General features: G+C 37.0%; 8 protein-coding genes, 3 long non-coding RNA genes and 2 pseudogenes across 48 annotated transcripts; 7 read left to right on the forward strand and 6 right to left on the reverse strand.

Annotated features, from left to right (window-relative positions):
• The first annotated feature begins 853 nt into the window (after positions 1-853).
• Positions 854-7,466, forward strand: LOC101096560 (annotated as a pseudogene).
• An 841-nt stretch (positions 7,467-8,307) lies between these two features.
• CLHC1 (clathrin heavy chain linker domain containing 1) lies at positions 8,308-59,969 on the reverse strand. 16 transcript variants are annotated; one of them, XR_006595577.1, is made up of 13 exons: positions 59,815-59,969; positions 54,867-55,125; positions 50,541-50,728; positions 46,609-46,742; positions 44,976-45,177; positions 44,752-44,864; positions 43,573-43,657; positions 41,958-42,064; positions 34,885-35,059; positions 27,906-28,108; positions 21,269-21,448; positions 19,601-19,767; positions 19,351-19,493 (listed from the first exon to the last, which is right to left on the reverse strand). XR_006595577.1 is itself a non-coding variant. In XM_045054227.1 (12 exons), the coding sequence occupies exons 2-12, from the start codon at positions 55,041-55,043 to the stop codon at positions 9,053-9,055; spliced, it is 1,629 nt and encodes a 542-aa protein (XP_044910162.1). In that variant the 5' UTR covers positions 55,044-55,125; positions 59,815-59,969; the 3' UTR covers positions 8,308-9,052. The 16 variants fall into 16 exon arrangements, 14 of the variants coding, with proteins under 14 accessions (XP_044910162.1, XP_003984056.1, XP_044910160.1 ...); XR_006595576.1 differs by having other exon boundaries at positions 19,601-20,032; XM_045054227.1 differs by lacking the exons at positions 19,351-19,493; positions 19,601-19,767 and adding an exon at positions 8,308-9,117.
• Positions 59,970-60,225: 256 nt separating this feature from the next.
• Positions 60,226-62,918, forward strand: RPS27A (ribosomal protein S27a). Its single transcript, XM_003984008.6, has 6 exons — positions 60,226-60,287; positions 60,415-60,479; positions 61,136-61,190; positions 61,585-61,670; positions 62,036-62,167; positions 62,735-62,918. Exons 2-6 carry the CDS (start codon positions 60,432-60,434, stop codon positions 62,882-62,884), a joined length of 471 nt encoding a protein of 156 aa, XP_003984057.1. The 5' UTR covers positions 60,226-60,287; positions 60,415-60,431; the 3' UTR covers positions 62,885-62,918.
• A 1,005-nt stretch (positions 62,919-63,923) lies between these two features.
• Positions 63,924-92,436, reverse strand: MTIF2 (mitochondrial translational initiation factor 2). Of its 6 annotated transcripts, none has more exons than XM_019827213.2 (15): positions 92,301-92,414; positions 91,853-92,006; positions 90,047-90,272; positions 89,568-89,679; positions 83,776-83,947; positions 83,155-83,315; positions 81,842-82,018; positions 79,899-80,038; positions 76,843-76,967; positions 74,905-75,109; positions 69,528-69,780; positions 68,586-68,726; positions 66,270-66,434; positions 64,765-64,905; positions 63,924-64,123 (listed from the first exon to the last, which is right to left on the reverse strand). In XM_019827213.2, exons 3-15 carry the CDS (start codon positions 90,263-90,265, stop codon positions 63,951-63,953), a joined length of 2,184 nt encoding a protein of 727 aa, XP_019682772.1. In that variant the 5' UTR covers positions 90,266-90,272; positions 91,853-92,006; positions 92,301-92,414; the 3' UTR covers positions 63,924-63,950. The 6 variants fall into 6 exon arrangements, with proteins under 6 accessions (XP_019682772.1, XP_019682771.1, XP_019682770.1 ...); XM_019827212.2 differs by having other exon boundaries at positions 91,772-92,006; XM_019827211.2 differs by having other exon boundaries at positions 91,763-92,006.
• Positions 92,437-106,195: 13,759 nt separating this feature from the next.
• LOC101093429 (prolyl-tRNA synthetase associated domain-containing protein 1) lies at positions 106,196-107,958 on the forward strand. Its single transcript, XM_003984010.6, has 2 exons — positions 106,196-106,381; positions 107,437-107,958. The coding sequence occupies exons 1-2, from the start codon at positions 106,298-106,300 to the stop codon at positions 107,866-107,868; spliced, it is 516 nt and encodes a 171-aa protein (XP_003984059.1). The 5' UTR covers positions 106,196-106,297; the 3' UTR covers positions 107,869-107,958.
• A 1,853-nt stretch (positions 107,959-109,811) lies between these two features.
• CCDC88A (coiled-coil domain containing 88A) lies at positions 109,812-252,902 on the reverse strand. 7 transcript variants are annotated; one of them, XM_011281012.4, is made up of 33 exons: positions 252,100-252,902; positions 251,903-252,003; positions 219,133-219,241; positions 205,693-205,762; positions 203,671-203,729; positions 196,202-196,285; positions 194,501-194,641; positions 186,722-186,894; positions 172,073-172,154; positions 169,285-169,443; positions 167,451-167,597; positions 166,721-166,865; positions 163,008-163,192; positions 158,355-158,492; positions 156,115-157,185; positions 154,579-154,706; positions 148,987-149,128; positions 145,632-145,796; positions 139,994-140,155; positions 138,413-138,690; positions 138,085-138,228; positions 134,763-134,949; positions 130,329-130,474; positions 127,152-127,244; positions 126,815-127,029; positions 123,241-123,324; positions 122,047-122,250; positions 121,349-121,420; positions 120,301-120,381; positions 117,638-117,903; positions 116,988-117,450; positions 113,408-113,507; positions 109,812-112,853 (listed from the first exon to the last, which is right to left on the reverse strand). In XM_011281012.4, exons 1-32 carry the CDS (start codon positions 252,160-252,162, stop codon positions 113,443-113,445), a joined length of 5,622 nt encoding a protein of 1,873 aa, XP_011279314.1. In that variant the 5' UTR covers positions 252,163-252,902; the 3' UTR covers positions 109,812-112,853; positions 113,408-113,442. The 7 variants fall into 7 exon arrangements, with proteins under 7 accessions (XP_011279314.1, XP_019682790.1, XP_019682793.1 ...); XM_019827231.3 differs by having other exon boundaries at positions 117,638-117,906; XM_019827232.3 differs by lacking the exon at positions 109,812-112,853 and adding an exon at positions 113,033-113,098 and having other exon boundaries at positions 117,638-117,906.
• Positions 188,985-191,990, forward strand: LOC109498499 (annotated as a pseudogene).
• Positions 252,903-256,488: 3,586 nt separating the features above from the next.
• LOC123384464 lies at positions 256,489-328,656 on the reverse strand. Of its 2 annotated transcripts, XR_006595579.1 has the most exons (5): positions 328,524-328,656; positions 320,493-320,697; positions 277,310-277,420; positions 276,428-276,588; positions 256,489-258,579 (listed from the first exon to the last, which is right to left on the reverse strand). It is a non-coding gene; the product is annotated as an uncharacterized LOC123384464 (long non-coding RNA). The 2 variants fall into 2 exon arrangements; XR_006595578.1 differs by lacking the exon at positions 256,489-258,579 and having other exon boundaries at positions 276,280-276,588.
• Positions 328,657-328,832: 176 nt separating this feature from the next.
• On the forward strand, positions 328,833-358,682 carry CFAP36 (cilia and flagella associated protein 36). 2 transcript variants are annotated; one of them, XM_003984011.6, is made up of 10 exons: positions 328,833-329,102; positions 332,172-332,236; positions 333,207-333,308; positions 346,361-346,475; positions 350,121-350,208; positions 351,941-351,992; positions 353,765-353,864; positions 357,484-357,623; positions 357,818-357,964; positions 358,516-358,682. In XM_003984011.6, the coding sequence occupies exons 1-10, from the start codon at positions 328,988-328,990 to the stop codon at positions 358,615-358,617; spliced, it is 1,026 nt and encodes a 341-aa protein (XP_003984060.2). In that variant the 5' UTR covers positions 328,833-328,987; the 3' UTR covers positions 358,618-358,682. The 2 variants fall into 2 exon arrangements, with proteins under 2 accessions (XP_003984060.2, XP_006930168.2); XM_006930106.5 differs by having other exon boundaries at positions 357,526-357,623.
• Positions 358,683-360,797: 2,115 nt separating this feature from the next.
• On the reverse strand, positions 360,798-426,712 carry PPP4R3B (protein phosphatase 4 regulatory subunit 3B). Of its 6 annotated transcripts, none has more exons than XM_006930107.5 (16): positions 426,115-426,710; positions 424,706-424,761; positions 414,382-414,480; positions 405,349-405,972; positions 399,017-399,094; positions 397,605-397,721; positions 396,094-396,210; positions 384,589-384,720; positions 383,185-383,287; positions 379,637-379,678; positions 377,432-377,590; positions 374,072-374,241; positions 371,650-371,789; positions 371,065-371,228; positions 369,034-369,236; positions 360,798-362,463 (listed from the first exon to the last, which is right to left on the reverse strand). In XM_006930107.5, the coding sequence occupies exons 1-16, from the start codon at positions 426,254-426,256 to the stop codon at positions 362,368-362,370; spliced, it is 2,442 nt and encodes an 813-aa protein (XP_006930169.1). In that variant the 5' UTR covers positions 426,257-426,710; the 3' UTR covers positions 360,798-362,367. The 6 variants fall into 6 exon arrangements, with proteins under 6 accessions (XP_006930169.1, XP_003984061.1, XP_019682795.1 ...); XM_003984012.6 differs by having other exon boundaries at positions 371,065-371,249; positions 426,115-426,508; XM_019827236.3 differs by lacking the exon at positions 396,094-396,210 and having other exon boundaries at positions 371,065-371,249.
• Positions 426,713-449,766: 23,054 nt separating this feature from the next.
• PNPT1 (polyribonucleotide nucleotidyltransferase 1) lies at positions 449,767-497,614 on the reverse strand. 3 transcript variants are annotated; one of them, XM_003984014.6, is made up of 28 exons: positions 497,454-497,614; positions 490,488-490,548; positions 489,824-489,898; positions 489,025-489,130; positions 488,452-488,501; positions 487,385-487,448; positions 487,241-487,288; positions 485,992-486,105; positions 478,879-479,065; positions 477,717-477,768; positions 477,299-477,356; positions 475,555-475,651; positions 474,983-475,085; positions 471,362-471,432; positions 469,363-469,399; positions 466,455-466,521; positions 466,283-466,372; positions 464,710-464,763; positions 460,058-460,164; positions 459,471-459,542; positions 459,316-459,379; positions 457,739-457,822; positions 457,335-457,418; positions 456,196-456,302; positions 456,064-456,119; positions 455,045-455,123; positions 451,051-451,098; positions 449,767-450,053 (listed from the first exon to the last, which is right to left on the reverse strand). In XM_003984014.6, the coding sequence occupies exons 1-28, from the start codon at positions 497,612-497,614 to the stop codon at positions 449,895-449,897; spliced, it is 2,355 nt and encodes a 784-aa protein (XP_003984063.2). In that variant the 3' UTR covers positions 449,767-449,894. The 3 variants fall into 3 exon arrangements, with proteins under 3 accessions (XP_003984063.2, XP_019682798.1, XP_044910171.1); XM_019827239.2 differs by having other exon boundaries at positions 489,824-489,929; positions 497,454-497,535; XM_045054236.1 differs by lacking the exon at positions 487,241-487,288.
• Positions 497,615-497,698: 84 nt separating this feature from the next.
• Positions 497,699-516,080, forward strand: LOC102900069. Of its 3 annotated transcripts, XR_002741135.2 has the most exons (5): positions 497,699-497,817; positions 505,032-505,109; positions 511,230-511,307; positions 512,814-512,893; positions 515,772-516,080. It is a non-coding gene; the product is annotated as an uncharacterized LOC102900069 (long non-coding RNA). The 3 variants fall into 3 exon arrangements; XR_006595580.1 differs by having other exon boundaries at positions 511,230-512,893; XR_002154831.3 differs by lacking the exon at positions 512,814-512,893.
• Positions 516,081-531,154: 15,074 nt separating this feature from the next.
• Positions 531,155-533,691, forward strand: LOC123384465. The gene is made up of 2 exons (XR_006595581.1): positions 531,155-531,311; positions 533,247-533,691. It is a non-coding gene; the product is annotated as an uncharacterized LOC123384465 (long non-coding RNA).
• The last annotated feature ends 43,025 nt before the right edge of the window (positions 533,692-576,716 follow it).

Here is a 576,716-nt window from a genome sequence, read left to right on the forward strand (position 1 = left end):
ATTCTGTGTCTCCCATTCTCTCTGCACAACCCCCCCCCCCCACCTAGCACTCTGTCTCTCTCTTAAAAATTAACATTAAAAAAATGTTTTTAAAGAAATGGGAAAACATTCCATGCTTAAGGCTCAGAAGAAATGTGTATATATGTGTGTGTGCATGCACACACACACAAACACACATACAATGGAATATTATTCAGCCATCCAAAAGAATGAAATCTTGCCATTTGCAACAATGTGGATGGAGCGAAAGTGTATTATGCTAAATGAAATAAGTCAGAGAAAGACAAGTACCATATGATTTCACTCATATATGGAATTTAAGAAACAAAACAAATGAACATGGTTGGGGGGGAAGAGAGAGGAAAACCAAGAAACAGACTCTTAACTATAGAGAACAAACTGATGGTTACCAGAGTGGACGTGGATGGGGGGATGGGTTAAATATATGATAAGTATTAAGGAGGGCACTTGTGATGAGCACCAGGTGTTGTATAGAATCACTAAATTCTACATCTGAAACTAATATTACACTGTATGTTAACTAACTGGAATTTAAATAGAAACTTAATTAGAAAAATAACAAGGACTTCCCAGAATTACTTCCTACATCAAGGTCTTATTCTGAGGCACAAAGAGATGCCTCTTGCTCTTAACTGTGTAATAATCTCATCTTCACACTTTGAATCAAGGATTGAATACTATGTAAGCAGAATAATCAGGTACCCTCTTCACTTGATTTTGAAACCATCCCAATGATTTTGAGAAAACAGACTTCCACAATATGGCTGTAAATTGACCAGCCCGGGCTGTTTCTGTGTATACATTTCTTACTTTTCTGAAGAATAGATTGAACATGTTAAAAATTTTTGAAGGTAAAATTATGATATAGGCAACAGCTTTGCAGGCAGCCTATGCTACAACCTAGAGTAGCACAAACAGAAAAGTCAGCCAAGTCATGAGGGCCCAGTCAAACATATAACAGTGTGGGATCACTGCACAATGGGCAGGATCCTATTACAATATGGCCTTTGAAATGTCTTGAAAAGAAATCCTATGTCTAGAAAACAAAGCCCTTATTTCCAGGCCCCAACTCACCCCACTCATCCCACCCTAATCCCTGCTTCAACTGAATGAAAAAAGGTCAAAAACAGAAAAGGTGCTAGGATTTTATAACATTTTAATACAGAGTAACTTTTTTTTTCTTTAAAGGGCCATCTTCTAGGGGTGCCTGGGTGGTTCAGTCAGTTAAGTGTCCTACTTTGGCTCAGGTAATGATCACAGTTAATGGGTTCAAGCCCCACATCAAACTCTGTGCTCACAGCTCAGAGCCTACAGCCTGCTTCAGATCTGTGTCTCCTTCTCTCTCTGCCCTCCCCTGCTCTCACTCTGTCTCTCTCTCTCTCTCTCTCTGCTCTCTCTCAAGAATAAACATTATAAATAAATAAATAAATAAATAAATAAATAAACAAACAAACAAACAAACAAACTTAAAAAAAAAATAAAGGGCCATCTTCTTCAGAATGCAAATCCCCCCAAGAATGGTTTTCAAGGAGGATTCTGGGAAGGGTAAAAAGCACCAGGAATCTATCTTTCCACCTAATCAACAATTGCTCTGGCAGAATCTGTCTGACAGTCTAACTCTCTGGGGACTCTAGAATCTACTGAAGGCTTATAACTTCCAGGGGAAGACTTTAACAGTAAATTGGTTACTCTGAGTCAATTTCAGTTATAGTACAGTAGCAACTAGCCCTCTCACATCCCCAGTCCCAAAGCAGGCAGCTGTGCACCTTTTCCTGGAGCAGTGTGCACAGATTGCAGAATCCAGGTGGGTAAAAAAGGATATATCTTCCAAATATAGGGTATCTGTTCTCTGATTACTGATTGCTGCTTCTGATCTCAGAGATGCCAACAAAGAGGAAGTTGGCCATTGTTGTTGCACTTCCCTCCATGGTTGCAAGCTTCTCCCCCTTCCAGCTGAAGTAACTTCCAGAGGATTGAAAGGGTCAGTATTCTCTTTTTTCCTCCCTCCATTTTTCTCATTTTCCCTTTTTGGGAAGCAGACATGAAAGAGTAGGATGTTCAAAAGCAACTCCATATACAGGGAAAATTAGAAAGTCATCATGCACACCCAGGGAAAGGTGCAGGCTCAGAAAAGACTTGAGAAGATATTAAGTTTACACCTCAGGCAGGTTCTTCGCACAGAGACAGCATACAACAATCAAAAACCCCAAAACAATAAACAAAAACTATAAAGCCTTAGGGAAGGGAGAGAATCTGATATCCAGAGTTACCACATTATTAGATTCAAATGTCCAGTTTTCAACAACAAAAAAATCACAAAGCATATTTAAAAAAAAAGCAAAGTATCATCCATTTAAAGGAAGAAACAAATCGACAGAAACTGTCCCTGAAAAGAACTGATAGCATATCTACTAGACAAGGACTTTAATACCACTGTCTTAAAGATATTCAAAGAACTAAAGAAAGATTTGAAGAAAGTAAAGAAAATGATGCCTGAACAAAATGGAAATATCAATGAAGAGATAGAAAAACTAAAAAGAGGAGCACCTGGGTGGCTCAATTGGTTAAGCATCTGACTTTTGATTTCAGCTCAGGTCATGTTCACAGTTATGTTATCTAGCCCCATGTCAGGCTCTTTGCTGGGCGTGAAACCTGCTTAAGATTCTCCCTCTCTCTCTGCCCCTCTCCCCAACTCCTGCTCACTCTTGCTCTCTCAGCAGAAGAAAGAACCAACAAACTTGAAGATGGGAAAACAGAAATTATTAAGTCTGAGGAACAGAAAGGAAAAAAAATAAAAGTGACCAGAATGTAAGGGACCTGTGGAATACCATTAAAGTGGAACAACATATGCATCATGTGAGTCCCAGAAGAAGAAGAGATAAAGAAGCCAGGAGAATATGTGAAGAATTAATGGCTGAAAACTTCCTAAATTTGTTGAAAGACATGATATAAATATCTAAGAAGACCAATGAACTCCAAGTAAGATGAACTCAAAGAGACCCACACTAAAACATATTATTATTGGGGCGCCTGGGTGGCGCAGTCGGTTAAGCATCCAACTTCAGCCAGGTCACGATCTCGCGGTCCGTGAGTTCGAGCCCCACGTCAGGTTCTGGGCTGATGGCTCAGAGCCTGGAGCCTGTTTCCGATTCTGTGTCTCCCTCTCTCTCTGCCCCTCCCCCGTTCATGCTCTGTCTCTCTCTGTCCCAAAAATAAATAAACATTGAAAAAAAAATTTAAAAAAAAACCATATTATTATTAAATTTCAAAAAACAAAACCAAAGAGAGAATCTTGAAAGCCATAAGAGAAAAAGGACTTGTCATATACAAGGGGTCTTCAATAAGATTATCAGCAAATTTTTCATCAGAAAATTTGGAGACCAGAAGGCAGTGCTATTCAAAGTGCTAAAAGAAAAAAACTGTCAACCAAGATTCTATATCCAACAAAATTAACCTTCAAGAATGAGGGAGAAATTAAGACTTTCCCAGATAGGGGTGCCTGGGTGGCTCAGTTGAATGTCCAACTTTGGCTCAGGTCATGGTCTCACAGTTCATAAGTTTGAACCCCACATTGGGCTCCATGCTGTAAGCCCAGAGCCCACTTTGAATCTTCTGTCTCCCTCTCTCTTTGCCCCTCTCCCACTCACACTCTATCAAAAATAAAAATAAACATTAAAGAAAAAAAGAGTTTCCCAGGTAAACAAAAGCTGAGGGAGTTCATTACCACTAGGCCTACCCTGAAAGAAATGCTCAAGGGAGTACTGCAAGATAAAATAAAAGAACACTAGTCAGTAACTTGAAGGCTTATGACAAAATAAAGATCTCAATAAAGGTAAATACATAGGCAATTATAAGAGTTATTATTACTGTAACAATGGTTTGTAACTCTACCTTTTGTTATCCACATGAATTAAGAGAATAATACATTTTCTAAAAATTATTAGTCTAAAAGCTAACATTATTGTAACTTTGGTTGTAGCTCTAATTTTGTTTTCTGATTAATGCATTTACACGAATTAGTTTATGGTTTGTGGCACACAATGTTCAAAGATGTAATTTTGTGACATCAACTATGTGGGAAGGGGACAGAGCTGTTACAGGAGCAGGGTTTGTTTGTTTGTTTGTTTTAATTTAGTAAAATACACATAACAAAATTTACCATCTTAACCATCTTTATGTGTCCAATTCATTGGCGCTAAATACATTCATAATGTGCTCCCGTTACCACCATCCATCCCCCTAACTCTTTCATCCTGTAAAACTGAAACTCTATACCCATTAAACAATAAATCCCTGTCCTCCCCTCCCCTTGACTCCTGGAAACTACCATCACACTTTCTTTTTTTATTATTTTTGACTACTCTAAGTACCTCCTACAAATGGAATCATACAGTATTTGTCTTTCTGTGACTGTGATGTTATGTTCAGGAACTGATCAGTTTAAGTCCTCACCCCAGAGAAGCTGGGCAAAAATAAAATAGCATACAGCCTTTACAAGCAGACTGTTTGTTCTCTGGACTGGTCAAGGCTTGCAATTCAAAACCCATGATTGTTAACCCATAAATGCTTAGATCTTTAAGCAAGTTGGCAGAGATCTTTGAAAATTCTATCCCATTGGTGGGCGCTGTTTCCAAAATGTACATTCTCAGGTTGATTCTGTACTTTCAACCTGTGTGAGCATGTGTGTGTGGATGAGGGTTTGTTAGTAGACATGTTGATCTGTGTATAACCAAAGAGTTTAAGGCTGATATATACTTCTTGTTAAGCACAAATTCAACTTAAGCTGGCTCTGTATGATCTGATGCAAGAACACAAGGTAACAGAATATAATTCCTTAGATGAAAAAGGCAGAGACTCCTCAGTGGCCTTAACACATCAACACATGTGGGAGCTTGATGGTAGAGTATTAACTCAATGGAGGACTGAAAACATTTGGTGGTAATTATTCCCATGGGCAGTTTGAAAATACAACATGATAATGGCAGCCTCGCAGCCACAATGGAATTTATACTAAAGAGCCAACTAAATAGAAACAGGGATCAATTTAGGAAAATCTTCAAAATGTATCTTAATAGCCTCTTTTTTAAAAACAGTAATACTGCCTTTTTTGTTTTTGTTTTTTACCATCCTATGGCAATGCAATTGAGGGAGGGTACTGACAGATTCATTATTTAGCATGGGAGAAAAGGGCATCAAAATTACTTAAGGAGTATGTGTCTTTTCCTCCTTTTACATACAAATTACATCTGTGCTACTTTCCAAGTTCCTCTGCATTAGAAATTAAAATGGCCTCTATTCTAGACCAGCAATACATATAATAGCTCTAACTTTTAGGTTAAAGAATCCTGCCTTCTATAACCAAGGGCATCAGTACATGAGGCATTCTGCAGCAGCTTTTCCTCAATAAGGAAACATGGTAGCTCTTTACTTCCTTTATCTACTCAAAAAGCTTCATTTAAAATTAATGGAAACAAGAAATTCAATCTGGCCTCCCGAGTTTAGGAAAGAGGTTTCAAATTGGAGGCCTACAGGTAAAGTTTGGTCTGTAGATGTGTTTTGTTTGGCCTACATAGTACCCTGAAAATCAGGACTGCTCACATCAAATCTACATTGCCAATTTCTGATAGGGTAATTCTGAGTCCATAATCCTGCATGACAAAAATTAGCTGGAATTTACCATAATCCCTTTCAAAAAGTCACCAGATCTTTCTATGCCTAGTTGTGAAATGCCTTACTAATATATAGTAGTACCCGGCTTCTATAGATACTTGAGTGACCTTCAGTCTGGAGTCTAAAACATCGAGGAGAGATTGACACAGATTCCAAGACCTGTAGGGTACCTGTAGATAATTGACCTTACAAAAAAAAAAACAAGAAAAATTGCTACATAAATAATAGTACCTTTATTAGTTATCTAATTTTTTTTTCAAGAACTCAACAAATTGTAACTACTAGCAAATTGACAACTTTATATGTTCAGTAGTGCTACTCTAGTTCAACTTTGTTAAAATGCTATTTTTCCCCATGAAACTAATATTACGCTATATTTTAACTAACTGGAATTTTTAAAACATGCTGTCTTCTTCCAAGAAGGAATGGAAGAAATTTCTATGAAATAGAGAAAGTTCAAGAAAATAACCAATGAGGCTGTTACTTTGATTTTTAACTCATGCTTTAGCAGTCTAACAAAATTGAAGGCTACTAAAAAGTAATATTTTCATCTGTCAAGATTAAAAAAGTGATTAGATACAGTGATTATTTCTTAACTAATCCAGGATTTAGAAAAAGTCCTAAATGTTAAGAAAACTTTTTTTTTAATTTTTTTTTCAACGTTTATTTATTTTTGGGACAGAGAGAGACAGAGCATGAATGGGGGAGGGGCAGAGAGAGAGGGAGACACAGAATCGGAAACAGGCTCCAGGCTCTGAGCCATCAGCCCAGAGCCTGACGCAGGGCTCGAACTCCGGGACCTCGAGATCGTGACCTGGCTGAAGTCGGACGCTTAACCGACTGCGCCACCCAGGCGCCCCCAAGAAAACTTTTCATTAGATTAAATTTTTGTTTTAGAAAACCTCTAAGCCTTTCCAAACAAATAAAAATAATGGAAATTCATTTTGATAAATGCTTAACCACAATAATTAAACAGAAATGCAAATACATGTTAGTACAATGAAGTATTTCTGACTCTGGAAGAAACGTTTTCCTCTCTTTCATTGGTATGGCAGAAAGAACACCTAACTTGAAGTCAAAGATTAGTTTATCGAGACCCTTGCTACGTGATCTTCAGCATATCGCTTTGCCTTCTGGTCCCTTTCCTTTGCCTATAAAAATGGGGATCATAATCTCTATTTCATAAAATTGTTGTAAGGATTTTAATGAGAATATATATCAAAATAGTTATCACAGTGTCTGGCACAGAGAGCACTTAAAACATCTGTGTTCCTCCTCTTCCACAGGAGGTCTACACACCACCACTGGGGCTGCCACCACGTCTCTAGTGATCCCTGAGAAGTTCCAGCACATTTTGCAAGTGCCCAACACCAATATCAATGGGTGGTGGAAAGTAACCTTTGCCATCACTGCAATTAAGGGTGTGGGGCAAAGATATGCTCATGTGGTAAGGAGGAAAGCAGACAATGATCTCACCAAGAGGACAGGAGAGCTCACTGAGGATGAGGTGGAATGTGTAGTCCCTATTATGCAGAATCCACGCCAGTGTAAGTTCCCAGACTGGTTTTTGAATAGACAAAAAGACATGAAGGATGGAAAATACAGCCAGGTCCTGGCCGATGGTCTGGACAACAAACTTTGCGAGGACCTGGAACAACTGAAGATTTGGGCCCACAGAAGGCTGGCACCACTTCTGGGGACTTCATGTCCAAGGCCAGCACACCAAGACCACAGACCGCCGTGGCGGCGCCATGGGTGTGTCCAAGAAGAAATAAATCTGTAGGCCTTGTCTGTTAATTGTTTATACGCCTATAAAAAATTTTCTGTTCTTTTCATACATGGGAGGCGAATGTGTTCCCCATATAAAAAATGAAAAAGCCATGCGGGATGAATAGGCAAAGCACTGAGGATTTTTAGGGCAGTGAAACTATTCTGATACTTGTCATTATAAATTTGTCCAAGCCCATAGAACGTACACCAAGAGTGCACCCTCATGTAAACTATGGACAGGGTGATAATGATGTGTCACTCGAGGTTCATCAAATGTAACAAATGTATCACTCTAGTGGGGGATACTGATAATGGGGGAGGTTGTGCATGTGTGGGGGCATGGGGATATATGGAAAATCTATGTATCTTCTGCTCAATAATGCTGTGAATCTAAAACTGCTCAAAACAAAATCGAGTTTTTTTTAGAGCCATGGGTTTAGAAAAATGACTAATCTTGAATATTTTTAACCAAATGTAGAATTTCTATTATAGCTATTTCAATATAGCTGTCAGAGAATAATGTTATAAATCAAACATTAATGCGGTGCTGACCCTGAAAATTATGGCTACTAGTATGACTCAATATACAACCTAAAAACAAAGCAGGAATCTAACAACAATGCACACATATGTTCGTGTACAAGACACATGTAACAATGTTCGCGGGAGCACTATGTGTATTAGCCCTATGCTGGAAACAACTTACATGTCTATCCCTGCTACATCTGTGGTGTACTTATATAATGGAATAATAAGCAGCTTTGAGAATGATTAATTGCAAACACACATGGTGGAAAAAATCTCACAAAAATAATAAAGGGCAAAAGAAACAAACACACAGAAAAATTCATTATGATTTCTTTTATATATAATTCAAAATCAGGTAAAACTTACTTATGAGAAGTCAGAATAGAGGCTATCTTTGGGAGGGGATCATAGTGACTAGAAGGGCCTTCTTGGATTACAGCAGTATTCTGTTTCTTCACTTTGGAGGTAGTTACACAACGTGTTCACTTTGTGAAAAATTATTGAGCTCTAGAGTTATAATTTGTACATTTTTCAGGATGTATTATTGGCTATATGTATGTTTATATATCAATAAGATTTACCATAAATAAATAAAGCAAAAGTAAATTCACAACACAAACATTAAATATGGGAGGTACTAGGTCCAGCCTGGTATTTATTCATGCAACTATTTATTGAAATTTACTTTGTACCCAGTACTGTTTGATTTTGGTGATACAGTGGTAAATGTTATAGGCTGAATTGTGTCTTCCCAAAATCCCCATGTTGCAGCCCTAACCCCTAGTACCTCATAATGTGACCTTGTTAGGAGACAGGGTCTTTACAGAGGTAATCAAGTAAAATGAGGTCATTAGGGGGGCCCTACTCCAATATGACGGGTGTCCTTATAAGAAGAGGAAATTTGGACACAGACACAGGCATAAAGGGAAGATGACAAAAAGACAGAGGAAGATGGCCACCCATAAGTCAAGAAGAGAGGCAGAGATCTGGAACAGATTCTTCCCTCACAAGCTTTCTAAGGAACCAGCCCTGCCAACACCTGGATCTCCTCAACTTGTAGCCTTCAGAACTGTGAGACAATCCATTTCTGTTGGTTAAAACACTCTGTAGTACTTTGTTTCAGCAGCCCTAGAAAACAAATACAGTTAACCCTAGGTCATTTCCCATACCCTCAAAAGGTACTGTCCTTGCCCTCAATTACAGTACTGTTCCCAACTACAACGATGATAACTGCAATAAAGGGAAAATTCGCCTAATTGAGAAAGTCATGAAAGGCTTCCCTGAGGAAGTTTTAACTAAGCTAAAAACTGAAGTAAAAAAAATATATTTTTATTTATTTATTTACTTAAAATTTTTTAATTTTTTTTTTTTTGAGAAAGAGAAATACAGAGTGTGTGTGGGGGAGGGGCAGAGAGCTGTCAGCACAGAGCCCCATGCAGGGCTTGAGCCCATGAACCATGAGATCATGACCTGAGCTGAAGTCAGATGCTTAACTGGCTAAGCCGCTCAGGCATCCCTAAAAGAAATTAGTGACTAGGTAAAAAGAAAGGGACAAGGCTTCCAGGTAAAAGAAATAGCATATTTTAAAACCCTTTATGTAGAGACCACTTTTAGGCAAACAGGCTTGAGCAGCATAATGTAGAAAGGGCACACAGCAAACCCCTGGCTGAATACAGACAGGGCCATCAGGAGACTCACCTCAAAATATCTATAGGCCTTACTGATGAATGGACTACTTACAACCAGCAGTTACCAAAAAGGGAAAAATTCCATACCTTCCCATCTCACCTCACCTTCCAGCTTTAAATACAGCACTGCTCCCCCGTCAACTGGCTCGTTGCACCCCGCCTTTCCTCTGCTGTCCTGCCTGCTGCTCCCTTGCAGTGTATTCAATAAACTTCTATCTCCTTTGTTCTGCCTCGAATGAATCCTCTCACCTCCCCCACCAACGGCTTCCACCCGATGGTCACCCCCCATCTGGGAGCCCCCATTCGATCAGGGGAGACACGTTTTTGTCTTTTAACTTTTTTAATGCTTTATTTTATTTTTGAGAGAGAGAGAGCAGCGGAGGGGCAGACAGAATCCAAAGCAGGCTCCAGGCTCTGACTTGTCAGTACAGAGACCGATGCGGGGCCCCAACCCATGAACCGCGGGATCATGACCTGAGCCAAAGTTGGACGCTTAATGGACTGAGCTACCCAGGCACCCCAGAAGAGACACAGATTTAATCACCACACATTACAGGAGGAACAAAAAGAAAGCACACATCTGGGTGAAGAAAGTGAGGAGTACAGTAGGAAAGAGGCTAGAGAGGCAGCTGGAATCCTGATCATGCAGGCCACGTTACGGATTTTGGACTTTATCTCAGGAGGCACTGAGACGACCAAACACTTAGTGCATCATAATATGATAGGATGTGAAGTACTCAACATACTTGTAAGTATTCCTGTCAAAATAGCTGAACCTAAATCTAGTCTTTATTTTTTTTATTTTTTATTTTATTTTTTTTAACGTTTATTTATTTTTGAGACAGAGAGAGACAGAGTATGAACAGAGGAGGGTCAGAGAGAGGAAGACACAGAATCTGAAACAGGCTCCAGGCTCTGAGCTGTCAACACAGAGCCGGATGCGGGGCTCAAACTCACGGACCGCGAGATCATGACCTGAGCCGAAGTCGGCCGCTTAACCGACTGAGCCACTCAGGTGCCCCTATTATATTTTTTTAATATATGAAATTTATTGTCAAATTGGTTTCCATCAACACCCAGTGCTCATCCCAAAAGATGCCCTCTTCAATACCCATCACCCACCCTTTCCTCCCTCCCACCCCCCCAAAACAGTTTGTTCTCAGTTTTTAAGAGTCTCTTATGCTTTAGCTCTCTCCCATTCTAACTTCTTTTTTTTTTCCTTCCCCTCCCCCATGGGTTTCTGTTAAGTTTCTCAGGATCCACATAAGAGAGAAACCATATGGTATCTGTCTTTCTCTGTATGGCTTATTTCACTTAGCATTACACTCTCCAGTTCCATCCACGTTGCTACAAAAGGCCATATTTCATTCTTTCTCATTGCCACGTAGTACTCCATTGTGGATATAAACCACAATTTCTTTATCCATTCATCGGTTGATGGACATTTAGGCTCTTTCCATAATTTGGCTATTGTTGAGAGTGTTGCTATAAACATTGGGGTACAAGTGCCCCTATGCATCAGTACTCCTGTACCCCTTGGGTAAATTCCTAGCAGTGCTACTGCTGGGTCATAGGGTAGGTCTATTTTTAATTTTTTGAGGAATCTCCACACTGTTTTCCAGAGCAGCTGCACCAGTTTGCATTCCCACCAACAGTGCAAGAGGGTTCCCGTCTCTCCACATCCTCGCCAGCATCATAGTCTCCTGTTTTGTTCATTTTGGCCACTCTGACTGGCGTGAGGTGATATCTGAGTGTGGTTTTGATTTGTATTTCCCTGATGAGGAGTGACGTTGAGCATCTTTTCATGTTCCTGTTGGCCATCTGGATGTCTTCTTTAGAGAAGTGTCTATTCATGTTTTCTGCCCATTACTTCGCTGGATTATTTGTGGAGTTTGGTGAGCTCTTTATAGATTTTGGATACTAGCCCTTTGTCCCATATGTCATTTGCAAATATCTTTTCCCATTCCATCGGTTGCCTTTTAGTTTTGTTGATTTGTTTCCTTTGCTGGGCAGAAGCTTTTTACCTCCATGAGGTCCCAATAGTTCATTTTTGCTTTTAATTCCCTTGCCTTTGGGGATGTGTCAAGTAAGAAATTGCTACGACTGAGGTCAGAGAGGTCTTTTCCTGCTTTCTCCTCTAGGGTTTTGATGGTTTCCTGTCTCACATTCAGGTCCTTTATCCATTTTGAGTTTATTTTTGTGAATGGTATGAGAAAGTGGTCTACTTTCAACCTTCTGCATGTTGCTGTCCAGTTCTCCCAGCACCATTTGTTAAAGAGACTGTCTTTTTTCCATTGGATATTCTTTCCTGCTTCGTCAAAGATGAGTTGGCCATACATTTGTGGGTCTAGTTCTGGGGTTTCTATTCTATTCCATTGGTCTATGTGTCTGTTTTTGTGCCAATACCATGCTGTCTTGATGATTACAGCTTTGTAGAGGCTCAAGTCTGAGATTGTGATGCCTCCCTCTTTGATCTTCTTCTTCAAAATTACTTTGGCTATTCGGGGACTTTTGTGGTTCCATATGAATTTTAGGACTGCTTGTTCTAGCTTCGAGAAGAATGCTGGTGCAATTTTGATTGGGATTGCATTGAATGTGTAGATAGCTTTGGGTAGTATTGACATTTTGACAATATTTATTCTTCCAACCCATGAGCACGGAATGTTTTTCCATTTCTTTACACCTTCTTCAATTTGCTTCATAAGCTTTCTATAGTTTTAAGCATACAATCTTTTACATCTTTGGTTAGGTTTATTCCTAGGTATTTTATGCTTCTGGGTGCAATTGTGAATGGGATCAGTTTCTTTGTCTTTCTGTTGCTTCATTATTAGTGTATAAGAATGCAACTGATTTCTGTACATTGATTTTGTATCCTGCAACTTTGCTGAATTCATGTATCGGTTCTAGCAGACTTTTGGTGGAGTCTATCAGATTTTCCATGTATAATATCATGTCATCTGCAAAAAGTGAAAGCTTGACTTCATCTTTGCCAATTTTGATTTCTTTGATTTCCTTTTGTTGTCTGATTGCTGATGCTAGAACTTCCAACACTGTTAAACAACAGCAGTGAGAGTGGACATCCCTGTCGTGTTCCTGATCTCAGGGGGAAAGCTCTCAGTTTTTCCCCATTGAGGATGATGTTAGCTGTGGGCTTTTCATAAATGGCTTTTATGATGTTTAAGCATGTTCCTTCTATCCCAACTTTCTCGAGGGCTTTTATTAAGAAAGGTTGCTGAATTTTGTGAAAGGCCTTTTCTGCATCGATTGACAGGATCATATGATTATCTTTTCTTTTATTAATGTGATGTATCATGTTGATTGATTTGTGAATGTTGAACCAGCCCTGCATCCCAGGAATGAATCCCACTTGATCATGGTGAATAATTCTTTTTATATGCTGTTGAATTCGATTTGCTAGTATCTTATTGAGAATTTTTGCATCCATATTCATCAGGGGTATTGGCCTGTAGTTCTCTTTTTTTACTGTGTCTCTGTCTGGTTTAGGAATCAAAGTAATGCTGGCTTCATAGAATGAGTCTGGAAGTTTTCCTTCCCTTTCTATTTTTTGGAACAGCTTGAGAAGGATAGGTATTATCTCTGCTTTAAACGTCTGGTAGAACTCCCCTGGGAAGCCATCTGGTCCTGGACTCTTATTTATTGAGAGATTTTTGATAACTGATTCAATTTCTTCGCTGGTTATGGGTCTGTTCAAGCTTTCTATTTCTTCCTGATGGAGTTTTGGAAGTGTGTGGGTGTTTAGGAATTTGTCCATTTCTTCCAGGTTGTCCAGTTTGTTGGCATATAATTTTTCATAGTATTCCCTGATAATTGCTTGTATTGCTGAGGGATTGGTTGTAATAATTCCATTTTCATTCACGATTTTATCTATTTGGGTCATCTCCCTTTTCTTTTTGAGAAGCCTGGCTAGAGGTTTCTCAATTTTATTTTTTCAAAAAACCAACTCTTGGTTTCATTGATCTGCTCTACAGTTTTTTTAGATTCTATATTGTTTATTTCTGCTCTAATCTTTATTATTTCTCTTCTTCTGCTAGGTTTAGGGTGTCTTTGTTGTTCTGCTTCTATTTCCTTTAGGTGTGCTGTTAGATTTTGTATTTGGGATTTTTCTTGTTTCTTGAGATAGGCCTGGATTGCAATGTATTTTCCTCTTAGGACTGCCTTCACTGCATCCCAAAGTGTTTGGATTGTTGTATTTTCATTTTCATTTGTTTCCATATATTTTTTAATTTCTTCTCTAATTGCCTGGTTGACCCACTCATTCTTTAGTAGGGTGTTCTTTAACCTCCACGCTTTTGGAGGTTTTGCAGACTTTTTCCTGTGGTTGATTTCAAGCTTCATAGCATTGTGGTCTGAAAGTATGCATGGTATGATCTCAATTCTTGTATACTTATGAAGGGCTGTTTTGTGACCCAGTATGTGATCTATCTTGGAGAATGTTTCTTGTGCACTCGAGAAGAAAGAATATTCTGTTGCTTTGGGATGCAGAGTTCTAAGTCTATCTGTCAAGTCCATCTGATCCAATGTATCATTCAGGGCCCTTGTTTTTTTATTGACCATGTGTCTAGATGATCTATCCATTGTTGTAAGTGAAGTATTAAAGCCCCCTGCAATTACTTCTTATCAGTAAGAAGTAATCTTATCAGTAAGGTTGCTTATGTTTGTGAGTAATTGTTTCATATATTTGGGGGCTCCCGTATTCGGTGCATATACATTTATAATTGTTAGCTCTTCCTGATGGATACACCCTGTAATTATTACATAATGCCCTTCTTCATCTCTTCTTACAGCCTTTAATTTAAAGTCTAGTTTGTCTGATATAAGTATGGCTACTCCAGCTTTCTTTTGACTTCCAGTAGCATGATAAATAGTTCTCCATCCCCTCACTTTCAATCTGAAGGCGTCCGCAGGTCTAAAATGAGTCTCTTGTAGACAGCAAATAGATGGGTCTTGGTTTTTTTTATCCATTCTGATACCCTATGTCTTTTGGATGGCACATTTAGTCCATTTACATTCAGTGTTATTATAGAAAAATATGGGTTTAGAGTCATTGTGATGTCTGTAGGTTCCATGCTTGTAGCGATGTCTCTGGTACTTTGTCTCACAGGATCCCCCTTAGGATCTCTTGTAGGGCTGGTTTAGTGGTGATGAATTCCTCCAGTTTTTGTTTGTTTGGGAAGACCTTTATCTCTCCTTCTCTTCTAAATGACAGATTTGCTGGATAAAGGATTCTTGGCTGCATATTTTTTCTGTTCATCACATTGAAGATTTCCTGCCATTCCTTTCTGGCCTGCCAAGTTTCAGTAGAGAGATCCGTCACGAGTCTTATCAGTCTCCCTTTATATGTTAGAGCACGTTTATCCCTAGCTGCTTTCAGAATTTTCTCTTTATCCTTGCATTTTGCCAGTTTCACTATGATATGTCGTGCAGAAGATCGATTCAAGTTACGTCTGAAGGGAGTTCTCTGTGCCTCTTGGATTTCAATGTCTTTTTCCTTCCCCAGATCAGGGAAGTTCTCAGCTATTATTTCTTCAAGTACACCTTCAGCACCTTTCCCTCTCTCTTCCTCCTCTGGAATACCAATTATGCGTAGATTATTTCTCTTTAGTGCATCACTTAGTTCTCTAATTTTCCCCTCATACTCCTGGATTTTTTAATCTTTTTCTCAGCTTCTTCTTTTTCCATAATTTTATCTTCTAGTTCACCTATTCCCTCCTCTTCCTCTTCAATCCGAGCTATGGTCGCCTCCATTTTATTTTGCAGCTCATTAATAGCATTTTTTAGCGCCTCCTGGCTGTTCCTTAGTCCCTTGATCTCTGTAGCAATAGATTCTCTGCTGTCCTCTATACTGTTTTCAAGCCCAGTGATTAATTTTATGACTATTATTCTAAATTCACTTTCTGTTACATTGTTTAAATCGTTTTTGATCAGTTCGTTAGCTGTCGCTATTTCCTGGAGTTTCTTTTGAGGGGAATTCTTCCATTTCATCATTTTGGATAGTCCCTGGAGTGGTGTGGAACTGCAGGGCACTTCCCCTGTGCTGTCTTGAATAACTTGCATTGGTGGGTGGGGCCACAGTCAGACCTGATGTCTGTCCCCAGCCCACCGCTGGGGCCACAGTCAGACTGGTGTGTACCTTCTCTTCCCCTCTCCTAGGGGTGGGATTCACTGTGGGGTGGGGTGGGGTGGCCCGTCTGGGCTACTTGCACACTGCCAGGCTTGTGGTGCTGGGGATCTGGCGTATTAGCTGGGGTGGATCGGCAAGGTGCACAGGTGCAGGAGGGGCAGGCTCACCTCGCTTTTCCTTCAGTGATCTGCTTCGGGAGGGGCCCTGCGGCACCAGGAGGGAGTCAGACCCGCTGCCGGAGGGATGGATCCGCAGAAGCACAGCACTGGGTGTTTGCATGGTGCAAGCAAGTTCCCTGACAGGAACTGGTTCCCTTTGGGATTTTGGCTGGGGGATGGGCGAGGGAGATGGCCCTGGTGAGCGCCTTTGTTCCCTGCCAAACTGAGCTCTGTCCTCTGGGGCTCAACAACTCTCCCTCCCGTTGTCCTCCAGCCCTCCCGCTCTCTGAGCAGAGCTGTTAACTTATAACCTTCCAGATGTTAAGTCCTGCTTGCTGTCCGAACACACTCCATCGGGCCCCTCTGCTTTTGCAAGCCAGACTCGGGGGCTCCGCCTGGCCGGCGGGCTGCCCCTCCGCCCAGGCTCCCTCCCGCCAGTCCATGTAGCGCGCACTGCCTCTCGGGCCTTCCTACCCTCTTCCGTGGGCCTCTCGTCTGCACTTGGCTCCGGAGAATCCATTCTGCTAGTCCTCTGGCGGTTTTCTGGGTTATTTAGGCAGGTGTGGGTGGAATCTAAGTGATCAGCAGGATGCGGTGAACCCAGAGTTATCCTACGCCACCATCTTCCTCAAGTCTTTAGAACTAACTTCCATTTATAGGAAATATGGGAAATAGAATAACAAATAAAGTAATACCTTAAGGTCAAATAGCAGTCAGACAAATCTAGCAGGTGGAACATTTTTGGTAACAACCACCCAGTCCAACCATTCAATAGAGAGAGAAAAAAGGGTGAGGGGGGAGGCATACTCTAGATACGGAGATACAATAACCAAACAGAACACACAAACCTTGTTTAGATCCTAATTAGAACAAATAAACTATAAAAAGGTATTTTTAAGCAGTTGGTGAAATTTGAATATGGAGTGTATATTAGATGATACTGAGGAATTATTATTTTTAAAAGTAAAATAAAGTAAAAGATACAGCTGTGTCTCCCCTGAAGCTGTAATTTTGATAGCAGAGACCATACACAAAGTAGGTATTCAGTATGTGTTATTGATTCTGATGTTGAATCTATCTTGCTTGGTATTTCAAATTTACGCAAAAGGTCACAAAGTACTGGGGAATCATTTGTACCTTTGCAGAATTACAGAATTTTTGAGTTATAAATGATAAGAGGAATTATCTAGTCAAAATAAACTTATGAAGAAAAGGACACAAAGCCAGATTGTGGTAGAGCTGGTCTCGCATGCAGGGTCCTGTCAAGAGGCTCATGTTATGCATCTCTTCAGTGCAGCCTACAAGAGGCTCCGACTGCTTCCAAACCTTTTGTAGCTCACAGCTCCACTCCTCCTCCTCCCCCCACTTGACTTCATATTCTTTCTTGCTCTTCCTCCCAACTCCATCTCTAGACATTTTGATTTATATTCACTTGACAAGTTTTGCATTCCTTGGGAAAACTGCCGCAGGTAATGTTAAACAGAGGAGGAACAATAATGAGTGGAGGAAAAACATTTTAAAATAAAAGCAAAATTAACAGTAACAACAACAGCTGCTGTTCCAAGCTTTTTCCACATTTAAGTTCCTACTTCATCCTCCTGGCTTTCAGGGATACTTTTTTTCCCCTAAGTTCTGTCAATGGACACATAATAGCTTTCTATCAATTATACAAGTCTCAAAGAAAAAAGGTTTCGTTGGTATATTAAAAATCAATGCTGCCAAAAATAAACATTCAAAATTTTTTAAAAAATAAAAAATCAATGCTGCTGAAATGCCTTTTCTCTTTCCCTTTCTTTTTTCCATCCTTCATCTTTTCTTTTCAAAAATCACAGCTAATGTGATGGCCAGAAATCAAAATATTATTAGTTACTGTAAGCCTTTTAGTAATACATTGCTTTTTAAATTATGTACATATATTACTTTAAAAAATATTGTTTTAGAAAACTCAATTATAATTATGCATTACTGTGTTTAGCAATATATGGAAAAACTGAGAATGTAGCCAGTACCCTCTGGATTTATAAGATAAGCCAAGAAACCCTAGCACAGACAGATCACTTACTTTAGGAATAAGGTACGTCAGTATTATCAAATACACCAAAGAAGGATAATTATACAAATAAAGACAGATAGATATGTGGGATTTAGTAAGTTTAAGCCAAGCAGAGGAACATATATTTCTGGGACCTATTACATAGAAATAACAGTTACCTTCTGCAAAATTCCTCTATTATGTTATATACTTCTATTATACACACATGTCACTAACCTTCATGACAAACCTTTGGAGGAATATTACCGCCCGTATTTTACCAAGAGGAAGAGGTAAGACCAGAATTTAAATACAAGGCTACCTGATTCCAAGTTCATATTCTTTCAACTATAGAGTAAAAAAACAGACATTCAATTTAAATTTAGGAGGGGAAAGAAGCTTGACTTTTTACTCCTACTCCATCTCATAGCAGCTCACTGTTACCAAGTTCCATGATCAAGGCTGACATTTAGCTGGTATGCTCTGCCGTGGCATAAGGGCTGAAAGCTGTTAAGATTAGCTGAGGATCTGTTCTGTTTGACTCATGGTGCCCATGCCATGTGGATCACTAAATATGTTGAATATCCTACCTGTCCATGACACAACCTGAGTATTCCAACAAATACTTTACTCAGACATTTGAAATCATCCCAAACCACCTATGACATATGTTCCATACCTACAGGTATCTCAGGTCTACATCCATGAAAATTTGGCTGGTCTTCTCTCTAGGTAAGAACATGCTAGGATTCCCAACTTTTAGGGTAGAAGCCTAACATTTGCCATTTACATTGACCAAAGCATGGGACACATCTTTAAGTCAGTAGTACAAAATTACTATACTTAGGATTTCACCAGTGAGTCCAACCTCAAAATGACATCCTGTCTTTCTTGTTAAAAATCAGGCTCATAGCATTCAATATTTGGGAAATTAGTCTGACAGGATACTACCCACACCTTCTCCAGTTCTTACTATGAAATTTGATCACCAGAAAAGAATATATCTAGATGTTAGCTTATGCCCTTAGATAGAAGTACATACCTAAACTGAGTTATATTCTTGGATTTTATCAAGATTCAATATAAGAAATGACCATATGGAGAAAAAGAAAGCAACAGTCTGAATGTTTCAAGGACAAATCTAAATGTCAACATAATAAGAGCAGCATGATTTCTGAGAGCTTCACACTTTGGATTTATTTATAAGTTAGTTATGCCAAAATCAGTTTGTCCAACCAACACACATAAAATGTTATACAAGCTCCCTCAACTGGTTAAGAGGTAGCACTACCAAAAAACATGTTCCATTAAGTTGACTGTATCATCTTCTTGAGAAATTTCTGTAACTCCAGCCTGAGACCGAAGAATGGACATGATGTCACGAGATAATTTGTCAAAGCCATTCTGTAAACATATATTTGCTACTTCTTGCCAGTTTTCTAATGAGCAAAATGGATCATTTATCATAAGATGTTCGACTATACCTAAGGAAAAAAATTATAATATTATAGTATGTCGCCTATTCTTATTTGAAAATCCATATTTAGCAATTCTTCAAAAATAGAAAGGGATATCATTTCAACTCACTTACTATTAAACCTGATTCCTATAAGTTTAATGTGGAGTGCTTCATCCAACTCATGGTGAGTAATCAAGTGTTAGTTTCTTCTGCTTTTTCATGAACCTTTTCATGCCTCACTTCAACCTTCTACCATGTCTCACATTCCCACACCTTTACTCATCTCCTTCTTGGTAAGGCTAGCAGATATTGAATGTTACAAGGAAGGGAGCTTAGAAAATGAAGAATGAGGGCTCAGCCTTATTCAGAGTCTACAAGGTACCATTAGACACTATCATGTAATTGAGGGCTTACAGGTCTAGTTTTCATGATCCTTCAAATTCTTTGATAAATTCCCTCGTAGTGCTGACCCAAGTGTTTAAAAACCTCTTCGGTAAACCCTCCATCTTATCTCTGATAGAGAGAGACCTCTTAATGACGGGGCTTCTGTAACAAATATTTTTTCTAAGGATATAAAAGAATGAGTTTATTAAATAAAACTAAGGAGATTATTTGCTTTTGAAGATCAATTACAGTGACCCCCTTGGAATATATTTATTTAGGGAACTCATTTCTTATCTATTACCTGCATTACTTATGATACTTAATGAAAGATCTTTTTAAAACATTGTCATCACTATTATTTTATTTCTACCATAACTCTGCCAAATAAAATAATTTAATTGATATCTATAATTTCAAAATTATCTTCCCAAATATGTTTTAATGTAATCTGCTATTCATTCTTAAACCCCATGTAGTAATTTAAAATCAAATTGTCTGCTCAAGTTCCTATATTAGAGAAAGGAAAGAAAAAATGAGATTTCATTAGTAATTCTTGACCCTACTACAGAGTTATGTTCAGAGTAAATATCATATGTAAATGACATGTACATATATATTTAGTTTAAGATTAAAATATAGAAAGATTATTTCCAAGGGCACCTGGGTGGCTCAGTAGGTTAAGTGTCCAGTGCTTAATTGTGGCTTAGGTCATGATCTCATGGTTTGTGAGTTCAAGCCCCTTGTTGGGCTCTGCACTAAGAGCACAGAGCCTGCTTGGGATTCTCTCTCTCCTCCCCTGCTTACAGTCTCTCTCTCTCAAAATAAATACTTTTTTAAAAAAGATTATGTCTAAATAACACTTAAAATATATAAAAAGTTATTAAATATATTTATTAATATATGTAAAGTTTTTAGAGTAGTGTTAGCTAATATAATTATTAAAATGTTCCCCTAAATCTTCACTAAGATTCTCTCTTCTTTGTAATTCCCTCAAGAAATAAATACTATTGGGGCGCCTGGGTGGCTCAGTTGGTTGGGTGTCCTACTTTGGCTCAGGTCATGATCTTGCAGTTCATGAGTTCCAGCCCCACATCGAGCTCTATGCTGACAGCACAGAGCCTGGAGCCTGTTTCAGATTCTGTGTCTCCCTCTCTCTCTACTCCTTCCCCACTCACACTCTGTCTCTCTCTCTCTCTCTCTCTCAAAAATAAATAAACATTAAAAAATTAAAAAAAAATACTATTGTTAACAGACTATTATTGACACGGTAGTCTTTACATTTATAAACTCTTAAAGTCAATTCCTGCCAAGAAGGAATTCTTAGGAAGAATGAGTTAACTCAAATGTAATAATCTTGAACCTTTCCCTAAATAACCCAATACTTTTTCTTCTACAACAACATTTTACTATACTTACCTTTCCCACCTTTACTTATGTCTTGAAGTAGCTTAATGCCAACTTTTTTCATATCTACAGAGAACAGATGAAGTATAGCAAGACCAAAAGATAAAGATGGTGGTTTTCCGTTCCATTCTCTAGTGAGACACTGAATTAATTCAGTGTGAGGACATAACTTGATTAGGTCCATCAGGTCATCTGAAAGCAAAATTCAAAAACTATGTCTCAACATCCTAATATGATACATCAACTACAAACTGGGACCAGCTAATATCTATACCTGCCAATCAACATTTCTTTTTCCAATCCTTCCAAAGCCCTCAGTGAACTCAACACTACTATCTCCAATCAAGAAGAAAAAAAAATCATGCTCAGCATAGCAAAAAACGAAAGAAAACTACTTACAGCAAGGACTACCAGGAAAACAAATTATCAAAGAACTGTGGTAGAATAGAAATAATCAGATTGGCAATCAGGAAACCTGATCTAACCACAATTCCATCAGTCCCTTATTCTTTTGGATCCCAGTTTATGCATCTTAAAAGTGCTAGCATTAGGGCTCCTGGGTGGCTCAGTTGGTTAAGTATCGGACTTTAGCTCAGGTCATGATCTCACGGTTTTTGAGCTCGAGCCCCACATCGGGCTCTCTGCTGTTAGCTCAGAACCCACTTCAGATCCTGTCCCCCTCTTTCTCTGCCCCTTCCCTGCTCTCTCTCTCTCTCTCTCTCAAAAAAAATGAACATTAAAAAAATAAAGTGTTAGCATATCCAATTTCTAAGGTTCCATCTAACAAGATTATGCTTGTCTATATCTTGCTGTTCATATTTGGGCCAACTTCTAGTGAGTATAATTTCTTTCTTCCTGTGCCTTGTACAGAAAAAGGGGCTCAGTAATTTTTTTCCTAAAAATATTATTTTAGAAACTCAAAAATGAAGACTTTAAGAAGCCATTAGCCCGTTCAAGTAGCTAGTAGCTGAGCCATATGAAGTTGCCTACATTTGACCATGCTTTACTACAAAAAAGGATATTTCATATGGTTTAATATACTAGATAACTACTGAGTTGATACTACAATTATGATTTACATTTACAAAAATTTTTTTTAATGTTTATTTATTCTTGAGGGAGAGATAGAGTGTGAGTGGGGGAGGGGCAGAGAGCGAGGGGGAGACACAGAATCTGAAGCAGGCTCCAGGCTCCGAGGTGTCAGCACAGAGACCCAGCGGGGCTCGAACTCACAAACCATGAGATCATGACCTGAGGTGAAGTCGGACGCTTAACCGACTGAGCCACTCAGGCACCCCCATGATTTACATTCTTAACTTTATAAACTTTGTGTTAACTAACATTTTTCAAGTAAAAAATTTACTTTCTCAGGGTGCCTGGATGACTCAGTGGGTTAAGCATCTGACTTTGTCTGAGGTCATGATCTCATGGCTCATGGGTGCAAGCCCCGCATGGGGCTCTGTGCTGACAGCTCAGAGCCTGGAGCTTGCTTTGGATTCTGTGTCTCCTTCTCACTCTGCCCCTCCTCCCCAGCCCACACTCTGTCTGTCCCTCTCTCTCTCAAAAATTAACATTAAGCATTAAAAAAAAAAATGTTTTTAATATTATTCTTTGGTCACAACAGAGGTAGTACTCAGAATAATTCCTGAAAGCCTTTTAAGAACTACCATAAACGGGGCGCCTGGGTGGTGCAGTCGGTTAAGCGTCCGACTTCAGCCAGGTCACGATCTCGCGGTCCGTGAGTTCGAGCCCCGCATCAGGCTCTGGGCTGATGGCTCGGAGCCTGGAGCCTGTTTCCGATTCTGTGTCTCCCTCTCTCTCTGCCCCTACCCCGTTCATGCTCTGTCTCTCTCTGTCCCAAAAAAAAATTAAAAAAAAAAAAAAGTTGAAAAAAAAGAACTACCATAAACATAATTTGCAATTTTTTGACTGATAATATAAGATAATCTAGTATTTATTAAACACATATTTACTGTACTAGGAACTTACATATATCAAATCACTGCATTTAATATTCAGTATAAGTGAGATATTATTATTCTCACATTAAAAGTGAGGAAACAGGCTTAGAGAAGTTAATTTTCCCAGAATTATACACATGATATAAAGGAGAACGAAGTTCATCTAATCCACCCAAGTCCATGACCTTCCAATCTTTAGCAATGCTCCTCCAAAACAATAAGTATATGTGTGATGCACTGTATGTATGTACATATACACACACATGCACATACACACATAAATAAAAGAGAGATAAATGATAAAAGAATAAGCAAGGAATAGCAGAATATAATTCTGTATCAATAAAGTCAAACAATTTTTTTTTTTAATTTCCCTAGAGAAGAGGTAGAAGAAGTTTATGATTTGGGTCAAACTGGCCTTCACTAAGGTGAAGCTATTTACATAGCATCCCCCAGCCACCAGCATTTCGTAACTCACACATTTTGCTGTTTCATTCAATCAGGCATTCAAATTCCCCTCTCCTTGAATTGATTAATTAACCACTATTTACTTAAGTATGTACAAGATATGGCCTCTGACTAGTTCAAAGGAACACAAATTCAAATCCTATGACCTTTCTCCTCTGCTTACCATGGTTTGGAATTCATTTCATCATTTCTTAGTTTGACAGGTTATTAATCAATTTTTATCTCATGGATGTTCTTGGGGTTTTTCTCCAAATTTTTATTTACATTTTACTTAGCTAACATACAGTGAAATATTGGTTTCAGGAATAGAATTCAGTGATTCATCATTTGCATACAACACCCAGTGCTCATTCTAACAAGTGCTCTCCCTAGAGCCCATCACTCATCTAGCTCATTCCCCACCCCCCATCAGCCTTCAGTTTGTTCTCTATCATTAAGTCTCTCATGGTTTCTCTCCCTCCCATATGTTCATCTGTTTTGTTTCTTAAATTCCAGATATGAGTGAAATCATATGGTATTTGTCTTTCTCTATTTCTTTAGCATAATACATTTTAGCTCTATCCATGTCATTGCAAATGACAAGATTTCATTCTTTTGGATGACTAATATTCCATTGTGTATATATATCATATCTTTATCCATTCATCATCAGTCTGGACATTTGGGCTCTCTCCATAGCTTGGCTATTGTTGACAATGCTACAATAAACACCAGGGTGCATATATCCCTTCAAATTTGTATTTTTTTAATCCTTTGGGTAAATACCTAGCAGTGCAATCGCTAGATCATAGGGTAGTTCTATTTTTAACTTTTTTTTTAAGTTTATTAATTTATTTTGAGAGAGAGAGTGCATGTGTGTGTGAGCAGGGGATGGGCAGGGAGAGAGGGAGAGAGAGAATACCATGCAGGTTTTGTGCTGTCAGTGCAGAGCCCAATGCAGGGCTTGAACTCACGAACTGTGAGATCATGACCTGAGCTGAAACCAAGAGTTGACGCTTAACTGACTGAGCCAGATGTCCCTATTTTTAACTTTTTGAGAAATCTCCATACTGTTCTCCAAAGTGGCTGCTGCCATTTGCATTCCCACCAACATTGCAAGAGGGTTCCCCTTTCATGGATATTCTGTTTTAATATGATTATAAAGGCCGATATGCCAAGTGTGATAGATGTTTAACTCACGAACATCTAGAGCAATGGTTCTCAAAATATGGTCTAGGGTTTATAAAGTCCAAACTATGTTCATAAAAATACTAAGCTGTTATTTGCCTTTTTCATTCCCATTCTCTCACAAATATACAGTGGTGTTTTCCAAAGACTATATGACATGTAGTCTTACAACAGACTGAATACAGGAGCAGATATGGGAAGCCAGCTATCTTATAGTAATCCAGATACTGTAGAGATTTGCAAAAATGTAGAAAATGCAACTCTTTTCATGAAATTCCTTGGTTTTGGAAAGTTTTTTTGTTTTTTAAAGTATATTTATTTATTTTGGAGAGAGAGCACGTGCATGTATGGGAGGGACAGAGAGAGGGGGAGAGAGAGAGTATCCCAAGCAGGCTCCCCACTGTCAGCACAGAGCTGGATGCGGGGCTCAAGCTCATGAAACCTTGACATGATGACTTGAACTGCAATCAAGAGTCAGACGCTTAACCAACTGCACCACCCAGGCGCCCCAAGGAAAAGTTATTTCTTATAAAAAATATTTTATTATGATAACATGCGGTGGGTTTGTTGTTGTTTTCTTTAAATGAATAAATATTTTAAAATTTTCTGTTTTAATTTCTAATAGGATAAATATCAACAGATATAACCTATATAAATATAAGCTCTTTGGGATGTTCAGTGCTTTTTTAAAAGTGTAAAAGGGGGTGCATGGGTGGCTCCGTTGCTTAAACATCCAACTTCAGTTCAGGTCATGATCTCACAGTTTGTGAGTTCAAACCCCTCACCAGGCTTTCTGCTCTCAGTGCCAGAGCCCACTTCGAATCCTCTTGTCTCCCTTTTGCTGTCCTTCCCCTCCTCACTCACTCACTCACTCTCTCTCTTTCAAAAATAAATAAACATAATAAATAAATAAGTAAATAAAAGAAACCTGAGACCAAAAAGTTTGAGAGCTTCACATCTAGAATAACCCAATTTCCACTTAAGTATATTCACTTGTTTAATGATAATGGGGAAGGTGAACAAACAAATCATTTCAGGTTTCATTCTAAATATTATTGGGGGGTGGAATAATTTTTATTTCTAAAACAGATGCTCCTTTAGTCAGATTTATGCTTTTGGAACAAAACTTTCTTACAATTTTTGTTTTTGTTTTGTTGTGGTTTTGGTTTTTGTTTTTTAATTTGTAAATGTATAACTGATAGTCTAAATCTGAGAACATTCTTTTCTGAAAGTATAAAATTAAGTCTTTCCCTCAAGGCCCCATGATACCATGGAAAGCTGTAGTTGTTTCCCATTAAAAAGTAAAATAAGCAAAGCAATTTTTCAGGGTTTCTACTTTTTCTCAAGTTATTATTTTCATCTTATGATGTGCTAAATAAATTCTGAGGATAAATATCAAGGTTCTAATTATAGAGAGTGTCATTACTTCTTAAATTATTATAATAACATATAATTATTTTAGATTATAATGCAGGAGCAGAACAATACAATAATGAGTCAATCACATTTCAATGCATTTATGCAAGGCAAATTTTGCAAGCAAAACAGAAACTTCATTCACATTTCAGTCAATATACATTCTAGAGTAATCATTTCTTACCTGTGGAAAAATAATACTTAAAACAGAAACTGAACCTGTATACTTAGATAATAAAAATAAAATATCTAATTCATTCAATAAATATTGAGTAGAACCTACTATGCCAGATTCTATCCTGTTGCTGTGTGTACGTAGGCAAATTTCTTACCTCTTTGAGCCTTAGTTAGCCTCTCTGTGGAAGGCTTTTTTTTTAATCTATAAAACAGGGATAATAACAAAACCTACTTTATAGTTAATGTAAGTATTAAGTAAGATAATGCAAGTAAAAAGCCAAACTATAGTATCAAGTGTGCTGTTAATATAACAAATGAAGAAATTCATAACTTTAAAAAATAGATGCTAAGTAAAATTAAATTTATTGTTTGAAAATAATCAGATTCAACTGCCATAAATGATCCTCTTTCCCAGAAAAATATGACCTAGAAGTGCTGTAGTTTGTCTTATTTGCAACTTCTTAGAATTGGGGTACAGAGCCTGCAAATAAGAATTCAGACATAGACTTGGGATATGGGAGAGGTCAGGCTGCCTGTACACGTAGGTTAGTGCTAAACTAGGTTCATAAGAGATCAGCTCATTCAACTATAGTTACCCTAAGGTTGACAATGCTCTCAGATCACTGCCTACTTGTAACCTAAGTGTTTCAAAATTTTGAAATGAACATTATTTTACTAGTTCTTCATTTTTAATGCTCATATCATAGTTTACATACACTCATATGTAACAAATAAGTGCAGCTATTTAAAAAAAATTCTCTAAGTAGCATGGTCTAAAATATCTGCAAAATAAACTGCGTACTTCAGAGGGAGAGAAGCAGAGACACCCAGACATCTACCTTCTTGAAGGCTGCCAGGTCGTCCCCTCAGGACAGCCTGAGGCTGTCCCTCATGCCTCTGCCAGACATGGGAGAAAAACAAGATCTCAGCAACAACTGACCTTAAGGCAAAGACCACTCTGACTGGGCTGGCCACAGCTACCCAGGACCCTCCGTTAGCACCAAGGACTTGGTGAACTTCACTCCCTCAGCTCAGTGTTCCCTCTGTGGATCTCAGCATCTCCACTTGTACGACAGGCCTAGCAATGACTACCTGATGGGACAACTGTGAGGACTGGCTAGAAGGGTGTGAGAACATATCTAGACTCTGGCACATATTAGGTTCTCAATAAAAGCTAGGTTTTTGTTAAAAACAGACAGACAAAAATTGTATGTTTCAGGATTCCACAGTTTACTAAACGTTTATGTAGTGAAGAAATACTAATGTATTTGAATGTCTAGCATGAAAGTCAATCAGTTCTAGCTTAACTGTTTTCACCAAAAATTATAAAAATCTACTTATTAGTATATGTAAAATAGACTTTAAAATGTAAATCCAAAATATTGCCTACTATCATGTGTGATCTTACCAGTAAAGTCTAGAATTCGAATACATACCAATAAGTAGGCTTTTTCACTTACCGGAAGTAAAGTCCTTGAACTGTTGTATGTATTCCATGGCCCCATGAATCTGACCCTGTTTACATAGGCAAAGAAGAGCTTTCTTGTGCAGGCCACATTCAGTGTAGATCATCTGAGCTAAAGCCAGGCACTTGGCCTTGTTATAAGTATCCTGCTCCCCATAATCATAAATGACATCCCCAGCCTCCTCAGAAAATGTGAGCCTAGAGCAAGCAGATCAATAGGTATACTTTAGAGAGCTCATGGTGAGTGGATGAGAATAAAATATTTTAAAATTCAGCACAGTAGAATTGGATTTTCCATGGTCTGTAAGAATTACAAGTTAATAGACGATGTAGGAGAAATTAAACATATCCAAGATTTAACAAAAACAAAAATAATCACATATTCTTTTGTGGTGGGGGAGAGGGAGGAGACATTTTGGTGAAACCGACCTCAAGTTTTTTCAAAAATCTACAAACATGGTTAAAACTCTCCTAAAAAAGACTGGTGGAATTTAAAGTAACAAGGTAAATAAAAATTATTTTATAATTGAGGATCTCAATGTTCTCAGCAGTAATACAGATTTTAAACCCTGCAGAATGCAATAATTCATTAAATGTTGGTTAAAGATAGTGACAACAAATTTTAGCTCAAAATTAGTGACAGATCTTGCAAGTGTTTGCAAGAAACGTGTGACATCAGTGTTATTTTCTAAATTGTTACAGAATTATAAAAAACAATAGGGGTAAAAAAGGATTTAAGATGTCCCAATTTCCCTTGTCATCACATTTCAATGCACATCTTCAAACACAACTGGAGTGAACCATCTGCACATTAACTCCACCTAGAAATGATCAGCATAGGCCAAAACACATTTGGGTATAATTTAAGATATCACTTCCAATCACTGGTTGTACAGACATTGTGCTTTAGTTTTATTTTAAATTAATAGCTACAGAGTAACAGTAATAATATTGATATCTGTACACATGTAACAAAATACCAGTAACATTCAAATAAAATCCTGAAATCCCTATAAAATGTGTTTACTGAAAATTCAGTAAATAAAGCCTGCCATGTTTATTGGGGTGGCCAAAGAGAAGTGTGTCTGAAATCAAAAGGCAGCTTCTGAGTATAAATCAATTATTTAATAAGCAATTTACCTAACTTTTACATTTTAGTACCAAAACATAGGTTTTGGTAGCTATAGCCACGATGTTTCCGAAGGCTGAACAAGGAATTATTTCAGTCATTTTAGTGACTGTATAACCAGAGCAAGATGATAATACCAGTATTATAGTATTTCTTTCTCATCAATACCATTATTTTATTTTTGTAAGAGGTCATCACTAACATGATGTGGTTCCACCTGAGAGAAGGGCAGAGCTGAGGACTAAGGTTGCTTTGTCCTGGTTTATCATTTTCCAAAAGGATGATGTATGATTTAAAAAATATATACATATTGAAAGGGAGGAAGAGGGGGCGCCTGGGTGGCTCAGTCGGTTGGGCGTCAGACTTCAGCTCAGGTCGTGATCTCGCAGTCCATGAGTTCGAGCCCCACGTTGGGCTCTGTGCTGACAGCTCGGAGCCTGGAGCCTGTTTCGGATTTTGTGTCTCGCTCTCTCTGACCCTCCCCCGTTCATGCTTTGTCTCTCTCTGTCTCAAAAATAAATAAAGGTTAAAAAAAAATTTTTTTTTAATAAAAAGAAATTTAAAAAAAAAGAAAGGGAGGAAGAGGGTCAAGCCCCAAAAGAATGGAACTGGCCCTGAAGAAAAAAGGGGGGGAAAAAAACAGGGATTCTAGCCCTGGAGAAAGGGAGGTAGTCAAGCACCCTGTACCCAACTGGAAAATGAGACTGGGAACCTCTGTCCCTGTTTTGCCCTTAATCACCTCATTACATCCCTCTTTCTGTTTTCTCAAAGTCTCCTTCTTGGCTCTCCCATCCCTGTTTCCAATTCTAAGAAGACTTCTGAAAGTGGATCTCTAGACTGGCTCTGGAGAATATATATGACAAATAAATAAATAAATAAATAAATAAATAAATAAATAAATAATAAATAAATAAATAAAGTGCTTAACTCCATTAGTAAACTAAGGTATATTTGATTATAAACCAGATTATAGATTTTTTTTAATGTTTATTTATTTTAAAGAAAGAGAGAGAGAGAAGACACAAGTTGGGGAAGGGCAGAGAGAGAGTGGGAGACACAAAATCCAAAGCAGACTCCAGGCTCTGAGCTGTCAGCACAGAGCCCAAAGTGGGGCTTGAACCCACAAACCTTGAGATCATGACCTGAGCCAAAGTCAGACATTCAACTGACTGAGCCACCCAGGCACCCCAGATTGTAGATTTTTTTAAGCCAAAATAAAGGTAATATACAATCACTAAATCTATGCATCATATTTATTTACTGTTATTTTGTAGGATTGGGTTTGTCAAGTTAATATTTCAGAGGATATTTTCCTCTTCTGGGAGCAATATCTGCAATTTAGAGAGCCAATGCCAACAAAACATTTCTTAAGTTTAGGCTTTCTGAGTCAAGTGATTAGACTTTCCCCAGGTAAGAATGACTACGAGAGCCAAGATTAGTCTATAATCCAGGCTGTTTTATGGCTGGCTCTGTGCAGGGCTTCAAGGAAAGAACTGTAGAACTTTTTAGGTAGCCATATGGTAGAGGCCAGGTCACTGGAGTCAGAGACCAGAGGAAAGAGGCTAAGAATAAAGAATGTGAATTACCTTCAGTATTCTGTTATATCATCTCAGGATCCTTAAGAGTGGTGGTATTTTCCAAATTTATGCAGTCAAGGAATTGCAGAAGAATTTAAATTCTTATAATTAAGAGGTAGAATTGGCCAAGAACAATCAGTATATGTGGTGAAATTAATCTTGTCTTATGTGTCTCTGCACCAGACAACAGGAGTTAATGAACACCATTTCTAATGGTGTTCTCATGTCTGAACAATTTCCAGTGCTCCCTGACAAGTACTTTCTGTAGAGGGCGTAGAAGGTGGGACCAGGTAGAAAAAGAAAGAGGCAAAGGGTAAAAAGAGGGGTATATGTACGAAGAAGTTTCCTAAAACAGAATTAACTATTACGTGAACAGTGAGTGAAGGCCATAACAAGAGGGGGTGGGAAAAAGATACTTTACACTGGTAAACAATAGGGCCATCAATCTAGGACAGTTTAGGACTCCCCAGTGTCATGCAGGGGAAATGGTGAATTTGAAATGGGTGGCAGTAGGCACTAGTATGCAAACTTGCCATTTTTAAGTCTGGGACATTTAGAAATCATGAATTTGTTATTTAGGGAGTGCTTACATTAGTCCTTCCATCTCCCTTATGATATACTTCTTAAATATGAGAACTGTAACTACTCTCTAATATGTAGCCTACATCTGTATGTATCCAGAACCAAGCAAGCATAGTCCTTAGACTGAAAAATAAGCAGGCTGTGGCTACCAGACAGATGACAGGACTTTCCTCACTCTGCCTTCCAATACTCACAGCCCAACCCATGTCCACCAGACCCAGCAAAAGTAGCTTGATCTTCATAAATAGGCAGACACTGTTTTAGTCCCCTTTACTGGACCAGTGACTCTTCCCCGGCTGACTACTAACAGCTCACAGCTGTTGCCTTCCCCAGAGAACAGCCTTCCCCAGCTGTTGCCCTAAGCTGACTAGCTACCTTGCTCAGAAAATTATGCTTATCTTTCAACCCCCCAGTAGTGTAGAGCTGACAACTGATTAGTAAGGAATACAAAAGGTCAGTACCATAATTCAAAAAGAAGCAAGTCTGGCAGGATTTATGTTCCATAGTCCTCCCCCTGTAATACTAGCTAATACTAGATTTTAACCTGAGTTCACATCGTAGCTTGGTTCTTTCCGCTTCCCTATCCCATCTCACTCCTTCACTTATATATTTCTCGAGGAGTAGTCTATCAGTAAATGACATGCACTCAAATCCAATTATCACGCTCTCTTTAAGGGAATAGGGAACCTGAGGGCCAAACATATTCCTCTCTGCCTTGTTATGTAACAACAATCTTACCTTTTCATGATAACCAAAGTTGACTATGACTCACAGAACCTAAATTTGCAGGCATGAGAATTTTATGTGTCATCCTGACTGGCTCATAGAGTGCCCAGATATTTAGTCATATATTACTCTGTGTGAGTCCATGAGGATGTATTTGAAAGAGAGTAACATTTGAATCAGTAGACTGAATAAAGCAGATTGCTATGAATGTGGATAGCTCTCATCCCATCAGTTGATGGCCTGGAGGGTACAAAAAAGGCTGACCCTCTTTCATATAAAGCGGAACTCCTCCTGCCTGACTGCTTAGCTGGGACATCAGTCTTTTCCTACCTTTGGACTCAAAAAGAAACATTGGCTCTTCTTGGGTCTTGAGCAGCCTGAAACTTACACCATTGGCAGCTCTCTTGGGTCTCTAGCTTGCTGACTGTGGATCTTAAGACTTATCAGCCTCCATATTCACAGGAGCCAATTTCTTCATGGGTGTATGTATATATATCCTATTGATTCTGTTTCTCTAGAGAACCTTGATTCCACCAAGTGGGTTACTGGGGAATCAGCTGAGCAGAGCCACTCTTTTATCTCCCAGACCCAAGTGTTCTACGTACTGGAGATATACTATACAATCATCACTAGTTTAAAGTGTACATTCCATCCTGAAGGATGTTACTATGTCTCCAAAAGATGGAGCGACAAGCTGGCATCACCTGGACACAACCTGAACCATTCATGAACCAAGTTTGGGTTTTTTTCTTCCTTGCCTGCTGGTCTTAGGTCACCCCCACCACTGCATGAGGCTTTAGGTGTGAGCTGTGGAAGTTGTGTTGGTCAGTTGGTGGTAGTTGACATGAGTTCTGGGCCACCTATTCCTGAAGCTAACTTGTGTACTCTGGATCTGCTTGAGCACTATCTTCACCGTACCTGATTTTAGATGGACTCTCTGAGCCCACCTGACCTCATGACTTGGTGTTCCTGTCAGAATCCAGTTCATGATGAGCTGTTCTAATTCTAAAGTCATTGGTGTTCTCTGGATAAACACTCCAACTTTAGCAGGACTCAGTAGGCACTTTTGGAATCTTAAGTGCCTACTTTGGAATCTTAAGTATATGGTTGCTTGTTACAGGTGGTAGATGATCTACTGGGATATTGCTGGGTAGTCCCGGGCCAGTTAAAAACTATTAGTGGGTAAATCAATAATCATGGTTTGATAAAGGCATGGAAACCACAGTCATCCTACCAGACAAGCCATTAAGACCAACAGAGTGAGAAGAATATAAAATGGATGATAGAGGAGAAAGAGGAGTAATAATTAATGTGGATGAATCTCAACTAAAGCAAAAGAGGCAGAACAAGAAAAAAAGAATACATAATGTATAATTCCATTTATATAAAATTCTAGAAAATGAAACCTCATCTAAGGTGACAGAAAGCAGATCAGTGGTTACCTGGAAATGGTGGTGGGGGTTGGAATGAGGTTGATTATCTTGACTGTGGTGATGATTTCATGGGTGTATACATATGTCAAAACTTGTCAAACTGTACACTATAAATATGTGCAATTTATAATGTCAGTTATATCCCCATAATGCTTTCTAAAAACTCATCATATTGTACACTTTAAATATGTAGAGATTATTGTACATAAATTCTATCTCCATAAAGGTGTAAAAACCAAATTATAGCCCTATGATCAATTGTCATGACAAGGGCTATATATAGTTCATTCTACTAACCCTTCTAAGTTTCCCCCAGAATTTTAACCACAGAATCCTAGAGAAGTTGTGCCTAGATGGAATGAAATTAAAGTGAGAAGAAAATACATTTGTGTTGTGCAAATGGTTGACTACAGTAGATGCTGATTTAATGTTCTGCCCGGATCCTCATTACTGAGACAGCATACCCTTCCCCTCTGGATGCTGGCTGTCAGTGGCTCACATGTCCCTCCCTTCTGTAGCATATTGCCCTTTGCTGATGGGAGCCACCAGGCCTAGGAAGTGATGCCCCATCCAGGCAGCCTATAGCCCTAATAGAGACTAACAGAGAGGTACAAAAGACTGATCCCTTGCCTCAAAGGGGGCAGCTCTTTGGTGTGGTTTATGCTCCAGAGCCATCCCTCTACAAATAAGACCAAGACTAGAACTTGCCTAAGATCACAACCTTTCTTGGCTTCCCGAACATACACACACTCTTTCCTATTTTGCTTCACTCACTCCCTTATAGGGTTTTCTTGAGAAGCCCACCTTCTATCAATCATGTCTGAGGCTTTGGTTATAGGAATCCAACCTAAGGGAGCTCTAGTACAAATCTGCCTACCTATACTGAAATCCAACTCCAAGAAGCATTTCCTGCCTGTCCTTGCTGGTGTATATGTTCTTTTTTTTTTTTTTTTAATGTTTATTTATTTTGAAAGAGAGAGAGACAAAGAGAGGGATGGGGAGGGGCAGAGAGAAAGGGAGAGAGAATCTCAAGTAGGCTCCACACTCACCATGGAGCCCGACACCAGGATCAATCCCATGAACCAGGATGTCATGACCTGAGCCAAGATCAAAAGGATGCTTAATGGACTGAGACACCCAGGCGCCCCTGGTTTATATATTCTAAATGCAACATGGGTCCACATCCATCCTGCTTATAAGTTTTCTCCTAGGTATATCCTTCACATGTAACCATAACCTCTCTGGATCCAAGTTCCTGCCTTATCCCTCTCAGTAGCATGATACTGATAAATCCTTTTCTGTCCTGACTGATGAATTCATGGGTCATGAATAATCCCATGAACAACTATTACTCAAATCCTGATCTGGGTTTATGTGACTAGGCCCCGTTACTCCATGAATGTTTAGTAAATCGTCTCTGAAGGATTAATTGTTCAGGATAATGTGCTGATAAAAAACTACTGAAATCTTGAGAACAACCTCATTAACCATATATCAAAATTAAGTCAAAAGCTTAATTTGGCTTACCTTTCCTGAGTGACCCAATTGATAACTAAATCTAAACGTTTTTCAGATAATCCACATTGGATTCCTTCCAGGGTCAGCTCTGCATCAATAGGACGTCTGCATGCATGACTTGTGCTAAAGATGGCCTCAAAAAATAAGAGTAATGGAAAAGGCTTTCCTCTAATTTTTCCAACAGCTACAGAGAGAAGAAAAGTTTTGAGTTGAATACTTTAAGTAACAGTTTGCTTTTTCTTACTTCATATTATTACTTTCATCTCTTTGCATTTTCAAAAAATTTCAGTCTACAATTATGTACTGATAATGTTTAACTAATGCTTATGGATTAAACTTTCATTGTGGGTAATAACTAAATATTACATGCTATATGAAAACAGAGGCAGAGATTAGAATGATGTGTCTCTAATCAAGGAATGCCAAAAGTTGCCAATAGCCACCTAGAAGGTAGGAGAGAAATATGCAATGTAATCTCCCTAAGAGCCTCCACATGGAACTTTTAAAAGTTCAAAGAATATACCACCAGCAGACCACTGTAAGAGATGTTAAAAGTAGTCTTTCAAGCAGAAGGAAAATAATACCAGATAGAAATATGAATCTACACGAAGGAATAAAGACCAGAAATGGTACATCCTATGAATGTAAGTATTTAGAAGCATACTGTTTTATATAATACATAAAGTGGTATAACATCACATAAGGGTAGAGTATGAGAAGTAAAAGTTATGATCTATAAACCTTAAAGCAACAACCAAAATAAAACAACAAGGAGTTACAGCTTATAATGAGCAAAGGAGAAAAATGGAATCATGAAAAAATTCAACTAATCCAAAAGAAGGCAGAAAAAGAGGGAAAAACAGTAACAAAGAAGAGATAAGAAAAATAGAAAACCAATAAAACTCAACCATGTCAACAATCACATTAAATATAAGTGATCTAAACACTCCAATTGAAAGGCAAAGATTGTCGGAGTGTATAAAAAAAGTAGAATCCAAGTATATGTTGCCTAGAAGACACTGACTTTATTTATTGGTCTGTTTATTTTTATTTCAAGTTATTATTTTAAATTCTAGGTAGTTAACACATATGGTAAAAATGATTTCAGGTGTAGAATTTAGTGATTCATCACTTACAAATAACACCCAGTGCTCATCACAAGAAGTGCCCTCCTTAATACCCATCACCCATTTAGCCCATCCCCTGCCCACCTCCCTCCAACAACCCTCAGTTTGTTCTCTATAGTAAAGTGTCTCATGGTTTGCTTCCCTCTCTTTTTTATCCCTTCCCCCATGTTCATCTGTTTTGTTTCTTAAATTCCACATGAGTGAAATCATATGGTATTTTCTCTTATTTCACTTAGCATGATACATTATAGCTCCATCCACATCACTGCAAGTGGCAAGATTCCATTCTTTTTGATAGCTGAGTAATATTCAACTGTGTATGTATATACCACATCAGGTGATAGACATTTGGGCTCTTTCCATAGTTTGGCTATTGTTGCTAATGCTGTTATAAACATTGGGGTGCATGTAGAAGACAATGACTTTAAATACAAAGATACAAATAGATCAAAAGTAAGAATATGGGAAAAAATATACCATGCTAATACCAATCAAAAGAAACATGGAGTCACATTTCTATTTTCAAAACCTACTACAAAGCTACAGTAATCAAAATAGTATGATACTGACATAGGATGGATATCTAGAGAAATATAACAGAATTAAGAGTCTATAAATAAACTCTAAACATTTATGGTCAATTGATTTTTGACAAAGGGGTCAAACAATTCAGTGGATACAGAACAGTCTTTTCAACAAATGGTGCTGGGATAACTAGATATCTATATGCAAAAGAATGAATCTGGACCATTATCTCACACCATACACAAAAATTAACTCAAAGTAGATCACAGACCTAAATGCATAAAACTCTTAGAAGAAAACACATGATCTTACGTTAGGCAAAGATTTCTTAGATACAACAACAAAAGCACAGCCATAGAAGAGAAGAGGGTAAATTAGTCCCCATCAAAATTAAAAACTTTCGTGCTTCAAAAGCCACCATCAAGAAAGTGAAAAGAAAATCCACAGATTGAAAGAACATATTTGCACATCATCTGTCTGATATGAGATTTTTATCCAGAATATAAAAAGAACTCTCACAACTCAATAATAAAAACACAAATAACATAATTTTAAAATGGGCAAACAGTAGACATTTCTCCAAAGATAAATAAATGGCCAATAGGCACATGAAAAGATGCCAACACTGTTAGTCATTACAGATATGCAAATCAAAACCACAATCAGAGGGGCGCCTGCCTGGCTCAGTTGGTTTAGCGTCTGACTTCAGCTCAGGTCATGATCTCACACTCCATGAGTTCAAGCCCTGCGTCGGGCTCTGTGCTGACAGCTCAGAGCCTGGAGCCTGCTTCAGATTCTGTGTCTCCCCCTCTCTCTGCCCCTCCCCTGCTCATGCTCTGTCTCAAAAATAAATTTAAAAAAACATTAAAAAAAAAAACACAATGAGAACACTTATCTTGATGAGCATTGAGTAATACATAGAATTGTTGAATCATTATATTGTACACTCAAAATTAATATGTAACAATTTTGTTAAATATCTGGAATTAATTTTTTTAATTAAACAAATAAATCCACAATAAGATACTTCACATGGTTTAGCAAGGCTATAGTCAAAAAGACAGACATTAATAAGTGCTGGTAAGGATGCGAAGAAATTGAAATCCTCATATATTGTTGATAGGAATGAAAAATAATGCAAATAGTTTAGCATTTCCTAAAAGCGTTAACACAAAGTTACCATAGAGCCATCCATTCCCCTCCTAGGAATTTACCCAAGAGAAATAAAAACAAATGTCTACATAAAAATTTGTACACAAATATTCATAGCTGCATTATTCATAATAGCCAAAAAGTAAAAACAACCCAAATTACTATCAACTGGCAAATGGATGAACAAAATGCAGTATATATCCTGCAATGGAATATTCATGTTCAGCAAGAACGGACCTCAAAAACATTATGCTAAGGGAAAGAAGTCAATCACAAAAAAACATGTTTTGCAAGATCCTATTCATATGAAAGGTCCAGAATAAGGAAATCCATACAGACAGCAAGTGGATTAGTGGTTACCTAGGGTTTGGAGAGGGAGCAGGAGGTAGAAAATGAGGAGTTAACGGTTCAAAATTTATTTTTGGATGGATGAAAATGTTCTAAAATTAAATTATGGCAATGTTACACAACTCTGTAGTTATAGTAAAATTATTCAAAAACATGGAGTTTTCTCCAGGAACGCAGTAAGTTATATTAATAGGCTAAAGGACAAAAACCACACAATCATTTCAATAAATGTAAAAAAACTATTTAGCAAATCTAACATTCATCCCTGATAAAATTCTCACCAACCATAGAGAGGAATTTCATCAACGTTGAAAAATCTACAGCTAATATGATGAAAAGCTAAATACTTTATCTCTAAGATCAAAAACAAAGCAATAATATCTGCTCTCACCACTTCTATTCAACACTGTAATGGAAGAGCCAGTGCAATAAGGCAAGTAAAAGAAATAATAGGCATCCATACTGGAAAGGAAGAAGTAGAACTCTTTCTTAACTGATGACATGATTATCTATGTAGAAATTCTAGGAATATACAATAAAAGTATTAGAACTAATAAATAAGTTTAAAGATGTCACAGAATACATGATCAATACACAAAAGTCAATTGTATTTCTATATACTAGCAACAAACAACTTTGGAATGTGAAATAAAAATTATAATAATATAAAAAATATAAAATATTTAAAAATAAATCTGACAAAAGATGTACAAGACCTAAACACAGATTAAAAAATCATGTAATTCTTTTTGTTCCTGTGTCCCTTACAAAACTACAAAGGCTCTATGGTAGAAACCTCTTCTGTCATTACATTTAGGCTTTGGCTACTTTTATAAACACCAATTTAAACCTCAGACTTATAAAATTAAGTTTAATACCCAAAATGCAGAATGTCATCATTCACTTCTGCATGGTAACATGACCTCATAATCAGTTATCAAATTGTAAATAATTGTTAGAATGGTTTCTTGACTTTGAGTTCACTGAATAAAAACTATAAAATTACACTGTTACATCCACTGGGATAAAATATTGAAAACTGTGCATGCAAAAATATAAGATGGGCCATTTACACACAATTCACAATCAAGCAATCTCTGTAAATACATATGATCATATGCATTATGTATATGGCAACAAATTTTTTGTGTTCTGATAAACATAAAAGAACATTTTTTTCAAACTGTTGAATTTAAAGGGCTTTTTGGGAAATATTTATGAAAAACAATCTGTATATATTTGACATCAAAAATTTCCATTTAAAATGAAAATAATTAGAAAAATTATCTGTATCTATAAGCTCCATTGAGTATATCTCTCCTGTATTTATACCTCCGTATTTCCTTCTGAGCGTCTCATCTTTTAAAAACAGTTTAGTTTTAAAATAAAAGGATTTAAAAAAAAATTTTTTTTAACATTTATTCATTTTTAAGACAGAGTGTGAGCAGGGGAGAGGCAGAGAGAGAGGGAGACACCGAATCTGAAGCAGGCTCCGGGCTCTGAGCTGTCAGCACAGAGCCTGACACAGGGCTCAAACTCAAGAACCGTGAGATCATGACCTGAGCCCAAGTCAGAAGCTTAACCAACTGAGCCACCAAGGCACCCCTAAAAGGACTTTTTTAATTCTGAGCAATACTCAGTTAAGTGCCACCTGTCTAATATTGGTGAATTTCTCTTTTTTTTCTTAATATTGGTGAATTTCTCAGCATAAGATCCACATGCCTACAAAAGTAATAAAAGTTGGCTGTTTTCCAATTTTGCTGGTAATTACACCTATTTGGGTATTAATTGCAAGCTTTGATTTCTACTAAAACTTATAACCCATACTTTGAACAGATCCAGTCAAGGGGAGAAGAGAAAAAAACCTTAGGAATGTACTAATATCACTTTTGACTTCACCAATTTCAGAACACATCCAAAGAAAGAGTACCTGGGTATTTGTAAGACGCCTGACTTTTTTTTTTTTTTTTTAAATTTTAGAGAGAGAAAGTGCAAGTGGGGGAGAGGGGCAGAGAGAGAGAGAGAGAGAGAGAGAGAGAGAGAGAGAGAGAGAGAGAGAAAGAATCTCAAGGAGCCTCCATATTCAACACAGAGCCTGATGCAGGGTCGTCCCATGACCCTGGGATCAAGACCCGAACTGAAATCAAGAGTCGGACACTCAACCGATTGAGCCACCCAGGCGCCCCATGGATATCTGAAAATTTTTAAGTAAAATACTAAAATTTTCAATGTTAAAAAAAGACCTGAAAACTGAAAATTACAAAATACTGATGAAAGAAAGTTTTGAAGACTAAAGAAATGGAGACATATACCAAGTTTATGGGTTCATTGAACCAAATAACCAATATTGTTCAGTGTCTATTCTCCTGAAGTTGATCTATAGATTAAATGCAATCCCCAGCAAATTTTTTGTGAAGTTTACAATCTGATTCTAAATATTTAAATAGAAACATGAAAGAACCAGAATAGCCAAATTAAATTTGATATAGAAAAACAGAGGTTAAAGTCTAACACTCTCTGTGACTTCAACACTTACTATAAAGCAATAGTAATCAAGACAGTGTAGTATTAGCATCAAGATAAACAAATAGATCAACAAAACAGATTAGACCTAAAAGTATACAGACAATTGATTTTCAACAAAGGTATGAAAGCAATTACATGGAAAAAGTCAACTATCCGGGAACAACTGGATAGTTATAGGCCAAAAAAATACTTTGACCCATATGTTACATCACATATTAAAATTAACTCAAACTTAATCATAATGTAAACCTAAAACCATAAAATCCTTACCAAAAAAAATAATAATAGGAGTTAAAAGCTGAAGATTAGACACAGATTTCTTATGTATAACACTAAAGGCATGATCCATAAAAGAAAAAAAATTCACAAATTGGACTTCAACAAAATTTAATACTTTTCTTAGGAGGCACCTGGATGGCTCACTCAGTTAAGCATACAACTCTTGATTTCTGCTCAGGTCATGATCTCACTATTCGTATGATTGAGCCCCATGTCCAGCTCTGCACTGACAGTGTAGAGCATGCTTGGGATTTTCTCTCTCCCTCTCTCTGCCCCTCCTCTACTCCTGTTCTCTTCCTCTCTCTCTCTTTCATGTGTGCACATGTGCTCTCTCTCAAAAATAAATAAATCAACTTAAAAAAACAACTTGTCTTAAAAAGATACTTCCAAAAGACTGAACAGACAAACCACAGACTGGGAGAAAATATTTTTAAATCATATATCTGATAAAGGATTTGTATTCACCTAATGGAATACTACTCAACAATAAAAAGGAATGAACTATTGATAGACACAACACATGGATGAATTTCAAAATAATAATGCTGAATGTAAGAAGTCAGTCAAAAAGATCACATACTATTGTAATTCCATTTATATAAAATTCTAGGAAATGCAAATTAATCTACAGTGACTGAAAGCAGACTAACAGTTGCCACTAAGGGGAAGTGGCCAGATAGAAGGAGATGGGAGGGGTGAGGATGAATCAGAGAGGGATAGGTGAGAGCAATGAGGGAACTTTTGGGTGATACAAATGTCAAAACTTATCAAATTGTGTACTATAAATATGTACAATGTGTTGTGTATATGTAAATTTATAACACCAAAGCTGTCTTAAAAGGAATTAGAGCAAATTTGACAAAATATTAACATTTACTAAATCTTGATAGTGAGTACATGGCTGTTGTATATTTCTTCATACTTTTCTGTATACTTGAAATATTTCATCATTTAATTTAGAAAAACTAATCATGTTTTTCAATGTGACAGCTAAAAAAACAGTAAATGGAAGAGAGAGGGCTGGAAGCCTAGCTCTTTAGTCCCCACTTCAATATTCTTTCCATTCTATCAGGGTAAAAAAGTGCAATTTGCATACATACATAAGGTTCAAAGAAAAGTGCTTACCCTTAAATTTATTCACTGTCCCAATGTTTTGAAGAATTCTTCTAGGACTGTGTGCTGCAAAACAAGCTGCCTTTTCATATTCACCAAGCAACATTAATTCATTGAACCTACAACCATTGAATTTTGTTATACATTATAATAAATAGTACACACAAAAAAGAAATGATTAGAAATATCTATAACAGACTAAACACAGTAATATAGAAAAACTATAACTACGTTCATTCATTCTGAAAGATGCCCTTTCACTTCTTTCTGTAATATTCTGTCATTTTTTACAGCCTTTGAACCTTACCCTGTACTTTATTCCTATAGTACTTATTGCAAGATACAGAAAATGGAAAAAACTTGAACTGAATTTACAATGGGCTCAGATTTTTTCTCTCGTGTTGTCTCTAGACGAAGAGATATTGGGAAAAGAAGGGCAACCTGCTTAGAGACTCAACGTAGGGGAAATAGTAATTGAAACACAATAGCTGCAGAACTGGAGATCAAGAGGTGAAGCTTATGTTGCTCTGCCATGAATCAGACTCCCAATTAAATATGAGACTAACACAAGAAGAAAAAATAATAGTTCAGATAACTTAAGCCTCTACTCCTCTTCCTAGGGTAAAATGTCTTCAAACCAATCCTTACCCCACAATTAACAAAACTATGGCAAACAGGATTTACAGTGTTGCAAATGAATTTGAAACCCTAGAGGAGAAAGACCAAAGTAATACTAATGAGCAAAATACATAAAACTTTTAGCCTCAACAAAGTTTCTTCCCTCATGTCTAAAGCTGGTAGACTTGAAGAAGCATACAGTGTAAGGAAATAAAACAGGCTTTGGTGCTGTCCCAAAATGATCTTTGCCCCTTCTTTGTACCACATCAATAGGACAATTAAAAATTATTTAACATATGAACCTAGGAATATTACATATGTTCCTTACATACTGGCCTCACAGGCTATGAATTAACCTCTTAAAGAATAAAGTCTTAGATCTCCTTAAGCCTCTATTATGCACTATATAATAACTTAAATATGAGGGAAAAAATATACCTTTTTAAAACGTCATAGGATGGAAATGATGAGGGAAAAAAATGACTAAATTGGTTAGGATAATCTGACTCAAGAAGACATTCTCAAAAAATTTAACATCAGACTGATTGTTAGGAAATGCAAAAAAAAAAAAAAAATACAGTATAAATAAAATTTAAACCAACACTCAAGTCACCTATATCCTCTGAAAAATTTCCTAGACTACCAACCTAATATTTTTTACATAAAGAATTTTTTAAATTCTAGTTTATTTTCTAATTTGTTTAGCAGAGTAAAACTGTAAAAATACAAAATCTAGAGACTATAACTCATCAAGATGCTAAATAAGTGCTATACATTTAATAAATATTAAGTATTTACTTAATAAATAAATAAATATTACATAAACGTGATAACATTTTCACAAGGAAAACCAAAGCTTTTAAAATAATTTGTCTTTCATAGGGTGCCTGGGTGGCTCATTTAGAAGAACATACAACTCTTGATCTTGGGTCGTGAGTTCAAGCCCATGTTGGATGTAGAGATTACTTAAATAAATATTTTTAAAATTATTTATTTATTTAATATTTGCCTTTCAATGTAGGAAAGCAAAATTTCAGCTTCTTTTGCCTTGCCTGGATCATCTTCAAGCAGTTCCTCAATAATACCTTGGTCACCTGTAAATATTGAAAGTACCACAGAATATTTAAGATCAATCAATAGAAAATGTCAGCAACTTAATGCTATGGTTTCTAACAGCACCAACCTCTTTTTCTTTTTCTAATTAACTCATCTTTTGGGGTATTTTTCTTAAAGTTTATTTATTTTTGAGAGAGAGAAAGAGAGGGAGGGGCAGAGACACAGGGAGAGAGAGAATGCCAAGCAGGCTCTGCACCATCAGCGTGGAGCCCAAGGTGGGCTCAAACTCACAAACCATGAGATCGTGATCTGAGCTGAAATCAAGTCAGACTATTTAAGTTTTTTAATGTTCATTTATTTATTTTTATTTTTTTAAATATGTATTCATTTTTTAGAGACAGAGAGACATAGTGTGGGGGAGGGGGGAGCAGATAGAGAGGGAGACACGGAATCTGAAGCAGGCTCCAGGCTCTGAGCTGTCAGCACAGAGCCCAATTCAGGGCTGGAACTCAAGAACTGTGAGATCATGACCTGAGCCAAAGTTGGACGCTCAACCAACTGAGCCACTCAGGCGCCCTAAGTCAGACTATTAACTGACTGAGCCACCCAGGTGCCCCAACAGCACCAACCTCTTTTTTTTTTTTTTTAATGTTTATTTATTTTTGGAGAGAGAGACACAGAGTGTGAGCAAGGAAGGGGCAGAGAGAGAGGGAGACACAGAATCTGAAGCAGGTTCCAGGCTCCCAGCTGTCAGCACAAAGCCTGATGCCAGGCTCAAAGCCACAAACCGTGAGATCATGACCTAAGCTGAAGTCAGACACTTAACCGACTAAGCCACCCAGGTGTCCCCAGCACCAACCTCTTCTTAAAATGAGTGGCCTCCCTGTCCCTCTCTCCTTTATTATCAGGTACATTTTTAGCTTTCTCCCTTTGGCTTACCACATCCTCTATTTACCAATTATGTGTTAGCTGTTGAAGGAAGAAGCCCACAGGGTAATAGAGAGCTAACAGAAGTAAGTACATTTTTTATTTCTTTAAACTTAGCCTAGAAAAGTCATCACCCTTTAGCTTTCTGGGGGAAAAGATGATGTTTTCCATTATTTTTGGTAATTAAAAAATACAGATAAATTACCATGTAAATCTTTAGTTTTCTGAATTTGCTCCACGAAATCTTGAAATGAGCTGCTCATATCAGATTTTACCCATGAAGTAAGTGCATTTGAAATAATCTGCAGTCTTTGATGACTACAAAGAAAAAAAAAATCAACAATACACTGAACCTAAAATCAAATACAATATTAGAATAAACATAAATAAAAGCTTCAAACTTAAAAAATATACAAGCAATCTTCATACCGAAACTGTAATTCTTTGTTTAAATTTTCAGCTAAATCTCTCCGTTTTAATGTCACCATCATTTCCTCATCTAAATCTGCCTTCCTCTGAACTGGTACATATTTTTTCAACATAACCTGTTTAATTTCGGCATATTTATCTTCAAGATGTTTCAAGTATTTAGTGAGAGCATCTAAACTGACGGATTCTTGGAGAGTCATGCCTAGGGAAAAGGGAACAAATCAAACAAGCCAAACCATGCTCAAACAGCAAGTTTTAGCAAAATAAATCAGTTTACTATGTTATGAAATAATTAAAAAATGATAGCATGAACTTATAACTTACAGAACATAAACAGAATTAGCATACAATTTTAAATGTGTAGCAATTTTAAACATATCATCAATGAAGACTGATTGTCCAAACCTGAGTATCTTAAAAAGTTTTAATGACCTCATTGACACACCTTACAAACCTCTTAAATATCAATGCGACTCAATACCACCAAGAGTTTCTGCCTAATTTTTGTCCGAAGATTTCTCTCTAGCCAAATCTTTCATTCATCTACTATAGTAAGCCCCAGGGTAATGTTTATTCTTTCCAATGCAAAGCTTATAACATTTGCTAAACCTTCACTCCTCTCTTCCTCATTGCCCCCTGTATTCGTTATTCTTAATAACCCACTCACACATACTTAAAATGATTCTTATTCAGGCCAATTGTTACCTTTATTATTATTATTATTATTATTATTATTATTATTATTATTATTTTAATGTTTATTTTTGAGGGGGTGGGGAGAGGGAGAGGGAGAGAGAGAATCCCAAGCAGGTTCTGAGCTGTCAGTGCAGAGCCTAACTTGGGGGTCAAACTCATGAACTGTGAGATTCCAACCCTAGCTTAAATCAAGAGTCGGATGCTTAACTGACTGAGCTACCCAGGCGCCCCCAATTGTTGCCTTTAAAAGGCATACCTCAAAATTCTCTCCCAGAAACTCCCCTGGATTAATGCCACTCGATTTTTAATCATTCCCTTACCCTGAATCCTCTCAGCATTTAATCAATTTGACTTATTCTCTCCTTATTCATATGTACCTTATTTGTAATTTGATAATCATAATTTTATATTTGAAGTGAATCTAGTCCCTGCTTCCACCAAACACAGGATGATCAACCAAACTCAGGTGAAATGCTGTGTTATGGAGCAGCTCATTGTCTTCAAGACATAGCTTCTTCTACTGAAACCAGAGTGACTTCCTAAAATTTCCACCTATGGACTCTGCCTCTGGATAAACACTGGTTGAAACCCTTAAAAGTTTTTAATACAGTTATCCATTCTCAAAGTCGTCCTTTTCTTCAGGATGAATATTTGCAATTCTTCTATCCATTCATCATAAAAACTTGTCAACTCCTGATGAATTCCAGGATATACTCCAAAGTTTCTTAAAATGTGACTTAGCTGAAGATGAAGAACCAGTGAATACTGACATCAATGTCAATCAACCTGGAGTCCTGTCTAAAGCTGTTTGTAAAGTCTGGCTGAAGTCCTGGTACACTTCAAGATATACACACTGCAGCACATATATACTAATTTGTGTAATAGGTAATAACTGCAAACAGTTGGAATTTTAAATATTTTAAACAAAATACAGTACCTGGAATAGGTTTTGAAGGATCTTTGGAGAAAGTATGATATTTTGCTTCTTTTGCATCATACTCTGCCCTAAGTTGCTTCATTTGGTCTATTTGCAATTGAATTTGTGAGGAATTATTTTCAATAACCCTCATTCTGAAAAACAGAAAGGCTTTCTTATATTTCTCTCAATGAATTTAGTTACTTAATCATAAGATTTAAAGTAAAACAGGTTAAATCATTATTTTGGCTAATTATAATTTTGAACCATTATGGACTTAGGTGGAGGTTTATAAAACAATGCCCATAAATGGGGCGCCTGGATGACTCAGTTGGTTAAGTTTCTGAGTTTGGCTCAGGTCATAATCTCACGGCTCATGAGTCTGAGCCCCACGTCAGGCTCTGGGCTGACAGCTCAGAGCCTGGAGACTGCTTTGGTTTTTGTGTCTCCCTCTCTCTCTGCCCCTTCCCTGCTCATGCTCTCTCTCTCTCTCTCAAAAAATATACAAACATTTAAAAAATTAAAAAAAAAAATGCCCGTAAAAAGTTAATTAACCTCACTAGTGAGGAACAGTTTTCTTTCAGAGCATCAATAAAACCTTACACTATCATTCACAACCTCACTGGAAATTTGTATGTGTAAAACATAATAATCTGGCCACAAAGTACTATGTCTACTTCCAATAGTTGAAAATTACCTGGGGTGCCTGGGTGGCTCAGTTGGTTAAGCGGCCGACTTCGGCTCAGGTCATGATCTCACGGTCCGTGAGTTCGAGCCCTGTGTTGGGCTCTGTGCTGACAGCTCAGAGCCTGGAGCCTGTTTTCAGATTCTGTGTCTCCCTCTCTTTCTGACCCTCCCCCGTTCATGCTCTATCTCTCTCTGTCTCAAAAATAAATAAACGTTAAAAATTAAAAAAAAAAAAAAAGAAAATTACCTTTGCAATTAAAATTATTTTTATAATTGTATTAGTTTCCTGTGGCTGCTATAACAAATTGCCAAAAAACTTATTGGTAGTTTAAAACAACAGAAATTTATTCTCTCACAGTTCCAGAGATCAGAAATCCAGAATCAGCAACACTGGGCCAAAATCAAAGGGCTACACTTCCTCTAGAAGCTCTAGGGAAGAATCTGTTCCTTGCCTCTTCCAACTTCTGGGGGCTGCTGGCCTTCCATGGCTACATCACTTCAATCTCTGCCTTAGTGGTCACACTGCCTTCTCCCCTTCTGCCTGTCAACACTCCTTCTGCCTCTCTTTTATAAGAACACTTGTGATTGTATTTAGGGTCCACCTGGATAATCCAGGATAATCTCCCTATCTCAAGATCCTTAATGTAATGACATCTGTAAAAGCCCTTTTTCCAAATAAAGCAAATTTCCAGGTTCTCAGGATTAGGACCTGATATCTTTAAGGCAATTATTCAGCCTCCTATAGTAATTTTGATCCTAGAGCAGGAGGAACGATAGTTACTTCTTTGAGATAAAACTGACTTATTCCAGAAATGGGGATCTTAAAGACCAAGAGGTAGATATAAATTTCTTTTAAGCATTATTTGAAGTTCACTGCCTATCTTATCACTGATATGTTGGCCCAGGGAAGAAGTAACAGATTAAAATAAGTTAGATACATAAATGTCAGAGTTTTTGGCAAATTAAAAACACATTTGTCAGTACAAAACTGCTGCCTACATCTGATTACTATACAGAATTCCTGGTGACTACAGATGGCCGAGTAAGAGCCTGCAGCATTTATGAAAGAGGGACTGTAGAAATAAAACATCCTTTGGCTTTCATCCAATAAAGTTAAGCTTGTGGAAGAAGAGCATATTAAAAGTAAACAGACTTCCAAAAGAATTGAAAGCAGGGACTCAGATACTTGTACATAAATGTTCAGAGGCATTGTTCACAATAGACAGAGGTAGAAACAACCCAAGTATCCATCAAAAAATAAACAAAATATGGTATATTCATACAATGGAATATTATTCAGCCATAAAAAGGAATGAAATTCTAATATATGTTATAACACTAATGCAAAGGTATCTAATTGTTGCTCCTTTCTATAACTACTTTTAGGATCTTTTTATCTTTGACAGTTTCACTGTGATAAATCTAGTTGAGAATCTCTTATTATTTATAATGCTTGGGATTTTGGAGGCTTCTTGAATCTGTGAATTGCTATCTCCCACCAGGTCTTGAAAATTTTCAGCCATTATCTCTTCAAACATTGTCCCATTATTCTTTTTTTTTTTTTTTTACTTTAATCCATTATAGATAACATAGTGTTATTTGGTCACAGATGTACAATATAGTGATTCAACAATTCCATACACTCAGTGCTCATCACAAGCATTCTCTTCTGAATTCTTTTTTTTTTTTTAATTTTTTAATGTTTATCTTTATTTTTGAGGCATTAAGAGACAGAGCATGAGTGGGGGAGAGGCAGAGAGAGAGAGAGACAGAATCAGAAAGAGGCTCCAGGCTCTGAGGTCTCAGCACAGAGCCTGACGTAGGGCTTGAACTCACAGACTGCGAGATTGTGACCTGAGCCCAAGATGGATGTTCAACTGACTGAGCCACCTAGGTGCCCCTCTTCTGAATTCTGATTAGCCAGGACTTTCTCACTCCATCCTCCATGGATGGATCCTCCTTTTTTTATAATAGCTATACTGAATATCATTCATATACCTTAAATCCACCCTTGTATACAACTCAGTGAATTTTAGTATATTCAGAGTTCTAAGACTATGACTTCTGGATCCAGAATATTTCATCACCCTAAAAATAAGACCCACATTCATTAGCATTCTGCTGAATAGAAGGCAACTTTCTATGCAGTCTCCAAGGGTTGAGCAGTTTACTTCTGGTTCACTCTACAAGGGTATAGCCCTTCAATGTCCCAGCTTTATATGATGAGGATTTCTCAGTAGACTGGACCCTTGGATAGATCCTAGGCTTTGTCTTTTGTCCCCCTGAAGCTTATAGTCACTAGTTTTAACAAGGGCTCTCAGGGCCAAAGAAGCATTACTGCTCCTCTTATCTTTTATTACAATTTCGCGCTGATAATCTCTTACTCATTTGCCAGCTTCCTGTTTACTTTTAAAAAGATTTTTTAAAAATATTTTAGGTAGCATTTTTCCCAAATAAAAAGATCTATCTCAACATCTAGCCAACTTTATTACCAGAAATGGAGGTCAAATTTTGCATAGTTTTTCAAGATGATTTGATATAATCTATAAAAATCATGTACCCATTATTTACCAAATGGAACACTTGAAAATATAACACTACTCAACAAGAAAGCATCTTATCCCTTCCCAAATTACGTACTGTTGTGCTTCAGAGGATTAAGTGCTCTAATTCCGACAGTAATCGTGAAATTGTACTATCAAATCTTCGACATAAGAAATTACCTGGAGCAATTATCCGCATCCTTCATTTTATAATACTACAATGTGCCTCCAATTATCCTAAGAGATATTAAAAAATTCTCCAATAAAATTATTATCTTTCACTTGAAAGAAGTAAAAAATTTAGTTATTTCAAGTTGGTAGGAAAGGTCACATAAAAATATAGCTTTAAAATAAAATTGAGGGGTGCCTGGGTGGCTCAGTAGGTTAAACATCCGACTTCAGCTCAGGTCATGATTCTATGGTTCGTGGGTTCAAGCCCTGAGTCCGGATCTATGGTGACAGCTCAGACCGTGGAGCTTGCTTCATATTCTTTGTCTCTCTCTCTCTGCCACTCTCCCACTTGCACTCTCACTCTCTCTTAAATGGATAAACATTAAAATAAATAAATAAAGCCATATCCAAAAAAACCCAACTCTTTTTAAAACAAATAAAATTAAATTAAATAGAAATTCACAAAGACTGAGAACCACTGGTTTTAGTTACAGTGACTAGTTAATACAACCAAGTAACATCATCTTTTGGGCTACTTACTAATATACTTACTTTGCTTCAAGTTGGATTGTTCTTTTCCTGTGATATACCAATGCTATGGGCTCTGCTGCCAAAGCTTTAAGTTTTCCATGAAGACAAAATGCAGTCTTTTGGCTTTCCTTTATTGTCTCAATAAAGTCATCATATTCTTTTTTGATTGAAGTAAGAATGGATTTGTATGCAGTGACATACTCTATTACCTGAAATATGATTTTTCTGCCTATGGTACTCAATTTTTTTCTAGAAGATGATGGAACAAAAAGCCTTGCAAACAGCATTATAGATTATTTCTTAAATAAAACATGATGAGCAATTAGAAGTCTTAAACTTTAATTCCCAGTCAAATGTGACTGAGTATTAAAGACAATTAACATTTACTGAATATGTATTTTGTGAATCATAATACTGTGAGCTTAAATATTTTTGCTTTACTTAATATGAACACAAACATTATATGATGTCAGTTAAAACCAATATGAGATCTAATTTTTCAATTATAGATATTTTAAATATAATTACCTATCATCCCTTACTATTTCTAAATTTAGTTTCTGACTTCATTCAGACCTTAAAATCTTGGATTCCCTTTACCTTTCTGTTTTTCTAACCTATGAGCTCCTACTAATACTCTCAATTACCAAATGGTACCAAAACCCACTACATATTCATGGTTTCCTATGGTGTATACAGGTACAGACTCTCTCAAGAAGGATAACAAAAGAAAATAGAAACAGTGTGTGCCTGCAAAGAAGCAAAGAAAAAGCAGGGTCTGAGATGAAAAGGACCTGACTTCTTTCCATTGTCTATTCTTTACTGGTTCTCTAGTTCTTTTCCTTTCTTTCCGTGTTTCTTTGTTTCTTTCTTTTTCTTTCTGTTAATCTTGTGTATGCATTACCCATGCAAAAGTAAATAAGAAACATTTTAAGAAAGTTAAAAAACAAAAAAAGTTATAAATTTATGGTTTACAAATTCTATGTACAGGGAATAGATGTGATCAATTCATAATTTTCTCTGAAAGCTATAATAATGCTATCTATCCCTGCTACATCTTTAGTCTCTGTTATCCTCCATTGGTTTTCTGTTAAACAATATCTAGAAAATATTATCTGGTCTACAAGATATCTGGTCTATCAAGAAATAATGTAAGGAGATTACTGATCAATGGTAAATACCAGGAGAGGATATGTGAGTGGGAAATACTGGTTGTCTTTTTTTTTTTTTTTTAATGTTTATTTATTTGTGAGAAAGACAGAGACAGAGTGTGAGTGGGGAGGAGCAGAGAGACAGAAGGAGACACAGAATCTGAAGCAGGCTCCAGGCTCTGAGCTGTTAGCACAGAGCCCAATTCAGGGCTCAAACTCAGGAATGACGAGATCATGACCTGAGCCAAAGTCAGATGCCTAACCAACTAAGCCATGCAGGCACCCCCTGATTGTCTTTTTGACATATTTACCATATTTTTGACATACTTTACCATATTCCCCAGCTATTCAAATCAGGAGGGCAGCCACCCAGGAACTTTTAATAAGACAGAGGGCATTAGTCTGTAGTCTTCCAAATTAAATACCCTCCTGTTCCTGGCCATCCTCCACTTCCCATGCCTCTAGGACACGCCACAACAATCCAATATAACTAAGATACATTAATGGTAAGAAAACAGACGTTGTGACACTACAATCAGCTCCCACATCTGTTGCTAAAAGACACAGATTTCAGAGGAACACTCATGGGAACCTTTAAGAATGCATAGAAAACGCATAAAAGTAAAGGAAGCACACTGGCATGCTACAGGTAGAATCCATTTTGCTTGACTCACAGAGTATTTTTAAATGTAGGAAATTTCACCAAAAACTGTATTTCTAGCTTCTCTTGAAAATTCTGAAACATCTACCAACAAGAACCACCATTCCTTAACGGCAATAATGAGCTGGAGCTTTCAACTGAATTTGTTCATTTTACCAGAGTCCTCGTGATTTCTTTTCTTATAGCCAACCCACGTAACTCTTTTATATGGCCTATGGGCCTCTATATCATTTAAGTTTGACACTCAAATTTGCATTAAACTCAAGAAGCCAGAGCTATACTTACCAAGTACAGAGATCTGAGGGAGAAGAGGAATGGCAGCCATTCCACCTCAGCCCCTACTGATGAACACAGACTATATGTACGTGCTTCCAGAGACACAAAAGCTAGCCACTTTCCAGAGCAAGTTGCCTCCATAATTCACCATTTCTGTAGAAGCTCACTCCTCCTAGCTTTGGTCTTCCTTGCTTACTAAGTCTTTGCCTCTCTCTAAACCCACACTCAATTCTTATTATCAGAATAGAATCTCAGGTGCTCCTTGTTTTGATTCAGGCACAGTTCTCCAGGTCAAATCCTCTGTGATTTTAAGCAGAATTTCGTATCAGTTCTCTGATTCCAAGTATTCAGAGATGCAAGTTAATACTTTCATCTTTTCCCAATTAGATCCTTCCAAGAGGGAAGGAAGATTAGAGAAGGCAGTCATTAATAGTTAATTAACAATCAAATATGCTGGAATAACATGAAAATGGAAAAACAGATTATCTAGAGAAAGCAGAAGAAAAGTTTCTTTAAGCACCAAATAATTTCTATTTCAGATACCCTCTCAGTCCTGAAGAATAGGATTCTTTACAAGGCACAAATGTATCATTTATAACTGTACAATGGACAGATAGTCCACATGGAAATCTTGCTAGAAAACACAGATTTCAGAGGAACACTGAAAAGGCTAGGGAAAACAGGACTATAGATGTAGTCTATTACCTTTTATATAATCTCATGTCTTTTCTCTAAGAATCAAATTTATCAACACCACCTCCAGAATGACTTCACTAGAACCATGCTAATTTAAAGCAGACAATTCTTCATGTATGAAAACTTCTGACAAATTAGCAGAGCCCTCTGCAGGTCCTCTGTCCCCCTCTCTCTCTCTGCCCCACTCACACTATCTCTCTCAAAAATAAATTAACATTAAAACATTTTAATTAAAAAAGAAGAAGAAACCTTCTGACAAGTGCCAGCATTTGGGCATGCAAAGATAAACATGTCACAGTTATAACTCTCCTCTGATTTCAGATAAGTAGAGTCTTAGTATGATTCTTGATATTTACGAAACCCATTCAAAACACTACTTTTAAACATTTATCCAATACATTCCTTAATGACTCAAAAACCAAAAGCAGTATCATTGATCATAACATACAAAATGAAGTTAATTTGCCAATGTATCAATTCTGAAAGATAATTTTTCTAGATGACTTAAAAGAAAAGACTTGTTTCTGGAATGCCTGGTGGCTCAGGTGGTTAAGCTTCTGACTTCAGCTCAGGTCACGATCTCAGTTTGTGAGTTCAAACCCAACAACAGGCTCACTGCTGTCAGTGCAGAGCCCGCTTGGGATCCTCTGTTCCCCTTCTCTCTGCCCCTCCCCAGCTCGCACACACAAGCCGTTGCTCACGTGAGCTCGCTCTCTCTCTCTCTCTCTCTCTCTCTCTCAACAGTAAGTAAATGTTAAAAAAAATTTTTTTAAAGAAAGAAAAGATTGCTTCTGGGGTGCCTGGCCGTGTCAGTCAGGTAAGTATTGGACTCTTGCTTTCAGCTCAGGTCACAATCTCACAATTCCTGGGTTCAGGACCCAAGTTGGTCTCTGCACTGACAGTACACAGCCTGCTTGGGATTCACTCTCTCAAAATAAATAAATAAACTTAAAAAGAAGACTGTTTACTTTATACTCTTATGTATCTGCGTGAATTCTATTTTTAAAAAACATTTATTCATTTTTGAGAGAGTGCGAATCAAATGTTATATAAAGCCATAACATTTTCTAAACTCATCTCTGTATTTCCAGTGTTGAGTCCAGTCAAACCTCTTGTTTACTGGACCTATCTAGACCTCTAACTCACAAGAGGTTCCAATTTAATATGCTAGATCAAATCTAAGCCAAGAACTCTAGCGATATCAGAAACCTAAAACACCACCAGGTTCCTGCCTTGCAGCCCAATTCCTAACAAGTAAGATATTTTCAGATAGAAGGCCAAAATGATGTTAGAAGATACCACTAAATTATTGTTCAAACACTGATAGCCTGCACTTAAGCTCAAACAATCAAACCACTTGATAACTATCTATGATAGAAATCCAGCACTGTACTTTCCCCATTAATCCCTTTCCAATACACTGGATGAACTTCTCAAAATTGACAAATGAAGTTTAATCAAACAATCAGTGATGTTACTAAGGCAAGAATATTGCCTCAGTTGTCAAGACAGACCATTTCTACCACAAGAAAACTCCATAATCTTAAAATAGCATTATGATACCTTATCAAAAACATTTCGGTATATGATGTAATATTCATCAGCAGGTCCTTCCTCATTACAGCCCACTCTTTCAGTTTCTGTAATTATGTATCTTTGCATACTTTCCAAAAATTCCTTGTCACTTCTACTAATGATAGGAGGGAGAACTGCATGTTTATTTATTTCTTGGACCGACATATGTCACAATCTGCACACTGGTTCACCAGAGAACAGTGAAGCCTCGACTGGCTTTTGCAACAAAGCCAAAACTTTGATAAGCCTGAAAGAAAAAAAGACCAACGATTAATCTGAAGCTTAAAATAAAATTAATATTTATTAAAATAAATTAAGTCATTTCTAATAAATTTATAAAAAATTAAATCTGGCCTAAAAATGTATTTTTCATGGGAAAAAACTTCCCATGAAACTCTGAGATAAATATTTCAACCTATGAATTAAAAAGTCTATTTACTGTCAAGTGCTATACCTCTAGGGTAGAAATACCAAACACCAGTCAATAAAGTGCTCTTTTCTTAGTAACCAAGCCTCCGTATCATGTAATTGGATGATTCTGTATGTTTAATTTAATATTTCTAACAGAACTTTTACCATTTTGTTTCACATGGGAAAACTAATTTGGAAGCCTCCTCGTGACACAAACAAGGTCAAATACTTCTCTACCTGTGTGCTTAGTTGGCCCAGGCATAGTCACGATAGCTACAAATAACTCATGACTTTATTTTATAATAAACTTTATTATAATTCTATCTTTAATATAAATGTACTAACTAAAAGTATGAAGTCAGACCTTCTGCTAAAATCCATCCATCAGTGATACTGAAGATAACAAACAGTCTTTTTCTGAGTACAGTTTCAAGCAGCTACATTCCATTGCTCTTTTAGTAAAGAATCAAGGGGCGCCTGGGTGGCTCAGTTGGTTAGGCATCCGACTTTGGCTCAGGTCATGAGCTTACAGTTCGTGGGTTTGAGCCCTGCATCAGGTTCTGTGCTGACAGCCTAGAGCCTGAAGCCTGCTTCTGATTCTGCGTCTTCCCCCTCCTTGCCCCTTCTCTGCTTGCACTCTGTTTCTGTCTCTCTCTCTCTCTCAAAAAGAAACATTAAAAAAGAAAATAAAGAATCATTATCCAGTTAGAGTTAGATACAGAAGTTGGTTCCTGAAAACTATTCACATTAACATCAAACAGAATCCATAATTTGCTCAAAAATGCCTAACTCTTCCCAAGTCCCATGAACTTGCTCTCTTACCTGAGGGTCTCATGTAATTCTCTACCCATTTCTGTATTCCCTCTCTCCATCCTTACCACGCCCTGTCCCCACCAAGGTACACTCGTACTACCACTCTCATTCACTCGCCTTTACTCATTTTTCAGATTTCAGTTTACACAGCTCTAGGAAAGCTGCCCTGAATTCCCTTAAACTTGGTCAAGTTGTATATTCTCCCATAATACTGTGAACTTGCTCTGTCATGGTATTATCACTTAGCCACTCTGTAAGAGAAACTTTCTGTTTACATTCTCTATCTCTACCAGTAGGCAGGAACCAAAATGTTCATATTTCCCAATATCCTTCCCTACCTATAAGCATTCCAGTGCATAGTAGTTTCTAGTAGAATATATACTAAAAACATGCTTAATAATCAATAATTACTGAGCAATAATCTGGTCTGCTCAGAAGACATGACTTGTGGTGCTCTCAAACCAGAACACGGTGGTGTTCTAAAGTGACTGTTCCTCAGCATGTACAAAATGCCCCAGGGCCACATAAAACAACTCAGATTACCTTTCACTCATTCATTCATGTTAGACACATAAGGATACAGAGAAAACAAGTGACAAATGTTCCCAGTCAAACCTATTGGGTCTAGTTAAATGAGCCATTGCTACAGAGCAGAGAGGGCATTGTGACAGAGGTGGACACATTGCACTCCAAAAGCCTGAGAGATACCTCACTAGTCTGTGGGAGAGGGCAGGGAAACATCAGGTAAAATACCTAATGGAACTGTCCCAAGTGCAATGTTTATGTTGGGCTGCATGTATTTATTCAATAAATGTTTGGGGGGGGGGTCACCTACTGTGTCTGCCACTATTCTAGACATTAGAGATACAGCATCAAACAAAATAAAGTCTCTAACCTCCTGAAGGTTACATTCAAACCGAGAGACAGACAACACACAAAATACAGATGACACATGGGAGTAAACAGTTGTATAAATAAATAAATAAAACAAGGAATGGGAACTAGAAAGGAAGGTGGGAGGATGCTACTTTATACAAGGCATTAAGGTGGGAAAGAGGAAAGCCCTCACTGGTAAGGTCACATTTTAGAAATCTGAAAAAAGTAGCGTGAAGATTCCTGAGAAGAGTGGTTGATGCATACAGAGCAGCAAGCCCAAATCTTCAAAGCAGAACAGCATGTGTGACAAACAGCAAGAAGGCCAGCAGGGCTAGGAGAGAATGGGAAAGGGAGAGAAAAGATAAGGTCAGAGAGGTAGCTGCCAGATCACGTAAAATAGAAGCCCTCGAAGGCAGGACCACTCCCAGCCCATGCAGCACCTTTGTGCAGGTTAGAAAAAGGTGCCACTTTCACTAGGCAGACTTGGCAAGAGGAACAATGAGCTGGATCATGGCCTTGTGGTTCCAGGGCTGGAGCAACAACCTCACTTATAGGAATTTATTCTTAACTCTGAATGAGATGGGAAGCCACTGGAGGGCTGTGAGCAGAAGAGTGACATCTGACATACATACATTTCCTGCTGCTCTGTGAAGACAAGGGGCAAAGCTGGAAGCACTGTTAGGAGGCTATGCAATGATCTGGGCAAAATATAAGGGTGGCGTGAATCGGGGTGGTAACAGTAGAGGTGGTGAGAAGTGTTCTGTACATTGAAAATAAAGCCAAGAAGATTCACTGTGCATATGAGGGTAGGGGGATATGAGAGAACAATCGAGGATGACCATAAAGTTTTCGGCCTTAGTGATGATAAGATAGGAATTTATCAGTCATGTGCATACAAATGGTATTTAAAAGTTATGAGACAGAATGAAAATGACCCGGGAAATGTCAACAAAGCAGAAGTCCAAGGACTGGGCCTTGGAAGCACTCCAAAGTTTAGAGGTCTGGTAGATCAAGAGGAAGCAACAAAAAAGCCTGGAAAAGACCATCAAGGGAAGGAGAAGTGAGAGACGTATCCTGGAAGTCAGGAGGAAAAGCATTTCAAAGAGGGAGGGAGTAATCAACTATGTCAAATGTTGATTTGATCAAATAAGATTAAATGACCAGTGAATTTAGCAACATGGGGGTGATTAGTGACCACAAGAGCTATTCCATTGCTTGGTAGAGACAGAAGCTTGATAGTAGATTCATTTAATGGAAGGGGAAAACTGGAGACAATGAGCATAGGAAACTCTTTGAAGGTCTTTTGTTGTAAAGATGGGGACTAGCTGGCAGAATATGAGACGAAGAATGTTCTAAGAAAAAGAAATGGATTTTTTAGAAGTGCCAAAGCATGAGAAAGCATAAGTTATGTACCTCAATTAGCTTAGTCATTCAAGCGTAAAGTATGTAATGGGTGTGATAGATTAGGCTATAAGGAAGGCAGAGTCTGAATATCATATTGAAGAATTTGGATTTTATCCTTGAAGGTGAAGTAGAATATGACATAATTACCTTTACTTTTTAGAATGTTTTGGAGGCAAAAGTGAGGGTCGGTTAGAAAAGGAGAAAGACTGAAGGCAGGTTAGAAGTTAGATTGACTCGGGGCACCTGGGTGTCTCAGTCAGTTGGGCGTCCGACTTCTGCTCAGGTCATTATCTCATGGTTTGTGGGTGTGAGCCCCAACTTGGGCTCTGTGCTGACAGCTCAGCTCAGAGCCTGGAACCTGCTTCAGACTTTGTGTCTCCCTCTCTCTCTGCCCCTCCTCCACTCACGCACGCTCTCTCTCGCTCTCTCTCAAAAATAAATAACCATTAAAAAATTAAAAAAAGAAAAAAGAAGTTAGATTAACTTTTCCAGGAGAATAATAAGGACGGCCTGAATTTGAGGTTGAGGATGGAGATGCAGAGAGGCATGGAAAGATAAAAAGAGAAGGCATTAGGGAAGGTACATTAACAAAGGATTCCGTGGTTCGCACAGTGAAGAAAGGCAAGAGGAAGGTGTAACTTGCTTCTAATTGGTCCGCGGAACTAGGAGAGAACCCTACACATACTCCAAAATCTTCCTCTTGGTACCTTCACAAACGAAATGTCCCCACCTGGAAATTCTACAACTAAATAATCATTCTGCAGGTTCTTTCCCACATGACTTCATCTGAAAAGTTGAAAACTCCTGAGATTTTCAACATGTTAAACTGTTTCTCACTTAGGAGTCCTACACCTACACAATGCCCAGAACCTTACTCAAACTAGGACAGATTTGGGGATTGAAGACGAGGAACGGCTACAGGACAGAAAAAGATAAACCCAAGGGTTCTTTTGGTTTTTTTTTTTTTTTTCAACGTTTATTTACTTTTGGGACAGAGAGAGACAGAGCATGAACGGGGGAGGGGCAGAGAGAGAGGGAGACACAGAATCGGAAACAGGCTCCAGGCTCTGAGCCATCAGCCCAGAGCCTGACGCGGGACTCGAACTCACGGACCGCGAGATCGTGACCTGGCTGAAGTCGGACGCTTAGCCGACTGCGCCACCCAGGCGCCCCAACCCAAGGGTTTTAAGATACTACCTATCTTTCGGTCTGCCTGGAGCTGGCCACAGGAATTCCCTTCTCCCGGAGGCCAAATCATCTGATGGTTGGTCGCTTATCCTCCGCCCCTCACCACCTCTGTATGTAAGTGAACGGTACCTTCGTTCCCCGATCCCTTCTTCTCCCGACTCTTAACCTTTCCTCCTAGTCATTTCCGACCCGTTTCCACCTTCCCCGAAACCATTACTTCCCCAGGGCCTTGCTCCCTTCTCACCTTAATCCCTTTCTCCAAACACTGACTCCAGCGCTTGGAGACAGTAACTAGGGAACCGGGGGTGTGGAACTGCATCTTGGGACAAGTAGTCCAAACTAAAAGAAATCAGTATAAAACTACAATTCCCAGAAGACACTTCCTTTTCCTCCCCTTTCCTCAATGAGGCCCCCTCAACCCCACCCCCTTTTAAAGACCCTACTAGCCTCGTGGCTTGTATGGCAAAAGCCTTTTAAAGCCATTGTTATTTGTTTAAATCTACTATTTCGACAGCATTCTGAGGGTTAAAGTGAGAAATAAGTTCATGGTAGAGAGGAGAAATGAGGTTCGCGCCCTAGTCTGGAATGTTGTTAGACAGCCGCCGTGACAGCAGTACGGCATTTGGGGTGGCCACCTACGAGGTGGGGCCTCTGGCGGGGGCGCCGGGAAACCCCGTGGGCCGGCGCGTAGCTTTCCTTTCCGATCCGCCATCTGCGGTGAGTGTGTGCTCCTGGGCCTCTCTCCGCCCAGCGGCCTACCGGGCGCTCTCTTCTGTTTCCCCAGGTCTGACTTCTCTCTTTTTTCTTTCTTTTTTTTTTTTTTTTTTTTTTGGCTCAACCTCAGGTGGAACCGCCGCCAAGATGCAGATTTTCGTGAAGACCCTTACGGGGAAGACTATCACTCTTGAGGTATGGCCAGGTGGCGTGAGGAAGTCAAGGCCTGAATGTGGGCCTGAAGTGGAGTTAGGGACCCGTGCCGCTTTCTGTAGCAGAATGTTTGGAAGTCTGGGTTCAGAAGACTGGCTCTGAGTTGAGGCTTTGCTGAGTAGGGGCCTAGGGCTGACTTTAGATAACTGAAGAGTGGGCACTCTCCTCTCCAGTGGTTCTGGCCAGGTAGTCAAAGTCGGGCTCCTGCGGAGGGGGAAGGAGGCGCTCCCACGGGTGGGGGCGAACACGTGTGGCCCAGCCGCCGCCGCCCGCCTGCCCTGGGCTCAGGAAGTGTGCACGCCAGCAGCGGACCTGGCAGGGGTTGCTTGCACCCTGGATAAGTGATCAGCTCTGTTGGGTAGGCTTCCGCCTTCCACCAGCTTGGTTTGGGGGTAACTTTAAAGTTGAACTGGGTAAGGGGTCTGGGTGGTTCAGTCGCTTAAGCTTCCGGCATGGGGCTCTTTGCTGACTGCTCAGCCTGCAGCCTGCTTCGGATTCAGTGTCTCCCTCTAGCTCTCTGCCCCTCCCCCGCTCGATCGCGCCCATTTTCTAAAAAAAATAAACATTAAAAAAATTAAATTGGGCATTTATTCTAGTTTCTTAATATTATCAATATATTTTCATTTTAAAATTTTTAGGTCGAACCTTCAGATACAATAGAAAATGTGAAGGCCAAGATTCAGGATAAGGAAGGCAAGTAATACTGCCCAGTTCAGAGAAATTAACCTGTACTGGCGCCGGTCTACTTACTAGACATACCTGCTGTGGGTGGGATGGAAAGAGGTCGAAATGACAAAGTCAAATGCTTTTGAAATAATAAATATTATGAGCATGGAGCCAAAAAGGGGTGCACTTCACATGTGTGAATTTGGGCGAGCTATTTAATTCTCTCCATGCATTTCTTTAGCTGTAAAATGAAGATACTACTATTAACACGTATGGTCATTAGGATTAAATGAGTTAACTTATACAAGCATTTAAAACCATGCCTAGCTTATAGTGACTGCTATTAGTACCCTTTATTTGATTAAGGATTATTTATAAATCTTAAGCAGATATGCGTCTTCTGATGTGACTGTTTTATTAGGAATTCCTCCTGATCAGCAGAGATTGATCTTTGCTGGCAAGCAACTGGAAGATGGACGTACTTTGTCTGACTACAACATTCAAAAGGTCTGTTTGGAGGACAGAGCAGTCCTTTAAATATAAATCTTATTTTGTAAGTTTTGACCATACAAAAGTGGGGGCCAATAGCATTAGATTAGCAGTAGGTTCTTAGTGACCCCTGCGTTAACATTTCACAAGCACTGTTACAGTTTCTCACATTCTGGATTTTGTGGATTGCATTCCTGGTGTGATACAATGTGTTTTTTGATCTCCCTATAAACAAGTAGTTAATATTCCCTCACAACTTCCTGTTCTCTGGTATTGTGTACTTCTTAGCCATCCAGTTAGAAGATGCATGATGCTAGTTGCCCTTTCTTAATGGAATGTGAACATTAATCATTTTAAAGCCTGTTTCATACTTTCATTAATAGGAGTCCACTCTTCATCTTGTGTTGAGACTTCGTGGTGGTGCTAAGAAAAGGAAGAAGAAGTCTTACACCACTCCCAAGAAGAATAAGCATAAGAGAAAGAAGGTTAAATTGGCCGTCCTGAAATACTATAAGGTGAGCCAAGTTAGAATAAGTTTCTATCTGTGGATTAATAAATTTTGTTTGCACCTCTGGTTTCAAACTCAAGTTTTATTTAAATTCTAATTAATTAACTTGTAATATTGGTTTCAGGAATAGGGTTTAGTGATTCATCACTTACATATAACACCCAGTGTTGATCATAAACAAGTACCCTCCTTAATGCCCATCACCCATTTAGCCCATCTCCCACCCGTGTCCCTCCATCAATCCTTTTGGTTCGCTATAGTTACGGTTTGCTTCCCTTCCCCCCCACCCCAAGATGTTCATCTGTTTTGTGGTATCAAACTCTTTAAAAGCTTTGTTCCTGTTTGGTGTTTGAACAAGCTTCATATGATGGGCTTCACTTTAAGCTGCTTGTTCCAAATTAAAGTTCTGATTTTGAAGTCAGATCTGGGTTTAGGTCTTAGATCTGTCCACCACTTGCAAGACTGAACTGTACTGAGTGTGTGAACTTTAATGAGGTTGAATATTTTGAGTCCCTTAACTTAGACATCAGAATACATTGTAAAATTACCTTAACAGCAGGTTTGTACTTTTTAGGTGGATGAGAATGGCAAAATCAGTCGCCTTCGTCGGGAGTGCCCTTCAGATGAATGTGGTGCTGGAGTTTTTATGGCTAGCCACTTTGATAGACATTATTGTGGCAAATGTTGTCTGACCTACTGCTTCAACAAACCCGAAGACAAGTAACTGTATATGGGTTAATAAAAGACATGAACTAACATTCAATTGTTGAAATTTTTTAGTCACTTAAAGAGTGGTTTTTAAGTATCAAATTGAAGATCACACCATTTTCTTTGATAAACTACATATACTTTGGCAGAATTAGGTTGTATTTAGTATCAACTGTCTAGATACAAGCCAGTTTGTATTTCTGTTAATTTTTAACATAGGCACTGTTAACATTTGGACCAGATAAATTTTTGTTGTGGGGGTTGTGCATCATAGGCCTCTCTCTACCCACCTGATGCTGGTAGCACACCGTTTCCACCAAGTGTATCCAAACACTGCCAAATGATCCTGGGATGGTAGGGTGGAGGCTGTCCATTCCCCCCACCCCCGCCGACTTGAGAAACACTGGTATGAATGGGTGTTACACCTTGCCTTAAAAAGAGACTACAACATATTTGTTTCATATATAAATATAAAAGCTAAGTTATCCTGAGTCCCTGGGTGGTTTGGCTGGTATATTTGCAGTGTACAGTACATGGGAACATTCTTATTGAATGTTGAGTGTGAAATCTTAGAACTTTAAACTATTTGTTCACTAGTACTGTTAATGTTGAGAAAGTTTTAAGCAATATTTGGCACTATATTTTTCCCATGAGCTAAATTGAGGGAGTTTTGCTTGTTTTGATACCACTCAACGAAAACATGCAACGGACTTACTACGTTCAATGGCACTGATAATGAACAATTCCCTTTTACCATGTCATACCATTCTTAACAGGATTTCTACTTGGAGGCATCCTTAAATAACGTTTCCTATCTCTGTAGCATTTTGACAAGTTATCCATGTTAACACCTGGTAGAGCTACTTGGGTATTTTTTGGCCAGAAGTGAATTCTTCCCTTCACTAAAGCATAACTAGTCGTTCTATAATAAAGCAAGATACTTGTTTTTAAATTTATTTTTTAAAATAATCTCTGCACCCAACATAGGGTTCAAACTTCAGACCCTGAGATCAAGAGTCAACAAACTCTACCCACTGAGCCAGCCAGGCACCCCATTAATTGTTAACATTTTTAATGGAATTTTAAAATCCTGGATTCCAAGAAGTCTTAGCTGGAACTTCTTTTTCTTCATAACAAACAATTTCATCTCCCACTTTAAATTCTACCTTTTCTTCATCCAAACTGAGACCACAGTCCATTCCAGTTTTGATGACTGAAATGTCATCTTTATGGTGTTTCAATGAGGTTAATGAGCCTTAAAATATAAAAACAAAAAAACAAGGTAGGTATATTCAACAAATTATACCTGCTAAGTGCTATACAGTCTGATGTTAAAAGGAAAATTACCCTGAAAGTCCTAAATTTTACAGTCCTATCATGTTAAATGATGGAACTAAATACTAGGGAAACCAAAGAAAAATGGTTTGCTGTAAGCAAGATGTGATTTATAGGGAAAGAACTAAATCTCCCATTTCAAAGGTTAGACTAACTTTGCAGAGGATGGCATTGTACTCAAGATTTAAAGAATGAGATAATCCAGGATAAAAGACATTGCAGGCAAAAGGTCAAGGTAAGCCAAGTACAATGCTGTAGATCAGGGGTAGGAGACAGCTGGAAGGGTAATTTGCAGCCAATTTTTAGAAGCTTAGGAAACTAGATTACTGATTTATCAGGCTTGTTACAGGTTATATAGATTACCAGGCAGGACTAAAAATCCTGGAAGAGACATCAGGACTAGTAAGGGAGGGAGCCTGTCACCTGGAGACGAGGTTTGAGTTAACAAAAGGTAACAGCCTGAACCAGGATATGGGAGTGAGATTTTAGGTGGTTACATGGAATCAGTACGTTTGGGTGACTGGATTTAATATTATAGAAACAGAAAGTGATCTTGCTTACCCTTCCAAATAACATGTCCATTACGGATTAATTTAAATTTTTTCTGCTTTTCTAACTGACCCTTTTGGACTCTGCAGCCAGCCACAGGAACTTTTTTCTTCCCTTCTGTTACAGAGAAGGTAGCTAGTATACAAGCCTCACCTTTAGAAAGAAGAGAACATTAGATGCACACAAAACAAAAGATTCTGAGAAATACATAATTTCACATATTCTGCAGAGCAAGAATTAAAGGTGTGAGAAAAATACAAACTCATGTACTGAAATCCTGTTTTTCTCTGACTCTACCAACTTTATTTTCCTGACTGCTCATAGAAACATAAACATGAAAATCCTTGGGTTTTCTTGGAAAAGAACCTACTTGCCTAAAAAAATGAACAAGGGAAAAAGAAATTCACTTTTTTAGCTGAAAATGCACTAGAAGATAACAATTTACTGTCTGCTTTATGAAAACCTAGTTTTCACCTGTCCCTCAATATATTATTCTTGAAGAGAACATCTGTCATCACCTAATTTTAATCTCCCCATTGATAATTTATATTCACTTAAATACTGATTCTGTGACTCAGCTTAAAGCTTAATTTTTTTTCACTGAAAATTAAATTCCAATAATGACATGGTATCACACACTATAATATACCGATTTACTGGGGTTAGTGTTATTTGGCTGATGGAAACCCTTGTATGACTCAAAAGTTTTCCAAATTGTGCCTTAGCACAAGAACATACAAATCTCTGTATGATCATGTTTAGCAGATCAGAAAAGCCTAAAATAAATCTCTGGATGGGGCGCCTGGGTGGCGCAGTCGGTTAAGCGTCCGACTTCAGCCAGGTCACGATCTCGCGGTCCGTGAGTTCGAGCCCCGCGTCAGGCTCTGGGCTGATGGCTCAGAGCCTGGAGCCTGTTTCCGATTCTGTGTCTCCCTCTCTCTCTGCCCCTCCCCCGTTCATGCTCTGTCTCTCTCTGTCCCAAAAATAAATAAACGTTGAAAAAAAAATAAAATAAAATAAAATAAATCTCTGGACCATAAGAACAGATAAAACGATTCAGTCCATCTCAAATAAATTTAGGCTTCCATCTGGCCAAGGGATATGCTAGAAAGAATATTTCTAAATATGTGATATTGAAATGTAAAATTAACTATTCTCATGGTGGACTTCTCGGCCAACTCCAGGACAAAATCAGTGGCTCCTTCCAGAACACTATATAATCTTCATGCATCCCATCCCAGTCTAATTTGTGTTATAATAGTTGATGTCTAAACCTTAGGGCAAGTTCTTACTGCCTAACTTGCCTTTGTATCCTCAGGGCCAAAGCATAGGCTGCAGAGGGCAGGTTTATAATACATAGGAAGTTACATTGAATATATCATTTTTTCTAGGACACAGGCCATTTATTGGAACAGTGAAGGTATTTCAACAGTGAACTATAATTCCCCTAAACTTTGCTTTCAAGTGTTCTTCACAGCACCTAAGATATGAATGTATATTATACAGTGAACACTCACCAATTGGATGCTCTTCCACAATGCAAGGCAATCTGCTGCTCAGTTCTTCCTGCAAATCTTCAATTAGGCGGTAAATGATTTTGTGAAGTTTAATTTTTACTCCTTTTTTTGTAGCAGACTTCTGGATAACATTGCCTGCATTCACATTGAAGCCATATATAACACCTGGGAAGCAGAAATAGAATCAATAAAGTAGCACAAATACTGTATTAAGGACTTTTCTTTCAAGCAGAAACTCAAATCTAAATAGTTTTATTTCGGGCAGCCTGAGTGGCTCAGTAAGTTAAGCTAAGCGTCGGACTCCTGGTTGCAGCTTAGGTCATGATCTCTTGGTTTGTGGGATTGAGCCCCGTGTCTGGCTCTGTGCTAACACCATAGAACCCGCTTGGGATTCTCTCTCTCCCTCTCTCTCTCTGCCCCTCCCTTGCTCACTTGCATGCTCTCTCTCAAAATACACTTAAAAACAAAAAGGTTTTAGGGGTGCCTGGGTGACTCAGTCAGTTAAGCGTCCAACTTCGGCTCAGGTCATGATCTCACAGTTCATGGGTTCAAGCCCCATGTTGGGCTCTCTGCTGACAGCTTGGAGCTTGAAGCCTGCTTCAGATTCTGTGTCCCTCTCTCTCTGCCCCTCCCCTGCTCATGCTTTCTCTCTCAAGAATAAATATTAAAAAAAAAGTTTTATTTCCTTCTATGTAAATTAAAAGGGGTGATGAAAAATTCTGTAATTTTTTCTCATGAAAACTAGTAAATTTTCAAATTAACCAAAGGATTTTACAAATACTATTGTAGCTTGTTTAACAAGGAAAACTTCTTTATAATTTTTAAACCCATTAATTTAAGAGACAAAAGTACCCATACTGTGCAAGGCAGTACGCTAAACAAAACTTTGATTTTTATACCAGAGAAATAAGAAAACAAAAATTGAATAGGGCTGAAATATTTTTACATTATTTTAATAACAATTGTATTACTAAATTATAAACTTACTGTCTACAACTTTTTGTGGTTTATTCTTAGATATTCAGCTGGCCAAAAGATGCTCCAAAATAGTTACTAAATTGGTAAAGTTTAAGAGTTATTTAAGAAATGAAAGAAATTCTATGGAGTTGACTATTTTGCCAAAGAACAAATAATATATTTAACAGCAAATACCTTAGAACGAATAAAAAGCAAAACACTCCTGGCCTTAAACAAGTGATAAAAATGAAAGCAAACAAGTTAATCAAGAGAAAGACACAACCACCTTGAAAGTTTTATCATTAAGAAATCATTTAACACGCTACCTGCATTATATAGTATAGTGCTAGGCTGGTCAATGCCTAGAAAATACTTTGAATTAGCCAGTACTGGGGCACCTGGGTGGCTCAGTCAGTTAAGCGTCCGACTTCAACTCAGGTCACAAGTTGGAGCCGCACATTAGGCTCTGTGCTGATAGCTCAGAGCCTGGAGCCTGCTTCAGATTCTGTGTCTCCCTCTCTCTGCCCCTCCCCTGCTCACGCTTTGTCTCTCTCTCTCTCTCTCTCTCTCAAAAATAGATAAAAACATTAAAAAAAATTTTTTTAATTAAAAATAAATAAAAATTAAAAATGAATTAACCATAACCAGCATTACTATTTAGTAGAAGTAACATCTAATTCTAAATAAGTACAGTCATTAAGTACCTCCTTCCTAAGTGATTCATTAATTAATAAAATGTTGGTGCCTTGCTAGGTGTTAGACTTAAAGTGAGTCATGAGTCACCTTTTTGTATATCGTAAGTTCAACTAATAGTCCAGTCCCCCTACCTTCTAGGCATTTAATTAAAGCTAAAAACTGTTTGCTTCAATAGTGCATATACTAAAGCCAAAAACAGCTTTTAATCTAAGAAAGATTTATATAATTATCAATAGACAAAAAACAGGTAGACAAAAGTAAAAGATGAAGTAAAATACTGAACAGGCTGATTACAGTGTCAGGAGCATTCAAAAGTCTAAATAAAAGATACAGAGAACCAACCTTGGGTTGGGTGGGGAAATGGGAAAGGCAGTAATTATCTTTATTTATAAATAAATAAGTAAGTAAGTAAGTAAAATCAAAAAACCTTCTGGGACTTGAAAGAGTTCCCCAAGGTTGTAGTGTGAAAACAATGAGTGAAGTTATGGCTGCAATACTGCGCATCCCACTGAGCTCAAAGGCTGGGACTCCACTAGAGCAGGAAGGGTGATGCTGATAAGGGTAAAGGGCAAGTTGATTAGCCAAGCTACAAAAGACTGAAGGTAATGGTTCACAGTGTGTTCTAGGGAACACAGTTAAACAAACAGGAAATAGAAATCTTACCATGAAATGTTTCAGCAAGGTTAACATCATTTTCACTGACATCACCCACACCAAAATGTACTAATTCAAGTTCACACTCATGTGAAGCATCATAGGTATCCATAATGTTCACAATGGCCTCAACAGAACCATCAACATCACCTAAAAAAGTTTGAAATTACTGGTGTTAAGAGTTAGACATTAACAGACACAAAATGACAAAAATCTATTTAAAGTCATAATAGGAATGGCATTTACCACTTTTATTTAGGTTTAGCATTATAAACATCTATTTAACTTAAGTATTTAGAACCAAAAGTACATTTACAACAAAACATCAAGAAAAATGTTTATTAAAATCTCTCCCAGTGAGTCATCCAGAGTTCATGAGTTCAAGCCCCATATCAGGCTTTCTGCTGTCAGCACAGAGCCCACTTGGGATCCTCTATCCCCCTCTCTGCCCCTCCCCTGCTCGTGTTCTCTCTCTAAAAAAGAAATAAACATTAAAAAAAACAAAAAACAAAACAAAACACCTCTCCCCCAGTGAGACATGGGCAAAAAGGAGGGCAAAAGTTACAACCTTCCAGTCATAAATAAGTCATGGGGATGTAATGTACAGTACAGTGACTATAGTTAATAATACTATATTATACATTTGAAAGTTGCTAAAAGAGTAGATCTTAAAAGTTCTTATCACAAGAAAAAAAAGTTTTGTGACTGTGTATGGTGATTAGACTTACTGTGGTGGTCATTTTGCAATATATACAAATATGAAATCACTGCTATATACCTGAAACTAACATAATGTTATATGTCAATTACACATCAATAAAATAAATCTCCCCCAAAATATCAAAATAATTTTAGCTTAAATTTAATGGCCCAAATTAATTGTGAGAATGAAGAAATACACATATTTATAATACAAAAATGAGTAATGAAGTAAAATCTTTCCAAAGTCACCTTTAATAATTATAGGAAGTACATTTGAATCCTTTTCTTCTTTCTCTTTTGTCTTTAAGGGTTTTTGTTCTTTTTTTTCTTGGTACTTTAGAAATGATCTCTCCTTCCAATGCAAAGTGCCATATTTCTCACGGGCTTTCCGATGTGCTTCTTGGTGTTCCTTTCGCTTTTCTTCTATTATTTTCAGATTCTCTTTGTTTTTCTCCTGTTGTTGCTCATACTTCCGCCAGTCAACAACTTCACGTGCCCTAGGCTTTATAGGGGAAAAAACAGGCATTATTTAAAGAGAAACCAGCATCTTATGGATTAAAAACGCTTGATGTTTTTCCCCAACTTAGCTTGGTCTAACTCATATATGAAACCACTAATTTTATAAATTTTGATAAACTTATAAAACTTTAATCTAGGGTCTTTGTATACACAGATGATTTAATTTTTAAATATTACCTCAAATTTTTAAAAATTCCATAGCCAAGTTATAAAATGGCACCACTGGCCCTCTCATAAGCCTTTATAGTCTATACTTATTTGTTAACACAAATATACTTATTTGGTAGAAAATCAGAGAATATTTAAAATCACTGTATCCCACGATATATCACAGTGAAACTGGCAAGATACAAAAAAAAGAGAGAATTCTGAAAGCAGCTAGGGACAAACAGGTCCTACTTAACCTACAAGGGAAGACACATAAGGGTCATAGCAGACCTGCCCACTGAAACATTGCAGGCCAGAAGGGAGTGGCAAGAAATATTCAATGTGCTGAATAGGAAAAATATGCAGCCAAGAATCCTTTATCCAGCAACGCTGTCATTCAAAGTAGAAGGAGAGATACAGGCTTTCCCAGACAAACAAAAACTGAAGGAGTTCATGACCACTAAACCAGCCCTGCAAGAAATCCTAGGGTTACCCTGTTGAGTGGAAAGCAGCAAAGACTACAAAAGACCAAAGACAACACCACAAGCATGAAACCTACAGATAACACAATGACACTAAATCCATATCTTCCAACAATAACTCTGAATGTAAATGGACTAAATGCCCCAATCAAAAGACACAAGGTATCATTGTGTCTAAAGACACAATGGATAAAAAAAGAAGATCCATCTATATGCTGCCTACAAGAGACTCATTTTAGACCTGAGGACACATTCAGATTCAAAGTGAGGGGATGGAGAACCATCTATCACACTATCGGATGTCAAAAGAAAGCCTGAGTAGCCATACTAACATCACACAAACTAGATTTTATTTATTTAAAAAAATTTTTTTTAATGTTTTAATTTTATTTTTGAGAGAGAGAGACAGAGTGTGAGTGGGACAGGGGCAGAGAGAGAGGGGGACACAGAATCTGAAGCAGGCTCCAGGCTCTGAGCTGTTGGCACAGAGCCTGATGTGGGGCTCGAACTCACAGACCGTGAAATCGTGACCTGAATTGAAGTCAGACGCTTAACTGACTCAGCCACCCAGGTGCCCCCCACACAAACTAGATTTTAAAACAAAGACTGTAAGAAGAGATGAAGAAGGGCATTATATCATAATTAAGGGGTGTATCCATCAAGAAGAGCTAATGATTATAAATGTTTATGCCCCTAACTTGAAATGCCCAAATATATAAATCAGTTCATCACAAACATAAGCAAGCTTATTGGTAATAATACTGTAATTGTAGGTGACTATAATACTCCACTTACAACAATGGACAGATAATCCAGGCAGAAAATCAATAAGCAAACAATGGCTTTGAATGATACACTGGACCAGATGGACTTTGACAGATATATTCAGAACTTTTCATCCAAAAGCAGTACATTCTTCTCAAGTACACATGGAACATTCTCCCAAAGAGATTACATACTGGGTCACAAAACAGCCTTCAACAAATATAAAAGGATGGAGATCATACCATATATATTTTCAGACCACAACGCTAAGAAACTTGAAATCAACCACAAGAAAAAATTTGGAAAGCCTCCAAACATATGGTGGTTAAAGAACATACTACTAAAGAATTAATGGGTCAATCGGGAAATTTAAAGAAGAAATTAAAATATATATGGAAACAAATGAAAATGAAAACACAACAGTCCAAACCATTTGGGATGCAACAAAGGCAGTCCTCAGAGGAAAATACATCACAATCCAGGCCCATCTCAACAAGCAAGAAAAATCCCAAATACAGACTCTAACCTCACACCTAAAGGAACTAGAAACAGAGTGCAAAGAAAACCCAAGCAGAAGAGAAATGATAAGGATTAGAGCAGAAATAAACAATATAGAATTAAAAAAAACAAACAAACAGTAGAACAGATCAATGAATCTAAGAGCTGTTTTGAAAGAACAAACAAAATTGATAAACTCCTAGCCAGACTTCTCAAAAGAAAAGAGAGAGGACCCAAATAAATAAAATCACAAATGAAAGAGGAGAGATCACAACCAACACCACAGAAATACAAACAATTATTAGTGAATACTATGAAAAATTATATGCCAACAAACTGGACAATCTGGAAGAAATGGACAAATTCCTAGACACCCACACACTCCCAAAACTAAAATGGGAAGAAACAGAAAATTTGAACAGACCCATAACCAGTGAAGAAATTGAATCGGTTATCAAAAACCTCCCAACAAGTAAGAGTCCTGGTCTAGATGGCTTCCAAAGGGAATTCTACCAGACATTTAAAACAGAGTTAATACCTATTCTGCTCATGCTGTTCCAAAAAACAGAAATAAAAGGAAAGCTTCTGGACTCATTCTATGAAGCCAGCATTACCTTGATTCCCAAACCAGACAAAGACCCCACTAAAAAGGAGAATTACAGGCCAATTTCCCTGAAGAACACAGATGCAAAAATTCTCAACAAGATACTAGCAAATCGAATTCAACAGTGTATTAAAAGAATTATTCACCATGATCAAGTGAGATTCATTCCTGGGCTGCATGCCTGGTTCAATACTCACAAATCAATGTGATTCATCACATTAACAGAAGAAAGGATAAGAACCACATGACCCTGTCAACAGATGCAGAAAAAGCATTTGACAAAATACAGCATACTTTCTTAATAAAAACTCTCAAGTAAGTTGGGATAGAAGGAACGTACTTTAACATCATAAAAGCCGTATATGAAAGGCCCACAGCTAATGTCATCCTCAATGGGGAAAAACTGATAGCTTTTCCCCTGAGATCAGGAACACGACAGGGATGTCCACCCTCACCACTGCTATTTAACATAATCTTGGAAGTCCTAGGGTCAGCAATCAGACAACAAAATGAAATAAAAGGCATCCAAATTGACAAAGAAGTCAAACTTTCACTTTCCACAGATGACATGATACTCTACATGGAAAACCCGAAAGACTCCACCAAAAAACTGCTAGAACTGAAACATGAGTTCGGCAAAGTCACAGGATATAAAATGAATGTACAGAAACCAGTTGCATTTGTATACATCAATAACAAAGCAACAGAAAGAGATATCAAGGAATCGATCCCATTTACAATTGCACTAAGAACCATAAAATATTTAGGAATAAACCTAACCAAAGAGGTAAAAGATCTGTACACTGAAAGCTATAGAAAGCTTATGAAAGAAATTGAAGACAAAAAGAAATGGAAAAATATTCCATGCTCATGGATTGGAAGAACAAATATTGTTAAAATATCGATACTACCCAAAGCAATCCACACATTCAATGCAATCCCAATCAAAATAGCACCAGCATTCTTCTCAGAGCTAGAACAAACAATCCTAAAATTTGTATGGAACCACAAAAGATCCCAAATAGCCAAAGTAATGTCGAAAAAGAAAACCAAAGCTGGAGCCATCACAATCCCAGACTTTAGCCTGTACTACAAAGCTGTTATCATGAAGACAGTACGGTATTGTCACAAAAACAGACACATAGACCAATGCAATAGAATAAAGAACCCAGAATTGGCCAACTAATCTTCGAGAAAGCAGGAAAGAGTATCCAATGGAAAAAAGAGTCTCTTTAGCAACTGGTGCTGGGAGAACTGGACAGCAACATGCAGAAGAATGAAACTGAACCACTTTCTTACATCATACATAAAAATAAATTCAAAATGGATGACAGGCCTAAATGTGAGACAGGAAACCATCAAAATCCCACAGGAGAAAAAAGGCAGCAACCTCTTTGACCTCGGCCACAGCAACTTCTTACTTAACATGTCTCCAAAGGCAAGGGAAATAAAAGCAAAAATGAACTATTGGGACCTCATCCAGATGAAAAACCTTCTGCACTGCAAAGGAAACAATCAACAAAACTAAAAAGGAACTGACAGAAAGGGAGAAGATATTTGTAAATGACATATCAGATAAAGGGTTAGTATCCAAAATCTATAAAGAAATTACCAAACTCAACACCCGAAAAACAAATAATCCAGTGAAGAAATAGGCAGAAGACATGAATAGATACTTTTCCAAAGAAGACATCCAGATGACAAACAGACACATGAAAAGATGCTCAACATCAGTCATCATCAGGAAAATACAAATCATAACCACACTGAGATACAACCTCACACCAATCAGAGTGGCTAAAATTAACTCAGGAAACAACAGATGTTAGTGAGGATGTGGAGAAAGGGGAACCCTCTTGTACTGTTGGTGGGAATGCAAACTGGTGCCCCACTGTGGAAAACAGTGTGGAGATTCTTCAAAAAATTAAAAATGGAATTACCCTACAACTCAGCAATAGTACTACTAGGAATTTATCCAAAGGATACAGGAGTGCTGATTCACAGGGGCACATGTACCCCAATGTTTATAGCAGCACTATCAACAATAGCCAAATTATGGAAAGTGCCCAAATATCCATCAACTGATGAATGGATAAAGAAGATATAGTATATAACAATGGAATACTACTTGGTGAGGAAAAATAATGAAATCTTGCAATTTACAACAATGTGGATGGAACTAGAGGGTATCATGCTACGTATGTCTTCACTCATATACAGAATTTGAGAAACTTAACAGAATACCACAGGGAAAGGGAAGGAAAAAAGTTACAAACAAGAAGGAAGCAAACCATAAGAGACTCTTAAATACAGAGAACAAACTGAGGGTTGATGGGGGTGGGGGGTTGGGGGTGCAGGGAAAATGGGTAATGGGCATTGAGGAGGGCACTTGTTGGGATAAGCACTGGGTATTGTATGTAAGGGATAAATCATGGGAATCTACACCTGAAGGCAAGACTATACTGTATACCCTGTATGTCAGTTAACTTGACACTAAATTATTAAAATAATAAATAAACAAATAAATAAATAAATAAATAAATAAATAAATAAATAAATAAATAAATAAAAAATCACTGTATCATGTATATAGGAATTAAGCTTGATATACCTCAGATTCTACTTCAAGAATTTCATCTCCTGCAGAAGGGAGGTCTCTCCAGCCTACAATTCCCACTGGCATGCTGGGACAGGCCTCATGGATTGTTTTTCCATTCTCATCAAACATTAAGCGTACTTTTGCCCAACTCTTTCCAGCAACCAGAATGGAGCCTCTCCTCAAAGTTCCTCTTTGAATTATAGCTGTAGTAACAGGCCTAAAATGAAAATAAACATATATATTCATAATGCCATAATCAGGAAGTAAGTACTTTCTTAAGTAGAGCAAAAATATCTTTACGAGACTAAAATATATATACTATGTACACACAGGGTTAACCCCACTACTTCTCAAGCAGTTTTTCATACTATAAAAACATTTCTATATAATTGCCAAAAGGTAGAAGCAAACCAAATGTCCATCAACTGAGTAATAAAGAAAATTCAGTGTATACATACAATGGAATATTATGCAACCTTAAAAAAGAAAGCCCTGTCACATGCTCCAACATGAATGAACCTACCATGAGGACATTATGTTAAATGAAATAAGCCAGTCAAAAAGGACAAATACTGTATTATTCTAGTCATATGAAGTACCTAAAGTAGTCAAAATCATAGAAACAGAAAATCTAAAGATACTTGCCAAGGGTTGGGGGTTGGAAGGAGGGGAAATTAGGGTTTCGTGGGTATAGATTTCAGGGGGGTTTTTTTGGTTGTTGTTGTTTGGGGTTTTGGGGTTTTTTTTGGGTTTTTTTGGTTTTTTGAGAGAGGGTGCAAGTGAGTGAGGGGCAGAGAGAGGGAGAGAGAGAGAGAATCCCACGAGGGGAGAGAGACAGAGAGAGAGAGAGACAGAGAGAGAGAAGAGAGTGAAGCAGGGCTCACCCAAAGCGGAGTACAAGCTCACTCGAAGCAGGGCACGAGCTCACCTGAAATATATGCACAAGCTCACCTCGTGTGGGACTTGAACCTAAATTGTGAGATTATGACGTGAGCCAAAGTCAGATGTTTAACTGACCGAGCCACCCAGATGCCCCAGAGTTTGTTTTACAAGATTAAAAAGTTCTAGAGATCTGTTGTACAACAATGTGAAAATACTTAATATTACTGAACTTAAACATGGTTAAGACGGTAAATTTAATGTTATGCTTCTTTTATCACGCTTTTAAAAAAAAGGAAAACAAAACACATTTCTTATCAGCTTATGGCAGTGGAGGATGCAGTTAGCTGAGTGTTCTGACAGAATGCTAATCCTCTTTCCATAACTAATTTGTTAAGAAGTGAAACCTCTTGCTGATAGGGAGAAAAATTAAAGAGAAGAAAAACCCAAAGACCTTCCTGGATAGAATATTAATGGGTAAGGACATAAAGAATTTAGAAACCCTGAGGGCAACATTTGCTATTTCATTCCAATTTGTTAGTCTATGAGGCTTTATTTATCAATTCAGTTAAGTCAGTGGAGAAAAATATCCAAACAAACTGAACTATTTACACCATTAAATGTGACTAGGAGATATATAAATAGTTGCTATGGCTACTGGTAACTGCATTTAAAACAAATTTTTTAATGTTTATTTATTGTTGAGAGAGAAAGTGTGCAAGGGTGGGGGGGGTGGTGTGCAGAGAGAGAGAGGGAGACACAGAATATGAAGAAGGCTCCAGGCTCTGAGCTGTCAGCACAGAGCCCTATGTGGGGATCCAACTCACGAACTGTGAGATCATGACCTGAGGCGAAGTAGAACGCTTAACTGACTGAGCCACCCAGGAGCCCCTGATAACTAAATTTTTATGTTCCATGTGCTAATGCAATAAAATGCTTTTCAAAACAAATGCTTTGAAAATATTGTCCATGTCTAACAATAATATGCAATAAAATAATGCATTGTTACATAATCAAGCCACAAAAACAATGAAACAAATTATTAAAAAGCAAGCATTTTAACAGTCCTACCCTCTTCCTTTGTCCGTGAAAGATTCTATTACTGTTCCTTCTACTGGACCATTGAGGTCTGCTTTCAGTTCTAACATCTCTGCCAGAGCAATTGTTGCCTCTGCCAAAGCCATCAGATTATCGCCCTTTAATAACAAAAAAGGGTGTTAAGATACATAAATAAAATATTATCTGTAAATGTAAATACCAGGGTCAGAAAGCGAAATAATCCTAAACAGTTATATCATACTTTTCTCTTTAAGCATTAAACGCATGAATCACCCAATCAGAAAGAAGGAAGGAGGCCAGGAAAGGAGGAAGCGGGGAGGGAGGGTGGGAGGGAGGAAAAAACAAAGGAAGGAAAAGCAAGAAAACCTGATCCAGGGACATATCTTTCAAGAAAGAATAGCGATTTTCTTTTCTTTTCTTTTAATGTTTATTTATTTTTTAGAGAGGGAGAGAGAAGAGAGAGAGACAAAGCACGAGTGGGGGAGAAGCAGCAAAACAGGGAGACAGAATCTGAAGCAGGTTCCAGGCTCTAAGCTGTCAGCACAGAGCCTGACGCGGGGCTCGAACTCATGAGCCATGAGATCATGACCTGAGCCAAAGTGTGATGCTCAACCAACTGAGCCGTCCAGCCACCCCAAGAATGGTGATTTTCTTAAAAGGAAGCCCACTAGTGGTGCTTATTAATACCCCTTCATAAATACATGCTTCATGCATTCTCCTCCATCTGTCTCTACCATTGCGTTCTCTTCCTCTCGCTTTCTTTACAATGCTACTTGACATTTGAAGTTCTAGCCAACTGAATAAGCTTTCACATCTATTATTTCATTCGATCCACTCAAGAATGCTGTAAGATAAGTAAATCAAACATTACTTACTCTTATCAATAAGGAGAAAAAGTACAAACTAGACCCAGTGTCTAAGATACACTCTGTAATTACCCAGCTGTGTAACCTTGAAGAATCAGTTCACCTCCCTGGATCGCCTTTCCTCAACTGGAAATGAGGAAGCTTGATTAGATGATTCTTTCACCTTTAATGATCTATGGTTACTAGGCATTCTAGGGCTCCAAGATCACACAGCTGATTAACTGACGATGGAACTCAAACTGATGGGCAAGGGATTTTTCCACTCTCTGTCAGTTAAGAGGCTGCTCAGTTGTCAGAGTATAAAACAACGGAGACAAGTTGTTTGTAAACAATACAAAACAATACTTTCCTTACCCATCCAAATATTCCCAGTATTGATTTAAAGTTACAAAATGCTACTCTGAAAAGTAGAGCTGGGGTGTTTCTTTGCATGAAATAGTCCTCTATCTCTACTTGGAAAAAAAGGCCTCATCTTTCTTTCTGTCACACCCTCCCAATTCCCTCCATTCCCCAGAAATCATCTCTGCCATGCATAAGCAGCTTTACATTTACCTACTCATCTCAAGGTATCTGGGCAGAAAAGGTGGCTGTGTCTTCAAATGTTTTAATCTTGCCATCTGGCTTTCAGAGTGCAACAGCAATTGAGGTATAGTGGAAACATAATAAAGCAAGGTGGCATTTCAGAGTTTCAGAGAAAAAGAGGCCTGGCTTCAATATCAATGAAGGCATGATTGCTAAGCATCCTAGAAGTAACAAATTTAGGAAAATTAAAGATAAAATGAGACTTAATTAGAGGAAGGTGGCCAAATACAGTACCATCCCCTCAGTAAGTGATCTGGAAAAAAAAGTATTGTAGATTATATATGAACCATGGAACATGATAAGAATGGACAAAAAAGGAAATTGTTACTTAGCAGCAACCTGTACAGGAAAAGAGAACTGCAAAATGCTGTCACAAAGCAGGTACTCAGCTTCCTTGGTGTTTTTCAATCAGAAAAGAATAATTGGTCATTTAAAGGAAAATGGAGAGGCACCTGGGTGGCTCAGTTGGCTTTAAGCATCCAACTCTTCATTTCTGCTAAGGTCATGATCTCACAGTTCCTGGGATCTAGTCTCACTTCAGGCTCTGCACTGACAGCACGGAGCCTGCTTAGGACTCTCTCTCCCTCTCTCTGTCCCTCTCCCACTCATACTCTTTCTCTCAAAATAAATAAATAAACGTTAAAAAAAAAAAGAAAATGGAATTCATCATAAATAACAAAACTTATGGCAATTTAATTCATGGAAACATTGAATCAATCAATAACAAACTGAACCCAAATGTTTTATCTTTGTATTAGTGAAATTTTTATGTTTAAATATCTCTTAAATGCCCTAAAACCTATTCTGTAATTTTTCAGTATAAAATCAAGTACTTTTTATTACAAATTGGATTTCATTTCTGCTTAAAATAGTCTTCAGCAGCTTACTATTACGCTATGCCTACAACATCCACTATGTACTCTTATACTTAGAATAAGCATTAGGAGGCACCTGGGGTGGCTCAGTCAGTTGGGCATCTCACTTTGGCTCCAGTCAGGATCTCACTGCTCGTGACTTCAAACCAGCATTGGGCTCTGCACTGACAGCTCAGAGCCTGGAGCCTGTTTCAGATTCTGTCTTCGTCACTCTGCCCCTCCCCTGCTCGCTCTCTCTCTCTCAAAAATATAAAAAACGAAACATAAAAAAATTAAAAAAAAAAAAAAAAAAAAGAAAAGCATTAGGTCTGGACTTGATCCCTGACTGTTCTGTTGTATAACCCTAGACTGGTGACTGACCTCAGAAAGCCTAATTTCTTTTTTTCTTTCTTTTAATGTTTATTTATTTTTGAGGTAGGGGACAGAAAGAGAGGGAGAGAGAGGTTCTGAAGCAGGCTCTGGACTATCAGCATACAGCCCGACAGAAGGCTTGAACTCACCAACTGTGAGATCACGACCTAAGCCAATGTCGGACAATTAACTGACTGAGCCACCCGGGCACCCCAGAAAGTCGAATTCCTAATCTGCCAAACCAAGATAATGATGCTAGCCTTGCCTAGTACACAAAGGGTTTTTAAACAACAGAAATTATATATGTCCAGATGTTCTTTAGGTATAGTCCTCTATGTGCATTATGAGCAGCAGTCCCAACCTAACACATCATCTCTGAGGTGCCTGCACTTACCGTGAGTGCAGAGATGTGCACTGCTTGAACGTCACCTCCATAATCCTCACACACTACATCATGAGCTAGCAGTTCTTTTTTCACTTTTTCAGGATCAGCCTCAGTTTTGTCACATTTGTTTATAGCAAGGACGATAGGAACTGAAGAGTTAAAAAGAATGCAAATGAGGATACCTTCAATGCCAGGTATTCACAGTGAAAGACACCAACCTTTTCTAGCTTTCTCTTTACTGAGTAGATGTACTAAACTACAAGAAAGACCTAAAAGACCTGCTTTAGACCCCCTCATCTTTCTGCACATAAAGGAGGATTCTGGATGCGAGATGTCAAAATTGTAATTATAAGCAGATTCTGAATTAAGAATAGATACCTAAGATGAAAACAAACAAACAAACAAAAACAGCATTTGGGTAGAAAAAGGCCTATCTGTAAGCCTGAAAGCAAGATCAGCAATTACACTGAAGATAATCTGCAGAAAGAAAATTAAAAAGTCCAGAAAAGATTCTAATTCAATTCTAACACCACTAGATCATTTGCCTCTTCTTTTGAGGAGCTATTAACTCATTGAAACCCAACATCTTACCCTGGGCTGAAACGAAGTAGCACTGTTGTAAACTTTCTTTCAGGATTTACGGCAATTCTTTATTAATATATACTTTAGTGACTGACATATAGTAGGTTCTCAATAAATGTTTACTGAACAAATGAACCAAATAATCTTATAATCTACTTGTCTTGATCATTAGACAAATCACATAAAATGCTAGGAGATAATTCTCTGGTTGGGTTTCACCAACTGTGCTACAATTTTCTCAGGTATCAAAGGAAGAAAAATTGAAAACAGAAACAAAAAAGTTATCCACAACCTACTATTATGAAAAAGTACACTCCATATGGATGAGATGGAACTTAAGGGACAAGAGAACAGGAATAGAATGCATGATGTAAGAAATTTATCCTATCTCAACCAACTGCTTTGCTATGGATCCCTGGCAAATTTATCACCCTCTTCTTTTTGTTGTAATATTCCCTATGTTCATTAAGAACATAGTCCATTCCACAAAGGCAGTTTTGAAGAATTAAAAAGAAAACAGAGTAACACTGGAAGCTAAAAGAGCAGATTTCAAATGTGGACACGTTTCAAATTAACTGTAACTGGAGTCAGTTCCTGCCATTCTCGGTTCTTAGTTTTCATGCTGTTAAGAACTGGCGTAGACAGTGATTCTCAAACTTTTTTTTCTCTTGCCAACAAACGTAAGGGAATATGATGCACTCCATCAAGGTACATTTTCTCAAGATAACAGTATTTTCTCAGTGAGTGTAGGGTACTATCAGAATAAGAATGAATGAACAAAGTATGTGTGTGCGGGGGGTAGTAGCTATTACCACAGTTTCTAAATGGAGAAGTGATTTTTAAAAAGTTTCAATTTTATACCTCTAAGAATTTATGTAAAGCATACGAAGAAAAAGTTTCTCTTTAGAGAAGAATTCAAGATAATAAATGAACAAGGAATAACAGAATTAGAATATAACCATTTTGCAACTCCTAATGTTAACAGGTGATGGGTATGTAGTTTATTATTCTATTCTTACCTTTATAATTATTTAACATTTCCATAACAAAAAAGTTTTTAAAAAGTCATTTGCGGTTATTACATTTTCACACCATGCCAACTAAGTAAACAGTATTAGAAGGACTGTATTTATGGTCACAGGTCCCCAGCTGACTCCTGCTACACTCTTTTTAGTAGTTACATCTGTGGGAAAACAATTCAATCATCTTTGAGCTGTATCTGTAAATAGGCATAATAATCCTGGAATTGCCAGGTAGATTAAATGAGCTACGTGTACAGGGCACCAGAATAGTGACTTTTTGTAGATCTTTAAAAAAAAAAAAAAAAAAAGCAACTGCTTTCCTGATACACATAATCAGCCACACAGTACCTTGAGCATCTTTGGCATGCTTAATAGATTCTACAGTTTGTTTCATCACTCCATCATCTGCAGCTACGACCAGTATGACAATGTCAGTGACCTGAGCACCTCTGGCCCTCATTGCTGAGAAAGCAGCATGTCCTGGAGTATCAAGAAAAGTGATCTTTTCCCCAGAAGGTAGAGACACTGTGGAAACAGAAATCCAAAAATACTAAGGACTCAAATGTGCGCTTTCTTAATACAAAGGAATATATGTGAAATTATCAAATAGAATCAATAATTCCTTAAAATAATTTATTCCTCCCATTAATTTTAATTGGGAACAATACAAATCATTATTTCACACTGAAAAATGATAACAAAGCAGTGAAACCTTTAGTGTTTTCTTTTCATGTTATAATTTCAAAGTAAAACTTTTTATATTTTTAGAACATATTTTCATAAATGTACCAACTGGTATCTATTCTGGAGGCAGAACAGACTGATAGTTATATAGGAAGTTTCCCTTTCATTAGCTACACAATTGCCTTAAGCAAAAGGCAATTTAGTACATAGTAGCTCAGGATTTGAGCCCAAACCCAGCCCAAACCCTGCCTTGGATGTAAATCCTAGCTTTGCCATTTATTAGCTGTATATCTCGAACAAATAACCTATCCAAGCCTCAGCCTCCTTATCTGTAAACAGGGGTATTAATACATACTTCGTGATGTTGTGAAGATAAAAATAAAGCATATAAATAAGGGGCTCACCACACCACACACCACAGTGCTGGGCACATGCTAGTTGCTCAGTAATGGTAGCTGCTATTTAATTATTATTATGAACATTATTGTAACCAGGCATTGAACAATTTTAAGTTCATTAAGCCAAACTAAGAATTGCCAGAATAAAAATATAATTTTCTTCTTATAGAATGTACAAAATAAGCTTTATTTTTTTATTTTTATTTTTTTAACGTTTATTTATTTTTGGGACAGAGAGAGACAGAGCATGAACGGGGGAGGGGCAGAGAGAGAGGGAGACACAGAATCGGAAGCAGGCTCCAGGCTCCGAGCCATCAGCCCAGAGCCCGACGCGGGGCTCGAACTCACGGACCACGAGATCGTGACCCGGGCCGAAGTCGGATGCTTAACCGACTGAGCCACCCAGGCGCCCCCAAAATAAGCTTTATTAACCAGCTGCTCGATATTTCATCAGACCAACAGCCTTAAGCTTTAGACTTTCCTTTTACTTTTAATTTGTGTATCTCACGTTAGGACACTTGGTTTAAGAAAACAGTATGTGGGATTCCCAAGCACACTGTAAGGTAATTTGGGTCATACCAAGAAAGGCACCAATGTGCTGAGTGATGCCTCCAGCTTCCATTGCTGCCACTTGAGTTTTTCGCAGTTTGTCGAGTAACGTCGTTTTCCCATGATCAACATGGCCCATTACAGTAACAACTGGGGACCTTGGGGTTAATAAAGCTGGATCTGCCTGAGGCCTACAATTAACAGCAAAGGAGTTTCATTTCTTAAATATCTTTATAGCCAATGAATTGGTTTGCAGTCATCTCTGTGAACTACCACTAACAATACAATCCAACATTCAGCTTTGATTAGATATAACTATCTTCCCCTTCCACACATATAATAACCTATGACAAAACATGTAATGACTGCCCATGCACAGTTGGCATCTTCAAAACAACAAGCAGAACTGAATAAAATTTTTAAATTCAGGGTCAATATATACACTCAACAAACTAAGAAAAACAACCCTTAGAGTTTGATAACCTGAATATATTTAAACACTCTGATGTTTTAAACACTTCGAAGAAAAGTTTAATCTATATTCCCATGTCACTTTAATTGCAAAAAAAATTTTAAAGCAAATCTTTCCATTATAAAGTGTAAGTAAAACTAAGTGGTCTTCTTTCCGCAATATACATGGTTAAGTTTTACCTTCTTACAGCATCTTTATTTTCTCTGACTTTGTCCTGTTTTAATTTGCTCCATTTTAACTTCATCCCCGCCTTCTTTACCACTTCTTTGATCCAGACTTCATCTAAATGTGAGTGTGCTTCAAGTGAATCTATGTCAATAGCAGTGTTCATTAAAGCTTCATACACACAATCTGGGTGGGACAGAAAAACCTTTTAGGATCATGAAATAAATGTTCACGAAAGTGACCTCTATTAATAAATCTCAATATAAACAGTATACTCAATGAGAGGAATTAACTATGTAAGCTGTTCCTCTGTTAACAAACCACAAATAAGCTGAAAAGAAAACAATCTTTAAAATATGATTCATTTATATTAACATTTCTACATATTCATAAATATGTGAATATGTACCTTATGAATGATCTGAGCCACCAACAAAACATTATTAGGCATATTGTATACATTTAATATTGAGTAGTTCTTTGAAAACTTGTAGTTACATATGTCATGTCTATACAAATGTGTATGTATATATAGTTGATATTCATTATTTGCAGCAGTTCTGTTCTACAAACTTGCCATGAATACTGAATTAGCAACTACTAAACCATCATTCCAAGGAAAAATATAAGGTTAGTAGGTTCCTTCAGCTCCTGGTCACATCTTCATTAGCAATCAATACATACCTAGTTTTATGTGTTTCTGTTTTAAGACACCTTATTTAATGTATTCTGTTGATTCATTAATACTGAACGCCCAGCCAAAAGCACTAAAAACAGCGCATGAACAAAGCTTATCTAACACATGCATTTTCTCTGTAAAGCACACTACAGCCTTCTTGCAGTTAGTAACACTTCACCACTATGCTTAGGAGCCATTTTAATCAGCAAAATCAACAAAAAGCATAAAAATGTAAAAATGTGGCACTGAATAAGCCACAAAATGACACTTGTTTGCAGCATGAGAGCTAAAGCAAGAAGGCAGAATGTTGCCTTGTTGAACCTCAGCTAGGAATGTGTAATTGGGTAACTCAAATTTTTCACTGCTCCACCCATGTCCAGGAATGACTGCAAAAGCAGTGTGAATACTGATTTTGGGGCTACAAATACATTTTAGAGAATCTTCCAATACAAAATCCTCAAATAACGAGGATCAACTGTATGTACACACACACACACACACACACACACACACACACACACAATCTCCGTATATACACACACATATAATTAATTAATTTACTTATGTTATCTATTTATGGTCTCCAAAAAGTCTTGAAATGTAAGAAAAATATTTACTTGGTATTCTATTTTACATAATGTACTTTGTTTTCATTTCAGTCATACTTCCTTGTGGATGATAAATGAATGTATCGGTCAATGAAATAAGTTTTATGTTTCCAGATGTTCAATCACCCTTTAAATATATATTTTGAGGGCCGCCTGGGTGGCTCAGTCATTTAAGCATCTGACTTCAGCTCAAGTCATGATCTCATGGCTCATGAGTTCCAGACCCGCATTGGGTTCTGTGCTGACAGCTCAGAGCCTGAAGCCTACTTCAGATTCTGTGTCTCCCTCTCTCTCTGCCCCTCCCCCGCTCATGTCTGTCTGTCTATCTGTCTGTCTCTCTCAAAAATAAACACTGAAAAAAATTTTAAATATGTATTCTGAGAGACACATATGAAAGAAAGGCATCCTCAAATAAACAGAACATTATACTAAAAGAATATCCTATGCAGTAGTGTGCAGGTAAATGTTTACTCAGAAGACTCTCCAAAACAAACAAAAAAAAAACACCCTGATTATTATAGCATTTCCCAATTTCCACAGTGCAAATACTCCCAGATGGTTGATTTCAGCTATCAACATGAAATCACTGAACACAGAGATGTAAAGAGATGCACAGTAGCATACCATTATATAGAATTTCCACCATATAGGTACATAAGCATAAATCACCTCAAAAACACATAGCAAAATGCAGTAAAATAAAAAGAGGTTTGTTTTTTTTTTTTTTAGTTTACTTATGTATTTTGAGGGTGGGGAAGGGTAGAAAGGAGGTAGAGAAGGAGGGAGAGAGGGAGAGAGGAAGGGAGAGGGAGATGGAGAGGGAGAGGGAGAGGGAGAGGGAGAGGGAGAGGGAGAGGGGGGGAGAGGGGAGGAAAGGGGGGGAGAGGGGGAGAGGGGGAGAGGGAGAGAGGGAGAAAGGGAGAAAGGGAGAGAGGGAGAGAGGGAGAGGGAGAGAGGGAGAGGGAGAATCCCAAGCAGGCTCCAAACTGTCAGCACAGAGCCCTACATGGGGCTCTATCTCATAAACCATGAGATCATGACCTGAGTCAAAATCAAGAGTCATATGCTTAACCAACTAAGCCACCCAGGTGCCCCAAGAGTGAAGGGGTTTAAGGAGTATTTATTACCTTTGTTTGTGATTTATGTTACCTTTGTTTACGTTTATGATTTTCAATGGAAGCTCACATACTTCCTTATAAATTAGCAACTCAAAAGTTGGTGCAAGCCAGCTCCACTTATCACTGATCCTATTCTGTAATAATGCCAAGAAATCTTTTCCTATATATAATCCCACAACATCCTTTCCCAAGAAAATATATTTTAGAAGAATGATACAGGGGCACCTGGCTGGCTCAGTTAGAAAAGCATGCTACTCTTGATCTCAAGGTCATGAGTTCAAGCCCCACACAGGGTGTAGAGATTACTTAAATAAATAAAACTTAAAAAAAAAAAATGATACAATGCAAATTTTCTATATGGATATGCTCTCATAGAACAATAAAATTCTAAACATATACATTATAATGAATACAATTCTAACAATGCTAAAATACCTAATAATCCAGTAAATACTTTTCCAATATGATATCCTAAACTTTTTTTTAAAATGTTATTTATTTATTTTGAGAGAGCGCAAGCAAGTGAGTGGGCATGCACACGAGCAGGGGAGAGTAAGAGAGAGGGAAAGGGAGAATTCCAAGCAGGCTCTGCACTATCAGCACAGAGCCCTATGCGGGGCTCGATCTCAGGACCCGTGAGATCATGACCTGAGCCAAAATTAAGAGTCAGATGCTTAACTGACTGAGCCATCCAGGCACCCCTGATATCCTAAACTTTTGAAAGGTAGCTTATACAAAGATAATCTCTTTCCCTTTATATTAAATGCATTTAGTATTAACATATTATTTTATCTTTATCTAAGACTTAAATATTCACAAATAGAAAAGTACCCAAAGCATTTCAACCACAGATATTACATCCTAAGTTATTTTAATTGACATAAAGGAAAAAATATATACTCACATTGCTAATTTAGTAGTTAAAAATATTCACCATCTTTAATTCAAATGAGAAGTAAATATAATATTAAATAAGCTTCAAATAGAGAGCTTTTATTTAAATCATGGCATATCAGTTTTGGGTCTAGAACACTGATCTGTGATTAAATTCATATTTCAATTATACTATTTACTTGGTAACACAGAGGAATTATTATAGTTATGGGAGTGTGTGAGGGGGGGAATGTTAAAAAAAAAAGAATCCTCATCTTTTAGTGATAAATACAGAAATATTTATGGAATAAATGATATATTAATAATTGTCACTGGCTTCTGCATACATTATACTTATATTCCATTCTTACAGCTTTCATATATGTATGAAAACTGCCAACAATAAAAGTTTTAAAAATCAAGTATATTATCAATATTATCTATAAAATCCTACCAATATAGTTTTCCTTGGAAAAAATGTCAATGATACAGTCATATCTATTTGTTCTCTTAAAGTTTTCTAATAAAATGATTATATAATCCAACTGCAAAGTTATAAAAATGCAAGACTGGGCCAATTTTCTATTCTTTGTGAGGATGCACATATACAAAGAGTGGTGGCACTTTCAGGCTGGAAACATATTACAGTTCTAGCTCTGCCCTAGAGCTCTGCTCTAATTTACAAAATAACAATTCTTGAGAGATAATTTGGTCTGTGAATAAAAGCATGACCTCTGTAGCCATACGCCCTGAGTTCAAATCCTACTCTACCATATACTAACTGTGGCAATTATTCATCCTCTCCATGCCTCAGTTTCTCAACCTACAAATAGAGATAATAATTACACCTAACTCTTGTGCATTATGAGAATTACATGAGTTAATATACATAAAGTATTAGTACATGGTAACAGCTCAGTAATATGAGTTATTATTATTAATTGTTTTTCTTTTTGCCAAGAGTCTGCTTCACTTGTCACTTTATTTCGCTACAATAATAGGCTATTTCTTATTTACTGAATTTTATTGTCAGCTTATAATGAAAACTCAAATTTTGTTCCAATAATCTTAAATCGGTAATAAATGCACCAAGAGTGCAATGAAGGAATTTAAAAAATGACAACGATGCTATACATTTATAAACAAAAACAGTATTATTAAAAGTTATTACTATAGGGTGCCTGGGTGGGTCAGTCAGTTAAGCACCCGACTCTTGGTCTTGGCTCAGGTCATGATCTCATGGTTCATGACTTTGTGCACTGGGTCCAGGCTCTGTACTGTCAGTGAAATTCTCTCTCTTCCTCACTCTCTCACTCTCTTCTGCGTTCGCACTCTCTCTCTCAAAATAAATAAACTAAGCTTTAAAAAAAATTTACTACTACAAATATTTTTCTGCTGGCACTACAGATATTGTCACAATGAGTGAAAAAAGAAAATCAGGGGCGCCTGGGTGACTCAGTTGGTTAAGTGTCTGACTTCCGCTCAGGTCACGATCTCAGGTCATGGTCTCACAGTTCAGGGTTTGAGCCCTGCATCGGGTTCTGTGCTGACAGCCCAGGGCCTGGAGCCCGCTTCACATTCTGCGTCCCTCTCTCTCTGCCCCTCCCCGGCTCATGCATGTACACACGTTTTCTCTCACTCTCTCTCAAAAATAAACAAAAAAAAACAAAAAGAAAATCAGAAAATTATAGAACAACACAAGGATAGTAAGTATAAATAGAGTACTTCAGACCAAAAATATTCTTTGGATTCAGTCTGTGTTGAGCGTGGAGCCTGCTTAAGATTCTCCCTCTCTTCCTCCCTCTGCCTTTGCCCTTCTCCGGAGTGCTCTTTGTCTCTCAGAAGAAAAAAAAAACAAAACAAAACTTGGGGCACCCGGGTGGCTCAGTTGGCTAAGGGTCCAACTTTGGCTCAGGTAATGATCTCTTAGCTGAGTTCAAGCTCTACCATCAGGCTCTGTGCTGTCAGTGCAGAGCCTCCTTCAGATCCTGTCTCCCTCTCTCTCCACCCCTCCCCAGCTCGTGCTTTTTCTCTGTCTCAAAAATAAAAACATAAAAAAAATTTATTTTTTAATTAACCCATTAAAATAGTCTGGGGTACCTTGTTGGCACAGTTGGTTAAGTGACCAACTCTTGATCTTGGCTCAGGTCATGATCGGACAGTCTGCGACATTGAGCCCTGCATAGTGCTGACAGCATGGAGTCTGCTTGGGATTCTCTCTCTCCCCTCTTTCTTTCCACCCTCCCTCGCTCATGCTCTCACTTCTCAAAATAAATAAAGAAACTTAAAAGCCTACAGAATTTCTGAGAAAGAAGGGTTACTCCAGATAAAATCTTTTCCACCATTTTTGGCAAAGACAGAAGAAACTAATTAGAGTTTGTGACCTAAAGTGAAAACTAGTAGAATGATTAGATATCTTTTTAAACCATCAGTCTAATTTTCATCTTTGAATGCCTTAGTCTCAATGAAAATAAGATACCAGGTGTCCCATGTTCCCATATTTTTCCTTATAAAAGTATCTGACCCACCTATGTCTTTTTCCATTGCTCTGGCCAGTTCCTCAACAGTCATTCCAATCCATACCTCCACTTCCTTTTTGAATTTTGGTGAGGACAATGGAGATTTCTGTGCTCTTTCTTCCTATTAAAAATTCAGAATGCAACAGAAGAAAGAAAAAAACTTTAAGTGACAATGTAGATTTATTCTGGAATATCTACCACAATCACAGCTCCTATTTCTACCAAGTAACACTCCCATAAGTAGTTAAACCTTAGACTAAAATTTAAAATCCTACATCCTTAATTCACTCTCATACACTGATTTCCAGGTAATCAAATTCATCCACATTACTGAACAACAAAATAAAACTTTCTTTCTTCACAAAGATGTACTGCCTCAAGTGTAGCATTAAGGAATAAAGACAAAACACTCAAAATGAATTTCTACTCAGAACTATAGGAACTTTCACCTCAGACCAAGTAATACAGTAACTAAAATCTGTAACTACCTTCTTTGTTACTAGAAGCCTATATTGAGATAGAGCTGCACCAACGAATGGGTCTATTTGCCAGGGTCGGATGCAGAGCTGAGCTGTCCCCACTGGGTAAGCAGATGAAAACACAGGACTCCACTGTGCTAACATTCTTCTTTGACACAGGCCGTGCAGCTGCCTAAAGACAGTGTGAAATCGTATCAAGTTCTCCAATTTCAGTATCTTCTGGTTCATGTTTCCCCTGGAAAAAGTTTTAAAATAATATTGGGTTAATATTAAAATCAAGTTAGCAAGTATTAATTGGATATCTACTACATGAAAAGCATTGTGCTAGAGTTACATGAGTAAAGCTGGGTTTCTGCCCTGAAAAGATTCACAGTCTAATCAGATGGAATTCTAATCAGGTAGAATAACTACTCTTTAGATGTTAACCATCATTATTGTTAATGTCTCTACTATGATAGAATTGAAATAAAACTTACAAAGGGATTTTTTTCATTCTTGAAACATCAACTAACAAAATCACGAGAGTGATTTTTCTAAAATGCAAATTTGAACTCATCAGCTCTTTTTGCTGAACATCCTCCAGTGGCAGGCCATTATCCCATTTCACGTGCCACTTCAACACGTGTTATTAAGGATTATTTATCTGCCCTCTGCTAACCTCTCATTTCATCGCTTACACCCTTATAGCACCTCACTCCTATCTCCAAGCTTTCGTTATTTTGACGCCCTCCCCCCGTAATCTTCAATGGCTTGCCATCTCATTTTTGAACCTTTGCATATGCTCTACTTGAAATTGTCTTCTTTCAACCCTCACCATTTTCCCCTCTTCCTACCACCCCCTCCCAAAAAGAAGAGGCTTTAGAGTGGGAAGAGAACACTTCATACATATCTATTGAATAATGCCTTTTGAATATCATTCTTGGAATGACAGAAGACTTACTTGAGAGAAAACTGCAACAGAACTCAGTGTAGTTCAGAACTAACAAAAGTATAATTACTTTTCTCCTCGAATTTTCTATTCCTTCTGCTCTCAGGACTGCATTTCTACAGCTTTGCTTTACAGTTTTTGAGGAAAGGAGCAGCTAAAATACTGTGAGGTGTACATATTCTCCTCAGCAAACATTTCCTGAGTACCATCTTTCAGACATTGTGTATGAGGATGTTGATTCAAAGTTTAATAAGCCAGAGTCCTGTCATTCAGAGTTTACTGTTCCAATATAATGATTCTCAGGCACATTAAACACCTCAAGAATGGCACATTTAAAAATTTTTCTTTAGGGGCGCCTGGGTGGCTCAGTCGGTTAAGCGTCTGACTTCGGCTCAGGTCACGATCTCGCGGTCCGTGAGTTCGAGCCCCGCGTCAGGCTCTGGGCTGATGGCTCAGAGCCTGGAGCCTGCTTCCGATTCTGTGTCTCCCTCTCTCTCTGCCCCTCCCCCGTTCATGCTCTGTCTCTCTCTCTGTCTCAAAAAATAAATAAACGTTAAAAAAAAAAAAAACTTAAAAAAATGTGTATTTAGGTACGAGTCCGTGGACTAAGAAGTAAAGGGATTCCTTTAGGAAACATTTTTAAAATGAGTCTAAACCCAGACCTGACAAGGGCATGGATTGATGGAATGGGAAGAAAGGCCCTACATGGAGATTAACCAAAGTACAGAAAGCTAACTGAGGCAGGAATTAGAAAACACACTGGTGGCAATAATCCAGGTGTGGAAACTGGAAGTTACCTCACTTACTACTTATTCCACGCTCCTCATTTTATAGAAAAGGAAAACGGGGAGTCCAGAGAGGTCAGAAAGATTTCTCCAATGTCATACCACCAATTAATGACAGTCAGGCCTAGAACCCAGGCTGTCTGACTCCCAATTCGGTGTTCTTTCGCAGCTAGGATCTCGTCATGGAATCTGAAAAAAGATGTTGGTGCATTGGTGGAAACGTCTGAATGTAAGACCTGTCAGCCTTGGAACTTATCTGAAAGGTAAAAAGAAGTCATTGTATAAGAATGACGGCTCTGGGGTGGCTTCGCCTCGAACCGGGCCCAGAAAGCCTTGGGCCCAGGGCAGGAGGGACGTGCGGGAAGAGGGGGGCAGCCGGCCGCTTCTGGGCAAATAACGCTTTCGCTAAACCTCAGCTGGGGTCACGCAGGGATTAAATGCAACGCGGAAAGGCTTCCGATTGCTCCGTGTTTACGATCGGTGCCACTGACACTTCAGGGCAAACAATACACGCCCCCTCGGGACGACCCGGCCAAGGAACCCCACTCACTTTGCTGCTACGTTAGGTCCGGGGTGTCTGGATTCTGAGGTAAGGCGGAGATCACCTTGCGGACCGGGACTGCAGTCCCACGGTCCGTTCCCGAACGGTCCCCGTGGAACTTCCGGTACCGCCGGAAGCGGTCCTTTCCGGAATTCGGAAGTCCGAATCAGACATAGTGGCTGCGCCGGCGAGGACTGGGGTTGCCAGAGGTGTCCTGTTGGAGGCCGCGGAGTGGGGTTGGGGGGGATGGGTAAGCGCTACTTCAACCAGTGGCCGCCTCCGTGGATCAGCCGCGCGCGTCGTCGGCAATCACTTGTACACTTCCCTTCCATTTCTGAGAAGTTACTATTACTCTGGGGTTTGAGGGGCCTTGGTGCTGAAGTGTGGAGAAATAATACGCTTTTGAAAGACACATACCTAACAAGAAGGAAAAAATGCGAGGAAAGTGGTGATAGAACCAGTTTGTATATTCAGTTAGGCGCTTTCTCTTTCAAATGTCGCCTGATTTATGGATACCCAGAGCTGGTTCCTGTGTCAGCTCCTTCCTTGTGCGTAGGCTTGGGGACGTTATGTAAACTCTGTGCTTCGGTTCTGCACTCTGGCAATGACAGCAGCTACTTCATAGAATAGCAGTAAGGTTTATAAGAACACCTGGTTCAGGGGCGCCTGGGTGGCTCCCTCGTTAAGCGTCCAACTTCGGCTCAGGTCATGATCTCAGGGTTCGTGGGTTCGAGCCCCGCGTCTGGCTCTGTGCTGACAGCTGGGAGCCTGGAGCCTGCTTCGGATGCTGTGTCTCCCTCTCTCTCTGCCCCTCCCCCGCTCGCACTCTCTCTCAAAAATAAATTTTAAAAAAAGTTAAAAAAAATAATACCTGGTTCATAATAAGGGTTTGCTGTTGCGAATATTACAGCCTCCTCCCAGAGCATTTCCACACCTTGAATGGACATTATGTTTTTTGGCCTGTCCCCTTGACCACAACCTCCACCACTTCTCAAGTGTATAAGTATTGTTTGATCTCTGTCCTCAAGGTCTAACACTACCCTAGGCTAATGATATGGTACAGAAGAGTTTCTTACTCAAAAGCATACTTACTGTTACCTCCCTCCCAAAATTTGGCCTCTTAACTTATGCCCCCTCTCCCCTTTTTTCATTTTTGTCTTTCCAGTGCCTGCCACAGGTGTGCAATTAGTGTGGCTGAATGACTGAATGGAAACCTCTGTCCTGGAATTTTTTTTTAAATGAACCTGACACCCAAACACTTGAAAACTATAAAAGTTCATTCCATTTTCTATCATTTCACTTACATTTACAAACATCCACTGCAGTGCAATTTCTGCAAGAAATTGTTCTTTGCTCTCTTATTTCTTTACCAAGCACTTGAAAAACAAGCAGAAGTTCATTGGCAGAATACCAAAGTAGGGGTCATATCTTTTTTCCCCAATTTTAAGTGAAAATAATCGATACTTTTCTAATGAAGATAATACTAAGGTAGAAAGTTCACACAGTACCCCCCCCAAATATAGAAAGAAAGTGGCTAAAAAGCAAACAAAAGAATGAGGGCAGTTAAAAGAGCAGAGGAGCCAACCTGAAAGACCTCCCAATGGCCAAAGTTGGAAACGTTTGAGCAACAAAATAAAATAGTATTAGATTATAACCCAAAGCATCAAATAAGTATACATGCATTCATGCTGATATGAATGCATGAATGAATGAATGAATGAATGAATGAATAGGGGAGAAGGGACAAATCCTCTCTACAGAAGAATTCTATATAATACATGTATATAACTGTCACTAGGAGGTTAAGCTTAATTCCTCTCCTCTTGAGTGAGGGCTGAACTTAATGATTTGCTTCCAAAGAATAGAATGTGGAAAGGGAAAAACAGTAACACCACCTTAACCAACTGATCAAGGTGAACATCAGCAATGATGTCATGTTGATATCACGTGTCCCCTGAAATGATATGATGAGGACATTCATCTCTGTAGTATCCTTCCAAAAACTCACAACTCTGTAATCATGGGGACTACATCAGACAAACCCAAATTGAAGAGCATTTTACAAAATATCTGAGCAGAATTCTTCAAACTGACAAGGTCATGAAAAGCAAGAAAAGGCTATCAGAGATCAGAAGAGACTAAGAAGACATGACCAAATGCAATGTGGAATCCTGGATACAATCCTGGAACAGAAAAGCACATTAGTGGAAAAAATAGTGGAATCTGAATAAAGTCTGTAGTTAATTGTAGTACCCCAGTGTTAACTTCTTGATTTTCACAAATGTATCATAGTTAATATAACATGTAAACATTAGAGAAAATTGGGTGAGGGCCATGTGGGAATTTTCTACTGTCTTTGCAACTTTTCCGTAATCTTAATTTATTCCAAATTTTAAAGCATTTTGTTAACATCTCCTTTTTGTTTTTTAGAGAGAGAGAGCACGTGCGTGCAAGCAGAGGAGAGGGGCAGAGGGGGAGAGAGAGAGAATCTCAATGTGGCTCAACCCCAAATCCTGGGATCATGACCTGAACCTAAATCCAGAGCTGGACACTCAACTGAGCCACCCAGGTGCCCCCTAGTTTATTTTTAAAAAAGAAAGTGAATCAAATCCTAAATCTTACCTATCCAGAAGTAACCACTTTTATTATTTTGGTGAACATCATTCCCTTTATCTCTGTGTATAAATACATGTACACATGCAATTTTATATAAATAAGATTCATAGTATAAAAGCTGTTTTTTATCTTTACAGACGTATATAATGGAAACCTTCCACATTGGTGAACATAGATTTATATCATTCTTTTTAAAGTTTTTTGGGTTTTTTTGGGAGAGGGGGCAGAGAGAGAAGGAAAGAGATAATCCCAAGCAGGCGCCATGCTGTCAGCACAGAGCCTGCTGCGGGGCTCAATCCCATGAACCGTGAGATCAATACCTGAGCCAAAATCAAGAGTCAGAGGCTTAACAAACTGAGCCACCCAGGTGCCCCATATCATTCTTTTTAAATGACTGTGAAATATTCCATTGTCTGCAAGTGCCTTACTTACATAGCTACATATATGGGTTGTTTCTAGTATTTAACTTATAAAGAAAATTGCAATGAATATTCTTTTTTTTTAAGATTTTATTTTTAAGTAACCTCTACACCCAACATGGGACTCAAACTTACAGCCCCTGGATGAAGATTGCAGGCTCTACCGACTGAGCCAGCCAGGTGTCCCACAGTGAATATTCTTGCGCATACACCTCTGCTTGCCAGTTCAGTTCTTTCTCCAGAATAATGCCTAAAACTGGAAGTTCTAGTTCCATTCAGTGGAGAATGGTATTTACAATCTAAGTCCTGGATGTTAGGTGTGTTCATTGTCTCTGCTCTCAAGCTTTCTCTGTGGACAAAGCTAAGGAATATACACACACATATGCACACATTTCCATCCATATACATTGAAAACCATGACTTCTTACTAATATCACCAATTCCGATCTAAGACTAAAGTTTCACCCTAGTCTTTTCCTTTTCCACCTTTGTAAACTTCCTTTTTTGGTAGTGAGAAACTGACTTTCATCAGCCATAACATATTTAATTATTTGAGCAATTTCCTTGCATGAAACCAATCTTCACTTTGGCTCCCATCCCCATCCGTGAGCTTATGTTTTCCTTGCCTCTCTTCAGCTTGGAGTCCCAGGCCAATCCGCCCTTGAAGTGGATATCCTCTTTATCCTGGTTGGATGTAAAATGTTAACATTAGGGGAAACTGAATGAAGGACATTTGGGAACTCTCTCCCCTGTCTTTGCAACTTTTCTGTAATCTAATCTTATACCCATGCAGAGCCACCAGACCACCCCTCCACCAGATTATTGCCCTACATCTGTGGATGCCTACCTTGCTCTCATCCCTAATGGCTTTAGGACTAAATTGTTGGAAAAGGGGAGGGATGCAGAAGCGGTCCTATTCCACTTCCTCTCATGTCCTTTGGGTGTTTTGTTTTGTTTGTTTGTTTTAGAGTTGTTTTATTGAGAGAAAGCCCGTGTGAGCATGCACGTGTTGGGGAGGGGCAGAGAGAGAGAATCCTGAGCAGGCTCTGGACTGTCAGACTAGGGGCTCATGGTGGGGCTCGTATCCACGAACCGTGAGACCATGACCTGAGCTGAAGTCACTTAACCGACTGAGCTGCCCAGGCATCCCAGGATGAGGCATTGTTTTTAATGTTTTATCTCCATCATCTGATTCAGTCCTGCAAGACTGAATGTCTTATTTTTGCACAACATTTTAACAGACCAGAGGGGATGCATTATCCCTGGGAAACTTAAATAACCTGTCCAGGTCACATCCTTAGTGATTGGTGAGAGGGACCTATATTCAAGTCTGTTTGATTCCAATGCTGTTTCTTAACCACTTCCACCTTTGAAGAACTTGAATTGAAGATCTTTAGGGTCTTATTCAGCCTTGAAATTTTACCTTTTGAACATATGAATATAAGCATTTTTTAGTTTAATTTGATATCAACCTATACTCCGTGATATGTAGTAAATCTTTGTTTCCATTAGTGTTACCACTGCTATTAAAACTCTTTATGGAAAACAGTAAGAGAAACAATTTTGTATGTTTTGAGTGGAAAACATGATATTAGTCTCCAGTAACCTCTAATAAGAGCTATGCCAGTGCTGATTAAAGATACCTGCATTGGATTTTCATCAAAAATGAGATAGTTCTCTCTTTATCACTAGCATCCAAATTACATAAAGCTTTTCTGTGGGTTTCCTCTTGAGTCTCATCAACTTCACTGATTTATTTATATACAAAATTACATCTCCTTAAAATGTTTTTTGGTATAGGGTCTTTGATTTTATTCTCTTTGGCTTTAATGAGGTATAATTGACAAAACTGTAAGATATTTAAAATGTACAACGTGATAATTTGATATACATACACATTGTGAAAGTATTCCCCTCCATTGAGTTAATTAACACATCCATCACCTCATATATTTACTTTTATTGATTTATTTATTTTTTGGTGGGAACAAATTTCAGTCATAAATATAGCATTATAGGTGTCCAACTTCAGCTCAGGTCATGATCTTGCAGTTTGTGTGTTTGAGCCCCGTGTCAGGCTCTATGTTGACAGCTCAGAGCCTGGAGCCTGCTTCAGATTCTGTGTCTCCCTCTATTGCTGCCCCTCCCCTGCTCACACTCTGTCTCTTTCTCTCTCAAAAAAGAAAATAAATTAACATTAAAAAATACATACATACAGCATTATAAACTAGAGCCACATTTTTATACATTAGATCCTCAGACCTTACTGAGAGAATGAATGCTTGAACAAGATTGCTAATTTATTTTTAAAAATTATTTTAATGTTTATTTATTTTTGAGAGAGAAAGAGATAGAGAGAAAGAGAGAGCAGGGGAGGGGCAGAGAGAGAGGGAGACAAAATCTGAAGCAGGCTCCAGGCTCTGAGCTGTCAGCACAGAGCCAGACGCAGAGCTCAAACTCATGAACTGTGAGAAAATGACCTGAACCAAAGTCGGACGCTTAACTGACTGAGCCACCCAGGTGCCCCAAGATTGCTAATTTAGATACAAAATTGGTTAATATCCTAAAGCACAATAAAGCTATAACTTTTGGGGTTATCTTTTCTATGGGACAAAAATCATTTGCATCTCTTTGGAACAAAATTCATTTACCTTACTCTCTGTTTTCTACACGTTAAGATCTACCCTTACAGAGTTATACAATACCTGTATACTAAAAAATAATAAATACCAAGTCAAAAAGGTGAACATTCCTAGAGAATCAGATAATCCCTAGAAGTGAGTGCCTGCTAAACAAAACCCAGCAGGACACTGAAAGGGCAAACAGTAATCCCTGCGCTTATTTCCAAGTTTGGGGTAATTTTTCTTAATAGAACTCAGCATCCTACAAGCTTTTAAATTCTTTTAGGAACCAGTGCCAAAAATGTAATGCCACTAAGAATTACAACTCTAATACATGACCACTGAGCACACATTGATTAAGTGTATTGTAATTAGGATTGCCAATTGCTATTTTAAGCCACCCAGGACAAGTGAAAGGCTAACTATAGTTTCCTGATATTTATTGCTTCAGGCTATAAATGTATTTTCTCATCTTCCACCAAAATTAGAGAGTTAATTCAATAATTTATAAATATATATTACGAACCCATCATGTACCCATCACAGTTTTAGGATAAAAGAGAGAAATAAAATAGTTGTAAACTCTTCTCCTCTTGGAGATTACATTCCTGTGGTGGGAAAGTCTATATGTATTAAGTGTTCAAATGTTAAACAAAAATTAGAAGATAATGTAAATGATATTCTCCATAAACTTAGGTGGGTAAAACCTTTCTAATCATCATTCCCAAACCAAAAACTATAGGGGGGAAACTGTTAGATTATACCAGCAGTTCTCAAACTTGAGGAGGCATCAGGATCACCTGAACTACTGGGTGAAGCACAGATTGCTGGCCCACCCCCCAGAGTTTCTGAGTCTATAGATATAAGGTGAGCTGTCACTGGTAATGTCACAGATGACAGTGGTACTGATCTGGGGACTACACTTTAAGAACCTAGATTAGACTACAGTTGACCCTTAAACAACACAGGTTTGAAGTGCACTGGTCCACTTACATGTGGATTTTTAAAAATAAATACAGTGTAGTACTGTAAATATATTTTCTCTTCCTTCTGACTCTCCTAATAATATTTTCTTCTATTGTAAGAATACAGTATGTGATACATATAACCTACAAAATGTGTGCTAATCCACTGTTTATGTTATCAGTAAGGCTTCCGGCCAACAATAGACTATCGGTAGCTGTTTTAGGGGAGTCAAAAGTTGTCCATGAATATTTGACTGTGCGGGGGTGGGTGGTGGTGTTCACGGGTCAACTGTAGATAAATATTTTAAATATTATACTATCAAAATACTAAAGGGGTGCCTACGTGGCTCAGTCAGTTGAGCATCCGACTTCGGCTCAGGTCATGATCTCATGGTTCGTGGGTTTGAGCTCCGTGTCGGGCTCTGCGCTGACAGCTCAGAGCCTGGTGCCTGCTTTGGATTCTGTGTCTCCCTCTCTCTCTGCCCATGCTCTGTCTCTCTGTCTCAAAAATAAATATAAACATTAAAAAAAAAGATTTAAAGATACTAAAAACAAAATTAAAAGAAAAGCTACAACTGGAAACACATTAGTAATATATAAACAATTAGGAATGTAAATTAGGAACATTTCTTCCCTACTCTTGAAGTTCTTTCCTGTGAAGGGAGCTCTTTTCATGCAATTTTGGCTCTTTTTCTACCCCTTTACACATTCAGATTCTGAAGGGGAGATGGATCTGATCACTGAACGTGGGGCAAACTCAAGTTCCTTTCTCTTGGGAGTCCGCCTGTCATCAGGAGCACAGCAGACAAAAATTGCTGCACTCTTCTGAACTTACTTCTCCTTACAGTCTAGTGGAGAAGTTTATATTTTATCTTGATGGCATTAAGTTGATATTTAATATGTATAGATATATCATCCTCCATCAGTAAGCATAATATTGATACTTGTATTTTTCCTAAAATTAAAAACAGTGCAAAAGCATGTTTGCTTATTTAATATCCTTGACTCTGGTAATCAAATAACTGTTAATTAACATGTGGAGAATAGAACATTCTTATACTGTAAATTGATAAAACCATTCTAGAGGGCAATAGACAATAGCTATCAATTTAAATGTATAAATTGTGTAACTTTGCAGACTCTGGGGATTTATTCTATGGAATAAATAAAATAATTATGCAAACATAGATATAGGAATATAGATATTTATGATAGACTTATTTATAAGGTGGAAAATTTTGAAATTATTTACATGTAAGTCATTGGACATTGGACATTTCCAAATTTGGGGTTGGGTGAATAAGTAGAATACTAAAGAAACATTGCCAGTAACAATGTTGATCTCTACTGACTTGAAAAGATACCTATTGGGTGAAAATAAAAAGCAGATCATAAAATATCATATGTTGTATAATTCTGTCTTGATCAGGTAAAATTAGAAACAAACAGCATTATATAGAATTTACATACACATTATATGTGTGATGTGAATATATGTATAATACCTGTGACATATTTTTTAAACATTTTTTGATGTTTACTTATTATTGAGAAACAGAGAGAGACAGAGCATGAGCATGGGAGGGGCAGAGAGAGGGGGAGATACAGAATCTGAAGCAGGTTCCAGGCTCTGAGCTATCAGCACAGAGCCCGATGCGGGGCTTGAACTCACAAACTGTGAGATCATGACCTGAGCCAAAGTTGGATGCTTTACTGACTGAGCCACCCAGGTGCCCCTGTGACAAATATTTTTTAATCTTTTTTTGTGTGTGTGATCTAATTTTTTTTTTTTTTTTTGGTAAAAACACATATATCTTTAACTTTTGTATTTATTTTTAAGTATGATTATATAACATTTATTTAAAAAATAAATTCATGGGGTACCTGGGTGCTTCAGTCAGTTTAGCATCTGACTCTTGATTTCTTGATTTCAGCTCAGATCATGATCTCATGGTTCCTAAGATTGAGCCTGAATCAGGCACCATGCTGACAGCACAGAGCCTGCTTGGGATTCTCTCTCTCTCTCTCTCTCTCTCTCTCTCTCTCTCTGTCCCTCCCCCTATTCACATGGCCTCTCACCCTCTCTCTCAAAATAAATAAACTTTTAAATTAATAAATACATACAAATTGTTAACAACATTAAACAATATTTTTATACTCTGAAAAAACTAGTTATTTTATATTTTGGAGATATAGTGAATATGAGGTTCTTTCTGATTGAACTGGCCCTTTTTGTTCTTGTGTTACGTCCAGTACATTTCAAAAATGTGTTTATTAATATTTACTCAAATCAACATTCGCCATAAATAGGTAAATCAAATCAGCAGTAGTAGAGGAATAATATGTGATTTCTGGTCTCAATGTTATATTTTTATTGAAATTTTTGCAAACATATTCCACTTGCAAGTTAATTTAATGTATTAAAATCATGGGAAATTTCTCTTGTTAGCCAGTAAGGCAAGGACAAAAATTCCAAAGTAGTTCCTTGAACCGTATCCAATCAAATTAATTATTCTGAAATGCTAGACTTAAAATATCCCAAGTCCCTATGCAAGGTAGGAAAAAATAATCTATGTTATAGTACTTTTGTAGAGAAATCAATTTTCTTGGCTTGCTGTGAGAACTGCCTACAGACCACGTAATAACACTGAATATAAAGTTCTTTTCATCTCCACTCAGTAATCTGGTGATCTAAAGTTCACTTGGTCCAGAAAGTTAGAACTGGTTTGCAGAGCAGCTAGCACGGAGCTCACTTCGCTGGCCAGGCCTCCCTCGGCAGGGGATCCTGAATGACAGTAATTGCTGCCTAGGGTCAGGAGGCCAGGATTACTCACGAGGTGTTTGCAGCAGGGCCTGGGGCTCAGGTCAGCGTCTGGAAGCAGTTCTGCGTCCACAGCAAAGCTTCCTTATGACCACCTAACTTAAAATGAGTGTTGAAAGTGAACAAAAAGGAAACATGTTATTCTCTCCTTAATCGGCTGTCATCTACTACATGTGTTTTGTTTTGTTTATGTTGTATGAAACCAATATTTTTCCAGGCAGGAAAACTGAATGTTTTCACCCATTTCATATTTTAACTTAGGGGTAATTAAATTCAGTCTGCCCACTTACTAATTTTTTTACACTGTAACTTTCTTCTGTTTTGAAGTCTTTGTTGAAAATAGCTTCATGTGATCTTATTTGTGGAGACGTGGTTTGCATTTCTTTATTTTTAATACCTTATTGATTCCCCCCTCCATTATAAAAATAACATATGTTCAACATAGACATTTTCAGAAGATAGAACTACAAAGAAACATTTTTACAATACTTGCAGTTCCATTAGCCAGAGATAACCACTTTGAGAAATGTATTTTTAGCAGGTGAGAATTTTAGTTCCCACCCTCATTGTGTGTGAAATGGAGCCATGACTCTCCTCCCCTTGCCTGTTGCACGCCAATCCCACTGACCCTCTTCCAATGCCTTTTCTTTGGTTTGCTTCCTCTCACCCTTGCACACAGGGTCATGCTGTTTCCTCTGCCTGATTCACTCTTCTCTTCTCTCTCTGCCCTCTTAATTCCTACTCACCTTTCAGATTTCAGTTTAAGCTTCACTTCCTCAGAGAGGCCTTCCTTGATCTGCTCCTCAGTCCCCAGACAAGGTCGGCTTCCCTGATTATGGACTGTTAGCATCGCTTATATGTCTTTAGCACTTGCTACCCATGCAATTTAACACTTGTTTCTGTGACTATTTGACTAATATCTGTCTCCTGCAATATACTGTTTGCTCCACCAGGGCAGAAGCTCTGCCTGGTTTTGCTCATCATTACACCTTTAGCCTGTAGCTGATCTTCAATCATATTTTGAGTTGAATATAATATGGGCCATGTCCCCACATATTGGAGCTGCAAGGAACATTAACCTGAGGCTATCAACTGAGATTTCCTCTCTTCTCCACGGAATCATCCAGGAACCTGAGTCTCTGGAGGAGCCAGGGAACTGGACTGTGGGGTTATTGTCTTTTTTGTCATGGCTCCTCATTGAGCAACGATACTCAGATGTACTTGTGCCTCATCTGCTTAGGCAGTGCTGACCCAGGTGGACTGCCTTCCACTGTCAGTGGGTGTCTATCTTGCTACCCACTGGAGGGACAAAATGCCAAGCAAGGGACTGTTTTCTACCCTTCCATCCTTCCCACTCTGGTCTTCACCTTCTCTTCTGACTTTGAGGAAACTTCAGTTTCCTCCTAGATCCTCTCTTATCTAGGAACTAACCTCCATCTTCTCCTGACCTAGGAATAATCCTCTTCCATAGACCTTTAGAAGCCAATTTTTGTGAAATAGGTTTAGGGAACGATTCTAGTACTAATTAGTTTTTAAGCTACTCTGTTATATAGGTATGTGTATTTAGAAGCAAAAGTGGGGCTGTGTTGTCTATCCTCTATAATTCATGTTCTCCATTTAGTAAATTGTGTTTCCCTATATTTTCAAATATTGAGAGCATGATTGAGAATATGGAATTCCCTAGGAAGATGTCACCTAATTTATTTTGCATGGCCCTTTATGGTGGGACATACCTGGTTCCTTAATACAACAGGTAACGATTCTTTGTGCCTACTTCTCGCCTTCTACTGACAGGCTTCTAGTTCTGCTCTACTGTCACAATGAATCATACTGCCCCAGGACATACTGTGCTTTTCCTCCGCCATCTCTCAGCTCCTGGGTTTCCTCTTTTTTTTCTGCAGACTCCTACTTATTCTTCAAACTGATGCCATGTTTCCCTAATGCTTTCCTTGGTGCACCTGCCCAGTCTTAGCACCCTTCCTCTGGGCTCCTAAAGCATCCACATTATGCTACTATTGTTGCACTAGTCACACTTTCTTGGATTTATTCTCTGTGAATGTTTCAGTCCTCTTTGCCAGATTTTAAGGTCTTTGAGAGCAGAGAGCGTGGCACATAGAGATGTTCCAAAAGATATATTCAAGAGACGTAGATTGCAGCAAATATTTTTTTCCCGATTGTTTCACTTTTTTGGAGTATGTACTGCTTCTTAGGATGGCTTTCAACTTATCTGACCTGGAATTGCCCTTTGTTTCACTCAGTAATGGGGATCTCTAACATACTTCATCTAATAAATGCAATGATACCCAGTTCCCATGATGCTGATAAATGTTTTGGCCTTTTTATTTCCTTTGTCAGGCTACAGTTGTAGTTATTTCTTTACTTTGAGCAGACCTGTATGTGGACCTATATGTGGTCCGTTTTCGTGGACCCTAGTGTAACTCCATTTTCCACCTCCCTATTTCAGATTCTGTCCTTTTCTGTCCAGTATCCACACTCCTCCTAATGACAAAAAGTCTTTCCCTCAATACTTTCTTGTAGAAATGCCACAAGACTTCTTGCTTATTCTTTTCCTGTTTGTAAAATAATTCAATAAAATGTATTTATCAGATATGAACCCTTTCCTAGAATTGTGAGATTTCTATAACATTTTTAAATTCAAGTTCTGTGACTAGATATCTAGTTCCTCAAGCTCATGCAGATCATTTTTAATATAACCTGTTTCATGTTGTGTCCGGTGTACATTTGAGATTGTATTTGCCTTGAAGACAAAGGACGATAGCGAGGATAGCATTTCTTTTGTAATTAATACAATGCTGACATAATGCAAGATAAATATTGCATTAACCCTGGGCTAGGATAGTTTTTAAGCACTTACTGCATTAACCCTGGGTTAGGATAGTTTTTAAGCAGTGATATAAAGTTCTTTTACCATAGACAGATCTGGCTCCATTTTATAATAAAAATCTTTGGTTGTAAGGCTCGCTTAAAGCAGCATACTTGGTCATTCCACCACAAGTAGACTAAATTAACAGAACATTAGTGTCAATCAAGTGGGAAAATGATAGTTTAGGCTGGGGTGATGGAAGTGGTAAGAAGTGGAAGGACTTTAGAAAATGAACAGTGATGGAGTAGCTATAGGGGTGTGTGTGTGTGGTGTGTGTTGGGGGGAGAATTCATGTCTCAAATAACTGATGGATGGCAGTTCATTTCCAAAGAGACTTCTATGACAGAAAATTCAATTGCCTAGACAATGTGTGAGATGCAAATGCCAGTTTTTGCTCTTTGTGTTCTCTTTTGCAGCTGTCATGGAGATCTTACCCTTGGTTAATGTGTTCCTACTTTTGGACGTACTTACATGTCTTAGTTACAATCAGATTCCAACTCTTCTTTCCCGTGTTTACTCTTAGCTCACCATGATTGGATTTGGGGTTTCTTGAACATCTTCAAATATTTAAGGACAATTATTTGGGATATGCCATATCTTCAAATGGGTGATCTTTCCTATTCTGCTTTCTAATTTGATTCTTAGAAAGAAACCTAGTGGGAAAAAAAGTGGTGAGTGAGGGTTTCAGAGGATAATGGAAAACATCCCACCAAGAGGTAGGCAAACTGCCTCTGAAAAAGGTGAGATGCAGTTGCCACCGTGAATTATTTGTGATCGAATCATATGGAAAGTAACTTTCAGGAAAGGTCAAATGTAAAATTGTAATTTATAAATGAAAAGTTGAAAAGTTGTTGAAGAATAGGGATTTTGGAGCCCTCCTCTCTCCCTTTTGGTTTAAAACCTCCTAAGTTCCTCAGGTAAAATCTGAAACTGCTCCTCTCCCCACACATAGTAAACGCAAGGAGAAAGACTGGAAGAAAGAGGCAGACCATTCTATACTAATTAATGACAAGTTTAATAAGCAACGAAACTTAACAGGAGGCTTGACCTGGGCAGCCACAGGACAGCGGTGATCTCTGCACGCACCTGACAGAATCTTGAGTTTATACAGAGGCCTTAAGGGAATTTCAGGCAAAAAACTGTCCCGATGGTTTCAATAGCACATTACTCTCCTAAGTCAATGTCCTTTAAGTGGCTCCCGGTACAGGAGCAGTGGGCAGAAGGTACATTTCGAAGGCAGGGGAAGAGGTAAGGAGCTTCTCTGCCTGGGGCCAGCCCACCGTCACATACTCTCCTGATCTCCAAAGCTCCCCACACTTAACTTTGTTAGGTGGTCCTGATTCTGTTTAAATGAAAGATATGCTGCACCTAGGGAACCTCAAGAGGAGTTAGGGAAGGCTATGAAAAGGCAGGTGCCTTCCTCCTGTGGAACGCGGGACAATGAACGCCGCAGGTCTCGCACAGCAGTCCCAGAAGACGACTTCCAGAGGGCGTGGCGTCCGTAGGAAGGGCGTGCGAGCACTGCAGGACCCCGCCTCCGGAAGGCGCCGCACTGGGCTTCCGGGGTCGCCCGGGTCCCTCTAGGCACTTCCGCTCCAGCCTCCAGTCTGCCTGCCGCGCGGGAAGCCACGCCTGTTTGTTGCGCTCTTCCGCCCAGTGTCTGCGGGCCACGACAGCAGCATGGCTGGTGCCGAGTTGCGGGCGGCGCTGGATGAGCGGCTCGGCGCCCTGGCCATCCGCACAGAGGTGGTGGAGCACCCGGAGGTGAGGGGCTCCTGCCGGAGGGGTGGGCTCCGCTGCGGGGTCTTGGGCGGGGCCGTGAAGACCAGATGCCCCAGCGGGAATGTGCCGCAGAAGCGACCGTTCTAGGACCTTTCCCGGGTTCCAGAGCACAGAAAGGACCCGACAGGCACATCAAAGGCCTCTCAGGACTAATGTTATCGTGGGAAAACTTGAGTTTTCTCTTGGAGCGACCTGGTCCCATTCTGAAAACTAGTGCATCTTAAATTGGTCTGGAATATTGGATCAGTGTGTCCACTTCATGTGTATATAGTTAGCAGGCAATAAACTGTAGTGCCTACCATGTTTCAGGCATTATGCATATAGCAGGACACCAAGCTTATAGAGTTTGGTATTAACATAGTATATTGATGTGAAGATTTGTAAACATTTCACAGAACCAGTGTAACTTGAGTGGTGCAGGGACATAGTTTTTATTCCAGGGCTGAATGACAGCTAATGATAACTAAATATGGTGACCTTGAAAGGGTAGACAAATACAGTCTCTTCAACCTTACATATTTAACATCAAGACTTTTATCATTTTTTCTGACCTTCTCTCCTATATAGTATACGGAACTCTCCCCCTTCTTTACCTGTGCATATTGCCAGCTCTTCTGATGTTGTTAGCCCAGAGTCTCATTGTCTTCCCTGCTCTCCCACTCTCATTGTGGTTTTAGATTTGTAAAGTGGAGGTTGCCACATGGTCTGGATGTAATGGGATGCTAAGGAACAGGAATCTGGGCTGCTATAAACTTTCAGTACCAGAAACTTAAAGAAAAAAATAATCACTTGAGGAATGTGAGGGCTTGACCAGCACATTGAATAGAGAACTGGCCTAAGAGGTCCTCACAGTAGGGATTGAGGTAGCAAGGTGTGTTATTTGGTAACGGGCTGGAAATGTTTACCAGTGACAATCTATGGCATTGAGTATTCCCCTAACCTTGCTGTTTTCACCCAGCAAGCAGAGTACATATAGCTGTGTATATGTGCAGTGTGTAGATGCATTATTTTAAAACTTTTCGTGTGATATTTTACAGGTGTTTACAGTTGAAGAAATGATGCCTCATATCCAGCATTTGAAAGGAGCACATAGTAAGAACTTATTCCTTAAAGACAAGAAGAAAAAAGGCTATTGGCTGGTGACAGTTCTTCATGATAGACAAGTTAATTTAAATGATCTTGCTAAGCAGTTAGGTGTTGGGAGTGGAAATCTTCGGTTTGCTGATGAAACAGCCATGCTAGAAAAACTAAAAGTTGGCCAAGGCTGTGCCACACCTTTGGCACTCTTCTGTGATGATGGAGATGTGAAATTTGTTCTGGATTCTGCTTTTCTGGAAGGTGGACATGAAAAGGTGTACTTTCATCCAATGACCAATGCTGCAACCATGGGATTGAGCCCTGAAGACTTTCTCACATTTGTGAAGAAGACAGGACATGATCCCATAATACTAAATTTTGATAAAAACTAATTGGACTGATATTTAGAATACACTTCTTTCTGAAAGTTGTTTTTCTTATTTTTTATTTATAGAAAGCATTAAAAGTGATAAGAATATTTAGCACCTTGGTTTGGTGACTAATTTTAGGAGGGACATTTCATCTAAAAGGAGCTGCTTTTTAAAATTATCTTTTAAGTAATATACTTAAATGTGGGGCTCAAACTCACAATCTTGAAATCCAGAGTCACATGCTCTACTGACTGAGCCAGCCAGATGCCCTCTAAAAGGAGCTGCTTTTGAAAGAGGTATTGAGGGGCTCCTGAGTGGTTCAGTCAGTTGAGCATATGATTCTTGATTTCATTTCAGGTCACGATCTCACAGTTCATGGGTTTGAGCCCCATATCATGTTCCGTGCTGACAGCATAAGCCTGCTTGGGACTCTCTCTCCCCTCTCTGCCCCTACTCCTCCCCCCTCCCCGCGCCCCATAAATAAATAACTTAAAAAAAAAAATGTATTGAGGTCGTTTTAGCTCAGATTTCACCTCCTATCTCTCCCATGACAACTACTCATTAAAGGAATGGCTTCCACAATTAAAAGTAGATTAACAACAAAATTAAGGTTAGTTTAACTAAGATCAACTATTTTACATCTTTAGGGTGTTTACTTGAAAAAAGCAATTTGCAAAAACAGCATATATGAAATTATACATATATTGTACATAGAGAAAAAATACAGGAATAGATTAAATTATTGATAGTGGTTATCTTTGGGGAATGAGGATTAAGGAAAGATGTTTAGTCTTTGAGAGGTTAGAAATGTAAACATACTTGGAACAAGTTTTTTCTGTCCTAAATTTTACTCATTTCCCCCTTCAATTGTGGAGAAACATACTTTTTCACTTGAAACAAAACATTAGTTGAAGGTCTGAGGTAGACTAAACTACACAAGTAGTCTAGAGATCTCGTCAAGAAAATTGTCACATTTTCCTCCAGTACAATCAAATGGGATAGTCGTGAGGTAATCATATTATCCTGTTTGGTCAGTCAAAAGTAATTTCCATCTGGTAGTGATAGTGTACTCTGTACCAATTTGTGTTACTTAAAGGCAAAATGAGAGTAAAAACTTGTCAGTTCTTGATATATATGATTAGAACTACAAGTTTACTTGTAGCAGAGTTTCTATAAAGAATGAATTTAAGAAATGGGGAGTCAGAAATATTTTCCATAAATGGTAACTTATTTTAAGGTGCCATGTTACTTTTTACCTACTGTTTACTACATCTCTAAGAGGAAATTTTAGGTTGATTTGCACATAAAATGAAGGCTTAATGAATAATAGAGGCAAAGACACTAAGGCAGTTAGTACCCTCCTCATCTTATAGTGACAACAGGCTCAGAAAGACTAACCTGCCCAAGAAAACACAGCTGGGAGCCTTCTCTAACATTTTGCCTCCCAAAGTCTTACATACGTGAAAATGAAATTGCTTCCTGCAATGTATTAGTGTATTGACACCTATGTGAAGATTGACAGAACTGATAGATGCGATTCTCTTCCTAAACCTCCAATACTCATCCCTGAAAGATTTAGACAGAATCATCTAAACAAAATTATGGGTTATGTCTGAAAAAAAGTTTTCCAGGGTAAAGGAAAAGGAAAGATAATACTTAGCTAAATTGTATCTTACGATTTTTAAATGATTATTAACCATTTGTTATAAAAATCACCTCTTTGTTTTATTTCTTTTTGTATCAATCAGTTTAAGTGAATGTTAAACGAACTTAATTTTTTTTAGGAGTAATAAAGTTAACTAAAAAGTAATGAAATGTTTTTAAAAAGACAAATCAACCATATGATGGTTTGTTACGAACTGGATTTCTGTGGCTGATAATAGGTATTTTCAAGTAAAAATCACTGCCATTCAACTCCAAATCCCTTAGTAGCATTACTTTTAAAGGAAATGTTACAGCTTTTGTATTATTTGATTTGGTATTTAATAACAGTTGTAAGTACAATGGCAAACATTGAAAGAGAACCCTTAGAAATGAAAAAGACAATTTAAAATCAGGTTTTGTTAAAGGGTGCTGTTATAAGTGCAACTTTATCCATAAGCATTCCTTTTAAGGCATTTTCATTGTTGTCCCAATATCTCAACATGTACATCAAGGTTTATATCACAGAATGGGCTCCTTTTGTATTACTCATTCAAGGCTTAAAGAAAAAATACATCTCAGGACTAAGTGAAGCAGAAAAAAACACAAAAATTCACTTTTCTCATAAAAAGTCACTTAAAACACAGTCATTTAGCATACATTATTACTCCTCATTGTAATTCCAGATTTGGTACAGTATCTTTTTCACTTCCTGACATAAACTGTTAAGACAGTGCAGGCTCTAATACTTCATTTGTGAGGTGGCTGCAATTCTGTAATATGCACAGTGATTTTTTAATAGGCTCTTACCATGCCTTGCATGAAAGGTGCTACATACAAACCTGTTACGTGAACTCTTTGGTAACCACCAGTTCAAAACGTGGACCAAACATTTCCACATGGCCAGATCTGAAGCACTTCATTGGAGCTCTTTGCCGAAGCTATTACCCTGTATATTAATTTTTCAGTTTCCTAAGGGGTTAGGTGTTGATTTAGAAGACAGCCAGATAAAAGCATGTCAGGCCCCCTTAAGTTTCTAGGTGGCCAAATATTTTGTTTGGTAGAAGCAGTTTAAGGGAAAAGAGTGACCTCCTAGTAAGTTTGCTTCTGAATCTTTTGGAGAAAGTAAAGTATTCATGAGGTTATTATCTAGTCCTTCCTTGAAATGGTATGAAAAAGGTTATGAATATAATTGAGAATATTCCTACTTTTGCGGTCTTAAGTATTTCCTTGGTTGTCTCTAACTGCACTTTCTCAGGGTCAGCATACTGAGTCTCAGTACTATATAGGCTGTCCCTAAGCATTTTCTGCATGAAGCAATAATGTGCTGCTTAAATCAACAGGTTCTCTATTTTAGGACATTAGTGTTCTGGAGAGGTCACGCTGTGGTACGATTCATCTCACTGGGCAAACTCCTACTCATTAAATTCCAACTTTTAGTAACTGTCCTGGGATGTGTCCTAGTTGTGCAAATTAGATGCTAGTTAATATAAATCTAAGTTACCCACTTACTGTATTTAGCTAAAACATAACTTCTATATTTACTTTCAATTTATCCACCTAAAAATGAATTTACATTTTTTACATGCATGTATCTCTAGACTGCCATGATGCCCATTATCAATTTGATACTTGAATATAGGGAGTCACAATGGAGAGAGATGTTTCAAAGTCTAGAGATTAAGTTTTAAATATGTCTGTTGTGCAATATTTGTATTTTAGTAAGAATCCTTTGTATTTACATTTACATAGCACCTTTCATCCAAGAGTTTACAGCATTATTTGGCGGCAAAACCTAAGTTAATGGTGGCATTAAGATAAGTCCAAGTTCTCTAAATTCCTTTTTAATTTCTGGTCAACTATACATGCTGTCTTTCTTTTCATTAGTAAGTCTTTCTGAAAGTAGACTATGAACACAATACTGCTACTGGCCTACCAAAAACAGAGAGGGAAAGGGATAGAGAGTGGGAAAGAGAGAGAGAGGGAAGGAGAGAATGGGGTGGGGGGGAGAGAACATACACATTTCTCACAGTTACTAGGTTAGTGATGAAACACACAGTTCCTAAACCACACACTATGAATATGGAGTTGTTCCAAAAAGATTTTTTAGAGCTGGTAATGAGAGCCTAAGAAGTACACTGTTAAAATAAAAAAGTCACTATCTTTCTCATTTCAGACCTTTAAGATTATTCTGATATTTATGTTAAATAATGAATTTGCATTAATAAGTATCAATGCCTTTTTTGATTTCATAAGAAAATAAAACTGTGATATAAAATTGGAGCTACAAAAAAACTGATGTTTCCCTGGGTTAACTAAATCTACTTTTTTTGTGCTTCTTTCAAATGTTTAAGGTAACAAATGCATACAAATATTTCAAAAGTACCAATAACAGTTACCAACTTTAATGCAATATTATAAAGGACAAAAACAGAAAAGTTCTTATTAATATGTGATAACCTTAAAAATAAATGAGTTCCTGGCAAAATGCAGATCATAGTAAATTATTTACATTTTTTTTTGCCATAAGAAAACTTCTTAAGCAATAGTCAGCTCTCATGTTAAAAAAACAAACACACATATATAACCCAATACTAAAGAAGGGAAATGAATTAAAACACAACAGTTTTATCTTGGGAATGCAATTTGCTGGAAAACCACCTTACTAAAAAAGTTTCAGAAAAACACTCTCTTTAATTACCTTGGATTGTGAATGCTTAGTGTTGCTTAATGAGGAATATGGAAATATTAATATTACTGTAAATTTTTTATAACTCCTATTTTTCAGATTTATCTTATAAACTGAATTTCTTTTGCAGTGCATCAAAATAATTAGTTAAAAAAAAAAAAGAATACCAACACATGCAGTCTGCTAACCAAATAAGGCTCTGACATGCCAAAACAATGCTCTCTGTATCTTGATATATAGTACATTCCACAACATACAGCATTTTAGATTTACACAACTAAATGTAAATGGCTAGATTCTGGCTAATACTTAGCAGAAGCATTAAGCAAACATGGATAAATTCATAAACAAATGACGAAAGAAGTAGATTGTTCTTGGAGTACTTCTTCAAACCTTAAAACACTTGGTCCTTAGAGAGAGAACATCCTTTATTCAGTAGATATTAACAATACAATGTATAGTAAGTCCTAAAACCTTCTAAAAATTTTGGCAGTTGACTCCAGTAGTGCTCCTTGATTCAAGGAAGGAATGAAGGTTTTGTATTTCTTGCCTGCTCTAGTCACGAAGGATTGTTTAAAGTCTCCTTAAAGATTTTTAAAATGATTCCTATAGTTGGGTGTCTTGTTACTTCAGAAATAAAGGCTTCACACTGAGAAACTGAAGGACACTTTTCTCTCTGTATTTAGTTGGAAGGTAGAAAGAAGAAAGAAAATGTAAGAAAAGCTTGAAGAAAAGAGAGATATAAAATACAGAGCAGGCACTATACGAACAACATGCACCAGATAGGTCTTCTATAGAAATGAGAGAGTGACAGAAAGAGACACTTTTTCTTTGAGTGGCTCTTCACAGAAAAGGTACGTAATTTACTGTTTATTCTCAATTATCAAGAACATTGTGGGGGGTGGGGGGGGGAGTGGATTCCTATAAAAGAAAAAAAAAACAACTTCAAATTAAAAAAGGAATTCCGAAAACATTTACTAGTAAAATTAAATTTAAATTAAGAAAAAAAAATAAAAATAATTTTTAAAGGTTTGTTTCCTGCACTGATAGGCAAAAGCTTACATCAATCAATAAATCTTCCTCAACTAGTAAGTAGGACAGAAAGTTGTGAATTAAGCAAGCAATATTTACATCTGTTAATGCAATGTGCACTTGTTCTTGTACGTAACACGGTTAGTTTGTATAAATGAGACAGACTAATCTCATTTACATTGTAAGGAAGAAACTCACCACTTGGCCCACATGTCATGTAGTGGGTAATAGAATTAGGAGCTTTGTTGCTCCCTAGACCTGCTTTTTGAATTTCTGCTTTCTTGTACTTTGTCCACATCTGCAGGAGAAAAGCATTTCATGTTATTTAATCAAAGGTTAAACATAATATAATTCATGAAGATAAGAAACTAATGAGCTCTTGTTGAGTAGGGCAAGAAGAAAGAATCTAACTGGGAAATTTATTAATATTATAGACATCTTATTACATAAAGACTGATTGTTATAGTTTAAAAGCCAGAAATAATATACTTGTGTCCTCTTACTATGTTTATTCACTAAATAGTCACAAATAGTTTTAAAGTAAAAAATAATCTTGCATGCAGCCACAGAGACATCCACAATGAAGTATTTATTTACTGAGAAAACCAGGTCTTAAGGCAAATTTTATAGGCAAATAATATACCTACTTTCACTGTTACAGCTAAAGTTGTTTTGGTCAAAGGGAACCCAATACCTAACAATGTCAGTTTACAATGTCAGACAAATAATAAGGGTATAATTTCTAGAAACCCAGGCCAGGAATGTGAATGCCATGCAGTTTCATCTAAAATCAGGGTAGTGAATCTCCAAATAGTTTTCCAAATAACCCTTTATGAATCATAAGATATTTATGAGATGTCTTAGAGGAAGAAAGTACAGCTGCTCAACTGGGTCAGAGTTGCTTCATTTTTATCTTAAAAAAAAAATTTAAAAGTTACAATATTGGTGCTTCTTTGTAAGACTCATAGCAAGTAGTATGTTGATTTCTTACAGCATGGGAAATGCTGGCTGAATAATATTTCTAAGGTTCTTCCCATGCTAAAAATTTGATTCCAAGCACTATGCTAGTGTTTTGAAAAAATTTTAGGCCTCCACAACTGGTGGTAGTCTCTAGAGGAAGTGTAGCCTGTATTCTCAAAATCCTCAAGACCTATGGACATGGGATGGACCTGTCTTACAGTACAATGTATATGTTCCTTTTGAAAACATGTTATAATATAAATTATAAACTATAGCCATTTGTTTGTATTGGAAATACTTCTTTCTGGTAAGTCTAATTTTGTAAAATAATCACAATTTTATGATACAACAATTTCTGTATTTTGCATAAATAAATTTAATATTTCAAATTTAAAGTGCATGGCCAGATATATAATATCTAAAGAGTTGAAATGGTGATGAAATAATTCTTGGCTCAAAGTGGAAAAGTAGTAACACTAATTATTCCATTTTAATCTATTTGGCTCCAATCCAATCTCACTTATATTTACCGTTAAGTTTTATTATTAGGTTATTAATAGGTTATAAAAAAGAGATGCCAAAAACATTTTTAATGTTAGGACTGACTGTGAAACAACCAGCAATAAAACAGACGGATGTATTCATGGAAAAAGTATATTAGGTGGTAGTAAAAAATATGAAAATTTTCTGATTGGAGAGGGCCTACTCCCCACAATGACCTTTTGTAAGTACAAGAGAATAGTTTAATTTACAAAGGATACAAATTTCATTATGCAAAGATTCTTTACAGATTCTATTTCCATGGCCCAATTAATAACCATAATAATTTAATATAACAACATGTATGAAATAGTAATCCCCCTCACCCCCATTTAGAAAGTTACATTTCAAAGCATTTCTTCCAGATGCCAGGCTGAGTTATTAGCAGTAATATTTAGGCTGAATCAAAATGTCAAAAACATTCCAGAGAAAGAGCTAAGGTATACTTCTCTCCAGAAGTAAGTGAATCAAGTACGTGTTTTGTTTTGTTTTGTAAAATTCTGGGAGTTAGAGATTCAAGTTTAGCTTATTTTACTTTAAAAGTGTTTTGACCACAGCAAGATAATTTTAAAGTTTATTGACATTTAAGTCAGAATTATGAAATATTTTATCTTATATGGTTTTTTTTACCTAAAGTTTATATTTATTTTTAGTTCTAAAATTTGTTCCACTAAAAACACACTTGTTTATTTAAATAGTTACAAATTCTAACATTAATTTTATTTTAGCACAATGTACTCTTTTAAGAAATTATTTTAAGGACACACACGTAATTTAATAGATTACTGAAGCAACAATCTTTACTACTTTGTAAACTTGCTATCCTTTTTGAACAGAAGTAAAAATGCAAATTTTCAACACACTATTATTTATTTCTTTTACCCTATAAAAAAAGAACTGGCAAAACTAATATATTAATTGATTCCAATTTAAAAAGTCATCTTGAAGGAAAGATGGTCCTTGAGCTCTTACACTTAACAGATGAAGGAAAGTGAAGAGAAGAAACAGAATTAATACAAATGCTCCTAGTCACTGTGTAAGTAACAGGTAAATTTGATGGGGTTTTTAAAGAATTACACTCAATTTATGAGTAACAACAATGTTCTAAATCTCAACAAGTTTATAAATATGGGCAGTAGTTAACATTTGCTACAAAAGTGTTAAGGGAGTGACTATTTCTTTGAAAATAAAACAGGAGGACAGAAGACATAGTTAAATGGCAAAAGAAAATGACATCTTTTTACGTATTTTCCTTAATGCTGTACATGTGCAATGTGAAGTGCACATTTGGGGGGGAGAAGGAGTGAAAAGAACAGCGAGGGAAGAGGAACAAAGAGGAGGGAAGGAGAAAATGAACGTTCCTTTTTGGGAGTAACAAAGTAAATATGACTTGGAAATGCCTTCTTGGTAATTATAGCATGCAACTATTTTAATATGCTTCCAAGGTATCAAAGTAACAATCTCTTATCGGGTGACAAGAAATGAGAAAGAGGAGCATGTATTGTTAAGGATTTTAAAGTCATGCAAAAAATGTACAATGTAATTAATATTTCATGCAGGCTTTGGTGTGGTTACACATTCATATTTATATACATGCTGCCATGTACAAATGAATACTATGCCACAATTTAAAAATAAAAATATAAGCCTAGCCAAATGATACTTTTCAACAGCAGCTCTTCAAATCAGATTAGAGAAGCACAGTGCATATCAAGTAACATCAGTATTATATTGTGCAGTTTCGATCATACACAACCATATTCATACCAAACAGTCTGATTATCCTCAGAAACCAACAATGCAGATTCTGTGTCATCAGGATAGAGGCATGCAGTAGTGATAAGATTATTGCTATCTGCAGAAGACTGTGGGTTACTGTTACTAGGGTTCTGATTATCAGAAAACTGTTCATTATCTTTCTTTGCAGCTTTATCCAAAATGGCAGAAGCCTGGTCAGTTACTCTGGCGATTGGCCTGGGAGGTAACCCACTTATGTTACTAACTAGTTCTGTATTCAGAGATAAAAATGGCTGAGATGGATTAGCCATAGTAAATGACTCTATGCTATCTTTAGCTGATATTCCAAATGCATCATTAGACATATTAATAATGGCAAAGGTTTCGTTTAGAAAATGTGACTTTTCTGTTCTTGAGTTTCTAGCCTGGGCATATAGCGACTTGGGCTTATCTGGAGCTGAATTGTTTTGTGCATGAGAACCCACAGCATGGGTTGTACTGTGAGGTGCATGAGAGGACCACTGGAGTAAATGGTACTCACGAGATGCTGCAGTGATGTTGCTATCAGCAGTAGCTGGTGGAGAATCAACTGATATAGGTAGTCTACTGTCCTTGGTCAGAAAATCATGGATGCTTGTCCTTCGAGTAGTTCCTTCAGCAGTAGAGATCACACTGCTTGCACGAGGTAAAGTGGCATAAGGATTACTATCTTTTGATTGTCGTGACAGAGAAGTTTCTTTCACTAATTTTATCTTTCCTTGAGTGCCTAAGGTAGGTTTTCCTGGAGAGCTAATGAAGGAGGCATCTTCAGTCTTTCGAGGACTGGGTCTCATAAATTGTTCAGGCTTACTTGTCCGTCTATCGTAGAAGTCTCCTGGGGTTTTTCCACTTACTGACCTGGCCAGACCACAGCTAACTGGTTTGTTTTTTCCCAAAAAGTCAGAAGAGACAGACAAACTTTTCATTACTTCATCTAAAAGATTCTCTTGACTTGAGGACTTTATCTGTTAAAAAAGATACCACAGCAGATTAGTGAATGCAGCCAAGCTTTTACTTTCCTGATATATTACACTGTGTGATATAAAATTGCTAGTATCTCTTTATAAACATGTCTTGATAGAAGCTCTATAGTTCAAAGAATTTTAACTTGTAGTGTCCATCTAAATGAATGTTACCATAGACAAAACTAACCTGTATTGAGGTAAGCTTGTTGCTTTCTTCCAAAAACTGTTGTAGAGTAACAACTTCACTTCCAGGAGAACCAGTTTTGATCTTGTGATGTGCTCGACTCTCTAACGTTTCAGGCATTTTGTGCTGGAGCATTGGACTTGATCTGGTCTGTCTTTTCAAGTATTGGATTGGACTGCTACCACTGCTGGACCAAGCTTCATGATCATGAAGCAGGCTAAATTCTCCACTGCTGTGGCTTTGTGGCCTGCTTTGGATATTAACTGCACCTGCTTTTGGAGTAAATGCTGTGTTAAGAGTTTGGTAACAGAAATGAGATTAAAACTATATAAGTAATTACATTTGTGGACTGGATTCTTATGAATAGCTAAACTGACTTTCAAATTTCATTTAGATATGCTTACTAAACTGTGTTCATCTTTCAACAGTCTAACACTATCTGCCACAGTCTCTTTATTTTGTTAAATTGACAGACAGTAGTTCCACAAGGACAAATACTTGCTTTTACCACTACACCCAGAGCCAAACATATGACGTAGGCACTCATTACATTTGATGAGTAAGTGAATAAAAAAATAATACATTTTTTCATTTTTATTAAAAAAAATTTTTTTTTTAAATGCTTATTTATTTTTGAGACAGAGCGTGAGCAGAGGAGGGGCAGAGAGAGTCACAGAATCCAAAGCAGGCTGCAGGCTCCGGCCTGTCAGCACAAGCCCAACATGGAGCTCGAACCCACAAACCATGAAATCATGACCTGAGCTGAAGATGGATGCCCAACTGACCAAGCCACCCAGGTGCCCCAATAATACATTTTAAAAACTCAGTTCAAGTCACTGTAAAACACCTCACAAGTTAGAACAAAACAGGATGATACGATTTTTAAATTACATCAAAATGTTAAAACCAGAATAAAAATTCAGAGGTTAAAAATTCGAATTCCTTGCCTCTCTATGAAATCTTCATTCTTTACTTGAAGCTTCCTCATTCATCCTAAATGAATAACCTTAAATAATTTTTTTTAAATTGAAACAGCAGGCATATATAAAGGAAAATCAATGGAAATATGATATAGTTACTTAGCAAGTTCCAGTAAAAATATAAAGTCAAATATGTTTTATTTTATTCTTTAATGTCTGAATCATCTGATTGTTCCTGCTTTACACTGTTGGTATGGTGGCTATGTAGTCTTAAAAAACTCAACTGAGGGGTACCTGGGTGACTCAGTTTAGCATCCAACTTTGGCTTGGGTCATGATCTTATGGTCTGTGGGTTCGAGTCCCACCTCTGGCTCTGTGCTAACTGCTCAGAGCCTGGAGCCTGCAGCAGATTCTGTCTCTCCCCCTCCCCCACTCATGCCCGTGCTCACTTTCTCTCTCAAAAATAAAAAAAATTAAAAAAAAAAAAAAGGCTCAACTGAGGTTAAGCAACTGTATAGAATGCAAATTACTAGTTCTGGAAAAAAAACTCCCTAATGTTTATGTTATTCCTTGGATTCTAAATGACAGCAAACTGTATAGATATAATATCAAGATGGACAACACAACTAATAATACAAAGTAAAGTGGGTCACGAAAGAATTTGGCTCAAGTTATGTAACATTTTACAAAAAAAAAGATTTCCTTGAATTTTCAAATCAGAAAAGAAATACTTCAGTTTTCAGACTGTATTCTTCTACTACATATAAGAATATGATTATAAAAATGAAAAGATAATCCCTTCTTGAGATCAGATTTTTCAGACCACTACAACAGAGTCATAGCATTAACGATAAAATTACAACTGAGACAAAATGATTTTATAATACAAAAAGCAGGGGCGCCTAGGTGGCTCAGTTGGTTAAAAGCATCTGACTTGGGCTCAGATCATGATCTCATGGATGGAGCCTACTTCTCCGTCTCTGCTTCTCCCCCTCTCCCACTCATGCTCTCTCTCTCTCAAAAATATAAATAAACATTAAAAAATTTATAATACAAAAAGCAACAGAACACATGCACTCATTATAATGGGACAATTCTGGACTGTAGAGAATACTTTAACCAACTTTTATAATCAATTAAACAATTCCAGAATCTGAGTAGGCAGTATACCTTTAAGGAAAAAAGTATTAGTCAAAGCCTCTAGACATTTACATAAAACCTCACTTTGGAATGCATATTAAAAAATTAATTTAAAAAATCTTGCATTCTTTATAGAAGCTATGTGCATCCATCTGGGTCTTGTTCTACACACACACATTTGTTTTCTTAAATTAAAAAAAATTATTTCCCCCTATTTCATGAATAAATAAAGCTGAAAGTATTTCTAAAGCACCTTCTATAGAGTTCAATGTACATGCATCATGAGAAAATTAAGGACAACCATTTTCACGACGAAGACAAAACATAAGAAAAATAAGGACCTACAGATATTTTTGAAGTTAAAGATGCCATAAAAACATTTTATCTGTGAAGATGAAAAATGGAAACCAAAATAACTGCTCCTGTTTTTACATTTATATACATGGTATACAATGTATCACAATGCTAAGTATAAAATGTTCTAAGGAACTATGTTCCAAACATAGATGATTTGGATTTCATACTTTACCCCAGAAACTTCATCGATCTTCTATTATAAAATCTGGAAATGGATGGACAATATTAGTAAATTTACCTACAGCGTACCTTTGACTTCATGGAGTGAAGCATTATTATTACTATTGCTAGTGGATGTTCTGCTACTATCAAGGCTGGCTGGTCTTGAAGCTAAATGAAAAAATCAGGAGACAGTGTGATAAACTTCCAGCTAATGACATTGAACTTTACATTCTGATCACAGAATGCTTTGAGGAAGCAATCATGCATACTTTCACAGGCTAAGCATGCCCACAGAATTGAATCTTACAGATTAGAGAAGAAAAGGCATTTACAGATAGTTCAGTTAGACACTTTAGAATAAGACATTTCTGAAACACTGAGATTCAAAGAAAAGAAAATATATATTTAGATTTGGAAATGTTTTCTAGATGGATACCAGAACTGTTTGAATAGGGTGACACGCCAAAAAAAAAAAAAAAAAAAAAAAGTGCTAATGATTAGGTCACTTACAACAGATCAGAAAAGGAACCCTGCACACTGCAGAAATGCCATGAACAGGAGGAACATGAGCATCTGCAGTTGATGTCCTGTATTCCTACCCGCACAAGGGAGAACAACTGCACAGTTAACACAACCCTACCCTGTTTCTTAAAATCTTGCTTACATATGAAATCCCCTGAACATGTTATCCATTTATTATTAATAATTTAGTTTGGCAAGATATGACTTTGCAGATCTCTCCAGAAATTTAACAATATGATATACTCAACACTGCAGAAAATGTGGTTTCAGAAGAGTTCATCCCTTTACCTAAGTATTTTTAAAACCAATAGTAAAATGTGTTTCTCATAACTTTAACCTTATAGCATAATGGCAACAAAATTACATTTAAGCATTGTGCAGGTATATTTTATAAATGACCTTGACCAAAACAGAGACTACCTAGATGAAGCAACAACCTCCAGAGGGGCAAAAGGGAGTATTAGGTTTTGAAGAAATGGCAGAAGAAGCTATGAGATGCAGGTTAGAGAACACATGCTTGCCGGCAACGCAACATTCACCAAATTGATGCGAAAGTCTTAGCATTCCCATTCTGTATGTAACATGTGCTCTCTAAATAAAGTTCATATCTTACCATGAACTCTTGATCCCGTACTAGAATCATCACTAATACCTTGTGGACTTATGTCTTCAAAGGATGTAGTATCTACATAAAATAACAAAATGGATATAAAAATATTTTTAAACAAACAAAAAAAAAACCCTTATAAAATTTCCCTTATGCAGTTATGGATACTGTTTTTCAAGCACATATAATACATCTTGGTTTAACATATTTCATAGACTCAACCAGAAACTGGAACTAGGAATAAGAACAGAATGGCTGTGATGAAAGTTGACTCACTTAGGGAAAACACCAGTAGCAGTGAAACAATCTCCCCAAGGACCCTGCAAAGCAAATCAAGAGCCTGGGCTGTTCTACGTGGTTCTCTCTGTTTAAAGTTTTAGTGTTTTTAGTTGTTTTTTTTTTTGTGTTTGTTTTTAAGCTCCTATCATCACTTTTTCCCTTTCTCACTTTTTAAATGGTTTACTTCTCCTTTCCTTGTTAGTTCACAAGCTGTTTATTATGAAAGGCCTAGGAAAGATTTTAATTATTTGTAAGATGTTTTAAATTTTTGAAATGAAGTGAAATTGAAAATTCTCTCAAATTAAATCGATTATTTTGATAATTATTTCAGGTTGTTGCTGTCAAAAAAGTACACATGGGAAAGTCAAATTAAAATTCCTGTTGCCAACAGTTACACCACAGTGCAAAGAGCAGACGGCCTATACCTTTATTATTAACCAACTGCTTGGATCTGAAGCCTGTAGAAGAGTTGACAGTTGAAAAGTTGATGGCTGTAGTAGAGAAGGCCATAGCTCCCAATTCTTTTCTCCTTTTACCCGTTGAAATATCATCAGGAACCTCCAAATTCTCAGTACTACCTGTCCACTGTCCTCCTGCTAGGACCATGGACTGCACCAGGTCATTCATGGCTGGGATGCAAATGAAAGCAAATGAATCAGCATGGTTAATGTATCTGCTTTTATTCCTATCTTGTATTATAAATGATCTGGTTTTTGTCTATGGATTAATGCAAGTGAACATCGAAAACTATAACCACAAGGTCATTCAAATTATGACATGCATTCAGCTGAATGAAATGAGTAGGCCAAAGGCTGATAAATTTCAGTCAATATTTTTATCCCACCTCCACCCCCTTTAAAGATAGGAAAAGGAATTTTACTCTGTACAACTGCCATGCTTTTGCGCAGTGATGTGCAAATATAATTAGAAGCCTTCATAATGTGGTTTTGTGATGACAGAAATGGAATGAATAAAGGTAAGATGGAGAGCAGTTCTTATACAGCATCATTATTGAAAATGACAAAGAGTCCTTGGTCAGAGCAGGTTACTGAAGAAATCATTCATTTTGTGAATCAAATAAGTATACCATTCAATAAAAACCTGAAAGAAATGATATCCAAAGTGACAGACATTTAATGTGATTATGTAATTACCCATTCTTCTTAAAAAAAATAAAACTAGAGTATTAATATATAAAGAATGACAAACGTTTTCAAGGGTTACAGGCCATTTTATTTATTAATTTACTTCATTAAGAAAATAAAGTCCTAATGCTAAAGGTTTTGTTGTATTTTAAGTAAATTTCTTTGGGAAAAAAATTTCTATGGCATAGAAAATTAAAGTTTTTTTTTTTTCTGCCAACTTTTAGAAAGGACTGGAAATGTATATTACATGTATGACTAAACATATGCATGTATATGTACCAGTGAATATACATATAATGCAAATTAAGTGCCAGTTTTGAAAAAAAAATATTCTTCCAGCTCCTTGAATTAGAGGAAGACTGCACTTTTGCAAAATAAAGACAGTTGGCACCGTCCAGAGAAAGGTTAGTGAAAAATTAGTAATGGAAGCCAGTGTGGTCATTTGAAAGAAGCTGAACTGTCATAAAGTCTTACACATGGAACGACGGTAGCAGGCCTTCATTTTGTCTTTATCCTTCGGTCTGTTCCTCAAAAAGGGCAGTCTTTTCAGTGCAACCACTTTAATGTCAGAGCATGAGGAAAAACAGAAACAGAAAAATGAAAGAAAAAAGGGAGAAGAACAGATGGCAGTTAAATGTTGAAATTAAGGACAGAAATGAATGTCTGAGTTTCAGCTATGTATGCTATGCTAAAGCTATTACTCTTGTGCTGCTGAGTGATAATGAAATATGAAATATGTACTCTGATACTTTAAAATACTTGGAAAGCACTGAAGACAATGATGAGGAACATATACTTTGAAAGCTTGGGTTGGCTAAAGTCCTACAAATATAGGAACTGTTTAGAATTACTGAAGGAATATTTTTCCTAGTTAAGTTGTAAAGGTGTACCTTTAAAATCAGGGCTATTGGTGGGCCACAGTATACATGATGAAAATACACAGGGCTTTTCAATCTTTGGTCTTTACTTTTCAAATTATAAGACTTTATTTTGGAAAAAAATTACTTAGGAAGATGCACATTCTACAAGAATATTCTAGTAATATCTATCAACAAAAACTAGGGTGCCCCATCGATGTTTAAAACTTAATCTAAAGAAACTTTAAAAACTTTCATTATTTTCGTAAACCGTAACAAAGAAAGTAGGGAATTATTTTTTGGGATAAACTGAATTCTGGTGCATTATTTAGCAGCACCATGAAAATATATATTCTGAGCAAAGTCTTTCAAAAGATGACATGAGTAATTATATTCATTTCATTTTGCAAAAGGTTGGTGAGGAAAAAGAGAAAAACTAGCACTAAGTTCTTTCTATTAAGTCTAAAGGAAAAGGAGGCACCCTGATGCAAGAAAAAAATGACAGAAAATATGTATTTATAACATTTTTAGGTATTTTGAAGGGCTTTTTTGGTGAGTTTATTTAAAAAATCAAAGGTAGCACTGTGCAGAAAAGTTCTGTAAGTGAAAATTAGGGTTGTAACTACAGTAGGTGTCATTAGCATAGACATCCAATGTTCACTAGAGTCACTAACATTCTTGAATTATATTTTAATAAGATTTGAAAACAAAAAATTGTTACACCTTTTCGGAACTGCAATTTAGGAGTCAGGGCAATGATGTGAATAAAGACCTAGCCTTACACACCCTTAATAACGATGATCCTTCTCAGGGTTTGTCGTCATCTTGTAAATAATCAAAGTTCTTCCAACAAACTGACAAGTGTCATCCATTAAGGAGAATGCAATGGACATACAGTTTTTTTTTAACTTAGTTAACAATCATGATTCATTTAAGCTTTTAATTTGACCTATTTCTTTTCTATCTTGGTAAACACAGCTGTTTTTAATGATTTAAAAAAGAAATGAACTGAAAACAATGTAAAAATGGACACTTAGCTAAAACAAAGCTGAATGGTTGCAACATGCACATGTTGTCTTATTTAGATACTGCTGTTTCAACTGTTTTCCAAAGACTGCTTTACTGACAGACACTCTTCCAAAAACAGACAGGATAAAAGGAGTTTTAAACTTGCCAATGGTGGAATGTGATCCTTCTTGTGTCAACTAGTTTGTAGATATACAATGTTCTTTTTCCAACATACTAAAATTAAGGGAACATTAACATTGCTGGGTTTTGTGTTTATTTAAAAAATTCTAAAACTGGACAAATGCAAGAAAGGACAGTATTACTGCCTTCTGATCCTTATTCTGGATGTTTCAATTCTGGATCCTTATTCTGGATGCAGGAATGTCAGATTTATATTTAAAACAGGCAAGAAGACCTCAAAGAAAGACTGTCGTGCCTTTCTTGTGTACGTTTTCCTATCTGAATGGAAACATCTTTTCTTAGGGCACCTGGCCTGCCTCAGTCCGTAGAGCAGGCAATTCCTAATCTCAAGGTTGTGAATTCAAGCCCCATGTTGGGCATAGAGCTTACTTAAAAAAAAACAAAAAACAAAAAACAATCTCTTATGAAATATCTTTCTTTAATTGGAAAAAAAATAATTAGACCTATTTCCATTTCTCATTTAATAAGATGTCAGATAGTTTATATCTAAAGGTAGCAGTTAAAACTGAATTATCTGGCATCTTTTTAAGGTAAACCTGATGATCTCTCCATAAGAATGCTCAGAGATTTCATGTAGATTTGGCTGATAAGACTAGATTAAAAACAAAACAAAACAAAAACACCACCACCCAGGTTATGATAATCTTATGTGGGATTTAATAACAAGAATTTAACAACCTTCTTGAGACTAACACACACACACATATGTATGTATGCGTGAATATTTATGGATTCTAGTTTTTAGGGTGGTATAAGTTGTATTCTGAAATACACCTTATAATACCTAATCTATACCCTAAAATACTGTCTTTTCAGAGATAATTCCTCTGAGGACAAAACACTATAGTTTTTTGAGTGTTTTGAGAGTTGCAATAAAGAGAGACTATCCCTGGGGGAAGAAGAAGCAGTTTTTGCCTATTTACTTCAGAAGAATGGCAGTGAGATTATATATATAAATATACCTACATTTAATATAGATATACATATACACACACACATAAATATATATTTTTTAATTTAGTGACTCTGGTGATAGTATGAGTGGATTCAAAGTTGTCTTGTTTACATATTCTCTAAGAACATTGTTAGGCGTCAGCCTGTTGGACACCTTCAAAGGGCCTAGCACTGAAAAGACGTTCTTTTATTCTTTTTTCTTTCTCTCAAAATATACTTCTTTAGGCTCTTACTTTGTTCTTAGTTAAGCACACTAGTAATAAAATAAAAAGACCATAAATTGTATAGGGCATGTTATGATGTAATACTTCTGTATCTGTAATTTAAAAATTATGTTTATATACCAGTTTATAAATTTTATACACAAACTTTTATCTCCACATCTATTTTAACTGATCCTTAAATTAATTAACCAAGCAACTGCTCAATAATTTTTATAACCTTCAATTACCTCTAAATCATTGAATAACATTCTCTTCAAATTCATATCTAGTTTTCTTTGCTTCTCCCCAATGTAGCTTTACTCCAATTCGACACCAAAGTATGTGAATAGAACCCCATTATAAAATGTCTTATTATAAAATGTCTTATTATTCTATTTCATTACAATAAGCTCATAAATGATGAGCTCAAGATGAGCTCAAAAATATTTCTCACTTGCTCTTCAAAATCACCCTGTATAGTAGGACACAAAGGTGAAAGGCATGCCCATATAAATAGAACTAACAAGTGGCAGAGATATTCTGGCTCTTATTTCAATGTTCTTTCAACTCTTGTTTTACCTTCCTGGCTAAATGATGGTAATTCTGTGTTTGGTGTATCTCTAAACACATAATATATAAAATCATGTGGTTATGCAGTATTGCAGTATTTAGTGAATTTTATAATCATATAGAGTTAAAAAAGAAATGCATTCATCAGACTATTACCCCAAAGGACTATGGAAGTTACAAGTTAAAGAAATCTTTTTGAAAGGATTCTAAAGCAATACTAGAGATCACAAATGTTTAAAGAGTTTAAGCACTCACTGCTGCTTTTCTTGGTCCCCAAAGTTTGGCCATCTTCTAAAGAATTTGAGCCTACTGAAGAACTATCTTGACTATCTTGATGGGGGAGTTGAAGAAATCCTTCACTGGAGTCTGAGCGGGTAGGTGTTAATGTAAGAGACTTCTGACGTTCCCGATTAATATCTTTCTTAGATTTTATCAATTTTCTCATTTTTAGAGTAATCCAGTTGCCTCTCCTAATAGAATAATTTAAAAAGCTCTTATGAGTCTAAAATTCAACATATAAATTCGTCACAAAATTAGAAGTCTTAACTTTTTTTTTCCAAAATAAAAATGAGTAAAACTTGGTTAACAGTACCTTCTAGGGGGAGATGGGTCATAAAATTTGTATTGATCCATTATTTTCTCTTCTAATTTCTCCTTTTGTCGTCTTAATTCATTTAACTTATCGCTATAAAAATAAAAACTACATTTTAGGACATGCACCATTATTTTGTACAGTTATGAATATTAAATTATTTTGTGACTAGAATCTAATTTCTCTCCAAAACATAAACAAATACAGATGCCATAGTCGACAACTAAGAATTTATTAGGTATTCACAATGGGATTTTTTCCAAGTTTCTCCTTTTCTTTATATTTTCAAACTTACTTAATAAAAGGATATAGAATTCAATTCTTTAATACAACTTACTTGTTTGAAGAAAAATTTCCTTATTACATTCTCATCCTTACAAAGGAATTCTCTCAACATCTTTTAACAGCTATCAAGCAACACCATATCAATAGTGACTATTCTCTTATTCTTGGATCTTTAGTATCTCACATCACTGTTGGTGATTTAGTATAATTTATGTAAGTAAAAACCTTTTCAATGGTTTGCTTACAACTGTAGATATGATAAGTGATCTTGTGATCACATCTTCATGAAAACAGACTTTTTTCCTTATGGCAGAATTATTTAGGCTTAATTTATGTCTAAAGAACTATTTTCTGCCTCTAGCAATACATGAATTACACTAGTTTCACCACATCTTAGTGTCATTTATGTTCTTGGTAGTATATATTATATAGGGAAACATCAAAGACCAAAGTAAAATGATCTTTCTAAAAAAAAGTGTGATGCCACAGTGATGCTGTTTACTCAAATATATTTAGTGATAATTTACAATGAGGAAGACACAGAGACCATATAAAGACAAATAACAAGTAGCTCAACTCTGCTTATAATACAGTAGGAGAGAGAACATAAACACATAAATGACTATTACAATCCAAGTCAGTAGTGGTACCAAAAGAAAAGCACTGTCTAAGTACGAAGAACTTACAAAGGCAAAATATTTCTATCTTGGATGACCAAAGAAAGTCTTGTGGAGAAAATGCCCATATTAGAAAGACTGAAAAGATAAGAATGCTAAATTAAGCAATTTAGTTGAGGGGAAGCAGTGAGGGATTTTCAGGTTTAGATTTTGCTCAACAGGAAATCAGAAGCACTGAAGGTTTCATTACAAAGTGACATTATGAAATCTTTGCCTCAGGTACCCTTAACTCCCTAATGAAAAAGAACTTATCAAAAAGGATGCGGGTAAAGAAAGCAACCAGGAGGCTAATGAAGTAGTCAGTACAGTTGAGCTGTCAGGCTGAATTAGGGTAGTAGGAACCAGAATGAATGGATCCGGATCTGAAAGAATTGTTTGAAGATGCTTTGTGAAAAGGCATCACCAACAATTATAGCAGAGCACAACAGCAGATGGTCTATACCTCCCAATTGTTTTCTCTTTTTATCTGTTGAAATATTGTCAGGAACTTCCAAGTACTACCTGTTCACTGTCACTTCTTCTAGGACCATGTGACAGAGGCATTTAGCTAAAACTGACATAGAATATGAATATTTTTAATTTAAATTCAAAAAGTCAGGGGGTGCCTGGATGGCTCAGTCAGTTATGCATCTGACTCAATTCTAGCTCAGGTCATGCTCTCATGGTTCATGGGAGTAAGCCTTACTTTGGGCTCTGTGCTGACAGTGTAGAGCCTGCTTGGGATTCTCCCTGCACCACCCCCCCCCCCGACTCTCCAAAAATAAATAAATAAACATTAAAAAAATAAATTCAAAAAGTCAGAATAGATATTAATGTTTTTTGTCAGTCAACAATTACTGAAACTTTGGAAATGGGTTGGTTATTCATCAAGGGCCAGAATATTAAGATGATAAAATTTTGGAAAATGCCTCAAAAAACTCAAATGTCAAGAGCTTTACATACAGTTACCACTTCTTAAGCTAAAAGACCTCTATGGCAGAGAGTAAAAGCATACATACCCCTGAAATGATTAAAGGTGTAGTCCAAAGTGGCCAGCCACTTGGACATTTCTTTGAAGTTTTGCATTTATCTTAAGAGCTCATGCAAACTCTGCCTTTTGCTCCATAAACATGTGTTAATATAAAGATCATGTTCCCTGCCTCAAATTTTATAAGAAAACTGATGCTTCAAAAAATGTCTGATATATCCTGGTTTCATATGTGCCCCAGCTCACCATCTAATAGATTAGGAGATGCCTCATTTCATCATCTGTGCTATTTCTATTATACTGTAGTGTTTTACATTCAGGGAGGGAACGGGGGAGAGAAGAATTTAGTAAAGCTGAATCTTGGTGTAATACAAAGATCATCCACTGAGCTGCTCAGGCCCAAATCCCTGATTTAGCAGATACCTCTACTTAATGGAAACATAACTCACCAATATGAAGCCTTGCCAATCTCTCTCTTACAACTCATATTTGATCTCAACTACCACTGCTTATGAATTATGTTTCACTAGATTATTGCAACAGTCTTTCTAAAACTTACTCCTTGTCTCTCTATTCTCAGAACCTCCAATCCGTACTCTAAAATGTCATCAGTGCCTTTTAAAAAAAACACAAATCTAATCATTTCACTCCCCGGCTCGATTTTTTTCAGCAACTCCTTTGTATGGCACAGAAAAACCTTTGTGAAATGGTTACTAAGTTTTTAGCCACTTCTCTATTGCTCCTTATTCCTCAATTTTGCTCCAGGAGGAACTATTAATTTTTAGGTTCTATATCATACCATAACACCCCTTCAATACACCTCCATGTTACTTCATTTGTGCTCTCTGGCCTGGTATGTCTCCTCAGGAAAACTCCCATGACCCTTTAAATCTTAGCTCAAGTAACCATCTTTGGAAAGTCCACCTTGCCTCTTTCAGACTAAGTTACTCCTTCCCCCTATATTTGCTATATTTATATGGCCTCATATACATACTTCCGTTACAGCAATTATTTGTATTTCTTGCTTTATGTTACTAGTTTCTTAGGAGTAGGACCTATGTGTTTTCATATTAGCATTTCTGGTTACTAGCAGAGTGCCTGGAACATAACCATTCAAAAAAATTTAAGTAGAAATAATAATGTCGAAAATTAAAAACAGTAGCAGTGACTGTGACAGTATGGTGACTATCTCTGTCACCATATGGCAATGATAAAATGATGAGCAATATTTTAAAATTTGGTACCTACATGTATTGTCTTTGTTCAACATGAAAGAGATCTTTGCTTTCCATATTTTGCTCCAATAGTGTTCTGTTCTGTAGCATTAATGTCTGAATTTGATCTAGTAGATGTCGATTTTCTTCTTCTAAATTTCCTTTAAGTTGGCTTAGCAACTGTTTAAACACAAACATTTAAAAAAAATCAACATTTACATTTAACAGAAATCAGCCGAAACATCTGAAAAATATGAAGGGCTTCACAAAGATTGCAGTCTTCTGCTACTTGAATAATTAGATGCTTGCACTTTGATCAGAACATGAGTGATTATTTTAGTTATAATGACAGCCAAAATACTGAGTTATGTGCTGTGCACACATTTTTAAAAATTCTTACAAATAGTGGGTTTAACATACAATAAATTATCTAGTTTCACAAACACCTGCTTTCTTCAAACCGTTTAACTTCTAGTCCAAAAGCTACCTGGCCTTCTATTTAAGGAGCTATGAAACACTGGACAAGTTAATTAATTCTCTGGGCTTTAATGACCTTATCTATAAAATGATAATAACTCCCACACCAGACTGTTGCAAGGATTAAATAATATATGTAAAGTATCTTTTGTCATACCTATAACACAAAGTAGGTACTTAATATACATCATTCTTTCCTCAACCACTGTTTTTTAGGAATCTTAAAAGTGTATAGTCTTTGTAGCTTGATCAAAGGGACTCAGGTAGTCGTGTCAATGGCTGGTGTTACTAGGCTGATACTATTGGTAGTTGGGCTGCCAGCAGCACTGGGCTGCTTCTTTGTAGCTAGAAGAAATTAGAAATATGCCTTAGTGAGGCTAGAGGTTCCCATAGAAGTCAGAAAGCCCAAAGTAGTGACTTTCAAACTTTAACATCACTTGTAGAGTTTATTTAAAAATGTGGATTTCTGGGGCGCCTGGGTGGCGCAGTCGGTTAAGCGTCCGACTTCAGCCAGGTCACGATCTCGCGGTCCGTGAGTTCGAGCCCCGCGTCAGGCTCTGGGCTGATAGCTCAGAGCCTGGAGCCTGTTTCCGATTCTGTGTCTCCCTCTCTCTCTGCCCCTCCCCCGTTCATGCTCTGTCTCTCTCTGTCCCAAAAATAAATAAACGTTGAAAAAAAAATTTTAAAAATGTGGATTTCTGGGTCCTAGCATTCAAATTCAGCTGGTCTGGAGTAGAGCCCAGAGATCTGTAGTTTAAAAAAAAAAAAAAAAGCCAACAACAAGCCCTCCTGTGGGGGAGTGGGCGGGGGTGGGGAAGGAAAAGAAACATTTTGAAAACTCTCATAAGATACAGAAAAGCAGATAGTATAATACTATGAATATCCATAAACAGGCATTTAGATCTAACTGCTATTAATACTGTGCTGTATTTGTTTTATCAATATATTGTTAAATTGAAATACAACATGTGGTAGATTCGTTGCAAGATTGAATGCAGTTATTCTCCTCCCTGTACCTACACCTTCTTGTGCTGAGACTTCGTACTTTTACCATCAAGAAGTGGAACTTATTTTCTGTCTTTTTGAATTTGGAAAGTCTTTGTCCATGAAAAGTAAGTGGTAGTGATTGAAGCTCCAAGCCTAGGCCTCAAGAGCCTTCTGTGCTTCCACTTGGAATTCTGCTGGAGGATGAGAGACAACGTGGCACAGAGAAGAGTTATGCCAGCTAGGGCCACCTTAGGCCAGCCAGCCCACTCTCAAAGAATGTACCAGTTAAATGCAGATATAGGAGCAACCTCTACTAAGATCAAATGATCTTGGTCCACACATCAATACATGCTATCAGCACATCTACTCAGCCAATCCACAGATCATGAGCAAAAATAAGTATTTATTGTCCATTACCAAAGGTTCTACGTTGTTATACAGCATTAATTACTGTGTCAATAGACAACTGATAAAGCATATATATAGAAAAGGGAAGAAATTTTAAGTAGATATAGCTCAGTGATTTAGAGCAAAGTGAACACATGTGTGGAAGGAACCAGCACACTGATCAAGAAACAGCTCGTTAACCGTATTCCAGAAACACCTTGTGCTCCCTTCCAATCACCATCCCTTCCCACAAAGATTAATTGCTATCCTGGCCTCTAACACTATGGATTGATTTTCTCCTTCTAAATAATGTTATTATATGACTTAACCCATAGTCAAGGGTTAACATTTGACTGGGCTGGGACAATCAGCCAGAGATAAGTAGTTCGCTAGGGCCCTGTCTGGTCTCTCCTGGATAGCTTTTTGGACCACCAATGTCATGTGGAACTTGATCAAGATTCACTGTGGCTGAATATCTCATTCCTTGATTCTCCTAGTGAAATTTTTGACTAATTTGCCAATCTATTACTTGCCTCAACCAATATTCCAACCTCAGGCCATCTGAAAGCTGACCTTTGACAACTCTCTTGGGGATGGGGACTTTTTTGTGCTCTGCTCAAATCAAATCAATCTGCTCTGGTAGCAAAGTTGATGGTTTTCACAGTATGCCCCTCACCTAAACTACCAGGTGTTGGAACTGGGAAAGGGGGGAGGGGAATGGGAGAAATCACAAGATAAAATGCCTCAGACAACCAGAGTTCCTATCCAAAGTTGAGTAGCTTTTCTTGAATAAATGCTTCTCAATTTGTTGAACATCTTTCCTTGAGGTCCAGAGTCCTATATTGGTTGTTTTTGACAATTCTGCCCAATTTTATTGTTTCTTAGGGAGTTGATTTGCCCTATTCCTCATTCTGTAAGTCCATCGCTCCATATATATTTTATTTAGACTTTTATAAATCACAGGCAGAATGAATTTTCTGTACTTTCTGAGCCTTGTTGGATAATTAAATGTATATGATTTTTATTAAACTAATTTTTCTTTCTATTGGTTTATCATTTCAGACAAAAAACTTGTAAGTATTATTTTCTGAAAATCTATTCCTATTTTCCTTTAAAGACTAGCTTAAGTGCTTGTTTCTTAAAAGTGCCATCAAATTCAGGTGTTAAGCTATATTCAAACGTCAATGATTTGGGGACCAACTAATAAAATTTAAGGATTATTTAAGGCTTTCAGTATCCTTTTATATTTTAAAACTTTTATTGCTTTATCAAACCATCACAAAGAGAGGCATGGGGATGTCTGGGTGGCTCAGTTGGTTAAGTGTCCAACTCTTGATTTTGGTTCAGATCATGATCTCACAGTTCGTGAGTTTGAGTCCAAAACTGGGCTCTGCACTGACAGTGTATAGAGTCTGGTTGGGATTCTCTCTCTCCCTCCTTCTCTGTGTGCACACACACACTCTCTCTTTCTCAAAATAAATAAATAAACTTCAAGAAAAATAAATAAAACCTAAACAACAAAGAGAGGCATGGAATTATGTTAAGAACACAACTGTATACATAAGGCCAATGTCATTTCTGTTCAAAATGCTCAAATGACTCTGGTGTTTTACTCTGAATAAAGTTATCTTTGTTCAAGGATGCCTATTAAAATCTCAATCTATACTCCTTCATTCACCCTGGAAGTCCTCCATATCCCCTTTTACCCTACTTCATTTTTACTTGCACATAACTTATCTACCTTGTAACATATCATATGTTGCAGACTAATTTTCAAAATAGGTAGAGCAGTATTTCCAGTCCATATGCTCTTGTAGAACCTTGACATTCTCCACCAAGAGGCTGAGTCTATTTTCTCTTTCCCTTAAATCTGAATGGAATTTTGACTGCCTCAGTGAATAGAATGCAGGGGAAATGATGCTGCATGACTTCTGAGATTTGATCATCAAAGCAAAGATGGCTTCTGTCTTGTTCTCACCATGTTGTGAGAAAGCCCCAACCAGCCCTCAGAGACACTACGTAGAGAGAAAACTGATGCCTCCAGCTGATGGCCAGCATCAACTATCGAACATGCATTCACCTTTCAATCTTCAGGCTAGGGGCCCAGTGGCAAATGAAGCAGAGATAAACTGGTCCCGCTATCCCTGTCCAAATTCTGATCCACAGATCGGTGAGCCTAATAAATGATTGTTTTACCACCAAGTTTTGGGGTAAAGTGCTATATAGCCATGTTACAAAACACTGAAACACTATGTATTTCACTTACTTGTGTTTGTCTATTTCCTTCCACCAGAATAAGCTCCACAAAGGGAGAGATTTTTACCTTTTTGGTTTCCTAGTACATGCTAGGTGGTAAGTAAACATTTTTTTCATTAAACAAGGGCACAGTTTTACATTTTCAAAGTATCTGGACATGTCAGTTTAAACTAATAGTAAACAATGTTGATACTAATAATAACAGAAGTTTTTCTGAATTAGTTGTGAATTTCAATTATCCCTGATCACTTCTTTTAGAAATACCCCACAAAATATATACTGCTATCATCATTTTAATATGATTGTTTACTTTTTAGGCATGTCTTGACTCCCAAAATGAAAAAAACTTGGTAAAGCTCACCTCACACTGGTTATTGAGCTTGGTGGATGTGATGTCCAACTGTTGGTATTGTTCCTTTAACTTTGAAAATTCAGCTTCTAATCTGGTTTGTTCCAGTTTGGAATTATTTAGAAGACTTTTCAAGTTTTTATGGTCAGTTTGTAAAACTTCAGTTTCTTTTACAAGCTGATTATATGTATGATTCAACCTATTTAGAAATCATGACAGAAATAGAATTAGAATACTTAATAGCTTTCACTGTAATTTACACAGTGTGAAAATGCTGTGGATCACAGACATACTTGAAAAATGTAAGACTCTTGACAGTGACTAAACTCTTAAAGAATCAGCTTCTATTCTGTAAAACTAGATTAAAAAAATTCAAACTACTCTTCTTTTGAATCTTCCAGCATTTAAATGTTTAAGAAGACACTTACAATTTTATCATTAAAATGTGAAGTACTAATAAGAAAATATTTAGATTAAAGGACAAAAGAGAAAATAACCAATCCTGTTTAGATCTCATAGAGAAGTTTAAAATTCTAAAATTCAACGTGAAAATTCAAGAAAGATCAAGAGAATCAATCAATGCAGTACAAGAAATGATAGTCCATCAATCTGTTGCCAGATAATGGACTTAAACCAAAATTTTAGTTATTGAGATTTCCACAGCTGTGACAAATTATCCATGTTTATGTAGTCTCCACTTATTGAGAAATTGGAGATTTTTTCTGAAAAAAATTTTAGATTTTTTATAAAAAATCAAACCATACACCTAACTTATCTGTTTCTTTCCATTATACCCTCAGAACAAAGTCCACTGACATCTAAGAGCAGAGGTCAGCAACTTTTTCTATAAAGGACCAGAGTAAATACCTTAGACTTTGTGGGTCACATGCAACATACAGCAAACTCTTTTCCTCTATGTGCTCCCCTGCAACCTTTTACAATGTAAAAACTATTTTCAGTTTGGGAGCTGAACCAAAACAGGATGGAATTGTTAAATTACTATATTGTACTACTGAAACTAATATAACACTGTATGTTAACTAACAAATTAAAATAAAAACTTAAAGTAAAAAAATAAAAACCAGAAGAGCTATATAATAAAATTTGCTTTTAAATGTGGAAAACAAAAACAAAAACAAAAACAAAAATCAGAATGCAGCCTGGATTTGGCCCGCTGAGCTAGCTGCCTGTAGTTTAACAACCTTTATCTTACAGCATTAAGAACAGGATGGGACTTGTTCAAAACACCTAACAATCTGCTTCAACTCATTCCCCAAAGAATTGAGTCAGCTTACAAGAATTATAAATAACAAAATAGTATGTTTAAAAATCAAGACTTGGTAAAAAATAAATAAATAAAATGGCAAGACCAGAAACATACAGAAAATGTTCCATAAATAAGTTGAATCCATGAATGAATGTATGCCATGAGTTATTAACAGCTGGTCAGATCTGAGACACACAATCAGCTACACGGTATATGTCAATATCTATGGAGATCAAAGATTTACTTACTGACGCTTCATGGGGGTGGGATATGAAGAGATACAATATACAATGTCCTCAACACCATCTCCCTGGCAAATGCTAAAATGAGCTCTTTAAGAGAGTTTTTTACAATATCCCTTAAAGCTGAGAACATTAACACCAAAATGCAATTCAGTGAACACAATACTAAAGAGGCCAAAACAAACCAGTCCATATAATAAACATTCCTGATTTGGCATTATCAAAGATTAAAACTTAGGTTATTTAGAGGAATGGATAAACAAACTATTGTTCTTCAGATTTTTTTTTTTTTTTTTGTGAAAGAGCTCTTTCAAGGTTTTGCTTAAAACCTTTTCTTCCTTTACAACATAGACATGCATGCATAAAAGCTGGGATAGAACAGCTTTGAGAGAGAATACTCAGAATCACACTTCCCTTTCAAGCCTGCAGAGTCTTCTGGTTCAAGATCATCATGCTCAATTTCTTCTTATCATTTAGGCTAAGTTCCTTCTCAGAAGGCTCCTCAGAAATGAATACAATTAGATTCCTAGAAGTCCTATCCAAACTCACCAACTGTACCAGTTTGTTGCAAATTCCAACAGTGGAAAAAGGTTAGGTTCAAGATGGGACTTTGATATTAAATGCCTTCCTCAATGTTATGTGCATAATAAAAAAGACCCTGTCTTGGGGTGCCTGGGTAGCTCAGCTGGTTGAGCGTCCAACTTCGGCTCAGGTCATGATCTCATAGTTTGTGGGTTCGGGCCCTGCGTCGGGCTCTGTGCTGAGAGCTCAGAGCCTGGAGCTGCTTTGGATTCTGTGTCCCCCTTCTCTCTGCCCCTCCCCCAATGGCTCTCTCTCTCTCTCTCTCTCCCTCTCTCTCTCTCAAAAATAATAAAATAATATTAAAAAAAATTTTTAAAGACCCTGTCTAAAGGTATTCTATAACTTGTCACAATTTAGTCTTCTACTGAACATACCTTAATATCCTTCTTGATTCTAGCTTGGTGTTGAGCTTATTGAAATTCAAATCCCCTAGTACACTACTTCTAGTTATAACAATTACTAAATTAAAAACTATTGAGCATGAATATGAAAATGGCTCCAGAAACTTAGAGGGATTATTTTTTTTGTAAAGGAAAAGAAATAGAAATCGAAAAATGGATTATATTAAATTCATAACAGGACAATAGTCAATGAATGACCCCCACTTGAATTTTTTTGTGCTGCCTTTTAGCACTTCAGCTATGGTTAAGTCTAAGTGCAGTGCCAATGTTCAGACTGCTTAAACTGTCAAAGGTTTCTAAAAACCCTTTGAAATGTACCCTTATGAAGCAGGCAAATTACCAGTTGGCAAGTTTTGATTTTCCCAAAGCTACAAATTAAACAATAATTGCCCCATGCAATATGAGAACCATTAATGCCTAAGACAGTTAAAAATAAGAGTTCAAATCAGTCAGCTAGAAAACAGGAGGCTGCTTACTTGTAGCAACTTTGAAAGACAAGAACTGAGATATCAGACTAGCAAAAAGACAGACATAAAGAATCAGATTTCATTACATTCTGTAGCAATAAAGCACGTAAATGCTATCAAGGTACAGATTTCTTTATATAATGTGGCTTAAAAAATTAATTAGTTGAATAAATCAAGAGAGAAACAGTAAGAGAAAACAAGGGACCAAGGTTTTCAAGCCATTTTATAACTAGCTGCATGATTCTGGTGGGTAATTTACATGTTGTTCTGGGGACTTTTTAAAAATTCTAAATTACAGATGGTAATGCAAAGGGGGCAGTATACACTCTGGACGTAATGAATAATATAAAACTAAAATATATAAATATTTATTACCTATCATTTTCACCACAAAGTTTCTTATATTCTGCAGCTATAGTCTCATGGTTTTTGTTTTCAAGCAGCATTTTTTCCTGTTCTACTTTCAGTGTTTTTTCCAAATCTTCCAATTGTCCTTTCCGTTTTAGTAACTGATTGTAACTGGGAAAAAAAGGTATTTGGTTTATAATATTTCTTTAGAAAAAAGAAAATACTTTAGAAACAAAGAAAACAAGAGTAATTTATTAGTAAGTATCACATAAACATGATAAATTTCCTATATAAATTATCTTAGTTCTGTTTAACATAAAATTTATTATATTGTCTAAAGAAGATAATAAATTACCGATCTTCAAGGTCTTTATGTTCTACTTCAAGATTTTTGTGGGCAGACTTTAGAGTTCCATGTTTAGCGATGAGAGACTCATACTCCGAAGCCTGCCGTTCATGAAGAAGTTCCAGCTTTTCATGATCTTTGATCAGAGAATCATAGAGAGATTTCAGGTCTTCTCGCTCTTTGATTACAGCTTCATTTTCATTTTCTAAGGAAGACTGCTGGATTAGGAGTTGTGCATTCTGGTTCATCAGTGAAGTACTTTGGGAATTAAGGGTAGAATTTTCAACCTGTAAGAACGCATATTGTTATCAGACATAAATAGCTACCTGCTCTTTGAGAAGACACAAATATGTGGTATGTGTTTATTACAGATAAAATAATTTTCCCATGTTAAAAATTATTCAAAAATATAACTAATGGCAACATAAAAAATATAAAAGATAACAGTGACTTTAAGGAGCTCTATATAAATCACAACAGATCATTTCATATTATACTGAGAAAGTTTGGTTTTTATAAGTATCCCAAAGAAAAAGCCTACAATTTAATTTTTATTTTTGGCAGATGTTATTAAAAATTATTATGAGATATATACCATACATGTTTTGGATTCAATTATTTTAAATGAAGGTGATTAGAAACAATTTGTATTCCACTCATGAAAAACTACAGAATCCAAAATGCTAATTTATCACTTCCTAAAAGTTGAGGGTTGACAGAACTGAAAAATTACTTGTGACATTTCAACTGGAAATTTTCTCAAGAGTCTACATTAACTTAGCATGTGTTTTACCATGTGGAAAAGAGTTACAGAAAGAACTTTCAGATTTGGAGATGGAATTTTTTCCTCTGGCTCTTTAAGAGGTTTCAAAGAGTTACACTTTCCCAGACCTGATCGTTCTATTTGAAAAGACACTGCAGCATTAAGTGCAAGATTGATCCTCTGAACCAAGGAAAAATCTGAAGACAAAATTCTCATGCTTTGTTGGTTTCTAATAACTGATATGAAAGCTGTAAAAATGAAATAAGCAATGGTATGTTGCAACCATATTCTAAAGCAAAGGTTTCTGCTTAATTACAGTCAACTTGCTGAAACAGGTAAAAGGCCACAAAGTAAACATAAATAAAATAAAGATGAAATTATATTTTAACTAAGTATTTTATTTTGCTTATTTATTTATTTTGTTTCATATGGGCCTTTCTGGCAGGTGCTGCTGAAGCTCCCCTGGCTCCTTTTGCAGGCTCCTGTTGTGCTCTACTATGGCCCTGGGCACTCCCATAAATAAGTATTTTCAATAAAAATTTTTAAATATAAACAAAGTTTTTTAGTAATTTAAATAAAGATAAAATTACCTTTATTTTATTTATGTTCATTGAATGAATTTGTTAGTTAATATTTAGAGGCTCTGACGTTTAAAAAAATGCTGATATATGAAAGTCTGGTATAGCACTAAATAGATTTTATCATCCATTAATTTATCTCCCATTAAATTCACTCAATAAGAAACAATGTTACCATGTCCAGTTATCCTTATTTTAAGAGCATAATTCAAAAATTTGGTTGCACATCCCCAAATATTACATTACAACCTGAAGCTTCGCATTCTGCGTTTGAAGAGTAGTATTCTGCTCCTGTAAGGACACTGTCTGCCTCTGAAGTGCAAGAATCTGAGCCTGCAAATTATTGTTCTGTGTCTCAAGTTGCTTCAGTTGAGTTTTCAGTGCTTGCTTCTCTGCTTGCAATGTAGCATTCTTAATAAAGAAAACACATTTTAAAAAGCAACAAACATTACTGTTTAACAGATATTACAATTTCATAACAACTATTACCATTATAATCCAAAAAAAAAAATCCCAACAACCTTAAAAGAGTTAAACAGTTCCCTACTATTCCAAATTATAAAGATTTAATCTAAGAGAAAGAAAATGATAATACTAAAACCTTACCATACTATTGTGTCTCTGTACTGTCTGCTTTATAGCGTCCGAAAAATAAAATATTCCATTCTCAATAATTAACATTAAGAAACTAGAATGGAGAGAGGGAGGCAAACCATAAGAGACTCTTAAACACAGAGAACTAACCAGGGTTGCTGGAGGGGAGTAGATGGGGGGATGGGTTAAATGGGTGATGGGCATTAAGGAGGGCACTTTTTGGGATGAGCACTGGGCATCATATGTTAAGACATGAAACACTGGATTCTACTCCTGAAGCCAAGACTACACTGTATGTTAACTAACTTGAATTTAAATTAAAAAAAAAAAAAAAAAAAGAAACTAGAATGGGGTGTTAAATCCTTTTTGTAGTGTTCAAAAGTGCATGGGATTGTGTCTAGCCAATGAAGTGCACATTTTCTAATTGCCCAAAGGCAAATACATATAGGCGAGTGCTGGTCCCAGGGGTAGCAGCAAAACTATTTTATAAACACAAATTTAAGAGAGAAGCAGAACAATTTCAACTATGTGTTTAAAAAATTTAGGCCATAATTGACCTAACAGATGTTATATATTTTCTGTAGTGATTTTTTTTTCCATAGTATAAAATACTCACTAAAACTCTATCTCATCTATAGGACTTCTGGAGCAAATCCAAACAAAACATACAATTTTCAATTTTTCCAGTACATTTGAACATATTTCAATTTTAGAGTTAAACAGTTGAATTACTATGCAAATAATAGATTATTAATTTAATGCAATATATATTAAACTCTTTGCCATAGATACTGTATTTTTAGGATTATTTCTAAATAGCATTTCATAAAAAAATAGTATCAAAAAGTGTAAACAAAGAACCCTCTAGAAAACTGAAATAAAACTTTATATATAAAAAGGCCAGAATTTGTTGCATATAACTGTGATATGCATAAAAAGTTACACTGAGGGGGCGCCTGGGTGGCGCAGTCGGTTAAGTGTCCGACTTCAGCCAGGTCACGATCTCGCGGTCCGTGAGTTCGAGCCCCGCGTCAGGCTCTGAGCTGATGGCTCAGAGCCTGGAGCCTGTTTCCGATTCTGTGTCTCCCTCTTTCTCTGCCCCTCCCCCATTCATGCTCTGTCTCTCTCTGTCCCAAAAATAAATAAACGTTGAAAAAAAAAAAAGTTACACTGAACCACAACAGATCACTTTTATCGTACCTATACAGGGGACAAAGGAAACATTCATTTTATATGCTTTCATGTTACATATACTACATGTCACTGTATGAAAGGCAAGTAATGATTTAACCCATACATTATACCACAAAATCAAAACTGAGGAAGCCAAAGGCTTTAAGATGGGTTTTGATATTGTCCTTTTCTTACGCTAATTTGTTTAGATAAAAAGGATAAAAAAATTTACACTGGAAGAATAATATGGAACACTAATGTATTTATATGTCATCTTGATACACCAAAGAAGTGAACCATTTTTCACTTACGTACGTTAAGTACCTTGTAGTTCAGGTCTTAATAAACCAAAATGTGCAAGCTCTAATGTTAAGTCTGGGTATCCCTATAGGAATAAGAAAAATTCCTATAGTCTATAAAAGAATAAAAGAGAGTAGAAAGGATATCTCAGAGCAAGAAAAAATTTACAATGGAGAAGTTATGAGGTCAGTAAATACAGTGGCAAAAACACCAAAATTACCAGTCTAATATAGGGCTAGCCTTCTTTATAAACCATTAATGGCTAAAATATGACAACCAAGTAGTTTTTTTCCAATAGAAATTTATAAAGGAAGTCAGTGGGATAAGAAATTTACCTTACAGAACTTTACAAGTCAGCCAAATTTTCTGAAATATAATTATTAATCCAAGTGATGGAGGTGTGTGTCTATGTGTATATATATATAAAATCACTGAATAATTAAAAATAGGCATTCATAACAGGTGATAAATATATAAAGATGTAAAATAGCTTGCCAATTTAAAACATGAAAATTAAAATATTTTTTTTGCTTTAATAAAAATTAAAAGACTAGTAATATCAAATGTATATCTAAAACAACAGGTACTCTATTAGAAGGACTGAAAATGAATGTGATTTTCAATTTTAAGTGATGATATCATTTAAAATTACACACATACACAGATATGTATATATACCCTTTGGCCTATCAATTCCACTGTCAGGAATTTACTACCCTATGAACATATTATACATAGATTTTCATTGCAGCAAAATCTGAAAATAACCTAAATGCCCATCAATGTGGGTTTTATTTAAATAAATTAGAGTAACATCCATACTATGGAATAATGTGTTCATTAAACAAAATGAGATAGATCTATATCTGTCTAAAATACAGAGATCCTCAAAATATTGTATAGCATGATCCCACAGATATAACTGTAAAAGAAATACACTCCCAGACATACAGATGGCTAACAAACACATGAAAAGATGCTCAACATCACTCATCAGGGAAATACAAATCAAAACTACATTGAGATAACACCTCACACCTGTCAGAATGGCTTAAATTAACAACACAGAAAAACAACAGATGTTGGAGAGGATTCGGAGAATCCACACTGTTGGTGGGAATGCCAACTGGTACAGCCACTCTGGAAAACAGTACAGAGGTTTCTCAAAAAGTTACAAATAGAACTACCCTATGATTCAGCAATAGCACCAATGGATATTTACCCAAAGGACACCAAAATACTGATTCAAGGGGATACATGCACCTTGATGTTTACAGCAGCACTATCAACAATAGCCAAATTATTGAAAAAGCCCAAATGTCCATTGACTGATGAATGGATAAAGAAGTTGTGGTATATAGGGGCACCTGGGTGGTTCAGTCGGTTAAGCTTCTGACTCCAGATTTCAGCTCAGGTCATGATCTCACAGTACATGAGTTTGAGCCCCACATCAGGCTCTGTGCTGACAGGGCAGAGCCTGCTTGGGATTCTCTCTCTCCTTCTCTATTTGCCCCGCACCTACTCTTTCTCTCAGAATAAATAAATAAAACTTAAAAAACCTATGACCCAGCAATAGCACTGCTAGGAATTTATCCAAGGGATACAGGAGTGCTGATGCATTGGGGCACATGTATCCCAATGTTCATAGCAGTGCTTTCAACAATAGCCAAATTATGGAAAGAGCCTAAGTGCCCATCAACTGATGAATGGATAAAGAAGATGTGGTTTATATATACAATGGAATACTACTTGGCAATGAGAAAGAATAAAATTATGCCATTTGCAGCAACGTGGATGGAACTGGAGGTATTATGCTAAGTGAAATAAGTCAGTCAGAGAAAGACAGATATCATATGTTTTCACTCATATGTGGATTTTGAGAAACTTAACAGAAGGCCATGGGGGAAGGGAAGGGGAAAAAAATAGTTACAAACAGAGAAGGAAGCAAACCATAAGAGACTCTTAAACACAGAGAACAAACTGAGGGTTGATGAGGGGTGGGGGAGAGGGGAAAGTGGGTGATGGACATTGAGGAGGGCACTTGTTGGGATGAGCACTGGGTGTTGTATGTAAGCCAATTTGACAATAAATAATATTAAAAATAATAATAAATATATCAAAAAAGAAAAAAGAAGTTTATATATATGATGGAGTATTATTTGGCCATAAAAAAAGAACGAAATCTTGCCATTTGCCACCATGTGGATAGAGCTAGAGACTATTATGTTAAGCAATAGAAGTCATTCAGAGAAAGACAAATACCGGATGATTTCGCTCACATGTGGAATTTAAGAAATGTAACAGATGAACACAGGGGGAGGAAACTAAAGGGGAAAACCAGAAAACAGACTCTTAACTATAGAGAACAAACTGAGGGTTGCTGAAGGGGAGGAAGGCATGGTGATGGGTATTAAGGAGGGCACTTGTGATGAGCATAGGGTATTATATATAAGTAATGAATCACTAAATCCTACACCTGAAACTAATATTACATTGTATATTAAGTAACTGGGATTTAAATCTTGGATGAAAAAAAGAAATCTACTTCTATACACAGATAAATCATTTTTCTGGGAAAACAAACTGTTTACAGTGATTACTTCTGGATGAGAAAGTAGGAATCAACACTGTAGGAAATTAATTTTTGGCATTATGGCTTTAAAGTTTGCAAAACATGTTACATTAAAACACAAAAGCAACAACTGCAACTATTTTACTTGTTAATATATATATTCCAAAAGCTCATTCATCTTTAAAGGATAGATGTTTGGTGAATTTATTTGATTACTGTTTCTTGTCAAGTATTTCTCCGACTCATTCAGGGAATATTTACTGTGTCTGCTATCCACCAGGCTTAAGTCTACATACTGAAGGCATAGTGGCAAAAAAGAAAGACAGCTTTCTGCTTTCAAGGAGCTTTTTTCCAGTAGACAACCAAGAAATAAAGAAATAATATTTCACTAGTGAAACGCATTATGAAGAAACTAAATAAGGCAGTGGCTTGGTATTAAATGGCTTAGGTTGAGAATAGCTACTTGACTGGTGGAGGGGTCAGAAAAGACCTCTCACAGGAGATGTGTCAAATGAGGCCTGAATCCTGAGGGAAGCTAGCCATGTGTTCTATGTAGAGGATGCGAACATAAAGGTCTGGAAATAGGAATAGAGAAGGCCAATATGACTAGAATTAATTGACTATATATCAGGCATTGTTTTGTGTTTTCCAGGTATTCACTATAGTAATATTATCTCCAGATAAATCAACAGAGGGGGTGGAAGAGTGCTATGGTATAAGGCCAGCAATATAGGCAGGACAAAGTCAGGAATGATCTTACAAGACACTAAAAAATTTGGATTTTATTCTAATTGGAAGGGGAAGCCAATTAAGACTTTAAGTAGAAAAGTGGTATGACTAAGTTTTATGTTTTAAAATAAAAACTGCCTATTGTAATAGGAATGGGTTAGACTGAGCCAGGAGTAGAAGTGGGGGAAGACAGCACCTGAGAGGATATTCTCTCATCCAGATGAGAGATGATGGTACCTTAGACTAGAGTGGTAGCTGCAACAATGGGACAGAAGTAGATGGGCTTGGGATGTATTTTCACAAGAGTTGACAAAGCTTGCTGATGGACTTATATCAGGGTAGAAAAGTATATTAAATTATTAGTTCTTCAGCCCTTTATTACATTATAAAATAAATCAGTCGAGAAAGTATAAGATGAACAAAGCTCCAAAACCAGATTAAAAAATTTTCTGAATTATATATCCAATGCTACTTTACTTCTAAAAAATCTTATTCCTACAAAAATTTAAAAATACTTACATTTCTTTCTACTTCAATTAATCTGTCTTTAACCTTCAGAAGCTCTCTAGTCGTTTCTTGACTTTCTCGCTCCCATTTATTATCTTCACCAGAAGTTGGAGGAGAGCTCTGTACCATCCTTTCTTCATCTTGTCTCTGTTTGAGAGCTTCATAGTTCTTTTTCACCTAATATTTTATTTAAAATATTTTAATGGGGAGAAAAAAATCACCAAAATTATTACTTCTCACAATTAGATTCTGCACTAGTCTGGTGAATAGGAGAGACACTTCATTTAAAACTATGATAAATAATATGTATGACTATCATTACTATCATGATCATAATTTATGCTTTGTCAATTGCAAATCCTTTCCTTCTAGAAAATATCAAATATACTGTTTATGTGCCATACTCCAATTACATATTCTGTAATTTCAGATCCTATTGTTTATGATGAAGAATATATTAACTGGAAATAGACATGTTGCTAAATATTAGTAATTGTTTTTTGACATATCTATCGCTGATTTAGAGATTTCAGAGATACCCCATGTAAAGAACAAATGAAGACTTGACATACATAATAATTCCTTCTAAAAAAAAGATACCTAAAGTTGAAGAAGTATCTATAAATGTCTGCTCTTGTAAGAAGGATATGTTGCCCAGAATGCGTTATATTAATAAAGAAAATTAATGACTTCTTTATTCAGATCCTAAACCACATGTAATGACTACATTTTATAAAAAGTGAGCAATCCAAGGATATATCTTACCCAGGGTTTTCTGGTGTGATTACAACCAAATCCTACTTTAAGAGAGTCAACTCAATACTAACAACTGGGTAATCTTACAGTACCAAAATTACTGATTAACTTAATAGCTCTCTTTAATTTAGACTGGTTATTATTATACTTATCTTGAATCATTACTTTTTCCTAGGAGACATTTATACTAAATTTCTAAATTAAAGCTCAAACTTTGTATTAAGGCAAAAATATAAATGTCTAAAATAATTCAACATCTAGGGGTGCCTGGGTGGCTCATTTATTTCAGCTCAGGCTATGATCCCATGGTCCATGAGATCAAGTCCAGCATCCAGCATTGCCAGCGTGGAGCCTGCTTGAGATTCTCTCTCCCTCTCTCTGCCTCTTCCCCACTTGTACATATGTACATGTACTCTCTCCCTCTTTCTCTCTCTAAATAAATAAACTTAAAATAAAAACAGAAATTTAAAATAATTCAATATGTAAGGCAAACCTTAGGAAACTTATGACTCAACAATAAACTTTGCCACTATTGAGTTAGAAAATAATGAAGTGAGACTGAAGAAAAAAGATGCCCTAGATAGAATATAATTTAAAGCATGGCTGAATGATTTAATAGGTATTCTGGGATCCTAATTTTCCAGTTTTGAGGGTTTTTTAAAATTACTTTTAATACCCTAATAACATGAGTGACATCATTTCCTGTCTCCTATTTTACATTAATTTTCTACAGGGTTTTTCTAGGCTTATAAAGACTACAGATATATGCCATTATTAAGAAGGAGAGCAGAGAGTGATACACAAAGCTTATTTTTAGCACATTGTTCTTATAAGTATGTTTCAAAATTGGACCCTTTACCTTATATATCATTAATCAGAATCTGTGATTTATGTTCACATAAAAAAATGACATATTTTCCATTGAGGTTTCTTAGAGACAGCATATAGGTGTGTCTTGCCTTTTTACCTTATTTATTAATCTCAGTCTCTCAATTGAGGTGTTTAGACCTTTTATGTTTAATGTGATGATTAATCTGGTTTTGTTTAAAACTGCCATTTTGCTATTTGTTTTCTATTTGTCCAATCTGTACTTTGTTCCTCATTTTTTCTTTTTGTTTTTTTTTTTGAATTTTTTATAATTCTATTTTATCTCCTTTGCTGGCATATTAGCTATACCTTTTTTGTAATGCCATTTTAGTAGTTACTTCAGGCATTCAACTCATACTTAACTTTCATAGTCTTCAAGTGATATAGTATTAAAATCCAGAACAATCTAATTCCAGTTGAATGGTAGGTAGCTAGTCCAGTAATAGCTATGCCAAAATGGCTGGAAGTGGAAGACGATGACATTTTGAATCTCTGTTCTCTAGACTTGAAATACATGCAATACTAACCCACACCCATACCCAATTATTTTCTGGCTGAGTAGCTTTATGAAGTTGACTTTCTTTGTAACCGACATACTGGAGATTAATTAACTCTGGTGCCAAATTTTACTTTATTTTTTGGATAATTCTTTATGTTAACTAAGCAAAATTCTAGAGTTTCTTCTGTAATGATATATATTTCATGGTATAAATACCAACAATGATGTTATGGGCAAATGGGGAACAAAATCTTTTTCCTTTTCTGCATGGGAAATTCATCTTTGGTAACTGTGCCTTTGGAAACCTGTATATCCATTGTGGAGATCTTATATCTATGCCTTAAGGGTTTCTGCAAGAGATGATGACTACTATGGAGCATACAGTTTCAAAGCAAGGGCAGCTCCTGCAAGTTCAATGTGAATCTCATCATCTTGCACTTGAACTGTCATATGGTGTGAATATGACTCTAGACAACTATATGAAGAGGGATCCTTGATAATGCCCTGCTCTATACTTGTACTTAGAACCAAGTAGTTCTAAATGTGGCCCATAGTAATCTTGTCAATCTGAATGTTTAGTTGATTGTAAAATCACTCTTGGTGGTACTACAGAGATGATTGAAGGGAAAAAAAAAAACCAGAACATGATTCTACCAATCTACCATACACTAACCCTAGGAAATGGGCAAGCCCCTTTGATTTCAATTTATTTATGTAAAGGAAAACGGACAGTCGCTCTTGCCTTGTGTATTTCACAGAATTATTCCAAATATCACAAGAAAATGGGTCTAGGAGAAAACCTCAAATTTATGAGATCAAGTGCTTTCACATACCACACATACTATTTGCCTCTACTTGGTATCCTCATACCCACATCTATGCCTACCAAACTGTTACCTGGATTTTCAATAGGAGTAGGGTGTTAGAGTGAAGTGTCAGTATCACACTGAAAGCTTTTCCCAATAGAGTAAGACTGCCTCTTCACCACCCCATTCCCACAATACTGATATGCCTCTAACTGAATGGTGGAAATGGAATTTAATAAATTACAGTGGATAAACAAAATATAGTTGTAATGAACTAATGAACTAATGAATATAGTTGTAATGAACAAAGATTTGTTACTCTCAAATTTAAGAAAAAGAAATAGACACAATACTAATGATGTTGCTTTTTTGTTTCCTACTTTACATTTTTCTGTCAAAATATTCAACAATTAAAATTCCTTCCAAGGAAATCACTTACTGTTTTAAGTTCTTGGCGCAACTGCTGGTTGTAATTTGTGGATTCTTCTAATCGAGCTTCTAAAGCAGCAATTTTTTCTTCTTTAATTTCAAGAGACTTCTTTAGAGTCGATTCTAATTTTGATTCCAAAAGTTTGTACCTACTATCCAAGTACAAAAATAACACAGTTCATCACTGGAGATCAAAAATTATTTTTAAAGATGATTATGACCATAGACACTGATGCCATAAAGAGGTCTTATGAAACGATATTTTTTTAAGAGGTGAATTATTCTATTGCCCCACTCCCCCCTTTAAACTCTTCCTGGTTATAAAAAAAAATCAACTAGGTAACCAGAGCTTCAGATTATAGCCTAGGTTGTCAAAAGCAAAAATTGATGCTCAAAAAAAGGCATCTGGAAGATGTAAATCCCAAAATATTCTTTTTACTTTTATAAGGATAGAATCCATAGGAAAAGAAGTAGATGGGTTTATTATATTATTAAGCATTTGTCTATGATATGAATGTGTTAAGATACTTGTACAAGGAGATAGGTATAGTTAAGCTTAAAACTCATGGAAGGGTACAGAGTACTTACAGAATATTTTAGAAAGGGAATGATATACCAAAGATACTGGATACTGGTAACAGAGTAGGAAGAGGCAAATGCGAATGTCAGTATTTTAGTTATGTTTTTGAATGGTGATTTCATAAAAAATTATATTATTTACGGTTAAAAACTTTTTTTAAATTAAAAAATGTCTATTTTTGAGAGAGAGACAGAACATGATCAGAGGAGGAGAAGAGAGAGAGGGAGACAAATAATCTGAAGCAGGTTCCAGGCTCTGAGCTGTCAGCAGAGAGCCTGACGTGGGGCTCGAACCCACAAACTGTGAGATCATGACCTGAGCTGAAGTCATATGCTTAACTGACCGAGCCACCCAGGCACCCTGTGGTTAAAATTTTTTTTACAAAAAGGACAGTGCATGAACACAGTTTGAGAGTAAATCACAAACTAGAGATTATGACTAATTCTTATACCTGAGAACCTTGATGACTAAACCAAATAAATAAGTACATATATGAGAAATTTTATCACATTCTACCTTTTACTGTAGTTAATTTGTGTGTATGCGTGTATATATACGTTTTACAATTTTTTTCTTGCTCAATCAGTTTTTAAGTTCACTGAGCACAGAGAACAAATCTCACTCATTTTGGTATTGGCTTGAGTCAACAGATATTTTTAAAGCAATTTATGAACTTAACTTTGGATATATTTAAAATTTTTTTTTAACATTTATTTATTTTTGAGACAGAGAGAGACAGAACATGAACGGGGGAGGGGCAGAGAGAGAAGGAGACACAGAATCGGAAGCAGGCTCCAGGCTCTGAGCCATCAGCCCAGAGCCTGACGCGGGGCTCAAACTCACAGACCGCGAGATCGTGACCTGGCTGAAGTCGGACGCTTAACTGACTGCGCCACCCAGGCGCCCCAAACTTTGGATATATTTAATGTTGGATGCCTGAGTTGCCTCTAGACTGTCCAGATAGAGGTGTCCACTAAGCAAAAAATAATGTGACTATCAGGTAAGATGATGGATGGCAATGCATAGCATACACAACAAAGAGGCCTGAGAACATAACCCTAGGAAACTACAGTAAAACCTTGGGTTGTGAGTAACTTGTTCTGCAAGTGTTCTGCAAGCTGAGCAAACATTTCTAATAAATTTTAACTTGATAAACGAGCGATGTCTTGCAATACAAGTAGTACATGATGCTGAACATCACGTGATCACAACTGAACCAATGGTTCTTGAAATTCACTTTGATATGTCAGTGCTTTGGATTACAAGCTTGTTTCCAGAATGAATTATGCTTGCAAACCAAGCGTTTACTGTATATTGAGACACAGGAAAAGAGCTGTTAAAAAAGAATAGACAAGAGTGATCACTTAGCACTCTATTTGTAACTTTATCACTAAATTTACTTTGTTGCATTCTACCTATTTGTACATACAAATCCATAACTTAGACTACCTATTCCTTTATGGCAAGAATAATATCTTAATTATATCTTAAAAGGGTCAGAGAGAATGACGCCAGTGAGAAAGATGAAAAGGTTAGACTGTTAGAGATACCATCTGAGATTAGAGGTAAACACAGAGGCAGATATACATAAACTCCAAGACAGAAGGGATAGAATATTAAAGGAATTTATGTTTGTGAACTTTTTTTTCTTTGTGATGCTAAGGTTAACGTAATGGTTGAGAAAGAAGCTGGTTTAGTGGCTTAAGACACTTCTTTTCCTGATCTACCAAATTTGATCATGGTCTCAATTTCATTTCCTAAAACACTGAGTTCAACATATACCTTTATCTCTATTTCTAATGCTTTCATTATATATATAAATGTGCAGACTAATGAACACATCAATTACATCTTGCCTAGCCTATTTCAACAGCTTCCTAACTGATCTCTGTGACTCTAATTTGCCCTTTTTCTAATCCATATTCCTTTTTTTTTATATATTTATTTTGAGAGAGAGAGAAAGAGCACACACACACAAGTGGGGGAGGGGCAGAGAGAGAGGGAGAGAGAGAATACCAAAGAGACTATACTGTCAGTGCAGAGCCTGATGCAGGGCTCGAACTCAATGAACCATGAGAACATGACGTGAGCTGAAATCAAGAGAAGGATGCATAACAAACTGAGCCACCTAGGTGCCCCTTTCTAATCCATCTTTCATATCACTCTAAAAATTACTCAAAAGGGGTGCCTGGGTGGTTCAGTTGGTTGAGTGTCCAACTCTTGATTTTCAGCTTAGGTCATGATCCCAGGGTCGTGCGATTGAGCCTCGCATTAGACTGTGCTGAGCTGGAGCCTGCTTGAGACTCTCTCTGTTCCCCTCTTCCTCTTTACTCCTCTCCCCCATTTGCAGGTTCTCTTTCTCAAATTAGAAAAAAAATTCTCAACATAGCTTTGTGCTTTATTTGCATGGAATGCCATCTCCACCAATTCCACCTTGCACATTTCAGTCATTCTTTATGGCTCAGCTGAAGCATTATCATTTCTTTGATGCCTGATGGTCAGCAAATTTTAAGAGCTCAATTAACATTGAGCAGCTGTTTGAATTAAGGTCTGAAAAGAGCCACCAAACAATATGAAGGACCCACCTACAACTGGGTTCTAAAAGGGTTAGGGTAGTTACATGGTTTACTGTTTTTTTCCCCTCAACTATTTAAATGTCTTACATACACACACAGGTAATAAATGTTTGAATAAAAAAGCGATGCATATTCAGTATCTATATTAAGAAGTAGTCAACTAAATTGGGCCTTAACTATTTTTTTTTCAAATTTTTTTTTTTTATTTATTTTTGGGACAGAGAGAGACAGAGCATGAACGGGGGAGGGGCAGAGAGAGAGGGAGACACAGAATCGGAAACAGGCTCCAGGCTCTGAGCCATCAGCCCAGAGCCTGACGCGGGGCTCGAACTCACGGACTGCGAGATCGTGACCTGGCTGAAGTCGGACGCTTAACCGACTGCGCCACCCAGGCGCCCCTGGGCCTTAACTATTTATTTAACTCAAATAAAAATAGTTTCTCATATGGGAATGCAAGCTGGTGCAGCCACTCTGGAAAACAATATGGAGGTTCCTCAAAAACTAAAAATAGAACTACCCTATGACCCAGAAATTGCACTACTAGATATTTATCCAAGGGATACAGGTGTGCTGTTTTGAAGGGACACATGCACTCCCATGTTTACAGCAGCACTATCAACAATAGCCCAAGTAAGGAAAGAGCCCAAATGTCCATTGATGGATGGATGGATAAAGCAGATGTGGTGTGTGTATGTGTGTGTATATATATATATATATATATATATACACACACATACACAATGGAGTATTACTCAGCAATCAAAAAGAATGAAATCTTGCCATTTGCAACTACATAGATGGAACTGGAGGGTATTATGCTAAATGAAATTAGTCAGAGAAAGACAAAAATCATATGACTCCACTCATATGAGGACTTTAAGAGACAAAGGAGATGAACTTAAGGGAAGGGAAACAAAAATAATATAAAAACAGGGAGGAGGACAAAACAGAAGAGACTCATTAATATGGAGAACAAACAGGTGGGTTACTGGAGGGGTTGTGGGAGGGGGGATGGGGTAAGTGGGTAAGGGGCACTAAGAAATCTACTCCTGAAATCATTGTGGCACTATATGCTAGCTAACTAATTTGGATGTCAATTTTAAAAAAATTAGATTAAATTAAAAGCAATAAAATAAAATGGCAAAAAAGTAGTTTCTCATGAAACAGTTGTATGATTAATCCAATTACAGTTGCTTGAATTCAATGCTAGAACTAATGCCTCAAATTACTTCTATTTGTTATTACAGAATCTATGAGCATCAACCAACCTATTCTTAACTTTGAATATTTTCAAAATGACAAAAACAAATCTCTTATAACAGCATTAATTTTCCCTATATACATTATTTAATATATACTATAAATACTATAACAGTAATAATGGGTAGACAATAAAATACAAATTCTATTACAAAAATTCCAATGAATTAAAATCTAGTCTACATAAAACTGTATTTTTAACAATATATCCTTCCAGTCTAGCTGGAATCACATGGCTGACTAGATGCTAAACCATAGACTACTTGAAAAATCTGATTGTTTGATAGATTGTAATTACCATAGGAGAATAAATTTTTTTAACCTTATATTGATCATTCTCAAAATTAAAGGGCATATAAAGTAAGGTTTTATTGTTTCTCACCTTACTTTTCCACATTATTATTTTTTTTTAAGTAGGCTTCATGCCCAGTGTGGAGCCCAACAAGGGGCTTGAACTCACAACCATGAGATCAAGACCTGAGCCAAGATCAAAACTCATATGCTTAATAGTCACCCAGGCGGCCCATTCCACATTTTTTAAATGTTTATTTCGAGAGAGAAAGAGAGAGAGAGGCAGAGAGAGAGGGAAAGAAAGAATACCAAGATGACTCCATGCTGTCAGCACAGAGCCCAACACAGGTCTCGAAACCATGAACCACGAGATCATGACCTGAGCCTAAATCAAGAGCCAGATGCTTAACTGACTGTGCCACCCAGGAGCCCCTCCATATTATTTTTATACCTTAGTTACCTCAGCATGTTTTCCTTTGTTTCATATTTCTCCTTTCTGTAAGTCCACTTTTGCACACAAAATAAATGAAAGAACTGAGGCATTTAAGCACATGATTCAATAAAAACTAACTTTATATTTCAAGAGAGAGGGGTTTGTTGTTAATGTCTCATTCTACTTTCATAGGTAATTATAGTTTCTGCTTTTCTGCTACATGAGTGGCTTCCTGTTTTCCTATTATGTAACTATTTATAGTAACATTTCAGCATTTTTCTTGTATTAGGTTGTGTTTATCTGAGTTTTTACTTTTTTTTCTTATAGAACTTTCTCTATGGGAAGAGAGGAAACAGAAACAGGGTGACATATGTAAATATTCTATAGCTGATACAGGAGAGAAGGTTTGAGCAAAAATATAACAATAATTTAAACTGTTTGCCAAATAGACTTAATACTCACCTGTCATCAGTACTCTGCTCATCATGCAAGAGTCGCTCTTTATTTAGCCCTATCTTTTCAAGCTCATGAGTTAATTTTTCAAGATCATTATTCATTTGTTGAGTCTTCAATTTTTCACACACCAAATCCTTATTTTGAAAGGAATGCAAGACTCACATAAGTGTCATGACCATGAACATCTAGGAAATTCAGTCACGATTGTAACTACCACTATCCAGGAATACATATATATAATTCAAACCAGGAAAAACAGAAATGTTGTTGAATTTTTCCTTCATCACTAACAAGTAGTTAAGCAAAAAAATAAACTAGTTCAAACAATATGGTTTTCCTTTTTTTTTTTTTTTTGCTAATATTACTTGTAATTTTTTGTATTAAAAACTAAAAGGAAAAACTCTTTACTTGTGAACTCTTGAGGATTGAAAGCTGTGAGAAAAAGAACACATATCTACTAACTTTTTAATAATAAGCTAGAACCTTAGTGCATATTTCTATGCATATATGCTGGATGCAACACCCTTCTCCCACCTCAAGCATCCCTCTGCCAGTGGAAGAGGTCTAACATATTGATCTGAAGAACATATTGATCTGAAGAACTAGGGGACACTGTTAGAAGTTCAGACACGAGGAACCTTGTTCCTGCCTGTAGGATGGTACAACAACAGAAAGAAAAAAGAAAAAAGCTAATAATGGGCCCCTCTCAATGCCTCTTTAGCAGAAAGGCAGACTTCCCAATGTGACGTTCTGCCAGGATGCAAAGAAACTTTTTAATTGAACTTAAAAGAGTTATCATACAGAGTATATAGCATAGGGGTAGCAAAAAAAGGCCAAGCATGCTATGAAGAACATGAATATGATCTACACCATGTTTCACTTGGATCTACGGCCAATCTACTCCAGAAAATTTCACAACTCTTCTCAACACACAGATCTAAGCAACTACCAGTTGTGCAGTGTTGACTCCTAAAGTTCAATATGATTTGCATTCTAAGGCTTAAGAGCATAATTCATGGAGATTTGGAGTTTGAAAGATCTGGATTTGAATCCAGCAATCCAACTTTGCCATTAGCTGAGTGATCCTGAGTAAGTTACTTAATGTCGCTTATGCTTTCTAATCTACTGGACATAACATCTATAGAGGATTACTGTAAAAATTATATAAATAAATTTCTGAAGTCCTTAGCCCAGTACCTGGTACATGGTTGGCATTCAATAAATAGTAGCTATTATGGTTCCTATTATTCAGTAACAGTCTTGACCAAATATTTTATTTTGAAATAAAACATAAAATTATAATGTAATAAAGGAGATACCACATGGAAACCTTATTACTACAATATATTAAAAATAAAATTCACATGTACTTCTTGGTATAACAAAAGTAGGAAAATTTAGAAACTCTAGTTCTAAATGCCAATTTCTATTTTGAACCATAAGCAGATGATGCAAATTTCTGATGGGTTCCAATAAAACTTAACAATGCCTTGAATTAAAAATACAAAAATATTTTCCTTAAATTTAGGTAACTGTATTTACCTCTCGTAATGTAACCAAAGTTTTTACATCAATAGTGGCTCTTTTCACAAGCTCCTTATTTTCTTTCTCTAATTCTTTCAGACGAATGCAGGATTCTTTAAAAATACTGATCTCTTTGAAAAGGGTTTTGTTTTCTTTTTCCAAATTCCCAATTTTCACATTATTTTCTTCCAATGTGGTATCTTTTATTTCTGCTTGCTGTCGGAGTCTTTTATTTTCTTTCTCCAGTTGCTTCTTATCTTTTTCCAGTTGAGAAGTCTCTTGCTCTAATGATTTATTTTCTTTTTCTAGTTGTTCTAGTCTTTTGCTGGATATTTTTAACTCTTCTAGGTTTTTCTGCAATGTTTGATTTTCCATCTCTAAGTCTTGTAGTTCACTCTCTAACTGTTGAATTTTTTTATTGCTATTTTCTAGAGCTTTCTGTAGCCTCTGATTTTCTGTATCTAAACCCTGGTAGCTAACTTCTAAGCGTTCTGTTTTCTTGAAAGATGCTTTCATGAGTTCTAAACCCTTCTTAAGCTGCTCTTTTTCACTTTCCAGTTCTTTATTTTCTAGCTGTAGCTGAGCCATTTTCATGCTTGCACACTTCAAAGATTCCACATTCCTTCGCAGTTCTAAGTTTTCCTCATCTAGTTGGGAATTCTCTTTTTCTAGGGATTCTAACTGAAAAGTAAGGTTTTTAAAACTATCTAATGTTTTTTTTAATTTTCTATTTTCTCTTTCTAGCTCTGAATTTTCTTGTTCTAAGGCCTCAATTTTTTCACAAGTAATTTTTAAATTGGTTATCTTTTTCTGTAACAATTCATTTTCTTTCTCAAGATGATGCAACTCATTTTCAAGTTCTTCTGCTCGTTCTCCTTTTTCTTTATAATGTTCCAATTCTTTCCTAATTTGTCTTTTTTCAAATTCAATCTTACTTAACTTGCTACTTGTTTCTTTGATAGATTCATGGAGAATTTTATTTTCTTTTTCAATGTCTTTCACCCTTGCTTCAGCACTTATCTGGGATCGCTGCCTTAAAGAAGACACGGTTTGATTCAGATGTTCATTTTCCTGTTCCAATATTTTAATCTAATTGAAAAAAAAACAAAGGAGAAAATTAAAAATATAAATTAGCATAAACTAAATATTTTAAATTACAGTTTTTCCATTTCAAAAAAACTAACAATGAAATAAGAACATAAAAGGGTGCTAATATGTCTTACTTTTAATTGTGACAAATATTTGCTGGCAGACCACCGTGTACATGTACTTTCAGGTCATAAAAGTTCTGTCTTTAGGGAGTTCATAATGTAAAGAAATGGTTAGGAGAACTGTACTTAATATTAATCAAAGTGATCTTCAGATTATTTATAGTTATTTGTTTCAAATTCAAATAGGAATATAGGTGAAATGCACACACATATCTCTTTATGACTATAAGCTTTTACTTTCATTAAAAAAATTTTGCAAAGCATACACGCAGTGGGTTCTTGATAAATATTGCTATATTTTATGTGTATATATGTGGGTGTGTATTCATTCTCCCAAGAATTCTAATTTGAAAAAGATCAAAAAACACAAAATCCTCTGGTATACCTGAAAACTAATTTTTTATGACATGGCCTAATTTTGGTAAACAATCCCCTGAGAGCCTTGTAAAAATACAGATTCATGCTTAGCTCTAGAATTTTTATTCTGTAGCTCTATGGAAACCTTTATTTTTATAGGTAGCCTAAGGACTATACCTGGATAATAAAAAACAAACCATTTTACTTCTAAAAAAGTAACAGAAACTTTAAAATAGCAAGTCACTCAATATATCCAGTTCTCAGTTTCCTAAAGCATAAAGTCAGAATGACCAATAAATACTTGAAAGCAAATATGAACGCATTCTAGAGAAGGCTGCTGCCAACACATCTCCCTCTTTCGTAGGGTCTGAATACATACAGCTGCATCTCTCCTCAATTCCACACAGTAACTTTATAATCTGCAGCCCTGTTCTACAGACACTTGAAATCCAGGTATTGTAAAATTTTATACCAGATAATTACTAAACATACTGGCAACTTAAAGAATTCTAAGCTTTCGCTTCAACCTTCCCATGTATATGGATAGAAAATGAAAACCACAGTTACTCTAAGATCTAAATTCTAAAATTATTTCCCTTTCATGTTACACGAACATTTTTGTTTACCTAAACATTAAAATAACTTGCTAAGAGAATTTAAAATATATTGCTTAATAGGAAACTTAAGAACCTGTCTTTCTGAATTTTCTCTAAGTGTTTCAATTGTTTTTTCAAGTTGAGCCTTCTCCTTCATTAGATCCTTGCTTAAATTCTGACAATTCTGAAGACTTTGCTTTTCTTGAATAATCTCGTTTTCAAGAATTTCAACCTAGAAAAAATTAAATAAAAAAACAATGTAATATTAAATATTTTACAACAAAGGAAACATGTCAAAAGATAATCTTGGAATAAAAACTAAAATACAATTTTAATACTCAAATGGTGAAATTTAAGAACTGAATACAGAAATTCAAGTAATACTCCATGCTAATTTTAACAGCTATATAAAATATGCAGACATGACTATCTTTCTTATCCTCTGCATCTCTGAAGGGCACATTTCTACTTCTAAATACAAAAAATAAACCCAACTGAATATACAATTACATACTATATGAACACCATGCAAATTTTATTGAAAGACTCTCCTGGCTTGATGAAATTTATAAAGATTTTAATCACAGTCAAGTAATTTTAGGGAAGAAGGAAGAAGAGAATATAAAAAACATGAAAAAAGATGAGAAAAAGGTAAGTTTAATGAGGAAACAGAAAGGAATTACGTTTAAAATAAAAAGAAAGACAGGTGCCTGGGTGGCTCAGTTGGTTAAGTGTCTGACTCTTGATTTCAGCTCAGGTCCTGATCTCAGGGTTATGAGTTTAAGCCCTGCATTGGGCTCCATACTGGGTATGGAGTCCACTTAAAAAAAAAAAAAAAAAAAGGAAAGAGGGAGAAAAAATAATAATAATACTAGAGAAAAAAAGAGCTGAACAAAGCTCAGGTAAATGTTATAGTTATAGTCTAGGTTTAAATTTATCTTCAATTATACATTTCAAAGATATGATCAAGTATGTGGTTAATAAGCATAAAAATAGCAAATTCCAGTTTAAATTATGCCAAACCATTGATTTCCCATTACGATATAACATATTCAAATCAGGTAATAAAAGAAAATAAAGATTTAGCTATATAAAATATTCCACTTCAAGTTTAAGTATTACTTAAATCCTTATATCAACAGTGAAAAAGTCTCAGGCGCCTGGGTGGCTCAGTAAGTTAATCATCCAACTTCAGCTCAGGTCATGATCTCAAGGTTTGTGAGTCTGAGCTCCAGGTCGGGCTCTGTACTCAGAGGTTTGTGAGTCTGAGCTCCAGGTCGGGCTCTGTACTGGAGCCTTTTTTGGATTCTGTCTCCCTCTCTCTCTGCCCTCTCCTGCTTGTGTTCTCTCTTTCTCTCTCAAAAATAAATAAACATGAAAAAGTCTTTTAAAAGAATAGTAAAGAAGTCTACGAATTTTAATAGTCTTTACATAAAGCAAGCTGAATTTTTCTATTTTATTTTATTTTTTTTAAATATTTTTTTTTAACATTTATTTATTTTTGAGACAGGGAGAGACAGCATGAACGGGGGAGGGTCAGAGAGAGAGGGAGACAGAGAATCTGGAACAGGCTCCAGGCTCTGAGCTGTCAGCACAGAGCCTGACGCAGGGCTCAGACTGACAGACTGCGAGATCATGACCCGAGCCGAAGTCGGATGCTTAACCGACTGAGCCATCCAGGCGCCCCTGAATTTTTCTATTTTAATGTCAATGGAAGATAACCACATATGGAAGACAACATTCCAGTAATATCTCAAAAGCATCAAGTCAAATCTTTTTTTTGAAAGAGACAGTGCACATTGTGCTGGGGAGGGACACAAAGAGAGAGAGAGAGAGAGAGAGAGAGAGAGAGAGAGAGAGAGAGAGAGAATCCCAAGCAGGCTCTGCACCACCAGTGCAGACAGCTCAGTGTGGGGCTCAAACCCACAAACCGTGAGATCATGACCTGAGCCGAAGTCAAGAGCCAGAAGCTTAACTGACTGAGCCACTCAGGTGCCCCTCAAGTCAAATCTTATCCAGTTACTCAATTTGACGTGTTCAGGAAACTTTTAGCTATTTATTACTGATCTGGTTCTCCCACTTAAGATTGAAATATATGGGTAACAGTTATTTAATTAAACTCATTTGTTGTCTTACATCGATGGAATTCAAGTGAAACATTTAGTTTACAAAAGATACCTTTCATACAATGAATTTATAAAACAATGCTAGAATCACTAAAAATTAGAATTCAAAGCTACTTTTAAAATCAAGTTACAATTTCCAGTCCCAATTATATATAATGACAACCAAAATAAAACTGTTCCAAGTTCTATTTAGTTTTAATTCACTCTTACTTTTATACTATACTGGTTATAAAGTGCTTATTAAGATTATTTGGTTAATGGATAAAAGATGATGCTGTGGGAGGGGAGATGGGCTAAATGGGAAAGGGGCATTAAGGAATCTACCCCTGAAATCACTGTTGTACTATATGCTAACTTGGATGTAAATTTAAAAAAAATTTAAATTAAAAAAATTATCAAAAAAATGACGCAAAAATGTCTTAAAAGACTAAAAATCTGGCAAGATAATCAAGAGGTCTACTTGCATAATCTAAGGCAGTGGTTCTCAAAGCATGGCTTTTTTCCCCCCAACAAAGCAGGAAGACCATCACTTAGGAATTTCTTAGAAATGAGAATTCTTTGCTCCTACCCCAGACCTATCAAATCAGAAACTCTGGGTATGGGGCTCAGAAATTTGTGTTAAACAAGTCCTGAAGGTGATTCTGAGGCATACTATAGTTCAAAAACCACCGATCTAAAGATTAGGGAGATTTTCATAACTGAATCTAGAAATCCAGAATCTAAAGAAAAACCAGACATGGCTGACTACATATAGAAATAATAACAAATTCATAATGGCTTATGTATAAGAACATTTATTACAGTATTATTCACTGTGACCAAGACCCAGAAACACATACTGGGAAGGAGATGTGATAGGAGATATTCATGATAAAAATATCATGTATGTTGTCATGATATGATTCTATTTATCTACAATAGGTATATGTGTGTATGCAGAAAGATACTCAAAAATAAATTACTTGGTCTGTTGCCCAACTGGAATATTTCTGTTGAACTAAAACCTTGTTCAAATTCAGGTTTCACAGTGCCTAAATTGTGGTCTCTAAATACCATTTTCCACCAAAAGGAACAAGGGCTTTTTGGAGAAATGGCTGTTTCCAGATCAGGGGCAGGAAATGTTTAAGAAGAACTGAGTTACAGTGGAAAGCACAGAGGCTCACAAGGAGTGCTAAGATTGTGTCACAGGGACTCAGGAAGTAGCTTAAAGAGGTGGAACAGTTAGAAAAACAAATGCAGTAGGCTGAAACACTTCAAATATTTTTAAATCCATGAATTCATAAAGACAGTAAAAAAAAAAAACCTCACTCATTAATTATCTCAGGAGGATAGGAGAGAACTAATTCATTACCAGGAAACTGGTAAATAAAAGAATCAAACATTCATCCTGCCTTTTCCATGAGAATTCCTGAGAGTAAATGGCTAGTTGTTTTTTTGAACCAATTTTTATTCTTATTTTGTTTACTTTTAGAGGATTTGGTGGTATTTTACTTATTTTGTTTTTAAATATTATTTTTGAGAGAGAAAGATTGGGAGAAGGGGAAGGGCAGAGAGAGAGAGGGAGACAAAGAACCTGAAGCAGGCTCCAGGCTCAGAGCTGTCAGCACACTGCCCGGTGTAGGGCTCAACTCATGAACCTCAAGATCATGACCTGAGCTGAAGTCGGTCGCTTAACTGACTGAGCCACCCGGGAACCCCTAGGCAAACCTTTTCCATGACAACCAACATGACAAAAGAGACAATTAGGCACATACCTCATGACTGAAATAGACTCCTTATGAATATTCTCACTAAAAACTCACTTTGAACTTGATTAAGCCTACAGATAAAATAAGACCCACAGGGAACAAAAGAACTTGCTAAGGGACACAGAGAAAAATCTAGATTGTGGGAAAACTACAAAACCACCTGGTTTCTTCAACAGAAAAACTGCTATGTAAGGAGTAAACTGGGCACCCGAGTGGCTCAGTTGGTTGAGTGTCCAACTTCAACTCAGGTCATGATCTCACTGTTTGTGAGTTGCTGGCAGCCTGTCAGTGCACAGGGCTTCTTATCCTATGTCCACCTCTCTCTGACCCTCCCCTGCTTGCAATGTCCCCAAAATTAAAAAAATTAGAAAAAAGTTAACCTTACACTAAAAAAAGACTTAATAGACACATCAGTAGATTGAATGTACTGATATATTTCAATTCATACTTTCAAAAAACCAAAAAAAAATCCCAATGACTTGGAAAAACTGAAATGCTTACCAAACTCTATTAAATTTTTCAATGTGATAAAGTCACTGTTCTTGTTTATTTAAAAAAAATCCTTACTTTTTAGAGATATATAATGAGGTATTGGTGAAAGGATACCATGTCTAGGATTTACTTCAAAATCCTACTGGTTGTGAAGAGAGCAAGCAAGGGTAGAAGTAAGAGTGGCTGTAAGTTAATAATTGCTAAAGTTGAATGAGTATAGGAGTTAATTCACTTCACATTTATATATGTTTGAAAATTTCCGGAAGTTAAAATAATATTGAGGATACATTACATTAAAAACTGGAAAATAAATGATCTAACACAGGGTTATTTACACTTTACATATATTCAACATTACATTAAACATTAATTTTTATTTACCTTTTTACTTAGTCTTTGATTTTCTTTTTCAATTTTCAGGATTTTGGAAGTGTTGCCTTCGGCAGAATCCATAGTACTCCGAAGTTCTTCCACAGTTTTTGTCAGACTCTGGTTTTCCATCTCCAACTTCAATAATCTACTTGATGTTAATTCATTCACTTCATGGCCCAAGGATTTTTGTGGTGCTATAATAATGACAAATATTGTCATTGGTAAAAACTATATTTACTCAATACTACTTAAAATAATGAGTGTAAATGCACTACATCACCTGGTCCTTAACTTTATAAAAAATTTATAGAGTTATATAAGATAGACACAATGAAAAAACATAGATAAAAGATGGGTAAATCTTGAGTTTTTAATGTACCCACAAGCATTCTAGAGGAAAAAAGGTACAAAATTTAGACTGAACAGACTACAGTTGCAGTTCCAGTTCCATGAGAAACTGCTTGACAATGCCCAAGCCATTTTAACCACAAAACTCTTAGATTATTTGTACAAAATATGGTTATTGCTCTGTGTGTCTGACAGAGATATCATGTGATTCAAATAAGAAGTATAAAGCATATCCAAGCCACATATCAAAAATTAAAGGAAGACAGTCTAAGGGGAAAAAAAATCCTAATTTCCTAATCCTGATTCTGAGAAAGGCAAGACAGCATATACTGGTTACCTTGAAAAAGTCTTTCTCTAAACGAAGAATCTCTGCTAAACTTGAGTGTAAAAACAAACATGTATACCATTTTGCCAAAAAAATCGTATTTCTAAGTCAATTTCAGCATAATTACATTTTTTAACATAAGAAAACTCAGTTTCTGGTTCTATATATGATGTAAGTCCAAAATAACTATTTTTAATAACCCTAAAGCAGATTCATTATTTGATGATATAAAAATTAGGATTTAAAGTGAAATATAATACCTAGAATTCACTTTGAAACCTCAGATTTCAAGAAGGGAAATGGAGAAGTACAGGAAGGCATTCTAGGTCTATCTATTTTTGTGTATGTTTGAAATTCTCCGTCATTTTTTAAAAATTTATTTATTTGGGGAGAGAGAGAGGAAAAAACACGAGTTGGGGGGTCAGATAGAAAGGGAGAGAGAGAATCCCATGCAGGCTCTGCATTGTTAGCACAGAGCCCGAAGCAGGGTTTGATCTCATGCTGTGTGATCATGCATGACCTGAGCTGAAATCAAGAGTTGGATGCTCAGCCAACTAAGCCACCCAGGCGCCCCAGAAATCCTCCATCATTAAGAAACACACACACACACACACACACACACACACACACACACACACACACACCATATCCCCACAAGCACACATTCTTTTCAAAATCAGGTATGATAAAATATCCTCAGACTGTAAACAAAGAAAGCCTCAGTTCTTCTAGCTTTTGTTCCAGTTAGCATATTATTAATCTTTTATTAAAAGCTGGTACAATTGATAGTCACTTTTTTTATTTTTATTAAAATTTTTTTTAATGTTTTTATTTATTTTTGAAGGAGAGAGAGACAGACAGAGCATGAATGGGGGAGGAGCAGAGAGAGAGGAAGGCACAGAATCTGAAGCAGGCTCCAGGCTCTAACCTGGTAGCACAGAGCCCAACGCCCAGACTTTTTACATTCCATTAGTTGTCCAAGTCTTCTTCAGTAAAACTTTGCTTCATGATCTGTTAGATACGATACTCAATATACCTTAGTAATGCTTTCAATACTATCACTGTTTCTTCTCTTTTTTTAAGTTTATTTTTATTTATTTTGAGAGAGAGCAAGCAGGGAAGGGGTGAAGAGAAAAGGACACAGAATCCTAAGCAGGTTCCATACTGTCAGTGCAGAACCCGATGTAGGGCTTGAACTCACGAACTATGAGATCATGACCTGAGTCAGAGTCAAGGGTCAGACGTTTAACCAACTGAGCCACCCAGGTGCCCTATCACTGTATTTCAAAGATGCTTCAGGTCGGACTATAAAGAATTAAAAAGGATGCTTACAAACATTTTTTAAAGTAATCTCTATGCCCAATGTGGGGCTCAAACTCAAGACCAAAAGCTGCATGCTCTATCCACTGAGCTAGCCAGGAGCCCCCTTAGAACACATATTTAACAACATGGAAAAATGCCTACGTTATAATCTTAGGTGAAAAGAAGAACCTGAATTGTATATACAAATTGATCTGATGATGTCTAAAATATCTATTTGTAGAAAAATTCTGGAGGCCATTTTTTTAAATGCAAAGGGGTTTCAGAAATTATTAGGAACTTCAATTTCTTCCTTTATATTTTTCCACATTTCACAGATTTTCTGGAAAGCAATTCTCTTGTATAGTTAAAAAACAAAACAAAACACACCATATTAAAACAAATATTCAGATCTATGACCCCAGCTAAGATGAACTGCAAAACAACTGTGATGGTGATGATGATGATGATGATGATGATGACGACAATGACAACAACGATGATAAAAATAATAAACACTCAAATAACTACCATTTACCAGGTACTCTACTAATGGCTTCATAAGCAGTAACAAATTCAATCTTCACAATAACCGTACAAGGTAATACTATTTTATTGTTCCCATATAACTGATGAGGAAACTCTTAACACTGTAATTTTAACTAGCAGTAGAAAACATTTAAGTTTGAATTGTTTTTTAATAACTCAATTTCACAAAAAATACAATAAAAAAGTTCCACAAATATTTTAAGTAATATATCTCAGCAAGTTCACGGTCTGAATATCATCACTTACTGTGTAGTCAATTTACATGGGGGTCCCAGAATTTGAAATTAGGTTCTCATGTGTAAAATTAGGAAAAGCCTAATGGTAAAAAAAATATGATAGGTCATCTGTAGAAGTAAGTATCCTATAAATATCAGATTATAAGCTCTCTCAGACCTCGTCTACCTCAGCATCATATCCACAGGGCTGGATATAATATTTTACACATGGTAGATGCTTAATAAATATCTGGAAGGAAGGAAAGCAGGTGAAATAATCTAATACTAGGTAACTGAGGAATTCTGGAACGAATCTAATTCAAATAAATGTGACCTGGACATAATTTCAATAAAGTATATCAGTATCAGCATACTGAAGGCTATAACCCAAATAAGGAAAAAAGAACAAAGTTAACAATTTATCTGAGGGTCTTTCATTATCTCTAGGTTATAACTGGGCTGGACTGCTTGGTAGATACAGTGCTAAAATGGAGAGAGAGTACATATATTGATGAAAGTAGCCATAAAGATCCTTAACTTGCTTTCTTCTGGCTATATACTGACCTAAGAATCTTCCCAATATGTTTTGACTTCTTGTTTAGGTTTGTCTATAGTTAAAGAACACACTGACCAGTTAATATGACTTTTCTGTTCTATTTAGTAGATGGCTTTATTTCTCAAAATAAGTTAATAAACTTGGTATCTCAGCTTCCTATGATGTTAATGTGAAACAGTGCCTAAAAAACTGATCAAATCTGTTACTACACTCATAAAGTTGAGTTGTAAGATGTGTAAAGATAAGGACAAGACCCAGGAATGCGGCCATGAACATACTACTCTGTGAACTATCTAGGGAGACATCTGGCCTCTTAGACATCTCCGGCTGGGGAAAATAAAAAATTGTAATAAAATATCCAAAAATGTAAGCATAAATACAACTTCATGCATTCATTTATGCATTTACATTAAAAAAATATCGGGAATACCTTCAGAGAGTTCGCTAGTTCTAGATATTTGTTCCAGCTCCCAGCCAAGATGTAATGATTCATCCATACTTTGTTTCTGTGCCATTTCCAAAGTCATATTTTCTTCCATTAATTCTTCAATCTTTTTTCTATCCATATCACGTTCCTTTTTTATTGTCAGGGAGTAGGAAAAGAAATGAAAGCTAAGAAACAGTACAATTTCAAGCTAAATATGTTCTATTACTTATAACTTTTATTTATCAGAAACTGAATAATATAGGATAAATTTTGAGTTCCTTAAAATTTTCAGTTTGAAGGCAATAATCAGTTATCATTCTTAATACTAGTCATTATATTGACCAGGTCTTTGATATCCTTTTAAAGTGATCCTTGGGAACACTGAAAACTTTTCTTCATATATTTTAATATATTTACTGGTATAATAAATGATACCTGACCTAATGCTAAATTTTAGCAAATTGTTTTCCTTCTATATTTTAAAGGCATGTTTACACAAATACTTATTAGGGTGTTTTCAAAGGAGAAGACAAAATTAATAACTAATATGTCTAACAAAAGCAGAAATTTTTACTACTCCTGTTTTTATACAGAATTGGAAGCTTCTAATTTACTTAGCTACCTCTTCTCTGTTAAAGCCACAGGAGCTAGCCATTGTTGTCATTATGGGGAAATCAGATCAATCTGAGATTTCCTTGGAGGCCATGCAACTGATCAACCTTACATTACTTACCATTTCCATATCATGCAGTTTAGCTTTCAGTTGTAAATTCTCTTTTTCTAATTCATGTAATTTATCAGAACGAGCTCTAGTTCCTTCTAATTGATCTTCCAACATGGTTTTTGTTTCTAATAAAACCTGATTATCTTCTTTTAATTCCTATAAAAATTTCAAATAGGCTTTATCACAAATATATTAGTATCTGTTAATTTTTCAAAGCTCTAAAACATAAATTCTTTATTGTAAGGTAAGACATTAAGCTGTCTCTATCAACAGTTCTTTATGCAAGAGTAAAAGCTACTGAAAATAGAGATACAGTTAATGTTTTCCTGGTTTCACTTTTTCCCTCAGAATTTATTACACTATTGCTATTATGCAAACGTAATACTCAATACTTATGCTAGGATGAGTAACACAACTACAATTCACATAAAATTGTCAGGGTACATTTAAATTCCTTTAGTCACAAGAATAAGGAACTAAGTATAAGTAGTCTCTCTGATATTTAAGACACAAAGAAATCGCCATAGAATCAGGGCTTAATTTTTTTGCTGAAATAGATTTAAAGATTTCTCTCTACTTAAACTGTAACTTGAAAGTAAAGGGCTTGGGTTTTTGAGTAAAATACCAAGACCTGTGCTAAGACTCACAGAGACCATAAACTAAGGCTCTACTAATAAATATTTTACATAAACATCTTGAGAAAACGCTTAAAATCCATACATATGTTTTGAAGACATGTGTTCACAAATCTGTCTTGCTGAACTATATGCTAGTGGTTTATAAACTAAAGTCAAAAGAAAGTATATTAAAACAGTGGCATTTATAAGGATCTCTTAACAGTGCCATGCATATATTGTTTCAATAAACGGCAAAGAATTAATAGGCACCTTATCTTTGCTATTTACTGGGTTTATTTTCTGGTAAGTTTCAGGCTAAAATGTTCTAACTACTTTCTGTTGTAATGTTCTCACTTCTTGATTTTGCATACTCCTTCCTTCTTATCACCATACTGAAACTGATAAAACTCTCCTTTGTTTGAAGAAATGAAGAAGTTAACTCGGAAAGAAAAACAGAATGTAGAAGCAAGTACTGTCAAATTCTTGCTGTCAAACTCAACTTCATGTAACACTGAACTGCAACCATTAAGTAAGAAAAATTGTCTTTTTCTACACACACACACAAATACACCCACACACATATTATTAGGGGAGAGATTGAGAGAGTGCCTTCATTAATCCTAGTTTAGCATTCTTTTTTTTTTTTTTAATTTTTTTTTTTCAACGTTTTTATTTATTTTTGGGACAGAGAGAGAGCATGAACGGGGGAGGGGCAGAGAGAGAGGGAGACACAGAATCGGAAACAGGCTCCAGGCTCCGAGCCATCAGCCCAGAGCCTAACGTGGGGCTCGAACTCCCGGACCGCGAGATCGTGACCTGGCTGAAGTCGGACGCTTAACCGACTGCGCCACCCAGGCGCCCCTAGTTTAGCATTCTGAGTTGAACAGTGATCAGAAACATGCTTTGCTTTCGCTTCTAGAAACAAGTTTGAAATTAGAAGTATATACTTTATTTTGACTTTGAGGGAAGGACTTCAAGTCTTTCCTACCTATAAGACTAAATAAGAGAATGAAAGAACTTGAAACAGTTCAATAAAATTAATAATGTCCAGAGATCCCTTTTTACAAGTATAAGCAATATGCTGATCTACCACCATAAGATAAGCACCTAGAGGGATTTACAGTTTGTTCAACATTTCAAAAGTTCCTTAAGTTTATTACATGCAGTTTGAAAAAACTTAACTTTTAAACAAAATAATTGTGAATGGTTTAAATTATGCAACATACCTCAACTCTTGCCTTATAAAATTCAATATCATGTAGTCTTTCTTTGTATCTGCTGACTTCACTTTCAAGCTTATCCACTCTGATTGCCTTCTCCCGAAGTGCATCTAATTCATCTCGGTACATTCTAGCGGAACGAGCATCCGAAAGCAAATTCATGTTCTAAATATAAACAATTAATATTTTAAATATTATTTTCTATTTTCAAATTGATAATCTCTGGTTGCACAATTCAATGAATTTAAAAAACAAACCCAACAAATTGTATGCTTTAAAAGTGTGAATTTTAAAAGAAGCTGTTGATGAGGGCCAGTATTGACCAATGCTATACCTTGGCCAGAGGCTGCAATGTCACCCTGGCTGGGCAACTTCGCCAAGGCCACTTCTGATGGCATTTCCAAGACCTACAGCTATGTCACCCTGAACTCTGGAAAGAAACTGTGTTCATCAAGTTTCCCTATCAGGAATTCACTGACCATTTCGTGAAGACCCACATCAGAGTCTCCATGCAGAGGACCAAAGCTCCAGCTGTGGCCACCACATACTTTTATACAAGAAAAATACAGCGAGTTAAAACCTGTTAAAAAATGTATATATATAAAATAAAATGGGATGGGGAGATATATGAGGTCTTTTTAAAAAAAATCAATATAAATTATTTTAAAATATATATTCATATGCAAATAAAAACACACCTACATATAAATTTTTATGTAATGATTATTTAGGAATGTAAAAAATATCAGGATATTTCAAATAAGTTAACCTCTAGTTAACATAACCATTTGCAATTAATTTAAGGTGTAAAAGTTAACTTTAAAATACAGGATAATGAAAATACAGAAGAGGCAAACAGTATTACTAAAGTTGGTCATTAGTTACTTTAGAGAAATTACGTTTCCATCCAGATGTATTATAATATACCAAAATTCTGCTGAGTTTTTCAAAACTTCCAAGTGAATGATTAGTTGCATATGATTAGTGTTTATCTTAATAACATTTAAGACAAGTATTAAAATTCAATATTTAATAGCTCTCTCGTAATCTTTTAAAACAAGTTATCAAAGTATGTTCCAGAGATATCTGTGGGTTTCATGTTCATGAGGTCAAAACAATTTTCATAATAACACCAAACCATTATTTGCTTTTTTCACTGTCATTCTCTCATGAGGGCAGAGTGGAGTTTTCCAGAGGCTACATGGCATGTGATAATACACCAAACGAAAAACAGATACGAGAATTTAGTAGTTTTTAGTTAAGCCAGGCATTAAAGAGATTTGAAAAAATGATTAAAAAAAAAAAAGACTTGCAAAAATGTAAGAGTACCAACATTCTTTTTTTGTTGTTGTTTTGTTTTGGAAAATAATGGTTATAAGCATGTAATTTTTATGTTAACATGGAATAATTATTTTTATTAAATTTTTTTTTCAACGTTTATTTATTTTTGGGACAGAGAGAGACAGAGCATGAACGGGGGAGGGGCAGAGAGAGAGGGAGACACAGAATCAGAAACAGGCTCCAGGCTCTGAGCCATCAGCCCAGAGCCTGACGCGGGGCTCGAACTCACGGACTGCGAGATCATGACCTGGCTGAAGTCGGACGCTTAACCGACTGCGCCACCCAGGCGCCCCAACATGGAATAATTATTTTTAAATAAACATTTTTCAAATTCTAAGTTTTAATTTCAAATATAGAAAATAGATATAATCTACATCAAACAATCTTCATTAATTTTTAATAGGAGAAAAGAGCCTTGAGACCAAAAGATTGAGAACCACTCGCTGTTTTACAGTAAGCACACATACAAAAACCCATACTATTAAGAAACAGAATAGCAGCCACAGCATATCTAGAAATGAAGATTTTGATTCCCATCTCATTCATCGAGAAAGGTCCAAGTTTATGATCCTGCAAGTGGAGTATTCCCTGAGTTAAAAATAGCAAGTTAGGGGAAATAAGGAAAAGAAATAATTATCTAGCTTCACCATAATCCTTATCATTTACGGGTAAAAGAAGACATTGTGCACTACCACCAAATAAAAATGAAACATAACAAACATTTAAAAAAGTGAATTTTTTTAAGTTTATTTATTTTGAGAGAGAGAGAGAGAAAGAGAGGGAGAAAGAGGGACAGTGCGAGTGGGAGGGGACAGAGAGAAAGAGAGAAAGAGAATCCCAAGCAGGCTTCACAGTTAGTGCAGGGCCTGACACTGGGCTCAAACTCACAAACCATGAGATCATGACCTGAGTTGAAATCAAGAGTCAGACACTTAAATGACTAAGCGACCCAGGTGCACCCCCCCCACCCCAAAGTGAAGTCTCAAACAATCTTGCTTCGAGATGAAAAAAACCCACAAAGCTTCAGTAAAATAAAAATAATTTTTAAAAGGTAAAAAAATTAAAAAGCATTGTGTCATATATAAGTTACCATAACTATCAGAGAGACCAGAGACCTAGGGAGATACACATAAAGCAGCATAGTTTACAGTAGGGTTATTCTAGCTTCCAAGCCCACACAAACCAAATACATAAAAAGAGAAACTTGGAACTACCTGAATCCTAAGAGTTTCTTCTGAATTCTAGCAAAGTATGAGCAGCACTGATAAAGAAAAAGCAAAGTCCAAAGACTATGAATTCCAGTTTTGGGATTTTAGAACAGAAAAACACTGAAAAATCATCTTTAAGCTTCAGTGACCTCATAAAACATTAAGATAAAGGCTATAAATTATAAGGAGTAAAATCAATTTCTAATTACATACTGGTCCTATATAATAAAGTTTCTGGTACAAACCTCTTGTTGCAGCCTTTTTAGTTCTATTTCCATTTGCTCAAGTTCTTGTTTACAGTCCAACAACTGTTCAGTCTTTTCCTCCCTTAAATGAAAAAATTGTCAATTAAATAATCAGTTTAATGTTTTTGAAAACTGTGATCATCATCTGCATCAATACAAATATATTATCATTACTAAATATCTAGTTGAAAACCGAATTAGCCATACGCTAACAGAGGGGAAAAAGACAAAGAAATGGATATTAAGAATGTATATGATTTGATGACATCAATCAGACTCCCCTCTAAAGTTCCCCAAAGGCTAATCTTGATGACTGACATCCTCATAGTTTATAAGGTAGTTTCTCTTCATCTTTCTTCCCATCCCCCATTCTCACTCTCCTTTTTGTCTTTCTCACTCATTAAAGACAAATACACTGGAAGAGTTTTTAAGCAAGGCACTACTATGTGGGTCTGAGTCATTTATATATATATATATAAATATAATGCAGGGGAGGAGCAGAGGGAGAGGGAGACACAGAATCCAAAGCAGGCTCCAGGCTCCGAGCTATCAGCACAGAGCCCGACACGGGGCTTGAACCCACATAGTGTGAGATCATGACCTGAGCCAAAGTCGGATGCTTACCTGACTAAGCCACCCAAGTGCCCTGGGGTGGTCTGAGTTGTAAAAGGATCTCCAACTATTTTCAATATTTACTGTGGCCTAAAGGAAAAGTACACACTGCCACACAAATACCTAAAATATTTATGTCCCTATTGGTTTCTTCCCTGTAGTCTATAAACATCTTCCAATTTCTATTCTTTTCCTTCTCTTTATACTACTTTACTTCCCCCATTTCCTATCTCCCTTTCAGAGCCAAGCTGCTCAAACTCAAGTTTCCATTCACTAACTCTACTTTTCCACCTTCTGTTCTTTAATTAAAAAAGGTAAAGCATTCACTGCACAATCTGTTGCTGACCTCTCATAATACCTGTACTTTTTTGAGAACCATAATTTTTAATTGAGAAACAGTCCCTTTGTGGACTCCATTTTCATTGTAATGAATAATGTTTTGGTAAATAAACTCATTATGCATAAGATACTGTGTATTTAGGGGGACCTAGCTGGCTCAGTCCAAAGAGCATGTGACTCTTGAACTCAGGGTCATGAATTTGAGCCCCATGTTGGGTGTAGATTACTTAAAAGGGGAAAAAAAGCCAAAAAACCACAAAGAAAACCTCGTATATGTTTCAGGACAGATTTCTAAAAGTACATTACATGTTTAAAGGTTCCTGAAATGTACTGTCAACATCCCTGAAGAAAGGTCATTACCAATTTATAATGCAAGCATCAGAGGATAAAATTGCCTACATGAGAAGCAAGTTAACAATTGAAAATTTCTGAGTTATTATTCTAATTTGCATTTATTTGAATACTAGGACAGCCTGGAAGAAATGGATAAATTCTTGGAAATATATAAACTACCAAAACTGAAACAGGAGAAACAAAAAACTTGAACCAACTAACAGCCAGCAAAGAAGTTGAATCAGTAATCAAAATCTCCTAACAAACAAAAGTCCAGGGCCAGATGGCTTCAGAGGTAAATCTACCAAGCATTAAAAAAAATGTTTTTAAGTTTGTTTATTTATTTTTGAGAGAGAGACAGAGAGACAGAGAATGAGCGCAGGAAAGGGGCAGAGAGAGAGGGAGACAGAGTATCCCCATGTGGGGCTCCAATTCACAAACTGTGAGATCACGACCTGAGCCAAAATCAAGAGCTGGACACTTAACCAACTGAGCCACCCAGGTACCCCAAATCTACCAAACATTTAAAAAAGAGTTAATACCTGTTCTTAAAACTATTCAAAAAAATAGAAAAGGAAGGAAATCTTCCAAATTCATTCTATGAGGGAAGAATAAAGAATAAAGAATCCACTAAAAAACAGATAGTGAATCCACTAAAAGATAAAGAATCCACTAAAAACAGAACTATACGCCAGTATCCCTGACAAACATGGAAGCAAAAATGGTCAATAAAATACTAGCAAACTAAATCCAACAATTCATTAAAAGAGTCATTCACCACAATTAAGTGGGATTTATTCCTGGGTTGCAAAGGTGGTTCAATATTCACAAATCAATGTGATACACATTAATGAAAGAAAGGATAAAAATTATATGACCATTCTAAATACATGCAGAAAAAGCATTCGACAAAGTACAAATCCATTCACGATAAAACCCTCAACAACGTAGAGTAAGACGGAACATACCTGAACATAATAAAGGCCACATGTGAGTAACACAGTGAATATCATGCTCAATGGGGAAAAACAGAGCTTTTCCCCTAAGGTCAGAAACAAGGTTAGGAACAAGACAGGGACTCTCACCACTGTTGTATGACACAGTACTGGAAGTTCTAACCACAGCAATCAGACAACAAAGAGCAATAAAAGGCATCCATACAGGCAAGGAAGAAGTAAAACTTGACTATTTGCAGATGACATGATACTCTACAAAGAAAACTCGAAAGATTCCACCAAAAAACCTGCTAGAAATGATACTTGAATTCAGTAAAGTCACAGGATACAAAATGAACATACAGACTATCTGTTGCATTTCTATACAAAAATAATGAAGTAGCAGAAAGAGAAATTAAGGAATCAGTCCCATTTACAAAAGCACCAAAATATTAAGAAACCTAGGAATACACCTAATCAAGGAGGTGAAAGACTTCTGCTCTGAAAACTATATAACACTGATGAGATAAATTAAAGGGGACACAAAGAAATGGAGAAACATTCTATGCACACGGATTGGAAGAACAAATATTATTAAAATGTCTATACTACCCAAAGCAATCTACATATTTGATGCAATCCCTACCAAAATACTAACAGCATTTTTCACACAAGTAGAACAAACAATCCTAAAATTTGCATGGAATCAGAAAAGACCTTGAATAGCCAAAGCAACATTGAAAAAGAAAAGCAAAACTGGAGGCGTCAAAATTCCAGACTTAAAGTTATGAACAAAGGAACAAAAGGTATAGTACTAGCACAAAAACTGACGCATAGATCAAGGGAACAGGACAGAAAAATGCAGAAGTGAACCCACAACTATAAAGTCAATTGATCTTCGACAAAGCAGGGAAGAATATCCAATGGGAAAAAGACAGTCTCTCCAACAAATGGTGTTGAAAAACTGGACAGCAACATGCAAAAGAATGAAACCGGACCACTTTCTTACACAAACACAAAAATAAATTAAAAATGGATTAAAGACCTAACTGTGAGACCTCAAACCATAAAAAAATCCTAGAGGAAAACACAGGCAGTGACCTCTTTGACATTGGCTGTAACAACTTCTAGATATGTCTCCTGAGGCAAGGGAAACAAAAGCAAAAATCAATTATTGGGACTTCACCAAAATAAAAAGCTTCTGCACAGCAAAGGAAACAATCAACAAAACTAAAAGGCAAACCTATGGAATGGGAGAAGACATTTATAAATGACCTATCTGATAAAGGGTTAGTATCCAAACTACATAAAACTTGTAAAACTCAACACCCAAGAAATGAACCATCCAATTAAAAAATGGGTAGAAGACATGAACATTTCTCCAAAGATGACATACTGACACATGAAGAGATGCTCAACACCACTCATAATCAGGGAAAAAAAAAATCAAAACTACAATGAGATATCACCACACACCTGTCGGGAAGGCTAAAATCAAAAGCACAAATACAACTGCAAGGATGTGGAGAAAGGGGAACCCTCGTGCACTGCTGGGGGGAATGCAAACTGGTGTAGCCAATCTGGAAGACAGTATAGAGATTCCTCAAAAACTTAAAAATAGATGGGATGCCTGGGTGGCTCAGTTAGTTGAGCATCCAACTCTTGATTTCTGCCCAGGTCATGATCCCAGGGTTGTGGGACTGAGCCTCGCATCAGGCTTGTGGAGCCTGCTTAAGATTTTCTCTCAGGCGACTGGGTGGCTCAGTTGGTTAAGCGTCTGACTTTGGCTCAGGTCATGAACTCATGGTTTGTGAGCTCAAGCCCTGCATCGGGCTCTGTGCTTACACCTCAGAGCCTGGAGATGGCTGCAGATTCTGTGTTTTCCTCTCTCTGCTCCTCCCCATTAGCACTCTCTGTCTGTCTGTCTGTCTCTCTCTCTCTCTCTCAAAAATAAACAAACATTAAAAAAGAAAACTAAAAAACTCTCTCTCTCCCTGGCTTGGCTTGTGCTGTCTCTAAAAAAAATTAAAAATTTAAAAGCAGAACTACACTACCAGTCAGCAATTGCACTACTAGGTATTTATCCAAAGAATACAAGAATACTAATTCAAAGGGACACAAGCACCCCAATGTTTACAGCAGCTTATCTATAATAGTCAAACTATGGAAACAGCCCAAATGTCCATGGAGAAAGAAGACATGGTACATACATATACAATGGAGTAATACTCAGTCACCCAAAAGAATGAAATCTTGCCATTTGCAACAATGTGGATGGAGCTAGAGAGTATTATGTTAAGTGAAAGAAGTCGGAGACAAATACTGTATGATTTTACTCATAGGTGAAATTTCAGAAACAAATGAGCAAAGAGGGAAAAAAAAAAGAGAGAGGCAAACCAAGAAACAGATTCTTTTTTTTTAAATTTAAAAACAAGTTTTGTTTTTAACATTTATTTTTGAGAGAAAGAGACAGAGCGTGAGCAGGAGAGGGACAGATCGAGAGGGAGGCACAGAATCCGAAGCAGGCTCCAGGCTCCTGAGCTGTCAGCACAGAGCCCAATGCGGGGCTCGAACTCATAAGTGGTGAGATCATGGCCTGAGCTGAAGTCGGATGCTTAACTGACTGAGCCACCCAGGTGCCCCAAAAGATTCCTAACTATAGAGAATAAAGTGATGTTTACCAGAGGGAAGGTGGGTGGGGACATGGGTGAAATAGGGGATGGGGATTAAGGAGTACACTTCTTGTGATGAGCACCGGATGATGTATGGAAGTGCTGAATTACTATATTGTACACCTGAAACTCATATAACACTGTATATTAACTAACTGGAATTAAAATAAAAACTTTTTAAAAAGCTATTAACTTCTACCATTTTTTTAAATATTCATTTTTGAGAGAGAGAGAAAGCGTACAAATAGGGGAGGGACAGAAAGAGGGGGAGACAGAGGTTCAGACGCCAGCTCTGTGCTGATAGCAGAGCGCCTGAGGCAGGGCTCGAAATAATGAACTGAATCCTGAGACTGTGACCTGAGCCAAAGCTGGACACTTAACTGACTGTGCCACTCAGGCGCCCCTACCTTTTATGATTTATAAGATATTTATAAATATTTCTATACAGTTGCTGAATGCTTTTTTAAAAAATTAAAAACAAATTTTATTTTTATTATGGTAGCATATTTTTAGCATAAAATTGCAATTTTAGTCATTTTAAGTGAAAATTTAGTGGCACTGGACCCACAAACGTATGGCCAACTAATCTGCCAAAGCAGGAAAGAATATCCAATGGAATAAAGACAGTCGCTTCAGCAAGTGGTGCTGGGAAAACTGGACAGCGACATGCAGAAGAATGAACCTGGACTACTTTCGTACACCATACACAAAAATAAACTCAAAATGGATGAAAGACCTCAATGTAAGACAGGAAGCCATCAAAATCCTTGAGGAGAAAACAGGGAAAAACCTCTCTAATCTTGGCCGTAGCAACTTCTTACTCAACATGTCTCCGGAGGCAAGGGAAACTAAAACAAAAATGAACTACTGGGACCTCATCAAAATAAAAAAGCTTCTGCACAGCGAAGGAAACAATCAGCAAAACTAAAAGGCAACTGACAGAATGGGAGAAGATATTTGCAAATGACATATCAGATAAAGGGTTAGTATCGAAAATCTATAAAGAACTTATTAAACTCAACACCCAAAAAATAAATAATCCAGTGAAGAAATGGGCAAAAGACATGAATAGACACTTCTCCAAAGAAGACACCCAGATGGCCAACCGACACTTAAAAAATGCTCAACATCACTCATCATCAGGGAAATACAATCAAAACCACAATGAGATACCACCTCACACCTGTCAGAATGGCTAACACTAACAACTCAGGCAACAACAGATGTATGCGAAGATGCGGAGTAGAGGATCTCTTTTGCATTGTTGGTGGGAATGCAAGCTGGTGCAACCACTCTGGAAAACAGTATGGAGGTTCCTCAAAAAGCTAAAAATAGTGGCACAAAAACAGACACATACCAATGGAACAGAATAGAAACCCCAGAACTAGACCCACAAACGTATGGCCAACTCATCTTTGACAAAGCAGGAAAGAACATCCAATGGAAAAAAGACAGCCTCTTTAACAAATGGTGCTGGGAGAACTGGACAGCAACATGCAGAAGGTTGAAACTAGACCACTTTCTCACACCATTCACAAAAATAAACTCAAAATGGATAAAGGACCTAAATGTGAGACAGGAAACCATCAAAACCTTAGAGGAGAAAGCAGGAAAAGACCTCTCTGACCTCAGCCGTAGCAATCTCTTACTCGACACATCCCCAAAGGCAAGGGAATTAAAAGCAAAAGTGAATTACTGGGACCTTATGAAGATAAAAAGCTTCTGCACAGCAAAGGAAACAACCAAGAAAACTAAAAGGCAACCAACGGAATGGGAAAAGATATTCGCAAATGACATATCGGACAAAGGGCTAGTATCCAAAATCTATAAAGAGCTCACCAAACTCCACACCCGAAAAACAAATAACCCAGTGAAGAAATGGGCAGAAAACATGAATAGACACTTCTCTAAAGAAGACATCCGGATGGCCAACAGGCACATGAAGAGATGTTCAGCGTCGCTCCTTATCAGGGAAATACAAATCAAAACCACACTCAGGTATCACCTCACGCCAGTCAGAGTGGCCAAAATGAACAAATCAGGAGACTATAGATACTGGAGAGGATGTGGAGAAACGGGAACCCTCTTGCACTGTTGGTGGGAATGCAAATTGGTGCAGCCGCTCTGGAAAGCAGTGTGGAGGTTCCTCAGAAAATTAAAAATAGACCTACCCTATGACCCAGCAATAGCACTGCTAGGAATTTATCCAAGGGATACAGGAGTACTGATGCATAGGGCCACTTGTACCCCAATGTTCATAGCAGCACTCTCAACAATAGCCAAATTATGGAAAGAGCCTAAATGTCCATCAACTGATGAATGGATAAAGAAATTGTGGTTTATATACACAATGGAATATTACGTGGCAATGAGAAAAAATGAAATATGGCCTTTTGTAGCAACGTGGATGGAACTGGAGAGTGTGATGCTAAGTGAAATAAGCCATACAGAGAAAGACAGATACCATATGGTTTCACTCTTATGTGGACCCTGAGAAACTTAACAGGAACCCATGGGGGAGGGGAAGGAAAAAAAAAAAAAACAGGTTAGAGTGGGAGAGAGCCAAAGCATAAGAGACTGTTAAAAACTGAGAACAAACTGAGGGTTGATGGGGGGTGGGAGGGAGGAGAGGGTGGGTGATGGGTATTGAGGAGGGCACCTTTTGGGATGAGCACTGGGTGTTGTATGGAAACCAATTTGTCAATAAATTTCATATTAAAAAAAAAAAAGCTAAAAATTGAACTACCCTACGACCCAGCAATTGCACTACTGGCATTTATCCAAGGGATACAGGTGTGCTGTTTCGAAAGGGCACATGCACCCCAATGTTTACAGCAGCACTATCAACAATAGCCAAAGTATGGGAAGAGCCCAAACGTCCATCGATGGATGAAATGATAAAGAAGATGTGGTATATATATACAATGGAGCATTACCCGGCAATCAAAAAGAAGGAAATCTTGCCATTTGCAACTACGTGGATGGAACTGGAGGGTATTATGCTAAGTGAAATTAGTCAGAGAAAGACAAAAATCATATGACTTCACTCATATGAGGACTTTAAGAGACAAAAGAGATGAACTTAAGGGAAGGGAAACAAAAATAATATAAAAACAGGGAGGGGGACAAAACAGAAGAGACTCATAAAAAGGGAGAACAAACTGTGGGTTACTAGAGGGGTTGTGGGAGGGGGGATGGGATAAATCGGTAAGGGGCACTAAGGAATCTATCTACTCCTGAAATCATTGTTGCACTATTTTGGATGTAAATTAAAAAAATAAAAACAAGTTAAAAAAAAAAGAAAATTTAGTGGCACTAATTACATTTACAATGTTATTAAATAAACTATCACTACAACCTGTTCCCTAATCTTTTTCATCACCCCAAACAATTCTGTTTTCATTAAGCAGTAAGTCTCGAATTCTGTCATACCCCTAGCAACTCCCTAATATACCAGTCTCCTAATTTGCCTATTAAAGATTTTAAGTGGAATCATACAACATTTGTCCTTTGTATATAGCTTACCTCACTTAACAAACTGTTTTCAGGACTCATTCATGCTATAGCAGGTAGTAGAATTTCATCATTTTTATGTCTAAAAAATATTCCATTGTATACTAACAGCACATTTTGTCTATTTAACAACAATCTGTTCATGGACACTTCAGTTGGTGCCATCTTTTGGCTATTGGGAGTAATGCTGCAATGAACAATAGCATACAAGTACCTGTTTTGAGTCTGTTTTCAATTTTGGGGGAATATATTTAGATGTGGAATTGCTAGATCATATAAAAATTCTTTGTTTAATTCTTTGAAGGATATTTAAACGCTTTTAATTTTATTTTTTTCTGGATGTTTACATATTTAGCATCTTTTATACAAATAGAGGAACCACTTCTTTTATAAATACTTTTTATGCTCTTTTGCAAAGCTCCTCATCATCTAGAGAACAAATACATACTCATTTATATTTCTTTCTGATTCTTTCACCATTATTTCATTTTTTACATTTAACTCTTTAATCTATCTGAAGTTCACTTTGATGTATGTGAAGTATGAATTTAAATAATTTTTCCAGAAAAGTTATCCATGAGTTCCAGCCTCATTAAGAAATAATTCCTTTTTGGGGCACCTGGGTGGCTCGGTCGGTTAAGCATCCGACTTCGGCTCAGGTCATAATCTCACGGTCAGTGAGTTCGAGCCCCGCGTCGGGCTCTATGCTGACCACTCAGAGCCTGGAGCCTGTTTCAGATTCTGTGTCTCCCTCTCTCTCTGCCCCTCCCCTGTTCATGCTCTGTCTCTGTCTCAAAAATAAATAAACGTTCAAAAAAAAAAGAAATAATTCCTTTTTGCACCCATTTGCCCATTCTATCCCCAACAATGAGGCTTCCATTTACACCTCCCTACTAATACTGTTTTTCAGTACAGTCAATTACCTCCTTAGTGATGAACCCAATGGATTATTTTTGGATCTTTTACAAGAAGTCAATACAATTAACTCAGTTCTTCTTGACACCCTCTCTCCTTTGGCTTCCACAACTTCACACTATAAGGTTCTCTACTCCTCCTCTATATATTAATTCTCTGACCTTTTTGCTGATTTCATGTGGTGTGCCCATCTTTTGGCTAACAATTATCAAGCTCTTACTATCTGTGTCAGGCACATTTGTAAGCACTTTTCACTTTGCCAAGCACTCAATCCTCACATAAGTCTCTAAAAAAAGTACCAATGATATCAGCTTAAATTTACTGTTCACTTTAGATATTTACCACACACAACAACACTACAGTAGGCACAATTATTATTTCTACTTAACGGGCTAGCAAACTGAGAGCCTTAGATCAAGTTAAGTTGGCAATGGTCACTCAGTGAAGGAGTGTGTTGAGCCAGGAATCACACTCAGGCAGTATGCCTCCGAAATTCATTTTTTCAATGTGAACATTCACCAAGAGTCAACCACTAGACTTAAATTAAAAAAAAAAAAGTCAACTACTAGGCTAGCATCTCTTCATTAAAACATAAAACTGATGTTATTCTCCTATTAAAAAAAATCTTCCACTGATTCCCCACTGTTTAAAGTCCAACCTTCTAAGTACTGCATACATGACCTTCCATGTATCTACACCTTCATTTTCAACTTAATTTCTTGTAATGCTTGTCCTTATAGCCTACTGAACTTGTTGCAGTTCCTTTTTAGAATACCCAATAAATGCCTAGGTTGAAATGTAATTATCTCTATGAAATCTTCTTGACACACCTCCCATTTCTCTTCCAAGTCAGAAATGACCAAAACTCCTATGGTTTCAACTGCAGGCTATACTGACTTCTAATACACTTCCAGGGGTTCACATTATTTCATCCATCCACTTAAAAGTTTATCTCTCAACTCAATTTTAAAATGGGCAAAGGATCTGAAAAGACATTTCTCCAAAGACGATATACAAATGTCCAACAGCACATGAAAAGATACTCTCAACATCTTTAGTCATCAGGGAAATGCAAGTCAAAACCACAATGAGGTATCCCTTCATACCCACTAGAATGCCTATAATCAAAAAGGTATATAATAAGAAGTATTGGTGATGTTATGGAGAAACTGAAGCCCTCATACATTGCTGGTGGGAATGTAAAAATGTGTGCCAAATAATTTGACAGTTACTCAAAAGGTTAAACATAGAGCTACCATATGGCCCATCATTTCCATTCTTCAGTATATATCCAAGAAAACTGAAAACATATGCCCACATAAAAATATTCACCATGAATGTTCTTAGGAGCATTATTCTTAACAGTCAAAAAGTGGAAACATTCCAATTATCTACTGACTCATAAAGGGGTAACCAAAAGGTGGTATATCCATATAATGGATTATTATTGTAAAAAGGAATGACATAATGATACATGCTACAACATGGATGAACCTTGACAACATTATGCTAAGTGAAAGAGGCCAGACACAAAAGGCCATATCCATTTATATGGATGTCCAGAATGAGTACATCCAGGGAAACACAAAATATATTAAAGGTTCCCAAGAGCCAAGGGCAAAGAGGAATAAGGAATGACTGCTAATGGGTATGGGGTTTCTTTGGGGTTGATGAAAGTATCTTAAAATTAGATACTATGTGATGGTTGCACAACTCTATGAATATACTAAAAACCACTGAATTACATTTTTAAAGGATGAATTTTCTGATACATAAATTACCTCAATAAAGCTGTTATTTAAAAAAGAGTTAATATTTCCCTGATGAGGAGTGACGTTGAGCATTTTTCATGTGCCTGTTGGCCTTCTGGATGTCTTCTTTAGAGAAGTGTCTATTCATGTCTTCTGCCCATTTCTTCACTGGATCATTTGTTTTTCAGGTGTGGAGTTTGGTGAGTTCTTTATAGATTTTGGATACTAGCCCTTTGTCCGATATGTCATTTGCAAATATCTTTTCCCATTCCGTCGGTTGTCTTTTAGTTTTGTTGATTGTTTCCTTTGCAGTGTAGAAGGTTTTTATCTTCATGAGTTCCCAATAGTTCATTTTTGCTTTTAATTCCCTTGCCTTTGGGGATGTGTCAAGTATGAAATTGTTGCGGCTGAGGTCAGAGAGGCTTTTTCCTGCTTTCTCCTCTAGGGTTTTGGTGGTTTCCTGTCTCACATTCAGGTCCTTTACCCATTTTGAGATTATTTTTGTGAATGGTGTAAGAAAGTGGTCTAGTTTCATTCTTCTGCATGTTGCTGTCCAGTTCTCCCAGCACCGTTTGTTAAAGAGACTGCCTTTTTTTTCCATTGGATTTTCTTTCCCACTTTGTCAAAGATTAGTTGGCCATACTTTTGTGGGCCCAATTCTGGAGTCACTCCTCATCAGGGAAATAAAAATCAAAACCACACTCAGGTATCACCTCACGCCAGTCAGGGTGGCTAAAATGAACAAATCAGGAGACTATAGATACTGGAGAGGATGTGGAGAAACGGGAACCCTCTTGCATTGTTGGTGGGAATGCAAACTGGTACAGCCGCTCTGGAAAATAGTGTGGAGGTTCCTCAAAAAATTAAAAATAGATCTACCCTATGACCCAGCAATGCACTGCTAGGAACTTATCCAAGGAATACAGGAGTGCTGAGGCATAAGGGCACTTGTACCCCAATGTTTATAGCAGCACTCTCAACAATAGCCAAATTATAAAAAGAGCCTAAATGTCCATCAACTGATGAATGGATAACGGAATTGTGGTTTATATATACAATGGAATACTACTTGGCAATGAGAAAGAATGAAATACGGCCTTCTGTAGCAACGTGGATGGAGCTGGAGAGTGTTATGCTAAGTGAAATAAGTCATACAGAGAAAGACAGATACCATATGTTTTCACTCTTATGTGGATCCTGAGAAACTTAACAGAAGACCATGGGGGAGGGGAAGGGGGAAAAAAAGTTAGAGAGGGAGGGAGGCAAACCATAAGTGACTCTTAAAAAATGAGAATAAACTGAGGGTTGATGGGGGGTGGGAAGGAGGGGAAAGTGGGTGATGGTCATTGAGGAGGGCACCTACTGGGATGAGCACTGGGTGTTGTATGGAAACCAATTTGACAATAAATTTCATATTAAAAAAATAAAGGTAGGTAACTATGGGAAAAAAAAGAGTTATTAATTTGTATGAGAGAAAAACTTTGAAAAATATGGGATCCATGGAAACAGAGAGAACTATTTTTTTGTTTGTTAGTTTCAGCACAATTTTATTTATAAATGCAAGCAGTGGGAGGGGGATGGGCAGGTCTGGTGCACACACTGTAGTTTCTTGACTGCTACTCTAGTAGTGGGCCATATTCTCGACTTTGTTCAAATCTAACTTTCTGTAGTGTGATGATCTGACCAAATTTAGCTTGGAAGCTTAACTTCTTACAATGCAATCAATATACAATGGAGGATAATGCATAATAGTATCTATATTAATCATGGTCTGTAGCAAACATGTTTTTTGCTAGGCTGACACAGAGACAATTATTAAAGGAAGACTTTGATAGGGTATTAACTACTACATAAAAGTGAAATTTATAAGGAATTACTTCTTCCATCCAAATTGCAAATTATATTTTTTACTCTGTATGTTAATAAACCAAAAGCAATTATAGTATAATGTACCACCTGTAAGTAATATTCTATTAGTTAATTTGCATGTTCTCATTACAATTATTTATTTCCATTAGGTGGAAAGCAACCTAAACTATTTTTATCCACCATGATTTCCATGCTTCATTACTTCAGTAAAGATCTATCCCAACAAAAAGACTTAGAACAAATGTTAATAAAAGATATCTGTGAAGGAACACATTTTCAAAGGACAAAAGATGGTATTTGATGAAATGCTAGTTATTGGGAATATCTGCTGTATCTGACACATTTATTTACTCATTAATAATATTCATTTTCATTTTCCAGTCAGCACATGAGAAACCAAATTTTACCAATCTCTCTAAGTTGTTTGGAATTTTAATACGCTCCATGGCCAAGTAAATTTCATTTAAAAATCAAATTCTAATATAGTGCAAAATGTTAAATGAATTCACAGCCATCATTGCAGTTCTAATTGCATGCTTTATCTAAAGACTAGAGAAGATTGTGCTAAATTATATGGAACGAACTAGTGTGCACTGTTTAGGCTATCCATTAACTGCCAGTCAAACTAATAACAGCAATCTCTTCTCTAATTTTCCTGGTGCAGCTGTTTATAGAATATCCTGGGCGTGTTCACTTCAATAGATACATAATAGCACAGACATCCACAATGAAAGCTGTAGTTTTTTTGTTTTCAAATTTTCCTAGAGACTGTATATTTTTTCTACCTTGCATATTCAATCACTTTCTTAAACTAACTGCTTTAAATAATCTGTAAATAAACTTAATTGTTATATTGTAGCTTTAAATTTTAAATCTATACTCTGAAGCCCAAATTCCAGGAAAACAAACCAAAAAAAAAAAAAAAAAAAAGACAGAAAAGAAAGAAAAGAAAAGAGAAGAGAAGAAAAAAAGCCCCAAATATAAAAATCCTTTGTTCTTTTTACAGTACAAAATATCTCCAGCAGAGACTGGTTATGTCTTTACATGTGATTCACCAAGGAATGCTTATGTGAAATTTATACTGACTTTTCTCAAATTATCTTTAAAGCTAAATAAATGTAATTTCATCATCACTAACCAATATGAATATTTACCATATCTAAGCCTATGACTCAGGCATTTTAATTACTCAACACAGAATATAACACAAAATTATTTTTTGTAATACTGTACACCAACAATTCACTCTTTTATAACATTAATTTTAAAACAGCTAAACTTAATGACCTGTAAAAGAGCTAAACTTATTGACCTTATTGCCTGACTGGCAACCAGTGGTTGCCAGTATTTTAGATTTCAAAGAATATAAAAATTAAAAAAATTAAGGAGACCTCCCCAAAGATTAAGGAGACCCAAATTTGCCAAGGAAGAACAATATTTTGTAAAAGAAAGATCATTTTAATATAAGAAAGATAAAAAGGACATAAATTCAGAATAAAGGACAACCTTTAAATTGGTAAGATTTAGGATTAGGAAAACTTTCTGCCAGTCTATTTATTTTTCTCATTTTAACAAATGGTAGTGAGAACTCTGACTGAGAGTCATGCTAGCAGCTGAAACAACTGATCTATATTCCATAAGATGAAAAACATTTTTAGGTCACCTTTGCAACCGTGTAAATTCAATAAGCCTTGAAAATCGGCAACTTACAATTCCTGCCTAAGCCTTCTTATCTTTGCCTTAGCATCTGCCAGTTCCACTGACAGATGTTGTCGACTTTCTGTTCGCTTCATGCCTGGAGAACCACAGGGTGACTGTGCAGATGAAGAGGCATGGGGTAAAAAATGAAGACCATCCCGTTCTTCAGAGAGTTCTACGATAGTCTAAGGAAATATGAAAATAAACACAGAATCACTGTTAGTATTCTACATATCAGAGAACTAAACACACCAACACTATTCATTAAGTTTAAGTACTATACTGCAATACCAAAACAATTCATTGGTCAAAAATATCTAACTTTGTGATATTTAGCTATCTTTTTAAAAAGTTTCACAGGGGCGCCCAGGTGGCTCAGTCAGTTAAGCGCCGACTTTGGCTCAGGTAATGATTTCCCAGTTCTTGAGTTCCAGCCCCATGTCGGGCTCTGTGCTGACAGCTCAGAGCCTGAAGCCTGCTTCGGATTCTGTGTCTCCCTCTCTCTCTGCTCCTTCCCCATTCATGCTCTATCTCTCAAAAATAAATAAACATTAAAAAAATTTTTTTTAAAGTTTCATGCAACAGTTCATGAATTAGCTACTACTAGATAACACTAGAATTAAGACTTAATACTTTTTTCCCTCCCTAATATTTTAATAAAGGAATCAAATGTGGTAAAATAACTATACTAGATAGCAACTATTGGAAAGGTGTAAAAGACTTGTTGACAAAGGAAAGAAATTAACCCAAGCGCAATATGGCTAAAACCATGCTGTCCAATAAGGTAGCCAATAGCACAAATAGTTAACTACAAATTTAAAAAGTCAAAAATACAGTCCCTTAGTGACACTAGCCACATTTTAAGTATATAACATCCATATGGAGCTAGTGGTTACTGTATTAGCACAGAAATGCAATCTTGCCATTTTCACACAACATTGCTCTAGAATTGTAAACAGGGACCTCAGCGGGACCTAAGAGAACCTCTGAGGTTTAGTTCAATTGCTCTCTCTTTTTTAAAAATGTTTATTTATTTATTATTTGAGAAAGCATGCACTCGCACGAGAGAGCAGAAAAGGGGCAGAAAGAGAGGGATAGAGAGAGATTCCCAAGCAGGCTCTGCACTGTCAGCACAGAGCCTGAACGGGGGGCTCTGCGAGATCATGACCCAACCCCAAATCAAGAGTCAGATGCTCAACCAAATGAACCACCCAGGCAACCCTAGTTTAATCTCTTAATTCTGCAGTAACGTAACTGAGGCACAGAGATTGATTTGTCCATGATCACAAAACTAATAGCAATGCCAAGACTCCAGGGCCAGCCTCTTGACTTCATATCCTTTCTATGTTCTCTTTCTTAAGACTAGTTCTAATCTGCATCCCATCTCAATGCTTCCTTTATTCCTTTCTCTAGAGTCTCTCCAAGGGGCATAAATCTCATTCTACTTTCCGTAAACCTGAATTTTAAGGGCTACCTAACCTACATTTACCTGACTCAATAATTTTCCTCCAATTTTCCTTTTACTGAAAAATTCTTATTCTAAACCAATTACTCAGCTTTTCTTTCAAACTTCTCGGGCAAACAGAAATTGTCTTTGTTAGTAATTTCAACTGTCTTACTCCAGGCAGAATAGGTGGGGTAACTACCTTGGGACAATGAAATCACCATTTTTGCTTTCTTATCACCAAGCCTTCTAATGCCCTCACTGAATCATTACTTTTATCCTTCTTTTTTCTTCTTCTTTTTCTTTTTTTAAAAACCACCCATCAGAATTCATTTCTTTATCCTTGGGATATATTTCAGCACCTGAATCAAGGTCTTTTCAACTATTTCTTTCACAGATTCCAGTATGCCTACTGACAAACTATAGAATGTGACTTCTCATCAGTTCCTTTTCTCTTTACAACTCCACATCTGCTCTCTGTTCAATATATTCAGATTTTTCCAATGAAGGAACCATTCCTCTCTTGTGCCATGCCTCCTTTACTACCATTACTCCCTTGGCACCTATACATATGCCTGAACCTTTAACCACTCAACTCCTCCTTTCTGCCCAGATTTTCCTGGCTACTCTATAGAGTTCTTACTCAGAATGAAACTACAAATAAGCCCTTAAAAGTCATCCTTACTTTCTAATTTAACACTACCATGCCATTCTCTAACTATAGCCCACTCTCTGGGGAAAAAGAAATGGGAATGAATATTTATTGAACTCCTAGATAGAGGATTTTCCAACAAGATTTCATCCAATACTATAACCTGCAATAGAGGCATTATGTCTATTTTAAGACGTAAGGAAACCGTTCTTAGGTATTTACTCACAGGATACAAAAATGCTAATGCAAAGAGATATATGCACCCCAGTGTTTATAGCAGCATTATCTACAATACCCAAACTATGGAAACAGCCCAAATGTCTGACTGATGAATGGCTAATGTTGTGGTATGTGTATACACACACACACACACACACACACACACACACACACACACACACACACTGAATATTCAGCCATCCAAAAGAGTGGAATCTTGCCATTGGCAACGATGTAGATGGAGTTAGAGAGTATTACACTAAGCGAAGTTAAGTCAGAGAAAGACAAATACCATATGATTTTACTCATATGTGGAGTTTACGAAACAAGACAAATGAGCAAAGAGGAAAAAGAAGAGAAAGAGGCAAACCAAAAAACATTCTTAACTGTAGAGAATCAACTGACGGTTACCAGACAGGTGTGTGTATGGGGGCGGGGGGCGAGCGAAGATGGGTGAAATAGGTGATGGGGATTAAGGAGTGCACTTCTTGTGATGGGCACAAGGTGTTGTGTGGAAGTGTTGAATTACTATACTGTACACCTGAAACTCCTATAACACTATTTCAACTAACTTTTTAAATACTTAAAAAATTTAAAAACTCAATTATTTTTTAAAAAGTTTTTAATGTTTATTTATTTTTGAGAGAGAGAGAGAGAGAGAGAGAGAGAGAGAGAGAGAGAGCAAGCACATGAGCAGGGGAAGGGCAGAGAGAGAGGGGGGATACAGAATCCAAAGTGGGCTCCAGGCTCTGAGGTGTCAGCACAGAACCTGACGCGGGGCTCAAACTCACAAACCCTGAGATCATGACCTTAGCCAAAGTTGGATGCCTAACTGACTGAGACACCCAGGTGCCCCCAAAACTCAATTATTTTATTAAAATAACTTCCCTATTAGATTGTAACGATCTTTGATCCTTTTTTGAAAGTTTGTCAATTTGTTGCTCCCAAGCACTCTTAGCACAGGATCTTGCAAACAGCAGATATTTATTAATATACATCCAAGTACGAACATAAAAAGATGTATCAAAGCAAAGAAAAAATTCAGAAGATTTAATAATTCTTACAGAACTGCCAATTGAGGAAAAGAATCAGAGATGTGCTAGCACATTCATGGACTTCGGCAAAGGTTTTATACAACAGGAAAACAGGCATTGGAGTTAGACTCAGCAAATTACTTAATTTCTCTGAGCTCAAGTATCTTCAATCTATTAAAATGAGGTTATTATACTGACTTACAAAGACAGCATATTAAAACGTAACACAAAGCTTGGCATAAAATAAACAGTGACAATAAAGAGATCTTAAATTCATTAAAATCTCCTATTTGGTTTTTAGTAAAAGAAGAGGATTTAAGAAATACATGTTACAAGGAATTAAGAATAAGAAAGTTAAGGGGCGCCTGGGTGGCTCAGTCAGTTAAGCGTCGCACTTTGGCTCAGATCATGATCTCAGGGTTCACGAGTTTGAGCCCTGCGGTGGGCTCTGTGTTGACAGCTCAGAGCCTGGAGCCTGTTTCAGATTCTGTTTCTCCCTCTCTCTCTGCCCCTCCCCCACTCACAGTCTGTCTCTCTCTCTCAAAAACAAACATTAAGAAAAATTTTAACCAGAATAAAAAGTGAAAAGTAATTAAAAACAGAGTGATACATTCTATACATTCTATACACTATACATTCTAGTAAAACAATTACAACAAAAGATGAATCAAAACAGAAAAAAAAAAGGCTCTGTTTTGACAAGGAAGGGCATCCTGTGAGCAGCCTGAAGCTTCTTAATACTGACTGAAAGGTGATGTCCTACTTTTGCCAGGCCACCAAATGGAGGGTATTTAAGTGCATAAATGGTGCCTGCTTTAACTCCTGGGATACTACCGCTTACCAGGATATACATGTATGGGCAAAAAGGCCTGGAGCAGGCAAGTAGCCTCCTTTGTGGCTATGGAACCTTCTAGAATTAAGTGGCCAAGTGTGAAGGAATGTATTGCTTAACTTAATAAGCTGACAGTCTGGGTTCCACAGAGACCCTCCCAAGGGAAGATACAAAGCAGAAACAATTCTAATTGATGTTATTCTAAAAGGTGTCTCCCCCCGCCCCAACTCAAATTTTCTAGTAGGTCACAAGAGCCAGTAGTCTATGACAGAGCTAAGGACATTAGCATATTTCAAGTTAAAGTCAGACAAAAAGGTAAACTCAACACAATAGAAAACACTTACATGATATGTTCCAGCAGCAGCAGTAAGAGCCACCTGTGAGTTCTCCTGCATCGGTGGCTATGAGCTACAGGGTAGCCCTGCATGATTCTACCAATCCAACCTGGCCTGAACTGGCACAGAGCCCACCTGTGTAGCTATGAATGTCAATGTTGGTGTCAGAATAGCAGTTTTATGACTTCTATACCAGTTTTATGAGAAAAGGATCACTGTGTCCACATCCATAGTTCTCTTCTACTGGCTGCAAATGGGAATGCTTCAGCAAGCACAGTGTGGCCTGGATCTTTGAAACATCACCGCAGTGGACCTGGTAGGCACGTTCCTGGCCCTCATCAGCAGGATAGGAGCAAAGATTATGTCTGCAGCATTAACTCTGCAGTTCAGGCTATTGCTGCAAATCCTACTCTATTCTTTAAAAAAAAAATTTTTTTTAACATTTATTTTTGAGACAGAGAGAGACAGAGCATGAACAGGGGAGGAGCAGAGAGAGAGGGAGACACAGAATCTGAAACAGGCTCCAGGCTCTGAGCTGTCAGCACAGAGCCTGATGCGGGGCTCAAACTCACAGACTGCGAGATCATGACCTGAGCCGAAGTTGGACGCTTAACTGACCAAGCCACCCAGGCGCCCCCCTACTCTATTCTTTTAGCATGGTGCTTGTGGATAAGCATAGTGTGGACAAGGAGCACTAGTGACGCCTATGGCCCTCTTCAACCGGGTGACACCTTCCCCTTACAAGGAGATGGGTCTGCAAGCTGAAAAGAGGCAGACCTATGTGTAACACCTGCTGTGATGGTTCTTCTCTTGGAAGTTCCATTCTTCTTTCTACATAGTGCTATGCACATGGAAGGGTCTTGAAAATATCCTTATGTACAGATTTTTATTTGTAATTTTGAAAGTCTAATTTTATTATAGCTTTCTGTGCACTTAAAAATGAGCATGATGCATTTTGTACTCTGAAGTGTTCCAAAAAATGTTATGAATATGATACTTACTCCTTCTTTCTTTCCTCTAGCATGCCTGGTAAGTTTTGTAGAAAAGTTACAAACCACAACCATACATATGCTTTCAATGTGTTTATTCAGTGTGACACCAAACTTTCCTCTGTTTTTTTTACATAAAATTTTTATATAAAATAAAATATTTTTATGGGGTGCCTGGGTGGCTCAGTTGGTTAAGTGTCTGACTTCAGCTCAGGTCATGACCTCACAGTTCACAAGTTTGAGTCCTGCATCAGGCTCTGTGCTGACAGCTGAGAGCCTGGAGCCTGCTTTGGATTCTATGTCTCCCTCTCTCTCTGCCCCTTCCCTGCTTGCACTCTGTGTGTCTCTCAAAAATTAAAAAAAATATATTAAAAAAATTTTAAAATAAGTAAATAAATAAATACTTTAGAGGGAAAAATATATTAAAATATTTTGGAGGAGAAAACAGAAGAGCTAAAGGGAAAATCTAAATAAGAACTTGTTTCAATCTAGTTGAATAATACAAAGTTATTACATTTATGTATTATTGTATTACACTTAATATTTTTCACAATTATTATTTTTAAAAAATGTTTATTTATTATGAGAGAGCAAGAAAGTGCAAATGTGAGTTGGGGAAGGGCAGAGACAGAGGGAGAGAGAGAATTCTAAGTAGGCTCCATGCTGTCAGTGCAGAGTCCAACACAGGGCTCAAACTCACAAACCATGAGATTAATGACCTAAGCCAAAATCAAGAGTTGGACGCTTAACTGACTGAACTGCCCAGATGCCCCACAATTATTTTTAATGATCTTTTGTAATTAGTCCACTGGTGGCCCAAACTGAAAAACTTTGCCCTAGAGAACGGGGTTTAAACCAGCTAGCAACTTGTTTCCCAAATAGCTTGAGACAAGAGAACACAACCAATTTTCGCTTGTTAAAAAAACAAATTCAATGAAAATGCATAGTCAGGCATGATAGGATAATACATCAAACAATCACTATAGTGTTTCATATTCCTTAGTTTTGACATAGATCATAAAATGACAAATATTTTGTTCACATTCTCCAAAATAATATCCTTCTTCACCCAATATTAATAACTTCACAGAGTGAGATCAAACAATTCATACATGCCCTCAGAAGTCGGAGGACACCTTATCAAAATATAAATATAAGAAATAAAAATGGAAGAATGTTTCAGAAAAAGAATAAAGCAGTAGAAAGATGTTAATATAGAAAGAAGATAAAGCACATGGGTCAAAACTCAGACTGAAAATAAAATAATCTTAGTATTTCAGGATAAGCTTGGTGTATACTAGGGACATTTTTCAATTCTCTCTTCTTTTGACCTGTCTTAGATTTTTTTAAAAAAAAATGTAGTTGTCACTCCAAAATATTTCTTTATTTCCTCTATTTTCTTCTCTTGTAATGCCTGAAAAAAACCTGAAAATTCCCAACTATACTAACATGAAAGTTTTGTTCAGAAAAAAAAAAAAAAAACCTTTACGAATTTCTTTTTTCATTAGTCTTTCAACAAGTCTTTCATTAGTCCAAAGAGTAATCAAATTCTCTATAAATAAGTTCAAAACTGTCTCTCCCATGTAAATGGAACAACTGATCAAAGCTATACATTCTTCTGAATGGCAGGGTACTTTGGTCTGCTATTAACAAAATATTACTCACCATCACATGCACTGAAGTCTAGACTCCTATAAAATTAGCTGTTTTCAGAGAGTGCAGGCAAAAATCCTGGTGCAATTTTACTCTTTTAAAAAAGCCAAGTACTCTTACAGGAGCCTATAATAATTCTTTTTTAAAATCACACCTCATTTACTGACTACAAAATTTGAGAACTTTTGTGAGACATTTTATTTAGAACACCTGTTATTCTCCATTTATTAACACTTATTTTTCCAACCTCAAAATGTGGCAATAAAAGTAAGAAATTAACCTTAAGCAAATTCTCATGCTTCGAGGCAATGATTTTTCCATTTGCATCAACAGTATTTTCAGTTTCACACTATTGTACTGTTGCCAGAGCTATGGAGAGGACTTAAAAAAACACAAAGGAACAAAATCAGAATAATAATTTAAAAGAATGGAAAAAAGAATATCTAATTGCAATCTCTTTACTGGTGATTTGGGGCTCTTAAATATCCTTTTTTGTTCCTGTGTTGCAAAAAATAAAGACATAAAGTACTTTATTACCTGTCCCTAAGAAACAGAGTATCAATTTGAAAACCCTCTGAAATTGCCTTTTCTGGGAAGCAAACCTTCACAATATTCTGAAAGGAATTTACAAACCTCTGAATGTTCATCTCTTTCATCTATAAGTCTTTTTAGATGTAATGCCATATTTTTCAAGAGTGGCTCTATTTCCTCCTGAGACATATCAGTCACTTCCATCCATTGCAGATCAAACACATTTTCCTGATTATGGGTTACCTTTAGGAAAGAAATCAAAATCAGCAATTTTTCTAAATGGCTAATACTTAAAAATTGGTTTCACTTTACTGCAATATTAGCTTAAATATCATACAGTCCATATCATAAAAATGAGAAGCAAATATGATGCCTAAAGAAGACCTGGTAAAAAGGCTAATCCTAAGAATTACTTTTACTAAATATAATCTTTAAATAAAAAATTTATATTTGTTTTCCTGTCAGCTAAAAAGCAAAACATTTAATTCAGGCATTACTAGGGGAAGGTAATATTGACATCTTTGATAACTGCTTTAACAAAATCAATGAATTTTTCTTTAGGTAAGACTAAATTGTGCTGGATTCAAAAGCAAAAGTTTTTTAATCTTGTAGGATATATGTTATTGCACTTTTATACTTGAAAAGCTTTTCTTTACAGATTCTGTAGATGACACTGTCCCAGAACCTTAGGAGAAAAGGGCTACCAACATAAAGATTTTTTAAAAATGGAAAAGCTATATAAATGAAATACTTATTTCTTGCTTTCCATTTCTCACTGTGATTCTGATATTCTGCTTTAACTTTCACAAGAAACCACAAAAATAATAATAATAAAAAAAAACACTTTCAAGAATGATGGCAAATTTAGTAACTTGCAATACTTAGCATTTATTCAAAATAAAATACAAACTACAAAGCTAGCATAAACAAACAAATAAATATAAGGGGAAACTTCCAAAAAAACAAAACAAAAACAAAAACCCTGGTATCTTGTGGAGTACTAATATGCTTACTGTTGACAACATTATTACTGACAAGAAGGCTGGGCTCTATGAACGCTAACAAAGAGAAAAGATGATATACAGAACACAGGTTATTCAAATAGAGAATTATTTTAAACACTATTAATTTTTACTATTTAAAAATTCTCTCTATTATCTTAGTTCTCTAATCAACATGTAAAATTTAACATGATCTAGTTCTAAAAAGTCCTCTTAAGTACACAAGATTAAAAGCTCAAGACTAGATAGATGCAGAAATTAAAATCCATCTGTTAACTGTATCAATTACTTAATATTGCACAATATGTCCTAGATTTGAGTTCTTATATAGATGTTAAAATGACTAATGTGTTATAATTCAAGTAACATCTTCAATAAAAATTATACTGTGTCCATTCATTCAAAAGAAAATCACTGGAATGACTTAGTACTCGGGTTATCATCTTACTTCACATTAGTTTTGAATTACAGGCAGTGATCCATTTTCTGCTGCTTCTATTTACTATGTACTGTTCATTCTGTGCTGTCTAACAAAGACATACACTTCATTCCTCAGACACTTTCTACCTAATGTCCCTATGGATAAAGGCAATAGTACATTGTAGTTAGTTAGCACTGTGCCATGAGGATTCATTTAAGAAACTATCTCTAAAGAGAAGACACTTTGTCTAATAGCAGAGTTCATCTAAATCTGACTTTGATTTGTTCTTGCTCATCATAGGACTTCAAGTCTTTGGGGACATATAAACACACCACAAGCTTTATAAAAATTAGTATATAAAAACCGTATATAGGTTATTACCTCTTGAATATGTGCGGCAACTGCTGCTTTTGTATCAAAATCTAAACCTTGAATTCTTTCAATAAATTCTTCTTTTTTCTGACACTAAAAGAAATGAATAAAACAATCATTCACATTTTATGGGATATAGTCCTTAATATGTTGTAAATAACTAAAAACTCAATGGGCCAGAAAGTTTGGTTATGTTTTGAACACTACAATGAGGGTTTTGTTGGTTTTGCATTTAAATGGTCTAATATACTCACTTAACAAAAAGATAACAATTTAGAAATATTTATTTAAAAAGCATGGCACTGAAAACCCATACTATTTTTATGCTGTAAAGTTCTAAAGCGGGAAACCATTACACAACCCATGTGAGGTCAGTACAATATTATTATGCTAACTTTACAAACAGAAAAGTAAAGAATCAAGAACTTGTTTCAGGGAGGATAAGTTACTTGCCAAAAAACACAGTGAGTCAGTGGCAGAATTCGGAATACAGCCAAAAAGCTCAGTCAGTCTTTGGCTATCATCAAACAAAACAGCCTTTCTTCTTGGAAAAAAAAAAAACTGTAAGCAATTTTTACTTCAAGCTTACAATCCATTCTCACATCTTCATCCTATCAATCTTAATAAAAGAAACCTACTTTTGTGGCCCAGTTCAACATTTATAAGGTAGTACAATAAATATTTGATTTGTTTCTACAATAACATAAAGTTACCAGGGACAAAATTTAAGAATATATATATATATATATATATATATATATATATATATATATATGTATCAAGTGGAATAAATGCAGCAATTATTTATTGTGTAACTTTAAAAAAATCTTTATATAAACTAAAAATATTATTATGTAAATCTAATCTTTTTCTTTCTCAGTACTAAGTAACAGTTTAACATGCATCTTAGTATTTCTGCCTCCTGGGTCTACATCTCTTAAACTACAATCCAACTGCTAGTATAAATGTATTCTTGCAGCTACCAAATGAGAAGTGCATACAAAATAGAAAGCACTGCCTTGTCTAGCTTAAGCTGCATCTCCTGGGCCAATTACCAAACTACTAGTGAAGAGAATAGACTCACAAAAAGAAAAATTGGTTCTTACATCATTAAGAAACTTAGCAAGGTTATGATTTACACTCTACGTATTTATTATATCAAATTGTAACATTATACTTCCATTGCCTACAATTTAACTTAACACATTCCCATCAGTGCAAAAAGTTCTGTGTCCTATAAAAACAAAATTATTAGAATGACATAATAATATTAAAATTATGGGGTGACAGTTGGCTCGGCAGGTTAAGCATCTGACTCTTGATTTCAGCTCAGGCCATGATCTTACAGTTTGTGAGATCAAAGGCTCTGTGCTGACAGCATGGAGATGTTTGGGATTCTCTCTCTCCCTCTCTCTGTGCCCCCCCACCTTACACATGTACTCACTTGCACAGTCTCTGCCAAAAATTAATAAATAAACTTTAAAATTAAATTCCCGAGAATGTACAATTTCTAGCTGTGACTAGGAAATCAGAGTTTTGGGGGACTGGGATTAAAACTAGTCAATTTAAAAATAAGATTTTTTTATCTAGTAAATAGTATGTGATAGGTCTAGTGACAATTAAGAATAACTTTCATGGGGCGCCTGGGTGGTGCAGTCGGTTAAGCGTCCGACTTCAGCCAGGTCACGATCTCGCCGTCTGTGAGTCTGAGCCCTGCGTCAGGCTCTGGGCTGATGGCTCAGAGCCTGGAGCCTGTTTCTGATTCTGTGTCTCCCTCTCTCTGTGCCCCTCCCCCGTTCATGCTCTGTCTCTCTCTGTCCCAAAAATAAATAAACGTTGAAAAAAAAAATTAAAAAAAAAAAGAATAACTTTCTGATAGTACATCTGTGGTATATATTAACTACCTTTTTAGTTACAATATGCCCAATTTTTAAATTTAATGCTTCCAAAGATGTTGACCTATACATAGTTTTTGAGCGAATGATCATATAAAATTGGCAGGGTTATGATAACTATGACTCACTGAAAGGTCCCCCGATTTCAACTGCCATATCTTTGTCTGCCTTCAACACATATACCTCCCTTTTCTAAGCCCTATAGCCATTATTTCTTTATTTATACTATCTTTTTTTTTTAATTTTTTTTTTTAACGTTTATTTATTTTTGAGACAGGGAGAGACAGAGCATGAACGGGGGAGGGTCAGAGAGAGAGGGAGACACAGAATCCGAAACAGGCTCCAGGCTCTGAGCTGTCAGCACAGAGCCCGACGTGGGGCTCGAACTCATGGACAGTGAGATCGTGACCTGAGCCGAAGTCGGACGCTTAACCGACTGAGCCACCCAGGCGCCCCTTATTTATACTATCTTTAAGAGCTCATCGTTTAACACAGTCTCAACACAAATCAATGAGATTTCTTCTTTTACTCTTAAAATACCCACAGTTTCTACTAAATCTCATCTTTATCCAAACTCTATAAGTTTCAAGAATTCCAAATATGCTTCATAAATAGGTTAGGCTTTTTTAAAGAATGCAGAATGAAGGTTGTAGGATCTTGAGGGATAGACTATCAAGATGGAAAAGAGAATGAGAGAAGATACAACTCTGAAGTTCAATTATCAGACCAAAGTTTTATTTTAAGTGTTGTCCAATACAGTAATACAGCTGTCCAATATACCTGTCCAATACAGGTATACAGCTACTAAATACCAAAATGTAGCTAATGCAACTAAGAAATTGAAATTTTCATTTTAGGGGAGGCTGGGTGGTTGGTTAAGTTGGTTAAGTGTCCGATTTAGGCTCAGGTCATGATCTCACGGTTTGTGAGTTTGAACCCTGTATTGGGCTCTGTGCTGACAGCTCAGAGCCTGGAGACTCCTTAGGATTCTGTCTCTCTCACACTCTTCCCCTCCCCCACTCATGCTGTTTCTCTCTGTCAAAAATAAACATTACAAATTTTTTTTAAAAAGAAAATTTCATTTTATTTAATAGTAATTGATTTTAATTTAAATACCCACATGTGGCTCACAGTGGCTACTGTATTGACAGCCTAGTTCCAGAGCATAAATAAAGAAGTATGGTGTTGGGGCTCCTATTGGTTAAGCGTCCAGCTTTGGCTCAGGTCATGATCTCGTGGTTCTTGAGTTAAAGCCCTGCATTTGGCTCTGTGCTGACAGCTCAGAGCCTGGAGCCTGCTTCAGTTTTTATGTCTCCTTATCTCCGCCCCTCATGCGCTCTCTCTCTCTCTCTCTCTCTCTCTCTCTCTCTCTCTCTCAATCTCTCTCTCTCTCTCCTTCTGTATCTCAAATGAATATACATTAAAAAAAAAAGTATGGTGTTAAAAATAGGCCTATAAATAATTTTACTTCCAGCTATGAAGACTCTTGTGAAGAAGACTAAATAATCATTACAAATTGTTTTTTTCCACTTAAAATGAAGCTCTCTTTTATCTTTATATAAAGTTTTGAATGTGTTATGGGCACTAAAGTTATTTCTAACTCTATAATAGCAACTGATACTTAAGTCAGCAGATTACCATGATATTCTAAGAATATCTGGGAAGCTGGGATATAGGAAAAGAGCAGAAAAGTTATGTGGGTAGGAAGTTGGAGGCCTGGTGGGGAGAACTGCATTAACCCTAAAGTTCTGTATCTTTCACCAGAGTATCATCTCTTAATATTCCTCAAATTCCTTATATTTTTACTTAGTACTCTCAGTGCTTTCTCTTATTAAAGAAAACAGGTTTATGTTTAAAAATCATACAAAAATAAGGAAAGAGTACCCAAAACAAGCTACTGAACAATAAAACAGTAAAATGAGGAACACATGACAATGTTTTCAGTAAGAATAAGAACACTAATGACTGAATAGAGAATAGAGATCATAGTTCCATCAAAAGTAAAACCAAAATAAGCCATGTAAAATAAATAAAAATAGAAAAATTAAAATTCCCTCTTTAAAGAATGGTTCTCCCACAACCCCAAATAGAAAATAATCAATGATGGCGAGGATATGGAGAAACTGGAACTCTATATACTGTTGGTGGGAATGTAAAATGGTACAGACACTATGGAAAACAATATGGCAGGTCCTAAAAAAGTTAAAAACAGACCTACCATATATGATCTAGCAGTTCCACTTCTGGATAGACACCAAAAAAACGGAAAGCAGTGACTCAAACAGCTATTTGTATACCCATATTTACAATAGTATAATTCACAATAGCCAAAAAGTGGAAGCAACCCAAGTGTCCATCAATGGATGGATGAACAAAATGTAGTATATACATACAATGGCATATTACGTAGTCATACAAGGAAAGACACTCTGACACATGCTACAACATGGATGAACCTTAAAGACATTACGCTAAGTGAAGTAAATCAGTTATAGAAGGACAAATACTGTATGATTCCACTTATGTGATGTCCCAGATTAGTCAAATTCATAAAGACAAGGTGGAATGGTGGTTGCCGGGGGTTGGAGGTAAAAGAGATATAGGGAATTACTGTTTAACAGGTATAGAGTTGCAGTTTTGGAAGATGAGAAAAGTTCTGAGATGGGTAGTGGTGATGGCTGCACAACAATGTGAATGTACTTAATGCTAATGAACTGTATTTAAAAATTTAGTAAAATAGTGAATTTTATGTTAGGTATAAATTTTCCCATGACAAAAAAAAAAACAGTTTCAGCAAAAAAATTCCCTCTTTATATTAAGCTACATTTGCTATTTTCATGTATTCTCAGAAAAATAAATGCCTCAACTAGAAGCTATGTATTATTTCCCCAAATGTAATGGAATAATTAATGTTCTAAAATGTTAATTTTTAAGATGGTTTACAGATAACTGGTAGAAAAACATCAGAGTGTAGCCCTCAAGCTGAGCAAGTTCAAAAACAGTTTTCTGAATCAAATATGAGTCTTGTAATTGCTTATGAGGGCACACATAAAGATCAAAATTTTAATTCCAATCACACTTGACACTCAGTTACTTTCAATACTATGCAAACTGGTGAAAGTCCAAAACAAATAATATTTTTGGAGACTGAAGAGCCAGCACTAATATAAACCTAAGTTCTGCTGAATTTTACATGGTCTTTGAAGAAAGAAATTGGGAATCTTCTCTCAACTATCTCATGGCTCAGATGCAGAGCTATGTGTCCATAAAAATTTTAGCTAATACTCAGAACTGGTTTAGAAGATTTGTTACCCACTGAACAAGATCCTGTGGAACTGGACTGGTTTAATTAGTCAATAATGAAAATATATAAGCCCTGGCCTTGAAAAGTCTTCTTTGTATTCAGTTATTCCTGTGGTTTATATTTATGTATAACTGAAGATAAAAAAGTCTTAATGTTTTCCAATTTTCTTATGCTTCTTTCCATTTCTATTTCTTTTTATGAATACAGCATCTTTTAAAACTTGTGGCTCACTCAATTCTTGAACTTTAGTATCATATCAGCAAACTTTAACTTGCTATTTCTACCTATGAATCACAAGTATAACAAAAAACTAATCCTGATGTGGAAAAACATATTTATGCAAGTTATAACATTAAATGTCAGACTTTTAACCTGTTGAATTACACAGGAATAGATTTTCTGTAATTCAGATTATATTTTAGACAGTGTTTAAACAATACGTGTTGGCTATTTAGCTTTGTCAACAGTTTCTTCACCTGAAGTACATTTTGGCTCTTCAGTATCCACAAAGATTTCACACTGTTCATACAGGCAGTTAAAGGGGCTGACAGGGAGATTCTGATTGTTACCCATTTGATGTCATTAGCATCAGCAGCTCCCAAATACCTACAGGATGAAATCTAAATTCTATCTTAAATATAGGATACGAGAGAATCATAGAAAATAGGGTAGGGGTTAGCAGCTTAGATTTTATAGTATTTTTTTATTGCTTTTACAAATGGTAATAATGGTTTCTTTAAATATTTTATTTAGGCTTTCCCTAAACTGTTCATAAAAAGTCCTTAGTTCTGCTCTGTTTCTCCTGTCAATTTTGGTAACCAGCAATAACCAAATAGTAACCAGGAGTTACAACCAAATTTATGCTGTCACTATGTTACTTAAATTTACATAACGCTCATCAGTAGTGGGTATTTTTTTTATTTTTTATTTTTTTAATTTTTCATGTTTATTTATTTTTGAGGGAGGAATGCACAGAGTGTAAGCAGGGGAGGGGCAGAGAGAAAGGGAGACACAGAATCCGAAGCAGGGTCCAGGCCCTAAGCTCTCAGCACAAAGCCCAATGCAGGGCTTGAACTCACAAACCATGAGATCATGACCTGAGCTGAAGTCGGACGCTTACCCAACTGAGCCACCCAGGCGCCCCAGTAGTGGGTATTTTTAAAAGCAAATAAAGTATTTAAGGCTTAAAGTAATTAAGGCTGTGTTTCTAATTTAGATCTGACGACCAAATTAGAATAGCAATGACTATAAACACTGTATTTGCTTAATATTTAGACAATTATAAAGTAAACACCTATATATTACACAGCATGAAACTTAAATAACATGCGATGTGTAAGTATATAGCTCCCAAGCAATCAGCTCTAAAAACCACACTTTCTCGGATATATAATTTCTGGCATATGTATGTAAAAACTTACTCACGGTCACAATATTTATTTGTTTACAAATAAATTCATTCCACAAATAACTGAGATAGTTTAACACTGTAATCACTCATCCAAAAAATGGCTGATTAAAGGAAAAATCAGCATAGAGAAATACATTTTGAAGTCAGACAAGAGTTTAATCTTAACTCTCTGGCCTGTTGGAAATACGAATCTAGAGCAACCATCTTGGTTTGTCAGGTACAGTCCCAGTTTACACATGCAGTTCCACCGTAATTGTTAACAGTTCTCTTTTCCTACTCTCACAAATGTCTTCATTAGGGGAACTTACATATCACCTGACCTAAATACCAACCTCTTCGTGTGAAAAAAGAAATTACAAGAAAACCTATATAAAGAATCATACCTGAAAGAAAGTAGGCTTTCGATAAGCCACAGCCTGCTCTTATCATTATAATCAGTTATCAAAAGGGCAATATAATAACCTAGACTCCTAAATAACGTTTTTCATAATTTCTGCCTCTTTCTGTTGCTAATCCTTTCTCTTCTGTAGCACACATACATAAACACATAAATCATAAGGATATTTGGGAGAAGTTTTTAAGAGTACCCCTAAGAAAATTTGAAATACCTGGGGTCACTGGAAGCCTCAGAATTAAAAAAATATACACAGTTTTTAAATGATACAGCTAGCTGATAATATAACTAAAGTTTGAAATGAAGTAACAGAGTGTTTTCCTTCAAAATGTCCTTAGGTTATAGTTATTTAAAAGTTCCTAATGTAGACTTTGAAAAGCAATAGCCCATCTTTAAGTCTTTCAAAAACTACAGCCTGAAAAAATATATAAAGAAGTTATTAAAATGAAAATATGAAGAAATATTTTAACTTACCTGAACTGCACAACCCAGTAAAAGTAAAAGCAACTTTTTAACTTCTTCTGTGCCTTGTTCTGAAATAAAAATGATTGCTAAGTACTACATTTCACTTTAGTTCCACTCTCTTTCTTACATTGGTAGAATTCATTGTTAAGTTACTATTCACAGCAACTTGACCCAAGGATTAAGTCTGCAAGTATAGTGAAGAATTCAAAAAAGCAGCTCTGTGTGCACAGTGTGGTAACAGCAGAAGAAATGACCAAGGATGTCCATTTTGAAGGGTTACAGTATAGACAAAATGCGCTTCAATGCTCTATCCAATAAAGTGTGCTAATTATAAATCCACTAGTTTTCCATAAATTATTATACCACACCAGTATACCAAATGAAGAACAGCTGATATAGGGGCATGCCATAAATTCAGTCAAAATGGTTCCTCATAGGTCTGGCTTCTTTTTAGGTCTATTAATGTTCTCTTTCTAAAACACATATATGATCCATCTACCTATAAAATTTAAATGGCTTTACACTGTGTAGACTCATGAGAATCCAAACCCTAAATGTTAAAGCCAGGCTGGTAAAAATGAACATTTATAATAAACTGGATAAAATTAATGGTCTGTAACAGAACTGGATAGTACATTTGCTGTGCAACAGCACTCAATTCAGATTTTCTCAAAACATATACATCTGACAAAAAAAAAAAAAAGTCACTTCTTTGGGCAGAATTTCACCATCAGGCCAATCTGTCCATAATAAAGTCCAAACCTTCTTTTCAAACATTTCCTCCTACTCTCCAGGAAACAATCTATTTTCTTAGCCACACCTGATCACCGTTCCCCAAATATATACACATCTACACTCCTCTGCCTTCACTTCTGTTACTCTCTCTGCTTGTCTTTCTTCCCTACACCATCCCTCTAGTGAGTTACTTACTAATCACGATCCTAGACACCACTCTAACATCTCTGTGTAGTCTTCCCTGACCAAACCAGCCACCAGTGGTCCCCAACCCTCTCTTATCTGCCAACTATAAGAATAACGGCTCCATATTTCACATGCCTTAATACTTTTACAGAGCTCTATTTTGTATTAATTATTACATGGTTTCCCAGTCATCTGTGCATCTCTCACCAAAACACAAGATTCTGCAAAGTACAGACCATTTTCTTTATATTCCTGGTCTTTATAATTTGGTAGGTAATTACTAAATGCATGTGAAACTGAAAATAATTCCATTTCACATATAATTTTTTTCATTTTTTAATTTGTATAGTCAAACATCCCAGAATATCTCTAAAGACCGTCTAAACTGATTCACCTCACCTAAGTGGTAATTTCCTCAGGAAAAGCAGCTGCTTGATTTTAGTTTTTATTTCAGCTTTATTTGTGTTTTGAATGAGAATGGAGGGTGGGGTTTGGAGAAGATATACTTGGAGTTGGATTACAGACAGCCTGAAAAAGTAAGTCCATTGTTGAATTTGTTAGTAGTTGCTAATTTCCCTAGTTGTTCAAAAATTAAAACTCTGAACAGGTCACATTTAAAACCTGGCAAAGGGCAGAAATTTCTGACAAAAATAATTTAAATGACCTAAGAAAACTGCTTCTCATCTTTCTATTTAGAAGTAGTTTAATTTAAACTACAACATCAATCACTAAAATCTTAAGATTCAAACAGCTCTGGCAATGAGAGCAGATGTATGAATACAAACCTAGAAATTATTTCAAAATCACTTCTTTTCTAAGGTTATGTTCCTTTAATCATGTTCTATATTGTTTATAATGAGATACTAAAAATAATTACAGGAAAGTATCAATGTGGTAGAGTTAAAACAACACTGGCCTTAACGTAAAATGAATGTCTGTTCCGTCCTACACATTACAAATATTCTAAGCTTATTGCCTCTTTATAAAATGGAATATCACCTCTGATTTTACCTAGAGCCATTGTATTCATATAAATAAGCAAGATCTTGATAAGCATTATAGCATTACGCAAAGTTAAGACTATCACATTATGCTAATTTTAATACTTACCAGAAAAAGGATTTTTGCCAATGATTAAGACATTTGGCAATGACATCATGATCAATTGCTGCAAAGTCTCCTGTAAAAAGATACCCCAATGGTTGTTATACAGGTAATGCTGATTAATTAGTCAATAAGCTGTAACTTATGATTTGTGCACTTCTCTGTGGATATGCTATACTGCAAATAAAAAGCTTTCAAAAAGGTGAAAAAACTTACCCAAGGTCTTAAAAAGACATCTAAGATCTTAAACTTTTTGTAACTTTAAGTTAATGAATTAAGTCACTAAAATTATAGTATCAGCCAGACTTAATAACATATCAAATATCTACAAAATAAGTGTCCAAGTGAACAGGTCTAATATTGACTATTTGGAAATCTGAGTTTTAGGTATTAGATGATGATTTAAAGATGATTAAATAATATTCCTCAATAAAAGATCAAGCATGATTACTCTTTTTGGTCTTTTGTTACTTCTCTTTAAGGGAATTAAAAACCTCTATTAAAATTAAGGAAATTATGGAGCGCCTGGGTGGCTCAGTCAGTTGAATGTCCGACTTCCACTCAGGTCATGATCTCACGGTTTTTGAGTTTGAGCCCCATGTCAGGCTCTGTGCTGACAGCTCAGAGGCTGGAGCCTGCTTCGGATTCTGTGTCTCCCTCTCTCTTTGCCCCTCCCCCACTCATGCTCAGTCTCTCTCTCTCAAAAACAAATAAACATTAAAAAAAATTAAGGACACTAGTTACTTCATTAAAAATCGTGTCTTAAGATCATTTCATGCAAGTGAGCTCTTCCTCAGTGAATCATTATTTCTCCCCTCTATCTACAATAGATGTTTTAGTTCAATTTCTCTCAAATTGTCCGTGACAAGAATATATACACATTCTGATACTACGGGATGATTCAGAAGAATTGAATGCTTTCAAATTACTCATTTTAGTTAATACATCAACTATGCATCTTCCATTTTTATTATCCTTGTTTTGAGGAGATGAAGGAACACAATGTGTCTGTCATTACTATCACTAATAATGACATGCTACAAAGGGTCTGCAATGAATTAAGACTACAGGACGACAGGTGTCCCGTGATATTGCTCAATGCTGTCCCGTGACATTGCTCAATCTATGCAAAATTATACAAACAATTGTGAATGTCCTTATAATTTGGCTTTCACTATATATTCAGACATAACCAGTTACTGAGGAATACATTTTTAAAAGTGTTTAATTCTTTCTGAATCACTCTTTACTTAATACTATGATGAGGGAGCAAATATCATGAAAATTTAACTTGTATTGCTTTTTAAAGATGTGTAATTCTAGATCCCATAAAGCATTTTCCCATAGCCAGTGTGTAACATGTACCAGAGGTTCATTAGAATTCATCTTTTATCTATAATTCCTTATAGGTATGTATTAGACTCAAAACATTTTCTTCAGTGTTATATATACTGGCTCTTTAAAAAACTATTACCAAAACATGGATACATGTTATTTTTTTTAATGTTTGTTTATTTTTGAGAGAGAGAGAGCACGAACATACACGTGAGTGGGTGAAGGGCAGAGAGAGAATCCCAAACAAGTTCCTTCCTGTCAGTGCAGAACCCAACACGGGGCTCAAACCCAGAACTATGAGATCATGACCTATGCTGAAGCTAGATGCATGACTGAGCCACCCAGGTGCCCCAAAACATGCACACATTTAAAGAAAAAGTATACACTCAGTATGTGTATCATGTCAGATAAATAATTAAGAGTAAGTGTCAAGAAGTGCTAAAATCACTTACTCCAAAGACTGAGTCTGGTTATTTAATAAATAAAATTTCCAGTTCAAAGCAAGTTACCTCAGGACAGAATATGCTATTAGCTAAGTATGTAACAGCTAAATGGACCTAAAGAATCATTCTTTGTTTCCTTGCCTTGAAGCAAAATTATCAAGACTACATGGACATACTGTTGTATTTTCATTTTCATTTGTCTCCATATACTTTTTAATTTCTTCTCTAATTGCCTAGTTGACCCATTCATTCTTTAGTAGGATGTTCTTTAACCTTCATGCTTTTGGAGGTTTTCCAGACTTTTTCCTGTGCTTGATTTCAAGTTTCATAGCACTGTGGTCTGAAAGTGTGCATGGCATGATCTCAATTCTTTTTATACTACGTAAGGGCTGTTTTGTGACCCAGTATGTGATCTTGGAGAATGCTCCATGTGCACTCAAGAAGAAAGTATATTCTGTTGCTGTGGGATGCAGAGTTCTAAATATCTGTCAAGTCCATCTGATCCAATATATCATTCAGGGCCCTTGTTTCTTTATTTATTCTCTGTCTAGATATTCTATCCATTGTTGTAAGTGAAGTATTAAAGTCTCCTGCAATTACCAGGAGACTTATCAATTCTTATCAATAAGGTTGCTTATGTTTGTGATTAACTGTTTTATATATTTGGGGGATCCCAAATTTGGTGCATAGACATTTATAATTGTTAGCTCTTCCTGATGTATACACCCTGTAATTATTATATAATGCCCTTCTTCATCTCTTGTTACGACCTTTAATTTAAAGTCTAGTTAGTCTGATATAAGTATGGCTACTGCAGCTTTCTTTTCATTTCCAGTAGCATGATAGACAGTTCTCCATCCCCTCACTTTCAATCTGAAGGCATCCTCAGGTCTAAAATGAGTCTCTTGTAGACAGCAAATAGATGGGTCTTGTTTTTTTATCCATTCTGATACCTTATGTCTTTTGGTTGGAGCAATTAGTCCATTTACATTCAGTGTTATTATTGAAAGATATGGATTTAGAGTCATTGTGATATCTGTAGGTTTCACGCTTGTAGTGGTGTCTCTGGTACTTTGTGGTCCTTGCAACATTTCACTCACAGAATCCCCCTTAGGATCTCTTGTAGGGCTGGTTTAGTGGACGAATTCCTCCAGTTTTTGTTTGTTTGGGAAAACCTTTATCTCTCCTTCTATTCTGAATGACAGACTTGCTGGATAAAGGATTCTTGGCTGCGTATTTTTTCTGTTCATCACATTGAAGATTTCCTGCCATTCCTTTCTGGCCTGCCAAGTTTCAGTAGACAGGTCTGCTACTACCCTTACGGTCTACCTTTGTATGTTAAGGCCCATCTATCCCTAGGTGCTTTCAGAATTCTCTCTTTATCCTTGTATTTTGCCAGTTTCATTATGATATGTCATGCAGAAGATCAATTCAAGTTATGTCTGAAGGGAGTTCTCTGTGCCTCTTGGATTTCAATGCCTGTTTCCTTCCCCAGATCAGGGAAGTTCTCAGCTATGATTTGTTCAAGTACACCTTCAGCCCCTTTCTCTCTCTTCTTCTTCTTCTGGAATTCCTATGATACAGATATTGTTCTGTTTGATTGCATCACTTAGTTCTCTAATTCTCCCTTTGTACTCCTGGATTTTTTTTATCTTTTTCTCAGCTTCCTCTTTTTCCATAATTTTATCTTCTAATTCACCTATTCTCTCCTCTGCCTCTTCAATCCGCGATGAAGCCGTGAATAACTGAGGAGGCGGGCATATTCCTGGAGATGGCTGAATGTTGTAAAGAAATTTATTTCCCACAGGGGCGCCTGGGGGGCTCAGTCAGTTGAGCGTCCGACTTCGGCTCAGGTCATATTCTCACAGATCATGGGTTCAAGTCCCACACTGGGGTCTGTGCTAACAGCTCAGAGCCTGGAGCCTGCTTCGGATTCTGTCTCCCTTTCTCTGCCCATCCCCCACTCATGCTCTGTCTCTCTCAAAAGTAAATAATAAACATTAAAAAAAAAAAAGACTACCTGTACATATATTTAAAAGAAATCATAAATATGAGATGCATAAAAAAAAGCAATCACTGTTCTGTCTCTATCCCATTTAGCAGAGATAGTCTAAGAACAAAGAACATTCAAATTCAGTATTATTAAAGAGGTATTAAACTTTAAGAGATCCTGAGTTATTAGGAAAAAACCTTTACCTCAGTTTTAAGATAAAGGATAATTCTCATTTATACCACTTGTTTTGGGATAACATGCATGAAAACTGATAAATCATACCAGAAAACATCAACTTAGATTTTCAAGGTAATTTATTATATTGTTTTGCCATGTAACATTCCATGTTGGTTTAATGTTATAAGGAAACTGTCCAGACCAATAGTAATCTTCAATACGTCCACAACCTCACTCCTCCACCCTCTTCCTCAGCTGGCTCCCCACTCCTGCCTACTCTGTTATCCCATGCCTCATGGTAACTCTGTCTGTTCAAAAAGATAAAAGCAATCTCATTGATCCTTTCACTGTATGGTATCATCAATAACCTAATGTGTTTGACTTTTATGCTATGTAACTCTAGTAGTTCGATGATGCAATTGCTACAAAAAACTGCTATATTCAAACTTAACTCCATGTGTCTGAAAATGTACTTTAGTGTAGCAGAATCTGATACCTAGTACAGCATACTCTGGTAGAGTACAATCTGAATGTCTAGGCTTAAATGTCAGCTCCATGACTTACTGTGTATGTGACTTCTGTTGGGAAGGGCAGGAAATAAAACAAAAGTATAAAGTTTTTTTTTTTTTTAGTGGTCGTTGTGAAATACTAGTTAATGGGAAAAAATCTATCTTTTACGTTATTTCCAAGTATTAATTTAGTTATGTCTGAAAGTGATAATATTAGGCAAGGCAGCTAAAAACTACACAAATTTTAAAAATCCAATTATTCTAAAACCTCTATTTGGCTCTATGCATCCAGAAGATTTGTAAAAATTCCTATTTCCCTATTCTAATCTTACAAGTAACACTGAAAAATAAACAAAACATAAAAGATATCAGAGACTAAAAAAACCTGATTGCTATTGTTGAAACTCTATTAAATATCATCCCCAGATTTCCCAGACATCACCTAGTTCTAAAGATGTTCATTATTAAGGTGCTAAAGAAATGGAAAAATAATACATATTTGAGCCCAAGATAAATATGACTTTAAGTAGGAGGAACAGATTAATTGAAGAGTTAAGGATGATAATACATACGTATATGAATTAGTGAAGATACTTCACTTTGTTAGAAAAGTGGCAAGAAAAGGGGCACCTGGGTGGCTCAGTTGGTTAACTGTCTGACTTCGGCTCAGGTCATGATCTTATGGTTCATGGGTTTGGGCCCCATATTGGGCTCTGTGCTGACAGCTGAGAACCTGGAGCCTGTTTCAGATTCTGTGTCTCCCTCTCTCTCTCCCTCCCTCACTCATGCTCTGTCTCTCAAAAATAAATAAATGTGAATTTTTTTAAAAAAAAAGTGGTAAGAAACATAAAAAAATGTATAGAGAAAGAATTTTAGAAATATAACTGAAAGAATTGAGAAAACCAGGGCAGTTATTCATTCAACAAATATTTACTGTGTGTTTATTATCTGCCAGACATTGTTCTAGAAAATGGAAATACAGCAGTAAACAAAAATCTGTGCTCTCATGGGGTAGACAGAAAATAAGTAAGTGATTTTGATGATAAGTGCTAAGTATAAAAATAAAGCAGGGAATGAGAAGGCGTACTGGAGATTGTGTTGTTTCACAGAACAGGGAGAAATTCTATCCTGGTATGAAAACAGCCTGGAGAACACCAATACTTAATAAAAAGACCAAACAAGAATGAACTGGCAAAATTTGCAACTACGTGGATGGAACTGGAGGGTATTATGCTAAGTGAAATTAGTCAGAGAAAGACAAAAATCATATGACTTCACTCATATGAGGACTTTAAGAGACAAAACAGATGAACATAAAGGAAGGGAAACAAAAATAATATAAAAACAGGGAGGGGGACAAAACAGAAGAGACTCATAAATATGGAGAACAAACTGGGGGTTACTGGAGGGGCTATGGGAGGGAGGATGGGGTAAATGGGTAAGGGGCACTAAGGAATCTACTCCTGAAATCACTGTTGCACTATATGCTAACTAATTTGGATACAAATTTTAAAAAAGAAAAAAGAAAATTAAAAGAAAAAAAGAAAGAACTGTCAGAGATTACATTAAAAGGAAAATAACAGTAAAGGTGCTCTGATAGGTACAAGTAATTTTATTCCTAGTACTTTTTGTTGACTTACAGTTTTTCTATAAAAAGTGGTATATTAACTACATTTTTAGTTGACCATCTAAAAGCTTTATTGATATACACACAAGCTTCCGTGAATTAAAGTTCATATTGCTAAAACACTGTAAGAAAGGCTATTTCATGTTTGTGCCAACACAGACAGTATTTAGTTAATCTTTAAAGATAACTTGAACTACAGGGTACCTGGGTGGTTCCGTCAGTTAAGTGTCCAACTCTTGATTTCAGTCCAGGTCATGATCTCGTGTTTTGTGAGATTGAGCCCAACGATGGGCTCTGTACTAACAGCATTGAGCCTGCTTGGGGCTCTCTCTTCCTCTCTCTCTTCCCCACCCCACTTGTGCTTGTGCATACTCTCTCTTTCTCAACATAAATAAACTTTAAAAATGTATCTAAGCTCATTTAAGAAAAAAAAGATAACTTAAACTAGGCTTCTCCTTCTTCCTAGAAGTTATCCAGAAACTACTTTCACAATAAGTTAAACAATACTTCTGGCAAAGGTCTGGGCTCATATCCCTTTCCTGAATTACACACTGAGCAAAATGCTGTTACTAAAACTGCACATTACTATAGTACTAAACATAAGTTTCAAAGATTTCTAAAATATAAGAGTCTCTTCTCTGAGACTGATGATATAGGGGCACCTAGGTGGCTCAGTCAGTTAAGTGTCTGACTTTGGCTCAGGTCATGATTTCACAGTTCATGGGTTCAAGCCCTGTGTCAGGCTCTGTGCTGACAGCTCAGAGGCTGGAGCCTGCTTCGGATTCTGTGTCTCCCTCTCTCTCTGCTCCCCCCCCCCAGAGCTCATGCTCTGTCTGTCAAAAATAAATAAAACATTAAAAAAAATTTTTTTAATGAATAAACATAAAAAATATTTAAAAAATAAGACACGATCTATTTTAAAAATTCAAACATAATTACATTTATAATATTTGTATTTATATTTTTATCTGTGTTACTAGTGAAAAGAATTAAGACATTTTACATTTTAGTAGTCTATAAAAAAAAAAAGTAAATGAATGGCATTAAAAGGAAAGAACATTTCGGACACCTTGGTGGCTTAGCTGTTGGGTGGCCGACTTTGGCTCATGTCATGATCTTGCAGTTTGTGGGTTCAAGCCCCGCATCGGCTCTATGCTGACAGCTTGGAGCCTGGAGCCTGATGTAAATTCTGTGTCTCCCTCTCTCTGCCCCTCCCCCGCTCATGCTCTGTGTCTCTCTCTCTCTCCAAAATAAATAAACATTAACAAAAAAGTTTTTTTAACTTGTTTAAAAAAAAGGGAAGAACATCTGACCAAAATGTCAAAAATACGATATCAAGTATGTGTTGTATAAAAAACAAAGAGTCTCATTTCCTTGGCTACTATATTTTATTAATAATCCAAATATTGGCTATTATAACACATATTAAACAAAAACTTTAATAAGTACCACCTTTCTCTGGCAACTAGATTAATGGTACCAGACCATTTCTTTTTAGTATTAACGACATTAACCATACAAAAACGTCCCAATAAATTTAAATTTCCTAATAGTATTCTTTTTTTTCTGAGCCTCAAATGATTCAGCTTATTATTTTAGTGGTAGTTGAGGAACCACCTTGCTTCATTCAGTACTTATTTAAACTGCAGGCACAGTAGTCAAGACAAACACTGCTGCTGACAGAATTATAAAAATGGACTAAGATTTTACTAGCAAACTCTGTCTCTGATAATCAAGTTCACTATTCATTCACAGGAATAAAAATAACACTTTTTAAAAATTCAAAGAGCCTAGGTAATTTTACATGATAGTTATAGCTTACTTATTTCTGACTTGGAAATTTCAAATATTTATTTGCAAGACAAAAATACTTGCCATATATGGATCAAGTGATTATCTGAAAAGGTCTAACTGCCACTAAACATGAAGAAGTGCATGTTCAATGAACTTCTCACAATCTATTCTCACCAGTTATTTCTCTCAAGACCTCTTATTATTACTCCCTCATTGTACTTATTTATCACAATCAAAAGTATTTTATTTAGTCATTTACTTGTCTATTATCCCTCTAATAAAACCGCTAAGTTCCATGAGATGAGGGACATGGTTTGTTGTGTTCACCACTGTAGCCCCAATGCCTTAGCATTCAATAACACGTAGCAGAAAAGAGAGGAAATCTGAATGACACTGTAATTCTTACTGAGCTTGTACATATTCCAAATCATTAAAATGAAAAAAAGGAGTAATACTGACACTTAAGTTTACCTATCATTACTAAAAAGATTCAATGAAATAATTCCTTCCACTAATAATCATTTCAGGGTATTCTGTCAATCTTCTTTTCTCCCTGGGAACCATTTCTACAAGATGACCCTGATTCCTACCAACCCATTAAAAAAAATTTGGAGACACACATTTATGAATTTTAGCATATCCAAATTCATTTTCCTTTTGTGAAACAGACCCACCATAATGTATGACAATATTTTACCTCAATACTTTTTCTGAGGAGCATATGAGATATAAATAAATATTTTTAGTAGTTTTAATAGATTTCAGGGAAAATTTTGATTTTTCCAAAAGACAGGTAATTTAACAGGTGACAAAAACTGCACTGATTTAGACTTTAACTTGAAATCTGTCTTATATTAAACCAGGCCATGTGTGTCTTGGTTACATATATGAGGAAATAAAATTAGCAAATCAATTAATTGTGTAAATAAGACAGTTGATCTATTCCTGAAGATACTTTAGAACTGTCCTGGGGGCGCCTGGGTGGCTCTGTCAGTTAAGTGTCCAACTCCTGATCTTGGTTCAGGACATGATCTTATGGACCATGGGATCAAGCCCCGCATCAGGCTCTGCGCTGACAGCATGGAGTTTGGGATTCTGTCTCCCTCTCTCTCTGCCCCTTCCCTGCTTGCTCTCCATCTCTTTCTCAAGGTAAATAAGCATTTAAAAAAAAGTTTAGAAGTGTCTTGGAAACATTTTATCTAAGAATATGAAGCACTGGGTTGATGGCAGAAATAGTTTGGTAAACTGGCTCTACAGGAAAAACACAAGGGAGTAATACAAGGAGAATTTCAATCTTCAGTAATATTTTGTGTTTTAAGTATCTGAAACAACACTGACAAAATGTTAAGATATTCATTCATGTCTAACCCTAAGTTAGTCCATTGGTATTCAAACAGATTAATAAAAAGAAAAGAATATGTAAGTGGTCATCCAGCAAATGTTAATGAAATATTACAGATGTGTCTAAAAAAAATGGTGTCAACTCAACACAAGTCAAAATACTAATAATAAAATCACCAGGCATGATAAACATTTGGGCTTTTCAATTCTGGCACTATTAACATTTTGGGCTGGATAATTCTTAGTTTTGGGAAACTGTGCTGCGCACTATAAGACACTTAGCTGTATTCCTGGCTTCTACCCACTAAACACTAGTAGTATTCCTAGGTGTAAGAACCAAAAATGTCTCTAATCACTGCCAAATGTCCCCTGGGGGATAAAAGCACCCTCCATTGAGGACCACTTATTTAAACTATTGAACTGATGGATTTCACAATTCTATCCTTCCCAAATTTCTTGGTGACTACAACATCGTTAGATTAACATGATTAATAAAAAGGTAATTTCAACACTTAGCTTTAGGCAGGAGGAAGACAAAGAACAAGACAGCAGTAGTTTAATAAAAAAGAAATACTACTTCATGCTACAACATGAATGAACCTCGAAATCATTATGCTAGGTAAAAGAAGTCAGTAACAAAAGACCACACACTGTACAATTCCATTTTTATGAAATGTCCAGAACAGGCAAATATACAGAGACAAAAATAGATTTTAGCAACTGCCTAATGCTGGAGTGGTGGTGGTGGTAGTGGTGGTGGTGGTGGTGGTAAATGTGTGTGCAGGACAGGGAAAATAGGAGTAACTGCTTTTAGATATAGGGTTTCTTTCTGGAGTGACAAAGCTATTCTAAAATTGGTTATTCTAAATATACTAAAAACCTCTGAATTGGACATTTTTAATGGGTTAATTATACGGTATATGAAGTACATCTAAATAAAGCTGTTTAGAAAATAAAAGCAGTGGTATACAATACAGAATTAGGTTGCACTGACAACTGATTTAAGATTCTGATGCAGAAATCCCTTTGCCTTCCAAGGAGTCTCATTGAAAGTTTCAAGGCAAACTTCCATCTCTCTAAAGATAGTGTAAAACCAAAAATCCAGCATTGTTTTTTTTTAATTTTTTTTCAAGTTTTATTTATTTTTGAGAGAGAGAGCATGAGTTGGGAGAGGCAGAGAGAGAGGGAGACACAGAATGAGAAGCAGGCTCCAGGCTCTGAGCTGCCAGCACAGAGCCCGATGCGGGGCTCAAACTCACAGACCGTGAGATCATGACCTGAGCTGAAGTCACACACTTAACCAACTGAGCCACCCAGGTGCCCCACAGCATTGTTTTAAAGAACAAAACTGAAGACTGTCAAAATAAGCCACTGTATCACTTAATCTAGTCATTTGTTTCATATCTGAAAATACTGATATCAAACAACATTAAAAGACAAAACAGATGTATCATAAAACCTAACTTACTCATATCAACTGAAGGAAAATGACAGTTGAAATATTGGCAAATAATAAACAAAAGTTTATAAAAAATCTAGCACAGACTTATTTCTGACAAGGAGTACTAGATATTAGAAAGGAAGGAATCCAAAATTGCTAGATAATTTTTAAAAATTTCTTTTAAAATGACTGAGCTCAAAAGAAAATAAAAAGATAAACCTCAGTTAAAAGATCAAACAAAACAAAAACCTGAACCCTACAAAGGAAGACAAGAAAGAAGCTGTTTTTCTTGGCCTTTGGTAGAGACTGAGGAGGGTTATTTCCCTAAGGATTTGCAATAATGTAGCACCAGCTTAAAAAAAAAATGTAAACACATAATTTACATACACACAAATGCAGAGAAAGAGATTCAGAAATCCACATACTCAGGCACTAATAGAGGTACTCTCCAGGCATTAGAAGTATGTTTGTATTTTGTCATCTTTTCTAGTTTTGTATAGTATACAAGTACTGCTTCTAAGTATAGAGCTGCTTAAAATAAAATGGTTCTGGGATTGTTGCACAAATAAAACAAATTCTCTCTGGAGCAATACATCTTTGGCCCAGACACAAAGTATTCCCACAGACAAATCCCCTCCCACCCAAAATAAGGTCACAATTACACACACACACACACCATTGCCCCTGTTGCCACCACCACCATAAGAAACAGCAAACTGAAAACAAAATGCAGGTTCAGATCCCCACGGATCTGACTTCAGATTTTGGAATTATCAGGCATAAAATCTAAAATAGAAAAATTTTTTTAATTTCTGAAGAAATAAAGGAATTAAAAGAATTATTAATAACAACATGAAAAGGCAAAGATATAAAGAATCAAACAGAACTTCTACAAAGGAAGGATGTAATTACTGAATCGAAAGTTAATCAGTGGGTTAAACAGAACATCTGACACATATGAAAGGCAAAATTAGCAAACTGGAGGGATAGTCCTGAAAAAAATACTCAGAATACAGTACAAGACTGATAAGGTAAAAGAAAGTTTAATGAACATGGGGGATAGAGTAAGAAACTAATAAACATGTAACAGAAATACCTGAAGGATATCAGGCTAATATAAAAGGAAAGAGACATGAGAAGAGACAATATTAGCAACCAGGAGATAAAGTTTAACCTAGGAACAAAAATTAGACTAATAGCTGACATCTCTAGAACTGAAAGGAATCCCGAGATAGAAGAATAAAATCTGTAAAACACTGAGAGAAAAGTAATTGTTAAAAAATTGCATACCCAATAAAATGATCTTTCAAGAACAAGGGTAAAATAAAGGCATTCTTGGACAAATAAAACATTGAGAAACTTTACCATCAACAAGCCCTCTTTAAATAAATATTTAAAGATATACTTCAGTAAGAAAATAATACCAAATAGAATTCTGAGGTACAAAAGAAAACCTTGTGGGGGGGGGGGGCGGGAGGAAAACACATAGTTTGATCTAAAGGAACACTGAATCTATTTATTTAACACTACTTTTAGTATCTAATTCATGGGGTTTTTAAATTTATGGGGTTTTAATACTTTCAGTATCTAATTTATGGGGTTTTTAAAAAAGAAAACACAAGACAAGAACAGCTTAAAGATCATAAAGGGAAATAAATGGAGTTAAAGCACTCTAACATCATGGAACTATTACATAAAAGAGTAAAAATACCAAGTAATTTTGGCCTTTTTTTGCTAGGTAAGAATGGAAGGTGTAATTTCAAGAGTGGCCTATAAAAAAAAAAAAGAAGTAGGATAAAAAACATTTACACCAGTAGAAAAAAATATGAGGAAACACTTATAAATGGTACAATTCGCCATAATAATTTAAACATTTAAAACTCATTTGCATTCAATCATACAGCTTTCAACTGTATAAAGGAAAACTTGACACATCTATCATCATAATAAGAGATTCCAACTCATCTTTCTCAATAACTGATAGATCAAGAGACAAAATTAATCAGGCTATGTAAGTTTGAAAAATGCAATTAACAAACAAGCTTGCTCTGACTCTGCACCCAAAAAACTGGAGAATACCTATCTTTCTGAAGCACACATCAAACTTTAATAAAATGTGACAACATAATAGGCCAAGCCAAGTAATTATTAACAAATGTCAAAGAATCAGTATCACAAAAGCCAATTTTCTTTGACCAAAAATCAAAACCAAAAAAGAGTGCTTGAAAAATACCCTATATTCAGAAATCTAAAGGCGTATTTCTAAATACCTCAAGTGGAAAAAGAAATCACAAAACGAGAAAATGCAAAAAATAAATATTTTAAAGAATACAACATACCAAAATTTGTGTAATGCACCTATGGTGATTTGTAGAGGTGTACTGATAGCCTGGAAAATGCTCATATTTAAACCACGAACTATGCATCTAATTTAAGTTTAAACAAGGACAATAAAAAGTACACTTTTCAAAGGCATAATTCAAGTAGCCTAACAAAGTGTTGCACTATGCAAGCTCTCAGAAACTGGGAACTGGTTTTAACATTTCATAAAGTACAATAATTATTTTTAAAATTAGGTAATATGAAGTATTTGCTTGTATCTTTAATATTGCATAAGAAATGGATTATGTCAATTCTACTCTATCTCCAGCAAATAAACCAGTATCTGACACATAATAATTAGCATTTAGTATATTCTAGGTAAATAATACCTTTTGTTATTATACAAAAAATATGAATACATAAACATTAATTATAATACTAAATGAAGAAAAAGGACCACTTACCTGGTAATAAAATTTTATCTGTCTCACCAAAATGGATAGATTATGAATTCTAAGTGATGCATCATTGTTGACCTTTTTATTTACTCTCTGACTCTCCGATTTAGGATTGCTGTAAGAAATTTAAAAAAAATGCTTTAAACTAAAATTATACTCAAATACATGTATCAACCTATAGGTGACTGAAAATAACCACATTAAAAAATGTGTATCCATCTGCATTAACAGAGATGACCCAAAGGACAGATGATGTGTTCTGTGCTTCTAATTAATATAAATGCATCTGATATTTCTAAGACAATGGCAAAATAAATTTGAAACATAAGTTACATATTTCTCTTCATTCTCATTTTGTTTCCCCATCTTCCTGGGATGAATAACCTCTTCTTTCTTTCAAATATATTTATTTCCATCACCCAAAATACATCTATTTAAATCAAGACTGTGGGACGCCTGGGTGGCTCAGTTAGTTAAGCATCCAACTTTGGCTCAGGTCATGATCTCACAGTGCATGAATCTGAGACCTGCGTCAGGCTCTGTGCTGACAGCTCAGAGGCTGGGGCCTGCTTAGAAATCTTTGTCTCCCACTCTTTCTGTCCCTTCCCCGCTCACGCTCTGTCTCTCTCTCTCTCTCTGTGTCTCTCAAAAATAAACAAATATTAAAAAAATTCTTAAATAAAAAATAAGTAAATCAAGACTATAAAATATGAGCTAATAACCAAGAAATGGTGTATCTCCTCCATAGACAATGGGGACTATATGTGAGCAGCCACTGTTCCACAGAAGTTAAAGAATGCAGTTATGACACAGGTTAATACTTTAATCTTAGGTAAACTATACAGATTCAATGAAAGCAAATGGTTGAAGGATTCTGAAGTAGCAGAAACTGAAAAAAAAAAAAGTTAGACCATGGTTAAGAATGAGAAATTCAATCACAACCAAAAAAAAGGCAATATAAGTAAAAATACACAAGTGTGACTATATAAAACCAAAAAGCTTCTGCACAGCAAAGGAAACCACCAACGAAATGAAAAGTCAACTTATGGAATGGGAGAAAGTATTTTTCAAATCATATACCTGATAAGGGGGGTAAATATTCAAAATACATAAAAAGCTCATACAACAACAAAAAATGAAACAATCTGATTTTAAAATGGGCAGAGGAACTGAATAGACATTTTTTCTAAAAAAGACCTACAAATGGCTAATAGGTACATGAAAAGGTACTCAACATCAGTAATCAAAAAAACACAAATCAAAACCATAATTAAGAATCACCTCATGTCTGTTAAAATGGTTACATCAAAAATGTAAGTGATAACAAATGTTTTGGCAAGGATGTGGAAGAAAGGGAACTCTCGTGCACTGTTGTTAGGAATGTAAATTGTTGCAACCACCATGGAAGTTCATGAAAAATTAAAAATAGAACTACCATATAATCAGCAACTCCACTTCTCAATATATATGCCAAAGGAAATGAAAACAGAATCTCAAAAAGATATCTGCATGTTCACTGCAGTATTATTTACAATAGCCAACACAGGAAAACAAACTGTCCATCAACAGATAAATGCATAAAGAAGATGTGAGATACACACACCTTATATATGTATTAAAATTATTACTCATCCATGAGAAAAGAAATTCTGCCACCTGCAACAGTCAAATGGACCTTGAGGGCGTTATGCTAAGTGTAATAAGACAAACAGACAAATACTTATATTCTTTTTAAGAATAGGAAATTCAAGTGGTTGCACTAGAACAGAAGAGTAAATCCATGCCAGAACATAAGCAGGTAAGAGCTAGTTCCTCATTAGGGCAAAGAGGTCAGGCTGGATAAAGGCATTGCAAAGTGAAACGGCAGACAATAAATCAGGACTCCCTATGCAAGGGCTGAATGCATATCATAAAGCAGGAACCTAAGCAGTTATTGGGACAGAGTGCTATCCTATGATTATGACTTTAAATGCAGTACCTCCACACAAGAATGCAGAGAAGAAATTGATAGCTATACAACAGAGAATAGGAACTGAATAGAAACCTCTCATTCCTTAATCCTTCCCTTTTGTACCCAGTCCATTACAATCCTAATGCCTTCAATTCCTTCCCCAGACAGATTAGACTCTACGGTGCTATATTTTGGTAATTCTCAAACTTTTAGGCTCCAAACAACTTTTGTTTTCATGGGCTATATTTACTGTAACAGAAATTAAAACTGAGAAGATATCACAGTTACTTAAGTCATTTTTAAAAATAATAAATTTCACACTTAAAAATATCAAACAAAAAAATTAATGAGAATAGCATTGTTTTACTATTTTTACACATCTCTTTATTTTTTTATATAACTTATTGTCAAGTTAGCTAACACACAGTGTATACAGTGTGCTCTTGGCTTTGGGAGTAGATTCCCATGATTCATCACTTACATACAACACCCAGGGCTCATCCCAACAATTGCCCTCCTCAATGCCCATCACCCATTTCCCCCGCCCCCATCAACCTTCTGTTTGCCCTCTGCATTTAAGAGTTTCTTATGGTTTGCCTCCCTCTCGGTAACTATTTTTTTTTTTCTTTCCCTTCCTCAATGGTCTTCTGTAAAGTTTCTCAAATTCCACATATGAATGAAAACATATGGTATCTGTCTTTCTCTGACTGACTTATTGCACGTAGTATTAAATACCCTCTAGTTCCATCCACATTGTTACAAACGGCAAGATTTCATTCTTTTTCACTGCCAAGTAGTATTCCATTGTATATATAAACCACATCTTCTTTATCCATTCATCAGTTGATGGACATTTGGGTTCTTTCCATCATTTGGCTATTGTTGACAGGGCTGCTATAAACATTGGGGTACATGTGCCCCCTATAAATCAGCACTCCTATATCTTTTAGATAAATTCCTAGTAGTGCTATTGCTGGGTCATAGGGAAATTCCATTTTTATGTTTTTGAGGACCCTCCACACTGTTTTCCACAATGGGGCACCAGTTTGCATTCCTACCAACAGTGCAAGAGGGTTCTCCTTTCCCACATCCTTGCCAACATCTGTTGTTTCCTGAGTTACTTTTAGCCACTCTGACTGGTGTGAGGTGGTATCTCAATGTGGTTTTGATTTCTATTTCCCTGATGATGAGTGATGTTCAGCATCTTTCATGTGTCTGTTAGCCATTTGGATGCCTTCTTTGGTAAAGTGTCTATTCATACCTTCTGCCCATTTCTTCACTGGATTATTTGTTCTTCAGGTGTTGAGTTTGGTAAGTTCTTTATAGATTTTGGATACTAACCCTTTATCCAATATGTTGTTTGCAAATATCTTCTCTCGTTCCATTGGTTGCCTTTTAGTTTTGTTGATTGTTCCCTTTGCTGTGTAGAAGCTTTTAATCTTGAGGAGGTCCCAACAGTTCATTTTTGCTTTTATTTCCCTTGCCTTGGGAGATGTGTGAAGTAAGAAGTTGCTGCAACCAAGGTCAAAAAGGTTGCTGCCTGTTAACTCCTCTAGGATTTTGATGTCACATATTTATGTCTGTCATCCGCTTTGAATTTATTTTTGTGTATGGTACAAGAAAGTGGTCTACTTTCATTCTTCTGCATGTTGCTGTCCAGTTCTTCCAGCACCAGTTTTGCTAAACAGACTGTCTTCTTTTCCATTGGATAATCTTTCCTGCTTTGTCGAAGATTAGTTGGCCATACATGTGTGGGTCCAGTTCTAGGCTCTCTTCTCTATTTCAGTGGTCTCTGTGTCTGTTTTTGTGAAAATACCATACTGTCTTGATGATTACAACTTTGTAGTACAGGCTAAAGTCTGGGATTGTGATGGCCCCAGCTTTGATTTTCTTCTTCAACATTACTTTGGCTATTCGGGGTCTTTTGTGGTTCCATACAAATTTTAGAATTGTTTGTTCTAGCTCTGTGAAGAATGCTGGTGTTATTTTGATTGGGATTGCACTGAAATGTATAGATTGCTTTGGGTAGCATCGACACTTTAACAATATTTATTCTTCTAATTCTTGAGCATGGATATTTTTCCATTTTTTGTGTCTTCTTCAATTTCTTTCATAAGCTTTCTATAGTTCTCAGCGTACAGATCTTTTACCTCTTTGGTTAGGTTTATTCCTAAGTATTTTATGATTCTTGGTTTGCACATCTCTTTAACATCTATTTTAAATTTAAAAAGCAGGCTTGCTCACCTTTTGCATTCATCTATTGTTTGTGGTATTTTGATTGACATACATGAAGAAAATTTAGCCTTACCAAGATATGTACTCTGAAATAAAGCAATAATTCTCTCCATAGGAGAACCTATGGAACCCCTGAGAGGATCCTCAAACCATATTCTGAGAATTACTGCTTTATTTCAACTGTTATCTTGCCAGCACTCCCAACATATTGATCCTTTGTCATGTGACCAAACTCACACTGTCAATCTCCAACACTGGGCCAGTTCAACCATATTCAGTGGAATTGTTCACAACACTAGATGAGAAAATAATACAACCAAAATAAGCTGAATATCAAATAGGATAGAACAGCTAGTACTAAACTTGCCCTCTTGCCATAAAGAACTAGAAAACTAGACGAAACATAAAATAATTGTTTCAGACTTTGGACAGCAGGTAATACAAGGTTATAATCCCTAGCGAAGTAGTGAGGCACTTTACAGAATGAGGTATCAGGAGGTGTAGCCCAAGTCACACCAAACTTAAGGACACAGAGCTTAGACTTCAAGGAAACTTAAGTAACTAAAATTTTCAGAAAATAATACTAGAGACAAGGGAACTATCCTAATACACAAGAAAGCTCCAAATATATGCCCTTGAGATTTTCGCTAAATACTAAGTTTGCCTGTGTACCCTAAATTCCACAAGACTGAGCAGAGGACGACCACAGGAATGCTGCAAACTAAGTAACAACCAAAGTTCACCAAGTGCAGGGAGAAATTCAAGTTCTGATCAGCCAGAGTGAAAAAGGAATCTTGAATAAACATCCACAACATTTAGTAAAGACCTCAGAAAAATGTCTTAGAAGTAGGACTAATCTAGGGATACCTGGGTGGCTCAGTTGGTTGGGCATCCGACTCTTGCTTTCAGCACAGGTTGTGATCTCATGGTTTCGTGGGTTCAAGACCCACATTGGGCTCTGTGCTGGCAGCATGGAGCCTGCTTGGGATTCTCATTCTCTCCCTCTCTCTCTGTCTACTCCCCACTTGTGCTGTCTGTCTCTCTCTAAATAAATAAATAGACTTAAAAAAAAAAAGCTAGCAGTTAAGTAAAAGCTATTCCAGAACCTCCCCAACAAAGCTTATAAATAAGCCTTGAAAGGATCAAGATGATTACAAGCAACATGACAATCTGCCAAAATAAAATTCATCACTCCTTAAAGGATAAGATCCAGATACTCCATAATATAATGATCAAAATGTCCTCTCTACAATCAAAAATTACTAGATATGCAGAAAAGGAAAAAAAATGATTCATGACCAGGAAAGAAAAATGGAAAGTCAATAGAAACAGACCCAGAAATGAAAGAGATCATAAGAAGATCATGAGAGATAAGGACTTTTAAAAAGCTATTATAAATACAGTGGACCCTTGAACAACATGGGGATTAGAGGTGCTGACCCCTTGGCATGGCCAAAAATCCACATATAACTTCTGATTCCCCCAAAACTTAATTACTAATAGCCTACTATTGATCAGAGCCTTACCAATAACATAAACAGTCAATGAACACATATTTTGTATATGTATATATACTGTTTTCTTACAATAAACTAGAAGAAAAAAGAAAATTATAAGAGAAAATACATTTACATTACTGTATTTGTTGAAAATACCTGTGTGTAAGTGGACCCACACAGTTCAAGCCTATGTTATTCAAGGGCCAATTGTACATTAAAGGACTTAAAGGAAAGCATTAACATTATGTGGAGAGAAATGGAAACTACTCAAAAAAACCCAAATGGAACTTCTAAAGCTAAAAGAAAAATTTTTTAAATAATAAATATATACTGTATCTGAAATGGAAAATTTACTGCATGTGTTTAATAGTAGACAAGAAACTGTAGCAAAAGATTAAAGAACCCAAAAACACAACAATAAAAAAATCCAAAGCACAGGGAGAAAGAGGGCGAAAAGAAAAAACAGGCTGAAAAGAATGAAGTCTAAGTGATTTTGGGGGCAATATCAAACTTAGAGAAAAGTTGCAGGGATAAGTAGTCTTCTTCCTAAACTTCCTGAGAATAAGTTGCTAACCTGACACCCAATAATTCCCAAATATTTTAGTGTTTATTTTCTAAAAACACATATAATCACATATAAAAACACAAAATCATGAAATCAACAATAATATATCACTACCATCCAATCTTTAGATTCCATTCAAGTTTGTTATTCCCAAATAATAATGGATGTCCTTTACAGGAAAAGGATCTAATTCAGAATCACACTTTTCATTCAATACTCTGAATTTCCACCATTAGTTTCTTTCAGCTTGGAAGAGTTTCTGTCTTTCCTTGAATTTCACGACCCAAACACTTTAAAAGGTTAAAGCCAGTTATTCATAGAATGTCCTTCAATTGGGTTTACTTGATTAGACTGTGTCTGAGTTATAATTAAGTTCAGGTTGTGTATCTTTGACAGCAAAAACACAAAAGCGATGCTGTGCTGTTCTCAATGCATCCTAAGAGACGGTGCATGATTTCAATTTGTCCCATTACTGATAATATTCCCTTTTATCACTTGATTAAACCAGTAACTGCCAGTTTTCTCCATGACAATCATTATTTTTCTTTAGTAATTATTAAATATTTTGTGAAAACATACCTTGTAACTATGTCAATAATCTGATCTTCAATTTATTTATTTATATCAATACACACTCATGGTTCCCTATAATATTCAATAGATCACCATCTATTAATATAATTACTCTGATAACTATTATAGATTGCCTTTCCATTTTGTTGATTGTTCTTTTATTGTACATAAGTTTTTAGTTTGATGCAATCCCATTTGTCTAATTTTGCTTATGTTGCCTGTGCTTTTAGAGTCATATCCCTAATTGAACTCTTTTTCAAACCAATTTATAATTTTCTCTAGGAAGAATTCTTATTACATATGCTTAAATGCTTCCTAGTTTTTGCTGTTACAGTGAATGTAATATTTTAAAAATATATTTGCTAATAGGTTACTACTGATCTATGAAGCTATCAATTTTTATGGATTGCTCTTATCTTTAGAAACCTTGCTAAACTTTCTTATTTTAATGGGTTGTCTGTTGGTTTTTTCGGAGGTTGTCTTAAATTTGTAGGTCTTTCATACTGGTAATCAGTTATCCCAACACCAATTACTAAAGAGCTTATTTCCCCCTGATCTCTATGATATATTAGAATCCCATATAAGTGTGGGCCTACTTTTGGAGTCTGTTGTGTTCCATTAGCCTATTTGTCTATTCTTGTCTTTTTTTTTTTTTTTTTAATTTTTGTTTTCAACGTTTATTTATTTTTCGGACAGAGAGAGACAGAGCATGAACGGGGAAGGGGCAGAGAGAGAGGGAGACACAGAATCGGAAACAGGCTCCAGGCTCTGAGCCATCAGCCCAGAGCCCGACGCGGGGCTCGAACCCACGGACCACGAGATCGTGACCTGGTTGAAGTCGGACGCTTAACCGACTGCGCCACCCAGGCGCCCCTCTATTCTTGTCTTTAAAACCTTATTAATATCACTACTTTTATTATTTTCTTGATTCCATTAGAGCAAGTCCCCTCACTATTATTTTCATGGAAAAACCTTGAGAATTATCAGAATCTTATTAATAATAATAATTTGGGGGGCGCCTGGGTGGCGCAGTCGGTTAAGCATCCGACTTCAGCCAGGTCACGATCTCGCGGTCCGTGGGTTCGAGCCCCGCGTCAGGCTCTGGGCTGATGGCTCAGAGCCTGGAGCCTGTTTCCGATTCTGTGTCTCCCTCTCTCTCTGCCCCTCCCCCATTCATGCTCTGTCTCTCTCTGTCCCAAAAATAAATAAAACGTTGAAAAAAAAATTTAAAAAAAATAATAATAATAATTTGATAAAGACTGACATTTCCATCAGTAACATTTTTAAGTTTTCCCACAAAAGTCTCATACACTTATTTTTTTCTTATTTAGGTTTTTGTTTATGAAATGGATTTGTTTTCTATTATACTGTGTATTTGGTCATTGCTAGTATGTAATAGGAAAGCTGTTTTTGTATATTGCACTTCTGATTAACCACCTTTCAAAATTTAGTTTATTCAGTTCATTTTCTTGGGTTTTCTAGGTATAAAAAAATTCTATCATCAGCAAGTGACAGTTATCTCCTCTTCTCTAATCCTATATCTTGTTTCTATTTCTTTTTTTTTAAGTTTATTTATTTATTTTGAGAGAGACAGAGACAGCACAAGTGGGAGAGGGGCAGAGAGAGAAGAAAAGCGAGAATCCCAAGCAGGCTCCAAGCTGTTGGCACAGCCAAAACCGAGAGCTGGACGCTCAACCCACTGAGCCACCCATTTGCCCCTCATTTCTATTTCTATTTCTTTATTTACTTTATTTAATTATTGCATCAACAAACAATAATGAAGATAAGAGCTATCCTTATCTTGTCCTCAAATTTAATAAGACGGCTTTTAACATTTCACCATTAATATATGTTTGCTGTAATTTTCTGATAGATACCTTCCTTCAAGTTAAGTTCCCTCCTATTCTTTATTCAGTATCTAAATGGGTGCTGAATTTTATCCAATTTTTCCTGCACCCATTCCCATCTGATTCTTCTTTTTCAATATGCTAATATAGTGAGTTACACTGTTACATCTTATAATACTGAATTACCCTCACAATCCCAGATTATTTACTCCATCAGCTCCACCCCATAGTATAACAACTAGTCCCTTTTTTGGTAAATAACTCTATCATAGGCCTTCTAATACTAAATTGCCTTTATGCCTCTCACTTTCTCACTAGACTAAAAGCACCCTGACAGCAGAAACCTTATCTTATTCACATTTTTATCTCTAAAAATTAGCATATATCTTAACAGTGTTGTATGAATAAATAAAAATAATAATCTGAGACTAAGCATAGTGCTTCAAAAATGGCTCCTTCCTAATAAAAGTTATGAGATGACATTCTCCAAGCTAATAACTCACTTGGCAGTCTAGAATAGATACCCCCCACTAAGGTCTGTGTACCAAAGATCAGTTGAATAACAAAGTCCTAACCTACAATTTGAGATCTACAGAAACAAGGGAGAATATGGTACTAAATAAAGCAGGCCAAATCTGACCTGTGACTGATTTATGCCTAGTACAAGAGAATTAATGAATAGCCCAAGGCAAATGAGTCTAACTAGAAAAGTGGGTCTCTGAGGTAAAAGCACCAACCAGAACTAGTTATTTACAAGGAAACTGTATTGCAGAAGTCAGATTATGTGTGATGGCAAACAAAGACAAACAGAAGCATGATCAAGAAGTCATGGTTAAAAACACAGAATGCTGAAGGGAAAATCTTGTTTTATATAATCCACTCTGGTACACTTAGTGCGTTAAACAAATCCTTAGTACCCACTGTGGCCATATTAATATATAAAACCTTAGTTTAGTCAATCTATCATTGTGGAGAAAAGTACACAGATAACTGTGATTGGGAGAGGAGAGTAGGAACAACCCCAGTAACAAACATGTTAGGTAAACCTACAGTTAGTTACGTAAACATTTCATTTGCAATCACAGACATTCAGTAAATATCTCTCTTTTTCAGCCTTCTTCTATCTTATTTTTATTTTCCTTACCCTATATTTGAATCTCCTTACATACCTTTCACCTGTGACTGCCTCCTATTCACACACTGGTAACAGACCTAAAAAACACTTTAGAGATTACCTAGTTTTTCACTCATCTAAATCAGAAAATCTAAGTCCAAAGGAGTAATTTGCCTAGACTCCTTGACTTTTTTTCCTTCGCTGTCTTTCAGCCTTTTCTCAGATAGGCTCATTCACGAAAACAAAGAAAAGACCAAAAAGAAAAGATTTTAGCAATGTTATCTATAAAACCCACATGTACAGTAAATCACTGTTTTTATTGTATTGGTTGAGCATATTCTTAATTCTGTTTTCACAGTCAGTAACCAAACTAAAGAATATTAATTTCCTCTTCATTTCAGTTGATATTTTAATAAACCCAGATATTTAATTCTGACAACAAATATTTAAGAAAGATTTCAATATTACTACTAAAAGTATAAACTAAAAAATTGTACAAACTTATAATGTAAACCCATTATTACGTGATAATATATAATTTGGATTATACTTTAAGATGAAGATAGATGTGTAATTTCTTTTTAAAAAAAATTTTTTTTACATTTATTTATTTTTGAGAGACAGAGACAGAGCGTGAGTAGGGGAGGGGCAGAGAGAGAGGAAGACACAGAATCTGAAGCAGGCTCCAGGCTCTGAGCTGTCAGCACAGAGCCTGATATAGGGCTCGAACCCACGAACCGTGAGGTTATGACCTGACCCGAAGTCGGATGTTCAACTGACTGAGCCACCCAGGCGCCCCTGGATGTGCAATTTCTAATAAACATGAGTGATGTCATTCCAACTTTAACAACTTTTATAATGTAAACATTATCTTTGACAGTGTTGGTACCAAGTTTCTTTGTCTTAAGTTGATGTATTCTTTAAAGTTTAAAGGTTCTTTTTAAATTTTTTATTCCCAACATTCCTTACATGGTATTTCAAATTCTACTCGGTTGCCAGAAAAGCCTTTGGCCTCCTTTGTATAAAGCTCTTCTAAAAATTAACAAGTTTTAAGAATTTAGAATTTTGGTTTGCTCAAAATCTTTTAAGAACTTTTTCTAAAGATAAATTTAATATTAAGTTCTTTAAACCGTGAGAAAGATCCCTTGAAACAATTAAGACAATCCTGAATACAAAAAAAGGGAGCAGTTTAGTTTTTATACACTAAGGATAGCACATAAAATTTTAGGAATCTGGGAAAAAGTGAAAAATGCAACTTAGAAAAGCTAGAGAAAGTATTTTGAAAAATTTGCAGAATACTTCAACACCAAAAATTAACCTCACATTCAACAGGGATTATTTAAAGATAGGGGGATGAAAGTTTCCTGCATCTTTTTTATAAAACTGTGGTGCTTTGTGTTTATAAATCTTTGCTTGCTGTGAATACATGGAGTTTGAGAGGATTTCTGTGATCTACTAGACTCATTTGGAAATCCAATAAAATAATAGAGTTCTTCGATAGAACAGGCTAATACTAGGTACTCAAAGCTTCAGTTTCAGTTTCTAATCTACATATCTATTGTGAGTTATTTTAGAATGTGCAAACAAAACTGGAAAGTTCCTACTTGTTTAGAATCAATGGATAATACATCACAGCCTATCCATAAGCTTTCTGGACTTGGGAAACCAGGATAACTGCTAAGCACTCTAGGCATGGACCTAGAGAGCAATAAACTTTCAATTGGTTTCCCATTTGATTCATGCCCAATTTGAGTTAGGGTCACAATGACAGATGTTAGGATCACAGAAAACAAGCCCTTTCACCCTGAGAATGCAATCTCTTTATGTGAGAGGGACACACTACCCTCAGGTGAAACTGTCTGAAAAGTCCTAATCCCCACTCTGATGAAAGATAGCTTAAGAGTTAAGGCCAGATGTCCTGAACATTATGTACATCAAAAAAAGTAGTAACTTCAGAAAAAATAGTATTTTTTTTCAAAAGAAAAACATAGGCTCTGCAGAAAACATTATATAGTTGTATTAATGTGAATACTGGTTACTGATTTAACTCAACTTCCAATAAATACATTAGAAGGATAGGATAAGAAGATATACAGACGGAAAAAAAAAAAAAAAAAAAAAAGCTAAAATCTCATCTACCATTATCCAGAAGTCAATAGACAATGTCTAAAAGGGATTAATCAAGAAATATGAAGGTAGGCATATTATCACTATAAATGGCAGTACATGACAGACGAAATTGCTTTACAAAAGTTAAAAGTTCTTACTCTAGGAAACAGAACTGAGAGGTAAATTAGGATATGGATTGCCATTTTTCAATATGAACCTTAGTATTAACTAATCCTTTTAACTACGTAAAACGTTTCTTAAAGAGAGTAAAAACACCAGCCAAAAAAAGAAAAAAATCGTTTCGTGAAGGCTGTCCATTTTATTTACTTCTAGGAAAAAAGGTAAGTAATTGCATTTGACTGTTACTGAGCTGCAGCACATTTAATGAGGCTGTACATGTAGAAGTCAGTGCTAGAGATTCAGAGTCATGAGACAATTGTCAGGCTATGAATGAACTTAAGAAAATAAAACAGTATAAAAAATTTCTTCTGTAAAAATATGCATTCCATTAAAGACAGAAAGCACTCCACTCCTGCATGTATTTTAAGGTTCATTTTTTTCATACAACAAAAGGCACAGTATAATAATTTAAACAAAGTGGGTATAGTATGAATCCAGAATTCTCTAAAAAGAAATTGTACTCTTATTAAATATTCTAAATACTGTCTTTCATGTTTAACATTTAAAATGCTAAACAAAGATTAATTCAGAATACAGAGTCATGATTAATGAAGTTTTCATTAAACTCTTTTTGAAAGCATACTTTTTTTTTTTTAGAATTTGTCTGGAAAGACCTTTTACTAAAATAAAAGATGAGCTACTAAATGATACACATGTGATATGTGAGCAAGTAACTTTCTAACCATACACAGCTATTTCCAAGCCAACATAATCCCAGATCAATCATTTCCTTTTACAAGATGAAAACTAAAAAATGTTTTAAAGAAAAATAGCCTAGCAATATAGTTGAAATTTGTCCAACCAGAAGTTAAATGCAACATGGCAGTGAAAGAGGGCCTTGAGCAATTTCACATTTATAAATGACCTACTTATGACAAGATGCTTTAATTTCAATCAGCAGACAACAGTATTATCTACCATTGTATACAGTAATTTTTAAATTAGGGTAAAAGATGAAGAGAAAGTTAGCAATTCCATAATGCTAAGATTTTAAGATTTGGTCCTTGTATAACTAAGGATTATGTCTTTACTTATTCATTGACTAATATCTATGAGAAACAGAAATCTGATAGTTTTAATGGCTTTTTGCTCTTCTACCCAGACTGCAAGCCTGTTATGTATCCTCCTGAACCATCTGTTTAGTGTTGGTGCTTAACAACTACATGTGCTCATGTTTTTGATCATACCATTCTAATTTGAAACTAGTTGTACAAAGACATTTTTTTAATTTTTGAGATATTTTATATGGTAACATATAACTATATAACATTTGCATGTCACTATGAAGCATCTGAAGTTATTTCCATATCTAACTTCAAATGTGCATATACCAGAATGATTGCTTTTTGAAAAATAATTAACTAAGTAAGCATCATCACCATATAGGGTTATCCAAGTAGTAAGGTGTCTCAGTCTTGAGTACAGTCAGGGAAGTAAGTGGTTTTTAAAAAAGAACCACTTCACCTTTCTCTCCCTTCTCACAGCAATCACTATGCATGATGGCAAACAATAAAATGTAATACTAATATAATCTTTTATATATTTATAGGATATTTTCACATATCTTAACTAATATGATCTTCACAAAGACTGAACAGTAACTTTTGGAGAGGTGTGTGACATATAATTACCACACAGAGATCATCAACATAGCCCTCCTTCATGTACTTTCTCACAATTTAAGATACATGGGGAGCCTGGGTGGCTCAGTTGGTTAAGCCTCCAACTCCTGATTTCAGCTCAAGTCATGATCTTGCAGGTTATGGGATGGAGCTCTGTGTCTGGCTCCATGCTGACAGTGCAGAGCTTGCTTGGGATTCTCTCTCCCTTTCTCTCTGCCCCTCCCCGTGCTCCCACACTCTCTCTAGTAAAATAATAAACATTAAAAAAAAAAGATATATTAAGTTACCTCTTCACAAGTTGAAGAATATCTATGACATTTTCTAGGTAGCCCACAACTGAGTTAGCAGGACAGCATTATACTCACTGATTTAACAAAGAGAATTAATGCTTTAATTAAAGACAAAAAGGCAGATGGACACAAAAAGAATAAAAATCCAATACTATACATATATTTAACTTTGATTTTATCTGAATTGGATGAAATGACTGAATATCTATCTCCCTTTTACTTCTTATAATGAGCCAACATGGACCCTTCAAATATTAAGCTGTTTTTCAAATTTTCAGTTTGAGAACCCCTTCCCACTCATAAACATTACTAAGGACTCTAAAGAGCTTTTGTTTAGGTGAGTTATATCTATGTATATTTACTACATTAGAAATTAAAATTAAGAATCAGAAATTAATTTATTAATCCATCTAAAAATAACAAACTCATTGTAAGCACAAAGAACATTTTTATGATAAATAACTATCTTTTCCAAAAACAGAAAAAAATTTAGTGGGGAGTGACATTTCTTTACAACTGTGTAAATCTCTTTAATGTTTAGCTTAATAGAAAACATCTGGATTCTTAAATTGCTTCTGCATTCAATGTGTTGTGAAACATTATTATGTTCAAACTATGTGAAGAAAATTAACCTCACACATATATGCAATCAGAAAGAGTACTTTAATAGTCCTTTAAGATAATTATTGATATTCTTCTTTGATACTACCAAACTTCAGTAAAGTCGTACTTTCTTAAAAGCTAGTTGCAATATGGAATCTGAAATCCTATCAGTGAACTCTTCTTACTGTTATACATTAAAATCCACTGGTGTATCTAGCATTTTGAATACATGTTTTACATATGCATGATTTCTTTTTTTTTAATGTTTATTTATTTATTTTGAGAGAGAGAGAGAGAGAGAGAGAGAGAGAGAGAGAGAGAGAGAGTCAGTCACCACAGAGCCTGACATGGGGCTCGAACTCACAAACCATGAGATCATGACCTGAGCCAAAATCAAGAGTTGGACACTTAGTCCACTAAGCCACTCAGGCACCCCTAACATATGCATGATTTCTTATCATGAATTATCATTTTGAAAATATTTATTCATTGAGTTATATGTATTTTCCAAACATGCACATTATTATTCAATATAAAAATTCACATTGAATAATATCACCTATATTATCATCAGAACTGTCTTTATTGAGAAGCTACCAAGTACATGTTTTCTGTAATTCAAATTTTATCACTGACAACAAAATCATTTGTTTTTCTTGAAATGGCCGGCCCACTTTGTTCATTTTTGAAAAAAATGTCTGCCCAATACTCAAACCTGAATAACCAGTTTGTTTGTCATTTTTTCACATCAAAAATGTTCCACGGAGACTTGTTCAGCTTGCAACTCAAAAAAATTGTAAGTGCTTTTCCTTGAGATAATCATCACATTTTATTATGCAACAGACGTGTTTTATGCATACTTTTCATTTTGTCCTACAGAATATTAAAAAGAAATGTACTCAAGGGTCAAGACTCAATAAACTAACTTTTACTGCTTCACCAAGAACATTTTTTTTAATATTTATTTTTGGGGGGAGAGAGAGAGAGAGAGACAGAGAGAGAGAGAGAGAGAGAGAGAGAGAGAGAGAGAGAGAGAGAGAGACTGTGAGCAGGGGAGGAGCAGAGAGAGAGGGAGACAGAGAATCCCAAGCAGGCTCCACACTGTCAGCACAGAGCTGACTTGGGGCTCGAACTCAGGATCTGTGAGATCACAACCTGAGCCAAAATCAAGAGCCAGACACAACCAACTGAGCCACCCAGGTGCCCCTCACCAAGAACATTTTTAAGTGAAACGTGATTTCTTTTAAACTCTAGGAACGCAACAGTGTGAAGAATACGATGACTATCAGAGTACAATTTGGTACCACTCCTTGATTCAAGCTAAGGTGTCAACAGTTTTACCCACCTGTGCTTTTCCAACATAGGCCCCAAAGGCAAATTACATCTTAATATTATTATAAAACTAATTTTGACCTGGCAGACTGGCAGGGGTCTGTTGGTCTCACTCTGAGATCCACTGTATTAAGTAAATCAATTCCTGTTCTTGGTATGGAGGCCTGAGGACTTAGTGTTATGGCTAATCAGTACCTTCATCAAGTAACAGAACCTTCATTTATATGGTGCTCAACCACATAGCCAGTAACTAAAATAAAGTTTATAGCACCAATGAGCATCACTCATCTGTGATAGAACCTCCACCCACTGTCTTTAAACCTTATCATAGGTCAGAGAGGTTTGTTTAAATTTGTTTTCATCAGTATTTTGGGGTAGTATTTGCTCCAAATCCAGACAGTTCTAGAAACTCAAGAAATCTCAAACTGAGCTGATACCTAATTAGATATTTTCCTGGATCAGTGACAGACTTAACTAGTACAGCTTTCACTCACATACTACCAATTCAATAGAGAAAGAATTCTTAACCTGAAGTCCAAAAACCCTCCAAGGTAATTTCAATAGGGCCCTTAATTAATTACCAGTGACAGGTATCATGGTTATTTTGAGAAGCAAGAAAGCTCTCTAAAGTTAAAAAAAAAAAAAAAAAAAAAGCTTTAAAAAGTATTTTCCAAAGTACAATCGCTTATTAACAAACTAAAATATACGGTCATAGATATTTACCTCAAATAAGAAATTGTAAAATTCAGTAAGAAAATCCTTTTGCTGTCAATTCCTCTATTATTAAAAAAAGTTCCCATACAGAATTACTCTAAGAATTCTATTAAGAGCAGAATAAAAGTACCACAATATTGGTTTAATTTGCCCTTTTCAGTGTACCATAAAAGTACTCCCAAAGGGATCACAAACCTCCTCCATAATAAACCTGCCAATTAAAAGAAAAATAAGATGGGGCATCTGGGTAGCTCAGTCGCTTGAGCGTCCAACTCTTGGTTTTGGCTCAGGTCATGGTCTCATGGTTCATGAATTCGAGCCCTGCATCAGGCTCTGTGCTAACAGCACAGAGTCTGTTTAGGATTTTCTCTCTCTACTTCTCTCTCTGTCCCTCCCTTGCTCACTTACTCTCTCAAAATAAATAAAACTTAAAAAAAAAATTTTTTTAATAAAAACATAAAGGAAGATACTCATTCAAAAGGCACTGCTAGGGCACCTGGGTGGCTCAGTTGGTTTAGCATCCGACTTCGGCTCAGGTCATGATCTCTCTCACACACAGTTCGTGAGTTCGAGCCTCGCCTCAGGCTCTGTGCTGACAACTCAGAGCCTGGAGCCTGTTTCAGATTCTGTGTTTCCCTCACTCTCTGCCCCTCCCCCACTCACATTGTCTCTCTCTCAAAGATAAATAAACATTCAAAAAAAATTTTTGAAAAGGCACTGCTAAAGACAGAAATGAAAGAAGAAATACAAGAAAAAGAAGTAGTAAAATAGAGAAAAAATGCCACACATACAAACCAAGTATTGCACTGGAAACAACATGATATGCTGGAAACCAAGTTAGAGGAGAGGTACACAAGCAGGGAAGTATGGAATTATTAACAAACAAGTTAAAGGAATTTGTAGCAGGGTCTACAAATGGCTCAAGAGAAATAAACTGTTTTAGGGACCTCCAATTTAATAAAATTAAATTTAGAGGGGCGCCTGGGTGGCTCTGTCAGTTAAGCGTCTGACTTCGGCTCAGGTCATGATGTTACAGTTCATGAGTTTGAGCCCCGCGTCGGGCTCTGTGCTGACAGCTCAGAGCCTGGAGCCTGCTTCACATTCTGTGTCTCCCTCTCTCTCTGCCCTTTCCCTGCTCATGCTCTGTCTCTCTCTGTCTCAAAAATAAATAAACATTAAAAAAAATTAAATTTAGAAAACAGAAGAATAAATGACCTAGGATTTTAGAATATTTTGAAAGCAGCTGAGAATGAAAAGTTGATAGATAATGGGATATTCAAAAGAAAAATGTACAATACTCAACAAATACTGGACTTAATCTATGCGTTGGAGAATTAAAACAAAAATAAAAACAAAAGCTCTGAATAACTATGCAAAGACCAAAATTCCCTTCCAGAATAAATAACTCAGTAACACGCTATGTCTTCAGAATAAAGTATAAAACAAAATAATTATATGAATACTCTCAGATAACAAAAAAATTTACTGAGAACAGCACTGTCCAAACTCTGAAACACTAGTCTGAGTTCTTTCTATAAGCATAGACAGAAACTCTGAATCCTTATAATTAACAGAAGTGTAACACAAAGATGGCTAAATTCTAACAACCGAGTAGTTAAAATGCAACTTAATCTTCAGGGAATTGTTAAATATCCTAGAGAAATTATATCCTATAAATTCAGACTTTAAAGCATTCTGACAGATCAAAAGAATTATAATAACACATCCTCAAAACTATTTTACTAAATATGAAAATGAAATATATACTTACAGTAATGAAAATATGAACAAGAGTATAAATACACAGCTATTGAAATGTTTCTCATATAAAATTAAGCATCATTGTCAAAACACATTGCTATATTACACATTTAAATGTTTCCAGTTGCAAGTCTAGAAAAATAAACTAAATGTCCTTATTTTTTCATGCATAATTAAGTATCCAAACTTAACATCCTTTTCTTGAGAAATACATAAGTTTAAGTCTGTCTGCTCAGCTTTAATCTTGACATATCATCCTTCATTCTTCCCTTTCACACACTATATCTAGAATTCCATCAATTCTTTTGCAAGTTCTTGAATGTGCTCCTCTTCTCCACTCACACAGCCCACACTAACTAGGACCTCACCACCATAAGCACAGATGACATCCATCACTACCCATCTATCTTCCTTACTTGTTCCTGCCTATTCTCCACCTTTGTTCCAAGCACTAATACAACGTAAGTTTCATTGATTTGCTCATGGAGTCTCAGTACCTGCAATTAAGTAGTATATGCTTATTAAGTAGTATATGCTTAATAAACATTGGATGAACAAATAAAGTCCATACTTAATCTTTTCTACAAACTAATGCTAAAGTCACTTTCCTTGTATTTTAATTCCCTAATAAGTAATTTTAAATGGTTCTCCAATGACTGCCATGTGCAGTTTAAATTGTAATAGTTATTTTTTAAGTTTCCCATAATCTGGCCTACTCTACTTATGGAACTTTATATTCTACTATTTCCCAACTTGGATGAATCCTCTACCAAGGCTCGTCTCCTTACCACCTCCCAAATCATAAATATGCTTTTTCCTCATGCTGATTCCCTAGCTTAAAATACCCTCCTCTCCTCATCTATGGCTACCCAAGTCCAATCATTCTTCAAGGTTTAAATTAAATCTAACTTCCTCCCCTTGACTTCCCTGACTATCCATCCTATCTCTAGAGACCAAACCTGACTTCTAACTAATTTCTAGACAGCAGGGCTCCCTAATCTACCCACACTATCATACACACTCCATTTCACTCAAAAAAAAAAACAAACCCACAAAAAACAAAAAACAAATAAACAAATAACAAAAAGCAAACATACAAAATACATACAAATTAAAAAAGAAAAACAAACAAGTTAATAACAAGAGATTTGTTTCCAAATACATACTTGGGATCATTCACCATTCATTATAGATTCATCTTAATTATATACATTCAATAGTTAACACAAAGACTTAAGTTGAAAACAAATGAGGTACTACAAGATTCTGAATCAATACTTTACATATCCTATTTACAAAGATGGAAATACAGTTTAATTCACTTGCAAAGATTTAAAATGTGGAGTTGGAAAAAAAATGAAAATAACCTTCACTTATGAGAAAACTCAACACTCCAATTTCCTTCAACATTCAAGTTAACTGAGAATTTACTGTGGTTTACCCTTTTTTTAACCAGTCTTGGCAAAACAGAATTGGAGTACTGCCTCCAGTGGTCTTTCCCCACAACTTCTCATCCTTCCCAATTCTGTAGTTTTGTTTTGTTTTGTTTTTTTAATGTTTGTTTATTTATTTTGAGAGAGAGAACACACTCAAGCTGGTGGGGGAGGGGCAGAGAGACAGGGAGATAGAGAATCCCAAGCAGGCTCTGTGTTGACAGCAAGATGCTCAAAAGACTGAGCCACCCAGGCACCCCTCCACAATTCTGTAGTAATCCAGGTCTTAAGCAAGGACTAGGACCCATCACCTAAAACTAAACTATCTTCCGTGGTGCTCTGAAAGGAAATAGTCATTTTGTCAATGATATTATGGAGTTTATCATTTTTTTCTCACCTTCACTATGAAAGTAAATTTCATTAAGAACACACCATTTTGTAAAATTTCCTGAAAAACTATTAAGATAGCCCACAAAATTTCCTGTTTAATACAAAAAGCATGGGCTTTTTTATATGAAATTTATTGTCAAATTGGTTTCCATACAACACCCAGTGCTCATCCCAAAAGGTGCCCTCCTCAATACCCATCACCCACCCTCCCCTCCCTCCCACCCCCCCCACCCCCCATCAACCCTCAGTTTGTTCTCAGTTTTTAAGAGTCTCTTATGCTTTGGCTCTCTCCCTCTCTAACCTCTTTTTTTTTTTCTTCCCCTCCCCCATGGACTTCTGTTAAGCTTCTCAGGATCCACATAAGAGTAAAAACATGGTATCTGTCTTTTCTCTGTATGGCTTATTTCACTTAGCATCACACTCTCCAGTTCCATCCACGTTGCTACAAAAGGCCATATTTCATTCTTTCTCATTGCCACGTAGTATTCCATTGTGTATATAAACCACAATTTCTTTATCCATTCGTCAGTTGATGGACATTTAGGCTCTTTCCATAATTTGGCTATTGTTGAGAATGCTGCTACAAACATTGGGGTACAAGTGCCCCTGTGCATCAGCACTCCTGTATCCCTTGGGTAAATTCCTAGCAGTGCATTGCTGGGCCATAGAGTAGGTCTATTTTTAATTTTTTGAGGAATCTCCACACTGTTTTCCAGAGCGGCTGCACCAGTTTGCATTCCCACCAACAGTGAAAGAGGGTTCCCGTTTTTCCACATCCTCTCCTGCATCTATAGTCTCCTGATTTGTTCATTTTAGCCACTCTGACTGGCATGAAGTGATATCTGAGTGTGGTATTGATTTGTATTTCCCTGACGAGGAGCAACGTTGAGCATCTTTTCATGTGCCTGTTGACCATCGGGATGTCTTCTTTAGAGAAGTGTCTATTCATGTTTTCTGCCCATTTCTTCACTGGATCATTTGTTTTTCGGGTGTGGAGTTTGGTGAGGTCTTTATAGATTTTGGATACTAGCCCACAAAGAGCATGTTAATATAAACATTACAATTGCCAGTCTTCTTTCTTCCTTACTGTTAAATTTTTCTTTAATTATAACACTGTAATAATTAGCTATTTATTTCCCAGCTTTCCACTTTAATTCAAAATACTCATTTCTACCTCTAGTGGTAATCAAAAGACCATTAACCTTATATATTTAAAAAAAAGGAAATAAATTCCTTCTCAACTTCAGTTATTTTCACTATATTCTATTTTATCCACCCATTAGCATGGGCTAACCCTGGCCCTAAATCACCATTCAGAATTGCAACTTTCAAAATCTCAAACTCTGAAAATCCCCTATTCCATCTCTTCTCACCTTCTCTAATCCTACTCATCTTTCATCCTATTGCAACCTCTCTAATTTATCAGCCTCCTCCTGATGACACTTGCTTTCCTCCTTCACTTTAATGCTCACACTCTATTCATTTCAACTATTCACCTGGATATCCAACCCTACATCTACATTATAGATCCCCAAATCTGAGAAAACTCTACAGATCTTTTTGTTAGTTTCTGAGCAGCTAAGCATTATTGGGTAAGTTATTCAACCACACTGATTGGCTCCACTATAAATCTGTGGTTTCCAAATCGCAAATAAGCCATCAACCTCACATGACAACACATCTTTATACAAGACAATTCGCCTTTAACTGACTCCCTTTGTGATCTCCTCCCAGGAGTCTTGTGAATTTTTCTACTTTTCCTCAAACTTCCAGCCTTTTAATGTTACAGTTTCCTAGGATCTATCATCGGTTCCCTTCTGTATTTTTTCTGGCACCCATGTCCTTAGATTCTCATATCTCTATCTCTATTCTAGACCTTTTCCCTGAGCACCACCTGACCTATGTATATCTATCCGCCCACAAGATACTTCTCATTGTTCACCAGACCCTCCAAAATAAACTCAGCACTTATTTTCTATACTTCCCGTCCCCTCAAATTTTCATCCTCTTGTAATGTCTTACTTTACTAAGGGCACTACCATCTGCTCTTTACCCAAGTAAAAAGTGTGGCAGTCATTCCAGACACATGCCTTTCTCATTCTTTGTATCAAATCAGTAACCAAGTCCCATCACTTTCATACTGTCTCTCTTCTATATCACTTCTACATAAATGCTGTTAATATCTCTATTCTTGCCTCCATAAGCACCAAATTTAATCCTTCTAAAATGCAAATGCTATCTGTTTCAATTCCTTTCATGATTTCAATAGCCTATATTACTGTTTTTCAAGCTGGAGTACAGTAGTGACACCTTTTTTTTTTTTTTTTTAAATGATGTCAGATTTTTTTTTTTTTTAATTTTTTTTTTAACGTTTATTTATTTCTGGGACAGAGAGAGACAGAGCTTGAACGGGGGAGGGGCAGAGAGAGAGGGAGACACAGAATCGGAAACAGGCTCCAGGCTCCGAGCCATCAGCCCAGAGCCTGACGCGGGGCTCGAACTCCCGGACCGCGAGATCGTGACCTGGCTGAAGTCGGACGCCCAACCGACTGCGCCACCCAGGCGCCCCAGTGACACCTTTTTAAAAAACAAAATTATCAAGAATCTCTGAGCATTATCCTATAGATATATATCCTAAGAGTCCACGGACCCTGTATGAGAAAGTGACTTAAGAAACTAGTCTTAGTCTATGAAAAAAAAATCAATTGTGAATTATCATTGCAAAAGAATTTCTTGTTTTTATTACCTCTTGAAAAAAATTTGAATTTATGAAATTAAAACACAAAATTAAATTTCCTAAATTACCACAGACCCCCCCCCCCCAAGAATATCTGTGGACCTAGCTTAATAAACACTAGTTATGATGGTTAATTTTATGTATCAACTTGGGTGGACCACAGTGCCCAGATATGTGGTCAAATATTGTTCTGGATGTTTCTTTCAATATGATTAACACATAAATCAATGGACTTTGAGTAAAGCAGATTACCCTCCGTGTGAGTGGACCTCATCCAGTCATTTGAAGGTGTTACTGGAACAAAGGCTGACCTCCTTGTAGCAAGCTCCCTTTGAACTCAATGCAATTCTTCCCTGAGTTTCCAACCCGCCTACCAGCCCGCCAGCCTGCTCCATCAGCTTTTAAACTAGCTAAACCTCCACAATCTCATGAGCCAATTCCTTAAAATAAATCTCTGTATACACACACACACACACACACACACACACACACACACACACACACCAAGGGCTACCAAGGGCTAGCTCTATTTCTCCAAAAAGAATGTGAAGTAACACATGTCTCCACAGGAAAAAAATCCAACCTTCTTAACATGGTATCTAAGGACAGTCTCCCAATCCCCACCTCTTCAAACTCCTCTCCTATGTGCAAGAAGCATACAATCTCTGCTTCAGCTGTACAATACAACCTATAGTTATTTGAGTCTACTATTTTTAGTCATATCTTCATGCCTCTTTTTATGCCATTTGCCTCCTACTCCAACTGTTTATGATTCCTATTTACCGAATTGGTCCTATTCAACTTTCATGTCCTAGTTCAAATTCTCCCTCTTCTAAGTGAATAATCACATCTCTCTTTGTGCCAACATTTTTTCAAGAACATAATTCTACCATATAGCACACGTATCACGCTGCAATTTATCTGCATGTTGTTCTTGTTACTAGTGAGGAAAGACCGTATCTTATTCAGCATCATATCCCCAGTATCTAGCAGATAGTTTATCATATAGTGAGCACTCGGGAACTACTCACTGAATAAACTGACCTTTAAGGAAACTATCTCTTCAGCCTTCTCATTCACTGAGTACTGTATTTTAGATCCTGACAAAACAGATCTCAGCCTTGAGTGCCACTCTGGCCCTCCTCAGGCCATGCCCCTCACCACTGAGCAAGCAACCCATGGAAGCAAGAGGATATACCCATACATAGATGACACTGCAGTTACCTAGAACTCTGGAAATTCTTGCCCAAATACCTCTAACCCAATTACAGGGCCTGCACAGGACTCTTTCCTAGGTCTGTCCTGAGGATGGACTATACAGATGTATGTATCACTGGGTCAAGGAGAGCTGTTTGGAAGAGCATGGGTCTTAGGCATGCCTACAGGATGCCCACAGGTATGCACATGAGACCCCTCTGTGGGGCTAGACAGAGCTAGGGATGTGGGGAGGAGGTTGAGCTCCACTATACTGATAAGAAACTGAGTTTTTGAATTCTAAATTACATAAATTCTAAATTTGAATCTTTCAAGTCATCATGAAGGTATATTTTTCAGATATACCTACTTTTCATGATAAAAGATCAGAACATAGTCAACAATTTCTTAGTCTGGTTTATAACCTTTAAATATTTAGGCCTATCGTGGTAAATGAATACTTGCCCTGAGTCTCACAAATGTCAGAATAAACTTGATGAGTTTCATCAACCTAGTTTTATTAATTATTGAACTAGCAAAATAGAGCTAAGATAGAATAGGAATAAAATCATGAAGAAAGAGAATACAGACATACCACATCTTATTGTGCTTCACTTTACTGCACGTTGTAGATAATTATGTTTTTCACAAATTGAAGGTTTATGACTGTTAATCAAGTCTGTTGGTGCCATTTTGCCATTTTTTTTCCAATAGCATTTGCTTACTTTGTGTCTCTGTGCCACATTTTAGTAATTCTTGCAATATTTCAAACTTTTGATTCAATATTACTGTATTTATGATGGTGTAATCTTTGATGTTGGTATTGAAAATGTTTAGGGGTGCCACAAACCACACCCAAGTAATTCAACCAACTAATCAACAAATGTGTGTGTTTTGACTGCTCCACCAACCAACCAGCCTGAGCCAGGAATTAAACATAACTGTCAAGGCAGTTTCTTCCTCTATACCACACCACCTTTCTAAAAGTAGCTAGCTTAGTGATTACAAAATTGAATATTAGGTATCTTTTAATATCAATTAAATCTCAATTATTTTTAAATATTGAAACTTTCTGCCTATAGTGGTACCAATCTATGTCACAAATCCTAAAAGAAGGTCAAATGCTGTTCTGAAAGAGTATAGTTAAGAACTGATGTTTCCTGTGGGCACCTGGCTAGCTCAGTCAGTTGAGCATGAGATTCTTAATCTTGGCATCATGAGTTCAAGCCCCATGTTGGGTGGAGACATTACTTAAAAAAATAAATAAGTGGAGTGCCTGAGTGGCTCAGTCAGTTAAGCATTTGACTCTTGACTTCAGCTCAGGTCATGGTCTCATGTTTCTTGAGTTCAAGCCTCACATTGGGCTCTGTGCTGACAGTGCAGAGGCTGCTTAGGATTCTCTCTCTCTCTCTCTCTCTCTCTCTCTCTCTCTCTCTCTCTCTCCTTCCCCTCCCCTGCTCTCTCTCTCTCAAAAAATAAATAAACTAAAAAAATTTTATATATTTTTTTAATGTTTATTTATTTTTTGAGAGAGAGACAAAGACAGAGCATGAGTGGGGGAAGAGCAGGGAGAGAGGGAGACACAGAATCCAAAGCAGGCTCTAGGCTCAGAGCTGTCAGCACAGAGCCTGACATGGGGCTCGAACCCACAAATCGTGAGATCATGACCTGAGCTGAAGTCGGATGCTTAACCGACTAAGCCACCCAGGCACCCCTAAAAATTTTTTTTGAATAAATTTTAAAAAATAAAAATAAGAATTGTTCCTTTTTGAGTTTCCCATATTAATACACATTACAGAAAAAATTTTCAGTTTAAAAATTTAAAAATACTCCCATATATAGCAACTAGTTTCTGTTCTCTAGGTTCTCATCGCTTTTTGTAGCTTAACTAGATATGGCTCATATAGCAAATCAGACAATGACTATGGACTGTTAAAGACATCAGTCCAATATAAGGCTGTGGACAAAAATCCCAATATTTGGACATGATCAGTAACATTACTGGAAACCAAACTGAAGTCACTGTATATTCTAATACCATTCAAAAGCATGGACTATGACTTGTTCTTACAAAGTCATCTCAAGCAAGACATAACATAGGTGGGAAAATATTTAATAACAGTAATTAAATAATGGAACAGAGAAAGAACAAAAGGAGAAATAGAAGACAAACTAAAAAGTAAAGCAAATTAAATTCTACAATACTAGAGTTTTCAAAATTTTTTAAGTTAATAAAATTATGAAATGTTTCATTTATTCCTTAACATTTAATGAAAACTTATACCAAATCTATGCTAGGTACTGGTGATACATAACAAAAACTTCTAGCCTCTAAATGCTATCTAGTTGCTGCAGCACTTTTAACAATTTGGTAAAGATAGATATTAGATGATAGGGGAGAGAGCAATTAACTCTCCCAAGGGACTTCAGAGGGTATTAAAGAAAGAGTTAAAATTTGCTAGGCAAAAAAAAAAGGGAAAGGGCAGTGTAGGGAAAAATGATTATTATGATAATAGGAATAAAGCAAAGATTAAGAGCTAACAATACCTGAATCTTGCTATACGCCAAGCATTGTACACAAATTATCCTATTTGATTCTCATAACTCTGTGATTCTTTTTATCCTGTTTATAAATGAAGAAATTGAGAAGTAACTTTCTAAAGATTTTATATCTACATAGATGTGATACCAATAGGAATTATATAAAACTAAGCTGTGAATGATCATTTGTTTGAAGAAACATAAAAAAGCAGGTTTGGCCTACTACACAACAATACTAATGACAGCAACCAGCACTGGGAATACAGTGGTCAACAAAACAGAAAATAGATACTATCTGTACATTATTAGAGATTAAGTCTACGCCAGGAAGGAAACACTATCTTTCATCTCATAGATGTAGGAACCGAGATTTGGAAATTTAAGTAAATTGTTTAGGTCATAAACTAGTATGTAGCATAGTGAGAATTAAACCTTGTCTGACTCAAAGCCCAAATTCATCCTACTTTACCACATAACCTTGCTATTATTCATTCATTCAACAGTAGTATATCAAGTACCTACTGTATGTTAAGCATATGCTAGAAATAAAGATGAAAGAGATAATAGATGGTTTCAAGAAATTCACAGGTTAGTTAGTGGAGTCAAACATACCAAAAACTGCAATACAATGAGATAAATGCTATCAGACAAGAGTCATATATAAGTACATGTGATCACAGATTGAGAAGACAACTTGAAGAGGGGCAAGCCCAAAAGTAAGACCAGTCAGGGCTCCCACATTAATCCAAAAGTCAGGGACACATCTAAGAAAAATTTGGGAGGTAAATCACAAAACTTAGTAATAAGACAGCAACTATGACTGTATCATAAGTGTGTTTTTAAAAAAGCAACAAACAAAAACAAAACTAAACAAAAACTATGAGGCCCAATGAGAAAACCTGAGATGACCACGCCAAAATTCAGAGTCAATGCCATACTTGGTAAGAAACCCATATATATATTTTAAAATATTTATTCATTTTTTGAGAGAGAGGGACAAGAGTGTGAGCAGGGGAGGAGCAGAGAGAGAGAGAGACACAGAAGCCAAAGCAGGCTCCAGTCTATGAGCTGTCAGCACACAGCCTGACGTGGGGCTCGAACCCACGAACTGCAAGATCATGACCTGAGCCAAAGTCGGAGACTTAACCGAGTCACCTAGGTGCCCTGAAACTCATGTATTTTATAAGTCACTTTAGGGTCATTATAAAGTTAGCAAAACCTACTTTTGAATCTTATTTTTCTTTTTTTTTAATTGAAGTATAATTAACATACTTACTAGTTTCTGGTATACAGTATAATGATTCAACAACCCTATACATTATTCAGTGCTCATCAATGTAAGTGTACTCTTTCTTGATACCCTTTATCTATTTCATTGTCCCCAATCTACCTCTCCATACTTTCGAATCTTAAACACTCAAAGAACTAAGAAACACTTCTCAGTCAACTTCCTCTATTAGATAAATGCCTTCTGCTAGGTATAGTTTATGAAGGTGCTTCTCAGGAAATACTTAAGGAGAATCTGCATGACCATGTGTCATTTAATTTTTTTAATTAAAAATGATTTTCATAGTAGAGGACTCCTAAAGTTCCTTCAAGTTCAAGATTCTAAAAGAAGAAAAGCCAGAACAAGTATATAGTAATTGTCAGGTATTTGAAGTATAGATCTCTATAATTATCTAATGGGGCTGAATCATTTTTCTGACACCATTAATAATTTTCTCCATACTTAAAACCCTTATACATATCTTCAACTGCTTAGGTAATATAAATAGCATCCTTTTAAACTTTAGAATTATGAAATTCACAACCATGTCATAAATTCCTTAAAATTTCATAGCAAATAATATGCAAAATGGGTTACGGAACTGCATGACATCTCAAACAAGAAAATGATTATTTCTACTGTCACCAAACCCTATGAGTGGTAACCAGAAGTGAGAAATAAAGATTTCACTTGGCTGAAATACAAAAATGCCCTGCAGCATACAGAAGAGCTGGCCCATCATTCCTGATCTCTAAAGAGCTTCCCCTTCCCCATTAGTTAAACAAGATTGATGCCATGTCACAAGCTCTTACAGAGATTCTTTGATTCAAGGAACTACTCAGTGAAATCCAGGATTTATCTCTGAATGCAGCGAATCCCAAGTCAGTGAACAGACTCCAAAATTATAAGGCAGAGTTGGTAAACAGGCATGAAGAAAATGTAAACAAAGTCCAAAATGGCAAATCCAAAGTCACTAATTAATATTCTCACTTTTAATAAAGACTGTAGATGAAAAAAATATATATACCATAAGCTTTCTATAACAAAATTCTATGTCAAACTGAAAGCAGGAATAGCAAGACTGCCAGGCCAAAAGTGTAATTATAAGTATATAAACAGATTTCCACTTTGGCCAAGATGGAATGTCAGGAACCAAATTACTCTCCTCCTTGAAAAAAACTAGAAAAAGAAGGACAAAATATATTGTGTTTTTCAAGGCAATGGACATGAAAAAGCAAAGGACAATAGATCCCTGATAGATGGGAAACATACAAGATGAGTCCTACCACTGCCCCAACTTATTACCTTGAAAGGGTTCCTAGGCCATAGAACAGGGATGGGGAACTCTGACAGAGCAATTACCTCCCTGAATTGAGGAGACAGAACTTAATCTAGAGACAACAAGGTGACTGTCATATACAAGGTAGAGTACATAAGAGTAGAAAAGTTCACAGAAAAACCCAGAGATCTGCAGAAGGTATCCCTCAAGTCTTCAGCTGAGTACTTATTAGCATATACATGTGAGGAAACTACCCAAGAACAGTGGGGGGTCGGGAGGGTGGGTACGGATAAGAGGGAATACCACCCAGAGCTCACACAGGTCCAGAAATAGCTCCTGTTCCTACCATCGAGAGTACTCAGAAGGGTTTTGCCAATAGAGTAACAAAGTAGTACTGCCTGATACAACTTAAAAGCAGGACCTGAGAGATCAAACTGTTTCCAAGTAATTTAATGTATCCCAGAAGAAAGTTCAAGAGTATGTAATGAAAAACAAAAATATCCAGCACCCCACAAGGTAAAATTCCAAATGTCTATCATCCAATCAAAAATTACCAGGCATGCAAAAGCAAAGAAACGCAATCCTTTATGAGGAGAAAAATCGATCAAAACCAATCCAGAAATGATACAGATAGAATTTGTAGAAATAAATATTAATCCAGTTATAACTGAACTCTATATATTCAAGTGGCTAGAGAAAAGACAAAGCATGAAAGCTATACACATGTGAGATACAAAAAGAACTCTATTTCTAGAATAGAATCATAATGTCTGAAATGAAAAAGAAGCTGGATGGAATTAACAGCAAATTAAACATTACAGAAGAAAAGATTAGTGAAGTTGAAGACGTAGCAAAATTATCCAAAATGAAACACAGAAGACTGAAAAAACATGAACACAACATCAGTGAACATCAAATAGCCTGATTTACATGTAATTGGGACTTCCAAAAGGGGAAGTGGGGGCAAGAATATATATACACACACACACACTTATATATTCTAATATAAATATTTATTTCTAAAAATAAAAAAACAGCCAAAAATTTTCTGAATTTGTTAAGAACCGCACACCCACAGATCCAAGAAGCTCAACAAACTCCAAGCAAAACACACATGAAGAAAAATAGTTTCATTTTAGAAAGGGTTCTCACTCACAAATTCTGTAAACAAATTTAATCTAGAGATGACTTAGACTAAGGCTACCTTTTAGGTTAACTTACTGGGTACAGTTCAACTGACAATTTTAATAGAGTAGATTAAATCAAACATTAACTCGAATAAAGTACTTAACCGAAATCTTAATGATTTTAAAGTTAGCAAAATACAGCTTTAAAAACAATGCATATTTTGTTGCCCTATTAGGTAAATAATTAATTAAAATACATTTATCTTATTTAAACAAATTATTTTTTAAAAAGCTAAAGCCTACTTCTTCCTTTTTTTCTAATTTTCTTTCCCTTTAATTTATATAGGTCATTCAGAACAGAATTAGGACACTGAAAAAACTTTTAAAGAAACTGAGAGGTGGAACTGAAAACAGAAGTAGATTTGAGGTTTGGAATGGAGCTAGTCCTCTCCCCACCCTCCCCCTCCCAAAAACAACCTGGCAGCCACTATTTTGAAACACCATTACTTTCAAAATATACATATATATTTTTAAATATAAAGTTGCACTCAATTCCACTCAAAGTGGAAACAAGTGTCTGTTTTTAGTACCTTGGCTAACTATTCAGTGCTCAAAAAAATCTAAATATTTTTTGGAAAAAGAATCATTCAAATAAAAAACATTGAAGTGGAAAACTAAAAGTGTCTGGCTGGCTCACTCAGTAGAGGATGCAACTCTTAATCTCAGGGTCATGAGTTTAAGCCCCACGTTGGGCATGAAACCTACTTTAAAAATAATTAAATAAAAAAGTAAATTTAAAAAAAGTGGAAAACTAAAGTATTTTCCTATTTTGTAAATACACCTATTTTTTTTTAGGGTTCAGCATACAAATTCAAAATTCTCCATCTAAAAACAAGAGAGGGAACAAGTTCTGAGTATCTACTCTAATGGCTACCCTTCCTGTCATGTATGTTCCCTAAAATAGAAGTCAATTTAATTATTCTACCCTTTTGCTTATGAAATAGTGGGATATTTCAAAGATTAAAAAATAGTTCCACTGGGAGAGCTGCCAAAAATATATTTACTGTCCATGGAAATAATTGTCTACATTCCTTTTTCCTTTCTTAAGAAAAAAAATATACACACATTTAGTGCCTATACAAATAAAACACCTATGGAAGCACATAGTAGTACAACGCTTGTCTGTAGGATCAATACATACATGAAAAACAACACACAAATCTCTTTGAGCACACAGACTACCAATATCTCTGGGCACACAGACTGAGAAGTTACACTGAAACATTTATGATTTTGACTTCTACCTCTTCTTTTATTTAAAAAATCTAAAAAGAAACATAATTTCCTACAAAATACAGAAATGACACTTCATGTGATTATTCACAGTGGACTTATTCCTTAGTAACCATTATTATTAATAATGCACTAAACTCCCACATACATAAAAGGTTAAGAATGCTTTGAAATTGAAGGTTCCAAACTACGCTTGTAATCAGATTCTATTCAAGAGAGATTAGGCTAAATACACATTATTTTGAACACAACAATAACATTCAGGGTTTGATAACCTATGCTGATGTACTTAGAAAGCTTACACTGATGTACTTAGCTTGAATGCTACAATACCTATAATGATAAAAATGGTTTTTATTTCACTGATCTACCAATATGATTTGGATATTCAACTCCCATCTTAAAAGTACTTCTCTACTTAATACAAACCCAAGTATCATAAACATAAAAGACAAAGATTTGCCTACTAAAATCATTATCTAGTTGTCATCAAGATGTCAGTTACCCGCATTTCAAAACTAGCTTTAAAAATACTTTAAAATGATCCCCCCAATATTAATCTAACAATTCACATAATAATCTAATCAGACTTGAGTTACTGTACCCATTTAAATTACTTGCCACAGCAACAGTTCTCACCAATCAGAACTGTTATTTGAAATTCTTTTTTTTGAAATCTGTTATTACTTCACCAGTTTCAAAATCTCAGCCACTTATTTTTAGATACAAGGGTTAATAAGACATTTCTGCATCTAATACACATAACTTCACAGTAAAGGCTTTATTCCCCCTTAGGAAACTATTCCCATATTCTCTTTTCTCTATTTACCAGTTAGAGGACACAACGTGATGTGGATTTCAACACTTAAAGACAGTAAGTGACAATATACGGTTTGCAGAATGAAAAATTAAAGTTTCACAATTTTAATAGGCGTAATTACTAGACTGTGATAAATGGGCTGGGCAGGTAAGATTATCACTCCTTTCAAGGTCCAATTCTTAAACCACCTGAATTCTTCTGTCCAAAGCAATTAGGAGCTTAAAACATAAAATCTCTAAGTTTACAGTATGCCCTTTTTCAAAGAAAACAAGTTACCCTAGTAAAGAAAAGAACACTTACATTTGGAGCATGACCTGGTTCAAGAATACCCCATCAACCAAAGCCACATATTCATCCAGGTTGGTCCCATTTCCTGCAGCCAGAGGTCCAAACGTTTTAACCTAGAACGGAATGATCGTCAGGACACGAACGCCCATCTCCATCTCTGCAGCCACAAATAATGCAGCAAAAGATACAATAAATAACACCCTACTTACCCAAGTGACCAAGGGGCTGGTCATAAACTGCTCCAGGAGGGGAGTAAAAATTTCGTTCTCCATTTTACGGATAATGTATTTGAAAAAGGGAACTACCACAAAAATACGCCTAGGGAATTGATCACTAAACGTTGAAGAAGTAAGTAGAAATCAGTGAAAGTCCATTTTGACACAGGAAGAAAATCCCATCGTGGAGGGGAGAAAAACTCTCCCTCCTCAAAAAACACCCCAGAGGGGAACAAGCCGAAATCCCGAGAAGCGGCTTCGACAGCAGCCACGAGCGGCAGCTTGCGCTGGAAATGTCTGTACCGAGCGAGGAGGGGCAGAGAAAAGGCATCTGGAGGAGGAGGAAGGGATAGGGGGCTGGAGCAGCAAGACAAAAAGCCCGTCAAGGTTGCCCAGCTCCTGGAGGAGCCAGACCAGCGAAGCTGCCCGCAATGAATTAATCCCAACGTGGGCTAAATGAAATACCACGTTAGATAGTATGTTGAGGGTTCCGAGCGGCCACCAGGCTCGACCTCCGCGTCCCGCTCAACACGTTCCACCCACCAGTGGGCATGGAGTCGCTACGACCCGCGGAGCCTCGCCTGCCCGCAGCCCCTCACCAACGACAGGCAGGGCTCGCCCCTTCCCCCCGAACAGACACCATCCCTCCGCCGACCTCAAGCCTCGCTTCCAGCCCCCTTCCCCTCCCGGGGGGTGGGGGCTTGAATGTGTGTCCCTAACCCCCCAGTTCCCTCAGCCCCGTAGCCTTTTCAGCGCGCCTCTGGGAAGCCCTGGCACAAAATCACCACCGCGCTCCAGCCTCCTCCACCGCCCTCTCTGGAGGAGCCGGAGTAACGGCCTCAGAACCGCAGTGCCGCATCACACCCCGCTCCACGCCGCCCAACCAGTGCCGTGAACCCTCCGTCAAAGGGAGCGCGCTTCTCCCTCCGCGCCCATATCCTTCCGCCGACTCTCCGCCCCTCCCGCGCCGCAGCCTCTGGATTGTGGGAGAAGAAAACCGCTGCATGAGCGCGCTCCCGAACGAGCGCGCCCCCGGGGACGGCCCCGCCGCCGCCCAGATTTTGGCGGCGGGCGCAGGCGTGGACGCGCGCTCCATGCAGCTGCTGCGGTGGCCGGCCCTAGCTCGCGCCCAGGACTGTTGCCAGGGCGTGGGGGGCGGGGATGGGGAAGGCAGAGGAAGGGGTCTGTCTGCTTGGTCGCTCATGCTTAATTATGGTTTATTTCCTCCCCGAGTGCCTTCTTTGATGTGTGAAGGAGAGGGAACGAAATCCTTCTCTTTTAGACATGAGGGATGCAGACAGCCTTTTTCGGACAGTTTGATTTGATCTGTTCAGCGTGCTTTTGCCCGCAAAGAGTAGAAAAAATGCAGCAAATAGCAAAGGAGGGACTTGAGCCTCAAACTTGGTTTTATTTGTTCTTCTTCTCCTTTTAAAAATCCAGTCACTAAAGCATGAATGCTTTTCAAAGTTGCAAGTGAATGTAGTAGGATTTTAAATAACCAAAGCTATCTTTCAACACGTTGGTTTTCCCTGATGGGAGCAAACGTGGTTCAGACAATGTTGTTTGACTATTTGGCCATTGAAAAAAAATCTAAACAAAATCAAGAACTACTAAAAGGAAACATTTGGAAATCATCCAAGTTGGGTGACAAACAGATTACATACTTGTCATAAATCTCTATGCGATGCACGACTGGAATCATCAAAGTAATTTTAACAGTTCCCCAGCAAAATCCCTCATTTTGAAGGAACATAAAAATCTTTTCCCTGGTACAAAATGGTCATGTAAAACATTTTTTTTGAGAAAATAAAGATAGTATTACAGTGTTGCTGTGTGTGTTGTTTACATAAATCTATTTTGAATACGTGATATTTTAAAAAGTAGCAGGAAAAATGTTTTATAACACTAAGTTATGATACAGAAAATTTTCTTGATTAGGTGAGATCCTCTAGAGTCTTCCTGCCTGCTTCAAATCCAGGCTCTGATACTTACCAGTTGGGTGAGCCTCGGCAAGTAAGTGAAACTCTCTCTGCTTTACTCTCTTCAAAGTAGGACTAATAATAGGGTTAAATTAAATGGCAACCTATAGTGAGTGCCTCATAAATATTATTGATGTTTTCATCATTATTTCCCCCAAATGAAGGATATTTAGGAAATAAACTTGAAATGTAACCTTCCTACTTTAGTTACAGGAGAAAGGATCTTGCTGTGGAGACCAGAGAAATGGCCTTCCAAAATTGTCTTAATTAAAAGGAGGTTGCATTGATGTGGCACTTTGCAAGTTGTGTACATAGTAGAATCTCGCATTACCTGACCAGTACGCAGCTTTGGGTCATACTGATTGCTAGCAATCTTTTCCTTCTGCTCTTGATTTTTTCTTTCTTTTTTCTTTAAATGTTTATTTTTGAGAAAGCACACGCGCATGAGAGAGGGGCAGAAAGGGAGACAGCGAATCCCAAGCAGGCCCTGCTGTGTCAGTGCAGAGTTTGATGCAAGCCTCTAACCCACAAACTGTGAGATCATTACCTGAGAGGAAATCAAGAGCCAGATGCTCAACCAACTGAGCCCCCCAGGCACCCCTTGATGACTGTTTCTTAATCATAATCCTTTGTTTGGAAATGCAGACCAAGAGAGAGCTGACATCAAGAAGAAAGCATGGCTTTCAGAGCAGCCCAAAGCTTGACTTGCCCACTTTTCTTCGTAATCCCTCAGAAGGTCAACCAAACAACATGGAAGTATTCATGCCTTATACTGTTTATCTTCAGACAGACCCACCTGCTTCACTCATAAATGAAAAACTCATAGTATTAACACAAAGTACAATAAGTTAGGGGCATTTTGGACAAATATAGATAGCATTGTGTATCCAGTTTAGTGGATAGCTAGCCCTCAGAAATCTGGATTCCCCTCTACAGCCAAAAGGCCCCAGATGCTTCCTGGTCTATCTTTAGCTTTTACACACACACACACACACACACACACACACACACACACACTCAACAAAGAAACATGAGGAGTTAATTGTAAAAACAGAAAGCTTTAGACCAGACTGAGGTCTGGAGTAACTTATTTGAAAACCTACCAATTCACAATTCTCTAGTTCAACAGCAACCTTAGAAATGCTTTATAATATCTCAAGAGTACAATCAGGAAACTTCTTTGTCTGGCACAAAAGGGATTGTACATTATACACAATTTAATAGTCCTTGAATTGCAACATCCTGTAAGATAAAATCCAAAAGTTTCCTCCTAACCTCCTTTCACTTAGGAAGAGATTACTCAAGATTCCTTCCAGGTATTTTTGTTTTGTACTTGGTAGTCATTTATTTGTCTTGAATTCATTCTTTCTTAGAATATTGAATCCAACAGGAAAGGACTTTGGAAAAATCATACCCATCTGACTAGGGTCTAAGTTATTTGCTCTGCTCTCTTCCAATCAAAAGTTAAATGTTTGGAATGGACCATGATCCCATTTAGGAATCATTGGAGAAAGATTCTTCCCTGAATTTTGTAATTGAGGCTTCCCCCACAGATTGCACATACCTGTATACCAAAAGTACCCACATTTACATCTGTCTTGACCTACTATGGGAACTGATAGACTCACTGCAAACCGGGTTCCTTGCTGGCACATATTTATAAAGCTAATCACATCCATAGGCTAGTATAATAAAAATAACACAGAGGCACCTGGGTGGCTGAGTCAGTTGAGCATCTGACTCTTGGTTTCAGCTCAGGTTGAGCCCCAAATCAGGCTCTGCGCTGACAGTGGTGGAGCCTGCTTGGAATTCTCTCTCCCTTCTCTCTGCCCCTCCCCCACTCACCCTCAGTGCTCGCTCTCTCTCTCTCTCTCTCTCTCTCTCTCTCTCTCCCTCTCAAAATAAATAAATAGGAGTGCCTGGATAGCTCAGTCAGTTAAGCATCAGACTCTTGATTTCTGCTCAGGTCATGATCTCACAGTTCATGAGTTTGAGCCCTGCACTGGGCTCTGAGCTGGGCTCTGGGCTGACACTGAGGAGCATGCTTGGGTTTCTCTCCCTCTCTCTCTCTGCCCCTCCCCTGCTCATGCTATCTCTCTCTCAAAATAAAACTTAAAAATAAATAAATAAATAATAAACTTAAAAAAATAACACAAACACAATAGTAGAATGGCACCATTTTTCATAATAGCCAAAAAAAATGGAAAAAGCCCAAATGTCCATCAACTGATAAATGTATAAAATGTATTATATCCATACAATAGAATATTTTGGCATTAAAAAAGAATGAAATAGTGATGTAGGCTACAGCATGGATAAACCTTGAAAACATTATGCTAAGTTAAAGAAACCAGTCACAGAATACCACATATTGTATGATTTCATTAATATAAAATGTCCAGAAGAGACCAATCTGTATAGACAAAAAGTAGATTAGTGGTTGCCTAGATCTGGGGCAGTTGGGAGGAAATGGGGTTAGAGGCTTAAGGATGCAGTGTTTATTTTTGAGAAAATGAAAATATTCTTAAGTTGTGATAGATGCACAGTTCTGTGAATATACTAAAAATCATTGAATTAGATATCTTACATGGCTGAATTGTCAATTAATTTTCAAAAAAAAGCTGTTTTTTCAAAAAAAGAATGGCACCATTACTTCATGAATATTTAAAAAGAAATGCCATCAAAACTCCATTCTCTCGTACAGTTTTCAATAAGGTCTTTAAGTCCTCTGGAACTAATAAATAAGATTTTAAACTCACTTGAGAACATAGAAGGCATATGTTTTAATTTTCTAGTTTTAAGACAAGTATTATACAACGAGAGAGAAAGAGAGGAGGATTAGGTATGTGGTTTAACTTTTCTGAGCATCAGTTTCCTCAACTGTAAAGTGGGCATACTGTTTTCAGTTTTTACTAGGCATCTGCTTAGACGCTGGACTTGCTCTGTCCCATATGTCAACTGCACAGAAGGAAGGAAACTTGAAAAGAGATGACAAGGCAGAGAGAGGGGTCCTCCTCTCAGCCCTCTTTCAATGGTTCCTCTCAAATGCCCTGATGCTGTGTTGCAAACAAAGTGAACTATCACAAATTCACCACTATATTCTATGCTATCACACCCATCTGGAATGTTCTTTTCTGCCTCCTCACCAGGTCAACTCCCATTCGTCCTTCAGGATTCAAGTGCCACTCTGTGAAGCATTCATTCCGCTTCCTTGGGTCGAGTTGACCACTTCCTCTTTTGTGCCTTGCATAGTATCTAACCACTCTTTATTTCTGTAACTTGCTTTCTGTAATGGCACGTATTTGCTGATGTGCTCTTCTGAGAAGATGGGGAACTCTAGGAGAGTGACATTTTAAAATTCATCCTTGTGTCCCTGGCATTTTGGACAGTGCCTTGCTATTATGGGCACCTTCTATCAATGTGTCAAAGAGTCTTCTTTCAACCATGGTGACGACTTTAAATTCCTAACAACTGGCAAGAGCTCATAGCAGAGCAACTTCTGAGAAAGAGTATTCTAATTAACTTAATGACCTGAAGGAGGCATAAGCTGGTGATTACTGCTTGCCAGTGAATTTAAAGAACTAAAAAGACATTGAGATCATAAAATAAATGGCTTTTGAGATAAGTTTTTCCCAAGTCTATATAGTTGGTTTTTTTTGAGAGAAAAGCTTAGGAGAATGTGTAAACATCATGTATTCTTTCATTTCTCAGCATCATATAATGGTATTTATCCTTTTCAGCACCCAAATTGTTTTTCACTTATCATTTTGATGCAAATCTTCTAGAAAGTTGTCATAATTGTCTAAGCTTTATTGGACAGCATATCCTGAAGAGAAATTGACCTTTTATTAATCATATATGTCCTCACAATTGACCTAAATGATTGTGTTGTGCTTTCAATATAATTACACATTCACGGGCTCTTGAGAAGTGCATGAATGTTTGACCTACATTCACAGGCCCAAGACAACTATGTTTTGAGTTTTTAATTTTACATTGAATAGCTTTCCTGTTTTCTCTCTTGGCTTTTGGTTTTTGTTGCTGACAAGACCTCTACTGATAGTCCCCATTCTAATTTGCTGCTTCTCGTTTTCTGTTGTGCAGGGAATTCACAGATTGTTAAAACGGGCTAGAAGAATTAATAAGTTTTGAGCGAGAACTTAATGGGCTCTCTTATGACTAAAGTGCATGAATTTGTGATATGCCTAAAAGTGTCTCTCGGTGTAATGTTTTTGCTTACTTTCATTCTCTTGGTCTTATTTAGGTGAGGTAGTGCTACCCTATTCCTTTAACTAGCTTGCTGTGATAGGACATGAAATAATCTTGTAAATTAACGGTTACTTACCAGGTATTTCCAGGGTATGACTGTCCTATCATGTGATCAGTTCCTCATGTTTGCTTGGTTCCTCCTTTAATTCCTTAATCCCATGCAGTAGGTAGTGACTCATTCCTATTTCCAATGCTGCTGATGGAAAGTTACTAAGCAAATGGAAATCTGATTACAGGAGAAAATCACAAGTATAGAAAAGGACAAATTTTATAAAATGGATCTTTAAAAAAATTGTTTTAACATTTATTCATCTTTGAGAGACAGAGCATGAGTGGGGAAGGGGCAGAGAGAGGGAGACACAGAATCCGAAGCAGGCTCCAGGCTCTGAGCTGTCAGCACAGAGCTGGACGCAGGGCTCGAACTCACGAACTGTGAGATCATGACCTGAGCCAAAGTCAGATACTCAACCGACAGAACCACCCAGGTGCCCCAAAATGGATCTTTAAAAGGTAAAAAAACCATTCTCTTATTCTGACTGTAAGCCTATTCCCAACCTCTACTTTCTACCCATTTACACCCTAGAGACAGGCATCAGCAATACCTGTTAAAACCTAGATAAAACAGAACCTAGCCAGAGCACCTGGCCGGCTCAGTCAGAGGAGCATGACTCTTCATCTTGGGGTCGTAAGTTCGACCCCCACATTGGGTGCAGAGATTACTTAAAAAAGTAAAATCTCAGGGGCACCTGGGTGGCTCAGTTGGTTAAGCGTCTGACTTTGGATCAGGTCATGATCTCATGGTGCATGAAATCGAACCCCACATTGGGCTCTGTGCTGACAACTCAGAGCCTGGACCCTGCTTAGGATTCTGTGTCTTGGGGCGCCTGGGTGGCGCAGTCGGTTAAGCGTCCGACTTCAGCCAGGTCACGATCTCACGGTCCGTGAGTTCGAGCCCCACGTCGGGCTCTGGGCTGATGGCTCGGAGCCTGGAGCCTGTTTCCGATTCTGTGTCTCCCTCTCTCTCTGCCCCTCCCCCGTTCATGCTCTGTCTCTCTCTGTCCTAAAAATAAATAAACGTTGGAAAAAAAAAAAAAAAGGATTCTGTGTCTCACTCTCTCTCTGGCCCGCTCATGCTCTCTCTTTTTCTTTCTCTCTAAAAAAATAAATCAACATTAAAATAAATAAAATCTTTAAAAAAAAAACAGAACCTAGCCTATGTCAAAATAAATGATGGTTCATTAATAAAATAGACTCATTCCATGTGGCAGAGACTACCCTCACAGTAAAGACCATGGAAATATAATTGACAAATTACATACCATAACATGAAAGCTTAAGACCTTCTAATAAAAAAAATATGAACTGGTTATTCTTAAGTATAATAATACTTAGAGCATCATTTGAATATGCCACATGGTATTCCCTTCAAGGTAAATCAGGAAGTGGGTTTCTACATAAAACACTGGTGCTTTTAGGTTACTAAAACTAAGTGTGGGCTAAAACAATTAAATGCTTCTAATCGTAGAAAAACTGTAGATTTGTTCTCATACAAAATAATGCAAATTAAAAATGATAATAACCATTATAAATAAGGAAATTTGAAGACATTTTATTTCCTTCTATTGAATGAAAATACGAAGATATATAAAAAATATATACACTGATATATGAGATGATGTATTTGATGTTCTGCTGTTGAAAGTTAAAATTCACATTAAATTTAACAAATTGTTTAATGTAAATGTTTTTTATTTCCTAATTTTCAATCAATATGTGTCAGTTGGATGTTTTACTTAAATAGTAGCTTGAGAAGAATTCTCAGATTCAATTTTATTTTGCAGATTTCATAATTTAAATACCTGTTTTTGGTTTCTTAAACTAAAATTGCAATATAAAATATTCAGTTGCATGGAACTAAACATTTTTTTTGTTTTGTTTTGTTTTTAAAGTTTATTACCTGTTGGGATGAGCACTGGGTGTCATATGGAAACCAACTTGTCAATAAATTTCATTTTAAAAAAATAATAAATAAATAATAAATAAAGTTTATTTATTCATTTTGAGAGAGACAGAGAGCAGGGGCAGGACAGAGAGAGAGGGACAGAGAATCCCAAGCAGGCTCCATGCTGTCAACATAGAGCCCAGTGCAGGAATTGATCTCACCAACCGTAAGATCATGACCTGAGCTGATATCAAGAATCAGACGCTCAACCAACTGAGCCACACAGGCACCCCTAAACATGTTTCATATTTTAAAAATTACCTTATTTTCTCATTATGAAAATAATACATTTCATTGGCATGTTTGGAAAAATCAATGATATAAAGAAAAAAACAAATAAAAAATCAAACCCATAATTCTACCACTCAGAGATTAATATATCATTGCATTTATTTCACATTATTTTTAAAAGCCTTACCACTCTCACAACACCATTAGAAAATATAACAGTGATCAAAATTTGAATATGTATCTCAGCTTAAATTAATTCATGATCCTGAGATCAAGAGTCACATGCTCTACCAACTGAACCAGCAAGCACTTCTCAAATGCATTTTTAATAATGATATTCATCATATGTTAAATATGTAGAACTGCCAGCTTACCAATTTTTATTTATGTATTTTCAAAAATTTGTTTATTTGGGGGAGAGTGCAAGCAGGGAGGGGCAGAGAGAGGGGAACAGAAGATCCAAAGCAGGCTCTGCGCTGACAGTCTGACAGCCTGACAGCAGCAAGCCCAATGTGGGGCTCAAACTTGCAAAACGTGAGATCATGACCTGAGCCAAAATCCATCACTCAACCGAATGAGCCACCGAGGTGCCCCCAGTATACTGATTTTTAAAACATCAAACCTCAAATTCCCACAACCATATCTAAAACCTGGCTAATACATCTTGCAAAAGAATAAAAATGTATTCTCTGGGTTTAGAATAAAACTGAGGTTATGAGTTCTATATTTGTCAGAGCATTCTCACTTTCTTGATTCATGAATCAATATTTATTGAGCTATCATATGTGTGAGATAGCATATGGAGCAGACAAGACACAGAAAAGATTGTATCTAAATGAGGCCAAAAGAAATAAAATGGCAAATATATCATTCAATAGGTTAGTTCTAGAGGGGGGCAGACTTTTTCTGTAAAAGGTCAGATAGTAAATATTTTAGGCTTCGTGGGCCATAAGGTCTCTGTTGCAACTAACCACTTTCATGGTAGCATAAAGCAGTCATAGATTGTGTGTAAAGAAATAGGTGTTGCTGTGCTGTAGAAAAGCTTTATTTACAAAAAAACAGTGGGTCAGATTTGGCCCCTAGACTATTGCTTGTCAACCTCTCAACTAGTATTCACTGTATTTACACTGGATACAAAACAAAACAAAAAACAGGATTGAATTCTTTTCCAGTCAATTAATTAACTTTAAGAATAATTAAATTGACCATCCAAGTGCATTGTATAATTATGTTCTGGAAGCGCAGAAGAGTTGGTCTTCAAGTCGCTTGGAAATGGAATTCCATTATTCTGGTGCATCAGATATAGTTCAAATTGCTTTCAATCTCTCGTGTTACCATTGAAAACCTTTCCCCAGATATAAAATTATTCGGGGAGGGGGTGGAATTCTCTTGAGTTCCAGCAGGAAACAGGGGGGTACTCCGGAGGTGCCTAACTAAACAGAAGTTAGAAAAAGGGTAAATTAGGTGTGGGATGTTAAGTGAACCAACAGAGGCTGGTAAAGCACCCAAAGATGAGCAGTAGCAGGCATCTGCTTCACCCCTGGGCCTGAACGGGCAAGAGGAGGACACTGTTATCAGAATCCTGGAAGACCATACATAGTCTTGTAAGAGGAGCCACCGGATAGGAGCTGTGTCCACAGAGAATGGGGCCACTGCCATCATCATGATGCAGAAGAAAAAACTAGGAAAGAATATCCCAATCTCTCTGTCCTTCTCACTCATATTGCCAGCCAGTGCCCCCCACTGCTGAATACCATGAGAAGCAGAGAGCAAGAGAACCCAGATGATGCAGTCCACGGAGGTCAGCCTCCTGGCACAGAGAAAGAGAGATTGAAACTAAAGGCCCCAAAAGAAAACTATCTAGCACAGAGCTGCATGTGAAAAATGAGGAGAACACCTAGCACTATTTTTACGGATCCTTTGATGGCCATACAAGATGGCAATTCTTTTCAAATTAGAAGCTTAAATCTTTGGTGGAATGCCTTGATGAAACAGAGGGAGCTGATAAGTGTGTTAAAAATAAAATGCCATAAAATTTGTGGCTTATAGCTTGACATGTATGGTCTATTAATGCGAGGTATAAACCAAATCTTTTTTTTTTTAACTGACAGATATATAGCATCAGAGCCCTGCAGTGTCTTGCACACAGTAGGTGTTCTATATTAGTTGAATGAATAAATTTGTGAAAATAATTAATTTTTCATAACTTTCATTTAAATAACTTGATTTGTAAGTAGAAGGAAATATAATTTATTAAAAGATATTATTTTAAAAGAAAATAACAAAACTGGGGTAAACAAAACCAAGGGGTACTTGATTCTCTTATCTGTGTCCTCTACTCAACAGAAACTGGAAGCACTGCATACAAACCAACCTTTACTAAACCCATTCATCAACATTTATTTAGAATGTATTCCTATTTCAGGGGCACCTGGGTGGCTCAGTCAGTTAAGCGACCCACTCTTGCTTTTGGCTCAGGTCGTGATCTCACAGTTGGTGAGATGGAGCCCTTGGTGGGGCTGTGCGTTGACAGCACAGAACCTGCTTGGGATTCTCTCTCTCCTCTCTCTGCTCTTCCCCTGTTCTCTCTCTCTCTCTCTTCTCAAGATAAAAAAACATTAAAAATTTTTTTTTAAATAATGTATTTCTACTTGAAGTCCTTATTCATCATTTTGTTTAATAAAAGTAAAATGGATAACAAATCAGAATTAGACCCTTTACTTCTATTTGATAAAGTTCAATTAGCATCTTCCAAAATCATTGTGAAATAAACATAGTGGTCATGGTACTGGCTGCAATAATGTTAGTAGGTAATATCAGCTACATCTTCTATATTTCACAATACATTAATCATGTGAAAACTTTGAGTCTTAATTAGGAAGATATTGTATGTTAATGTCACCTTTCATAAACTCATGCCCAGCTTCTGTGGAAATTTACTAGCGTAAGTCTGAAAAAACAGATTTCCAAGTCCTGCATTGGGTATATTTTGATTCCAGACGGTTTTAGATCTCACCCCTCTTCTTTTTAATTTAAGATATGGCAATAGTATGTCAATTATGTTACAGCTACAAATAATTTTTGAGTTTTGGCAATTCTGAATTAGTTACCCAGCTATTTCTGCCTTTTATTTTCTCTCTCTCTCTTTTTTTTACTATGGCCCTATCTAACTAATACTTGGATTTTTTTTTTTATTTTTATTTAACAAGGGTCATAAGAACAATGGCCATATTTTTCCTGTAGCACAATGTGAAAGCACTTTTCTTGTACTCATTTTGCAAGGGCATATCAAATTACATGGAATTGGCAAAAGTCAACATGATTTTGTGAAGAGCAAGTCCTGCCAAACTAATTTCTTTTCTTTTCTTTTCTTTTTTAACCAACTGCAGAACCTGACAGATGGTATAGTAATGATTACCTCTACAAAACATCATCTGTGTCTACTTACTGGCATATATATCATGTGTTTTTAAACATAATGTGGTGCTCAAGTCTGAGGTGGAATCACGAAAGGAATGCTTCCTCTCCCCTCATTGCCTCTTAAATGCTGACCTCAGCATAAAGGCGTAAATGAGACTGGAATTGGTTATTGAGTGCGCCAAGTACACACACATTGTAGATCATCCGTTGTCTCCAGAGAAGCAGGAAAGTGGAATTCTACCTGTCCTAGAAATCAAGTGACTTGGGGCTACCAGGATGTCTCACAGTGTAAATAACATAATATCCCTGTACTTCTGCATTAAAGGATCCCCTCTTGACAACTACTACAAAAAAATCTGGCCACTGAGAAGAGGTGAAGAAATTAAAATTCACCAAAAAATTCCTGCATATTTCAAAAATAACCTTTTTAGTAACACTTGATGCTTTCTGAACTTGTGAGAAGCACCATTCACATGCTGCAATGTCAATATTAAATTTTATCTGATGTTTTTTTTCAATGAGAACTTCCTGCTTAGTTCCTTTTCTTTTGTCCATTCAGTGAATATACATTTTGAATATTTATTATGCACCTGGCACTAGGGATATAAAAATGCATAAGATGTTTCCTTATGACACATGTACCTTTATGGACATCATAGTCAGCTAGGAAATATAGACCAATGTTATTCTAAAATACTGCAATGCATGATATGTGCTATTTACAGGAAGATTTGATGGAAAATCAAGAAAGCCTTCACAGAGAGGTGACTTGTAGCTAGGCCTTGAATGAAAAGTTGACATTCAATGGGGAGAAGAGGTTCAGGGAATTTGAGGTGGGAAAATGATAGAAGCAGTGCATCAAAATACAGAAGAGCATGATCTGTTTGGGGAGCCATGAATAGCTTCCTGTGGCTAAACTATAGTTTCCCAGGGGTGGAGAATGGTGGGAAATGAAAGTTGAATTCATATTGTAAGAAAGTGAAATATCATACTAAAGAACTGGCCTTTATCTTATAGGCAATAGGTTCAAGTGAAGCTTTAAAAAAAAAAAATCAAGCGAATGAGATCAGATTTCTCCTTCAAGAAGAAAATTCTAGCAGCGCCATAGTGGGTAGTTGGAAAGAGGTGAGACTGTAGGCAGAGAAACCAGACAGGAGTTCCTCCTACTAAAGTTTTATAGATTCAGCTTATGCTGCTTTTTTTTTGTTGCAAGTTTAATAGTGACTTTCTTGAACTTTGTTGGTAGACAGGAGATTATGAATACTATCACCAGTCCAGCAACTTGTTCATGTTGCCCTCTATTGGCAGAAAAGAAAGGAAATTACTGTCTAGGACATTATCTCATACTTCATTAGCTGACAATATTTCAATTTCTATTGCAACTGTGTGCCAGTAACGGTGCTAAGAGTAGAGGATACAAAAAAGAATCTCAAGAAACTCAAAATATAAGAATAAAAATAAAATTAAAATACCATTAATGTAGTGCTCCCAATTCATAAGTAATATTAATATGTGTTATACAAAATATAAACACAGCCAATTCACATCTGTGTATTGAATACATCTCAATATAGTCAGTATTAACCACATTAACAAAAACTATAACTTATATTTATGTAAGTTTACTTGTAAGAATATGTCTTCATTGCAGGAAAATCTGACACTACAGATAAATACAAAAAAGATAAAAAAGAGAAAGGAAAACAATTGGAAAAAAATTCCACTCACAGTGTCATCTACCTAGATGCTTTCAAATTGTCATACTCGCACACTCACACACACACACACAAAATAATATCATAGGCAATATATATTATTCTTTTCCCCCACTTAACAATACAGACATTACATACAATTTTATATACATACATGTATTTGTACATATACATGTATACATATATAGAACACATAATCTACAATATACATACAATTCCTGCTTAACAATAAACCTATATTTGCATGTCAATAGAAAAGCTTTTAGAATATAATTCATATGAGATGGAAACAAATTAAAATTTTTCCAGGTTTTACAGGTATTAACATATAACATATGTAAGTTTAAGGTGCACAATGTGATGATCTGATACACATATATATTGCAAAGTGATTACCACAATAAGGTTAGATAGCACCTCCCTCCCCTCATATAATTACCATTCTTTTCTATGTGGTGATAATGTTTAAGATCTACTCTCTTAAAACTTATAAGTATATAATAAAGTATTGTTGATTATAGTCACCATTCTGTATGTTAGATCCCCAGAGCTTATTCATCCTATAGCTGTATCCATCTCTCCATTTCCTGCACTCCCCAATCATTCTATTCTCTAATTCCAAAAGATGTTTAGATTTCACATGTAAGTAAGAACATATAGTATTCGTCTTTTTCTGACTTATTTTGCTTAACATAATGCCTCCAAGGTCCATCCATGTCATCACAAAGGGCAGGATTTCTGTCTTTTTTTATGGCTTAATAATGTTGCATTGTTTAACATTTGTCTGTAGTCAATGGACACTTAGGTTGTTTCCAAGTCTTGACTATTGTAAATAATGCTACCATGAACATGACAGTACAGGTATCTCTTCATGATCCTGATTTCCTTTCCTTTGGATACATACCCAGAAGTGGCATTAGTAGATCATATAGTAGTTTTATCTTCAATTTTTTGAGGAACCTCTACAATGGTTTCCATAGTGACTGTACTAATTTACATTCCCACCAGTGGTGCTCAAGTGTTCCAATTGTTCCACATCCTTGCCAACACTTGTTACGTACATATTTTAGACATCAGCTCCTCATCAGATATATGGTTTGCAAATATTTTCTCCCATTCTGTAGGTTGCCTTCGCATTTTGCAGATAGTTTCTTTGGCTGTGCAGAAGCTTTTTAGTCTGCGTAGTCCCACTTCTTTATTTTTGCTTTTGTTGTTTGCACTTTAGATGTCATATCCAAACAATCATTGCCAAAACCAAAGTCAAGGAACTTTTTCCTTATGTTTTCTTCCTCTAGCTCTATAGTTTTAGGTATTAAATTTAAGTTTTTAATCTATTTCAAGTTAATTTTTGTCAGTGGTGTAAGACAGAGGCCCAGTTTCTTTTTTTTTTTTTTATGTGAATATCCAGTTTTCCTAAAACCCTTTATTGAAGACACTATCTTTGCCAATTGAGGATTCTTGGTTCTTTTGTCAAATATTAGTTGAGTGCATATGTGTGCATTTATTTCTGAGGTCTGCCCTGTGTTCCATTTGTCTATGTGCCCATTCTTATGCCAGCGACATACTGTTTTGGTTACTATAGCTTTGTGATAAAGCTTAAAATTAGGTATTTGATGCCTCCACCTTTGTTATTTTTTCTTAAGATTGTTTTGGCTGTTTGGGGTCTTCTGTGGTTTGATATAAATTTTAAGATTATTTTTTCTATTTCTATGAAAACTTCCAGTGGAATTTTTACAGGGATTGCAATGAATCTGTAGATCACTTTGGGTAATATGCAATATTACAATATACTATTGTAATATACTATAACAATACTAATTCTTTTTTTAAAGATTTTATTTTTAAGTAATCTCCATACCCAATGTGGGGCTCAAACCCACAACCCCAAGATCAAGAGTCACATGCTCTACTGACTGAGCCAGCCAGACATCCCAATAGTAATTCTTCTAATCCATGAACATGAGATGTCTTTAAATTTGTTTGTCTTCCTCAATTTCTTTCATCAATATCTTACAGTTTTAAGTGTACAGATATTTCACCTTTTTGTTACATTTATTCCTAAATATTTTATTGTCTTTGATGCTATTGTAAATGGGATTATTTTCTTAATTTCTGTTCCAGATTATCTTTGTTAGTTTATAAAAATGTAACAGATTTTTGTATGCTGATTTTGTATATTGCAACTTTACTAACTTTATTTAGTAGTTCTAAAATGGTTTTGATGGGCTTTCTATATATGGGATTATGTCATCTGCAAATAGACAATTTTACTTCTTCCTTTCTGTTTTGGATATCTTTTATTTCTTTTTCTTGCTTAATTGCTCTGGCTAGGACTTCCAGTACTATGTTGAATAAGAGTGATGAGAGTGGGCAGCTTTGTCTTGCTCCTGATCTTAGAGAAAAAGCTTTTACACCGTTGAGTATGATGTTTTCTCTGGCTTATCATACCTGGCTTTCATTATGTTGAAGTATGTTCTTTCTATACCCAATTTTTAAAGAGTTTTTATCATGAAAGGATACTGGATTCATGAGATGCATTAGCTGCATTTATTTAGATAATTTTTTTAAAGATTTTATTGTTTTTAAGTAATCTCTTCTCTACACCCAACATGGGGCTTGAACCCACAACCCTGAGATCAACAGTCTTATACTCCATCACCTGAGCCAGGCAGGTGCCCTGAGATCACATTTTTTTAAGTCTTTCATTCTATTAAAGTGGTGAATCACATTTATTTATTTGCATACATTGAGCCATTCTTGCATCCCAGTGAGAAATCTCACTTGGTCATGGTCCATGACCCTTGTAATTTTTATAAAAATTGTTATTGTGGTAAAATGTGAATACATAAAATTTACCATTTTAATCATTTTAAAGTGTACAGTTCAGGGGCATTAAGTACATTGACATTGTTGTGCAAACATCACTACTATACATCTCCAGAACTTTTTCATCATTCCAAACTAAAACCCATTATATAATAGCTCCGTTCTCTCCCCCTGACCCCAACCATGGGAACTGTTATAGTTTCTGTCTCTACATAGTTCACTAATCTAAGTACCTCATATAAATGGAATCATACAACATCTGCCCTTTTGCTCTGGTGTATTTCACTTAACATAATGTCTTCAAAGTTTATTCATGTTGTAGCATGTATCAGAATTATATATCAGGGGAATGAAACTTGGCTCCATTGTCTCAATCTGAGACAAACTTTAAGGTATAACTAACATCCCAGAGTTCCCCTGTGGGACAGGCTGAAACTACCCTCAGTGAGACTTTGCCTAAAGTCGTACCTTTGGTTGGCTTCTTCCCTTTCCGTGTTCTGCTTCTCATACTCCCATACTCTTTCCTTCTAGGGAGCACTTTCTCAATAAATCACTTGCACTAGAATCCTCATCTCAGGGATCTTCTTCCAGGGAACTCAACATAAGATATCAAGAGACAACTCATACCCAGAATACTAAAAAGAAGTCCTTCAAAAAGAATAGAAAAATGTAAACTATCTAATAGGAAAAGGGAAAAAGACTTGAATAGATACTTCATAAAATAGCATATCCAGATGGTCAATAAATATATGAAAAGGTACCTCACTTTGTTGATCATCAGGGAGATGCAAATGGAAATCATTGTGGTATACCATTATCACCCACCTGAAAAGCTAAAATGAAATTACCGGGGCGCCTGGGTGGCGCAGTCGGTTAAGCATCCGACTTCAGCCAGGTCACGATCTCGCGGTCCGGGAGTTCGAGCCCCGCGTCGGGCTCTGGGCTGATGGCTCAGAGCCTGGAGCCTGTTTCCGATTGTGTCTCCCTCTCTCTCTGCCCCTCCCCCGTTCATGCTCTGTCTCTCTCTGTCCCAAAAATAAATAAACGTTGAAAAAAAAATTTAAAAAAATAAAAAATAAAATGAAATTACCAAGCATTGGTGAGGATATGAAGCAAACAGAGCTCTCATAGTGCTGGTGGGAATGTAAACAGATATTTTGGAAAATTGGTTAGGAGCATAGACTAAAGCCAAATATGCATACTCTATAACACAGTAATTCCACTCCTAAGTAAATATCCAACAGATACATGTGTCTGTGTGTCCCAAAGGCATGTTCTGGAATGCTCAAGGCAGCACTATTTGAAATAGCCCCTAACTGGGAACTACACAGATGCCGACCAACAGTTAAACGGGTAAATAAATAGAATACTATACACCAACAAGAATGAATGATCTACACAGAGCGATATAGATGATTCTCACGATATAACTTGAAAGGAGCCAGATAAAAATGAGTGCATATTGTAAAGAACTAATCTTTAGTCTTAGAAGTAGGATAGTGGTTACTTACCACAGGGGATGGGAATAGTAACAGGAAAGAAGCACAAGGCAGGCTTTTGAGGTACTAATAATGTTCTGTTTCTTGACCTGGTTACTGGTTACCCTTGTGAGTTCAATTTGTGAAAATTCATTGAGCTGTACACTTTGATATATGCTTATAATTTGATATGTGGAAATTTGTGTAAAAAGCTTTTTTAAAAAATGTATGTAATTTAAAAGTAACTCCTTTTAGAGGCACCTGGGTGGCCTAGTTGGTTGAGCATCGAACTCTTGATTTCAGCTCAGGTCATGATCCCAGGGTTGTGATCAAGCTGTGCATTGGGGTCCATGCTGATCGTAGAGCCTGCTTAAGATTCTCTCTCTCTCTCTCTCTCTCTCTCTCTCTCCTCTCTCTCTCTGTCTTACATGTGTGCGTGCTCTCTCTCTCCTTCTGCCCCTCTCCCCCATTGCTTGTGCTCTCTCTGTAAAGTAAATTTTTCAAAGTAACTCCTCTTAGAATAATTGAATTAACTATTGCACAGCAGCCCAAAGGCATATTATACAGTTATAAAAGAGAAGAGGAAGATCTCTATGAACCTGTAGGGATTGATTTCAAAATAAAATTTTAAGTGTAAAAAAGCATAGTGAAAAAGAGCATTTACCTTCATGTAAGAAAAATAGGAAAATAAAATACATCTGTATCTGTTTATTTGTGGAAGAAGGAGAAAGAGGAGGGACAGAAAAGGAAAAGAAAGGAAGCAGAAGGGGAGCGAGGAGAAGGGAAGGGAAGAGAAAGGAAGGGGGGCATGGAGGAAGAATAAACCAGAAACCAATGAGGTTGATTACCTACAGGGAGTGGGTGGGAGCAAAGTAGAAATGATGGAGGAGGAGTAGGAACAGGGTAGAAGGATTGAGAGGGTACTGATACTTTTGGAGGTTAACTTCCTTGTATAGCTCTGACTTTTAGAACCATGTTAATATTTCACACACTCAAAAAATAAATAATTTAAATCAACCAGGATATGAGAGGCATACAAATAATATGGACTACAAATGGAATACAAATAGTAACAAATGAAACCAACTTTATTACAAATGAATAACCTAATCATACTGAAAGACCTAAGAGAGACAAAAACTCACCCAGGAAACTCTAGACTTCAATATTTTGACTATATATTCTAAGATAGTGTTTGACACATTAAGGCCTATAGACCATATCCAGTCCACTGCCTATTTTTGTAAATTAAGTTTCATTAGACTCAGCCATGCTTATTCATTTATATGTTGTCTATAGCTGCTTTTGCACTATAAGCTATAGCTTATATGTTGCACTATATAAATGCAACATATGCTTATATGTTGCATTTATATGTTGCACTATAGCTGCTGTTGCACTATATAAGTAGTTGCAACAGAAAGCGTACGACACCCAAAGCTGAAAATATTTACCATCTGGCAAAAAAGTTTGCACACCTATTCACTAAGGCTAAAAAGAAAAAGAACTATGCATGAATATTGTACTGTAGTCAATAAACTTGTTTTTTAGAAGGGAATGAGCTACAAATTCTGTAACTACTTTATGTCTATTATGGGATTAAGCCAATAAGTTAATATACTGTGAATATTGAGAGCAAGATTTTATGTAGTAATGATGTCAAGTGATTCTGATTTAATGGATTATTTTAATGAAATCTTTAAGGGAATTTCTCTTTCTCTTATCTTTTAGCATGGAAAATATCAAACATAGAGAAATTAGTATAATAAGCTCATGATGTAGTTTCAATAGTTAACACTATTTTGCTGATCTTGTGTTATCTATTTATACCCCTACCTCCGTTTTTTCTGGTTTTGGCTGGTGTCTTTTAAAGCAAATCTTAAACATGTCATTTCACCATAAAAATACTGCCCAGTATCCATCTTTAACTTATAAACTGTAGCTTTTTACAGGAACTTTTCAAATCTTTGAAAATGATATTTAAATGATCTGAGTGATTAATCAATAAAATTTTTAAAAATAAGAAAACATAGGAAAACTTGACCCTCCAGGTAATGAAAATGTATAATATTTTAAAGCTACAATAATTAAGACTAGGTATTTGGCCAGAAATGGAAGAATAGGGGATAGGGAAGAAACAATTTCATATGTTATTTAATAGGTGTAAATTGGTACAATTTTTCTGGAATGCATTTTGGCCATATGAATTAAAAGCCTTAAAATGTATACTCTTTTATGCTAAGTGAAATAAGTCACTCAGAGAAAAACAAATACCATATGATTTCACTTATATGTGGAATTTAAGAAAAAAACAAGTGAACAAAGAAAGAGAGACAAAACAAAAAACAGACTCTTAACTATAAAGAACAAGCTGATGATTCCCAGAGGGGAGGTAGGTGGGGGGATGGGTGAAATAGGTGTAGCTGATTAAGAGTACACATATCTTGATGAGCACTGACTAATATATGGAACTATTGAATCACTCTTGTACACCTGAAATTAATATAACACTGTGATAACTATACTAGAATTAAACTTTTAAAATGACTCTACAAAGCATAACTTTTATTATATGCAAATCATTCTTACATGATTCAGAGAAAGAGAAAGAACATAAATGTGGAGAAAGTCAATAATTCTTGAACCTAGGGTTCATTTGTATTACTCATGTAATTTTTCTGTAGATTTGACAAAGTTTAATACCCAAAGCTTTGTGGCTTTTTTAAGGTTTATTAAGGTTTTTTAAGGTTTATTTTCAGAAAAAAAGAGAGAGGGAGAGAGAGAGAGCAAGTGAGCTTGAGTGGGGGAGAAGCAGAAAGACAGAGAGAGAGAGAATCCCAAGCAGGCCCCATGCTATCTGTGCAGAGTGCAACTTTGGCCTTGAACTTATGAACCATAAGATCATGACCTAAGACTAAATCAAGAGTCAGATGCTTCACCAACTGAGCCACCCAAGAGTCCCAAGGCTTTGTTTTTTAATGTGTATCTATTTGACCTACAAGTTCTAGGAAATTATTCAGAGAACTGAAGATACATGTGAAGATAAATGTACAATGAAGAATGTGGAAGGATGTTCACAACGTCGTACACGATAGTGAAGAACTAAAAACAACCAAAAAATTTAAAAGCAGAGGCCTGGGAATCACTGGGGTGCATGCATATAATTTAGTACTGTGCAACCATTTGAAATCCTCTTGGAGAATGTATATATTGCCATGCAAAATTTTCATAAAATATTTTGTGAGTTAGAACTTTGTTTGCAAGTGACAAAAAATGATCTGAGCTGACAGGTCAGTTATCATGTGACTGTCTCTCTGATTCAATCCTACCCTTCCTTAGTGTGCTTTGTGATGCTGGGACTTGGGACCCTCCAAGCATTTCTTCTGGTGCTTTCTTCAAGCTTTCAAGTTTTAATAGTCCCAACTATGTTCCTTTGTTCTATCCAACCTTAATAGTGGTATCTGCTTCCTGCAGTTGTTACCTCCCTGATACCTTAATGTTTTCTTTTTGCTTTTTCATTTCATCAATACCTAGTTAGCAATTCTTTATATCAAATCATTCTGTAAAATAACTAGTGTGGCTTCTGCCTCTTGGCAGCTTGCCTGTGCCTAAAAGGAGAATATAAAGCCCCAACGTGTCTTGTAGACTCTGAGGGCAGAAGGATCCCAGGAGAGCATAAAGATAACAAAATGGTTAGCAACCAGGAACCCAGGAAATGCCTTCTCATATCCTGTCTTTCTTTGCTTCTCTGTTTAATTGTCATCTCTCTGCCTAGGAAGGGTCTCAGCTGCTCAGTTCACCCATCAGGTTACAGCCACATTCCAGCTCTGAAGTTTTAAACTTTCCTTCACTCAAAACCGTGGCTCAGTCTGGGGGCACCTGGGTGGTAAGCATCTGACTTTGGCTCAGGTCATGATCTCACAGTTTGTGGGTTTGAGCCCCGTGTTAGGCTCTGTGCTGACAGCTTGGAGCCTGGAGCCTGCTTCAGATTCTGTGCCTCCCTCTCTCTGCCCCTCCCTCGCTCACACTCTGTCTTTCTCTAAATATTAAATGATCTCAGGTGAAGAATAACGCACTGAAAGTCATGGAAGTATTAACACTGTTATTTCAATTAAATTCAAAAATAGAAAGTAAAAAAAAAAAAAAAAACAGTGGCTCAGTCTGAAAAAGAATATTATGGCCCCAATTTCAAATTCCTGGTGGAAAACAACTGACAGAGAAAGTTTGGGTCAGATTTCTACCCATGATGTGATCATCTGAGACCAAGGAATGAAGTCATACAAGTAGTGATATGATTGTCTGGGGCCCATCTTTAAGGAGAAGGAAGTTAAACTAGGTCATTGTGAGATGAGCCAACACCCAAAAAGAATCGAATACAGTTGTTGAGTGGAAACAAAACAAAAGAGCCATGTATAATACAATCCAATTTCTGTAAAACAGAACCAAACTATCTATATACAAAATGTCTATTACTAATGCATATATTAGAAGCATCTGGAAAGATTTTAGTGAACAGGAAAAATTTTTTTAACTTTTCATTATGAAAGAATTTCAGACTTACCAAAGAGTTGCAAAAATAGTACAAAGAATTCCTGTATACCCTTAATTCAACTTCCCCAAATGTGAAATGTTGCATAATCACATTAAAATTATCAAAACCGAGAAAGTAACACTAATAAATACCACTAACTAATCTACAGACCATATTCAAGTTTTGCCAACTGTCCATTAATGTCTTCCTTTCCTTGGGCCAAGAGGCAGTAACTCAAGATCACACAATGGATTCAGTTATGTCTCCTTAGTCTCTTTGATCTGGAATGGTTTCTCAATTTTCCTTTGTCATGAGCTTGACGCTTTTTCTCTTTGCCATAAATAAGTATCTTCTGGGAAAATACTTTGACATTATGTATAAATCCCATTTCTCCATACTTAAGCCCACTAATTTTAGTATCCATTAATGATTCTTGTCTGAAACAATGTTCACTATGTGTTTGGCAAATGGTGATTTCCTATTTCCATCACTTCTTCAACATTTATTACTTGGAATTCTACCGTAACAAAGAGATTTCCCTACTCTACTGATTGTTTTTATTTAATGTTTTATGATATAGCCTTATGGACATGATTTTTATTCCATGGTTTATAATATACCATTATCATGGGGCACCTGGGTGGCTCAGCCAGTTTAGTGTCCAACTCTTGATTTTGGCTCAGGTCATGATCCCAGTGTCGTGGGATTGAGCCCTTCATTCAGTTCCGTGCTGAGTGTGGAGCCAGCTTTGAATTCTCTCTCTCTCTCTCTCTCTCTCTCTCTCTCACACACACACACACACACACACACACACACACACACACTTTGACCCTCTCCCTCGCTCTTGCTATCTCTCTCTAAAAAAAAAAAAGAAAAGAAATCTTTAAAAAATATTATAATCATTATTTATTTTGTTGCTTAAATTGTCCCAGATATGGCCATTGGCACCATCTCCATACTGGTTCCTATGTTCTTTCAACGTGCCACCATCATTTTTTGACCACTTTTTGTGGTCTTTTTCTGTCTTAGCCATTTCTTTGAGGAGCTTTGGTTTCTTTTTATTTTTTGGAAAAGTGTATTAATTGAACAAAAGCTGGGCACTGAGTATGTTTGTTGCTACTAGGATATCATTGCTTCTAGGCCCTCTCAGCTGACAGAGCTAAGAAGTGTATACACATAATACACATAAATTAATATCTATATATACATGCACACACCTCTATTTCTACATTTTTCCAAAATCATTATTTTATACTGATACTTTTTTATATATACTGATACTTTTTAAACCATTTTTATTACATTATAATTGACAAATGAAATTATATGTATTTAAGGTGTACAACATGATTTGATATATGTATACATTATACATACATCAATTAATACATATGTTACCTCACATAATTATCTTTTCTGTTTGTGTGGTGAGACTACTTAAGATCTACAGACTTGGTGGGGTGCCTGGGTGGCTCAGTGGGTTGAGTGTCCAACTTTGGCTCAGGTCATGATCTCATGGTTCGTGAGTTCGAGCCCTACATCAAACTCTCTGCTGTTAGCAAGGAACTGGCTTCGGATCTCTGTCCTCACCTCTCCCTGCCCCTCCCCTGCTCACACACACACACTCTCTCTCTCTCTAAAGTAAAAACTAAACATTAAAAAAAATCTCCAGACTTGGCAAATTTCAAGTATACAATACGGTAATATTAATTACAGTCACCATGCTGTATATTAGATCCCCTGAACTTATGCAAATAAAGTAAAACTGTTCTTCTTGCCCTCTTCATTGTGTCTACTCTCAGATTTTCTGTTCCAGTGATGTGCTAGAACTTCTCCAATGGACTGCCAGATACCCACAAAGGCATTCTCACCTGTGAGTGATTGTCAAGATGGATGTTCTATGGTGGGACAACAGTAGAAAACTCCTATTCCACCATCTTGCTCCTGATACTTTTTATTCCAATCCAGCATCATAGGGGTCATTCTAGCCTTCTTTCTTTTCATATTGTAATTTCTTCTGATGCTGCAAATACTAATAAAATAATTAAAATTTATTGATTACCTGCTCTCTATCAGAACTGTGCCAAGTGCTTTACATACAGGTCTCTTTTAATTCTCATGACAACTCTATGGTAGGTAACATTTTTACACGTATTTTATAGAGAAGAGAGTGAGATATCAAGAGGTTAAGTAATATTGCTACTTATTAGGTGGTAGAGCCAAGATTTGGACCCATGGAGTCTGACTCCAGAATTCATGTGCTTGACCACTATGCATAGCCTATTAATAATACCTGAGGAAGCTAGCACAGTATAAACCAATCTCACCTAGGCATAAAGACAAAATAGTTTAACCAGAGAGATTGAATAGTTACATGTAAAATTTCAAATAAATAAATAAATAAATAAATAAATAAATAAATAAATAATTTATTCAATCTCAGGATGAGAGAGAATTCTCTGACCTTACAAATGTCCACTCCCTAGCTGCATCAGTCACTTCAGGAAATACCATCTTTTTCAGCAGGAGCCAGGTTAAAAAAGAAATTGTAGCTGTATGTACTTTTGTCAGAAATCATTTTTGGCTCGTCTGCCGTCCTCTCTGTTTGAACTCTCTTTGCATTGCCTGCTCTGTCAGACAGATCAGCTTTGAACTTGAGATTCCTCTTCTGGTTGTTCTGTCTGAATTTGGCATCCTGACCCTAGACTATTGGTCTTGGCACTACTGACCCAGTAACTCCATAGGAAACTGACCTGGTAATTATCCTCTTGGCTCCATTTATCACAGCCTCATGCCCACTTCCAGCCCAGGAACTCAGGGCTCTACCATGCCTCTCAGCCCCCCATCTGTCCAAGACAGGAGTTCTTGCCAAAATATACATGAAACAAACAAGAAAAGACAGATTTGACTAAACAGTGGAGTATAAAACTTCTATTCTTCAAGACAACGTACAATTCTATGATTTTATATATATATATATATATATATACACATACATATATATATGCCCTTTCACATATGCGATAATTGATTTTTTTAATTGCTAACATTTCTTAGCACTTAGTATTTTCCCAGTACTACCATTTTTTTTTTACAAATTTAGATTTTGAAAAATTCAAACGTACAGGAGATTTTACAGTACAGTGAACACTCACATACCCTTTACCTGTATTCAGCAATCAAGAATTGAATTTTCCCACCAGATTTAAATAATGTCTCTACCCAAAAAAATTCATGTGCATTTTGAATTTCGTTGCATGCCATAGGGTCTCATGACCGCCTCATGTTTGGTTTTTAGCTAGAAGGATTTATAAGACTCAATATCAGGTTATACTCATGGCTAAGGTTTACTGCAGCAAAGGGTACAGTGCAAAAGCAGCAGGAAAGAGATATGCATTGGGCAGAATCCAGAGAGATTAGATACAGGCTTTCAAGTCCTTCCCTATTTAGAGCCACGTAGGATGTGCTTTCTCTCTAGCAGAGGACATGTACAGAATGCCTTCACTCAGGGGAGTCAGTTCAGATGTGAGGGTCCAACACTTCTATGAAGGTCTGGTCACATAGACACATTCTGGTACGTGACCATTCTGAAACTCAGGGCCCTAACAATGAAACCAGTGCACACCAGCAATCTTGGTGTTTTTGCAAAGCTATTCTGAGAAGTTGGTAAATCATGACCCATTGCTCCAGGTGTGTATGACAAAATCATCAACATTCAACATCAACTTACAGAACCTTCCAAAGACCACACACCCAGGGATTGGTGATGGTCATTTATGGGTCTAGGTGAGGAAAAAGCTGACAGACCTACTCTATTAACTCCTCATATCATACCTTTGCTTGTGCTGTTCCTGCCATTTGGATCGCCTTTCCCAGATGCCTAGCTCAAGTTCTACATCCTCTACAGCACCTACACAAAGCCCTTCCTGGAGCAGGTATTTTGTAAACATGTGCTCAGGGAAGGAACCTTGAGTGAAACCTTCCCAGATTTTTCAATCCAGTGATCTCTTCCTTTCCACTGAATTTTCTGTTGATTTTATAATCAATCATATAATGCCTAACAATATCTCTTCTACTCCTTTCTGATACTTGTCATTAAATTTTTCGAGTTCATATTTTCTCCTTGACCAAATGTTAAATGACGATAATGTCTTAGAACCTTTATATATATTCTGCTGGTCCTAGAACAGAGTATCAGTTGTAACCTACACTTAAGTATTTGTTGAAGCTGATTGATCGCTGGTTCAAAAAGTACCTTCCTGCAATTTAATTTTTAATTAATATATGAATAGTAAGGAGTGAATTGGTTAGAACACATGTTGAAATGAATTTGCCCTAGTACTAAGTGACATAGAAAATTCAAGCCTTCCAGTCTTGTGAAAAAAATAATTTAAAATAAAAATGGGTTTTTAAAGACTGCGTGTCATAGAAAATAGAAGACTTAGTAGGACTAACTATCAGAGATGGCATTGTATATATCATATGGCATTGATGAAAGATAACAGAGTTATCTCTACAACAGAGAACAGATAACAGAGTGAACCAACAGATAACAAGTCAATTTGTTATCAACAGATAACAAGTGAAACCAACCTAAGAAGTTCTTATTGATGACTTATAATAATTGATGAAAATGAGAGTATTTCAGCTCATCTCATGGTGTGAGGTGGAGGTTTAGGTGAAAGAAGTCACTGCAACACTGGAGGTCTCCTGGGTTGGTTTCTTGCTGCAAGTAATGACACTAGACAAGGGAGACCCGTGCATCACATACACCTACGTCATCAAGTCCTACTGCTTGGGCAGTTGCACAAGCCACCAGGAGAGTGCTTATCACCAATTAAGATGATGCTCCTCTGACTTTGGGGTGTACCAGAAGCATGCAGAAGACTTGTAAAACACAGATTGCTGGCCTAGCTCCCAGAATTTTTGATTCAGTAGGTCTAGAGTAGGGCCAAATAATTTGCATTTTAAACAAGCTCCTGGGTGATGCTGATGTTGCGGGTCCATGTACTATATTTGGAGTATCCAGGTACTATACCATTTATGCACACACAACAGTATACGATTTCAGTATCCCAAATGCAATTCTCAGCAACCAACCAGGTCCTAAGTAGCAGAAGTTAGACTTTATGGCATGTCGCTCCACCCACCTCCATCAGGCCACTGTCTTTTGTATATGATTAGGAATGTGTCTTTTTGCTGTGGTGGCAATGCTCTTCAGAATATATTTAATAATAGAATTGCATGCCAGAAGCTTGCTAATAATCACATCAAAGTATTTTAACACTTAAAATTGCAACTGATACATTTGTCACATTTTAATCCACACTGCCATAAATTAGTCATCATACTATAATGGTAAGATATCTCGCCACAATTTATTGTTTGAGTAGTGTTCTTGCAATTTGTTCTCTTTGTTCCTCTTTGAAGCTTCCTAGTAACTGAGAGGAGTGGAAAAACAATGGTGTCCACATTGCATGTGGTCAGTTTTTGACCTGGCACATGATGTCTGACAGACATTATGTGGAGTGAGCTATTACCAGCAATCTGTTCATTCTACCCTCCAGTAGGGACAGCAAATAGGATGTGTTCCAACTGGGCTGTAGGTCTCCTTGAGAGCTAAGTACCACATATGGCATTTGTTGAATCATTTTATTGTCCACAAACCAGAGAGATATTTATCAGGAGCATCATTCACTGGGAAAATCCAGAGCTTCTTATCTATAGATGATGATTAAATGTGTAAACAGGTCATCTTAGCCAGCCTCCAATTCAATTAATTTCAATGTTTTAAGGACATTTACTTAGGTTGTGATATTTGCTGCTATGGCATATTGGCTTTTTTTTTTTCAGGTCAATGTTAGATCACATCTGCTTATGAAAATGTTCAGATTTCCATATTAATGGTATCATCCCAGGGGGAGGGGGAAGTCCCAGAAAGTTCTTATGCCAGCTGTTTACATGGTCTCTGCTAGTGAAAAATAGGAGGCGGATCAAGGTTTATGTGCTACAAAATGTTAAGATACAGAAAGCTTTAATTTCTCTTGGTTGTTTTTTGTTTTGTTTTGTTTTGTTTTGTTTTGTTTTTGTTTTTGTTTTTTGTTTTTGTTTTTTGTAATATCCAATTTAACACACACAAGCCAAAGAAAGCAGGGAAAGAATAGGAAGGGTGGGGAGGCTGTGAAAACTACGGTTTTGGGCAGTTTGGCTCCACCCTTTCTTTTGATAACAGTCCTCTCCCACCCATGAAGCACAGAGCAAGTGACCCAGGCTTAGAATACGCCAGCCTCCTGCCAAAAGGATTATCCAGGGGCTATTATTCAGGCCAGGTGGCACAAATTGAAATAATCCACATCTTTCCTCATCAGGTACTAAAGGGGCCCCCTGACTCTAGGGTCACAGAGCTAGAAGGAAGTGAAACTAAAGAGGCTGGTATGCCTTGTAAGAAGTCTTAGAAATAGAAGAGGGGCGCCTGGGTGGCTCAGTCAGTTGAACATCCAACTCTTGATTTCAGCTCAGGTCATGATCTCAGGGCAGTGGGATTGAGCACCACCTTGGCTCTATACTGAGCATGGAACTTGCTTAAGATTCTCTCCCTCCCTCTTTCTCTCTGCCCCTCCCCTGCTCGGACTGTCTCTCTCCCTCTCCTTCTCTCTCTCTCTCAAAATAAATAAATAAACATAAAAAAAAAAAGAAATAAAAGAGAGTGAGGCCAAAACACAGAGGAATATACCTGTGAGGAAGAAACACAAAGCAGAGGGGAAGAGAGAAAGAGAAAGAGAATGAGTAGAGATTTCAATATCCTTTGAGTCCCTGTGTCCAGAGTGCCTTTAGTTGGATCCTTTCCTATTCTTGCCAGGACCACGATCCGCCAACATCTGCTCTGCTTAAATTAATTTGAGTAGGATTTCTGCCCTTTGACTAATAGTAAGGCATATTACATGTTCTCCATTTCTGAGTCATGGTAACTATTTTTAAAAGTCAATCTCACTTCCACCCCAGGAGGAAAAAAAAAATGCTGTGAGAAATAAAATTAGATTTAAATATTGTTAGTTAAAGTTGTCTGACATTTCATCTGGAATTTGCTTGAAAATACACTAGTTTGATGCAGAGGTGTTCGTAAATTAATCTATATCCCAGGGACAATGATTTAACATTTAACAGTCTGGTCAGGAGTCCACACCCCAGGCAGAAGTGGTTAGTTAGCAGGTCCAAGGACCCTAATCACTAGTTCAATCTTCAAGGAGCCTCGTGCAATACTTTACATATTGCTATCTGAACATGCACCAAGAGATAGCAGGTATTTTTTTTTTTTTATAGTGAAATGAGTATTATCCTAGGTACTTCCTAGAGCAATTCTTCGGGCATAACTACACTATCCAGGTACCACTTTGCACAAATAGAGGATAAGCACCTGGCAGCCCAGGACCCTGAGAGCCTTTGAGCCCCCAGAGCTTCTAGTGCTAACTTGTTTCCTTCTGTGTCACCCTCCTTAATACAGAATTCTTTCACTTGAGTTGATTGGAAGGGTAGATCATTCTGTCAGCATCCAATGTTTTGGCATCCAAGTGAATCTTCCAGGAAAGTTATCTCGTTAGAGTGCTGAGAACAAGAAGTGTGGACTTCACTAAGTTTGGAGGAGCTGTGTGTGCAACTACTGTAGTCTCTTTGGCCAATTGGCTAATACATGTTTGTATCTGTGGGACATTTAGGTCTGAGTCTAGGTTACATCATAATAAATCACAGTAACAAAATTGTAGGGGAGGAAGCATTATCCTAAGGAAGGTCCTTACCCACCTTCAGTATCTGGAAGCTACTGTTATTTTTGCTGGATGAAGCTGACAATTACCGAACTGACAGATTGGCTTAGATCAGACCTCAGTGGTGAGGGAAGCTGCCCCATGCCCCCTTATGACTTAGATTCTCAAACTTTCTCTGGGATTTTATCCAGTTTGATTTCTTGACTCCTATTTCTAGCTTCACACTTCTATGATCTCTTTTTTCTGCTCTAATCCAGTTTAGTTTCTGGCTATCCATTTTTATGCTTGCTTGCTGTCCACCTCTGGTTTTGCACTTGGACCAGTTCACACATTCGACACTGCACGGATCCATCCCTCCCCTTCAGCCCCCAGACCTGTTGCATCTAATACTGAAAGAGTTTATTTCTATTTTGAATGCGGAAAACCTTTATCACTGTACATATCACTAGCAATAATCTGCTCATAACTAGAGTATCCTGAAGTTTTACATAAAAATAGAATTTATAGGGGTACCTGACTGGCTCAGTCGGTTAATCATCCCACTCTTGATTTCAGCTCAGGTCATGATCTCCTTTCTGGTTCATGAGTTTGAGCCCCACAACCGGCTCTGTGCTGCCAGCATGGAGCCTGCTTGGGATTTTTTCTCCCTTCCTCTCCCTGCTCCTCCCCCACTCTCTCTCGCATGCGTGCGCTCTCTCTCCCTCTCAAAATAAACTCAAAAAAATTTTTTTTTTAATTTTTTTTTTCAACGTTTATTTATTTTTGGGACAGAGAGAGACAAGGCATGAACGGGGGAGGGACAGAGAGAGAGGGAGACACAGAATCGGAAACAGGCTCCAGGCTCTGAGCCATCAGCCCAGAGCCTGACGCGGGGCTTAAACTCACGGACCCCGAGATCGTGACCTGGCTGAAGTCGGACGCTTAACCGACTGCGCCACCCAGGCGCCCCCCAAAAAAATTTTTTAAGTAGAATTTATATAACTGAAAAAGTCTTCTATCTTTAATACTATTTCACCATGTAATTTCTTGAGCTTCAGCTATAAGTATGTATTCTTCAAGCAGAGACCACTTTCTTCAGAGGCAGATTAATTTATTCATACAGCAGCATTTTCTGCCCAGTTCTTAGTTACTCACCTTAAGAGATTGAAAAGAATAGAAAGGTTATTCCACCTCCATCAGGAATACTACATTTGGGCTCTTCTCACCTATCAGAGAGTATTTCCAATGTCTTTGTATTGACCTGAAGAAAATACACATGAACCTAACAAGCAATTAAACTGGAGCTGCCCCCAAGACGATAAGGAGGAGGATTTGATTTTGGCAGAGACCTGTGTCCTACTTTTACATGATAAGTGGATGGGGAGATATCTGCATGGGGTTCCGGAAGAAAGTTAGATATTAGAGGCCATGCTTGGGAGATTTGCCCACACCCAAGTTTGGCATGGAGGGAGGGGAGCCACCTGCTTTCAAAAGACTGTTTCAGGTTATGGAACACCAGAAATGGTAACCACAATGGCCTTCCCTAAATGTTTTAGACTTTCTAATTCTGCTCCCTTCACTTTCAGTAGTATTATCCCAGGATTGCGGCAATGTTTATTGTACAACAGTATCATAGAACAAATTCACACCTATCATGAGTAAATCATAATTAAACAAATCTAGATAAAGCCATTTACAAGACATTTAAGCCAACAATGACTTCTTCCCCCCCCCCCAACAATGGTTTCTTGAGGATATTTTCTTTAAATACTATGTATTATGGAAGTTTGCATCCACATGAAGTGAATGCATACTTTGGCTACATCATAGATTTCTAAGCAGCAAGCTTGGTTCTAGCTAAATGAGCTATTGACTGCCATCAGTTCCTGGAGCAACTGGTCAGAATCCCTGTCTGGTTATCTTCAGCCATAAGGAGCCTCTTCTTGCCCCACTATGCTATACATATACTGTATTATTATTTCTATATGTGCCATTTTGTTGAGAAGGATTGGGTCATATGATCTATAATAGTTTAGTGCAAAGGGCAATGATGTTCTATAGCTGCATCTCTCCTACTGACTAAATTATTTTATTTATTTATTTTTTTGATCAAAAAATTTCAAATAGTAGCTACCTGAATTCAAAAGATAATTTATCAAATGGAAGGGTAGAGCCAGAATAAAAACAAGATTCATCCCAGGAGTTATCTATGTTATCTAAAGAGTTATCCGTGACATTAGAGACTCAGTAAAGTTTTGGGATAGCACTTCTATCCAAATATAAAGGTGTCAAGAAACAGTTTTCCCCCTAGCTCTAGAATCATAGAAAAGTGGAGATTAAAGTCTGAACAGAAGTAAAATTTAGAAACTGAGCAGAAGTAAAATTTACGAATTGAGTCCAACCATTCTTTTCCCCCCACGGAGGTCAAACCTATTATAGAGTTTCTGATTCCCCCTAGGACTCTATCTGACGTTCCTTCCTTCTTTCCTTCCTACTTTCTCATTCAATCGCAGTGTCCTGATTCAGGAGGGCCAGGCTTTCTGTACTCTCTGTTTCTCTATAATTAGAGAGGAAATAGTATTGGGGAAGTAATTTTTCTATCCTGGCTGCACACTGAAAATCACCTGGAGAATTTCTTTCCCAACAGTCTGTTGCTTGGGTCTTAACCTTAAATTGATACTTCTTAAATGTGGCCCCCCCGGAGTAGCAGCATCAACATTACCCAGGAACTTGCTGAAAATGTAAATTATTGGACCCCACATCAGTTCTACTGAATCAGAGATTCTGAGGCTGGTGCTAGATTATTACTTAGCAATGAATTTAACCAGGGAGAAGCAAAACTTACTGACTGAAAATTACCAAACACTGCTGAAAGAAGCTAAAAAAGACTTAAATAAATGGAAAAATATCCTTTGTTTGCAGATTAAAAGACTTGATGCTATAAAGATAACAATACTCCTCAAAGTGATCTACAGATTCAATCCCTATCAAAACCCCAAGGCTTTTTTGGAGAAATAGAAAAGCCAATCCTCAAATTCATATGTGGTCTCAAGGTATCCCAAACAGCCCAAACAAGCTTCAAAAAAAAAGAACAAAGCTGGGGGACTTATACTTTCGAATTTCAAAACTTACTACAACACTGCAGTAATCAAAACACTGTGGTATTTGCATAAGGAGAGGCATGTAGATCAATGAAATAGAACTGATAGTCCCGAAATTAACACACATATATACGGCCAATTGATTTTTCACAAGAGCGCCAAAACCATCCAATAAGGGAGAGAAGAGTCTTTTCAACAAATGGATCTGGAAGAGCTAGATATCCACGTGCAAAAAAAAATGAAGTATATTTATATATAAAAACTAATTCAAAATGGTTGAAGGACCTAAATATAAGAACTATAAAACTATAGGGGCACCTGGGTGGCTCAGTCGGTTGAGCATCCGACTTCGGTTCAGGTCATGAACTCACTGCTTGTGGGTTCTAGCCCCGTGTCTGGCTCTGTGATGACAGCTCAGAGTCTGGAGCCTGCTTTGGATTCTGTGTTTCCCTCTCTCTGCCCCTCTCCCCACCCCTGGCCGAGTGCACATGTGCTCTCGCTCTCTTAAAAATAAATAAACATTAATTTTTAAAAAAAAAAAAAGAACTATAAAACTGTAAACTACAAGAGTCTCAGAAGAAAACGTGGAGGAAATCTTCATGCTTTTGTGTAGTCAATTCAGGCTTCTATAGCAGAATACCATAGACTGGGGAGCTCATACACAACAAACATTTATTTCTCACAGCTGTGAAGACTGGGGAGTCCAAGATCAAGGTGTGGGTAGATTAAGTGTTTAGTAGTCATTTTAAAAATGAGCAAATGATTTGAACACACTTTTCCCCAAAGAAGGTACACAAATAGCCAACAAGCATATGGAAAAGATGTTCAGCATCATTAGTCATTAAGGAAATACAAATTAAAACCACAGTGAAATACCACTCCATACTCACTAAGTTGACCATAATTTTTTTTTTAATAGAAAGTAAGTGTTGACAAGGGTATGAGAAATCGGAACCCTTGTATATTGCTGGAGAAATGTAAAATGGTGTATCCACTGTGGAAGATGGTTTTGCAGTTCCTCAAAAACTTGTACATAAAATTACCATGTGTCTTAGCAATTCCATTTCTAGGTATATATCCAAAGGAATTGAAAACAGGTATTCAAACAAATACTTGTATATAAATGTTCCTAGCAGCACTATTCATGATAGCTAAAAGGAGGAAACAACCCAACTGTCCCTTGAATAATGAATGGATAATTATCCATTCATTCATTATATCCATACAGTGGAATATAATTCAGCCATAAGGAAGAATGAAGTACTGATGCATACTACAATGTGGATGAACCTCAAAATATTATATTAAGTGAGTGAAGCCATACACAAAAGGCCACATATTGTATGATCCCATTTATAAGCAAAAATAAACTATTGGGACTACATCAAAATAATAAGCTTCTGCAAGCAAAGGAAACCATCAATGAAACTGAAAGACAACCTTCTGAATGGGAGAAGATATTTGCAAAAGACATATCCAATAAAGACCTAGTGTCCAAAAATACATAAAGAACTTATAAAATTCAAGACCAAAAAAACCTAATCATCCATTTAAAAATTGGTAGAAGATATTAACAGAACTTTTCCCCAAGAAGACATACAGATGGCCAACCGACACATGAAAAGATACTCAATGTCATTCATCATCAGGGAATGCAAATCGAAACCACAATGAGATATCACCTCACACCTGTCAGAATGGCTAAAATCAACAATATAAGAAACAATAGGTCTTGGCAAGGATGTGGAGGAAAGGGAAACTTTGTGCACTGTTGGTGGGAATGAAAACTGTGCAGTCACTATGGAAGACACTATGGACGTTCCTCAAGAAATTAAAAATAGAACTACCCTATGATCCAGTAATTGCACTCTGGATGTTTACCCAAAGAATATAAAACCACAAATTCAAAAAAATATATGCACCCCTATGTTTATTGCAGCATTATTTGCAGTAGCCAAACTAATCGCTTCTTGGCCTTTTGGCTAAGATCATGTGTACAATAGCCAAACTATGGAAGCAGTCCAAGTGTCCATCTGCTATTTGCAATGACACGGATGGATCTAGAGGGTATAATGCTAAGTGAAATAAGTCAGTCAGAGAAAGACAAATACCATATGATCTCACTAATATGTGGAATTTAAGAAACAAAACAAACAACAACAACAACAACAACAAAAACAGAAAAAAAAAAAGAAAGAGACAAACCAAAACACAGGCTCTTGACTATAAAGAACAAACAGATGGTTACTAGAGAGGAAGTGGGTGAGGAGATGGGTGAAGTAGGTGAAGGGGATTGGGACTGTACTTGTCATGATGAATGTTGGGTAACATGTGGAATTGTTGACTCAGTATACTGTACACCTGAAACTAACAAAACACTGTATGTTAGCTATAGTGGAATTAAAAATAAATAAATAAATAAATAAATACCATTTTTAAATGATCAGTAATTAATTTTGTTATGTGAATTTTGCCTCAATTAAACAAAACCTTTCAGGCAAATAGATATTAGGTAAGAGATGTAAAGGTGGATGGAAAGACATGATAGACGTTGTATGATGACTATAGTTCTGCAGTTGTTTGTGAGTATATGTGGTCCTCCTTTTTGGGGATGTCCGGACAAAGGATTATTCAAGGGGAGTTGGCTCATACATATTCAAGTGGAAACACAAACAGGAACATTGTGTTTTGTAAAGTTAATGTGACAACATCTGTATACTCTTGGGCTGCTGAAGCTCAAGCCACATGAGATAAAGGTCTAATGTTATAAGAGCCTTGAGACATTTATAACTAAAGTTCGATAAGAATAAAAACGAAGAAGCAATTATATCTTTCAGGAGAAATCCAAATTAGTTAGGAAGGCAACTTTCAGTGAGTATTGGTTAAATAGTTCATTTCTTCAAATACAATAATCCTGATGGCTTCAGTGATCGTGATCCCTTGTTGGTCTTGTTTGGGTACTCCTGTCTCAATGAGTGGACTCTGTCTGCACCTTCTTCCTTTATGTTGCACAGCTCGAAATAGTAAGACCCTGGTTGCACAACACTGTGAATGTACTTGATGTCATTGAATTGTGCACTTTAAAATGGTTAAAATGACAAATTTTATGTTACATATATATTACCACAATAAAAAATTAACAATGATCTGATATAGACAAATACTGAAAATTATCAGGAAAGTAACTTTAGAGCAATGAAACATAAGTATATAGCTTTTAATATTTGTAGGGATTAAATGATATGTGATAATATGTAGACTTAAATAAATCAAGTTAAATAAAACTGATACAGCTATGTTTGACTTTAAGTGTAACACAGAGAGACAGACTTAGAGAAACACAAGTGACCAGATCTTGACATTTCTTCTTTCCTTCAATTAAGAAAAACTGTTTTTTTGTTTTGTTTTGTGTTGTGTTGTGTTGTGTTGTGTTGTGTTGTGTTGTCAGTTTCAATACTGGGCACTGACAGGACTTTTAAAAACATCATTTCCATGGGGCGCCTGGGTGGCTTACTTGGTTAAGGGTCCGACTTTAGCCTAACTTCAGCTCAGGTCGTGATCTCAGGGTTTGTGGGTTCGAATCCCATGTCGTGCTCTGTGCTGACAGCTCAGAGCCTGGAGCCTGCTTTGGATTCTGTGTCTCCCTTTCTCTCTGCCCCTCCCCCACTCACACTCTGTCTCTCTTTGCCTCTCAAAAATGAATAAACATTAAAAACAAGTAAAAAAAATCATGTGTTTCAGAAAACAGTATTTTCATCAAACTAACTTAAATTAGTCTAATGTATTATATTAGTAATACAGGGGAAAATATTCCTCGATATTATATCTGTAAGATTTCCTTCAAAAAACCCTGGAGACTGAAGGAAGAGGAGAAGTGTATAGGTATGTTGGAATAGCCATGGATTGATCATTGTTGAGAATGAGTTTGGGGTCATAGAGAATAATATACTGTTCTTTCCACTTCTGTGTATGTTGAATTGTCCACAGTAACATTTTTTATTAAATCTTAAGAAAAAAAAAGAGTTCTAAGACAGAAAGTGTAGTTGGTCTAGTTTATGTCTCATGCTCACCCCTTGACTACACAGAGTGGTGAGAGGGAAGTGTCTGGGGGGAAGCCGTATGGGGACACCTTTAATTTCTGTAACAGAAGAGCACTTGGATTTACCCTTCTATCGGTGAGACCTAGTGGGGAAGAGGTAATTCCCTCAAGGGACATTGGGGTGCAGTTAGGAAGTGGGATGATAACTGATTGGCCAAATAATAACAAATGTCCATTCTTTTGCATGACACGTGGGGTACTTTATCAACTTTCTTCCCTCATTTCCTGTCACCCTGCTGCACCCTACACTCCAGACAGCCAGCCGCTTCCTGTGGTCATGCCTCTCCATGCTCTCTCGTGCCTCGATGGCTTTCCATATATTGTTCTATCTGTCTGATCGTTCCTGTTGCCCCTCGTCCTTCAGACGTCACCTCCCTTGACTTTCCAAGCAGGAGGTGGTAGACCTTGGATGATTCTCAATTCTTCATTTCACAGCCATAAAGCAATGGTTCTGCCTCAGAATCAACTGGAGTGCTGGTTAAAAACACAGATTACTGAGCCCTACCTTGAGAATTTTTAATTCAATTAAGTCTGGGGTTGGGACCCAAGAATTTGCATTTTTAATGTCGTCCCGGGATCACACCTCTAGGAGCCTCTGCTTTCGAGCACTGTGTCTAAATCTGAAATTTCAGCCTTGCATATAGAGCTGTTAAAAAATATTGCAGGCCCACAGGATCAGATACTCTGAGAGTGGAATTTAAGAATTTGAATTTTTAATAGATTTCACAGGTATTCTTTCTTAAATGGTCCTGACACAATTTTTGGATAGGCATTTGGGGATCATTGTAATAGTCTGTGGGCACTGATTAGCCAGAGTGGCAAAGTGACAGAGGAGCCTAACATATTTCTTCCTAGTGACAGTGTCAGCCCTGAAAAACGAGTGACTTCTCACTGGTTAAAAGATTATGTAAGTAAAGATGAACATAACTTTATACAAATATTCAGGAAGAACTGATCCTTAAAAATTTAAATTGAAACCAGATATTAATGTCCACCTCTTAAATGAGCAAAACACTAAAATAATTTAATACATTACAAGGAATGGGATGAGATGCATACTCTCATGCTGTTGGCATGGTACTGATACACTCTCTTTGAAAAGTAATTTGCAAATTACTTTGATGGCAGTCTCCATCAAGAGCCAGAAAATATTTGATTTTGTAACCTTGATTCAGTTATGTTTGACTCAATAATACCACTTCTGAGACTTAGTCCAAAGAAAACAATTCATAATATATTAAAATTAATGTAAATAAATAAATAAATACAAACATTATTATTATAATAGTAAAACACTGGAAGCAATCAAAATATCTAAAAATAGAATATTGGTTAAGTAAATATATGCACTTATGGAATATTATAAAGCAAATTAAATGACTGGTTATTTATTCTTTAATGAAAGAAATAAAATAGTTGCCAAGTTGTTCCCAAAGTGTTGAATTAATGTGTACTGTTCCCAGCATTGTATCTGTATCTTCAATGACATTACTCACATTATTATATTTAAAAAGGTATCAATGGTATCATGTGTTGCTTTATATATCAATTTCACAGTGGAAAAATGCTAAAATTATACTTTCAAAAGATTATGTCAATTAGGGAAGGATGTGTTATATATGCCATGGTTAAATATCAGTGTTTTTATTTTTTATTAAAAATTTTTTAAGTTTATTTATTTTTGGGAATGAGAGAGAGAGAGAGAGAGAGAGAGAGAGAGAGAGAGAGAGAGAATCCCAAGCAGGCTCCATGCTCAGCACAGAGCCCAGTGGGGGGCCTGATTCCACAACCAGGAGATCATGACCTTAGCTGATATCTATCAAGAGTTGGCAACCTTATCAACTGAGCCACCCAGGGAACCCTTATTTTTTTTTTAATTCCTATAATTGTATGTGGCTTAAATTTTGAATTGGGTTAATTTGGGATAATTTTTGCCCCTAAAAAGAACTATTCATAGAAGGTATAATAGTATCTTCTATTTTTCTTTTTACTTAATCTTATATATTTGATTCACTTAATCCTGATTGACCATGAAGGATGAACTTTGTGTATATTTGTATTCTTATGAATAAAAAATGATATTTAAAATATATCATGAGCCTTTAAAATGTTCCAATATTTAGTCCCAGTAATTATATTTCTAAAAACAAATGCTAGGGTTATAATCCAAAATAGTTTTAATATTTCAAAATTATCTAAGAGAAAATTTTACTTATAAGGTGGTTTAAGAACATGGGAAAATGAGAGCACCTGGGTGGCTCAGTTGGTTAAGTATCCAAGCCTTAACTTCAGCTCAGGTCATGATCTCACGGTCCTGAAATCGAGTTCCTGAGCTGGGCATGGAGCCTGCTTAAGATTCTTTCTCTCCTGAATGCAGAGAAAGAAGATCTCTTTTGCACTGCTGGTGGGAATGCAAACTGGTGCAGCCACTCTGGAAAACAGTATGGAGGTTCCTCAAAAAATTAAAAATAGAACTACCCTACACCCAGGAATTGCACTACTAGGTATTTATCCAAGGGATACAGGTGTGCTGTTTCGAAGGGGCACATGCACCCCAATGTTTATAGCAGCACTATCAACAATAGCCAAAGTATGGAAAGAGCCCAAATGTCCATCAACAGATGAATGGATAAAGAAGATGTGGTATATATATACAATGGAATATTACTCAGCAATCAAAAGGAATGAAATCTTGCCATTTGCAACCACGTGGATGGAACTAGAGAGTATTGTGCTAAGCAAAATTAGTCAGAGAAAGATAAATATCATATGACTTCACTCATATGAGAACTTTAAGATACACAAGGGATGAACATAGGGAAGGGAAGCAAAAATAATATAAAAACGGGGCACCTGGTTGGCTCAGTCGGTTAAGCATCTGACTTCAGCTCAGGTCATAATCTCACGGTCTGTGGGTTCAAGTCCCATGTCGGCCTCTGTGCTGACAGCTCAGAGCCTGGGGCCCACTTCAGATTCTGTGTCTCACTCTCTGTTTCTGCCCCTCCCCTGTTAGCACTCTGTCTCGCTCTATCAAAATTAAATAAACATTGAAAAAAAATTTTTTTAGTAAAATTTTTTTAATTAAAAAAATAATATAAAAACAAGAGGGGGACAAAACATAAGAGACGCTTAAATAAAGAGAACAAACAGGGGTGCCTGCGTGGCTCAGTCTGTTAAGCCTCCGACTTCGGCTCAGGTCATGATCTCACAGTTTGTGCCTTGCATCAGGCTCTGCGCTGACAGCTCAGAGCCTGGAGCCTGCTTCGGATTCTGTGTCTCCTTCTATCTCTTCCCCTCCCTTACTTGTGCTCTGTCTCTCTCTGTCTCTCAAAAATAAATAAATGTAAAAAAAAAAAGTAAAAAAAAGAGAACGAACAGAGGGTTGCTGGAGGGGTTGTGGGAGGGGGGATGGGCTAAAAGGGTAAGGGGCATTATGGAAGACACCTGTCATGATGAGCCCTAGGTGTTATACATAGGGGATGAATCACTGGAATCTACTCCTGAAATCGTTGCTGCACTATATGCTAACTAACTTGGATGCGAATTAAAAAAATTTAAAAATTAAAAAAACAGATTCTCTCTCTCCCTCTGCCCCTCACCACTTGTGTGCATGCATGCACACACAGGCTCTCTCCCTCAAAACAAACAAACAAACAAACATGGGAACATGTTATAATGTTAAATAGAAAAATCAGGAGATTAAGCTTGACTATTATGATCATAACTGTGCAAAATAAATTTATTATGATTATAACTATGTAAAAAAGCCATTTAAAATACTGCAAAAATCTCTAAAATGCTAGCCTAGTTATACCCAAAGCATGAGAGAATAATTTTCTTTTTTTTTTTTTTTTACTTACCTGTATCTTCCAAATTTCTTTTATAGTAAGCACGCATTACTTTTATATTTAGAAAAGTAAAAATACATAAGGACTACTTTAGTTGAAATTCACAGACACACAACTCTAATTTAAGCCAAAAAGGGAAAGGAGTTTAAGGGAGAGGGAGAAGGAGGGAGACAGAAGTTCGTGGAAGGATTTGGTTTCAGGCCCAGGTGGAAATCATATCATCAAGTCTCTGTCTTCACCCTCCCCCAAAATCTCAGCTCAGTCTCCTCTGTGTAGTGACCTCATTTTCTTCCCTCTTCCAGGCTGCCAAAGAATCAGGTTGCCCACAGCTCCAGGCCTGTATCATCTGCTTTAGGAATCTCAGTGGAAAGAGACCAACGTCTACATGTGAACTCCAGTGAAGGAATCATAGTCTCTGTGTGGGCCACAAGCCCACCTCTACACTAATCACAACGTCTGCTGAGTGCAGAATTAAGATCTGGTGGACTTGCGACATGTGCCCCTGTGTGTTCCAGAAGAGAGAATCTGATACTGCAAGAGAGAAATAGCATGATGGCCAGCCAAATTAAGGAAGGTATTGGGCAGCACAGTATGCTATCACAGTTTACTGTTATCATTCACACTCTTGCTTTTTTGAAAGTGTAATTGCAAAAATGTCTCATACTGAATTTAATGTAACACTCCATGCACTGTTCATCTCCCAACAAGACAACCCAAGATCTCATCCAGTGACCACCTTATCTTCAAGTCTAGTATCTCTGGGCCATATGCTTTCCTCCTGGTCAGGTGGAAACAGGACTCCTCCTTGGCCTGAAATACAAATATCCTCCAAATCACTTCCCTTGCAGTGAAGTACATTCTTTGTGATTCAATCTTACTACGCCTAGGTCTGGACGTGTAGGAAACAAGTCTCCCTTACCCATCATATTCTAGGATGGGACACCTTAGCCACCACCTTCTTATTCGTCTCATTATGGAGCCTGGATATTGCTGTAGGCTTTGCACATTCAAGGGCTTGTTTTCTTTCTTTTTTGCTTGTTTGCTTACTTTCAATTTTTTTAATGTTTATTTATTTTTGAGAGAAAGAGAGAGACAGAGCATGAGTGGGGGAGGGACAGAGGGAGCCGGAGACATGGAAACCGAAACAAGCTCCAGGCTCTGAGTTGTCAGCACAGGGTCCAACACGAGAATTGAACTCACAAACCCAAGATCATGACCTGAGCTGAAGTTGGATGCCAGATGCCTAACTGTCTGAGCCACCCAGGTGCCCCCCTTCCTTCTTTCCTTCTTTTCTTTTTCTTTCTTTCTTTTTCTTTCTTTCTTTCTTTCTTTCTTTTCTTTCTTTCTTTCTTTCTCTCATTTTCAAAATAAAGTTGATTTATTTATTTTAAGAGAGAGAGAGAGAGAGAGAGAGAAATAGCAGGGGAGGAGCAGAGAGAGAGAGAGAGAGAGAGAGAGAGAGAGAGAGAGAGAATCCCAAGCAAGCTCCATGCTGACAGCACAGAGCTGGATGCAGGGATCCAGGGATCAGTCTCTTGAACTGTAAGATCATGACCTGAGCCAAAATCAGAGCTGGTTGCTTAATCAGTTGAGCCACCCACATGCCCCCAAGGGCTTATTTTCAAGTTGTTTTTTCTGGTAATACAGCCCTCTTCAGATCTCAGCTGGATTTTTGCCAATTTCATACCTGGAGATTCCATAAACTAAGCACCAATACCAGAAATTTTACCCTGTCCTCCTAGTTCCATTCTCTTAATAACAGATCTCAGCTTTGCTCATCTTATAGCCTCTCAATTTACTGTCTCCCATGATGGTTAGCCTGACCTTAGGATGCAACCCAGTGGGCGGTGTTATGCCATGGGCATGATTTCTAATTCTACTTGGCAGGGAATAGCACAGTTTTATAAGAGAAAGGGGCAAGGGAAACAAAGTTCCTTAATTTTTATGGAGTCTCTGGTGTGTTTCCTGCTTCACTCTTTTGTATTAAACTTAGACTGAGACATAGTGTTCAGCTTTTTCAAATCAGCAAGAATTATTATTTGACCCTCAGTGGTCCTGGAATGCTGGCTAGAAGCAGAAGGGGCAAGCCAGTCTGCTGCTGCCTTTGTGCTTTCAGACAAGTGAACCTGAATTCAAGTTTGTCCCTTCCTCTTAGCTCAGCAGGGTTCTTCCTAGCTCCTCCATGTTTGGATCATCCTGGTTTGTCAGTATGTCCAGAGAAATGGGGTACCATGTTTGATTGGGCCTGGGTCATGTGCCCACCACCCCTAATTGTACACGGTTTACTGGCGAAAGAGAGGAGGGGTGGAAATCCATGCTGAGGTGACTACAAGGCACCGCTTTTGTTTTATTTTTTTTTCAACGTTTATTTATTTTTGGGACAGAGAGAGACAGAGCATGAACGGGGGAGGGGCAGAGAGAGAGGGAGACACAGAATCGGAAACAGGCTCCAGGCTCCGAGCCATCAGCCCAGAGCCCGACGCGGGGCTCGAACTCCCGGACCGCGAGATCGTGACCTGGCTGAAGTCGGACGCTTAACCGACTGCGCCACCCAGGCGCCCCTTAACTTTGTTTTAAAAAGAATTTAGCACTTAATAGGAAAATTAGCAAATTTGAAACTGAAAATGTATGAGTAGAAAAGATTCTTAGGATCACACCCTCATGCTTAAAAATTGCAAGGTGATCTCAAACTGAATGAGAAAGAGCCAGAACCAGAGAACAAGGAGAACAGAAGACTTTGTCCCCCCCCCCCCATCCCTGTTTCACAACATCAGAAAGGCGAGAGTCGACTGTCTCTTCTCTCTCTCTCAAAAATAAATAAACATTTAAAAAAAATTTTTTTAAGGGGGGGCACCTGGTGGCTCAGTCAGTTAAGTGTCTGACTTCAGCTCAGGTCATGATCTCACGGCTGGTGAGAGCCCCGCGTCGGGCTCTGTGCTGACAGCTCAGAGCCTGGAGCCTGCTTCAGATTTTGTGTCTCCCTCTCTCTCTGCTCCTCCCCCACTCATTCTCTCTCTCTCTCTCTCTCTCTCTCTCTCTCTCAAGAATAAATAAACATTAAAAAAAAAAAGAAAAGAAAGGCGAGAGTCGATTCTGTATTTAGCGACTTCTTAGCTTTCAACAAGTGACAGCTTCCACATGTTTGCCAGGTACAGTCTAAATTATAAAAGTACTTTTAAAAGGTACATCAGTCAGTGCTCTCTCCATCATTCTCACCCACACGTTTTGTTTTTTAAAAATATTCTGTTATTAAAGTCTTGTTTCTAGGTTCATATTAGCATTTAACAACTATATTGACAACCTAGAGGATTTCTTCTCTGGTCAAGAGCTTTCTGTCAGCTTTGAACCTCCTCACCTGGAGGCTCTTCTGGTTCCAGCCTTTCTGGTTTTGCTTCTTGGTTCTCTGTCTTGTTTTTCCCCAGAGTCCTGAATCCAGTCCAGATCCCTGGAATTGTGGCCTGCCCTCCCCCCTCGCCTTATGCATGGAGATAGACTAGAAAATATAACTTCAACATTTTGCTAAATTTTTTTGAGTTAAACAAATAACCTTTTTTTTTTTAAATTTCAGAGCAGTTTTAGATTTAGAGAAAAGTCACAAAGATATCATTCAGAGTCCCTGTGTGTCTTTCATCCAATGTCACCTAATGTTACCATCTTACCTAGCCAGGGTGCATTTGTCAAAACTAGGAAATTCGCATTGGTACATTACTATTAACTAAACTCCAGGATGTATAAAGACTTTATCAGTTTTCTACTAATGTTCTTTTTCTATTCCAGGATCCAATGAAGAATAGCACATTGCATTTAATCTGCTAAATTTTAAAACAAATTATTTTTCAAGTCATTTACAGTTAAGCCATGGCAATTATGAAGAATGTGGCACTTTAATATTTAAGATAAACGATTCATTAGCAAAACAACACAAGTTGTCAAGATGCCACTTGTTCTGTGATGATGAGCTCCTCTGGGGAAGAGTCTCTATTATTTGTTTGGCATATTTTAGCTATATATAGTTTCCTACATTCTCTTCAGGATGTAGTTTTCACAGGAGTAAGAGCTGAGAGAAGTACAAGAAAATTCCAAACATTATAACTTAGAAAAAAACCTTCTAACTTAATAGAAAACACTTTCATTCTTCCCAATGTAATTAGTAGAGATGGGATTTTATTCTAGTGACATGCTATAAAGGTCGTGGGAATATAATTTCTGAATACATTAAATTGGATCCAATCATTACAGTCTAAGCCACAGAAACCACAAAAGACCACAGAAACCGATTCTTGTCCAACCAACTTCTCTGGGGGAAGGGCACTTGTCAACCAAACCCAAAAGTTCTTTCTAGGAAAAGAAAGCTCTCTCAAGAGTGATACCAGGAACAATTTGGAGGAAAGTGAAAGTGACTATGTGATTTTACACAAAGATCTTTTCAGAGCCATAGAAGCTATCTTGGCATAAGGCTTTTTTTTTTATTATTTATATGTGTCTTTCCTTTTAAGAGAACCATATTATAGGTATTATAACAAAAGCTATAAAGACTTCAACTTGAAGTCAACTCAAGGACTTACCCAAGCCGAGAGAAATACATGACTTTGCTATATAATTCCATCTAGTTCCTACCACAATTAGTAGTTCTTTGCAGGTGTTGTGATCAATCACAGAAATCACATGTAAAATTCCTGTAGAACTCGCTCTCATTTTCCATTCCAGAAAAAAAGATTCAAGACTTTTCCAAATTATTTTGTAAAACTCAAAGAAAGCAAAGACAGGTGAGAAAAGCAGTAAGAAACAACAAAATATTTTGCCAAGCATTAGCCTATAAATAAAGAAGCCAAATGAAGATATTATGTATTCAGAGTTTCATTTGGCACTTTGTTTTCTGAAGGAATAGGGTATATGGTCATTTAGCTAATTAATTTATAAAAAAAAAAAAAGTGAACACTTACATAGCACCTTACTGCTTCTTACTCATTTCTCATTATAATACACTGACTAGTTAATGGGAAACCTATAATTTAGGCACAGTTGCCCTGGGTGCTGGCACAAAGTATACAATGCCTAATTGTCCTCTGAAGCTGCTTCATGATTTTTTTAAGTTTATTTATTTATTTTGAGAAAGAGAGAGAGAGGGCATGAGTGGGGGAGGGGCAGAGAGTGAGAATCCCAAGCAGACTCTACACTGTCACCAAAGAGCCTGATGTGGGCTTGAACCCACAAACCGTGAGATCATGACTCAAGCTAAAACCAAGAGTGGAATGCTTAACTGACTGAGCCACCCAGGCGACCCTCTGAAGCGGCTTCAAATGTAACCTCCTCTGCTAAGTCTTCTGATTGCTCCCAGTCCCTCCATCAAAGAATCTGTACTCTTTCCTCTGTGTTCCCAAGATATGTGACCACTTTTACATCCTAGTATGAGAGTACTTATCACATTGTCATTTGTTTTAGGAATAGCATCTTATCCAACATTTTGTCTTTGTAGGTAAGTGGCAGTGTTACAGGCTGAGTTGTTTCTCTCCCTCTTCCCCCAATTCATACGTTGAAGCCCTAAGCCCCAGTAACTCAGAATGTGATTGTATTTGGAGATGAGCTTTTTAAAGAGGTGATTTAGTTAAAATTAGGTTTTTAAAGAGGTGATTTAGTTAAAATTAGGGGTGGGGCCTAATCCAATCTGTCTTCATAGAAAATTTATACATGCAGAGAGTCAGAGGGGTGAGCATGCCCAGAGGAAATACCACATGAGGACACAATAAGGAGGCTGTCATCTGCAAGGCAAGAAGACAGGGCTCAGAAGAAACCACACCTGCTGACAACTTGATCTTAGACTTCCAGCCTCCTGAACTATGAGAAAATGAATGTCTGTTTAAACAATAGAGTCTGTGGTATGTTGCTAGCCCTAGCAAACTAGTACAGACTGTGACAGGTAAATGACATAGAGTAAGAGCTTAAAAAAATGATAGTTATTGGGGTGTCTGGGTGGCTCAGTTTGTTAAGTGTCTGACTTCTGTTCAGGTCATGATCTTCCGGCTAGTGAGTCCGAGCTCCATGTTGGGCTCTGTGCTGACAGCTTGCAGCCTGGGGCCTGTTTTGGATTCTGTGTCTCCCTCTCTCTCTGCCCTTCCCCTGCTCACACTCTGTCTCTGTCTGTCTCTCTCTCAAAAATAAACATTAAAATTTTTTTTTAAAAAAGAAAATAAATGATAGTTATGTGTAATCAGCAGTTATTGTAATATATATACTTCTTGTATATAGATTATTCATGCATGTGCTTAGCAAGTTTTAGGAATTTATATGAATCTGCATTCACGCCATTAGGTCCTGTGGGTGTCTGTGCATTAGGCAGCTGAGTGAATTATTTTTCTAAAGCCTTGCATTCAAGAAATTTTGAAAGTATTCTTAGTCACTACAAAGACTTTATCATGGATAAGATTCATTCCCTAATAATTTTGTTCTACAATTCAGTTTTACAAACTTTTTATTCAAGCAAAGAGCATAGAAAATTTTCAAGATTCAAATTAATTCAGGAGATAAGTAGCTCTGGATTTAATTTTTCCAATTTTTATTTTATTTTATTTTTGCTGCAGAAAGGCCTTTACTGGGAACACAGGGGTGCGTCTAATGCCAAGAGCCAGGGTGAGGGGAGATGGCACATCCTGCAGAAAAGCAGGGGTGGCATCCCTGCCCAGGGGTTTCAGTCTGAATGCACTAAGAGCTGGCCCTTCAGACAGGCTCAGGGGAGGTCTGCCCACAAGGGCTTCGGGCCCCTCCTTCATGAAGACACCATCCCTGAATGGGGCCCTTGCTCTCACATCTGCCTTGGCTACTCTCAGGAAGCATTGTGGGGTGGGAGTGGGGGGCTTGGGAGAGCCCTTCAGGAAGGAAATTTTTTCCAATTTTTTAAATAAAATTTTAATTTTCTCAAGATTCATTTAATTTTTCACAAGACAAATAGTGAGAGTTGATAATTTTTGACAAAAGCACAAGAATAAAAATCCACAGAAAAAGCTGGCTCACGAAATTTCAGGTCTTACCTGTATGATTTGCGGACCCAAGGAAAATGTAAATGTGATTTGCAACATTCAAGAGCTTCCACTCACATTTACCTTGTCTTGAGGGCCTTGAATGATCTGGCTCCAGACTGCCTGTTCTGATTTCACTTTCTACCTTGTTGCCTTTTCTCCCTGTTCTTTAGCATTAGAAGCTTCCCTGCGGATCCTGAAACATGCTGAATTAATTCTACTTGCCTGGAGGACTGCTTTTCCTGAGAGTCCTATGACTCACCCTTTTCCTTTTATTCTACTCTCTACTTCAGTGTCAACTATCAGGGATATCTTCCCTGATCATCCAGCTAAAGAGCATCCCCTGTCATCCTCTGTCTCCTTACCTCCCACCCCCCTCCCCAGTGTCTATAAATATCATGGCAGTATGTCTTTGTTTATCTGCTTATTGTCTCTCTCTTCTCTGCCAGATTTTCAGCTCCATGAGACCAGAAACTTTGTCAAGAAATGTTGGTTGGATGGAAATTTGTAACATCAAACATTAAAGTCTGAGATATCAGCTTTTAAAAATAATTTTTTTCTAAAAATTTTAGAGACAGGGATGGAGCAGTGGCAGAGAGAGAGAGAATCTCAAGCAGGCCCCATGCTCAGCACAAAGCCCCACAAGGGGCTTGATCCATGACCCTGAGATCATGACCTCAGTGGAAGTTAAGAATGGGACACACAACCGACTGAACCACCCAGATGTCCCTGAGTTATCAGCTTTCAATATTCCTTAATGATATAATGAATATTGCAATGAAGTAGTGAAACAATGCTGAAGAGATGTTTTCCACTATTGATTAAATACATTAGGTTATCCCAGAAATCTCTATGTGTTATTTGGTACTATGTGGTTGACTGCTTTGAAGTTATCTGTTCTGCAGAGATTTTTTTTATCCAGTATCTTGGAACTGCCCCTGGTCCTCAGAAACAGATCCTTTATAGTTGTACAGAGGAATGCTGTCCAGGAGAAATATAATGTGCACCACAAATATACTTTAAAATCCTCCCACAGTAAGATTTTTAAAAAGTAGAAAGAATAGTTAAAAGCAATTTTAATATTCTGTTAAACCCAAGATATCTAAAATATTATAATTTCAACATGTAATCAAAATAAATACAATTAATAGGATATTTTCCTTTTTTTTTTTTTTTTACCAGTGTCTTCAAAATCTGATGAGTGTTTTCCACTGGCAGCACATCTCAATTCAGATGGTAACTTTTTTTTTTAAATTTTTTTTTTTTTTCAACGTTTATTTATTTTTGGGACAGAGAGAGACAGAGCATGAACGGGGGAGGGGCAGAGAGAGAGGGACACACAGAATCGGAAACAGGCTCCAGGCTCTGAGCCATCAGCCCAGAGCCCGACGTGGGGCTCGAACTCCCGGACCGCGAGATCGTGACCTGGCTGAAGTCGGACGCTTAACCGACTGCGCCACCCAGGCGCCCCACAGATGGTAACTTTTAACAGTTAAAGTGAAACATAGCTCTACCCAAATAATGAAGTTACAGGTAATGGAAAAATATTTTACATCACTTCAGTTTTGAAATTTAAACCAATAACAAATAAAGTGGAAAATCCATTTCCTCAGTGGAATAGCAACATTTCAAGTGCACCAAAGCCACATGTGGCTGGTGGTGGCTTCTGTATTGGAGAGGTGCATATAGAGCATGCAAGCCTGTCTCTTGGCCTTACTTGATTGGAGCTGCAGCAGCCTTCTGACCACAGCTCAGCCAATCAGATTCTCCCACCCAGGAATGTGAATTTTGAACTGAGATACCCAGAGATCAGAGATGTTTGGCTCTGAGTCATTTGAATGGCAGAATTCCAAAGAAATGGCTTGTGAGCAGCTGTTGTCAGGGTCCCCAGAGCTTCCTTGTCTTCTGCTCTTCCAGAGGCCTGGTTGGTAGTTCAGTTCTTCTTGGATGCCATGAGAAAGCCTAATAGATTTCCAATAAGTTTTTATTTTCTCTTGAGCCAGCTCTAGCTCGTTTCTGTTACTTGTAATGACATTAATAAAAAAAAAAAATAAAATGAACAAAACTTAACAAATTTCTTTAAAAGGAGATACATAAGATAACAAAATTAAACGAACAGGTATACATTTATGCAAAAGCACTTTTAGTACCTCCGAAAAAAATCATAATTGTCCAGAGTGTTATCAACTCTGAACAGAATGGAGCAGGGTATAGATAATTCAAAACAGTAAATTGTTACAAAAAGAGCATCTATTTGATTTGGGAATGCATTTCTGTAAATTGGGGGTGGGGATGGGGACAGAGCAGAAATAAGATACAGCTTCCTAATTGTTTTACAGAGAATTTAATCAGCATGAATTCTCCAAGAATGACGTTGATCACACAGCAGGTGCTTGATAAATGCATGTTGATTAATTGACTTAGAATACACCAGCTGTCGATGAAAGAATGTGATCCACAATCAAACCGTTTGACAGAAGAAAGCCAGGATGGCTTTTAAAATTAGTAACAACATGGAATTCCGTATGCAAATAATCCTTTCTTTGGTTCCCTTACAGATGAGAACAAGATAATCATACTCTGCTTTGGGACGAAGGTGTTTGGTGTTTAAGGATATAAACCTAGGTAAATGCATTCACCAGTTATTTGTTCCCAGTTTCCAGTAAGCATTTGGAAGGCCTTTTGATTGCATTTATCAAGTCTGTGTGTGGGTGTGTGTGGAAGGGGGTTGGAAGCTGGGGGGAGGAAGTGCAATCATAAATGATCTCTTGATCATGGGGAGCTTTGATTTTATCTCTTCTTAGCATCAGATAATCAGTATTTAAATTTCACAGGGTAGGATAAAAACATAAAAAACAGTTTCAGAAGAGCGGGTGTAAACGGATGAAGGTGAATCTAATTAATCTAGTATAGTATAACTATCATACTAGTTATACTCTAATATAACTACCAGTTTGTAGAAAGCATCAGAAATAAAAATACGCACAGGGACACAGTCAGCCAAATCCAGAATATGGAAAATTCTACAGAACAAACGGCTTTTTTAACAAACAAAAATTGTATAATTATGTTGTAAATGTCACAATTACTGGAAGATAGGACCACCTCTGTTGGAACATTGTTTTACAGTGAGTTCCCTACTTGTAAATTCCCAGGTGTCATGTTGCATGCAGAAGCTTATTGGAGAGATACCTCTGAGGAAGTGAGGGAGGTAAGACTAGACAGTGGAGAAGCTGAGCCTAGTGAAGTTTCAGCTGGGGCCTCGGTCATCCTGTGGGGAGTTCTGGAGGGGGGTGACTCTTCAGAGTTGTCCCCAATTGAGACAAGGGGGCCAGGCTTTGTATTCCTGCCTCAGCCAGGCCAGTCATTTGATGGGCTGCCTCTTAATAGGGGCTACAACTTCCGGAGAGGTAGTTCCGTGCAGCCAAGAGAGTGTTCCTAGTGAGGGATGTGGCTGTGAGGTAACAGCAGCTGATATTCCCAGCAGCTGGTGCATGGGAGTGTTGGGCCTGAAGAAGCACTCTTGAGGGAGCACAACAGTATTCACTATAATAATGTAAAGTGGAGGCACTGGCTGGAAGAGACATGGAGTCAGTAGATGATTTTTTTTCCAAGTGGGAGATGTTACAGAATGTTTGCTCCCAAAGGGAATCATTCATTCATTAGGGAGAAAACGTCATCGATGAGGCCAGAGAAGGAAAGAACACTTGCTGGAGAGAGAACCTTGAGTGGCTGGAAGGCAATGCACAACTGCAGGGGCTGACTTGAGAAGGGAGAACCCGTGTTATATGCGTAGTTACAAGAAAGAAAGTAGAATATGTGGGTGCCGATGCTGGTGGGCCAGTAGCTGTGGTTGGTAGCTGTGCAAATTCTCTTCTCAGTGAGGTAGAAAGCAAAATCATCAACAGAGGGATCAGGAGATGTTGGAGAGTTGAAGAGAGAGAAAAGAAATGAAACAGCCCTCTAGGAAAGCTGGAGAGGTTAGAGAATGTACTGGGAGTTTATTAAAGGCCCATTTGAAGATGAGACCATGAATTTATAGTGAGCATCTTCTTGTGTGGTTGTTTTTCTCCAGTCACTTTTGGCTGCTGGGTGTGACACAGGAAGAGAGTTGCTTTTAACTGGGTAGGAGTTTGGCCATAAAGTACAGTAAATGTAGAGAGGAGTAAGGGAATGGAGAGAGTATGCAAAAGAGTAGTTATAGTGAAGGGGCATGGAATATAAACTGGGGAAGGAGAAAAGAGAGGTGAAAAGGTGATTATGGTCTGTAGGTTTCAGGAGCAGAATTGTGGTACTCAAGGTATAGTGAGAGTGAGCTGGAAAAATAGGAGGTGGTGGCACATATAAAGCAAAAATATAGAGTCAAAAAATAAGGGAATTGGAAAAATAGGCAGTCTTATGCACTGATAGTGGGAATGTAGATGGGTATCCCTTCTCTGGGTGGCAGGGGGGTGGGTGGGTAACATTGCAATATCTGTCAAAATATTAAATACCTTTTTCCTAGCAATTTTTCTTCCTGGAATTCATCTAACAATTATAGTTGCACATTTGCATTAAGATACCAGGGTGTTCTTTGCAGCATTGTTTGTAAAAGCAAAATACTGCAAACAACCTAAATATTCATCAATAGGGGACCTAATAAATAAATGATGATACAACCCTAAAGACTTGGTATACTTTGCAGTCATTACAAAAAATACTATGGAAAATCATCATTTTAAAACCTTGGTGTAACTGATTCAGGCAAGGGTCGTCAGTGGATGCTAAAACTATTGAATCAAGGGTGACTGGGGAACAGGATATTTACCTGGTCTTGAAGAATCACCCCACAGACTATTTGTGAATTACAAAGATGAGGGGTATCTTTGCACTGGAGAAATCTAGCTGATTCCATCTGAAGAAGATGATCATTAGCATCATCACCAATGAGATAAACTGATGTTATGTGTCTAGATCTGATGTGATGCAGTGGGAAGTGCATTCTTCTACTATGATATTCTTACAAAAAACGTTTAATCTTAAGAATCTAATCATGATAAAGCAATTAGATAAATCCAGAACATAGGGCATTCTTTTACAAAGCAATTGCCTGGACTCTGCAAATCTCAAATGTCCTAAAAAGACCAAAAAAAAAAAAAAAAAAAAAAAAAAGGCAAGGGACAACAAAGGAGACTAAAGAGATATTTCCCTTACATGTAACGAGTGAGCCTTGGTTAAATTCTGCATAGAAAAAAAGCTATAAAGGACATTTTGGAGGCTAACTGGGGAAATTTGGATATGGGTCATGCCACAGTATGTCAATATTAAATTCCTTGGGTCTGATAATGGAATTGTGGTTTTATAAGAAAATGTCCTTGTTGTAGGAGAGACAGGCAAGTGGTGAATTGTCATGCTGTCTGCAATGTGCTTCCAAATGACTCAACAAAAACAAAAGAGAAATAAAGCAAATGTGGCAAAAATTTTAACCATTTATGAATCCAGATAAAAGATATGCAGACATTTATCATACTATTTTTTTTCAGCTTTTTCTGTAGGTTTGACATTTTTGAAAATAAAAATTTTGGGGAAAAGAGAGTAACACAGAGCTCTAAGTACTGATTGTTATGTTATTATCATTGGAACCAAGATTTTCAGCATAAGTGAAAAGAGATGGAAATATAAAATCAAACCAGCCAAGTAAAACTCAAATCTTAAATTTAAACAGTCTTTTACATGATCTGTAACGGCCCCTGTGGAGAGGAAAATGAAATCTTAGTATCTAATACTCCTGTCAACAATATTTACATAATTACAATATTTACATTGTTATGGTATGTTATTATTGTTAGGAGTTTTCAATTTTTAGAAGCAACCTATGAACTAAACATTGAAAACTTAAATATGGTTACTAGAGAAAATATAAACGCCAACCTTTATAGGGAACTAATTTTTTCACCTAATGCTGTGATTTACCAGTAAATCAAGAAATAGCAGTAAAGGCCCCTTGTATATTGAAAAAAAAAAAAAAAGAACTAGGGAGGGGCTCCTGGGTGGCTCACTGAGTTAAGCATCTGGCTTGGGCTCAGGTCACGATCTCGCAGTGTTTGAGTTCCGAGCCTCCTTTTGGGCTCTGTGCTAACAGCTCAGAGCCTGGAGTCTGCTTCAGATTCTGCATCTCCCTATCTCTCTACCCCTCCCCTGCTCACTCACCATCTCTCTCTCTATCTCAAAAATAAACATGAAACATTTAAAAAAAAAAAAAAAAAGAACTAGGGAAGCAGCCACCAAAAAGTCTTGAAACAGAAACAATTAGAAGTGGTTCCTATTGGGAAATCGAATTAGGGGTGGGAGAGGATGGAGCAGTAGACAATGGTTTTCATTATAAGCCCTATTATATTATTGTTTTTTTTCCCATGTGTGTGATTATTGAGATAAAATGTTTAAAATAAGAAAATTTTTAATAAACCACGGGGAATGGCTTACAATCCATAGTGTCTGTACAGGCATAATAAAAACCTGATGTTTAAATTTTATCAGTTTCACAGATTCCAGGGTGGAGTTGGTTATTAGAGGCTATATAAGCCTCAACAGCAGAGGAGCATCCTGTAGAGGAGGAGGGGAGAGGGGCTGGGGGAGAAGGGAAAGAGACAGGGGAGGGAGAGGGAAAGGGAGGTGAGGGGGGAGGGAGAGAGAAACTTATTGAAATATAAGATTTGACTCTCAGAGTAATTTTGAGTATGGTACAGTGTATTAATCATATTATTCTCTATCTAATGGTGTCCCAGCAACTGGAAACTTGAGCTAAAGCTCTGGGGAAAGATGGCTATTAATTAAAATTTTTTTCAATGTTTTTTTATTTTTGAGAGAGAGAGACAGAGAAAGAGAGAGAGAGAGAGCACAAGCGCATGTACATGAGTTGGGGGAGGGGTAAAAAGAGACACACAGAATCCTAAGTGGGCTCCGGGAGAACTGTCAGCACAGAGCCCAATGGGGGGCTGGAAGCCATGAACAGCAAGATCATGACCTGAGACAAAGTCGGACACTTAACTGACTGAGCCACCCAGGTGCCCCAAGATGCCTATTAATTTAGAAAAGGGTGAAATATCTGGAGTCCCTGATGGTGTGAGATGTGCAAAACAGTGCTGTTGTATAGACATGTGGAGGTAGCAGGGAACACTGGTCTCTTCTCAGCAGGCTAGAAGCCCAGGCTGCATGCGTACCAAGAAGGATCCTCCCGGGCACCCCTGGACTCCTTGCAGAAGCACGTGCAGTGCCTGTTGAGGTCTGAGAAAGAAATGAAGTCTTGCATTGCTGTGAGTGTAGGCCAAGCTAGAAAACCACTGTTTTCTTAATGTTGTCATAAGCCATGGTAGCCATGGCCATGTGTGGCCTATAAAAACATGTTCAGCACAACTGATTTTATAGCAAAAAGCATTAAGGGAGACAAACAGCATTATAGTGTGATTAAAGATACATTAAAAAAGGAAGCATAAATGTTATCATGGTAAATCTCAGATATAATCCAACAATAAAATAGAGTTTTGAATGGACAGAGAGGCAAGGAAAAGCCCTTCTGGTTGCAGCATTATGGGGGAGCACACAGGGGGTAGATTGTACCATTGTTCCCTATTATTTGTTGCTCTGCATATGAAAAGGTTATGTTCACCACTGCATTGCCGTCAAGTTTAGCCTTATGACTTGCTTTGGTCTATGGGATATATGCAGAAGTGATGTATGCCCCACATCTGAGCAGAAGCTTTAAGAAGCATCCTGTGGTTTAGCCAGGAGCCAGTATGTCTCACATAGAGGTTGCTCCTTCAGTCCAGATCCTGGAATGAAGATCGTGGAACAGAGCTGTAGGCAATATGTGCAGTGATTGAGTAATAAACCTTTATTGTCATAAGCTACTGGGAGTTGGGTGGTTGTTTGTTCATAACCTAGTGAAAGCTAACTAATATATAACAATCTCCAAACCCTTTTGCTACCAACACCTAGAAAAGCTAGTTGAATTGTAACAGACATAATTTTAAATGCATGTATAAACTCCTCCAGGACCTCTAAATAAAGGGATACTAAAACAAACTATAAGCATTTGAAATAATGCTGCAGCTATAAATAGCAATAAAAAAAAAAAGGAGAGAAATGCAACAAATTAACCTAAAAAGTCTAGGAAAGGACATGGCTAATAAAGCAAGCAAGAAAAAGGGAAATATTAAAATTAAAAGCAGAAATGAACAAGTTGAGTGTAGAAAAGCAGAACACTAAATACATGTACCCAATGACTGTATTTATTCATTTAAAGCATTTTTAATTTCTTTTTCAATATTTATTTATTTTTGAGAGACAGAGGCAGAGAGTGAGTGGGGGAGGGGCAGAGAGAGAGGGAGGCACAGAATCTGAAGCAGGCTCCAGGCTCTGAGCTGCCAGCACAGAGCCCAATGTGGAGCTCGAACTCGCAAACTATGAGATCATGACCTGAGCCGAAGTCAGACACTGAACCAACTGAGCCACCCAGGCACCCTGCATTTATTTATTCATTAAAAAATTGTTTCTAGAATGTACCCCCTCCCTATTGTGGTCTTTCTCTCTTACTATTAGGCTTGATTATAAACTATCATGGGCTTAATGTTCACTTTGAGAAAACTAATAAATTTTGGTACATTAATAAATAACATTTAATAACAATAAATTAAGGTTACATATAGAAACAATTTAAATTCTGAACAAATATTTATGCTTCTTTTAAAATTAAACAGAATGCATTCTCCAGCAAAAATTCTACATCTTGGCCATAGAATTGTTATGATCTAGGTCAGTGTTTTTCAGTTGAGGGTTGCAACCTAATGAATCGTGAAATTAGTTTAGTGGGTTGCAATTTACATTAAAAAATGGAAGGGAATAGAACTGAAAATATCAGAGTGCAATGCATGTAGTAAAGATAAGCACTGCTTCAGAAAACATTGGTTTGAGTTATATGTGTGTGTGGGAGTTGTGCATGTCCCAGGTTGAAATCAAAATTTCAGGCGGGTTGGAGTCAAAACAGTCAGCAAAGTTTGAAAGCCACTGATTTAGGCCCCAGGAATCAAAAGTCATGGTAAAAATATTTCACAAGTGATAAAGCTTGGGCACAGCCCAGTCAGAATTAAAAGCTGGCTGCAGTGTCCAAACAAGGCTCCAGGGAACACTAGTAAGTCAGGCTTTCCCCTTTTGTTCCTGGATTGAGAGTCGCAAGGGAAGGGTCAGAATGGCCAAGGCAGCAGTGGGCTTAGGGCAGTGGCTTTATGGGTAATTAGTTTTCTATTGCAATAACAAATAACCACAAACCTAGTGGCTTAAAATAACACAAATTTAGGGGCACCTGCGTGGTTCAGTCTGGTAAGCATCCAAATCTTGAATTCCACTTAGGCCATGATCTCCAGGTTTGCAAGATCGAGCCCTACGTCAGGCTCCATGCTGACAGCACAGAGTCTGCTTAAGATTCTCTCTCCTCTTGGGGTGCCTGGGTGGCTCAGTCGGTTGAGTGTCTGACTTCGGCTCAGGTCATGATCTCGCGGTCTGTGAGTTCAAGCCCCGTGTCGGGCTGGAGCCTGCTTTGGATTCTATGTCTCCCTCTCTCTCAGCCCCTCCCCCACTCATGCTCTGTCTCTCTCTCTCTCTCTCTGTCAAAAATAAATATACACTATGGGGCGCCTGGGTGGCTCAGTCGGTTGAGCGTCGGACTTCGGCTCAGGTCATGATCTCACAGCTTGTGAGTTCGAGCCCCGCGTAGGGCTCTGTGCTGACAGCTCAGAGCCTGGAGCCTGCTTCTACTTCTGTGTCTCCCTCTCTCTCTGCCTCTAACCCACTCACATTGTGTCTCTGTCTCTCTCAAAAATAAATAAACATTAAAAAAAATTTTTTTTAAATAAACGCTACAAAAAAAAAAAAAAAAGATTTCTCTCTCCTTTCTGCCCTGACCCCAACCCCCCACTCTCTATCTCAAAATAAATGAATAAACACTTAAAAAACAAAACACAAATTTATTATCTTACAGTTTTGTAGGTCAGCAATCAGGCTCAAGTCTCACTGACCTGAAATCAAGGCATTAATCAATACAGCCATATCCCTTTCTAGAGGCTCTAAGGGAGATTGTTTCCTTGCCTTTTTCATCTTCTAGAGGCTGCCCACATTTCTTGACTTGTAGCCTTCTTCCTCTATCTCCAAAACCATCAACATTGCATCTCTCTCTCACCCTTCTTCCATAGTCTCATGTTTCTCTGATAACAACTGGGAAAAAGTCCGATTTTAAAGATCCATATTATTAGATTGAGCTCACTGGATGATCTAGAATAATCCCCTTATTTCAAGACTTTTAATCACATTTGCAAAGTCCTTCTTGCCGTGTTAGGTGACACTTTCACAGTTTCTGGAGGTGGAGGGAGTGGACATCTTTGGGGAGCATTATTCTGCCTACCACAATGGGTATGGATATGCTTCATCGTTTGAACAAAGAGCAGAGCCACACCTGTGCAGTTTGCCTGAATGGAAGTGAGTACAGGTGGTCTGTGAAATGACCCCTTTAGATCTCTATGCAGTACTCCACGAGTGTGTTTTGAATGTTCACCCTACTACCTCAAAGAGGAGAGAGGAGGAAGTTTAAATTACACAAACCAATATAACTCAACCCACAGCTCTCACCTCTCCAGTATTTTCCTAGGAGGATTAACTGTCAAATGGGTTGACTCCTTCAGATCCATAATAACTGAGAGAGAATTGCGCATAAACCTAAGAAAGATACCTGACCAAATACTCTTCCTTTGATCACATGTGGAAAATTTAAATGCACATATACATAAACTTGCTTTATTATTTTTATAGTAATGTTCATTGGTTATATAGTATGTATTTCATATGACAGCAAGTGGCAGCTAAAAAAAATAAAGTAGTTCTAGAAATCCATTCCAATTTCTGTAATTCTAAAACATTGCATAATTCTGAAAGAAGTCTCTAGAACAACATTTCAGATTGGTACCCTACAAAATATAGTCATTAGCTTAAGATGTCTATACTCATGTTTATTTACCCTGGCAAGGAGTAAGGTTCATTTTAAAAGCTAATGTTTTAAGTTCCTAAGATTTTAAAAATTTAAATGCACTTTACTAAAAGTAGGATTTTCAAAACAATCTTTGAAATGATCTATACATAATTACTCATAGAATATCATCCTGCTCAGCATTGCTCATTGAATGTTTACGCCAACTAACAAAATAGGAATGAACTCACTTTTGAGTCAGATAAGCCACAATATGCCAGTGAACTCTAACAAAGCATTTTGTGAATCAGAGTGAGGGTGAAGGAAATGTAAAGAAGTTTAAAAAATTCCACATCAGGTATCAACCGATGGCAATGGGAGCCTTTTACAAATGGACATGCCTGGGTGGAATATGAAAGGAAGTTAATTTTGGGACATAACTCTATTATGCTGTTTCACTTAGTTATCTAAAAACATGGAAGGATGCTAATTTATGTAGCTTTTATATTTTTGGTGGCTCATTTTTCTTCTAGTATAAAGGAGACTTTACACATATTTAGTAAGCTAGATTTTTCTTCCTTCTTATGAAGCTCATTGGCTCTTGCTACTCAGACAAAAGAAAAGGTTTTCATTGTTCTTCTACCTCAACCCTCAACTTCAGAGGCAAAATGTTTTCTAACTGGAAAGATGGAGTCTTTTTCAAAATGCATGTTGGCCTCTCAAGTTAATAGCCAGACATCTGCCCTTGGACCTGTTCTGCCCTGTCCATTCTTTCCTTTCTCAACCATCCTTGGCTCCCTATCTGTCTTGTGCTACTGCCACCTTAATAAGCCTCAAGAGCAAGATTTCTCAGGAAACAATCAGCAAGTCATTAGTCCCATACACCTGTCCAATCCTTTCAGAAGTAATTTTCTACCAAATGTAAAAGATTACAAATGATTAGCATATACCTAACTGATGTTATTGTGCCAGTTATCTTTCTTTTTTTAATGGTTTTAAAATTTATTTTGAGAGTGTGGGCAAGTGGGGGAGGGGCAGAGAGTGAAGGAGAGAGAATCCCAAGCAGGCTCCACACTATCAGCGCAAAGCCTGCTCAATGCAGGGCTGGAACTCACAAACCGTGAGATCACAACCTGAGCCAAAATCAAGAGCCAGATGCTTAACCTACTGAGCCACCCAGGCACCCCATGTGCTGTTATATTTCTGTTGGCACAATGCCACAATCTCCCTCCTATAATCTATAATTGCAGGGGCTGGATGCCTATAACTCCATTCCCCAAATCCTTCACCAACTGGCTTCCAGTCAGGTTTGGACCATGGCAGTTACTGGTGGGAGAAAAGAATAAGCCATTCTTGTCTGGTACCAGTGGTAGAAGTATCTCATTGGTCAAGTGGTGCCCCTTCCGTGAAGGGTGGAATTCTGCACTGGCCATATGGTAACCTTCCAATAGCAAATGCAGCTGGAGGACTCTAGCCTGAGTAGTAGTAGCAACTTTCTCGTCTCTGGCCTTCTTTTCTCTCCCTCTCTCCTCTAGCCCTTCCAGCACCCTTCTAACCATTTGCCAGAATTGAATTCCTTTTTGTTTGAACTATGTACAGTGGTTTCTGCTTTTCTGACTGGACTGATTGGACTGATTATATACCAAACTATTACCTAAACTACCAGAGCTTTGGGAAATCAAGATGTTTGTTTCTAAGTGAAAATAGTGTAACATTTCCCTGGAAACCACTCCTGTCCACAAACTGTTATCAGGTAAGTTTCATGCACTTCTTAGTTCTAAGCACCATGAAGCTCTACCCAAAAGCAATGGCTCATGGAGTTTGATGGAGTCTTGTTTTAACAGTACAAGTGAGATACCCAGTGTGTGGTTTGGACACTCTGAATGGTGGCTATGGACAAGTGAAAGTCCTTGGCCAATGGGAATAGTTGATCTGCTGTTCAGAGATACTACAGACTGAGGTTTCAGGCTCTGGTAGTTCCCTGAAAATTCACTGAGAGTATTTCATGATTTGCAAATGGGGAGTGGAGAACAAAGTTGGTCAGGCAATAGAAAGGTTAGGTGTCTAACTGAAGTGGGAGTGGTGGTATAGGGGCTGTCCTACCTAGTTTTTCATCTGTTTGACAAATGTGTCCAGTAGGACCCTCTCAAAGTCTATTTCTAGACTTTGTTTCACAAATCAGGAATTTCGGATGAGAAACCCTAAAGGGATTAACCCTAAAAGTGTTAATAGGGTTAGATTTTTTCTGTGGTGGTTAAGGTCACATTGAAGGGGGTTCCTGTGGCTGCTCCAATTTCTGGACTCCCCAGATTCTCCACTTCAAGACCAGGTGATGCATTTATCTGGGTGAGTCTTTATTTAATTTTATTTAATGCCGCATCTTCCCATAAGATCTATTTTTGCTCATCACTATATCCTCAGGGCATAACAAAGTGCTACATACATTCATTCATTCAGTCCTTCATTCATTCAGTTAATATTAAATGCCTATTTTATTGCCAACACATTGACATAACAGTAACCTCTTCAAAAGCTTCAGAAGTTTATGGCAACAAATTTTGAACACTCTTAGGGTGATTTATTCTCTACAAAATCTCCCCTATGCATCCTTGAATGTCTAAACAGAAATTGCTGTTTCTATTTTTTTTAATGTTTATTTATTTTTGAGAGAGAGAGAGTGAGAGAGAGAGAGAGAAAACGAGTGGGGGGAGGGACAGAGAGAGGGAGACACAGAATCCAAAGCAGGCTCCAGGCTCTGAGCTGCCAGCATAGAGCCCACGAGCTTGAACTCATGAACCTGAGCCGAAATTGGATGATTAAGTGACTGAACCACCCAGGCACCCCCAGAAATTGCTGTTTCTAAATTGACTTATAGATATTCTGGAGTGTGATTTGCCTTTGTTATCCTAAATCTGCTGGCATGAGTCTTCTGTCTATATGCGATAGACCAGTGCTCCCAACCCCAATTAAGTCTCAAACTTTAATAAACATGACATGTATGAAATGAGTAGGTGCTACTTTTGATAAGAAAATAGACAACAGGGACACCTGAGTGCCTCATTCGGTTAAGTGACTGACTCTTGGTTTCAGCTCAGGTCATGATCTCATGATTTGTGAGTTTGAGCCCCGTGTGGGTCTCTACACTGACAGTGCGGAGCCTGCCTGGGGCTCTCCCTCTCTTCCTCTCTCTTTGCCCCTCCCCTATATGCTCTCTCTCTCTCTCTCAAAATAAATAAATAAACATTAAAAAAAAGAAAACAGACAACAAAAGAAGCTTCCATTTTGGTGAGAGGAATATAGAATACTTTAGAAGTTTGGTAAAATGCTTGAAATAAGGTAAATATATAAAATTGAAATAACATTCATATGTACCAACAATACTCAGTTTAAAATATATAGTTAAAAAGGAATCCTGATTTACAATAGCAGCTGACATGAATTAATGAACTTTAATGAAAATTATATCACTAATATGAAAAAAACTAGAAGATTTTTCTGAAAGATATTAAGTACAGGAAAAGTGTTACTATATTTTAGAAGACTAATACTTTAATACTGTCACTTTTCCTACCAGTTAAATAATATACTTTAAATTATTAGGCAAAATCCCAATAAAAATATTTCTGGAAGAAATTGACAAAATAATTCTGAAAAAATCTTTTTAAATTTTCTAATTTTTTTTGGAGAGAGAGAGAGCACAAGTGCATGAGCAGGGAGAGACCAGAGTGGGAGAGAGAGGGAATCTTAAACTGAGCATGGAGCCCGATATGTGGCTCGATCCCATAACTCTGGGATTATGACCTGAGCTGAAATCAAGAGTCAGGCGCTCAACTGACTGAGTCATCCAGGTGCCCCAATATAATTCTGAAATTTACCTGAAAGAAGAAGCAGGCAAAAATAGCTAATATTGTTAGCCATCATAAAAAAATGATTTTATACTACATTCATCTTTAAAATCAAGTAAGCATGCAAAAACAGATAAAAAGAATTGTATCATGTTTTATATTATTTCCTGTGTTCACATTATTATTTCGTTAACGAAATTTTTCCTAAGAAACAATGCAAACTTAAATTTTATATCATAAATTGTGAGTTGGTGAGGATCAAGGAAGTAAGATTATATTTTATCAAAATGTTAGTCTAATCTCAGTTATTGCTCTGAGTGAGGTGTAGCATCTCATTTCTGCTCCTTCCTGAAGAGTTTGTTACCTCTCTCATCTTTCTTAGAGGTAGCCTCCACCATCAGTCTCAACATCTTTATAGAAACTTGGGTCCTTAAGGAACCATGCAGTCCAATATTTCAATGCTTTCAATATCTGGATTCCAAGGGTGCCTGGGTGGCTCAGTCACTTAAGCGTCCAACTTTGGCTCAGGTCATGATCTCACCATTCGTTAGTTGGAGCCCTGGGTCGGGCTCTGTGTGAACAGCTCAGAGCCTAGAGCCTGCTTCAGATTCTGTGTCTCCCTCTCTCTGTGCTTTTCCCCTGCTCATGCTCTCTCTTTCTCTCTCTCTCTCTCTCTCTCAAGAATAAATAAACATTTAAACAAATTAAAAAATATATCTGGATTCCAGTTACAGATAATTTCATTTAAAATTAGCTTTTGGTTTTTTATATTTAGGCAGCTACCATTATTCTCAACTACTGAAGATTATGACTTGAATGATGAATTAATTTATTAAATGATGAAGCTTTAGCTTCAAATGAATGGTTGTTCCAACCTCTCTAAAAATAGTACTTTGCAATCTGTTAATTAAAAGATAATTCACTGAAATAATCCCTTGATCCTATTAAGTCATTTGAAACCATAACACTTTTCAAATATACGTTCAAATTACTCCTACAGAAATACAAAAAGTAACACAAGGCAGTACTGCTACAATAACGTAATCACCAAATCTTAAAATTTTAATAACAATGGAGCTAGATGTGGAGACTGCCCGTAAAACTGGTGTATACCGGTGCACATTTTTAGCAAGTTTAAAGTGTAATTACGGTAATGGATTCAGTAAAACGGTTTCATCTTTGAAAAGGAATTCAATGATATGGCTGCAATTTCCATACTAAAGTGCCAATTCTATTCTTAAGTTCTCATTAAATTTTTTTTTTGCCAACTCTTCTTGATTATTTTTTTACCCATGTCCAGTTTATTGATATAATTATCCATCATTATACATGTCATATCCTTGTTCATGTCAGTATTTGAACCAAATCGCTTTATTTAAAGAAACTAACAAAAATTCACAAGGTTTGGATGTGAAATTACAAAGACACCTAATGGCAGAGCTAAAAGCATGTAGACAAAAGACAGCAACAATAGCAAAATGCGAGTGAAAGGAAAAACAGATACTTCTCAGAATGGCAAAGATGTCTCAGACAGGAGAAAAGTATTAAAGTAAGTTTTTAAAATGCAAGCATAAATGCAGAGACTGATATTGATTTTGAGTTGTCAAAATATTGGCAAGTGAAATTTATTTATGCGTAATAAGGAAATGTGGTGAAAACATTTTGGGTTCTTAGTGTATCCATACTGATTACATTTCATATTTTGAAGCAGCATTGTCCATTATGGTAGCCACTAGCCACATGCGGCTACTTCAATTTAAATTAATTACAATTACATAAAAATAAAAATTCAAATTCAGTTTCTCATCAGCACTGGCCACATTTCAAGTCCTCAGAGCCACAGTGGACACATAGCTACATTGCACACACAGAAATAGAACACTTCCATCATGCCAGAAAGTTCTGTCAAACAATGTTGTGATCCATGATGAGAAGAGTCGTAATGAAGCTTTATCAATATTACTCATCTGGAAGTTTACCACAACTACTTTTTTATTATCCAAGCCATGACTTACTTACAGAGACAGGTTATACAACCAGATAAAATTTGAGTCAAATTCTTTATTGCTTTCCACCCTCAACCAAGAAAGACTTCCTTGGAATATTATTATTACCTACCAGAACCTAAGAAATGCAATAGCTTCTTGTGAAAACTATATAGGCAGCAACTTTTGACTTGGTATAACATTTCAGATGCTGAATCACTAGGTATAATTTTATTCTTTCCATGACTGAGCAGAACAGCTGAGAAAAATAAAGGATTTTGTCTGCTTTATGTAATAGTATAACCCATAGCACACTCAGACAGAGATAATCTTTTATAATGGGTTTGGCAGGCATTTCCTTAACATGCTGGGGTGGGGAAAATAACCTTTATTATAGCTCTTTAAGGTTCTGAGTTGTAAAAGTGTCTCTACTGTAATATAAGCATTTCTTTATTTTCATTTTTAAAATTTAAAAATAGCTTTGTTTCCATAATAGTAATAATAAAACAGATAAAAATCATTATATATTTATTCTGTAACATAAAACACCGAAAATGATTGGATGTTATCCCATTCTTTTATGAGCTAAATATAGCTCTAACACTACAATCCAATAAAGGTATGACACACCAAACATTTACAGACAAAACCTACTTATGAATATTAGACATAAAAAACTGACAATATAAGGAAACATTAATAACTACATAAATTGATTCAATAAAAGAAATCATATGATCCTCTCAGTAGATGCTGAAAAGCCACTGGATGAAATCAACACCCATTTATAGTCTTTTATTATTATTATTATTATTATTAATTCTATTTTTGAGAGAGAAAAAGGATGAGTGGGAGAAAGGGCAGAGGAAGAGGGAGAGAGGATCTTAAGTAGGCTTCACACCCAGTGTGGAGCCCAATGCGGGCTCAATCTCACAAACGTGAGATAATAACTTGAGCCGAAATCAGGCACTCCAACACTCATTCATACTCTTAATAAAAATACATTATTGTATAAAATTAAAATAAACACAAGTATCTATTCCGAATAAAAACTCAATTACACATAGTAAAGCTATATTATCATTACTATTAAATTTTTTATATTTTTATGTCATTTTCAGCCAATATAATGAAGCATGAAATAGAAATAACAGAAATAAATGGTGGGAAGGAAAATACAAGAATTTTATGATATTTTTCAGGTTACATAATTGTATAGCAAGAAAATTAGGAAGAACTAACTCATAGCTATTTTTAATAAAAGAATACAGAAATTAAACATTTAATCTGCAAAAATCAGTATATTTCTGTAAAATCACCAAAATCCAGTTAGAATATATATAAAATATCTCCCCAAGTAAAATTCTGAATGAGTGATATGCATGATCTTTATAAAGAAAACTGCAATCCTTACTAAGATATATAAATGGAGACCTCAATAGTGACAAAAACACATTCTTTCATGAGAAAAATAAGTATCATAAAGATCTTGATTTTTTTCCAAATTAACTTATAGGTTTGATGCAATTCCAATTATGACATTATTCTTGGAGGCCTTAAGAATGAGAATAACATTTACAGAGAAAAAAAGAAAACAAAAGATGTTTTATCTGATAATAAAATGCATCACATAATAAACCATGTTACTATCAGATAATTAAGTACATTACTATAGTTTAAAACAATGCCTCTGAGTAATCTTCCCTGACCCCTGACCTCCTCAATACTAATAGGAAAGCAAGTTCTCTAAGATCTCTGGGTCATCCTGGAGCTGGGTCTTGGTAGGTGACATTTCTTCCTCTCCTTTTTCCTTTTCCTGTGGTCTGCCATCTGGTGGTCTGAATCAGTAACTTGGTTTCCACTGCTGCAGGACATCTAGGGTTGGCTCTTGCTGCTCCTTTCGTTTACACATTTTCTGCTTAGCCACGGAATTAGAGGTGAGTGCCTGGGTCAAAGGGCACTAAATGACATCTTCCAGTGTTATTTAAAAGCATTCCTATGTGAAATGACATGGTGTCTGAGTTTGCTAAGAATGTTAATTACTATTGAAGCATGGTGCTCCCTTTGTGTGTATTCGCAAATTTGTACAATAAAAAGTTAAAACTAGAAACCAAACAAAGAACCACTGCTCTCATAAATATAAATGGCTGGTTAATATATAAAAGAATCCTCAATCTCATTAACAATAAAACGGGCAGGGGTGCCTGGGTGGCTCAGTTGCGGTTGAGCCTCTGGCTCGTGATTTTGGCTCAGTCGTGATCTCAAGGTTCATGGGATTGAGCCCCGCGTCGAGCTCTGTGCTGACAGCATAGATCCTGCTTGGAATTTCTCTCTCTCCCTCTCTCTCTTCCCTTCCCCTGCTCATGCTCTATTTCTCTCTCAAAATAATAAAGAAACATTTTTTAAAATTAGGCAAATTAAAACAAGTAAATACTTTTTACCTTTCAGATTAAAAACACTAAAACACTAACAGTTTTTAGTGTGGAAAAATAAATACATAATCTTTTGGTGACAGTATCAGTTGATACTGTCTTTTGCAGGGCAACTTGGTAGTACTGATGGAAAATTTTAATGTTCCAAAAATGTTTCATACCATTACACCTGGAATTCCACTCCTCTTTTATGAAACTACTCTGGCATTCTTATGCAGAAATAATGTACACTAATGTTCATTGTAGCACTGTTTATAAGAGTAAAATATTGGACATGAGCATAAACAAGATACTCATTAAATAGAGGCATATCTATATAATGGAATACTATGCATCCACTTAAGGGAACAATCTATTGTACTAATATTGAAAGATATCCTTGGAAAATGAAGTAGAAGATGCTGTGTAAATGGGAATGGTCTCATTTTGGTTGAACAAGATAACAATATGTGTTAAAATGTGCATTTAAAAAATCTGGGGGTGCCTGGGTGGCTCAGTCGGTTAAGTGTCTGGCTTTGGCTCAGGTCATGATCTTGTGGTTCGTGGGTTCCATCCCCATGTTAGGCTCTGTGCTGACAGCTCAGAGCCTGGAGCCTGCTTTGGATTCTGTGTCTCCCTCTCTCTCTGACCCTTCTCCGCTTGCACTCTGTCTCTGTCTCTCTCTCAAAAATGAATGAACATTTAAAAAAAAACCCTTTTTTTAATCTGGAGACCAATGACCACACAATTACAGTGGTTTCCTTTAGGTGGTAGGAAAAATAGGAGACTTTCACTTTCTTCATTGTATAGTTCTACAGTGTTTGAGCCTTTTTCAGGGCACATATATTACTTTTCCAACAGAAAAAGCAACAGACAAATTATTAAATAAGTAAAAGAGTGTTTACCTGCCAAACTTCAGGAATGTTCCATTATTATGCCCAATTCTCTACTGCCTCCCACATCAGCAAGGTTCCCAGATAGGATGGTTCTACTTATTCTGAAGATGGAAGAGGCTTTTATTACTCTTTTTTGTTTGAGAGCCTTGATCTCAACGTCTTTGGCTGCAAATAGGACTCTCAAAATTGTCTTTACTGTTCCTCCCAGAATATTCTAAAAAGTAATAGAGAGTAAACAGGATGCTCAGTGCCCTCCTTAAAGTGAGAAAAGACCAAACTATCAAGTTTATAAACTCAAATTAGAGGTTTCCACAGTGAGTGCACAAGATGGTCCACTGGCACCCAGGAGAAAGTATTAGAATTCATCCTATATATTTTTATCTCACCCTTTGTTTATTTCAATTTTTTTCAAGTTTTGTTTTTTAAATTATATATTATATTGTTCATACTCATATATGTATATGTATTTGTATGTAGTTCATTAGTAAATATATATTTATATATTAAGGGGGCATATTTAGACATTTTTTACTGACGTACTATCTGGTCAAAAAAATTTAGAAGCCATTCACCTAGGCTGCAGCTGCTTTTAAGACAATGAAAAACAGATATAAGTCACATAAAAACATGTTCTATGGAATTAGTCATCCTCCGCCAAGCCAGTAAAAGTTAGAAGAACCCAAAACAGAAAAATAGATGAGAAAACACATGGAAGACAAATGCAAGGGTCAGCTTAGTAGGTAATAAAAGGTAGAAGGAAAGAGAAGAAGGAAAAACACATAGGAAAATTATCTACACACATACAAATGAAACAGTGAAAAAAAAAAGCCATAATGAATAAAGAAAGGGAGGTGAAATAAAAAGAAAAGCCACAAAAAGACCCTGAACATTTAGAGATAAAATGAAAAGAAGCGAACTATCATGCCCTTGGAATTTAGAATGTACCACATCCATAGTTCTTTATTCTCAGTGTCGAGCACAGGGGTTGGTACATAGTATGCACTCAATAAATAAAGAAAGGATTTGAATCTATGCCATTTTATACCAAATGAATGTTTTTAGCCATGATTTGAAAAAAAGTCCTTGTATTTTTGTTATTTATTTGCTGCTTTTTTAAAAGTAGGCTTCATGCCCAGTGTAGAACACAATGTGGGGCTGGAACTCATGACCATGAGATCAAGACCTGAGCTGAGATCAAGAGTTGGACACTCAACCAACTGAGACATCCAGGACTCCCTCTTTGCTATTTTAAATCAGGATGCTGAATATTTTATAGATTATAAGGAATAGAAAACAAATGACATTGGAAACAGAATGAAAATCTGTGATGCTACACCTGCAAATATAATAAAAATCTAAGGATTCATTGGAGAATTTGAAGATATGGTGGGTAATTATTTATTTGCCAAACCATGGAAACTTCCTCCATCCCTTTGCTGTTACATAGACCAAATAATCAAGAAAAGATTTTGCAAAGAACCTATAATTTAGAACTTCTAAAAAGTCTTTCTATAGCCAGGATAAAAGCAATTTGTAGGATTAAAGCAGTGACCTTTTTTCCCCCTCTCTTTACTTGAAAGCTGAAATAGTACCATTTGGAGTAGCAATTAGGTAGTTCATTAGTGATGTTTTAGATGTTCGATAAATTACATGTAAAGATGACACTTCTATTGCATCGATACTTTTATGCCTATTGCTAATAATAACTTAAAACTACTTGATCTGCATTGCAAGCATGTTTTGTTAATATTTTTTAAAAAAAACCTGCAAAACCCTGCTCTGCCAGTAGTCATACCTATACTCTTACTCTCAGGGGCAGAAAAAAAAAACATGGATTACTCTTAGGCAAATACGAGGCACTATGTATGCAGATTATCATTCACATATTTATCTAATATTCACTGTGGGTCTTTTACTGCCAAGCATTGTGTTGGTGTGGGAGATGCATTTGTGAGATTAAAGAGTCTGCTTCCTCCAGAATTCACAATCATTTCTCTGGTCATAGTCTGATTGGATTAGCAATCACCAATGTATCTGAGATATATTTTTGCATGTGTGTGGATGTGTGGACTCATGGATGTAAAACAATAATAAAAAGGGTAAGAATTACTTAGCATTTAACCATGATTATTGCAGAATTCACAATACTTTCTCTTTAAAAAAAACCTTCATAGGTATAGATGTCTTTAAAAACTGCATACTGTGTGATTTAGCAATTCTTCTTGTAGAAATGCATCTTCACAAAATGATAAAGATTAGGTGCAAAGCCTTAGTTACAAGGATGCTCACTGGGGAATTATTTTTTAGTGTAAGAAACAGCCTAGATCAATATGGGATTGTTGAAATAAACTGTGTTATGTTTACACAGTGGGAAAGCAATAAATATCAACTGAATTGTTTGTGACTCATATGTTGATATCCTAACCCCTAAGGTGATGTATTAGGAGGTGGGACCTTTGGCAGGTGATTAGGTCATGAGGGTGGAGCCCTCATGAATGGGATTAGTTCTCTTATAAAAGGGATCCAAAGAGAGCTCCCTTTTTTCCACCTGTGAGGGCCCATCACAAAGGCAAGTTATCTATATAAAACAAGAAGTGGGCTTTCACCAAACACACCAAATCTGCTGACTCTTTGATTTTGGATTTCCCAGCCTCAGGACCTGTGAAAAATAAATTTCTGTTGTTTATAAGCTACCTAATCTTTGGTGTTCTGTGATAGCCCAAGCTAAGACACTAGATAACATTAAAAAGAATCATGTAGAAATATTTTCATTGGTATGGGAAAATTTCTGTGATATATTATAATGTGAAAGTTGGAAGGTACCTTGTAGCTTAAGTATCAAGTACAGGGAAGTGTAAGCCCTGACTTTGCTCCAATTCTGGGCAAGAAATTTGACCTCCAAAAGTATCAGTTTTCTCACCTGTTTGTCGTGGGTCGAATTGTGTCTTTCCCAAATTCCTATCTCCTAACCCCCTACCTAAGAATTTGACTGTATTTGGAGACTGGACCTTTAAATGGGTTAATTTAAAATGAGGTCACTGGCAGGGGGCCCTAATCCAGTATGATTACAGAGGGAAAGAAAAACCTTTTCCTCTACCCTCTTTGGTTTAGTAGCTGAGCAAATTAAATTGACAAAATAACAGGAGAGGAGGCATCCAATTTTATCAATACTTAACTTTTAAGTATGTGCATTGTATGTGCATGGTGGCTTCACAAAAAAGAAGTGAAAAAAGCCAAAGAGGCAACAGACTTGGAGGCTTATATACCTTTTTAACAAAAGGTGATAAATTGTGGAGAAGTGACTAGACAAAGGAAAGAGGGTTGGGGCTTCTAGAGTGCATTACTTGTGCAAAAGTGACTGGGAAATATGTGCGGGGGATGAAGATTTCTTAATGTAAGACAAGGGTTATTTTAGTAAAGTCTGTTTGTGCAAAGTCATCTCAGAGTTGACTCCTCATCTCTAGCGACAAGAATCCTCTCCTCACCTCTCCTCTTACTGGTATGGGGAGAGTACCTTTCTCAGGGCAAACTTATGCCCTGCTTTGCAGATGGTGAGAGAGCAGAGAGTTCTCACTTGCCTTTAGCTCAAAATAATCAGTATCCTGAAAGTGCCATATTTTGGGCTCCCCTTCAACTGATGCCCTTATAAGAAAAGGAAAGTTTGGTACAGACGGTAAAGAGGGAAGACCATGTGGACACAACAAGAAGGCAGCATCTAGGACACAACGCAAGAGGACTTAGAAGAAAGCAACCCTGCTGACACCTTGATCTCAGACTTCCAGTCTCCAGAACTGCAAGAAAATAAAATTCTGTCATCTAAGCCACCTAGTCTGTGGCGCTTTGTTGCAGCAATCCTAGCAGTCCTACAAGATGGGGAAAATCTTAGTAACATCTTTACTTACCTTTCAAGGTTGCACTGAGTCAAATAGATGTAAATCCCTTTGTAAACTACAAAGCACTACACAAATGTTACTAGTTGTTACATCGTCCCTGAAAAACCTGGGGGAACGCAGTCATGTTAAGACTGTACTTTTTAACCACTTTGTAAGGCAGAGGCTCAGTTCCCATAGAGGATGGAAAGAAGCAGATTTCAGCAGAACTGTAGCGAAGAACACAAATGACTTGGCAGTGAAAGGAGAAAGGCAAAATAAAGAGAATTGTTTCTCACCCGCCCCCCACCCCCGTTGCAAGTGGTTAAAAAAAGAAAAAGACTATACATAACGAGAATAGCTAATATGTACAGAGAATTTACTAACTACCAAGCATCCCAAGGTCCCAAGGGCTTTTTATTGTTATTTTTTAGAGAAAGGGAGAGAGCACCAGCAGGGGAGAGGTGCAGAGGGAGAAGGAGATAGAATCCCAAGCAGGCTCCACACTCAGCACGGAACACAATGCAGGGCTTGATCCCAACTCTGGGATCGTGACTTGAGCCAAAATCAAGAGTTGGACACTCAACCAACTGAGCCACCCAGGCGTCCCCCAAGTGCTTTTTATATGTGTTCCACAATTAAACCCCTATCACCCCTCAGGCACAAGTACTGTAGATGTATGTATATATGTGTATGTTTATTGTGGGGGAGGTTGTATACATATGTCTGTGTGTGTGTGAGGAGTGTACATATATATTTATGTGTGTATGTGTTATCTATTTTGGTCTCTTTTCCTACAACACATGTCTTCAGTATGAAAATCTGTTCATATGTAGTAGATAAAAAGTAATAAAACTGCCAAAATAAAAAGTTGTGATTTTTCAAGAGATGACTATGCTTTGCACTACTATGAAGCATGAAAAACAACCTGACTGAACACAGTGACCTATGGTAAAATGCACAACACACAACAAATATCCACATTGTTTTCTTCTTTTTTAAAAGTGTTTATTTATTTGCTTGTTTATTTAGAGAGTGAGTGAGCAGGGGAGGGGCAGAGCAATAGGGAGAGAGAGAATCCCAAGCAGGCTCTGCACTGTCAATGCAGAGCCCAATGCGGGGCAAAAACTCACAAATCGTGAAATCATGGCCTGAGCCGAAATCAAGAGTTGGAGGCTTGGGGCGCCTGGGTGGCGCAGTCGGTTAAGCGTCCGACTTCAGCCAGGTCATGATCTCGCGGTCCATGAGTTCGAGCCCCGCGTCAGGCTCTGGGCTGATGGCTCAGAGCCTGAAGCCTGTTTCCGATTCTGTGTCTCCCTCTCTCTCTGCCCCTCCCCCGTTCATGCTCTGTCTCTCTCTGTCCCAAAAATAAATAAATGTTGAAAAAAAATTAAAAAAAAAAAAAGAGTTGGAGGCTTAACTGAGACACCCAGGCTCCCCACCTTCCCTCCGCCACCCCCCCGCCCCACCACATCATCTTCTAATTCATGCTCCAGTGCATCCACATGGGTTGCCCTGAGTATGTGCACTGTTCTTTTGAGTTTGTGTTATTTCACGATGAACATATTGAACATATTTTGTTAAACTGTATAAGCATACTGGCTTTAAGAATCCCAACTAGTGAATGAAATGAAAAGCCTTACGTTATGAAGTAAAAGTTGAAATAATAAAATGTTTTGAAATAAATGAGAGAAATTCAAGGCCTGAAGAAATCCAGCCCACCCACCTTCAGAAGTAATGCTAAGAAAATAAACGAAAGGAGAGCTTGTGCATCCCAGTTATTGTCTGCTTCTAGTGAAATGGGAGAGCACTGGGAAGAGACTGAAGATGAAGACTCTAATGCTAAGTAATGCCAAGTGCAGTTGAATAGCACTCTGTGGCCTCTAGGCTCATTAGAAACCATACAAGCAGCTTCTTTATGAAAAGAGAGAATTGGCAGAACAAAAGTGGGATTTCTATTTTAAGCTGGTTTAGAAAACAGAAAAAGAGAATAATAAACACCACAGAAATCCTTGTCTGGTGTCACAATGGTTTAGCCTAAGAATGATGATATCCTCCTTTCCTTTTTCCTCTACTCAGTAGTTAAAAAAACAACACTCTATCACACCCATTTCCAGCAAGTGGTGTTTGGAACATGGCTATCCACTTAGGAAAATAATTAACTTATAACCTCCCATTTAAAGTCTACAAGGAAAATACAAAACTTCTATACAGCAAAACGCACAATGAATTAAATGAAAAGACAAATGACAAACATGTCATTGCAACATGTGTCAAGGGTATAAAAAGCTCTTATAGATCAGTAATAGATAAAAAAGAAATCCCAATAAGAAATGGTCAAAGGATATGGAAAGATAACCCAGGAACAAATGCAAAGGCTAATCAATGTCAAACAATGCTCAATTTCAAATTTAAAAATGGAAATTAAAATTATGTTTTGTTTTTAACCTAGTAGATTGGCAAAGACATTTTTCAAAAAGATTAAAAACATTTTTTTTAAATGTTTATTTATTTTTGAGAGAGAGAGCGAGAGTGCATGAGCAGGGGAGGGACAGAGAGAGAGGGAGACACAGAATCCGAAGCAGGCTCCAGGCTCTGAGCTGTTGGCACAGAGCCCGATGTGGCGCTCGAACTCACAAACAGTGAGATCGTGACCTGGGCCAAAGTCGGATGCTTAACCGACTGAGCCACCCAGGCGCCCCTTTCAAAAAGATTTTAAAAAGAAGTTCAGTAATTTTCCATTTGGGAATTTACTCAAAGGAAATAATGAGACTTGGGTTCAAAAATTGATGTTCATTACAGACTGTTTATGAATTTAAAAAATTGAAGTAATTTAATCTAGCAATTGAAGATTAGTCAAATAAATCAAGACATATATACTTTCATTTAGCAATTCTTCTGGAATTTATTCCTTAGAATAGTCAATAAAATCAACCGTTCTTAGTGACACAAATATATTTATTTCAGCAGTTTGTAAGGAAAAAATGGTAGAGTACACCCAATCAGGGAGGGGAAAAAAAGAAAAAGACTGCAGAGTAATCATCATATCTCTGCATTCACTAAGATATTGTGTGCGTATATATACACAAGCTAAAAATAATGAAATGGTAGTTTATAGAATACTTTGCAGCTGCAAAGAAAGGAGTTCTGTATTTTTATATGAAAAGTGACCTCATAGTGAAAAAAAGTTCCATGACTGTACATATAATATAATCCCTTTTACGTAAATATGTTGTTAAAAAGAAAGCCACAGGCCCCAAATGGTGTCACTTAGGTTAAGTCCCAAGTCAGTAAACCAAGACTTAAACTGTAGTTTCAGCTCCCTAGAAATGTAACCTCTAACAAGTTAACATGGGAATTTCTTGGTCAGCATTAGGAAATTTACTGATACATCTTTTCCGTTCCACTTAGGAGGGTGACCTTGCCTCAAACAATGGATTCTTTGCTAACAATTTCCATTTTTCCACTCTCTACCTTAAAAATCTTTAATTCCCTGTAGACCTTTGGAGCTCTCTTCTACTTGACATATAGGATGCTGCCTGATTCATGAACTGATATAGCTAATTAGATCTTGAAATTTTACTGCAACAATATATAAGGCTGTCTGAAGATATTTTGGGACGCCAAGCACTTTGGCAATGATCTTTGAAGACCCATTCCATAATGGACCCTAATTTAAAATTTGAGTTGGTGTTATCTGACATAAAATTTTGTTATGCCGGACACCTGGGTGGCTCAGTCATTAAGCGTGGGATTTCAGCTCAAATCATGATCTCAGGGTTCCTGAATTCCGCCCCATCTCGCTCTCTGCTGGGAGCACAGAGCCACTTGAAATCCTCTGTTCCTCTCCCTCTGCCCCTCCCCTGCTCACACTCTCTCTCAATGATGAGAAAACATTTTTTAAAAAATGGTTATGTAAACATTTATTTAAATGAATATTAACTTCCATTTTGCCCTTGAAAATCTCCTAATTCTAGTGTTTTCTATGTACGCATGAAAGGTTAAAGACCCACTTGGAGCCCTGAGCTCCAGATAGAGCCAGAGCTACATTGCTTATCTTTGTATTTTCAAACCCTTTAATTACAAACGCTTCTGGCCCAGTGGGTTTGAATATCGTTGGCACTGAGGTGCTAAGTATACAACGGCGAACCGAAGCCTTTGAAGGCCTTACCGAGAGAAGACTAGCCACTGCGCGTACGCCACTACACCATTTCTAAGCGTGAGCCCCCACGCACTTCTAGGAAAAGAGAATGTAGAGATTCCTGCTATGGCCTCCAGCCAATGGCTACACTTTTGCTCTCAGCCCTAGCAACTCCGGGCCAATAGGCGGAAGGCTATCTTTTGATCCAGTACTGTCCTTTCGCAGCCAATCGAAAACGTTGTTCAAATGGCCCTTTCCGAGAGGAGCAGGCTCCAGGGAAGCTGGCTTCACTTCCGGGAGGCAGTCTGGGGCGGCTGCGCGTGTTGCCATAGCGACCATTTTACGTTAACTGGTTTGTGGGTTTCGTCCAGGTAGCGGAGCGATTGCGGGAACAACTCTTTCTTCTCCCATTCTGTCTCGGCCCGCTGCGGCCCTAGGGCCTTAGCAGGCTCCGGCGGTCTGGCCTAGGGTTCCACGGCGTCCCACGAAGCGGGATGGCTGCGGAAGAAGAGGATGAGGTGGAATGGGTGGTGGAGAGCATCGCTGGGTTCCTGCGAGGCCCGGACTGGTCCATCCCCATCTTGGACTTTGTGGAGCAGAAATGTGAAGGTAAAACCCAGATCCCGAACCGACAGCCCTTTCTTGTGTCTCTCTCCCCAGCATCGGCCGGAAGGTGGTCACCACGAACCACCTCTCATCTCTTAGGTTTTTACCTTTGTCGGCGAGGTTTAGAGCTGGTTTGTAGGAGGTATTGCTGGCACTGCGCCAGTCTTCCTTCACGGAACTGAAGACGGGGACTCCCCCTTCCCTGAGCCCGAGCACATCCGAAAATCAGCAGACTTTAATCCTGTGTTGTTGGGTCTTACACCCGATACTTCACGTTTCTTCTTTGGGCAGGTGGACTGTTTGGGTGGGCTTCAACAACTTCCCCAGTGACTTGGGAGGAGAGATGTCAGTTTGCCTATGTTCCTTATTATTTAAGCAGTTGATCGCAAAGGGAGGGCATGCTATTACTCCAGCAGGCCCAGAGCTGGCGACCCAGTGGCCTGTATTGCCTTTACTGAACACTCAGACTCTCTGCTGTACAAAAATTTGGGGTGGGGGCGGGGAGAGTATTTTCTAACAAATGAACTATATACATGTGGCATAATATTCCCTGTAAGGGACAAGGACCTCCAGGTCCTTATCATTCACGCTTTGAGTTCTGCATTCAGTTTTCGGAGACAAATTGGAGCTCATTTACAGAGAAGGAACTAGAAACCATGTCATATGAATGAATGCCTAACTGTTATGGTGGTTGTTTAGCTAGGCAGCACTTTTAAGGTAGTAATATCCATCAATCATTTGAACGTCTGCCTTATGTTGGATGAATGAGACTTGTTTTGTAAGGTTCAGTGGGATAGAGCTAAGGTCAGTGGGTACTAGCTACAGACAAATTTCTGTGAAGTGCTCCCTAACAGAATGTATCCCAGTTAAGTTAGCCTACCTTAGGAGGTAATGAGTTTCCCAGGAGCTAGCAGTGTTTAAGTGGATTTGACAGCAACTTAATGGAGATGTTATAGAGGGGAATTCAACTATGATTAGTTATCCTGAGTGACCTTTTAAAAGTCCTTTCAACCCTGAGATTCCATGATTCTGGTAAAGATAAAATTTAGTTTGACCATTGGATCTTTTCATTACTATAATAGAAATTACACCATAATCAAAATTCAGATAATATTTAAGTCTTGTTTTTATGGGTCATTTCTAAAGAAGTTCAAAATTATTTTTATTTGTGATCTTTTTAAGAATTTAAAATTCTGAGACCGATGAAGCATGTGGAATTCTGACCTCTCCTTTAGGAGAATAAAGAATTATTTCACCTTTTGATTCTATTTATGCCTCTGAGACTAAATGCTGAAATGAAAAAAAAAATTAAAGCATCGTTCTTTTTATCCCCAAACATCAAAAGTGGTGCATCTCGGTAATAATACATCTGATTGTGTAATTTTACAGGGAAGCAGTAATCCTCAGCCTTATACACATGTAAGGTAGTAATTTGTTTTACAATTAACTGGAAACAGTTTAAGTAGCTATTATATTGTGTGTATGCCCTGTGTTACATAGAACAGATGGCAGAAGTGGAAGTAACATCCCAGCGTCAGTTGAAATAACAGTGTTAATACTTGAGTGACTTTCAGTGTGCTGTTCTTCACCTTGATAATTTAATGTTTATTTATTTATTTTTTGAGAGAGAGGACAGAATGTGAGTGGGGGAGGGGCAGAGAAAGAGGGAGACACTGAATCCAAAGCAGGCTCCAGGCTCTGAGCTGTCAGCACAGAGCCCGACATGGGCTCAAACTCACGGAGGGTGAGACCATGACCTGAGCCGATGTCCGACGCTTAACCCACTGAGCCACCCAGGCGCCCCACTACCTCAGATAATTTAAAGATTAGTTTTGTACTGCCTGTGATATCAGCATTTATTTCAATTTATTGAGGTTATTTATTTAGTGTCTGTGGGCCAGAAGCTGGGGATAGAAAGATGAATGAAACAAAAGCCTTGTGCTTGAGAAGTTTATGATTTAGCGGGGAAGACAGGAAGGTCAATGGAAATTTAAATCTAAAGTGGCAGGTGTCATAATAAAGGAAGGCATGTAGTGCAGTTTTTAAGGGTTCAGAGGGAGGGATCTAACCAGCCTAGGATTTGGGATTGGGTGGCAGGTCTGGGAGAATGTGCCATTTGCAATGTCTTTAAGAACAGTTGGGAGAAGAGGACTGGGTAAAGGCCAAGAGATCTGGGAACACTTGGGCAAATATACAGGAGTTTGAAGCACCACTTGTTGTTGTTATGTTTGGTGGTATTCCAAGTAATTGTGTAAGTTGAGAGTGGAAAGTTTGGGTTTTGGAGTGGTGGGAGGTGAGACTTGGGATCTAATCTTGGACGTTTTGTCTGGCCTTCTAAGGATTTTGCATTTATTATCTAGGCAAAGAACAGTCATTGAAGACCTTCAGATAGAAAATTAAAGGAGTTAGTTTTGCATTTTAGATCACTTAGGGGGAATTAAAAAATTCATGAATTTGTCCTGTTTCTCTAATTAGATTGTAGCTTCTTGGAATATATAACTTTCTAATACACATTGTTTCACATATATGATCATTGAGCAAACATTTGTTTTGGTTTTATTTATCTTAATTTCATTACTGATTTATATGTAGCAAAAGTGGCCTAGCTAGTCACTTTCAGTAAAATTTGCATTTGCAAAGTTTGAGTATGATAATATAATCTGGAGCCTGTTGTAAAAGGAATTAATATTTTAAAACTATTAACAATAATATTCCATTATAAGTTTATAAAGAAACTGCTGCCTTTTATTATTGAAAGTAGAAAATTAGCATTTGTCTTATCCATGAAGTAGGTCTTAAGTTGGAAAAAATTTGTTTCCAATTATCACTGTTATATGTTATATATATACAACATATATTACTACTAATGTACGTATATGTGTGTGTAAACACACACACACACACACACACACACACACACAGTTTCTTTTTAAATTCAAGAATTCAAAGCCTAAAAGCTAAGTTATAAGAACGAGAGTTCAATGTAAGATGTAAGGAGTGGAATTTTATATTTGCATTAATCAAATGATTTGTTCTTTTTTACACTATACAATATTTTTCATTTAAATTTAGTTTTTGATGATGAAGAAGAAAGCAAATTGACCTATACAGAGATTCATCAGGAATACAAAGAACTAGTGAGTATTTTTTTCCACTGATTTTAAAAAGTAATTAGAATAATGTTAATTTTAGCTTTTCTAAATTAAACACATGGATTTTTCCATCTTAAAATTCTTTAATTAAAAAAAAATCCCACCTTGAGGCACCTGGCTGGGTCAGTCATACGGCATGAGTTAATCTTGGGGTCATGAGTTCGAGCCCAACGTTAGGCATAGAGCCTACCTAAAAATTTTTTTTTTTTTTTTAAATTTTTATTTTTGGGACAGAGAGAGAGACAGAGCATGAACGGGGGAGGGGCAGAGAGAGAGGGAGACACAGAATCGGAAACAGGCTCCAGGCTCCGAGCCATCAGCCCAGAGCCTGACGCGGGGCTCGAACTCAGGGACCGCGAGATCGTGACCTGGCTGAAGTCGGATGCTTAACCGACTGCGCCACCCAGGCGCCCCGAAATTTTTGTTTTTTAAAACATACAATCTATCCTAATAGTACTGCCAGTTCCATCAGGCTGCAAGGCTTCTCTGAGTATTTCATCCTTTTGACTTCTTGTCTCTTCTACTGTAGAATCTAAAGAATGGATTTAGGGTAGCTATTTTAAGAGATCTTGCCTCTAATCTTTAAATTTTATTCTTATTCTTCTGATTAATCCAGAGAAGTGTTAATTATTAATTTGACATGATTGTCTTGTGATTTTAAAAACTGGCTCTGAGTAGCAGAAGAGTTGTACCACATTGAACATCATAACCTTGACTTCCATTATTTCAAGCAAAGGAAATAAAATTTCATTTGATTCTCTGCAAAAATTTTAACTTTTTATTGTTTGTTTTTTTGGTGAAAGACATTGTCATTGCCATATAATAAAATTTGCTATAAATTAATAATTGCAAGCAAGAATTTGATTATCCTTTTCTAAACTCAATACTTAACATGAAAACTGTCTTTTGGAATTTTTCTATGTAAATTATAAAAGTTAAACTTTCCCTTTTTTAGGTTGAAAAGCTGTTGGAAAGTTACCTCAAAGAGATGGGAATTAATGAAGATCAATTTCAAGAAGCATGCACTTCTCCTCTTGCAAAGACACGTACATCACAGGTTTTGCTTTTGTGTTATTCTACTGACATAGAATTTTAACAAAAATGTCCAGGGTTTCGCTTGCATTTGGCTATGTTTGATTGTCAAAGTATACTATTTTAGACACTGTAAGAGTGAAAAGCTAATTCATCATATATGGGTTCTTTTTTATAATTACCTCAAGAAATGATCAGTTGAGGTATTAATGAGTTAATGCAGTTAAAAAGGAACTTTCTGAATGCAGAACTATAATCACAGGGTTTGTCCAAACTACTGTTTTATTTATATAGATCTTGGATAGGTTTTCAGTTGCTCCTTTTTTTATCTCAGCAGTTTCATAGTAAACACTTCCTTGGAATTCCTTCCCTTGGAACTACTTTTATTGTCTTTAGTTCTGCAGTACTGGTTTGAACTCAGTATTATGTGTTTTTATAATTAATATATACTGAGGGCTCATGCTAGCTGCTGTTTTAGGCACTTGACATATATTCTAGCATTTAATCTTCCTGATGCCTCTTAAGAATTTGGCACTACTGAGTGCCTGGGTTAGTTGGTAAAGTGTCCGACTCTTGATTTCAACTCAGGTCATGATCTCCTGGTTTGTGGGTTCAAGCCCCACATCAGGTTCTGCACTGACATTTCAGTGCCTGCTTGGGATTCTTTCTCTCCCTGTCTCTCTGGCCCTCCCCTGTTCTCTCTCAAAAATAAATAAATAAACTTAAAAAAATTTTTTTAATTAAAAAAAAAATTGGCACTATTTTATTTCCACGTAGAAATGAAAGAACTAATGTACATATATATTAAGCAGTGCAAAGTCCACTGCTAAGTAAGTAGTGCTAGGATGCCTGTCCAGGCACTCCAACTGTGAGCTGTTGCTCAGAGGTTCAAGATGGGGATATGTTGCTACTGACCAAATAGCCTTCTTCACAAGTTGTTTTAGCTTCCCATTTTCCACCAAATAAACTATAATTCCTTAGCCAGATGATAGTGAGGATTGTCTATGATGTGACCCTAAATTATATGTTCATTCTTCTGTTATAGTTCTCTAATATATTATGTACCATAGTCACTACAGGCCACTTGTTCTTGTAAACATCCATGCGTCTGGCTTTGTTCATGCCATTCTGTAACCCTGGAAAGTTTGGCCCTCACCTTCCCACCGCATTATCTTTCCCTTACCCAGAGAATCCCTCTTACATAAGGGCCTTGCTGAAATGTTACTTTTTGTAGCAGTGTTCCTGATGCCTCTTATGCTAGGGTAGACTAGCACTCATTCTACCTCACTGGACACTTGTACATTTTTGGTAGAATTACAGTTTCTTAAAAGTCTGTTTGCCTTTCTAGATTGTAAGTCCTTTGAGCTGTTTTGAGTATCTTTGCATTCCCAGTGTCTAGCACAGAGATGAGAACTTAGTTCCTAGCAGGAGGTTCTTAATAAATGTTTGTTAACTTAAATTATCTTCTTATCAGGGCCTAGAAGAGGTTGCTTTGACTACTGTTTAACCCAGCACTTCCTACTATAGTTCTCTTTTGCACAAGTTTTGCTTATTTAATGATTATCTCTAATTCTAGAAATAGAACATCTTTAATATAACATGACATTTTGAAAAATATATTTAACTATTATTGGTATGCTGCACTAATGTAAATAAACATTTGGTTTTAGTTAATAATGGTGTAAAGCAAAAGTTGTTCACCAATAGATTTTATTCTATATGTACCATAAGTTTAGTTTAAAGTGTAATAATAGGCAATATTTTCTTTCCCTTTTTAGTTGAACAGGAATAATTTGAAAATTATTAACTAGTATTTAGGTTTCTCTTAAGACATTGATATTTGTTTTAATTTTCCTTGTTTTTCAGGAATATTTTCTCTTTTGGTTAATATTTGTCAACCTCTTAATTAAGCCATTGTGAATTAGCCTGAATTACTTTGTGAATAAAGATATTCATGCTAATGGTAGACTCATCCATCTTTTGTTTTCACTATTAGGATAACTTTAAATTATTTGTGAATGAAGATGTTCAGAATTTTAAGATACTGTTTTTAGTTCAAGAGTAATGCATCTTTCTCTTTTGTTCTGTCATATAAGACCTTTTGATTTATTTGGAGTTGATTAGTAATACAGTCTTGTTATGTAGTAGGAGACAAGTGTTTTGATACAGACAGACCTAGATTTGAGTCCTAGATGTTTCATTTGCTAGCTACAAGACCATGGAGACTGTTGTACTGTTTTCCTTTCTTATCCATTCTGATTCTCAGTTTCCATATCTGTAAAATATGGGTAGTATCTACTTTGGAAGGTTTTTGCAAAATTTAAGAGATAATATTCATAAAGCATTTAGCACAATACCTGACATTTATAAAGTGATCTATAAATGGAAGCACCTCCCAATTAATACTAGCTATTTTGGTGGTTGATTAGCAGTGTACTAATTAGGCCAGGGTCACTGGTTCAATCCCCATGTGGACTAGTTAGCTGTATTCTCTTATGGAGCAAACACTTAGCATCAGATACTGAATAGCAGTAACCTGATTCAGTCAGCACAAGGCCATCACCATTACCAGAAGAACAGCTCAAAACTATGTTATTTACTGCTTTGCAGCAATAATCTAATCTTTACACAGAAAGATCAGAATGCTGATTACATATGCCAGTATAGGGTGCCTAAGAATTAACTCAAGAAACCAGTTGCTTGCCCTGGGTTACTTAGGAGGTAATTTTTATTTTGGTTTGGTTTGCTTGGTTTGGTTTCAGTTGTTTTAACCAGCTCCCACTGAATTTGACTGCTAAAGCCCACTTAACAAAATTCTTTTCATCGGGTTTGGTCATCGTTATGCCTAGACCACTGCTTCTGCCATACTCTATTGATGTCAGCAGGAATAGCAAGGAATGCATCAGATGAAGAACTCTAGTTTAAAACAACAACAAAAAATCTGTGAGGACGTGTTTTTATGTTACATATGTGATTCTTAAAAAATTCTCATGAATTAACCTCAGAAAATATGATAATATAATAACTACTGAGATACTTATTATCTCAGTCATCTTCAGTTGAATTTTGTAATTTTGTGGTATTTTACAACTGAAGGAGGCAAAAATGACTTCCTTCATTGTGACTTCCTTGTGATTTTTTGTTGAGGATAAAGTACATCATTGATTTCTATGTACCATATTGCAGAAGACTTCTATATGGCAAGAGACAACAGTATTTTTTACTTTTGTTTTTTACTTGATTTGCTTTGACTTTTATAATATAAACATTAATATTTTCGTATTATGATAGTAATTTGGCAAAATTATGCTGTTTTTCCAATAACTTGTATCATTGAAGAGATTACATATGTAGTGTAACTTTCATTTTCTAAAATACACACAGGATAATAAACAATATTTTGTATGAGTGCTAGTAAGATTTTTAAATATTAATACTTTATTTTTTAGAGCAGTTTTAGGTTTACAGAAAATTGAGCAGATAATACCATGTCCCTTGTTTAAAAAATTTTTTTTAATGTTTATTTATTTTTTGAGAGAGGGAGAGAGAGAGAGAGTGACAGAGTGCCAGTGGGAGAGGGGTACAGAGAGAGGGAGACAGAATCTGAAGCAGGTTCCAGGCTCTGAGTTGTCAGCACAGAGCCTAACATGGGGCTCGAACCCACAAACTGTGAGATCATGACCTGAGCCAAAGTCAGATGCTTAACTCACTGAGCCACCCAGCTGCCTTATACAGTGTCCCTTATTGACATCTTTCATTAGTGTGGTATATTTGTTAAAATTGGTAAGTCAGCATTGATATATTATTATTGACTAATGTCCACAGTTTATATTAAGGTTTACTTTCTGTGTTGTACAGTTCTATGGGTTTTGCCAAATACTTTATGTCATATATCCACCATTACAGTATGTTACAAAATAGTTTTATTGCCTTAAAAATCCCGCTGTGTCCTACATATTTATCTTTTCCATCCTTGCCCCTGGCAACCACTGCATTTTACTGTCTCTCTAGTTTTGCCTTTTCCAGAATGTCATATAATTGGGATTATATAGTATATACCTTTTCATACTGGCTTCTTTCATTACGCAATATGCATTTAAGGTTCTTTCATGTTTTTTTGTTGTTGTTGTTTGATAGTTTATTTCTTTTTATTGTCATGTAATATTCCATTATGTAGATGTACCACAGTTTATCACTTTACCTTTTGAAGGACATTTTGGTAGCTTAAATACTAATATTCAGGGTTTTGTGTGGACATAAAAGTTTTCAACTTATTTGGGCAAATACCTAGAGCAAGACTTTTGGGTCATATGGTAAGATTAAGTTTAGCTTTGTAAGAAATTGCCAAACTCTCTTCTAAAGTAGTTGTACCATTTTTAATTTTCACCAGCAATTAATGGGAGTTCCTGTTGCTCCACATCTCTGGCAGCACTTGGTATTGTCAGTTTTTTGCATTTTAGCCATTCTAATATGTGTGTAGTGGTTTATTTTTGCCCATTTTAAAATTGAGTTGTTTGTTTTCTAGTACTTGAATTATAAGGCTTTCTTATATACAATTTTGATACAAGTCTTTTTTTTTTATCAGATATGGGTTTTGCAAATATTTCACAAAATTTTCTTCTGTGGCTTATCTTTTCCTTCCCTAACAAAGTCTTTCACAGAGCAGAAGTTTTTTGTTTTGTTTTGTTTTGTTTTATTTTATTTCAGTGACGTCCACGATTTAATCGATTTTCTTTCATGGGTTATGCTTTTGGTGTTGTATCTTTGGAAGTCATTGACAAACCCATGGTTATCCAGATTTTCTCTACACTATCTTCTAGAAGTGTTATGGTTTTGTTTTTTACATTTAAATCTGTGTTCCATTTTGGGTTAATTTTTGTAAAAGGTGTAAGTTTAATGTTTAGATTCATTTTTTTGCATGACCCGTCATTGTAGCACCGTTTGCTGGAAAGATGATTTTTTCTCTATTGGATTGCCTTTGTTTCTTTGTCAAAGGTCAGTTGACTATGTTTGTGTCGGTCTGTTTTCAGTTTCTTTCTGTTCTATTAATCTATTTGTATGTTCTTTCACCAATACCATACGTCTTGATTATTGTAATTTATTTTTTTAAGTTTATATATTTATTTTGAAAGAAAGTGAACGAACAGGGAAGGGGCAGAGAGAGAGAAAGAGAGAGAGAGAGAGAGAGAGAGCTGTGCTGTCAGCTCAGAGCCTGTCATGGGGCTCGATCTCATGAATCATGAGATCATAACCTGAGCCAATATCAAGAGTTGGACACTTAAGTGACTGAGCCACCCAGGTGCCCCTTGATTATTGTTTGTAATACGTCTTGAAGTTAGTGTCTGTGCTCTGACTTTCTTTTTTAATATTGTGTGGCTATTCGGAGTCTTTTGACTTTTCATGTATATTTAAAAACTGGTTTGTTGATATCTACAAAATCACTTTCTGGATTCTGTTTGGGCTTGCATAAATCTACAGATCAAATTAGGAAGAATTGACATGTTAGCAATATTGAGTCTTTTTATCTATGAACGTGGAATATCTCTCCATTTATTTAGATTATCTTTGATTTCTTTCATCAGAGTTTTTTTAGTTTTCCTACTATAGATCTTCTGTGTATTTTGTTAGATTTATTCCTAAGTACTTATTTTATTGTAGAAATAATGTAAATGTGTCTTTTTGTTTCATATTCCCATTATTCATTGCTGGTATAAAGGAAAGCAATTGATTTTTGTACAGTAACCTATCCTGCAGCTTTGCTATAATTAATTGTTAGTTCCAGGAGGTTTTTTTTTTTTTAATACTTATTTATTTATTTTGAGAGAGAGAGAGAGAGAGCATGAGCAGGGGAGGGGTAGGGAGAGAGGGAGAGGAAGAATCCCAAGCAAACTCCGCACCATTTGCACAGAGCCCGATGCAGGGCTTGAACTCAGGAACTGCAAGATTGTGACCTGAGCTGAAACCAAGAGTCGGATGCTTAACCAACTGAGCCACCTAGGCGCCCTCTAGAAGTTTCTCTAAATTGATTCTTTGGAATAATCTACAGTCAATCCTGTCATCTGTGAACAAAAACAGTTTTATTTCTTCCTTCCTAATCTTTGTACCTTTAATTTCCTTTTCTTAATGCATTAGCTAGGACTTCCACTATTATGTGGAATGGGATGGGAGTGGGAAGAGGGGACTTGTTTCTGATCTTAACGGGAAAGCATCTAGTTTCTCACCATTAAGTATGGTATTCACTGTCAGGTTTTTTTTTTTTTAAATGTTTTTTGCTTTTTTTTAAAAAAAATGTTTATGTTTGATTAAGAGAGAGAGAGAAAGTGAGTGAGGGAGGGGCAGAGAGAGCGGGGGACAGAGGATCTGAATTGGGCTCTGTGCTGACAGCCCTGATGTGGGGCTCAAACTCATGAGATGTGAGATCATAACCTGAGCCAAAGTCAGTTGCCTAACCTAGTGAGTCACCCAGGCACCCCAGCTGTCAATATTTTGTAGATGTTCTTTATCAGGTTAAGGAAAGTCCTCTCTATTCCTCATCTGCTGAGAGTTTTTATCATGAATGGATGTTGGATTTTGTCAAATGCTTTTTCTGCATCTGTTGATATTATCATATGATTTTTTTCTTTTGATGTGATGGATTACATTAATTAATTCCAGGCTGTTGAATCAGCCTTGCATAACTAGAATAAATCCCACTTGGTCATGGTGTATAATTCTTTTTATGCACTGTTGGATTCAACTTGCTGATATTTTGTTGGATATTTTGGTATCTCTGTTCATGAGAGATACTGTTCTGTGCTTTTCTTTCTTGTAGTGTCGTTGTCTAGTTTTGGTATTAGTATAATGCTAGCTACATAAAATAGCTTAGGAAGTACTCCTTCTGCTTCTATTTTCTGGAAGAGATTGTAAAGAATTGGTATGATTCCTTTTTTTCCCCTGTTTTTGAAGATTCTTATCTGAGGGCAGCATATGCATGTTCAATTACATGTAAAATCCTAATCTGAATCATGCAAGGAGGGGTGGTAGGAAAATAGCATACACACTGAGTAAGTTATATATGGAAGAGATAGGGAATTTCAAAGTCATACTTTTTTTCCTCAATAATTTGAATCAATAGAACATCTTTTACATCATTCTATAGGCTATGCTATTTAACTTCTGCAAATATTTAATCATTATTTTTTTGAGAAATAATACGAATCTGTAACTTTTCTTCTATGTTATCTTTTTTTTTGTAGAGAAATTTTATAATTTCTTCATTAAATTTTTGGTAGAAATTACCAGTGGACCCAACTAGGCCTGGTGCTTTCTGTTTTGGAAGGTTATTAATTATTGATTCCTTTTCTTTAATAGAGATAGACAAATTCTAATTGTCTGTTTATTCTTGTGTGAGTTTGACAGATTTTTTCAAGGAATTGGTCCATTTCATCTAGGTTATCAAATTTGTGGACATAGAATTGTCAGTAATATTTATTATCCTTTTAATGTCCCTGGGATCTGTAGTGATGTATCCTTTTTCGTTCCTGATTTTAGTAATTTATGTCTTTTCTCTTTTTTTTTTTCATAGTTAACCTGGCTAGAGGTTTATCACTTTTATTGATAGTTTTGAAGAATCAACTTTTAGTTTTGTTGATTTTCTCTATTGATTTTCTATTTTAAATTTAGTTGATTTCTCCTCTAATTTCTATTTTTTTCCTATGCTTATTTTGGATTTAATTTGCTCTTTGTAGTTTCCTAAGGTGAAAGCTTAGATTATTGATGTTAGGTAATTTTCTTTTTCAATATATGCATTTAATGCTATAAATTTCCCCTGAGCACTACTTTTACTGTACTCCCCAAATTTTGATAAGTTGTATATTCTTTTAGCTAGAAATATTTTAGGGGCACCTGGCTGGCTCAGTTGGTTGAGCGTCCAACTCTTGATTTTGGCTCAGGTTATAATCCCAGGGTCATGGGATCAAACCCCATGTTGGGCTCTGCACTAAGTGTGGAGTCTGCTTAAGGTTCTCTCTCTTTCTTTCTCTGCCCCTCCCCCCACTTTCTCCACCACTCGTGTGCTCTCTTTCTCTAAAAAAAAATTGTTTTTAAATTTCTTTTAACAAGAAGTTTCCCTTAAGACCACAGTTAACCTTCGAACAACACAGTTTTGAACTGTGTGGGTCCTCTTCTACACAGATTTAAAAAAAAAAATTTTTTTATGTTTATTCATTTTTGAGAGCGTGAGAGAGAGACAGATCACAAGTGGAGCAGGGGCAGAGAGAGAGGGAGATACAGAATCTGAAGGCTCTGAGCTGTCAGCACAGAACCTGACTCAGGGCTTGAACCCACGAACTGCAAGATCATGACCTAAGCCGAAGTTGGATGCTTAACCAACTGAGCCACCCAGGCGCCCATTCTTTTTTTTTTTTTTTTAATTTTAATTTTAATTTTAATTCTAGTATAGTTAACATACAGTGTTATATTAGTTTCAGGTGTACAATATAGTGATTCAACAAGTTTAGACATTACTCAATGCTCATCATGATAAGTTTACTCTTAATCCCCTTCGTCTATTTCACCTAAACCCCCACCCACCTCCCTTCTGGTAGCAATCACTTTATTGTCTATAGTTAAGAGTGTGGTTTTGGTTTGTCTCTTTTTCTCTTTGTTCATCTGTTTTGCTTCTTAAATTCCACATACGAATGAGATTAAATGGTATTCGTCTTTCTCTCTAGATCCATCCATGTTGCTGCAGATGGCAAGATTTCATTATTTTTTGTGGCTGAATAATTAATATTCCAGCATATGTGTGTGTGTGTGTGTGTGCGTGTGTGTGTGTGTGTGTGTGCGCATGCATGTTTATACACACACACCAGCTCTTTTTTTTTTTTTTTTAAGTTTATTTATTTGAGAGTGACAGAGAGCTAGGGAGAGGCAGAGAGAGAAGGAGAGAGAGAATCTCAGGCAGGCTCTGCACTGTCAGCATGGAGCCTGATGTGGGGCTCAAACCCACAAACTGCAAGATCATCTGAGCTGAAATCAAGAATTGGACGCTTAACCAATGAACTACCGAGGCAACCCACACCTCTTCTTTATTCATCTATCACTGGATACTTGGGCTGCTTCTATAATTTGGCTATTGTAAATATTGTAAATAATGCTGCAGTAAACATAGGGGTACATATATCTTTTTCAATTAGTGTTTTCATTTCTTTGAATAAATAGTCAGTAGTGGAATTACTGGATCCTATCCTATTTTTAATTTTTTGAGGAAGCTCCATACTATTTTTCCACAGTGGCTACACCAGTTTACATTCCCACCAGTAGTGCATGAGGGTTCCTTTTTTTCTACATCCTTGTTGTTTCTTTTGTTTTTTGTGTTTTACTTTTTTTGTGTTAGCACTTCTTGTTTCTTGTGTTTGATTTTAGCCATTCTGACAAGTGTTAGGTGATACATCATTGTGGTTTCGCTTTGCATTTTCCTGATGATGAGTGATGTTGAGCATCTATTCATGTCTTCTTTGAAGAAATGTCTGTTCATGTCTTCTGTCCAGTTTTGATTGGATTATGTGGTTTTTTCGTGTTGAGTTGTATAAATTTTTAATATATTTTGGATACTAACCTTTTATTGGATGTGTCCTTTGCAAATATCTTCCCCCATTCAGTAGGTTGCCTTTTAATTTCCTTATGATTTTCATAATAACATTTTCTCTTCTGTAGCTTATTGTGAGAATGCAGGATATAATACATATAGCATATACAATGTGTGTTAATTGGTGCCATATATAATTGCTAAGGCTTCTGGTCATCAGTAGGCTATTAGTGGTTAAGCTCAGGGGAGTCAGGAGTCATATGCAGATTTCTGACTGCACAGGGGTCAGTGCCCCAAGCCTAAGGTTGTTCAACTGTACTTCTTCTTTTTCTTTTTTTTAAATGTTTGTTTATTTTTGAGAGAGAGACAGAGTGTAAGCAGGGGAGGGGCAGAGAGAGAGGGAGACAGAATCTGAAGCAGGCTGCCAACTCTGAACTGTCAGCACAGAGACCGACGTGGTCATTGAACCCATATGGTGAGATCATGACCCGAGCCGAAGTCGGACTCTTAACCGACTGAGCCACCCAGAAGCCCCTGTACTTCTTGTATCCATGTGTTATTTAGAAGTGTATTGCTTAATCTGCAAGAATTTTAGTTTATTCCATCTATCATTCAGTTACTGATTTCTAGTTTAATTCTGTTGTGGTCTAAGAGGATATTTTGTATGATTCCTATTCTTTTAAATTTATTAAGATGTGTTTTATGCCCCAGAATGTTGTCTATTTGGGTGAATTTTTCATGTGTGCTTGAGAAAAATGTGTATTTTTCTGTTGGAGAAATATCAATTTGATCCAGTTGACTGAGGTACTGTTCAGTTCAACTATGTCCTTACTGATTTTCTGCCTGCTGGATCTATTGTTGATAGAGGGTATTGAAGTCTCCAAATGTAATCATGAATTCATCTGTTTCTCCTTGTAGTTCTATTAATGGAGCAGTGTGAGAACATGAAATCACCTGTACCTTTCAAAATATGGCATGGTGAACTCTAAGCAGAGATAACCATAGGGTAATCTTAGGCTAAGTATGAATATATTTGAACGTCTTGTAAACTCATTTAAGTTAGATTCTCAAATACTCAGTGTTCATTTTTTTGTTAATGTGCTTTTCTCAAACAAATAACATCACATATACTTGATCTCACAGTCTTCTGTCAAAGTACTTTGACATTTCAGATAATTTAGTGGCTACTTGGGGGATTGTTGTTTTTAAACTGGTTTTTTGGAGTTAACTCTTGTATTTAGTTCCTCCAACTGCCTTTGTTGGAAGTTCACATCCATTTCCTTGAACCAGAAGAACCCCATTGCTGTAAAGTTGTTAGGTTTAGTGCACCATTTTGATATTTAACCAGCATCAACAGGACGAGGACAATTACTTTTATGGGTACTTTTCAGTTAAAAAAGTGCTTTCTCATTTTACTTAATTCCAACACCCAACCAGAAAGTTATTATTATTGTTTTTTTAATGTTTATTTATTTTTGAGAGAGAGACAACAGACAGAGCATGAGCAGGGGAGGGGCAGAGAGAGAGAGGGAGACACAGAATGAGAAACAGGCTCCAGGCTCTGAGCTGTCAGCACAGAGCCTGATGCGGGGCTTGAACTCATGAACCGTGAGATCATGACCTGAGCCGAAGTTGGATGCTTAACTGACTGAGCCACCCAGTCACCCCAGAAAGTTTTTATTAAATTTATATCATGCTAAAGTGAAAATTTTTCCTGTTGTAATATCTCTGAAATGAGAATGCATTTTATAATGAATGACATAATGTAATTGGAAGATTCTTTTTTCTTTTCTTGTTGGTACATGAAGTAATGATTTATTTTACTCATCTATGGAATCTTAGATTCAACAAAATTATTAGAGTACTAATTTGCAGAGGAAGAAACTGAAGCTCAAAAGACTAAATGATATGTCCAGAGTCACACAGCTAGTACATGGTTAAGCAGGAAGTGGGCTTGTGATATTAAGGGCTCATTTTTTCCCAATGTTTCAGTAGTTCTCAAGCTTTAATGTTGTAAGAATTATCTGTGGAGATACATGGACACCCATCCTCTAGAAATTTAGATTCATTATGTCTATGGTAGGGTTTAGGAATATGCATTTCTTAGATGCATCAAGGAACATACTTAAGTATCATCTCAAACTCTGACTTGCTGATAGAAGCCCCAGTTGATACATTGCTGTTCAGTAGCATTGCCCTTTAAGAGTTTATTAGTGATGAGGATAAGGTCCTTGATATCACTAATAAGAAGTCTAGGAAGCCCCAGAACAATGTTTTGTGGGGGCATAATCATAGAAAGATGTCTTGGCAAACATCACTAATCTATTACAGAGACTGTCCACAAGTGTTTTCAATACTGAGCTTTGGGCTGAAACTTTCAGTCAAGCCTATCTGCTATGCCCTGCTGTGGGCCTTTTGAACAGTGTGTATGAATTTAATGGGAAAGAATTTCCATCATTTTTTTCTTCAGTTGACTCTTTATAAATGTCACAGAGAGCTGCTTTTGCATTTTGTTTTGTTTTCCTATATACTGTGGTTGTTTAGGGTGGGAGCTGGTTGCTGGGAGAAGGGCTCCTTCTCTGCTTAGAGCTCTTGGATGGAGGTTTTGTTGAGATGTCTGACATTATTGCTGCTGCCCACCTGGTAAACAATAGCACACCCTTGGTTGCCTCTGCATGATTTTGTGTGTTCAATTTTTCCATCAATAGCATGTAAAGCTTGAAATAAGATTTTAGTAAGTGCATAAAATTTGAGTGTTTTGGGTTTTCACACATTTCAAATCTTATTTTACTTATTGTTGATTAGCTTGGGAATTGGTTGGCTCTTTAATATAGCAATAGTTCCCTGTAGTTAAAAAAGTGTTAATTTGGGTACTCCAGGTAGACACCTTAGTTTTTCCCCTAATTTATCATAGTTTTTTAATCCAGAAAATTATTTCGCACTACAATTTCTAATTACCTCTTATATGAAGCCTTCTACATACAGGAGAACTATAATTGTGTTTTCATATTACTAATACCTCATTACACTTAATATCCAGACTCCATTTTTTTGCATTTACTTTTATTTAACTTGGTACTTTTATTAATTAAGGGATAATTTTGTAACTACTCATTTATTAACTATAAATTTCAAGTGACAGAATAAAAACCAAATAGGTATCTTTATTTCGGCTGAAAAACAAATCCAGATACTGAAGTTGTAACTTTAAAAAATTAAGTCCAATTTCTGTGCTGTTTTTCAGAGTTACTCAGCACTGGCTCATTTGGAAAATGTATCATCGCCATCAGCCTTAGCTTCTTGGAGGCATGGGGGTTGGGAGAGTTAGCCTCTTGAGAGCCTACATTAAAGGTTTTTAGAATCTTAAAATTTTCCTTTTGAGTCATCTGACCATAAATAATAATACAGCATTCCTGAGTTGATAGAAATGATTTGCCATAGAAATGATCTGTGTGGAAAATAGTTTTAAAACTTGAATCTTCATTTAACTTCCAGACTTCTTTCCATAGGCCATTTTGCAACCTGTGTTGGCAGCAGAAGATTTTACTATCTTTAAGGCAATGATGGTCCAGAAAAACATTGAAATGCAGCTGCAAGCCATTCGAATAATTCAAGAGAGAAATGGTAAAGTGTTGAATTTAGAAATTGAATTGCTAAATGCATTTTGTTTTTTCAGTTTTGATTATTCTGATTCTATTATGGTCTTAAGTGTAGCTGCTTTGTATAAATTTATTTCAAGTTTGAAAATCTGTGGCTGACTTAAGAGACTCAAGAATGTAATCTTCCTGATCAGTGTGTGTTTGCCATATCAAAGAAAGCAGACTAGAATCTAATTTAATGATGCTTTAGGTCTCAGAGAGCTTGATTTTTCTTCCTAGCCATTTTGTTTATGAAATTCAGTATTTTTGAGTGGTCACAGTTATAGTTACTGTTGAGAGAAGGGGACTTCTCTTTTCCTTCTGGCTTATCATTGTTAGGACCTTTGTGAGAGACGGTGGCTCTCCAGAGTTAGTGAGCTTTGGAAGTATTTGGAGGGTTGTTGAAACCATATGGCTGTCTCCCATTTCTGATTCAGTAGGTCTGGGGTGGGATTGAATACTTTGCATTTTTAACAAGTTTCCAGGTGATGCTAAAACTTTTGGTCTTGGGACCAAACTGAGAACTGTTCCAGGGAAATGGGCAGGTATGATTGCACTACCATCAGGTGGAAAGGAAAACAGAATTCAGAACCCCAGTAACCCTCTTTTAGTTTTATCTGTTCTCTGACTCTCTTGCCTAATCTCAGTTTCTCTCTAGCTTTTCCTGCTTTTATTCCCTTTTTTGTGTATTTGAATTACATTTGACATTTTGACCTAGAACATCTGAGTTTCTAACCATACTTATTATTGTACTATGTCCTTTTCAATCCAATCTTATCTCCTTTCAGATTTCTGGCTCTAATAATCTGACCTTGATACCTATATGTTCCTTTGTTCAATGGACCACACTGATATTCTTGACCATGCTATATATTCTTCTTTGGCAGCAGGACCTTTTTCTAAAAATTGTTTCTTGAACATGTGAGAGCTATAGTTCTGTTGTACTATTTGCTTTTAAAGATCTGGAACACACAACAAGAGGTTTCTGTTGTTGCAGGGCAAACATTGGAGTGTTGCAGGGCCCCTTGTGGATTGTCCTCTTGTTAGTCTAATGTGAGTAGAGACTATCTCTTAGAGTCAACCACCAACATAACTATTCTGTAAGATCCTAGGATGCTTTTCACAGCGGTGAAAGAGGTGATGTCTGTGGATAGGAGATAACACCACCCTAACCCTGAACTACACATAACATTGTGCTGTGACTTTGATGTAAAGAAACTTGGAAAACAGTCTCTTTCTTTGTCTTTGTACCATGATTTTCTTTATAAAATCCTTTTCTCTGAATGTTCCTGAAATTATGCTTTATTCTGACCTATTGGATAGAGAATGTGAATAATTATTTTATGTTAGTTAAAATTGTTTTGGGGGGGCTCAATTTTGATAAAAGAGATAGTGAACTTGATATTGGTACTCTGTAGTTTCCAGTTTGAATTTAACTGGAAACTCATTTAGATTTAATATAAAGAAAGGGAACAAATACATTGGCTGGATGCCTCAGGCTGCCATTAGCAAGAAGCCTCAGTGAAAATGTCTTAATCAATAAGAAATTATCATCTCACAGAACAAGAAGTCCAGAAAAAGGAGGAAAGGAAGATGGTCCATGTTGGCTAAGTTAAGGACTCAGTGATATTATCAAGAATGCTGATGCTTTCCATCTTTATACTCTGCTATTCTCAGGATCTTCTCTCATAATTGTACTCTGACTGCATTGAATAAGACTCAGCAACATCTCATGAAGAAAAGGGGTGTTTCTTCCTGTGCATCTCTTTTTGTTAGCAAGACAACACTTGCATAGAAGCCTCCTAGGAATTTTCCCCTCAGGTCCTATTGGTCAGGATTTGGGTCACATGCCTTTCTTAAACCGTCTAGCAGGGGAAATGAGACTGTTATGATTGGCTTAAGTCACTCATGAATCACTCTGCTGTGGTGGGGTAGGGCTCAGCCTCTAAGTACTTGGCTACCTGCTAATTAAGCAAATCTGGCTTATGTTAGCAAGAGAGGATGAGACAATGATGCAGACTAATGCTGGTGTCAAACTACAGAGTGGGACTGTTTGCTTACTTTTAGGTAAAAACTAAGACTTAGTTTCTGCCATAGTATTTTTAATACTTGGATTTAAGAATGTTGCTTAGCTTAGATCCAGTAGATAGTACCTTAGAGCAATGTTGATTGTACTAAAAACTGCAGATCATTTGAAAATTGTCTTTGTGGTAAGAAACATTCAAAGGCTCTTTGGATTCTTAGTTGTATTTTATCAAAGAATTTTTGGAGAAATGCAAATCAGAGCATTATTTTGATGGCTTTGAAGTATTGCATACTATTGCATTATTCTTTCCTTAGTTCTTTTAATTTTCCTTAGAAATATTATTAGAGAATACTAGTTGTATATCTTTTGACTGAGCAAAAATGCATCGATGTGTTTTATCGACGTCAGCTTTCTGGTTGTGACACTATACCATGTTTTGCAAGATGTTACCATTGGGGGAAAACTGAAAAAAGGTGCATGCGTAGCATTTCTCTGTATTATTTCTTAAAACTGCATGTGAATCTGCAATTATCTCAAAATAAAAAGTTTAATTAAAAATGTATTTAAACACCAAGGGGATTAGAATCATATAGCTACTTTAATTTAGAGCGGATCCAAAATCCCATAGTCATTTGTGAATAGAGAAAATGGAAGGTAAAAATTAAGAGACATGCTGCTGATGTTGTGGGAATATACTAATTATAGATATGAACACAACACTGATTACCAGTCTACCTGCTTATCAGGAAGATAAAGGTAATAAAGCAAATTCAACCAATTCTTAAAATCACTTGCCATGAGTTATTATTTGCTTGGGCCAAAGTTGGTATTGCCCTGGTTTATAGTTATTGGCCCAATATCTAGATAGAGGCTCTGAGGGCAGAGATTGTTTTATTCATCTTTATATTGTCCCTGAGTGCTTAGCACTATGCTTTTTCCCATGGAGTAAGCAGGGCTCTTTTCAGTAGCATTTGCTATAGTATGAATGAAGAGTATTAACATACTGTTTCAATTAAAGTATTTTATATTTTGTTTTGTAAACTCTTTTCACACTTAAGGGATACTTTTAAGAGCATAGTATCCCTTATATTATTATTAGGATAATATAATATAATATAATTATATTATAATTATATTATATATATATTATATATTATATATTATATATTATATAATATATATATAATATATAATATATTATATATATAATTATATTATATATATATAATATAATTATAATAATATAATTATTATATTATATTATTATTAGGAACTTAATGGTTTCAGTGGTATATGCTCAGTATGTGATTAGGGGTGGTGATAGTTTATATTAACTAATTTTAATTGCTATATTATGGTTATTTTTAATAGGTAATACAAATAATTACTAAGAGAATTCTAGGTAAAATTGTGGGTTTTTTGGTGGGGCTGATTTTCTAAAACAAGAAAAAGTTAAAAAGACCATAATTAGATAATAGCTGAGAACATTTTTAAAACGAAAGATATGAGTAAACTGATTTGTACTTCTTGGTGAGTTAGAGTAGTGAGAAATAAATGTTTTCAGTTGAGTTTATATTCTTTTGTGTGGTCTTTGGTTTTGAACAGGTGTATTACCTGACTGCTTAACAGATGGTTCTGATGTGGTCAGTGATCTTGAACAGGAAGAGATGAAAATCCTGAGGGAAGTTCTTAGGTATCCTTCTTTAATTATTTTTTGAATGAATCATTAGTAATATTGTGATATGATCTGTATATATGTTTTCTATCTCCAAAATATTATGAATTAGCAAAAAATATTTATATTCTCTACTGAAAACCATAAAAATGATTTATCATTGTACTTGTTTATAACTATGTATAACTTTTTTTTAATTGACAGAAAAAATGATTTTCACATGCCTCATACTATATCAGGCCAAATGGGAGGGTCTTTTTCTTCTTTCATCATGGGAACAGGAAACTAGCCACCAGTGGGAAAAGTTGCAGTAGACCCATCCTGATGCCTGGAAAGGGGCGTAGTGGCCTGAGTAAGCAAGACATTCCATGGCTTCTGGACCTTGGTATTTGAGATGGCTCGTTCTAGGTGTCTAACAGTAGGAGGCTGGACATTCAGACTCCACAGGCCGAATAGCTGACTGGGCAGGTACCCTGCAAGGGAAAAGTAGATAGTGGGAAGTGCTTATCCCAGATGACTGTCTTGTGGGTCTCTTCCTTGCCCCAGTTACATGATTCTCTGCCAAATGCCTGGCATGGAGTGTGCAGCACACTAAAGGAGTAGTTCTTTTTCTCTTGGGTCTATTGTCTCTTGACCCCTCTGGGAGATTTGGAAGGGAGTGGCAATTGAAGCACCTAATTTTCAAATCTCCTTTGAGAATGTATAGGCTTAGGGCAAAAGGATACTTGTGGCCAATGTGTCCCCTACAGAATGGGGCCTTGTCCTTTGGGGGCCCTTCCTTTCTCTTCAGCCCTAACCACACACATGACTGTCTTCTAACATCCTGTAGTTCCAGCCCTACCCCCCTCGTTTCAACTTCAAAGCAGAAGGGAGGACAGGCAGGATGGTCAGTAGGAGGATGGGTCTAGTGAGGAACTATGGAAGGACCTCCATGACTTAGTGCTTATTTCCAGGGGATTTGAGTGGTTGTAGGGAGGGAGGCAGGTGTGCAGGTGAACCCAACCTCTTCTGGCCAGGTCGTACTTCCCACAGCAGGGGCAGATGGGAGCCTGAGAAAATACAGGATGCTTTGAGTTTATAGGTTTGAAGAGTTAAGGATATTGGTAATAGGTTTAGAGGACTGGTAGTTTGACTTGTACTGGTTGCTTCTTTTGGTTGATTCGTGGTCTGAAAATTGATCAGCATTGTACTTTTAGATTTTATTTTCTAAAAAGCCCTTAGGTTTTTGAGGGAGATGTACTACTATAGAGTAGTAGAGCTTAGTTATGAACACGTACGAGAGTTGACTTGGTTATTTCTGTAAATCAGAGGGCCTCAGTGAACATTTTACAAAAGCAGATAGGGCTTTGGCATAATGATATCAGGAGAGCTTTGTGGTAACTCCCATGTCACTGGAAAAACTAGAATGGGGGAGAGATGGATCTCATAATTTTAAAGTGAGAGATCAGATTTGCCATTCAAATTTGGGTTTGGGATTTCAAATCTGTAGATCTTTGTTCAGTTTGGGGCATTCACATTTCCAGAAGAAATGAGTAAACCCATATTTTATGTTACCATTTTATGCCGTGTATATCTATATGTCTTTCTCAGTTGACTTAAGCTACTTTAAGAAAAGCCTGATAATTTCCACCTTGGTTTCCAAGATTCCTTAAACACATTGTGAGCTTAGTTTAGAATGTTGTTTGTTGAATATTTGTTCTTTGACCAAAAAAGAAAATTTACTTTTCTACCTTATTTTTGTATATTTCAGAAAATCAAAAGAGGAATATGACCAGGAAGAAGAAAGGAAGAGAAAAAAGCAGGTGCCCACAGAGCATATTAGTATAGTAGAAGTATTTCATTGCTGTTATCTCTCTTTTTTTTTTTTTAAAGTAAACTCACCCAACATGGGGCTTGAACACTTTACCTCATGCTCAAGAGTCTCATGTTCTACCTACTGAGCCAGCCAGGTTTCTCTCATTGCTGTTATCTCTTAGGTTTATATGGCAAGGTTTTGCTGCTTATGTGGAACCACACAGTACCTCAGAGTATCGTATTCTCTTGGCAATTCTAAGCATTTATATGTAACTTTATAACCATATTCACTTTATAACCCATCCAGCAACCTACCTTTTAAATACCCAATAAACATTGAGATTATTAACTCCCCAAAACTGTAATATCATTCATATTTTGAGAGGCTCCTTTAAAAATTTCCCTTAATTTTATGAATGGAGACAATTAAGAAAAATATTTTACTTTCCCACTCTCTTTGATTCCTTTACTGTTTTGAAACAGCAGCTATAGTTACTCCTGAGGGTCTCGTGAAGATTTTAACATTATCAGCCTGCCGCAGAATGGTTTAGTTATTATATTTCCTGGCATACTGTTCTTCCATTAAGAACTATTTCCATAAAGTACCTAATCTTTCCTAAGGATAAATTAAACATGTATCTGGCTAAGGTGAAGGAAGCTAATATTTATTCTTTCCTCTTCCTTCTTCTAGCTGCTTCTCTTTCTACACTTGCCCAAATCTCTCTGAAGGGAAGGGGAAACCGAATATAAACTCTCTCTCAATCATTCAAAAGTCATTTTCCTTTTTTTCCTTCAATCACTATGACACATGCTTGTGTATCATGCATTGTCTTTGAAAAACCTTATTTCACTCCCAAGGTACCCAGTGAAGAGCAGGAGAAATAGAGATGTTTTAGGATTAAGAGGGATTTATTTATCTTTAAGTAAATCTCCGTTTAGTGAATGAACATGCAATTCTTAGATATTAATATTTTTAATGTAAGAGTATAGAACAGAAATCAGTTCAAAACTGCTATTAGAAGACATTAGTATGAACACTTTGGTTTATAAGGAAACTATATTTGGCTTCTTGAATAATACTATGTTTTAGGTGTACATGTTTGGGTTTTTTAAAAACTTTTCTTACGTTTTTATATGGAAATTTTGAAACACACAAAAGTGGAGCTGATAGTATGATAATAAATCTTCCTGTGTTCATTACCAGCATGTAGGGGCTTCTGTCATGAGCTTCCTAACAAGCTACATGTGATTAGATTTTACTGTTTTTAAGAAAAACAAATTATCAGTTTACTAAGTTCTTTCTAAGATTTAAATGATTTATTTGGTTTAAATATACTCTCCCATTTTAGAAATGGAAATAAACCAGTCTGTGGTTTCTTCAGGCATAACATGGTAGTGCTATATAGATTATTTTAAGTGGAAAAGCACCTTATAATTTAGTGAATTTATTTCTCTTAGAGTACTATTGGTGTCCTCATCAATGACATCAATGACTACTCAGGTCACATGAGTAGTAAGGGGTGAAGCCTGGATTTGAACCTAACTTCTTGCTAAGTCTGAAGTACAAAGCATACTGGTTGGTTACTCTTAGCACTTCATGATTTGAAATGAGAATGTTTACCTCAAAAAGTAAAAGATGTAAAGTGCTGAAAACCTTGGAAAATCTCTTGTTCATTATCGATTTAGTAGACAATATTTAATGACATCTTTGGATAACTTAAGTAGTGAATTAGTCAAAATTAATCTAAAAATTTTTTAATTGTGTTATGAATTCCTGAAGTTATCAGAGACTAAAACAGAAGAGCCTCCAGTGCATGCAAGTGAAACTGCAAAAATGAACTCCCAAGGGGATGGTGAACATTTTGCACACCCACCCGCAGGTAAGGTTGAAGTGTACTGAACTTTCTTTAATAATATGAATACATAAACATTATAAAGAGTGTGTTACTTTCTCGTGCATACTTAACCTTCAAAATGACTGAATGGCCATTGGTATTTACAATTCTCTTTTAATTTAGCTATAGAAGTTGCAGGTGGGAAACGCTCAGCTGACAGAGTGTAGTCCCCAGATTTCTAAGTGAAGCCTGGCATCCAGGGGAGTGAGTCAAATTCCCTGAGGGAGACACCGGCCTTTGTGCCATGGCTACAGCATCCAACATATGTTCATATCACATCTGTTGTTTTCCTTGACCACGGTTATATAGTGTCTGTGAATTAGAAGTTGAACTTGGAAAGGTAATACTATTTTACTAATGAATTCAAGCATAACTAGAAAACAAGAAGTAGCCAGTTGATGCAGATGTTTAGTCAGGAAATATCATTGAAACTAAAATTGATGAGAATCCTTTGGGAAATGTTAGTGGATGAACTTGTTCACTGTACAGCAAATCTATTTTCACTATATTCTGATTTCTTTTATAAGAAAACAAGTAATTCTGAAACAGAATTGGAGCCAAGAGCATGAATTCAGTTCATTTTATCTTACATTTCTATGGTTTTAAATAAATGTCCTTTTCTTATTTAAAAAAACCCACACAACTGTCGGGTAGATATTGCAATCCTTATTTTTCTGCTGTCTTATTATTACTGTGTTATAAGAAATTCAGGGAAGTTGAGTGACTTGTCCAAAATCACTGAGCACTTAAATGGTAAAACTGTAACTTACTTTGGTCTTCTGCCTCCAAATCTTGTGTTTATAATTGGGGTGCCTGGGTGGCTCAGTTGGTTAAGCATCAACTCTGGATTTCGGTTCAGGCCATGATCTCACTGTTTGTGGGTTCGAGCCCCAGTCAGGCCACATGCTGTCAGCGCAGAACCTGCTTGGGATTCTCTCTTTCTCTCTCTCTTCCCCTTCCCCTGCTTGCACCTGCATGCACTCTCTCGTGCTCTCTCTCTCTCTCTCTCTCAAAATAAATAAACTTAAAAAAAAAGAAGAACTTTTATAATTGAGATAGGATAGGTTTGATGTTTACTTACTGATTGATTTTACGGTACTCTTAGTTGATAAAACAATGAGGTATAGGAAACAGAAGCAAGTTTATGAAATTGCCTTGCTTCTTTATTCCTAGCAAATGGAATCATTTTTCTTTTTTCATATTCAGATTCTAGGTAGAAAAACTTCATTTGATTATATTTATGAAAGTACCTGCTTTAGATTTGTCTGAGTTCTTTTTTAATTTGTTGGCCTAAATTTAACTTTCTGTTTTATACAGACCTAAGTGCACACTGCTTCAGTCTTGTGTTTGACATAATTTGAATGAATTTGCTTTGTCTAGTTTTTTTGTTTTTAAAATTTTTTAATGTTTATTTTTGAGAGAGAGAGAGAGAGAGAGAGAGAGAGAGAGAGAGAGAGCGCGCGCGCACAAGCGGGGGAGGGGCAGAGAGAGAGAGAGGGAGACAATCTGAAGCAGGTTCCAGGCTCTGAGCTGTCAGTACAGAGCCCAATGAGGGGCTCGAACTCACAAACTGTGAAATCACAACCTGAGCCAAGTTCCTATGCTTAACTAACTGAGCCACCCAGATGCCCCTCTAGTTCTTTATCTGTTAAAGTGAAGTTATAGAAAACTTAATCTCAAACTACATATAACTCAAGTATGCACATAAGTGCACAGAAAAAATGGCAGATAATTTCTAAAGTAATGATTTTAGTTTTGAAAAACTATTCTATTTTTAAAAAATGAGTATATCTGATATTCTGGGAAATCATTTTATGCAAAGTGATGGAAATCCATTTTGAAGACCTAATTTGGGAAGAATCAAAAAGCAGTTTGACTTCCTTTTTAATCCTTTTGTTCATGTGTTTCCTTGGTTCTTGCTAGAAATGGATAAGCATCTGTTCTCAGATAGATGCAAAGAGTTGCCAGAGATAAGATGATCTTTTAGCTTCTTGGTTTTCTGATAGTCTATTCCTAGAAATAGAGAAGCTAAGTATTTTGGTTTCAAGTACTTTCCTCTCTAGGTCTGAGTTAGAATATACAAGATGTTCATAACAAAGTCAAGGAAGGAACTATCCAGAGCAAGTACATGAGTTGAATATAAATGCTTATGTGCATGGGCGCTTGGATGGCTCAATCCATTAAGTGTCTGACTTTGGCTCGGGTCATTATCTTGTGGTTCCATGAGTTTGAGCCCCGTATTGGGCTCTGTTAGCATGGAGCCTGCTTTGGATCTTCTGTCTCCCTCTCTCTGCCCTTCCCCTGCTCACGTGTGTGCGCTCTCTCAAAAATAAGTAAACATTAAAAAAAATAAAAAATAGATACTTATGTGCCTGGGATTCCCCCCCTCCTCAGAATGAATGGAATTGTCCTTCTTCATCTCTCTGCTTCCATATCTGGGGGCCAAGCGTACCTCCATGTAAAGTCACTATTAGTAAGAATGGCATGTTTAACTCCTGTGAGCAAATCACGACTAATTTGTTGAAGTGGGTCTTTATTTCTAAGTTAGTTTTGTAGCTCCCTGTCTAGGTTGGTTGGAATGTTAGCTCCAGCCTCATCTCTTCTTTGGAGGCTTCCCTTATGTCCAAGAGCCTGAAGAGCTTTTCTTCTTCCAGCCTCCCTGGCCCTGCCAGCATTCCACTCGCTCCATGCTAAAGCAGTGGTCCTTTGGCAAGTTTTTTGTTCACACAGAGACTTATTTCTGGTTTTACTGTGCTGCCATGATTTTCAAGCATTTTGAGACACATAGATCATGTTGTCCCATCTTGTTTTCAGTTCTTGGTATCATCTTTATCTGAGTCTTTTCTTCTCTCACTCTGCTGTCTTTCATGGTTTACATACTTACCCTGAAAATGTTTTATCTTAAAAATCACCTTATCTTACAGTAACAAATTGCTCAGAAAAGCAATTAGCATTTTAATCATCTTACTCTTAGCAGTCACCAAATAACTGGAAAATATTGAGTGCTCTCTTATCTCTCTTCTGAGTTCTACCTTAACTCTAAAATCTTTACATTTTATTAAAGAATTGGTAGGTTTGTAGTTCTCTTCAGTATGTATTACAAACAAAAAATGATGTTACTGGCATGCACTCTGCCAATACAAAAAGTTATAGCTTTAAGTTCGTTGTTCTGAAAATAAAGGTTCACTTAACAGTTTTTACCTGCAAGCAAAAGTTTGACAACCAGTTACATTACCAGGAAGGGATTTTAGTGTACTATTTATTTAGCTTATGTGTCAGCCTTGTATTACATTATAGTGGTAATTCTAATCTTTAGACAAGAATTATACTTCTTGTAGCTGTAGTACCAAACAGCAGGAGCTTGGTATTTGTTGAAATGTCATCATTCATGAGAAAGAGTAGTTCTAGCTCCTTGAGGACAGAAACCATGTTTATTACTGTCACCAGGTGTATGACACAATATAGGCACTGAATCAGTGTGTGTTGATTGGAAAATAAGAAAAAAGTCAGTGAGAAAAAAAACACTAGCTCATTTTGGTGAACCTAGTCTCATACTGAATATTTCTTACAGTATTCTAATTGGTCTCTATCTAATTACTGCCAGAAGTTAAAATGCATTTTGCTAATCAGTCAGTACAACCTTTAGCAAGAAAGCCGGAAATGCTGCCTGAAACTTCCTCCTTCCCACAAAAAGGCCTGAAGATTCCTGGCTTAGAACATGCAAGCATTGAAGGACCAATAGCAGTAAGTAAAAAACACCACTTTTTAAGAACTATGAGCAAAATGGCAAAGTACTAAGAACAAACAATGTAAACAGCCATACACTTGGCTTTTGTTATGATCTTGAACTCAATTTTGAGTTCAATAAGCCAGTGGCTATCTGTGCCACTTATTGTGTGGATTTGAATTTAAATGGCTTCTTCTCTTTTTTGACCCAGAATTTATCAACACTTGGAACGGAAGAGCTCAGGCAACGGGAGCGCTATCTCAAGCAGAAGCGAGATCAGTTGATGTCCATGAGAAAGGATATGAAGACTAAGCAGATACAAAATTCTGAGAAGGGAGAACCTGCTGGGGAAGCAGAGGTATGGATGGCTTTACTGTGTCAAAATTTGCAAATCTAGAGGTGGAATTCTCAAAATCAGAGTGTGTGCAAGACAGTTCTGATAATGAATGTTGCTTGTAGTCCATCCATTCCTATTAACCTCCCTGCGAGTGTAGCACCTGCCAAGTTTTTTTCTACAGTGAAATGGCCATGATACGAACATTTTGTGAGGTCGAGGTGACAGCAGTTTCATTATAAACATTTTTTTGTGTTTCTTTACTTGCCCTGCTGAGTGCTTAAAGATCAGCAGTCTGTTTCACCTAAGCCTTTGAAAATACTTTAATCACAAAGCAACAATACAGTGGCCACAAACTCCAAGAGATTTTCTTCTCTAAGAAGAGATTTTTGCCAAGAAGAGATTTAGAGAACCCAGTCCACATGTGGCTTTTTAAATTTCTGCTTACTGAAAGTGCTCTTTGAGGCAGTATGTTGGGAATTCTAGACTAATGAACCCATCTTATACTATAGCCAATTTTTTCCTTTTATTTTATTTTCTTTTGTTTTTTGTTTTTTTGTTTTTTGTTTTTTAAGGAAATGACAGAGAAACCAGAAATGACAGCAGAGGAGAAGCAAACATTACTAAAGAGGAGATTGCTTGCAGAGAAACTTAAAGAAGAAGTTATTAATAAGTAATTTTAAAAGCAATTTAGCAAAAGTTCAAATTTTCTTAAAAATAAATTATTTAATCCTTAAACTGAGCCTGTTAGTTTCAAATATTTGTTTGTAAATGCAAATATAAGCTCATTATTACTACTTTATTAAACTTTTGAGGTAAAGGGTGGTGGGGAGGGCAGCTACTTGAGCTGAGAGGGTATAGAAACTCAATTGCTAGCGCATTTATTTACTCAAACTTGGCTACCTATTTGTGCTAAGCACTGTGCTGAGTGCCAGGGATACAGCAATCAACTAGATTGTCAAGGCCCCTGCCTTCATGGGGCTAGCGAAGAAGGCCCAAAGAGCAAAGTGTTTAAAGGGAAAGGTGGTGTTCTAAGCAGGGCTGGCCAAGCCTCCTTGAGAAGGCAATGAATATTCAAGCTGATAGTAAGGCTGATTATGGGGAGAAATGCGAAGAAACAACTCAGGTCCTGCCACCGGAAAAAGAATAAAGCACCTTGTGAGGAGCGGGCAGTATGGTGAGTCTACAAAGAATGGAGAGGGTTAGTGTGTGAAATTGGAGGTAGGTGGGGTACTGACTTGCATGGCCTTGTAGGGAATGTGAGAATTTTCGATTTTGTAATGGCAGTGGGAAATCACTGAAAAGTTTTAAAGCAGGGAAGTTACATCATCAAACTGTTCAGTTTTAAAACAAAAGTGTGGCTGCTGTACGGAGATTACTCGGTGAGTTAAGAGTAGTTGTGGGTATACCAGGTATACGGAAATCCAATCAAAAGACTAATTATCATGGGCAGTGTTAAGATAGATTTTGGCATTTACATGTGAGGCAGGAGCAAATGGGACTTGGAAAATGGATATGGGGGATGTTAAAAATACTCAATTACTCTTTCTAGGAAGCCTACCATTAAAAAAGATAAAGGGAATAATTGATTGAGCCTCCAGGGGGGAATGTGGCCCTGGGTATAGGTCTTTTGTGTGAAGTGGCCCTGGGTGGTCTTCTGTAGTTGTTCACAGATAACCAGAATAGTAGAAGACCTTTCTTTCAGAAACTTCCTGTATTGTGTGATCCAACAGGCACCCCCTTTTCTAGTTACTCCTGAGATTGAATTTATAATTCCAATTTATCTCTTTACAGTTATAAACTTTTAAAAAGGGATACCAAAATTCGCTTAGCTCCAGTCTTCAACCTGCAGAGAAAAACCAGCATTACTTTACATTTGTTACATTTTCATCACTTAGATGGACAAGAGGAAAAACTAGTGATTAAAACACAGAAATGTTTCATGTAACTTTTTATTAAAAATAGTTTTTATACTGGATACATGTTTACAGATATAATTTTAAGAGAACCTCAGGCATACAAATGTGGGCTCTGGCTTGCTTCAAGGAGTGAAGATAAAGATATAAAAATCCTGATCTGCCTGAGTGAGGGTAGTCATTAAGACAGTAGCTAACATGTGGAAACTTAATATTCTTGCAAAGGATACTTTAAGCCCTCTTTTCATATCATTGTGGGTGAGCCTAGGTACCATGAAGACTATTATCCTGTAAGTCAACAAAACATTCACATTTCTGCTATAAGAATGGTTCCTATCTATGATGATGAGGATTTAAATGTTTGACTCGTGGCAATTCTTCAGAAAGGAAAATTAAAGAAACTCTCCATAAGGTATGGAGATAATATTTCCTACTGGAACTTTAAAATTACTTAATCAGTAAGAGTCAAGAGTAAATAGGGAAATGCTTTAGACCTGGGCTTCTTAGATGACAAGAGGAAATTTATTAAGAGCTAAGAGGAGTGAAAGGGGCTTCACAGAACTTTCTTGAAAGAAAATGTATTCAGATGGTGATTTTACTGATATTAGTTTAAATTATCCTGAGTCACTTGCCTCTTAAAGTGGAAGGTCTTTTTCATTATATGAACCTTTAATCAAAGAGATAAGACTAGCCCCATGCTGTGATGTTTTGGTGCTGGGACTTTATTTGCCCAAGGCACACCTTCTGTAAGTAGAATCAGTAATACTTAAAGTGCAGTCAACCTTTGTTAGAATTATTTCATTCAGATTGGTGTATGACTTAGTGGTTTATAATAAATATCTATGGATAATTTATTGACTTTTAAAAGATACTATAAAATGGACATATCTCAAAATGGAGTTAACTTATATTTACAACAAACCAAACAAAAGCAACAATCATAGAATTACAGGGTCACATTTTAATTCCTGAATTTTACAGGTCAGCATTAATATCACCACATGTATACAAATGGTGTAAAACAAGTACAGTGGTATTTTTTAATACAAAATAAACATCTGTTTTATGGAAAAACTATACTTCATATCTACACAGACAGCCCATCTTTTCCAAACAATAGCCAAAATTAAAATTAACTACAAAATCTCCAAAACAGGGGAAACTGCTTCAGTTTAAGCTATTCCAGGAAAAATGGACCCATAACACATTACAAGGGTGATCTGAAGATTGTAGCTGGAATTACTATTTTTCACTTTTCTTCCCAATGCATTAAATTGTAGTTTGGGGGACGTTTTTCTCACTTCAGCATGATCTCAGATCATAGATGAGCAAAACTAACATTAAAATATTTACAGTTAACTTGCTGTTCTAAAAATAAAACTTCTTAACTGTTTGCCTCAACTTACTATTTTAAGTTCATTTACGTACATGGAATGTGCTTTTATTCTTTAAAAAAAAAGCAGCTTTCATATTACACCCCTGTTTATGGAAAAACTTCATGTGCTGCATACTGACTTTGATACTGAAGTAACTTCTTGGATCAAAATGGCCTCTAGATATGCCACTTAATTCAGCACTATTCTTTGTATGGAAGTCTTTATAAATTACACTTTAAAACTAGCTTGCAGCTCTGGACAGAGACAACTTAACCAACAAAACAGAAAGTGACTTCAAAGTATCCTCCACCAAAGAGTGACTGGGAGGGAAACAGTTGGAAACATTCTGTTCAACCCACTCCCAAGTTTCTAGAAAAAATCATTTCGAAATACTACTGTACTGATACTTGGCATCAGTTATCTCTAAAAGTGCTGATTTTAAAGTTCTACTGACAAAACTCTCCATTTTGAATCCAGCTTGTTTTCATCAAAATACATACTGAAAATTCATGGTGTAGAAAACTCAACATGTACTGTAACACAGAGTGTACTTCCCTCCAACTACCTATAAGGCTGAATTTGTTAAAACTTCAAAAAATGGTCCCAACAGCATAACTTCACTTTTATGATAGTTGAATTTGTTTTCCATAAAAAATTTTTTAAAAAGAGGCAACTGATTAAAAGAACCACATGGCCAGCACCATTATACAAGTAATGTTATTGGGTTTGTAACTAAAGTTCTGCAATTGTTTCTAGATCGGATACCCCCCCCCCCCCGGAGCAACCCTGCATTTAATATTTTATCAACCTTGTCCCTCCCCAAGCCATTCCCAAACCTGAGAGTTTCCTCACTGAGAGGCTATCTCCCAGGTTCAGGTCACTAACCTTTTTTTGACAGCCTGAAAGGCAAACCCCTTAATTACTAGCAAGCAATCAAGTTTCTGGGAAGCCTTTTTTTTGTTTGTTTTTCTTTTTACAGAACTAAACTCTCCTAGCTGATATACTGAGTATCTTTTGCTACTCCTTGTATATTTATAAGTTCAAGTGAGAAAGCTTTCTGATTCAGATTTTCAGCTCATTGAACAGATGCAGCATTTTAGTAAGACCACACATTTGAGGGTCCCCAGTAAGTATTTTATGAGCCAAGACGAGGTCTTTTCCTGGGAGATGTTTCTTCTTCTTCATCTTCCTCTTCATCATCTGGATAATCCACTAACCCAACCAAACTGCCCTATTGAAGAATAAAACAGCTTTTTTTAAAATACATAACTTAAGGGAAAAAAAGCTTATTAGTGCAGTTGCTTTTAAAGACATCACAACTTTTCTAATTATATATATCTCAAACATAAATTTGATACAGTAACTGATTGAAAATTATGAACACTTGGTACTAGTTGGTGGCACTCTTAAGTTATTACCCTCAACTTTTTTATTCAGCCCTTGGATTTTTAATGACACCTCACAATTCAATTCAGCAAAATTTCACTGTGGAAAAGTATTATCTCCAAAAAGTAGGACTCACAAATCATCAGGATACTGGAAGGAGTGAGCTGGAAGGACCTTGGAGATGAACTAGTTCATCTCTATGTTTAAACTATAAAATAGTGACAAGTAGCCTCCTTTTCGCCTCTGTTCTTCATGTATTTCATCACTATGTGCACACCACTGTTTTCATTCTGCTTTTGATGATAAAGAACACATGAAGTGGGTCATACAACTAATAACTAAAAAATTTAGGGCTACCTTTCTCTAACCAAAAGAAAAGATGAGGTAATTCAGGTGTTTGGTCTTTTATGCGTAATGGATCCCTTTGAAAATCGTATTAAAGCTCTACACATTCTACCCAGAAAATTACATGTTCTCAGGTCTGTGTTCATTTTGAACCGACACCATGAAGTTAGTATGTATGTCCCACAGGTTAAAAGGCTGCTGTAAACAATGAATTTAGTTTAAACCCTTCAGACCTCAAATACAATAGAAATAACTCCTACTTCACAGCTACGTAGCTTCATGTCTAAAGAACCCAGACATCTGGCAGTAACACTTTGCCAAAATATAACTGAACCACTGTAGTGTTAATCAACAAAGGTCTCTGAGCAGCTAGAAAGAGTATCAGAAAGTCTGGGAATTAAATCAAACTTCTTTGTAACATATATTTACGTGAGCATCTTTCTGCTGTCTTCTCAGCTTAATAACACACAAGTCTTTTTTTTTTATTTAAACAAAAAAATTTTTTTTCAACGTTTATTTTTGGGACAGAGAGAGACAAAGCATGAACGGGGGAGGGGCAGAGAGAGAGGGAGACACAGAATCGGAAACAGGCTCCAGGCTCTGAGCCATCAGCCCAGAGCCCGACGTGGGGCTCGAACTCACAGACTGCGAGATCGTGACCTGGCTGAAGTCGGACGCTTAGCCGACTGCGCCACCCAGGCGCCCCATCAAGTCTTAAGTTTGATAAGCAAGAGGTAATATGGCTAAATTGTTAAGAATGTATTTGATTGTAGTCTGCCTGACTTCAAATTCCAAGGCCACCATTTTTTAGGTACATGACTGTGGGCAAGTGATTTAGTATCTCTATGCCTCATTTTCCTTATCTGTAAAATTGGTATTAATAGTACTTACACCTCACGGAACTATTTTGAAAATTAAATTGAAAATAAAACATAAAAAGCACTGGGCACAGTGGTTAGTATGTAGTTAGTGTTCAGTAACTGCTATTAGCTATTACTAATATCATTCTTATTTATTTGGTTTCAAGCCAAACAAGTTAGATGAGAGGAGATAGAAGACATTATTACCTTATAAAAAGACACGAGTCTGATATTCACAAAGATAACAAGTTATCGAGGAAAGTTTTCATTATGCTTAGGGATTACAGATTATATATCATAATGTACAAACATTTCAGTTCCCAATGGGTAACATTTAAAATGACTTCTTAAGAAATAGTCTATCTGAAACACTCACCTACATAATTTCAATTTTATCTCTATATCTATACCATAAACAAACTCCTATATAGTAAAAAAAATCATGTTTACTGAAAAGAATAAAAATATAAAACGTGAAATATTGGAAGTAAAAAGACCTGTAATCCAGAGGTGCACCCTGTAAACAATTTGACAGATTCTGGACTTAAACTATTAGTATAATTCATCATGTTAAAAAATTCTAAGGAGGGGCACCTGGGTGGCACAGTCGGTTAAGTGTCCGACTTCAGCCAGGTCACGATCTCGCAGTCCGTGAGTTCGAGCTCCGTGTCGGGCTCTGGGCTGATGGCTCAGAGCCTGGAGCCTGTTTCCGATTCTGTGTCTCCCTCTCTCTCTGCCCCTCCCCCGTTCATGCTCTGTCTCTCTCTGTCCCCAAAATAAATAAATGTTGAAAATAAATAAATAAATAAATAAAATAAAAATAAAAAATTCTAAGGAGAGAGAATTCAAGAATTATCCTCTATGCAAAAAACAAAGGACAGATCTTCCATAAACATGATTAATAAAATTTTTAAAAATCATCAGGAGTGATAGCTTTTACATCTTCTAATTTTTATAGCTTTAATTTCTTTATCTCACCTAACTGGATTGGCTAATACCCAGGAACAATGGTTAAATTACAGCAATGATAGTGGTATCCTACCTTGTCCCCAACTCTGGTAGGAACACTGCTAATATTTTCTTAAGTATAAAGCTAGCTTTTGGTATCAGCCATACATACCATGTTAAGAACCTACCTACTTATTTGCATTTTACTGAGTAAATTTGATAAACTGTAAATGTACATTCTATACAGAAATATGTATAAGGGGGTGCCTGGGTGGCTTAGTCAGTTAAGTGTCTGACTTTGGCTCAAGTCATGATCTCCTGGTTCACGGTTTCGAGCCCTGCTTCAGGCTCTGTGCTGACAGCTCAGAGCCTGGAGCCTGCCTCAGATTCTATGTCTCCCTCTCTCTCTTTGCCCCTCTCCTACTTGCGCTTTCTCTCAAAACTAAATAAACTAAAAAAAAAAAAAAAAATACACATGTATATGAAATATTTTGTGTAGAAAGTCACATACAATTGTTTTAACTGCAAAAGGCTGGAAACAAGTTTAAAATGCATCAATGGGGGGCGGGGGGCGCCTGTGTGGCTCAGTCCGTTAAGCCTCCGACTTCGGCTCAGGTCATGATCTTGTGGTTTGTGAGTTCAAGCCTCCTGTGGGGCTCTGTGCTGACAGCTGAGAGCCTGGAGCCTGCTTTGGATTCCCTCTTTCTCCCTCCCTCCCAAATTAATAAACATTAAAAATTTTTTAAATGCATCAATAGGGTTAGTTATAAATTGAAGTATATCATATGCTGGAATTCTATGCAGGAAGTTCTTTTATATCCTGATATGGAAAGCTCACCCAGATAAGTCTGTTATGTGTTATGTGAAAAAAGCAAGAGCAGTGTTCTCTTTTGTTAATCTGGGGCAAAAGAAGTGTTTGTTTTGGCCGCCTACTATTAGTTTCCCATTCTGATTTCATTTTTTTTTTTTTGTAACTATTTTTCTTCAAGGAAAACATGCATGTTTTATAGCTCTACAGCTAAAAAAAAACTTTGTAATTTCATTAGTAGCTAATGTCTTACCAGCCTTGAAAACTATCAAGTTTTCAAAGAATGCAATTTTTTTAAAAATGTTTTTTATTTCTGAGAGAGGGAGAGAGAGAACATGAGAGGGGAGGGGCAGAGATAGGGAGACAAAGGATCCAAAGCAGGCTCTGTCCTGACTGCAGAAAGTCCAATGTGGGGCCTGAACTCATGGAACTGTGAGATCATGACTTGAGTTGAAGGTGGACGTTTAACCCACTGAGACTGAGCCACCCAGGCACCCATCAAAGAATGCAATTTTAAAAAATATATTAGAACTTTAGGATGCCTTGCAAAGGAGAATTAGAAAAGTTCACATCTGATCTATTTAAGAACCAATCAATTTGATTACAGCAATAAACAGACAGTGAAAATGGCTAAACAGGGCACTGCTGATAAAGAACCTGCCACCACTTAGAAATGTGGCTACACTTTGTTGAAAAAGGCTGAGAGCCAATTTAACTAGTTTCACTTCCGTAAACTCCTATCTTGCTTAATTTCAAACTTTTGTCATAGTCTAGAGTGACTGAACAATTTATTTTCCAAGAACAATCACTGTTTTCTCCTTGTCCCCCAAAAAGATGTAGACAGATACGGCAATCTGCTGTTAGTGTCAAAAGCGTAAAAAATGTGTTAGTGCTTGCATTTCATTTTGCTCGGTCATAAGTAAAAAATTATCTGGAAGGATAATAAATTAAGAACTCTAGGAAATAACCCAGAAAGTAGAACAAGAAGATTTAAAAAATGAGTAATAAGTGAGGAAAATTATGAAAATTGTAAGCTAAACCTGGAAGGCCCAACATCCAAACAATAAGTTAATAGTGAAATAGCACAAAATGTCCTCAGATTGAAGGACATGACTGTTTGGCTGCTTCCAAGAAGAAAATAAAATAGCACACACAAAGGATCATAAATAAGAATGTCTTCAGATTACTTGATAGCAGTAACTTCAAATTTTTAAAAGAAAATTATTTCCAACCTGGTTCTATATTCAGTTAAACTGTCAGTCAAGTATGAAGACAGAATCAACATATCTTCATACATGAAGGTCTCAAATTTTACCTCTCATGGCATTTTTTTTTTTTAGAAAACAATTATTAGAGGATATGTTCCACCAAAATGGGAGGGAAAATCAAGAAAGAGTCCAGAGACATGAGATGCAGGAAACAATCCAAGAAAAAGAGAGGCAAAAGAAGTACTAGGATGATGGCTGAGGCAGCCATAAGACAAAAGCTGTGCAGCAAATCTAGACAGCAACCGATCTAAACTGGAACTGGAAGGGAGGCTTCAAGACAGAGGTCTCCACAGGGGATACTATGTGGAAACTAACCTGAGAGGTAGTGAAAGAATTAGTGACAGGCACCTAACTACTGCAACAAATGAAAAAATGGTGGCCATTATTTACTCTAGAAAGAGAAAAGTTACCAAGAAAAATACAGTATAGGAAAAAAGACCAGGAAAAAATTCACAAAGAATATTTATATTGTCATCACAGCAATAAAATTATCAATTATTTAACCAAAAATTGTGAGAGAAGAAATGAGGGTGAGGGTGTGGTAAGGACTGTTCACATGCTAAATTCTTACCTACCATAACAAGAATAAATTAGGTCTAAACTTGGCAAAACAACACAGAAGTATTAACATATTACTTAGAAATAGAAGGTACAAGAGTTTTAAGCTATCTCTGTGGAAAGGAAAAAGGACTGATTTTTTCCCTCAACATTTTAATACTACTTTGACTTTTGACAGTAAGTGCATGTATTGCTTTGATTAAAAAAAAAAAAAAAGTCTATATTGAGAGGGTGCAAACAGTGTTCTAAGCTCTTTACACTTATTAAAAAATTTAATATTTACAACATGCCTTTAGAGTAGGTGCTCTTTTATCCTTGTTTATAATGAAAAAAACTAAGGTTGTGAGAGATTTAATAATTTACTCAAGGTCAAACAGCCTAGAAAGAGGCAAAGCCAAGATCTGAACCCAAACAATTGAACTCCACAGCAAATATTCTTACTATAGTATCACAAATATTACATTAAATTGTCCTATCAAGAAGGGAAAATTAATTTTAAAACTTCTAGTTAAAAAACATAAAATGTTTCAAAAGCAGTAGAATCTCAGTGACAATGCTACTTCTGTGATCTTTAGTCAAGAGCCTACCTCGATACAATACTGACTAGACTCCACATTTTTGTAAAACAATAAATTCAAATTGTATTTTGTGTTCAAAACTAGATGCATCACTTAAGATTAGGTTTTCTACTACTATAACATTTCCCTCCTCTTGTCCTTCTACTCTTCTCCTAACAGTTGTCTTATATTTATGCCTTTTTATTTTATGCCACTCCTTTTTGGGGAAAAGGATGGTTGCGTATAATAACAATATAAATGAAAGAAGAGAGTTTTATATAAAATTTAAACTTGTTTATATAAAACAGTAACCAATGGGAAATACATATGCTATGCAAGTAACAAAAAGGCTAATATCCTTATAACTGAAGATTCATTCATATTAAGAAAAACATAAGCCAATTTTAAAAAGACAAGACTATGAAAAGACAACTTGCAGAAGAGCAAATTCAAAAGGCTAATAATCAACGTTGCTACTAACACAAAACACACAATTGGGAAAGAGATCTATTCTGTTTATGCAACCTAATGGGCAAAGATTAAAAATAAATTTAACACTGGCAAAGCTGCAGTGAGCCAAGCACACTCATACAATGCTTATAGTAACATAAGCTGGTATAGACATTCTGGATGTATCTGATAATATGTATGAAAACATTCCTTTATGCATCTATCCAAGAAAATAGCTTAAAATGCAACAATACCAGGAGTCCCATCAATGAAATAGCAGAATCAACTTATGTGCTCCAAAATATTACTGGGTGTGTTGCTTACAAATATTATGATACAGATAAATAAAATGAAATTCTGTGGTCATCAACAGTATTTAAGTAACAAAGAAAAATTCTTTTAACAAATAAATAAAAGCAAGATACAAAACTGTTTAATTACATGTCTGATAAACCCATATACCTAAAAAAGAATCAAATATTAGCAGTCATGTTCTCTGATGACAGCGAGCAAAACTTTCTTCTTTGAAATTATTTTTATTATCCAAATTTCCTTTAGTAAACATGAAATAATTTTAAAGATGGAAAAAGCAAAGTTTGTGTATAGAATAGTTTCACATACCTTGGTGGCTGTTACTGATGTGGCCAAGTTTGTAGTTTTGGAAGAGGATCCATTAGAACTTGCTGGTGGTGTCTGAGCCACTACAGATTTACTGTTTGTACTGTTTGTTCCATTAGCAGCACTGGCAGAGTGGGAGAAAGTAAATTTGAAGCCACTAGATGATGTCCTTTTGGGAAGGTTTTCTTTGTCTTCACTTTCTTTTGCTAAAGCAAAATTTTAAATCTTTTTTAGTAAAGATTCCTAAGCAAAGCATCTGAAAAGCACAGTAACTTTAAAACTTATAAATCATTAATGTGGATGGAACTGGAGAGTGTATGCTAAGTGAAATAAGCCATACAGAGAAAGACAGATACCATATGTTTTCACTCTTATGTGGATCCTGAGAAACTTAACAGAAACCCATGGGGGAGGGGAAGGAAAAAAAAAAAAAAAAAAAGAGGTTAGAGTGGGAGAGAGCCAAAGCATAAGAGACTCTTAAAAACTGAGAACAAACTGAGGGTTGATGGGGGGTGGGAGGGAGGGAAGGGTGAGTGATGGGTATTGAGGAAGGCACCTTTTGGGATGAGCACTGGGTGTTGTATGGAAACCAATTTGACAATAAATTTCATACATTGGGAAAAAAATATAAATTCAAAAAAAAATAAAACTTATAAATCATTGCCTCTGCTTTATAAGAGTACAGCATGATGTGTACAGTGGTAAGTCTTTAATTAGCTGGAATCTTAGAAATCTCAGGATTAGAAAGGATCTTAAGAATTATATACCAGAATCTGTCATCCTACGCTAGAATTCTACACTGCTGTATCTAGGACACATCAAGGATTCATTACCTGCCTGACTTCCTTTTACTGTCTCTTTGTAGCTTCTACTCACTGCACTGATCCTATACTCCTATAGTCCTTGTGAAAACCTGACAATCCCTCCCACAAGTCAGTATTTTAAATGCTTAAAGACGATATGATCATATCTATCAGTCTCTTATTTCCTGAATATTCCAGGTTCCTTTATCTGTTTCTCTTATGACATAGGTATCTACTATCCTTTCATATCTGGTTGCTGTTTTTGTGTATGATTCTTGAGTGGATGTAGTGCTTCAAGCACGGCCTCACTGCCCCTTTCCACGGCAGTCAGGGTAGTGCCTGTAATGAGTAAAGGTAGAAGAATTAGGTCACCAAAAATTACCACCTATTCCTTAGGACATTTTAATGGGCTATTTGCTCCCCCAGGCTGAAGTAAACAGAACTAAGAGCATTAACAAGTACATGATGAATGATGCTGGGAACAACGGTTTCAGGAAAAATGTAATAAATCAATAAAACACTATCTAAGGAGAATTGCCTTTAGAATACCTCACATTCAAAATCACAAACTTTATATGAAGTCCAGGAAATGCTTTGCTTTTCAAAATGTAAATTTGTATTAAACATTTATATGATATATGGAGGGCAGTAGTCCAATAATGGTAATTTTTTAGGCCATAGAATTAAAGTGATTCGTTCTTTTGAAAGCTAAGTAAGATCTCAGTTTTCAAAATAAGTTAAACTATTTGAAGGATGGGAAATTTTACTTTCATTTCTCTTCCCTTGATAGCGTATCTTTATTAAATTTTTATAATGATTTTAAAATTTCAAAGAGCAAAGTTACTTCTCTGAGCTTAGTTTCCTCAGCTGTAAAAGGCAGAGTGCTCTGGAAAGTTTCTATGGATCTATATGGTCTCTATTATTATTGAGGATTTCAGTACAGAAATAAATCCAAGATTATTCACAGAAGACAATGTATTAAGTAGAAAATATAATAATTTCTAAATAGTAAATGAAGGGCCTCACAAAATGACAAGTTTCAAGAAAAACATTTTAAACATGAAAATAAGTCCCAGCTTTGGAAAAAGATGTGGAAATTTTAAAAGGCCACATTTCACTATAAAATTCATATCTTTCATACTTTATATACTATGGCCAAATCTTCACAGACAACTCAATAATTTCTGTATTTAAAAATGATGCACTATTCAAAAACTTAAAATTTTAATACCTTTTTTGGTCTCCATAAATTTTTCATAAGTATCTGGAAAATCATCTTCTGGCTTAGATTTTTCTACTGGTGCCACAACTGCTTTTCCTTCCTCCTCTTCATCTTCATTAAACCACATTTCTTCATCCTCTTCCAAGGCTTTTGCATCTCTGCGAAATCTGTTACTACGCAATATAGATGGTACACTGTAAGAAACATACCACAAATACTAATGACTTAAAGTTTGTAACCAGATTAAATTTGAGAATAAATATGTATAACCAAGAGGAGCTAAAGTAATTTTAACTGAGTATAATTTATATCATAACCACCTCAACTGTGATACAAGATGTAACCAGAAAATATCCCAAAATATTTAAGGATATTGCAAACTAAACTAAAAATTTACCTTGAGTTATGATACAAAGCAGTCATTTTTCACATAAAAGATTCTGGTAAGGAGAATATCCTACCCTTCTATAAGACTCTGTACTATCTAATGATGGAAAGAATGCTCCTGGGTAAATTTATTATGTCAGATCCAAACAAAAGATGATTTTGGATATAATTATATAAACTATAGATGCAATATACTTAAAACAATACCTGTTCAGTTTCTGATTTTGTCTGTCTTTTTCTTGCTCATATTTAGTCTTCAATCCTTTGAATGTCTGAACATATTCAATTGATTCAAGTGCTTTATAAAAGTTTTCAACTATATGTGCAGTAAGAGACTTGATATCTTCCTGTATAAGGACAAAATTTACAATTCAAATATAATTCAATGACTGTTAGGAGAAAAACTTAAAGAAACTTTTTTACAGTTCCAAAGCTGACCAAAAAAGATTTTTCAAAATCGCGTTCCAAAAATAAGTGTCCTAGTTTCTTTATACATGAGCCAGGCCTCCTCAGAAAACTTGGAATAAAAAAGAAGCCTTTTTGGGGGGCTACTAAACATCTGAAAGTAAACAGATTTAGTTTATATCTTGTTTATTTTTTCCACTTATGTAGCACTTCACAATTTAAAAAGCACTTTAACATATACTTTCACTTGATCCCCCTAACAATTCTATGAAATAGGGTTCATTACTCCCATTTTACAGAGAAGGAAAATTGAAGATCTCAGAGGTTAGATGGCCTGATCCAGAGCACACAGCCAGTTAGAAAATCATATATTTTTTTTTAATTATATTTTCAACAAAATGTTAGGTGTTACTTAATGACTCTTTCTTTAACTGGTAAGAAGCCTTACCTAAATAATAAACACAGACTCCTTTGACTGTATTACATGTACAGATATGATCAACTGTTAACTTGAATTCCACCTATTTCCAGTCTTCCAATGGTATAATTTTTGTGAAATAAACTGACAGCAATAACTTCTAAATTCTATATGAACCATTCTAAATAATCATTCCAAATACCTGAGTGTGAAGCAGGCTCATTAAAAAAAAAGTTTATTTATTTGTAATTTTGAGAAAGAGTGTGCGCCCAAGTGGGGAAAGGGCAGAAAGAGAGAGAAACAGAGACAGAATCTCAAGCAGGTGCCTGAATAATATTTTTATTATTAATAATAGAAGTCGTCATTCAGGAATTTAATATTAGTAAAAAATATACATGCCACTTCTTTAAAAGATACACCATAATAGGGACACCTGGGTGACTCAGTCAGTTAAGTGCCCAACTCTTGATTCTCATGGTTCCTGAGATCAAGCCCCAAGTCAGGATCCATCCTGACAGCATAGAGCCTGTTTGGGAGTCTCTCTCTCCTCCCCTCCCCCACTCAGGCATGCACACGTGGGCTCTCTCTCTCTCTCTCTCTCTCTCTCTCACTTTCAAATAAGCTTAAAAAAAAAAAAAAGATATACCACAAACTGTTTCTTTTAAGGATTTTAAGTCTTTAAATTAGTTCTCCTGTAAATCTCAATTAAGAAATATTAGAAACCCAGGTAAAATGGTTCTGTACTATACCCTGAACAAAATGATGAGTCAAGTTTTGGGATTCAATGTACATTTATCAACTACCCAAAATTATTTTCTGAAAAACAAATTCAATCATAGGAATAGGGATGGGGTTGTTACCCTACAACTCATTTTATCAGTATCTCACCAAAAATTTTAAGGAAAAAAATACAAAAGTCAATCTCTATTCATTAGAACAGTGCACTGTGAACTGGGGTTCAGATACTTGGTGAGTTAGTTAAGTATGTTCCCTCTTTTCTAAGGCTAAAGAGTACTTCTATCCTCTTCATCCTTTTGAAAACCATACTCTTAGCAAGTGACTATTATTAGAAAAATAATCCAGTTAGCCAAATCATCTTTATCTGAGAATAGCATATCATGAGCAGAAATGTGATTTGTAACACACGCAACTAGAGAATGAATTTCTAGCTCTGATTTTCTTTTTTTCAAATTCTTTCTGACCATGTGGCCATTTGCCCTGGTGGGATGATTTCATTGTGTGGGAGAGGGTAAATTTATTGTACTGGTTCTACAGTTACCTGTCTTATCCCTGTTGCTCACATACAGTTCTCTCCAGATCTTTTTATGACAAATCTTATGTTGGCCCAAAGCGAGCTGTGACCTATCTTCAAGCTCTGACTGTGCTCCTAACCAAATGGATGCTCTTGAATCAATCACGCAAATCAGTTTGGATGACTCACGTACCTCATCTATAAAATAAGGCAGTTGGAGTGGTCTGCCTACTTCCTGGTCTCTTCAACTTAAAATTCCATGATAAAAGCTTACCTTTTATACATCTTCCATCAAAGTTTATCAAAGTAATTATTTTCAACCTTTCTATATTTATCATTACCTCTACAACAGATCAGAGAGATCACATCATTGAATGGCATGCTTGACTGAAAAGTCTACATACATATGCCAAATATAATCCTAAAACATTTGGCCAATGAAAATAATACACAGTAAACATGGGTTAAAACACTATGCTCAATTTCACAATTTAGAATATTAACATTGCTAAACATATAATTATTTTGTTAAGAAGCCTTTACTATAAACTTACCACTCTTATAAATTCAAATAACTCAATGACAGCTGAATTCAACAGATTGTACCGAGTTCCGTTATCCAGGAGAGCATTTATAACTGGCTCAAAAAGATTTCCCTTCGTGATGTAACGATTATAAAATTCATCTTTAAGGCCAATTATCCGCCTCATAAAACGAAGAGCACCTAATTAAAAATAATACAGGGAACAAATTGATAATTTATTAATAATTATTGGGAAGTATAAAGAATGTATACTTCTAAAATAAAAAGTAAACACTGTGTACTAAAAATAATTGGGTTTTGAGGGAAAAAATAAGTTAGGGAGAGACCACTTAAACTTGTATAAACTTCTCTGGTAGCTAGCAAAAAGTCCAATAATTGGTATTTAGGAGATAAATAAACTATTCAGGCAGGTAGCTCCATAATATAGAGATTAAAAAAACATATAGAAAGCACAGGCTGCCGATGCCGGCAGTACTGGGAGCAGTGCTGGTGGACATGAAGACAGTACAGTGACAGCAGCTCAGGACCAGCGCAGGGCTGTCCGTCACGAAGGTGGGCGGAGCAGCGGTATAGCCTGTCAAGACGGCCTTGCCTCTCTGCAGGAGGGAGCTCTGAAGGTAGGTACTTCTTTGTGATTTCCTGAAAATAAAGCCAAAGGGGTTCTTGCTGCCAGCTTAAGAGGAGGGCTGAAGGTCTTTCACTTTTCTGATGAAAGCTACAGTTCCACTCCCACCATTTCAGTTCTCTTTGCCTTGGAAAAAGCATCTGTGAACTGACGCTACCTACACATTATAATGTCATTTCCTTGTTTACCAAGCGCTTATGAGCTGTTTTGCCATAGCAGATCAGGCTGTACTTGTAAAAGAACAACAGAGTAACAAATAAGCAGTATCATCTGGCTTTTCACATTTTAGAATACTGAAATGTTCAGTCTCTCATTTCAACCCACTGTTCACAGATGGAATTCATTAAAAGAAGTTGTGTCTGTCAAAAGAGGTTCCTAATATTATCTGAGAATAAAACAGAAACAGGCCATGTAAGGTCTAAATGTAGGATGACTGTAACACTAAACAAGTGTGAAGAGAAGTGCTAGACTTCTAACAACACCTAGTCTTTGTAGCAGAACAAGAAGTACTTACTTAAGATTAAAAAGACTGAAGCACCGGTAAAGATGTGAGCACTCTCATACACTGCTGGTGAATAGTAGGATATAGTAACAACTACACTGCTAATTATAATGGAAATCTTGAAGCAATGTAAACATGTAAATACTGGAGATTTGTTCAATTATGGCACATCCACATAAAGAAATGACTCTGCAGTCATCCCTAAGCACTTGCTACAGAAAGCCACATAAGAACACCTATCATGAGAACATCCATCTTCCGAAAATTAATATAAAAATTTAATGTAAATGTGATCAGGATGAACTAGATAAAATTATTTTTAAGTTACTGTGAAAGAACAAGTGTCCACGAACCAAGAAAATTATGAAAACGAAAAGTGAGGAGGGACTTAGCAGATAATTAACTTTACAACAAAGATGCCATAGTGGACTAAGAATAAACTTTCCCATTTATTTCGTCTAGTAAAGTAACAGATTTAAAAATATTAGTCCAGAAGTAAGACACAAGATATATGTGGTAACTTACTGGATAACAAAAGAGAAACTTTCATTCAGTGAGAAAAATATAGTTTATTTAATAAGAGGATGGGCACAGTTGGCTATCCATCTAGAAGAAAACAAAGCAAGACCCTCCAAACCATATACAAAAACAAACCTCAAATGTATTACATATATAAGTAAAAAATGAAATAATAAAAATATCAGAAGTAAAATGAGGAGGATATTTTATTTGTATAATCTTAGAGGACATAGATGTTCCTAAGCAAGACAAAATCCTCAAAACTCATAAAAAGAAGACATATTTTTCATCAGGGAGAATTTTAAATTGTTATGTCAAAAAATAAAATAAAGGTAAATGTGAAAGACAAATGAGACTGGGACATTTTCCCCCCCAAACATGATATATTACTGGTATCTCTAATATAAAATGAGCTCTAAGAAAAAGGTAACAGACAATCCACAACAGATAAAATTCAAAAACACTAAAACATGAAAGTATGTTGCCAAAGAAAACATAAATGAAAACACAAGTGGAATACCACATTTCCCATCATCTGCCTCCTAACATTTTAGGAGCCAGTAAAACTGAATGCTGCCAGAGTGTCAAGTGCTTCAATCTTTTGGGAAAGTTATCTGGAGGCTGTATGTTAAACTCAAATTTAAAAGGATACATTAAAACTATATAAACATTCTTTTCTGGCAATAGAATTATTGGGAATCTACACTATGGAAATAAACCAATACTTAAAAGATTCATATACTAGACTATTTACTACAATGTTGTTTGGAGTGGCAAAATACCAAAACAATCCCATAATCTGTACACTGCAGAATGGCAGAATAAATTGTGGAAGAGCCACTCCATCAAATGTTACTCAGCTACATTTAGGAAAACAACTTAGTTGAGACTATATTCAATCACCTAGAGTAAGACTAAGGGACTGAGAAGTATGTTAATATGATCCTTTTTTGGATAAAAATAAAAAATACCTGTAACTGTGTAAATATGTTTATATAAATTTTTACGGAGACAGAAAAAAACTGTGCAGGCTGTTAATGGTGGCTACTTTTAAGGTCTTAAAAATAATGGTTGGGGGATTAATATTTTCTCTATATATTAAATGTTTACATTTTATCTATGATTTTTATGCTCAGAAAAAACACACAAAGCTCTTTTTATTTGGAGAGAGGAAGTTGTTAGTTTATCTCTATTTGCAGGTAAAATTGTGAAGAGGAAAGGAAAGTTAAAAGTTTGGCAACCATCAACTGAAGCAAATACTGGCATTTAAGTTTGATTATTACCGGTTCAATTGGTCTACTGAGGGGGACTACTCCTAAATTATTTTTACAAGTTCAATAAATAACCCGAGTTACACAAAAATATTTCAAGGCTATATCTCAAAAGTATAAAAAAAAGTCACCAATGAATGACAGTGTAATGAAGCGGATGTAAAAGACAGTAGGACTTGTTGTATTAGTGAAACGCTGTTGTTGTACATGCTATTGTATCACGACTTAAGCCAATTCAATCCAAATGTGAGTAATATGTGGGTGGGAAGCACCATGACCTATTCCTCCTGTCCTTTAAATAAAAGATTAGTACTTCTCATAAAATCATCTTTTTAATAGCATATATACTGCTAAAAAAAATAAAGTCCAATGGGTAACTTCAGGGTTTATCTCTATTAAAAATGTTGTTTCTTAAGATATTTTACAAGAACATTCATTTAAAGTGTTACTTACACAAGGCCAGGAAAGTGTGCTTTGAATTCATCAAGACCAAGACTCTTCTTAGCAAGTCCTTGTTCATAATATAGTTTTTTATGTGGTATGTGTGATGTTCCACGCAAAATGTGAGTAGTTCTAAAATTAAGGCAAGCAGCTGTGCTGTTTGATAATTATCTACAAAGAAAGTCATCATATGAAAATAAAATAAATATCGCAATTCATCTAAATAGAATAAAGCTTATGTCCTAGATTTTAGAGCAACAGTAAAATTCTATTTGCTCCTCATTTTTATATCAATTAAAGAAGCTACGGATTTTTACTTTTTCATTAGCAGACTCCCCAAAAGTATTATCAGTTTTACTGACTAAATGGATACTTTCTAAGGCTCTTGTATAAAATATTTATGAATATTAAGAGGAAAGAAAGTCTAAATAAAAATCTACAAACATGATAAGAAAACCGTCATTGCATTGAGATCTTCTTAGTAGTGTTTCCTTAATATGTGCTATTACTATTAATTAACCGATAAAAAGAGTCCACAGTAAATAGCTCAAACTTTTTGCCCATCACATGGTGCAATATAAATTTCCCCAGTAAAATAAGTATGTTTTAAAAATTCATTTTTGAGAGAAAGAGAGCAAGTGTGCATTCACGAGTGGGGGAGGGGCACAGGGGGGACAGAGGATCGGAAGCAGACTCTGTGTTGACAGGAGCAAGCCAGACGTGGGGCTCAAACTCACGACCCATGAGATCATGACCTGAGCCAAAGTAGGGCACTCGACCGACTGAGCCACCCAGGCGCCCCAATATGCTTTCTTTAAAGACACCTTTAAGGAAAGGACATTTTTGGCTATTTGAACATCAAGTGAAAAATATTACATCAATATTTATTTTTAACAATAATCATTTTAACATCAAATCATGATATCCATGAGATGCCTACTGAAATAAACTACACTGGTTTTTTTCCCTCAAGAGGCTTTGGTGTATACATTCATGAGATTTCAAATTGTTTCCTGAACATCAAAATTGAATGTATGTCAAAGGCTCATGTCAACAATTACCCACACCTATTACAAATGTTTTAGGCAAGAAATATTAAGCCGTGAGGAAATTTTGTAATTACAGCTTTACAGAGTAAATCTAGTCCAACTATTGTATTTTTGAAGAAGATTACAATTATAAATAAATATTTTATGCAACTATGATCCTATCAGGAATAAATCAGCATTCTTTTGATAACAGAATAGCCATTAAAAACTGGGTCACCTGTTCAGTTTTTAAGTGGCTGGTTCAGTTGGTTAAGTGGCTGATTCTTGATTTTGGCTCAGGTCATGATCTCATGGTTTGTGTGATCAAGTCCTGTGTTGGATCTGTACTGAGAGTGCAGAGCCTGCTTGGCATTCTCTCTTTCCCTTTCTCTGCCCCTCCCCCACCCTCAAAATAAATAAATAAACTAAAACAGAAATACAAAATACAGTTCTGGTATTTCAAAGATCCTTCCTACTTTCAATGCAAGTAAAGAGTTTTACTTGCTTCAGAGCAATCTGTGTAACCAGCACCACAACCAATATATGAACTAGTCCCTCACCATTAAAAAAACAAACTCTCTTAAACTCTCAATTCCCAAATTTTATTTACAAAGATTTTGTAACAATGATCTGCAGTGTTAATAAATGTCTTGTTTTCACATTCTCAAATTAGGACATGAAATTACTCATGATATCTTGAATCCAATCTCTCCTAGACCTTTGATGAGCCTGGCAGAAAAGATAGGATGCTAGGTGCACACAGCATATTTTCCATACTCCCAGCCCCACACCTGCTATGCATGTTCCAAGCAGAAGCAACAGTGTTTACACTCACATTCATAAACAATACCTAAGCATAATGTTGTCATCAATACTAGTTCCTAACTGGCCTTAGGATTTCAAAGATAAGAATGAACTAAAATCCTCAATTTTCAGGTATCTTCTCAAAAAAATATCAGAAAATAAGCTCTAAATTTACAAAAACAAAAAATTCCAACTGGTTTTCTATCTTTTATATTGGAGAAAGTGGACCCTTTTCTTTATTATAAAGAAAAAAGGAAATATATTTTTTTAATTTCATTTGTTTGAAAATATGCCTTTCCTAGCCTTGTATAAATAAATGCATTATACTCTGAGGAAAAAAAGCTTTCACTTTGTATTAGTTCATAAAATAAGAATTTATACTTACCAGGGCAAATCGTGCTGTTCTTGTTAGATCCAACTATATTATCTAATAAAAAAAGTTAAAGTCAGTTCAGTAATAATTAGATCACATTTTCCTAGTACTTTACAACATACAAAGCATGTCTTTGATCATAATCTCATTTTACCTGGATAATAACCATTATGAATTAGTTGTGAGGAGAGGGTAAGGGGGTGGGCAAAATGAGTAAAGGGAGATACAAGGTTCCAGTTATGGAATGTATGTCACAGGGATAAAAGGTACAGCACAGGAAACATAGTTAATGGTACTGTAACAGCACTGTGTGGTGACAGATGGTAACTACAACTTGTGGTGAGCACAGCTTAATGTATAGACTCTTCAACGTAGCACTGTGTATCAATTATATTTCAATTTAAAAAATTTAGTTGCTTCAAATATACCTGTATCTGCAATTGTTTACAGAATTGGGTGCAGATGAGGAATTATTAAAAGACAATATCACAAATATTCTGATAAAAGAAAGTGAGGTTACAACCAGAGAAAAGAATGATACTTCTTTTACTTCTCTTAGCCATCTTCCAACAATTAGGACAGGTCTCTCTACGGAGGAGTTTCTTCAACTCCAGAATAACACATGTTAACAATTAGTCATTTATGCTTTGAATTTTGAGAAAGTAAGTAAGACATTATAAGTTCTGATTTCTAGGCACATGGCTTACAGTACATTTGTGTAGAAAAAAATAAGACTATCACACAGCATTGTGTATGATAAAAAATCTGGAAACAAATGTACATTAGAGGCAGAAAGGTTAAATTACAACATACTCATAAGAGAATATTATGTAGGGTTTAAAAATAAGAACTCCATCAATATGGACAGATTTCTAAAAAGCACTGAGTAAAAAAATTGCAGAATATGAAAAACAGAAATCAATTCTTATCAAGTTTGAAAACATGAAAAATAATACATTATACATGTCATAATAATATAAACAGACATGGGGTGATAAACTTCAAATTTAGCATTTCTTGAGGGATGGGGGAGAAATGAGAATGTGGGGAGAACAGGAAACTCCAACAAATCTGTAATTTATTTTCTTTTCGAAAATATTTGGAAAAATATGTCAAGTTAGTTTTGATAAAGCCAACAGGAAATATATGGGGGTCTGTTATACAATTATCTAAATATTTTTCTATGGCTGGAAGTATTTTAAAATAAAGATTAAAAATTTATTTTAATTTATACATATGAAACCATTCTGCATGAAAATGTTCTGCAACATGTTTTACCCAACTATATATTTTTGGGAACTAGTCAGATGAAAGATCAAAATTCAATTATTTTAATTGCTATATAGTATTCCATTATATGAATATACCATACATTCTTCATTTTCCTACCATGAGCAAGGCACCAACATCCTTGTACCTGTCATGCACATGCATAAATGTTCCCTAGGGAAATACAAATCAAAGCCACAATGAGATACTACCTCGCTCATGTCAGAATGGCTTACATTAACACCACAAGAAACAGGTGCTGGTAAGCATGAGAAAGGGGAAACTCCTGCACTGTTGGTGGGAGTGCAAATTGGTACAGCCATTCTGGAGAGCAGTATACAAGTTCCTCAAAAAACTAAATATAGAACTACCCTAGGATCCAGTAATTGCACTTCTAGGTATTTACCCAAAGGATACAGAACTAAAGATTCAAAGGGGTACATGCACTCTAATGATTATAGCAGCATTATTAACATTACTAAATGTCCACTGACTGATGAATGGATAAAGAAGATGTGGTGTGTGTGTGTACATGTGTGTATCTGTGTCTATATATCTGTATCTATTATCTACATGATAGAACATTACTCAGCCATCAAAAAGAATGAAATCTTACCATTTGTAATGACCTGGATGGAGCTAGAATTAGAATGTATTATGCTAAGTGAAATAAATCAATCAGAGAAAAATACCATATGATTTCACTGATAAGTGGAATTTAAGAGACAAAACAGATGGCTATATGAGAAGGGGGAAAAAAAGAGGAGAGGGGGAAACAAACCACAAGAGATTCTTAACGATGAAGAATGGAGGGTTGATGGAGGAAGGTAGGTCGGGGATGGGCTAGATGGGTGATGGGCATTAAGGAGGGCATTTGTGATAAGCACTGGGTGTTGTATATGATGAATCACCGAATTCTACTCCTGAAACCACAACTGCACTGTATGTTATCTAACTCAAATTTAAATAAAAACAAATAAATAAGTGTTCCCTAGGATAGACACTCAGAAATTGAATTGATGGTATTATGTAAGGTGTGCCCAGTTCACAATTTTATTACTTTAGTAAACACTCTCTTTCACTTACTTCTTAACTGACTCATTGAATGTGTCCCCCCTATTTCTCATTTCACCAGATGAGTTGTATGCTTATCAAAAAGTCCTTTGTTTATGCTAGTTATTTTTGGCAGTATGAATACATAATTTAAATACTGCAGACTGATGTAATATCATAAAAATGTAGTATCTATGGCTAAGCTGAATACAGTAGAAGTAGAAAAACCAGAAGTTGTAGCTGATGAATTACAGGTGTAGTTTATGTGTGATAGAGGACATGGAAATATGTTAAAAAGTACATTAAAAAAAAGGCTTGCCCCTCTACAAAATATCAGCAAATGAGTCAGAATTTAGAATAAATATTTACAAGGGTGCATGGGTGGCTCAGCTGGTTAAGCCTCCAACTCTTAATTTTGGCTCGGGTCATGATCTTGTGGTTCATGAGATCAAGTCCCACGCTGGGCTCTGCGCTGACAATGCAGAGCCTGCTTGGGATTTTCCCCCTTGGGATTCCCGCTGTCTTTCTCTCTCTTTCTGTGTCTCAAAATAAAAATAAACATTAAAAAAGAATAAATGTTGACGGAGTTTTTTTAACTTTATTTTTTTTAATGTTAATTAATTATTTTGAGAGACAGAGAGTGAGAGAGAGAGAACCCCAAGCAGGCTCTGTTCTGTCTGCACGGAGCCCAATGCAGGGCTCGATCTCACAAAACATGAGATCATGACCTGAGCCAAAATCAAAAGTAGGACGCTTTCCAGACTGGGTCACTCTGGTGCCACATATGTAGCTAATTTTTTTAAACCGTTCTCTGCTTTAATCAACTTTTTTGATTAACCCATCAACTTTTGATCCTTATGTTGTAAAATTAAAGAGTTTTTACTATACTGCCAAATTATCCTCCAAAACGATGGTTCCCTTGGATTTTCTAATATAGGTAATATACTGTCTACTCTTATTCTCGATACTAACTCTAACAACTCTGGGAACAATCTCCTTTTGCTAGATGTTTATAAGTCTCTTCCTCAAGGTGCAATGCTTTTTGCCACATTTTCTGTATCATTCTCTAACACAGACACTCTGAAACAAGGGAAATCATGATTTTATACTGCAGTTAAAATTTTTCAGTATTAATTTCCCTGACATATAAAGCACTGAGGAGACATCTTGTTGTAGATTTAATACTTATTTTAGTCTTCAAAAACAGAAACCATAAGCAGGTAAGTAAGAGACCGTACCCTTTTCACACTTATCTTCTGAAGTATTGGTCAAAAGTGGTGCTGTGAGAACATGCATACAATGGTTGTAGAAGAAATTTAGAAATTCACTTTTTTCAGTTTTCTGAAATATACAGAATTAAAAAAAATACTTTATTATCTTTTAATTAATAAAATGTCTCTAAGAATTAGTGCAGGTCATACACAAATAACAGATACTTTAAGATACCCCAAAAGCAGCAAAAAACTAGTTTTATGTTCAACTTGATATTTTGCAGTACTAAAAAATCAAATCTATTTCGTATTACTTATTATATTAAAATGAAAGCCAAGAAAATGATGATAAAAAGTTTATCTGAGGAAAATTATTCAGAAGAATTTTTCTTCAAATACGCTTGTGATCTGCAATGCAATGAAGAATATCTATCAAGCAATGTGGGAGGAGCAACTTAACTGCTTAAACTTTGAAATTCCAGATTTCATAGCATATCCAAATATGAAAAAACACCAAATTGATTTATCAAGCCATCTGAAACAGGGCAGAATTTAGACCTATTTTTTTAAATTAAATTTATTATTTGGAAAATAATGCTTTTGATTTTGGCCACTATTTTTTATACAAATGGTCTCATAAATAAGTCATGATTTAAATACAACATACGTATTCTCTAAATATGAGGGAACTTTAATATAAAGAAAAAACATCCCGGGGCGCCTGGGTGGCTCGGTCGGTTAAGCGTCCGACTTCAGCTCAGGTCATGATCTCACAGACCGTGAGTTCGAGCCCCGCGTCGGGCTCTGGGCTGATGGCTCAGAGCCTGGAGCCTGTTTCCGGTTCTGTGTCTCCCTCTCTGTCTGCCCCTCCCCCGTTCATGCTCTGTCTCTCTCTGTCTCAAACATAAACGAAAAAAAAAAAAACATTAAAAAAAAAAAATCCCAACATTTTGAGACAACTATTAGTATTTTGGAATATTTCTGTAAGTCTTTTTTTAATGACTTCTCTCTTACTATGCGGTTGAGACCATTCAGTACATATTAATTTTTAATATGATTAAATAACACATAACATAAAACTTATCATTTTCACCAATTTTACTGTTTACAGTTCAGCAGTGCTACATATATACACACTGTTGTATGCTAACTTTGAAGAACTTAAGAGAGGCCAAGGGCCATAAATAGAAAGGCTAAAGTTTTACTAAGGTTTTAGCAGATTACAATCTTGTATTTTGCCAAATAAACTCCTACAGGACCGTCACTGCTACTTGAATGCCAAGTGTACAAATACTTGTTTTTCAAAATTGTACAAATTTTAAAATATTTTATATTTACATATAATTTATATGTTTATACATAATTTATTATACATAAAATCATTTAAAACTGACTAGACTAAAACATTTTTATCTCAGAATAATTTCTTACATTAGTTGTAGCCAGCATGTTCTCTGGATCAATTAGAGTACGAAGAAGTCCCATTAACTGAACAGCACCTCCTAGCTCAGGATCAGTATCACAGATCATTTGTTCAATTACTACATTAATGAGAAGGATATCCTGAAAGAAAACATATTTCCATTAGACCTGGTTTGGAGATAAGACAAATATACCAACTGAAAGAATAAAATCAGAATTATACAGAAAAAAACAAAGAATAAACAAACTTTTTAAAACTTTTACATTCCTAATATTTTGCAAAACATATTTAAACTTTTAGGCACCTAATATCTTTCAAAATTCTATAAACACATGAGTGAAAAAACCTAGTAAAAAAAGCAGAGCACACTACAGCTTATGATAACCTCAGTATAGGGGAAGTGGGAAACAAAACAATTTACCAGTGATTCTTGTTCACTGGAAATTCTAACAGATGCTCATTTTAGGTTTCAGCCTCAGTTATGAGTTTAGAAGTTGAGTGAGTAAGACCACGTATCTTGTGACCCTAAAACACAGATTGTCTCAGCTTTTTTTTAATTCTTTAACGTTCATTTTTATTTTTGAGGCAGAGAGAGCATCAGTGGGGGAGGGGCAGAGAAAGGGAGACACAATTAGAAGCAAGCTCCAGGCTCTGAGCTGTCAGCACAGAGCCCAATGCAGAGCTTGAAGCCATTAACTGTGAGATCATGACCTGAGCTGAAGTCAGACGCTTAACTGACTGAGCCACCCAGGTGCCCTGATTGTCTCAGCTTCTAACGAGAAAATCCTTTCTGGCAAAAAAAGGGGAAAACTCAGTACAACTCTCCACAGGAAGCAAGTGGGTGTGCACTGTGTTACATAATAATCTAAAGCTACACAGATTTGTTGTTACATTAGTTGCATGCTTTGGCATCTAGATTATGAAACTACAAAGCAGGCTGCAGATACAAAATCTGCTTTTGGCATATATTTTTAAGAAATCTTGGGAATTAAAATACAATATAAAGCGACTGTTCATGTCAAAGAAAAAAGTTTTCACATCAACTCAGTGGATCTGAGAATATGTTTATAACTGGGGGAAGAAAGGTAGTAACTAAAGGAGATGAACTAGGGAACTGCGTGGAATGAAGATGAACTTAAATTGGGAGAATTCTGTAAAGTAATAAAAAGAAATCTTCAGTATAAAGCACTTTTTGTTATTATTTTGTTTTGCTAGCCCCTCTCAAACTTAATATATTGTGATTTCCAAAAATATTTCCCTGTAAAGTTCCTTAAAATTCCTTAAATTCAGTGAAGAACCAACAAAACCATGTCACAGCAACTGAACTGCTCAAAATTAGAACCCTACCCCCAACATGTTTCAAAATTTGAACACCAATAAATCAACTGTCATGGCATTAGGAACAGAATAAAATCTCTTCAGAGAGTTATTATGAAATAAAATTGACAGACCTACATTAATAAATTCAGATCCAAGCCTCATTTCAATTAGAAGGAAAGATTACACATTAATCTGCTGCTCTTATTCTGATATGATCGGCAAAGCATAACTCATGTAAAATATCAAGATACTACAAAAAGGTGTCAGCTAATAAACTTTCTTCAGAACAATGCTATGGTATTTACTTACTTTAAATCTGTCAATATGTACAAATTGGATTCTACCAGTTAATTAGGGCCTCAGATAATTTGCTCAATTATATACAATCTTCTTTCATAAATTCATTCATTTAAAACTTGACACACACAAAAATCATAAATGATGAATTTAAGTTACATCTAAATGAAACCACAGTGGCAAGAAAGACTTCTTATGGTATAGCTCATACACTGAAATGTCATTTTAAAAGTCTTCAAACTTTCTGCTCTTCTCTCTTACATGCAATGTCTCACAAATCCTGCTTCCATCAATATCAATATCAATGCCAAACTCTGAGTCGCATAATTTAGTGACTTGTGGAGGTGAAAAAAGCCAATTTATGTATTTCATAGAGAAACAGATGGCTATAGAGAACTATAGCCCTTTTAGGAGATAAGAAAAGAACTGCCTTTCTCAAAGGCCTGTAAGACCTCCCTGCTAGAGACAGGTATATGCACCACGGAATGTTATCTTCAGAATGTTTTAAGATACTGAAAACTTCACCTAGGAAGGGCACAGAGGTCAGTAGATAAATTGCAATCTCTAGGTTTAAAGATTATGCTTGGTGTAAGATCTTCAGAATCCATAAGAAGCAAATAGTTTGGAAGCCTACTAAATAGTTGAGGAAGCTTAACTGTCAAGAAAGCTTTAAAATAAAGAACAGTCCATGACTGTTCAATCTCTTAAGACCACCACTGGGCCAGAGAACTCATACCAACAGAAAGTAAGCTATGAAGATTATACAGATGCTTGGAAGAAAGGCATCCTCTACTGCCCATCCCAGATGTAGCCACAGCTGATCATGTCCTGAGAGAAGAAAGGCTTTGGAAGAAAACAGGCAAGGGAGATTTTTCAGAGACAGCTGGTTTGGTTAAGAAGTCTGAGCTACTGCTATTCTTACTCAACAAATAACTGATGGACCAATGCATCACAGTTGTGAATGAACGACTGCTGTATGTATGTTCTCCCTTTTCCAAACAAAAGCAGTTTAGTTTTGATGTTGGGGGCGATAAATTATCTTTTTGTTTATAGGTCACTGAAACACTAGGAGCCTTATCTGGACCTGAAGGACTACGTAATACCCAAATACTCTGGATGTGGCACTGGATACAAAAGTGAATGGAAACTTGATTTGTCTCCCTTGAGGCAAGGGTGGATGAGGAAAGAAAAATGTATATAAATGTTAGGTAGGTATAGAGGCAGACTGCAGTTGATACTAGGAGATGCCAACTTAGTCTCTACTCTCTTTGTTTTGTTAGCAGAGCCCAAATTTTGTTCAGAGAGGCAATGTACTTAGCTAAAACACTATTTCCCAGCATCCTTCATTGCTAAGGATAATTCACTTTTGGCCAAAGAAATCCAAGTAGAATTGCTAAGTGGAACCTCCAGGAAAAGTGCTTTAAAATGAAACACAAAAGCTATCTAGCCTTCTCCATTACTCTGCCCTCTGCTTTCATATTCTTCTTGCCTGGAGGTGGAATAGTAATCTTACAACCTCAAAGTAACAGACATTAAAACCAGAAAATGAGAATGACCGGCTCAGAAGATGAAAGTGATCAGGCATAATGAGATGGGGATCTAAGGGCATCTTGGAGTTGCTTCTCAACTTATTGTGACATTAACAAAATAAAACCTTTATTAAGTAAAACTATTTTAAGTTGGGTTTTCTTTTTTTGTATGATGAAAACACAACATTTAACATAATATCTACTCTCTTGGCAAAATTTTAAGTATATAATATTCTTAATTATAGGTACTATGCTGTGCAGTAGGTCTCTGGAACTTACTCATCCTGTATAAATTCTATACCCTTTGATTAATACCTTCCACATCCACTGGCAAGCACCATTATACTCTCTGATTCAAGTTTATTTTTTATTCCTCATACAAGGTGTATCATGTATTTTTCCTTCTGTGTCTGGCTTATTTCACTTGGCAAAGTGTTCACTGGGGTTCATTCAAGTTGTCAAAAATGGCAGGATTTCTTGTTTTTGTTAAAACTGAATAATGTTCAACTGTACATGTATAACAAGTTTTCTTTATCCATTCATCTGCAGATGGACACTTTGGTTGCTTACATACCTTGATTATTGTGAATAGTGCTGCACTGAACATGGGAGTGCAGGTATCTCTTCAAGATCTTTTGGATTTATATACAGAAGCAAGATTGCTGGATCATATAGTAGTCTACTTTAATTTTTAGAGGAACTTCCATACTGTTTTCTGATGGCAGCACCAATATATCCTCATCATCAGTATACAAGAGGGTCCTTTCTCCATATCCTTGTGAAGACTTTTTATCTTTTGGTAACAGCCATTCTAAAAGATGTATGTGTACTTTGGAGAAATATCTATTCAGCTCTTTTGCCTGTTTTCAAACTGGGTTGATTTTTTCCCTAATGAATTGCTGGAATTCCTTACATATTCTGAATATGAACATCTCACCAGCAATTGCAAACAAACTCTACACTTTTACTCCCAATCCACATACTATGAAATTGACATCAGAATCTATTTTTCCATATTGTGTAGCTATTAAAAATAGACATAAACTATAAATACGGTTCTTCTTAATATTTTGTCTTTTACCTTTTATACTAGGGTTAAAACTGATTTATATAACACCAATAGAGTATTACTTATTCTGTATTTATCTACATATTTACCTTCACCAGTGATATTTACACTTTCATATGCTTTCTTGTAGTTGTTTAGTGTTCTTTCTTTCATTTCAACTCCTTTTAGGGGCATCTGGGTGGCTCAATCAGTTAACCATTCAACTCTTGATTTCGGCTCAGGTCACGATCTCACAGTTTGTGAGATCAAGCCCCATGTCAAGCTTTGACCTGATAGCATGGACCCTGCTTGGGATTCTCTTCTCTCTCCATCCCTCCCCACCCCCCACTGGATGTGTGCATGTGCACTCTCTCTCTCAAATAAAAAAAACTGGGGGGAAAAAAAACAACTCTCTGTAGCATGTCTTATAAGGCAGGTCTAGTAATGCCAGGTAAAGTATTCTCAGCAGTTTTTTCTTTCAGCACTTTGAATATATCACCTTACTTTCTCCTGACTTCCATGGTTTTTGCTGAGAAATTTGCTGAGACTTAGGGAGTTTCCTCGTATGTGATTAGAGGTGTTTTTTTGTCTTGCTGCTCCATCACTTTTGACAGTTCTATAGTAACGTGCCTTCGTGAAGACTTCTTTGGGTTGAATCTATTTGAGGACATATAAACTTCATGCACCTGGATGACCGTATCTCTCCCCTGACTTGATGGTATTAGCCATTATTTCTTTAAATATGCTTTCTGCCTTTCTTTTCTCCTTTGAGGTTCCCATAATGTGTATACTGTTTTTCTCTATAGTGTCCCACAATTGATACAAGTTTCCTCCACTATTTTTCATTCTTTTTTCTTTTGGTTCTCTGACTGGATAATTTAAAATGGCTTATCTTTGAGTTGTATGATTTTTGTTATCTGCTTGAGTTGGCTGCTGAAGCTGTTTATTACTTTTTTTCAGTTTAGTCAATGTATTATTCTTCAGCTGTACAATTTCTTTTGCTTTTTTTATAGTTTCTGTCTTTGCTAAACTCTCATTTTGTTCATGTACTGTCTTCCTGATTTCATTTAGTTTTCTGTGTACTCTTACAGCTCACTGAACTTCTTTATGACAATTATTTTGAATTGTCAGGCAGTTCAGTTTTCCATTATTCGTAACTTTTGTTTGTTTCTTTGGTGGTATCAAGTTTCCCTAATCGCTGTAATCTTGCACTAATGTCTGCCCATCTAAAGAAGTAGTTATTTCTTTCAGTCTTTGCAGACTGGCTTTGGCAGGGAAAGTTCTTCACTAGTCAGCCTAGCCAGAGATTTTGGCTGGGTCAGCTGATGGAGTTCATTACTCGGGTAATGGACCAGTTACTGACATCTGTGTGGTGATGTTGAGAGCCCCTGCTCCTTTTCTTTGTTCTTAGCTATTGTGGGGTGATTCTTCAGTAATCTGGGTAGGACATGAAAGAAATGACCTTCATGGGTAATGTTCTGAAAGGCTGGGGATGTCAGACTCTCACTCACTTTGCTCTCCCTTTCCCCAGAGAGGCCCAGAGGATCTCTTCTGGTGCTGTGCTATGTTGAGAAGTGACAACGGTAAAGTGAAACAGTTCTTACTCTTTCCAATGCATCTTTTCTAATTTCCGTGCTCCACTAAAATGCTACAACCTTTAACTTGGACTCTAGAAGTCTCATGGAGGCATTCTTATCTGTTAATGGTTGTTAAACTGGTTTCTGTTGTGGGGATGAGACGTGGAACTTCCTATTCTGTCATCTTGCTGATGCCATTCCTGGTTTTTCTGATATATGAAGCCAAAGCCATTTTTAAGTAATACATTAATTCCTTATCCTCCTCTTCTGTTACAGGTCTCAACATTTCCATCATCACAGAAACTAGAGAGTACTCTTTAAAATGATTATTACAGTTTCATTGTTAAAGAAAAGGAAAAAAACAATCACACTTAGACAAAAAAAAAAAAAAAAAGATGCAGGGGAGAAAATGGCAAAACATGGGAATTTCTCACAATCAAGAATACTAATTGCCACATACAATGAAAAGTCTTAAAACAAGTTGGCTTCTGAATCCTTGTGTCAGATGTGTTTATTTTTTAATGCTACCATGTGTCACTTTAATGAAACAAAAATAATTTATTAAAGAAAACACAGAAGAGACATGAATCCATAAACTTTCCAATTCTGTGATAAGGGCCAGACTTTTGCACTAAAATTTGCTCTGAAAATAAAAACAAAACCATACTTCTGCTTTTGGTCAAGATGGAGTGATAGGAACTAAATTTTTGTCTTTTACCTGGAACAACAACAAAAAGCTGGACAAAATATATGAAGCTACAAGTGGTAATACATCAGCCAGTGAAAGACACTGAGAGACAGGGAAAAAAAAGCCTTATGATACAGGTTAGGTTCTATTATTATTATTTTATTATATTACCGGATTCTGCCAAACTAAGTAAAAATCAATTTCTATAATATTAGAATTAACCATAGATTTAGAGATTCTGTCTCACAGAGCAGTATAGAACAGCTAGACAGTCTTATTCCAGAGGTATACTCATCTCAGTAAACAAAATTAGTCTACTGCAGTGCATGACTGTATCCACTCAAAAGTAACAGTATCTTTCAGAAACAATGAACAAATAGCTCCTAGGCAAAAGAATGAATGGTTGAACATTCATCAATTAACTAAAAGTATTACCAACATTGTAAGTTGTCTGTAAGGCATGTTTCATTTCTTAATACAATAGAGCAAGCCCTGGTGAACAGAAGGAATAGCTGAATCAAAGGACCCAGTCTAACTGGGGTATAGCCAATAAGTAGCTATCTAAGTGACCTTATTAACTCTCCCTTATTAACTTTCCCACCACGGCCCATTATTTCTCCAAACGCAGAACAAAGGGAACAGAAAATCACTGTAAGCTGGATGACTCTTTCAAAATTCAAGCCAGCTAGAGTTGAATTGTCTAGTTTCTGTTTGCTAGAGTTCTTTACGGGCATTAAAATACTGTGAGTACAAATCCATTTTTCCTAAACCTGCTTCTCCAACAATGGCATTTATTAGGCTAGGAAAAAACAAAAAACAAAAAAAACTCATGCTCAAACAAGTGCAGCAAAATAATGAAGATGTAAAACAAAACAAAACAAAAACAAAAAAAACTACTGGAAAATTCCTTCTTCAAAATCTAAATGATGACCTGATGTGCAAATAAACCATCATATAGTAACTCCAGTGAATATGTATCAATCTTGGAGCACCAAAATCTATTCAAGAGAACACCGTCTTAAATTTATAGATACACATTTTTTTTAAATCTGCTCCCCCTTAAACTTATAGTTTTCATTAAGAGGGCCCAGTGATTCCCTCCCCATTAAAACCTGCTTATTCCTATGGTCTTTTTTTCTTTTCTTTTTTATTTTTACTTCTTTTTACACTGCCATAGAAGCTTCTGCATTTGTAACCTTCAATTCAAAGTCAGCCTTTAAATGCCACCATCATTGACCTACAATATTCTAAGAAAGGGGTGTAAGTCAGGGGTTGGCAAACTACAAAACTACTTTGCTCGTTGCCTACTTTGTAAATAAATTTTTACAGTAAAACATTTACTAGAATACAGCTATACTATTCGTTTTCAAACCATCTACAGGCAGTTCATACTACAACGGCAAGGCTGAGTCTGCAACAGAGCCCATAAGGCCCACCAAGTCATATTTATGTTTTGGCCTTTTTTTTTTAAATTTTTTTTTTTCAACGTTTATTTATTTTTGGGACAGAGAGAGACAGATCATGAACGGGGGAGGGGCAGAGAGAGAGGGAGACACAGAATCAGAAACAGGCTCCAGGCTCCGAGCCATCAGCCCAGAGCCCGATGTGGGGCTCGAACTCACGGACAGCGAGATCGTGACCTGGCTGAAGTCGGACGCTTAACCGACTGTGCCACCCAGGCGCCCCATGTTTTGGCCTTTTAAGAAAATTTTGCTATCCTTCACCTAAATAGCAACATTTAAGTAAATTTAACCAAGGTTTCAGGGAGATTTTTTCAAGGTTTTAATAATTTCTAAATCAAAGTTTTAGAGAAATGATATCCTCATTGGTTTCATTACCACACTTCAACCTCACACTATTCTTAGAAGCACATACTGGTTTTTAAAGTATGATATTGAAATACATTTTATAATCCACGGTATTAGACAGTCACTATCAGCCAAGTAGCAACCACGACAAAGTCAAATAAATATTTTCCACTAGCACTCTCTGGTAAGATAAAAAACATATTAGCATCCATGTATCTTAGATTCCATGAATATAGTAAACAAGAAAAAAAGAATGACAGGAGTGGGAACATTATTCTGAAGTAGAATAAAAATAACTGATGGATATTGTGGAAACATTTTTTTTTAATGTGAATGTAAGAATTATTAGAAAAAAATGCATGTGAAATTTGTTCTGCAACTTGAAGGCCTGCAAGTATTAGAGAAATAATACTTCTTTTAATCCATTCTGACATGTTAGAAGAATGCAAAAATAGCTCTTCAAATTCTACAGAACTAAATGGCCCAACTCCTTAAGTCTGTGCAATGGCGTAACATTCTAAACAAAAATACCCGTAAGTTCAGTTTTTAAATTTGAGGGTATTTCTTGATGGGATGCACTGAAGGAAACATTATTTTTGCACCATTCCTGTCACAAATAAATAACCTAACTCGAATCATGAGGAAACATTAGATAAACCCAAAATGCTGAATACTGGAGCGGAAAGTTTTCATTTTTGTCTTGGCTAAGATGAACATTTTGAGATAATGACAAAATCTGAATTAGGACTGCAGTTAGATATACCACCGTAAAAATATTAACTTCTTGATTTTGATCATTATAAACATAATTATATTATAGATAGACACTGAAGTAGGGGTAAAAAGGCATTGTGTCATTTCTGTACCTTATTCTTCAATGGTTTAGAACGAAAAATAATTATGTTTGTATGTAAATGTGTACATATAAACATAAGCAAGGAAAGAATATGATAAAGCAAATTAGAGATAAAATATTAACAACTGGGGAACCTGGATGAAGTGTATATAGGAGTTCTTCATACTATTAATTGTGAATTAATACAGAATTTTAAATTTTCTGTAAATTTAAAATTATTTCAAAATAAGAAGTTAAAAAATGGATGCAATTTTAAGAAACATGATTATGTTCAATATAAAATATTGAACAGTTGGGACGCCTGGGTGGATCAGTTGGTTAAGTGTCCGACTTTGGCTCAGGTCATGATCTCACGGCTTGTGAGTTCAAGCCCCATGTCGGGATCTGTGCTGATATCTCAGAGCCTGGAGCCTCTTCAGATTCTATGTCTTTCTCTCTCTCTCTGACCCTCCCCTGCTCACACTGTCTCTCAAAAATAAATAAACATTAAAAAAATAATAATATTGAACAGTTAATTCTAAGAGATTAGCTTATGTATTTTTAATTTTATTAAGGCAAATTGTATCTCCCAGAATTATTTTAAAGTAAATTCCTTATATATAATTAAGTATTTGAGTATAAATCTTTACAAGATAAGGACTCTTAAGAAAAAAAAACTCAATGCTGTTATCATACCTAAAAAAATTAACAATATGAATATATTCCTAAGTGAGAAATACAATGCAAATACCTGCCAAAATAAGTGGTTGAATAATAGCTGGATTACTTACCCAGTCATATCCTAAAATAAGTTTTACTAAATGTTTCGGAGGGCATTAACATAAAAATATGTGAAATCTGTGGCAGAATAAAAAGACAGCAATTATCACTAAATCTATCCTTCTAGCTTAGAAATAATGACTATGGTAAAAAAAATGTTAATATTTCCTGTGTCTCAACACATATTTTAATATGTAATCCAAGTTCTAAAACCAAATCTGCTCCGTAATACTGGAAAGAAAAGTTTGAATGCTGTGCATTTATTTTAAAAGGCCATCAAAATATCAACTGCCCACCAAATACACAGTTTAAGTCTTCTCTTTTTAAAGGTTACCAGGAACCCAATGTAGAATTGTAGAATCCTCAATTTTGAAGAAAAAAAAAAAAGAGAGAAATCTATCCTCTTTTGTGGGCTAACTGAACTATTTGGAGGCAACACATTTTTAAACTGTTTGTTAAACTGCTAGATCTCAGAAAATTTGGAGAAATGAAAGACCTTGAAGATTAGGATTCTATCAACATGAAAAACTGAGAAAGGGACTTTTCATAGTTAAAAATCAGTAAGTGCTTCTCTAAGTCTCATCCATCAATCAAATGTAAACAAGGAAGTATTTCTAAAGAAAACAAATAAAAACTTTCAGAGTAAAGAATTCTAAAAATTAGTTTATTATTCTCTTCGTCTGAAGAGATTTTATGATGGATGTCCTTAATCAATGCATATCACTGAGGATGCAGCAATTAAGAGTGTTAATTTCAGAGTTACTTTCTGTAAAGCTGGCACTAAGATACACATTACAATAGTGAGATTATAAACTAATAAACTAGGTATCTGACTTTCTTTAAAGTCAGATTTAACACCTTTTGGGTTTAATAAAAAAAAACCTTAAAATATACTTAAAGATTTTTTCCTCTTTCTTCTACTGCCTAAAACTGTAGCATTAGCTCAAACTGATTCTAAAATAAAATGACTTTAAAAAAGAAATACCCTGGAAATATCTAATAAAGAATGTAAAAATCTAAGGAGAATTTAAAAGATTAAACACAAAACAGCAACTGTATTTTAATTCAAAAGTAACTCATGCAATGAGAAATCATACAATGGGAATCAAAATCTTCTTTAAGAAGGAACATAATTATACTCATTTTCTTCTTAATACTAAAATGTATTTGATATGAGAAAGACTACTTTATAGTTCTATGTTCATTTTGTTCTTAAACAGTTTAAAGGGAAAGTTTAAGTATTTCCATAGTGGGAAAACACATTGGTCTCATTATTAAACATTCATTCACATGGAAAAAAAAAAAAAGACACATTTAAACAAGGGAAAACAATTTGCTGGTTTTACCAGGTAAGTGTCTGAGCTAAGGGTTTGAAATTATACCTCATTAGCACTTGAACTTTTTTAAATAATTCGATTCTGTTGTAATATATTTACCTCAATACGAGTTTGAATACAGTTTGTAAAATAAATCAAATGCCACATATTCTGGGCTTGCTAATGTCACAAATGATCAGAAATCTACTATTTTGCTTCACTGAAGATTAAGACTGTAGTTAAACCTTTTCTCTTAATAGTATGCCAACACTACTCTACAGGTAATTCACATATAATCACAGCATTATTACTTACATCATCACTCTGCTGGGCTTCTTGCATTACAAATTCTCGGACCATAGATGGACTAAACTCTACTAGATAAGAAAATATATCTGTAGCTGCTGATCTAACTTGCAAATCATCCATGCCCTAATAAAAGGAAAATTAGGTTACTTAGAGACTGTTAACAAAAACTGTGCTGTGTTCCTTTTCTTTCCCAAATCTATACACACCAACTTTTTGGAATTAGACATTGTACTGGATTCAAAATGTATAATCTCTCCATCCTATACTTCCTTTTATTTTACAAATATAAAAAACTTTTAAGCAGCTCAATGATTAGTTTGTGCCAGTTTTTACCACCACGAAGATAAATATTCAGGGAACTTAAATGTAAGAATCAACATGGGATTATAAAGAAATACTTTACAAATACTGTACAGAAATTTTTTTTGATTTAAATATATGCAAAATGTGAATGATGTTACCTAGTTAAGACTCCATAACTTTCCAGAATCCATCTTTGGTCCTGGATTTATTTGCCAGTTACTCCTTAGTAACTGATTCTTTTATGACTCTCCTAATAGAGGATGCTTTTGAAAATACTGGGTATTTTCACTCTTTTTCCACAACTTAGTTTTCTAAGGTACTGATCCATAACATGAAGGATACATGACTCGTAAGTTACAAAATCTCCCAAGTGATTCTGAACACATTCCCTAACTCAGCAGTTCTCCAAGTGTTGTCCAGGGAATCCTGGTGAGGTGTCCAACACCCTTTTCAGGAACCACATGAAATTAAAAACTATTTTCATAATAATAAATAATCCTAGGGCATTATCAGCCCTTTTCACTCTCAGTATATCACAAGTATAGTGGGGTTTTCCAGAGGCTATAAGACATATGATATCACAACAAATTAAATGCAGAAGTTGCTATGAGAATCTAGCTGTCTGCTATTAAACCAAATGTTAAAGAGATTGCCAAAAAAAAAAAAAAAAAAAAAGAAATGCCACTCTTCCACTAAAATTTTTTGTTCTGAAAAATTATTTTTATAAGTTATATTATTTGTTTATCATTTTAAAATGAAATAATAAATATTTTTAATTTTTCATACAATACCAATGGATAAAAATCATAAACAGATATATATGAGAACCACTGCCCTAACCCATATTGCAGAATGAGCTGCCTTGGTCCAGTCTGCCCTTACTCTACTCTCACTGGTCTAAAAAGGAAAGACATTTTAAAAATTTCTATAAAACATACTTAATATTGCTACAGAAGAGATAATAGTCTTGAAAACACACGTGGGATTTTAATTCACTTGAAGCCATATTACATCCAAGTGCTTACATATTAATATTACAAATTCAAGTTAATAAAAATCTGAAGATGGAACACATTTGTAGTAATTCACTATCAAGTGAATCATAACCTAAACTATACAATTCAATATGCATTACTATAATACTTTCACATATGTAATATAAAGGTACGAGAAATTCACAACTTCAAAAACATGAAAAGAAGTTGGATAATTACCATTACAATTTCAAGAGCAGGCAGAATCCCCAATTTTGCCAAAGTTTTGAAAAATGCATCCCTGTTTTGAGGTTGTAATGTCTGAGAAAATGCACAAAATTCCTTGAAAAAATTAACCTGCAATGTTAGAAAGTATAGTGAGAAGCTGACACACATAACAGCAAACTTGGGCTCACTTTAATGTGATATACCATAGCATGATATGCCCTTCTGAAGGACCTTGCCTCTTCAGGGTATCTTGGCCCCTCAAACCTGTAAAGAACATCTTAAAAACTAGCATCCCACTAAAACTAAACTTCGCATTATTTCCACAAAATGAACGATGAACTCTCCCAAGGCATACAGTGTACATGTTGTATGTGGAGTCTCAGAGAGTGAATACACATATAGTATTTTCAATTCATGATTCAGTTGTAAAAATGTCATGTAAGGTATGTATTTTGAATTAGAGCATGTATTTTTGTAGAAACATGCTATATAAAATAAATGGTAGCTGGGTTCTCACACAGCTCTCAAAAGTACAATTTCATTTATAAGAACTGGAAAGGACATTAAAAGATTCCCGAGTTTAAAGGCCTAATTTTATAAATGAGAAAACTGAGTAGGCTATTACCTACACCAAGATGACTTGGCTAATTTAAACCTGTAATCTCTCATTACTTTTTAAAACCCAAGTACCTGATTATAATGCTTAAAGAAAATGACAAACTGCTGGTAAGTAGCAATCATTATTCTCTTCCTCCAAAGCATGGTTCGTATCTCAGAAAATACATACATTCAAAAGAAAAAAACATTTCCAAGAACCAAATTACTTATCATTCATGTATTCAAGAAGTACTGTCCTTACCTTTTGTTTTGTTTTTTGAAAAGAGCCATTCTATAATGTAATGTATCTACAACCATAAAAATGTATGAGTTTGTAGTTGTGTCCTAACATAAATCCCATATCTAATTTGGGGATTTTTAAGCACATGAATTCCCTCACTGGAGGAAAAAAACACACATCAAAATACTTTAAGAAACTGGCAAATATACAAAACAATAAGTTTGAGAAACTTTGAGAGTAATCATTTTATAGAATAAATGTGTACTTTTCAACTTAATTATAAAAAATTGTCTCTTAACAAATTCAATATTAAAAGTTGTATTAGCCAAGAGTAAGTGCACTTCAAAGGTTTGAATTTAGGGGCGCCTGGGTGGCTCAGTTGGTTTAAGTGTCCAACTTTGGCTCAGGTCATGATCTAATCGTACACAAGTTGGAGCCCTGCATCAAGCTCTGTGTTGATAGCACAGTGCCTGCTTAGGATTCTTACTCTCTCCCTCTCTGCCCCTCCCCCATTCACACTTTCTCTCTCAAAATAAATAAACTTAAAAAAAAATAAAGGTTTGAATTTCAAGAATACATCACTTACCAATTCACGCCGTTTATCATCATCTGTAGCCTCATCCGTTAATTGTGCAAAAACTTCCGACAGAAACTTCTCATCTTCCTACACGAGAAGAAATAATTACTATGAAATAGTCTAACAAAAGTATAAAGTTATACTCACTTACATGATTTACACAAATTATAATAAAAGTAGCTGAAAACCTAATAGTTTCATCATAAACCTTAAAATTCCAGGGCATATTCATGTTATAGTTTTCAACCCTGATTATACCATTTATTATTAGTTATACATACACTAATACCTCATTTAACCAGAAACCTCAGCTATGAAGAATCCTTTGGAGACCAAAAATAACCAGTTGTTCTAGGTAATGCATGAAAACTCACTTATTTTAGTTTAGTTTTTTAAAATATTTATTTATCTTTGAGAGACTGAGCACGAACGGGGGAGGGATAAAGAGGGGGATAGAACCCCATGTGGAGCTCAAACTCATGAACCATTAGATCATGATGTGAGGCAAAGTTGGATACTTAACCGACTGAGCCACCCAGGTGCCCCAAAACTCATGCATTTTAACTGAGAGATACTGTAGCTCCTTCTCAGGGTCTATTTATTTATTCTTAATTTAAATGTAATTCAAACAAGTTTGAAGAGTTCATTGTCGGTCCACTGCAGATTAGAAAAATGAATTACAAATACGGCACAGGGACAACAGTAAAGGAGACAATTCTGGCAGCAGTAAGACTGGACTGCAAAACCTTTTAAAACACAAGAACTCATGAAATATAATTTAGGGTTATTTGGGGTACAGGCTTATATTTTCTTGAGGTCCCCAAGGACACAGTGAAATGATAAAGCACTACAATAATTGCTTTTCACACTGATGACTCTGAGGTATTAAAAGGCAGATATATGTTAATTTCTCTAAGCGCTGTTTACAAGGACAAACAAAAATACAGTATAGTACATACTGTATAATCTTATTTTTAATATAAATTTGTGTCTAAAGTCTAAAAGGGAGAAACATTAGAATGTTAATTGTGATTATCTTTTGGTGATGGATTATGAGCAATTTTTTTGCTTATCTTTATTTTCTAGTTTTCCACAATAAGAGTGGACTATTAAATTACTAAGGAAAACAATGACATGAATATTGAAATCCACTTTCTGGAGATCCATCAAGATCTGCTAAAAAATATTGTGTTTTTAAATTTCACTTATTTTTACAACGTTTATTTATTTTTGGGACAGAGAGAGACAGAGCATGAACGGGGGAGGGGCAGAGAGAGAGGGAGACACAGAATCGGAAACAGGCTCCAGGCTCTGAGCCATCAGCCCAGAGCCTGACGCAGGGCTCGAACTCCCGGACCGCGAGATCGTGACCTGGCTGAAGTCGGATGCTTAACCGACTGCGCCACCCAGGCGCCCCAAAATTTCACTTATTTTTAAAATTCACTTTTATGAAATACAATTTGTATTAACTTTAATTAAAGTAGCATGTTCTTAGAATTTTTGACTTAGTGGTTGACAAAACAAATTATGACATGTTAAGGATGTACCTTAAATACCTGCCTTTTTGCTTGGATTATCTGTGAAGCAGTTTCAATCTCTTAAATAAGTTTAAAAAAAATAAGATAAAGCATATATAAAAAAATGAATGAAGACTACTAGATACAATCACAGAAGATGTAACATACTCTCCCACTAACCATCCATCAGTGTTACTTAAAGAATACTGAGAGACAAACCCATTCATTATGGTCTGACTCAGAATGGTGTTTGTTTTGTTCTCTATTTTGCTGACTTCTAGACCTTATATACTATGGCCTGACTCATCTATTTCTGAGAGAATTCAACTGCATATGCAATCTTATACTTACCCCTCAAATCACTTTTTCTAAATACTTTTTATCTCAATATTTTAGGTTTTGGTGAATACACATTTACCTCCACTTAAACCTTTTATAATTTTTTTTCTTCTTGCATCTTTCTCAGATTAAATCCTCCTTTCTTCTCTAAGGATCTTTAACTTTTTAAAGAATATTTTCATAGGAAAATAGTTCCATTTCTTTGATAAATGCAATTTCTTACATGATTCATTATTTGTGTGCTGAAAGCTAGAACTGCATAATGTATTATGGAGGGAATTTCAAGTATTACCGTCTGCTAGGAGAATGTTTTCTAATTCCTGGTATATATATTTTTTCTGATTTCTAATCTTATTCTTGTAATACTCTACAAAAGCACTCTGTTCAGTGCACTAGTAAAAAAGCAATTAATTGACAGCTTAAAGTGCTTCATAAATATAACTGTAATGTCTCCCCTTAAATACCTGGTTTTCCAATTAAACTAGTCTCTTTAGATCACTTCAGTTCTTTTTCATAAAGGCCTTTGTTTAAAAAAAAAAAATTCTTTTAAGTTTATTTTTAGAGAGAGAGAGCAAGCAGGATAGGGGCAGAAAGAGAGGGAGAGAAAGAATCCCAAGCAGGCTCTGCACTGTGTGTAGCCCAAAGCAGGGCTCAAACCCACGAACCATGAGATCATGATCTGAGCAGAAACCAAGAGTCTGAAGTTTAACCGAATGATCTACCCAGGCACCCCGAAAAGCCTTTGTAACTATTTTCAGTCAAATTGTGTGTGGCTGTCTTTTTGAATTACACAACAAAACCTTATGGGGAAAAAGGGGGCCTTTTTTAAAAAAGTGAATCAAACTTTTCTTTGAATTAAACAGGCATGCACTCAAAACTCCCAAATCCCGGGGGCACCTGGCTGGCTCAGCTGGTAGAGTATGCAACTCTTAATCCTGGGGTCGTGAGTTGGAGCCCACATTGGGTGTAGAGTTTACTTTAAAAAACAAAAACCCAAACCTGGCCAGAACCCATCCACCATTACTAGACTCATGTAAAGACAGAAAGTTGGAATTAGATCAGACTTTAAGAGATTACAGAGATTGCCTAGTCCAATTTTAAATTTCAAAAGACTGATGCCCAAAGAGTGGACATTATCTAAAGGGCTAGTGACAGAGATGGATTTAGAATCCAGGTCACAGGGGAACCCAGATGGCTCAGTCAGTTAAGCGGCCAACTTAGGCTCAGGTCATGATCTCACAGCCTGTGAGTTTGAGCCCAGTGTCGGGCTCTGTGCTGACAGCTCACAGCCTGGAGCCTGCTTCGGATTCTGTGTCCCCTGCTCTCTGCCCCTTGCCCACTAGTGCTGTTTCTCAAAAATAAATAAACATTTTAAAAAAATTATTAGAATCCAGGTCACCTGCACAATCTGGTTTTTGTTACTCTCACCATGTAAAATAGACTACAGGACAGATTTCTAACTAGTTCAAAGTAATGAAACAAACCAAAGTAAAACACACACACAAACTAGACTACGCCAAATCTAGTAAGATAAAATGTAATATGTTAAATTCTTACATGAATCCAAAAATTTTTAAACAAAATGAAGAACCGAATTATTGTAAATTTTTCCTTAAAGTCATGAAGAGATTTTACCATATCTCCTTAGTAAGTGGGATGAAAGTTTAGAAATTTCTTTTTTAGTAAGCTGAAATCCACAAAATATGTTAAACAAGAAATAAAACCACTGATTTTACTGGGTTTGTGTTCAGCTCAACTCTTATTTATGGAATAGTGGAGATAACAGTAATGTATTAAAATGTCAACATTTGAGATACCTATCCTCAATCTTCTAGTGAAGGAAGTTAAAACTTCTTGTTTTGAAAAGGACTTTAATCTGTAGCTGTGTGAAAATAACCTCACTTTATTGGTTTTAGGGATTTAATTCATAAAAAACATTTTTAAGTATAAATTTCAATTCTGGGCACATGGGATTTTGATATGCAATTAGCTAGAAAATTCAGGTTAACTAAACTCTTATGCCCTAATCAAGCTTTAGAGAGTCTCAACATGTATTAAAGTACATACCAGGAGCCAGTGACCATAGTAAGTGCTTTCATGTAATTTCTCAGTTAATTACCCTAATTTAGGCTAGGAGTTATGTTATGTACCTTTGCACTAACTCATTTTGGTCCAGATAGATACAATCTTTACATTTGCACTTGCTTATGTAACTCATACAACAGTAGGCCAATACTCATTTAAGAAGCTATAGATACGTATCCTAGTTAGCGAGAAGGGTATCTGGCAACATCTAATACTTAGCCAAAAAATTTCTACATGGAAACCTCAGAGTTGGGCTTTAGGAAATGAGCCTTTAGAGGTCACTCACCATAATCATAATTCTTTTCTTTTCACATACTGTTGAGAACAGAAAACAGAATTCAGCATCACTGCTGAAATGAAGAGATAACTAAGTGCTAAACCTTAGATATGCAACAGGTAGTTCACAGTATCTACTTCATAAATGTATCTCACGGACCAGAAATGAGTAAGACTTTCTTTTCTTAAAGCTATGCTTGATTTATATAATTATAGCCTTTACAAATAGATCTATGAGAAAATATGTAAACTGACATAAAGAGCTCAAATACTTACAGATTAGTTTGCATAATTTTTAAGCATATAAAGCATTTATGATTTATTATTATGGATTTGGAACCCCTTCTGATGTCAAAGCAGTCATTTGAAAGCTTCTGCACTTAAGCTTCTGTCACTGAGTTCTTTTCTTTACATCAGCTATATTGACTGTAGGTCTATTTCCAAACTCCTGAGACTGTAACTGTTTTTCTGTCAGCAAGTGAAATGGCACCCTGAATTGTATAGTACAAACGGTTTTAAAAAGCAGGTCTCACGTATAACAAATGTAACCCGATGCATAAGTCTATTTTCCCTTATACTTATTATTGTGGAATAAGGAAAACTGCTAGGTGAAAGCATGATCTAAAGAAGTAAACCCTATACAAAAAGTAAAGTAACAACAGAAAGATGAATGATGACTGTTAACATCATAAAACGGAATCTCACAACTAAGAGCTAAGTACTAAGTCAGAAACTCTCAACTGTTTGTCTCTGGATCTCTTAAACTCTTAAACCTTATGCAGTACCCCAGAGAGTTTTATTATGTGGATTATGTTTGGCAATACTGACAACAAAAACGGAGACATTTAAAAACATTTACTAATTTGTTTTAAAAATAAGATATAAGTTTATGTAAATATATTTATGAAAAATTTTATAAATTTAGAAAAAAGAGTGGCTCTGTTTTACATTTTTGCAAATCTCTGTATATGTTTGGCTTAATAGAAGAAAACTACATTCTCACATCTTCTTTGACATTCAATCTGTTGCAATATAATATTTTGAAGTACAAGAAGAAAATACAGCCTCACAGTGACAAGAAGTTGGAAAAGGAAAAACCCCACAGAACTCTGAAAGGGCTTTAGGAGCCCCTAGAACACACTTGAGAACCACTACTACACTATGTATATAGAAGCTGCTCAAGAAACTTATTCAGTGATATGGACATAACAAAGACAGTTATGCAGGAAACTGTGGGTATAGTATACTACCACAAGTAAAGGAAAATCTTCAAATTCCTCCTTATTACACTGTTAGCGTATAAAGGATTAACATACTAAACATGGTATAAACTATTTTACAACTCAAGGAGACAGATTAAAACCAACCTCACACAGCAAATAATCTAGTTATCATTTCCTGAAAATTAACAAATGTTAATTTAGATGTGCTGACTACACATTTGAATTATTTGGAAAACTTTAAGCACACACATTCATATGTACTATCCCCCCAATAATAACTAGATCTCACAAAATGGACTAAAAATAATCTTAGAAACAGCTGCTTTGATTTGGGATGATAAAAAAGTTCTGGAAATGGACAATGGTGATGGTTGCATAACACTGAGAAGGTACTTAATGCTATGAATTGTATACATAAAAAAAGGTTAAAATGATGAATATTTTGTCATATATATTTTACAATTTTCTAAATGCATGCAAAAATGAAGTTAAAAAAATTTACATGATAGGACACTTAAAAATTTAAAAGGTCACATTATGAAAGGATTCTTTCCTTTGGGACACCTAGGTGGCTCAGTTGGTTAATTAAGCATCCAACTCTTGATTTTGGCTCAGGTTGTGATCACATGGTTTGTGAGACTGAGCCCCACGACAGGCTCTGTGATGACAGTGCAGAGCCTGCTTGGGATATTCTCTCTCTCTGCCCCTCCCTCCACTAGTAAACGCACTCCCTCTCAAAATAAAAAATACTTAAAAAAAAAAAATGAGATAAAGCTCTATTTTCTATGCTCAATAGTACATTTAAAGTAAACAAAAGAAAACTTTCAAAAAGGAATGAACACCAGCTTTAACTATTAAGGAGAATACCTAAAATAATATAAGAACACTTTCGTTTACTTACCTGCAACATGCTGACTATCTCAACTTTGTTGAAGAAAATAAAAGATGTAAGAGTAGAAAGAAAATTCTCTTCAAAAACGGATGGTGTAGGCAAAATGATGTCCTGAATGTACTGTACCCTGTAAGTCTGATGTATTTTTTGCCTTAATTCAGAGTCTGTTATTGGTATAACTTCCTTAAACTTTGCAGTTTTGGTCAAGAATTCTCTATGCCTTTTTGGCTGAGCCAAAGCAGGGTCATATTCAAGGCATCCCACGACATCCATGATACACTCATCAGAAAACATTACTTCAAACAATGTTGCCTTATTTAGGAATAAGATTCCTCTAATAATTTCATACAAATGATGTAAGCCTTCAGTGTTTTCTAGGTTCTCACAAGCTTGGAACAGCTGCAGTAGTTTTTTAATATAGCCTTCGTTTTCCAAGGCCAGAGCCAGCTTTTCCCTACGGATAGGTGAGGAGAGAACTGAGGTAACTAAGTCAGCAATCTCTTCAAGTTTATTGAGTTCACATGTGGGCAGGTCAATCAGATGACTGGTTTCAGGCATTTCTTCAAATCGTTCTTCTTCTGATTCATCAATGAGGTCCTGTGTGACTTCCACTGATGGATCCTTACCTTGAACCTAAAAACATCCAAGTACAGCTGGTTACCTTAAAATACAAAAGAATTCAAAATTTTGGAAATCAAATCACTGACCACTGGATTTAAGTAAAAAATACCTTGCAAAGAAACATTATTAGCCACATAATCACTGTTAATTAAAAATTAAGTCCACGGGTACGTGGGTGGCTCAATCGGTTAAGTGTCCAACTTCGGCCCAGGTCATGATCTCATGGTCCATAAGTTTGAGTCCGCATCGAGTTCTAGCACACAGCTGAGCCTGGAGCCTGCTTCGGATTCTGGTCTCCCTCTCTGCCCCTTCCCTGCTTGCGCTCTCTCTCTCGCTCTCTCTCTCTCTCTCTTTCAAAAATAAACATTATAAAAAAAAAAAAAAAAGAAAGAAAGAAAGTGAAGTCTAGAGGGGGAAAACACACCCAGTTTAGAGTCAATTATTGGAAGAGTCTCAATTTCACCTCTAAATTTCCCAACTTATAACTTGAGGTTAATTAACTCTGACCCCTGACAATATATATATTTCAGCTAATATTACACTGATTTATTTGAGGTTATGTAATAACCATGTGCAGTTTAATAACTTCCCTACATCTACTAATTTTGAATTCTGCTGAAGGTTAACTCTTCTGTGGGGCCCCCAAATTAGGGACGGCTCTTAATGCACCATCCCATTGGCCTGACAAAACACTATTAAGTTTAAACCAAACTAAAACCCAACTTCTTGGATACTCAAGAGTGAGAAGATTTCCTCATATTACTTTTGAAATTCACTTTTGAAAAAATACTTGCTTTTGCTAAGAGCCTGAAATTGTTTTAAAAAACAAAGAATACTGGGGCACTTGAGTGGCTCAGTCGGTTAAGCGTCCTACTTCAGCTCAGGTCATGATCTCACAGCTTGTGGGTTCGAGCCCCGCAACCGGCTCTGTGCTGACAGCTCAGAGCCTGGAGCCTGCTTTGGATTCTGTGTCTCCCTCTCTCTCTGCTCCTTCCCTGCTTGCACTCTGTCTCTCTCAAAATTAAATAAACATAAAAAAAAATAATAAAAAAATTTTAAAAATTAAAAACAAAGATTTTTTTTTAATTGGCATTTATTTAACATCTGTGATAAAAGCCTCCAAATTCTAGTATCTAGAAAACACAATGAATAAACAACTGTTTTATGATTCAGGTTGATAGCTCAAGAAAAGCATGGCAAACTTGGGACAAGTTTCCTATAATGACACTTGAAAAAAAAATTTTTTTTTTAATGTTTTATTTTTGAGAGAGAGAGAGACAGAATGCAAGCAGGGGAGTGGCAAAGAGTGAGGGAGACACAGAATCCAAAGCAGGCTCCAGGCTCTGAGCTGTCAGCACAGAGCCTGATGCAGGGCTCAAACTCCCGAACTGCAAGATCATGACCTGAGCTGAAGTTAGATGCTCAACCTACTGAGACACCTAGGTGCCCCTATAATGATTTCTATAATGACTCTATTTAACATAAAAACTTTACACTTCATAAATTTTTCCCTAATTCTTAACACAAGAGTGCAATTATCCTCTTTTCACCTCAAAACATCCAAATATCCTGAGATGAAAAAGCTCCACAAATTTCCAAATCTACCAAAGCAACATATGAAAAAAGATCTAAGGACTTATTAGAGAAAGTAGATATACTGATGCATATAAGAGACTTTTTCTCCTAGAGCATGAGCGTACTTCTTTTATTTCTGAGTTCTCAACAGAGGAGCTGGGCTTAGGGAGACTGACACGTAAATGTAGGAGAAAGTTTAAGTGACAAGGTCATAAGAGCAGTTCAGATACAATGCCATGGAAATTCAGAGGAAGGGAAATTCCTTCCCACTCCTGGGAGTAAAGGGGGTGGTGAAGAGAGAGTATAAGAAATCATAAAAGTAGTGGCATTTGGACCTTCAAAGATGGGTAAGATTCAGATGGGGATAAAGGTATACAAAGTACAAAGGGAATAGAGTCGGAGAGAGAGAAATGTGTGGTATGCATATGGCCAACAGCAAAACTGGAAATGCAGACTAAAGCCAGATTATGGAAAGTCAAGGGAAGTGAATGTGCAGTACTGCCCTTTAGAAAGTAAGGCATCAGTTGTATGGAATAAATTCGAGAATAAAGACAAATTAGGGTGTTATTCTGAAGTCTACATGAAGAACTGAATTTAGATAGTGATGTTGAGACAGATGAGGGACAGGTGTAAGAGAGAGGAAGAACCACAAATAACTCTATAGTTTTAAATCTGTCATTAAGAAAATTATGGCTCCTTTAACAAAAACTGGGAGCATGGAGAGGAATGGTTAATAGAAGGTCAGTTTTGTTAAGTTTGAGGTGTTTGAATACCCAGCTGGCAACTAAATCTGTGGGCCTACTACTCAGGAAAAATAGGACAGAAAACAGAAATTTGGTATTAGGGTAACTAAGGGTAACCATAGAAACAGAAGTAGAGCATGAGGTAGGGAGGGAAGAAGAAGAATCAAATGTTACAAGGAAAGAATAAGAAGAAATCAGAGGAAGGGTGGCTGGCTGGCTCAGTCAGCGGAGTGTGCAACTCTTGATCTCAGGGTTGGGAGTTTGAGCCCCAAGTTGGGTGTAGAGATTACTTAAAAATAAAATCGTAGGAACAACAACAAAACAAAAACAAAAACAAAAAGAGGAAATAGGAGGATTCAACTTACACTGCAAATGAATAGTTTGCATATGTTTAAGAACAAAAGCAAAGCTACAGAAGCATTCACTAGGTTATAGTATGTTTTTCTACATTATCTAGTATTATCCTTACAAACTTCCTGGAATCTCTCCTAAATTTAACTCTCACTGACAGATTATATCAGACAGATCTGTCAATCCCACATACATCAAAGTATTTGTCTGGATATCAACAGTGTTGCTCACTAAGCATTTCTGGTTTTCTCCTTTTTGTGGCACATGAGTTCTTTGCTTCCATGAAGTTGTATGTAGCTGTGTGATTTATTTTGGCCAATGAAATGTGAGCGAAGTGTCATGTGTAACTTCTGGGAAGACCTTCTAAAAGCCATTGTTCTGATTTGCCACCTGTCATTCTCACATTGCAATTAGCTTGAAAGTATCAAAATCAATTTTCTATCAGCCTGGGTCTCTGAGTGGCTCTGATAAGCACAGCCCCCTCTTGTCCAACTCTAACCCTCATTCATCAAATAGCAGTAAGGAAAAACAAACTACTGTTGTGATAAGCCACTATTTTAGGATTTTGTTACTATAACACAATCTGGGGTTGCCTGGGTGGCTCAGCTGGTTGGGTGTCTGACTTCTGATTTTGGCTCAGGTCATGAGCTCACAGTTCATGAGATCAAGCCCTACATCGGGCTCTGTGCTGAGCATGGAGCCTGCTTGAAATTCTCTCTTTCCCTCTCTCTCTGCTCCTCCTTTGCTCTTGCTCCTCATTCAGAGTAAATATTAAAACAAAAAACGAAAAAAAAAGGAAAGCTTTAAAAGAAAAACAAAACCCACAATCTAACCTTAACATTCTTAAAGTCAGTCAACTACTATGCTGAGTGGGTGCATAAAAAATTTACACTATCAGTAGGGTTCTCAACAAAAATATTTTTTTCCACTCTCCTATCCTACATCCTTACATTTGCTGCTTTAATTTTTTCCCCTTTTTAAGTGTCAAACACTATTACTTTCCCCTTTAAGTCTCAGAAGAGAGACTTTTCTCCTTTGAAAAAGAGATCACCAGTACTCAACATACTCCCAACATCCTTCTTCTCCATCTTACAACTTATCTTCACTCATTTCCATCATCTCTTTCAAAGAAAATGTCCCTATCCTACCATTTTCTGAGGTTAAAACTTCCATATGCACTTTTGATTTTATGTTTTCTGAAATATATATATATGTGTGTATATATATATATACACACACACATACAAAAATTATCTTTGCTCTTCTTATAATTTATTGCTCTCTGAGCCGTCAAACTTTTCAGAGAGTTCTACTTCCTCATTATAAGGTGTTAAAAAAATAACTGTGTAATGTTTTTGTTGAAATTGTTTTTTCAAAGGTCAGCAATGACCTCTCAGAACTGAAGAGTAAAATATATAGTTCTGTGGAATACCATGCAGTAATGAGGAGCAATAAACTAGCTGTATATTCAGCAACATGCATAGATTTAAAAAGTACAGTACAACTCAGTTGTTTAGCAAAAAATTAAACTTCTTGGACCAGGAGAGTGGCCAAATCTAATGCCCCTTCCAAAGGCGTTTGGCAGAAGTTTCCAAAGGCAGAAAAGCGTGAGTAAAAATCACTGGCAAATGGGTAGAAGAAATAGTAACTAAGGGCAAAGGAATGAATAAATGGGTAAAGCAACAAGAAGCATCCAATATTAATACTACTGCCTCAAGAAAGGATCAGAGCAAGAGATGATATTCTCTTAGCTCAATTTTATCAGATGCCTGGAAGGGTAAAAACCATGTTTGCCAAGATCACCTATTCTTGGGACTTGACAAAGTTGAATGGAGGCCTGTAATTAAACCTGATGAGTTACACCACTTTGGGAGACATTTTGTCATATAATATAATGATACACTGAAACAATTGTTAGTGACCAAATTAATGATTCTAGTAACGTGCCAGACTTGTACTTTTCAGATATATCTACTACCATACCACAATATGGTGTAATACTAGCATTGTTGATCCAACTACCCTATGTACATAAGCCTCATGGTAAAATTAGTATTGATGATCAAATGTATCGGGAGACTGAGTTAAAGGCTGCTCAACATGAACACTGATAGAAAATGACTGGCAGGAGGAAGAAATGGATTTTGTAAACCACCAGTTAATTTCTATGTGAAACACTCCTGTACAAGTATATCATAAGGTACAAATTACAGATCAAGGAGGAAAATGAGTAATCAAATCGGTATAAAAATATAAAAGGTAAATCATGGCTTTATCAGACAAATTAGTTGTTTCTTAAATCCAGCTCTACTCCAGGACTGCTCCTCCAAATTACTAGGCATATTCATATTGATAGTTGCTCTGTCATATAAATGCTATACTAAATACAGACATTTAGAGAAATATGATCATTTTGTTGTGAGAGTCTTGGCAATGGACCAAGGGGTGTCCTTTGCAATCAAGGATTAGTCTTGCCTAAAGGGATCTGGCCCTTGCCTAGCTCCTAAGAGGTAATCTCTAAGCACTCTGAATATCCTGTTTGGTGTGTACCTGGGAGCCTTGGGCTATGCCAGATATGCTCTGTGTGGGTAACTAGGTGGTTTATAGTGGAAGTCTTGGGCCACATAGTATCAGCTCAACCTCTGGAGGTGCTGGAAACTAAAGTCTGCCACAGGGCAGTCAGCCTGCTTATAGGAATAACACCCAATAAAAATGCTGGACACAAAGGTTTAGGCAAGCTGTTCTGGTCAGCAATACTATGTGCAGGTTGCCACACATCAGTGCAGGGAGAAGAAAGTGCTGTCTGCCTAAGTATCCTAAAAAAGAAAACTGGAAGTTCATGCCTAGACCCCGCCCTATGTGCCTTTCCCTACTGGTAATTTTAATCTGTACCACTTTGTTGTAATAAACTGTAATGATGAATGTAACAGCTTTGTGGAGTTCTGTGAGTCTTTCTAGTGAATTAGTGAACCTGCCTGGTCGAGAGACCTCCTGAACTGCCTGAGTGAAAACAGTAAGAAATAAATTTCAGCAAAAATTTCTAGGACAAATGTACAAAGTCTTTAAAAATACACGTATATCCAGAAACATATATTACACAGTACATTCTAAGGTGAGGGGAGGGGAGAAATGGAGTATGCATAACCTAATGTGATGATCACTGGAAAATATTATCTACCACACAAATTTATGTTCTAGAAGAAATGTAATTCAACATTCTAGTTCTAAAGAAGATGTTTACCTTCTATTTTATTCACTTATTCTTTAAATATGTATGGAGTACACACATAACATGTGCCAGGTGCCATGCTGGTATACTGGAGGAGGGAGAATACAAAATACCCCTTTTCAGGAATTTATAGTAAAAAGGTTAGTTTTTATATACTATTAATATTCTGAACGGTGTTATAAATGTTATAGAAAAGTAATCTTGTCCTTTTATTTTGAAAGTTTTATATCCTTTGTTATGCTTTCATTATTTTTACGGATCAGTTTTTTCCTTCATTTTGTGGATGAGTGCTTGCAGGATTCAAATTTATTGAATCTAGAACAGAGCAGCAAATATTAGTGGACTGCATATGTCTAAGTCTGCAATAGAGGTCATTTTTAGGTCTTACATTTCACTTCAAAGAAAACTTTGCATACATAAAATTCAATCTCAATCTATGGAGCGCACACAAGAAAAAAAAGGTAAATATTAGGACCTTCTCATCATCACCATCTATAGGTTTAAAAATGGGAAAACATGACAGCAAAATATAGCAAACCAATCTGGATTATATTCTTATGTATATTTTACAAATTAAAGCAAAAATCATATTTAGCAGTGTTTTCCTCTATTCATCAAAGGAAATTCTATTTAAAACCATATACCAATAATGCTCCCGTAATACATGATACACACATAGTAAAATATGAGGTGGAAAGAAACAAACCATCTACTTCCAGTTTAGCTTTGTGACCCAGAGCCATCCATCAAATAAGCTTTATATGGAAGGGGAAGATTCACATTATACTTTCTTGGGCTACTTTATTGCACTGTGTGGCACTGTTCCTAGGAGGACTAAGGAAAAAAATGACTGTGGTCAGATGCATAAACTAACTTAAGGACCTTCAGGGATCAGAATCACTAGAATGAAAAGCTGATAGAAGTGAAAATGACAATAGATAAAAAACACTGTAAGAGAGTATTATGCTAGGCAACCACTAAAACACAGTAATTCCATTTACAGAATAGTAGTTAAAATTAATGTTATGATTAACTTAAAATTCCAGTTACCAGATATTAGAGACTAGTTTGCTTAAGGAGACATAATTACTAAATGTAATGTGGTATCTTGAATGGGATCCTGGAAGAGAAAACAGAAATCTGAATACAGTATGGCCTTTAGCTAATAAATGTATGACTAACAATAATGAATAATAATGTATGAATATTTGCTCATTAATTGTGACTACTATATCCTAGTATAAGAGACTACTAATAGGAGAAAGTGTGCGAGAAGGTGTTAGGGAGGGGAGTACATAGAAACTCTGTATTTTCTACTCATATTTTCTGCAAATATGAAACTTCTAAAAACTTAATTAAAATAAGTTCCAGTTACCTGAGAGTTATCACCTCTTATATTCTGCTATACTGTAAGCTCTTTAAGAACTGAAGTCATGAACACTTTTGTTGCCTTAATTTTTAAAAAATACTTTTAATCTTTATTTTTGAGAGAGAGAGAGTGCGGGGGTGGGGGGTGGGGGGGAGGGAGGGCAGAAAGAAGGAGAAACAGAATCTGAAGCATGCTCCAGGCTCTGAAGTATCATCAGCACAGAGTCCAACGCGGGGCTCCAACCCACAGACCGGGAGATCATGACCTGAGCCACCTAGGCGCCCCTTTTTTAAAAAAAATTTTAAAGTAAATTTCATGCCCAGCAGGAAGCCCAACTCAGGGCTTAACTCACAACCCAGAGATCAAGAGTTGAATGCTTAACCAACTGAACTATCCAGGCACCCCAGAAGTCATGAGTACTTCTGATGATTAGTGTCTGGCACACAGTATTCATAAACATTAGGCAAACAGGTGACCAAATATTAAGGAAAAACCTCAAGGATTTAGAACATAATTAATCTTTTTTTTCTTTTTTAAAATATCCTGACCTTTTATTATGAACATATACTATAAAAATCTAAAGTGGTAAAACATTCTCTCTCCACATTTTTTTAAAAGTTTATTTATTTATTTTGATGGGGCGCCTGGGTGGCGCAGTTGGTTAAGCGTCCGACTTCAGCCAGGTCACGATCTCGCGGTCTGTGGGTTCGAGCCCCGTGTCAGGCTCTGGGCTGATGGCTCAGAGCCTGGAGCCTGTTTCCGATTCTGTGTCTCCCTCTCTCTCTGCCCCTCCCCCGTTCATGCTGTCTCTCTCTGTCCCAAAAATAAATAAAAAACGTTGAGAAAAAAAAAAAGTTTATTTATTTTGAGAGAGAGAGAGGGATAGTGCGGAAGGGGGGAAGGCAGAGAGAGAGGCAGAGACAGAACCCCAAGTAGGCTTTGCTCTGTCAGCGCAGAGCCCAACATGGGGCTCAATCTCACAAACCATGAGATCATGACCCAAGCCTAAATCAAGAGTTGGAGGCTTACCAACTGAGCCACCCAGGTGCCTCTCTCCACATTCTAATATATATCTTCAGGTAACAAGAAAAAAAAAAAAAATGCACACTTAAGTTAAACATTATTAAAAAACAACAACAAAAAAAAAACCTTACCTGACAAATTTTTTCCCAAATCTCGTCGCAGCCAGCTTTTTCCTGAAAACTTAGAGCCAGATCATAGTTCTCAGCCTCTGACCAAACAATTAACGTATCCTGTTTAAAAACAAAGATTTCTACATCACCATACTAGAAAAGCTAGAAAAGAAATAACTATGAAGTATCAACAGAAATCAAGAGGACAGGAAACAGTACAGCGATGACAAATGCCCTCTGATAAGTGCAAATAATGCATACTCAATTGACATCATGTAACTGTATTTTGTTATCCTTTGAAACTTTAGTAATATACTGGCAATGGAATAGCTTTGGTACTAAAATGATATTGAGCAATTTTCTAAAACAAAAAATATTAAAACGGGTTAGCAATCTGGTTCATGTACTAAGATCATGTTTAACAGAAAGTCTAGCCATTTTTGGCCAAACTGTAATGTAGACATTCTAATCATCTACATCTTTGGTTTCTAGAAAGTCAGCTATTTCACCCACTAACCACCTACCACCTACAACTTTATCTTTTCCTTTAACCTGGTTGTCAACTGGTTGCAAGCAGACTGACTAATAGCTGAGAACAATTTAGTTTAACCCTTTCTATTTTTGCCCCCCTCTCCTGAATCTGGAAAAGCCTTCAGGATATGAAGGAATTCAAAACAATGATGAAATGAAGATACTCTAAGTCCTACCAGTAAGTTGTTTCTTACTGTTAATAAGTCTAGCACCTATTTCAGCAGCTTAGGTTGTAGAAAAATTAAGAACCCCAGGGTTAGGTGTTTTTCTACAAATGTTCTTAATTGTATACCTACCAAAAAGTTAATTACACTTTTTGGAAAAAAGCTGTCAACCCCTTTATTAAAACTAAAGTTTGGGTTTAAATTAAAACATGGACAAATTTAAACACAAAAATCATAATGCAACACTCAAATGAAATGCCAATTTTTAAAAGATATATAATAATCTAAGTTTAATATGGCTAAAACTTTGATTTTTAGAAAATACACAATTGAAAAAATACATGAATTTATATCCCAATTGTCAAGTATATAATGTACAAAAATACCTTATAATTAAGAATTATTCACCTAATACTTCTGATTATGTGATATGAAAAAAATGTAAAACTCAAAGTAAGCTGCAGATTTACAAAGTTTTCAGAATGAAAACACTTCAAAACTTTGATAGCTCTAATCTGTAAGTGAAAATATCCTTCAACTAACCCAGGCCTTAGGTTTTTTGTTGTGTGATCAGGTAAGGAGAACAGCTGGAAAGGTTCTCGCTTCTGCCTAGCTATGCTTCCTGGAAGTCAAATTTGCCACCGGGTATTCTAAAATTTCATCATGTGACTCCTTTCATTTAAAAACCTTCTGTGGCTCCCACCATATACAAAAGAGGTTTTGAAATATTTTAAAAAATCCAGCAGATGGGGCGCCTGGGTGGCGCAGTCGGTTAAGCGTCCGACTTCAGCCAGGTCACGATCTCGCGGTCCGGGAGTTCGAGCCCCGCGTCAGGCTCTGGGCTGATGGCTCAGAGCCTGGAGCCTGTTTCCGATTCTGTGTCTCCCTCTCTCTCTGCCCCTCCCCCGTTCATGCTCTGTCTCTCTCTGTCCCAAAAATAAATAAACGTTGAAAAAAAAAATAAAAAAAAAAATCCAGCAGAACTCTTTTTACAAACAAAATTTTACTAAGAATCTTTATGTAGAAAAAGATAAAGACAGAACTCCTCTGGTTAAAGCACTAGGACACACATTCAGGCTCCATGTACTTTCCTCAACCCAAGTCAACTTCTTACAGCTCTCCTCAAAACAGCTTCATGAACAATGATCTCCAAAACTTTTTTGTCTCTCAAATTACTTAAGCATTATATTCAGAAATACAATATCAGCAAACCAATACTTTACAAAATATACAGTAAAACAGAAATAAAAAGCCTTAAATAAAGATAAAATAAGCAGTATTTTTAAATGTTTGAATGGTTATGGTTCCATACCATTATTAGTTAACATTTTAAGACCCAGTATGTACCTAGAGCACAGTAAACCCACAAATGACAGTAGATACAAGCTCCTATTTAATGTCACCCTTTTAATAATTCTGAATTTTGGGGGAGGAGCGACTTCTTGTGAGATCTATTTACCACTGTTTCTGCATTGTCACCCGGCTCACAAATTAAACTAGGAGTATAAATGTTAGCTTTACCATTACCATGTTAATTTGCACTTTTATCACTGTTTTCAACCCTTTTTACGACATGTGTTCATTTTGTTAGGGTTACACGTCAGTTTAAATTCGTAAATAAAAACATCTGTGCATACCGGCTACTATAATTCACAGTAGTTACGGAACACTTTTCATGGAAGTGTTACCCTTAAAAGGTATCTCTACATATATTTTTTACTTCTGACCACTTATCAAATATTAGCAAAACTTAGTTTCTTTTTTTGATTAAAATATATAAACAGGTTTCGTCTTAAATTTCCACACTTTATAATGTACATTCATTTTGGAGATCACTAGTACAACAGGATAAAATCCAAAATCCTTTATCCAGGTATCTAAGACACTTTCCAATTTGGTTTCAATCTATCTTCTGAAAGAAAGTCTAGATAAGCAATGAAGTCTGATTTAAGGTAATTAATTGAGTCCCCTTCTTCACCATCATTTTCTTGTTTGTTTCTTCCCCAAGCCAGGCAAAACCCAGAAACTAAGTGGGATTTATATTCAGAATCCTTTTTCAATGTAAAGAGGACTGACATTGAGAGATGCTTAAAAATTCAGACTCCCATGCTTCTCCCTCGGGAACAGGTCTGGGTGAATCCCAAAAATCCTTCTTTTTAAGAAGGGCCTCAGGTTATTCTTTTGATAAGTCAAATTTGAAAACATCACCTAAGCGCCTAAGCGTATCTCTGGTTGGCTGACAGGATGGGAAACTATCACAGCAGGAACCTTCTAGCTGTATGAAATCTACTCAAAGTGAGTAGCAAATCCCATCCTTCCTTCTTCCCCTCCCAGAACCCTACTATCTCAGTCAAAAAATAACCGTAAGAAGTACTCCTTAGAACTGCTTGTTTTGAGTATTATAGTAAAAGCTCTTAGGTGAGAGAGCACAAGGCTGGCACGAGACTAGTTAAAATAAAATACAAAGTGTTAAATGGCAGAGTTTTCCACATATCCAAAAAGTCTCCCACATACAAAAAGTCATGTTCAATTTTTGTAATAACGTCTGTTTTCAACCGCTGTGCTCTTTGTGTTCTAGGTTTTGCTCATTTGTGTGTAGCACACATATCTTTGGGACATTATTAATGCCTGTTTAAACCAAGAGAAGCTTAGAGTTTTCCTCTACCAACGAAACATTTAGTCACCACTATGTCCCTATGGAAATCAGATTTAAAATGAGCCTGCAGGGAGAACAGAAAAAGTCAGTTATACTTGGTTTGGTCCTTTAAAAAAATAAGAAAGGTGATTATGTCTAAGCCAAGATGGAAATAAGACATGAGCTAGAAAAGCTTGACAATTTAGCATTTACAGAATCAGATTTTCACAATGTTGTTTTATGAGAAATGCTCATTTTCAATCTTAAATATTAAAAACACATTCTTGAGGTGAATATTGTTTAAGTCAAAATTTCTTAATAATCCAAGGCCTAAATGACACTTTAGAATTCTATCTAAAACTTGGTGCTTAACATCTTTTCTAGGGAAAGGGTTATCAGTTTTTACATTATATTCACAAAGGCATTTGTGACACATTTAAAACAGTCTAACAAACCAATGGATTATTGGTTTGTTTTCCTCCCCGGTACATTAACATGAATAAACTCTGCTCATGAAATATTTGAGATCCTATTGCTTGTCAGACTAACCCTATCTTTGCCCCAACAGCTATGACAAAATTCAATATACACAGAGCTGAAGTTTTTCAAAAGGAACGTTATTTTTTAAGAAAAAGGAGAACAGAAATACCAGATTTGGAGAATTCAATTTGCAGATTTAAAATCAATTTAGAAGTCTGAAAATGAGTGAGATTAACCAGACATATAGTGCAACATAACATCTAGCTCTCTAGTAGTTCCTAACAGTAGTTGACCCTAACTTGTTCTGAGATGGATTTTTAAACTATACTATCGTATATATAATATATAGTCCAAGGTACACATGATGACGCTGCTAAAAAACAGTACTAAAATCTTCCTAAAATCTGTGATATATTTGGATATAATGGGAATAACCCCAGACTAGAATTAGGACCTGGGCATCACTCACAGTTTCACTGTCCGCTATTTCTGTGACTTTCAGCAAAGTATTTAACCCCTTTGATTCTTCTTTCCTCATTGGAAAAGAGGATTATGATGAGATTATTATGACTATAGGTCTTTCATTGAGCTTATGTGTGAGGTACTATGCGCTAAAGCATTTTTTATACATTAATTCACAACTATTACATGATGTAGGTAGTACCTCCATTTAAAAGATAAGATTCAGAGAAAATCTGCTCAAAATTATAATAATGAAATAAATACCTTAAAAGTATTCATGTCCTTGATACTATGCCCCATAAAAAACGTGAACAATTCTAAAAGAACACAAAGTTCTTAACAACTTGCTTCCCAACCTTTTGCCCTGCAGCATTATATTTATGTAGGTTACCTGTCCGAACCTCTATATAAAATCCCTCTCCATCTGATTTCCAAGGATTCCTTAGTCTCGTTCCAAACCACCACCTAGAATATACCTGTACTCATGACTGCCCAATCTTTCCAACATAATAATTCATGTCCTCCACTTGTGCTCCTGATCTATTGCCAGAGTGGGCTCTATTCATTACACATTCATGCTATTATCTTAACTCAGCATTCAATATTATAGAAATATCCCTTACATTATATACTGTACTCCTTACGTTAGTCTATTCCCCACAGTGCCTCTCAGGTAAAACCCCAAACCCCTAATTTTACTGGTTTATTTTGCCAACTAAGAGATACATTGTGACAATTTTCACCTCTACATTAAAAAAAACCTTTTTTTAATGTTTTTTCATTTTTGAAAGAGACACAGTTCAAGCAGGGGTGCGGCAGAGAGAGGAGGACACAGAATCTGAAGCAGGCGCCAGGAGCTGAGCTGTCAGCACAGAGTCCAACGTGGGGTTCAAACTCACGGACCGTGAGGTCATGACCTGAGCCAAAGTTGGACGCTTAACTGAGTCACCCAGGCGCCCCTCACCTCTAACTCTAAAATTAAACCTCTAAACCTCTAACCTCTAAAATTAAAAAAAAATTTTTAATGTTTATTTTTGAGAAAGAGAGAAAGAAAGTGTGAGTGAAAGGGCAGAAAGAGAGGGAGATACAGGGTCTGAAGCAGGCTCCAGGCTCTTAGAACTGTCAGCAGAGTCTGATGTGGGGTTCAAACCCACTAACTGAGATCATGACCTGAGCCAAAGCTGGATGCTTAACCAACTGAGCCACCTAGGGACCTATCACCTCTACCTTTAGCACAGATGTTCTTCTAACTACAACCTAGAAATAGTCTCAATCTTTCACTTGCAGGATATGAACAGCCATTCATTGACCCTCCTTTTGTTACCAAAATTCTATTCTCCCTTGGTTTCAAGACAACACATTTTTCTGATTTTCTACTCTTCCAATAGCGTATTCTTCCTCTTAACTAGATCTTCTTCCTAATTACCAAACACCTAACCCAGTAGCATACTCTGTCAATTCTATCTTCAATATGTATCTCAAACCCATCCACCTCTTTCTATCTCCACTGACATTTCTCTAACCTGATTCAACATTATCTCTTGCTTGAATTATATTGTAATCTCTCAGCTACTCTACCAGTTATTGCACCTCTTCAATTCCACACATTTTTGCTTTAGTTTGGATCATGTCACTGCTCTGCTGAAAATTTTCAAAAACTTTCAAATGCACTTTAAAAATCTAAACCAGTTAGTTAGTTACAAACCCGTAAGCAGCACTCAACCAAGTATTAATTGGATGAATGAATAAATGTGGACAATTCAACAAGGCTCGCTCTTATGCTTTATTCTTTTCTCAATTTCTATTTACTCCCTTGAAAGAGGTCCCCTCTTACAGCTAAAAGTAGCAATGATTCTCAAATTAGAATCTTTCATACCAACTCTTACTGTCTCTAGTTCAGTTGTTCATTTTAAGACATTTACAATTATCTTATCATTTCAAAGCTTAAGTCGGGGGGAGAGAAAGTATAAAACAGTATATAGTATGCTACCAATTATGCCAGTAAAAGGGAAAATATATATGTGATTGCATGCCTACTCATTCACACATGCATAAGACCTCTAGGAAGATATACAAGAAACTGGTAACACTGGTGGCCTCTAGCAACGGAAAGCATATGGATGGAGTCCAGGGTGGGAGAGACTTCACCAAATACTTTCTGAATTTTTAACGATGTGACTGTATTATCTACCCAAAATAGTTTTCTTTTTTTTTAAATAAACAAGCCAATAACCAAATCATTAATGTAAACCTTTCTTCTCAACTTCTCAGTTCCTGGAGAGAACCATCATTTTCCTGGCCCCAAGACTCTAAACACTTCTAGTGACCCTTGATTCCTTCTCTTTCATATTTAATCATTCACCAAATCTTCCAGCACTTTCTTGGAAATATACTAGAGATCTTTTTCTTCTTTCTAATTCCATTTACTATACTGCAACAGACTTTAATTTTTTCTGCATCTGAATTATAGTAAATAGTCTTGCTACTCCAAAGCTGTTTCCCTTTCCACCCCCAATTCATTATCCACGACACTGCCACACTTGCTTCCCAAACACGGTATCACTTTCATCATGTTAAACCCCCTCCTCAAGAATCTATAATAGCTCCTGTTTAGCTAAACAAATGTAAAAATAAGAAACCTCTGCTGCAAAGAGGCTTAATAACTTTTGTGTCAGGTGTACCATTTCCTTCAGCAGACAGGACCAGGGAGAGTGAAATTTTTCTTAATGATTCTAGCTCAAATCTTCCTTCTTTAATTTTCTACTGCCTGAGTCTGTGGAATAAATTGTTTTTATAAATTTTGTGTTGGCATATACATGCTGTATAATCTCAGTCAAGAAACTTGACCTTTCTGGGCCTTAACTGCCTTATCTGTGGAATGCTTTCATGGGCTTTCAATAAGGACTAGATTAAAACCATTTATCAGTTGTTTTATTATCATAAGGTAAATGTTTCGCCTGTTATTATCTTGTCTCCCAAAAAACCCATGGGGACTTCCTTACACTTCTTTCCTAAACCCAATTAACACCCAATGGTATTACATATAAAAGGGTACACATCCCTATGACTCTGCTTTTGATTTAGTCAAAAGCTGATTCTAAATAACTTAAAGTAGGGCTGATTCTAAATAACTTAAAGTTTTCATATGTATCATCAGGCACTTTATTTCATGTTCTACTGCCTACAGTAATCAAGAAAGTGTTGTGAATCAATGATGACCTATTGATATGGGGTCATTTCACATTCAACTCAACTCATTCTAACTTATTTTGAGCCCATAAATCAGAACTTGGCTCATTTTAGAACTGTGTAATGTTAAAAAAAAGAATGTTAAATAATTTTCTTTGAATTTATCCAATGCATTCTGTAGCAATACGTCCTATAAACTATGAGCATGTCATTCACTCTAGTCTTTTTAAAATTAAAAACCCACTACTGATCAATATATTTCATATAAATTTTGGAAATGAATACTTTTCTGGGCCAATTTATTGAATAACTTAAATTATGACATTAAAAAATATAATTCTAATGAACACAGAAAAACATCTATGTGTTTGGAAATCTCAATTTGTATAATCTGGCAAAAAGTACAAAATGAATGTTTTGGTGAAAAAATGAAAAACCATTATGTACAACAAACTAAGTTTAAAACAATCCCTAAATTGCTCATTGATTCTATTAGAAAAGTGTACTCAATTTAAACAAAAATAAAGAAAATAAAACAAGTGACCCTATTTACACATTTTTCAATTTTAGATACAGAGCTTTTCCATATTAGTGTCAGTGCCAGTGTTCTCTTATACTTTAATGTTCTTTAGTAAAAGTAATTCACTTAGAAAAAGGTTCTTAAAAATCCTAATGTTATATATTTAAACGTGATGAATTATGGAAAACATTTTCCCAACAGCATGAATTTTTTAAAATAAGTACTTTTTTCTCCAATACTTTAGCTTTCTAGGAGAGTACTATTACAAAGAAAGATATGTTTTAAAGTTTCTAATGAACCATCATGTATTTCTGGACTAATGTTGGAGGACTATTTTATACACAAACCACTATCACATGTGATCTTTTCAACAGCAACAACAGTTAAAGAATCTTATACACGGGGCGCCTGGGTGGCGCAGTCGGTTAAGCGTCCGACTTCAGCCAGGTCACGATCTCGCGGTCCATGAGTTCGAGCCCCGCGTCGGGCTCTGTGCTGACTGCTCAGAGCCTGGAGCCTGTTTCCGATTCTGTGTCTCCCTCTCTCTCTACCCCTCCCCCGTTCATGCTCTGTCTCTCTCTGTCCGAAAAATAAATAAACGTTGAAAAAAAAAAAAAAAAGAATCTTATACACAATCTGAAAAGAATCCACATTATAATTAATTTGTAGGGAGTCACATTAAAAACATAGTTCCTGAATATTTTATATTCATACAGATAGGAGGGAAAAAGATTACAAATTGGAATTTCTTTGCCCACAAGCAAAGCAGCAAAAAAAAAAAAAAAAAAAAGTACAAAACAAAAAAGGTAACTATCTTGTAAAATTCAGTGCAAAGACAATCATCTGCTTGGCTGACTTAGAAATTAAATTTATTTAAGTATCCAAGTTGTAGGAAACATTTTCAAGTGTTCAATACAGGACAAATGTTTGGTTCTCCATCACAAAGACACATAATATTTTCTAAGCAATAAGAAAAAAACATTAATATTGAAAAATTAAGTATTTCAAAGAAGTGGTTAAGAATATATTGCACATGCAAAACAACAGTTTAACAGTAAGATTTTTACTAATAATGAGCTGTGCAACAGACATGTTGTCACTCCTCCAACTGTGAAGTATTTATTTCTGGGCATCCAAATTTTCACTGACCTTGAAGAAAGTAGGTATTGATGGTGTGAATATAATCCTAAAGTAACTTATCTTTTCCTAGAAAACTCTCTGCCACATTCATTTTACACATCACACCACACCCACACCCACCTAGAAATAATCTAAATGTCTAATATAGAATACTACAGTTAAAAAAAAAAAAAAACCGAAAAACTAGATCTACATTGTTAATATCAACAAATCTTCAAATTAACTGTTGAATGAAAAATGAAAATCCAGAGTACATGTAAGAGTATGAGATCAACTGTATAAAGTTTAAAAACACATAAAAGACTACATATTATTTATGAGTACATACATATGCAGAAAAGGTATATAAGCATGTACAGAAATAATACATCAATTTCAGAACAGTGGTTACCTACAGTTAGGAAGGAGAATGGATAGAATGAGATGGGGGTCCAAAGGGGACTTTAACTCTATCCACAATGTTGAACATTACAAAGATTTGAAACAAATATGGTATAATGTTAACGCTTTAAATTTGGTGGTTATACGGACACACATTATATTTTCTGTACTTTTCAGTTTTGAAATATATAATAATAAAAATGCAAATATTCACAAAAGAAAAGGTTCAAGCACTGCTGCCAATTCCAGATTAAATACCTGGGCACACTAAAAAAAAAAACACAGGTTTTTCTCTTCCCAATAAGACAATAAATATTAATAGAAAACATTACATGACTGGCAATGTACACTTTTATAAAGTATCACACCACTTTTTATATTAAAAATATAGAATTAAAGAACAGGATTTAAATGCTTCTACTTCAAAAACTATACTTTTGCTGGAGTCAAACGATCAAATTTCACACCACAAACAGGTTTTCCTCGCTTTAAAGAGTGTCCCTTTGAATTTTCTTATATGCCATTTTCTTTAAATGTGATTGAGAATAAAAAGGCTTAGTGTACAGGGTATAAAAGATACCTGGCTATCTGTAGTTAAATAAGACTAATGAATACACTATATTCTAACATAAACTAACACTGGCTCAATTCAAAGGTAATAAATTACTGCCAGTACAAAAACTCTCACTTTTGTTTCAAACTTTTGACCTACCAGGGAAATACAGTGTGTAACTCTGTTTACCAAACATGTTTTATCTTATCAGGAAAATTTTCCCATCTTTGTAACATTAATACTTTTTTGATCACAGATGAAGTCTTTCAAATTAAAGATAAACTACTTGCCTGTTGTTTTTGATATGCAGTGTTTGGATTTATCTTTGATTCCAAGAGTAGTGATCCTGAAAGATAAAAAATAATATTTATAAGTTTCAATTTATAAAACCTGATTAAAGTATCAGAATATAAGTTAAAAAAAAAACCAAAAAACAAAAAAACTTCTGTTCTCTTCCCTTATCTAGAGATGTGAAGTAATCAAATGTATTATGATTCACATTTTTCTCTCCAGATCTGGGCTTCATATTTAATTTAGAACACACCATCTTATCCCCATATGCCCTTAAAGGAAAAAAATCCTCTTAGGATCAACATTCAGACCCAAAATGTAAGGAGGCTAGATGTCCATTCAAGTTTTATTGAAATGAAAATTTTAAGATCTAAATGACTACTTGAAGCCAAACTCTTTTTAACAAAGTTATTTTATTGCTTTTCCATTTTAACAAATAAAACAAATTACAAAGGACAACAGGAATCTAAGTAGTTAGTACATAAATTACAGAACTGCATTTATCCTTTTCTCCTTAACAAAAGGAGGGACACTTCATGTAGAAATAAACGTCCACAACTATTTAAAATAATAGGGAGAGTGCGAGAGTTCAAAATACAATAAATCTAAGATTGTTATTTTTCTACTATCTGGACACAGCTGGTCAAACCGAGGCGTTCAGATTACAACGAGAATGGTTTTAATTACGACTCTACATTTTATAATTTAAAAATACTTCACATGACTCCTACAAAAAAATCAACAGATAAACGTTTACAATCTGCTCTGGTGTCCTAACTTGTTTAGGTTGTAAAGTATCCACTTTTTCATGGCAACCTCTACAAAGGCAGCCTGGAGGGATCCCCGACATAGATATGCTTGTGCGTGCATGTATCGTGGCAACAGTCTGCAATAACTGCAGGAAAAGGTGCCTTTTGGTTTTCCCTAGCACCTGTCGACTGGGGCGAACGGGATTCGTTAGTAAAATGGGTTAAAAACAACAACAACAACAACAACACTGAGAAAGTAAAGTTTTACTAAGACTTTTGAAATAGACAAGTAATTGGGTAAGAAAGCAAAAATTAACTGTGGGGGGGGGTGTCATCAGCTCCCTAGGGCGAGTAAATAACTACTCTGTCTTCTCATTACTTCCTCTCTTCTCACTCGCCCCTTTTCAAAGGAGGCGAGACTGGAGAGGAAGGGGTCAAATCCTTAATAGGGATAGGAGGCGGGGGAACAACATCAGCGTCTGACTGAGGGTAAATCCGGACAAAGTAGTTTGTTTTTACCGTACAGAAGTGCAGGCACAAAACCAATGCGCTGTCCCAAGATGTGGCAGTAACAGTACCCGGCCCAGGGCCTAAACACCAGGGCTTTGCCCAAACCGGAGGCACTGACTGTCCCCTATTCTATGTTCCAATAACCTTACCGTCGGACTCAGCCCGAACCAGCAGCGACATCCCCTTGAGCTCCTCTACGTAAGTAGAGGAGACGTGCCCGGTGCCTCGGTCGTCCCATTGACGGTCTTCGTTGAGGGTATAGACCTTCACTCGCCGCCGCGTATCCGACATGGTGGCTGCTGTCCCCACCGCTCCAGCCGCTGCCTCCTCGCTCACGTCGTCCGCGCCCCTCACTCTTGAGAGACGGTTGCGGCGGAGGCGGCAGCGGCGGCGGCGGCTCCAGAGAGGCCCGAGTTCACCATGGCTCCCAAGGTTCAGCCGCGGGAAGGGGCAACAAGAGTCACCGAGACCTCTCCGCCCGGAGACCCGGTAACCTCTCACTTCACCCCCGCACACACCCACCCTCCCTCCCTTTGCCCCCCAGAGCTCGCTCGCTCTCCCGCCGTCGCCGCCGCCGCGGTAACTACTACAGATCCGCCATCTTGTAACCCGATTCTCTAAGCCTTTCTCTTCCTCCTCCAGCAGACTCGCACGGGCTGTCCTAGCAGGGGCTACGGCGGCCGACGAGTCCAACACGCTGCACTTCTGCTTTCCGCACGCTCTTCCGAGCCCGCAGTGCTCGGTGTTCTCGCGAGGCGGTCTACTGGACCGAAGTGGGAGGGCCTACGTGCAACTTCCTCTTCTCTCGGCCTTGCCTGATGGCGCGGGATCTCGGCCGGGTGGTCGGCTCTCGCGAGTTCTCTGTCCCCTTTAGTGCCGCGAGACTGCTTTCTGAGCTAGCGGCGAGAGCCGAGTTTGGGGTTTTTCTTGAAGTGGTTGCGGGCTACCCTGAGGGTGTGACGAGCCGTGAAACCCAGCTCTGAGGAAAAAGTAGAGCAAACTTGGGAGGTACGCATCCTCGGGCGGGACTAACCCTAAGCAAGAGGGAAGGAAATGTGCTCGCACTCTTAATTGGAAGCTAACCCTGTCAGCCTATGGGAGAAAAACAGTTTAAATTTCTGTGAACATGTAGGAACAGTGGTCTCTTTAAGGATACCCGAAACCCACCAAAACTTATTATGGAATCTGTTAAAGTTAAGCATCTCCTCAGGAAGTGTTCTGTGGATCTCCAGGCAATTATAACGTGCGTGGTACGGAGTGTGTTGACAAATTCCTATTTCCCGCCAAAGCGTTTCACTGTTAGGCTTTTGGTAGCTGGCCATTGAAAAGCATCCTTTCCCCTCACGAAAATACAGTGGCCTTTCCGTGTTTCTAAGCTCGGAAAAGAAATCTTCAGAGAAGCTGAGGGAAGTGGCGCGGACCTACGTTCCTACACATCTAAAATAATTGTTTTGATATTTTTGAGTTTTTCTTACGGACATTTCTTGCGTTATCTATCGGGAGGTCTTCTGCGCTGAATAAGCGGAAGGTGAATTCTCTCGGCATTCACATTGAATGTCAAACATTGCCGGGTGGATACCAGCCATTTGCTGGGCAGTCGTTTATTTCGGTCCACGTTCGTTCTCGATGGAATCCTTTTATTCGTTTTTAAAGCCTTTCTCAGCTTGTTCTGTCTTTAGTTCTTTCTAACCCATTAGTCTGAAAAGTGAAAAACAGACGAATTGCACACGTAGCCCCTTTGGCGCATCTTGGGAGTTGTCGTCAGTACTTACCTGTGGTTTTGACAAGATCTTCTGCGTAGACACCCTTCGGAGGTGCACTGAAAACGTGAGAAGTCTTAGGAAGAACAGACGCCTGATACAAAATAAAATCTAATTGCAAAATCTGAATACATAGGATTTTTTTTTTAATCTGAAGGAGACCTCAGAAAATGTACTTGAATTAAGTAGTTACATGTAATAATAGGACCTATTAATTGCTGTGATTGATGTGGACAAAATGCATTTTGAGCCCAGAGGAAATAATATTTCTGTCATGGGTCAAAGAAAGCTTCACAGAAGTTTTGAACCAGATGTTAGAGGATCCCTGAATGGGAATTTGCATTTTGGCTTGGGAAGGTGTTCAAGGCTGAGAGGACAGGAGGAACAAAGTCATTATATGTTACTGGCCCAAAAGAACTTCTCTGTAAGTAATATATAAGTTAAAGGAATGACAACTATGAAGAAGTCTCTTCAATACTATATGTGTCAAGGTTAATGGCCCTACTAACTCTGGATAAGACGGCGAAATAATAGTTATTTCCTGTATTTACTCAATCATTCCTAGTATTTGTTGATCATATACTATGTGCTAGGACACTGTTCCATACAGTGAATAAATAGAAGTCCCTCTTGTCATGGAGCTTACATTCTAGTGTAGGAAGACAATGAACAAATATATGCCAGATACTGATAAATATGAGTACAAAAAAATAAGAGTAGCAAAAGGTCAGTGAGCTTGGGAAGGAAAATGGTGTTTATTGAGGAGGGCCTCTGAGGGAGGTAGTCAGCCATGCATTTCCTCAAGGGGAGAGAGCATGAGGGAGCCGGACAGCAAAGTACAAAGCCTTGTGGCTGTAGCATGCTGAGTGAGAGGGATAATAAGGAAACCAGTGTCTTTAAACCAAATTTTGTAATACTATACATATTGTTGTACAGATGTACCCCAGTTTAAACCGTCTTCTATGTATGTGTCATTTCCAGTAGTTTCCACCCTTCAACAATAAGTGATTTACAGAAATTATTTCATGTGTTCAAAATATATTTGAAGTTAAATTCCTAGAGCAGGGATTTTCAGCATTGGCACTAACATTTTGGGCTAGATAATTCTTTGTTGTGAGAGGTTGTTCTGTGCATTACAAGGTGTTTAGCAGCATCCCTTATTTTCACCCATCTGATGCCAGTAGTATTGCACCCTTTCGTCCAACTGTGATCACCCAAATCATCTACCATCATTGCCATTGTCCTTGGGAGGCACATTACATTTTTTCATTCTTGAAGGTTTAAAAAATTACGTTGTTAATATATACAATTAGGTTGTCGTTTGATTGACTCATGTCCTTGAAATGTGAGGCTTTCTGTTTTCACCCTTCCCATTCTGTTAAATGTTTTAATAAACAAGAGTTTGCTATATTCACTCATTTTTTTTCTTTAAGATGATTAAGTCTTTGCCATTTAAATAAAGCATCAAACTAATAACCTATATCCTCTTCAGCCACATCCCTATTTCTTTTCCCCTTTACAGCCAAACTAAGTGTTGAAGTTGTTTATATTCCCTTCATTTCTTCACCTCTCACTTATTCCTCAATTGAACCTATTCTGATTTCTATCCCTTCCATCCTCCTGCCTTGCCTTCATCATAAAGTTCTTTATAAACTAACTGAAGATATCTATGTTAATAATGCCACTGGACATTTTTCAACCCATTTTACTTGAACTAAGCTAATTTGTTTTGAGGGAGAGAGAGAGAAAGAATCCAAAGCAGGCTCTGTGCTGTCAGCATGGCATCCCAGTAACCGTGAGATCATATAACCTGACATGAAATCAACAATCAGACTCATAACTGATTGAGCCACCAGACGCCCATACTTGATCCAAGTTAAAATTGACACTTTTTTGTCTGAACTTTGTTCCCTACAGTCATCTCATGACAACTTTTGCTTTATCCTTCAGATGCTGCTAGTTGCCACTTTCATAGAGGAGCCTCTGACTCCCCTGACTAGATAATATCCTCTTGGAATGTTACAGACACCAAAAAACCCAATTCAGAGTAGTTTAAATGATAAGAGAATTTATTGGCTCATGAATGGGAAGTCTGGAGATAAAGGGAAACCTCAGATAGACTCGACTGGTTCAACATGAACAGCGAGAACTTGTTTTCCTTCTCCCTCTGAATTCTATATTCTGCTTTGTCAAATTCATCTAAGGCTTAAGATCTTTTGTATCTTAAGACAGTGGCCAAGAGCTCCCAAGTTTCCACAGTTCTTCATTCACAGCAAAAGAGAGTTTCCTCACATATTCCCAGTTGCATTGTAATTAGACTAATATAGGTCACATGTCTACTCTTGAACCTAGAGATTTGAAGTCTAGGGTATGTCAAGCACTGATTGGTGGAGGCAAATCAAGGCCCATCCTGGGGGCTGGGGATGGGTTTAATCCCACCCAAATCCCGTGGATATACCATGTGATAATGGGTAAAACAGATGTGGGAAGACAACCAGAGTATCCGTTTTATTTTCTTATTACATATTCACAGGACCATGCACCCTTCCATTGTAGCATTTGTCATATGTGTAGCTTTATTTGTATGATTTCTGATTAATAATTGTCTCTTCATCTAGATGACAAATTTCTTTGAGTTCAGGGATCTATGTTTTTTTCTTACCATTTTATCTGTAGTGCCTAGCGGACGGTGTGGAATATAGCATGAACTCAATAACTGTTCAAAGATTGAAGTTTCCTTAGAAGTTTACTACTCAATTTGACATGCTCCCTAGAAGGTAATTTAATAACTCCCCTATCAAATCAACTGAGATTAAATTACATCTTTGAAAGCTACAGATTGGTATGTCTAATTTCTAAGTAGTCAGTTTTTGACGCTCTACTGAAAGTTGTGAAACAAACCTGATATATTTTTTACATTTTGTAACAGTTTCTGATTCCTTGTAGGATAAAGTTCTGTAGGGTGGCATACAAAGCTCTTCATGGTTTAGCCCCTACCAAATCCTGGCTCTTTACTCTCAAGAGCAAGGCTATGGACTGTGTGATTTTCCCTGGGGTGATTTTTTCTTTTTTCTTTAAAAAAAATTTTTTTTTAACGTTTATTTATAATTTTTGAGACAGAGAGAGACAGAGCATGAACAGGGGAGGGTCAGAGAGAGAGGGAGACACAGAATCTGAAACAGACTCCAGGCTCTGAGCAGTCAGCACAGAGCCCGATGCGGGGCTCGAACTCACATACTGCAAGATCGTGACCGGAGCCGAAGTTGGACGCTTAACCGACTGAGCCACCCAGGTGCCCCTGATTTTTTCAATCATAGCTCTTCCCATACCATTTACCAAATATTCTTAGGAGCCTTTTCTCTGGGTGATTGTCGTTTCTCCAGGTGTTCCCTCATACCCTGACAGAATAGAGGCAGAGGAAGGTGGCAAGAGGTCCATCTGTTTGGTATTCAGGCTTTCATTTAATTACTCCTTTTAACCCTGCTTTCACAGTGGCCCACTAATGTGACTAGTGTCTCCAAGTCAAAAGATTCTCCTAATTCGGAAAATAAATCTCAGTCTCCTGAGGTGGTGGTGGCAACAGTGTTCAAAGGGCTTTTATGGGTATGAGTGTGTGTAGAGGGAGATGTTAGTCCTTTGGTTATGTGAGGTTGGGAAGGGAACCCTTTCTATATAGTTTGACCCTGTCCTCAAATTCTCAGCCCTGATCCTTTCTGATTTGTTGTGGAGATAATTAATTCTCTTCTTCTCTGATCATCTCTGTGGTAAATTAGATTGTAACTTCCTCTGTTCTCCTAAGGTCCACTACTGCTTCTACCATTGGCTTGCCATGCAAATGACATTTGTTAAAGTATCTTATCTGCTATTGTCTCTTTTGTTATGTTTGCCCTTTGGACTCTATACTTAAAAACTTTTTTTATTTAACTGTATGTGGCTAATTTTCCATTTTTGACAAAGGTATTCTAACATATTTCATGTTTAATTCTGTATTCCACTTGGATTTTTTGTATATGTGAAGTAGGATGCTAATTTAAAATTTTTCCTCCAAATGGAGAGCCACTTGTCAATATCATTTATAGATTAAATAATTTGAAGTGCTATCTTAATCATACTCTTTACTAAGTTTACAGTCACATATACATAAATATATCTGGATTTTAAATTTGTAAAAAATTTTATTATTTTGAGAGAGAGAGAAAGCATGAGTGGGGGGAGGGACAGAGAGAAAGGAGAGAGAGAGAATCCCAAGCAGGTTCCACACTGTCAGTGCAGAGCCCCACGCAGGGTTCAAACTCATGAACTGTGAGATCATGACCTGAGCCAAAGTCAGACACTCAGCTGACTGAGCCACCCAGATGCCTCTGTATCTGGGTTTGAGTCTGAACTCACTACATTGTTTTCATTGTTTTAGTTGGCTAACTGTAGTGTGACAGTTTTAATTGCCATAGTTTTTTATTACTTGTTTTGGTATTTAATTGATATGGTGGCCATATCAGTGCACTATTCAGATCTCCTTCAAGAGGACCTACTTTGGGGAACATACTTGACTGACAGCCAACTGCCACTTCTTTGGGTCCATTGCATTTGAGCTGAGGCTGTAAAAACCTTGAGCTGCTCCTAGCCAGTAACTGAGCACAGCAGGAGTACTACTATACTTGTCCTTTACTGTCCAGTGTAGAACTTCTCTGTGGGCAACTATGGCTTGGGGAACTTCTTAGCAGTCTGGAAGAGACTTTCTTGGAACTACACTATAATCTGAAGCTCTTTCCACTCAGTATTTCCTTCCCTTCCTTCTTTTACAGAGGTCAAACTTGTATTATGGTCTGTAGGCTCTCTCTGTCAATTCCTGTCTATTTTATTCTTCACAGATGTTTCCTCCAGTCATTATCTTACATGTTTAATTCCTTCTTGGCATTTGTGTCTCTGAGGGCTGGAACTGACATATGTGGTACAGGGAGTGGTGTAAGAAATCAGGCAGTAAGATGGGGTTTGGGGAATAGTTGACTCAGTCCTTGGCACAAGGTGGCCACTTGACTAATGATTTGACCAGTAGTGACCTAGGAAAACTTTCCGTAAGAGGGGAATGCTGTTGTCTAGACAGTGATTTAGGCGTTTGAAAAATATGGGGAAAACAATGCCTACAAGGATAGCAGAGCTGGCCACTTAAGTTGCACTACTGCCTTGCAGGGGGATATTGAGTTGACACTTAACAAACAGTTAAAGCTAAGTTTGGGAGCCAGGAGGCCTCTTTGGGCTTCATAAAAAGGCCCTTATTTCCTTCAGTGTAAGAACAGATATGGGATTTGACAGAGTTACATAGCTCTAAAGATACTTGAATGCTTAGCCCATGGGCGGGGGGAGTGGGGGAGATATCTGCTGTGCAGTTAGGGCCCTGGTTGGGAAATCCTGAAGCTTGAAATACGGGATGGTGTGGTAGAGCCCCTCCCTAAGGAATGTGATGGAAACCTCAAGACAAGGGAAGGCAACCTGGCTATGTGTGCATGTGCAATATTCTTCACAACTTTGTAATATAGACTGCCCATTCAGACTGTATGCTACTATATATGGGAGACACGGGAGCAAAAATTGAAGAAAAGGCAACCCCCTCCCCCCCCCCCCCCCCCCTGCTGCACTCAGGGCTCAGCTTTTGGGTTTTAGCCCACTGAGCCAGTGCTGGCACAAATAAAGCTGCTTCCTGGAAAGAAAAGCCTTGGTGTCCAGACTCTCTGTGTGTGTGATTCACCACTACATCTCGTGGGGTGTACCTCTCATCCAGGAGGTGGAGATGGTGTTTTACCTCTCTTATCGCAGGGGTATGAACCAGGAGAGGCAACCTCACCTGGTGCCAATGGACTGCTTGATCCATGTGTGCTGGGGTGGGGGTCCTGAATGCACAAAGGAACCTGGTGAGGCCCAGGAACCACCTCAGAGAGCACTGCCCATCAGACCGGTAAGAGCCAGCATTCATTTTGGTAGACCTGCCCCTGAGAGGCAGAAGGGGAGCCTGATCACCTCCCAGAGTTGCCTGAGTAGCTCCATGAAGAACGAAACCATAACTCCAAGGTGCTGCTGGGCAGTGGGTTGGAGTCACTGTGTGACTGTGTGTGAATGAGACGGAGAGTGGAAAGGTTCTGACCTGACCAATGGGCTGAAGCTAGTGTTTGGCCCTGATCTATGGTTCTGTTGTGACCTCGTATGGCTTAGGGCAGCATCAGACTTGGGAGTCTGATCTGGGTCAGGGTTTGATACTGAACCCAACAGTGTCAAGAGGCACCTGAAATATCTCCGAGAGGAGAGCGGCTGGAAACGGACAAAGCGAGTGTGTCCTCTCCAAATTAGTCCCTCCCTTCCCTGCTTTTCCTCTCTTGTGCATGAAAGTTGTCCAATAGGGGAAGGAAATGAGTGGAAAGCAGAGTAAACTGACTCCCCTAGAGTGTATGTTGAGGAATTTCAAAAAGGGATATTCAATAGATTATGGTGTGAAATTAACTCCTGGAAAGCTCCAGACATTCTGTGAAATTGATTGGCCATCGTTCGGGGTGGGCTGGCCCTCTGAGGGCTCACTTGATAAGGAACTAGTTGGCTGAGTGTTCAGGGTCGTTGTGGGGGATCCAGGCCACTCTGACCAATTTCCTTACATTGACTGTTGGTAAGACCTGGTCCTATCTTGGCCGCCCTGGCTAAAAGTCTGTATTGAAGAGATCTGTAAAGTTATGATAGCTCATGTCATGGCTTCCTCCAAATGCCAGCCAAAAACTGAAAAATCCATACTGTTGGGAGAGCCTGAGAGAACCCCACCACCATATGCCCACTGTACCCCTCACGGCCACCTGTGCCTCCAGCCACCCCAGCTACTGAAACCCCACTGAGCTTGCCCCTAGTCCTGAGGCTTTGCCACCTCTAGCACCACTGGCTCTCTGGATGTGACCGGCTTACCCGGACCACCATTCCTAACCCCATAACACCCCTCCTGGAAGGCAACTAGAAGATCAGGCGGCGGAGACAGTCCTTCCCTGGAGCAACACCAGGGAGCCCTACAGATGCCACTGAGGGAAACTAAGGACCTATTATGATCAGGAAGGCCAGATCCGAGAAGGCCAGCATGTTTTTGTATACCAACCCTTTACCACCATGGACCTCCTCAGTTGGAAGCACCGTGTTCCTTCCTATACAGAGAAGCCCCAGGCTATGATTGAACTAATGCAGTCCAAAATTGAAACCCACAAATCTCCCTGGAAGCACTGCTGCCAACTCCTCCTGACTCTCTTCAACATGGAGGAGTGTCGCCAAAATACTCAGGCAGCCCTAAAATGGTTAGAGGAGAATGCCCCGGCTGGGGCACTAGACACTCAGGCTTATGCTCAGGCTCACTTCCCTGGGAAGAACCCCCAATGGGACCCAAATGACTCCAGTGTAGATGTAGGGCTTGCAAGGACTGAACCGTATCAAGAAGCCCTTCTAAATGGCATGAAGGAATGAGGAAGAAGGGCCATAAATATGAATAAAACATAAGAAGTGCTCCAAGGACCTGAGGAGAGCTGGAGCCAATGCCATGAGAGACTATGTGAGGCATTTCGTTTCTACACCCCTTTTGATCCAGAGGCGCCCGTTAACCAGCAGATGGTCAATGCGACTTTCATAGGTCAGGCCCAAGGGACGTCAGCACAACTGTAAAAGCTAGAGGATTTCGCCGGCATGAATGCCAGTCAGTTGCTGGAAGTAGCAACTAAGGTGTTTGTGGACCGTGACCAGGTGGCACGGAGGCAAGAATGCCAGAAGGTGCAGAAAAAGCCAGACTTGTTAGTTGCTGCCTTGGTGGAGTGGTCAGAATGCTCCTGGAAAGACGCCTGCCCTGCAGGGACAGGGCAGGGGCCAAAAAGTGGAATGGCAAGGAGGATCATCTAGCCCAGGACCACAGTTAGGATGGAACCAATGTGGTCACTGTCATCAGGAGGGCCGCTGGAAAAATGAGTGTCCCCTGTGGCTGGGTAATTTTCAACAAGGCCCCAAACAGAAAGAAAAAGGCCATGTGGTCCAGGACCAGTACCAACCAGCATCACTGCCTCATGGGGCCCCCGAAGATGATTTGTGGGGCTAAATGCCATGGAAGACTATGAGTAGGACTATGACAGACCGGGCTCTATTTTATTAGGCCTCCAAGAGCCTATGGTCCAAATGAATGTGGGGGACCGATCCATTGACTTCATAGTAGATACTGGGGCAGAACACTCAGTGGTGACCCAACCTGTGGGCCCCCTCTCCCAGAGACAAGCCACCATTGTGGGGTCCATGGGCAATTGGACACGTTGTCCCTTCCTGCTGCCCCAGCTGTGCAGTTTAGGCAGCCATGAAGTCATCCGTGAATTCCTCTATCTCTCCAACTTCCCTGTGGCTTTAATGGGCCGGGACCTGTTGGGAAAGTAGCAGGCCAAGAGAACTTTCAACTCCCATGGACAAGCTGCTCTGACCCTACGAAAGCTGGAAGCAAAGATTATGACTGTCATGATTCCCCAAGGGGATGAATGGCATCTCTATAGTCTCGTGGAGGAGCTACCACAGAGACCTGAGCTGCCGTTCAGAGTACCGGGGATGTGAGCTGAGGACAACCCACTAGTACTGGCCTCCAGTAATTGTAGAACTAAAGCCAGGGGCAGGGCCCATCTGCCAAAAACAGTATTGCATCCCTTGTAAGGCACAGATGGGGATACAGAAGCACCTGGAGAGACCTGTAAAATACGGGATCCTCCCACCCTTGTCAGTCATGTTGGAACATGCCTCTCCTACCAGTCCAGAAGCCAGGCACTGATGACTATCGGTTGGTCCAAGACCTGTGTGCAATAAACCAGGCTGCTGTCACCCTGCAACCAGTTGTCTCAAACCCATACACTCTCTTGGGTCCTATCCCCACCGAAGCTGCCTTCTTCATATGCCTAGACCTCAGTGATGCCTTCTGCATCTGCCTGGCCCCCCAGAGTCAACTGATCTTTGCCTTTAGTGGGAGAATCCTGAAAATGGTGACAAGGGTGAGTTAACCTGGACCAGCTTGCCCCAGGGGTTCAAAAACTCCCCAGCTATTTTCGGCACTGCATTAGCCTCAGGCCTAAGAGCCTTCCCAGCAGATCAACATGGCTCTGTCTTGCTTCAGTACGTAAATGACTTACTGCTAGCTGGAAGGTCTCAGGAGGATTGCATGGAAGGAACTTACCATCCTATGGGAAACTGGCGATAAGGTCTCAAGGAAAAAGGCCCAAATCAGTCAAAAGAAAGTCAAGTACTCTGACTTTCGTCTCTCACAGGGGCAGTGCCAACCCGGCCCAGAGAGAAAATAGACTGTTTGATCCTGGTCCCGTCGACCTGACATCAGGTTCAGGAGTTTCTTGGGGCTGCAGGCTTCTGTAGAATCTGGATAACTAGCTTCTTGGCCTTATGAGGCCACAAAAGGGGGGGAGTGGGGACCTCTGTTATGGGAGCAAGTACAGCAAAGGGCCTTTGAAGGGACCAAATGGGCCCTCACCAACATGCCTGGTCTGGGGCTCCAAGACATGTCCAAGTCCTTCATGAACATACTGGCATCGTGGTGGGAGTCCTAACCCAGATGTTGGGGTCATGGCATTGCCCAGTGGCATATCTCTCCAAGCAGCTTGACTCTGTTGCCCAAGGCTGACCACCCTGCTTACAGGCACTTGCGGCCATGGCCCTCTTAGTCTCCATTGCTGACAAATTAACTGTGGGAGAAGAATTGACAGTCCAAGTGCCATATTCAGTATTGACATTAATGGAGTACAAGGGACAATACTGGCTAACCAACACCTGGATGATCAGATCTTGGGGAATGCTATGTCAGAACCTGTGCATTCACCTAGAAGTAGTGTGGACCCTAAACCCTGCAACCCTACTGCCTGTCGGGCCAGGTCAACCAGATCATGACTGCATTGAAATCATGGATGAGGTGTTCTCCAGCTGACCAGACTTGAGGAACCAGTCCCTCAAGGACCCCAACACTGAGGATTTCACTGATGGTAGCAGTTTTTTGAAAGAAGGAGAATGCCTTGCAGGGTACTCCGTGGTAACCCTGAATTCTATCATTGAGACCAAACCCCTGCCAAAGAGGTCTTTGGCACAGAAGGCAGAGCTCATCATGCTAACCCAAACCCTTCAACTGGCGGCAGGGATAAGTGTTAATATATACACAGACTCTTAAGTATGCCTTCCCCACCGTCCATATACATGGGGCTTTATATAAAGAGAAGGGTCTAATAAACTCAGGAGGAAAAGACAAAGTATGTTAAGGAAATCCTTGAACTCTTAGACGCTGTGTGGGGCCCTGAAAGAGTGGCAGTCATGTATTGTCAGGTACATCAAAGGGGAGATACCATGGCGCATGGGGAAACCAGGTAGACTGAGAAGCAAAGCTTGTGGCCTCCAAAGGAACAATGGAATCAGTGGCTTTAACTGCTGCACTGTTCCCTAGTCCACTGGTAGAATGGGAACCTAATTACTCACAACATGGGAGTACCTGGTTTAAGACTGAAAATGGAAGCTACCTTCAAGGTGGATGGTGGAAATTTGAAGGTGGCAGAATAGCAATTCCTGAGGCCCTGGCTCCAGCTTTTGTCAAGCAGTTCTATCAGGAAACCCATATTGGCCATACAGCTTTTGAGACCACGTTCAGCCAACATTTCTACATCCTTCAACTCTCCATAGCCTGAGCAGTATGCAAGCAATGTGGAACGTGTGCCCGGATTAACCCATGTCAGGGACCCAAGACCCCTGTGCAGAGTGTCGGGGGAGCCCCATTTGAAAATATGATGGTAGACTTCACTGAGCTTCCCTAAGTCCAAGGTTGTAAATATCTGTTGGTCTTTGTGTACACTTTCTCAGGCTGGGTGGAAGCCTTCCCTACTTGCACAGAAAAGGCACATGAAGTCCCTCGACTTCTAAAAGAAATTATTCCTCGATTTGTGATCCCTATCACTATGGGGTCAGATAATGGGCCAGCGTTCATGGTGGAGGTGGTGTGACTGGTGGCAAATGGGTTAAAGATCACCTGGAAGTTACACATGGCATACCGGCATACAGACCCCAGACCTCTGGGAAGGTGGAATGAATGAACTGAACCCTGAAGCTGCAATTAAGTAAACTATGTCAGGAACCCACCTACACTGGGATCAGGTGTTGCCAATCGGCTTGTTAAGAATCAGGTGTAGCCCCAGTAAGCAAATGGGGTTCTCCCCTTATGAAATCCTTTATGGGCACCCTTACCACATTATCAAGGGCATAAGAGGGGGATCTAAATGAGATAGGCAGTCTGACCCTGAGGCAACAGATGCAGGCCCTTGGCTTTACCCTGACCACCTTACACCACTGGGTTACGGAGCGATTGCCTGTTAATCTGTCCAGACCCTCATCCCTTTAAACCAGGAGATGCTGTATGCATGAAGGAGTGAAGTGTCCAACCCCTAAAACCCCTCTGGAGGGGTCTGTTCACTGTCATTTTGTTCAACCCCCTACTGCAGTAAAGGTAGCCAAGGTGGGTCCCTCACCACAGCAGAGGGAAGCTGGCATCTCAAAACTGAGAGTGCATTCCTGATCCTTCAACGCTGTGCAAGCTGACCACACAGAGGAAGCAGTCTGCAACGACAGAGGCTATGGGAAACTGCAGCCCTGCTTTAGTCATTTTGGAACCTGATTAATCTACACATGGCAGAAGCTTGAGGAATTGACGGTCTGGTGGAACAAACAGACTGTCCTTATTTTCTTTATCTGTTTCCTTACTGTGATGTACTGCCACCCCTTGTTTCTCACTGTTTCTGTGATTCTTGCTCTACTTTTCACCATAGGATTGGCAGAGGCTGTCCCGGCTGGCTGGAAGTGTGAGAGGTTTCTGTTAGCACTCACCTTTTTGTGGATAGGATGCTTCGTTGGTATTGGTTGCTTCTAATCTGGACTTCTTCTGTAGACCTAGATTCTTCATCATATGACCCATGTATTGACAAAACCAGGTCAGGGCAGGGAATCACTTGGACCTTACTATACCATACCCACTTCACATGCCAAGGAAAAGTCCTGGGGACCTGCAGACCACCTATTTTATCTGCCAGTGGGAGAGTCAATACACTTGCTTTGATCCACAATACTCTCCCAGTGAAGATTGGTTAGAAGTCCGATCCTACCAAGGCCCCCTCGGGGCAGGGTGGAGGGGGGTGGGTTGGTCAGCTGGACACAAATTAGTAACTGCAAATGACTGGTGTCAATGCTGTTTGACGTATGTGCAGTTATAGGTATTGGCCCAGAGGCATCTGTCATACGAAAAAAGCAGGTACATGTCACAAAGGGCCCAGCGACTCGATATACCATGTGGAGACTTAGATTGGGAGTGGGAATAACAACTCAATGACAAATATATGTGTGAGGAAAATGGTTTATGTGCCTATACACCTGAGTTTTTATGACCCAGCTGGAGGTGTGTTTCATGGGCTACTTGGAAACAAGAAAGCACAACAGTGCTCCTTCAGAAGGGGCTGCTACATCAGGTTGTCAAAGGCCTATAACCCTGTTAATTTTACCATCATTAACCCAGGAGATTCCAAGTGGTGATGGGGCACCCGAAGTGGCATCCGGATCCATGGGCGAGGCAGACACCCAGGGAACTGTGCTATATTTCAATAGAGTCACTACTGCCCATCCAACCATGTCCCATCAAGTCTTCCACTCCTTCTATGAAGAAATAAGAAGTAGCCCCCTTCCCATTTCAGTCACAGCAAGGAACTAACTTGTTTCTAGCCCTAGCAGAGACTTTAGCCCAGACTCTAAAGATCTCTTCTTGCTATGTATGCAGGGGAATCAACCTGGGGGGTCAATGGCCATGGGAGGCTAGAGAATTAGATCCCCGGAACCTTATAATGGAACAGAATAAGTCCTATTATCAGGGTTTGGCTCCTCAAAACCTGTTATTGAGAAAAACTGCCTTGCTTGATGGGGAAGAAAGTTTACCATCTCTGTTGGAAGGTTAACGTGCCTAGGCCAAAGATTTTATAACGCAACCACCTGGAAAACCCAATGGTGGGGTCCCCAGATCACCTTGAGCCAGATCCCTACCCCTTGTCCAACCTCTCTCATCTCCAAGAGGCCTGGGACAATGTTGACACAGCCATCAAATGGCAGGCCCCAGGTGGAAGGACAGCCTATACAGTACTTGCCCTAGTCTTGTCAGGGTCATGTGTGCTGGGAACTATTCATCCATCTTCCTGCTCCCACTTGCCAAAGGGGAACATTTGGGAGTCAAAATGTATGGGGACAGGGAGACTCAAAGGAAACGATGTGCCCTACAAATTGGCAATTGGAAAGATGATGAATGGCCTCCTGAGTTATAATCCAATATTACAGCCCTGGGCACAGGATGGGTCCTGGGGCTACCACACTCCCATTTATGCTAAACTGTGTAATCAGACTACAAGCAATTATAGAAATTGTAACCAATGAAACTGCCAGAGCTCTTAACTTACTAGCCAAGCAGCAAACTGAAAATGCACAATGCTGTCTATCAAAATCGCTTGGACTTAGATTACTTACTTGCTTCTGAGGGAGGAGTTTGTGGAAAGTTTAACCTAAGCCTACAGGTAGGTGATAAAGGAAAAGTCTAGAGGAGATCACAGATCGAATGAGAAAGATTGCTAAAGTTGGGACCCTGGGGGGTTATTTTCAACTCTCGGGGGATTCAAAACCCTCATAGGTATTATCCTCTTGATTTTGAGAGCTTGTGTAGCTCCCCTGGTTATACGGTCTATCTCCAACCTCATTGAGGTAATGGTTGAAAGGAAAACGGCCGCATGTTAAGATGTTACAGAAATACAAACCTCTAAACCAAGATGATGCTCTTTGACCCAAAATAGGGTATCTGAGCATCTAAGGTGGGGGGGGGGATTCGGTAGACCCCCTCCTCTTAAGGAATGTGGGGAAAACCTCAAGACAAGGTAAGTCAATCTATGTGTGCGTGCGTGACATTCCTCACAACTCTGTAACACAGACTGCCCATTCAGACTGTATATTACCATATATGGGACACAAAGGGGCAAAAATTGTACAAATTCCGCCCCCCGCCCAGCTCCACTGTGCTGGGGGCTCAGCCTTTTGGGTCTTAGCCTGCTGAGCCTGTGCTGACATGAGTAAAGCTGCTTCCTGGAAAGAAAAGCCTCAGTGTTCTGACTCTGTGTGAGTCACAGCTACAGTGGGAGTACCCCTGCAAAGTTTGTTCTGCAGACACCTCTGGGCTCTCAGGAATTGCAGAAGTGGCTCATACATCCTAGTAAGAAGTAACAATTCCCTCTGCTTACAGAAAGACCTCTTTCTATAGTTGGTCTCATTTTTCTCCTAGCTGAGAGACTGTGGTAGCTAGGGTTAAATCTCAGCATCATCTGCCCAGAGACTGCTGGGATTGATAAGGGAGGAAGAGATTACACACTGAAGGAATTGAAATAATCATCTAGCATGTACTAGCAAAGAGCCAGAGGAGTACACTTGGGATTGGATTTTGAGGGTCCTTGATCAAGGGGGCTGGAGGTTAAAATTGGATAATTAAGATTTTGTTGACTTGGGATACCTGTGAAACAGAAGACTTAACCCAGGTCAGGACCTGAGGGGATGGGGCATACTTAACTGCTAACATAGCTCTTCAAAGCTTGGAAAATGGGAGAATAGAAATGAGTTTACACCATGGAAGCTTTTGACTTCTAGAGAAGATAACCTTTTTGTTTTGGCATACTTATCTGATTACTGCTTCCTTATTATTTGTAACTAGTTGTTTTGTAACAATTTAAATGGTTTTTAGATCCCCTGCAAATGTGTTTGTTCTTCTCAACCTCTTTTTAATCTTATGTGGATTATGACCTGAGAATACTAATGATAGTAATAGTGGTGATTCTTGTTTTCTTCCTGAAAACATTACTTAAATGGTAATGTCTCCAGTGTTGTATACAAATTCTTAATTTCTGATAGATACCACTTAAGTTACGGACATTTCCTAACATTTTAAACTCTCTTGTGCAAATTTTATAAATTGCCTCTTCTGCATGTGATCATATAGTTTTTCTTTTGTTATCTTTATAATGAATTACTGTATATTCTTATTCTTACCATCCTTATATTCCCATAGATCTACTTGGTCCCAATAGATCTTGTCAATATTTTATTACGACAATTTATAGGGCGGAGGTTCAAGATAGTAACAAAGATCTTAAACTTACCTCCTCCCATGAACACAACAAATTTATAGCTACATATGAAACAATTCTCTCTGAAAAGGACCTGGAAGCTAGCTGAACAGCATCTCTACAAGAAAGGATAAAAGGGTCACATTGAGATGGGTAGGAGAGGCAATACATGGTCTTGCAAGAACCACCCCCCCCCACCCCCTGCAGGCACAGAGACCACCAACTGGAAAGGATCTCCTAACACAGAGCTTGTCCCTGAGGAGTGAGAGGTTTGTGCTCCTTATCAGGCACCCCAGTATTTGGGAACTATATCAGAGAGATGAGCCCCCAAAGCACTTGAAAATCAACTTCAGGAAAACCAGAGGGCTTTAGGGAATGGAAAATCCATTTTTTTTTCTTTTGGTTTAATGTCTATTTATATTTGAGAGACAGAGACAGAGTATGAGCGGGGGAGGGGCAGAGAGAGAGGGAGACACAGAATCTGAAGCAGGCTCCAGTCTCTGAGCTTTCAGCACACAGCCCAGTGCAGGGCTCGAACTCATGAACCACAAGATCATGACCTGAGCTGAAGTCGGACACTTAGCCAACTAAGCTACCCAGGTGCCCCGAAAATCCACTCTTAAAGGGCTCATGCACAGACCCACTCATCCTAGGACCCAGCACAAAAGTAAGTTTGCTAATCTTACAGCATCTGCTAGAGAGACAGGAACCTGTTGGGACTCTCGGGACAGAGGTGCTGGCAGACACCATTTTTGCATTCTTCTGCCTTGGGACTGGTGCTGGCCGTGGCCATTTTTGCACACATACCCCCTCCTCTCAGCCAAGGCCTACCCTGCTCTAGCTAGTGCCCTGTCTCCATGGCCCGCCCTGCCAGGCAGTGGGCATGTATAGCTCACACAAGGGACACTCCTTGAGTACCTGGCTCGGGTGGCCAGGGCGAGACGGTGTTTCTGGACCCCCTGGGACTGAAATAATCAGTCCTTGACAGGTTACCACCTCCAAGGCACTGCACAAACAGCAGACTGAAATATATCCCCAGTGTTCATGTGAAAAAGGCATATTTTCTTGTCCTAGAGGTTTAGCCTGAGGTGCAGGATTCAGGTTTGCCATATATTCAAAAGCTATAGAGATGCCCCCAGAAGATGGGCCGGGAGATAACCATATTAGTGCTCTCCCATGGCCACATAACAGCTCACTGATACCTCCCAGAAAGGAGCTTATGTAAGTCTATAGCCACGAGTTTTGCAGTTGTTACCCTGGGGTTACCTCCAGATTTCCTGGTCTGAAAGTCAGCATGGTTTATTGATTGCAGACCCACAAGACTATATATTTACATACCTTGAGAGCTGCTACCTGTAGATCTGGCTTATTCTATTCCTAAAAGAAGTAGTAAAAGAACAAATGAAGCCCAAAGTTAGTAGAAGGAAGGAAATAATAAAGATCAGAGTTGAAATAAATGAAATGAATAATTGGTTCTTTGAAAAGATAAGCAACACTTATGAACCTTTAGGTAGGTTCACAAATTTAAAAAAAAAGACAGGCCTCAAATAAAATAAAAAATGAAAGAAGTTACAACTGATACTATGAAAATACAAAAGATCCTAACAGACTACTATAATTATGTGCCAACAAATTGGACAATCCGGAAGAAATGGATAAATTCCTAGAACTATACAATCATCCAAGACTGAATCTTGAGGAAATAGAAAATTTGAATAAACCAATTGCTAGCAAAGGGATTGAGTCAATAATTAAAAACCTCCCAACAAACAAAAGTCCAGGACCACATGGCTTCACTGGTGAATTTCTACCAAACATGCAAAGAAGATGTAATACTAGCCTTCTCAAACAAGGATACCATAAGAGAAGAAAATTACAGGCCAGGCCAATAACCCTGATGAACATAAATACAAAAGTCCTTAACAAAATATTAGCAAACCACGTTCAACATCATTAAAAAGATACACAAGGGTCGTCTGGGTGGCTCAGTTGGTTAAGTCTCTGACTTTGGCTCAGGTTATTCTCGTGGTCTGTGAGTTTGAGCCCCATGTTGGGCTTGATGCTGACAGCTCAGAGCCTGGAGCCTGCTTCGGATTCTGTCTCCCTCTCTCTCTGCCCCTCCCCTGCTCATGCTCTGTATCTCTTGCTCTCAAAAATAAATAGACCAAAAAAAAAAAAAAAAAATCATACACCATGACTGAGGTTGATTTATCTAAGGGATGCAAGGATGGTCAATATCCACAAATCAATTAATGATAGATACATCACATTAACATTTGCATAGAAGAATAAGCTATTGTGTGTAAAGTACAAATAAGGCCAGGAGACTCCAAAACAACTGTAGAGAGAGAACTGCCTCAGTTCATAATGACTTAGCAGTCCTGGTGCCATTCTGCCACAGGGAGTGTGACTTGGCTTCTGTGAAACAAATTCCTGTCCCTGGGATAAATTCCCTTTTTTGCTTTAGCTTATGTTGGTTTCTGTCCTTTGATACCAAGACATATTCTTAGTTTTTCATTTACATTGTCTACCTACCTGGTCTCAACTCTCATTAGCCTAGAATTTTGTAACAGCCTCTTGAGCTTTAACATGATCTCATTGTCTACCTTCTTTTTCTAAGTAAACATATTCTTGCCTAATTAAATGCTTTGAAATATCATTTTGCACTGGCCTCCTCTTGACTTGTTTTCTTTAATATAATTTGCGAATTCTGGTGAAGAGAAGGCACAGATTAAGGAGTAAGACTATGTTAAATTGGTTTATAAAATGAAAAGGCTACTCTATAACATAAAATACCGAGTGAATATGAAGTTGTTAGTGCCTTTATCTGGAATTCTTTTTCCAGAATAGTGGCACATCTTCCTCCGCTTCATTCAGGTGTCTGCCTAAATGTTACCTCCTCAGGCCATTCTGGTTAATTTTATCTAAAATGGTAGCTTTTTTCTTTTTTTCATCTTTTAAAAAAATTATTTATTTAATTTCAAGTTAGTTAACATATAGTATTGGCTTCAGGAGTAGAACCCAGTGATTCATCACTTACATATAACATCCAGTACTCATCCCAACAAGTGCCCTCCTTAATGCCCATCACCCATTTAGTCCATCCCCTCCAGCAACCCTCAGTTTGTTCTCTGTATTTAATAGTCTCTTATGGTTTGCCTTCTCTGTTCTTATTTTTTCCTTCCCTTTCCCTATGTTCATCTGTTTTGCTCCTTAAATTCCGAATATGAGTGAAATCATATATTTGTCCTTCTCTGACTTATTTCGGTTAGGATAATACACTCTAGTTCCATCCACATTGTTGCAAATAGCAGATTTCATTCTTTTTGATCTCCGATTAATATTCCATTATATATATACACATAACACACACCACATCTTCTTTATCCATTCATCAGTTGATGAATATTTGGGCTCTTTCCATACTTTGGATATTGTTGATAGTGCTGCTATAAACATTGGGGTGTATGTGCCCCTTCAAATCAGCATTTTTGTATTCTTTGGATAAATACCTCGTAGTGCAATTGCTGGGTCATAGGGTAGTTCTATTTTTAGTTTTTTGAGGAACCCCATACTGTTTTCTAGAGTGGCTATACCACTTTACATTTCCACCAACAGTGCAAAAGTATTCCCCTTTCTCTGCATCCTCACCAACATCTTGTTTTTTTTCTGAGTTGTTAATTTTTGCCATTCTGACAGGTGTGATCTTTTCATGTATCTTTTAGCCATCTGGATGTAGTCTTTGGAAAAGTGTTTATTCATGTCTTTTGCCCATTTCTTCACTGGATTGGTTTTTAGATGTTGAGTTTGATAAATTCTTTACAGATTTTGGATACTATCCCTTTATCTGATAGATCATTTGGAAATACCTTCTCCATTCTGTTGGTTGCCTTTTAGTTTTGTTGATTATTTCCTTTGCTGTGCAGGTTTTTATCTCAGTGAGGTCCCAATAGTTCATTTTTGCTTTTGTTTCCCTTGCCTCTGAAGACATGTCTAGTAAGAAGTTGCTGTGGCCTAGGTTGAAGAGGTTGCTGCTGCCTGTTTTCTCCTGTAGGATTTTGATGGTTTCCTGTCTCACATTTAGGTCTTTCATCCATTTTGAATGTATCTTTGTGTATGGTTTAAGAAAGTGGTTCAGGGGCGCCTGGGTGGCGCAGTCGGTTAAGCGTCCGGCTTCAGCCAGGTCACGATCTCGCAGTCCGTGAGTTCGAGCCCTGCGTCAGGCTCTGGGCTGATGGCTCAGAGCCTGGAGCCTGTTTCCGATTCTGTGTCTCCCTCTCTCTCTGTCCCTCCCCCGTTCATGCTCTGTCTCTCTCTGTCCCAAAAATAAATAAACGTTGGAAAAAAAAAAATTAAAAAAAAAAAAAGTGGTTCAGTTTCATTCTTCTGCATGTCGCTGTCCAATTTTCCCAACACTATTTGCTAAAGAGCCTGTCTTCTTTCCATTGGATATTCTTTTCTGCTTTGTTGAAGATTGGTTGGCCATACATTTGAGTCCATTTCTGGGTTCTCTATTCTGCTCCATTGATCTAGGTGTCTGTTTTTGTGCTATAAAATAGTACTTTTTCTTAATCACTTTATCCGTTTACTCAGTTGTTTTTCTTTAAAGAACCTACTAGCTGTTATGCTATATACTTCTTTACTGTTGGCTTCCATCCATTAGAACGAGCATTGGAACTTCATCTGTTTTGTTTACTGATACATCTGTAAATGTTTACTGATTCATCTGTTTTGATACGGATACATTAATAGTGTTTGGAACAGAGTAAGTATTGAATAAATGAATGATTACTATGCTTGGCATAATTGAGCTAAGAAAGATATATTTATACTACTATCTTAAATCTGGAAGTGTAAGATACTCTATGAGAAGAAAAAATGATTGTATACAAACTAATTTATGGGCAAGGGGTTATCACAGTAACTAAAAATATGAAGGAAAAAGTCTTGTACATACCTATAGTGCACGAACTACCAAAGATGGGCACTTCAATTTTAGTTCTTATAGCGTTTTTAGCATATAATTATATGCACTTTCATTTTTTAAAATATTTTTCAACTTTTCCATTTTTTTAATGTTTATTTTTATTTGAGAGAGAGAGAGAATGAGAATGAGTGCCAAGTGGAGGAGGGGCAGAGAGGGAGGGAGACACAGAATGTGAAGCAGGCTCCAGGCTCCGAGCTGTCAGCACAGAGCTGGATGCCAGGCTCGAACCCATAAACCATGAGATCATGACCTCAGCCAAAGTCGGATCCTCAACCAACTGCAACCAACTAAATGCACTTTTAGAAGTACTTCATGGAAACTAGAGAAAACTATCTGGGGTGCCTGGGTGGCTCGGTCGGTTAAGCATCCGACTTCGGCTCAGGTGATGATCTCACAGTCCGTGAGTTTGAGCCCCGCGTCGGGCTCTGTGCTGACAGCTCAGAGCTTGGAGCCTGTTTCAGATTCTGTGTCTCCCTCTCTCTCTGGCCCTCCCCTGTTCATGCTCTGTCTCTCTCTGTCTCAAAAATAAATAAATGTTAAAAAAAATTAAAAAAAAAATAGAGAAAACTATCAATATTTGAAGACAAAAATAAAAGTTCAGACATAAAGTATAAGCTCTTGGTTTAAGTGGAAATGGAATCTTTTTGGAGATTTGTTAGTGGGCTGTATTGTTACTTTATGGAACCAGAGTTTTAAGAACTAGCTTCATTTTTCTCCTAGTAGTAGTAGTTGGGAGTCCCTCTGAAAAACAGAAATTTAAGAAAAACATAAATTACTATTTTGAAATTCTACCATTAAAGTTTAGGTCTTAGAAGGCAAAGTGAGAAATGAAAGATTTTGGTCACTATTAGAGAAAAATCAAATGTACAAAGCATATAGTTTATATTTAATGTCATTTTCAATTAATCTTAAGTATTTCAGAAAATGTGCCTACCATAATTATATATTATTTAATATATAATAAATATTATATAATCAGTATTTATGGACTTAAATACATTTAAAAAATATTTGACTAAATTTTCAGTATTTTATAAACTATGTATGAGTCATGAATATACAAACATTTTATCAGAGTTATAAAAGGATTGCATATTCTAAATTATGGCTTCCATCAGCTATTCACTTTTTTGTGGATTATGTGATAAATGAAATCATGGAAATGAACATTTTATAGCTATTACTAATAATTATGTCAACAGCCTTTATATAGGACTGTTTCAAACATTAACTGAAAATAAAGATCTTTCCATCCTTTATACCAGGAACATACCTATGTGAGCAACATACACAAAAAATGACCTAGATCCTTTTGATGAGTAAATGATTTTCCTGTATTTTCTAAATATTCTATTTGCTAAATTTGAAAAATGTACTCCCTCATTCTAGTTAGGATCCCATTTATAATATTTATTCCACTACATTTATGGTTTTGTGACCAATTTGAAAGATGGTGTATCATTAAAAAAACAGATCAAATTAGCTTCTTCAACTCCTTATTATATCTGGTAACTGTACTAAAGAAACTGGCTTTGAATATGGCAAGTCCCAGTCTGTGAAAGTTGTAGGCAAGTAAGCACTTGTGCAGAGGTGAGCTATTACATGACCAAGGGTAAACTGTCACAACTATATACAAAGAAGGAAAAGAAGATATGTAGGAAGAGATCCATTACAGTAGCAAATGTTACCTATTATTTCTAAGGTTTTAAGCTATTTTGGAATTATAGGAACTGAAGGGCAATCTTTTTAAAGATGTATATAAATGGTTTAGTTTTAATATTTATTCATTTATAACATAAATAAAAATAAGAATAGAAGTAACTCAAAATAAAAAAATAGACCACATAAAATGAGCATTTTAATACAAATCATTAGAATATATTTATACTATATATAAATCTATACATTAGAAGACACTACTGAAATTTTGCTCTACAGAATATCATTCTAGAATTCTCTTTAAAACAACCAAATCACTGGGAAGAATTAGATGATGACTGTGAAACAGATTCTCCCATTACAATACTACTTCTGTCATTTAGAGTTCTGACAACAGTTGTAGCTGGAGACTGTAGCACTTTACGAGAGAGCCTCATTCTTCCATCAGCTGGATCACGTCCAAAGTATTTCACCTATATTAAAGAAACAAATTTACTTTGAAAGTTATAGTACAGTGATTGACATCCAAATTAGAAGATATTTAAATTTACATAGTGCAAATAAAACAGTGATTAATGTTCTTACTTGTCTGTTGAAAGCATAGCTCAGTGCTAAGTAGAGGTATATGCTAATAAATATAATTTGGTTAAACAGTGATTATAAAAAAAGAAGAGACCAGCATTTAGTTGTCCAATTATAATCTTCTGTTAGACTCATCTGTGCCTTCCAGGTCTGTACACTGGAAGAACAGTGAAAGCCATGGTCAATGATTCTAGATAAGGGATTTCTGAGCCTAATGGTGCTACAAACTATATAGGATTATGCTTGGGTCATTTACACTATTTCTCAAAAAGGACTATCACACTGGAGATTATTTGGCTTGACCTTAGACAACACAAATCAGGGGGAATTGTGGCAGTTTTAAAGTCCCTTCTGATGTTGAAAAAACAATCTTATACAGATATATCTTAGTTTTTATTCTTCTCCAGAGGCTACTTGAACAATGGGACTACAGGTTGGGAATAAACTAGAAACCTTAGTTACCCGGGTCATGGATGATAGGTGTAGCTGGAATGTGGTATGGAAGAACAATAAAACAAAAGAAACAAAACCAAACCACACCAGACTGGCAATGACTTCCTTTATCCACTCATAAAAGACTATAGAAAAGGTCAAACAACATGGCTTTCATCAAACTTAAAATCACTGCACAGTCATCATTGACCTCATGTATTTTTAAAAGCTCTAAAGGGGACTACTGTTCTAACTAAACTATAAACTAGGGTAAAGAATTGCATCTTAAATCTTTAGTGAGTCTATTTAAGAGCAAACCTAAAGTTTAAAAAGCACAGCATATAAATAATGTAAATCACAGATGTTGCTTTGATTCTTTCAGCTTACTTAAAAAAAAAAAATTCAAACTTCCGATATAATTTACAACATTAAGGGTAAAAAGTTGAATACAAGTACCTGAATTTCTTGGCCAACTTCTAATCCTAAGGCAGTAGGATGTTTAATCTGAAAGAGAACATGTTAATCTATTAGTTGTTGTACATAATTTCCTAATATCCATAGTAGTACACATTTTTTAAGTAGAAACAGCTTTATTGTTTTTTTGATTATAAAATCTGTTGATAAAGACTTAATACATAAGTATTCAGATGATAGCAAAAATTACTGAAGACCTCTATACTTTTATTTTTTTATTTTTTCAACGTTTATTTATTTTTTTGGGACAGAGAGAGACAGAGCATGAACCGGGGGGGGGGGGGGGGGGGGAACAGAGAGAGAGGGAGACACAGAATCGGAAACAGGCTCCAGGCTCTGAGCCATCAGCCCAGAGCCCGACGCGGGGCTCGAACTCACGGACCGCGAGATCGTGACCTGGCTGAAGTCGGATGCTTAACCGACTGCGCCACCCAGGCGCCCCAAGACCTCTATACTTTTAGATCACTACTGCTTACAAGTATTCCAATGTCTACTTAGTGTGTATTACATTTGTAAAAATGGACCTTACTGAGCTTGTCTTATAGTATGTTAATTTTTCATTCAATAATATGTTGAGGACATCTTTTTACAGTGGTGAGAATGGACATCCCTGTTTTGTTCCTGACCTTAGGGGGAAAGATCTGTTTTTCCCCATTGAGGATGATAATAGCATTTGTCTTTTGTATATGGCTTTTATGATCTTGAGGTATGATCCTTCTATCCCTACTTTCTTGAAGGTTTTTATCAAGAAAGGATGCTGTATTTTGTCAAATGCTTTCTCTGCATCTATTGAGAGGATCATATGGTTCTTGTCCTTTTTTTTTTTTTTATTGATGTGATGAATCATACTGATTGATTGGCGGATACTGAACCAGCCCTGCATCCCAGGTATAAATTCCACTTGGTCGTGATGTATAATTTTTTTTAACGTATTGTTGGATCTGGTTGGCTAATATCTTGTTGAGGATTTCTGCATCCATGTTCACCAGGGAAATTGTTTTCTTTTGTAGTGGGGGTCTTTGTTTGGTTTTGAAATCAAGGTAATGCTGGCTTCATAGAAAGAATTTGGAAGTTTTCCTTCCATTTCTACTTTTTGGAACAGCTTTAAGAGAAGAGGTGTTGACTCTTAAATGTTTGGTAGAATTCCCCTGGAAAGCTATCTGGCCCTGGACTCTTGTTTTTTTTTTGGAGATTTTTGATTACTAATTCAATTTCTTTACTGGTTATGGGTCTGTTCAAATTTTCTATTCCTGTTTCAGTTTTGGTAGTGTGTATGTTTCTAGGAATTTGTCCATTTCTTCCAGATTGCCCATTTTATTGGCATATAATTGCTCATAATATTCTCTTATTGTTTTTATTTCTGTGTTGGTTGTGATCTCTCTTTTTTCATTCTTGATTTTATTTATTTGGGTCCTTTCCTTTTTCTTTTTGATCAAACAGGCTAGGAGTTTATCAATTTTGTTAATTCTTTTAAAGAACCAGCTTCTGGTTTCATTGATCTGTTCTGTTTTTTTGGTTTCAATAGCATTAATTTCTGCTCTAATCTTTATTATTTCCTGCCTTCTGCTGGTTTTGGGTTTTATTTGCTGTTCTTTTTCCAGCTCTTTAAGGTGTAAGGTTAGGTTGTATATCTGAGACCTTTCTTCCTTCTTTAGGAAGGCCTGGATTGCTATATACTTTCCTCTTATGACTGCCTTTGCTGCGTCCCAGAGGTTTTGGGTTGTAGTGTTATTTTCATTGGCTTCCATGTACTTTTTAATTTCCTCTTTAACTTCTTGGTTAGCTCATACATTCTGTAGTAGGATGTTCTTTAGTCTCCAAGTATTTGTTACCTTTCCAAATTTTTTCTTGTGGTTGATTCTGAGTTTCATAGCATTGTGGTCTGAAAATATGCATGGTACGATCTTGATCTTTTTGTACTTGTTGAGGGCTGAGGACATCTTTTTATATCAATGTATGAAACAATAGAGTACTCAATTATGTAATTTGTTTGATATCCTAAAGATGGTCATTTAATGTTTTCAATTCTGGTGTTGCAAATGTTAATAATTACTGAATCTAGGTGTAAGGTATATGGGTGTTCAGTGTACTATTTTTTCAACCTTTCTGTAGGTAATTATTATATCAACAATTGTGTATTCATTTACTCAAATTATCCTCTCAAAACAAAGTCCTAATGTTGAACTTCTAGGGCCAAAGGTACTCATACACATTTACCAAACACTCTCCAAAATGTTTGCCCCAATCCTGTCAACAGTATCTGAAGTATATGAGAATGTCCATTTGTTTTACCATATATTTACCCACACTGGGAATTTTCAACTATCTGAAAGCTGAAAAATAGTAACTTAGTTTTATTTGCATTTAAAACAATTGCTATTGCTATTGCTCTTTCTTACTGATCCATATAATCCCTTTGTATATGAAACCTCTCTCATGTTATATACATTTTTTCCCCTAAGCTGCTACTTGCCTTTCAGCTTAATTTTGCCACATACTTTTCTCCCCTTAATGTTTGTTTTTGCGACTGAGTGTGAGCAGGGCAAGGGCAAAGAGAGAGGGAGGCAGAGGATCTGAAGCAGGTCCTGCACTATTGGCACAGAGCCTGACACGGGACTCGAACACACAAACAGTGAGATCATGACCTGAGCTGAAGTTGGACACTTAACTGAGCCACCCAGGCACCCTTCTGCCATATACTTAAAAAAAAAAAAAAAAAAAAAAGGTCAAATTTAATCAATTTATTTACATTTTTGGCTTTGATACCATGCTGAAAACTATTTCCCCAGTCCCAATATTATTAAAATATCCCAATTTTCTGCTAGTGTCATTCCTCAACCCCACTCTCCCATGCCCAGATTTTCTTTTTCTTCCCTCATCACCTTAAAATGTTTTTTTTGTTTTTAACAGCTCCTCAAAGCAGATGGGATTTTGGTATTAAAAAAAGTAGACATCAGGGGCACCTGGGTGGTCAGTCCATTAAGTGTCTGACTTCGGCTCAGGTCATGATTTCACAGTTCACAATTCTGAGGGCTGCATCAGGCTCTGTGCTGACAGCTCAGAGCCTGGAGTCTGTTTCGGATTCTGTGTCTCCTTCTCTCACTGCTCCTCCCCTGCTTACACACTCTCTCTTTCAAAAATATACATTAAAAAAAAAAAAAAAGAGTAGATATCAAACCAGCTATTCCAATATGAATTATTAAATAATCTTTGTTTCTTCACAGACTGAAAATGCAACTTTTAGAATGTATTATGTTCCCATGCATATACCTGGATGACTTCTGGTCTCTATTTTCTGTTGCATAAATTGTCTATTTCTGGGTCAGTAATACACTGTTTTATTCTCTATAGCTTTATAGTTCAAGGTTTGGTAAACCAAATACTCCTATTCTCTGCCCCCCCATAGTTTTCTCGAATAGTTTTGTATTTTTAGCTTTATCCTGCCATGCTTGGTTGGCCAAGAAAAGTGGCAAGACAGGGCTACAACTAGATATTTGTAGTTAACTGCCACGTGTTAACTCTAGATGTAATACTCAAGAATGTTTCTATTCCATCATGAAAGAACAAATATAAACATCTGTGTTAAAGAGTGTAAGAACCTTTTGTCATTTTTAGTTTTCTTTATTTAGGCCAGTATTGGAGAAAGTACACAATCCTCATCAACCCAGGTAATTTCACTATGATTATTTTAAGGCAGTTTTATATTTTTTTTAAATTTTTTTTTTTAACGTTTATTTATTTTTGAGACAGAGAGAGACAGAGCATGAATGGGGGAGGGTCAGAGAGAGAGAGGGAGACACAGATTCTGAAACAGGCTCCAGGCTCTGAGCTGTCAGCACAGAGCCCAATGCGGGGCTTGAACTTACGAACCGTGAGATCATGACCTGAGCCGAAGTTGGACGCTTAACCAACTGAGCCACCCAGGCACCCCTTTAAGGCAGTTTTAAAAATAATCAAGTTATTTATTTTTTTTTACCTTTCGTTGATCAAGTTGTGTGTTATGAAGCAGTACTGCAGTCATATTTGGATATAGTTTAACCATTACTCCAGTGTCTCTGAAAAGGAAATAAGCCTAGTTAAAATAGTAATATCTGTGTATGTACTGATAATCAAACTGATTATGTATTCATATGGGAACAAAGTAAACACACACACACAATAAAAAGGATTCTCTAACTTATATTTTCAATTGAACATACAACCCATATTTAAATACTTGTGAATCAAAGTACAGAGAAAAGATAAAAAGGACAAGCTTTTAGACTGTATATTTTTCTGTATTTCTTTTCATAGTATTTCCCAAAACATTTTGAAATGACATTAAATATTTTATTTTACTTTTAAATGTTTATTTATTTATTTTGAGAAAGAGAGGGAGAGAGAATCACAGGCAGGCTCCATGCTGGCAACACAGGGGCTTGAACCTATAACCGTAAGATCATGGCCTGAGTTGAAATCAAGAGACAGACACTTAACTGACTCCTCCTTTGGTTTTTATTCTTTATTATTCATTTCATATCACTTTGAACATTCAGGCTACATCTGATATAGTTTTTTTTTCTTCTTAGATAGTGGATTTTCTCATTCTGAAAATCAATCTTTTCAGCTGATGTTGAAGCTGACATTTTAAAAAATGTGCTCCTTAGGCATTAAGTAATACTATCTTTACAACAAACTAACAAGAAACTACCAGAAAAAGAAGAAAGAAAAAGGAAATATTGCTAGGTCTTTTCTGGGCCTGTTTACTATTAGAAGATTTAAATGGTGGGAAATTTGGTTTAAGAAAACAATTCACATATAAGAATATATTAGTACAATCGCAGAAACATCTTATTGAAAACAAACTAGTATAGAAAATAAAATATACCTTAAAAATAATTAATAATTCTATGGTAATTGACATAAAATCTAAATACCTTATACTTTCAAAGTACATAATGCAAATGTGAAGTTAATGTGCACTTATAAATCTTATAAAAACCAGAAAAGCATTACCTGATTTCAGTTATTGTGGCAGTATACACTGCTCCAAATTCTAGTTGGTGCTCTTGCTGTAAGTGCAAAATAAGTCATAAGATTAATAAACAGCAACAGAAAAGAAAAAAGTATTATAAGATCTATACTTACATCATCTCTGCAGATTTCAGTAATGAAGTCTCTTGCTTCATGCATAGCACTGGGTGTTGGTGCAAATACAGAAAATGTTTCTTCATCCACCTGACTAATAGTTACTCCTTTTAAAAAGATAATTTAACATATTAAAGTTAACTTGCTCATGTGAGGGGTGCCTGGGTGGTCAGTCAGTTGAGTGTCTGACTCTTGGTTCTGGCTTAGGTCATGATCTCATGGTTTTTGAGTTGGGGCCCCACACTGGACTTTGTGCTGACATCACAGAACCTGCTTGGGATTCTCTCTCCCTCTTTCTCAAAATAAATAAATAAGCTTAAAAAAAAAAGTAGATGTGACAGCAAGGGATTGACCTGTAAATAGCTGGGCAGGGTTGTGTTATATTTAGTCACTGCTTTAGGAATGATAGGATTCATTCACCAATAAATACATATTGCACACCTGCTATGTATCAGACATGGTGCTAAGCCCTAAGGAAACAACAGTGAGTCACTGTCCCTGTGCCCTTGGAGCCTACAGTTTGGCAGGAGAAAGCATATATAAGTTCTAATTTTGGAAGGTTTGGCTTTGCTCTCTTAATTATGAGTAGAAACTATACTATAATGTTTTCCTCACCTTTTCTTCTTTCTCTTACCCTTTAGAGTGATGAACAGACGGGTAAGGGATGAAATTATGTCAGTTTATCAACTAAAAAGCTGGTTAAGGCAACTCTGCTTCTCATTTTCCCTCAATAACTTCAAAGCTGGTAAGTACTAGGTAACTTAGATTGTTTCCAGAAAAAACAAAGTATACTATTTCTATACATACTCTTTAAATAAAATAGCTTAAATAAGACCAAGTGAAAAACAGAATAGAAGATTACAGCAAAATCCTCTAAAGTTGAAAACTAAACATTTTTCTAAATGTTCAATTTTAAAATGTTGCAAAGAAACTGATGAATTCTAGGTGATCCTTCTTGAATACAGTTAAGGATGAATGCTGATTTATTAAGAGGCATACAGAAAACGTAAAGACATGTCAATGTTACATTCTTTTCTCTTGTTCTTTTCTTAAACATATTTTTGGAGCATCACAATAGAGATGAAATGGACCGTTACATGGCCTAGCATTAAAACCCCCAAACTTCATACAACTCTCACCTGTTTCAGCCTGAAGCTTTTTTAAGTGATATCCACCTGGTCCAACAAATTTTGCCCGTTTTGATAATGGAACCTGAATAGTTTCTGAAATATAGTACAGACAAAATTATAAATAACTCAAATATGTATATGAATATAAAACATGTCTTGATCAGTCAAGATTTTTTTTTGACTTAGACACATGTAAAAATATTTCATGTAAAATAGAAAAATAGTTATTTGACTAAAGTTTTTGAAAGTTCTAATGTCTAAAAATATCTCCCCAAATTTAAAGCATTTTCACTATGGAAATATTTATAATATTTCTGTTTTATGTATGGAGTTAAAGGAAATTTAAAAGTAATAACATACTTTTATATATTAAGGTTTACCTTATCATGGAATAAATAATTTTAATGCGTTACCTACAACAGGTCCATTTTCTTTTCTAGATGTTCGAGGTTTTGAAATAGTTTTGTTCATAATCTGTAAGATCTCCTTCTTTGCCACTACAAGAGATAAAAACATGATAAAAATTATAACTACAGTTGACCTTGAACAACTAGAGACTAGGGACATCTACCCCTGCTTAGAAAATTCGTGTCTAACTTTTGATTCCCCAAAACTTAACTACTAATAGCCTATGTTGCCTGGAAGCCTTATCCATAACAAAAAAGTTAAGTAATACATTTTGTAGGTTATATATATTACACACTGTATTTTTACAAAGAAGTAAGCTAGAGAAAAGGAAATGTCATTAAGAAAACCATAGGATGGGGTGCCTGGGTGTCAGCTGAGCATCCGACTCTTGATTTTGGCTCAGGTCATGATCTCATCATGGTCCATGAGTTCAAGCCCCAGGTTGGGCTCTATGCTGACAGCATGGAGACTGCTTGGGATTCTCTCTCTTGCTCTCTCTGCCCCCCTCCCTCTAAATAAATAGAAAACATTAAGAAAATTAAAAAAAAGAAAACCATAAGGAACAGAAAATACATTTATAATACTGTATGTTTGTTTATTGAAAAATATTTGTACACAGGCATATCAGGTAGCTTAGCTAGGATGGGGGCTCCATGTAGAATGGCAGAGCTTCATAGCCTGATTGCCTAGGCTCAGTAGTGGCAACCTCTGGGTGGCCTGCAGTTAGCAACAGTTGTGTGGAGACAAAGTATAGCTGCCTTATCTGCCTGGGCATGTACCACAGTCCCAAGGCCATTCACCTGACACCTGTGGCCACTTGTGAGTGCACTGGTCTCCAGGGGTTCCTTGAGGCCAAGGTGCCATTGTGGGGAGTGGGTCCCTCCCCAACCCCACAAGCACTGAAGACTTTGTGCAGGGACTGCTATGCAGTGCTGTCCTGCCCTCTGGGCATGTTCCTCCTTTAGCTGAGGCTTCTGCCAGCCAGCCCTGGGTGCTTGACAGGACTACCCTCTCAGCACATTGGGTGATCTTCAGCCCAGCACAATTATGGGCCCCCTGGGGGGCTCCTGATGGCCTCAGAAGGCCTCTCAGGATAGTCAAGAGTATAGCAGGCATGACCTTTGTGTGAGATGCCTTTAGTTGGTTGGATGGAGACTGGGATGGGCAGTAGAAAATAAATGCCTTTGCTGTAAACTTAAAAAAAAAAAAAATCCACATATAAGTGGACCCATGCAGTTTGAGCACATTGTTCAAAGGTCAACTTTATATAAAATAAATGAGATCAGATATAGCAGCATTCTTAGTTTTTCCAGAGTAAAACCCAAATTCTTTAACTTAATAAACAAAGCTCTTCATATCCTAATTACCTTTACAAGTCTACTTATAATCCCCCTTCTCCATAAATCCTATAAAAATTGAATTTTCTCTGGTCTCTCATAAAGGTTGTTACGTGAAATTTCATTTTCTAAAGTGGTATTTTATAAACAAGCCCATTTTTAATAATAAGTTTAATGGGAATTATAGTTGCCATGAACAAATGAACAATGATGGAAAGAGAATCAGGCACACTGGGTTAGCTTACCTGAGGCTTGTTGAATGGCCTCCATTACAATTTTTATTGGTATTCCGGGTAATTTAATATCAGCCTAAGATGGAAAAGCCAAAAAATGATATAAATATTACTTCATGACATTATTTAAGTATTATACAAGTGAAACAAAATAGGTTTTAAAATACCTGTAATGCAGTTATTCCCTTATTAGTGCCAGCTATTTTGAAATCCATGTCACCATTGTAATCTTCGATTCCCTGAAAGAATTTAAGAAAGTATGATATGGTTTTAAACAAAAATAAAATTCACCCAGTTACTGTAGAAGAATTTAAAAAAATAGCTTTAGAAGTAAACCATGTCTTCTGAGACTAAAAACAAAGAAGTGTCTTCTACAGTAACTACTGCTTCTCATTTGTGACTTTAAGTTGTAACTATTTTATCACAAAATCACTTTAAAATCATGTTCCTCACATAAATGCATAAGGATTCATTTACAATCACCCTAAAGTGAGCCATTATAAATATTTATAGTGTAAATAAATATATATTTATATTGTGTGTGTGTGTGTGTATATATATATATATATATATATATATATATATTTACTCACATCCTATAAAATTCAAGGCTAGTATTTAGAAGAAGAAAGTAAGCACAAGGACCTTTATTTCTCAAGTAATTATTATTCTTCTAAACATACAATGTTTATAAAATGTTTATAAAAATGCACAATCTTCACTCTTAAATATTTGAAAATGTGGATATACTTGCCAGAATATCTGTCAGCAATCGATAATCTTCTATTTCATCCTTGTCAGGATTGTTTTTAGTGACCAATCCTATTGCCACACCTGCGACAGCAGATGAAATTGGAACTCCTATAGTTGAGAAAAAGAGCTTGTGTGTAATGTGTATATCAGCCTAACATACATATCTATCATACTCTTGACATTTATTTTAATGTAGGTGAATAGTGTTTCAAATTGACAATCAACAGAAGTAAGTTGGAGAGGTCATCTGACTACCTCATTTCTTTTTAAGCATACGATAAAAGCCCCTTAAGACAATTCTAACAGGTAATTACTGTTCTCAGCAAAAACCTCTATAAACATAGCAACCTTAACTCCTAACAGAACCCATCCATCTTTTTGCTTTTGGTGTGTTTATCTTTTTTTTTTTTTTGAAAAGTAACCATGTATTTGGTAAATTCTTCTAGCTTGAACCCCTCAGTTTACCTTTCTATGAAAGCCATCATTAGGTTTTGTGTATCCTCCCAGAAAATTTCTGTGCCCAAATATGAATTGTAGTGTAATCTTCTTTACTTATGGAAGCATACTGCATGCTCTCACTATCCTGCACCTTGTTTTTTTCACTTAATAACATACCTTGGATATTGACACATAATGCCACACAAAGCTCCACCTTCTTCTTTTGAATGGCTGCAGAGTACTCCCCCCATAGATTTATAGGCCACATAACAGAAGTGGGATTACTGAGTCAAAGGGTGTGTGGGTTTACATTTATTATAATTCTGTCAAACTGCCTTCCAAAGAGTGTAGCATTTTATATTTTTACTGGCAGTATTTGAGGTTCTACATTCTTAATTCCCATCTAATCTCCTGACCTTTGTTCAGATAAAGGGTAAAAATGTAGCTTATTGTTTTTCGTTTGACTTGTTTTTATGAGAAGGGCTAAACTTCTTTTGAATGTTTATAGGAAATATAAAAATAGATTATTTCCTAGTCAGTTGACTTTGTTTATTGTGATTTATTTTCCTGTACAGAATTTTAAATTTATATGCAATGATGGTTCCTGGATTCTGCCTAAAATGGTTTTTCCTAAGATTTTGATAAAATCTTCAATGTTTCATTTTTATATAAGCATTAAAAAAAATTTTTTTTTAATGTTTATTTATTTTTGAGACAGAGAGAGACAGAGCGTGAGTGGGGGAGGGGCAGAGAGAGAGGGAGACAACAGAATCTAAACAGGCTCCAGGCTCTGAGCTGTCAGCACAGAGCCTGATGCGGGGCACGAACCCACGAACCATGAGATCATGACCTGAGCCGAAGTTGGATGCTTAACCGACTGAGCCACCCAGGCACCCCAAGCATTTTTTGTTTTTTTAATCACTTGGAATTTATTATAAAGGAGTGTGGCAGGGGAATCTCATTTCATATTCTTTAAGTAATGTCACTTATGCCCGTGGTTTTTAACTATCACCTATAATGCTGATGACCTAAAATATCCCTCTCGCCTGCCTACTTCTCTTTGCTAAAGCCTTACATCTGTATACCCAATAATCTGCCTTGGACATCTCTTGCTAAATGTCCCCAAAGCACCTTAAATATATATACGTATATTCAAAATGTAATTACCCCCAATAAATCCTTTTTGTCTTGCCTTTCTTATCTTGGTTGAGTGCAACGCCAGAATCAACACTTCTTTCCTCATGTCCTATATCCCATGAAGTCACAAAGATCCGATAGTTTATCCTTTAAATATTTTATTTTAGAAAGTTGTCCTTTCCCCTAAATACTGAAACATCCATTGCTACTCCTTTAGTCCAAGTTCACATTATTTCTCGCTCTGACAGCATTCTCCCTGTCTGGTTTCCCAAATTTTAGTGTCTCCCCCCAGCTCTCATTCTCTCCTACTTCATCCTCCAGGGCTAACATCTAAGCTGGGAAAAACTACCAAAAAGAAAAAAAAAAATCAGATTAAAAAAAAATCAAATTCAAATCAAATCTACATAAAATTCTCTGAGTTCCCCATTATCTCCTTTCAAGAAATTTTTATGCATTTCTATGGTCAAAAAAGTTAGGGAAATAGTATATATCCTATTTCTAGAGATTCAGAATTCATACTAGCATATTAAAGTTTCTTTAACTCATATTAAATAAACCTGCTTAACCCTGCTCAAATGTACTTTAGAACAGAAAAATTTTCAATAATCAATATCCAGCAGGAACACTAGTTCATAGAACACAGTACAGAGTTGTTAAATACTAGCTTTAATTTCAAAATCCTTAGCATAACAATAACCTTTATAATCTGGTCCCAATTTAATATTTTTTTCAAATACATTTCAGAAACACGCTATACTGCTTTCTAACTTTATACATGTTGTTCCCTTCAAATGAAATATGGTCCCTGCTCCTAATGACAGATCAAAAACTACTCAACCTTTGGAACAAGATGAAATGTAGCTGTCTCTATGAAGCAAATTTTCTTCAATCTAATTCTTCATCCATATTGTACATATTTATGCCTTTTACCTATTTGTATTATCTTTCTGATTTGTTAGTGTCTTTGGGTTTTTCACACCTGTAAGATTTAAAAAAAATAGGTACCATTTGTATCTCTGGAGCACAGGACAGTGTCTGATACAGGGCGTGGCAAGCACTCAGGTTTTGAGTTGAATTGTATACACTTTGTTGGCTTTTCCCACAGGACTTGACATTCCTTCTTGTCAAATTAAATTTTTTTCTATTTGGCTTTTTTTTTTTAATCCTGTTTTTTACATTTTTTAGAGATCAAAATTGTCATTTAACATATCGGTTACCTACTCCTTTTTAGCAGTGTCCTTTTTATCAGCAGGCCAGTTTTCTCAGTTCAGTAACAAAAACATTGAAAGGGACAGGGTTTAGAATGAAGTATCCTCAAGCATTCCACTTGAGGTCTCACTCCAACATACTGATCTGATTCTCTTATCTCCTCTGCTCATCCTTCCACCAGTTATGAAGGTGCACCTATCATCTACCTCAATTTCTGCATCATTTACAGAAAGATCATAAACTGTGTATCTCTAGATACACAGCATAAGCAACATTCCCCACACCCCCCTGCTCCAAATCTAGTACTATTTTTGAAAAATGGAACATTAGTTTACTATGACATATTTTAAGTCAGTCCCTTCTGGTCCCTTCTCTTCACAGTCCCTTTCCTTCCTAAAAACACTTATACACCTTTCTTTTCATAATCTATTTAAGAGTCTTCCACAGTCAAGTTCACTGAGTTATGCTTTACAGAAAATACTTTCCTTTCTTTCAAAATTAAAAGCTTTTTGTGTCCTTGGTATACCACGTTCTGATTTTTCAAATACTGCCAACATAGGTCAGTTTTCTCATCCTGAAGATCGTCTTTTTAGGTTGGGTTTTTGTCTAGACCAAAAAATCTGAATTCATTTAATGCAGTTAAAGGCTCTCTCTTTTTACTTTATCTTTCAGTTCACCTTTTTGAGAATATGTTGTGTTTTCCAATATGAAATTGGAAGACTGATGAATTCAGGACCCACAAGGACAAGGACTTCATTTTGTTCATCTCTGTGTCCCAAGGGCTTAGATTAGTACTTGGCACAGGAGTGACATACAGTAAAGATTTGTTGAATGAATGCATGACGGTGAAAACAGCAACCTTAAATATCAGATTCTGTTTTCCTTCCACTAAACACAACTGAAAATTGCCTTTAGCATTTTTTTTTTTTTTGCTTTGGCTTAAGTTTTCATCTTTCTAGATGTTATTACATATTCACACCATTCTTTCACCTCATTCTTGGTTATGGTATCCTTTCTATCCATTTCTCTGTACTATAAATGTGTGAACTTAGAGGGAACTCCTTGTATGGCCTCTTGAGTATCTTTGGGTTCCTTTTTCTTCTGAATGGCATCATTGGTGGGATGCAGGAATTGTTTTCAGAGCCTCTTAACATGTTGACTCTTTCCCTTTTGGTCTTTTAGACCCAGAGATTATACTGAACCACCTGCAGTCTTCCTTCCTAAAATTCTGTGTACCCTTCTATGGGTGGTATTGTTCTTCTTTTATCTTGCATAAATTGACTAGAAAATTACATGGTTACTTTCTTTTATGGGTCCTAAGTACTTCTGCTTGGTGATCCAAACTTTCTTAGTGAATGGAATCAACTGCAGAGCTCTTTACCTTTTGGAAGGTGAGAAAGCTCACTGCATCCCCAAGGCAAGTAAATAATTTCAGTGTTCTGCTTTTTGCCAAAGATAAGAATTCTAGTAGATATCTGTATAGTTGAAGGTGTATTTTGATCTTGCTCTAGTTTAGTTTGGTAATCTGTAATCTGACTTCTCCAAGTCTTAGTAAAACCCAATTTTTTTTTTTTAATTTTTTTAACGTTTATTTATTTTTGAGACAGAGAGAGAGCATGAATGGGGGAGGGTCAGAGAGAGAGGGAGACACAGAATCTGAAACAGGGTCCAGGCTCTGAGCTGTCAGCACAGAGCCCAACATGGGGCTCGAACTCACGGACCGCGAGATCATGACCTGAGCCGAAGTCGGATGCTCAACCGACTAAGCCACCCAGGCGCCCCAGTAAAACCCAATTTTAAAGAGACCTATATTTAATACTAATCAAATCCATATAAAGCGTTAGTAGTTTTGAGACATAATCCTTTTACCTGCATCCATTAATGCTAAGCTTCCACCACATGCAGATGCCATTGAAGATGATCCTATGGAAAGAAAAATACTTGCTTTATAATATACTGATTTTTTTAAGTGTTGAAAATTGTTATATTGGTTATTTCCTTGTACATATTCAGTTATCTTTCCTTCTTTCTTTTTATTTATTTTTTATAATTTACATCCAAATTAGTTAGCATATAGTGCAACAATGATTTCAGGAGTAGATTCTTTAGTGCCCCTTACCCATTTAGCCCATCCCCCCTCCCACAACCCCTCCAGTAACCCTCTTCTCCATATTTATGAATCTCTTCTGTTTTGTCCCCCTCCCTGTTTTTATATTATTTTTGTTTCCCTTCCCTTATGTTCATCTGTTTTGTCTCTTAAAGTCCTCATATCAGTGAAGTCATATGATTTTTGTCTTTCTCTGACTAATTTCACTTAGCATAATACCCTCCAGCTCCATCCACGTAGTTGCAAATGGCATGATTTCATTCTTTTTGATTGCCGAGTAATACTCCATTGTATATATATACACCACATCTTTATCCATTCATCCATCAATGGACATTTGGCCTCTTTCCATGCTTTGGCTATTGTTAACAGTGCTGCTATACACATGGGGGTGCATATGTCCCTTCGAAACAGCACTCCTGTATCCCTTGGATAAATGCCTAATAGTGCAATTGCTGGGTCGTAGGGTAGTTCTATTTTTAGTTTTTTAAGGAACCTCCATACTCCTTTCTTTTTAAAAGCAATTAACACAAGCTCTGCTAAACCACAAACTACAGGACTACACAATCCAGTATGATAGGTACATGTAGCTACATGTAGCTACTAAATTTAAGTTAATTGAAATAAATACAGTCCCTAAACTGCATAGCAGAGATAACTTTCATCATCACATAAAGTTATATTGGGTAGCAATGCTATAGGAGATTCTAAGAAACCTCCCATAAAAACCAGCACACCTCTTTTGTTGCTTAATCAGATGTCAATTAAAGATACAGGCTCTGGCTCTCTCACTGGACCCTAAGTCACACCCAGTAGAGAACAGAAAGTCTCTAATTTAAATTCAGAGGGTGTTTTTGTTTTTTAAAAATATTATCTGATCTATGTCTGATATATCTTTGAATTCTCTGTGATCTTTCTATCTCTAATGACCATACCTTGCCTTGACCTGGGTAGTTTTAATTTAAATTTGATCTTATAATTCAGACTCTCTCTGCTATTTACTTGTATCTGTGATATATGATAGGTGTCCCCTACCAAATGGATCACTCTCTTCTGGTGCTTTCTTGCTGTAAGCTGGCCTTGTTTATTCTAAAAATAAACATCCCCAACTGGATAAGTTATAAAAGATAAAGAGAAATATTCACTTTATATTGCTTTAGAAACATCTCATTGACTAAGAACAGAGATTTAGACAGTATATGATTAAACACATTTTTCTTTTGTAATGGACTTGGGCACTGTAGTTATAAGCATAATGTAACATTAATTATGAAAAGAATATATAGAGAGAGTTCTGGTCTTTTTGACTAGAAAAAATTTATATTAATACTCTACCATTTGACTCTAGGACTTCAGATGTGACTCTTATGGTGAAAGGAAAATCCTTGGGGATAACAGGATACAAAGCTTTCTCAGCAAGAGCACCTAAATTAGAATAGAAAATAATAAGGATAAATGTATTAAGTCTCTGTAAGAATACCATTTGAGTTTACAGATTTGTACTCACCATGCCCAAGTTCTCTTCTGTTCACACCAGTGACTTTGCCAATTTCATTAGTTGCATAAGGAGGAAACTTAAAAAAATAAACACATATACATAAACAACCAACATGGAAAGATATCTAACCTATATTACCAAAATAATAACAAAAGTTACAAAACAGGAGAATCCCATTTTTTTTTTAAAGTACATTTATACATGTAGAAAACATCTGAATATCTGAAATATACAACAAACTGCTAAAGGTATCTATTTCTAGTGTGTATATGAGCCAGAGGGGAACATGGATGGTTATGGGGACTTAATAACAATGACAAAGTATTACATTTTTATAATAAAAAAAATATACAAATTTAAAAAAATGCACACTGAGGAAATAGAGATCTTTTTCAGTAAGGGTTTTTAGTCAGAGGTTGCAAACTATTTTATTTGACCAATACAGTATCTCAAAGGAATATGAATTAGTTGCAGTCATCTAAAATATTGGGAAATTTCCCATAAAAATTTGGAATTCCAGTTTCTTAAACAAAATATTTTTATTTAAGGGGTGTCTGGGTGGCTCAGTCCATTAAGCATCCAACTTTGGCTCAGGTCATGATCTCACGTTTCGTGAGTTCGGTCACACATTAGGCTCTCTGCTGTCAGTTTGGAGCCTGGAGCCTGTTTCAGATTCTGTCTCTTCCTCTCTCTCTTCCCCTCCACCACTCAGTTCTGTCTCTCTCAATAAATAAACATTGAAATTAAAAAAAATTTTTTTAAATAAAATTGATTTTGAGAAAGAGAGAGAGAGTGCAAGTGGGGTAGGGGCAGAGAGAGAAGGGACAGAGAGAATCCCAAGCAGGCTCCACACTGTCAGCACAGAGCCCCATGTGGGGCTCAAACTCGTGTGTGCAAGATCATGACCTGGGCTGAAATCTAGAGTCAGATGCTTAACTGACTGAGCCACCCGGGCACCCCTAACAAAGTATTTTTAAAAAGGAGTGATGATGGTACATGAATCTGATCAAGCCTCTGGATCTAGCCATCAATTTTCAGGAATGCAGTCAATTTTCAGGAGATAGAAGGACAGAGAAACTTGCTGGATTGCACCATGAGTGTGTAATCAGCAACATGCAGACTGTGGGGAACTCTACAGGTCAGATGGCTCTGGGACTTCAACAGACAGACTGAAAAGAAAAGAATGTACTGGAGGAGAAACCTATAGATTAAAAGAGAAATCCCAAATTAAAAAAAAAAATGGACGAGACTATAGTGTCTAGGGATGTACACTAACAATGCAAGGAAGTAATTACTATAAAACTTAGCAGAGTAGTTATTTTTAGGGAAAGAATGATATTGAGACTAGGATGAAAAGCATGGAGAAGTTTCTGGGGTGACTGGGAACATTCTACTCTCTACCTTGGGTGGTAGTTTGTAAGGGTCTCTGCCTTATAAAAACTCATTATGCCATCCTTTTATACGTTTTTCAGTATCTGTGTTTCATTTTACAATAAAAAGTTAAAAAAAAATGAAATGATATAGCAGGGGCACCTGGGTGGCTCAGTTGGTTAAGTGTCTGACTCTTGATTTCAGCTTAGGTCATGATCTCACAGTTTGTGGGTTTGAGCCCCACATTGGGCTCTGCATTGACAGGGTGGAGCCTACTTGGGATTCTCTCCCTCTCTCTCTTCTCTGCCTCTACCCTGCTTGCTTTCTCTCTCAAAATAAATAAGTACACTTAAAAAATTTTTCTTAAAAATCAAATGATACAGCAATAACAGCCTATATCCTTTTCATGCCCCACTTCTTTTCCCAGTAATCAGCTAGAGCTGCATTTTTCAGAACTGCCCTTTTAAAAAGACTGTCATGTGCTGTGTAGCTCACAATGAAGGATATGCTTCACTCAGTTGTAATTCCTCTCTGGCTTCTATAACATCTGGGTATATCCAGAACAGGGTATTTATCAAGGACTGAAAACCTGTGAAAATCTCCAGGTTTCTGGATATTCTCTAGCAATTACTGTCTACATGAAGTGTTCTCTATTATTTATAGCAGACTCAATAAAATTGACATGTTGGGATTCTGGGCAGCCAATAATGGTCACTCAAAAGTGAAGAGACTTGCTACTTTTATACCAGCCTCCCTGCATATATGCTTCAAATACTAAAATTAAAATGCTATATATAGTGTCTGGTTCCTTAGGATTAGTTGTAAATAAAGTCAATCACAAACTCATAATAATTTCACATAAAGTAATTTAATATCAAATACCTTAGAGTTCTTTTACTATTTATCAACTGAGTAAAAATATGAACATTTAAATGAACTAAAGGGAGAAGGTGATTTGTCGTTTGAGGTATTTGAAAAGTCCCAGTTTTGCTTGACACATGTGAATGGGTATGACTTTTTCTTGACTAAAACAAAGCTGTCTACTATACTTTAACTTTTATGTATGATTCAGAACATGAAGTTGTTGATTGAAGACTATGGCTTAGCTCTCTAAATTCCGTTCTGCATGTAAGAAAACAATAGTGCCCAAATCCACCTTTTTTTATTTTATTAAAAAAAATTTTTTTTTTACATTTTATTTATTTTTGATAGAGAGAGACAGAGCACAAGTGGGGGAGGGGCAGAGAGATGGAGACACAGAATGTGAAGCAGGCTCCAGGCCCTGAGCTGTCAGCACAGAGCCCGACACGGGCCTTGAACTCACAAACCGCAAGATCATGACCTGAGCCGAAGTCGGACGCTTAACTGACTGAGCCACCCAGGCGCCCCCCCAAATCCACCTTAACAGATATATAAAACGAGCACCCTAAAATATTAATAGAACCGAGGTAGTGGGCATATAAGTATTCACTATAAAGTTCTTTCAACTTTGTTATATCCCAGAAATTTTTCATAGTAAAATAGTGGGGAAAAAAATTTATCTTACCTCATAGTGCAGCATGAAATTTTTATCTTTTATCCCACTACAAACAAAAAGCATAATATTAAAAACATCACATAGATACAAAAACATAATTTCAAAGAACTTAAAAAGATTTAAGGGTATCTAAAAAATAACTAGGTATTAAAGAGTTGGTCTGAAATTGAAAACCAGAAGAACTAGAAGGATGAATGTCAGAGACAGTATTTTTTTCTGGGACTTATACATGAATTTTACACAGATTTAGAAAATAATTTTGCTTTATAAGCACTTTAATATTCAATTTGAATACTAAAGACAGTAGACATTTATTTTTAAGCATTTGTAACTACTTAGAGAATCTCAAACATTTAAACACATTAGTTAAATCTCAGAATTATGATCTTTCTCCCAGTCAACATGTGAAATGAAGATCAATAACTGAAATGATATATGGGAGAGCAATCAGGAGATCAGAGAGGCAAAGATTTTTTCAGGATTTGAAATGAGAACTGTTATGACTCTGTCTAGAACAATGGGGGGAAATAAGGATGAGAAGAAACACAATTCCTGAAGTAGGAAACCAGATTTATCTTTAACTGAAGAAAAGACTAGCATATATAGGGTCTTAGCTCAAATAGTGTCCCCTTTGGGTGGATGTTTAATTACAAAAAATACCTCTCTCCGCTGAGTATTTAAAAAGTCCTGGATTAGGGCTAAATCTGCATAATCATAAGCCACAGTCTTGGGAAAAGAAATATAAAAACCTGACTCTAGAAGACTAAAGGAGTAATAGATTTGGGGGGCTAGAGAGAAGGATATGGATCATTAGCCCAGCACCTGCATTTTACAGGTATGAAGAAACCAAAAACGAGCATGGCTGACTGATGTGTGCCCTCTCACTAACATAGGTTACAGACCTAAGACTAGAACATAAAGTGCCCTGGCCAAACACAGTGCTCTTTCTTATGAAGCTGTGTTGCCTCCTAGAAGGGAAAGGAGTCAAAGTGAAAAAGGGCAGGGCAACCAAATTGGGGCTCAGATGGGAATTTAAAATACAAAGTATAAAAGCTCCCCCCCAAAGGATTATGATTACAATGAACAATCTCACCTTATACACACAGCTGCATTATCAATTTTATCAGAAAACTGAAAAACAATTAGCAATGCTATCCTGAAAATACTGGGGATTATCCTCATAGGAAGAGTGCGGCAGAGTCTTGTGGTCTTCTGAGACCCTTACCAAGGGAAAGGGAAGCAATGCTGTTAGGCACTGAGGAAAGAAAAGAACTGTGGCTATGAGTCCCAGGACTGATGCAGTAACGCTGGTGAAGACTGTAACACAGATTCTCATCATCTAAAATTGATCAACAAGATATTATTGCTGATTTTTTAGGAAAAGAGGAGGAGAGCCAAGTATTTCTGAACACAAATTCCAACGTGGCTTGGGATTAGATAAAGCTTTTTTTACTTATTAACAGCCTCCAGATTCTTTTTAGCAACTGGGACTCTTGCTTATTTATTTGCTCTCTGGTTTGTAATAGAAAAACCTACTTATATCTCTCCTGAGAAATGGTTCTAGAGACAGAGAATAAATGTACCCATGTTAAAAATACCTTAAAATCACTATTAAGTAAACAGAAAAATAAAGTACAGATATATAGGTTTAAAAAAGTAATAATGAGGGGAGCCTGGGTGGCTCAGTCAGTTAAGCATCCAACTCTTGATTCTGACTCAGGTCATGGTCTCACTGCTGTGAGATGGAGCCCCATGTTGCGCTCTGCACTGGGCGTGGAGCCTGCTTAAGATATTCTCTCTCTCTCTCTCTTTCTGCCCCTCCCCTGCTTGCGCTCTCTCTCTCAAAAAAAAAATATAAATAATAGTAATGAATAATATACTATGAGCTTCAATTATATGCTGTAAGACCACAACTTCAAGACATATCAAACGTATGTTTTAGAACATAGCAAATGTATGTTTTAGAACATACCAACATACTTATAACTTACCAAAAAACTTAACTTACTTTATGGCTGTTATAATTCGGTCTGACTTAATACTGGATTCTAATGAATCAAATGTAACAGTACAAAGTACCTAAAATAATAAGAAAAAAAATTGTCAGGCTTTAATTTACTAACAATGAGAAGAAAATAAAGTATCTGAAGAACCAAATTAGTTATTAAAGAAATGGGACAAATTCTGTACAAAGCTTGTCATGCTACTTAACACAGTAAACATTTATTCATTTTGTAAATATTAGAGTTATGTGTAAATCTCAATAATGCAAAGGTGTAACATCACAGACTACTATGTAAAGCATTGTACTAAAAGTGCTGGGGGAGGACAGGAAGAGGAAGGTATATTTGACCATATAGGAAGCCTCAATAAAGGTCTAGCCAATAAAATTGCCTACTTAAAAAAAACCCAGTCTCATTTAGAGGGACACAATATAGTCCAAACTCTACAGCACATCATTCACAACATCGGAGATACAACGTACAAAAAAATAAGAAATGGGAATCATTCTTCAGAGAAAAGACAATGAATAGAGATTGCCCCAAGCTAATTGAGATCCCGGATTAACAAACAAGGATCTTTAATAGCTCTTATAATTATACTTAAGGACATAAAAAAGAACCAATAGAAATTCTAAAACTGAAAAACACATTATCTTATAATGCAAACGAGATGACAAGAGACAATAAACATGTAGATAGATTAATAGAAATTGCCAAATCTAAAGAACAAAGAAGAAGGGGTGTGGGACTATTTCAAAAGGACTAACATATATACTTACAATCCCATAAAGAGAGATAAGAGAGAATAAGGTAGAAAAGTATTTGAAGTTTCATTAACAATACAAATTTACAGGTTCAAGCTCAGGAAACCCTTAGTATGATAAATACAAAGAAAACTACACTTTTTATAGTTATATTGTTGAAAACCAAGACAAAAAGAAAATCTGGAAAGCACCAAGACGAAGACAATTGGAACAATGATTTGAATGCATCTTGACTTTTTTATTAGGAGAAAAAATAAACAGTGGAACATTTTTTAAGTGCTAAAAGAAAAAAAGCATCAACTTAGAATCTATACCTTGCAAAAACATTCTTTGTATGTGAAGGCAAAATAAAGATATCTTCAGATAAATGCAATATAAGAATTTGTTGTCAGAAGACCCACAGGACAATAGCAAAGGAAGTCTTGTCAGATTGAAGGTAAACAATACTAGATGGAAACTTATATCTTCAGGAAGAAATACGAAGCATCAGAAATTATATATGTAGGTCAATATAAAAGACTATCTTTGCCACTTACCTTCTTAAAATACATGATTGTTTAAAATTCAAGTTGTAATATTGCCTTGTGGACTTTATAACATGTAGATGTTACTAATGAGACAACTACAGCATAATGTGTGAAATAGTACAAAATTAACTCTAAAATGAAAAGTTAATGATATATACCGTATTCTCAATAGTCACCACTAATAATGTAAAGATATAGCTAAAAAGCAAAGAGACATATTAAAATGGAATTCTAAAAAAATATGCAGTTAATCCAAAAAGAAGGAAGAATAGAAAAAAAAAACAGAGGGGGCAATCAGAAACAAATAATAAAATGACAGGCTAAATTCAATCAAATCAGTAATTAAAACCAAACATCAATGGACTAAACACTCCAGTTAAAAGGCTGAGGCTGTCAAAATTGCTAACAAAAGTATGCAGGATATCTTAATTGAGTTATTTTTAAAATTTTATTAAAAGAAAACCTGAATCAAGAGTGAGGCTATTTACTGTAAAGACTGTGATTTAAATTGTAAAAATATCATTTCTCTGTCAAGTTAATTTATAAATTTAGCACAATACCAATCCAAATCTAAGGACCTCCCCCCCCCCCCCCGAACGTAATTTAACACTGAAATTCAAATGAACGAACAAATGCACCAGAATAGCTAAAACAATTTTGAAGGGCAGAGGAGAATAAAAAGGGAGGATTTGCTGGGTGCCTGGGTGGCTCAGTAGGCTAAGCATCAGACCTCAGGTCAGGTCATGATCTCGTGGTTCATGGGTTCGAGCCCTGTTTTGGGTTCTATGCTGACAGCTGAGAGCCTGGAGCATGCTTCTGATTCTGTCTCCCTCTCTCTCTGCCCCTCCTCCATTCTCTCTCTCAAAAATAAACATTAAAAAAAAATAAAACAATTAAAAAAAGGAGCATTTGCTCCTCATATATTAAGACAAACTTTAAACCATAATAACTAAAACAGTTTGACACTGGCCAAGGAAATTCACAGAACAGAATATAGTTCAAAAATATATTTATAAACTCAGAATATATCAACATTACAAGTCAACAGGAAAAATGAATTAGTAAATAAGTTGTAAAATTGGTTCATTCTGGAGGTTTCCACCTCACACCGTATGTAAGAGTAAACTCCAAGACAGATTAATGGTCTAAATTTGATAGCTACAACCAGAAAGTTAACAGAAAAATTAGGTGCACAATTTTGTGACTAGGAGGGTAAGGAAAGATTCCTTAAATAAGACTTTAAAAACACAAATCACAAAATAAAAAAGAGGAAGGATTATCTACATCAAAACTAAAGATTTCAGGTTCACTCTTCACAAAGCTAAAAGGCTTATGACAAAGAGGGAGAGGATATATACAAATTCTGGTTACTAAAAAGGATTAATATAAGAAATCATTAGAAAATAGGAAGAAAAAAATAAACCACAGTAAAAAAAAGAACAAAGAAAAAAAAAACTGGCCAAAGGATATGACCAGATAATTCACAAAAGAGCAAACCTGAACCAGGACGAGCACGTTGCTTAAGTTCAGGGACCACTATCTAAGTGAAAAGAATGTCCTGGAGGGTGTGCAGCCCTACAGGGTATGACTTATGCAGTGACCACACTGATAGGCTATTTATATAAAGAGATGCTTAGACTCATAGCGAAATACAAATGAAAGCAAGGACATACCACAGTTTGTACCAATTAAACTGGCAAAATTAAAGTAGTGATTAATATAAGAAGAGGGAGGGAGTATAAAGCAAATACCATACACAAAACAATGGATACACCTATATGTTAAATATAAGACAATGGGTGCCTAAGTAAAGGAAAAGAATAGGACTAAGGTATAAGCTAAATAGAGAAAACAAATGAGGGCCTTGAATAGACCAAAAATGACAATATGCCGTAACTGAAGAGCATAGGTGATTCAATTCTGTGCATGAAAATTAAAAGAAAAATATGATAGAGATACCAGGTAATTCTAGAAAATGCAAACCAATTTACAGAGACAAAAGCACATCAACAGTTGCCTAAGGAAAGGGAGGGGAGCAGGAAGAAGGGATTATAGAGAGGCAGGAGGAAACTTTGCAGGGGTGATATGTTCATTATCTTAACTTTGGGGACAGTTTCTCAGTTGTATACACCTGAAAACCTATTAAACATACACTTTAAATATGTGTAGTTTTGTGGATGGCAATTATACCTCAAAAGCCATTAAAAATATTTTTAAAAAATCAGGTATTAACACATTCCATAAGATAAAAATCTAGAGTGTCTACATAATGTACTTCTATTAGATCTAATTAAGCAATCCTGAGTTAGCAAATACAGCTTTTCACATATATTACCTGTGTTTGTCCCCTCTGAAATAATGCTGATCCATGAAGAATTTTAAACATATCTACTTCACAATTTATATTCCTAAGTGAAGTCAAATCTCGACCATCACACCTACAGTAATAAAGGAATAAGTATGTAAAGCAGTGTTCAGAATCATAAATATCACCTATTATCTCTTTATTCCTACCAGAAAGTTCTCAATCCCAATTGTGTCATATCACCTATGGAACTTTAAGAACTTTAAAAAAAAGAAAACAAAAAAAAAAGGACAATTCCTTGAACAAGTTGTCACTTTCAAAGCACCTTATAGAGACAGCACATATTTCATTCAGTTCCATCAAAAAAAGATATATTGGGGCACCTGGGTGGCTCAGTCAGTTAAGCATCCTATTGAGCTTGGCTTAGGTCATGATCTCATGGTTGACCGAGTTCGAGCCCTGTGTCGGGCTCTGTGCTGATAGTGTGGAACCTGCTTGGGATTTTCTCTCTCCCTCTCTCTCTGCCCCCTTCCCCGCTCATGTTCTCTGTTTCTCTCAAAATAAAAATAAAATAAATTAAAAAAAAAAAAAGATATATTTACCTTTTGTATTCATTCAAGATAATACTTCTAAAAACCTCCTTTGCAACAACATTGAAGGATTCTATTATTTCATATGTATCAGCCTCTGGAAACTTTTCTGTAAAAGAAATACAAATCAAAACAGAGGTTTTCTCCTTTTGGAAGATAAGATTTCTCTTCAATTCATAGTATCAAATCAGTTAACTGTGGGAGTAAACCAAGGGGGAGGTGAAGCTGAACATTTTGTCCCCAGACAAACAAAGTAGATGAATCAAATATTCTGAAGTAGGAGAGACACAAGTATTATACCTCAAATGTATTGTTATTGAGAACTCAGTCTGCTTTCTACAAGAAAAACAGTGCTTTGTAATTAGCTCTCTATTGTATTACATTAATAACAAATCCAGCCATATTATGAAAAGGTCTGAATGACACTCTTTAAGACTAATCACCTTCACTGTTTTACCTTAGGAACTTGTATCTTAGTCTGCAAAGAGAAATAATTTTCTTTATGTTACAAATCTATAGTTACAAATCTTTTTAGTTAACATTTATCAAATTCTTTCATGATCCATGTACTATATATATATATTTTAAAGTCTTTAGTCTTTGAAACAACTTATGAGGTATATTCTATCATTATCACCATTCTAAAGAAGAAAAATCAGCTTAAAGAAGTAAATTGCCCGAGATCACATAGTGACTGACACAGCTGTGACACTGTTCTTTAAGGCAGTTGGTTTCTTAATTATAACTTTAACCAGAACTAAGAAATGGACACAGAGAGATATATTAAAAACTGTACCTTCATCAGGCAAGAATAATTTTATACACTTTAGTATGAACTTTTAGGCTCTGACTTGCACTTGGAAAAGAAAATAATTAGTAATTAAATATTTAAAATATTATCCTATGAACTCAAAATGTCCTCAAGATATTCTACTACATATAATATTAACACAAAATCACTTTTCTGTTTAAATAAGGCAACAAGTGTTATACAGCTCATTTTTAACAAATAGGATGAAACGTAATGAGAAAAGACTATACATTTTCAATGGCAATTATAGGCAATGGCCTTAGTATCAATACTAACAGCAGAGTCACAATCTTAAAAATAAGATAGGAGAGAGGACATTTATCTCTTAACCGAAAAATTAATAAGTATGTGTCATTCTTGGTATACATTCAGTTTGTGATTGATATTAATATAATAAGATCCTTTGCTTAATAATTTCTGGAGAGCTAAATTCTCTAAAATCTAAATTTTACAATCCTGCATATTAATAACAGTGTCAGTTAACATTTTTTGGACAGTTGGTATGTGGCAGGCACAAATGCAAATGATTTACCTATTTAATCCCTATAAACCAGATATTATCAGTATTATAATTTCACAGACTAAAAAGTCAAGAATTTTAAAGAATATTTTTCAGATGTTCAAATGACAGGATACAAAATTTCCTATCATAGAGGTTAAGAACCTGATCCGAAGAGATTGGGAGTATTTCACATTCAATATTTACTGGTGATCACTCTGTATCAGGTACAGTGCTGACCACATTCACAGAAGTTATTTTAACAGTACCCCTGGGATGCAGCATTATCCTAAGTTTAAAGTAAGTTTAAGGTAAGTTTAGGTATCCTGAACATAAAACTAAGGAACAATGAGAATAACTGATTCTTTGAAGTCTTAGAGTAAATTGAAATTTAAAAAACCTATTTCCTTTAAATATTTTCTTAAATTAAAAAAACCAAAATTTACCTTTAATTTGTTCCTCTGTATCTAATCTTATCTTGTTAATAGCTTCATCTCTGGAAATCTAAAAGATGAAATTCAGTATACATGGCAATATTTACCATTTCTATTTTTACATTATTATACAATTAACACAATGCAATAGTACTCAGAGTTTTCTACTGATATTCTTCAGAAGATTAGAGCTGGTTATTGATTTACAAGAGCTATTAGCTGTTTAATTCAGTCAAATATATTTGCACACTTCCCTAAAATTTGCATTAATCAACAAAAGGACAATGGAGAAGCAAATTGCTATGCTTCTATTTACTTAGCTGTTTAGAGATTTTTAATAAAAATAGGACTAACATTCATAAATAAGATTATGTGAATTATGACAAAAAAGAATTCCCAGAACAAGAAGACAAATTTCGGGTACACCTACTTTATCATGTTCATAATCAGTAAAAACTGCGTAGAGTCTTTCCATGGCGAGTCTATTTGAAGCACAAAATAAATGTCAGAATAAAAATACTTAGAAACATGAGGCAGTGTCTATTATAAACAAAACAAATATTTAATAGTAAGCTAAAATACTTAATAAGCATTTCATAGAGAATTTAAAAATATATATTTATTATTCTTTAACACAGCTCATCTGTTTACTGTTTATGACACACAAATTTCTTTCTCCCCACCTGTCAGGGAAATCACTCACACATGGTGCTATGCCCTCCCTTTCTCTTAATTGTTCAATTTATTTCAACTTAGATTTTTTCTTACACACAAAGTCTCTCTCCCGAAACACTCTTTTAACTTCTTGCTTTTTTTCTATTCTGTCTACGTTGGCTGTTATTGCAGGCAACTGTTTTGTTGGGGACAGTTTACATCTCTTTACTCTCTCACTGATGTCTATGAGATTGATACTAATGGAAATATTAACTTTTTCAATTTATTTGAAGTAAAATGAAATACTTTTTCTGGTGATTTCATTTATATTTACTGAGTGCTTGCCTATGTACCGGCACTGCTGTAAGCACTGGGCATAAAAAGGTGGTCATACTTTTTTTTTTTTCCAAACTTGATTTCTTTTCAAGAACCTCAGCAGTTTCCTTGGACAGATATCCTATACTTTCTTTTTACTTTTTGACACAGAGTTATGTGGATTATATGAATCTTAACCAATAAATTCCCTCCCCCTTGCATTTGGGATTCAAGCTTAGGCCCTTGAAGAGCGAAGTGGGTTTATCCTTTTTAAGGCATTAATGACTGATACTTATGGCACTCTTAATTTTGGGGGTGGGGGGGGTGGGTAAGAGTACACAAGTTGGGGAGAGGGGCAGAGGGAGGGAGAGAGAGAATCTTAAGCAAAGCATGGAGCCTGACATAGGGTTCAATCCCACAACCCTGAGAATCATGACCTGAGCTGAAATCAAGAGTTAGACACACAACTGACTAAGGCACTCAGGTGCCCCTGGCACTCACTTTTAAAATAGAAGGGTACCATGTTAGTAATGCATGGACAATGCTTCCATGGGAAGTTTTTTTCTGAGAGGAAATTAAATCTGATAACAATTTCAAATTTTCTTTTGTATAGATATTCTTACTTATGAGTGTGTTCCACAATCTCTGGTGAAGGGGTAAATAACTTCTGAGGTGTCCTCTTGGTAACACCAATTTCTTTTACCAACTGCTGGATGCCCTGAATTATTTGTTGGGTATATTTTACCCCCACTTTAATAGCATGGCAAAAGTCCTGTTGTAAAATGTTCTCTGCAGAGGCTTCCATCATAACTATTTAAAGGGGGAAAAAAAAAAGACTGTCATTGAACCTTTTACCAGTATAGCACTGTCAGTGCTACACATGACATGCATGTATATGACATGTATACATACATGTATACATGACATAAATACGACAGATCAATTTTATTAGTAGTATATCTACTTTTTAAATTTCTTCCCTTAAAATCAACATACTTCCAAAATGTAAACAGCAATGAATAAAGAAAACTTAATATCTGAAATTAGGTTTACATTTTTCTTTAATAAGGGACTTCTCATAACAAGTGAAATGAATTATGCATACTTATTTTTTAAATAAGTTCTGAGCTATAATGCAAATACCATAAAATTCCACTTTTTAAAGCATACAGCTGCATTTACTTTTAATATATAGTTAAAATGAAATTTAAAAACAACAGCATAGTAGATATCCAATAAATGTTTCCTGTTTAACAATTATTTGCTGTGACCTCCTACTTAATTTTGTCAGTCACATTGTCTACTGCTTGCATAGGTGGGGGGAAATCTTTTGAAGTGATACTGTTTCAAGTAAGCCAACTAGAGGACAGTAGCTATTACCATAAAAAGGCTGTTTATGGTTTTGTAATAGTAAAACTCCTGTGTAAAGCAGAAGAAACCCCAAGCAGTGCTTCTAGCATGGTATCTAGCTAAAATCTGCTATTCATGTTTGGCTTTGGTTTCTGCTAGGCTGACAGACTCTGGCCTGCTTGTGTGTCATTCCTGGCACTTCTCCATTTGTACCAAGTCAAAGATCCTGTAATGCAAAGATGAGATAGTAACTATCACATCTAATATGTTTAATTACATCGTGTTGTCATTAAGGTCACTTGTAAAGCTTCTAGTTATAATCTAGAATGAAAAAAAATCTTAAGTGCTTTGTATGTTGGAATTCCATCAGTCAGTTGAAGGAGACCTGTGAAACTAAAACATTAAAAACCTAACATTTGTTGGGAATACAAGCTGGTGCAGCCACCCTGGAAAACAGTGTGGAGGTTCCTCAAAAAACTAAAAACAGAACTACCCTATGACCCAGCAATTGCACTACTAGGCATTTATCCAAGGGATACAGGTGTACTGTTTCGAAGGGACACATGCACCCCCATGTTTATAGCAGCACTATCAACAATAGCCAAAGTATGGAAAGAGCCCAAATGTCCATTGATGGATGAATGGATAAAGATGTGGTATATATATATATATATATATATATATATACAATGGAGTATTGCTCGGCAATCAAAAAGAATGAAATCTTGCCATTTGCAACTACGTGGATGGAACTGGAGCATATTATGCTAAGTGAAATTAGTCAGTGATATAAAGACAAAAATCATATGACTTCATTCATATGAGGACTTTGAGACAAAACAGATGAACATAAGGGAAGGGAAACAAAAATAATATAAAAACAGGGAGGGGGACAAAACAGAAGAGACTCATAAATGTGGAGAAGAAACAGGGTTAATGGAAGGGTTGTGGGAGGGGAATGGGCTAAATGGGTAAGAGGCACTAAAGAATCTACTCCTGAAATTATTGTTGCACTATCTGCTAACTTGGATGTAAATTTTAAAAAATAAAAAATAAAATTAAAAAAAAACAAAAACAAAACAAAAAAACCCTAACATTTGTGTCATCTGAAATCTGGAAAGAGAGGCTAAAGATGGCAGGCGGAAAAGTACTGGCAAAATAATAGCTGAAAAGTCCCCAGATTTGGCAGTGACATAAACCTACAGATTCGAGAAGCCAGGTAAACCCTATATAGGGTAACCCAAAGAAAAACATATCATAATTAAACTTCTGAAAATCAAAGACAAAGAAAAAAAATCTTGAAACCAGCCAGAGAAAAACAACACCTTACCCGTATGGGAAAAGCAATTCAAACAACACTAGATTTATCATTAGAAACCATGGAGGCCAGAAGGAAGTGGCATAATATTTTTTAGGTGCTGAAAGAAAAGAACTGTCAACCCAGGATCCCATACCCAGTAAAAATATTTATGAAATAAATAAATGAAGGAATGAATATTTAGGAATGAACTGATACTCTTAGATGAAAGAGAACTAAGAATATTTGTCACTGGCAGCACTACCCTAAAAGAATGGCTAACAGAAATTCTCTAAACAGAAACAATAAAGAAACCATGGAATATCAGGAAGAAAAATACCTGTTAAGCAAAAATGTAGGTATATACACTTTCTTTCTCCTCTTGAGTTTTCTAAATTACGTTTGATGGCTGAAGCAAAAGAAAAAATTGTAACAGCCTGTTGTGGTTCTAAATGTAGAGGAATATTAAAACAGTTATATTACAAATGGGGAAGGGTAAGGCAAGGTAAAGTTTCAATACTTCCCTTGAGATATGAAGCAGCTTTTCTGTCACCATGACACTGAAATGGTTATATTCTTCTTCTCATCAGTATTCCCATGACATCCCCTCTCACTTTTCAGATTAATTTGAACTGTTTTTTTTTTTTTTTTTTTAACATTTATTTTTGAGAGACAGAGACAGAGCATGAGCAGGGAAGGGGCAGAGAGAAAGGCTGATACAGAATCAAGCAGACTCCAGGTGCTGGGCTGTCAGCACAGAGCCCAACGTAGGGCTCGAACCCACAAACCGCGAGATTATGACCTAAGCCAAAGTCAGACGCTTAACTGACTGAGCAAGCCAGGTGCCCCTGAACTGAAGATTTTTAAAAATGTATTTGACAAATGTAAATTATACCTCAATAAATTCATTTAAAAGAATATGAAAGGAAGAATATAATAAAATTAATGGCACAAAAACAGACACATAGACCAATGGAATAGAATAGAAACCCCAGAACTAGACCCACAAACGTATGGCCAACTAATCTTTGACAAAGCAGGAAAGAACATCCAATGGAAAAAAGACAGTCTCTTCAACAAATGGTGCTGGGAGAACTGGACAGCAACATGCAGAAGACTGAAACTAGACCACTTTCTCACACCATTCACAAAAATAAACTCAAAATGGATAAAGGACCTGAATGTGAGACAGGAAACCATCAAAACCCTAGAGGAGAAAGCAGGAAAAGACCTCTCTGACCTCAGCCGCAGCAATTTCTTACTTGACACATCCCCAAAGGCAAGGGAATTAAAAGCAAAAATGAACTACTGGGACCTTATGAAGATAAAAAGCTTCTGCACAGCAAAGGAAACAACCAACAAAACTAAAAGGCAACCAACGGAATGGGAAAAGATATTCGCAAATGACATATCGGACAAAGGGCCATTATCCAAAATCTATAAAGAGCTCACCAAACTCCACACCCGAAAAACAAATAACCCAGTGAAGAAATGGGCAGAAAACATGAATAGACACTTCTCTAAAGAAGACATCCGGATGGCCAACAGGCACATGAAAAGATGCTCAACGTCACTCCTCATCCGGGAAATACAAATCAAAACCACACTCAGATACCACCTCACGCCAGTCAGAGTGGCCAAATGAACAAATCAGGAGACTATAGATGCTGGAGAGGATGTGGAGAAACGGGAACCCTCTTGCACTGTTGGTGGGAATGCAAACTGGTGCAGCCACTCTGGAAAACAGTGTGGAGCTTCCTCAAAAAATTAAAAATGGACCTACCCTATGACCCAGCAGTAACACTGCTAGGGATTTACTCAAGGGATACAGGAGTACTGATGCATAGGGGCACTTGTACCCCAATGTTCATAGCAGCACTCTCAACAATAGCCAAATTATGGAAAGAGCCTAAATGTCCATCAACTGATGAATGGATAAAGAAATTGTGGTTTATATACACAATGGAGTACTACGTGGCAATGAGAAAGAATGAAATATGGCCTTTTGTAGCAATGTGGATGGAACTGGAGAGTGTGATGCTAAGTGAAATAAGCCATACAGAGAAAGACTGATACCATATGTTTTCACTCTTATGTGGATCCTGAGAAACTTAACAGAAACCCATGGGGGAGGGGAAGGAAAAAAAAAAAAGAGGTTAGAGTGGGAGAGAGCCAAAGCATACGAGACTCTTAAAAACTGAGAACAAACTGAGGGTTGATGGGGGGTGGGAGGAAGGGAGGGTGGGTGATGGGTATTGAGGAGGGCACCTTTTGGGATGAGCACTGGGTGTTGTATGGAAACCAATTTGACAATAAATTTCATATACTGAAAAAAAAAATAACATGATAAACAATAGATGGGATATTTCAAGCACAATGTGAGATTTTAGTAAAATAAACATGAGAATGAAGCTCCCTAACAACAACAACAAAAAATTCCTCAAACTTTGTTTTCACTAAACTTCAAAGCAATTCATTTTAAAAAATACTTGAAAAGAAAATTCCTTACAGTTTTGTGTCTATAGACCCGTGCTGTCCAATATGGCAGTTATTAGTTCCATATGAGTATTTGCATTTAAATAAATTAAAATTATATAAAATTTGAAATCCAGTTCCTTAGCCATTCTAGCCACATTTCAAAAGCTCAGTTGCTACATATTCAAATATAAAACATTTACTTCATTGCAGAGTTCTACTGGACAGCACTGCCATAGAGGCTAAAAATTTACACAAAAATAGCTTGTCTAAATGCTTGTCTAAACTGTTAACCATTTTAAGTAGTTGAAGATTTTTGAGATTAGTTGAAAACTATAAATTCTAGATATAAATTTCTTAAAAATTGTTACTGGTATACTTTTTCCTAAATTATATCCTAGCACATGTAGAAAGATCAGTGATATTAAGTGTACCAGTAGAACACAAGCAGAACGTGTAGAATGATGGCTGCTGAAGTCATCTGGCAGCTAAAAGCACAAAGAAATTATTCTTCCCCTATAAGGTCATGCTTTAAAGATTTGGATTACTAAATTTTTAAGTAATGGAATGGCAGTAATTAATTACTTTTCTGTATTTTTGTATCCCAGAAGTTCCATGACTTGGGCCCAATGTTAACTTTAACACATGAAACATGAAGTAAAATGTGTATCTGGTGCATCGTTATCAAAGTAGAGAACTGGCTGAATATCTTCATGGAGACAGTGATGGCAAAAGACATAAAATGGAGGCTGGTAATTTCTGAAACCAGTCCTTTAAGAGGTTGCTTCTGAATCACTCTCAGTCTCCTAGTTACTCAAGATAACCTTCTGATGGTTTCTTCAGTCTCTAGACTGCAAGAGAGCAATCCATCTAGAGAGCAAGAGGTAAGAAGAACAAGTAGAAGGTTGCCTATGAGGTTTCTACAGCATGCCATAGAGGCAATAAAGATCCTTAGTTCATTCCTCCAACATCTACATAAAGTTAGAGGAGTTCAAAGTCCAAAGTAGGTAGAGGTTATATATATGACTATATATATGACCATTTATATGTTATAAATTTTGAAGCAAGTTAATTTCTGTGTCTGAATGGTAACAGCAGGTATGAACGGTATGCCTACTAGGTACTAGATATTATGTTAGGTACTTTACAAATCCTGACTCTAATCTTCACAACAACCCTATAAAAAAATAATTTACTAAGTAATGAACACTACTTGTTCACTTGTAACACTATTCTTAAGCAAAAAAAATTTCAGATTCAGACCAAGTAAACTTTAGACAGTAAACCAACACTTTGCTCAAGGCCCCTTCTGAGATGTTCAAGTATGTAAGAGTCATCTGTTATTCATGGCTTCCCCAAATCTTTGCAATGTTCTCTCTACATTGTAATAGTTCCCTACAGTATGAATCTCACCTTCTGGAGGTAGAATCCAAAACATTTCCTTGCTTCCCCTATAGTCAAGGATGCAGTCATGTGTTACAGTTCTGCCTAGTGTGATGTAGGTGAAAATTGCTATGTTGGGGCTCTAGGAAAGCTCCTTGAAAGGGAAGGTGACTTACTCAGTTGGCATACACCTTATTGTTATTCCCCTCCTTTTTCCTTCCTCTTGCCTACAAATCAGCTAAGTTGGTCAGAGCTCCAGTAGCCAGTTCATAAGCATGAAATAAGGGCCACAGCTTGAGGATAGCAGGGCAGAAAACTGAAAGGAATCCAGATTTCTTAAGATCTCATAGAGCCACTATAACTGCCATGGACCCACTTGTTATTTATTTTACCAACACAATCTCTAATATGTAGATAACATACAACTCCTATTATATGTGTTTTATCTACCATATAGTACCAGATTCCATCTCCATTACTGACCAGTATTCCAAAAGAAGCTGGAAATGAGGTATTTCATATGTTAATTGTACAAAAAAGTAATAAAAGCTCAGTAGTTTACATTTCATCAAAATATTCCCACATCAGAAGATCCCATATCAGAAAGTCCCAGATATCAAATATCACACAGAATACACTGATATGAGACCTTAATTAATTTGTCCAAGGTTACACAGTTAACTGTGTGGCAGCTGTTGGGTTTCAAGCACAGGTTATTTTGACTGTGGAAGCCAATTCTCCTTCAACAGAACTATGCCACTTTTCATTCATACAATTATGACATTTTTGTTACGAGGAGCAAGGGTAACCTATGGTCAGTGCATTTCTTTAGTTTTCTACCTACTAGAAATAGGTCACCTCTTTTTCAGAGGACATTAAACAGGTTTTGAATGATGGATTAGCTAAATTAACATATTTAAACTAATAAAACAATTTATTACCAGATTTAGAAATTCAATTTTTAGACTAGCTTTTTAGTCTAAAAATAATTACCAGAACTTTCGTGGAAAATAAAAATTTTTGTAGATTTCAATTAAACTTGTACAACATTCTATAATTCTAGGTATTGTTTGATATGTAGCAAGAGCACTACCACAATAGGGCAGCAATATAACAGAACAAAAATCTTTATGGCTAACTGACAAAACAAATACACAGAAGTATACAAATGCATTTTTAAGGAGCCAGAATTTATAAGTAAAATCCAGAACAAATGTAGTAAACTACTTACCAATTTGACTTTTAGGTGCTCCAGCAACCACTAGATTTAAAGTACTGGAAGACATTTCTTTCCGTGTTGGATTAACAACACACTCTCCATCAATCATTCCTATTCGGACTGCCCCTAAGATATATCAAAATACAGGCAGTTGTGCAATAAAACTCAGTTTTCAAGACATTATTTCAGTGATAGCTTCAATCCCTATCTTTAATTGTGACTACAATAAAATCCATATTTCTACCATGGTATTTAAGGCCCACAGAACATCTTACCCCACCTTACCTTCTGGCCTCACTGGAGCACTCTGAATTGCTCAAATACACTATTTCTTCCATACCTCTGTGATTATGCTCATGCTCTTTTCTTGGGCTAGACTGTACTTTCTCCAAGGCAAATGCTTACCATCTGATCCTACTAAGGTTCAGCTTTAATGGTGAGTACTCTGAAAAGCCGTCCTTGACAACCTGACTTCACAAGACTAAACCCACCCTTTTCTATCATTTTCTTACCATTTTTACTATATTTTTATAATGCTGTTTATAAATAATTGTTTCCCCTGCTTACATTGAAAGCAAGAATTGTGCCTAGTCTGCCTTTATTCCTTCAGTTTTTACCTTAGTATCTGGCATTTAGGATATTCAAAAATTACTTACTTGATGAGTCTTTTTTATATTGCATGAATACAACTTTTAAGAGTCATTAAGTTCTAAACATGTTGTTTTATCCTGAAAGACTATGTACTCTAACAATTTCCTATTCCCCTGCAAAAAGTCCTTAAACAGAGGAGGCAACTAAGAAGTCAAAGTATCTAGGAACATAAAAGTCTCAAACACTATAACTTATTGCTATCAGAAATAAAACTCAAGGCAAGGATGAAAATATCTCAAAAAGGAATCTTAGATGGTCATCTAACTAAACACCCTATGAGATTTTTTTTTTAATTTTTTTTTTCAACGTTTATTTATTTTTGGGACAGAGAGAGACAGAGCATGAACGGGGGAGGGGCAGAGAGAGAGGGAGACACAGAATCGGAAACAGGCTCCAGGCTCTGAGCCATCAGCCCAGAGCCCGACGCGGGGCTCGAACTCACAGACCGCGAGATCGTGACCTGGCTGAAGTCGGACGCTTAACCGACTACGCCACCCAGGCGCCCCAAAACTCCCTATGAGATTTACAGAGCCAGTAAATCTATGCCCTTGCTATATATAGCATGCTCACTAGTAAAAAACATGTTTCTTATTTTCAAATCCTAACTTACCAATAGGTCCATTCCAAGGAATATCTGATAATGAGAGGGCTACAGAAGCTTAACAAAAACAAAGAAAAAAAATAAGAGCTGAAATAAAATTATTTCATACCTTTAAAAAAAGGTGATAATTTTAATCTCGATTTTTAAACTTACCACCATTAATTGCTAGAACATCAGGTTCATTAACACCATCTACTGCTAACAGATTACAAAGTACCTGGTACAAGGGGAAAAATTTAAAGCACTTAAAAAAAAATTTACTTGATTTAGGAGGATTATCATTTTTGTTAACATCTTGAACTAAAATAAAGGATCACCATGTGGTTAAAATATGGACTTTATAGTCAAACCCTTATTTCTGGCTATCATTTAACTACATGCTTGACTATGGCAAATTACTTAAGCCTCAAAAGGTTCCTTATATTTAAAAGGGAAAGATAATAGCACCTCCCTAAAAGATATTCTGTAAGTTAAAGGTAATATTATTTGTAAAGCATTTACAATACTGGGCATGTTGAAAATATTCAGTAAATGTTAGCTATTTCTATTACATAAAAATACTGTTTTCTATTAACAAGCATATAGAAAACAAATGAGTGAATTACTTTATTATTATACTGCAATAATACGCCTATGTCATATACTGAAGAAAACAACTTAAAAGAGAGAAAACTTCTTGAGGCATCCTTGCAAAGGCATATTTATTTTTGTCAAATAAATAAAAGTTAATTAAAGTAAATTAATGGGTCATTATTCTGAGAGAGAATAATATTCACAAAATATTAAAATATAATAAAGTAGAAGAGGACACAATAAAAATAGGTAATAAAAACTAGTTGTAGTGATTGTCCTAGCCTCTGACACTAATCTGACTTTTAGGCCCCAGCCTGATCTGTCCCCGACCTCCTTAATTGCTATAAACTTTTGCTCTAAACCCTGTTTCCTGCATCAGAGCTTTTGTGCTTCCCCCGCCATCTGCTCAGAATGCTTCCTCCACACTCCTAGGTTGGCTAACTCCTACTCATAATTCGGTATCAATTCAAATTGACATCAGATTAATATTAATTTTTAAAATTATTAGTATGTTTTTTAAAAAAAAATGTAAAATAGCATCACTAAAAATTCTTATTTTGTTCTCTAATATTTAGCCTAAGTAGTATTATAGAGATTCATTACGTAATTTTTGATTAATCTGGAAACAAACGTAAAACAGAATCTACCTGTGTATCATAAAAGTAGCCAGCTGGAAAGAGAGGTCTAATTGAACGATCTGCCAAAAGAAAAAGAAAAGTAAATAGTACTGACAAAAGCTGCTTTATAATTCAACCTTTTCACTCTATTAAACACCAGGCTGGAAAATAATATAGGTAGCTGTTCAGATGTTAAAACAAAAAATCCCCTTGGACTGACTTACTGAGAGGGGTCATGGATAAATGTCAGTGCTTCAATTAATCTATACCATGCCCTAATAACAAAAAACTAGCAGGGCTGGAGCACACAAGTCTAAAATTGGGGAGCAACTTTTCATTTCCGTTCCAAAGGCATCAGTTACATATATAAGCAGAGGAAACAGACTTAAGGACAATAACAGACCAAAAGAAAAGTATACCAAGTACCCAGGATTCAGTAGTGAATAAACAAAATTTTTTCTTTCATGGACCCCACATGAAAGTAAATAACCTCAGGCAGTGTTAACTTAATGGAAGAACATTTAAGGGAACTGTAGAATATAGATAAAAGAAAGGCTAACACAAGCATATCAGAGAGAGTTAATGTCTCTATTAATATCTTACCGATTACTCGACTTGTAAGAATTTCTTTATCAGAAGATCCAATCTCTCTTCTAAGATAGTTTGTGGGAATTCTACCTGCTGCAGCAGCCTTCTGTCTATAGTCAACCTGAAGTAGTAATGAAAAAAAAAACGAAGTTCATTTAACTCCTTTTTATGCCAACTATTTCCCAAGAACCACTATTCAGATACTAATTCTTCTGAGGTTGTTGCTAACAATATGGTCCAGATTAAGAATGGAGAATATTTTATTTACTTTTAGTGTTTTGTATGTCTTTGGGAAGTGAAAGCTGATACAAGTATTTCAGTAAATTGATTTTTAAAAAGCCCTCCACTTAGCAGTGAGAGGACTATGTAGCCTCACTACTTCCCACAGTGGCTTATTCTACTCAAATTAAACATTCCCTTTTTTATATCAACTCTGTTCAATAAAACTGCATTCCCCTTTTCATAATAGAAGGAAGCCATAAACTCCTAAAGAACTCATTACTCTTCACCAAACATACTTGCAGACTCATACTGAAGGGAAACCTATGAAAGCAATGAATTCATTGCTATTCAACATCAAAGTATTAATGCACTTCACTGTTGTCAACCTGGACATTCTGAAGTATGCTTACTACTAATACGAGAATTGGTTATGAAGGAATCAGTCTAAATTCTTTAAATGACTCAGTATCAACTAAGGAAAATCCTTTACTGTGCAAAGTTTACATTGTGCACTCACTAGACACTAGACAAAAATATTGCAAATTCTACATTTGTGCCATATTACTGTTTAAATAAATCAGCAAATACTTACCACCAAAGGCATGAACTGGGAAGGTGAAGGTTTTGTTTTACTGACTGCTGTGACCATCACTGCAGTGTCACCTGACTTAAACATAAACAACAACACTGGCAAATTCCTTAAAAATCAGACATTAACATATAAGTAGTGACTGAATGAACCCTTGCTCCAGTTCAATACAAGAGAACAGTTATCCCAAGACACCATAATGAAAATAATCACAACTAGTCCAATCTTGATCCTTTCTACAAGATCATGATCTGTTTTATAACACTTGCTGAGCTTTGCAAAAGCAATAGAACTAAAACAAGAGGCTTACTGATAGCTTAACCACATCCAATCATATTTTCTACTTCTTATGAAGAAATTTAGGCTATATATAAAGATTTCTCAATTATTACTATTAAAATAAAAAAGTAAAATCACATTCTCTAGAAAAGCATTACAGAATATATTAACAGAATAAAACAGAACCCTAAGTTTGGAACACATCTTAAAGGTCATTTAATATATCCAGCCTTCTGACTCCCTACTTCTCTGGAATGGTTCTGAAACTAGAAATGGTCTGCATTAATTCCCAATACCACAATTCTAAGAAGTTATATGATGCTGTAAAGACAGTACCAGTCTCCATAACCATTTTTAAGATGAAAATTTTAAAATCTGGACTTTTTACCTGTACTACAGCAGAGCCATCTGCAAATCTGGCCAGTTTTCCAGAGGATATTTCTAACTTTCTGTTTAAAAATAAAAATTCAATACAAAAGGACTTAGGTCATCAGTACAAATTCCAGCTTAGTATAAAATACTCTAAAATATCTAACAGAAGAACCAAGCCACACAGGCTCCCACCCAGCAAAAAACAAACAAAAAAGGGATAGAGTTCACAATTATTATCAAAAGTACTAGGGGAATTTAAGAGCTGCTTAAGGAAAAATATAGAAACCAAGGCACAGAAATAATCTGAATGAAAGATAAAGTATTTTGGGGGTGCAGAAGCTAACTGCATTCCTAAATGTTAATTCCCGTTTACAACCTTAGTCTGTCAACCTTAGTTTACAACCTTTGTCTTGTTGATAAAAGTAGACTCTTAACTCACACACTGAATCATTTCCCTACTTACAGTCCTTTAAAATATTCTCCAATGCTTTCAGGACAAAATATAATTTTTAAATATTGCCTACAAAGACCTTCATGTTCGATAATGGTGCCAAGACAAGTCAATAGGGGAGAAGAAGAGCCATTTCAACCAATGGTACTGGGACAACTGGATATCTATATGCAAACAAGTTAATAACTGGACCCCTTCCTTTCTTCATGCTATAAATAAAAATTAACTCAAAACAGAGTATAGACCTAAATGTAAAAATTAAAACCATAAAATTCTTAGGAATACACATAGGAGTAAATCTTCAAACTTGGGTTAGCCAACATCTTCTTATATATAACACCAAAATCACAAGTGACAAAAGACAAAAACAGACAAATAGAACTTTATCAAAATTAAAAACTTTCATGTTTCAAAGGATATCAAGAAAGTGAAAGAAAATCCACAGAATAAAAAAATGTATTTGCAAAGCATGTAACTGGTAAGGGACTTATATCTAGAATATGTAAAGAATTCTTACAACTCAATAGAAAGACCAACAACATTAATTTTTAAATTGGAAAAGGATTTGAAGTCTATCCAAAGAAAATCTACTAATAGCCAGTAAATACATGAAAATATGCTCAACATCGTAAACCGCCAGAGAAATGCAAGTCAAAACCACGATGAGATAATGACTTCACGTGTACAAGGATGGTTATAATAAAACAGATCCATAAAAAGTGTTGGTGAGGATATGGAGAAACTATAACCCTCATACAGTATTAATGGAAATGCAAAATGGTACATCTCCTTTGGGAAATAATCTGGCAATTCCTCAAGAGATTAAACACAGAAGTGCCATATGACCCAGCAATTCTACTCCAAGGTATATAACCAAGAGAAAACTTGGGTGGTGCCTAGGTGGCTCAGTCCTCTAAGCATCTGACTTCAGCTCAGGTCATGGTCTCACGGTTTGTGAGTTTGAGTCCCACATCATGCTATCTGCTGTCAGTGTGAGGCCTGCTTCAGATCCTCTGTCCCCCATCTCTTCTCCTCTCCCACTTATGCACGTGCTTTCTCGCTCTCAAAATAAATAAACTTAAAAAAAAAAAAAAAAAGAAAAGAGGAGCACCTGGGTGGCTCAGTCAGTTGAGCATCTAACTTCAGCTCAGGTTACGGTTTCATTGTTTGTGAGTTTGAGCTCCACGTTGGGCTTTGTACTGACAGCTCAGAGCCTGGAGCCTGCTTCAGATTCTGTCTGTCTGTCTGTCTCTCTGCCCCTCCCCACTCGTGCTCTGTCTCTCAAAAAAATAAAGAACATTAAAAAAAAACATAAAGAACAAAAAAATAATAAAAAGAAATGAAAACCTGTATGTCCATTCAAAAATTTGCAAATGAACGTTCATAGCCACAGCATTTTTCATAATGGCCTCAAAAAGGAAACAATCAAAATATGTCAATGAATGAACAAAATGTGGTCTAATACATACAATGGAATATTATTCAGCCATTAAAAAAATGAAGTACTGATACATGTTACAACATGGATATGCCTTGGAAACATAGTAAGTGAAAGAAGGCAGTCACAAAAGACCACTCATCATATTCTATTTATATGAAATGCTCAGAATAGGCAAACCCATAGAGACAGAAAGTCTGTAGATTAGTGGTTGCCTAGGGCTATGGAGTTTGGGGAGAAATGGAAAGTTACTGCTAATGGGTCTGAGGTTTCTTTTGGGGGCGATGAAAATGTTCTAAAATTGTGGTGATGGCTGCAAAACTGTGAATACACTAAAAACCACCGAATTGTACATTCTAAATGGGTAAATTGTATGGCATGTAAATTATATCCTAATAAAGCTGTCTCTATATATAATAAACAGTCAGTATTATTAGCATTATTTCCCAGCTTCTGGTGAGCACAAAAAGAGGTTAATGAAGGCTTGAAACAGATCAGCAAAACTTATCAAAGAAACTAAAATTCATCAGAGTATTGTGAAGCCTAACCAACTCAGTGACTCCTGAAGATACGGAGGAAAATGTTCTGTCCCATGAAAGCAGCTTCCAAAACTTTCTATCAAGTCCCAGTGCTGAACACACACACACACACACACACACACACACACACACACACACACACACAATGCCCTGCCTCTGTACTTTATATACAAACAGGATAAAGAGATCACTCAATATTTCTACTCATTAAACACTTCTGTCAGAAGTCTGAGTTCATGAAAAGCACATTTACCTATTCAGATAGTCTCATTTTGTTAAATTTGAAAATCAAAAAAAGCATGTACACTTGTGTTATCAGTCTTGAAAAACTATGAGGATTTTTTTTTAATCACAAGAAATATTTGAGACATTCAACACAGATGTTGCAATGACAGCCTATAATAAAATGGGTTTACCTTGAGAGATGGAATAATGAGATGCAGAGATAAGAATGAAGCTGGAATAGAAGGTGGAGGGAATGAGATACTTAGAGCCAGTAACACTGGAGCCTTAAGCAGAGCCCCACCAACCTATAGCTGAAATCAGTATTAAGGTATTATGTGTAAAATGTAAATTTAGGATCTTGAAATTTTGTTTAATCTGGAATAAGAATACGTTACCACTGTTTCTCAAGATTTATCAGGAATTGGCATTCCATCCAATAATGCAAATTCTGAGTATCTGAGTATCTGAGTGATCCCTGTGAAAGGGAGAGTATCTCTAAATAAATTGAAGTGGGCCCAAGACAGAAGAGCTGTGAAAGCTACAGTTCTATTCCATTCATAGGGCTCTTGCCCCACAGTTTTTGAGATTGCCCACAGTGACATATTCTTTTGAGTATCTTCAGCGATGGTTAAGTCTTTATTCTTAAAGGGGATATAATTTGTATAGGGGACAAAGAGAAGGCAGTAGAGAACAAATGTTAAAACATGGGTTCTCTCTGAATAATGGTAAGCATCACTGGAATAAAATAAATACTTCAGTCTGTGGATAACCTGTATCACTTCATATTAGGTTTTGCTGGTGAAAACCAGTCACATAGCCTCACCTGTGTAGGGACTAGCAGTGTATCAAAGAGAGCACACATACAAAGAAAGCTTGAGGCAAGGAGTAGAGGACCCACTCCTCTCCTATCAGCAGGCAGAGAAGCAGAGAGAAGGCAACACTGTTAAGCTTCCAAAGCTAACCTGTTTACAATGGGAGCTGAGTGAGAAAAACAAACAGGTCTGCAGTGTCCCTAGATCTTAGATGTGCACGCTTGGATTTATGTATTTATTCAAACATCCCATCTTCCTGCCGTCTTTGTTTCCTCTCTTGAGTCTACCCAGTGTCTCCATTAGCGGTCCTAGCCCACACACCAGACAGTCCTGTAGTCCTGCCTTGATGATTTCCCTAATTTGAACTCTTTTTCTTCTAGGTGTGTGCAATTTATTACACAAAGAACCACCGGTTACTTTTCATTATATCTCATGATCTCAGCTGATGTTACCTAACCTTGTAATTTTTTTCCTATTCATGCAGTTTTGGTTCTGTTTTTAGTGCAAACTGGTTATTACTTTTATACTTCATAGTTGGTTTTACCTTTTAACAACTTACTCTCCAATATTTTATGTGTAAAATATCTCCAGATGCATACAAGATTGGTAACACAAGTGGCCTTTGGGAACTGGAATTAGGCAGCTGTGGAACCATATGGGAAGGAGATTGCTGAACTTCTTAAAATGCTGAATCATGTGAATGTTTACCTAATTAAAAAAAACACTTGAAAAAAATAAATAAAAAGGAGTAGGATGAGCAAAGAGATTCTGTTGGCGGGGAGAAGAGTGGGTAAAGGTAGCTGAGGAAGAGAAAGGGAAGAGCAGAGCCAGCTGCTACAGGGAGTAGAACTTCAGGGAGAGAGATGCTTAAAGAACATTTTTAGGGGTGCCTGGGTGGCTTAGTTGGCTAAGCGTCCAGCTTCAGCTCAGGTCATGATCTCAAAGTTCGTGGGTTCGAGCCCCTTGTCGGGCTCTGTGCTGACCGCTCGGAGCCTGGAACCTCCATCGGATTCTGTGTCTCCCTTCCTCTTTGTCCCTCCCCTGCTCATGCTCTCTCTGTCTCTCAAAAATAAACATTAAAAAAATTTTTTTAGAAACATCTGCAGAATGATGTGGAATGTAACCACCTTGCTCCAACTTCCACAGAGAAAAATTGAGTAATACAAAACTAAAAAAACAAACATCTTTATGATTTGGATTCTGCCTATGTCATTTGACCTTTGATGCTAAACTCCCATTTTACCTTTTGCTTCATCCACATTGAGTTATTTGTAGTTACTCAAATACACTCTCTCACTTCCCTGTAATTGCACTTACCTCTTTCTCCTTGCTAGTTCCTCCTCCTCCTCACCCCTCAAGATTCACCTTCAATGGAAAGCTTTAGAATGGAATATGCCTTTGCTCTCCTTTGGCACCCCATCCATACCTCGACCACAGTGATTTTCCCAGCACCAAACCTGTGTTTATCTTACTCCCTCATCAGATTCTGTATCTACAGTGCCCTGTACACAGTAGATTCTCAATAAAAGCTTGTTGGAATGTGGGGCACCTGGGTAGCTCACTCAGGTAGGTATCCAACTCTTGATTTCGGCTTAGGTCATCATCTCATGGTTCCTGAGCTCAAGCCCTGCGTTGGACTCTGTGCACACAGTGCAGATCCTGCTTGGGATTTTCTCTCTCCCCCTCCCCAACTCATGTGCATGCACTTTCTGTCTCAAAGTAAACATTAAAAAAAGAAAAAAAATGTTGAAATGAAAATTAAACAGTTGCCTCAAAGGTTACTCTGAGTATTAAGTACAGCATTTGAAAAACACCACAACAGTATATAATCTATAGTGTATTGTAAATAATACACAAGATAACAAATATAAAGTGAATGGTACATAGTCAAATTTAATAAATGCTGCAAAAAAACAAACAAAAAACAAGACAAAGATGAAGGAACTAATTTACCCAGCGGGTATGTTATTTATGAATCTAGTTGTTACAACACATGACACAGTTTAAAAGAACTTTCAGGCTGACTAATAAATGAAATATTTAAAGTAGATTGTTTATGGAAAATTTGAAAGGCAGGGACTAATACTGTTGCTTTTGTGTCCGTTAAAGGAGTCTGTATAGCACACAGTAGCTGTCTGTTGAATGAAATGCTTTGAGGCATTTCTTTTTATTTATTTGAGAAAAAGAGAGAGCACGTGCATGCAAGTGGGGAAGATGGGCAGAGAGAGAGAGAGAGAGAGAGGGAGAGAGACACGGTGAGAGAATCTCAGGGAGACTCCACACCCAGCGCAGGGCTCAATCCCATAACCCTGAGATCATGACCTGAGCGGAAATCAAGAGTCTAATGTTCAAACAACTGAGCCCACTCAGGTGCCTCCGCTAAGGCATTTCTTCAAAGAATGTTAAGTCCTTGAATAATGGAAGAGATATCCTCTCCCTCAAAAAATCAGAATCAAAGAATGTCAGAAGTGGAAAGGGTGCTTAGAGATCATCTAGTTTAGGGATCAACAAACTATATAGCCTGTTTCTGTACAGCCTTTCAGCTAATTTTTTTTTTTTTTTTTTTTTTTTACATTTTTAAAGGGTTTGTAAACAGGAATATGTGACAGTATGCAGTCCTCAAAGCCTAAAGTATTTACCATCTGGCCCCTTACAGAAAAAGTTTGACCCTTGACCTAGACCAGTCTCATTTTGCCACAAAAAACTTAACTTGTTCAGGATTCGGTAAGTTAGGAAACAAGACCTGTAATCCAAAACAGATTTTTCAACTTTTTGCACGAATGAGGGTCAAAGAATTTTAAAGTATATGTAAAAAAGATAGATATATAAAGTAAGTAGCAATTTAATTTATTCCAAAAAGGATCCATTTTGTTATTTTAGACGTGAATTGTGACAAACGGACCCCTAGTAGAAGCATGGGCTTGGAGAGAAACATAAAATCCACCTAGTCTCAAAGTACTGGCTTTATTGACTCTGAGTTACTAACCCTTTCTGAGCCTCTGTTTTAACTATGAAATGGGGGTAACAGCACGTTTACCACAGGTTTAAAAAGAGTGTATCACAAAACTAGCGTTCAATAAACTGACGTTTTCCTTCCCTTCCTAACCAGGGTCATACTGGCCACGCATTTAAACAATAAACTGGATTGGATGACGTAGGCATCCATTATCAACTCATTATCCCGAGGTGGAATGTTACCCACTTAGGAGTCCAGGAATCCAAGCAAATAAAGGAGATGAAAGCCAAGTACACAGACTCAGCTGGAGAAAGGAAACCGGAACAGGGTAAAAGGGAGGACCGAGAGGCAAAGGACACGAGGCTGAGACAGCGCGGCAAAGGGGAGGGTACCAGGAGACAGACTCCAAACCCGGAAAGGGAAATCCAGCATTTTACGTTTGGGGTAAAGAGGGGTAAACGAGACTTGTGTTGCAGGATTTCTAGCCTGGGAGATGAATATACATGCGATAGCTAGACAGGATGCCTTGTGAAAGGACAGAGAACGTACACCGTTACTCACCTGCTGCCTAAGTCCACGGCCACGGCTCTGAACCCCGCGCCACCCCACAGTGCTCGCACTTGCAACTGGGTGAGCGCCCGGTCCCGCCCAGGCAGGCGGAAGGTACCATCGCCGAGCGGCCGAAGCCGCAGGCACGAGCAGCAACGCCTGCAAGCCGCCATGACACCCGGCACGCGATCACCCCGGGCTGCACCCTGATTGGCTCACTCTGCAGACGGTGGGGCGGAGCCTTATGCAGTTTTGTTTCCGTAGTGCCTGGGGGCGGGGAACGCGGGGTTGCGGATTACTTGGCCGCTTCCTACGAAGACTAGAGAGGGTCAAACATAACTGAACGCAGTTGTGCCAACCTGTTTTTCCTATTGAGGTATCTACCAGTGAAAGACAATTGGAAACGTAATGCCGTGTGTGTGTGTGTGTGTGTGTGTGCGCGCGCGCGCGCGCTCGGGCGCTATCGTAGTTTTAAAAAGTTCTAGAATAATGTATATGTTTAATAAGTAAAGTATAGTAATAAGAGAAGCCGCCAGACAACTCATTATTTGGCTTCTGTGAACTGGCAATTACAGAATTTGTGTTGTGGTCCATGGAAAGAGATCTCGCCGCTTCTCTGCCCTGGTTTTTACTTTATAAATTTCACGCAAATATTACTGCAAAGGTTTATGTTAATTTATTTCTAGTAAGTTAATTTCACTTCTTATTGACCTGTATCATTTTAGATATCTTTAACATCATTTGTGATTCATCTTCATTTCCATTGTTAATATTTAGCAATTCATTTCTCTGCCCCTTTTGATCAAATGTTAATCTTTTTTAAACCAACTTTTATTAAATGCAAAATGCCAGCGAGTATTTAAAGGAAATGTTTCGGAAAATGAAGAAAAAGAATTTTTGGAATTCGAATTTGGTAAATTTTTAGGGAGTAGATAAATCTCTCCCACTCCTCTTAATCTTGTCTGTTAGAAAATTTTCATAATGGTTCCTTGAATGAACCAGTGATTTTTTAAATTATTATGAGGGTCATATTTCTCTTTTAAGGTCATAACTTCTTTCCTCCAAAGAAATCCAAACAAAAAAATCCAACACACAGTGGAACATGGTTTTAAGAACTAAAAATGTTGAACTTCAAACAAATGATTTAGTGGCAAAGCAGCTCCCTGACACCTTAGTTTCCAGGAGCTGTTATCACTGATTTTGGAAGGGATTACTACTAACACTGCTTAGGGGTATTTAGTGTTAAATAAGTTTTTTGCCTCTTGCTCTACATATGACTGTACTTTGTGTTGCCACAATGTTTTCAAGACCAATCTATTGAAACCTGTCCTAATGACAAATCTGTCATAATCTACTTGCCACAATACAACATGACTTTGGATTTATAAAATAAGAATACTAAATCACCTTTTGGTAAAGCACTTAAGTACTATAAAATCTTTCATTTAGGTGGTGTTGCCTACTAATAGAGCATAAACTTGAAGTTAGTCTTGAGTGGTCCCAATCTAAGCTCTGCCATTTACTAGTTGTCTGACTCTACCTTTCTAAGCCTCAGATTCCTCATTTATAGAAATGGTTACTAATATGTATCTTCTGGGGTTTTTGTAAAGGTTAAATGTGATAGAGAATGTAAAATGTTAATCACAGTACCTGGCACATTGTCAGCACTCAGTAAATGGCAGATTCAGCTTTGATCCATCCTTTTCTTAGTTTCCTCTGAAATACTGAACAACCTCTAGTTTCCTCTAGTTTCCTCTGAAATACTGAACAACCCTCTTTCCTGTAGATCCCCATGGATCTATTAAACTTTCATCCATCTGGAAATACTGGAAAGCAATATTCACACATTAAGTCCACCTGTTTCTTCACACCCACCCAAAATAACTGATATGGTAGTAATTGGATCATAAATTTAAAGGTAAATGTGGGTATTGAAATTTGTTATAACGTAGTCATAAAGATGACCCAGACTATGTTTATATTGAGTGTGGTGTCTCTCTTGATCAGATGAAGGCCCCTGATCAGATGAAGGCCCCCAAATGTGGGGTGACAATTGGGTGAAAAGTTTCACCCAAGGCAGAACAAAGGAGATAGTTTACTGAATATACTACAAGGGAGCAGTGGGCAAGACGGCAGAGGAGAGGCTGTCTGCAATGAGGCAGTGGGGGCTGTATTTAAAGGGAGAAAGTGAGGAGGTATGGTGACGTTGGGAATTTTTTTCTATTTTGGTAACTGCTGTCCACTGGTTAGTTAGGGTCTATGGGTATTTTGAGGTGAGTCGCCTGATGGTCCTGTCTGTATTCAGCCAGAGTGTCGCTGTGGGCCCTTTCTACATTCTATTGCTCAAGGCTGTTTGCCTAACAGTGGCCCCTACATTATGTATCTTAAGATTAACACGAACAGGGTGCCTGGATGGCTCAGTCGGTTAAGCGTTCGACTTCTGCTCAGGCCATGATCTCGTGGTCTGTGGGTTCGAGCCCTGTGTCAGGCTCTGTGCTGACAGCTCAGAGCCTGAAGCCTGCTTTGAATTCGGTGTCTCCCTCTTGCTCTCTGCCCCTCCCCCACTCATTCTCTGTCTCTCTCTTGCTCTGTCAAAACAATAAACGTTAAAAAAAAGATTAACACAAAAGCAAAAATATAAAAAGTTTAAATTGTTGTGGTTGTGAGATAGGGAACCTGAAGAATTCCTTAAAAATGTGGCTTTTGCTCCTTTTCCTGCTCCTGTTCATGCTACGACCTGCACCACCACTTTACATGTGCCTCAGAATGTAGTGTGTGTCCCCCTTGTAAGGGACAAGGAGTTAAGGATTTCTTTAGAATATAGAACATCTATGGAAGGACCAGATGAGAATGATGGGGTAAAGCTATCATATGCATATTCCAGACAACCAGGAGCTAGGCTTCTCAACGCCAAGACCTGCTGGCTCCAAGGAATGACACCTGGGCCCTGTCTTTATTCTAACCAGTCCCTGGATGCCTGAGAGGACAGGTATACCAGGCCACAATCCTCAGTAAAAAACCCCCAGACCTCAAACAAAGACAAGACTCATACTCCTTTCCTTTCTGAGTCTCCCAGACACTCCATCTGTATCTGCTCTCTCTATATCTTCAATTAACTTTGCTCTCACTTCCTGCTGGCTCATGTTTGATTTCCATCCTATGTGAAGCCAAGGACCATTTTGGCTGGTCCTGGGGGACCCCCTCTGGGTCCCTGGACCCGGCCTGCCAGCATCATTTGTATTTAAAGAAGCTATGATTCACTGAGGTTCAATCTGAGATGTCACATTCTAGAAATATAGTTCTGCCAAGTATAGTTCAACAGCCAAAATACAATTTAAGAGGAAGTTCTTTACCTATAACTCCTGAAGGACATTAAAGATGATCTAATTTAAATCTACCAGCAATATTTTTCAGATCTCCTTTTCTCTTTTTTTCAAACTCCAACGAATGTGCATCCAAATAGTTAAAACCACTGCCTGCTCTGAGTGGCAATTTCGTTTAAGTAAAACATCATTGCATTAAATTACTGTTAATTAAAATTTAATTTGATTTGTAGTTTGGCTTATGAAGTATATACAATTGTTTCAGTTTGATGACTGTATAAGAGGTACCAGACTAAGGAGTTTGTGTCTTCTTATGTATTTGTACAAAAAGTATCAGTGGACACCAAGTCCACTGATACTTTTTTCTCTTGAAGAAGTGTAGGCTGCTCAACTTTAAGAAGACTGCTCTATGTCACTGCCAGAGGGAGTTTTCTAAATCACAGCCTAATTGTATCTCCATTCTGATTAATTTTCTTTAATCACTTCCTAATCTTTACAGGATAAAAATCTAAACTGCTTAGTGTTGACTACAAACTTTGCCTTTTAGACTCATCAGTTTTGACTTTCTACCTATTTTCTTCTCTTCTCATTTTATAATCCAAGGAAACAACTACTTGTTCCCCTCCTAACATACAACGCTCTCTTCTGCCTCTGTGTCTTTGCATGTATGAGTCTCTGTCCTTGGTACATTTTCTCTCCTGTCAGTCTGGCACACTCAATCTTCAGGTCTTAATACGGGAGGTCTTCAATATTAGCCTCTCTGACTTCCGCATACTGACTTGTGGGTACAATCTATGTCCGCCCTTCCACTTTATTAATTAATATGTGTAGTCATTATTTCATCCATGGAAATGAATGTGGGAGTAGGTATTGCATAGTGGTTAAAAGTGCTGGCCTTGGCATCAGATTCTCTAGGTTTGAATTTCACCTGTTACCTCCTAACCATGTGACTCTTGTTAAGTTGCTTACCCTTTCTATGCCTCAGTTTCCTCACCTGTAAAGTAAAAATATCTACCTCTTAGGGTTGTTAGGCAGATTTAAGTGCAATCTTATTTTTATGCAACTTAGCATAGTCTTTGGCATACCTACTTTATGCCAGGCAGTATGCTAGGCTCAGGGCATACAGGCGTGTAAGACAATCACAGGGCATAATAATTCCTGCATTATTAGCTTGAAGCTTAGTATGAGAGACTGACAAAAACACAACCAAACAAATAAAAAGAAAAAAGTAGAGGGTGATGGTAAGAAGAAAATAAACTAGGTGAGAAGATGGGGAACAATGAGATGGAAGAACTTACTTCAAATAAGGTGGCCAGGAAAAGCCATTCTGCAGAGACATTAAAGCCACCCTGAAGGATGAAAAGGAGACAAGTTCTGAAACATGGGGCCAGGTTGGAGCAGTGACTGGGAAGGGGGACGGTTGCCCCTGAGTCTGCAGAGAGTTTGGCTTTTATGAGGACTTGGAAAAGCCAGTGTGGCTAGAGAGTAGTAAGTAGGGGTGTGGCAAAGATGAGGTAGGGGAGGACTACACTGTAAAGTTTAAACAGAGAAATGTCATGACCTAGTCTACATTTTAAGATGGTCCCTCTGACTGCTGAGTCTAGAATTGATTGGAGGAAGATAAGAAATAGGTGTAGAAATCAGAAGTAATATGGTGACAAGGGTGACAAAGAGAAAGGATGGGCAGATCTGGAATATATTTTAGCTTGTTGATGAATTGGATACTGGCAGTGGTGAATTAAGATAATTAACAGGATCAGATGAGTCAGAAATGCAGTGTAGGAGACACCCAGAAGTAGCTGTCAAGGCAGTTGGATCTGAGTGTAGAACTCAAGGAAAGGAATGGTAATTGGGTGCCTGAGTGGCTCAGTCCGTTAAGTGTCTGACTTCAGCTCATGTCATGATCTCATAGTTCGTGGGGTTCGAGCCCCGCCTCAGGCTCTGTGCTGACTGCTCAGAGCCTGGAGCCTGCTTTGGATTCTGTGTCTCCCTCTTTCTCTCTGCTCCTCCCCCACTCATGCTCTCTCTCTCTCAAAAATAAGGAAACATTAAAAAAAATTCAAAAAAAGTAATCAGCATACCAGTGATATCACAAGCCATGGAAATGCATAATATCACTTAGAAAGATGGTAGAGAGAAGAAGGAAGGTTCAGGTTTGCACCCTGAGGAGGGAGAGTCTGCCAAGGTTATGGAGGTGGATCCCGTGGTGATGCAGTAGTCAAGCTAGGATGATTATGCTGGGTATTGTCCATTTGCACCCACTCCATCCATACCGTTGGCTCTTCTCTGTGCCCCCATAGGTCTGATGTATGGATAGCAGCACGCCAACTCCCTGGCTCTTTTTTGGTTTGGTCAGCCAGTGAGAGACACCAGCAGCCGATGAAAGGGCAGGATGAGGGAGAAACTAAAAGTATAGAACATAATTACTTATGATGTGGCATTGACTGCAGCTGCCTGCTACTTGCTTGCTGGGCTCTAGCTATCACTCCAATTGCTGTTTCTTCTCCTTGCCACTTTAAGTCTTTACAGTTTCCCATCATTGGTCATCACTCAGTGCCTTCAGCATTCCTCATCATTAGTTCCACAATCTGCCTTCCCCACCAGAAATAGTCTCTTCATTAAGTTCTCTTTAGAACTCATCTGAGTGTGCCCTCTGTTCCCTGTTTCCCTTTGCACTGCTTCTCTGGGAGCACGCCCTGGCCTCTCTCCCGGCAGTAGACCACCATTACTTGTTAGGAGTAGCTTGTTACCCTGGAGGTGGGAAGTGAGGGGTGTGCAGTGCTATCTGCTGTTCTGACTAACCCTCAGTCTTAGGAAGGTAATGTGTCCATGGATTCTCAGTGCTCATGCCCCTCTCCCAGCTGTAATTCTGGGCCCAGCATGTATTCTACCCTTTCCCCTGGGGTAAAGCGTTATGTTCTATTCCTTCTTCTACCCGGGTTTTCACAGCGCCTTAAGATTAACAGTATTTGTCACATTCCCACAGAGCATAGAGCTTTGATTCCTATGGAGAGATAGGGGAGGAGAATCCAGTAGGGCTTTTGCTTTCCCCACAGCGCTGCTGGGTGCCTTCGCCAGACCTGCACCTTTGTCAGGAGTTTTGCTTTTACCCCAGTCTTTTTTGTGAGTGCTCGGTGAAGTCCAAGAAGAGCCTGTGAGAGGTTGTGAATTCCTGTGTCTGCAGTCTCCATGGGTTCTATATACTCTCATTCGTCCACACTGAGCCATTAGCGATTGGTTAAAAAATCTAGTTGGATTCTTTTTACCCATGTCTGTTGGTGGCTATGTTGGGTGAGCAAGAGCTCATGTCCTCTTTGTCTTTGGAGACTCTTATCTTTAGATTTCAGATTCACTGGTTTTTCTGTCACTTTTAGCTCTCTGATGGGTTTCAGAAGAGTTGTGAATTTTCAGACTCTCTGGCTTTGTTGTAACTGTTGTTACTATTACTCTTGTTATAAGGATGGGATGCTCTTTCCAGATTTCTGAATCCTAAGCAGAAGTGGGTCTCACATGCATTTGAAGACCTCTTTTCTCCATTAGTCTGGAGAAATGAAAAAAGGGCATAATTTGTTCTTTCACTATTTTTTGTAGCTTGCTTCTGCCTCCATAATTTTTCTGGTTCTTAAGAATTGGGACACAGGAACAGGGAATAGAAGAGGGATGAAAGAATTCAAATTCTGGAGCCAGTGGAATTTTTATTTGACTGATGCTTGTTGGTTTTCATGTCCACTATTACTGCAGACGTACAAAAGCTGGCTATGATATGGGGTGGATGTGGGAATTGCCTGGTGACCTCTGCTGCGACCTCCAAAACTGCATAGTTTCCTAATGTGGGTACTCTTGGGGTGACCTTTTGTGACCTTCCCAGCTTCCACTCCTGGTGGTCTGTTGCACAGCTTCTTAGTGCTGAGATCCTCTTGTCTTGGCTCTTATCCTTCTTGGGTGAAATACCATCAAAACAGCTTCCCTGGGTTCTTTTGGCCCACATATTCACACATCTTTGCGCCCAAAACAAGTGGAATTGAAGCTTCTCTCAAACACTGATTTCTTGCCTTGTCATTGCAGGTGAATTCAGTAAGCCTCTACCTTCCAAATTCTCTTAAATGGGAAGCAGGCGCTGGTGTCTATATTCTTAAATGCCCCTGTATGGCCATTTTGTAGTAGCAAAGTGGACCCTCATCCAAAATTTGGCTTGAATGTCAAGACTGATGTTCTCTGCCCTCCTTTTATCCGCTTTAAAGCTGAACACAAATTTCCCTTTGTGAAGGTGGCGTAAATATACCCCATCTCCTGTACCAGGACGAGGAAAGTGACCATTGTCTAGAAATGGAAGGCTGGCATTAAGGTGAGTCTGCATCAACATACTTTACTAAAATAACTCTTCCATTAGTTTCCCTCATTTATTTCTTACTCACTTTCCCACAATTTATCACCAAACCTCCCTTTACTTTGTCTAGTTTTTTTCTACAATTTATTGCCCTTTGTTAAAAGGTACAACCTCTGAATCTAACTACATCCTTAGGTTTTCCCTTTTTTCTGTGAAGCCCCTATACATGTAAAAACATTAACATCAACAATATTTGCATGCCTTTTCTCCTGTTGATCTGTCTTTTGTCAGTTTAATTCACAGGCCTCAGTACTGAAATAAGTGGATAGAGCAAAAGCTTAAGAAAACACCTTTTCGTCATTGTCATGGATTCATTAAGAAAGCCATGACTGGATTCAACCCCTGGCTCACATTTTCTGCTATGAGGAAAGCAGTAAAGGTTTACTCCTTTGGAATGGGCACCTAGCCTTGCTAGTATAGATAGTAGGCATCTCTTATGTATCTTCACTGGGAACCAAGTGACCTGAGCAGTTTTGAGGTTCTGGGTCATTTGGATAACTGAAAACTCCCACCTTCAGAGAGAGGGTAGGAGCAGATTCGGTAACCCATGGTAATACTTGCTACTACATGTTTGGACAAGAATTCGGGATAGTGAAAACCCCTTCAGCTTGTTTCTTGGTGTACTGAAAATTTCCTCCATCCCAATAAAAGAGAATCAGAAAGACATCTGCCCCAGTAAGGGGATCATCCCTAATTTTTTCATACCTTAAAATAGCTAGGGTTCAGTATTCAGACCCTCAGTCTATAGCTCTCTCCCTCTTGTGTCAAGATACCTCCAATCACCATTATGGTTATTTATTTTCTTCTGCCACCACTAGTCATTGTAATTTTTCCTAATAGATTGATTTTCCTGTACTGACTACACTCCTGATGCCTTCAATTCATTGTCACAAATTACCTCAGAGTGTTACCGAATTGTGATGAACAGAATCAATTTACAAATAGACTTTTGCGTGAGTTGTGTGTCTTTAGAATTCTAACTAACTGCAACCTACATTAGATTATTTAAATCTTCATGTTGGTTAGTTGTTTGTAGGATATTGGGATCATTGTTCCTTCCCACAAAAGTTTCTATAAAGTCAGCTTGAATGAACAGTAATTGAGCACAAAAGCCTGACCTTGCCAACACTGCATTGCATGCTCAGTCAAATTAGTTCAGACCATTATGGTTTATATTAACTATATTTGTCATTTGTAATTAACATGGATTAAGATTTGGAGGAGAGTTCTGGTACTTGTTTTTGGTTGATTATGCTAGTGGGAATTTCAGACCATATTAACATTTTTTCTTGCTTCTTAAGTTTGTTTTGTGTTTTCTTAACAGAATAATTATATCTTTGATCTGATTTTGGAATAGTCTGGCTAATGTTTGCTCAGGAAGAAAATAAAACCATCCCTTACCCTATTTTCTCATTCTCCCTTTGACAAGTATATAAAAGGTTGATCGGGAGAGAAGCAAACCATACATTTGAGTTTTGGCTCATTGTATAAGATGATGATAATGATCCAAATTTAGAATGTCATGAAATCTCTTAAGGTTTTGTTTTAAAATGCACTTACCACGTCTTGGATATGAAACAGGTGGTTCTGCAGACAGGCCTGTGTTATCGCCAACGAACAGACTATTGTGTGCAAAGTAGCTTTTCATTATCATTGTTAACCCTCATTAAAATCACAAACCTTTAGCTTTTCACAGCTTTGTTTTCTTTTAAAGAGATGATGTTCAAGGTTTTTGAAATGTCTACATTTTCTTGAAATGTTTTCATTTAAAATAAAACTTCTTTTGTGGTTATACACATGCATCAGTATTATGAGAGAGGAGGGTTTGAAGCTGAGCAGTAATATTAGTTTTAATATTTTATTGTCTTTTTCAGTCTTTCATAAAACTTTCAAAAATTAATAAATTCATAAAAATTTCATTTGGGCATCTGTATTTGCATTTTCTCTTCCTTTAAACAATCCTGTGTCTGCTGGGAATATGCATCATCCTCATTACCACTAAACATTTATGGAACAATATACCATTATGTAAGAAAACAGCAATTTCTGTAGCAAATGCCTGCACATTTTTGCTCTTTAAACACAAACTCCCATGGACTCATTGCAAGGTAATATCAGGGTGAGGAGGGCATTTGAGATTTCTTTTAGGCCTCAACCTACTTCTCATTACACCTCCTGTAATTTGGTTTTGGCCTTAGACATAGCTTAGTTTAATTGTTCATAGCTGGTTTGCTTCACTTTCCCCCTCAAAGTTTAACTCTTCTAGTCCTCCCAGTATTTTCTTATGGAAAATTTTAGATTGAGTTTTTATCTCTTGTAAAGTTTGGTTGCTTTGATGGTTAAGAAGGTACACTTCAGTCAAACCTTGAATTCTATGCACATTCAAATTGTTGCTGTTTTTGATGAAGATGTAAATTTTGAAATGGTACTTAGAGTATTAGGGTTCAGTTTCAACAATAATTTATTGAGTGTTGGGTATAGGCACTATGCTATTTTCACATTTGCTGTTTTACTTAATTATAAAGAATAAGGGATCATGGCTGTAAAGACTTGACCTAATATAAATTCATGAGCAATGTGTTATGGGGGAATTCAGACCATATGGAAGACTATCTTCTCTTAAGAAATTTGAAAGGAGGTATACAAATATAGTGAGATTACATTTTGAGATACTTATTCTTCCTTTCCAATATTTTCTGCTATCCTACCACTCTCCCACACTCAGGAGGTGACCTGAGTGTAGTATTCTCACTGCCCCTAAGCAAGGTTGTTACAAGAAAGAAAATAATAAATACTTGGTTTATGACTTTAAAAATAGGTGCAGACAATACTTTGAAAGAAATTACTTGTGAGATACAGGGCAGAAAGTTCTGCACATCATACAAAACAGATTAGGAAGAATACAGGATGATGTAAATTCATTTTTCCAGTTTTTAAAAAGATGTCCGAGAGAGAGAGGCTAAACACAGGTGTGAGAGGGGCAGCAATAGGAACTTCATGGAAGCTTGAATATCTGTGAGAAGAGAGGACTGCAGCCATATGAGCTATTTTCAGTCCCCTAAAGAGCCATGCTGGCATATGCCTTGATGATTTTGTTCATCATCATTTTTTGCCTATATTTCTTCTGACTGATGTGTGTCTTTTGCTATACAACTCCAGTGTCATTTCTGTTGGGAGGTCTTCCTAAGCGCCCCCACTCTACTGAATTTCTATAAGTGGTAAAGGATTAACTCACTAGTAAAGGATTAATTGGTTGGATTAATTTATCCAAACCCTGCACATTCTGAGGATCTTCAGGACTGGTCTTGACCACCTCCTGGGAGATAACCTCTGATCCCTTGAATATTCTTCCTGATAACTGTGTCTTTGTATACCTGAGACTTTGTATCACACTAGATAGCTTATGTATACTAACCCTGTTGGTGGCAAACACTTGTTTTTTTATGCCTTGGGCTTTGGGTCATTCTGCATCAGTTTGACCTTTGGGTGGGGAGCTGGCGACTGTCATATAAGACTTCATTGCTTCAAGCCTATGTGATTAGCCCAAATAAAAACCCTGTAACAAAGATCTCAGGTGGGTTTCCTTAGTTGGCAACACTTTGCATGTGTTGTTATGCATCATTGCTGGGAGAACCAAGCACTGTCCATGAGACTCCTCAGGGACAGAACAATTGGAAGATTGAATATAGTTTCTTTTGGACTCTGCCCTATGCCCTTTTCCCTTGCTTATTTTATTTTGTCAACTTTTTTTTTTTTTAATTTTTTTTAAAGATTTTTTTTTCAATGTTTATTTATTTTTGGGACAGAGAGAGACAGAGCATGAACGGGGGAGGGGCAGAGAGAGAGGGAGACACAGAATCGGAAACAGGCTCCAGGCCCTGAGCCATCAGCCCAGAGCCTGACGTGGGGCTTGAACTCACTGACTGCGAGATCATGACCTGGCTGAAGTCGGATGCTTAACCGACTGCGCCACTCAGGTGCCCCTCCCTTGCTTATTTTAATCTGTATCATTTTGCTGTAATAAACCATAACTGTGAATATAATAGCTTCTCTGTATCCTGTGAATCTTTCTAGTGAATCCTAGAACCTGAGGGTGGTCTTCATACTCCACAATAATTTTTGGTTATAACACTTATTATACTTCTATTCATTCATTAGTTTATTTATCCATCCATGCATTTGACTAATTAACTACTGAATGCCCACTATGTACCAGATATTGTTAAGCCCTGAAGTATGAGAACGAGCATGATAGGCAAAATTCCTACCTTTGTGAATTTATAGTGTGGTGGGACAAAGGGAGAAGGAAACAGATAAAACAATTTGGTATGGTAGCAGCTATTTGGACATAGTACAAGATGACATGAAGAACAGAGACCTCAGACTCCAACACAATCTGGTGGGGAGGGGTGTCAGGTAAGCTGCTTGATAAGTAGGGAAGTGGCAAAGGGATAGAAAAACAGTGGTTATGCAGATTCAACACATATACAAAAGCCAGAAAGTAAGAGACAAGTGAAGTGAATTCATTGTGTCTGGATAAGCCTGTTTGAGGGAGAAAGTGACAAGAGATGAGGCTAGAGAAGGGGCCAGATGATGCAGGGTTCTGTTAGCTGCATTACAGAGTATGGTTTTTATCCTACAATGAGTGAGAAGTCATTGAAGGATTACAAGCAGGTGAGTGACTTGATTGGATTTGCTTTTAGAAAGAACACTCTGGTTGTGGTTTGTAAGAATGCATTGGTAAAGCACAAGCATAGAGGGGGCAGACTCATTAGGAGACTATTGCAGAAATCCAGATATGAGACGATGGAGGTCTAAACTGGGGTGTTGGGAGTTCATTGGAAAAGAGTGGATAGATTCACAAGATGCTTAGGAGGTAGAATTGATAAGACTAGCTGATACGTTGGATACTGGGGAGAGGGCATGAAAAGAGTTAAATACGACATAGTATGCCCATCTTAAAGAGGTGTGAGCAGCTGTGCCTCTGTTAGGTGTGAAGAAAATCAGATTTAGGAAAAAAGATGAATTCAAGTTTGGTCATGTTGATGTTGCTTAATGTTTTTTTTCTCCTCTAGTCTGTAATCTCCATTCGGTCAGCTAGTTGTCCCAATGCCATTGTTAAAAAAATATAATCTATTTTGCTATAATTCAATAGTATCATTCCTAAGATACTTTTCACAACATGAAGTATGTTATCAAAACAATTGTTTCAGTAGCAACAGGAAATTAGGGGTTAGAGAGTTTTAGATTGGCAATAACCAAGTTATTTTTGCTGCAGGGATTTCAATAATAAAGGAATTTTGAATATAAATGTATTTAGTTACTAGATGCTAAAAATAATAAATTATATTAAAACTGACAAAACACATTTCATTTTCTTTACATTCCACTCGCTCCAGAGCCTCATTTTGCTCTTTAATCTTTGGCCTTACCTGGCAATTTTGCTTACAGCACACTTCATGAATATCAAAGTTAACATAAGAACAAACATATACTCAAATAAATATCGGATATGCCAACAGAGTAGGCAGCCATTCCAGGAAAGTGGTTCTGTGTCCTATGTCTCATACACATTTTCTCTACTCACTTAGCGTTAGCTCCCTATCACAATCAAATTATTAAACTATTAGTCACATTGTATCATATATGTATATATATATATATATATATATATGTATATGTATATATAGTGAAAATTAACACTGTTGGAGAAATGGTTGCTATCTCACCACCCCCAATGATGTGATATGCCACCTTTGAAATATGCTCAATTCCAACTAATTTATGTTTAAAAAAAGCTCTCCAGGATATGCTGATAACTCAGTCAGCTTTCTGTATGATGTCTATGAAGAATGTAAAGATATGTGCTGTAAGCTAGAATTCCTTCTCTCTACCAAATCACAGTCCTGCAAGTGAAATGGCATGAACATAACATTTCAGTTTAACTAACATTTATTGAGGGTGTGAGGCACTGGGCTAGGAGTCAGAGCTACAAAGACAAGTCATGGTCTTTGCCCTCAAGCCTGGTAATGGGAGAAGCAAGTGCATAACCAGATGTTTGTTTTAAAATATGGTAAGAAGCCATGTGCGAGACTACTGAAGAATTCCAGGAAAGCTTCTGGGAGAGATGAATTTTGAACTGGACCAAAATAACAGGTATGAGTTCATTAGGTAGAGAAGAGGGACTGAGGGTACCAAGGGCTATTGCTGGCACAACAAATTGTATCCTGTGTGAATGGTATCCCCAAGGGTAATGCAACGCAGAACCCTGCAAAAGGAGTGTTGATGAGAAGGTTAATCCAGGCAAGAACAAAGGCAGACAAGTGTAAAATAACAGTGTGTTCAAGGAACTAGAATCAGTTTGCAGTTACTCAACTGTAAAGTGAAGGTGGAAAGTAGTAGGATGCAAAGTGGAGGATGGAAGTTTCTCTGCTGTGGATCTTGGACTGTGCTCTGTGGGCAGTGGAGAACCTACAGATGGTATTAAGCAGGAGAGTGGTGTGGAGTTTTGAATTTCCAAGAGATGTCTTGTGTGGTGAGTTGATGCATTTGAGGAAGTAAGTAAGATCAGATACAAGAACAGCGTTGACACTAATTGCTATAGTTCTGTGAACGATAAGGGGGAACCTAAACCAGGACATTGTAAGAGTACTCAGTGGGAGCAAATGTAAGAGATATTTGGGGAGTACAAAATCTGGACCCTGATTTACTGTAAGGGGTGAGGCTGAGGGAAGGAGGAGGATTCAGGATAACTCCCAGGTTTCTGAAAGGTTTAGACTTGAGAGATGATGACATCAGATGAGAAATTTGAGGTACTTGTCAACCACTCCCGTGGATTTGTCCTGTAGCACAAGGTGAGAAACAATAAATGGCACAGGGGAAATAGAAATAAAATTTAGAGGAGCAGAAGTAAATTCTAGTTTGCATAATCAGGAATGATGGAATCATAAAGAAAATAGTATTTGGATGTAGGCCTTGAAGGATTGGTAAGATTTGCATTTAGCGACTTGATGGGGTGGAAATGTCCCAGAGAAGGCATGGATGGATACCCTCAGGATATTGTTTGAGAAGAGCTGAGACTTCCTGTTTGTGACTGGAGTAAAGAGTTTGCTAAGCATGATAAAGAGGATGTGGCTGGAGTGGTGGGTTGGAACCAAGTCATGAATGCCTTAGGGTTCTATGCCTAATGGGCCTTGGGCTTTGCATTGGGCAAATGTGCAAGCAGAGCCATGCTTTGGGAAGAACGATCTCAGGTAGTAAATGAGACAAAATAGAGGCAGAGAGATTGAAGCCAGACAGAAGAGTCAGGATGGTGCACCAGAATGCTAGAAACAGGAATAGAGAGGAGGGGACCAGCAGTGAAAACGATTGGGTAGTTCACTGCATTTGGTAGTGTGGCTTAGGTCAAATGTTATAAATGGTTGGATTACAAGGGATTGAGAACATACTGCTGCCTCCATAGAAATAAAGGAGTCTAAGAGGAACAGATTTATAAAAATAATGGGGCACCTTCAAAGAGAATACTACTTGTGTCCCCACTTGTCTTTTTCTTTGTTATTGGCAAAAAGATTTTAAAAAAAGGAGGAGGTAGTATGCCTCCTTATACTGGTTGACTATAGTTAGAAATTCTTGGCTTTAAATCTCTTCTCTGTTCTTTATTAGCTGTGTGCACTTGGGTGAGAGTTCTAAGCACTTTAAGTCTGAGTTTCCTGATCTGGAACATGGAAATAGGAAGACATCCAGTAAGCTTGTGAATAACACATAGTTTACATTGAATAAATGCTAGCTGCTATTATTAGAATTCTAAAAAGAAGGAAATGCAGAATAGAATTCTAATTCAGTTACTATGTTCAAAAATACAATTTGTTCAAAATTTTCATCAGCTCTTCTGATGGACTGAAGGGTTGGTAGGAAAACATTGATGTCATGTTATAATAATCCAGCTGGTGGTTACTAGCAACCATGCAAACTCTAGAGATTACCTCTTCGACTTAATATCTTAAAGATGTCCTGACCTGAATCCCTTAGACCTGGCTCTGAACCTATAGCTCTGTGCTGTGAATTCAGAGAGATCCACGCAGTGGGTCAGGATACTTTACAAAATACAAAAGATTGTTTTATATAATGTCAAGTAAATGGAAACAAGGCTGATGACTTCAGTGGAAGTCATAGGCACTTTCAAGTGAGACCAGTAGAATTAATTAATTAATTAATTTATTTATTCTCTCTTTCTGAGAGAGTCAGAGCGTGAGGGCGGGAGGAACATAGAGAGAGAGGGAGGCACAGAATCCGAAGCAGGCTCCAGGCTCCAAGTAGTCAGCACAGAGCCCTGTGCGGGGCTGGAACTCATGAACTGTGAGATCATGACCTGAGCCGAAGTCGGACACTCAACAGACTGAGCCACCCAGGTGCCCCCAGTAGAATACATTTATAACTTGAGATAATTTTAAGAGTTTTCCAGAATCCTAGTTATGTGTATTAATGTGCTATTTAGGTGCTTTGGAGTCTATAATGTAAATAAAAATATTTTCTGTCGTCATCATAGTAATTGATTCTTGCAAGAATCATCAATGGAGCTAAAACTAGTGGGTAAAAATCTGAGGAGTAACAGATTTGATTTAGATCAATCTCATCTAAAATTTAGCTTCCTTCTGTTTTCATAACAGTTCCAAAATATCTCTCCTAAAGTCAGTCTTTTTTCTTATATTTGCCCTCAATACACAATACATTCACTGACTTCAAAGAGTTCAAAAAGTAATGGAAATCTCATTTATTGCTGTTTAGCATGGGAAACACTCCTGCAGCCTTTGGACCATGGAGAATTCAGTTCCCACCAGAGGGCGCTCAGTTGTCACTTAAGTCACCATTTTGGGTTTTGGGACTTCCTTTGTAACTCAAAAAGTAAAATGGAATTTTTATTTTGTACATTTGTAGGTGAACTTGGAGATTTGAGGATTAATGTAACTAACATTTTAAAGCTTGGGTAGGTCTTGCTTTTACTTCCAGGTTAAGGACAATTACCTAAATGACATATCAATCAGAATCCCTTACCAGAAACCAAAAACCAAAAACCAAACAAAAACAAAACAAAACCACTATAGAACACAAAGCAAAACAAAACAAGTGAACCTCCATTTTTTGTTTTATTTTGTTTGTTTTTTTCAGCAAACACTTCCAGTCTTGGTTCATTGCAGGTTTGAGAGCCATAGTTGCTTCTTCACCTCACTCACTTACTCTGGAATTAGGTCATTAAAAGAGAAGTGGGGCCAGGATGGGAGGAACTCCGTTTCAGGGCCTACGTGCAAGGTGCTGACACTCCCGTGAGTCTTGCTTCTTTCCCAGAATGGTCTTGCCTTCCTTGAGACTGTGTCAGGTGTTCTCAAAGTCTCTCCACCAGCAACATCAGCATCACCTGGGAGCTTGTTAGAGGGCAAATTCTTGGGCCTTACTCCAGACCTACTGAGTCAGAACTTCTGGGGGTGGTGCCCAGCAATCTGCATTTTAACAAGTTCTCTGAGTGATTCTGATGTATGCTACAGTTTGAGAACCACTAAGCTAGACACTTTGTTTTTGCAAGGCAAGCTGCTTTTGGGCAATAGGAGCCTCAGGATTATTGTTTAGTTTTCATTCCAAGAATTAGGAGCAGACTTTCTCTAGGCCAGGTCTCAAAACTTTTACTAAAAGGTAGTATCAAAGTGGTTTTCTGCCTGCTTCAAGCTTCCAGAGAAGCTTGTTTTTCACCAGTCTAAGCAGAGGTACCAGCCCATGGAAGGAAGTTTTGGAAATAGATCACTCAGATGTAGAAGGAACCAAAAGAATCTGTTAAGAATTTAGGAAGGAAGTGTAGTGTGATGGTTAGGCCTACAGATTCTGGATCCATCTTGCCTGCTGTGACAGCTCTGTGTGATCTTGGGCAAGCTGTTATTGTTTTACCTGTCTAGAACTCAATTTCCTTATCTGCATATTAGGGATGATAATAGTACCTATGTCATATGCTTGTTATGAGAACTAAATTAGACAAGATTTCTAATGTGATTAGAACAGACCATTGGCACAATGTAAATGTTTAGAAATACTGTGCTCTCCACAGCACAGGTCCCCCTACCATCCTACCAGCACAATACTGTCCCTTTTGGCTAGCAGCAAAACAACCATAATCATACTTTTTTCCCAATTCTTAATGGGAAAATCTTAATGTAAACAATCTCCATCACATTTATACAGGTGACAGCAGTCCTAGGAGCTCCTTTGGAATCAGAACTTTTCTTTTAATTTCAGCCCTCCTACCTAATAGATGTTCAGCTTTGAGCAAATTACTTAACCTCTCTTTAAATCTCACTTTCATTTTTATTTGTAAAATGGGATTATAATTCACATCTTATAGGGTTTAGTGTGAGAGAAAGGAACACAGTCAGTGGGCAAATTGTAGAAATAAAGCACCGTTATCTGTATACTACTGTTCCCAGGAAATGCCATAAAGAGAGTAGGATAGTTCTTGGCACATAAGAGGGCTCAGTACACATTTGTTCCTTTTCATTCACAGCTTATACATTTTGAGTATTTAGGGACCTTTTAAATCACCAAAGCACTAATTATGTTCTCATACTGTTTACTTTTCAGCTTCACACTTCAGCTCCTGAATTTCTGGCCTGGAGTGACTGGGAGAGTCTTGTTTTCCCTTCTTCTCACATGGGAACCTTTTGGGCTAGATTTTCTAGTCAGCCCTTTCCCATTTCTTTAGGCTGACTTGCCCCCAAGATCACAAAACTCATATTTTTCATTTTAGAAAATTTGGAACATTTCAATAAAGCATAAATAAGAAAACGAACATTGCCAATTCCTCTCCAAAAGAAAACATCATAAATGATTTGGTATATTTCCTGCTAGACTTTCCTACCTTTGCTTCAATAAAATTGCTATCATAAAGTATGTTCAATTTTCCTTCTTGCCTTGGGGTTTCTACAGATGTGATCCTCCTGGCCTGGCATGTCCTTCTATGGTCTAGGATGCTCCTTATTTTCTCACCCCTTCATCCTATCCCAGCCACCCCTGATGTTTCAGATGAGGCCAGGTTTCTGTATTAGATATTTTTAAAGCATGCTATACTCTTTCTGGACTTACTTCTGGTTCTTAGTGATATACAGTATTTAGTGTGTGAGTATGTGAGCAGTATTTATCTCCATGACTAAACTGTAAGCTCCAGGACAGTAGGAACCATGTCTGGTTTACTTACAACTGCATTCCAAGTGCCACCACAAAGCTGGACACATAGTGTATCCTCAACAAATGGTTTTCAAATGTCTGAATGAGTAAATGAAATGTGTTGTAAGCATTTCTCCATCCTGGGCATGATCTTGAATGTCTGGGTTTAAGTGGCATGATTTTAACTTGTACATGGCAGGGTGATAGGTAAGATGGTCTTTTAGAATTTCAGAGCACTCCATGGATTTCTAAAGCAGTCTGTTATGGTGAGAGGGATCTGTAGGCCAGGAATCAAGAGACCAATGTATTCCTTTCTGCTTTACCAGTTCCTGTGACCTTGAGTAAGTCACTGACCTTCACTAAACCACATTTTCTTTTTTCTCCTCTATTTCTCTCTCAAGGAAACTCATACATAAAATAAAACAGTGTGTGTAAAGACACTTTTAAAATTATAAAGAGCTATATAAATATGTCCAGACCATTCAAAAGATATTTTTCTTGATAGAGCCACTTGCGATTTTGCATAGAGGCTCCATTTTCAAACTTGAAATTGACTCTGTTGCCAAGAAAATCTCCTATTTCAAAGCGTAATGGTTAGAAATAATTGTGAGTCTGAATGTCTTAAATAGCCAAAATACATTAACTACTATTTTATTCCTTAAAGACAGACATAGCAGAGTTTGTTTCAATTTCATACTTGAAGATTGTAATAAAATAATTATGGTGAGTTGTGAAAACAGAAACTTAGATTTACGTTTCTTTCAAATTTCAGTTGGCTGATGCAGTCAAGATATTTCTGACAGACTAGCCAATGCATGTAACTTAAATAGATTAAAAAGAAACTTTAGTTTTTGAATATACTTTATACCTTATTCAACAGTCAAGGAATATGATCAGATTTGGAAATTCCAAAATGGAGTTAACATCTCTGTGACAGGATCAGTGTTCATATTTGAAGGCAGGATGGAAGAAAGAAAATTTCCCACCAGTGTGTTACATGTTAAGAACTGGAATAGGTCACCCCATGACTAAATTTTATTGGCTGATTCTTTGGTAGTTTTCCACTGCCTCTTAAGCAATTTCCTTTCCATTTTAGGTTATGTGAAGGTGCTTGAAATGTACACATTGAGGAGGTAAAATATTTCAGAGAACAGATAAAAATTGAAAGTATGATAGAAGAGAACAGTCTCTTACACTCTGTGGAAATTGTGAGTTCATGGATAGAATGAGGCAGTGTTTGCTGCTTTTATTTATTAATGACTCCAACACACCGTATTGAAAGGTGAATTTTTTTTTCTCTTTCTTCTTTCTCTTTCTTCTTTCTCTTTCTTCTTCTTTCTTTACCAAATAGTAAATGCATAGCATTTTAGAAGAGGAAAATCCTTTAAAGGTCTAATGTCCTTGTTTCATAAATAATATCTGACATTTACAAAGAAATTTACAATTGCTTCCAGATAGTATGGTTTCATAGACTCTTCACAACTCTGTTACTATCCTCAATTAAAAATGAGGAAATGAAGACTCAGAGAGCTTAAATGACTTGTGTAAGGTCACAGAGATGATGATAATAATGATGGGTAATATTCATTGAGTACTTGCCTCTGTGCAAAGCCATCCTCATGCATGATCACACTGAATTCTCACAAGAGTCCTAACACCTTATACATAATACATTACAAGCTGAAATTATAAATCAGTGCTCAGAAACTGAAAATATTTTTTCACTGAATGCTCTTCTATAGACACAAGATAAATATTGAATGAAATTAATGTGATTCTCTTTTTAGCTTGTGTTGTATATGAAACTGATCAATCAAGTAAATAGTATTCTCATTTTGCAAGTGAGAAAATATGGAGAATTAAGACTACCATAATAGCATTGTGGTAGCTCATGCTCACAAGCTGGGGCAAGAACCCAGTTTTCCCCAACAGACCAAGTTTCCTTTCTTTGCCATGTATTTCAGAGTATTGAGTGGGCAATTGGCAACTAGGAGCAAAGTTAAGGACAAAATACACCATATTCTGAATATTGAGACCAGATATTACCTGTAGGATTTAATGAGTCAGACAAATGATTCTCTCTCCCTCCAGGAAACTCCTCCCTGTACCCTGCCCATCATCATCTGAGGCTGAACCACTCCTCAAACCCTATCTACTTTTTGACTAGATAAGGGGAGGTGGACATGTTGTTCGAGTCATGAATTTTGGCCTACTGGAAAGCACTGCGGCTTCCCCTTTGAGGGTGCTCTGAGGACCATCTGCAGAAATTGGGATTAAAAGAAGATAATGATATCTTTTTTAAAAAAGTTTATTTTGAGAGAGAGAGAAAGAGAGAGAGCAGGGGAGGAACAGAGAGAAGGAGAGAGAGAGAATCCCAAAAAGGCTCTGTGCTGTTAGCATAGAGCCCGACACAGGGCACGATCCCGTGAACTGTGAGATTATGACCTGAACCGAAATCAAGAGTCGGATGCTTAGCCGACTGAGTCACCTAGGTGTCCCAGAAGGTAATGATATCTTATTTCTTTGTCATCAAACCATATGATTGATCCTAGTGGTTGTATCAGTGAAGGAACAGAGAATCGAAATGAGACAATAGGGCAGAGAGAAGTGAGCTAGCAGAGCAGCCTGTGCCTACCTTGTGACATGGCAGTGATATGTGAGCCTCCCAGAAGTCAAGAAGCCTCCATGAAAAGTAGCTGGACTTGAGCTGACTTGCCAGTACCCTCCATAAGAGGCCGTAGCAACTGGGGAGTATTAGATCAAGGTGAAGACTTTGTCCTGCGGACACCCCTCAGTAGTCTCTAAAGAACCCTCACATGTACCCCATGGAAGAGCCAGTGTCAGGATGTCTGCCACCCAGAGGCCAATAAGCAGCATCAGCCAAGAGAAAGCCCTAATGGCAGCACTGAAAGAGACACTTGTCCCTTTCTATCTCTGCTTCTATTAGCAGCTCCAACCCTCAAGCCCACCACTCGAGAAGGAAGGATGGAAAAGTGAAGGGGAAACCAGTCCCCTTTCCCGTTTCAGGCCCTAGTCACAAATGGCCTGGCCTACAGGAAGGAAGGGGCTGCAAGTAAAGTTTTAAATTGGACTGGATTTCTTTAACATAGTCGTTTCAAAACTGTAGGAGCTGTCCCAGAATGTTGTTAGTGGTTGGAAGTTGTACTCTGAATTCAGGCTGTTTAGAATGGCTATTACATTTGCTACAAAAATATATGTAATAGTCATGGCTTACCTGGAGAGCTATGTATCCTTTTCAAATACACAGAAAGTTTTATGAGATGATATTGTCAGGAATCAAGTAGAATCTTTAAAATCCTTCATTACTGTATGCTCAAAAGGAATGGAATTGAGAAAATATGGACCAGTAAAAAGACAATCCCCTCCTTTCTTCTGATTATTCCTTTTCCTACAGCAGGTATCTTGGCATCTGACCTGCCAGAATGAAGATCTTTGATTCCAAGTCAGGTAGTTCACTTTTGCATAAGAAATCCTGACTGATAGAGTCAATCAAACAATATTTAACAAGTGTCTACTATCATGAGAGTTATGGCAATTAAAAGCGCATAAAAACGGTTCCTACTTTCAAGGAGGTTACGATCTAGATAAACATATACTCATCAAAGATAAGAGAGTGTATGACAAGTGCCAAACGAACAGAAGTGACAGCAAAAGTACTATCTGAATTGAGATGACCTGGATACCTTCTTACAGTGGTCATCAGATCAGAAAAGGTGAGACTTGAGCAATGCCATGAAGAATGGGTAAGAGTAAGTGGGCAGAGACAAAGGGCTGCTGTATGAGGAAATGGGCAGAGATCAGGGTGGTTTGGAGGTCGCACTGGAAGGTATTGAGTCCCCTCAAACAAATTCTTCATTAGCCAACTTTTCTTTGCAAATATTGGAAACCTAATGCAAATTGGCTTAAAAAAATAAAGGACATTTATTTATTGGCTTATGTAGCTAAAGAGAACTAGAGGTAAAGGGGGCTGTAGGGTGCATTAATTAGGGCTGTAGCTCCATTTCTCCACTGTTCTCATAGCCTTCTCTTTATTATCAGCTTGGTGTTCTTGTTGGTTGCAAGATGATTCCTCAAGTGTATAAGTTAACTATTGCTGCATAACAATCACTTCAAAATTTATGAATTAAGCAGTCAACGTTTCTTATCTCACAATTTCTGTGCAACAGGTATCTAGGCATGGCTTAGCTGAGTGGCTCTATCTCAGAGTCTCTCACAAGGCAGGAGTTAAGATGTCAGCCAGGCTGTGGTCGGTCATCTGAGGCTTCACTGGGGCTGGAGAATCTACTTGCAAATTCACTCATTTGGCTGTTGGCTGGAGGCTTCAGTTTCTTATTAGATGGGCCTGTGTATGAGTTTCTCATGTTATAGCAGTTGGCTTTCCAGAGAGCAAGTGATGAGAGAGAGAAAGGGGTAAGGAGAGGGAAAAGGAGGAGAGAGAACCCTGTATGTTATAATGTAATCTCTGAAATGACATACCATCATTTCTTCCCCACTCTATTGGTCATACAGACCAATTCAGGGACACTGTGAAAGGGGTATTATTCAAAAATGTGAATATCAGGAGGCTAGAATCATTGGGGGCCACCTTAAAGTCTGATTACTACATCTGGCTTATATGATTCCTCGTTCATATCCAGGAGAAGAGACTTGCCTCTTTTAGCCACTGAACAAAACTTCTCGGATTTGCTCTGATTGTACCATCCTTAAGCCAATTACAGTGGCCAGGTGAATAACAGCTACTGAGTGACTTAGGTTTGGGTTATGAGCCAATGTTAGTTTCAAGGAATACAGGATGACAATGATTGGCTTAGACAGATTAAGGTCCACCTGTAGTGGGAGACGTGTTTTGCTGCCAAACAGCATGGTTGCTCCACGAAAGGAGTGGGTGATATGTTTGGGAGGCATCCACAGCGTCCTCTACAGTCTGCCTCTGGCTACTCTCAGCATCCATACATATCTTCCTCCCTACCCATACACTGTTAACATGCATTTACAGCCTCTGTCTAAAGGGAGACAATCCAAAGTTCAATTCAAGCTCCAAGTCCAGCTTCTCTGGGGGTTGTTTATCTCTATCAGGTATGGATACCATTCTTCACAGTTATTATCTAAGGGGTCCACTTGTAACACAACCAAAATGGAATTGTGGAGAAAGAACAGGATAACTTCAATAAAACTTTCATTGGAAAAAGAGAGGCTAGAATACAATACATAGCTCTTCCTGGTCCACAGCACACATCATAATCCACTGGACAGGAATTTTAAGCTCCTTGCCCTGGTTAGAAGAGAGAGTCTGTGTAGGGAGGATAGGAAGTGAGGTCCCAGGAACTAATTGCTGCCAGATTGTTGAGAGCCTTTTAGAACTTTAGCCTGTAGGCAATGTAGAAAGAAAGAGGATCATTGAGCATTTTTGAGTAGGGTAGTGAAATGGTCAAAATTGCTTTGGTAAAATTAATTTGGAGGCATTATGCAGTATAAATTCACAAACTCCTTAAAATAATGCCCTGGGGACAAGTTTCCTCACATAAACTGAAGGTGATGCTTGCAAAAGAAATGTTAACAGATTCCACAGTAAAAATCCATGTATAACCCAGGTTTGTCTCTTTCCAAATAGAAACTGTAAGTTGTTTCTAGGCACCTACATGAAACAAACAGGGTGGTTCACGTTGTGTCACTTCCCTGGCATTGATTCCAAATTAGAATGAATGAGCTTTTAAGACTGTTTTATGATAGAAAGGTAGAATTGGTAGGTAGAGAGTGATTGGGACTAAGTTTAACTTGAAAAAGTAAGAAAAAAATTAGTAGGGAAAGCTTTTTAGATAAAAATAACCCTTTATTTGTGCATGGTGAAGTAAATAAAAAATTTACTGTTTGTTTTTTAAAGATTTTATTTTTGAATAATCTCTATACCTAATGTGGGGCTTGAACTCATAACCCCAAGATGAAGAGCTGCATGCCCCACCAACTGAGCCAGCCAGGCACCCCTAAAAATTACTGTTTACATTATTTTACTACTGTAAGCCCAACGCAGTTAGCTGGTTAAAAGTTTGTGTAGACTGTGAAGCATTTGTATTTTAAAGAATCAAGCTGGGGGTAAGTGAGGCTGTGAGCACGCAGTGTCACCTGCCATTGTGAGGGGTCTTTACTAATTCAGGACATTAAGGAATATCCTCTTCATAGTGATAAAGCCTGTGAGATTTCTCTTCAGATGGTCTGGAAGGAATCCAAGAAGGGAAGTGGTGGAAAAATGGATTATTCCTATTCAAAACTTCAGATTATTAGGATTGGATTTGTATTTTGACTTATTCCTAAGAAACAGATGATAGAACCTCCCTCCCAACCCCAACACACACACACAACACAATAAAGTTGTTATTTCTCTAGTCTACAGCCTTGAGTGAGTATGAGTGAGTGAAATGTATAAAAGAAAACATTTTTTGAGGTAGGAATAGATTCATCATTGAGTTTCCCTGCCAAATTCAGAATTAGATAGTGGAAAAATACTATTTATTTTGAGTTTGTGAATCTGCCAGCGAACTGTTGGGAAAAATAAAGACAAGCCAGATGAGGACTTGGGTTATGGAATGAACCATAGATGACATATGACTGAACTTTTTGAAAGAAGAATATAGTTTTTCCTACTTTTATTTCCCAGTTTTAGTTTAGAGTCCTTAATAACTTTGATTTGCAGCATGCTTTTCTATTGTACTGAACTATAGCAGCAAAATGGAAAACACAGCATACTGCAGTGTTGAAATCGACCTTAAGGGTTGGGAAATTGAAAATATCAAGTTTCCATAGTAACACTAATTTAGTCAGATCACACATGTTGTTTCTGAGCCATTAGTTTACTCTTATGATGTTAAAAGAACATAATATTTACTCTGTAATGTGGTTAAGTTAATGTTACAATGCAAAGCAATTTCATATTTTCTGCATGTACATTTTATTATGGTAGGCTTGACATTTGATTGCTTGTAATATTTTAGAAAATGTGAAAATGTTCTAAAAGCTTTTTTTAAAAAGGATCTTAAGATAATTAAACAGGAAATCATGAACATATCATACTTAGAAAAATAAGGTAAAGATTAACTGAATTTTGTAAGTTTGCATCAGCATTTTTTTATGTTTGTTTATTTTTGAGAGAGTGAGAGAGGACACAGAGCATGAGTGGGGGAGGGGCAGAGAGAGAGGGAGACACAGAATCCAAAGTAGGCTCCAGGCTCTGAGCTGTCAGCACAGAGCCTGACACAGGGCTTGAACTCTTGAACTGTGAAATCATGACCTGAGCCGAAGTTGCATGCTTAACCGACTGAGCCACCCAGGTGCCCCTTGCACCAGCATTTATTGCTGAATTTCTGAGGATTTATTTGGTCTTCCAACTGGGTAGCTTTTACATGATCTGATTATAATTCTCACAGTTACCACATTCTTTATGATATATCCTTCACATCTACTAGGAATTTGTCCCAATTCCTTTTAGAATTCCCAAATTCATGAATACTACTATAGGCTGGTTGTGGGGGCCTATTATTCCACAAAGAAGCCTTTTCCTCCACAACTTTATGACTTACTACAAAGATAATAATCTAGAGAAGGGCAAAGCTGCCTTCTCAGTGGGCCCTCCTCCAGTGCACACACCAAGCATATCTTTATGACTGGTCCTCATATATTGGTCTTCTCTTGTGTGTGGTTCAAATCTGCTTCTCAATAAAATGACAAAATGCTACATATCATGTGTTCAAGGCCACTCATGATTGAGGATATTTATGCCTGTGTTTATAAGCAAAATTAGTCTGTAGTTTTATCTTCTGCTGCCATTCATGAATATTAGGGTATAAGCTACCCAAATTTCCATTCAGTTTACTAAAATTAAAAAAGAAAACAAGTAAATTCAATGAAAAAAAATAACAGTCATGCTTTTTGAGAGAGAATTCATTTGGTTGACTGGACTGTTCACGTCTTGCCTAACTGAGTCTAAGTAATGCTGAGAAATTTAATTCAATACAAGAAATAGCTACTGAATGCCTATTATGCTAGGCATTGTGCTAGGCACTGGGGATATATTGATAAATATGTATGGTAGTAGCAGTAATAGGTTGCATAGTGGGTAATAGTGCTTGGCACTTGGTAATCACTAGATACACTTTAGCTATTATTACTATTATTATTATTATTTTGAAAAGGAGAGAGAGAGAGAGAGGGAGAGAGAGAGAGAGAGAGGAGGAGCTGTAGTAGTATTCATGGGAATAGGAATAGAGAGAGAGGGAAAGAGAATCTTAGCTCAATCCTGCAACCGTGAGATCATGACCTGAACTGAAATCAAGAGTTGGACGCTTCATCAGTTGAGCCACCCAGGAGCCCCTATTATTACTATTATTATCACTATTTGTATTCCATGTGCCAGTACTTACTTACTTCATTTGATTCTTATAGCAACCCTGTTGAAGTTGTAGTGAATTGAAGTGGTATTACCTTCACTTTTATAGCTCAGAAACTGGGGCTTTTAAAGGCTAAGTAACTTGCCTGAGATCACCAATATGATAACTGGTAGAAGTAGAATTCACACCCAGAATACACTTGACTGCCAAGCCAGTGTTCACATACATTACTCTATCTAGCCTGTCCCTGGCTTAAAGAAGCTCTCACCTAGTTTTTCCAGGAACCTCTGTCCAATAACTAACTTATTCTGAAAGTTTCCAGAGGAGGTCTTCTGGGGCTGTATTCCAGTAACTTATTCGCCTAAAGTTAGTTAGAAAAAAAAGTCTAACACAAATCTCATGTATTACACTTGAAATCTATTCCTTTCTTAGTCTAGAGAAGAAAATATATCTACCCATGTTGCTACCCAAAGTCAATACGTTCTAGTATTTTCTCTGATGTATACTTAGAAAATTCGTTGTTCAGTGAGGGGGAGGGCACAAGTTATATTATGAAAGCTTTGTTTTTCTGGATTTCTCTTTAATGTTAAAAAGCTCTGTTAAGGAACTGAATCTTTTGTTGTCTATTTGGATACTCTTTCTGCCCTTGACTTTGATCGTGTTTCAACATTATTTTCCAGACTCTTCTGACTGCCTGCTCATGGGATACGTTCTCACCTTGTAGTTTTTAAATGCTGTGTTTTCACACCAGATGATGGGCATAAGAGGTCATGAGAGGATGGGAAGAGAGTCAGTAAATAAAGTGAAAGCAAAGGTATGAACATTTAGGGCCAAGTTTAGTGCATAACTTCTCTTGTGTGAAATAGCTTTTTTGTGGTAAAAAAAAAGCTATCATTTTGGGGGAACCATGACAGAGTTTTGGATGCTGAGGCACCAGGGGAAGGAGTTTAAGTAGACTGAAACATGGAAAAGATACAGAATGAAGGTAGGGTAATTATTGTACTTCTACTAAGAGGCATCCTAGGACTTGACTATAGTCTTATATGCCCTTCAGGGTAAATGACATTGTAGAAAATCAACCTGTTTCTTCCAAAAGGAGAAATTGTTCAACATTTCCTCTTTTTTCTTGTCCAATGGCTCTTATAAGTAATGTTTTCAAACTCTAGATTAAGGGATTGTGCTCATATTTCCCCTAAAAATAAAGCCTTATGAGCACTATATACTTAGAATTGAAGTTCTTTGTGAAAGATGGGTGAATACCTAAAAATCAGGCAACTTTCTGAAAGGAAAGTAGTCTTTATTTTAAAGGAAGAAAATTCCAGTGCATACCAAGTATGACACAAGGCTAATACCCACCCAGTGGCCAGATATATTTTCCTTAGGGATTTTGTTGTGTTTATTCCTCTAGCATTTTTTCATTCCTGACTTTTGGGGTGGCCCTTCTGTGAAGAGTTTCCTCATCCCAGCTGTTATGATGTTTAATATAGAGTTGCCAACTTCTGATCTGGCGGTTCCAAGACACAGGGTGAGGAAAACAAAGCTTTCCAGCATTTTGAATCCTATCCCCCACCCGCACTGGAATTAGTGCTTTCATCTCTGGTCAATCCTGAATTGTTTTCAACCCTAGCTTCGTCTCTGCTCTCCCCCGGAATAGCAGAACAATTACTAATCATAAAGATCCATGTTCATGTCCGGAGTTCAAATTACTTATGCCTCACACAAACCTCAATTCATTTCTCTTTCCTCTTCTATCTCTCCCCTCTCCTCTCCTCCACCCAAGTAAATTAGCTGATTTTCTTTTGGGGAAATATTTACTTTAAAGAGCTGTTTTTTTTTTTTCCAAGATAAAAATTAGATTCTGGTTTTTAAATGAAGTAGGGTGTAATTTTTTCTTAGGAAAAACAGGATAATCATCTGGTTTTGATCCTAATGTTAGTCCATGGGATGGCTTGACATTTCCAATATGGAAAGTCATGGTATTTCGTTTTCGAAGTATATAAGGATGGCTATTCCCTGCTTCTCCTTCCTGCTCTCTAGCCTTAATTGTTTAATGTTAAGGTAGAATGGTCCTGACTGGTCTTGTGTTTTATGCCTGGCCTGCAGATAAGGAGTTTGGGATAAGCAGAACTCAAACTCAAAGGTAGAAAACAAGGCACAGATATGTGAAGAAACAGCCCATTTTACCAAATGTGGAAACACATAAATCTTAACAGTACTGTACCTTGTTGCTTTCTTCTGGTACATTCAACATGCTATTATACTGTGAATACTTCTGGCAACAGAAGGTATTTAGGAGATCAAATGGTGAAATAGGAAAATGTTGTTCTTTGGTTTTCCTACTGCCCCCAAGTGTCTGGTACAACATGGCTGTTCCCATATGGCTGTGTTTAAGGACCTCACCCTCAGAGCCCTCACAAACTTGCTTTTAGACAATATCTCATGCTCTGGATCTTTTCTTCGTTGTTACCATCCAGAGGAAGGATGGGATTCATTGACCTGAAATAATTGTGTCTACTTCCCTTATACACACCTGTTCCTAGACACGTACAGGAAGGTAGACGGTTGGAAAAATATTAGCATCAATATAACATTTACACTTTTACAATAGGAATGTTTTAGAATTAATTCCTTATCCCCAAATAAACTCTACTTATATAACAAATTAGTGGAAATTTCAGATGATGTCAGGATAATTGGATAGGTATCTGGGAGCGGGCAGACCTTCTAGTGTTTTACAGGATTTTATCATAAGGTCAAAGCTGCCTTGGAATCTTCACTTGTTTTCTATTGAGAAAAGTCCCTATTACTTCCATAAAAGGGTCTTAATGCAAGCTTCAAAGAAAAATGCAGATTTGTAATGAAGGAAGAATGGGTCCTTATTCTAAAGATATTTGGCCAGGGGTGCCTGGGTGGCTCAGTAGGTTAAGTGTCTGATTTTGGCTCAGGTCATAATCTCACAGTTCATGGGTTTGAGCCCTGTGTCAGGCTGTGTGCTGAGAGCTCAGAGCCTGGAGTCTGCTTCGGACTCTATCTCCCTCTCTCTCTGCCCTTCCCCTGCTCATTCTCTCTCTCTCTCTGTCTCTCTCTCAATCTCTCTAAAATAAATAAGCATTAAAAAAAGATGTTTGGCCAAAAAATACAAAGATTAAATGGTGTCCCCAATATTTCATAGCAGTCTAGATGAGGACAACCCGGATTCCTATACTGTTTTCACTGTATTATTCTAGGACTTTTGTATGCTTGACAACTCTTGTTCACATTTCTTCTCTTTTTCCTTTTCTGCCTCATCGGTATTATTTATACTTTGTTTCCATATATGAAAAAATATTCCTTCCAAACAGTTAAGATTCCTATAAAAGTGCTTTTTTGTTTTTTAAAGAATGAAGGTAGGTATGAATCTACTTTTGCAGGATGGAGAATATTTAGGAGATCCAAGTCATATTTATATTATCATTGATATTGACATTATACTTGACTCATCCTTCAAAAATCACATATGGTGGAAACCTTTTATAATTGCTTGTGTTGAGTGGATTTGAGTATCTCATTTACTGATGAGGCATGATTTCTTTGGAATTCTTTTGTTTATGAAAATATGCTTTGTATATCATCTACCTGAATTTGTATAATAATTAACTTCTGCAGAACTTAAGAAAATAATTCCTTCCTGTTTAAGCACTAAAATGTGCTTTTTAAATTTTATACCACTATAAAGCATAATTTTGTTTAGTATTAAGGAGCTGCATTGGTCAAAATATTAAACTATTTTTGGTTTGTTTACTCATTTTCAGTTGTCAAAATAAGCATAATTGGAAACAGCTGCCTTGAGATTGTTTTTGACAACTCTTCACATTCAGATCTAACATGGATAACTTTAAGAAAATGAGCCTTATCTAATTATGATTTTTCCTAGAGTATATAGTCAGATTGCTATTCTGCAAATTAGAAGATAATTAAAAACAGAAACTGATCATTTAAAAAGTAGTACCACAGTTTTATAGAAAGACATTTTCCATGGCTTTCTCATTTTTACATAAATTGATTAGCTTCATTTGGCTATTTTATACACATCAACATTTTACTAATCTTTGGGATGATTAAAATGTAAGATTAATAAGATTAATGAAGTGTTTCCCTACCCTTTTATTCTTGTCCTCAAGCTGTACTTAAACTTTTTGTAATTTCCAGGACAGCTTAATAATATGATTTGATATTAATTAGTAAGAGATTTAGAAATTTTCAATATTTTAATACATTTTGTGATTAAATAAGTACATTTATTTTAATAGTTCCTCGGGTTAATTTATCTCACTCTAAGTGAGCTCTTGATTAAATTTAGAAATTAGGACGCTATTGGAAATTTTTTTTAAATACCAGATTTATACAAAATCCTATACTATTGGATAACTTTTTATTCTAAATTTATCCCTATAGTACTTACAATTTATTTTTGGAATTTAAAAAAGAAATATCATGTGCTTAGATATTCTCTGGTCTCTCCTAGACCAGAGAGTTTGGCAAAGACCAGAATAAGGATAATCAAAGACACCTACCATGCATCTGAAAGTATGGGAACTGATAATTTTACTGTTAATGCTAGGATTCCATTCCTATGTGCACATTAACATAACTCAAAAAAGAAGGAATTGGGCTCAAAAAAACTTTGATTTTACATGGCAATATGGTAAGGCATAAAGAACACTGGACTTGGGTTGATGGTCCTGTGTTCCAAACTTTGCTTTTCTTTAAGCCATTTCTCTAGGCCTCATTCCCACCCCCCCACTCCCGGATGTAATGATGACGGTGGATTAGATGAGTTTCCTGTTTTCACCCTCTTTGATATTTTGGAATATTTGGAATGCAGTCTACAACTGACTCCCTCTCATGTTTCCTACACTGTCCAGCTCAAACATTTTGCATTTTCCTCAAGGTCTACACTTTATCACACTCATTGACTGCAGATGACTGTAATTCTGAGAACAACAAAAATAGCACATCACGAACCACAGTAAAAACAGAACCAAGGCAACAACACTTTAACACAAGCCCCTAAGTAATGAAGACGTTCTGAGTCTTTACTGAGAAGTCCCTCATGAAAAAAATAATTCATCTCCAACTTCTGCCATCTATATGTAGTAGGTGGTGATCCTTGCCCATATGGTAACCATATGAAGAAATGACTGCTTTTGCCCGCCATCAACAGAATTCCTGTTACCTTGGTAACCTTGCATTTTTTTCCCTTCAATACCTGCTGTATTCTTTGTTTGGGGAATCAATTCTATTAATGATTGGGCTCCATTATAAGACTCCATTATAACATTAAAAGTAAAAATACTTTCTTTTTTTTAAAAAGATCTACTCTTTAGCAACTTTCAATTATGCAATATAGTATTATTAACCATAGTCACGATGCTGTACATTACATTTCTCATTACTGATTTATTTTATAACTGGAAGTTTGTACCTTTTGACTTCCTTCACTAATTTCTCTGACTGCCTTTTCCCCTTTCCCACCTCTTCCTTGCCTCTGGTAACAAGCAATCTGTTTTCTGTATCCATGAGCTGGGTTGCTTTTTTCTTTTTCTTTTTCTTTTTCTTTTTTTTAAGATTCTACATATAAGTGAGAACATCTGTATTTGTCTTTCTATGACTTAATAGGTGACTTATTTCACTTAGAGTAATGCCCTTAAGGTCTATCCATGTTGTCACAAATGGCAAGATTTTATTTTTTATGGCTGAATAATATGTCATTCTCTCTCTATGCATATTTATCCTTCTATCTATCTAGATCTATCTACGTATCTATATCATATTTTCTTTTATTTTTTTCTTTTAATGTTTTTATTTTTTTTTTAATTTTTTTTTTTAACATTTTATTTGTTTTTGAGACAGGGAGAGACAGAGCATGAACAGGGGAGGGTCAGAGAGAGGGAGACACAGAATCTGAAACAGGCTCCAGGCTCTGAGCTGTCAGCACAGAGCCTGACGTGGGGCTCGAACTCACGGACCGCGAGATCATGACCTGAGCCGAAGTCGGCCGCTTAACCGACTGAGCCACCCAGGCGCCCCAATGTTTTTATTTTTTTAGAGACTATGAGCAAGGGAGGGGCAGAGAGAAAGGGGGGACAGAGGATCCAAAGTGGGCTCTGCACTGAGAGCAGTGAACCCAATGTGGGGCTTGGACTCATGAACTGTGAGGCTCAACTGACTAAACCACCCAGGTGCCCCTCTGTATTTTCTTTATCCATTCATCTGTTAATAAATACTTATGTTGTTCCCATGTCTTGGCTTTTTTTTTTTTTTTTTTAATTTTCTCTTTCAACGTTTATTTATTTTTGGGACAGAGAGAGACAGAGCATGAACGGGGGAGGGGCAGAGAGAGAGGGAGACACAGAATCGGAAACAGGCTCCAGGCTCTGAGCCATCAGCCCAGAGCCCGACGCGGGGCTCGAACTCACAGACCGCGAGATCGTGACCTGGCTGAAGTCGGACGCTTAACCGACTGCGCCACCCAGGCGCCCCATTGGCTTTTGAAAATAATGCAGCAATGAACATGAAGGTGCGTGTATCTTTTTGAGTTAGTTTTTCCATTTTCCTTGGATAAATACCCAGAAGTAGAATTGCTGGACCACATAGTTCCATTTTTAATTTTTTGAGGAATCTCTACACTGTTTTCCATAGTGGCTGCACCAATTTACATTTCCATCAACAGTGAACAGAGTTTTCTTTTATTAATGTTTTGGTCTCTGAGTTTTTAATATTGTACACTTTGCTATCGAAGATCCTTCTGCCTCAAACAGGGTGTGTTCTTCCTCCTTTCAAAGACTAGCTCCTGCACTTGTGTTCTTCTGTCTCTCAGAACATTGTTCCCTCTACTCTGAACACCATCTTGCATCTTTAATATTTCCTCATTGTAGTCTATTTGTCTGAAATCATGGTACTCTTCTTTATCTGGAAAAAGGCCCTTTTCTTTTGATTTACTACTCATGTTATTTCCCTTTTACTACCAAAAGTCTTGAAAGGACCGTATTCACTTTCTCTGCATTAGAGTGATCCAGAAAGTCCAAAACTGTTTGTAGCCTGACTTCTGCCTTCAACAATCTGCTGAAGCCACTCTGTTTAAGGTGACTAAAAATTTTTCCATCACTGAGCACTATCACTTTCTCTCAGTCCTCCAAACCACTGCTGGAAAAATACTGAAAATCTTTCCTCCTTTGGTTTCTTTACATTATGTTTTCTGTTTTCCCCACCTTTCTGCCAGCAATTATTTGTCTCATCTTTCTTCTATAACTTTAGTGTTTCCTCAAAGATTTGATCAATTTGATCTTAGCATCTTTTTCTTCATTAAAAATGTTTTAATTAATTAATCTATTTATTTTCGAGAGAGAGAGAGTGAGAGAACGTGAGGGAGGGGAAGAGGGAGAGGGAGAGGGAGGGAGAGAATCTTAAGTAGGCTCCACACTCAGCGTGGAGCCTGACACAGGGTACTCTCCCACAACCCTGGATCATGACCTGAGCACAGTTTAGCAACTGGATATTGGATATTCAAATCTTTTCCCTATTTTTATTCCTGTGTACTTTTTCCTTGTTATTTGTAGCAGTTACTTATATTCTGGATAATAATTCCTTATTAGTTATATGCATTCCAAATATCTTTTCCTATTCTGAGAGTTCTTTACACTCTATATGGTTGTTTATAAGCAGTTCTTAATTTTAGTTCATCAGTCATTTTTTCTAATATGAGTACTTTTTGTGCTTGTTTAGAAAATCCTTCCTGGAGTGCCTGGGTGACTCAGTCAGTTGAGCATTATACTCTTGATTTTAGCTCAGGTCATGATCCCAGGTTGTGGGATTGAGTCCCATGTTGGGCTCCACACTGAGCATGGAGCCTGCTTTGGAATCTCTCTCCCTTTTTCTCTCTCTCCCCTGCTTGCACTCTCTGTCTCTCAAAAAAAAAAAAATCCTTCCCTTGTCCAAAGTCAAGAAGAAATAATCCTGTATTTTCTAAAATTTGCTGGATTTCAGTTTTGTGCATGATATAAGAGTCCAGTTTCATTTTTTTCATTGTCCCAGTATCATCTTTTGGAAAGTTCATTCCATCCTCACTGCTCTGCAGTGCCATCTCTGTCACAAGCCAGGTGTCACACAAACCTATTTCTATGGTGTTTCTCAGATCTCCTGCTCTATTTTTCATCTACTTTTCTGTCCCTGTGCCAATACCATAATGTTCTGATTACTATAGCTTTGTAATATGTCTTGTTGTCCAGTAGAACAAATTTTCTTCTGGATGTTTTCTCTTCAAAAGTACTGTTATGAGCTGAATTGTGTCCTTCCCCCAAAAGATATACTGACATCTCTAAAACCTCAGAATATGACTTTTTTTTTTTTTGGAAATAGGGTGATTACAGTAGTAATTCATTAAGATGTGGTCATATTGGAGTAGGGTGAGCCCTCATTCTTTTTTTTAAAATATTTATTCATTTTTTTTTTTCAGAGGGAGAGAAACAAAGTGTTTGCACTCATGCTCATGCAAGGGAGTGGTGAGAGGCAGAGAGAGAGAGGGAGAGAGAATGATGTGGGGCTCAGTCTCATGAACTGTGAGATCATGACCTCAGCTGAAATCAAGAGTCTGATGCTCAACCTACTGAGCTACCTAAGCGCCCCAGGTGAGCCCTTATTCTAATATAATGGGTATTCTTATAATATGCTGGCCATATAAAGACAGAGGCACAGGGAGAAGGCTATGTGACCATGAAGGCAGAGATTGGAGTTAGGCAGCTGCAAACCAAGAAAAGCTGAAGATTTTCAGGAAACCGCTGGAAGATAGGAAGACACAAGGAAGGATTCTCTGTACAGGTTTCAAAGGAATCCTGTAACACCCGGATTTTAGAATTTTCGCCACCTGAAATATGAGACAATAAATTTGTTATTTTAAGTCACCCAGTGTGTGGTACTTTGTTACATAGAGCATCTCCAGGAAACTAATACAAGTGCCTTGATTGCTTTTGGCCTTTTGTATCAATATAAATTTTAGAAGTAGTTTGTCAAATACCATAAAAGCTTGTGATTTTGATAAGATTGCACGAATCTACAAATAAATTTGGGGAAGAAGTTACATAGTTTTACTATTGAGTGTTCCAATAGTTGAATATAGTATTCTTCTCCATTACTTAAGTTGTCTTAAGTGTTCTGAACAAAGTTTTATGATGTTTTTTGGGAATGTTTATTTTTTAGAGAGAGAGCACACAAGCAAGGGAGGGGCAGAGAGAGAAGGGAGAGAGGATCCAAAGCAGGCTTTGCGCTGACAGCAGAGAGCCCGATATGGGACTTGAACTCACAAACTACAAGATCATGATCTGAGCAGAAGGCAGATGCTTAACCGACTGAGCCACCCAGGCACCCCTCTAAGATTTTCTTTATAAAGGTCTTAGAAATCTTTCATTAGATTTATTCCTAAGTAATTGGTAATGTTTAATGCTATTGTAAATGATGTCTTTTATAAACTTAGGTTTTCCATTCATTGCTGGTATAGAGAAGAAATAGAGTTTTTGGACATTGAATTAATATTCAGTGACTTTACTAAACCTTCTTGGTCTAAATTATAACAGTTTATTTGAGTTTTGTATAAAATCATTATCATCTGTAAATAATGATAGTTTTTTTTCTCTACTTTAGTTTCTTATTTTTAATTTTTTTAAATTTCTTCCTGAATGGGTCCTCCCCTACAATGTTGATTAGAAACAGTGATAGCCGGGTACTTAGGTGGCTTAGTTGGTTAAGTGTCTGACTCTTGATTTTGGCTTAGGTCATGATCTTATGGTTGTGAGATTGAGGCCCAGAGTCAGGCTCTGCACTGGGTGTGGAGCTGAAGGCTGCTTAGGATTCTCTGTCTTCCTCTGCTCCTCCCCTTCTCTTTCTCTCTCTCACAAAACAAAACAAAAAACAAAAAGAAGAACAAAAACAAAAAAACAACAAAAAGAAACAGCGATAGCAGTCTTCCTTGTCCTGTTCCTGATTTCCAAAGGAAAAATTTTAGCATTTATTTTTATTTATTTATTTTTTTAAATTTTGTTTTTCAACGTTTATTTATTTTTGGGACAGAGAGAGACAGAGCATGAACGGGGGAGGGGCAGAGAGAGAGGGAGACACAGAATCGGAAACAGGCTCCAGGCCCTGAGCCATCAGCCCAGAGCCTGACGCGGGGCTTGAACTCACAGACCGCGAGATCGTGACCTGGCTGAAGTCAGCCGCTTAACCGACTGCGCCACCTAGGCGCCCCAAAATTTTAGCATTTAAATTAAGTGTGATATTTGCTGTATGTTTTGTAAATATCCTTTATCAGATTAAAAATATTTCCTCCTGTTCCTTGTTTGCTAAGAGTTTTTTTTGGTTAAATCATAAGTGAGTGTTAAATTTTATTAAGTGCTTTGATCTGCATCTATTGAGATGATCATATTATTTTTCTCTAATTTGTTAATGTGGTGAACTACATTACTTAATTTTTGAATATTAAACCAGCCATGGATTTCTAGGATAAATACACCTTAACTATGATCTATTATTATTTTTACATGTTGCTAGATTAGATTTATGGATATTCTATTAGAATTTTTGCATCTCTCTGGTCATAAGTGAGTTTGGTCTGTAATGTATTTTTCTTTTCTTTTTTTTCTCACGGTTAAAAATTTTTAAATAATAAACTTTGGTTTTCAGAGTAATTGAACAGAAAGTAGAGTTTCCATTCACCCTTGCCACCATCCACAATTTTACCTATTAAAATCTTGCATCAGCATGATACAGTTATTACAGTTATTATTAAACCAGTACTGACACATCTTTTTTTTTTTTTGTAATAATCTTTCTTATATTGTCATTGTCAGGTTTTGGTATCAAAATTATGGGGGCGCCTGGGTGGCGCAGTCGGTTAAGCGTCCGACTTCAGCCAGGTCACGATCTCGCGGTCCGTGAGTTCGAGCCCCGCGTCGGGCTCTGGGCTGATGGCTCAGAGCCTGGAGCCTGTTTCCGATTCTGTGTCTCCCTCTCTCTCTGCCCCTCCCCCGTTCATGCTCTGTCTCTCTCTGTCCCAAAAATAAATAAACGTTGAAAAAAAAATTAAAATTATGCTAGCCACATTAAATGAATTGGACAATATTTCTTATTTTTCTATTCTTTGGAAGAGTTTATGTAAAATGGGAATTATTTATTCTTTGTATGTTTGGGAGAACTTAAGAGTAAAGTCATCTAGTCCTGGAATTTTCTTTGTGGGCAGGCTTTTTTAAAAAAATTACTGACTTAATTTCTTTAACAGTTATAGGACTTTAGAGTTTTCTATTGCTTTTGATGCCAGTTTGATATGTTTTTCTATGATTTTTTCTACTTCATTTAAATTTTCAAAACTTACTGGCAAAAGATGTCAATAATATGCTCTTATTATTTGTTTACATGTGCAGAGTCAGTAGTGCTGTTCTCTTTTTTACTTCTGATATTTGTTATTTGTTCTTTCTTCCTTTCCCTGATTAATTTCATAATAATTTTATCAATTTTTAAATGTTATTTTATGTTTTGAGAGAGAGAGAGAGAGAGCACAATCAGTGGAGGGGCAGAGAGAGAGGGAGACACAGAATCCAAAGCAGGATTCAGGCTCTGAGCTGCTAGCACAGAGCCCAACATGGGGCTCGAACCCACAAACCGTGAGATCATGACCTGAGCTGAAGTCAGAAACTTGACCTGAGCTGGAGTCGGACACTTAACCAACTGAGCCACCCAGGTGCCCTAAATTTTATCAATTTTGTTAGTCTTTTAAAAAAGAAACTTTTAGTTTTGTTGGTTTTTCTTCATTAGCTGCCCTCTATCTTTATTATTTCTTTCCTTCTGCTTTCTTTAATTTTATTTTTCTTCTCTTTGTCTAATCTCTTAAGATAAATATCTAGCTTATGAATTTCTATTCATTCTTTCCCTTTTTTAAAAAATTTAGATTCAAGTTATTTAACATATAGTGTAGTATTTGTTTCAGGGGTAGAATTTAGTGATTCATCACTTACATAAAACAGCTAATGCTCATTCCAGCAAGTGCCCTTCTTAATACGCATCACCCATCTATCCCATCTCCCACCCATCTCCCCCCCATCAACCCTCAGTTTCTCTATATTTAGGAGTCTTATGGCTTGCCTCCATCCATGTTTTTATCTTATTTTATTTTTCCTTCCCATCCCTTATGTTCATCTGTTTTGTTTCTTAAATTCCACATATGAGTGAAACCATATGATATTTGTCTTTCTCTGACTGACTTATTTCACTTAGCATAATACATTCTAGTTCCATCCACATTGTTGCAAGTAGCAAGATTTCATTCTTTTTGATTGCCAAGTAATATTCCATTGTGTATATATTATATACTGTATCTTCTTTATCCATTCATCAGTTGATGGACATTTGGGCTCTTTTCATAATTTGGCTATTGGTGATAGCATTGCTATAAACATTGGGGCACATGTGCCCCTTCAAATCTGCATTTTTGTATCCTTTGGATAAATACCTAGTAGTGCAGTTGCTGGTTCATAGGGTAGTGCTATTTTTAACTTTCTGGGGAACATCCATACTGTTTTCCAGAGTGGATGCACTAGTTTGCATTTCTACCAACAGGCAAAAGGGTTTCCCTTTCTCCAGATCCTCGCCAACATCTGTTATTTCCTGAGTTGTTAATTTTAGTCATTTTGACAGGTGTGAGGTGGTATCTCATTGTAGTTTTGATTTGTTTTTTGGGTGTTGAGTTTCATAAGTTCTTCATAGATTTTGGAAACTAACCTCCAAAGTGATATACACATTCAATGAGTGATGTTGAGTATCTTTTCATGTGTCTGTTGGCCATCTGCATATCTTCTTTGGAGAAGTGTCTATTCATGTCTTTTGCCCATTTCTTCACTGGATTATTTGTTTTTTGGGTGTTGAGTTTCATCAGTTCTTCATAGAGTTTGGATACTAACCCTCCAAAGTGATACACAAATTCAATGCAATCCCTAGAAAAATAATGCCAGCATTCTACACAGAACTAGAACAAATAATTCTAAATTTAGTTTGGAACCAGAAAAGACCCTGAATAGCCAAAGTAATGTTGAAAAGAAAAACAAAGCTGCAGGCATCACAATTCTGGACTTCAAGCTGTATTACAAAGTTGTAATCATCAAGACAGTATGGTACTGGCACAAAAACAGAAACACAGAGCAGTGGAATAAAATAGAGACCCAGAAATGGACCCACAAATTCATGGCCAACTAATCTTCAACCAAACAGGAAAGAATATCCAGTGGAAAAAAGACAGCCTCTTCAGCAAATAGTGTTGGGAAAACTGGACAGAAACATGCAGAAGAATGAAACTGGACCACTTTCTTATACCACACACAAATAGATTCAAAATGGATGAAAAACCTGAATATAAGACAGGAAACCCTCAAAATACTTCAGGAGAAAACAGTCAGCAACCTCTTTGAACTTGGCCCCAGCAACTTCTTACCAGACATGTCTCCAGAGGCAAGGGAAGTAAAAGCAGAAATGAACTATTGGAACTTAATCAAGATAAAAAGTTTTGCACAGCAAAGGAGACAATCAACAAAACTAAAAGGTAGGGCACTTGGGTGGCTCAGTCAGTTGAGCATCCAACTACAGCTTGGGTTATGATCTCATAGTTTGTGGGATCGAGCCCCGTGATGAGCCCCATGTTGGGCTATGCACTGACAGTGTGGAGCCTGTCTCCCTCACTCTCTGCCCCTCCATTGCTCTCTCTCTCTCTCTCTCTCTCTCTCTCTCTCTCTCTCTCAAAATAAATAAACATTGAAAAAAAAAAACAACTAAAAGTCAACCGACAGAATGGGAGAAAATCAACAAAATTAAAAGTGATTATTTTCTAATGCATTCAGTTTATATATTTCCTTCTAAGTACTATCATAGCTGCATCTTAAAGTTCTAATATTCAGGTTTTTATTTTTTATTTATTTTTATTTTTTATTTTTATTTTTGTTTTTTAAAATTTATTGTCAAATTGGTTTCCATAGAACATCCAGTGCTCATCCCAAAAGGTGCCCTCCTCAATGCCCATCACCTACCTTCCCTACCCTCCCACCCCCCATCAACCTTCAGTTTATTCTCAGTTTTTAAGAGTCTCGTATGGTTTGGCTCCCTCCCTCTCTAACTTTTTTTTTCCCCTTTCCCCTCCACCGCGGTCTTCTGTTAAGTTTCTCAGGATCCACATAAGAGTGAAAAAATATGGCATCTGTCTTTCTCTGTATGACTTATTTCACTTAGCATAACACTCTCCAGTTCCATCCACGTTGCTACAAAGGGCCATATTTCATTCTTTCTCTCATTGCCATGTAGTACTCCATTGTGTATATAAACCACAGTTTCTTTTTCCATTCATCAGTTGATGGACATTTAGGCTCTTTCCATAATTTGGGTATTGTTGAAGTGCTGCTATAAACATTGGGGTGGGGCGCCTGGGTGGCGCAGTCGGTTAAGCGTCCGACTTCAGCCAGGTCACGATCTCGCAGTCTGGGAGTTCGAGCCCCACGTCGGGCTCTGGGCTGATGGCTCAGAGCCTGGAGCCTGTTTCCGATTCTGTGTCTCCCTCTCTCTCTGCCCCTCCCCCGTTCATGCTCTGTCTCTCTCTGTCCCCAAACTAAATAAACGTTGAAAAAAATTAAAAAAAAAACAACATTGGGGTACAGGCGCCCTTATGCATCGGCACTCCTGTATCCCATGGGTAAATTCCTAACAATGCTATTGCTGGGTCATAGGGTAGATCTATTTTTAATTTTTTGAGGAACCTCCACACTCTTCCAGAGTGGCTGCACCAGTTTGCATTCCCACCAACAGTGCAAGAGGGTTCCCGTTTCTCCACATCCTTGCCAGCATCTATAGTCTCCTGATTTATTCATTTTGGCCACTCTGACTGGCGTGAGGTGATATCTGACTGTGGTTTTGATTTGTATTTCCCTGATGAGGAGCGATGTTGAACATCTTTTCATGTGCCTGTTGGCCATCTGGATGTCTTCTTTAGAGAAGTGTCTATTCATGTTTTCTGCCCATTTCTTCACTGGGTTATTTGTTTTTCAGGTGTGGAGTTTGGTGAGCTCTTTATAGATTTTGGATACTAGCCCTTTGTCTGAAATGTCATTTGCAAATATCTTTTCCCATTCCATTGGTTGCCCTTTAGTTTTGTTGATTGTTTCCTTTGCTGTACAGAAGCTTTTTATCTTCATGAGGTCCCAATAGGTCATTTTTGCTTTTAATTCCCTTGCCTTTGGGGATGTGTCGAGTAAGAAATTGCTGTGGCTGAGGTCAGAGAGGTTTTTTCTTGCTTTCTCCTATAGGGTTTTGATGGTTTCCTGTCTCACATTCAGGTCCTTTATCCATTTTGAGTTTATTTTTGTGAATGATGTAAGGAAGTGGTCTAGTTTCATTCTTCTGCATGTTGCTGTCCAGTTCTCCCAGTACCATTTGTTAAAGAGACTGTCTTTTTTTCCATTGGATATTCTTTCCTGCTTTGTCAAAGATTAGTTGGCCATACTTTTGTGGGTCCAATTCTGGAGTCTCTACTCTATTCCATTGGTCTATGTGTCTGTTTTTTGTTCCAATACTGTGCTGTCTTGATTACAGCTTTGTAGTAGAGGCTAAAGTCTGGGATTGTGATGCCTCCCTCTTCAGTCTTCTTCTTCAATATTACTTTGGCTACTTGGGGTCTTTTGTGGTTCCATACATATTTTAGGATTGCTTGCTCTAAATTCGAGAAGAATGCTGGTGCAATTTTGATTGGGATTGCATTGAATGTGTAGATAGCTTTGGGTGGTATTGACATTTTAACAATATTTATTCTTCCAATCCATGAGCACGGAATGCTTTTCCATTTCTTTGTATCTTCTTCAATTTCCTTCATAAGCTTTCTATAGTTTTCAGCATACACAGCTTTTACATCTTTGGTTAGGTTTATTCCTAGGTATTTTATGATTCTTGGTGCAATTGTGAATGGGATCAGTTTCTTTATTTGTCTTTCTGTTGCTTCATTATTAGTGTATAAGAATGCAAGTGATTTCTGTACAAAGTTGTATCCTACAACTTTGCTGACTTTATGTATCAGTTCTAGCAGACTTTTGGTGGAGTCTGTTGGGTTTTCCATGTATAATATCATGTCATCTGCAAAAAGTGAAAGCTTGACTTCATCTTTGCCAATTTTGATGCCTTTAATTTCCTTTTGTTGTCTGATTGCTGATGCTAGAACTTCCAACACTATGTTAAACAACAGCGGTGAGAGTGGACATCCCTGTTGTGTTCCTGATCTCAGGAGAAAAGCTCTCAGTTTTTCCCCATTGAGGATGATATTAGCTGTGGGCTTTTCATAAATGGCTTTTATGATCTTTAAGTATGTTCCTTCTATCCCGACTTTCTCGAGGGTTTTTATTAAGAAAGAATGCTGAATTTTGTCAAATGCTTTTTCTGCATCGATTGACAGGATCATATGGTTCTTATGTTTTCTTTTATTAATGTGATGTATCACAATGATTGATTTGCGAATGTTGAACCAGCCCTGCATCCCAAGAATGAATCCCACTTGATCATGGTGAATAATTCTTTTTATATGCCGTTGAATTCGAGTTGCTAGTATCTTATTGAGAATTTTTGCATCCATATTCATCAGGGATATTGGCCTGTAGTTCTCTTTTTTTTTGCTAGGTCTCTGTCTGCTTTACGAGTCAAAGTAATGCTGGCTTCATAGAATGAGTGTGGAAATTTTCCTTCCATTTCTATTTTTTGGAACAGCTTGAGAAGGATAGGTATTATCTCTGCTTTAAATGTCTGGTAGAACTCCCCAGGGAAGCCATCTGGTCCTGGACTCTTATTTGTTGGGAGATTTTTGATAACTGATTCAGTTTCTTCGCTGGTTATGGGTCTGTTCAAGTTTTCTATTTCTTCCTGTTTGAGTTTTGGAAGTGTGTGGGTGCTTAGGAATTTGTCCATTTCTTCCAGGTTGTCCAGTTTATTGGCATATAATTTTTCATAGCGTTCCCTGATAATTGCTTGTATTTCTGAGGCATTTGTTGTAATAATTCCATTTTCATTCATGATTTTATCTCTTTGGGTCCTCTCCCTTCTCTTTTTGAGAAACCTGGCTAGAGGTTTATCAATTTTGTTTATGTTTTCAAAAAACCAACTCTTGGTTTCATTGATCTTCTCTACAGTTTTTTTTAGATTCTATATTGTTTATTTCTGCTCTGATCTTTATTATTTCTCTTCTTCTGCTGGGTTTGGGGTGTCTTTGCTGCTCTGCTTCTATTTCCTTTGGGTGTGCTGTTAGATTTTGTATTTGGATTTTTCTTATTTCTTGAGATGGGCCTGGATTGCAATGTATTTTCCTCTCAGGACTGCCTTCGCTGCATCCCAAAGTGTTTGGATTATTGTACTTTAATTTTCATTTGTTTCCATATATTTTTAAATTTTTTCTCTAATTGCCTGGTTGACCCATTCATTCTTTAATAGGGTGTTCTTTAACCTCCATGCTTTTGGAGGTTTTGCAGACTTTTTCCTGTGGTTGATTTCAAGCTTCATAGCATTGTGGTCTGAAATTATGCATGGTGTGATCTCAATTCTTGTATACTTATGAAGGGCTGTTTTGTGACCCAGTATGTGATCTATCTTAGAGAATGTTCAATGTGCACTTGAGAAGAAAGCGTATTCTGTTGCTTTGGGATGCAGAATTCTAAATATATCTGTCAAGTCCATCTGATCCAATGTATCATTCAGGGCCCTTGTTTCTTTATTGACCGTGTGTCTAGATGATCTATCCATTGCTGTGAGTGGGGTATTAAAGTCCCCTGCAATTACCACATTCTTATCAGTAAGGTTGCTTATGTTTGTGAGTAATTGTTTTATATATTTGGGGGCTCCCGTATTTGGCACCTAGACATTTATAATTGTTAGCTCTTCCTGATGGATAGACCCTGTAATTATTATATAATGCCCTTCTGCATCTCTTTTTACAGCCTTTAATTTAAAGTCTAGTTTGTCTGATATAAGTATGGCTACTCCAGCTTTCTTTTGCCTTCTAGTAGCATGGTAGATAGTTCTCCATCCCCTCACTTTCAATCTGAAAGTGTCCTCAGGTCTAAAATGAGTCTCTTATAGACAGCAAATAGATGGGTCTTGTTTTTTTTATCTATTCTGATACCCTATGTCTTTTGGTTGGATCATTTAGTCCATTTACATTCAGTGTTATTATAGAATGATATGGGTTTAGAGTCATTGTGATGTCTGTAGGTTTCATGCTTGTAGTGATGTCTCTGGTACTTTGTGGTCCTTGTAACATTTCACTCATAGAATCCCCCTTAGGATCTCTTGTAGGGCTGGTTTAGTGGTGATGAGTTCCTTCAGTTTTTGTTTGTTTGGGAAAACCTTTATCTCTCCTTCTATTCTGAATGACAGAAAAATGCCTTTTTCCTTCCCCAGATCAGGGAAGTTCTCAGCTATGATTTGTTCAAGTACACCTTCAGCCCCTTTCTCTCTCTCTTCTTCTTCTGGAATTCCTATGATATGGATATTGTTCCATTTGATTGCATCACTTAGTTCTGTAATTCTTCCCTCATACTCCTGGATTTTTTATCTCTCTTTTCCTCAGCTTCCTCTTTTTCCATAATTTTATCTTCTAATTCACCTATTCTCTCCTTTGTCTCTTCAATCCATGCTATGGCTGCCTCCATTTTACTTTGCACCTCATTTATAGCATTTTTAAACTCCTTATGACTATTTCTTAGTCCCTTGATCACTGTAGCAATAGATTCTCTGCTGTCCTCTATGCTTTTTTCAAGCCCAGCGATTAATTTTATGACTATTATTCTTTTTTTTAATATGAAATTTATTGACAAATTGGTTTCCATACAACACCCAGTGCTCATCCCAAAAGGTGCCCTCCTCAATACCCATCACCCACCCTCCCCTCCCTCCCACCCCCCATCAACCCTCAGTTTACTCTCAGTTTTTAACAGTCTCTTATGCTTTGGCTCTCTCACACTCTAACCTCTTTTTTTTTTCCCTTCCCCTCCCCCATGGGTTCCTGTTAAGTTCTCAGGGTCCACATAAGAGTGAAACCATATGGTATCTGTCTTTCTCTGTATGGCTTATTTCACTTAGCATCACACTCTCCAGTTCCATCCACGTTGCTACAAAAGGCCATATTTCATTTTTTCTCATTGCCATGTAGATTTCCACTGTGTATATAAACCACAATTTCTTTATCCATTCATCAGTTGATGGACATTTAGGCTCTTTCCATAATTTGGCTATTGTTGAGAGTGCTGCTATGAACATTGGGGTACAAGTGGCCCTATGCATCAGTACTCCTGTATCCCTTGGATAAATTCCTAGCAGTGCTATTGCTGGGTCATAGGGTAGGTCTATTTTTAATTTTCTGAGGAACCTCCACACTGCTTTCCAGAGCGGCTGCACCAATTTGCATTCCCACCAACAGTGCAAGAGGGTTCCCGTTTCTCCACATCCTCTCCAGCCTCTAGAGTCTCCTGATTTGTTCATTTTGGCCACTCTGACTGGCGTGAGGTGATATCTGACTGTGGTTTTGATTTGTATTTCCCTGATAAGGAGCGACGTTGAACATCTTTTCATGTGCCTGTTGGCCATCCGGATGTCTTCTTTAGAGAAGTGTCTATTCATGTTTTCTGCCCATTTCTTCACTGGGTTATTTGTTTTTTGTGAATGGTGTGAGAAAGTGGTCTAGTTTCAACCTTCTGCATGTTGCTGTCCAGTTCTCCCAGCACCATTTGTTAAAGAGGCTGTCTTTTTTCCATTGGATGTTCTTTCCTGCTTTGTCAAAGATGAGTTGGCCATACGTTTGTGGGTCTAGTTCTGGAGTTTCTATTCTATTCCATTGGTCTATGTGTCTGTTTTTGTGCCATATGACTATTATTCTACATTCTTGTTTCATTATATTGCTTAAATCAGTTTTGATCTATTCATTAGCTGTCACTACTTCCTGGAGTTTCTTTTGAGGAGAGTTCTTCCGTTTCATCATTTTGGGTAGTCCCTGCGGTGGCTCCAAACTGCAGGGCACTTCCCCTGTGCTGTCCGGAGTAACTTGTGTTGGTGGGCGGGGCCGCAGTCAGACCCCATGTCTGCCCTCAGCCCACTGCTTGAGCCACAGTCAGACTGGTGTGACCTTATCTTCCCCTCTCCCGGGGCAGGACTCACTGTGGAGTGGTGTGGCCCCTGTCTGGGCTACTTGCACACTGACAGGCTTGTGGTGGTGCTTCTGTGGGATCTGGTGTATTAGCCGGGTGGATCCGCAAGGTGCACAGGGGCAGGAGGGGCAGGCTTAGCTTGATTTGCCCTCGGTGGTCTCCTGTGGGAGGGGTCCTTCAGCACGGGGAGGGAGGCAGACCCGTTGGACGGATGAATCCACAGAAGCACAGCCTTGGGTGTTTTCGTGGTGCAAGCAAGTTCGGTGAGGGGAACTGGTTCCCTTTGGAATTTTGGCTGGGGGATGGGAGAGGGAGATGGCCCTGGCCAGAGCCTTTGTCCCCCCGCGGAGCTGAGCTCTGTCTTCCAGGGCTCAACAACTTTCCCTCCCTGTGTCCTCTTGCCCTCCCCCTCTCCAAGCAGAGCTGTTGACTTTTAACATTCCAGATGTTAAGTCCTGCTGGCTGTCAGAACTCACGGAGTCTGGCTCCTGTGCTTTTGCAAGCCAGACTTTGGGGGCTCTGCCTTGCTGGGCGGGCTGCCCCTCCACTGCCCCGGCTCCCTCCCGCCAGTCCATGTAACACGCACCGATTCTCCACCCTTCCTACCCTCTCTCATGGGCCTCTTCCATGGGCCTGTATGCTTGGCTCTAGAGAGTCCGTTCTGTTAGTCTTCTGGCAGTTTTCTGGGTTATTTAGGCAGATGTGGGTGGAATCTAAGAGATCAGCAGGACGAGGTGAGCCCAGCATCCTCCTACGCCGCCATCTTCCAAGCTCCCAGTCCAAAAGCTATTCAGGTTTTAAAATTTTGATTCAGTTCAAATTATTTTCTAATTTCTCTCATTATTTATTTTTGACCCGTTTGACCCCGTTTATAATTTCTCAAACAAGTGGAGATTTAAGAGTTTATGTTCCCACATTGTATGGTGGTCAGAAACCATTACCTGTATGATTTCAATCCTTTGAAATTTGTTACGACTTGCTTTATGACACAGTATATGGTCAATTTTTTTGCAAATGTTTCTACATACTTGATAATAATATGCATTCTACAATTTTAGAGTCAGTATTTTATATATTTCTATCAGATCAGTTTGTTAATTATATCCTTCAAGTATTTTGTCCCTACTTTTTGTTTATTTGTTTTATCATCTACTGACAGAATTATGTTAAATCTTTCAACATAATTGTAGATTTGTTTACTTGTCCTTGTAGTTTAGCTTTTGGTTTACATATTTTCTAGTCATGTATCTAGTCATGCATCAGGTGCATATAATTCTAAAATTATGTCTTCCTGGCAAAATGAAGTTTTTATTATTCAGAAGCCTCATTTCTTTCTTTCTTTCTTTCTTTCTTTCTTTCTTTCTTTCTTTCTTTCTTTCTTAATCTTTATTTATTTTTGAGGAAGAGAGATACAGAGTGTGAGCAGGGGAGGGGGAGAGAGAGAAGAAGTCACAGAATCCAAAGCAGGCTCCAGGCTCTGGGCTGTTAGCACAGAGCCCAACGTGGGGCTTGAACTTATGAAACTCGAGGTCATGACTTGAGCTGCAGTCGGATCCTTAACCAACTAAGCCACCCAGGTACCCTGGAAGCCTCTATTTCTAGTACATTTTTTCATTGAAGTTGATTTTGTGTGATATTAATATATACACACCAGTTTTACTTTGGTTATTATCCTCATTGTTTCCTTCCTTTTACTTTAAACTTTTCAGTGTTCTTTAAAATCCAGATTGAAAATCTTTGTTTCTTAAACTGGAACATTTAATGTTTGCATTAAGCATAATTACTGATATATTTCATTTAGTTCTATCATTTTATTTATTTATTTATTTATTTATTTATTTATTATTTATTTATTTATTTATTTAAATTTGACCTACTGATCTACCTCCTTGTTTGCTTCTCTCCAGATTGACTATGTATATTTTTAAAAATCTTTTTTTCCCTTTATTATCTTGGTTGTTTTATACTTCAATTTTATTCATTTAGTTATTGACCTATTGATTACAATAATTTGCTTATTGAAGTCTAAAGTTAATACAAATATGCCCTTCTTTCGGATAATACAAATAATTTAGTATGGCACTTACCCTACCCCAGCTTTATTTTTCCCTCCATTTTGGCTTTCTGGGTTATTTCAACTTTATTACTCCACAGAAATGGAGAAGGCATTTTAGGAAGACATAATAAATTTAATATTGATAGATATAATCTTATAACGGTTTTAACTAGAAATTCTAAATTTACTTTTATGGGTCTTTCTCTGAGTTTCAGAGCTGTTAAGGAACTTTTTAGTTAGCATATAAATTCTTAGGTTTAAACTTCTAAGGATTTTTAAATAAACAGTACATTCTAGAAGTGGATTTTTTTACTTTAGCATCTTTATTGCAATGGAAAAATTCCAGGCCAAATACAGCAACTTATCCCATGTAGCACTTGGTGGGCATGTTTAATCTGAAAACTTCTGTATTTCTTCTATTTTGGAAAATTTTTTAAAAAATGTTTATTAATTTATTCTGAGAGAGAGAAAGAGAGAGCGAGCATATGTGTGTGAGTGGGGAAGGAGCAGAGAAAGAGAGAGAGATGGAAAGGGAGAGAATCCTAAGCAGGGTCCCAGTGTGCTGTCAGCATAGAGCCTAATGGGGAGCTCAATCGATCTAATCTCATGAACTGTGAGATCACGACCTGAGCTGAAATCAAGAGCAGGATGTTTAAGTGACTGAGGCACCCAGGCGGCCCTATTTTGGAAAAGTTTATGTCATGTCCTCAACAATCTTTTTGTGGCCCTCCCATTAGACATATGTTGGAGATTCCTAATTGAGTCTCCATGTTTTTAAACTGCTTTTTCATAATTATGATTTTACTTCCTTATCTCACTGTCAGAGTTCTAGGTAAATTCCCCAGTACACTTCCATTTTATTAATTCCCTCACCACTATCTATCTCACTTACTAAAGTTGTTAAAAAGTTAAACCCCAAAAAATTTTTTTAAAGTTTATTTATTTTGAGAGAGAGAGAGAGAATGTGCAAGCAGGGGAGGAACAGAAATAGAGGGAGAGAGAATCCCAAGCAGGCACCAAGCTACTAGTGCAGAGCCCAACACCAGGATCGAACCCATGAAACTGTGAGATTGTGACCTGAGTGGAAACCAAGAGTGGGTAGCCCAACCAAGTGAGCCACCCAGATGCTCCATAAACTCTAATTTTTATTTCAGAACTTCTAACTGGTTTTTAAATTGCCTGTTCTCATTTCATTTTTGCTTGTTTTATTTTACAATTTATTGATTTTTTCCATAAAAGCGTTATTACTTTATCTCTTTGAATATCCTATAGTCATTTAAAATTCCTTTTTAATTTTCATTTTTGCTTCTTAGTTTTCCTCATATGTTAATAAACTTTTGTTTGTAGATTCATCTTGGGAGTAAGCATTTTTCCCTTTGTCTTTGCTCACTCCCCTTCTACTTTGTTGCAATTGTACCTAGTCTTTGTTGTCCCCTTTTCAGAATCAGGTGATAGGGACAACTCAAGGCATTTATCACTGGTGATTTAGGGACAGAACAGATCTAATCTTAGCCAATGGCAGTTCAGCCCAGATGCTGACTCTGAGGCTATCTGTTTTGTCTCAGGAGGATGGGTATATAGCTTTATATAAGCTGTAGCCCCAGACAGCTGTCAGGTATAGCTCTTTCAAGCCCCCTTTCCTTTTTAGTCGGTTATGTTAAATAGTAAGACTAGCTCTGGTCAGATAGGGCACTTTCAGTCATCATGATTAAAAATACAAGTTCCTGGCTGCCTTTGCCTACTGTGTCCTTCTGTATCTATCTGCTGTATCTTGAGAGAGACAGAGACAGTGCAAGTTGGGGAGGGGCAGAGAGAGAATCCCAGGCAGGCTCCCTGCTGCCAGCACAGAGCCCGACACGGGGCTCCAACTCACCTCGAGATCATGACCTGAGCAGAAACCAAGAGTTGGATGGATACTTAACTGAATGAGCCACCCACATGTCCCTAATATTTCCACTTTTTACATTTTAATTTTTCATTGCTTATTTGGGGTGGATAGTGAGTGGCTTACAGCATGAATTCTCAATGCCTTGATCTGAGGTTGTGGCCAAAAATATATGTTAATACAGCCAGTCATTTTTTTTATTAGGGATGAGTAGTATGTACTGCAGTTATTACTACTTATATCTCACATAGCCAAATATTTTAACAATTTAAGAATTTGAGCTTTACAAACTCAAACTCATTTCCTAAGCACATCTTGATTTAATTTTCCTCCATGCTCTAATGGTGGATAGCATTAAAAATTTTACATTATATTTGGCTTGATGGAAACCTGCCCAAAATAATCATTGAACACAGCTTGTCTAATTAGCCCTTTTCCTCATGACTGTAATTGTAAAAGTGGTGGAAAGTTCTGCAGAATATAATATGCCCAGATAATTAATTAGAAACATGCCACCAAGGAGGATTTGGCATATGTATTAGTTTTCTCTTGCTGCTGTAACAAATTGCCACAAATGCAGCAGCTTAAAACAATATCCATTGTTATCTCATAGAACTGAAGATCAAAAGTCTGGCATGGCATAGCTGGATTCACTGTTGAATGACTCGAAAAGCCAAAATCAAGGTGTTTGTAGGGCTGCATTCCTTTCTGGAAACTATTGGGAAGACTTCCATATCTAACCTGCATTAATTATACCTTTTTGGTTTTGATGCTTTGACATCTGAGACGTTGCTGACCCTGAAGAGACTGCCTTTCTACAGGCTAATTTCTAGAGGCGGTAAATGACTTACCTGCAAATGTACCTTTAATATGCAAATTAACCAATCCAGTCAGGATAGCCCCTGTGCCTCAGAGCCTGTGGAAATTATTCCCGCTAGCCAATCCTAAAACTACCTACCCTGCTCAGTTCATTCCTTCCTTGGAAGCCACAATAAGGAAAATTGCTCACATTTTCCCCACCCACTCTGCCTTTGACTGACACTAGCACTTCCCTGTGCAGTCTTGTGCGGTGAGCCTACTCCTCTTGCCAACAGTGAATAACAAACTATCTTTTTAATTGCAGCAGTCTCCTGATTCCTTGGCCTCACCATATCTGAACAATAATAAAACCTGCATTTTAAAACACAAGCTTATTCAGGTTGTGGGCAGAAGCCAGTTCTTTTTCATGCCTTCCACTTGGCTCCTCTACCTTCGAGCCAGCACGTCAAGTCCTTCTCATGCTTTGACTTCCTCTTATCCTTTTAAGGGCTTCTATGATTACATTGGGTCTGCATTAATAATCCGGAATAATTTCTCCACTAATTTAAGGTCAGATGATTAGTAATCTTAATTATGTCTGCAACATCCTTTTACCATGCAATGTAACATAGCCACAGGACATATACCAGGGGACATATATCATGGAGGTCAAAATTCTGCCTAACACAGTGTTTTAAAAGTTAAATAAGAAAAATACTGATTTCAGGGCACCTCGGTAGCTCAGTTGGTTAAGTGTCTCTTGATTTCAACTCAAGTCATGATCTCATGGTTTGTGAGATGGAGCCCTGAGTCAAGCTCTGTGCTGACAGCCTGGAGTCTGCTTGGGATGCTCTCTCTCCCTCTCTGTCTGTCCCTCTCCTGCTCTCTCTCTCTCTCCCAAAATGAAAAAACAACATTTAGAAAAGAGAAAAATACTGATTTCAAAATTTGCATTGGGAAGACATCATGAGAAGTTGTAATATGACTGTATCTGTTCCCATTGCAGACTATAGTCTCTGAGTTCATCTGCTTAAAATTTCTGTGGCTGAAATAGCTTAAATAATAGTATGATTGAAAGAATTAGTCTGGAAAGAATTACTCAGCTATGAGTCTGGTTTTGCTCCTATCATGCATAAACCTTGCATGACATTTTGTCATGAAATTCCTTAGATTTCTCTAAGGGGGTATCTAGGTGTTTCTGTGCTCCTTCATGTGCATTCACTGTCCTAAGACACCTTACTACTTTCCATATTTTTCCATCACAGTATCTTTATTTGGATATTGTTTGTTTTCTTATATGCTCATTGGGGGAAAAGTTCTGAGGCACAATGATACACTGATAGTTTAAAAGGTCTGACTTAGACTGTCTAGTACAAACACAGTTAAAAATACCTTATCTTCTGCAATTAATACAGGACCAAATAATGCAAATGTAAAGCATCTCAGAGGCAATCATTTTCCAAGATAACTTTACTGCAACCCAGATGCTCTTTGAGATGGTCACAGATATGTTCCTCTTGCCATGTGAGTGCTCATTCTCACTTCCTCTAACCCTGTTTTACTATACTTTCTGTTTTTTTCTTCTTTCTCCATTCTTCTTTTCTTATGTCTACTTCTTGCTTTCTCCTTTCTTCTCCTATATTCTATTTTTGCCTTGTGTGCCTGTCCTGATCCTGCTTTATGTATTTCATTAGTATATGATTTCATTACTCACTTTATCCTAGTTTTCCAGTTTCTTTGGATTACTCTCTTACTTTCTTCTTTTCATTGTGTTTTTCCAGTAAGCATTGTTGTCTTATATCTTCTGTTCTTCAAACAGTTATTTCCTTGCAAAGTGCACTATTTCCTTGGCAAATAGTACCCATCGAAGTCTATTGCTAGGTGAGGAAAGAGAAATAAAACTAATAAAAAATTAATGGTAAACAAAAATAATTATAAATTAAGAGAAATAAAATTAATGATAAATTAAAAAATACTGATAAATTGTGTGACCCTGGTTTTAGACATAGGGTCTTCCTCACCCATAGTGATTAATCCCATTTTCTCAAATTTTATCTTTAATGTTCTAACTTGAGAGTTTAGAATAACATGATGAGGACAGGTAACCACTTGAAGGTTAAGCATTTTTCAATTTCTTGCCAAAACAGGAGGGCATGGCAAACTTATGAGTTGGCTCAGGTTCAGAGACATGCTTCTCATGTTTTTCATGCCTTTAGAAAAGAAGTTCAGAGTTCCTCCAGCTCTAACATCTCATATGCCAAGAGTTCTGAATTTATCCCTGTAGGGTATACTGCGGTTAGTACACTATGTGCTTAATGAGTCTCTGGGGATAAAGCTTGACTCTGAACTCTCTCAAATCTGAACAGTCGTTATTTTCCCAATATAAGTAGATTTACCATAACTTTGCCATTTGCTTGGTATGTAGCTATACTGCAGCTTTAACTCCTGAAAGATTGGTGGAGTTTTCATTTGGTTGTCATAATTTTAGCAAAGTCAGACTTGGCCTTTGCAAAATTATTTTGCTTTCAAGAAATCAGACCTGGTCTTTGAAAACCCTTAGAACCTTTGTGAGGTTTTTAAGAAAAATATTTTGTGACAGTCAGTTCCAGTTGTTTTTTCCTTCTTTTAAAAATTTTTTAACTTTTTATTTCATTTTGGAGAGAGAGAGAGTGCGAGTGGGGGAGAGGGGCAGAGGGAAAGAGAAGGAGAATCTTAAGCAGGCTCCACATCCAGTGCAAAGCCTGATGTGGGGCCTGATACCACAACCCTGGGATCAGGACCCAAGCTGAAACCAAGATTCAGACACTCAACTGACTGAGCCACCCTGGTGCTCCTTCCTTCATTTTTAAAAAACTGCTGCTATCATGAGAAATCTGGGCAGATGAATCAATTCCCTCTGTTTTGGAGTTAAAGCAATGCCATACATAATACAAATGTTAGCATTTTGCCTGTGCTAGAATATTTTTCTCCTGCTACAAATACAAAAACAAATAAAAAATATGCTATTTTCTTATTTAACCAAATGATTCCAGTCACTTCTCTTTGTTTCTTGGTTATTCAGAGTTATTCAGAGTATAATTTCTTTCTTCAGCAGCAGAAATGGGGTTCTTTCCTTGTGTTCTCATTATAATTAGTGGAACAACTGCTGTAATTATGAAACTTCTAGGGGCGCTTGGGTCGCTCCGTTGGTTAAACATCCAACTCTTGGTTTCAGCTCGAGTCAAGATCTCCTGGTTAGTGAGTTTGAGCCCTACATTGTGTTCTGTGCTGACAGTGTGGAGCCTGCTTTGGATTCTCTCTCTCTCCCTCCCTCTCCCTGCCCCTTCCCCTCTCTTGCGTTCTTTCTCTCTCTCAAAATAAATAAATAAACTTAAAAAAAATTTTAAAAAACGAGGCTACTATAATTGTGGTGCTTGAGAGATGCTTCTCTGTAAGAGTTCTGTAATACCATACTGTCTACAGTAAGCTAATGATCAAGATCACTAACTTGAGGGTAGGATTTATATTCAGATTTTCCCCCTTTCATAGTCTAAAACTTGCAGTACATTGGTGCATGAAGGTTATATATATATTATGTCTAATATATATAATATCTATATATCTGTATTATATCTGTAATATAGATATAATATATAAAAAATAAAATATAAAATATAAAAAAAGCAAAATAGTGTATATATAATATAATATAACATTTTTTACAGTGTCAAAAGAAATAGAATATAAAATGTAGCAGGAAAAATTTAAGCTCAAAACAATTTATTCAATGCTGAAATTGTTAAGGAATTTAGCACTGATTGAGAGTCCACTATGTACCTACACTTTAAACATATCATCTTATTTAATTCTGCTAACTACCACATGAGGGAGGTATTATACTCTTCATTTTAAAGATAGAATAGGGACTCATAATTAGAAGTATTTAAGGTGACTGAAATTGAGGAAGCCAGGATTCAACAGCAGGTCTGTCTTCCTCCAGGTTTTTTGTTCTTTTGAGCACAAAAAGAGGTAGGACAGTTTTTGAGGTTTTATTTTCCTCCCTGAAAGTCTTTAAATTCTTATTCCCAGGGTCATTTAACTGAGATCTGAAGGTGAAAATAATGGACGGAGAACTCTCCTCAGTGTCAGGAGATCTGGGTTCTAGTGCTGTCCCTGGTCTCCACATGTGGAACTAGATGTACAGCTGCTGGCTTTGCTTGGACTTTGTCAGTTGCAAAGCACTGTTGACAGGCAAGGTGCTATTAATGAATAAGAAAATGTCATCTCTGGTTTTCTTGTGGTAAATTAAGAACATAGTTTAGGGCTGTCCCATTACCACTCACTTTACTTAATCTCCTACTCTTGGTCAGAGCAGTTAGTTAAAATTAAAAAGTGCGTGAATGAAGAAGACTGGGTAGTCAGCATAACTCATGTCTGCTACCTTGCTTAAGGTGTCACAGAACTAGTAGAACAAGAAAAGAATGTAAGTGGATCCTGTTTTGTGGCAAGAAAGCAAAAACATAATGGCTTCTGGATTCAATCCAGGATCATAGGTCTTGTTGACTTTTGAATTCAATCCAGCATCACAGGTCTTGTTGCCAGTCAGATCCTAATGAAATGAATATTCTGGCTCAGTCTATTTTTGGGCAGGCAAGGTTTCATTCCTACTTTCTGGGTGAAGCAACAGTGACTGAGAGGTTATGCAACTTGCCCTAGGTTATAGAGGGGTCCTGCAGAGAGGAATGAGAGAGTAGAACCACCTTTGAGTACAGTGATCTTCCTGCTGCAAAACAGTAAAGCAAGTCTTGGTTTTGGAAATGTTTCTTTTCTGTGGGAGCCCATAGTTTTGTATTCTACAGCGGGGGAATGATCTCCCTCCTCACTTTTTTTTAAATTGTTTTTTTTTTTTTTTAACATTTATTCATCTTTGAGAGACAGAGAGAGAGACAGAACGTGACAGACACAGAATCCGAAGCAGGCTCCAGGCTCTGAGCTGTCAGCACAGAGCCCGACGCAGGGCTTGAACTCACAAACTGCGAGATCATGACCTGAGCCGAAGTCAGACACTCAACCGACTGAGCCACCCAGGTGCCCCTCTCTCCTCACTTTCTAAATCAACCACTGTGTTCAGTGATATATCTAAAATGATAACTAAGACTTTCTGAAGTAAAAGGATCTTACATAATAGTTCCCTCCAACAGATGCTAAAACATATGCATTGCATCTACTGGCTCCAGGTCTCCACATCTTAGATCATCCAACAATTGGATAAATCCTCTGGTTTCAGAACCAGGTTGTTCATCACTTTTTGACAAAACTTACTTCAGCAGCCTCAATTTTCACTTCAGGTGTTTAGAGCCTTCTCTCTTATTTGTCATTCAATAAACTAAAACATCAAAAACAATTGCCAGTCTCTGATTATACCTGGTATATGTATTTCTATGCACCACTCCAACATTAATGTTGCTCTGTGCCAGAATGGTCCTCATTACTGCATGTTATTTACAGCTTCTTGTTGGGGAAGCTGTGGAGAGGATCCATGCATCAGAGTAAGTCTTAGGTGAATTTTTGGACTCTTTCAATCCTGTGAAACTATGGTTTTGTAATAACAACATTGGTCAATTCAGTGCTCATAAAGGTAAGTGTACTCTTAAACCCCTTCACCTATTTCACCCATCCCTCCACCCACCTTCCTTCTGGTATCCATTAGTTTATTCTCTATAGTTAAGAATCTGTTTTTTGGTTTGCCTTTTTTCATTGTTTTGTTTCTTAACTTCCACATATGAGTGAAATCATATGGTATTTGTCTTTATCTGATTGACTTATTTTGCTTAGCATAATATTTTGTAGATCCATCCATGTTGTTGCAAATAGCAAAAACCTCATCCTTTTTAATGACTGCATAATATTCCATTGTGTGCATGTGCGTGAGCATGTGCGTGTGTGTGTGTGTGTGTGTGTGTGTGTGTGTGTGTATACCACATCTATATCCATTTATCTAAGGTTGGATACTGGGTTTCCTCCATATTGTGGCTATTATAAATAAGGTTGCAATGAAAATAGAGGTGCATCTCTTTTTGAGTTGGTGTTTTCATTTTCTTTGGGTAAATACCCAGTAGTGGAATCATTGGATTATGTGGTGTTTCTGTTTTTAATCTTTTGTGGAATCTTCACACTGTTTTCCACAGTGACTGTACAAGTTTACATTCCTACCAACAGTGCACAAGGATTCCTTTTTCTCCATATCCTTGCCAACACTTGTTATTTGTTTTTTTTTTATATTAGGCATTTTTTATATTAGACATTCTGGTTTAAGGTGATATCTCATTGTGTTTTTGATTTTCATTTCCTTGGTAAATAGTGATGTTGAGAATCTTTTTATGTGTCTGTTGTTCATTGGTATGTATTCTTTGGAAAAATGTGTATTCTGGTCTTCTTCCCATTTTTTACCTGGATTATTATTATTTTTTGGTGTTGAGTTATATAAGTTCTTTATATATTTTGGATATTTAACCCTTTATTGGATGTCATTTGCAAATATCTTCTTCCATTTGGTAGATTGCCTTTTAGTTTTGTTGATGGTTTCCTTTGCTGTGTGAAAGCTTTTAATTTTGATGTGGTCCTAATAGTTTATTTTTGCTTTTGTTTCCCTTGCCCCAGGAGACATAGTTAGAAAAATGTTGCTAGAGCCAATGCCAGAGAAGTTACTGCCTGTACTGTCTTCTAGGATTTTTATGGCTTCATGTCTCACATTTAGGTCTTTAATCCATTTTGAGATTATTTTTGTGTATGGTGTAAGAGAGTGGTCCAGTTTCATTCTTTTGCAGGTAGTTGTCTAGTTTTCTCAGCACCATTTGTTGGAGAGACCCTCTTTTCTAATCCATAAGTATGGAATATTTCCATTTGTTTGAGTAGTCTTCAAATTATTTCATAAGTGTTATAGTTTTCAGAGTACAGGGCTTTTGCCTCCTTTGTTAAGTTTATTCCTAAGTATCTAATTTTGTGTGTGTGCAGGTGTAAATGGGATTTTATTAACTTCTCTTTCTGCTACTTCATTATTAGTGTATAGAAACACTACTGATTTCTGAGTATTAATTTTGTATCCTGAAACTTTACTGAATTCATTTATTACTTCAAATAGTTTTTAGGTGGGAGCTTTTGGGTTTTCTATGTATCATATCATGTAATCTGCAACCAGTGACAGTTTAACTTCTTCCTTACCAATATGGATGCCTCTTATTTCTTTTTCCTGTCTGATTGCTGTGGCTAGGACTTCCAGTACTATGTTGAATAAAAGTGGTGAGGGTGGCTATTCTTGTCTTGTTCCTGATCTTGGAGGAAAAGCTCTTAGTTTTTCACCATTAAGGATGGTATTAGCTGTGAGTTTTTTATGTATGGCCTTTATATTATTATGTTGAGGTACATTCCCTCTAATCCCACTTTGAGAGTTTTTGTGAACAGATATTAAATTTTGTCAAATGGTTTTTCTGCATTTGGTGTGGTGATCATATGATTTTTATTCTTTGTTTTGTTGATGTGGTACATCACGTTTATCAATTTGCAAATATTGAACCATCTGTGCATCCCCAGAATAAATCCCACTTGTTCATGGTGAATGATCCTTTTGATGTATTGCTGAAGGTGGTTTGCTAATGTTTTATTGAGGATTTTTGCATATGTATTCATCAGAGGTATTGGCCTATAGTTTTCTTTCTTCCTTCCTCTCTTTTTTCTTTCTTCCTTCTTTGTTTTTTGTTTGTTTGCTTATTTTGTTGTTGTTGTTATTGTGTCTTTGTCTGGTTTTGGTATCATGGTAATGCTGGCCTCATAGAATGTGTTTGGAAACTTACCTTCCTCTTCTATTTTTTGGAATCATTTGAGGAGAATAGGTATTAATTCTTCCTTAATTTGGTAGAATTCACCTGTGAAGCCATCTGGACTTAAAAGTCCTGGACTTTTATTTTTTGGTAGATTTTTGATTACTGAGCCAATTTTATACTAGTAATTGGTATATTCAGATTTTTTATTTCTTCCTGATTCAGTTTTGGAAGATTGTATGTTTCTAGGAATTTATCCATTTCTTCTAGGTTGTCCAATTTGTTGGCATATAATTTTTCATAATAGTCTCTTATAATCATTTATATTTCTGTGATGTCAGTTGTTACTTCCCTTTTGTTTCTAATTTTATTTATTTGAATCCTTTCTCTTTTTCTTGATGAGTCTGGCTAAGGGTTTATCAATTTTGTTTATCTTTTCAAAGAACCAGCTCTTGGTTTTATTGATTTTTTTTGTCTCTTTGTCATTTATTTCTGCTGTAATCTTTATTATTCCTTTCCTTCTTCTCACGTTGGGCTTTCTTCTTCTTTTTTTAGTTCCTTTAAGTGTAAGTTTAGGTTGTTTGAGCTTTTTTATTATTTCTTGACGTGGGCTTGTATCATTATATATTTCCCCCTTAGAACTGGTTTTGCTGCATTTTAAAAATTTTAGATTGTTGTATTTTCATTTTCATTTATTTCCACATATTTTTTTATTTCTTTGTTGACCCTTGGTTGTTCAGTATCATGTTGTTTAACCTCCATGTGTTTCTTTGTTTGTTTTCTTGTGATTGATTTTTAGTTTCATACCATGTGGTTGGAAAGGGTGATGGTATGACTTATGTCTTCTTTAATTTAGTGAGACTTCTTTTATGGATTAACATGTGATCTATTCTAGAGAATATTTCATGTGCAGTTGAAAAGAATGTGTATTCTGTTATTTTTGAATGGAATGCTTTCGTGTTTATCTGGTCTTATGTGTCATTCAAAAACACTGTTTCCATATTGATTTTCTGTCTGGATGATCTATCCGTTGATGTAATTGAGGCATTAAAGTCCCCTACTGTTATTGTATTGCCATCTGAATGCATGTTAATACTTGTTTTATATTTAGTGCTCCAATGTTGTTTGCATGGATATTTACAATTGTTATATCTTTTTGTTGGATTGATCCCTTTATCATTATGTAATGCTCTTCTTTGTCTCTTGTTATAGTCATTGTTTTAAAGTCTATTTTGTTTGATAGAAGTATTGCTACTTTGACCTTTTTCCACTTCCATTTGCATGGTAAATGTTTTCCATCCCTTTACTTTCTGTCTGTACATGTCTTTAGGTCTGAGGTGAGTCTCTTGCAGGCAGCACTGAGATGGGCCATGTTTTTTACCCACTCTCTCATCCTATGTCTTTTGATTGGAGCATTTAGGCCTAAATGGGCTCATTTTTAAATGCTTCATGAAGTTTTGAAGGGACATTGGGAACTTTGTATCTTTAAGTTCTATTGGATATTGGCATAGAGACCTGAGGGATGATAGGAATAGGATAAATTCGTCAGTTTCACTGCTTGACTCCAACCATTGCCGTTCTTATTTTCTCATTATCTTCATTGTCTGATAGGTGTTCTATAATTTGGTTATATAAACTTCTCCTGCAAAGGGCCAAATAGAAAATATTTTAGCCTTTCAGGGTTTTATAAGGTGTCAGTTACATTTTTTTTCTTTTTCTTCTCTTTCTCTTCTTTGTCCTCTTCAATTCTCTAAAATTGTAAAAATAATTCTTAGCTTACAGGCAGTACAAAAATAGGCTGAAGCCACATTCAGCTCAGAGGCCCATGGATTTCAAACTCCCAGGCTATGCTGCAACTTTTGTTTGTTTGTTTGTTTGTTTTTAAACATCTCCTTTTAACAGGTTGTTTGCGTTTTCACTATTTCAACCAATGCTATAGTTAAAAATCCTACTACTTGTGCCTTTGCTCTGTGTGCCAATAGAAGACTAGAAGTGGAATTAGTCATTAAAGTATAATTTCATTTAGCTCTAAGATAGACATTGCCAAATTACCCTTTGTAAATGTATCATTTATACTTCCAGTAATAGTATGAGAGTGCTATTCCTTTGTAAAAACTTCATATTATCAAACTTTAAAATTTTTTGACCATCTGATGTATAAAAAATAATGCCTCACTTTTTAAAATAATGTTTTCTTCATTCCTAGCAATGCTGGGAATCTTTTTGTGTATTTATTAGGTATTTAAATGTATTTTCTGTGAATTTCCTATAGGTTTGCCTTTTTGTCTTTTGTTATTAATTTGTAGGAGTTCTCATTAATCTTCTCTCTGTTTATATGTTGCAATATTTCCAACGAGACTGTCGTTTGTCTTTTAACACTGTTTAAAAATTTCATGTTTGGGGTGACTGGGTGGCTCAGTCGGTTGAGCATCTAACTTCAGCTCAGGTCATGATCTCATGATGGGTTTGAGCCCCACATCAGGCTTTGTGCTGACAGCACAGAGCCTCCTTGAGATTCTCTCTCTGCCCCTTCCCCACTTGTATTTTCTTTCTCAAAAATAAATAAACATTAAAAAAATTATATTTACATTTTATTTTAATTTTTTTTTACCGTTTTTATTTTTGAGACAGAGAGAGACAGAGCATGAACGGGGGAGGGGCAGAGAGAGAGGGAGACACAGAATCGGAAGCAGGCTCCAGGCTCAGAGCCATCAGCCCAGAGCCCGACGCCGGGCTCAAACTCATGGACCGCGAGATCGTGACCTGAGCTGAAGTCGGATGCTTAACCGACTGAGCCACCCAGACGCCCCTACATTTTAGATGAACTAAACTTTTTTGGTTTGTGTTTTCGGGGGGTGTTGTGTCTTATTTTTGATGCCTTAATCTCAGGTTAGAAGTATGTCCTTTTTAATAGTACACTTGACTAAATTTCTATCAGAATTTGACATAAGGAAAATAATGGTTTCTTTCCAATAACTTATATGACTTTTTTTTGCCTTGATTGTCAGGAAACAGCTAAATCTATGGTTCAAGTGTGGCAACTATCCTATCTCTGATGCTATGTAGTAGTTACTGTGAGCTGTCAGTGCTAAAATGGTAGCTATACACCTGAAAACAGAGGCTGAGTATAAGCTGAGCAAGTTTAAAAGACTAGCCCCTGAATAGAATTCCAAGGCAGAAAAATAGGTCATTAGGAGACCTCAAATATGAATGAAACATCACTGGGAATCTGAGTTTGGCGGACAGAGTTTATCAGCAGTATAGAAGAGTTGGTGGGGAGATAAGACCTGGAAATGGGAACAGATGCATACAATCTGGGAGAATGTATAGCCATGGTTTCTGATCCTGTGAGCTTACAACTTTTGCAGGCTCACAATCCTTTACCAGCAATTCTGAAGTCCAAAAAGCTCTAAAGACCCAGACTTAAAAAAATTTATTGTCAAAATCTGACCCAAATGGATGTGAGACTATTAAAAAATCTTTATTTGACTTAGTTTGGAAATGTGGGACGCCTGAATGGCTCAGTTGATTAAGCAGTGACTTCAGCTTATGTCATGATCTCACAGTTCATGAGTTTGAGTCCCACAATGGACTGTCTGCTGTCAGCACAGAGCCTGCTTTGGATCCTCTGTTTCCCTCTCTCTGCCCCTACCCCTGCATTCTCTCTCTCTCTCTCTCTCTCTCTCTCTCTCTCTCTCTCTCTCTCAAATATTGATAAACATCAAAAATAAATAAAATAAGGAAATAAACATTAAAAAAAGAAAATGCATACATTTTGCTGCATAAATAACAAGGTAGCTGATTTGAAGTTGTTTTGGAGGGTATTGTGTAGTATCTGGCATGTGTACCTCCTTACCTCCTTACCGTTCTAAAATTCAGTAAATTTTGAATTCTGAAACATATGTAGCCTCAAGGGTTTCTGTTAAGGGATTGTGGACTTGTAATAAGTAGCTGAAGGCCTGGGTGGAATCAGCTTTCTTTTTGCGTCTTTATGGCTTTTGGTTTCACTTTCTAACATTATTTTTAATAATCCTGTTACATTTGTATTTTTAGTCTATGCTCTCAAGGTTTTTGGCAATAGGGATATTGAAGACGGCCTCCAAGAGGACCCACAACAATCCTTGCCCTTTTATAGTCTTCCGCTACATTAACTCAGAGGTGCTCTGTGTATTCATAGAGAATATGATGTGTGACTTCTTAAAAAAATTTTTTTTAATGTTTATTTTTGAGAGAGAGAGAGAGAGAGAGAGAGCACGCGCGCGCAAGTGGGGGAGGGGCAGAGAGAGAGAGGGAGACATAGAATCTGAAGCAGGTTCCAGGCTCTGAGCTGTCAGCACAGAGTCTGACGTGGGGTTCAAACTTGTGAACTGCAAGATTGTGACCTGAGCCAAGGTTAACTGACTGAGCCATCCAGGTGCTCTGATGATGTGTGACTTCTGAGGCTAGTCCATAAAAGACATTGCAGCTCTGCTTGGGTTTTTTGGATCCTTTGTTCTGGAGAAAGCCAGTTGCCATGGTGTGAGGACATACAACAAGGGGTTATAAGAAGAGGCCCAAATGGAGAGGAACCAACTTGTCAGCCATGTGGGTGACATACCTTGGAAGGGACTTCTCCAGCCCCAATGAAGCCTGTAGATGACCATAGACTTGGTCAACAGCTCACCTGCAACCTCATGAGACACTCTGAGTCACAACTGCCCCACCAAGCTTCTCCCATACACACCACCCACCGAAACTTCGAGAAGAAGAAATAACTGTTGTTTTTTTAACTGCTAAGCCTTTGGGTGATTTGTTATGCAGAAATAGATCACTAATGCAATGAGTGATAAGTAATGAATAATTAATTCTAAAAAACATCTACTGTTTGGAAATTTTTTTCTGCAGGGCCTCATACCACTGAATAGACTTAATGTAGTGCTTGATCCTTGATTACGTTTCCTGCATAATTGTGTATTGACAAAATCTGGGATTTTATCATTTATCATACATTATTTTTACATTTTTCCCACTCTTTTTTCCCATTTCCCCTTTGACAGAACTGGTGATATAGTCATATTTTCATGAAACTCCTTATTGTGTGACTATTCTTTTTTTTAATGTTTATTTATTTATATTTGAGAGGGGAGGGTGGGGTAGAGAGAGAGGGAGAGAGAGAATCTCAAGCAGGGTTTGCGCTGTCAGTGAAGAGTCCTAAGCAGGGATTGATCCCATGAACCATGAGATCATGACCAGAGCCAAAATCAAGAGTCAGACACTCAACCAACTGAGCCACCCAGGTGCCCCTTATTGTGTGACTATTCTGAGTCTGGTTGAGAAATAGTTTTGCACCAACTACCTATTGTTGTGTAACATACCACTCCAAAACTCATGTTTTGAAACAATGACATTTTACAGATGGTCCCCAACTTATGATGATTTGACCTAATGATTTTTTTACTTTACAATGGCGTGAAACCAGTATACATTCAGTACAAACCATGCTTGGAATTTTGAATTGTGATTTTTTTCCTGGGCTAATGATATGTGGGATGATTTTCTTGTGATGCTTTGCAGTGGCAGCCAGCTACAGCTTCTACCTGCACGATCACAAGAGTACGTGTTTGATACTTACAACCCTTCTATATCCATACAACCATTCTGTCTTTCATTTTCAGTTTAGTATTAGATAAATTAGATTAAAAAGTATAAAATAAGCTTTGTGTTAAATGAGTTTGCCCAACTTTAGGCTAATGTAAGTGTTATGAGTGTACTTAGGCTAGGCTAAGTTAGGATGTTTGGTAGGTTAGGTGTGTTAGATGCATTTTTGACTTAGGATACTTGTAATTTATAATGGGTTTATTGGGAATAACTCTATTGTAAGTTGAGGATGATATGTACGGTTTCTCATGATTTTGTGGGTTGGCTGGGCAGTTCCTCTGCTGTTCTTGGCCAGACTTCCTCATGGAGCTTCATTCATCTGCTGGGTCTGCTAGAGCTGAAGAGTCTAGATGGTCTCACCCTCATGTTTGGGGCCTCAGAAGAGATAGTTGGAAAACTGGAAACTCACTCTCCACATGATCTCTCATGAATATTTGAACCCAAGCTTTTCCCCATGGTGGCTGAGCCCCAAGGGAACACAGGTGGAACCTACAAGGATTCTTGGGATTTAAGCACTGGAACTTTGATGGTATCACTTCTGTCACATTGTAAAGGTCAAAGCAAGTCACCAGGCCAGCCTAGATTCAAAGGGGTGGAGAAGAGCCCCAGGTCTTTACTGAAGAAACAGCAACATCATTCTGCAAAAGAAACATAGGCACAGGGAGAAGTGATTCCTTGGGAGACATTTTGATAATGATATACTACATGCTTCTTAGGAGAAATTATAAATATTAGTTTATAGACTTCAGCAACCTGTGTTCCTGAAAATGGAACCAAAAGATCCAGAATGATTCATTCACGAAACATACATATATTGAGAATCTACTATCTGTTGGCCCTAGGGAATAAAAATATGTAATCCCTTTCTTGAAGCAAGAAACATATTTTTTTTTGTTTCTTCAAATTCAGTCCTTTAGGATTAGGAAATGAGTGTTCTACATAGATAAACACAGTAACAGATATTTCTCAAGTGCCTTATGTACTTAGAATTCTTCTATTTCTCCCTGAGGTGCTTTGCTAGGAGATAAACGTGGCAGCCTCTGTAAGTTATTGATGCTCTCTGCAGATGTGCCTATGGATCCCATACTTTAGACTATAACATCTGCCCTCAGGGTGTTTGATAGGGCATCTGAGTCCTATTTAGCTCCACCTGCCTTTCTGTTATGCACTATACCATATGGCAAAGATGGTAGGATTGAACTCTCATGCCTTAAAATAATTGGAGTAGGTGTCAGAAGGAGGTTATGGAATTGTCTGTTCTGTATTTTATGTACACTACAAAGTGTTGAGCATTAGGTTACAGTGACCTGAATAAGATATAAGACATGGAATCATAGTGCAGGAAGAGAAAAACACAAATAATCTAGCCATCCCTCTCATTTGGCAAATAAGAAAATCGGGACTGAGAGACATTAAGTGACATACTCATGTTAAAATATCTATTTAGCAACAGGCCTGAAAGTACAATCTAGGAATTTTGACTTGCTGTCTTACGTTCTTTTCTAATGGTGCTTTCTATCTTAAGACTTTATGTCCTTATGGAAGAGAAGTATTAATATCTAAAATTGATGGAGGGTTAACTTAATGTCTGTTAAGCAGGTTACTAAAATTGTAATTTCTCAATGAATCCTCACAATAACTGGAAGAGTGAGTATTGTTAGGACTTTTATTTATAAAGGAGGAGAGCTTAAGTTACTCCTAAATCCTAAGGCTAACAATTTCAGAAGCAGGTTGTTATCTGGGCATTCTTACCTTAGAGACCATGCTCATTATCTTTGTGCTAGTCCTACACTATGAATGAGGCTGACAATAATGAAAAGGCCCGAGGAGCCTGGGAGCCTGCTGAGATTACATGGAAGATCTTCAGGTCCTGAGTAAGGTATTAGGTTGGAGACAGAGGACATGCACATCTTGGGGGTAGAACACAGAGCCGGGCTCATGGTAGAGGCCTAGGCTGAGTTTGAATGAATGTTCAGACATCCCATTTCCTGGTGAACTGACGAGTCAGTAAGATACACATTATTACTGGAATTTTTCTTTTGCACTGAAGACATTGATGATGACAGTCTGGTCATGAATTAATTAAATCTAGCTATTCATTGGGATGGGCAGTGAATCCTTTTTTCTATATTCCAACTTAGAAATGATAATATTTGTGGTCCATTCATTTATTCACTCACTCATTGTTTTATTCAAGAAATTAAGCAAGAGTTTTTGTGCAAGAAGTCATTGTATTAGGCACTTCAGGGTTACCTTTGGAAGCTGGCTCTACCTTCCTGTTAGCTCTGATTATGTAATCCTATTTATCATGGCTCATGGCTTATGGTGGTCTCTTTTCTTTTTTCTTTTTTTTTTTTTTTTCCTTGAGGCAACAACCAAAGTTTGACATTTTCCTTAAGTTCAAAGCACAAACAAAATTAGAAAGTCATATATTGTGCACGAGTTTTGATTTGGTATTTTTTAAAAGATCCAAGAAAGAAGGAACACATATCTGCCTTTGATCAATTTGAATGAAAAGGTCTTGTACTATTTAGAGTATAACTCACTGATGTAACAAGTCCAATGATAGATGATGGCTAAAACATGAAATGAGTTTGTTTCTTGCTCATATAAAATCCCAAATGGGTATTTATGGTAAATAAGGATATTTTCCAAGTAGTCATTCAGACATCTAGTTCCTCTCAAGGTGGTTGCACACATCCGCATCCAGCTGGCAGCAGAGGGAAGAGTATGGAGCATGTCACACATGTGGGACTTTTATGGGTCAGATATGGAAGTGGCACCTATCTTTCAACTAATGTTCCTTTGACTACAACTCAGTTACCTGGTCAAGACCTAACTGTGAGGGAACCTGGAAAATGTACACCACTGTATGTCCAGAGAACAGAGGGAGTAGTGGAAAATGGGGAAAGGACTGTGAACTCTTCTGACTTACTCCACTTCTCTGTTAATTCATCAATCCTTCTTTAAACCTACCGATTTTTTTGAATTTCATGTAAATATTGATACATTTAAGTTTATCATTTTATAAAATTTAAAAATTGCCTTGTCAAATTTCTTTTGAAATCACATTCAACCCTTTTATTTTATAAATTATTTTAATATTTATTTACTTTTGAGAGACAGAGGGGGAAAGACAGAGACAGAGGTGGGGGGAGGGGCAGAGAGAGAGGGAGACACAGAATCTGAAGTAGCTTCCAGGCTCTGAGCTGTTAGCACAGAGCCTGATGTGGGGCTCAAATCCATGAACCATGAGATCATGACCTGAGCCAAAGTCAGACACTTAACTGACTGAGCCACCCAGGTGCCCCTAACCCCCATTTATTTTATAGATGAGATATATGAGGTCTAGAAAAGTTAAATAATTTGCCTACCATCTTGCAGCTTGTAGATGACAGAGCTAAGACTAAAGCTCGGAGATTTCTTGATTTTCTTTTTTATTTTAATTTGAAATAATATCGATATCTTCCCAAGTTCTTATTATCTGTTTTATATTTTAACATCACATAGAACAGTTTGTTGAATTCATTTTGTAGAGCTTGATGTGAATGTTCTTTCTTTTTTTTTTTTTTTTTTGCTTTTTCAAAAAGGTTCTCACTATAGCCTTTAGGTGGCACAAGTTAGCTAATCCAAGGTTATTTTGTAGCTACAATAATTATAGAAGGTTCAAGAAAAGTTTTTGGAAAATAGAGTGTTGAATGATTTAAACCAAGTAGACGTATTATCAGCAAAGTCTCCTTGCATTTAGAGTCAGTCTTCTGAATAAGTCTTTATGTACAAGAGGAAAATGTTTGGAAGTTTCTCCACAAGTTCTCTAACTCTGCCAGTGTCAGGAATCCCTAGGAATAGATGACTCTTGGGATAGGTTTTGTGATAAGGATTGGAACTGTAGAAGGTTCTCTCAAAAGTATAGAATATGAATCTGGGAGGTAGGAGGCCTCAGTTTTCCATGAATTCCTACATATTCAGGATGAATTTTCTATGGCTTGGTTCACGCTACTTATTGTGGACCCACATAGCTGTTTGCTAAAGCTGTTTGCCTCACCAGGGTGTTCTGAAGACGTATATGTTGATGTCTGGAAAGTATTTTATGTACTACTTTAAGATAGTGCTATAGTACAATGCTTTGCCTTTGTTAGGGCTCCAGCAATTATTTGTGGAATATAATTTTCCCACTTGATTTTCTTTCTCTCATTCTCATCCCTGGAGGGGTTATAAACTCCTTTCCTAAGGTGTCAAGGAGAAGTCATATTTTATTCAGTGCCTCTTATGTTGACCAGCACTCTGGTAGTCAGTGTGAGGAATCCTAGGAAAATCTACTTTTTCTTGAGATCTAATTCACTTCTGAAGACAATATTTAGCTAAGAAAAAAAATCACAGAAGAAGCACTATAAAATCAAAATACTGAGTGATTATGTGAATAATTAGTCCTTCTGCTGTGAGTGTGTGCAAGCAACCATCTTGTATGCCAAATAGGTGCAAATGTGTTGAATTGAGAGAGGAGATGATAAAATTTTCCTCTAGTATTCACCTAGAGTGTGCTCTTTGGCTTCACTGTCTAATTTTCTGAGTTATATGATTTTATAAAGAGTATTGGAATCTGAATTTCAGTTTGAATATGCTAACTTCATCTTTTTCTGACAATATCAGTTTCCAGGTCTATGTAATATGAAGTAGGCAAATCTAACTGTTGGTGTTCTTGGATTCAGCATTGTGAGTTCTTTCTCATTTGTGATAGTATTCCTACCTTCAGCTCATTCTCAGTACCTGAAGTCTTCTTGTTGTCTTCCAACACTCCTCACAAAATCCATTCTCTCAACTTTCACAGTAAGGCATGTGTGACTGATGCTGGCCTCCATTGTTCCTGATATCCACTGAGTTTTCAATTTTAATGAATCTCAACAATCTCCTAAGTCAAAAGTTAAACAGATGTGCTACTTTTGAAAAAATGTACACATGGTCTGGGGCGCCTTGGTGGCTCAGTCGGTTAAGTTTCCAACTCTTCGTTTTGGCTCACGTCTCTGTGGTATCTCATACTTTACTATTCTCTCCTTTCTGTTCTTCATCAGGCTTCTTTCTTGCTTTCCTTCCCTGTGTGGATCTCTGCACTGGCAGCACGGAGCTGCCTGTCTAGTCTTTCTAGCACTAGCAGGTGCTGCCTGCTTCCAATTCTCTCTCTCTCCCTCTCTCTCTGACCCTCCCTCGCTCATGCTTTCTCTCTCTCTCTCTCAAAATCAATAAACTTAAAAATGTACACACAGTCATTATAAAAATTCAAATGATATAGATAAGTACACCCCAATTTCTATTTCCTAAGGTTTCCACTACAAACACTTTCATGAAAATTCTTTTGTATACAGTTATACACGGATACATATACACAAAAATGAAGTATGAGGTTTTGTGGTGAAATTGAAGTCCTCCAGAGGGTAGCCTATTCCAACAACTATGTAATTTGCTTTGCCTACTGATAAGACACCTTGCATAACAGGCTCAGGAACTTAAAATACTTTGTATCCAATTTTCCTCTGCGATTTGATGATGTATCTATCTTTTAAATATTTTGAAATACAAAATATTATTTCTGATGATTCTCATATTGGGAAATAACTTAAGGTCTGATTAGATAGTCCATTTCTATTTTGGTACCTCTTACTTTCACAGTTAAAAAAAATGGCTATTTATTTATTTTGAGAAAGAGGGTGAGTGTGAGTGGGGGAAGGGCAGAGAGAGAAGGAGAAAGAGAATCCCAAGCAAGCTCCATGCTCAGCATGAAGCCTGAGGTGGGGCTCTGTCTCTCAACAATGGTATCATGACCAGAGCCGAAATCACGAGTTGGATGCTTAACAGACTGAGCCACCCAGGCAGGCTCCTCACTGCACAGTTATTGGTAACCGAATGGACACCTGCATTTTGACCTTCAGTTTTCCATTAGGAGAGATTGCAAGTATGGTTTCTATTGACTGTATGAGGGAAAAGGGTTAGAAAATGTTGGGTATGAGTCAGCAAAAAAATGGCTAGACACATCTTGATTCTAGTCTATCAGTCTAGTTACTATTATGTCTTCTAGAACAAAATTTGATATCATGAAACTACATTACAGCTTCACTATACATTAAATTTCAAAACTTTATTTACATTTTTATATGGAAATAGCTTCTGTAGAATGTAGAATTCTGTACACTCGATCTCTTGAGTACTTTTTTCCCACTCTGAATACCTACCAATCATTGTTTTATCTTTTAGGTTTAGATTTTTCCTTTCTCTTGTCCTTATTCTAATCTGGACCACCATTTTTTTCTCCTTGCTTCCATACTAAAGAATAGGGCTTTTCGTCCAAGCTAAACCATTAATTAGATGAACAGTTAAGCTATTTAATAGTGTGTCTGACACTTTCAGGCACGTAAAGGTTATGAGAAGAGACAGTGCTGCTTAGTGGTCTAGCACTTGCATTTTGGACTAGGGTTGCATGGGTTTGTACATATGTTTTACTAGCTGTGTGAACATGGGCACTTTCTCCTCTATGAAGATAACAGTAAGTACTTCCATTAAAGATTGTTGATATAATTAATAAAGATAAGCTATGTAAACCATTGACCCCAGTACCTGGTACATAATGGTCAATAGATGTCATCAATTATTATTATAATTCTTATTCTTCATTATTATTAAAGAATGTTAAACATAAAGCCTGTCCCAAGGAAATACACAGTTTAACTGAATTAATATCCATATGTACAACCACAAAGAACAGAATAAAATAACAAAATTGAGTGATGTAGATTGTGATATTGGCAATAATAACTATAACTAAGGAGGAATTAATGAAGGATGAAAGAATTTAACAGAGCCTTAAAAGGTAGTCTTGGTCTGCAAAGAAGAGAGACAAAATTCCCTTGTGTAGACAATATGTGTTAAGGTTAGTTTTTCTTGAGACTTGGGATCCTTCTATCTTTTATGGATAAGCTGCTTCTAGAGGTATATTCTGCCAAGACCAGGAACACCATTGCTTCAAGGCCCCAGGGTTTGATGAATATGTTCTGCGGGGATTAATAGAACAGATGAATGAGTAACAGAAATGGTAATTAAGCAATATGATAGGACAGCTGTGGCATAACGATGATTAATGGGATGCCTCAGGTGAGCACTGAGGCACAAGGCTGAATGAGGGCTCTTGGTGTACCAGAGAAGTGTCATTAATCAGCATTACATCATGCTTGAGAGTAGTTTATTGAAATTTTAAAATAGGTACTTAAAATAACATTAAAAGCACAATTTTAAACATGCACAATTGATTCTAGTGAAGTCCTATGCCAGAAATGAATTCCAGCCTTTCAGAGGACTGTACCCCAAGAAAAAGAAAAAAAAAACTATGCTCCTCAAAGCTGAAAGTAGCCCATTGACATAGTGTGGCTCTGCCAACTTTACCTTCTTAAAAACTGTTCTTTTCATTGGAAACCACAGTAGAGACCAGCAAAAACAGAAATGAAATTTTGGCAGTGCTTCCTCCTGCCTCATGTGCCTTGTAATGTCTCCCAAGCTGTCAGCCAAGGCTGGCTGTTTCTTCCACACCAGATCGCCAGGGACTGTGTAAAGGAAGGGGTTCTGGACAATGCACAAGCATCTGTTGAATGTGGGACAAACTATTGCATCTATACATCAAAGAAAAAAGATGGAGTTTGGAGGTTGATGGTTTAGGAAAGACGTCAGGTCTTTCATCTTGAGCTGGTATCATGGGTTTATCCCAGTAGGAGTACAGTTCAGCATCTAGCATTGAAAATCAAGTGGCTAGATAAGAGGTCAACATCCAGAGTCAGATTTGGGTTGCTATTTGGGAACTCAGGATCTGGAGAAGAGCTCCAGGATCTGGAGAAGTCTCTTCCAAGCTACTTTGGATAGAAGAAGAAAAGGGAAGCAATGTGGTACAGAGTTGATGCACTTGGCAGGGCCCAAGAGGTGCCATCAGAAGGTAGGAGAGAGGCATGAATGTGTTCTCCCTCAGAACAATCAGAAGGAACCAAACCTTGCTGATGCCTTGATTTCGGACTTTTGGCTTCCAGAACTGAGAGAATAAATTTCTATTGTTTTAAGCCACCAAGTTTGTGGTAATTTGTTACAGCATCAACATAAAACTAGTAACGGCCTCGTAGAGCTTGCCTCAAGAAACAATTTTGAGTTAAGGAGTTCAGAACCTTGCTATCTTGCTGACTGTAGTATCCAGCAATAAGCTCTACACCTCACTCCTGAAGTCTGGGATTCTGAGGCCAAAGCAGAGAGCTTTGATATGGATGAATGGATGGATAATTCTGCCAGTTTATTGCAGATCATTTTTTTCTGAAAGGGGTGGAAGACTTTTTTTTTTTTTTTTTTTTTTTTTTTTTTTTTACAATTCATGGCTACCAGCTTGCTTTGATAGCTGTCAAGTTGGATGAGTTTAAATACTTTGATCAATACCTAAAGCACCATCTTAAAATGCAAAATCTTTTTCATCTGTTGAAAGAGCACAAATCCACAGACCAGTGTTTTGAGCCCTGGTTTCATTAATTTATTCATTAAAATATATAATAAGCACATTCAAAGTCTCTGTCTTCTTGGGATTTACATTTTGTAAGATCCTTCACTTTAGTACAATAAACGTTGTTTGACTTAACTTACTCTTCCTTCAAGTTTCTCTCAGTTGATATACAAAGATCCATACTTGCAAAATTGATAAGAAAGAGGATGATGATTTTACAGAAGAATCCTGTGTTTCATAAGAGGATTAAATATGTGATTCATTCATTCATTTAGCGAATATTTATTGAGAACCTGTGTGGCAGACACCTTTCTATGCACCAGGGATACAATAGTGAACGAGGCAAACTTCCCTTATCAAGCTTAATTTCTATTGGGAGAGACAGGCACTGAACAGATAAGCCAATTATATAAATTAATAAATATATAATGTCAAACAATAATAAGTATATGAAGAAGCCCCTTGCCCTTCAGTTCCAGGACATACTTTGACAGGATGTTTCTGTCATTTATGACTTTTTTCTCCCCCCCCCCCCCCCAAGGAAGGTTGGTTCCTTTAAAGGCAACAGCTTCCATTTTAACTCCTGGTTTCCACTCATGAATGCAAATCTATCCTTCATCTAGCAGTCAAAGTGATATTTCTAAAGCATAAACCAGGTTCTTTCCACCTTGGCTTTGGCCTTCAGTGGCTTCCCTTGCAATTAGAATGGAATCCAGACTCTTGCAAAGTCTTGCAGTATCTGGCCCTGCCAACCTGTAACCTTGTTTCATGCCCGTTACCCATTTGCTCACTTGTTCAGTCACTTTGCTTTTCTCTCAGTTCCTTGAGTACGCACACAGGTAACTTCCTCTGTCTGCAATGCTTTTCACTCCTTCCCCTTTCAATAGGCCCCTCCTGTTATTCCCTATCACAGCATCTATTACAGACTGGAAATACATTTTTGTTTGTTTTGTACTTGCTCCCTGCCAGTCTTCCCCTGACTTTGCTAGTTTGAATCCCCATGAGGGGCTGGGATTACAGTTGTTTACCTAGAACTAGCCCAGTACTTGGCACATAGAAACTATAGGCAAGTATTTTTTGGACAAATTAAAAAGGGAAATGCAGTAGTTGTTAAGTTCTAAACTTTTAAGAAATCAACCCAATGCAAAGAGTTATTTAAATTATTCTTATATTAAATTGTATTATCCTCTGTTCCTTTTGTGCTTACTGTTGTAGGTCCAGAAGGGAGAAAGTTTACTGGGGTTAGGTGATTTGTTGCCTTCAGAAATACTTTTGTGTTCTTTCCCAGAAGCAATATATTTGTTAAGAAATAGAAGACAGCCATTTAATAAATATTACTGGCTGTGGGCTGTATGTATCACTAATAAAATAGGAGATCTGAGATCATTCTTTAACATATTCTAGCAATCAGGTCCCCAGTTTGCGAGCATTCAATCTACCAGTGACCTTTATACACTAAAGTTTACTGTCCCCTTTTTTGGACCAGATGGTTTCATCTTCCTTCCTGCTATGAAAACTTTAGATGCTCTTAGTGCTGCTTGAGGGAGGAGAAGCCCACAAGGCCAGACCCTCTCTCTTTGTAAAGTCAAAGTTAGAAATCACCATTGCTTCATGTCCAATATGCACCAGTGCTGGTGGTTCAGAAATGGCCAGCAAAGTCTCTTCCTTCTAGAAAGAGACTAGAGTTTGGTGGCTTGGTGTCATAGCTTTACCCATCCTATAGTTCAGCTCCCTTATACATTAAGTAGGATTTTGTGGACTGATCTGGAAACCTAATAGCCCTTCATGACATTGTTCTAAAAGAGGAATGCAACCGGAGTGCCAGATAATAAATCTTCAAGGAAAAATTCAGAACTTAATTCACCCACAAAATAAGAGTGAGCTTCACTTTTTTTATTCTCTGGAGAGAATCTGAAACCAATTTTTTTGAAGTTACTGGGCCAATTTAGCTAGTTTGGTGTTACTTAGCCAAGAACACTTGATTTTTATATTTTCTGAATTTTCTATAATGAATATATTCTTTTTATTAATAAAATATTTTTAGAAGAAAGCAAAGACAAACAGGGAATACAATGGCATAAATATCATAAATGACATAAGGACCTATCATAGTGGAGGCAAGAGTAAGAAATGTGTACACTGCTGGGAACCACCCACACATGATGCTGGCAATCTTTGACGGAGCTCTTAGCCTCAGCGTGGGGAGGGATGGACATGAATGAACAGATTCGAAACTAGGGTTTACACTGATGTGAACAGCTTCCACTTGAACTGCTGGTTTCCACTCTTGAACTGAAGTCTATCCTTCATCCAGCAGCCGTAGTGATATTTCCAAAATATAAACCAGGTCATTTCCCCTTTGGTTTTGGCCTCAGCTTTGATCTTTCCCTTTAGAAGATGAGTCTAACTCTTGAAAGCATATTCTATTCTCTGTTGGACAGTGTAGGAGGTGGCCAGAGAATGTATTTGCCATCAGGCTTGCAAATTGTCAGATTGTCATGTAAAAACCAACATGGACCCACTTTTTCCTACTCATTTCTGTTCTGCCATTGGGGCTGCTGAAATCCAGACACTGTCAGTTTACACTAGGCTTCTCCAATTTCCATAATTTATTCTAGATAGAGAAGGAATAAAAGTAAATCATGTAAAATCCTTTTCTGGGGAAACTGCTGATTTATAAATTATAAAGAATTAAGAACATTTTTAATAGTTTGCATGTATTTGGCACTTTATAATCTACCAAGTGTTTTTAGAAATTAAAATTAAGTGTGGTAAATACACATAACAAAAAAATTTTCATCCTAATCATTTTTAGGTGTATAGTTCAGTAATGTTAAATATATTCAAATTGTTGTGCAGCTGTCACGACCCTCGATCTCTACAACTTTTCTTGTCTTGCAAGACTGGAACTCTGCATCCATTAAACAATAGTTTACCAAGTGTTTTCTTCTACACTATTTCATATTTCATGCTCTTCTCTATAGCTCTGAAAGTGAGAGGGAAGATATTAATTCTTAAAGCATAGTTGTTAATGGGGAAGGCCCTGGAGTAAGGCTATCTGGCTTAAACTTAACTCGTCAAGTATTAATTGTTAATAATATAGAACCTGTGTTATGAGGTTGTTGTGAGGATGGCACGGGTTATTCATAAAGTGTTTACAACATTATAAACCACAGAAATGCTGGCTATAATCACCCCCATTTTGCAGATAAGAAAAGTAAGACTCAGAGAACCTGAGCAATTTACCAAAACCCACACAATTAATAAATGGACAGTGGAAACCTGAGCTGTGGTTGAGTTAGTGTTCTCTCCTTTCTATCAGTCAAGAACTAATCAAGTCTCAGCTCATAACCAACACAGACAGCATGCAATGATCAGATTTAAGGCTAGCAGAAGGAGGTGATTTCACTTGAGCCTTATTTTATGTTTTGACTTCAGTCAAGACCATGCAAATCTCCTTATCAGCTCTAGAATCCTATTGGAAGTACCACGAAGCCCTGACTTAAGTCATGTTGGGAATCTATGAAGCAAAAGCTGAAGATAGGGAAGTTAGAAGAAAGGTGGATGAAGGTTAAATAGGAGTGAGGTAAATTTAGTCCAGTTCGAAGCTGGTACTAGAGGCCCAAAGGGAGCTTCTTTTGGGGGGACTGGTATAGAGAATGATTTTAAAGTGCAGAATAGCAATGGTGAAGGAACCAGGCAAAGCTATGTTAAGAAGACTTTCTCAAGATAAGGTGAGAAATAGGAGAGATTCCAGACCCAGGCATAGGTATGTATGTGTGTAGTGGAATTTAAGCAGGATTCTCTCCTTAGCTGCCTGCCCCACTCTTTGTACTAGTGCTCTGGGAATGTGAGGAACCCTTCTTGTCCCAAGGGAGGCTAGGCGGAAGGGACAGAGAAGTGATCTGGTCATCTTATGGTTTAGGGATTGGTAAGGGTGAGAAAGAAGGTCTGCAAGTTAATAACACTGTGAAAGTGCCTGAGTCTTGGCTCTGAGGCATGACAGGTCTACTAATTATTTCCAAATTCCACTGGTTTAGAGATTCAAGGTTCTTGGTTAGTGTTTCTAGTGGCAAGGTGGGGAAGTCTTTGTACAGCTGGTTGTATCCTTCAGAGCTGGTATGAGGCTAGAACAGGATAGAAGATAATATGGGAAGACTTTCAAGATAAGCTGCATACTTCCTTACCCCATTTCCTGTTTTTTCCCCCCAGAAACTATCTTCATCAACACCAATCTCCTCCCCACCCCACCTTTTTTCTGTACTTTTAACCTTTTCTCCATGGCACATGCTTTTTTGTGTAGAAGCACATTCAAATCCCTCATTATAATTAAGAATCAAAGAAACAAAACCAACAGAATAACCCCTCATCCTCAGCTCCCAGTTTCCTCTGGTTACTGCTCTTTATTCTTGACTGTTTTCATGGTCATGTACACTTTTCACTTCTCTCCACTGCAACTGCTGCTGCAGAAGCCACACAATTCTCTGCAATCCCAAATCTCATGGCCACTTTTTCTCTTTTTGATGATAATGACTAGGTCTATGTTTGTTTTTCCCTGCTCTATCCTCATTGCCTCACAGCTCATACTTGGCACATAGTAGGTGCTCAATAAATATTTGTTGAATTGAATTCACATCTCTGTGGTATCTCATACTTTACTATTCTCTCCTTTCTGTTCTTCATCAGGCTTCTTTCTTGCTTTCCTTCCCACTAGTTCCCTAAGGGTCGGTAGGTCCCAAGGCCTGTCCTTTGGCCCCTACTGTTACCACTCTAGTCTTTCTCTGAATGATCTAATCTAAACTGTCTGCTCTGAGATAATGATTTCAAAATCTATGTCTGTTCCTCAGCCCCTGTACTCCTAACTGCCCACTAGAAATCTCTAAGTGAATGTCTGCCATGTACCTCAAAGTCAACATTTTCTGAGCTGAACCCATGATCTCCCTCCTCAACCTGCCTCTCCTGTGATCCCTTAGCTCTGTGAGTTACATTCACCAGACACCCAATTGTCCAAGAAAGAAACCTGGAGCTGGGTTCATTCCTCAT

Source organism: Felis catus, chromosome A3, assembly GCF_018350175.1.
Source record: "Felis catus isolate Fca126 chromosome A3, F.catus_Fca126_mat1.0, whole genome shotgun sequence".
Classification (NCBI taxonomy): domain Eukaryota; kingdom Metazoa; phylum Chordata; class Mammalia; order Carnivora; family Felidae; genus Felis; species Felis catus.

Coding starts and splice junctions, on each gene's coding strand:
- PNPT1 (XM_003984014.6), bottom strand. CDS start 497,614: ATGGCGGCTTGCAGGCGTTGCTGCTCGTGCCTGCGGCTTCGGCCGCTC. Junction 488,502..489,024: donor TCTTACAAGTCGAGTAATCG/GTAAGATATTAA, acceptor TTCTTTTGGCAG/ATCGTTCAATTAGACCTCTC. Junction 456,303..457,334: donor AAAGCTTCAGGCTGAAACAG/GTGAGAGTTGTA, acceptor TCTTTTTAAAAG/GAGTAACTATTAGTCAGGTG.
- RPS27A (XM_003984008.6), top strand. CDS start 60,432: ATGCAGATTTTCGTGAAGACCCTTACGGGGAAGACTATCACTCTTGAG. Junction 60,480..61,135: donor GGAAGACTATCACTCTTGAG/GTATGGCCAGGT, acceptor TAAAATTTTTAG/GTCGAACCTTCAGATACAAT. Junction 61,671..62,035: donor CTGACTACAACATTCAAAAG/GTCTGTTTGGAG, acceptor TTTCATTAATAG/GAGTCCACTCTTCATCTTGT.
- CCDC88A (XM_019827231.3), bottom strand. CDS start 252,162: ATGGAGAACGAAATTTTTACTCCCCTCCTGGAGCAGTTTATGACCAGC. Junction 252,004..252,099: donor CCAGCCCCTTGGTCACTTGG/GTAAGTAGGGTG, acceptor ATTCCGTTCTAG/GTTAAAACGTTTGGACCTCT. Junction 194,642..196,201: donor TTGCCGCACATATTCAAGAG/GTAATAACCTAT, acceptor TCTTTCCTAAAG/GTAACCCATAATCAGGAAAA.
- LOC101093429 (XM_003984010.6), top strand. CDS start 106,298: ATGGCTGGTGCCGAGTTGCGGGCGGCGCTGGATGAGCGGCTCGGCGCC. Junction 106,382..107,436: donor AGGTGGTGGAGCACCCGGAG/GTGAGGGGCTCC, acceptor GATATTTTACAG/GTGTTTACAGTTGAAGAAAT.
- PPP4R3B (XM_003984012.6), bottom strand. CDS start 426,256: ATGTCGGATACGCGGCGGCGAGTGAAGGTCTATACCCTCAACGAAGAC. Junction 384,721..396,093: donor AAGCCCAGCAGAGTGATGAT/GTAAGTAATAAT, acceptor GTTTTCTTTCAG/GATATCCTTCTCATTAATGT. Junction 369,237..371,064: donor ATTTATGGAGACCAAAAAAG/GTATTAAAATTT, acceptor ATTTTGCTTTAG/CAAAAGAAAGTGAAGACAAA.
- MTIF2 (XM_006930105.4), bottom strand. CDS start 90,265: ATGAACCAGAAGATACTGAAATTGGAGAACTTGATACGATTTCACACT. Junction 80,039..81,841: donor GCATGCCAAAGATGCTCAAG/GTACTGTGTGGC, acceptor TTAACTCTTCAG/TTCCTATCGTCCTTGCTATA. Junction 64,124..64,764: donor TGGACATGTTATTTGGAAGG/GTAAGCAAGATC, acceptor TTATATTTTAAG/GCTCATTAACCTCATTGAAA.
- CFAP36 (XM_003984011.6), top strand. CDS start 328,988: ATGGCTGCGGAAGAAGAGGATGAGGTGGAATGGGTGGTGGAGAGCATC. Junction 346,476..350,120: donor AATAATTCAAGAGAGAAATG/GTAAAGTGTTGA, acceptor GGTTTTGAACAG/GTGTATTACCTGACTGCTTA. Junction 350,209..351,940: donor ATCCTGAGGGAAGTTCTTAG/GTATCCTTCTTT, acceptor TGTATATTTCAG/AAAATCAAAAGAGGAATATG.
- CLHC1 (XM_003984007.4), bottom strand. CDS start 55,043: ATGTCGGTCCAAGAAATAAATAAACATGCAGTTCTCCCTCCTATCATT. Junction 45,178..46,608: donor TCCTTCAAAACCTATTCCAG/GTACTGTATTTT, acceptor CCTTTTCCCTAG/GCATGACTCTCCAAGAATCC. Junction 43,658..44,751: donor GAAAACTAAAGATTTACATG/GTAATTTATCTG, acceptor CAATATTTACAG/GTGACCAAGGTATTATTGAG.